Genomic DNA, 545010 nt, shown 5'->3' with positions numbered 1-545010 from the left:
GAAGAAAACACAGTTGTGCCACTGCCTATTCCTACCATGACTTACTGTATTCGCTGATCCTCACTAGACTTCTGTTAAACGATCATTTTCCAAAAGGTGAAATCATTACCCTCAAACACATATAAAATGAACATACGGTAAAGATTTTATTTAACTCACTTGTCAATGAAGCGATGGTAAGATGCTAAAATTGGTTCTGAGACCAATCTTAAGAGTAGATGTATTTGTGTAGGCAGTCAGGAGTGCTGAACTGAATTGTCTCGCAGATACAAAACCAATATCCTACAGAGCATTAAAATGTGATGTTTGGGATAACCATTTCTACAGGGTGAAAATCAATGGTATCTCTACTGGAGAAAATCGGTTTGTATTTCTACGGGCAGGAATCATCAGCATTACTATCAGTTTCGACATCTTTCAGAATTATAAGGCAGCCAATCAAAGATAATCAAAGGTGTCGATTCAGTTCCTCACCAAGACAACACTCAACCTTCTGTCATCTTTTTCCACTTTCAAGTCTTTTGTTATGTATCTTGACTATTTCATTTTCCGGGGAAGTAATATCCACTAATTAGGAACAAAATTGAGACTCCATGAAAAAATTCAAGCTACTGATTTAAGGAATGTCTTTGTTTTCTTGTAGACCTCTGCATACACTAAATTACAATTAGTTGAACAAAACTAGATATTCAGAATAACGCATCTTTACATCATCTTCGGAAATGTCAGGTTATACATCTCTGCTGCTAGAGCTCGTGCTCCAATCTGACAGCCTCATCTGAGGCTTCTCAGCGAAACACAGCTTATACATATACACACTAACACACCAAGTGACTTTTGGACTCAGAGGAACCGTGAGAATTAACCAGAATATGCTTTCAGAAATTCTAGCAATAACCTCATCACAGCCATTCACAACCGTGAAATGAAAAAGGCTTCTGTGACTTTAAAAATGTTTCCAAATCCAAGCAAGCAAAAAGACACAGACGCTAATTTCTGTGTCGTAACAGCCCTGCGGCACATCCCTCAGTCCCCTTCTGACTTTTGTGTTTTCACAAAACACGGGGCTGATTGATCAGGGAGCCCAGGAAAGGCACTGGGGAGTCAGGCAGGGAACACGGAGCTTCTAGATGATTCTGGGTGAAACTCTGGCCTGGAGAGTCCGCCCTCCCACCGCCATGTCCCTCATCCCACCGTTTTCCAGCCTTCGCTGGACCCTTGTGCTTCTCCCCACCTCTCCGTCTGGACCTGCCCTCCCTTCCTCCCTCCCACGTTCCTCCCACCTCTCTCCCTCTTTCCTTTCCGCTCTCCCATCTGGCACCCTCTCTCTCCCTCTTCTCACCTCCAACCACTTCCCATATTCCTTCACCCTTTCCTACTAAGTTCAGTCCTCCATCCACTTGGCATGTCTGAAGCTTCATTTTTCTGAAGAGGGGTCATTTTCTACTCATCACACAGTCCCCGTGGGCACAGGGACAGGCACCACGTGACAAACTGGCATTTTAATAAATGTTTAGCAACAGCCCTACCTTATTGCCGGTGGAATGGCTCCACTTTGCCAGAGTTTAAACTGCAAAACCATATCAACCATCTTATGTTTCCCACTGGGTCCTACGTTTGCCCCTTTTTCAAACAGTGGAGCCCTGTCATGAATCCTCCTCCCCCCGCTAGGGCTGATCTTGCACAAATCCTACCCTCCTGGGTCCTCGGTCTAGGGCTGTGATGCTGAAATGACACTGTCCATGAGTTTACAGAGTTTATATCTCAGCAGGAGACAGGGTCAAATGGACAGGGCTTCACCACTCTGAGTTATGAACGTCCCGTGAGAAATAAGCATGGTTTGTTAAGCAAAAACACCAGAAGGGCCCTAGCATCAGAAAAGTACTTTTCTAGAGGATGTGAGAGTCAAAGGATTCAGGGCTGCGGGGAGGGCATGCTTCACAGAGCGATTTCCAGGAGAGGAGAAAGGCTGGAGAGAGAGGGAAGGAAAAGGGGGTGAGGAGCGAGCAGGTGGAAGTGGGCTTTGAGGTCAGGGGGCACAGCTTAGCTAGGGCTGGGGTCTGGAAGGGGCTGTGAGCCATGTCACAGCATTTGTCCTCAGGTACTGAAGGATGTGAAGCCGGCAGATCGTTTCATGAAGACTGCAAAGGAGAGACATTGTCTGTGAGTCTGTTTCTGTTTTGTAAATAAGTTCATTCATGTTTTTGTTTGCTTATTTCGATTTGTGTGTGTGGTTTGTGCCGCTCACACCCCCGACCCAGTGCACTGCTGTTCAAAGGCTGTCACCCCTCGGAACAAAATGGTGATGGTCCAGGGCTCCGGATGACACTGCTGGTTATAGCCAGCACCCCCAGAGTCCCCACCTTCCTCCTCTGGCAGGACAGGCTTCATGGACGGACAACCCGTACTGCTACAAACAGCCCTGGGCTCAGAAGGGCCCCTGCCCTCTGGAACGTGCTGTGGTCAGCATCTCGAAATCCTCAGTTTTTGAATGAGGTCTCGTGTTTTCATTTTGCACTGAGCTCCCCCAAGTTATGAAGGGGCAGGGTTCCTCCTTCCAGCAATCAACAGATACAGCCTTTGGATCATTTGTTAAACCCTAGGGCAAAATGGCCCCAGGACTTCAGGAATTCTTCCAAAATCAGACACAGAATGTCACCGGCATTTCCAAAGACAGAGCTGAGAGGGTCTCTCCCTCGGCTGGCACGCAGACCCTTCTCAGGCCTGTTCCAGCCTGCCTCTCCCCAGCAGCTAAGTAACACGACCTCTGGACCGTGGCCAGAAACTGCTTCAGCTCAGTGCAAGAGGAAGAGGGCATTCTTGACTTTTGCAGAGTTAAACACTTGGAGAAACTTCAGGAGGAAAGCACTTGGTAAAAGGCAAAGCTGGCTGGCCCTTCCGCCCCGCCTGCTGCTCTGTTCATTCTCACGTCCATGATGCTCAGCAGCTTTATTCCCTTCTTGCCAGTGGTCAAAGGACACGTTTAAATTTCTTATTTCCTCTACGGAGCCTGGAGAGAGGCAGCAGGCGTCTAATACAGGAAATCATGTGGAGAGGATCTCTTCTTTAATACAGTTCCCAGATGACTTCCCCTCCCCCAGCCTCCGCCCCCACCTCCAGGCGCACTGAGCCTCCCAGCTTCTTCCTGCAGCAGAGGCCAGAAGGCACTCTCACCTCTGCTCCCTAAGGTCTGCGTGAGCCCGAGGATCTGAAGTCCGGTCTTGGGAAACCCCACCCTCCGGGGGATGGGGGATTGAATCGGAGGCCCTGAAGTCTCACCTCCCCAAAGAGGTTCTTGGGAAACTCTCCAGGACAAGGTTAAATTTCAGGAGCCTGCAAAGCCCAGAAGAGAAAGGTAGGTCCCCTGCACTCTTTTGTTTTGTCTTGTTGGCTGTGGACCACGCTGTGCTGAAGCGGCCGTGTGTGGCCCTATGGCTTTTCTAGTTGGCTGCGTGCTTTCAACCTGTGCGTCTGGTTGAGATTTACTCATTTGCAAGACCAGGAGGAAGCATAGTGAGAGAGGAGAGGACCTTCCGTTGTTTTGAATTTGCACATCTGTGGATAAAGGATGTTTAGAACCTAGAACACGAGGCTTTCCTTTGGAGGCAGATCTCATTAGAAGTTGCATTTGGGGGCTGCTGTCTAAGGGGAAACAGTTTACCACCTGCCCTTTCTTTTCAACAATGTAGACCCCTCCCTTGATTATTTTTTTATTTTACTCATTTCTGAGTCATTCCTTTTAGTTAGAGATGTTCTAGACCTGACAGAGGATTTTCTAACAGGAATCTGAATTGGTGTTTCCAATTTTGGATCCGGTGGGCTGTCTCTCGTGTTATTTTCCAGTATTTGCTATGAAACAATTGTTCTTCCTAAAGTTTCCTGAAATTAGATGCAAGGAGTGACAGTATCTATCAAGGGATGGCTGAGAAAGCCGGTTTTATTTACTCTGTGGTAATAACTTCCTGCAGGGACGCTGCTCTCCTTAGCAGGCTGTATTTTCCAGTCATTAATGGGGCTCAAGATTCTGTGTTCACTGAGACCCAGTTGTCGGGAGGGGAGTGGATCTAGGCTTATTCAAATAATATGACATGTTTCTTTGATCTTTTTTGCCTTTTATACTTTCATTGTTTCCTTTTTGTCCTTATAAGCCGCCTTTCCTCCTGGAGAAATATTTCACAGCAACTCCATAGAACACTAGTCCGTTTATACCCATTTCTTTGGAAGCTGACTATTCTTTCCTAACTTAGTTCAGATGCTCAAAATTTTTGCCACTTACGTATTTTACCCCAGCGCAATCTCCCTCTATCCCATCCTTCATACCCTGCGACGGGGCTCTTGGAAAAATGCAACTCTGGTAATGTCACTCTTCTCAGGGAAGCATTCCATTGCTCCCATTGCTTACAGCCTGCTTACCTAAAAGGCAGCTCGGGGACCAGCTATAGCAGGCATCATGAAGCAGCTTGTTAGGGAAGCAGGCCCTCCATCCCTTCCTGAGACTTACTGAATCTGCATTTTAACCAGGTCCCTGGCTGATTCCTATGCACATTTAAATCTGAGAAACCCCCACTTAAGGAGGGTAGACCAGACCTTCAAGGTCTGCTCCTTTTCATCCTGTCAGCCTCACCTCTCCCCGCCCAGACTTTCCAGCTGTACCGAATACCTTTCATTTCCCCTGGACGAGAGAGCTCTGATGCCTACCCAGGTCTATGCGTGCTGTTCTCTCTGTCCCAGATCCTTTCATTCATCTTCACCCAACTACCCCGTGCAGCCTGATCGGTCCACCTTCCACCCCCCTCATCCAGTTCACCTTATACTAAGTGCCCCGCAAGTCTGCGATTTTATAGCACTCAGCAAAATGCTTCTGTCGTAGCCCTTAGCACATCCAACGATGGTTGCTAGGTTTATCTTCATCCTTGAGGAGTTACTGGTCATTGACTTCTGAATCTGTAACACTTGGACCAATGCCAGGTGCATGGCTTGTGCCTCATGCTTTTGAATTCATGAACAAATGGCTGAACAAATGAATGGATTACATTGTCTGAAGACCCCAAACCGATCACCAGATTGAGATGTGTAGTTGGAAGTTTTCCAAGGAGATGGCCAAGCTCTATAACATTTTCCCCACACTCTCCTTTAAGAGAGTTGCTAGATTCCTTTTTTTTTTTTCACCAAGTATTTTGAGTACCTGCCACAGACCGTACCTTCTAGAATCAATTTCTTTTTGGCTCTGTGAATAGTGTCTCCCATCAGGTGTTTCACTATCAGTGCCCTTCATTCTCCACGACTCCAAGTCAGAGACTTACTCATCTTTCAGCATAATGAACCCCTTCCGAGAACCAGGCACTGGGTAACATGCCAGGTGAGTCCTGCCTCCACGCACCTCCCCATCCACTAGCTTGCTTCTCCCTAAAAAGCGTAAAGGAAATCTGAAAGCCTTATCTCTAATAAAAGTTGGCACCTCCAAGTAAAGACATTGGGAGCTGGCAGGCCGCGTGATTTAGTAGAAAGGAACCTGGGCTGTGCGTCAGCGCCCTGACAGAGTCCAGCTCCTGCAACTCCTTTGCCAGGAGACCACTTCACATCCATTCTGTGGGTGGGGCCACAGCCATTTTCTGAACCTTGATTTTCTCAAGTGGTGAACAAGACAGGGAGCTGGCAGGAAAAGAAGCCCCTGCCTTTGTGAGTGTAGAGAGAGGATGATCTCCAGGGTTCCCCTCTGCTCACTTCTGTTGGCTCCATGATGATGCGAAGGGCAGCGCTCTGTCCTTCTCTGAGTCAAACCAGCGAAGAGGTGATCTTACAGAGGCTGTTTCATTACTGCCCACATGCTCAGCCGTAGACATTAAGGTTATCCTTTGACACTTTCCACCCAACACAGCATGGCCATCACTTCTGGAAAGCGGTGCCCTGAAGCTTAGAGGAATCCACGTGGCCCTAGCTGCTGGCTGGAGAGCTGGTCTGAAGGAGGGCAGCCAAGGAGGGAGGCAGTGCCATCCTCAGGCAATCCCTCTGCTTTTGGAAAGCAGCCAGGAGAAGGGAGGAAAGTGGCTCCACCAAGGAGGGCAGGAAAAATCTAGAAAGCTTTCAACATACGGCAAAGAGGAGATCCCCAACCCTCACTGTGGCACGGGCTGCAAGGACTCCCTTCCTGACAACACATGGGCTTTTTCTTTTCCCACATAAAGACTTGTGTCTTAACCAGATTTCACCTAGGAGCAGGTGCTGGGGGCCGGCCAGAGTGCCCTTTGTCCCTGAGCTCTGGGCTCCCACGCGGTGCGGGGACAGCTGGGAGGACATAGATACTTTCTGTTTGTTCTCCAGACACAACCCACCAGGCTTAGGCTGCAGCAGACTCTCCAGGCACACTCAAGGAGCCTCCCTTCCCCTGTCTGAGCCCTCTGGCCTTGCTCCCCCATTGTCTGAAGCTTCCAAACGAAATGCCTTCTGGACCCTGGACCCCCTTCAAATTCCTTCTTGCTCCCATCCACCATTCCTTATGCATCATTTTGCCTCCAGACCTCCCACACAACTACCTTGTCTGCAGCCGCCTTCCAGCAGCCAATGTGTTTGCTGGTCATTTCCTAATCTTTCAAATTCACATTAACCTCTGTTATTAAGCACATGTCGTCATAGCAACAGAAAAGAGGTTCACCTGCATGGGAGATTTCTAACGACCTGCCCGAGATCTCAGGATGTATCTGAGGTCAACCTTGCCTACACCGGGTCAGCGTTTCTTCTTTAATTCTTCTTTGAATCTTTCATCTGCCACTTCTTTCAATAAGTAGTTGTATCTTCTCGAGGTCGGATTTGTTTCTGAAAAGGCGGGGTGATATTTAGCAAACAAGGTTGTAGAAAAGATGAATTAGCGAAAGTACCTACTGTGTTGCCTCCAATGGGAAAGAAGGGGGCTGGCCAAGGTGGTGAAAATGAGAAAATTGTCATTTGCAGATTAGCTGGAGGAACCAGGGGACATTTGAAGTGAGAAGTAAGTCTTGCAGCCCTGGAAGGTTGTCTTCGAATATTTAAAGATCGCTCTAAAAAGAGGTTAACAGACGATCAGCACCTGGAAATTATAGGGGAACAGGGTTTAGCTCAGTCTGTGGGAAGATTTACCCACCATCAGAATTGTCTAAAACTGGGTGAGCTGCCTTGTGGCAGGGTGAACGCCCTGTCCTGGGCAGAGTTCCAGCACCCTGGAAGACCGTGGCCCGGGTGTTCCCAACGGGATGCCCACGCTGGGTGGAGTCTGGGTGATGACCTCAAGGTCCTTCCCGCTCAAAGCTACTGAGAGTCTTGTGATATCAGGGTGCAACCCAAGCCGCCAAAAGAAAGGTCTGCAAAAACAAACAAACAAACAAACAAACAAACAAACAAACAAACACAAGGCTACAGAATGATCCAGGCTGCCTTTTGACCATCTAGCCTTACCCATCAGCTGCGTTTCTTTTTAAATGGGGTCTATGTAACAGCAATCAAGTTAAGTTGGAGTTCCAGGAAAAAGCAAAACAGAAATGAGAACAATGAGATGAGAAAAGTTCACTCCAAACCGCTCTCCTCGGGTTACTCTTTAACTAGATTGTAGGTTATTTCTTGTGCTGCAAACACATTCTTATTTGATGGAAAAGTGCCACATTTTGTGCATTTTCAGCCAAACTGGGGTCAGGCAAGAAACAGTAGGACTCAGAGCTTTGTGCCTGATCTGTGCTCGTCTACAACATGGAAACCCTAGGATGTGGGCGATGGAGTCTTCGCCATCCAGAAATCTAACATTTAAAAGTACAGAATAAATGGTCCTACCATCCTCTAAATTTTGAGCACTGTAGTGGGATATTTGACTTTTGCTGGAAGAGGAGAGCTGGCTGGAGCTGGCCGCCTGTTCTGAGTTTATCAACCATCATTTTCCACCCACTTTTCTTTCTGTGCTAAATTAGCCACGTCATTAACAGCCTCTCTGCCAGCTCAGGAGCTGGAGACTTTTCCAGAGGGAGAATTTAGCTTAGGGGGCCCTGCACACATCACTCACATCACTGCTGCATCTGCCCTGGAATTCTTTGCTAACACTGCATCCTTCGGGGTCTCAGACTGTCTGCTCTTGTAGTTTTAAACCGTCACATCTTTCTGCAGTTGCGTGAACAGCATCTCAACATGCTTTGAATTTCTTCAAGCTTGTTTTGAAATCTCATGGGAAAGAAGCTGTTGCCTTTTCCATAGAAATGGGTATCAGCAAACCCTACATTTTGTCAAATCGAAACAAAACAATGATATATTTTATTCTCCCGGTTTGCCCTAAGCTCACTTTCTTGAAAACAATTAAAAAAAAATTCCTTTGAAATGTAATCAACTATGCAGGACAAAATCACAGAAGCCCAGGCAGACCAGCACGTTTATTTTTAGATGCCCATCAGCCCACCCCGCATAGCAGAGCAACTGTCTAATGTCCAAACCTACGGTCCTGGGAATTTCCTCTAACAAGCGTGTGTTTCCGCGCATTGTTACGGTACAAAGGGCGGCGGGGGCCCTGAGTGGGAGGCTCTGGGTTACCCCGCCCACTGTGAAATCTGGAACCTGTCATTCCCGGGTCTCTGCGGTCCTCAGTGCCGGGGTCACAATGCAGGTCGCCCGGCAGCTCTGGGCACATGCAAATGAGTAGACATGTATGCTTATGTCATCTAAAAATATCCCAGAGGCCCATGATGGCATTTCAGAAATAGAGGGTCAGCTTTCTATTTGTAGCCTCACTGGAGCTGAGAAGTGAGTTCTGGTCTCCCTCAGAAGACCAGAAATGACATCCCCTGAGAAATGGGGATGTCATTCGAAGATCCTGGGTTACACTGCAATTAATAAAGGAGTTTTGAAGCACGTTATAGTATTAAAAAATAGATGCATGAACACAGAGCTCCAATACACACACACACACACACACACACACACACACACACACGAGAAAAGGTATCTGACAGCTGAGTCACCTACAATTTTCCTATTATCCTTGCCTAGTTTCTGATCCCTGACTTATTTATCTACAAAACGGATGCCACAAACCTCACATCCTTTTGGGGAGAAATAAGGTGCAACATTGCAAATAAACTGACCCAAACTACACTTTTGCTTACGGTTTTGCATTTTGGCCCTAATATGCTTTGAGCTCCTTACGAGAAATTACTGTAAAAATATTTGCCGTCAAGTCTCCAGGGGGTTTTGTTGCTGTTGTTTGGGGGTTTGCTTTTTTCTTTTGGTTCTGGCTTGGTTTCTTGACACTGCAGAGGAAGAAGCTTAATTTGTTACTTAATGGGCACACTTTACTAGGAGAGTTTTCATGCCTCTGTCAAACCTTCCTCACTCCTGGGAAGGTCACTGCATTGTTAGTCAAGGTTGCAACGCTCAGGGTTATGTCTGGGGGTCACTATGGAAGAGGAGCAGGTGGGTCTCACAGCGGTCCACACCCACCCTGTGTGGGTCTGTGATCTGCATCCCAGCAGCCCCATATGAGGATGGTGCCCCTGCGGAATCAAAGACCACAGGGGCAAGAGGACCTGCACGCAGAAATGCCAGCCCTGAGCTGAAGTCCGGTCACTGGGCTCTGCCAGCAGGTGGACTTCCAGGTCCCCTCCGGGTCCACAGATGCCGGAAAAGGTATTCTAGCCCTCTGGTGAAAAATGTGCGAATGTTAGTCAAATTGCTTTTAGGGATTGTTTTGTTTGTGAGTGTTTATTATCAGACACCCCTCAGGGGTTCACAGGGCAGGTTGCGAATGTCCGAAGCAGGGCCTGGGAATTTCCTTCCACAAAAGCTGTGCTTCCTCTCTTTGTTGCTCCTCAAAGGACAAATGCAGGCATTGCTCAGGATCCTTACTTAACCCTTTCTCCTGTCTGCCTCCACATTGCAGACAAATCACCCTTCCAGACTTCCAAGCAGCAAGATTTCAGACCTGGGTTGTATGTGTTTGCACCTGCAGCTGCACATGCAGACAGATGTGTATATATACCGTGTGTGTGTGTGTGTGTGTGTGTGTGTGTGTGTGTGTGTGTGTGTGTGTGTGGTGAGGGGGAGGTTGATGGAGAAAAAATAGGTAATAATGCATAAAACTTATTTCAAAAGCTCTCATTCAACATTATAACGTGCACCCAGTCATTGTTCAGATCTGGTGAAGTTTCTTCTTTCTTTACTGTAATACATTTTCATACTGCAAATGCAGACCCGGTTTCTGTTCCCCATCCACAGGGAAGGATCCTCCTAGAATGATGGTTGCTTTTCCCCTTTGGAGTGTGGTTACTGGCTAATGCGGGGGCACAATGAGAGGAGAGAGCTCTCCATCAACCAAGTTATTTACCAAGCATATGCCCCGTACCTGAGTTCTGTTAGGAACCCAGGGAAAGCAGAAGTTCTGCTGGCAAGAAACTTTGAGCACATCTGACAAATATGTGGACACACGTGGGAGTGCAAGGAAACCAGATAACCAGGGGGTCTAAGTCCAGGAAGACCAGAGGAGACCCCTGAGCCCTCAGGCAGCCGTGGATTCTAATTATCTGTAGACACATTTTCCCATCGTCTCTTCATCCTCAGCTCTCCGAGTACCAGCACGGCCAAGTGCACATGCGCACCCGGCACACACATACACATGTGTGCACACACACCTACACAAGCGTACACACACACCTCACTGTGCCTTCTCAGGGGAAATCATTCCCTTGGCCTCTCACCACCAACTCCACTAAAGTATCTGCTTCACCATCCATCTCTTCCTCCTGCTTTCCTGCCTCAAGGGCAGAGACGGTCCTTCCCAGCACCCAGAGCTCAGCTCTCACTCCCTCCCATCCTCCAGATGGCCAGTGGCCTCCTCCCCTCTGATTGGCTCTTTCCCACCCATTTAATTCTAATTAGGACCTTCTCAGCACAAAACAGGAGCAGCACTTTTCCTCGCCCGTCTTCCTTTCCTCCTCACCGTGAAATGCGTGAAAGGATTGTGGATGTTCATGTCCTCGTGTCATCACCAACCATTCACCCAGCAAACCGCTCGGTTCTGTCTCCCCGCCTCCCCTACCCCCAGCGCACCTTAGCAAATGCTCTTGCCAAGACTGTCTGTGACCTCCAGGCTCCTAACCCCCTTCACTTCATGGTCTACAGCACCTGACTTTGTGGATTACTACCTTCTCTGCTCTTGTCCCCGCCTTCCCGTCTCCTGGTTTCCCTCCTACTTCTCAGTTTGCTTTGCCGGCTCCTTTCCCTTTGCTGTTCCCTCAGCCTCCTGATGGCCATGATCTGGACCTGCTCATCTCCATCTGTGCACCTGCCTGCTGCCGCTCATCCCTCTGCCAGAGCCCTCTGTTCCCCCATCTCTGTTACGTAAACTACTGATCATCCAAAGCCTGTTTTAAATGCCACCAGATTACTTCCTTTTTACATGTCTCCCCATCCCTGTGCAGAGATGACCTCTCTTCTGGGCATCCTCATAGTCCCTCATTGTAAAATGCCTTTGTCTTTGTATTCTGTCATTGTTGCCATGCACTTCTTTCCTAGGACGTACGGAGGCCGTCTTATTCATCTTTTTATTTCTAGCTCCCAGCACAGCACCTGGCATATTGCATTTTCGATAAATGTTTTAAAAGTGTCATTTACCAAGCAGACATTTTGGTGACCATATCCCTGAGCCTAAATAACATCTTTACTGTATGGAGATGGATGTATTACTAAATTTTTACTTAAATATATTTTTTGTAAGTTAAACTACACATATTTCGACAAGCAACACTATTTCATTTTTTCTCAAAATCGAAATCACACTTCCTAGCACTTCCGATTTGAGTTTTCAATCTCTGTTTTCAAGCAGAAACAAAGGACAACTTGGATTTCATGTTGAATTGAAATTTCCTATCAGGGGAAGTGTCAAAATGTGTCCGGAATGACATGGTGTTCTCGTGCACCTGCAGTGGGGTTGCCGTGGTGGAGCCAGACTAGTGTTTTGTCAAGGCTGCGACTTCACTGCGGAGCTGGCATTATGTAAACCTTCCCCAACTGCACCTGCAGATCCTTTGAAGCCACAGAGATTGATTTGCCAAGTTGTTTGAAGGAGAACCATGGGGACCCCAGGAGAATGAGCCTGGATACTGAGTCAGTACCAAATCCACCAGTCGCCCTGTCTCCGGGGAGTGCATAGGGCAGGGATGGATCTCAGAAGGCAGGGCCAGAGGCTCACCCACCTCTGGGTGGGGCAATAGTCTGCATCCTCAGTGCGGCTCTGAGGAGAAAATATGGGAACCGCCATTTATGTTGAAAAATGTCATCCCCTCACAATCTCTGTTAGGTTTTTGTAATAATTCATATATAATATTAGTTCGAGAAAACTGTCAATGGCATATAGGATAGGAGAGATACAAGCATGATTTGTCCAAGTGTGGTCTAGAGATCGCCAGGAGGCAAGCTGATGGGGGCCCTGGTTGCCAGGCCCTACCTGGATCTATTCAATCAAACCTGGGGGTGGGGGCGGGAAGGGCAGCAGAGTCGACATTTTTCAACCAGCACCTTAGATGTTTCCTCCAAAGTCTGATGGACATTTAATTATACATAAGTAACAATATTTAGAAAACACCTGCCAGCTTACGCATAGAAAACTGTCTACATTGGTGGCTTAAGAGGCCCTTCCCTGCATCCCCCTGAGTGGGTTAATGATTGTGCCATCTGGGCTCATCTTTGCAGAGACAGTCTTCCTGCTGAATTTGAACCCTTCTCTGGGCCACAAGCTTAGAAGAGAATCCTGTTCCGCTTGGCACCATCCCTCATACCACCATGGGTTTAACTTTTTGTTTGTCTTGGTAGCTTGTCTTGGAGCACAATATCATCAGTAATAGTATAGCATATAGTATAGTGTATAGTACAGTATTAGTATAATATATAATATATAGTATAGTACATAGCATATAGTATTGTGTATAGTGTATAGTAATAGTATAGTGTATAGTATAGTAACAGTATAGCATATAATATTATGTATAGTGTATAGTATAGTAATAGTATAATATATAGCATATAGTATAATACATAGCATATAGTATTGTGTATAGTGTATAGTATAGTAATATTATAGTATATAGTATACAGCCCTGTGTATACTATAGTAACAGTATAGTATATAGCATATATTGTGTATAGTGTATAGTATACTAATAGTATAGTATATAGTATAGTAACAGTATAGCATATAGTATTGTATATAGTGTATAGAATAGTAACAGTATAGCATATAGTATAGTAACAGTATAGCATATAGTATTGTATAGTATAGTAATAGTATAATACATAGTATATAGTATAGTACATAGCATATAGTATTGTGTATAGGGTATAGTATAGTATATAGTATAGTAACAGTATAGCATATAGTATTGTATATAGTGTATAGTATAGTAGTAGTATAATATATAGCATATAGTATAGTACATAGCATATAGTATTATGTATAGTGTATAGTATATAGTATAGTAACAGTATAGCATATAGTATTGTATATAGTGTATAGTATAGTAGTAGTATAATATATAGCATAAAGTATAGTACATAGCATATAGTATTGTGTATAGTGTATAGTATAGTAACAGTACAGTATATAGCATATAGTATTGTATATAGCATATAGTATATAGTATAGTAAGAGCTGGGTTTGGGAGTTTGGGGTTTGGATTCTGCCTCAAATTCTTCACTTTGTTGGACCTCCAAGCTGCACAGGTTTTAACAGAGGCATGGTGGTTGGTTAACCTTCCTAAGCCTCCCCCCCTCAAGTGGGAATAGCTCACCAGCTCACAGATAGTGAAAATTAAATGACATCATGCCCACACGATTTTTTTTAAGTCACTCAGCACAGACATGTGACAGAGGGAGTTCTCAGCAAGAGAGAGCAATTAAAAATAACAAAAGTGTCATCAACACCAGCAACAGAGGAGCAGAGAGATTAAGTAATTTGCCCAAACTTACACGGCTGGTAAATGGTAGAACTGGACCCTGCACCCAGGAGTCTGGTGCCACGGCCCATGTTCTTAACCTTTTCTCGAACCTCTAATAACGTGCCGCCTCGAGGGTTCAACGGTAACCCACGTTGACTGAGTGCTAGCCTACACAGGGCTGGGTGCTGGGCTCAGAACGGTAGACGAACAGGACCCTGCCTTGGGCGTGAGGGTGGGGACGAAGGGGATCTCAGGATGGTGGAAGAGCTCACAAATAACCTGCATCATACAGTTCAGTAAATGCCTTGACAGAGGGAAGTGAGGGCAGAAGTGTCCACCCACATAAAGGTAGTCAAAGCAGCCTTGCCTGGAATGACCTTGACCTGGGCCTTGAAAGACAATGGACACAGACAAGGGAAAACAGAGGAAGGGGGCAGTTCCAGGCAGAGGCTGGAGAGCACAGTGCTTGCAGGGCACGGAGGGGTCCAGAGAGGGGAGAGTAAGAAGAGAAGAAAGTAAAAGAGAGAAGTGAAGCTGGGTGTGGAGGCAGAAACCCTAAAGATGAAGGATTTTAGCTGAAGATAACTGTATGTCATTTTACGAGAGGAGAGACTTTCCATGAGCCAACCCAGCAGCTACGACTGATCTGCCGGTGTTTCTCTAAATGTATGCAGAGCTTCTGATTCTGCTGGCCTGCGTCTGGAGACCAGGCATCAGCATTTCCGCAAAGTAGAACCATGGAGAACCACCAGGGTAAAAATAATCAGGCTCTACCTCAGTGGTTACCAAGCTTTTGTGTGCATCAGAATCACCTCTGAGCATTTTGTTTAAATGCAGATGACTGGGTCCCATCCCTGAGTTTTAGATTCTGGGGATCTACAGTGGGTTCAGGAACTTGCATTTCTAACGAGTTCTCGGGTGACGCCAAGGCTGCTGATCTTTGACACTTTACAGAGCAGAGCCTCAGAGTGTGAAGCCAGGAACTTAGGCAACATTATTTAGGTGATGCTTAAGCTGAACTAAAATGTGAAAATTCCTGGGAGGAAGAATGAGTGTATCTCTTATTTCCTTTGCTGTCATGCTCCTTTGACTTTGAAATATTTCTGTAGTTTAAGAAAATCGAACGCCAATATTCCTGACATTCTGACTCATTTTGCTCTGTGAGTGATCAAAATACGGTGACTGGTAGGGCTCTTGGAAATTTAAAAAATCAACCCTTTGAAACGTTTGTTTGCAAAGCCGGAAGTCACTTGCTGCCCAGAGCAAACACTCAAGCAGAGGGTTTGCCCCTTTGGAGGGCTTTAGATCCGCGGCTTTTGAGTGAGTTTCTCTACATTTTTAGAACCGCTTGAATCTGCATCTTGATGGAATGGGCTGTGAATGTGGACGTGTGAGATCAGTGTGCTTGAGTGTGGCCAACTGGCCAAGACCAACATATATCCTAGGGTTGTTATTTCCTCCTTGGTAGATAAGACAGGAGGCGGCTGGGAAGCCCAAAGCCCTTTGACCAAGAAAGGAGGGAAAGGATGGATGGGGAAGAAAGGATCCTGGAAGCTTCGTGTTTCTCTTTGCTTCCCCAAACAAAAAAACTTCCTTTTTTTTTTTATGTCATGGTCACCAACTAAATTTCTCCCACCAAAGATTTCAAAGAAAAATATTCATGTGAAAAACAGCAAGTGGCAAATGAACAGCCTTTAGTTAAAGAGTGAGTTGATGAATCAGAGAGAGATTCCCAGGAGCAGAAATAATCACAAATCATTAAACAAGCAAGTCCTTGTGGGGGTTTATCATCAGCCCAGCAGCTTCAACATCTCTATATAGAGTATCAAAATGCCAACGCCATTCCAGTGTTGGGAAATCCTCATTCATCCAAAGTAGATTTAATTCCATGAACTATCTCTGATGCAAAAAAGAAGCAATGGGCTAAATAAATGCTTTAAGATTTTTCAATACTACACAGTGTTTCACCAGGGAAATTAATTACTGGAGTTCCCCCATTCCGTATCTTTACAATAAAATTCAACCTTTACTGAAAGCCACTTTGGAGTTTTGAAACAATGAGTTCAAAGAGATGTTACTTAAAATAAGTGGAATGAACTGTGATTGTGTAAAAAGGAAATAAGCAGAAAACTACTTTCACTGAGTCCAAGAAACAATATATTTTTATTAACTTGCTCTGTCCCCGTTTAATTTTCACATAGGGGTTTTAGTGGAAGTTCCCCAAACATGCTGATTTGGTTGTCTAGTTCCTCTGCGCCTGCCCCAGCTCAGGGGCAGCAGTGCCCCCACCTTTCCTGATGCCCCCCCCCCCCGATCTCACCTGGGTTCCAACCCCAGCTTAGCCCTGCCCGTGTTCAATCCGGATACCTCGAGCTTGGCCACTCCGCTGGCCGTGTTAAAGCGGGACTCCTACGTGTAGAAAAGAATCACTAAGGGAGGAACGATGAGTCTCTTTTGCTTTGATGTCATCTGAAAAATGGGGGGAAAAGGGAAAAGTAAGCTGAATTGGGGGGAGAGGTGAGGACCCCGTGAAGCAAGCACTTTGTGGTGGAGCATGAGGGGTGGTTTGTGTGGTTTGTAGAACAGTACTTTTCAGACAACAGTTTGCACAAGAGTCACCCAGAGAATTCGTCAATGGTGACTCTGGACGCCACCCTAAGATTCTGGCAAGAAGGTCACAGGCAGGACCCCGAAGTCCTGGTCAGTTGACCCCGCACGCTTATTCAGAACCGTTCCCACGGGAATCACTGGGGTCAAGTCTCGGTGCTGATTGGCTCCCATCAGATGCTGCCTGGTCTGGTGAGAAGACCAGAAGGCTGCAAGGTTTCAACCATGGCTTTGAGGTGCAGGGGAGGAGGACGTTTTCCTCAGCATCTTATGGCCACAGCTTGATCTGAAAATTCGACTGACAAAGACAGGTTAGCAGAAGAAAAGTATAGCCATTTATTTAATATGTTTTCCATGACCCAGAAGCCTTTGTGGAGAAATGAAGACCTAAAGGAAGAGTTAAACCTGAGTGTTTCTACGGCAGGTTTGGTGAAGAGTGGAGAGTGGGGACCGCTAAGACGGGATAAAGAGACCTAGCCAAGTCTGTTTGCTCAAATTCCTCTCGGCATCCTGTCTCAGGTCCCTCTCACATGAGGGTCTTATGGTCGGCTTCAGGTGCAGAACAGCAGGGGAAGACCAGAGAGAATGTCCTGTTTCTGCCATTTTCTCAAAGTCTTAATCTCCAAACACCAAGGTGCCATGTCTGAGAGAAGCATATCCTGGATTCCTGCAGCGAACAGCTCACCTCCAGTGACCTCATCCACCTCCCTTCCCTTTTTGACAGCAACCTCAGAAGTCACTCATTGCCACTGGCTGCCTAGATGCCCGACAGAACAAAACAAATACAGGAATAGAGGAGTGTGAGTGGGCAGCCAGCGGGTGGCGGGGTCCAGGGCCAGCAGGAAGGCAGGGAAAGAGAGGATGATGCTTCCAGCGCACCTGAGTGTCACCCTTCTTCCAGCAAAGAGTTTCCAGAGCAAGCATTAGAATTTGTTCTGCAGGTTTTCCACGGTTAAAAGAGTTTCCCAAATTCTTTCCCAGGCTTCCCAAACACTCAAAAGTAAACAATAAATTCGTGTTTACTCACAAACTACCTGTAGTAGAAAACATTTCTGGTGGTCCATAACTCCTGCTGTCACCTTGGAGCTAAGACGGGAACTGGTGGAGGGCACTTTGCTTAGGGAACTGGGATGCACATTTGAAGCCTGGGGCCGTGATTGGCCTGAAAGTCTCTGTTTAATACAGATACAAAAAAGTGAGGACCCCGTGGAAAACCCAGTAACATGAGATCTGAGCTAGTGAGGCTGGGGAGGGATTGGGCAAGGGCTGGAAAGGGGAATTTCAGAAACACGGGAGAAAGAGGGGAGGGATGCCACCTCCACCAACGCACATGCACACGCACAAGCACACACATGATCATGTGCACACACACGCTCATGTGTGCACACACACACGTGTGCACACACATGTGCACACGCACACATGTACGCACACATACACATTCCTTATTGCCTTTACTCTGCTTTATATCCCTACATGACATTTTTGCTCATCTGATACATAATTTATTTGTTTGTTTATTGTCTATATTACAGCAGTCAAGGTCATGCCAGGAAAGAAATGGCACTCTCAAAGGATAACTGAGAAGATGTAGGGACTTCAGTCAGCAAGGGACTAGCAGTTCCAGGAAGCCCTTGATCGCTTCCTCTAGGGCAGGAAGGGGCCAGAAGTTTGAGATGGGGTGTCAGAGGAGCCTGCCAAGGCCTGTAGATATGGGCGAGGGGGTTCCCCAGAATCTGTGGCTGAGCGGGGAGCAACGCAGCCACTGCCAAGCTGCAGCCGGTAAGGAGGAAGGGGGGGTAGATCCCTGACTCCCCTTTCTTCTTGTCCCCCGATCTCCCACTTTCCCAGCTGACAAGGTGCTGCAAGGCAGGGATGGGCACCCCAGGGCACAGAGCAGGGCAGAGAAGGGTAGTGACGGCCCGGGAGGCCAGCCAGCTTGTTCCTCCGGCCAGCACGAAACTCCTCGGGGACAGTTGTATTACTGCTTATCTCCAGGGTCCACATGAGTGTCTGGTGCACAGGTTTTCAACAATTATTTGGTGAAGGAATGAGTGATGTTTGACTTGGAAGAAGAGGCATTTTGAAAGACTTATACAGAGTGTATGATGCAAACCCCACACAATGGTCCTAGCATCATAGTAACTAAATTCATCCTTGCTCACGATGCTTTCATGTGCAAGGATGTTTGTTTGCTTGTTTGTTTTTGCAACAGGATGTTTTGAGGGGCAGGTACGGCAGGCATATCTGGGTGAAAAGAACGGGAATATGTAACATCCGATTACACACATGTTATACTAATGGGTTATCCAGAAGCTCACTTCCCCCACCCCTATATGTGGCGCTCTATGCGCCACTGGACTTGATTAACAGGAATAGATGGCCCCGACCCTGTACCTCCAACAGGACAACCAGAACCATCTGAAGATTAGTGCCCCGGTGTCCACAGATGCTGGAGTCACGGGAGGGTTCACCCCCGCCACCTCCACCCCAGGCAGGACAGAGGCCTCAGACGTGGGCTGCTCCACTTCCATCCTCGCTGAGCCAGGGGCTCTGGGACAGAGCTTCCTGCCTGTAACATGAGGATGAAGATGGTTCCTCCTTCCCAGAGGATGGGAGGCTCAGCTGGGTCCTGACCTGCTGCCTGGCACGGGGTAAACCCTCAGGAGTAGCCGTAAGGATTGTCCCTAATCCTGGGGGAGGCGTGGGGCGGCTGGCAGAGCTCCCCGCTCTCTGCACCAGATCCTTGATCAGGGAGAGGGAAGGTCAGGAGGGAACAGGACAGCCCATCCCCAAGTGAGCTCTCCTGCTTCCTTCCTTCAGGGTTCAGTGGAGGAGCAAAAGCTGGTTTCCCTTCTGACCCCCGGTCAGCAGCACACACACACTTTTTTTTCCCAGGTGGCCTGGGAGGGGGCTTAGAAGCATCCTGAGAAAGAAATTGTGCAGTTCCCTCCTCTGGGTCAGGGAGATGTTTCCAGAGGGAGCCAAAATGAGGAGCAGGTAGGGAACTCGGGGAAGATGAGTTTCCCTTGGAGAAGATGGGAACGGCCTCCGTGAGTCTGTGGCCCTTCTTTCGCAAGGGCTCATGCCAAAAAAAAAAAAAAAAAAAAGTGGCAAGTCCTTCCTCCACTCTCTTTGGATCTAGATCCTTAAAAAAGCTTCCCTGAGTTAAAATAGACAAGGCTAATAGAGAAGTGCCACCTCCTAGCACCAAGGTCTCCTGTGCTTGTGTGACAAGCTTACAAGAGACCCTCCAGAATCGGGGACACGAGAGTAGGTGATGGGGAGAGGTCCCCCCTGGGTGCGGGTAATAAGGCATTACTTGTCTGCAGCAAATTTAAAATCAAGACTAAAACCAACTCAAAGTCTTTTTTGTGTGTTAAAACTATCATCACATTGTGGCAATTCCAAACAAGGTCAGTGATGAAAATACTCTCCCTAAAGATCTTTTGTTGGTCTAAGTTCTAAACAGTTGCTGTCGTCAATGGCCAGTTTCAGTAGTATAATCTAAGCTCCTGATTACCGTATTTATATTAATTCTCTTTTAATAAGCAGTGTGTTCCACATAGAAGTCAATCTGGAAAACTCTGTTCTATACCGACTCCCGGCTCAGAGGGACTCTGTTACATGTACGGGTTTCAAGAGTAAGTTCTAGCGGTTTGTTTGAGGCTGCTCCAAGTGTCTCTGTCCCTTGGGGCACGACGTGTCCCTGCATTTGGACAGTAGACTGGAAATAAGCAATATTAGCACCATGGTTGTAGAGGCAAACTGAACAAAAATTGCTTCAATTCTGTCTTTCTGTGGGACCTCATAGAGTTTTGATTTGTGTTTCAAATTTAAAACAGTGAAGGAGAGGGTTACCTGCATGGTGTACTCTCTTCACTTGGCAAATTACAGCCCCCAGCTAAATGCTTTACCGAAAATCAATACCTCAGTGAAATGATTTCTTGTTTAGTTGTTTTACATCTAAGGAATTAATCCAGAAAATAAGGTGATCACTGGAAATAATGTTCTCATAAAAGAGAGGGGAAGGCTAGTAAAGGATCTCGTCCAGATGTCAAATATACTAGTTGCTTTCACAGTCCAGAATTATGAGTGCTGACTGCTGCCTTCTTTAATCTGATTTTTACAGTGCGGAGAAGTATGTGTGTGATATAGGCGTATACATGCATGTGTGTGTGTGTGCATGTGTGTCTTCGTGGGTTTAGGGAACCAATTTTCTATCTTTAGGTCATTACATGATTTTTGGAAAATATTATGATTTCAGTCACAGAAATATACCTGTACATTGCTCCCGTTAGTAACCATAAATATCCCTGGTCAGGCATATGATGTATAAGGTAAGTTCGGCACTTAAGAAGGGACGATATGGGAGTACTTCTAATGTAGACCCACAGGTGATCCAAGGGTCAGAGGTCATTTGTAAGAGTGCCCTTATCCACAGAGGGCCCAGCAGGTTCAAATAGAGTCCTGACTAGACAAAGAAGCTGTGGTATATTTATACAAGGGAATACTACTCAGCCATAAAAAAGAGTAAAATAATGCCATTTGCAGCAACATGGATGGACCTGGAGATTGGCAAACTAAATCAAGTAAGCCAGAAAGAGAAAGAAAAATACCATATGGCATCACTTACATGTGGAAACTAAAAAAAAATGACACAAATGAACTTATTTACAAAACAGAAATAGACTCACAGACATAGAAAGCAAACTGATGGTTACCAGAAGGGAAAACGGGAGGGGTGGAGAGATAAACTGGGAGTTCAGGATTTACAAATACTAATTACTATATATAAAATAGATTAAAAAAAAACAAAGCCCTACTGTATAACATAGGAAACTATATTAATATCTTGTAATAGCTTATAATGAAAGAGAATATGAAAGGAATGTATATATATATGGACCACTATGCTGTACATCAGAAATTAACACATTGTAAACTGACTATACTTCAATTTAAATAGACAAACAAACAAAAAGAAACAGCCCAGGCACAAGCATATCTTAATTGTGGGAACATCCCTCTGGGTACTTACTGGCCCCACATAAAGTGAAAAATGGAACTACACTTGAGGAACTCAGGAAAGGACTAAAAATAGATGTGCTTTTCCCTCTCTTAATGTTCCAGGTCAGACAAGGCCAGCTGAAGGGGTGTGGCCCTGGAATAAGCATGTAATTGTTGACAGGTAGCTGTTTGGCATACTATGCCTCAGGTCTAAAAATAGTTTAGTGGTCCTGAGAGGCCGGCTTTGAATTAGAGAGGGTAAGGCAGTTAGGAACAGTCTCAAACTTGGAAACCTGGACTCCTCATTGTGCTGGGATAGGCCGTGGAGCTGGGGACCAGGGGACCTGGACAACTTCCTTGCTGCCCGGCGACAGGGCTCCCGGTGCTGGGCAGAGGGCTGCAGCAGCCATGGTGAACACATTTCCATCAGTCTCTTAACCCATCTGTTTCTGAAACACTTGAAAAGTACCGGCTAGAACCCAGGGCAGCTGCGCTTGGGTACCAATTTGATCCCCAGGCACTAGAAGGTGAGGCAGGCGCTCAGCGTTGGCCATGGCAGTAGGAAACGGGACAGACTAGTGACCAACAGAGCTTCCATCTCCAAAGAGATGACTTAACCTTAGATTCAGGGAGACAGGGAATTCCACAAACCTAGGGAGAGGGTCCTCGTAGTGAACAACTAATGCTTCTCCCCAGGATGAAAACAAACAAGCTGTTCTGAACGGGAGCCAGTTTACTGAGTAATCAGTGTAGGATCTGGAAAGTCTGTGACCTTCCACTTTCTTTAAAAGTGTTTCTCTTCAGGTACAATAAAAAGGGGCATTCGTGGTCTCACAAGGTCTTGCTAAGGATGGACTATTTCGTTTCCCCGGGGCTTGGTCACAAGCTCCGTGGTTTTCCCGCCTTCCACATCTCTGCGCTTTAAAAGGCACGTTCTTCCTGCTCCCCAAAGACCTGAACTTCAGGATTGTTGATTCATTTTCATTTGTGCTTCATTCTCCAGCCTCATCCCTACTCCCCCAGCCTCCTGCTTCTCCTCGGCAAGCTTCTTACAGGCACCTTCTTGGGGCTGGATTTCAGAGCCACTGTGGTTCCCCTGAGGCACAGGCATCAGCCCATGCTTTTTAAAATTTCCTTCTCAAACCAGCCTTGTCATTGTGCCTGACATAGTATGTATTCTTCAGAGGGCATTTTTAAAAAGACTACACTGTGCCTCTGAAAAAGAGAGGGAAGTGGAAGGGGAGGGAAGTGACAGACAGGAAGCAGGAGCCGTGGGGCAGGGACTCTGGAAAGAGCTGGAAGCAATGATCACCCGGCCTCTGGACTCTAAAATTCTTTGATCCTGATTTTTCTTTTGACGTGGATGACTCTTCAGCTCCTATTTGGTGGTTTTGGTGTCATGGCTGTCCACTAATCGATGTGATAAATTTGGAGGAAATTACCTGTATGATCAAAGGCAAAAATGGGGAGCCCTTTGTTTTGGTGCCAGAGAAAGTGCTGAGGCCCCCCCAGATAGTAAAGAGCATTGGCATCTGGATGGGAGGTGCCCTTGTGGGAACGGGGCTTTTCAGGCCCACACTAGGGTCTGCCAGATGTTTGCAGATACCTCTCTTTGTCACCTGAGGTCTATGATACCTGCCCACGCAGAGCACCTGCCCTCAGGACGCACCATAAAGGAGCAGAAGTTAGAACAGGGGTGACCGCCCAGTGTGCATGGACCAAAGAACTGGTGCCCCTTCAACAAAATGCAGCTTCCTTCGAAATAGATTCCTTCCCAGACCAAGACAAGAAGGAGTGTCTGTGTCCTCAAATACCCAAATCTTCCCCCGGATACTGAGGGTGAGGGCAGCGGGGGTGGGAGAGGGAACGAAGGAGGAGGATTCAGCGACAAATGTGGTCAGTCAGTAGCTCTGACACCACGTGCATTGTGGCCACAGCACGTGGTGTCATATTTTGTGCCATGGGCATCAGTAAGCACTTCCTGCCACGTGGATGGCCCATCACCTGGAAGAGCTGAAGGTGGACTCAGAAGGCTAGGGATGGCTCCCAGGCCACTGAAGATCAACCCTCCATGAGAAAAGGTCAACAGTGATCAAGAGAGGGCTGTTGATGGCACATCTATGGAACCATGTCCTGAATCTGCCTCCATCTCCCCCAGATGCTCTCTCTCCCTCTTCCAGGAAAAGGCAGGGAAGGCAGTCTTGGCAGGAGCCCAAAATAGGATGTCACTTGGAGGGTGCTTTGGGTTTCTGAGCAAAGCTGGGACCACCACTGGAGACACAGAAAGGTGGTAGCATATGGCTGTCAGCTATCCAGTTGTTCTAAAAGATGGGAAGCTTTCAGATCTACCACAGCAAAATAAGTATGTGAAAGACATGTACATTGGGTGTCATAAATCTGTCTACTGGTGGAATGGGTCCGGTAACGTGAGTACAAATGAAACCTCAGAGGCCGCAGCCGAGCACAAATCTGACCAACGCCAATTAGAGGAGACTCTGCCAAGATATACAGACAAAAGATAAGAATAAGACCATTTGTATACTATAAAACCACCCAATTATTTGTCGGTTCCTTCCTTGCATCAGGACAAGTCAGTGCTAGAGGAGAATTTTCTTGGCCTCAATATAGGAATACCAAAAGAGAGCTGACCATGGGCCAAAGGGGTCAAAAGGGTTACCAATATCTGGTTATGGGTTTAGAAAAAACCAACAAACCAAAAAAAACAGGGCTTACCCTGCCAAGACATGGAGAGTTTTGCAAGTTGAACCATCATGGACTTTGGTATGCTCTTCTGCTGTGTGTATACTAATATCATGGCATTCTAAACCCTGCTTGCACGGTGCACTTTAAAACACTCTTCTTTAGTGAACCAAATAGGCACCTCTGCCCTCAGGGAGCTTACATGCTAGTGGAGGGTTGGAAGGTGAGACAGCTAATAAGACAAGTACATTACAGTGTATTAGAGGGGATGCGTGATATGGAAAGCATTAATCAGAGAAGGGGGTTGGGGGGAGTGGAATGTGAAATATGGTGGTCAGCAATGTTCAGGCAACGGTGGGAATGAGGTGACGGAGTGAGTTAGGGTGTCCGAGCTAAGAGCATCCCAGGCAAAGGCCAAGACTCTGGGAGGGGACTGTGCTGGCTCACAGGGAAGCCAGCGTGGCTGGAGCAACACAGAAGGAAGTAGGCAAGGAGTTAGGGAAGACATGGTGGGAGGTGCAGGGCTGCCAATGGCGTAGACCTTACAGGCCACTACAAGGACTTTCGTGTTGACTGTGTGAGACCGGTGCACAAGGGGGCTGAGCTCTGGTGGACATGATATAGTTCATGTTTTATGAAGACTGTTTTAACTGCAGGCCAACACAGAGACCGATTAGAGCCTTGACAGTAATCCAGGCAAGAGACAATGATGGCTTGATGAGAGTGACAGCAGTGGAAAGGGGAAGAAAGGCCCAATCATGCGTCTATTTTGAAGGCAGTGCTCACGGGATTTGATGACAAATTACAGTGCACAAGGGCGGACTCAAGGATGACTCTTAGAGTTTTGGTCTGGGTAACGTGGAAGGATGGAGACACCCTTTACTGAGATGGGAGAGACTGTTGGCAAAGCTAGTCTGGGTGGGAAGATCAGGAGTTTGGGTTTGGACATGCTCAGTTTGAGAGCCTGTGGGACATCCAAGTGGGGGTAACAAGTGGGCGGTTGGAGACACGGGCCAGGAGTTCAGGAGCGAGGTCTGTGATTGAGGCAGACATGTGGAAGTCATCAGCACGGAGATTTAAACCATGAGACTGGTGGAGATCCCTTGGGGGAATAAATGTCAACAGAGAAGAGTTCCAAAGACTGAGCCTGTGGGACACCCCAGTGTTAAGAGGAGAAACCATCAATGCACTGAGGTGAAGCAGTTTCCTTTTGTCTGCTTTGGCTGATCACCTGTGAAATGCCAGCACCATTCGAAGAGCCAGGCCTATAATAAATAAGACCAGGCCTGGGTCCTCAAGGTCCTTACACTCAGTGCATCCAAATGATCATCTGAATGCAGTGTGGTAACGGTGGAAGTGTGGGATCAGAGGGAAGGAACCCTTGGCCCAGGCTGGGAGGGCTGTGTGGGTCTTGGAAGAATAACACCTGCCACTTAAATGGAGACTGCACGTTATCTAGGTGAAAAGGGGGAAGGGCAGAGGCATATAAGAGCCTGGAGTGTGCTGGGAAGTACAGATTTATTGGGTCCCAATGCTCCTGGTCTGGGAAAATAGCTCTATCTCAAATGAGGTTATGCACTCAAGTCCTAAGAGACACCTATCACCAACACAAACATAGATGACGCTACTCATGAATTGGTTACTCCGGCTGCACCATCACAGTCTGGTTGAAGAAGTCTGTGTTCGATTTGCCGCCAACTCCGACATCTTAGGACTCAGGGGAAGAGCCTCTGTCACCGCCAGTTGCATCTCGAGCAGCCACGGGGCAACGTCTTCCCATCAGCAGTTAATTCTGGGTTGCAGCCAAGACCATATGGTGGTTCCATTTTTTTTTATTTGTCTTTGTTTTCATTGTAAATTGAGTGGGACGAGCACAGGGTGTTCCTAGCAACAGACGGGACTGTGGGTGAGAGAGGAATTGCTCCTCAGGGAAGCGAAGGGACAGTCACCCTGACGACACCCAGGTCTGTGTCAAAGCCAACTGCGCCCCACGACCCAGCGCAAGCAGGAAAAAGACGGTGTTTTCAAAGATGCATTAACCCAGGAGCGGACTCTGACAGCAAGATGTTTTTTAAGGCAAGGTGTATCCAAGTCAAGTTCCCCTACTCTGTCACTCTTTCTTGAAGTATCATGGTTGGCAAACTTTCCTTTCTCCCAGGGCTGGCTGCCTCTGCCAGCAGACATTCAGGGCTACCTCTGCCAGCAGACATTCAGGGCTACCTCTGCCAGCAGACATTCAGAGCTACCTTGCAATAACTTTCCAAAGCCGCCAGACTGCAAAGTTCTTTTAGTGTCCTTTACCCGACCTGAATTTCCAGTTTCCTCCTATGCTGTCTTCCTTCCTCCCCAACGCAGCTGGTGTCATTCATCTTACATTTATACTAATCCACTCGCGTTACCCTCAAAGGAGCCAAAACTCACAACAGAGACAACAAGTATATTTTGGAGGCATCTTCAAAGTGCCAATCTGAGCAGAACTCTAGCAGGACAGCAAAGACAAAGACAATCCCAAATCCACGCATACAACTGTTATTACAACAAAAACGTCTCTTTTCTGCAGAAATAACCATAGCCAACACTTAACACAAGCTCACTACGTGCCAGGCACTGTTATAAGCATTTTCATCTCCCAGCAATTCTGAGGTAGGTATTATTATGAGCCTGATTGTACAGATGAGAAAATTGGGACATAGAATGATTAAACAGCCGGTTAAGTTTCTGAGGAGCTACTAGTGGGTTGATCTGGAGTCCACACCCTTAACCCCAGGCTACCCTAGGTTTTTAAGACCCAAGTGTTTTCCACTATGTATGTTTAATATTGTAGGTTTTTCGTGTAAAAAAGAATCTGGAATATCTTTGTCCATTTCCTATAGGAAAAGTCAATACCACAAATATTTAGCATAAGAAATTTGGAATATAGTTGAGCCTTGAACAACACAGGGGTCAAGGTGCTGACCCCCATGCAGTCAAAAATCCGTGTATAACTTTACTGTCAGCCCTTCATATCCTGGTTCCACATACAAAGAGTCAACCAGCCAACTGTGGATCATGTAATAAAGCAGTGTGTATTTAGTGAAAAAAAAATTGGCATGTAAGTAGACGCATACACTTCAAACACAGTTTTCAAGGAACAACTATATTCTGAAATATGATTTAAGCTACTTGGCTGGGTGCATATGTGTTTTAATATTTTTCTTTTATTTATTTATTTGGCTACGGGTAGTATTTTATATAGAATCAAAAAATTTATTTTTCGTAGTGATTTTCTCTAGAAAACGCGATTAGAACTGGATTAAATCAGAAGGCCCTTTACTGTGCCACTAACAGTAAATCCAGAGGGAATGTCCATCCACAATCGGCCACGTGTCCAAGCACACCCCAGGGTCCAGCAAGGAGAATGAGATCACTGGGCTTTAGGCCAATCACAACGTGCCCCTCTGAGTGCTGAGCCAGGGCTGGGCTGGCAGCGAGGAGGAGGTGGGGGCCAGCTGTAGGCGGGCATCCGTCAGCATCCCCCGTGATGGCGTGGAGTGGGCTGGACGCGACACTTGAGAATCAGTACCAAGAAACAGAATAATAATATTTTGAAAGCTCCTCCTCCTTTTGCTAAAATACCTCACTTGGTCACCAGCCTGAGGACACTGATGGTTGCTGGCACGCCTCCAGGCAGTAGCTCTGGCTGAAAGGGAAGGCTGGCAGGGATGAAGGGAGACGGTGTGGAACAGGCAAGGCGTTGGGGGAGCTTGGCAGGTTAGAGCTGAGGTCTCCTGTTCTAGAGTCCTTCCTCTAAGCTCAGCTTTTCTCAGAGCCTTTATAAGCTCAGCAGTATTATTATTTCACTTTGACACATAATAAAACAGCCTCAGTGAGGTCTCGTGATGTGTACAAGGCCACAGAAATAGAAATCAGCAGCCCTGTGGTTTGAACCCCTGCAGTCTGACTCTGGGTCCTTGCACTGACACATGGTCCTGACCCTAAGAGGGCCTCTCTCAGTGCAGGCTGGGGACGGCCAGCGCCACATTCACCTGGAGGACGTTCAATGCAGATTCCAGGCTCCAGGCCAGGCCCCACTCGCCAAACTTTCTGTGGGCAGGGCTTCAGAGCAGGAAATCAATGAGTACCCCCGATAGTGAAGTTTAAGAACAAATGGACAATAATCTGTGCCTTCCCACCTGTGTTCTCACCTTGGGCAAGTCACAGCTTCTCCTTGGACCTCAGTTTCCTCACTTGTAAAATGAGAATGGGTAGATTCCTTCCAGTTCAAAAACTCTGATTCTAATTCCTCTTTTTTTTTTTTTTAACATTTTTTATTGAGTAATAGTCATTTTACAATGTTGTGTCAAATTCCAGTGTAGAGCACAATTTTTCAGTTATACACGAACATACATGTATTCATTGTCACACATTTTTTTTGCACTGTGAGCTACGACAAGATCTTGTATATATTTCCCTGTGCTATACCGTATAATCTTGTTTATCTAGTCTACATTTTGAAATCCCAGTCTGTCCCTTCCCACCCCCCACTCCCATGGCGACCACAAGTTTGTATTCTGTGTCTGATTCTAATTCATCTTTAAATCCCACAACCTGACGGCAGCCTGCCAACCTGCCTTTTCCCCTGTATATCCTAATCTTTGAATATTAGTGTTATTTTCAGTGTGACTTACAGAATTTATAGTTTGATGCACAAATATTCTGAGTTTCCCTGGAAATCTGGGAGAACTAGATGCCCCTGAATGTGGCATATTTGAAACGCAGCCCTGTCCTAAGCTCAGGGGTAGGACCAAACAACTCCTTCAGGTCTTCCCACATTCAGGATTTTTTTATTCTCTGACTTCTTGGCGCTGCTAGAAATGGAACTCATCGATAATTGTAATTTTCTTTCCACTCTGAAAATGCAATCTAAGTAGGTGGATATCTTCGGAAGGTTTAAACTGGGCATCCTACAGCAGTCATGAGCTCAACCCCATTTTGGATTTGCTTTGGTTTCATTTTCTGATCTTCTTCCCTGGAGGAAGGAAAGGAAGAACTCGGGGCATTGGCCAAACAAGTCTGGCCACTCAGTGGTGAGGTTTCCAGATAAGAAGGATCTGAAGGACTTCCAGTGGGCGTGAGGGAAATTGCACACGCCATCCGGGGAAGAGGACCAGGAAATCACTCCTGGCTTTCAAACAGCAGCCAGCCATCGGGGATGGTTCTGTGAGGCTCGGAGGACCACGACACGGAGGTCAGGGGTGAGGCTGAGCTCGGCTCAGAGCTGCCAGTCCTGCCTGGAGCCCTCCCTCTATCGAGCATGAGACCGCGGGGTAAACAGCCTCACAGGGGAGACCTGGAAGCTTGTTAGACGTCCGAGCAGAGCAGGCACTGGCCTGGGGACCACCGTGCTGGGCAGGTAACGGGCATTTCTCCTACTGGGGTCTGTTTCCCTTTGCAGCAAGACCTCAGGGGCACCTAAGTCACTCTGACATGCCTTTCGAGGCGTCTTCTGATTCCGACATTCTGCCCGATTTTCTTTTAGGTCACTGTGACACCTATGGAGGAGTGTAAAGCCTGTCAGGTCAAGGGCATCGTGTATGCAGCCTGTAGGTCAAGTGGATGAAACTGCGTTTAGGGAGACCGAGTGTCAGGCAGCTAGCTGGGATCCTTTTAGGATTTCCTCTATCATTAAGAGAGCTTTCTTTTGCTTTTTCTTTCCTTTGAAATGAGTTTTCTGATCCCTGAGCCAGAAAATATACCATGAAGACCAGAGGGTTTGATTGTGAATTGCAGTGTGAGTGTTTCCGTGCCAGGCAGCCTCGTTGTGGCTGTGCTGATGGATGGGGAGGGTATAGCAGGATGGGGGTCGTGGACACGGGTTATCCCCAGCCCCCAGGCAGTGCTGGGAATGTGCAGTGTAAACTGCAGCCCCCTACCCAAGACTGAGGGGAAGCAGGTTTGCATGTCAGTGCTGGGAAGGAGGGCAGAAGAAGAGCTGGGATTAAGAGGAAGCAGACTTCCCTGGAGGGTTCTAGAAGGGCAGACGTGACCTACGATGTGTGGTTTGCTTAAGCCATGTTTTCTCAGACTTTGTAGAAAGCCAGGCTACACAGCTTTACTGCAGCTCAGTGCTTCTCTTCATAAAGGGCTAGTTTGAGGACTCTGATTTTTGAATTATGCAAGTAACACGTGACTGTCTTCGTCCTGTAATAGAATACGGCTCACAGGTTTTCAAGCCCAGCATACCCCATATGCAAAGTTAGCCCACCTATAGTTTGCTGTGTATCTTACCAGTTATATGATTTGTTTTCCTGTCTTCTGAGCTCTTAGGACAAGCCAGGGCGCATTGGAGGACAATAAATTCTCATTGTCAGATCCGTGTGTTAATCCTTAGCACCACCTTCCTCTCGCTGGAAAGCAAAAATGATCCATGGGGAAGGTGAACACCTCTTGTAACACTTAGAAAGATCTGGAAGTGTTTTATTCATTTTCGCCATTATTATTTTTGTGTTGGTTTTAGCTTTGGCAATTAATAATAATAATAACATCCCATGGATTAAACTCTAGATTTTCCAACTAATAGTTTAGGTTTCTATCTTGAAGGCCATCAAAGACAGCCTTGTTACAGGAGATAAAAGAAAATTAACTGGACAGATAATAAATAGATAGACAGACAGATAGATGATAGCTAGCCTACTAGGTTAAATGCTTGGCCCAGGGAGGATGGGGAGAGAGTAGGAAAGATTCCTTCTGTATTTAATGGGTAATAAATGTGTTTAACACATGGGTTCACTTTCTATTTCCTTTAAAAATATTTTATTTATTTATTGTTTTGCTTTGTGGGAAAGTAATTAGGTTTATTTATTTACTTATTTATTTTAATGGAGGCACTGGGGACTGAACCCAGGACCTTGTGCACACTAAGTACACACCCTACCACTGAGCTGTACCCTCCCCCTCATTTGCTATTTCTTTTGGCCTTCTGTAAAAAGGTGTCCTTTTATTCCCCCCTCCCCATGCATTGTTATGAGACAAATGAATAAGAAAAAAATCACTGTGAACTTGTCAGTATTGGATTTGGAAAGAAGGTGCATAACCAATGTCAAATCCAAGAATAACTACAAAATACTTTCAGTTGCTATTTGGTATTTTCTAGCTCTTTCCAAGGTTTGTCTGCCCCAAACCAGAGGTTTCATTTGCCCAGCTGATTCTGGACATTCTGTGGTGCTTTCTTGACCATCCCGTTAAGTTTGCCTGCCTTGACTCTTTTTCCGAGTCCTGGAGAGTTCTGATTAGACATTTCACGCTGCTGCGTAGTGCTAGCCGCTGGTAGAGACTTTCTCTTCCTTCACCACATCACGGGTGAAGCAGGTAGCGCGTTCTCATTTCACGGAACACAAAAATGAGAGGCTCAGGGGTTGAGCTGTTTGCCCAGCATTATGCAACGAATCTTTTGGGGGCCCTGAGATGAGCAGCCCAGATCTCTGACTTTCCCACCCCATTCTTGGTCGGGAAAATGTGAGGACAAAAGTCTCATGGAATAGAGAATTAATGGAATAGGCTGGATTCTGTCAGCTTTGTAGCAACATGGATTCCCAGTTTTGCAGAAACTCTATAAATAGATCAAATTACTGCCTGGTCCAGATTTTAGCAGGTTAGAATACCTCCTGTCTAATCGGTATGACCCCAGAAACTTAACACAAAGGAAACAATGCCCAGACACTTCCCTGGAACAACTGAGTCAGACTCTCGGGGGAAGGGACCTGGACATGATTTTTCGTTCGCCTAAATTGAGAAGTAGAAGCAATGCCGGTTCATGTAAACGGAGAAGTTGGGGCCAGCAGCGCCCACAGCGGTGAGCATCGTGTATTCAGATCCTGGCTGCTGCCATTCATGAGAGGAACAGCCCCCTTTCACGTCCGCAGGTGAGGACACAGAGGCGGCTCCAGCTCCCCCAGACAACAGCCCTGCCTTTTGAGTTTAAATCAGAAACAACCCCACTGGCATCCTTGCAGATTCATTGGCTCCTTGTTCCTTGCAGAGTTTACAAAATCAGATTAAATGTTCTCGGTAAACAGGATGTGCTCTTCCACTGCCAAACGGCCATGGGGGTCGGGGGGCAGACATACATTTCACTCAAAGTCATTTGAACAGGTTGTGTCTCAATTCCAAGAAAAAGAAAGATTAATTATCCTCTGCATCATCTGCCACTTTCTGGATTGATCTACAGATGGATAGACAATAAATCAGGGCTTTTTTTTTTTTTTTAATGTAATTGAAGTATAGTTGATTTATAGTGTTGTGTTAGTTTCTGGTGTACAGCATAGTAATTCAGTTTTTTTATGTGTGTGTGTGTGTGTGTGTGTGTGTGTGTTCATTTTCCTATTCTTTTTCATTATAAGCTATGACAAGATGTTGAGTGTAGTTCCCTGTGCTGTACAGTAGGATCTTGTCATTTAGCTGTTTTATATATAGTTTTTGGTACCTAGGGCTGTTTTTCAATCATAAGATGTGCCCCTAGAATTTCTCCCCCCTCCCGACATTTCTCAGTACAGCCCAAATTAGTACTGGCCATTGCTATAATTTTGTCTCCTTTCTCGGGGGTCCTGGGAAGGGCTCTTTCCCCGGTGCCTGCCAGCTTCAGCACAGAGTGGGTAATGCAGGAAAGATTGCTGAATTCAATCTCTGCGGGGACACTATGAATTCACAAGGTATTTGCCAGCTCAGCACTTCAGCTCCCATTGTGTGATTCTAGTGATGATGGTTAAAATAATTGGAAATTTACCTGTTCCCTAAAAGATAACCACAAAAGTGAATCCTTTAAAGTCCCAGTGGCGTGGAAGCCTCTACCAAATAGACATGGGGAAAGCAGTGGACAAATGAAGGCAGAGATTCCTTTCCTTTAATTAGCTTCTGCTCTTCATGCGGAGGCGAGGCACAGGCACTGGGAATTTTAATCATAACATTAATGTAACATTTAATCATCAGCTAATATTTACTGAGCCCTCGTTCTGTGCCAGGCACTGTGTTCAGTGCTTTACAAAGATTGTTAAGTCAATGAGTTATTCCAATAATCCTATATCTCAGGTACCATTATAATACCTATTTTTTAGATGAAGGACACACAATTTTAAGTTACGTTGCCTGAGGCACACAAAGCTGGCAAGCAGTGAAGTTGGGATCCCAGCCCAGGCAGTCAGACTTACCAGTCCATTTGCCTAATGACTGTGTTATGCTGCAAAAACCACCTGAGTGCTGCAAAAAAGATCCACATGGCAGGGCCAGAGGGGTGGCTGAGGGGAGGGGTGCAGGGCATTCCAAAGAAAGATGTATCTCTCGAGGACAGGAGAAGAGGCAGTGTGCTATAAAGGGTCAGAGTTCAGATTTGGCAACAGACTCACTGTGTGACCTGAGGTGTGTGATTTAATTTCCCCAAGTCTCAGTTTCTTCATCTGTAACCTGGGGATACTGATAGTTCTAACAATATAGGATTTAAGGATTAAATGAGCCTGGGGCAAAGCACTTAGTCTGATGCCTTGCGTATAATGAGGGCTTGATAAATGATAGCAATTATCGTTGTTACCAAGTGAATAAGCAAGACCTGAAATAACGAGGAAATCTCAGAAAGGATGACTGAGGCGTTTCAGTTGCCGAGAATAGTATGAGAAGAAGCTGGGAGGTAGCAATCCGTTCAGCCCATGTTTATGATGAATATTTATGACACATTTTGCAAAAGAAGGTATAATAAAAGCTTGTAAGTCAGCCTGCCTGTTCTGTATCCAGGTTTATTTATTTATTTTTAACACCTTCATTGTGGTTTGGTTCCTGTATAGTTAACTACACACATTTCAGATGTACAATTGGATGAATCTTGATAGATGTCTACACCAATGAAACCACCACCACAATCAAGACAGCTAAAGAACACGTCCATTATTCCCCAAGAAGGGCAATTTTCAAATCCCCAATTTATCCCTTCCCACCGCCTTTACCACCTGGTAACCATAAGTTTGTTCTCTGTCTGTGAGTCTGCTTCTGTTTTGTAGAAAAGTTCATTTGTGTCCTTTTCTTTTTTTTAAAGATGCCACATATAAGTGGTATCATATAGTATCTTTCTTTCTCTTTCTGGCTTACTTCACTTAGAATGATGGTTTCCAGGTCCATCCATGTACCTGCAAATGGCAGTATTTTATTCTTTTTTTATGGCTGAGTAGTATTCCATTGAGTGTGTGTGTGTGTGTGTGTATATATATATATATTTACCACATCTTCTTTATCAGTCATCTATTCCATGCAAATGTATCCAGGTTTAATGGAAGAAAAATGTGGCAGGGCTCAATTTACCTTAGGTGGTAGTGACCATGCTCGCCAGGTGAATTAGCCCAAATATTCTCTGGGCATTTGAGAATGTTTAAAGTATTTGAATATGATATAGTAGCAATCTATGAAAAGTAGTATTCTAGGAAAATTAATCAGCTGATGCTGCAATTGGAGATGATAATGTCCAAACCAATATGGCGGCCAAGGAAAAGGAAACAAAGGTGGCGGAGGTGTTCACAGGACTCAGTGAATGGCTGAGTTGCTGCAGCCCCTCCTGCCCTTGATTTTGTGTCTAGGAATATATGTGGGGTTGTAAGCCCGGGAAACTGAAAATGAAACCAGTAGTTGGCAGGTCTGGGAAAGGACAAGAAATGCATTAGTCCCCAATGAGCTGAATTTAGACCCAGGTGGAAATAGTCCAGTTGGAGAGCTGCTCCTAATATTTGGCAAAGAGATCAAGGATGAAATAAAGTTTGAGGAATTCTCACGTAAACTGATCATTAAAACTAAAGAAGTGGACTAACTCTTTAAGAGGAAGGGTGTCAAGAGAGATTATCCAAGGGCCCAGGAGAGGCTTGGCGGGCTCAGTGGGACATGTTACAGGATGAGGAAGATGGAATCACAGGAGGAGGGAAAGGAGCAAAACCTGGAGTGAGGAGCGACCCCCAGGGGAGGAAAAGGGGGAGGCGTTAAATGTTGTCTGAGACCTACGAGAAACCAGGGAAGACACGGACAAGTGAAGAATGTCACACTTGATAAAACACTTTTCATAATAAGGTGAGGACTAAAGTCAGACTGCCCAGATTAAGGAAATCTTGGAATGGCCATGACTTCTCAGGGTATTGTATTTGGGGGGAAAAAAAATAACAATTTTTCCACTTTAAGTAGCACACACACATGGTTCTTAAAAATCTAACAAGATGCCTTGGGAGGGAAATGGAAATTCAAGAGAAGTGAGGTCACTGGCCACAGACACCAATGCCTGCTGTCAGAGAGATGGAGTGAGCGAGGGCCGGGGAAGGAGGGATCACAGAGGGCTAAGATGGCCCTGCCAAGTATTAAAATGTTGGAATAGTTTAAACCACGTGGTAAATAAATAACTTCTGCCCCAAGCTCCTGGAGAGCCCAGAGTGCCCTCCACACCTCTGCCTCCACCACCCAGCCTCGACCTCCTGCACACCTCCCCACTCTCCAGCAATGAGAGCCCCTGGGGTTCTCTACTCTTGCAGTGACAAGCAGCTGCTCTGATGGGTCCACTACCGCTGTCATTAAAATACTCAGTATTATTTTGAATCTCATCTCCTAAAGCATAGAACCACAGAATTTTAAGGCTGGGGGCCACGCCCAAGCCCTCTGAGGCTCTAGACAGCCGTGCCGCCAACCCCAGGGCCACCTCCAAGGCAATCGGCGTGCACCCCCGGCATTGTTTTGCGAGGTTTTAGGGAAACCCGTCCACGTGGTAAATGAAAGCAGCAAGATGGATGAGATAAGAGCAGAGTTTGGGACTTAATGTTTTCATGGCGATGGCAATCTCTCGCTTAAAGGTTAAAATCCTGCAGTGATTTACAACAAGGAAAGAAAGATAAAAAGTTATCAACGCCGCACACATGGGCTGTGTGTTTTGGAAAGCTTGACCCCATTGTGTACAAACAAATGTTCCTCTGTAATCTGATAGGACTGAGCCACCCTCACACAATGCTGCTACAGGACCTTGTTTTAAGGCAAAGGAGAATTAAATAGGGGGAAAAAATTTCAAGGCAGTTGGTTAATTGGTATTGTGTTTCGTGTTTGTGTTAAATAAATGTTTAGCTTCTCGTTTGGCATGGGCGAGGGATAAATCAGCTAATTAGATGAGGTCAGCAAAGATAAGTCTTATCTCACAACATTGTAAAATGACTATAACTCAATAAAAAATGTTTAAAAGAAAAATAAATTAAAAAAAAAAGTCTTATCACCTCTGCAGTTGAAAATACAGATTGGTGAAGGCAGATTTTTAAAGTTGTCCCTGAGGATTTTTAACCTGTACTTCTGCAGTTCAGGAGGGAGGTGACTGATGGTACCCTGTCCTTATTGCAACCCTGAGCAAAGAATAGTCATCTTAGTAAAATCTGCAATGAAAGTCCTAAAACTTGGTACATCCATCATCTGCCATCAAGAGGGACTCTGCTTTGAATTATTCTCCAGTAGTACAATTGTATATGTGCATACTTATATTCAGTCTCTCCCCCAGCCTCTATTTTGATCAGAAGTACACGGTTCAGGTGGCGTGAACATATATTATGTGGCCCAGAGCCTGGGGAACAGGGCATAGGAAGATACATCCTTGGCTTCTTTCAAAGAATGCAATAATTTGTCTAGTTCGTCAGACACTGGCCAATGGTTAGTAAGATACATGACTTCGCTTGACAGTGTCCTAGCCTGTGAGTGCAATTCTTTCTTACTTAAAAAGAAAGCCTTGCATATGACATCAACTTCTGTGTATAACATGGACACCAAGCAGTTTACCAATGGGAAGACTCCATTCTCTCTCCTCCACTTTTTAACCAAATTTCTTGAGTTTTATGTGTTCATCTCCAAGTTCTGACCTCCCACACTCTACAATTCTTCCCAATATGAATTCCTCCCCCATCATTTCAATTTTAGCCACTTTGCTAAGAATATATCATGTCTCCAAATCCCACTGGCAGTCTCATGCCTCCCCTTAACAGACCTCAGCACCATTAGACAGTTGACCACACTTGGTTTCTTGAAACTTGGACTTCCCTGGTTCCAGACTCTTCTCTAGCCTTATTTCGTCCTTGCTTCTCTGGTCTCTCCTTCCCAAACATTTTGGCTCAATCATCTTCCTTGACTGAACCTTTGAGTGCTGGGATTCTGTAGGCCATGATCCTAGGTGTTCCTCTCTACTCTTCCTAATCAGTCTCATCCACTCCTGTCATGGCAGGTTGCCTGCCCTGGCTCCTGCTTACCTCACCAGCCCCATTTTATATCCATCTCCTGCACCCTTTTGGTGTTCTAGCCACTTTGATTGCTTGCAGCTCCTTGAATGTGTCAAGTGTTTTTCTGCCTCAGGGCCTTTGCACATGATTTTCTTTCTGCCTAGAACCCTCTTCCTCCCTTCCCTTAAACCTCCCCTTTTATTTTTAGCTAACTTCAACTTATGCTTCAGATTTCAGCTCAATTAAATACTTCCTCTGGGACACCTTCCTTGGATTCCCAAAACTAGGTCATGTCCTTCTATGAACAAGCTTTATTGGACAGTTTGGCACTGTGGTTAGAAGGATGGGCTCTGCCACTAACCAGCTGTGTGATTTGGGGCAAGTTATTGAAGCCTCCTATGGCTCAGTTTTGATATTGGACTATTAATTAATACCAATTAAATCCTATGATGACCATTTTGTTGGGATTGTTGTGAAGATTAAAGAATTTAATAGATCCAGTGCTCAAATCAGCACCTGGCACGTAATAAGTGTTCAGTAACTGTTAGTATTATGATGATTCTCCTTGGCATCACTTTCACATTCATAGTTAAACAATGAATTGAAAATTAATTCTTTAATAATGCTCATCTATTCCCTTCGACTCTAAGCTCCATAGAGTCAGGGACCATTTTGTCATTTTCTACTATTACCCTTGTACCTAGCAGAGAACCTGGCACTTAGCAGGACTTAGTAAATGTTTGTCCAGTGAATGAACATAGAAATGAACCCATGAGTGAGGGAATCAACAGATGTGTTTCATGCAATACTTACAACAATAAATATAATACAAGGAGGAAGGCTAAGGGCCTAGATTAAGTGCGGGTGTTCAGAGGAGGTTGGGACTATTTGTAGCTGAACATAGCAGGGATTCTCCAGCCAGGAGGCAGTCCTTTGCAAAGGCATTGAAGGGTGGATAGAATTTGAATATGTAGTCATTATCCCGAAGCTAAGGGGCAGGGGAAAAAATGGATTAAGAAACCAAGAAAATGACAGGATTATTTTGGTTTTGTCAAGCCCTGAAAAATAGTTTGACAGTAATAACTACTCTTCCCCACCCCCCGGATAAAGTCTCAAAGATTAGTTTTTATATTTTGACTTTGGGATGAACACTGGAAAATCTCTCGTGCTTATTTTAAATTATGAAAAAATAACCAGCTGCAGTAGCAAAACTATGATAGAGGCTTATTAAATATGACAGCTCTGAAAAATAAAATCCGGGTCATGGAGAGCCTTGAGCGTCAGTGAAAGTGATTGCCTTTGTTCTGAAAGCGGTGGGGAGAGGAACGGAGGTAACACTTCAAAAGTGCTTCGGAAGATCAGTGTTGTGTTCATGTGGATGGTGGGTCAGAGAGGAGGCATCAAGCCATCGCAATGGTGCGCATGAGGGGCACTGAATGCCTGAACTGTGTGGGAAATCAGAGGTCGGGTGGATAAATGCAAGAGATAGTTATGATTAGGCTCAGAAACCCAAGTGAGGTTACCGTGGATTTGAAATCATTGTGAGAAATCTTAGACTCTTTGAGCAATAATGGGACCTTCAGCGGCCAACTCCTTCACCCCAATTTGAAATTGCTGAGTGCCTTCAACTCCTTTTCTTTACTGTTTAGAAAACTGAGACTCAGAGATGTGAAGTGACTTGTCCCAGGTCACACAACTAATCAGTGGCTAAGTGAAGCTCAAACTCATGTCTCCAGTTGCCTAATCTAGTGTTCACATGGAGAAAGTTTTCCATGTATTCTTGTTGATATCCCACCCCTACTGAGAAGCTCTCATAGCCCAAATGGTACCTTTTCCCTAAAGGAATAGATTGCTTAGCTTATAATTTTGCTACTACTATGTATCAGCTGTGTGGCCTTGGTGAATTACTCATCTTTCTAACCATCCATTTCCATATCTGAAAAGTAGGACGAATTTAGTGGTAGCATGGGATCATTGATAGATTAAGTGACATAATCCCCGGAGAGAGCCTAGCACCATGTCTGGAACACAGCCAGTGAATGACAGGGGTCTACCATCATCATCACCATCACCACCATCACCAGTGCCATCATCACCATCACCATAGTAACCATCATTATCACTGTCACCATCACCACCACCATCATCACTGTTATCATTGCTGATAATTATTATCCACCATCCTATCCTAAAATGACTTTCCTGACTGTAGAACATTACTATTATCTAGAATTTTAAGAATCCTTGCTTGACCTCTTCAGTCCTGACTGACTCAGCCTCTAACTGCCATTGAGACACACAGCTTTGCCAGGCCTTCGTTCTCTTATCTAAAAATCTAAGAAGTGTGTGTGTGTTTGTAGGAGGAAGGGGCAAGTGCTTGAACAAGAGATGAATTCTAACTCATCTTCCAGTTTGAACCGTGTATGTTTTATGCTCTATTCAGACACACCAATAATCCATTTTTCAATTTTCATAAAACATCCCCAGAATAAACAGTAAATACTGAGCAGTAAACCAGAGGGGCACACCCACACTTTCTGAATGATGAAAACTAAAAATATGTATCATCTTTATTGAATTCTCTGTTAGTTTTCCAGGCATCCCATTATGAAGTCGTGAGGACTGGGTGACGTAAACAACAGATATTTATTTTCTCACGATTCTGGAGGCCGGGGGTCTGAATCACGGTGTCAGCAGGGTCAGTGTCTGGGGAGGCCCCTCTCCTTGGCTTGTAGATGCCACCTTCCTTTGCTGACTTCTGCTGATTTCACGTGGTTCTTCCTCTGCGGAGGTCTGTGTCCTCATCTCCACTTACAAGGTCACTGGCCATATGGGATGAGGGACCACCCGTAGGACCTTATTTTAACTTAATTATCTCTTTAAAGACCCTGTCTGCAAAGAAGCTCACCTTCTGAGGTGCTGCAGTTGGAAACCGATGTAATAATTATGCAGAACACAACGTAGCCCTCAGCAAATTCCAAACAATTGTGACTGGGCTGTTTTGGGCTTCACAGGCATAGTCTCTGATATTTAGCACAATGCTGCAAGGCAGGTATTGTGGTCTTCGTAACTCACGCCAGGAAACTGAGGCTCTGCGGGGCAGGCATCTTGCCCGCAATGACTAAGCAGTGAAGCTGGAATCAAACACAATCCTGTTCCCCTCCAGAGCCGGTGCCCTTTCCACTACGGTCTGTTATAGGAAGGAGAGGATCACGTGAGCCCGAATGCATCCCATTCGTCCTCTTGCCAAGTCAGAGCAAAAATAGCTCTGCCTCCTTTGTGGATGGTGAGCGCTCAGGAGAAGATGTGCCTCTGGGGAGCCGGGCCACGCCTCCATCAGCAGGCAGGGACCAGCTGCTCAAGGCAACTTCCACAAGGGGCCCGAGGCACAGCCAAACATCACCCTTTGGGTGCTTTGTTCCCTTTAAATAGACTCAATTGTCTCTGCTTGCAGTCTTCTCCTTTGCCTGAAATTTCCTTTTCTTGCCCCGTGACACGTTAAAGCATTACTCATCCTTCAGGGTCAGGCCAGTGATCCTGGTCACTCCCAAACTCACCCAGACTCCCCCTGGCCAACTTCCTCCTGTCACACTTACCCCTCATGCCACAGCCCCCTTCGGAGACAGGCCAACTTGGCAGATCTCACTCTATTACTTCCTAGCTGGGCGGTTTGGGTAAATCTGATAACCTCTCTGAAAGCCTTCATTTTCTCCTCTGTGAATTAGGATCAACATGTTTACCTCACGGGCTCGCTGTGAGTGGCAAACTGAGTGAGTGAACATGTTGTTGCACTTGGGCTGTGCCCGGTACAAAGTGGGCATTTAGTTAACAGCATCTTTTAAGCTTGTTTCTCTTTCAGTCTATGTTTCATGCCTTCCTGATGAGATTGAGAGCTTTTGAGGGGCCAGGACCACAACTCATTTCAATGTGTGAATGCATAGCACAATTTTAGGCCTATAGAAAGTATATGTTTGTTCGTTCGTTAAGTGAGATATATGACACAACCTCAAAGAACAGCCTTGGCTGTTGAATTGCATCAAAAACTGTGAAGCAGATCACCTCTGAGTCCTTACTCCCATTAACCCATTCATTCATTCACCATGGATTGATTGCCTCCCCATCAACGCTCTGTTTCTCCCTAGGAGTTTCTTTAGCAGAGAGAGGACTCTAGGCTGGTGATGGAAAGTGCCAGGAGGTTGCAGGGGACGTGAAAAGAGCAATGGGACACTGAACACATGGACCCACAGACTTCAACCCCCACTCTGCATCAGAAACAGCTGGGGTGGAAACAGATGCCCAGCTCCCACCTACCAGAAATGCTAATTCAATTGGTCTGGGGTGATATTAAAACAACAAACAATGAAAAGGGGAAAAAAGAAATTTGCCTGCTGATTGTTCAGATGTGTATCCAGGGATAAAAGCCACTGAAGCAGGTGAAGCACACATACTCCAGAGAACTTCCTTCCAGGGTGGTGGTACCCAGGCGATGCTAGGGGGAGGGTTGTGTGTGGGGCCAAAGCCAGGAGCAGAGCTCTGGATGGGAGGAAAGAGGCACCTGGGCAGAGGCCCATCCTATGTGGGCTCACGTTCATCTCTTGCCTGCCTTCTCCCCAGGAGGAGCCAAAGAGAGAATCAAAGGGGGAGGGGCCAGAGAGCACGGGAGGGCAGAGCTGAGGAAGCACAGCATTTCCAGAATAAGTCTCACTCACTGTTGCCTTATTCAGACAGAGCTTGGAACCACAACCTGATGATCACATTGGGTCATCAGACCTCACAGATGTGGTCATTTTGTGAACAGTCTTCTAAACCTGCAAGATTGCTTCTTCTAAACCCATTTACTGCTCCTTCCATCCCCTCAGTCAAAGCTGGGCTGGTCCAGGTGAGTGGTTTCCTGGAGATCAGTTGATGTGAAGCACTAGTTGTTTGGAAGATTTGGGAGAACAGTTCCCTGATATGTTTCAGGCCAGTTTCACGATGAGTGTTCCTGGTGCATAATCACTCCTTGAGAGAATGTCATTAAAGACTGCTTCAAGGGGCCCAGACCCTTGTCCTCCAGAGGCAGTGATGCTGAGAATCCCGGCAGCTTCTTCCCAGCATGTGAAGTCAGGGTGCTTGGTTTCCCTCCCGATCTCTTCTAAGTCCGCAGACAGGAAAATAGAGTCAGAGGCACCAGGAAGTTGAGCATCACTACAGGGTTACTACTAAGCGTGAGGTCATATCTCCCAGCTTTTTCTAAGACACAGCTGGCTCGCATAGGTTGGTGAGTTTTATGAGACAGTGTCCAGGATTTGTATTTTTCAAAGAGAAAGAGATTGAGAATGACACCAGATCATGTTATTTCTCTTTCTGCCTCTACTTGTCTCTGTGTCTCTTAGTCGTTGTCTGCCATTTCCTCCAGGAATTTGGAATAAATATGAACTTCTAGGGGACTTACAATTCAAGGGGCCCTACTGAAGATACGCTGCCTTGAAGAGGGGGGTGCTTTTCTGTGCTTTTTGTTGGATGGATTTGGATTTTTTTTCCCCACGAGCCAAGTTAAACAGCTTCCACCAACTTCCCCACAGATGAGAACAGCTGGAGGGTTACTGAGAGGTTGTTGATGGAGGTAAGAAGAGTTTGTCTTTAGGGCTCTCTCCTCACGTAGCCGGAACCCTAAAAGCTGAACCAATCTCTGACTGCTGTATCACTGTTCTAATCCGTCAGGCCTGCGCCATATTGGTTGTCAAATATTTTTAATGTTCCTTCTCCCTCAGAGTGGTGGGTTCTTCTTGCAGGTAGAGAACCCCCTCTCCCTACCTGCTGTGTAACTAATGACTGAACGTAGCCATTATTCTTCTTCTGCAGCCAGAGAACACCCCCCGCCCACAGTGGGGGTCCTTCTTGCATCTCTATTTCTATTGAATTGCAATGTTGTGGTCATAAGGTAGGTCAACAGAGAAAAAGTTATCCATTAAGTCAAGGACTGTCTCCAGGGAGGCTGGGGGAAGTTGGGGACAGTGGACAGTATTGGCCAGTGGCTGTTATACAGAAGCACCAGGCATGGCCATTTGGGTTGTGACCATTTGGTCATGATCATGACCAAGATAACCCCTGCTAACTCTGACAAAAAAAGCCAACATTTGGGAACCACAGGAAGACGAGAAGTTAGCTCTAACCCCTCAAATCCCTGAGTCCCTCCCTGACTGTCACATACCAAGGGAGGCTCATGAACCATCCAGTTACTAACTCTCATCACCTTGATTCACTGCCTCAGTGTGGAACCAGCTAGGCCAGTGCACTAAATCAGTGCCTAAAAAGATTCAATTGCCTTCTAAATATCCGATTCATCCCAGAAACAGTTGCTATCACCAGGCTAAGTCAGCCTGCTCAGTACCCCACAAAAGCCTACTGCCTTTCAAGAAGGAATGAGTGGCTATGACTTCCCTACAGCAGACACAGCTCTTCCCATAACCTACATGGCAAAGCATTTTCCAAAAGCCATTGAGTTGCAGAATTTAAAAAATGTATTTGATTGCCAGAGCTGCAAATTGGGTCAGTTTTCCAGGGCCTTCTGCTTCCTTCTTTTCCACTGGGGGAGAGGAAAAGGAGGCAGGCAGCAGCTGATGACTGAAACACAATCCTCCCTGGCCTGCAAGTCTTGGCTGTGTCTGTGTGTTATCCGGGCCAGGTCCCCTAGTGCTTCCTGATGGCTGCCCTCTGGATTCCACCAGCGGTCCGGGTGAAGCTCTCGCAGCCGCATGCCTGGAGCTCTGCATGGCTTTGAATCACACCTGAGCCTCAGAAAAGTCTGTGAGAGAATTAAAGGAGGTATAAGTATCCCCATTTCACAGATGGGGAAACTTGGATTCAACGAAGATAAGTGACTAACTCAAGGATGCAATTAGTTTGTAGTAATCCTGGATCCTAACCCTTATCTTCTGTCTCTTAGTTGAGTGTTCTTCTCACAAAAAGCCATGCACATGAAGAAATCAGCAAGGAAAAAAATCTGCACAAAGTAGTTTGACCTGCTCCACAGACCCGTGAGAGCTGGGGTTATTCCATGTGAAGTTCTCCTTTTCCAATCCAGCAGTCATCAATCTGGTCCCCAAACAACTTTGTTTTTATCACCCAAGTTGTAAAGAGACAGCTATCAAAAATTAATACATAAGAGGAGATCTGTTATGATGTTAGCATTCCATATTTTACACTCTAAAAACTCTAGAATGTAACATGTCTTTATGACTAAGACTGAAGTTTTTCATACTAATGGGTATTAGCTCATTAAGACGGGTCATGAAGTCAATTTAATGGGTTGCTACCAGAATTAAGAAAAAAATAACGGGGAACGATAGGAATAGAATTGAGAATATCAGACAGTGTTACATGTAGCAAAGGTAAGTACTGTTCTCTGAATCCTTTTGTTCAGGTTATGGGTACAGATTCACAATGTTTCTTTGCTTTTTTTTTTTTTTTTTAATTGAAGTACCATCAGTTACAATGTGTCGATTTCTGGTGTACAGCACAATGTCCCAGTCATGCATGTACTATGCATGTATGTACGGATATTGAATCACAATGTTAACAGTATTTCTTTCTGAGTATTCCTTCCCTTTTTCTAGCTCCCCCCCCCCTCTTTTTCTCCTTTCTTTTTCCTTCTCTCTCTCGCTCCTTCTCCACACCTATAGGAAATGTATCCAAACATCTGCTACCTTGGTTGTGTTGTCAGGTACCATCCCCAGCCCTCCCCAGCCCCCTGCCTTCCTGATGTCATCAACCCCTCACCCCCGAGTCTGGAGCAGACTGTTCTCTGCAATCAGTACCCTTATGTTCTTTCCTTTCTCCCCTCCACTGAAAAAGACCCTTCCTGGTGTGACCTTTGAAACAGGGTCAGCTAGTTCTTTCTAAGTTTGACCAATAAATCGCTCTCTCTCTCTCTCAACCATCCTGTTTTCATTTCAGGCAAGGCAACTTAAACTTGAAGAAATGAAATCTCTAAGGAGAACCACCTTGTGCTTCGTGATGATTGTGATGTACTCTTCCCAAGCTGCACTGAACTTGAATTTAGAGTCAGTTGTTTATCCTTCGGTGAGTAAACCCGTGGCTGCTCTGTTTTCCCCGTCACATTTTTTTTTTATTTCCTGGGAATGTCACAGATGCAAATTGCTTTAAAAAAAAGTTGTAGGGCCTTTGAGAAAATGTCACAAGTGGTGAGAGGGGATGATGAACATAAATAGGTAAGGTATCTACTAGCCTACAACTTGCCTTACTCTGGAATCAGTGGTGGTACCAGGGGACACCCCCTAGGCTTCCCTCCTTAATTAAATTGCCACTTCGAGGCCTGAAGCTCCACCCTGTGAAACTAACAACCGTGACTACAAAGCAGATTTCAAGGACTGAGCAGGACCTATGTTCTCAAAGGATTCATTCTGCCTAGAGCATCAGACTAAAGCACATTTCACAAGGTGTTAATTTGTGTCTGTGTTATAATCACAGACTGATACTGTTGAAGGGGTCACAGATAACATCTAAGCATTTGGCTGACAACTTAGCCAGGTCGTTTTGTCTTTGGGAAGTTCGTGGGAGTTTAGCTTAACTCAAGAGGGTGGTAAGTATCCCCTTGTTCCCTCTGAGTATCAGTGGGTTCTCCATTCCTTAGGCTACTCCATGCACCTGAGACAGGGCGGGTTACTGGTTATGAAATCTTATGAGACTTATGTGAGGCTCTCTGTGTCTCAGGTTTTTTCATCTGTAAGAGGATGAAAATCATAGTATTGCTTTACTGATTGCTGTGAGAATTAAATCAGTCAATATTTATAAGATGCCTTAGAACAGTGCCTGGCACTTTTTTTAAAAAAAAAAAAAAGCTTTCTCAGTGTCTGCGATCATTATTTCTTCTACTGTAATGGTACTTTTCTCTACTGATTTTTAAAAAAAGATTTGAATACTACTTTATTCAGTCTGTCACAATTGTTAGCCCTTCATTGGCAGATTTTAGCTTTACAAAATGTCTCTTTTTGTCCTTTTTTCAATTTCTATTCTTTGTCTTCTATTCTATTGTCAGCCCTGTTTTTATATTTGTCTTTGCCTGATCTTTATGTTTTGTTCAGCTTTTAATATATCCCTTTGCCTTACTGGTTCTCTTATAAACCAAGCAGGTTTTTAATCCAACTGTGATTGGGATGTATAGTTTTTTCACATTTGCTGTCATATTTAAAACACTTGAGCGACCTTCAGGATTTTGTTTTACGACTTTCTGCACTTCCTTCCTCTTTTCTGTTTCTGTGTCTTTCTGTGTTTGACCCAGAAACACAGGTTTTGCCTTTTTCTTTCATTCTTTCACAACTTGTGTGTCTTCTTCCAAACTCCAGTATGAAAGATACAGCCCGTGAAACCATATGCAGCAACTTGCTCTTATAAATAGAGGAGGGAAAAATTATTTTTCCCGTGGGCTGCACGGTCAGTGCGGAGCTCCACTTACCGCCAGTGCGTGGGGAGAGAGCCAGAACACAAGGTGATCTGAGCTGTGGGGCCAGCTTTACCTGCGTTCCAGAGTTTCCCAGGTTTCCTGGCGGCAACAGTGAGCCAGGTGAGCCCTCATTGCAGTGGCCCCGAACAAAGCCCCTCCATCTTCCTGGTGGCACAGGCTGGTCAGGGGATAAGCATTCCAAGGCTGCTGGGAAAACTTGAACTCATCTTCCTGGAAGTTCCACCAACCCCATCAAAGGGCCCCACTTCCCTCTCCTCCACCCAGGTCTGCCTTCAAGATAGACCTTCATCCAGCCCAGAGGCTGAAGCCCCCATTGGAGAGGTGCCCTTGAACTTGCCTTACCAGCTTATAAGCCCTGCGCTGCCACTCAGCTTCCACTTCTGCCACTTTAAAAGCAACAAGCGGTACTGAGCTTTTGAAAAAAAATTGGGCGTAAATACACATGAAATTTACCATCTTTTTAAGTGTATGCTTCAGTAGTCTTAAATCTGTTCACATTGTCCTGCAGCCAGCTGCAAAACCACCTTGCAAAACTGAAACTCTGTACCCATCAAACACCGCCTCCCCAGCCCCCACCCCCCACTCCTGGAACTCACCATGCTACTGTCTGCCTCTGTGGTCTTGACTACTCTCAGTACCTCGCGGGACTGGAATCGTGCAGTGTTTGTCTTCCCGTGGCTTCTTTCACTTAGCAGACTGTCCTAAAAATGTATCTATGTTGTATTATGCATCAGAATTTCCTTCCTTTCCTGAGTCTGAATAATGATCCATTGTATGCATATCTCACATTTTGTTTATCCATCTATCCATCAGTGGGCCCTTGGGTTGCCTTCACCTCTTGGCTGTTATGAGTAGTGCTGCTGTGGACATGGGGGTGCAAATATGAGGTGACAGGCTTTTGAAGTGTGACGATGATGTAGTGTCCTAAACCTCAGTGTGCACATGAATCCATCTGGGAACCTTCTTAAAGTGCAGGTTTCAACTCAGGAAGTCTGGGGTGGGGCCCTGGATGCTGCCTTTCTGACAAGCTGCCCTTGCTCCGGCCCCAGGGACTGAACTTGGGGCAGTAAGGCTGCAGGCTCTCAATGTTGGCGTTAGCCCCAAGTGCAAAGCCCGGCTCTTACACTAGCTAGCTTTGGAAATTTAGTCACGTTTCTTCATCTCCCCGAACCTGTTTCCTCTACATCCTAAGAAAACATATTGTCTCTCCTTCATTGGCTTGTTGTGAAGATGAAAGGGTCTCATATATGCATCACAGGGCTAAGGCACAGAGCAGGTGCATAAGATTTGGTGGTCATTTTTGCTATTCTGGTACAAATAAACCTGTGCTAGCATGCCTATTCGAGGGGACATTCCAACAGGACCCTTGCTGAGACAATCACCTCACTGGAGGCAAAGATGTGAGGGGATTCCCAATCAAGAAAGAGACAGATGACTGACAGGGCCCCGGTGGGGAGGGGTGAGATCTGGCGACAACTTGTTTGTCATCCGGTTCCCTGGGGGTTTTCTTTTCACACATGAAATGCCACCTCTGGTTCCTGACCGGTTGTCTAGCCCCAGTTCAGGCCACCGCCCCCATCACCACCACCACTGTGACTATTTGTAATGTTGTCATGTCCAGCAGGTGGGGCATTTCCTGGAATTAGTGACCTTGTGTCTTCTGGCTGGAGCTCGGCCTACAGGAAATCCCTTCTGGACAGAGCCGACCATTGTCCTCCAGTACCCATCTGGGTACCTCCACATGGACAAGCAGAGGGAGCCCCAACCGAAGCTCTGGTTTTGGGGTTGTTTTTTCATTCTTTTTTTGTAGGGGGACAGTAATTCTATTTTTTTTTTAATTTTTTTTTTTTAAATGGAGGTACTGGGGATTGAACCCAGGACCTCATGCTTGCTAGCACTCTGCTATTGAGCTACACCCTCCCACCCACCGAGGCTCTGGTTTTTGTCTGAAGGAAATACTCAGCATTGGGAAACCCTGACAGGATCTGTGCTCAGCCTCGTAGTTCCCTGAATTGGGGTGACATAAGACTCAGGAGGGCAAGGCTGTCCCCCGGTGAGACCCAGAACAGCTGGGCACACAGCACTGCCGGAGGTGACATGAGCATCTGGTGAGCCTCAGCACGGTATTTTTCATAATGTGAGAAACTAGCAGAAGGGCAATGCTTGGTGGTAGAGTGTCCTTAGCATGCACAAAGTCCTGGGTTCAATCCCCAGTACCTCCATTGAAACATAAAAATAAATAAATAAATGAACAAATAAAAATTAACCTAATTACCTACCCCTTCCAAAAAAGAAAAAGGAAAAAGAACTCATTACAGAGAAAAAAAAAAGAGACTGAGAATGAGTGGATGACTTCTCCAACTAGAAAGAAGAGGACATGGCAGGATTCAGCTCTCGGTGTGACTCCCGCACATGCCTTATTGGTATCCAGGCCCCGTGACTTGGCAGCCCAGCTCTTCGTGCCTTCTCGAGCCTGGGAGGTCAGGGGTCTTCACCACAGCCAGCACCCCCAGCGAAAAGTCAGAGGCTTTCTTGCTTTCAGTATGTTTTTCCTCCATTTCCTCCAATGATGACAGGGATTAAAATTAAAAGTCAGTCATTCTCATAAAAAGTTATGAATCCTCACTGAACAACAGAGCCAGGAGGTGACAGAATTAGGGAAATAGCGCTTTGCACAGGTGTCCTGTGAAAGTTTTCGATAATCACCATGCAAATTCAAGAAATAATTAAAAAGTGGTGCTTCTCCAAAGGTGGCCTCAGGTCCAGGGATGTGCCGGTTGAAAAAGCGGTTTTCCTCACCCCACCCCAGACCTGCTAACTCAGATTGGGGGAGGGGAGGGAAGTGATCCTTACGGTCGCAGAGATTTGAAATGCTCTGCTCGCGAGAACTGAAATGTACCTTGATTTTAACCCGCAACTGCCAGCAGCAAGTCTTCAATTCTTTAACACCCCAACCCTCACCAACTGGAAAATGGGAGAAGTGAAACCTCGGCCTGGGAGAGCTTCCCAAAGGTGACCACCAGCAGACACCTCCTCCTGGGCTGAGTCCCCAACAATGGCCCATGAAGAGGGACAGAGAAAGCTTCCTAGTGGCTCCCCTTCCCCACCCCTGGGCCCCCGGGGGGATGGAGGCAGGAATGCAGAGAAAGAACCTTTCCTTCTGCCTGGGCACAGAGCCAGAATGTACTCCAGCGGAAGCCGGACAGGAACCAGCCCTATACGTTGACTTTTTGTTATTTGGTGGTTCCTGCCCATTCCAGGAGAGCTCACTGCACAGGAAGCAGCACCTGGGCTCTTGAAGTCCCAATTACCATCCTTCATTCCTCTGTTCATTTCTTAGAGAATGTGTATGAACACTCAGGTCCACAGTTCCTACACAGTTCCTATGGATATTAACATCAGTTGTTGAAAAGAAGGAGAAGATGGAGGGGTCAATTGAGTAAGACAGAGAAGATATGCCGGTTAGGAGAGACTGGGTCACTGAGGCAAACCCACAGTTTCCCAGGGTATCTCCTGATAAGACGACGCAGTGCCTGTGTGGATAAGTGCAGACTTTGGAGGCAGGCTAGCTGGGTTTGAGTCCCAGTTCTGCCATTTAAAGGCTGTGTGACCTTAGGCAACTTATTTGACCTCTCTGCACCTGTGTTTTCTCATCCATGAAATGTGGCTAATAACAGTATCCACATCTTAGATTGTCATGAGGATTAAATAAATAAGCACATATCAAGTATGTAACAGTGCCTGGCACGGGGTGTTGAGGACGTCTTAGGAATTCTTACTTTTGTTAACATTACGAGGTGCGATAACTAGGGGAAAACTGGTAGAATTTTTCACAGAGGGCAGAACAGGCTGTGTCTCGGGTGGCTTTCATTGGTGCATGGGGTTGATGGTAAAGCACACACACCCTGGAGGGCAGGGGTTATCTGGCTCTTCTATTGAGCCTTAAGGAAGTTTGGACTGGGAAATGCATCATGGGGAAACTGCCTTGGAGGTAGGGACGAGCTAGGAACCCAGGGTCGGGTCAAGGTGGGGTTATAAGCTACGGAGCTGGCAGTGACCCCAGCAGCAAAGCCAACCGATGTCAGTTCTTAAACAAAGAAGCCACGTGATGACAGTAGATGAGCTCTACAGAGATGAAGCAAGTGGTATCCAGAGAGGACCCTGTGAATGGTGTCCCCAGAGCAGTGCGATGCCCTGTCCCAGAATAGCACTTACTAGATCACTAAAACTTGTCTAATGTTTTACATTTGTTAATCATTTGATCCTCACAACAACCTCATGAGGCAAGCAATTTTTGTCCCTATACTATAGGTGAGTACGGAGGCACAGAGGGGTTAATTAACTTACCCAAGGTCACACAGCCATATTATGGCAGAACTAGGATTTGCATTCAGTATCTGCAGAGTTTTTACTCTTAACACACATATTTTCTGATCTAACTAATGTTTATTAAGAGTTTACTATGTTCCACACTGCAGTTTGCTTAATTCTCAGAACAATTCTACCAGGTCAGTCCTATTATTATTCCAGTTTGCAAAAAAGGAAACTGAGGCTCAGAGAGGCTAAGTAACTTCCTCCAGGTCACTAGTAAGGGGCACCACTTGATACTCAGCAGACTGACCCTAGAGCTGCCTGTCACAGTCCCCACCTTAGAAAGTAATCATAGAACCCTCCAGGAGGAAAAGGGCCAGAGGAGGAGAAAATAATTTCTAAGCATGCGCAATCTAAATAGCCCTAATGCCGCAGAAATATTGGGGCGGGAACAGGCTGAGTGTGGAGGAGAGGTCGTGAGACTCGTTTAGAAGGTCACTGGAGTGACTCAGGGTTCAAGTCTTAGCACAGTGGAGAACACCATAATTTATACTCTTGACGCTTCAAGCTGCAGGAACTCTGAGAAACTCAGATAGGCGGCTTTCTTCCGCTCCTGGATCTAGAGACTGGTGTACAGAAAGTCGATGCCAAGATCACACCACAGAGGCAGCTCCCTTTGATTTTCCCGACCCGCCAATGGCTGTTGGCCTGCCAACCGCAGGGCGCAAGGTGCCAACCCAGAATCCGCAGTCCTACACTTAGCTCGAACATTCAGGGGCATGTGACCAGAAAGCCATCGTGAAAAGACATCTCTGACACTCACTGAGGATTTTTTTTAAATGTTCTTTCAGCTTCTCCATGGACATGGCCTAGCAGGGGAGGACCCAGTAAGGCAAAAACGGACTGGTATGTAACTCTTGGCTTAGCCACCTCTTCTAGTAAGTCCCATCAAATGACATTTGCTGTAATTTTTTGAAATGCTGTGACCCACATAATTCAATCTTCCAGCACATCAGGGTTCAATTTCTAGAAGTAACTGCCAAGGAACCCCATGCTCTATTCTCTCAAAGGACATGAAGCAGGTTTTATCAACACATCCAATCCCTGTGTCCTCTCCCATCACCGCTCCTCAGATCCAGAAGATTTCCCCATGGCTCTTCTCATAGCTGCCCTCCACTGCCACCCAAAAGCCTGCTTCTCCACTCTCCACCCAGCAGGCTCGCCTTTTGCCCTTTTAAAACTTTTAATCTCGCTTCCTCTCACTCAGCCCTTTTCCCTGGATCAACTTAACCACTAGATTCAAGTCCTCCTCTGCCTCCCACTCCAGTTATCCTACTAAATTCCAAAGAGGTGGTCCAGAAAATCCAGGGCTCTCCGAAAGAGTTGGGGGCAGGTGGGGGCTGTGAACACCACAGCGTCCCCTCCCATGTGCAGGACCCTGGACAAGGGCAGGTGGGTACGTCTATAGGCTGCATCTTCCAAGGACCAGATCCTCCTCCTTCCACCACAGCAACCTTGCAAAAGCATCAATCTGATTCTGCATGAAATCCTTCAAGGATTGCCTTGGAGACAAAATCCAATCATCTGCTCGCGTCTTACTGGATCCTACGTGCTTTGCCTGTTTGCTTTCCTTCTGTTGCCTTTCACAGGGTCGTTACCCCACCCACCATCCCCCTTTGCTTGTCTGGGGGACTCAGTTCACATGGGCTTCTGCCCTGTCATGCCTTCCATCAATTCCCCAGACAGGGAGGGGCTGCTTTGCCTGGGTTCCCATTACCCTTGATACGTTCCCATAGCACAATATTTGTCCCAAGGCATTGGAATTATTTTGCTTCCTCTTTGCCACTCCCAGGAGACATGAGCTCCCTTGAACCCTCTTCCTCCCAGCAGCCTGGCATGTAGCCCAGTGTCTCAACAGCTGAGGGAGCAAATAAAGAGAATGCTTGTCTCTGTCCTAGCTGCCCTTGGGTCAGCTCAGAGGGTATGTTCCTTTTTGATAAGCACCTGCTGGCTCAGTGGCTATACCAGCTGTCTTAACCTGTATCCTTGGGACTGAATCATTTTCCAGGCATGTTGTGACTTGGTCTATTCCATCTCATAGTCTGAAAGAGACATTAGGCTGCTTGACAGAGGAGGTTCCCCCCTTGGGCAGGACAGAGAGGTATCTGGTAGACCTCTTTACAGGGCCATAACCAGATCTGACTGTTGCCTGGTGCTTGAAATGAGAATTCAACCACATTTTTTTTTTACTCTGAAGTATAGTTGATTTACAATGTTGTGTTAGTTTCCAATATACCACATAGTGATTCAGTTACATATAATCTTCTTCATTATAGGTTATTGCAAGATATTGGATGTAGTTGCCTGTGCTGTACAGTAGGACCTTGTTGTTTATCTATTTTACACATAGTAGTTTGTATCTGCTAACCCCAAACTCCTAGTTTCTCTCTCCCTCTTCCTCTTTGGTAACTGTGGTTTGTTCTCTATTTGACCACATTTTGTCAAGCTCAAGAAATGCTCACTGGAAGCTCTTACTGTTGGTCATTTCCCCTTCCCTTCCCTTCTTTCCTTTCTACTTCAGCTGTGTCTTACATCCCTGTGGGATCCTCACTCTCCCTCCTCCCCTCCTTCCCTCAGGTAGCATCACCTCTACCCCGTCCTGACACCCCCTCCCGCCCTCCTGCCCCTGTGACAGGAGCAAGGCCAGTGATGTCCCCATTCTGTACTTTCAAAGCCTTTTGTTCCTAAAATCACACCATCTGTGGTGAGTTCCAGCTCCAGGCTTCTGCCAGCTTCTTCTCGGGCTCAGGCCGCCAGCTTCCCCAGGGCCACTTGGTGACCTGACAGCTGTAAAAGTAACGTCTTCCTGCACTTCTGGGCCAGGCTGTTTGTGAGCCAGGTGGCCCATGTGAGAGCTTAGCCCCTGGAGAGGAAACCACCTCTACACCTAAGGATTTGACATTCCAAAACTTTTCCAGATGTGCTTTCAGTAAAAACAATCATGACAATGATAAAAGACCATGGAAACATTTTCCGTTTTTTTAATACGTGGTCTTTTGTACTGTGGAGTCATTTTGGAAGTGTGCGTGACTCAAGCCATCATCTGCAGAAGATCCTTCTGGCCTTGGTACTTTTACAAAATCCCTGAAATTGTCATGGAAAGGCCCAAGTGCTAGATTGCAGATACTCAGAATATAAATTGTAGTTCAGAGCATCGCTGTCCAGGGAAACTAGGACAGCAGGCAATAGGAGGCTTCCATTCAGCAGATCCCACACAGCAGTGCCTGTGTCCTGGAGCCTTAATGCCAGAAAGGGGCAAACCAAGTTCCCAAGAGAAAAAGAATGCTCAAAAGGAATTTCTTTTTCAGGCACTGGACCAAATCTTTAGATCTTCAGGGCTTGGGGTAGAATCATCTTTAAAGGCAGGCTCAGTGCTCATATTTATTCTCCGAGCTATGGGTGTCTTCCTACATCACATACAGATGTGTCACAAACACACACATATATACACATACATACAAGTACACAAGTATATCTATTATTACCGTCCAGAGTTGTTGAAAGGATTAAATAATATCATGTACATGTTTTTAAAACATGAATAGGGTTATCTGAGGGGGGGTTTGTTTGTTTTGATGGGTTTTTAATTAAAAACAAATCTAATTGATTTATTTACAAAATAACTGCATTTGAAACAGCCTGAAAGGTCCCTGGTACAGAGAAGTCTTCATGTAACTGCTGATGGTAGGAGGAGGGGTGACACAATATTAGCATTTTAGGAAAACTATTTCAAAACTCTGTGGGCGGGGGAAGAGGAGCCTGTACGCAAACCTGAGAATGAGTGTGAGTTGGCTGCTTAGAGCAGAGTGGGTGTCGTGGGGCAGAGGGAAGTGAGCATGGTCAGAGCATCTGGAATTCTGTCCTGAGTCCCCCAGGAAGGGGGTTTTAGACCAGCCGAGAGGCTGGCAGGGAGAAGAAGTTGATGGAAACCATGGGAAGTGAAAATTAGCCAGGTGGCTATAGTTGAATGAATTAGACAAAATTCGTGCAGGGAAACCAGGAAGGATGCTCAGCAGTGTGGACCGTCACCGGCCCTGGCTCCGGGGAACATAGAGAAGGCTGGTGAAAGACATGTGGAGAAACAGGTCCAAAGGACTTAGCAGCAGATTCGACATGGGGTGATGGGGAGTGAGGATCCCTACAACACTCCAGGGTGCACAGACCTGGATGACTGGGGAAAGGGAGGTCACAGGCAGAAAGCAGAGCTGGACTGAAAATCATATTGCGGAGGTATGCCAGTCAGCTCAAAACTGAGTCTTCCAGGTGGTCTTCATAGGGAACCGAAAGCAGAAGTTTCATGTTGGTTGGAAGTAGCACAAATATGTCCTCTTCGTCAATTATGAAGCTCCCCAGTGCCAGATTTCTGAGCTTAACTGGGACCATGTCTTGGGCCCTGGGCTGGAGTCCCCATTGGTTCTTCTATGGCTTCAAAAGGAATGGCTGACGGGAGACAACACTTCAAGACAAGGAGACCGAGGATGTCCCAACCCTGTGTGCAAGGTGTTTCCATCCTCACACCTCTTTAGTGAGAGCAAAGTTCCTACCAGACTGGATTGCTGGCTTCCAGCTTGGAAATTCTGACCCTCTGCAGACCTGCAGCCGGGTGTCCTGGCCTCTTTCGATCTGGGTTCGGGAAATGCCTTGCATTTTCCAGGTGGAGGAACAGAACTGGGGATTTTTACTGGCTTTAATCTTATAACTTGCGGCATTTGGTGCTCTGAGCAGGCGGTGGTGGTGGCAGAGTAAGACGGGAAAGCTGGGTGCTCTCTGCCTGTGTTGTTTGTTTAACTGTCTCAAAAGTGAGACCTCGTTGGAATAGAATTAGGTTTTTTTGACCTACCAGCAGACAGCTGCCTAGATTACAACTCTTACACTTACTATAACCAGTACTATTATTTCTACCTGCTGTTTCAGAATGGCTAATAGGGGCTAGGCAACTTGCTAGGGGTTGTCATACAGTAGCCCAATTCGTCAACAATTCTGCAGAGAAAATAGTGCCCTTAATTTACAGATGTGCGAAGCATGGCTCACAGGGGCCCATGGCCTCCCAGGTGAGAGGCCCCAGCTCTCTGTGGCTCCAAGTCCAAGCTCATAGTTACAGGTCATAGTTTTCAACGTGGGTTTCTGTTGCCTGTGAGATTCCATCCCATGATTTTTTTTTTTTTTAAGCAAAGAAGTGTTTCCAACATTTATTGAGTGTATATATAATTAAGCACCTCTTGGGTCCAAAGAAGATAAAACATGGTGATTGCCTGCTATAAACTTTTAATCTGGTCGGCAGGATAGGATGTATATGCACCATAAGTTAAATTCAAAGTTCATAATATCAAAAGCAGAGTCATCCCTTACGGTGAGCCTACAAAAGGCAAAGCTACCTCCAAGAAAGTGGTAGAAGTAACAGAAACATAGGTCTGGGCTTAAATGTAAGTTTCTAACAGAAGTGACCAAAGATGGGTTGGATCATCTTATATAGATGTGAGTTTCTTGTCATGCAAGGTATTTGAGCCAATCTGAATAAGCACTTAAGAGGTGTGTTTGTAGAGGGCATCGTGGTGTCTGATAAGCGGTTACCCTAGGAGATCTGTAAAATGCTCAAACGACTTCACATTGCCTTGATTCTGAGTCCTGAGGTCAGCAAGCATGCATAAATTCTGAGAGAAGCCAGAAAGAACTGATCAAGGCTGAGATAGGAAAGAAGAAGCAGATGTGGGACAGCAGGGGGCAGGGAGGAGGGAGCCCCAGGCAGAGGGAATGCTGTGAGATTAATGAATGGGCCGGGGCTTTTCTTGTGCAGATATTGCAGGAGGAAACCGCATTATCTGGAACCATATTTAGAGGAAGGTTGCACAGCCACTCCGTGATCCTTGGAGCAGCTTTGTAGAGTAAAGGGCACTGGCCTCCCTGTCTTTGTCTCACTAGGAAGAGAACTTTGTACATGTCTGGCCCTGATGACTGAGGTGGATGACGAGCTAGTAGAATTAATTCTTTTCTCTAGACTTCACAGCCCAGTGTTTTATAACACAGTGCAGCCCGCCCTCTCTCCATCCACACTTGCCAGCTCAGCCACAGCCTGGGGTTCTGGTGGTTTTCCCCTGGGTGAACCAACCTTTCTCAAACCTAAAGGGAGAACAGGACCTTTGAGTCTCTGCTGACAATGGTACAGTAGATACAGAGGATGCGGTCCAAATTGCTACCTACCGGAACGTGTCAAGAGACAAGCAGAACAGGCATCTTCTAATATTTGCCTGCTACAGGGCTAAGGGGGAGAAACCGGGGAGCCAGGTCTTCGGTAATAGGGTGGCCTTATCCCCTCGGTCAAGAGAAAGCCACACCCACCTTATTTCTCCTCTGTGGAGTCAGCAGGTGGGAGATTGATTTCTGCTTCCACTTAGGCTCTGACTTCTGAGAAGCCGTAATTCCCACCTGAGTTGCCAGGCAGAATTAGGGCTGTTTGCTTAAATAACTGTGATTAAGACCCAAAACTGCTTGTGGCAATGTGGGGCCAACTTTCCAGAAATGCCTCTTTAAGATCAGTGCTGTGTGGCAGCGGGCAGAGATTTATGGGAAAGGAAAGGGGAAATCCTGGTGGGTTTTTGCCTCCTGGGCCAGCAATAGGCCTGCCCCTGGGACACTTGAGGACACCGATGGAATGTGCTACCTTCCACTGGGGCATCGGTGAGTCAAAAAAATTCAGGCAAACAGCACCAGGGCAGAGGAGACCGAGACAAAGAAAACACACTGGACTGTCTGGGATCAGATGGTCCAGAGGCAGCAGAGGAGCGTGGAAGGGCCTCTAACATACACACAGAGGTGGAGGACGGGTCTGTTCCCCCTGCGTCCCTGGTAGCCTGGGGCAGGGCAGCCAGCATCACTTTCCCAAGCTCTGAAGTCCTCAGGTCTGGAAGAGGTAAGGCAGACAGGGGCCTTTCTACCCCAAACCCTGGGCCTGCCGAGGGCTGTGAGCGGAGTGGGCCTCCGATCCCGCCCGTCCGCTGGCCACGCTGACCTTCCCTCAAACTCAGACGCTGTCCCAGGGGCGTTACAGGGACAGGAGGCCCAGGAGCAGATCCAGGCCCGTAAGACCACGGTACTCTTGACGGGGAGGAATGACCCAGACTGGGAGGATCTCCTTCTGTGCTTCCTCAGACCAGCTGTGGGAGTTGTTGCCTCAAGGTGTTTGCGCTGGTTTTCTCTTCCTAGAGTCATTTTTTCCCCCCAGATCTCTGACTGGTTCACTCCTCACTTCCTTCACATTTTTGCTTAACTTTTCCATCTTCGTAATGATTCTACAGAAAATCGCACGCCACCCTCATTCTGCCTGCCCCCCTGTCTCCTCGCCCTGCTTTATCTCCTCCACCCCCTTCAGAACTGCCCGATGTCGAGGTCTGAACTCCCTGGTCGCCTCCTGTAGGAGGATGGAAGGGCCACGCACGCACGTGGAGCTTTGCCTCTCTGATTCACCCCGTGTCCCCGGCACCCAGCCCAGGGCCTGGGGAGGAGGCCCTCCCAAAGCCGTAAAGTTCCTTACAAATCAACCAAGCCAGGAAAACCAAACATACCTAGCAAGGCTTAGTGTCAAAATCCATGTCCATGACAGTGGGTCACAAAGTGTTTTTCCTCACTGTGGATGTCTGAGACCTTGATTACGCTGCCTAGAACTGAAACAAGTTTTAGATCATTCTTCGTTTATGATGAATAATTTTGCCTTTGAATTTGACTATATTTTAAATCGTACTTTGGGAATTGGACACTGAATTCTAAAAAGACATTTAACAATACCCTACATGCAGTTTTTGAGCCTGTTTTCAAGGAGAAGACATTTCCTTCTCTGCTAAAGGCTCCCCATCCTTATCAGCTCTAGGGAGAAGCGACACTCGGGCTGAAGGTCATAGATGTTGCCAAAGGGTGGATGAGGGGAAGAGGGTCCTAGAGGCTGGTGCTTTAATTCATACTTGCACAAATGCCATAGGCTGGAACTCTAAAGTCACAGGAACTGTCCTCTTGGAGGTATTTTAAGCTTTTGGCTCAGCTCCTTGTAAGGTCTTAGCAGAAGCACGACCTAGGTTTCAGTGGGGAATGATGACGTTCAGGAATCACCCTGTGCTTTTTGGACACATGCTTGTTCCTCAGTTACGTGCGCAAAGAGCAGAGAGAGGTCAGCTCAGGCATGGATGATGGAAATAACCCTTGGGTTCCGATATGACGCTGGGATCAGACCCTGGAAGGCAACGATGCAAAAGATGAAGTGGGTGACATGGGATTGTTCCTGACCTCACTCATCTCGAAAGCAGCTACCGGCCAGGAAATCCTGTTTACAGTCATGGGAGGAGAGCAGACCACAGCAAAGAGGATCCTGGAACTTCTGAATCCTCTGGAGGATTGTTGCAGTACCTTTCAGGAAAAGGAATGTCCTCCAAGGCAGACCTTGTAAATAACAGGCAGCCACCCTCCCTGCAAATGTTCCCAGCAGGCAGTATACCGTATCTAGGGTTAGGATCACTCAGGTTAAGACTAGCAGTCCTTCCAGGAAGCTTGTTTCCGCCACAGAACCATCTGTGAATCAGAAAGAACACAGGAAATTTGCAGCAACGCCATAGCATCGTGACAGACTGATTCTACCCTGAGTTTTAAAAGTCACTGTGTCCTACTTGTAAATACACTTTTATAAGGAGGAAGTGTACCTAAAGCTGCATTCCTACTTTTAAGAAAATGTGCACATTTTTTACAGTTGGAGTTAATTACAGCAAGTTGAAAGATGCCAAAATGAAATAATTCTCAACAAGGTTGATGAGTAAAACCAAACACCTAGACAAACATAGTTTGCAGCTCTCAGTGGACAAATATTGCCATTTTCTGCAGTAAACATTTATCGGTTGGAATCTCCCACAGTAAACTCACTGCATTGTAGTGTTTCACATAAATAATCCTTGGAACATTGAAAACAAATCTTGCAGTATTATGGGGGAAATTCCTTGCCCGGTTAGAAAACAGACATAGAATTTTAATTTTATGGTTCTATACACCTCATACTTCTAGATTTGACTTACATTTTAAAGTAAGAGTTTTGCAAGTATTCACTAATCTTTTCTTTGTTTGACTGACGAGATGAAATAAGCCACAATGGGTCTTGTCAACCCACTTGTATGAAAAAATTCTCCTATTCTTTGAATGTTCTTCATTAGCTACTAACCAAGCCCACGGCTTCTGCTCCAGTTATATATTTCAGCCAAGAATGAGCCGAAGATTCTGGCAGTGACAGAAAATCGAATCTGTGGCTCATCTGAGAAACCACAGGTTCAACAAGCCTCGATGGGAAATGAGTTTATTAGGTGGTGAGCTCCGTGCCAGAAGCAGTGGGTAAGGCTCTGAGAAACAAAGAAGCACTCCTGCCCTTGAGAAGCTTACTTTCAGGGATCAAGACATGATGAATGTCGGAAACTATGCAGGAACATTCCAGGATATCTGCTGTCTGGCTCGCCTGGAGTGGGAAACAGACGCGTCTGGAATGGCAGCCGGTCAGCCAGCATGGGGGCAATTTGGAAAAGCAATGAATTGCTGAAGATCTCTTGTAGTTCACTTTCCAACTTGCCAAGTTTGCTTTCCTTGAGTACCTGTCATGTTCTGGACACCCGGAGATACAGAGGGAGAACAAAGAGCCCACGCTGCGGGCATAGGCTGAGAGCAAAGGGAATTACCTAAGTGACCTTTCTCAGGGGTCTTCAAGCCACGCCTAGTTCAGCTCTTAACAGACATGCATGTCCATTGAATAGTGTCTGAAACATACTGACTCATTCTGGTGAGTCAGGACCGTGGTTTTTATTGTCTAGGCAGTTGCCAAGCCTCCCTGCTAGGTCACTCGGTTCTATTCTTGTCCCATTATGGTCCATTCTCACACAGTCATCCTTGGCCTTGGACGCCAAGGTGGGTGTGGGGATGGAGAGGACGGACAAGTCCTGAGCTTGGCCTGAGAAGCTCTCAGACGGCCAGAGAACCGAGCCCTGAGACCAAACAGATCTGCTGCCTGTGTCTCCTAAAAAGCAAAGTCACAGAAGAGAAGCGCCATGAAGGTGGTGGTCAGTAAATGGGCTCTGCTTTTTCTCTAAACGTGGTCATTAGAAATTCTTAAAGGCTGATGTGTCCAGCATCCACACGTCCCCGTCATTGGCTTTAAGTGCTAAAAGGTCTGTCGTGTCCTCTCTCCACCACCCGCGGAAGTCCTCACAGCCTTCGTACACTTTCATTTCAGTTGCCGCAAGTCCGTCTGCAGCTCGAGAGTTCACTGTCAATGTTGAGATCGCTTTGGAAAATGCCTCCTTCCTGGAGCCCATCAAAGCTTACTTGAACAGCCTCAGTTTTCCAATTCAAGGGAATGACACTGACCCAGCCACCAACATTCTGAGCATCGAGGTGACAGCAGGTGAGTAAAAGACCCATTTCTGGAAATAGGAGGACCGGGTCTAACAGGAGAAAGGCTGGCTGAGCTCCTTATTCTTAGAGCAGGTTATCCTTGGTGGGCAAGTGAAATGACCCTACCAGCCTGAGGTGTGATTTGATGATTTCATCACCTTCCAATGTAGTCAAGTCCCTGTTCGGAAACTCTGTAGCCAGCGTCCTTATTTTAAATGGTGACCAAATGTTTGCTTGGTGGCTTGTGTGTTGGTCTTCACAAAGTGGTCCCAAGGTATGCCCATGACCATCTACTGGGTCTTCTTACCCTGGGCAGTCAGTATAGCAAGGACTGGTTCAGGGTATTAATAAGCAGCAAGCTCTTGTCTTTTGGGCATCACAGAACAAGGGACCTACCTGGGTCAGAGGCAAGGCACGAAGCAGAATCTCCCAGACTTTGGGGTTGGACTTTCTGGTCACTGACTCCCTTTCAGGTCATGCGAGTTCCCCTAACGTCTCAGGGGACCATCCCTTGTGTCCCCTAGAAGCTGTGAGATGGGACTGCCCCTTGCCCTAGAAAAGATTTCTGCTTTGTAAGTTGGAAAAGCACTGATGGATGTTGGGCTTTATTCTTCCGAAATGGAGGCAAGAAGAAAGTCCTTGTTTTCCAAAATCTTTTCAAATTCTCATGCTTAAACAGTCGATCACAATGCCAGTCTGTGTGCCTAAATTTTTAGTTCTTAATACACGCTATGTGAACCTGAACTGGCTCCCTTTGGATGCCATTTCTCACCAAATTCTACCTCACCATTAATTTCGTTTAGTTAGTGGTTCACTGACTGCTGCCAGTGTGAGTCCTCCAGTGGCAGAAGGCGTATCCAGTGGTCCTCAGATACCTTTGCTCACAGACCTGTTCTGTTCTGTAGGACATCTCACAAAGCTAGTCATATTGGAGCAACACAGGAAACACAGTTCCCACAAAACACAGATCTTTTGCCTCTAAAATTATTTCCTTTATTTACGGGGAAAATTAATGGATGGATTTTTCATCACTTCTGGTTTGCTTCCCAACTGTTTTTAATGAAACCACTCGTGTCTGGTTGAGTACTACAAAGCAAATCTAGCCAACAAAACAGATTAGTAAATATCCAATAAACAAGCAGTTTGCTTTTGTTGAACCTCTTATGTGATTATGAACAGTTTCTGTTTCGTACACTCAGCGTAGACATTTTTCAAACTCTCCCTGGTTTATTTTGTGTTGTTAAAGGAGGCATGACTTTAAGGGGCTCCACTATTCATATTTTAGAAACTTGATAACCCAGTTTTACAAGTTGGGTCAACGAGTTTCTCCCACTCTTTTTTTAAGTAGTTGCTTTATCCTTGTTTTGTTTTGTTTGTTTGTTCACTTGTTTGTTTTTTAGGAAGGTATTGGGGATTGAACCCAGGACCTTGTGCATGCTAAGCATGTGCTCTACCACTGAGCTATACCCTCCCCACCCCACTACTACACCACCACAAGTTTCTCTTTTAAGATGCAAATGCCCTTGGAAAGTGTAAATTATCCTGCCTGCAAGTCTGGTCACTCACACGTGGAGGGGGTGAAGACTTTCTGATCATTCACTGGGGAAGCTTGAGGCTTATGGGTTTTTTCCAAGGATCCCCAGGGACTTGATTGTCCTTTTATTTCAGGAACAGTTGTTTGATGGCTTTCCTTTAGGTCATCACTCTGTGGGCCTTTGCCTAGCTGCCTATCTGCAAACAAACAGCCCCCAGTGATATGACTTTGGTCCAGTTTTAGAAATAAATTCAGTGCCCTCTGTTTTCAGAGCATTTTTCAATGTCCTCAGTGGGATCAGAGTCAGTTTGGGCTGCTCACGTTAGACTTGAAATGTAAAAGGCACAATTTTACAATTTGACTTGTATTCTTTATTTGTTGACCATTGCTCCACAACAAATTACCCCCAAACTTAACATCCTAAAACAACAAACATTTGTTATACCACACAGTTTCTGAGGGCCACAAATCCGGGAGGAGCCTAGCTGGGTGGCTCTGGCTCAAGGTCTCTCATGAAGTTATAGTTAGTCCATAAGCCAGAACTGCAATCGTCTGAAGGCTCAGCTGGGGCTGGAAAACTCGCTTCCAAGCTCACTGGTGTGTTGTTGGCAAGCCTCAGCTTCTTACTAGCTGTTGTCTGGAGACCTCAGTTCCTAACTACGTGGGCTTCTCCACGACATGTCCTTCATGCAATGTGTCCAGCTTGCCAGAGATCAGAGAGAGAGAGAGAGAGAAGGAGAGAGAGGACACAGCCAAGAGGGAGAACAGCTCTAGTGATCTGGACCCTACTGGTTGGGATGCTCTCTTCCAAAGCATTTAGGTTTAGATGAATTCACCCAATGTAAAGCCTTTAGAAGCGTGTCTGGCACACAGTTTACACTCAGGGAATATTCTCTATTTTTTGTCTTTTAGAATTTAATCTCAGAAGTGATATATGACCACTTCTGCTATTCTCATTCCACTGGTCACACGGACCAACCCTAGTACAATATGAGAGGGAACTACAAAAGGGTATGGATACCCAGAGGCAGGGATGATCAGGGCCATCTTGAAGGCTGGTTGTCATACACTCTCAGTCTGGGAATCTGCTCATCACTCACTCTATCATTGTAGGCAGCCCCTGGGATAGTCAGAGGAGTTGGCATCTTTAGGGGGCCATGCCTAATAGCAAGGTTACGCGTGCGGGAATCACGGGAATCTCATTCAGCACTGCTGAACTTCCCAGGAGGGCCAGATGGAGCTGAGTCAGGATTTCCTACAAGCATAAATACTGGTCATCTATAAATGCAAAGGCGGTGACTACCTTCTCTCTCCTCACTGTTCCGGCTGATGACAGTCTGCAGCCCTACTGGCAATGAAATCTGGTGCTCCTGCGAGACAGGTTATCAGTGGCCTCAGGAAAGGTGCCTCCACAATCTCACCTGTCAAGAGCACGGCGGCTCCCCTGCAGGGCATCACTGCAGTTGCCTTAAGGGACTGCCTCCAAAGGGACATTTTTGCCAGCTCCAGAGGGGTAAGTAACTGCTCATTAAATGTTTGTTTGTTGAGTGACTATTTGATACCAACTCAAGCAAATGTTTCTGTGTACTCAAATGCTAGCACGAGATTTCTAAATATTGTCCTGTGTTCTTCATTAGATGTTATCCTGAGAATGTCGGTCAGACTCAATGTGGGCTTTCAAGAAGACCTCAGGAACTCTTCCTCTGCCCTTTATAGGTCCTACAAGACTGACTTGGAAACAGCGGTAGGTTTGGATCCCAGGAGCCTCTTAACCAACAGACTCTTTGGACTGAACTGAATCTATTGCACATACAGTGGGTAGTTTGCTTGTATCTGTCAGAATTGATGAATGTGGATGTTGAAATTATTTCTATGCAACTGGGATGATGAATTAAGAAGTGCTCAAATGGGACAGTGTTCAGGGGATGATCTGACATCATCTTGATCTACAGGTGGAACTTATTCCCAGGATAGAATTGATTCAGATAAAATTTGGTGGCATCAACTCACTGAGCCCTACTCAGGGGCCCCAAAAGAGAGTCTAGAAGCATCAGAGCATGCATTTCTATTCATCTTCACACACCACATGGATGCAAACCCCAACATCTTTTGAGCAGACCAGCATAACACAGGCACAGAGAATTCCAAGCCACTCTACACTAGAGTGCATTCACATTTATGGCAGATTTAAATTTGCTCTTGTAAAAAAGTGGAGAATATTCCCTGCATGTAAGCTTTGTGCCAGACACTCTTCTAAGGGCCTTATCTTGGATTAATTCATCTAAACCCAAATGCTTTGCTTGAGTCAACTCGTTTGGAATAATGCTTCCCAACCAGTAGTGTCCAAATTACTATGGGTGGGTTGAGGGAAGTCATTACCTCAACCCTCCGCACAGCCAAGCCCTTGCCTCAGGCTAGCCTCCCGCTTACCCTGCTGCCCCACACAAACACTACCCTTTTCCATGGGTGCCATTATGGAGCGCTGATACCATAGAGTGCCAATTTGCATGCCTGGCATCTAATTTGCATATCCAACTGGTAATAGTTTCCCCCACCCTCAGCCTGAGAATCCTCCCCCCCTCCAACACACAACACAACTAAATTACATACGTTCGAGGAAGAAGAGTGTTACAGATGAATCTCTGGGTCCCACCCATCCAGCTACCTAACACTGCACTTTGCACATGGCGTCTGCCCTGTCGATGGAACTTGACTCAAATTGCATCTCCTGTGGGGTTGGTATTCAGGGACACAATGTGGAGTGAAAATGTGAGCAAAAACCAGAGCTGCAATATGTTAAGAGAAGAATGGGGTAGTGCAGAAGCCACAAGAATGCACCTCATGGATTTCCAATGACAGGAAACGTAATTGATGAGGGGTCCCGCGGCTCCCTCTGAAATCCGTGGCAGTGCTCACTGTGCCTGCTAGTAAATGAGCATGGCTGGTCTGTCTAGCAAACTTGGGACTCCTTTGAAGGCTGTGCTGAACCTTCCTAGGCTCAGACTAGCATGATGTCTGTCATCCAACCTCCCCTCCCACCACAGTTTCACTTGGGTCTAATGGCTCCCCTGTCTTCCTCACCGCCTCCGGATCTTTTTCCCTCGGCATGTCCGTAAGTAATTTTTTTACACATTTAATCTGATGTTTGCTTCCTGGAGAACCCAGGATAACCTAGGTAAATAGGAATTACTTCTTCAAAGATCTGCCGATTCCAGTATTAACAAAATTCTCAGGAGAAAATTTCATCCAGGGTGGTCAGGGACAGGTGCTTTTTTTACTCTCTTTCAAATTATTTGACACATCTCTCACTGGACCTCGATCTGTGATACTTGTCTTGCTTTATTTTCCAGTTCTGGAAGGGCTACAGTATTTTACCAGGCTTCAAATTGGTGACCGTGACAGGGTTCAGGTAAGAATTCTGTTGAGGGGTCGTTTTTATCCAACGGCAGACACCAACACATCAGTGAAAAAGAAGCTCATTCGAGGGGCACCATCTGGGTGGCTCAGTGGGAACAATTTGTTAGAAGTGAAGACAATGCCAGATTTCGGGGCTTAAAGGGGAAGGAAATACTGAGACCAGTAACTTCTTAGAGATGTACCTGCTTAGAAGGAAGGTGAGAAAAAGACTGGTGTTCGTTCTATACACGTGAGAATTTTGCAAACAATGACGTGGGATAAGTTTGCCATCTCGTGAGATCAGAAATACAGGAATGAAATAATGTCATGCAATGATGCCTTTATTCGGGAAAAGCCGGCCAGCAGGCTGTGACCACAAGGTTGCAGGCTGCTGTGTGGAGGGCTCCGCCTGGAGTCAGGCACCCTGGCAGTGGGTTTGCACAGTGTTTCAAAAAGTTAGTTGCCAATTTAAAAAATCATAAGAATGTTGATAGGAACATTCAGGATTTCGGCTTCATTCGCGATTCAGCAGAGCTGGTCACCCTGGGCCAGCCTGGCTATGTGACAACAGCCTTGGCATCGTGGCTAGTCCCCTCTGACCAGTTTATGGGATTCAGATAGAAACAGGTGGGTTTCCGTGAACCCTCAGATAAAAGTCCCTGGGCTGTTCCAGCTGTTTTGTGTTCTTATGCAAGTAAACCTTAAGGATCTAGACTTTTTTCAGGTTACTCACTGCTTTACTGAACTGAGTGGTCTCCATCCAGGCCCGGAAGTGTGATTGTGACGTATGAAGTCACGACTACAACAGCATCCCCTGAATTAATGCATAAAGCGCATACGCAAGTTACACAGAGCCTCAATCAGACGTACAGGATGGACAGCAGCTCCTTCCAGGTTACTTACAGCAGTAAGTAGGACGTCATTGATTTTTTTCCCTGTATGTAGATTCTGCTTAGACATGATCATGGTATTTATCATTATGCTGAAACCTGGGAAATCACATCATAGTGCCCAGTTCCTGGCATAGACGTTTTTGTCCCATCTCCCCATTTTAGGCCATTGCAGAACCTCCTAACACGGCTAATATCGCTGCAATTCAGAGGAAGGTGGGTCCCAGGAGGGAGAGATTTTACAAGGGGGCCACAGAGCCATCTGGGTTTATGGATTTTTAAAAAAAAAATGAATAGACCCAAAACATCCAAAAAGGTAGAACTAACACTGTGGTGGTGGTGGGTGCCTGTGGGGGATGTTCATGAAATGCGCTGATACTGACTAGCCGGCCAAAGCTGTTTTAAAGCAGCGGTTCTCAAAGTGCAGCCCCCAGACCAACAGCACTAGCACCATCTGGGAACCCGTTAGAAAAGCAAATTCTTGGGGCCACCCGAGGTCAACTGGGGCCACAGGTCTGTATTTCAGCAAGCCCTCCAGGTGATCCTGATGCACGGAAAGCATGAGAACCACTGCTTTGGACAAGACGTGGCAGTGGTAAGAGCCCTGGTATTTCAGATGCTCTCCCTCATTTCGCAGATAGGGTACAGAGGTGGGCTCTGTTGTGTTATTAGGCGGGTGGACCTTGGGATACTTGGGGGATGGAAATTTGCTCAAGGCCACAAAGTAAGTAACGTGAGTTTGTGTGACTTCCAGGTCAGCTCATGACATGAAATAATCACAGATGGCCTTGCTTTCTAATAGTTGAAGGTGATTTTCTGAAATCTTATTTTATTCAGGAGATTAAAAAATGTGATAGGAAATATTTGGATGTCTTGATATTTTGACTGGAACATCAGAGCCCCCCAGATTAATTTTCTCCTCCCCATTGCCTCTGATTTTCTCAACATGTGGAACTCATGGAGGACACAGCACAGCTTAGGGGGGGAAATCTGCATATTGTGTAAGCAAAGGACAACCACAAAAACACATACAAAAATAGCAAATAGTGTGTTTTTATTTCTGTCTGTGAAATGGCATAATACCACAGTTCTCCAGAATTTTACTGTGAAAATGATGAGAACAGCTACTATTCCTCCAAATCACCTCCTGAGGTAGCACTCACTGCTCCTATTTTCCAGACCAGGGAGCTGAGGCTCAGAGAGGTAAAGCAAGTTCCCCAGGGCTACACAGCTATTCCTGGCACAGAACCAGGATTCAAATCCAGACCTGTGTGTCTATAAAGCTTCCAGTCTTCTTGGTCCATGGGTATTTGATCTTTTAAAAATCCACTTATCTCCCAAGCATACTTTATTATAAAAAATTAATTTGTTCACCCACCGTTAATTTATCAAACACACAGGACAGAGCTTTGAGTCGCCACCAGATTATCAGTTATCGGTAACAAGCGGTTGATAATATTTGAGTCAGTAGCAAAGGGACTTGATATTCAAGTTAGCCAATGTGGCTTTTTCACAAGCAAATGTGCAAGTTTCTCCCAGACTCTTTGTTATGTTGAAAATAGTTTGGGGATCCCATTGATACCACTGAGGATTCTTAAGTGTGCAAAGGCCCCAAACTGGAAACCATGTTCCTAGTAGCAGGCAGGCTGTTACTCTTTGGGCCTCAGATCCCAGCTGCCCAGGGATGGAATGAGGAGGACATGTTGCCTCATTCGTTACCATGGAGATCTCATGAGAACCCTGGTGTTGGTGGTGATGGCGTCTGGGGAGTCGCATTAATTCCATTTCTTTGCTGCGGGGTCCTGATACCTTTTCTTTGGTTTTCCAGTTGAAACCAAGTTCTCCATTATACCAGAATCTGCCTTTGAAGGGGATACAGTAACTCTGGTGTGTGAATACGAAGGTTCGTCCCCCAATGTCTCCTGGTACCACGCCGAGAAGGGCTTCGACATCCAGAACAGCAGCAGATTCTCCATCTCCACCTCCCTGCTCGACAACACGACCTCTGTATCCCGCTTCACCATTCACAACATCACTCAGGATGACGAGGGTGGGTTTCTGTCCAGTAACAGGTGGGAGGAAGGGAACGAAGGGCTCGTCAAGATTCCAACCATAGCCCGAGTAGATGGTGTTTTCTGTCGTCACAAAGAAGTCACCAGGCTCAGCTTTGCAAATTTGAAAATAGCCAAGCTAATTTCGCCTTGGGAGACAAATACAATTTCTCACATTTACCAAGGCTTATGAGTCGGAACCTAAGACAAAAAGAAGACTTTTCTTTTTAAACTTTAAAAAAAATTTTAAAGAGCTCTGTTGAGGGTGAATTGACATAGAGTAAGCTGTGCGTGGTTAAAGCGTGTAATTCAGGAAGTTTTGACCTATGTGTACACCTGTGAGACTATCACCATAATCAAGAGAGTGAGCACGTCCATCGCTGCTCCCCTCCGGTCTTCTTGTCCTCTGTTGTAACCCCTCCCCCCAGCAACCACAGAAGCACAAGCCCTACACCTGACATTCTGGGATTTAATAGCCCCATTGTAGCCCAGATGTCAACAAGGGCATCTCTTTTTCTCTGAATGAGAAGTTTGGCTGCAGACAGAAGTGTTTTGTCACATCTTCGTTGACTCTGACCTTGTCACAGAGTTAAATAGGATGCTAAAATTATCCGTGCATGATCATCTCATTTGCCAAGGAGTTCCCATTTTTCCTTTCTACCTCTTCTATCCTCACACTTGTTTGCTTCCTAGCAAGGACTCTGAGATTTCTGCTCTTTCCTCAGAACATCTCTCTAGTCTTTACCTTGTGGCATCAGAAATACCTGCGTTGACCTTCTGCAGTTCCCGAATGTTCCTTTAGCTTTGTTTAGACCAAGTCTCAAGAGCTTTTGAAAATGATGTTTTGCTAAGTGCCATCATGACATGTGAGAGGAGGCTGTCATTCATGGGAAGAAATAAACACATGTAGCGATGATCACAAGTGCCTTTGTGTATTCTCTGCAGGTGAATATATCTGCAAACCGACATTGGATATTTTTGAATCTGAGGCCAGAAAAAAAGTAAATGTTATGCCCATCCGGATTTCGGAAAAGAAATACATGAATGTGATATGTGACAGCAAGCCTGTGTCTTTGAACTGCTGCAGTGAGATTATTGTGAACTGGAGTAAAGTTGAATGGAAGCAACAAGGGGCAATAAACATTCCAGGTGAGACTGTGAGATGCCTTTTTACAAACAGGCTTTCGCTTCTTGGCCAGGTGAAAATGGGGGATGTGGTGGGTGAAAGGGCAAATGTCAAATGACTGTTTTTTCTGGACTTGAGACTGTGAGAACGTACTAGGTTTGATGCCAGCTCCAGCTTAGCCACTCTAAAACGAAAGTCCCGAAATATATATATACAAGTGTCATGCTTGGGCTGTAGACAAGATCCTGGCAGAGAAGACCCAAGAGGGAGTGACCAGATGATGTAGGTCCATGGCGTCTCCCCTAGAGAAAGGTTTGTCCCTGTCTCCTCTTCCTTTCCATCTTCAGCAAAGAGCCAAGGATGGGGTCACTGGCTTTGCTTTGGAGTCTAACTTGGAGCATCTCATCCTGTGTCTCTCTGCTTGGTGTTTGTCCTTCCCACTTCTCTGGCTTTTTATCCACACTACCCTCTATATTATCTAACTCTGTGTCTCTGGTTTTATATCTCTGTCAACCTGTTTGTCTCTCAACCATTTCATGTCAATTTCTGGCCCTATCTGCTTCTGTTGCAGATGTGAGATCTCATCTGAAGGTTAGACTGACTGGTGAATGATGATAATAAGAATGATCCATTAAAATAGTAATAGAACAGTGGCTTTGCTTTGTATAATAATTTGTGATCAACCAATTTTTTAAAAATATGTTATCACTTTTAATCACATTTAGACTTGACCCCAACTTTGAAGCTGGCATTTTTTTGCCTCCAGTTTTCAAAGAAAGAAATTGAGGTTCTAGTGAAATGCCTTATTCAAGATTGTCACAATAGGAAAAGAAAAGAAAGACTTGGGATCCACCCTGTTTCACAGCCTTTGTCTTGGTCAAAGTGTATCACACGTGCCTGGAGCGCTGGCACTGGAGTAGTGAAATGATCCAGCAGAACTTGTTATGTGAGATTTCTGCCTGAAATCTCACATAACAAGATCCAGTCCTTCCCTTAAGAAATGACAGTAGTCTGTACTCACCTTTACAGTAAAAAATAAAATCATGAAACCACAATGTGGCTTTACCCATGAAATACATCAATGCGGTGGAGCTTTTATTCTACAAAGCCTTTATTAAATCATTAAATGTTAATGACAATTCATTCATTCAAAAAAATCGGGCACTATTAAGTCATTTTAAAAAGGATCAATTTAGACGCAACATTTTCTGAGCACATTTCTTCTGCAAAGCATATTTGTTTTCCACTTTAAAGTACCCCAGAGAATGGGAAAGGCATCTGGTAACGGTTGAAAGTGTTGACATATGGTCTATTTAGTCAGTTCTCTAATTTTTAAGGAAGAGGAGGTGTAGGCATCCTGGAGGAACTGCCAGATGGGAGAAAGACCTTGTAAAGTTCCTGTGGTGGTATTGACTTAGAAGCTTTCAACCCTGGGGGGTGAAAAGCCTAGTCCTCGGGCAAAGGAACCAGGAAGTCTGCAGTGCAGATGCTCAGGGACCTCTCTGTGGCCACCTCAAAACATTCTTAATGCCCAGGGCGGGCTGAACCCAGGGCAGAACAATGGATTTCCTGCTGCAGGGGTGGCCGCCCGGGGCCTGCGCTGTTGGCGCTCTGATGAATTTAGCTTCTGCTCTTGCTCTCAGCACCCTGCCATCCTCCCTCCTCCCTCCTCCCTCCTCCCTCACTGGCCCCTCCCTGCGGCAGTCTTTCTCCAAATCCCACCAGTTCTTTTCCCAGGTCAGTAGAAAGCAATCTATCTAAATAAGTCATCCCCTGGCGTTTGGAACTGAACGTCTTACCTCTTCTCAGAAACAGCTGCATTGTTTTTTCAAAGCCCTTCGGACAAGGGATAAGCCAGAAAAGAAGTAATCAGCAATGACAGAATTTCTAGCTTTAGGAAGGTGTTTTGCTTTTTTTTTTTCCCCAAAGTGGGCGGGCTCTCTGGAGTGTTTCAAATCATCGGGCGTGGATCAATAATATAAATGGTGACGGTAGCAGGGGTAATAATACCAGTGCTACGACCAGTGGTCATAACAGCAGAGGTACTGATGGTTGTGATTTTACTGCGGCTTCTAGTCGGCCTGTGTCTAGTACGAGCTTTGCCTTTACAGGAACTTACTGATCATTTAGGGGAATTTAACAGCAATATCGTCTGTAGTCTCACCGTAGCTCTTGGTATGTGGTGTGATGATGGAAAAATAATGGAGCTGAATTCTTCTGCGTTAAAACAGTTCCCAAATGAGCTCATTAACTTCTCCACCCTGCCTACCAGCTTCCTTGGCCCATTGTCATGCAGAGTATTCCTAAAACAACTGAATCTCTATGAGGGAGTGTGAAGTCAGCCCCTCTGGGCTGACTGTCAAGGTGTGTTTGACAACATGGAACAGCGCACTGAGTGACTCGGGAGCGGGGAACAGCCTCAAACCCCACAGTCTCCCTTCCTGTATCTTTCCTTCCCAGTCACCTCGCGTCACGTTGTTTAGCATGGGTTATTACTGAAGCTTCTGTGCTGTCTGCAGTGTTGTGTTTGCAGTACCATTTTCCAAGGCTGGAAAAGATGCATTTATGTTGGAGCTAATCAGAAGGGTTTTTTTTTTAATTATTCTTTTAATTTTTGGAAGATTGACAGTGTTTGAAGGAGAATGCCTAAAGAGTACATGGCAGAAGGCAAGGTTGGAGGAGAGAGAGTGAAGGGACTGGAGTAGAAAAAATTGGCCAGAAGGGTGTTATAGAGCCACAGGCAAGAAGGGAAGGTGGCTTGGAGGGCAGAGCATCTGAGGAAAGGGGAAGAAGGTGGGGAAGAGCAGCTACTTTGAAGGGTAAACTGGTGGTAGCCTGAGAAAGCACCAAGCTGAAGCTTCCACTGAAACACAGATACCAATAAGAAGGGATAAGTCAGGAAAGTGAAGCTGGGGATGGGTATAGCTCAGTGGTAGGGTGCATGCTTAGCATGCAAGAGGTCTTGGGTTCAATCCCCAGTACCCCCATTAAAAATAAATAAACCTAATTAATCCCCCCCAAAACAAATATTTTAAAATAAATAAAAAGTAAATAAAAATTTGAAGAACAAAAGAGAAAGAAAACGAATCTCAAATGAAATAAACATCAGAGGTCCAAATCCAGTTTCTTCCTCCTTTCAGCATTAGTAATCACCCAAATCATCTGACATCTTGTTTCCTTCCAGTTGAAATTATACCCAAACACATGGCTTCTCTCTCTTTTTTTTTTTAATTTTTCACACTCCAACCACCATCACTCATAGTCTTTGTGAGGGGCTGGCCCCAGCCGGGCACTGATCTAAGTGTTTCCATATTAACTCATTTTACCTACTACCATCCTAGGCAGTACATTTCCGTTTTACATCTGGAGAAACTGAGGCACAGAGTGGTTTAGTGACTCCCCCAGTTATACCAGCCGGTGAGTAGCAACCTGAGGCGGCAGGGCTAACCATTACACTATCCTGCCTGTCCATTCAAGAAGAGGAAATTTACTGTAAAGTATAACTCTTTTTTCACTGATTTGACTTCTTTGCTACCAAAGCAGAGAGTCAGCCAACTGGGACAGCAAAGGAACCGCTTATGTCATTGCAGGAAGCCCTGAAACAGACACAGACACCAGCTGCAGCCGATACACCCTCACGGCCAGCGGGACCCAGTGTCCCAGCGGGTCGTCTGGGACGACGGTGGTCTTCACGTGTGAGTTCCTCAGCGCCTACGGAGCCAGAGAGAGTAAGGACATAGAAGTGACGTTCACCTCCGTGGGTAAGGACTCATTCACTAGAACTTTTCCCCTTGCACCTCACGCCAAGGGCTGCCAATCAACTGGGAATGTCCAGGAGCAACAAAGCAGGGCCTTCCCTGGTAGTCAGAGAGGCTGGGAGCCAGATCTCCGTCTCTGCCATTTAAATTCAGATGAAGTCTTTAAAATCGGGAAGGGGAGGGGTAGGAAAGAGGGGTTGCGAGGAAGGAACAGCCTGCACGGTCCTGGAAAGGTGGAAAGTGGGCTGGGAAGTACTGTCATGCTCAGGTAAGTTTGAATCTAGAATCAGATTAGTATAAATAAGGATAACCCCAATTTCCCATTTTTCGTCCCATTCTCCTCCCTTTGGGTCTCATCTGGCTCACTATCCCCTACCCTTCACCCTCCTCTGTCGCCCCTCCTCTCCCATTTCACATTGTCCAGAAAGAATGCTGCAGAAAGCTTCAAGAATCTGGTATTTTGTGGTTATTTTACAGTTGTAATAAGTGTGTATTTTTTTTTAATGTTTCAGTTAATTCAGCTTCGTTAGGCCTCTTAAAAGTATCATTTCTCCTCCTTACACCATAAAACATTTTAATTTCACCCCTATCTGCAAAAATGGTGCAGGCAAACTTGTTTTTTCACCCATGATACGAAAATGAACTATTTAGATAAATCATCAGGGCCCCTCTTCTGAGCAATTTGGAGGATGGACTCTGACAAACATACTTGTTATCCTCATTCACATTTTCTGCAATCGTGACAGCGTTTTCACAAAGATCAGAGATTAGGTTTATCTGAAACATTATTGCCACAGAAACGTTCAGAGTCTTTTGGGATATTTGCAGTTTTCTGCAGCGAGAGCCTTTATACACTACAAGGTTTGTTTTTTTTTTTCCCTGAATTTGTGACTTTTTAAAAAATTTGAAGTACAGTTGATTTACAAAGTTGTGTTAGTTTCAGGTGTACAGCAAAGTGATTCAGTTGCACATCCATATGCATTCATTTTCATTATAGGTTATTACAAGATATTGAATATGGTTCTCTGTGCTGTGCAGTAGGCCCTTGTTGTTCATCTATTTTATATACACTGCAAGTTTTAACTAAGAGAGTTGTGTTAATTCTGTGGGCTTTGGGCTGTCTTAGGGACATACTTAGCCTTTGCTGCAAACCACTGGTCCAGCAGTTTGGGTCTCATCTGAGGATCAGGAGAACTAGATTCAAGGTTCCACGAGCCTTTCCACCCTCAGAAACCTCTAAGCCATCTCGATGTCCCACAGCCAGAGAGGGCAACTCAGGGGGCACGTGAATCTCTGCTCTGTGACTTTGGGGCTGTATCTGAACATCTGAAGCTCGGCTTGTAGAGGGTGTTATGGAAAGCCCTCAGTTCTTTCGATTATGACTAAGAAGATTTAATTGGAAAAGCAGGCTGGCATCAGTGAGCTCGGGGGATGACGCTATTCACGCAGAGAAGACAGAAGTGAATGGCATTTTGAAATGTCAGCTTTGCTCAGAAAGGAGGAGTCAGCACCAGGGGCAAAATCAGTGGAATGTTCATATAAGCGTTTATATTTGCAAGGGTCTTATTAACATTTTCAGTGACTAATTCCTCATGAACTTAGGAGGAAATTCTCAGAAACAGGAGTAAATAGAGACTTATGGTTGGGGGGACTCTGCTTTCCAGTCCAGGAGTAATTATTTGGGCAGTAACTCTGATCCCTCTAATTAACATGTAATTCCAGAAATCATTCTTCTGCTTAGTCAGCACCAACTGTATACTAACCCCAGGGCTCAGTGCTGGGGATACAAAGACACAGAAAAGAGGTTACTGCTCTTAAGAGGCTCACATTTTTTATGGAGAAGAGATACAGAAAGAGAGAAATTAAAATACGACATGGTATTATTTTTTAAAGATATTTTAAAAGAGTGAAGAATAAAATGGTTGTAAAAATTGAGCCATTCAAAGATGTTTTGTACAACACAGAAACTATAGACAATATTTTGTAGTGACTGTAAATGGAAAGTAACCTTTAAAAATTGCAGTTAAAATTTTTTTAAATTTATTTTTTATTTATTTATTTTTTTTAATTGAAGTATAGTCAGGTACAATTTTTAACATGATGAATTTAAAAAAAAAAAAAAGAGCTGAGCCATGGAGTCGCCCTTGAGGTGTCCTGGATGAGGTTGGAGGGGAGCCTGCGTTAGGTCAACACCCTAAGCTTGCAACCTTTTGCTGCTGATCAATAGGAGATAATTCCAGCCGCAAAGGGGACGTGCATGAGTTCCTCAGGCATGTGCCGGAAATGAGTACAGTTCAGAGCACCACCGGGAACAGCCTAGAAACAAGTAAAGCCCAGGAGCAGCCAGGTACCAATCCCGCATTGACACACGTAGAACCAAGGGCGGTCTGTGCTTTCTGTCTCTGTCTGAAATTTCCCTCCGGTGTCAAAGTCACCAGAAAGACTAAACATTGTGCTTGTTGTCGGTTTTTCTTTTGTCTGTCTTGTTTGCATTCTTTCAGCCAACCTAACAATAACCCCGGACCCAATTTCTGTTTCTGAGGGACAAAGCTTTTCTATAAAGTGCATCAGTGATGTGAGTAACTATGATGAGGTCTACTGGGACAATTCTGCTGGAATTAAAATATATGAAAGGTTTTATACCACGAGGAGGTATCCTGATGGAGCGGAGTCTGTGCTGACAGTCAAGACCTCGACCCGGGAGTGGAATGGTGAGCGAAAGCTGAGACCCCGGGGAACACATTGGAATTCTTACCATCCCTGGAGAGCCTGTCCTGGCCCTGCCTGTGGCAACCGCTCCACGTCACACACATCATCACACTAGATGCGGTAGCCTGTGGGGGAAGATGTCATTTGCCCATTTTACAGATGTGGAAAGTGAGGTCCCCCAGGACCACAAATGTATCTGGGCTTCCCCGTCTTAAGCTGTCAAGCCAGGGTTGGAACTAGTCTCTCTGACTGTGTTCTTGCCATTAAGTTAAGAGGATTGTTTTTTAAAGCACTTTTTACCAGACTCTCAGAAGTGCTTCACCCACTTTTGGTATGACAGTTCTACGCAAAGGTTTTATAGGCCTGATTCCAAAAGGGAAATTCTTTTTTAATTTTCTATTTATCCCTAGACATTGTTCATGTTGGGAGGAAATACAGATTTTTGAAAGAAAAAATAACTTGATAGAATTGTTGCAATCATAGCTGACATTTCTTGAGCTATTACTATGTGATAGATGCTGTATTAAGTACTTAACTATATTAATTAATTTGAGACAATAAACCTGTAAGATAGTGCCAGTATTATCTCCATTTAACAGAGGAGGAAACGGAGGCCCAGGGAGTAAGTAAGCTACCTGTGGTCACACGTCAGAGCCGAAGTGAAACGCAGACTGGCTGGCTGCAGAGGCCAGCTCTTAACGACTCTCTTCTGAAGCTTTTCATCAACTACACGCTGATCAGTCCACACCCTGTGAGTTCTCTATTGTTTCACATAAGGCCTCGGCAACTCTCTAGAAACAACCACTTATTGTTTGGCCGGACCTGGTAGATAATGCAAGAAATGGGAGTATTTCTTGCAAACAAAAGCCGAACTCACACCCGCTCTGCCCGATCGCCCTTCCCTGCTGTCAGGCAATCACTCAGGAGGCGCGAGGGCTGTTCCAGTCACACTGAGCTATTAAACAGCCCCACACTCAGGTTCTAACACCATCAGTTCTCATCTAAATCACCACACTTCTATTTTGTATTCACTGTAAATTTCCCCTCCCTCCCAGGGGAATTGGAAAGCATTTCCTCTGTATCCTTCTTCAGTGTGTTTCCCCTCTGGCTCCTCTGGGGTCTGGGCACAGAGAGCCAACGTACAGGACATTGAAGGGTCCTATGGAACAGCAGATGCGGTGATCAGCTCCCTGCTGTCTCCCCGGTAGCTGATCCAGTGGGGGTGCGTCCCCTGGTGGGCTCTGAAGTCCCATTGGAAAGGTTCCTTCCACGGAGCTCAGCCCCAGCCCTGTCCACAGTCCTCTGCCTCCCCAAGCACTGGGCGTGCCGGCCACTCCTGTGGCAGCCTTCTCTTTTCACTCTTGCAAGGCTGACTTTTCTAGGTAAGAGTCAAGCACCTAATCCCAGCATCCCCAGGGCAAGCTCTCCCAAGAACACACTATCAGTCAGTCAACCAACCAATCAATCTGTTAATCTCTCTCTCCCTCCCCCCTCCACTCCTTAGTGGTGCCATGATGTCCCAGACCCAGAGGCACCTCCTCCCTTAGAGATGGGGAGAGGGGCATCGCCATCTCCATCTGGCTGACCACCTTCCTACAAAGAACTCCCCAACCCAGCACACACGAAAATGCCCATTTCTGCCCTTGCTTAAATTAAGAGCCTTAGGGTAGGTATTGGGAACCTGATTTGAAACTCTATCCCATCCCTAACAGGCTGTATGACTTCAGATAAACCTCTTCGTTTTATTTGAAAGTAAGTGAACGTTTAGGTGGCCATGGGGCAGTCCTTCAAATGCACAGAGAGCCCAGGAGGGGAGCAGCACCTTCTCACCCGGTGTCCAGGATGGTGTGGTGTGCCTTTGCCCAAGCTTGACAAGGAAAACCACGCTTCTTCTTACCCTTCCCAGCAAATGCTTTTTTGGAGCGATGACTTGGTTTCATCTCATTTTTGCTTCCTTCCACTCAGGAACCTATCGCTGCATATTTCGATATAAGAATTCGTACCGTGTCATGGCCAAAGACGTCACCGTCCACCCGCTGCCTCTCGAGCCCAATATCCTGGTTGACCCTTTGCAAGCTGCCGTTCTGTGCACAAGCTCCCAGCACATCAAGTGCTGCATAGAAGAGGACGAAGACTACAGGGTCACTGTCCACATGGGCTCCCTGTCCTTCCCTGCGGGTGAGGTGCCAACCGCTGAATTGTTAGGACAAGTGATTTCATGTATGTGGAGCCTAAACGTTTACTCTTGAAATAGGAGTGAAGAGACCCAAGGACTGCATCAGAGACAGGCTGTAACAAGCGAACACCCTGAGCCTTTATTACCTTAATTGTGCTGCGTGGCCAGTGGCTCACGGGTTTGTGACAAAATCTTGAGAGTCTGTGAGGGTGGACCCCAGTTTTCCGTGTGAGCGGTTGGAGATAGCTTCAGACACAGACAGGCCTTCTACTCACTCAGTGTAGTAGAGGAGATATTCTGGTAGTCCCTCCCTCCCTCCCAGCTATAAAAGAACCGCAAAAATCCTTTTAAACGCACAATTGAGCAGGCAAGAAAGTAAGAGAAATAACCAAGGGCCAAAAATACAGAGGAAGAGAGTCAAGAAGAAATAGATCATTTGAACAGACCGATCACTAGAAGTGAAATAGAATCTGTAATTAAAAAAACCTCCTCGGTGGGAGAGGGTATAGCTCAAGTAGTAGAGCACATGTTTAGCATGCATGAGGTCCTGGGTTCAAGCCCCAGTACCTCCTCTAAGAATAAATAAATAAATAAACTGAATTACCTCCCCCCACCCCCCAAAAAAATTTAGAAGAAAAAAAAAAGCCTCTCTGAAAACAAAAGTCCAGGAGCAGATGGTTCACTGGGGAATTCTACCAAACATACAAAGAAGAACTTACACTGATCCTTCTCAAACTCTTGTGAAAGACTGAAGAGGAGGGAATGCTCCCAAGCTCATTCTATGAAGCCACCATCACCCTGATACCAAAACCAGACAAAGACACTACCAAAAAGAAAATTACAGGCCAATATCTTTGATGAATATAGGGGCAAAAACTCTCAACAAAATATTAACAGACAGAATCTAAAACACATGAAAAACAGCATACACCTCGATCAAGTTGGATTCATCCGAGGGGCACCAGGATGGTTCACCATATGCAAATCAATCAAAAATACAGAGGAAGAGAAAAACAGCTAATGCTGTAGCTGGGGTTTCCCTGCGGACATCTGCCAGTATCAGAAACCCAGAATCCTGAATTGTAAGGCTTTGAAATATGTAGGGGAAAAAAAAAAGACTTGTTCCCCCAATACGGTAACTGAGGCACCCCACTGCACCAGCACAGTGTCAGGACCCTCAAAGGATGCCACGCCCAGTAAAAGAATAATCTAGAAAAACAAAATTGATCTGCCAGACTTCAGAGCTTGACCTCATTGCCGGGTGGGCAAAAATGCCCCCCCCCAGACTTGTAACTGCCCCACCCTCACTCAGGTTTGGGGCTTGGGCTAACACCACGCAGGTCTGGGAACTCCGAGCTAAGAATTAACTTAAGATGGTCCATTGGTAGCACCCAGTGGTACCTGGCAAAAAAAAAATTCAAATCCTCTCTGGTAGAATGTACCCTCCATCCAGATCCCTCAGGATTCCTACAGCTTAAGGTCAACCCAATATGAGCTCACAACCCCAAATCTTAACACACAGACCCCTTCATGAGGGATTCATGAGCTCATTCATACTTTCAAGAACTATTCTTGGGGACCTCCTGCTTAATACAAAACACCATAGTAAGCAATGAAAAGGAGAACAAAGAAATAGGCCACATATATTTAATTATAGTAATATTAATCATTATATATAGCATATTATATAATTATCACATGTTATATAATCATTATAATATATTATAATTATATATTGCATAGTAATGTATTATATATTATATAATTATTGTATTGATATGTAATTATTATATTGTATATACTTATATAATATATTAATATAGAATTATATATTATATACTATAATTATATACAATTATATATTGTATATATATTATATTGTATATAATTATAAATAAACTAATAAAATTAATTAACAGTATAATATAATAACCATATATAAAATTAATATACAATATATTATATCTAGAAGGATTCATGCCATAAAAGGCAATACATATAACATTAAATATCCAAAATGAGCACTACAGATCAAAAGAACAAGGAAAGTTCAGAAAAGTGGAGATCCCATAAAGACCAGACAACTTAGAGAAAGCCTCATGGTAGGGTGGGGATATGAAATCTATCCGGGTACTGAAATATTTCCGTGTTTCAACATTCTGGGGTCAACATGCATGCATTCGCTGCTTTCTATGCTATTCACTAGCTCCAAATCCTGAGCTAGGCACTGGGAGATGCCAAGATACAGGCGGCCAGGCACCTTCTCTCTGAGACCTTAGGGTCTGGTGGAGGGGGCAGACCCGTAAAGAGGTGGCCTGTAAAACAGTGTGGCGAAAGCAGTCCAGGGTGAGCGCGGAGAGCATGACGGGATTCGATGGGCAGGGGATGCTGAGGAGGCAAGCTGGTTGTCCAGGACTGTGTGGGCACAGATTTGGGGTCATGAATGACGGAGGTAAGACTGTGGCTCGCACACACACAGACGTGGACTCACCTCTAGGCTAGGGGCATTTTTAAAATCACGTTAAAGATGACCGTGGCACATTCCTGGGGAAAGTTTGGACAAGTTTACCCACATTGGATCATTTTAACAAACTGTGCGCTTTGGATACTCATGTTGTGACTACATTCTTTCAATTATTTTACTCCAGCAAAAGAAGTTAACGGGAAGCAAGTGTGCTACACATACAATTTCATGGCAAACTCAATTTCCTGTCCAGAAAATGTGGATGCGTTTTGTCACTTTACCAATGCTGCTAATAATTCAGTCCGGAGCCCATCCATGAAGCTGAATCTGGTTTCTGGTGAGAGCATTTTAAATTATTTTAAAATGTTATAGTCATGAGCAGGGACTCATTTATTCATTCACTCCCTCATTCACCCATTATAAATACATGTTAATTACCTTCCTGTGGCAAGCCTTGAGCTAAGCAGAATGGATTTGAAAAGAAATAAGCTATGTTTCCTGTCCTCAAGCCTAGGGAGAGATAAATATGATAGGAAAAAATGTTACCACATCTAATGTGGTAAGTTCTAAACAAGAGACAGTGTGGGTGGCCAGAAGAGGCTGCTTGGTTTAACTCTGCTAGAGACAGATGGGAAGAAATGATCAGGAAAGCCTTGCAGATGACGCCATATGTCAGCTGATTCCGGGAGCTGAAGCACCACCCTGGGCCGCTAGGAGTGGACAGTGTTTGGAGAAAAGGGAACTACACTGCTGATGGGACTGTAAGATTGGTGCAGCCACTATGGAAAACAGTATAGAGGTTCCTCAAAAAACTAAAAATAGACTTACCATATGATCCAGCAATCTCACTCCTGGTCACATATCCAGAAAAGATGAAAGCTCTAATTCAAAAAGATACATGCATCCAAATGTTCAGAGCAGCACTATTTACAGTAGCCAAGACATGGAAGCAGCCTAAATGTCCTTCGACAGATGACTGGATACAGAAGATACATGTATATATCTTATATGCGTCTATACATATACACACACACAGACACACACACAGACACACACACACACACACACACACACACACACACACACGACAGAATGCTACTCAGCCATAAAAAAGAATGAAATAACACCATTTGCAGCAAAATGAGTGGACCTAGAGATGCTCATACTAAGTGAAGTAAGTTAGACAGAAAAAGACAAATATTACATGATATCACTTACATGTGGAATCTAAAAAATAGTACAAATGAAATTACAAAACAGAAACAGACTTAGACATAGAAAACAAACTTACGGTTACCAAAGGGGAAAGGGAGAGGGAAGGGATAAATTGGGAGTATGGGATTAACAGATGCACACTTAAAAAGTTTTTTTTAAACCCATAAAAGAAAAACAAAAAGAAAAAGAAAGAAAACAAAAGAGTGAACGGTGTTTGTGTGGGGCTGAGACCACTTTGAGTTTTCGGTAAAGTAAGGGTTCCCCCATCAGCACTGTTTCCCTGAGACAGGGCTACGTAAAAAGAATCAGAAACCATCCTTCCCATTGTTTGTCATCACTGAGCCCACATCCCCCCACATTTTATTTTAAAGATGAAACCTCATGCTTTGTGAAGCCATCTCTGTAATAACCCATGCCAAAGTGTTCTCCTCAGTAGCAACCCAGGGGCAAGTAGATAAAGGATGGTCCTGAATTTCCACCGTGAGCAGTCCTCTCCCCCCAGAAATTGTCTCTGGAACAGGACCCAGGATGTCTAAAAGAGTCACAGCTCTACTCCTAAGCTTGCTAGAGTTTACTGAGGGATCTGTGGTCATTCTCACATGTGTTGGTGACTGAGCCTCAGACATCAAGGTGGGAAGCATTTAAGAGCTCCCCATCTCTCTGAGTCACTGTCCCTTGACTCCACCAAGCACACCTCTTCCAGGGGACAGCCAAGGTCACCTCTCCACTGTCCCCTCATCCTAGCCCAGCCACCAACGTATTTTATTCACCTATCTTCGTTCCTCTGCTCTTTCTTCATACCAAGTCCAAGCTCCTAGTAGGACATTTCTTAGGTATTTTAAGAATTTCTGCAATGGCTGAGAACTCAACTGATGCTAAATTTAAGTTGATAAGAGGAGGGTGTGCTCATCAAAGAGTCAGGGTCCCCTGGAGACTAGATTTTCTGCAACAAATGTCATTTTCCCATTCAAGTCTGGTCCTGAGTAGAGGTGGAAGCCAGTCATCCTTAAGGGAGACCAGAAGGAATAAGTGTTTACAAATATTGCCTGGAGTATTCCAGTCATGGCTGCCTGGAATTCCTACTGTTAATTATACCTTGGGATTAAGGTGGTGCTTCTCAACCTTGGCTGCACACTGACATCACCAGAGAAGCTTAAAAGCTGCGGATGCCTGAATCCCAGCCCGAGAGGTTCTGATCTACTTGGGCTTGGACTCGGGTATTTCTCAAGCTTCTGGGATGATTCTCGTACACCGGAGCTGAGAATCCCTTGGATTAAGGCATTATGTCCCTAAGGCTCCTGGTAACCTGCGTATCTTTGATCTGGATAAGTGCACATTAAGCTCCCGTTTTTTTCTATGGCTTAGATTTCACAGGCAACAGAGAGAAGATTCTTGGGGATTGGAGGTGCGAATGAGGTATAGAGGAAATAAATTCTGTTAGGGAAAGCAGGTGCAGATTAAAGTCAGATGTGTGTGGAAAATGTTAAGGGGCTTCGGAAAATCAGGGGCAAAATAAAGAAATTGGGTAAGTCGGAAAAGGTCACTGAAAGAAAAGAGAAAAAGGAGTTCAAAAATAAAAACTCTACCTAAGCCTGACCATATCTCCATGATCTTTTCCCCTCTTTTCAGTTGTCCCCTTTGTTTCCATGTTTCCAATGCAGGGGAGATAATCACGTGCCAAGACCCTCTAATCGGCGTTGGGGAGCCTGAGAAGGTCGTTGAAAAGCTTTGTCGATTTTCCCAAGTTCACAGAAGCCCCGGGAGTCCCATTGGCGGGGTCATAACTTACAAATGTGTGGGCTCCCAGTGGAAGGTCAAGAGGAATGAGTGCATCTCGGCCCCAATAAACACTCTGCTCCAGCTGGCCCAGGTGATGCTTCGACCTCTGACTCTGAGCTCTTGGTGGGGAGATGTGTTTAGCTTATCCCAGTTCTCAGCACTCAGGAAAATGGGCTTTGGGCTGTTTGGGGTTGCTTTCGAAGATCCTTTTCTTTATTTCCAAAGAAGCTGCAACCCTAGAAATGCTTAATAGTTTGCTGAAATGCGAACACGGAGGCAACAAAATACGTGTTCTGCTCTAGGACCAGCTGGACACCTTCCCCTTGACGTCTTAGTACCTTGTTTCCATTGCCTCCAAGATGTAAGTAGTGTTATCGCATCTAACTGCTCTCCTCTAAGGAATTTTTATATCAAGCAAAAAGCTCTCATCTTTTCAGAAAGAGGAGCAACATAAAAAATAAGGTTGATCAGTGGGGAAAAAAATATAGTTGGGCTTTATGCGCTTACAGGTCTGAGATTTCCTCAATCCTTGGAGGTGCCTATAGTCACAGAAGGGACTAGCCAGCCTCTCTTACGTAGAACAGAGGTTCCTGCCATGTGGCTGGGGAAATGTGTCACCTCTCATACTTGAGTTGCTAAGAGTTAGAGACTCCTAAAATTCCATGAGTTATAATAAGTAAGCACTGATAGGCAACTGGTGGGATTACCGCTAATGGCGACTGCTTCGGACAACCAGCTGCAAAGCGTCTCACCCTCACCCTTCAATGGAAGAACTGAGGGAAACCGGTGATATTGGTTTATGCCTTATCTAATTATCTCCTGTACTTCCTCTCATCTTACATCAAATTCTTTCAAGTATCTACTATGTGTAAAACCTTATTATAGGTCCTATCAGAGTGAAGAGGTCAAAGCAGAACTTGACCTCTGCTTGGATAGAGACTATAGATGTTACATACATATTAATTTTGGCTAGGATAATCAGGAAGTTCTACTTTAAAAACTTGGCATCCGAGTTAGAACTCAACGGATGAAATATCAGGAAGATAAATTATCCTAATGGAGAAAGGCAGAAATTATAATTTGAACTTGACGTTGGGCTCTTGCCCCAATTCTAGGTACTACATGTATTTTCAATGGAAAAGGAGCATGCTGACCTATCACGCGCCATTTGGTTTATCCATTCCACATGTGTTCTTGACCACCTACTATGTGCGAAGTTAAATGACGTGTACTGTGTGAGGCATCATGGGATAGGAGAAGGGTATAAAGTATAACACATGGCTCACGTTGTCAAGGAGCTAATCATTTAATTGGAGAGATATTAAAATGGAAACGCAAGATGACATTGGCAAAGATGTCACAAAAGTAAATTCTGTTAAATAAAACAAACATGTATGCATTCAGAGGAAGAACTCCCCTGGATGGGACCACTCATCAGAGTTCTTTACGGAGAAGATCAGATTTTAGTTCATTCTTTTAAGTGGTGGTTAGTTAGGACACATACATGTGATCATTATAGACAGGGTGACTGTATAATGTATCACCCAAACCAGGACGCTTTTTGAAAATAAAAGAGGGCACTCTTAATAATTACACTGGGACATCAGATCTAAACCAGAGTGGTCCCAGGAAGTTCGGGATGGAGGTCACTCTAATGGTCAGCAAGGTCAGTAATGAGAAACAGCAGGGTGGCAAAGGTGCTTTCATACAGACCATCAAGTGACAGTTTAACACAACTTTAATCCAGTTCTCTCATGATCACATCTGCTTCCTGGTTTGTTTGTTTTTTTCCCAACTAGTCATCAGGTTGACACATGCCTTGCTGTTCCCCTTCCATGGGTGAGGTCTTATGTAACATTCCATCTGAAGAGCTCACACAGATGGTTGAAGAGATAGTAAGTTAGCTTATGGGATCCACTTATGGGAGCGAAGAGGGGGAAAAGGAAACTACAGATGTGAGAGACTGTGTCGTGGATGGATCAGCAGGATTTGATGGCGGGACTGATGGGCAAGTTTTTGCTTGTCTGTTTGTGTTGGCTTTTGTCTTACTAGGCTTTGATCAAGAGCCCCTCTCAGGATAAGAAGCTTCCGTCCTACCTGAAGGATCTTTCTGTTAGCACAGACAAGGCAAAACATGACGTCAGCTTGTTTCCTGGGGACCTGGGAGCCATCATCAGCATCCTTGATTTGCTCTCGATGGTTCCAACTCAAGTGGATTCAGAAATGATGATGGTGAGTTTGTTTCATCCTGGCAGGAGCTTGGGGACTCATCTTTTCATCCCTCAGAACTTGGGGTCAAGAAATCTAACTCCTCCCCCATTGTAGCTTCTTCTCTGTCTTTTCCAGAGCAATCTTTTGCGAGCTCTGGCTTTTATCATATCAGAGAATGTTTCCAGTATTTATTTGGGGATCTTAAGAAGATTTCTTTAGAGAATCTTTCTTTAGTTTCTTCATTAAAATAGAATTGAAATTTTTTTTAATTGCAGTATAGTCAGTTTACAATGTGTAAATTTCTGGTGTACAGCATAGTGATTCAGTTATACATACATATATATTCCTTTTCATATTCTTTTTTATTATAGGCTATTATGAGATATTGAATACAATTTCCTATGCTATGCAGGAGGACCTTGCTGCTTATGTATTTTATGTATAGTAGTTAGTAGAACGAATTCTTATCTGCTTTCTATGAAAACAAGGAAGGAAAAGTTTTCAGAGTATGTACAAGGTGGGGTCCTCAATGGTCTATCAGTAAGTCTTTGAAGCAGTTGGGGATCTCAGAGGAAAGAGGATTCACCCACCAGGGTTCAAATGAAGAGACTTTAATGAAGGGATAGTTACAGAGGTAAAGCCAGGAATTAAAAAACCGGTGGTGAGAAACTCAGAGACCAGCACTATTTAGAGGTTGTTAGTACCCTGAGAATAATGAGGGAAGGAGAGGAAATTGCATGTGAGGGATTTCCGAGGGAGGGCTGAAGGCTTGGAGGGAAGAGGGCTCGCCCAGCAGGAGCTACAGTACTGGAGGGCATAATGGTCGCCAAAGATGTACTGAGAGTGGAAACGGGGGTGCAGTGGGTAGCAGGAAAAATATATTTCAGCTTCTTTCTTCTCCCATCCTGCCCCCTCCTGCCAATGCTTCTCATTGGCCAAACCCAACCAGAGGCAACTGGCAAGCAGCTTGGGTAACAAGAGTATAAGGATGTTACGTAGATTTCCTAAGGCTGTTGTACCCAATTGCCACAAACCGGGTGGCTTACAGTGATGGAAATGTACCCTCTCACAGTTCATGAGGCTAGAAGTCTGAAATCAAGGTGCCTGGGGACCATATTTCCTCCAACGGCTCTAGGGGAGAATCCTTCCTGCCTCTTCCAGGTTGCAGTAGCTCCAGTGGTCTTTGGCTGTGGCTGCCTCACTCCACCCTCCCCGACTGTCTGCACATGGTCTTCGCCATTTGCCTTCTCCTTTCCTGCCTTATATGGATACTTGTCATTGGGTATAGAGCCCATGATGGTTTTGCACGTGGTGATCCACGATGATTTTCTCTCTAGATTCTTAACTTCACTACATCTGCACAGACCCTTTCTCCACATGAGGTCACATTCACAGGGTCTGGGGAATCAGTCAAGCCATTTGGGGGCCACCATTTATCTAATTCCAGGCTCATAATTTCAGAGAACAGAACAAGGCAAAGAAGCCACTTCTCTCCATTAGAGACACCACAAATGGAAAATGACAACCCCAAGTTCATGGGAGAGAGAATCGAAACGTTTAGAAAAAAAAGAAAGAAAGATGATGACCTTGACAGCACTCTCATTGCTCATTCGTTGCTCAGCATTCGAGAGGGTCTTCTGAGACTACCTCACCCTTGCTGGCAAAATGCCACCCCTCAAAAAATGCTCCGCAGGCTTGAGATTTCAAACAAACTAAGACAAGAAGTATCTCTGCTAACCTGACGAACTGGCCTTAGCGGGTGGCGGGGGAGCAGAGTTCTCACCATCACAATAGCTAAATGTGCAACAAAGTCTCACAGTCAAGGGGACCCATCCTCTGATAATTTCCTCCATAAGAAGTCAGGTCACAGTTCCTCATAGCTTGTGATGCCACATTCTTCTCTTCTCTTTTCCTCTTTCCTGGACTCATTTAACCAGTTTCCAGGGAGGTGTTTTTTTGTTTTTTGTTTTTTGTTTTTTTGCCTCTCTTCTATGATTGAGAAACAGTTGGTTGGCTTGACCCCGTGCCGTGTCAATTGCAGCACGTTCTCTCCACGGTCAGCGTCATCCTCGGCAAGCCCGTCTTGAATACCTGGAAGATGTCACAACAGCAACAGACCAACCAGAGCTCCCAGCTCCTGAATTCAGTGGAAAGATTTTCCCGAGCTTTACGGTCAGAAAGCAGCAGCATCTCCCATCCTAACGTGCAGATGAAGAGCATGGTGATAAAATCTGGCCACCCCAAGTCCTACAAACAGAGCTTTGTTTTCTTAGACTCTGACCTCTGGGGCAACGTGACCATCGACGAGTGCCAGCTCCAGCACCTGCAGCCAGGGTCATCTGTTGTCACCGTGGCTTTCCCGACTCTCAAAACCATCCTTGCCCAGGATACTCAGGAAAAGAATTCTGCAAACAGCTTAGTGATGACAACCATTGTCAGCCACCGTCTACCCACGCCATTCAGGATTGCAATGACTTTCAAGAACAACAACCCTCCGGGCTGGGTACCCCGGTGCGTCTTCTGGAACTTCAGCCTCGCCAACCACACAGGGGGCTGGGACAGCAGTGGCTGCTATGTTAAAGAAGTCACCGAGGACAGCGTGTCCTGCAGCTGTGACCACCTCACATCCTTCTCCATCCTCATGTCCCCCGATTCCCCAGACCCCAGTTCTCTCCTGAAAATCCTACTGGATATCATTTCCTACATTGGCTTGTGCTTTTCCATCGTGAGCTTAGCAGCCTGTCTCGTTGTGGAAGCTGTGGTGTGGAAATCGGTGACCAAGAACCGGACTTCCTCCATGCGTCACATCTGCATCGTGAACATCGCCACCTCCCTTCTGGTCGCCGACATCTGGTTCATCGTGGCGGCCGCCATCCACGACCATCACTACCCACTCAACGAGACGGCCTGTGTGGCCGCCACCTTCTTCATCCACTTCTTCTACCTCAGCGTCTTCTTCTGGATGCTGACGCTGGGCCTCATGCTCTTCTATCGGCTGGTCTTCATCCTGCACGACACAAGCAAGTCCCTGCAGAAGGCCATTGCGTTTTCCCTCGGCTATGGCTGCCCTCTGGTCATCTCTGTCATCACGGTGGGGGCCACCCAGCCCCAGGAGGTCTACACAAGGAAGAACGCCTGCTGGCTCAACTGGGAGGACACCAAGGCCCTGCTGGCCTTTGTCATCCCTGCACTGATCATCGTGGTGGTGAACGTGACCATCACCGTGGTGGTCATCACCAAGATCCTGAGACCTTCCATCGGGGACAAGCCCAGCAAGCAGGAGAAGAGCAGCCTGTTTCAGATCAGCAAGAGCATCGGGGTCCTCACGCCACTCCTGGGGCTCACCTGGGGCTTCGGTCTTGCCACCGTGTTCCAAGGGAGCAATGCCGTCTTCCACATTGTATTCACCCTCCTCAATGCCTTCCAGGTACGTTCTGCAGGGCAGGGCTCTCAGGGAGGGTCTGTGCTGCTGGGACAAACTAATGAGAGAAACACAAACAGGAGTAGGAATGGGGAAGGATTTTAGTTCCGAGGACGCCCTAGCCCTAAAGAACGGTGATGACAGGAGCTCAGTGAAGCAGGAAGGGCACATTCCTCGGTTCCCATGGAAGCGCATACCTCTTAACGCCTGTATTATGATCTGGTCACATATGCCACTCTCTTCTAAGTGCCCCCACAGCACAAATAAGAGCAAAGTCCTTTCCCCACACTGGGTTTTGCTCTTTATCCAACATTATCTGGATGCTGTCTATTCTTTCCTAGATGAAAATACCGCCCTGAAACCAAACAGTCCCTCCAGCTGACTTCCACAAGCACTAAAGGAGCTGTCTTTGTGAGGTCAGGGGCAGCATCTGTCTTATTTATCACTACATCCCTCATGCAGACAAAGACCTGGGCACAGAGCAGGTGCTCAATAACCATCTGGTGAATGAAACGAATGCTGTGTGCCACATAGCAGGTTCTTTGAAAACAGTTGCTGAAGGACGAAAGAATGAATTCTCTATGTAAAGCAGGCATTCTGCTCCATTATACTAAAGTGAAAAAGACATCCTTTTTGCACATGACTAATCAGAACGCGAGCCACCTTGTTAGGAGGGCTTTTGCAGAGGTACAGACAGCAAGCCTTTGGAGCACAAGGAAAGGGATGCTTAATTCTGATTCAACCAGTAGATTAATGGTAAGCATAGGCCCCCATGAGCTGGTGAGGAGGCAGGGCGTCTGGAGGTGGAGTTGAGACATTGCCCCTAGATGCTTGCGCCAAGACCATGCAGATCCTAACTTCTGCTCCTGGGTCCATGCCTCCAAACTCTAAGGCTCATGTCTAACGATGTTTATAATATGCCTCAACTAGAAGGGACTGATCATTCCACCCCACACCTTATGTCCCCATCACAACTATGTGAGGGCTTCTGTAGACATAAGAGCTGTGTTTAATAGCATAACCAGCAGGCCCTCCAGTTCACAGTTGGGTGGAAATAGGGAAATGCAAAATAGCTTCATGACATTGTAACATTTAAGGCTGTTTGATGTGGAACTACCACAGAATCATCCACTGGACCATAAATGCAGATGTGCAGAGAGTTAGTGCAAATTCTATGGTGCATTAACAATATTTTCTATTTTGCTAGACTCTATCATGATTAAAATACAATTCTTCTCAATTCATTTTTCAGGGATTATTCATTTTACTCTTTGGATGCCTCTGGGATCAGAAGGTAAGAACAATGACAGTCATGCTTCCAGAAAAGTCCAAGATGCTGGTGACATGTTGAATTGACAATGGCTTTTAAACAATGCAGGTACAGGAAGCCTTGCTGAATAAATTCTCACGGTCGAGATGGTCTTCGCAGCACTCGAAGGTGAGTATTTCCTTTGTAGAGACTTTCAAAAACCCCTCTCCCCCACGACCAATTTTAGCATAGATTAGTCCACTGTGTTTGCTTCTCACCTGCTTCTGCCTATTAAACACAGCCAACATCGTTAAGATGTTGTCCCCACATCTTTAAATGGGGTCAGATGGCACAGATCATATCAACTGGAGGTTAAAACCAAATTTCAATGAGAATCAACCTGGGGAAACTCAAGGTGACTTAAAAAAACACACACACACAATTGGAAGAATAACGATGAATAGAATGTTCTGTAGTTCATTTTGGAAAGTAACCACTGCACTCAAGTACATTTGTTTTCACATGCCAGAAGGTAATAAGCCCTATCAAACATTAAAATGTGTATTTGAAATTTATTTCCCTAATCCTGATAATGAGGTGCAGGTGTTTCAAAAGGTGGCTCCCCTGCTCAGTTTGTTTGAAGCAGAAATTCACAGTCATCTCCCCTTAAAGAAGGGAGATGAAAGATGCAGACAGTGACCACTAGAGGGCAGCAAACAAACCATCCTAGAGAATGATAAGGGGGCCTTGGTCTAACGTGTTTGTTTTGTTCATTCTTTTTTTCTTTTCTAGTCAACATCCCTAGCTTCATCTACACCTGTATTTTCTATGAGTTCTCCAATATCAAGAAGATTTAACAATTTGTTTGGTAAAACAGGTACGTAGTGACCTCTAGATGTTTTCTGGGTTGACCCAAACATACTCGTTCTGGGGGGAGTCTCACACCCTTACTTTCTCACTCCCCACTTCAGGGAATTTACCTGCAATGGCCTCATTTGGGGCAGAGGTTAAATACAAGAACTTGCTTACAGTTTCTCAAACGACCAGAAAGTTTGTACGGGGGGCAACGGCCTTCAGCCTGGGGAGAGCTCTCCATAAAAACCATTTCCACCATCCACATGGGAACGATAAACTTCTGGCCGAACACTGAGTTATCCTCTGTTCATGTTAGACAGGGATGGGTAGCTTGTGTTTCTGGGCTACGGGGCCACAAAGAATATATTTGGAGAATCCCATGGTAGGATCCCAGGCTGTGAGTTTGATTTCTGTTTCCTTTTTCTTTTCTTTCTTCCTTTTTTTTTTTTTCTTGGAGTGTGTTTGTTTTCCACATAGACATTTATAAAACTGCACACACATATAAGGCATCACCAAGTTAGCTATTCTGTTAGGAACATGCGCAGTGAATGTTGCCTCCTTGGAGGTATAAAGAATGTTAATGACTTTGAGCAGTGGGTCTCAGCTCTTCTGGCAAGTTGAAGCCCTGTCCCATGTCACCACCACCACCCTCTCCCCCGCTGCCCAGAAAAACAGGCACCAGAATTGTTTCCACTTCCTCAAAGCTGAGCAGATCTCACACATGAAGAAATGTGTCCAATGTGGTAAAAGCCTTCCAGGCTAAGGCTTTTCATACAAAAGCAAATTTTAAGGATGACTATTCATTATGAACACTCCAGAGGACTTGGTGGTTTGGGCTTCAGTTGGATGCATTACTCAGGAAACTGGAGAACCTTCCCTCCCGATTTGGCCCTGCTGTAAAAGGATCAAATCGCCAAGGAATATGCCTTTGGCCAGCGTGGTCCCTGGGAATGTGTTTAGCATTTGCATTAAAACAAAAAGAGTGAAAATGCTAGGAAGCATTCCAGAGAATCAGAATGCTGCAACATGTAAGGCCAGTACAATGTGTTCCTTGTCTCTGAATCAGTCAGATCAAAGGTGGAGCGAGGGCCCTCTTCCCGAGGTCCCTGGGCTGAGGTGGCCGGCCACTGCGGCTCAGCCTGTCAGGGTCTTGAAGGCAGATCCATGTCGGCCTCTTGAGGGTTCTGTCATCACTGTAACTTTGGTTTGTGTCGTCAGCAGCCCCAGAGGGCCCCCCAGGCAGTGATGGAAACCTTGTTAGCTGTGGCAGTTCGCCCATCTAATGGTAGGGTGGGCACCTGTCGCTCAGCTTGCTCACCCTCCCCGTGCTCAGCCCCACCTCCTGGCTGACCGCCGAGCCAGTGCCGTCGCCACCCCCAGGCTGCCCTCCCTGCTACACCCATGCTCAGCGTCCCCCGACTTCTGCTTCTTTTCTGGTCCTGCCTTTTCTTCCCCTGTAATTTTCTCTTTTCTTCCCTTTTCTCCCTTTTCCTCTTCACCTTCCAGATCAGCCTCCAGGCCATTCCTGAGAGCTCCCCCAAGTCACGCCAGCCTGAGGGGACCAGACCCCTTCCCTCCATCGGATTCCCCCAGGCCCGTGCATGTGGACGCTTGCGGAGGGCTGCCCCTGTCGAGATCCCCATCCTTTGTAGAAATTCTGGCTACTAGTAGGATGTGAAGTTATTAGTGCTTGTCTTGTTGGCTGCCACGCGTGCTTGAGAACAGCTTTGTTTGTATTCCAGAACTTCGGGGTGGGGGTGTGGGCAGGCATGGGTCTGTTTCCAGGCATGGCACGAGCTTACCTGGCTCCTGGAGTAGAGCGCCCCCTGGGCCTTTAGGAGAGATTCACACCCTGGTGATGACGCAGGCGTGTCCTGAAACAGCTGCTGTTCTGCTTTGCAGGAACCTACAATGTGTCCACCCCAGAAACAACCAGCTCATCCCTGGAAAACACATCCAGTGCTTATTCATTGCTCAACTGAGAACAGGAAAATCCAGCCCATGTGATCTCTTGGGGAACAGTGGATGTGCTCTGAAAGAGAGATCCTTTCAAAGGCATGGGTAAAATGTTTTCTCCCCAGGCATCTGGGAGCAGATGCTGAAGAGACTTTCTCAGTAGGGAAGAGGCTTTCTTGTGTAAAGACAGACTAAAAGGAATTGTTTGTTACATTTATGTTGCTGCCCAACCCCCACCCAAATGTGTATAGTATTTAAGTGAAACTCAAGCCCAACTTCTCTGTCTATATTGTAAAATAGAATTTCAAAGAGACATTTTTACCTTTCAACACCCTGGGTCCAACGACTAGCTTTGATTAAAATAATAAGTTGAAGGCTAGTATGTAGGAAATGCTTCAGTGGATTCTAGACAGGAAGGAAGGAAGAAGGGAGGGAGGGAGGAAGAAGGGAGGAGCAAACTTGAAGGAAAAGAAAAAGACTGAGAACAAAATAAGGACCACATTTTCAGATTTCCATGTTAATGATCTCTGATAATTAGTTAATACTCAGAGGCTGCAACGCTGAGAATCCAAAAATGGCTCCAAAGTGGAAACTGAAGTTTAGCCGTGGAGAAAGTTCAATATCTTCCTGGTATTTTCTTAGCTGTGAGAGACCAAAAAAGGCAGTGAAAAAAATAGGGAGGAAATTATATCATCTGGATGCTTTCAAGTGGATGATGATACTTACAAGAAATGCGTGGAAGGAGACATGATTCTTATGATGCTAAACACACACACACACACACACACACACACACACACTACTGTATATTAAGGTTTGAACTAAGTGTAATAAATCTACAGAGGACGTTTGATAACCCTGCTTTGTTAGAGCCAAGCAGACCAACTGCTGATCACATTTTTTATAGTTTATCAGAAAAGGCTTATCTTTTGGTTTGTTCCACTTTCTGAAAGCAAAAAAATATATATACATATATATTTTTATATCCATTTCTTTCCAAGTGGGATGTAGTGCACTGAAAACAGAACCACCCCCACCAACTGTCATGTATTCTATTTAACAGCTTTACAGGTACTTCTCCGTGCGTGATAGACGAGATTTTAATTATCTCATAGTGTTGGTTGTATATTATTATTGTTACTGTTACTGTGGAGTTGGTCGCCCTGGCGTGTTGTCTAGGTCTCTGTGTATTAGTTCTTTCAGTCCCTAAGTTCCCAGACCAATATACATGAAGAATTTTCTACTGTCTAAGTTGTGTTTATTCCAACCACTTAGAAATCTTCTGGAAAGAAGTTTTATAGCTGGCTCGTCTGTACCCCTAATGACACCTTGATGAACAGATGGTGGAGATTGTTCATGAATTCTGTGTATGTGTGTGTTTTTTTGACTTGCATGTGCATTTCATAAAAATACAAATATTTATTAAAATTGCATCCGTATTAAAGTTAACCATGCACTGTAGCTGCAGCAACTGTACCTTCCAAATAGCAGACTGACTCCAGGGAGGCAATGAAACAGAAAAAAGATGGGGGGCTTCTCTGACAATGCGAGATGTGTGGTCTTCATAAGGACAAATCTAAACGGACCCAACCATCCGAAAGGAAAGACAAGAGAGGCCAAGAGTCACCACCATTTATTCACTGAGGTTCAAAAGAGTTTCCTTTTAATATTTTAACTCTTTAAAATCTCCTCCTTTTACTTTACTTTAATTTAATTTTATTTTATTTTTGGAGGGTGGGTAACTAGTTTTATCTATTTATTTTTAACGGAGATCCTGGGGATTGAACCCAGGACCTCGTGCATGCTAAGCACATGTTCTACCACTGAGCTACACCTACCCACTTTTTACTTTAATTTTAAATTCTGTTTCTCTTTCTCTTTTCTTTATGGGGAGCGGGGAGGTAGGACAGATCGAAGGAAATGTACCCCTTTTTTTCTATCTATTCACAAACGACGTAGACATCTACACCCACGTTTGCCTGGAAATGGTGACATCATGCATGATCCCAGCTGCAGAGCTCCTTAAAGTCCCTGAAGGAAATGACTGTCAGGCTTAAAATTCCACAGGGAATGATCAACTTTGGGCAGAGCTCAACACAGAGAAGATAGAACCAGAAGTTAGATTGGAGGATCCACTGAATTAGATTTAGCCATTCTTCCTCTAAATCTAATTAGAGGAAGAATGGCTTTACCCTTTTGGCTCCTGGAGTTACACCCAAGAGGACTGAGGCAGGGCTGCCGTGCACCCCATTAGCACGGCCACCTTGACATGATCAGCCGAGGACAGAGCAGCTTCTCAGGAGGAGGCTGTGGTTCTCATGTTCGGAAACACAAAGCAGCAAGAAACACAGACTTTCCACCCTCTTCTGTAGGGGTCTTTTGGGAATCATTGTGTTTGACTTTGTGAAGGGAACCCCAGTAATAGCAGGAAACTGCAGTGGGATTCCATAGGGTGTAGAGCTGGTCCTCCTCCCACATTTGTTAACTGAGGCACATTCCCTTACCCTCACCCCATACAAACACACACACACACACACACACACACACACACACACACACAGAGGCATTCATGTACCTCCCACCTTTCAAGTCACAGCACCAGATCCAAATTTCAGAAAAGCTATACACAAAACTGGAGAAATACAATGAATGCTGTTTTCTGCTCAACTGTAAGCTACACAGATCAACCCCTGCTGATTGCCAAAAATATCCTAAAATGACCAAAAGAATTCAAAATTCTTAGAGAGCAGTCTCTGAATCTGTAAATTATAAAAGCAGGAGCTCCATTTGGCCCTGAGGTCACCAGCTCTCCATCAGCAATGATTACAAAACTTTTGGCAAGGGATTTCCAAGGGAAGGCAGAACGTGGGCTCTGGCATTGGTTCAAAGTGAGATGTGTGGTCTACTTCATTTGAAAGTGCCTGATACTTCCCTGTGTTCTGGAAATCTCTCAGTGTGTAAATTCGGTTCCATTATCACGTGGTCTCTGTAGGTCAGAAGTCTGGGCATGGCTTAACTTGGTCCTCTGCTCACAGTCTTCTCAGGCCAAACTCAAGTTGTCAGCCAGGGCTGCAGTCTCTTCTGAAAGCCGGGGTCCTCCTCCAAGCTCAGTGGTTGCTTGGCAGAATTCCATTCTCTGTAGTTGCAAGACTGAGTTACGTAGCTCCTGAAGGTGTCCTGCCATGGGATCTTCTTCTAACAAGGCAGTTTGCTTCTTCTAAAGCAACAGAAGAGCTTCTGTGCTGCTTTGAATCTCTCTGACTTCTTCAGTCTCTGATCTCTAGAAGTGCTTTTGAAGGACTTACCTGATTAGGTCAGGCCCACCCAGGATAATCTCCCTGGAGATTAACTCAAAATCAGGTGATTCGGGACCTTAATAGTATCTGCAAAATTCCTTCACCTTGGCCATATAATGTAATCTACTCATGGGAGTGATGTCATATTCACAGGTCCTGCCTGCAGTCAAAGGGAGAAGATTATAGAAGATAATTTATCAGATTGTTGAAAAAAAATAACAAAAACAGTTAAGGACCCAACACTGCTCTGTAGAATCTGTATAAGGCATTCGCTGTGGATAAACTTTCCTTTATCCATAGTAGTGATCATACTGAGAAAGGTCTCTCTGGCAGTATCAGTGATAAGGCCTATGTGTGGCAAGTGTTTCAGTGTTATTCTGTCTGCTAAATATGCAAATGGGACAGAGGGCAGCTTTCCCTGGGGATGGCTTCAGCTGTAAGGAAATTCAGGGAAAGGATGCTGGGGGGAAAAGCTTGACTTGTCCAGATGCAAAGAGGTACACAACTCCATACCTGAAAACCTTCCCCACTTGGTGTGTGTCTGGCACGGCAGGAAGAGGGAACCCCGGGGCTAATGTACCTTTTATATTTATGCCAGCAGGGCAGAGACGGGCATACACATGCTGGCCAGTTCTCTAAGCTTTTGTCCATCTGACCTCCCCATCCTTAAAAGCCAAGTCAAAATGCTTCTCGGGCCCTGGATTCTTCTCATTCTTCAGCCCCTCCCCCCACCAACCAAGTTCTGCCCCACCTCCCACCCTCCACCCCCCCCCCCCGACTCCCATCTCTCTTTCCATCAGTGGTACTGAAGGAGTGGGGCAGCAATGAAGCCCCTAATAACATCCTGCTCACCAACGTCACCGCCCCATGTTCCTCTGTCCTGGGTAGACAGATCTAAGTTTATCCTCTAGAGAGGAAACGATTTTCATGACTACTCTTCGTGAATATGGAGCAGGCAGAAAAAGAAAGAAGGAAAGATGAGAACAATTACTGAAACCCACCCTGTGCCAGATCCTGTTATTTGTCTCTAAATACCATTTTCCGGTGTGGGGTGGGCGTGGGCTCCAATGGTTTAGATGCCATCATCTCATCTATTTTTTAAAATGACTTTCTAGACTTCTTTCAGTTTCACCTGTAAACTCTGAGATAAAGAGTTGAAAGGTCACGAGTGATCCCGCTGCACGAATGGGCGGAGGGTGAGGGATACATGAGCCCGCGAGCACTCCAGGATTTTTCTTCTTTAATGCAGAGCCAAGTCCCAAAAGAAGTGTGCTGGCGACTATTAGAAATCAAACAGAACAAACCTAGGAGTCGGGGGGTTGGGGGGAGGCTTTTTCTCAGCATGAAAAGCAACAGGAACGGATGGGGCAAGTCATGGGAAGATTGTGGTCACAGCCCACTTCCCACATTCAACAGCGCCATTCGCGGATGACTTCCAGCCCCGCCTTTTTGGGAACCAGTTTTGATGGGTACCATCCTCTCTCTTCCGTCCTGACAAACAGCCCCCACCCCCAAGAGTGGAGGAAAGCCGTGTTTGATTTTGATTAACCGAGGAAATTCGTACAGCCCTTTACTGCTTTTCTGGAACTGTGAGCGTTTCCCATGCCCAGAGGCTCTGTCGCGCAGCTGTCCAGGTCAGAGCGGTCCAGACAGGAAGGCCCGCTCGGCTGATGAGTGACAGCGGGCCTCCACGCTGGGGCCCCTTCCCAAGAGCCCGCCGGCTTCTCCTGAGGTTTGATCGCCACCTGGTGGTCATTAGAGGAGGCGCCTCTTCTGGGCCCCACTGCCGAGCCTCAAACATGCGCAGCTGGAGGTGGATAGATTTGCGTCCGGAGGGCCGCTTGCAGAAGAGAGGTAACTTGCAGTCTACGAAAAGAACCACTCTCACTCCCCACCTCCTAACACTTTTATATTACGCTCCTTGCAGGAGAAAAGCAAACGAGGTGGAAGTGTGGGGAGAGCCAGGATTCCAGGCAGGTATCCATTTCAGAGAAATACGAACCAGGATTGCTCCCGCCTTCTGTTCTTTTTTTCCTCCTTCAGGGACTGCATCCTGTTTATGCACCCAAAGGCAAAGCTAAAAGCATCCCCAGAAATCAGCTGATCCATTCCAGACAAGGGTCCGGAAAGTAGTTTGAGGAAGCCAAACAGGTGCTTTCCATGTTTCGTGGGACTGTCACACATTTCCATCCCTGCACCTCCAAGAGCATGAACCAGGGTGATTCATTCCCTTTTCTCACTCACCCACCGAAAACTGCTGCTGAGCTGGGCTTTCCTTTTCAATCTGTGTTGACTGTGCAGCTGTCCCACGGCTGAATGACATATGCGCCAGCAGAGCAGGCCAGCTGGGGAGGTTCTGGTCTAGTCTCTGAATACTCGATGAAGAAGCAGCTGTGGGCTCTGCCAGCCAAAGTGTGATCCGAGAAGGTTCAGAAGTAAACAGCGCCGACTGCCGGTCCTCGGGGCAGAAGGACAAGATGAGCTGGCCTTGTATAACCCGGCAGAGGACTCCTGACCACTGGAGAAGTCACATGCCCTGGGATATTATTCATACCCCTCAGGATAGCTCCCAGCCCTTCTCCCTTACATGTGACATCGCTCTGACAGAAAACAAAATCTCAAGGGGAAATGAGGTTTAACGTGTACCAGCCTCTAGGAGAGAGACACAACCAATGGAATGAAATTTACCCCTCAGGGAAAATGGCTGATAACCATCTAACTATATTCACAAACATTTACTGAGTTCTAACCATGTGTTTGGTGCTGTCCTATAATCTCATTTAAGCCTGACAACAAACCCCTAACAGGGTTGAATGACTATCCTTTTTCATAACAGATGAATAAACTCAGCACAGAGAGGTTAATCATATGCCCAGAGTCACACAGCTGAAGAATGGTAGAGCCAGGTGTCAACTGCAGAGTGTCTGGCCTAGAACCTGCGCACCACCTCACTCTACTGTTTCCCCAGGCAATTTCACACAGGCAGACTCCCACAGCTCTGAGTTCTGGGCAAACTCGGAACTTCCGAGTGGGTCCACTGCCTTTTCCGGTCTCTGATGGAGCACAGAAGGAGTCCAGCTGTGTTCCTTTAGTGACAGTTGATCTCCCATCAGCCACCCAGCTGACTGCCCAAAGGAAGAGCTTTGTACTTGACATTTTAGTCTTTAATCTTCATCCAAATGGGCTTCCACAGGGTTCCACTCCACTGTGGTCCTATTTTTATTCTTGTCACAGACTTATTAAGCATTCTCATGGCATTGGATGTCATTTAGACACATGGAGGAAAATATGGTTTCCCAGAAAGGAAGTGTGTCTTTAAGGCTGTGTTTAAACTCCGGTGGAGAATTGAGACCTCGGTCCTTGTCAGCTGGGCTCCATCGTGATTTCCCTTGTGATGGGCAGGCTGAAGCAGCGGCTGATTGGTTACTGGGACTATGTGAAATCTCGGCTTCACTTGGTACACACAGACATGACTGATTGTTCGTTAGTGCTGTTTGATGGCTAATTTGGGAGAAGAGGGTGGTGGTGAGGAGCCTGCGCTCTGTCTGGAGCCAGACTTTGTGCTTTGCAATGGTCTGCCCTTCACTTCTTGGCTTTGTGACCTTGGATAAAGTCCCTTGTGACTCAATTTCCACAACACAAAAGTGAGTAATGAGGGGACAGGTCTAAAAGGTTGTTGTGAAGAGTTACTTCTGATGAAGCCTCCAGAACAGTATCTGACCACAGTGGTTGTGGAATGGAGTTAGCCAGGATTATTTTATATCACACGCATGTGTGTTTGTGTGTGAAAATTATACACACAGAGAGGACCTAGATTTAGACACAATCTACTCAGAATCAAAATACATACACCCTCCACATTTTTGCATTTAATTCATAGTTAGGAGTCTTTGAAAGTAACCCTGAAGGGACATGACATCCTAAACCATCATTTTCCCCAGGTTTGACTTTAAATCGTGCCCATGATTAAAACAGAAAGGAAGAAATCCCTTGACAAATAAGTGAGTCTGGTTAACTTCCCAGCATTTGCATCTCAATTTAACTTTGGGAAATCCTTTGTAATACAAGATTTTGTTTAATCCTTAAACTAACCCCAGTATTTCCTTTCTGTACAGATGAGCCAGTTATGGGCTATAGAAACTGAGTCACTTAAAGCTCTCTCTGTTACAAGTAACAGCAGCATGTCTGAAACTAGTTGAAGCAGGCATGAACATTTATTAGTTCATGTGGAAGATGCTAGATGGATACGCCTTCAGGCACAGCTGGACCCAGGGGCTCAGTGTTCTCAGCGTTCTTGCTCTCCCTTTATGGCTCTGTCTCCCAATGTGTTTATTTCATTCCAAGACAGATCTTCGAGGAAAGAACTCTAACAGGCCTATGAACCACAGACTGAGATCACAAAGGAAGAGCGACTCTTTCCTTTCCATCCCGTACGTGTGTCTACGGCAGAGCCAGGAGCTGTGACTGACTGAGTCTGAGTTGTGTGCCCACCCTGCAGATTCGGTGGTAGCCGAAGGATTCTGAAACACCCTGGTGGTAGTTAGTTAACATGGAAGGATCCTAAGTATGAGTCTATACTGCAGAAATATCTCTGTCAAACACTTTTGAATATTGCCACCTCAAGCCACATCAGGAGTTTTGCTATTAATATGAAGGATGCTGGAAATCATCTTTGCATTAGTAAAGTGGAATTATCAAACAGCTCTAGGTACAAAACTCCGGCAGGTCCAGTGGACTAACTTTTGGGGTAGAAACTTAGGCTAGAACTCTGCTTGGTCCTGGTCTCCCTCACTTAGTGGAATATTCCAATTGGTTGATCCAATTAGGCCAGTGGTTCTCAACTGGGGACACTGGCAACATCCAGAGAGAGTTCTGGTTGTCACCACGGGGGAGGGGCACTACCGCCATCTAGTGGCAAAGGCCAGGATGCTGCTGACATCCTCCAGGGCATGGAACAGCCCCCACGGCAAAGAGGACCTGGTTCCAGATTTCAGTATGCCAGGGTTGAGTGACCCTGGGGTCCACAGCTGTCTGCTCCTGGCCTTCAGATTATTCATGTGCACACACATGCCTAGAATGAATCTTTAACTTAACATGCTTGCTGGGGAGCCCCAAATCACAGAGCAGATACCACTACATTTACAAAAACAGGTTGGCTGACTTGGGAGAGCTCGGTATTTAATCACTATGTGAATATGTAGCAGAATTTAGAATCTCGATCCGTTTTAACATTGTGGGGGAGGGGTGATAGTTCAGCCTTTCAAACGACTCGGACTCAGTCCCACTATGTAAGACCAAGGAATCCAGCAGCCACGATGCCTGGAGCTGCCTTCCGAGGAAAGACCCAGAGAGTGAAGGGAACGCCTTCTCCGGGCCTCAGAGTAAAGTCAGTTGTGAATTCGCAGGGCTGGGAAGCACGTGGAGGAGCAAAGCTGGAGGTTATTTCCAGTTTGGTCTTGGGAGAGAGAAGACTGGTGGGTGGCTGGCTAGCTTCTCATCCACTCTGAAAATTAAACAGTCCTCTTGGTGTATATTTTTAACTCGAAACTACTCTCTTACTCGCTATCTTGCTTTATTACCGTGAGACTCTGTAAGTGTCAAGGTGGGGTTCGAGGAGATATTAACTATGACTTGCATTTGACAGACGAGTAAGCTAAGACCAAGAGCATACATGAATTTACTAAAACTGCAGAGCAAGGGAGATGGCCCGTCCAAGCCTGCGGCCAGGGAGCCTGATGTCCAGGCCTCTTTTCTGTCCCCTAAAGCAGCAGTTCTCAGCATCAGCATCTCCTGGGGACCTGCTGAGAGTGCAAACTCTTGGACCCCACCCCAGATCTACCGAATCAGAAATTCCTGGGGTGGTGCCTGCGATTTGTGTTTTTACCGACCCTTCAGGGGAAGCTAATGCACCCCAGGCGGGAGAGTCAGTGCCAGGGCGCGGGGGCTGCACTTGCTACAAACTCTTCTCACACCTTTGCATTCAAGGGACTCTTCCTAACCCCTCACGTTTGTTCCCAGAATGGCCGTGAAATATGTACTTAGAAAGCTGGTTACGTAGCGCCTGGACCACTCTGGCTCCTTGAAGCATCTTCTTGTAGTAAACTCCTAATGCAGCTCTTTGTGGGGCTTGTGCTGACTGGGGATGGGACCCTCCACATTCCTTTCCACTTGATCTGTCTTGGAACTTTCTTGCCTCTGGTAATTTTCTCTCCTTAGAAATCCTAGAAAGAAAGTGTGTCTACAAATACTTCTTTTACATTCTCTTCACCCTGCTATTTTCAATTTGTTAATATAATAATTTTGTGCACACACGGTATCCAAAATGTACTTTAAAACTTAAAAAGACCTGAGAAATAGCTTTTGCACAACTCTCTCCCTACACACACACACACATTCATATACAATTCTGGACACCTCGAAGGTACTGATGAAATATTTATTGAATTTATTAAAGACTTTTCCTTAGAATCAAAGGAAGAAAGCAAATGCTGCTGTCAGGAGGAATCTGAACTTGAAATTCTTTAATACACAAGACCCTGAAAGAGTAATAACTCTATTGTGCCGGATGGAAAAGAAGCACTGGAGTATTTGATTCTGATACAAATGACATACATGTTTCATTGTAGGTATCTCACTGCAGTAGAAATTAGTTTCTATATCTTAGCTATTCATTCAGTTACCAGTTCATTCATTCATTTTCACTGAGTGACCACATGTGCCAGGCCAAGCAGGCTCCCAGGCATCGGGCTAATGTCGTAAATGAGGGTCTGCCCACAGGGAGCCTACAATCTACAGGAAAGGCAGTCTATTAAACAAAGGATTTACAATTCAGTGTCATGAGTGTCACACACTAGAGACATCTGGAGCCCAGAGCAGGGTGACAGAACCATGTGGGAGGGGGGCAGAGAAACCATAAGGGTCACACGGGAGGCTGGAGGCCAAGCAAGGCGGCTAAAAGCCGCCCCAGACTGCACTGAGTACCGGAAGAGAAGGGATGGTCTAGGTGGAGGAGGCGCGTCTGCGGTCTGGCTGACGTCAGCGGGCATCACTGCCTTGGCCTTTGGCAAAGGACGGAGATGACGGTGAAGGTCAACAAGACCGTGGTGGCCGCGCCGCTGATGAGCAGGCCCAGGACGCTGCCGTGCACCTGCATGGCCTGACATCGCTCTCCAGTGTAGAAGAAGGCGTGCCCGGAGACGCACCTAGGGGGATGGGACACAGGGGCTGTGGGAATCACCCGAGCCCCAAGAGGCTCCAGGCCACAAGACCAACACAGCAGTAATGGCAGCGAACACCTAGCGGTTACTCACACACGCCTGGCTTCCTTCAGAGTGCTTTATATGAGTCAATAATTTAATCCTGTAACAACCCTTTGAAGTGGTGGTTAGTACCAGGTCATTCTTACCATTCGCGTTTCACAGAAAGGTCAGATAATTTGCTCAAGGTCACCCGGTTAGTAAGTGTCTCACACTTGAAGTCTGATCCCCGGAGGTCTGTCTCCTGGCCCGGTAATCTGGGCCACGTGCGAAGTTCAGGGGGAGGGTTTGGGACACCAAGACTGTGTTGCCTGACACTGGCTCCGACTGTGAGCTACAGGGAAATTCTCCAGGTAGAGCGCCTGACTCGGTGCATTCATTGGAGCTGAAAACTTACAGACAATGTCAATTAAAATATTAGGGCAGTGAAGGACAAAGAAAAACAACCTCAAGGAGCAAAATGGACAACAGCCTTGAGGAGCTCAGCATCCAAGGAAGAGAAAAAAGATAAAGGAGCTGGTGTGAAAAGAACAAGGGCAGGAAAGCCCACGATGAGACTGGACAGACCTGATGATGAAGCAGATTGTAAAGGCTTCGAGACTGTGTTAGGGAGTGTGATTTATCTGAAAAACCACTGGAAGTTATTTCAGAAAATTTTTTTTTGTAACATGCATTTCAGTGAATCAATTTTTTTTTGTTACATGTATTACTTGGAGGTAGAAATAAAATGAGATACACTGGAATGTGTTCTCCCTCCAAAAAAACAAGAAATGTTAGGGCAGGTGAGCGTATTGCCACCCGTCTCTCAGGCTGCCCTGCAGTTCACATCGAATAGTGAAGATGTTGTACCATCACAGCATTCGACACATAGCAGGCCACACCTTGGGTTTTTTTTTTTTTAATGTTATTTGATATAAAGATCAACTCAGAACCAAGACATTAGAGGTAGGGTTTCATCCCTTCCATTGTAACAGTTCTACCCTGTGTTTTAAGCAACATTTCTAATCACGAAGTTGACTCACAGAGCAGAATGAGGCCACCAGAAATCAAGGCTTCCTTTGATTAATCCTGGAATTATTTTACCTTTAAAGGCCTCATCTCTAGACTAGGAAATGACTTCTTAAAAACCAGAGTTTGTTCCATTTTTTTTCATGCTCAGTCTCCTCCCAATACACTTGAATTACATTCTCTAGTATTGACTTAGAGGGCCTCCTCCCACAGAACAAGCTGCAGGTTTGTGGGGGAGGAATGACTTGGCTGAGCAGAGACAGATACACGTGGAGAAAGCCCTGGCTTTCCTGCTTCGAGAAGGATGAAGCCAGTCAGGGCACACCTGGAAACCTGGCACCCAAGGACCTATCAGCAAAGAGGTGCTGACTCAGGGCTGTGGATCCTTCAGGAAACAAGGTAGGTGGGCATCCTCCGATACAAGGAGCCAGAGCTTTGGAAAGAGTGATTGGTTCCAGCTCTGGGGCAGGAAGGGGAGCCGGAGCATCCGGTGGCCAGACAGTAAGATCCTGTTCATGGAAGGATAGGTGCGTGTTGAAAGGGCACAGGAGCCAGTTCGGAAGGGCTCCCTGAGGCCAAAACTAGAACAATATGAGCAACAGGATAACAAGAACATTGTTGAAACATAGCCCATAGGATGAGATAAATGTTTATGGGTCCTCAGTTGTATAAACAAACAATTGCATGGATAAATGAATGGGGAGGCGGGACGCTTATGCTTTATGGAAGAATTTTACTTAATGAACATGGAGGGAGCAGAGGAAATAGAAAATCACCATTAGAATATGACAGTGGGGGTTGTTGTAGCAGGACCCACAAATGGAGGCTAAGATTAGTGGGTGTCGATTTGAGGAAAGGCGGGATGTCCGTGTGGTCTCTGAAGATCTCTGCCCTCTGCCAAGATGCATGCTAGTTACAGAGTGAGGAATGGCAACTTCTCAGCACGGAGGCCTGGGGGGCACCCTCTTGGCCAGAAGATCAAGGTTAACATCACCAGTAGTAATACGCATTGACATCAGGTAACCCTCCCGTGACCCACTGAGAAAGGCACACCACACCTTGGCCCTTCTTGCCCCAAACGTACAACTTCAATATCATTATGAGACAACATCCCAGTTGAGGAACAACTTACAAAATAACCGACTGGTACTCTTCCAAAGTGTCAAGGTCACAAGAGACAAGACTAAGGACCTGTTCCAGATTGTGGGAGCTAAGGAGACATAAAAACTAAATGGAATGTGGGCTCCCGAATTGGATCCTGGAACAGAAAAAGGACGTTGGTGGAAAAGCTGGGGACATCCGAACAAGGTGTGTGGTTTAGTTAATACTACTGTGAACAGCATTTAGTTTCATTAATGTTCATTTCTTGGCTTTACTGATTGTACTCTGATTATATAAGTTGTTGACTTTAGGGTATGGGAAACTCTGCAGTACTTCTGCGACGTATCTATAAGTCTAACGGTATTTAAAAATAAAAGTTAATAAAAAAGAAACAAAGTAGAGAGCATAAAGAAGTGAGAAGAAATGTAGATGTTTTGAACCAAGCAGATGGGTTCCCACATCTGCTACTATTCTGTCAAGTGAAACTGATGGGTCTACATCCTTTTATGAAATAGTTTATGCAAATGACAAACATTATGAAAAGAACTATTAAATATAGCAAACTGCACAGACAGACAGACAGACAGAGAGACAGACCTGGAGGCAAGTCCCAGCTTCAGCATTTACCATCTGGGTAATTTGAGACAAATGACTTAAATTATCCAAGCTTCAACTTCCTCATGCACTAAACGGGGATAAGAAGGACCATTATGTCACGGGGTGTCTCTGAGGAATAGTTCAGATCACGCATGTGCACTGCTCAGGGGAGCACGTGACACGTAGCAAGCAGGCCCCCAATATCAGATATTCTTACTACTGTTACTGAAAACATAACTACAATAATAGTACAACAGCACTAACAGACACTAGACATAATAATAGTAACTAAAACAATGATAACAGCTGCTGTCAGGGAAGATCTAAGCTTGTGTTCTCACGCTGGTAAATCCTAGAAGCTAAAATCTCTGGGTCATTTTGGGGGAGGGTTGTGGTGAGGTAATTAGGTTTATTTACTTAATTTATTTTTTATGGAGGTACTGGGGATTGAACCCAGGACCTCCTGCATGCTAAACATGTGCTCTACCACTGAGCTATTACCGACACCCCTCCCCACCCCGCTCTGGGTCATTTTTGAGCCCTGTGGTGGACTTTAAAATTTCAACAATATTCAAGATGTTGCTAACAACGCCCCAGAGTGAGAAAGGGGTAAAAGTCAAGAGACAGGAGACTGGGACTCCTCTGCCCTGGCAGGACCCCTGCTCCGCCCACCGATCTGGGGCATGGCTTTGTGGAGCAAAGTTGCCCCGACCTGAGACGCGAGCCCCTCAGCAGGGTGAGCAGAGCCGGGCCTCCCCTCTGTGGACCCGCAGCTGCAGCCCCCAGGCCGCCGCGCCTACCTGCAGCTGGCCATCCCCTTCACGTCCACACAGATGCCTTCATTTTGGCAAGGGTTCGGGTCACACGGGTCTCTGAAGTACTGTGGCCAGTTGTGGTCCTCCAAGGGGCCCGAGCTGTCCACCGACCGCTTCTGTCGGCTGGGCTGCCCCTGGCCCAGGCTGCCCGGTCGGGCTCCCTCTGGCAAGACCTGCGGCTCCTGGTCTTGGAGAACGAGGCCTTGGGGGGTCAGCCTGCTGCCTTCAGCGTGGACCTCAGTCTCGTGAAGGTGGGTGATGTCTGGAGGAAGCAGACAAAGGGCGGTGAGAAAGACCTACGATTCAGATCTGACCACAGTTCACTTCCACACCCGGAGAACGTTCCCTGGGCTGCCTCTGCCCCTCGCGGACATCGCCTTTAGTGGCACGGAAAAGTCGCTCTGAATATATGCACTGGATTCTCATAATGCCAGCCATTTTATGTATTTATTTATATCGATGTAAAGTTGACTTAAAATATTAGTTTTAAGATGAACAACCTAGCAATTTGACATTTTTATAGATGGCACTCCACGCAAAGTTATTATAAATAGAGATTAGACCCCCTGTGTTGTATATTATGCCCTTGTAACTTACTCATTTCATGCATAGTAGCTTGTACCTGTTAATCCCCTGGCCTCATTTCTCTCCTCACCTCTTCTCCCTCCGGTAATCGCTAGTTTGTTCTCTGGATCTGTGAGTCTGTTTTGTTACATTTATGCCTTTATTTTGTTTTTTAGATTCCACATATAAGTCAAAAGCATACAATATATGTCCTTCTCTGTCTGGCTTACTTCACTAAGTGTGACACCCTCCAGGTCCACCCCTGTTACTGTGCACAGAAAGAGTTCATCCTTTTCCCCTATTTTTATTTCTAAAGTAGCCTGATCACATCTTTACTTATTTAACTTGAAAAAATAAGCATAAAGTGAGCATGGGTAGGCTGACTGAAACTAAACTGAAGTCAGCAGACTGTCACATCTGATAAATTTTACAAAAAGATGACACAAAAATTGTAGTTCCTCCCAAGGACACTTAAAATCGAGGGGAATCCTTGAGTAACAGAGCAAAACGTGGTGCTCTTAGAGTGCAACTTTTTTTTTTTAACCTAATCCCCCCAAAAGATCCCCACTTTCCATGAGATGCTTTAAAAAGATCTATGTAAAATCAACAAACACGCAGAATATAGGATTATTAATTTAGGAAAACCAGCTAAATACCTTCAAAGTCCACAAACATGATAAGATCATCATTTTTAAGGAAACTCCTCCTTTTCAGCATTTGGTGGGAGATGACAGCACTCCAGCCCCAGTCGATGCCTCTATAACAGTCACAGCTGTTATGATAGGATCCCACGGTGGATGGCCTGTCCCAGATGACGGAGCCGTTGATCGCTGCAAAGTTACAGGTAACGGAAAGTCACGTTACATCTTTCTTTTCCACTTTCCAATGTGTCTTTAATGAGTATCTAGAGCTTTGTTAATCAGAACAAAAATATGTTGGGAAAAATCAGGTTATTTACTCTCTCTGGGAGGATTAAAACTTAGAACTGGGAGTGGGGCAGAGCAGAGAACCACAGCTCCAAATGATCAGTGGTCCACTACTGAGTGACTTCCTCAATGAAGGAAGAGATGGCTATAGCTTCTTCCTTTTAAGGCTTAAGTCTCTTCTTTTTTTTTTTTAAAAAAAAAAAAAACTTTGCCCATTTCTTTATTGATGCAAGTTTGTTTCCTGGACGTACTGACAGTCAGCAATACTTTAGGAGTCAGTGCATTAGCTCTGCTCGGAGCCTAGCAAATTCTGAGTATTTGATAAATGATTAGCAGGACCCATCTCCTCGGACAGAGCTCAGGGAAGCAGGGACTGCCTGATTTGCTTGTCTTCGAAGGAGCTAGCACAGAGTTTGGCACATTGCAAGCCCTTCCTAGATGCTTGTTGGATGAATTCAGGAAGGAGGGAGAAAATGAGATGATATTGAAATGTGTAACTTAAGGCTCCCCCATGGCAATGGCGTTTACGTGCCCACGGAGGAGATGTGAGGGTAAAGCCAGTCTCTCTTGCACAGATGAGAATCACATCTTCTGGCCCTTCCACATCGAGGGGCAGTTCTTATAAACACCTACCTGCAGATGTCTGGGACTTGGAGGTAGTGAACACCATGCTGGAGGACATTCTCTTCATGACATCGGGTTCCTGGTCGAGTATTGTCATGATCACCTGTCTGTTTTCCACTGGCCACTCCAGGACAGCGTCATTCTCTCCACTGCACAGGTGGAAGGCAAGCCCCAAGTAGCCAGAGCGCTCGGAGGTCATTCTGCCGTGAGGGTATAAGGTCAACCCCAAACCATAGCCCTCTGAATTGTAGAACCGAGGGCTCTGAAGCCTGTCCCCTTTAGCCGTGTTCTGCAGGACCTGGGAGAAATTCCGGACTGTCCAAACCCCTGTGGGGCATGGGGTTTCGGTCAGAGTGATGTCGTCCAGGTAAATGCCCCCACGTGAGTTCTGGGGGTCACCTTTTGTGCCCTGGAAAAGGTAGCGAAACTTCTTTTCCTCTCTAAGCGTAACATGGGCAATTTTCCAATTTTGGTCAGAATCTCCTGAGGACAGAGAATAAAGTCGGTGACCACTGTGGCCAACATTTTCTGAGCACTCACCTTGAGCCTGGTGCTGTGGGCTTTGCTTGTTTACAACAAACAAAGAGATAGGTACTATTAGAAACTCGTTAAGGAACTTTTCCAAAGTCACGTATCTAGTATGGGAAAAGAGCTTAAAAAAAAAAAAAAAGACAATCTATGATTTATCAAAAAAATCTTAATTATGAGTTTGTTTTCCATTTTTATTTAATTCCACAGGTTAGGGTTTCCTCTGGATTTGATGGTATAAATGACCCCCATTCCTTAATTTTAGCACTGAATTCTCAAGCATTAGGCTGAACCATATAAGACAGATATTTTATAAGCCAAAAGCTAAACAATTGGCAGTTTCCTACGGTCCAGCCTATGACATCATGCTGGAGAGATCTATCGAAGACTCTGAAGTAACCGATAACTTACAGGACAAGCTGGATCTCCCCTATGCAAACTGACTCACTCCCAAACATCCTTTTTTTTTTTTCCTTTTCCTCATATTCACTGAAATTCCACCAAGTAGGGGATTCATCCTCTTTTTTTAAAAAAATAATTCAAATAGAATCACCAATATCCAGATAGCCACATTCTAGTAAAAATCAGGTCTTGATTTTTTTTTCTGAAAACTGAATCGGAAGTGGGAATTTGGAATCAAGAGACGGAGTAGAAAATGAGAGGATTATTCTAGAACATGGGATGCTTACGGGTCTGGGAAGAGAAAACTGCCCGGCCAGAGAGACGCAGAGCTCCCCAAAGACCTGCCCCTGCTTTGCCACTGCACCCCGGGTGCTCCAGCTGGATCACGCTCACATCCAGCCGTGGCCTTGGCATTTTAGGATTTTCATGCTGACCCTCCGATAGAACTACATCAAGTCCCATTTAGGACTATGTCGATGACAGTGATGAAGTTAATAGATACAAGTGGCTCTTAATTCCCACCAACTTCACAAGTAGGTTTCAAGTTACTGTCGTTTATCATTCAGTTCTCTGAAACAGATGCAGAAACACATAAGGCCAACTATCTAACTACCCTCTCTCCACAGCATCAATTTCTCCTTCCCTTTAACCTTCCAGTCTTCACCCCTGAATCACCCACCTTTTCTGTCCCGGCTTTCTCCAAAGTTCTAGTGAAAACTGGATTTTTATAGTCTGATTGGCTTCCCCTTTTTTTATCTCCCTGATTGGCCTCTTACAATAGTATATTTCAGCCTCACCTGAGCCCTCAATTTCTAAGTGGTTAAAACATCCACTGAGTGGTTAAAACATGCCAGGCATTACGCATGTAGAAGAGGGGGGAGGTGGAGGAGAGGAAGGAAGAGGAGGGAGAGGACGAGGGGGAGTGGACGGGGGAGGAGGGATGAGAGAGGGAGGAGGGGAAAGGGGAGGGGTGGGGCAAGAGCACAGCCCGGATGTGAAGCCCAGTCAGTCCTCGCACGATGCCCTTAATACCTTGGAAGGTCTTCACCTTGACCAGCTTGCGGACGCTGCCCGTGCTGTCGTCCCTGCGGACCCAGATGACCAGCCTGTCCAAAGGGCTTCCCGTCATTTTATAGAAGAGCTGCAGGCACTGCTGCCGCCTCTTTGGGTAAAGGATCCTCGACTCCAGTAGAGCTGCCTCCTCGGCCGCCCCCGAGCTGGTGCTGAAGTGCATGTAGAAGCCGGCACCTGGGGAGACAGCACCCCGAAGTCCCATCTCTGGCTGCCCGCACCCCGGGCTGCCGCCAGCCCAGGCAAAGCGAAACGGTGAGCAAGAGTCATTATCTAGGGCTCTTCTGGGGAAAATAAACAGAAGGCTGGTTGTCAGTGAATATCCCGTCTGTCTGCGTGGACAGAATCGCTGGCCGCAGCCAGGGCTCTCCCGCGCCTCTTCTGATTGCCTTTGTTCCTGAGGTTGTGAAATGGATACCTCTGGCTTGAGGAAACGCAGGCTTGAAGCCAAGTTCGATGGAATTTAATGTCTATGAGATGAGTTCCGTTTTCTTCATGAACTTCATTGTTTCAAAGAGAGACTCATTCCAAGGAGAGGAGCTGGCTTCCCAGTTACATAAGAAACTGTGGGATTCAAAGTTTTAGGAACTGGATTTTACATGTTCCCAATGAAAAGGGTTCAGTTTCGCCTGGTTCTAGGCTAACGACTGGATGTGTTGTCAGTGGTAAAGAACGATCTTTACTGAGTCATAAAGAGGGCTATTCAAGGCATATTAGGGGCTAAGTGAGGATTTCTCCGGAGTGTAAAGAAAGCTTTGGAAGAACACCAAAAAAGAGAGCAGAAAACATCAACATTTATGCCAGAGGTTGGGTTTGCCCAACTCAGCCATCTCAAAACTCTCTCCCCCAAAACAAGCAGGCAGCTAAAGGAAGGACACTTTTTCAAAGTCAGGGGTAATGAACAATTCTTGCATATAAAAAAGTCACTTAAACTGACTCCCACACTCAACCAAATGCTCCACTCAAAACATTTCACTGAGTAAAACTGAAGTGAGCACCTGGTGCCGTTCTCGGTACTTAGACCAGATGGATCCCTGCCTCGTCTCGCTCCATGCATGGGGCAGGTGCCTTCCCCACCGGCAGCGAACATCGATATTTAAGTAGGCTCTCCACAAAGCTGAAAAGTATCCTAAAGGCTTTAATATTTCATCAGCGAAAATTATATTTTTTGTTCTTCTCAACACTTGAACTATACTTGCCTAAGATCTCTGCATTAGGGATTATTGAGTGCTTGGGTTAAGGCGAACAAGAGCTCAAGACAGCTAAGAAGGTCGCCAGGTGGTCCTTGCTCAGGAATTCCACCAGGAGTAGTCGGAACTGTGACATGGAAGTCTAACAACGCGGGCCGGGGAGGAAGGAGACCTGAATTCTTGACCTGGCGCTGCCACAAACTGGGTGTTCGTGCACCTCTCAGGAAGTGGCCTCTATCCTTCGAGTTCTTTGCGTCTCTGCATCTACCTGAATGGTGCTGCGCACTCTAGCACAGGAAACACGGGCTCAGCCAGTGCCTCCTGAGGAAGAAGCATAGCAGCTGCTCAAGTGATGCTGATCAAGCATTCTAGACACTTCTCCTGGGCTGTGGTCCTTTCCTACTAAAGTGCTAGAATATTCTTCCAGCAGACTCCCCTCACATGGGGATTACCTTTCTGTTTACCTGGAACTTGTACATCAGCCCAGCAGCAAGCTCACAGGAGAGATTAGATTAGAGGCTACGATGGAAATTTACAGAGAACTTCAGGCTGAGATCACCCTTTGGACACTGGAGATGATAGGCTTAATAATCTGACATGTGACCGAGACTTTCACCCTTGGTCAAGGCTGGAGGAACATTGGCAATGGCTTACAGCCTCTGACATTCTCCCTGGTGGCCTGGTGTGTGGGTGATAAGCTGGGTCCCTTCTGTGAAGGAACTATAACCAACTCTCACATGGGCATGGACTCAGGGACTTCCTAACAGTCCAGTCTTTGAAGGGTAGTTGTAATCTATAACCCCACTTGCTTCCAAATAGGGTAGACTTGATTTCAATGAGAAGCACGTAATAAAAGGATGTTAAAATAGGAATGACAAGTAAATGGAACCTCTGGAGAGAAAGGGAAGATGGGGGAAAAGTAGAGTGAAGCTGCAGGTCTGTAGCTGAGGGCTTTATATGCCTTATCTCCTTCCGTGCTCACCCTGAAGTACCAAAAGCTTGATGGTCAGAGAGGCTTACAGACACAAAGACTTAAAAAACCACCACAACAAAACAACTTCCTGTGGTCACAATTAGCAAGTGCTGGAGCCAGATTTCAAACAAGGTCTCCCTGACTTGATGGCTTTATTCCCTGCACAAACCATGGGAATGATCTGAAGCTATGCTATCCAATATGGCGGCTACCAAACACATACGGCGGTCGAGCACTTGAATTGCAGCCAGTCCAAAGTGAGATGTGCTGCAAGGAAAAAATAAATACACACCAGATCTCACATACCTAGTATAAAAGAGCCTGCAGTATCTCATTAATAGTCTTTATATGGATTACACGTTGAAATGTTAATATTTTAGATATATTGGGTTAAATAAAATATATTATTAAAGAGAATTTCCCTTGTTTCTTTTGTTTGTTTGTTTTGTTTGTTTCTTTTTTTATGGGACTGTTAGAAAATTTGACATGACATACGTGGTGCTCACTATAGTTCGGTTGGAGGACACTGCTCAAGAGAAGTTACTCTGATTTACAAAGTCATATCTTATCAACCATGTGTCCATATCAGTTTTGTCATAGCTTAAAAGCATCTTTCTTTTGCATGCTTTTTATTGAGTTGAATATAAAGATATGAGAAATGGTTTTTGTCCTTGTTCAGAGTTCCAGGCTTGATAAGTAACATTCCAACTGAGGCAAAACATGCTAGCTGCCATCACCCACTGAACCTGGGGAACCACCTCAGCGTGTTCAATGTGTCTCCTTTCTGTCTTCACTGACCTGTGCATTGTCCCACCAAGGTGTGATCCACTTGTCCGGGCTGAGTGCTGGCCTCATGGACCCAGTCAGCATCATCTCTGGTACTCTGAATCATTCCACAGATGTTTGCCTTCTCAAAAGCACAGTGGTCCAAAAAGGTGTGAGTTGTGGCTGCAAATGATATTTTTGTCACCTGGTTAAAAATGTAAGGCATCTTATTTCAAATACCTAATGTCTTAGGCTACTAAGACCTCATTGTTTAGGTACAGCAGGATCATGAGCTTTTCATTGTCTTAATTTTTTTCCTCAAATGCAAATCCTACCATCATCCGTTAGATCATAGAACACACCAATGTAGCTGCAGGCCTGCTCACCTCACAGAGTCAGATGATAAAAAGGCTGATCATCATGCTTTGCTATGAATGCCAATTATGAAGTCCTTTAGATCAAGAATGAGGTACCTATAATGCTGGGCTTTGTTCTCAGCAGACCTTCTCTACTTACATATTAAGCAGAATTAAAGACTGTCTCTGAAGACTAGTGGAGCCATTTTAGAAAACATCTCATCTCGAGCACTGGATTACTCTAGAAACCACTAACCAGGGCAAAGAATTTTGCAAGATACAAACTACTTCCAAGCCTATAACTACCTTGAGCTTTAGGAATGATGCACCTTTTAAAAGGAAGCAATTACAGCTCCTTACATTGGTCCAATATTTTCACTTTACAAAACACAACCACATAACTGATTTTCATAACCATCCTGTGAGGTGGGGACTCACTGCAATTGTACATTCGGTTCAGCCTCTCCAGATCGACGGCACTGAAATCCAGGCGCTGCCCAATGATGGAGTTAAACTCAGGGATCTTGGCCGTGATGGTAGGGATGCTGTCATTCTTGTTAAACGAGAAAGGCTGGTAGTGCATCAGAGACTCGTAATCATACGGTGTGTTGAGGTCAGTGATGATGTTGTCAGTGTAGGTGTTAAAGTTGTGCTGGTAACCTGTTGGGGAGAGAGTCTACAGGTCCTGTTCATTCATGTCATTTCTCCATCCTACCCTCTTTGACTAGATACTCAAGCAGAGACCAAAAAATAAAGGAGGGAGCAGAATAATGCATCTTTGATTTAAATATATAAGTATTTAACATATTTTATAATTTGCACAATGTATATGAAGTTAATATATATTAATTAATACTCACTAATAATATTGTGATATATTAATACATTATATTATAGTATATAAAATTATTATAATGAATATTAAAAATAGATGGTATAATTAATACTAAATATGTATCTATAACATATTGTAATGTAAATATAATATAATGTAAATATAAAATGCATATTATTAAATATATATTTAAATCAGTTTTTTATACATATAAATAAATAAGTGTGTGTGTGTGTGTTTGTGTGTGTGTACAAGGCTTTAAGAAATAGAAGATAAAATATTAAAGTGAAGGCAGGTATTTCAAACAGCAGGAAAAGGAATTTTTGAATTCAGGAAAACATTCAGGATTGATACATCTTGCTAACAGCCAAGTCCCTCATCCACCCAGAGTTGTACCTGGCCAGCTCTCTCACAGGTTAGGAACAAGAAATCTGAGAGGCAGACAGAAAGGTTAGCAGCTGGCAAGAAGGTGGAATCCTGTCAATCAAGGTTCACATTCTCCTGGTCCAGAAACAGCCTCCATGGAGAGAAAAATAAACTAGGAAGAAAACTGACTTTCCTTTCAAAATAGAAAAGGAAAATATTTTTGATGAGAGTAGTGGTTACAGCACAAGATCAGCCATAGGCAATTTGTCAACAAAGGGACATGGCTGTGTCCCCATAAAACTTTATTTACAAAAGTAAACAGATATGGCCCAAGGGCTGTGGTCTGCAGACCCCTGCTAGACCTCAGTTTTTTTGGGTTTTTTCCTTAATGGAAGGGAATAGATCCAGAAAACACAATCCTGACTTAAGGAACAGAGATGGATTTGGACAGAGAAATATATTGCCAGTAGAGTATGCTGAGGTTAAATAATAAGATTGTCATCAACTGCAGATGAGATGCAATAAAAGTCATAAATCACCCAGAGCAATAAGACTGTCCTTGTTTATGATCTTAATTGGATTGGATTTGAGAAGAGTTCTCCAGTGACTGCAGGCAATTTAGATTTATGGAATTACACCTGATGAAAACAGACAGGAGGTGAACAGACACGTTGAGTAATCCACGCTCCACGTGGAGCAAGTCTGCAAATTACCCTGGCAAACACTCAGGCTCCCTCTGAGGAAGGGGACCTCATTTGGCCTAAAACCGTCTTAAAAGCACTGAGCTCTGTGTTCTTCAAGATTTAAAAATGCAAAAGTTTTCCGCATCCTCATGTAATTTTCAGCAGAGTTAAGTATGTGCATGAGAAAGTAAGAAACTCAGGCCTCTAGGCAAATGCAAAGTCTAACAGTGCCCTGAGCATCCCTAGCAGCAATTTGGTCCTTTGACCTGCGACCTGCACTCTCTCCCCTCTACACAGATCCAGTCATAATGCAATTACCCCTGGGAGACAAATACTTTATTTTAGATCTGTCATCTCATGTCTGGGTGAATACTCCCTAGAACTTCTTTAGATTGGACTGGGAGGCAATGAAGAATATTATTTGGTCTCTAGCTCAGGGGTTGAATGGTAGGGTGGCTAGAAGTGTCTGTGTGGAATGCCAATCCTTTATTAAGAATTTACAAACCAGAGGGTTTCCTCTTCCCGCCAGCACTCCACAGTCAAGAAATATCAGAACAGGAGGTACCGGGAGATGGAGAGGTACAGACTGAGAACACCCAGAGGTGATTTTGACAGAATTAGCCACCCGTACCCCTGCCTCCTGGAGGAATCACTGATGCACCTTCCAAGTCCCTAAAATTCTTGGAGATGCACTGCAAGAAATGAACTCATCCACGAAACTGGGATCCAAATAAAACAGATAATTACAAGACAATGATTTGCTTCATGAAAACTGTGTGGTCATAGTTAAGGCACTTCGAATACTTTCACGTTTCACTCATCTATCATTGCCAAAAATAATGCTTTTCTACTTCGTGAACTAATTCCTAAATAAAAACCAGGTCTTTTCAGAGACACAGCATTGAATTCCTACCTGTCCCCATATAGGGAAATTGTGGGATAATAGTGTTTTTGTGTCTTTAAAAGCACTCTGCCTAGTTGTCTGAAATGATTAAGGTAGGTAGTATCGAAGGAAATCTAACGAAACTAAAGGACATCAGAATTGTTAGAATAACTGCATAATAACGTGTGACATGAAATAAAACTGTGTTGTCCTTTGCAAAGTATGGGCTGGGGGCAGAAGGAAAAAGATGCTTAGAAAGGCAAAGACTTGTAAATTTTGATTAACCAGAACTCAAACTATTAGCTAGAATTGACATAATAAGGGGTCCAATTTCAGATTAAAAGTTTGGCGGTTTTGGGGGGGGGTTGTTTGTTGGTTTTTTTGGTTTGTTTTTTTTTTTTTTGCTGCTGTTGTTTTGTTTTTAGACACCTATCATTAGTTTGGTAAAGCACTAAAAAAGTCTTGTTTATGTCTTAGGATCATCATACAGTCAACTAAACCTCATGTAGCCACAGATTTCACATCCAGTAAAAGGACCCTGACATCCTCAGAGATCTAATTCATTTTACTCACTCAGACAGGAAAATAGAATTTGAGATGGATTTTCAACAAAACACCGAAACAAAGCAAAAGCTTCTGATTAACTTTCAGTTAAGCCCACAGTGAGTTACCTAACAGTCACCATTTCCTGAGACACTTATCTGGGATTGGCCACAAGCAGACCAGCATGGCCCACAGGAGAGGTCATGTTCTGAGCTCCTCCTGGAGAAGGTGAAGCCCCCATTCACACATGGGTTCCGCCTGGTCATCCCAGGGTTGGTCTGAGCACGTGAAAAAGATAATAGCAAACCCCACCCAACCACCTTGGGTTCATACACACCTGGAAGAATTTCATCCCACCAGATGTTCACGTAATCATCCCGGTCCGTCCTCGACTGCTCATGGTAGAACCCCAAAGCATGCAGGATCTCGTGTTCAATGATGGCCTTATAGTCACATCCCTCACCAATGGAAAGGTTCTGTCCCACATGGAGGTTGCCAACCTCAGACCAGCACCTTTAAAGACAAGAGAGAAATTTTCTCCTAGACAATCCTTAAGAGACTGTAATTCATAAGATTCTAGAACACAAACTTGAAGGAAGTTAGGTTTGATTTTTAGAAATAAATGATAAATTAGCATCCTCATAAGCTAATGGTTCAATGTAGGGGACTGGTTAAAAAGGCAACATTCCCTGGAGGGAACATTACGCAGGCTTTAAAAATAATAGTCTATTATAAAAGTGGTCCGTACTCAGAGGCAAATCAATCCTAACAGTGCAGCAGCTAAAAAGAAGTAAAAATTGGCATTTTTCTTCACCTATACAAACCCATGGGGCATTCCAAAGAACAACCCTATTGCTTTTATACCACGATATTAAACTGTTTCTGAGTGGTGACAGTGGTTGATTTAAATTTTCTCCTTTGTATTTAAATGACTCTCCAAATTTCCTGTAGTGAGCAGGTATAAATTTTATGATCATGAAAAAGAACCTCATTAAAAATGCAAGTTAATCAAGTCTACTTCTTTGGCTAAAACCCAACCTGCAGCATTTTGACAGCAGGCAGCAGGCTGCCTAACTGATGTCTGAAGGGCTCCAGGCAAGAGGGACCCATAACTTTGCTCAGAAATCAGTGGACTCAGGCACTGCTGGCAGATCCTCTAAATTCCTCCTGTGCACGCTCTTTCCCTCTTTTTCCCAATCATTTTTGTCTCTTCTCATAAATCTGATTTCCCACCGCTATTAGCAAATCAGAAGCTTTACACAAATTGTCTCTTTATCTGCTTTACATTGAAGACAGGGATCTATACTCCAACCAATGCTCAACAGAAATTTAGCAATAATCTTAACTGCTGTCAACAGATTGCAAGTTACTTGGTGACAATCACATTGAATTATCTGCCATTGTGTTCCCAAATAGCTAAGGTCACCTACATTCAAATGCTAACAGACTTGATTTCTACACTAGGATGGATCTTAATTATTTTCTAACCACTTTATTAAGGTATAATTTACATACTGTAAAAGTCACCAATTTCAAGTGTACAATTCAATGACCTTTAGTAAATGGACTGAGTTGAGCAAGCATCACCATGACCACCTTGCTTCTCTGACAATAGTATTTCATGACCAGATCAGAGTTTACTTTGCAAAATATCCATAATCTAGAGGAAATATTATTTATCTTTTTTTTTAAAACATCTCTCCCTTAACAGAAAGGCGTAAGTTGCAAAATACCATCACTTCAGCACTCTGTGAATCTTTGACTTTGTCTTTCTGAAAAAGGCCAGTTAAGCTCCAGATTCAGAGGACTAGGACTCTCAAGGGCTTGGGGCACTCTGGACCAGTCCCTGGATGTCTTCCTCACTTTTCCTCTCCTCTGACTTAAAGGTAAGGGAGACAGCTTCTGGCCATAAGCAGTGAGCCCCCCAGATTCTGGTGTTACCTCTCTTCCCACCCCACCTCCCATTCATCCTCCCCCCTCCTCTGCCTCGCCATCCTTCTCCCTTCTTCATCTCTACCACTCAGCTGGTCGTGTCACTTCACACGACCGGTAGAGGTCCTACTTCTGTCCCCCAGAGCCCGCGACACTCACCTTAGTGCATGACAACTATTCACTTGTTATTACACTCCCACCCTCTCCTGCCAACTGGGAACCTTGTGAGATCTAAGATTGCATCTCAGGCTTCTTTGTACCCACAGACTAGCATCTTCTTGGTACATAATAGGTGCTCATAATTTTTATAAATAAAAGAATGAATATATATAAAACAGATAAACAACAAGGTCCTACTGTATAGCACAGGGAACTATATTCAAGCATCTTGTAGTAATCTATAGTAAAAAGAATATGAAAAGGTATATATATATATGCACACACACATACACATATATAAATGAATCACTACACACCAGAAATTCACACAACATTGTTAATTGACTATACTTCGAGTAAAAAAAAAAAAGAATGAATAAATACTCAGGAAAGTAAGGTATTAACTTGTATCCAAGTAGTCATCAGAATTTCATTATTTTTACTGATTTTTTTCATACTTTTTTTTTATTCTTTTTTTAATTAATAGATTTTTTTAGGATAGTTTTAGATTTATAGAAAATTGAACATATAGTATAGAGAAGACCATATACTCCGTTTCCACCCCCCAGATTCCCCTATTACTAATACATTGTATTAGTGTAGTGTATTTGTTATAATTGAACCAATAATGATACATGAACTAAAGTCCATAGTTTACATAAGATTCACACTTTGTGTTGTACAGCAGTAGGGGTTTTGATAAATACACAATGTCATATATCCACCATTATAGTATCATGCAGAATAGTTTCACTGCCCTAAAAATCGTATTTCATACCTCCCTTCCTCCTTCCTCCTCAAACCATTGGTAACCACTGATCTTTTTTTTAATTGAAGTCCAGTTGATTTACAATATTTGTTAGTTTTAGGTGTACAGCAAAATGATTTCATTATACACATATATATTCTATTTCAAAAAAGGCTATTACAAGATATTGAATATAGTTCCTTGTGCTATACAGTAAACCCTTGTTGTTTACCTATTTTATATATGGTCGTGTGTATCTGTTAATCCCAAGCTCTTAATTTATCCCTCCTCCCTAACCCTAACTCCCTTTCCCCTTTGGTAACCATAAGTTTGTTTTCTATGTCTGTGAGTCTGCTTCTGTTTTGTAAATATGTGTACTTGTTTCTTAAGAGACTAAATCACATAGTAACTTCCTTTTGTACCTCTTGTCTCCATCCATAATTAACAAAATCCCCACCTTCAGAACTAAACAACTGAATCCAGGCAACACCTAGTGGCAGCGACGGGAACTGCAGTGTGGAGACCTCCAGGTGGGTCTTGAAGACACAAACCTACAGAGTCCTGGCAGATGGTGGCTTTGCTTTCCAACTTCATCTAGTCCAGACTGGATAACATAAACACCACAGAAGATAAAGCTCTTCTTTCTTCATATACCACTTACTTCCTAGAATTAAGTAACTATGAAAAGCAAACTCACATCTAGAACTTTTCAAAGAGGTCCAGCCAAAAGAGTACTAAAATTTAAAACAGTGCCTTTAAAAAGGATGCAATTTATGCTTTAATAAACCTGACTTTTAAAAAAAAATACTATAATTTAAAACATGACCTCAAACCAGGAAAAGAATTGAGATGTGTCTCCCCGGGACCCAGAGGTATCCAAACAACTCATTCTTCACACAGCATATAGAAAATGTGATGCAGTTTTGCAAAGTCACAGTGAAAGGTTTGATTTTGCTTTTGGTTTCTTTCCAATTTCTTCTTTTAGCCTTTGAAAGAGATGTGACACTTTTTATAAATCAAGAGATGTATGGTTTTCACGCTCTGTGAAACTTCGTACTAACCCGTCAAACTTCTGAAAGATGATATATGAGCTCTCTCCTTCATAGGGCTTGAAATCCACACAAGACTTGAGGCGAAACATTTCAAAGGCATAGAGAATGGCTCCTTTGGCATTCAGCGCTGCAGAAAAAAAAATTTTTTTTTAAAGTATCAATGAACCTTATCTAGATCTTGGATAATTTATAACATAGAAACATAGAAAATCGTGCCACCACATGAAATCCACAGAGGTCCATTATAGATTTTTTTGATAGTAAGTAGATTCCTTGAAAACTAAATCTGAAAAATTACTTATGGATATAAATACTGGGTGCATACTTTAAATGCGTAAATTAAATGTATCTACAAAATAAGCATACACTTATGTACATGTGGCTGAACAAAATCCTAAAATAACTTCCCCACTTTCTCCCTTTCCTTTCTCCCCATTTAAGCAGAAATTCTGAGTGCATTGCCTCAGGAGAGCCACATGGCAGAGCAGAAGACAAGTGGATATATAGATAAAGCACCTTGGAGGGAAGCAGTGAGAATGGGGTTCCTTACCCCAATCTAAAAAGACACCCCTCTTGCTGGAGGAAGAGAGCAGAGCTTAGAGAGGCTTGCGGGTTCTGGAAGCATAAGAAGTACAGGTAATATTTTATGCTGCTTCCCTGCAGGACCCCTGAGCCATGGCAAGGATAGACAGACGGCTCTGCAGACAGCCTTAGAAAATATTTCTGTAACTCAGGTTTGGAACCAAAGCAGCAGAAGCCTTATGGACCTGAAGGGGCAAGAATAAAAGATACCTAGGGTCAACCCGTGTGGATCAGTGAACAAAGATCAAATGTGATTCCCTTCCCCAAACAGCACATGCACATACCTGGGTATTGCATAAGACAAGGATGGGTGGGGAAGAAACATATTCCGGAGAAGCAAAGATGGTGTTTTACTGTGTGTGTGTGTGTGTGTGTGTGTGTGTGTTTATCTCATCAACTCATCGGAGATAGGTCTCTAAGTCAAAAATTAAGCTGAGTTATATAAAACTAAATTATATTCCTTGCACACTTGATTTTGTGCATTCTCTCAAAGAGTTTATAACTCTTGATCATTTACCAAGTACTTACCTCATATTTTTCTGCCCCTAATTTCATTTAATAAGCTCCCAACTTGGACATTCCACAACTCAGATGTCATAAAATCATACTAAGGACATTAAAGAAAGTCATTGGAGTAATCAGTTAATTAACTGTGGAAACACACACGGCAACAGTAAGAGCATGCATTAAACCTGTGGGAGGATTTCCCCGGACTTTTACCTGGCCTCACTTAGTAACGTCTATAACTTAAAGATGTGTACCCAAGACAGCTTGGTTGTCACAAACATATAAGAAAAAAAGTTTGATGGCACTAAAATGCTGTCTCTCAGATTGTGTTGCTTTTGTTATCTTCAAGCCAAATGGTGGAACTGCTGAGAGCAGTTCATTTTAAAATCACGTCTCTTCTGCTTTCCCCACACCTGAGGAGACTGTCAAAGGGGAATTAAGCAACTCTGTAATAATTTTGTAAAGACTGTCTTGACATCACTGCAAAGGAGGGAAATGCAAGTAAAGCCCACTCGAAGCCTCCTTCTTCACCGTGAAGCCAGCCCTGAGCGCACATCCTCTGAAAGCCACGCGTGACGCTTTGTGTGTTGTCTTCACGTGGGTGGTCGGCTCCACTCAGGACACTGTTAGCTCCTTGAGAGAGAGGAGCTTAGCCTTTGCCTCATTGTTTCTTACTTCCTACTTCTTCATCCTGCCCTGACGTGGTAAGTTTCACATGGCTTTGTCTTGGGCAATCGTGTTGGTTTTGAAAACCACTGGTCCTCCTTAACCCTGGATCAAAGGTTTCATTGCTATGATGTCAGATCACGTTTCACTTTTGTTCTTCGTGTTGCACCTGGTCTTATTAACATGTTAGTGTGTTTTGCATTTTAAAAATTATTACTTGGTACTCTGATCTCAGACCGGTTAAGCAGCACTGGCTTCGATGTAATGTCATGCCGTTCATGCCGTGAGATAAAGAATCGTCTTGGAAACACCCTCTTATACGCTGGGTTACTCCAAGTCTGAAGCTGATGATCAGGAGGAAAGGGAAGGGAGAAGAGTTCAACTCAAAGCTCCTAATGAGCATCAGTGAATATTACCCAGGTTGTCGGCCAGAATGTAAGGGATGGGGAACTTCCACCTGGTGTTGGGGTCTCTCAGGCCATTTCTGGAATTCTGTAGGAACAAAGGCAAAAGTGACTGGACAGCTGTCTCCCTAGCCTCCTCCTTCTCTAAACTCTCACGCCACAAACAACGTCACACAATCCAGACAGTTTAGTAGCATTTGTCTTCTGATTGTAAAAACGATAGAAGTGCATTATAGACCATTTGGAAAATTTAGAGAAATCATTGAGAACCAGCTAAAGGAGACCTACAACTCCTTGAAACTGAAAGAACCACTTAAAATATGGTGGCCAGTTTCCGTCTCTCTCATACATCACTTACTAAGAAAATTGGATGGATGAGCAATTTCATCATTGTAGACTCTTCTGTACTGTTTGCTAATGTTTTAGTCTGTTTTTGTTACCAGCAACCACATGGTACCAATTATCAATGAGATTTTTTTCTTCTCCTCCACAGTTGCCCTCCCAGGGCTGGACACAGAGCAGAGGCTCAATCCTATGATACAGCCAGTCCTGGGGACAGTTTCTGTGTCACTGGCAAGCACTCACCCGCAGGAGGATGTCCCCTTGAAAGAGGTCCAAGCCTGCAGCTAGACATGGATTTTAAAAACAGAAATACTTGAATGAGAATTACTAAAAGGCATCTCACATAATAAAATGAATCTTTTCCATTGTAAAATTTTAGTTGTTAATTTTTATGCGGTGAAACTCTTTTTGAAACAATGCAAACATTCCTTCTAATAGCAAATAGCCAATAAATATCATGTATTGTCACATCCTATGTTTTATTTTTTGGAACAAGAAACCTAGAGGGTATTCTGTTTAGTGATATAAGTCAGACAAAGGCTCTATGTTATTGCTTATAGGTAGAATCTAAAAAATAAAATGAACCAGGGAATATAACAAAACAGAAACATACTCACAGATACAGAGAACAAATCAATGGTCACCAGTGGGGAGAGGGAAGGGGGTGGGAAGGGGCAAGATAGGGGTGGGGGATTAAGAGGTACAAACTACTGTGTATAAAATAAATAATCTACAAGGATATATTGTACAGCACAGGGAATACAGCCAATATTTTACAATAACTATAAATGGAATATTACCCATAAAAATATTGAATCTCTGTGTTGTATCCTGAAACTATAATACAATGGTGTAAATCAACTATACATCAATGAAGAAGAAACCTTGTCCAAAAATCTTAAAGGTAAGGGTTGGAAGGAATCTTTTTGGTCATCGACTCCAAACCTCTCACCCTGTGGTGGTCAAAATGGGACGTCCTGAGATAGGACGTGAGGTCCTAGGTGGTCAGCAGCTGAGTGAGCTGTAGCACTCCTGACTTCCCGTCCAGGGCCCTTTCCGCTATTATACCATCCTTCTTCCCAACCCTAGTTAATTGGATTGATTTTGTTCTTCCTCATGGGAAAAAAAAAACAAAAAACATGGCACCCTCCAAAGCCAAGCTGAAGGTACTGCCTTTATAATAAAGAAGACCAGGCAAATATGGGTAGATCTATTCAAAACTGCAAACGTCTGCTTCCAGGAGCTTAGCAGAATATACTTTCTCCCTGATGGTAGCCCTTGATTCTGGTCTCAGACTGTTTCTGAAAGTGTGATCCTTAAAAGGGAAGACCCCTGTGGGAAAACTATAGGCATTTAAAAGAATGTCACTTATTACAACCCTCATGTTTGATAAGCATTCTTTTCTATAAAACACAAACTACTTTCAGACAGAATCACCAGATTGAAGACAAGAGTTTTCAGCAATTCTATCACAGGATTTTAAACCCTATCAAGCCATTAATAATGCAGAAATTTCACCCACCTAAATTGATTTCTGAAATATCCTTCTGTTCATCAAAATCTCCAACGTGTTCTGTTAAACGTGGGAAGGAAGATTGTTATGAGTCTTGCCGAACGAAAGAAAGTTCAGAAACACTCTATGCATTTCAGTTAATTCTTACCATTTCCTTTAGAAAGATGCTTAATCTGAAAGGAAATAGATAAACAGAAAATGGATAATGTAGACTGGAATGAATATTTCCTAATACCCTGAAGAGTAAAATGCTACTTACCGACACAGCTGCTATGTGGGCAAAAAACACGATGAAAGGGAGAATGCAAGGGAATCTCGTCCAAATCATGGTTGCAAGTGAACAGACTTTAGTGAAGACACCTTGTGATAAATACTTGGACCTTGCCCAGGCTGTCACATTAGAAACTTTGATCCCTGACATATGTTCTGTAGCACTGAATTCATCAAAGAAAATGTCTTTGCCCCATTTGAGGACAGATACTAGGTTTAACAGGAAAGCTCAAGTTTTAGAGACCAGGGAAAAGTTTGGAAAATTATCAAGAGCAGCACATAAAAATAAACGACATTCCTATACGCGAGGAACAACTGCTCACATAACAGATAAAAGATCCATTTTGCAATAGGAATAAAAATAATCTATAAAATGATTATAAAGTACTTAAATCTAATGAAAATGAATTAGAGTTATATGTAAATGTTACAAAGCAGTTATGGAGGAATATAAGATCTAACTATACACACAGATACATATATTTTTTGTTGTTGTTTGTATATTTGTTTTGTTTTTTTGTTTTTATTGAAGTGTAGTTGATTTATAATATTATATTAGTTTCAGGTATACAGAGTAGTACAGAATATTTTTATAGGTTATGCTCTATTAAAAGTAATTAAAAAACAATGGCTGTAATTCCCTGTGCTATACAGGATACCCCTGTTGCTTTATTCATATATATTTATATATGTATGAAATATTCAGGAATAGGAAGACTCAGTATAATAAAGATGGTCATTATTTTGATATTGGTTTACAAATTCAATGTTATTCCGATAAAAATATTAACAGGCTTTTTTGTGGAATTTGAGAAACTGACAAACTCTTTCTGAAATTCACATGGAGGAGGAAACCTCCAAAAATAGATGAGAAAATTCTGAAAAGGAAGAACATGGAGAAAGGCGCAGACCTAACAGAATATAAAGAATTTTTATAGGGTTATGGGAAAGAGTGTGATATTGTCAAAAAAAAAAAAAAAAAAAACCAACAAAAGAACAATGGGTCTATAGAATGGAATGGAGAGTGTTATCAAGACAGATGCAAGCAAATACGGAGAGTTTATATACAAGACGAACCAAAAAATCGATAGGGAAACTTTGGTCTTTTCCATAATGATGTTGGGACAATAGCATTTCCGTATGAGGAAAAAATTAAATTGTTACACTATTCACAAAAATAAGCTCTGGATGGATTAAAGATGTAAATGTGAAAATCTCAACTTTGAAAATGAAAATACAGGAAACTGCCTTTAACCTTGAAGTGTTACTTAAACAAGAAAAAATCCATGGAAATTATAATAAATTTGACTATATCAAAATTTAAACTTCTTTATGCCAAAAGACAACATAGTTAAAAGACAAGCCACAGATGAAAGAAGGTATGGATACAGCATAGAACTGAATTAAGGGTAAGTTAGGCAGGTTAATAAAGGAATTCCTACAAATCAATAAGAAAAGAGAGAGAGAGATGACCTAAGAGAAAAATGGGCAGAAATTATGAGCACAAAATCCATAAAAAATAAAACCCAATTGGCCAATGAACATAAAATTTTTTTTCAACCTTCCAAGTAATCAGAAAAATATCAACTCAAGTAACAATGAAATGTAACCTCAAGATCAGACTAATATAAATAGAGAAAATTGACAATACCAAGTGTTGACAAGACCGCGAGGAAACCGCAAATCTTATACTCTGCTGGTGGGACAGCAATTCAGCACCATCTAAGAAGTTGAAATGTGCATAGTTGATAAGCTAGAAATCTCACTTCCAGGTATCAACTCTGAAGTCCCTCACACATACATACACAAAGCACATATAGTATACTCACTGCAGCATATTTTTGTAATAGTAAAGGACTGGAAAATGTACTTATACTAAAAGAAAAAAAAATATGGGATATATTCAGTTAGGCACAAATGTTTAACAACAAGCTCTCTGAAAAAGCAAGCCCTCATGTGAGTGTTGGCTGATTTCCAGGGTGTAAATATTCCCTCTGGGGTCGATTGCAAGCTACCAGCCCTGTGTCACTGGATGCAGTGTTGGAAAGAGGCATGCACTCTGGGCTCTACCTGTCCCAGCGCAGTACCACATCTATCCACACCCCCTCCCACTCTTGCATGCACAAGGTTTAAGGATCTTTGGTATCAGAGCATTCCTTAAGGCCTGGAGTCTGCACGTCTTCATCTCAGACTTACTGCCCAGGCAGGTGAGCCAGTCCCGGTTTCTTGTCAGAAAAGCATTTGCAGAGGCAGACAGCAGGGCCTTCCTGAGCTATAGGACAGGAGGCATGACAGCTGGGGGCCAGCTTCTGATGGCGGGAGAGATGGATGGCTGGCTTCTGTTTCACCACATCCATTGCTGGTGAGGTTGTAAAAGAAGGTACGGAGAGTTGAAAGGGAACAGAACGTGCCACCCCAAAACATGCCATTTTGTAACATTGATTTGTTTTTGTTTTTGTTTTTGTTTTTGTTTTTGTTTTTGTTTGGGGGGGGTGGCAGTAATTAGATTTATTTGTTTACTTTTAAGGAAGGTTCTGGGGATTGAACCCAAGACCCTGTGCATGCTAAGCACTGTACCACTGAGCTACACCTTTCCCCCCGTTGATTATTTTTAATTCATGTTACTTAAGAAACAGCCAGTACAAGGAGGACACTCTGACTTTCCGTTGCCTCCTTAAAAGCAGGAAATAAATCTCCCACGTGATTTCACCCTCCACAGACCAGGAGGGTAAAAGGCATCCTTATCGTCAAAGATAGGGCAGAAATAGGGAATTGAGGGTCATTCAGGGTCGAGAGAGCTGTACAAACAAACCTTGTTACTGCTTCACTAATTCGCTAGCCCAAGCCCAAACCCCTTTGTCTTGTCAGTTCTTCACAAATATATCGTTTCCCTGTTTAAAAGGTATAAAGCTGCCTGTGTTGGCCACTTCTTTGGGTCTCATCTTTTTGTAGGCTTCCATGTGCACAAAATTAAATTTATTTTTCTCCTGTTAATTTGTCTTAGGTCGGTTTAATTACTAGACCAGCCAAAGACCCTAGAAGGGAAAAAAGGAAAAAGCTTTCCTCTTCTGCAGGGTCATCACCCACCCTCTCAGACCACTGGAAGCCACCAGTGTTTTCCAAAAGAATGTGGCCTTGCTCAACAGCTAAAATGGCTTGGGTCAGCAAAGACTTTTAATCTTTATGATTATAAAGAAGTGGGTGGGGAGGGACTTGATAATCATCAACTTAGAATAACTGGCTCTAAGTACTGGTGAGGAAAACACAGGAGACTTTTATCTCTTAAACATGTTATTTTTCTCAATTCTGAAACAGTTATGGAAAAAGTGAATATTAGTTCATTCTGGAGGCTAGGAACTAGAGGGTTAGGAGTCTGTCATTTTGTTTCCTAAAGAAAAGGAAAATACACTTGTTTTGATACTGCGCCCTGCTGAATCGCAGGCGTTAGGATTTCAAACAAGCAGTGGCAGAGCTGTTAAACTTTCTCCACCTTCCCCGGCCTCCAGCCAGAGGTGCTTTTATCTTTCCCTTCCTTCTTAAATGTATCTGAACAATGCATGCTAATGGTGACTTTGGAACCGGATAGGAAATTCAGCCCCACATCCACCACAGACCGGATGTGGCATTTTGAGCATCTGCCTTCCATGTGGAAAATGGAAAGTGGTACCTACTTCCTGGGGCTAATGTAAGGATTCAGTGAGATAACCTATATAAACCACATAAACCACAGGTACCAGAAACCCAGGAAGCAGTCAGTGAACTATAGCCCTTTCCCCATGCACACAGCCTCTTGGCAAAAGACAGGCAGTAAGAACACAGCTCAGCACCCTTCTTGCTCAGTGGAAACCTCCAGGTGGGAGCATAGGTCCTCAGTAGATACAACTTGTCCCCGGTGCGTTTCTCTTTATGGTCTTGATTGCAGGTGTTAATTAGTTACCAGTTACTTGCACTCCCAGCCACCTCTTGTCCTAGGGTGTCAAGTGAGCAAGCCGGGAGCCCCAAGCCCTAGATTTGAAGGACTGACGGCTTTGCAGTTAAAATGTAGATTATGCACTCTGCGGGGCAAGGTCCGTGTTTGATTTTCTGTACCTGCCCCGGTTTCTGGCACATAGTAGGCAGTTGGTGATCGTGTTGGGTGAAATAAGGTAAAATGTCATTTTTTTCTAAGGTATTGGATGCAGTGATTTGCTTTGAGCTCAGTGAGGACATTTTACAAATCGACCAGTTTTGAAAGCGGTGTGAAGACTGGAAGAAGGAAGCCATCAGCCGGTGGGAAGAGGGAAAACCCTCCCCTAAGTGTTGTCGGCCACACTCCAGCCTTAGGAAAGCCCAGGCCAGACAGCTCAGGACTGAGGTAGGAGGCTGAAAAAGTCCTTTCACCCCAACCCCTTCCCAGGACTGTTCTCTGCTCTCTGCTGCCTTCATTTTTTTTTTTACCTCTTCCCAGTCCCCGGTCCCTCCCACTTCACCTGCAGAGCTCTGCCCTGGGCTGTGAACCTCCAGCACAGGTGCCTTTGCTGTTCCCCCAGGCAGTCGGCACAATCCCAGAGCTCCCAGGTATTTTGAGGAAGAGTGGGCAGACTTTTTTTAAGGGTCCAAGAGTAAGTATTTTTGGCTTTGTGGGCCATGTGGTTCCTGTGGCAAGAATTAGCTCTGCTGTTGCAGCTGGAAAGCAGCCAGCAGCCACAGACATGAGCGTGCAGGAAGGTGCACGGCTGCATTCCGATAAAACTTTATTGACACAAACAGATAAAGGGGCATCATTTGTTGACCCCTGAGTTTTAGAGAATTGCCCCTCAAGGTGGTAGGGATTGAGATAGGGACAACAGTTATAACAGAAGCCAAAGTAGCAGCAGCTGACATGTTGCACTGGGCACGGTTCCAAGGATCTAAAGTGCGATTACTCATTTGATCTTCACAATAATTCTATGAAGTAGGCACTACTATTGTCCCCATTTTATAGCTAAAGAAACTGAGACAGGAAAACATTAGGAAACTTGCCCAACATCACACAGCTCCTGGTAATGCTTCTAAAATTTCACCTGAAATTTTAGAGGCAGCTTTTTCTACCAAGGCCTGGCCCCTGGCAGCCCAGGGGTGAAGCCTTCACCATCAAGCTTGCAGCGGGCAGAGCCCCGTGTTCCCCAGGGTTCCATCCCCAGCCATTTACTAGGAAGACTCAGCTTCTAGCGAAGAAGTTCCCAAGCTACAGAGTCTTTCAAACCCCCTTGGAAATCTTGTTAAAGTGCAGATTCCTGGGTCTGGAATGGGGATTCTGATGCCCATAAGAGGGTGACAGCCAGGAATCTGCGTTTTTGATAAGCATCCCCATGATTCCAATGAAGGTAGTCTGTGGACACGCTTTGATGAACAGAGTTCTAGGGAATTTATGTTAACCAGATGGTTCCACTCAGAGTTTGGTTAACAGGTAGCATCTGCTGGTTCCCATATTATAGGAAAAATCAAAATACCATAGCAGGCTCCAGGTTCCTAGTGGGGACTTACCAGATATTAAGAATGAGAGAGTTTCGGGGGGAAGGGTATAGCTCAAATGGCAGAGCGCACGCTCAGCACACAAGAGGTCCCCGGTTCAATCCCCAGTACCTCCTCCAAGTGGAAATCAATGAAGAAACCTAATTACCGCCCCTCAGAAGAATGAGAGATGTTCAGTGCAGAAATCCACTTCAGAACACCTATAGGAACAGCCTGTCCCAGGTGTGGCTTGAGAACCTACATTTTTAACAAGCAAGAGGGTGAATCCTATATGGAAAATGTGAGACCCATGGACCTTTGTAGCAGCTCTGTTTCGTCCTGTACCAAGACCAATTCCGGCGGGCTCCATTGGAGAACCAAGCAGAGACTTCTTGCTCTCCTGGGCCCGGAGGTCCCTGAGAAGCTACCTTCCATATCCAGGTGGGCATTCAGTGGGTTTCGGTTTCAGCTTTTTGTCCTCTGTAGGATCTAAAGAAGACATTGTCACTCATCTTTTAGGATGTGGGGAAGAATCAGACAAGAGGCTTTCTTTATTTTTTTCCAATTCTCTTCCTATTTATTGAAGCTTCATAGAATACTTGAACTTGAAACAGACTTGGCTGAGAGCTACAAGATTGTCCACTGATTTCAGGAAAAGTCTCTAACCTCTGCTAATTACAAGGGTTGTCATGGCCCAAGAGGCCAAGTTGGACCATGGCATCTGGGAGGAAGGACGGAACACATGGGAATTGTTCAGTAAAGGGAAGACACACCTGGGACGGGCTTTTCTCTAAAAGGAGACGTGATTCTAAAGAGGAAGAGGTCTAGCTATTTCCTACTGTCAGATGACAAAGCTAAAATAATTTACGTTATGCACTTGATGCCTTTTATTCAAGGGGAACCGAACCCTGGACCGGGGGAGTACAGGGCCCCACAAGCCTTGGAGCAGTTTTCCAATGTATTTGTGGCAAGCGTGAGTTTTCTTGAGCAATAAAGAGGCAACCGGAAACAGGGCATGAGTGGCTGGGGTTGCATATCTGACCTAATTTAGAAGGACCAAGGAACAAGGAAATTTAAGCACAGACCCCAGGGTTGGCTTGGCATTTGGGGATTTGCTGCATTTATGATCAAGCAGGGCATTTAAGAGAACAGGAAAGGTTGGTTTGCTGTGTCACAGTGGGCAGCAGTGGCTTCATCTGGAGCCTAGAAATTTATTTCAACACCACTGTCCCTGAAGTTAGGGTACAAGGAAACAGGCTAAAATTGCAAAAGGGACACTTAATTGTTGGACACAAAGTCCTTCCTGATCATCTGAGGATTCTTGGATCCCAAAGTGTTTTGAAGGAGGGAGACAGTGCTGGTCACAGAGAATAGTACCAGAGCTGGAGGCGGGGGTCGGGGCAGCATGGACAGATGAAATTCTTCAGAAAGAGATGATGTTGGAGAAGAAACAAGTGGGACTTGGCTTGGATTTTTCTTTGTCCTGGGAAAAGTCATTCCATTTTGAGGTCATCTAATGGAAGCAAGATGATGGTTAAGTCATACATTTCACTTGATCCAGAGAATGAGAGGCTCAGACCTCTCAGAAAACAAATGAGAAGTGTAATCCCATTTCCCTTTGAAACCCACACAATGGTTTTTGTACAGCTGATCCTTTTACGCAAGGGGCCAGCAGCTCCATCCAGGGCCAGTTGTGTTATCTGCCGCTTCAACAACAGGAATCTGAGTTAGCGTCAGGGGAAGGAGAGGGGAGGGCGGGGGCATTATTGGAAATTCCAGGGGTAATTGGTCAGTGTCAGTAAGCCAGCTAGGGAGGCTTCCTGAATTAGTAACAGGTTTGTTTATGTTCGTGTGCTGAATCAGATTTTTAAACATAAGTTGATCTTCTCATTACCAATGGGGAAGACTATGGTGACAGCTACTTCCCAGAGCAATGCCACACATCACCCAGGAACAACAACAGCTTTAACCAGACGTGCAAGCACGTCAGTTACTGATGCCCTGTGAATAGAGGGGCCATGACTGCACACCAAAAGGAAAAAACACTGAATCTCATGTTTTGGTGTATTCTTTTATAATCTGGGGCTAATGAGACCTCACCTGTTCTGCCTCTTTTATTACTAAAGGTCAAGAGAATTTCAGCTGTGCAGGAGAAAGACTTTAGAGTGTACCAAATGCTGTGTAAATAGGGAACTTGTTACTGTTCCTTCCCTGAGGACTATTCTCTCTGGATTCTCGGAGGGAATTTAATTTGATAGGTCTCATGCTGATACAGGAAAAATGGGGCAGGAGAGGATGGCTGTGCCCCAGGTCTCAGCTGAGTCCCTGGGATGCACCTCAGCAAGCGTGGGTCCTCGGCTTCATGCTGGGAAGAATTCAAGAGCGAGCCACAGTTGAGTAAAAGTAGGTTTATTCAGAGAGATATATAGAGTGTGGACCATCTCAAAAGGCAAGAGAAAGGCAAAAAAACAGAGAGAGAGAGCACGCCCAGGATGCAGAGTTGTTCGTTTTTATATTCTCGGTAACTTCACATGCTAACAAGTGGGAGGATTATTTCAGCTACTTTGGGGAAGGGGCTGGGATTGCCAGGAGTTTGGCCATCACCCACTTCTTGACCTTTTATGGTTAGACCCCGAGCTGTCAAGATGCCTGTGAGAGTACTATTTAGCAGCTACTGTGTTCCAAGGAGCGGGTATTTAAGCTCAAGGTCTACTGGGAGTTGAATCTTCCACCACCTTGGTGCTAATTGCTCTGTCATTTTTTTTTAATGGCTGTGCCCTGCCCCCTTCTCTCCTGTCTCAAAATCATTTTGGGGTTTTGACCTTCTTCTAAGAAGGGCAGCCTCAGAGGCTGTGACAGGGCTTCAGAATCCTGGGTTTACATGTTTCAGAGGAGACCCAGCCATCTGTTTTGGATTTGGACCATCAAGAGGCTGAGCAGATGGTGCCAACATCTCCTGAAGCTTTTTGTCCATGACCACACATCCCTACATAATTATCAAATCCATGTCCCCCGCCTGGCTGGAGGAGAGACAGGTGCTGAGGGCGGATCCACAGAGCCTGGTCACGGAACAGCATAAGCAGCTGATGGTTGGCTGTGTGTGCAGAAGAGCGATTGATCCTCAGCCAGGGGTTTCTCTCTTTAGCGCTGACTTCTTTTCCAGAAGAAGCAGAAACGTTCAGTTCCCAATTCTGAAAACAGTCCTCATGCCACCAGTTTTTATTTCATCTTCTTTATTTCACAGTATAATAAATCACCAATTTTTACACTATTCACACTAAGAAATAACATGGGTGTCACAGAAGACCCCGCTTGACATGTTAACCATCCCGCTGGCATCCAATCCAGTTACCAAAATTCTCTTGGCCCCAGGCTGGATGCTGAGGAGAAAACAAGAAGAATATTGCATATTCCTTGTCCTCCAGGCCTTTAAACTGAACTTTTCCTGAGAGTTCAACCTCTTCATTCACTGGGTCAGGAAAAAGAATATTTATAACATGAAAACATGTCCATTCTAGAACATTTAACAGTTAAAAATTAAAAATATATTAAAAAGAAAAAATTATGAATCCCAATCTTGACAGATCGTCTGTTTCCTTCTAGTTTTTATTATTTATATATGCATATGTTATAATAATATAAACTATTATTCACATAAGTGTTGGCCACCGCATCTCTCAAGGGGTCATTGAGTTGGAATGACACCTTTTTTTTCCCCTAAATTATCCTTCTCTAGAATGTTCATTTGTGCTCAGTCCTCCCCCAACAGATTTTCCCCAATTCAGAGCCCCACCAGAAATACTGTCAGTCCTCGGATGCCTCGGCTTTTTAAAGAATACTGTCTATTAACGTTTTCCTATATTCATAATTAATAGTTATTCAATGCAAAAAGCTGAAAGACACAGTAGGAAAATGCTAACTTTAATCCCACCGTCCAAAATAACTACTGCTAACATCCTGGTGTATGTCCTAGATTTTCCCCCATGCTTATTTTTCTTCATAAAAATGTTAGTCACATTAGGTTTATAGACTGGCTTCTAAATGTTTTCCCACATCCATAGATACTCCTCAAGAATATGCTTTTCCATGGCTACATATAATTCCACTGAGTAGATGTACTAGATGTAGTTAAGCCCGTGCTGTGGATTCAGCTGATTTTGCTTATCACGGGCAATGCTGCAGTCAACATCCTTGCATTTGCAATCGTATGTGTGCCTCCAGGTATTGCCTTAGAACACATTCCAATAAGTGGAATTGCTGAGTCAGTATGTACTGAGTTGTTTCATGTTTTTAAAGGAATACACTTACAAAAGCTCTCTAACTGCCCCACCTTCTGAAAGTATGTCACAGGAAGGCGAAGGTGGTTTGAACTCCTTTAGCCAAAGACACTAAGAATGCAGGAGTTAACTCTGTAAGAGGGAAACGGATTGTGCTATGGTTTGGTAGCTTACAGAAGGCAACACAAATGTGAGAAATAATCGGACGTATTATTATGGACGTATTAACCATGGACAAAGCATTGTCCAGTCTTATTCTTTGTTAGAGGCTATGATCCAAGAAATCAGGCATCTTGCAAGGGTGGCAAAAATATTTTTCCTACAGTAGACGTTTTAAATAGAATAATGGCTCTGAACACGATAGACGTGACAGGTATCTTAAGGGGCAAAGAAGTCTCCTGGTGTTACCTGTATGCTACAACCAGAAAAGAGCCAGTTTTTAGCATCATTATATCACTCAATCTTCACTCAAGCCCTTTGGTGTATGTTAGGGATTGAATGTGCCCTGCTCCCCCATTAAATTCATATGTTGAAGCCCTGACCCACAGGGCTGTATTGGAGAAGTCATCAAGGTTAAACGAGGTCATGGGGCGGGGCCCTGATCCTTACAAGAAGAGACACCAGGGAGCCTACTTTCTCTCTCTGTGTGCCAACATCAAGGGAAGGCCAGGTGAGCTGAAGGCAGCCAGCTACAAGCCAGAAAGAGGGCTCTCATCAGTACCCAAATTTGTTGGCTCCTTGATCTGAGACTTTCCAACCTCCATTATCGTGAGAAAATAAATTACTGCTTTTATAATTCAAAGCTAAGGATTCACTGTACATTGGTGGGGCTATTGTGTTTATAGACTGTTTTAACACTTCTTGACTGTCGCTCTTTGGTATTATATGGTCCACAAGAGGGCGTCCACTTTCTAGCAAACTGGATGTTAGGCCATGGAGTCAAACACTCTCGTTATAAAAATGATTTGAGGCACAATTCCTCACAAAAACAACAAAAGATTTTAGATAACAACTAAGAAGTTTTGAGGGAAGACTCTTCTAACCATTTAGAGATGTTGATTCAAGGCTGTCTACTTCTGGGGTTTAGGTAAATTATAACGGGGCTTGGTGATGGAGAGAGGAGATGATGAAGGGGATGGGGCAAATTGATAGGAAAAGGGGAAAACCGATACAGAAAGTGACTCATCAAAGGCAAAACAGCCACCCTCAAGGCTAATTAGGGCATCAGAGAAAGATGCGAGAGATGACATCCACTAGGACCTCTTACAGGAGGTTGTAGAATTAGTAGAAAGAACACGAGCTTCTTCAGTGAGGGTTTGAGTGACTTGGAGAGCATTCATTAACATCTCTGAGGCTGAGTTTCTTCAACTGCAAAGTGAGAGTAATAATACCTTCCTCTTAGCGTTGTTGTAAGGCTTTAATAAATGAATACAGAGAAAGCCACACATGGTTAAGTACTGCACAAGCATCATCAGAATCCTCCTACCTCCTCTTCACAGCACCACCACCACGCATTGTTTTTCTTCTAAGGCTTGATGATGGAAGCCCTTACGTGGACGTATCTAGAGAAGGCGAGTGTGCCTTTCCACCCATAAAAGTTAAATTAAAAATAAAACTCTGATAAACTATGATAACATACACCAACCCTATGGCCAAGTAATTCCACTCCTAGGTATTTATCAAAAAGAAATGAAAATATGAGGGCGGAGGGTGTAGCTTAGTGGCAGAGCGCATGCTTAGCATGCACAGGTTCCTGGGTTCAATCTCCAGTACCTCCTCTAAAAATAAATAATAAAGCCTAATTAACTACCCCCTGCCAAAAATAATAAAAATAAAATAAATAAGTAAAAATTTAAAGAAAAGAAATAAAAATATGTGTAAAACAATGTTCATTGTACCCAATGTTCATTGCAGGTTTGGGGTGGGGGGTTGGGTTGTAGTAAGAACCTTTAACATTAGGTCTATACTTTTGACAAAATTTTAAGTGCACAAAACAGTCTTGTTGACAACAGGTGCGATGTTGTGCATCAGATCTCTAGAACTTTTTCATCTGGCATAAATGAAACAATTCCCACTGAATAGCAACTCCCAGTTTCCCCTTCCTCCCAGCTCCTGGCAACTACAATTTCACTTTCCGCTTCTATGAATTTGGCTGTTTCACACACCTCATCTAAGTGGAATCATGTAGTATCTGTCCTTCTGTGACTGGCTTGTTTCACATAGCAGAATGTCCTCCAGTTTCATCCACGCTATTGCACTTGGAGGATTGCCTTCCTTTTGAAGGCTAAATAATATTCCATTGTGTGTAGACACTACATTTTCTTTATCCATTCATCTGTCAATGGATATTTAGGTGGTTTCCTAAGTGGCTATTGTGAATAACGCTTCATTGCCGTTTTAATCATAATGACTTCAAACTGGAAGCAACCCAAGTGTCCACCAAATGGTGAATTTTTAAAAATTGCTATAGTCATCCAGGAAACAAACCACTGACACAGTCAATAACATAGATGAATCTCAAGGACGTTTTGTTGAATGAAAGAAGCCAGACAGTGAGTACTAAACAATGAGTACTAAAGATTTTCTTAGATGAAGTTCAGGAATAGGCCAAACTAATTCAGGGTAAAAAGAAGTCAGAACAGAGGTTAGGGGGGACAGGGATTGACTGAAAAGGGGCCTGGGGGAACCATCTTGGGCTCTAAGAATGTTCTAACCCTATTTAGGATGGACATTTCACAGGTATACACATTAAACTGCTTATTTAAGCTTTGTGCATTTGATGTATGTAAATCATACCCCAAAAACATTTTAGTTCTTTAGGAAAATAAGACAAAGCAATACAAAACACAGACTGTGATGTTTAACTAGCCAAAAAGAGCTGCTCTCCAAACAAAGCTGAGCTACCAAGATACCCTGAAGGCTGCACGCACAGAGACAGCTTCCCTGGCAAAGAGACAGCAGCATGGAGTGATGGATGAAGCAAGAGCAACTTTCCAGAAGACTGTGCACATCCACAGCCATTCAGAAAAAGCGTCAGCTGACAGGGCCGCCCGGCAGAGGCTCCCCTCTGTGACAGCTGAGTTGGGGTCAAGCACAAGGGAGGTCTGTGAAGAGCGGTGATGGGGGGCTGGTCCTGAGCATTTGTCTGTTTTCTATGAAAACGTCTGTTGGTTTGTCTGTTCACCCTACAGCCGGGTCCTCTGCTCTCCCTCCAAAGTCTGTCCGTAATCCGGCCGCTTTTCATGGCCTTCACCGCGGCCACCGCAGCCCAAGCCACCATCATCTCTAGCCTGGTTACGGCAGTGAGCCGGTTCCCGGCGCCCCCGCTTCCACCCTCCTGGTCCACGGCCTGTTCCGCGCGCAGCAGCCGGAGAGATGCGGTTCAAAGGCCGCAGCGGTTTTCCGTGACCCTTAAAACAAAATGCCCAATTCTTGCGTGGCCCCCCAGGTCCCCACGAACCCGCCGCCCACCTCTGTGACCGCAGCTCCTTCCCTGCGCCGCCCCACCCCCGCCCCCGCCGGCTTCCTGCTTCAACCACCGTGGCTTCTCACTGCAGCTTCCAGGTTCTGAACCCGTCCCAGGCACCAAGTTTCCTACTTGCCGTTCTCGCCACTTGGAAGGATGCTTCTCCACAGCTTCTTGCTTTGCCTTCACTGAGGTCTCTGTTCAAGGGCCTCTCCTTGGAGGGACCGTCCCTGATTCCCTCTTTATCAAATGGCACCCCAGGAAAGGCGATAACCTGGTCCATTAACCCAGAGGATGGTTTAATTTACGTGTCAACTTCACTGGGCCAAGGGGTACCGAGATGTTTGGTCAGACATTATTCTGGGCCTTTCTGTGAGGGTGTTTTTGGATGAAATGAACATTTTAAGTCCCTAGACTGAGGAAAGCAGATTGTCCCCATAATGTGGGTGGGCCTCACCCAATCAGTTGAAGGCCCGAATAGAACAAAAGGCTGACCTTCTCCAGGTAGGAGAGGATTCTCATGTCTGACAGCTGGTGGGGGGAGGGGGAGGGAATCTTCTGTAGGTTCTGTTTCTGCGGAGAACTATGACTAACACAATCTGCTTTATTTTCCCCACAGCACCCATCACCATCAGATACAGTATATATTTCTCAGTTTATTTGCTTATTACCTGTTACCTGCCCCCCTCCCTGTTAGTTCATGAGGGCAGGAACTGTGATTTATTCTCTGCTGTATTTCTACTGCCCAGCACATAGTAGGTGCTCAGTAAATGCTCAATGGATTATTCTATTTGAAAACCCATTGAAGAATCAATAAAAGGCTTTCTCTCACAACACCAGACATCTAGAGTGGTGGTTCTCCACTTTTGCTGCACATGAGGCTCAATAAGAACCTTTCATGGATTTTATTTTATACTTTTAAAACATGATTTTGAGACAAGGTCTGTGGCCTTCACCAGACAACCAAAGGAGTCCATGATCTGAAAAGGTTAAGAACTTACCCTGCTCAACAAAAATGGCCGGAGGGCAGGAATGATATCTTCCTCCTTAGTCACAGCACTTAGCACCAGGCAGATGCTCAGCACATCTTTACTGAGCAGAGGGAGAGACGGGGGCGCCTCAGTGGGCCTGGTAGCTTGCATGGGCTGAGCACAGTCTTTGTGTCAGGCCCTGTGTGAAGTGCTGTGCACGTCTCTGTCACTTCATTCTCACGGTGACAACCCTTGGAAGACAGTACATTATTTCCAAGGTCCAGCACCTCACGGATCTGTCTGACTGGGCATCCAGGCTTTTAACCACTGCCTCCCAGGGGCACCTCTTCCCGGGCTATGCCAGCACTTTCCTAGTGGGTCTTCCTGCCTCCATTCCCCTGCTCCAATCCGTCTGCAGTGCCACCGTGTCATCCCCCGCACCCCACCTTAAATCCCTCCAGGCTTCTTGGTCCCACAGCCAATGGTAAGCAGCCTTCGTTCACCCTCACATAAAACTGGTCCCTCCTCTCATGAAGACTCCTCTTCAAATTCCCAAGAGAAGACTTTTTTTCATTTCTTTTTAATCATCCAGATGGGGTAAGAAAGTTGAAGTGGGGGCCACAGAAATCCCCGAGTACAGCCTACTCTTAATGAGGGCATCTTGGGTACCCCAGAAAGGTGCCCATCCATCTAGACACCTCAGGGCAGGGAGTCCTGGCTGTTAACGGACCCTCCTGTATACCCTCCTGCCTCTAGCAATGGGTCCTACCCGGGCTGAGGGAGCAGGTCTGGGAGGCGGCCCCATCCCCAACATTTCCCAGTGCCTCCCATCCCAGCCCCTGGCCCACAACCCCTGGTCATCAATGTCCCTCTGAAAATGGGAGCCCAGACCAGATCCAGACCAGATGACCACCCTCCAGGTCTGACCTCCAGGCAAGATTTCCTTGCTCTTTGGTCAGTTCAGCAGCCGGTGGTCAGTGCCCAGAAGGGCCAATTGCCCCAGAGGAAGAGTGGCTGGGGTCCACTCAGGGTCCAAAGATGATGATGAGGGGGAGGGGGCAGTGAAGCCCACCCTGCTTCTGAGGATCCGAAGAAGGTAAGGACCCCAGGAGGGTCCCCGCTGAGATGGGAGGTGTGAACCCACAGCTCCAACCTGTCTGGGCCCAGCTCAGGGTCACATGTCTGAATGTGGCCTTTCTGAGGGTGTGGCCAGGGCTGATGGTAGACAGGAAATTGTGAAGAGGGGGCTCCTTGAGGGGACTGAGGTCTGTGAATAGACGGGTGCTCAGTGAGGGGAATGAGGGTCCAATGAAGGACAGGGCTCGCCCGTTGGGGTGGAGAAGTCCATCAGTGAGGGGGACTCGTGAGGAACAGGATTAAAATGTATGTGATGGAGGGGAAAACTATGGAAGTTTCTTTTCCCACAGTAGGAGGCTCAGTGTTGCAGCCTGCGCTCTTTTTAGCCCACCCCCCTCCCTCCTCCCTTCCTCCCCTCCTCCCTCTCTCTCCCGCCTCACCCACATCAGCCCACAAGCCTCTGAGGTTAGTGGTAGGGTAGTGTGAACTCAGAGAAAGGATGGAAACTCTGCACAGAGGTCAAGGGCAATGTGTGTGAGTGGGTTGGGGTGGGGTGAGGGGCTGTTCAGGACAGAAATCAGAGATCCCTGTGTCCCCTGAGTTTAGCCTCATGTTCCAGAACCATCAGCCCAGGGCCTCCCCCTTCCTGCTCCTAGGAGAATTTCGCTGGTCCAGCTGGAGTTGTTCCCTCTGATTGTGGACCAATATGGCAAGCAGGAACCACCTCTGTGAACTGCAGGGCACAGAGAATGGGAACTGATGCTCAGGATGGAGAAACACTAGAAGAGGAATCCTCCACAGCTACACCACTTTCCTGTAAGATGCTCAGGCATTTATTCATTTCAGAAAATTCAAACCAAGCATGGCCTGTAAGCAGTGAGAAATGTGTAATAAGGATGATCTTAAGTGGCTAAAGACATTGATTCAGGCAGAGCAATTAGTAAACCTAGAATGGGGCTGTAAATGTTTTCTGGTTTCTATTGCAGTGCTGTCTGATAGGGAAAAGCAAGCCACCGCAAGCCACCTATGGAATTTTAACCATTCTACTAGCCACATTGTTTAAAAAGTGAACCGAGAAAGGTAAAATTCATGTTAGTAATGTATTCTATTTAATGCAATATTCAAAAGATTATCACTTTAACATGTAATCAATATTTATTATTAATAATCTATTTTACATTTTTGTCCTGTCTTCAAAATATGGTATGCATTTTACATTTATAGCACATCTTAATTTGGATGCAATATTTTCATTGGAAATGTCTAATCTGTATTTAGATTTCCTAAGCTGCACAGTTGCTCAAGCAGAGCTGTAATCACATGTTCCATTATTTTATGCTCTCTCTCATTATGAAGTGGGATGAAATTAATTCAAGGGTTTTTTTTTTTTTCCTCACTGAGCTGATCTGTTGTCCAGATTGTTTCTCTCATGGAGAAGGGATCGTTGGTTAAAAATGGCCCTGCTGAGACTGTCGGTTTCTACTCCAAGGGAAAATAGCTGGAAACTGGGAAATATCTCTCTTCACCTCTTTGCTTGGTCTATGTGACAACAAATTTTTTTTTCATAGATTGATAACAGAGATTTTTGAGATTTTGTTACTTTTTTTATTGAAATAATCAAGTTTCCTTAGGAGGAGATTTTTCTTTGCCCTTGAAATTCTAATTTTTTTTTAATTTTTAATTTTTTTGTGGGGGGAGGTAATTAGGTTTATTTATTTATGATTTTTTTTTTTAACATAGGCACTGGGGATTGAACCCAGGACCTTGTGTGTGCTAAGCATGAGCTCCACCACTGAGCTATACCCTCCCCCTGCCCCTGAAATTCGAGAATTGCCTATGGGAGCTCAGGGGATGCTGACTGTGCAAATCATTGATGACAAAATGCAAACAGCTGACATTTGTCCCTTTCTGGACATTCTGGTGCACAGCAAGTACTGACAAGGAGGAAACAGCCGGTGGAGGGAGCGCCCAGGCAAGACTTGCAGCCCCCGCTGCTGGTAGAAGCCTTCGCGGGGAGCCTCTCGCGCTGGAAATCACGGCTCCAGGCCCTGGGATGCCCGCCTTCTCACACTCTCCGCTCCTTGATATTGCTGAGCCTGGGGGGACTTCGCCTTTTCTTACTCTTTTTCATATTCGTGTTTCGATTCCAGGGAGGAAGAGACAGCTCCAGCTCTCTCTTCTTGGCGTCCCAGGCTTCATCCCGCTGATCCAGCCGCAGCCCCTTCTGGCTGGCGGCGCGGCGGTGGTCCCGGCACTGGGGCTCCGCCCTAGGAGACGGGGGCCGGGCTCTCAGCCTGGGGGCCGCACGGCCTGCCCCGCCTGCGGAGGGGCCTCTCCTCCGCCCTCTGCAAACAGCCTGGCACCTCCGTGGTCCGGTCAAGGAGAAATCAGACCAAATTCAAGCATTTCTGTACACTTAAGAGGTCTGGGCGCTAAAGCAACTACTTTGGGGTGGAGAGAAATGGCATGCCCTGGTGTGATGTGCACAGAATAGGAGACAGGCGCTTAGCTCCAAGCAGGCACTGCTAATTCTTAAAGTGCTTGTATTGGAGAGCATCCAGCATTATTACCGGGAGGCTGTTTTCCTTCATTTCTCTTTTAATTGGATTTTTTCCTAATTAGAAAAGCTCTGTTCATTGTAGAAAAGTTTAAAGTATAGAAGTGTATAAGGAAGAAAATAAAAATGACTCGTGATCATACATGTATGTACAGATGGATTTATGTAAGGACTAGTTAGATGAGGGGGGAGTGTATAGCTCAGGGGTAGAGCGTGTGCTTAGCACGCATGAGGTCCTCGGTTCAATCCCCAGTACTTCCATTAAATAAATAAACTTAATTACCTACCCCCCAAATAAAAAAAAAGAATAGTTAGATGATATATATAGAGGTAGATGATAGATACAGAATAATAGACTAGGTGACAGACGGAGAAATATGTGAATTGATCATCATACACACGGACGTATACTGGTTCGCCTATGAGGCTAAATGTGAGTATGCACCCTGCTTCGAGACACTGGTGAAAGCCACTTCAGAGATAGAACTGGTGTCAATATGAGGACAAAGGAAATCTGAGAGGCTAGATGGTGATTCAGGCAGGGCAAAGATTATTTTAAGTGCAAAGCATTATGGAAAGCCCAGGTCATTCAGGGGCTAGCAAACCTGCTTGTCCCTCTGCTCCTGTCCCCTCAGCAAGCTGGAAGTAACTTAGACCACACTGTCCCTCCTCTGCCCTGCTCTTCTGACCCCTGTCCCCATCTTATACTAGCGTTATTTATGTAAAGAAGTTATCTCTCATCCCAGGGAGCTTCTTAATGCCCAGCACTGCATCTGATGTATCTTTAAATCCTTTTTAGTATCTAGTTCAATGCCATGCATCTACCAGGGCTTAAAAATATTGGCTGAATGAGAGATTTACTACTTAAGAGAGGCTGAATCGAGAGTTGAGTTGTTCTGCTAGGATACCCAGGCTTTTCAGAAAATTGTCAAACACTGCCTAAGTGTCTTTTGAAATTCTTTTATATCCCTTTCTCTTCCTCATCCTAGTCCAGGACCCCACCTACTTGCAACATGAAGCACTAAGAGATTGCTTATGTGATCTCCTTGCCTAGAGTCTAAGGGCCTCCCCTTCTGCCTGCACAGCACCACTGCCGCCTCTTCCACTACAGGACTCACTTGGCTAAAGTCTCTGTTGCATCTTGCCAACCCCTCTGCTTCATCTTGCCAGTTCCCTGATGAGTTCACACGCATCTGCCTGCCCTGCTCACTGGGGTCACCCAAACACCCAGCCTTATTCTCCGCTTCCCTCCAGTGTGAATGCTCTACTCAGCCAGGCACTCATCCCGCCACTGTCCCCACCTCCTCACATTCACACGCAACCTACACACATTTCCAGCTTGGCACCTTCACTCCAAGTGACGAATCTTCCTCCCTCTTCCATTAGCCAGGTCTTAGCTATCTTTTAGGGTCCAGATTAATTTCCCCTTAACCAGGATTCCTTCCCTCTAAGCCCTGTAACTGTCACAAGGGAAGTTCCTCAGAAGAGATGATAAGGGGAAATGACTTACATGTGATGTGGTGACCCTTGTTGCTTTTGTCTGCTCAGCACTGCCCGCCCACCCACTTTTCCTGGAAATAGCACTCCCCACCATCTGGAGGAATCACGCCTCCTCCACTTCGATTATGCTGGGGTTGTGGATCACATTCATCCACCGACTGGTCCCTAAGGAGGAGCTGAGATTACTCAGAAAGTCAGCAGAGGAGAGCCAAAGACAGCACCCGAGGAATTCCAGCATCTAAAAGGCATGCGAGGACAGGAGCTTAGAAAGATCAGGAGAAGAAAAGGTTGGCTAGGGAGGAGAACCTGAAGGGAGTAGCAGCAGATAAAATAACAGAGGAGAGTTAGCAAATACCTAATTAAGGGGAGAATGTGAATTGAGAAGAGGCCATTAGTTTAGCAGCAAGGTTCTCTGTGGATGAGAGCTGATTCAGCACAATGATGGGTGAGGAAGTAGAGACAATCACACAGATGACCTTGCAAGTAGCTTAGAAACGTAGGGAAGAAGAAAGACATAGCAGACATGAGAAAGGTCTCTAGCTGTTTGTGTGTCTGTTTAATAAGATCTATTTGAACATGTTCTTATGTTCTATTTGAACATAAGATCTATTGAACAAGTGAAGGGAAGGAATAGAAAAAAAAAAAGAAAGATACAGAAGAGAGCATGGAAGATGCCAACAAAGAACATGGGAATGATGATCTTGCAGGGGACGCAGAGGACTGAATGAAGGGTCTGTATGGAGGGATAACACTTCCCACGGAAGGATGGGTAGGAAGGCAAGAAGGAACAGATGTAGATGTAGATATGATACGTAGGTGTAAGAGTTTGAAAATGTATACCTGTGGCTTCAATGTTCTCCATGAAGCAGAAAGCATACCCTCTGAGCAACAGGCTGAGGTGTGATGAGAACTGGAAATTGTCAACAAGGGAGAAGGGTGGGAAGAGATGGCCAGCATGTGCAGAGGGAAGATAGAGACCTTAGAACTTCTGGTGGTACCCAACTGCCTGTTTGTGGGCTTTCCCCTAGCAGACCAAGCACAGGAGTGGAGAAGACAGAGACCAAAACAAAGCTGGGAATTCTGGGTTGTATGCTATAGAAGGACAAAGACATGGACATTTAAGAAAGAGAGTGGAAGAAGCAGTGTATTATGGTGTTGCAAGAGAGCATTTTGCTCACCATCCAGTTCTACAAAGATTCACCTGCCACAGTCACTGACTGCAGTGTACTCTGTGCTTCAGACAGAAGAGATAAAGGTGGTAACAGAATGAAGCACTCTGTGCTCCTGCCAGAGGAAATTAAAGATGATAACAGGATGCTCTGTGCTTTGGACAAGCAGGCTCCTTTGTGAGATGTAAATCACATTCCCTGCAAAGACCCGAGCTCCCGTTTCTCTGCCCTTTGTAGCTGGAAATAAGTGAAACTCACTTCTCCAGGAACGCCACACAGGCTTTCTGCCCGTAGATCTGTGCGATCCTCTTTGGTGTGTCTCCAAAGAAGTCGGGGGCGTCAATGGCAGCGTGCAACGCGTGGAGAGTTTTGAGCACGTTCAGATGGCCTGACTCAGCTGCAAAATGAGCTGGGGTCCAGCCCACATCAGTTACCAGGCAGGGTCTGGCTCCGTGTTCTATCAGGAGCTGCAGAACCTCCATGTGTCCTTAGATGTAAGAAAAAACAGGAGGTTAAGATGAAAACGTCTCTGCGGGAAGCCAAAGCAAGCCTCAGTTGCCCAGAAGGGGGGAAGACATTGGCCTATGAGGCCCCTCCGGTCTCCTAGCATCATCCTCTCCTCCCTTCTTCCTCTCTTTACCAGAGACTCAGTGCCACATCCTTACTCCGGTTGCCCCCATGCTGGGCCTGAGCCCTCCAAGGATTCCCTCTGCTCCTTCCAGGACATGCCCCTCCCCTGTCCATTCTCGCAGGCCCCGCCTATGAATCTTGCTTTCTTTCCCAAATCACTCTACACCCGCCTGCAGCTCCGCTCACGTTGCTTTTGGCCATCTCCATGCTGATTTCAAAACCAAGTATTTTGCAACATGGATGGACCTTGAGGGTGTTATCCTAAGTGAAGTCAGGCAGACAGACAAAGGCAAATACCACACGATCTCACTACATGCAGAATCTAAACATAAAAGCAAAAACCAAAAACAAGCTCATAGATACAGAGAACAGATTGGTGGTTGTGGAGGCGGGGAAGGGGCCCTCCAGTTATAAAATAAATGTCATGGGAATGTGGCCTACAGCTGAGTGACTAATGCTGTATTGCATATTTGAAAGTTGCTAAGAGAGTAGATCTTAAAAGATACCACAAGGAAACAAAAATTGTAACTATGTGTGGTAGCTAGACCAGTAGACTCATGATCACTGTATTTATTGTGATGAGTATTTCACAATACACACAAATGTAGAATCACTGTGTTGTACACCTGAAACTGACATAATGTTACATGTCAGTTCTATCGTGATAAAAATACTTTAAGTCCCACTTACATGAAAGCTAGCACAGATTAAGAACCCAGGTTTTCTTGTCAGATAGATGTGGGTTTACACCTGACAATAAATACCACTTGCTAACCATGGCATCCCGGATGAGAAACAAATGTCTGGGCCCAGTTTCCTCACTTGTAAATTAAGGATGTTACCACTTACCCCGCTGAGTTCTTGTGGAGGGCAAATTAAATCACAGGCACAAAGTACACAGCCCCGGAGGGGAGGGAAATTGCTCAGTGGTAGAGCGCATGCCTAGCATGTAAGAGGTCCTAGGTTCAATCCCCAGTACCTCCATTAAAATAATAAATAAATAAATAATTTTAAAAATGCATAAAAAATAATAAAGTACACAGCACAGTGCCCAGCGCATAGTAAATGTTCACTGATGGGTGCTTTGTACTTAAATTTCTGCAAAATTCTCCCAACTGATTTTTCTGCGGCCACCTTGCATCCTGCCAACCCATTCTCCATATGGGAGTCAAAACAAAATTTTAGCAGGCATAGTTGACTATAACACTTTCTTACTTAACATCCTTCAGTGGTGTTCTAGGTCTGCAGGTCTTGACAAGCCCACTGGCTGAGTTTTTGCCACAATCCTCCTCTAATTCTATAGGTGAGCCATGTTTGGCACGCACCCAGCCATGAACGGGACAAAGTTCCTGTCCTCCCACAGAAAGCATGCTCCATTCCTGCTATAGGTCAAGAAAGCAAAGGGCTGATAATTATTAATTGAGAGCCTCTATGTACAAGGTGGTGTAGACCCCATTATCCTACTGAATCCTCACAAGATTCTAAGGCAGCATTATTGCTGTCATTACACGGATGGATAAACTAAGGCGTGGAGATGTTAAGTAACTCGGCTAAGGTGCCACAACTAGTAAGTGGTGGTGCCAGGATTGAAATGGCGCTCATTCATTCACTGCACTCCCAAGAAATGTTCTTTCTACTCCCCGACACCGACTACCAACTGGTAACCTCATGAATGGTGGACCGGAAGGGATGGATCCCCCGAGGCACTGCCCACTCACCTCGGATCGCCGCCCAGTGAAGTGGGGTCCGGTCATTCCAGTCCATGTCCTTGTAGTTTGGGTCACAGAGACCTTTCTTCAAAATCTTCTTCACTGAGCTGTAGTCCCCTGCAGCCACCGCTTGGTGGAGTTTTGTCATGTCCGACATTTTGGTCAATTCCATGACCGGAAAAAAAAAAAAAAAAAAACTGTGGGGAAAACAGGCCACTTAGGAAATTCTCTACAATTCTTTACTCTTAGTGAGTGATTCCATAGGATTCCTTATCATTGACTTTCTTCTTACCTCAGCCATTTGTATCCAGGGTGGCTTCACAAGTGTGGTCTACAGTGTGTATATTTGGATCTTAGCTACTGCGGTTCGTGCCTGCTGATCCCCTACCCCCCACCAAAACTATCAGTGGCTCCTTCCTGCTTGTAGGACTAGAGGCTAAACTTATGGGCTGACATTTGCCATTTGGCTTCAAACCACTTCTCAGTACTACTTCCCACCCTTGCTCCAAAGTGCTAGCAATGTGATGCTGAGTTAGTTGTGTAATTCTTTGCCTAATCTTTCTCACCCATGGAATGGATATAATTAGCCAGGGTCTTGTGGTAGGTTTACACTGGATACAGAACAGGGACCCCATGGAAATTAAAGATTGTTGCTACACCAATTCAGGAGATGGACAAGATGTAAAGACACAAACAAAATAGCTAAAAATTGTTTACAACATGTAAGACGAACCAACAGTTCTCAAACTGTAGTCTATAGACATGTAGGGATCCCTGGAACCCTTTTAGGGGATCCATGAAGTCAAAACTGTTTTCATTATAATAGTAAAAGGTCACTGGTTTTATTCACTGTGCAGACAATGGGTCTGATAGTGTAAGAGTCATCTTGGGGACCAGCGATGGTAGAGGATCCCAACTCAGACACAGCACATCTATGGCAGGGAGGCACATTCTGAAAAGTGGAAGTAGCTCCAACTTTAATGCTCAGACCAAGGGTCCACAAACTCTTCCTGTAAAGGACCGGATAGGAAATTTTGTAGGGTTTGTAGTACAAAAGGCAAAATCAAGACTATTCTGTAACAAAAGAGAAACTCCTGCCCTGTTTAGCAGGGGTGGGCCATCCTGGGGGAGGAAGGGTTGTGGGTGGTGGGTAAGAACACTTTGTGCCCAGAAGCCTTAGCTGGAGACATTTTCAGGGCACAGGATGTGTTTCATCTCTTGCTTGTTTGAGTAGAAAAATGTTACACTGGAGCATTTGGTCATTGACAAAACGAGATGGTAAATAGAAGCTCTAGAAGGATTCTGACCTGCAGGTGTCACAAAAAGTCACACCATTTTCAGAAGCAGTGTCTCACACAAGCCTTTAAGCAGGTTTATGCATAAATCAACCCCATCTGTTTCACACTTGAAATCATATCAAGGAAATTCCGCAACTTCTCATGAGAAAGTTGCAATTCAAGGAGAAGTTTTCAATGGGGAGCCAGAGTATTTGCTGAGAAATTGATAAACTGATTCTAAGATCTAATATGGAAATGCAAGGGGCTCAGAATAGCCAAAACAATCTGGAACAAGACAAACAAAGGAGGAGAGCTCACACTTCCTGGTTTCTAAACTTTCCACAAAGCTACAGTAATCGAGACAGTGTGGTACAAAGTACACTGTGTGGCACAGAGTTAGACACATAGAGCAATAGACTAGAATTGAGAATCCAGAAATCAACCCTCACATTTACGGTCAATTGCTTTCAAAGGTGCCGGGAAAATTCAGTGGGGGATGAATAGTCTTTTCAAATGGTACTGACATAATTGGATGGACACCTACAAAAAAAGGAAGTTGGTTCTCTACGTCGTGCCATCTACAGAACTTAACATAGATCACAGACCTCAATATAAGACCTAAAACTAAACCTTTAAGAAGAAAACATGGGAGTAAATCTTCCACACAGTGGGTTAGGCAATGATTCGTAAGTATGACAACAAAAGCTCAAGCAATAACCAAACAATTACATAAATTGCATTTCACCAAAATTAAAAATTTTGTTCTGTAAACGATACTTTGAGAAACTGTAAAAGCAACTACAGAATTGGTGACAATATTTGGAAATCATATATCTGATAAGGGACTTGCATCCAGAATGGATAAAGAACTCCTACAACTCAACAATGAAAAAAAAGAACTCAATTAAAAATAGTCAAAGGATATAAACAGAAGTTTTTTTCTAAAGTGTACAAAGTCAGTAAGCACACGAAAAGATGCTCAGCATCGTTAGTCAATAGGGAAATGCAAATCAAAACCACAGTGAGACACCCCTTCACAACCACTAGGATGGCTATCATTAAAAAGACAAAAAAAAAAAAAAAGAGAGAGATAAACAGTAACAAGTATGAGGATGTGGAGGAACTGGGATCCTCATGCACTGTGGTGGGAATGTAAAATGGTGCAGCCAGTTTGGAAAGCAATTCGGTAACTCTTCAAAAGGTTAAACATGGAGTTATCATACGACCAGTAACTTCACTCCTAGTGTAAGCCTAAAAGAACTGAAAACATATGTCCACACAAAAACGTGTACACACATATTTATAGCAGCATCATTCATAATAGCCAAAAAGTGGAACCAATCCAAATGTCCATTAATGGATGAACGCGTAAACAAAACGTGGGGTATTCATACACTGGGATAGTATTTGACAATAAAAAAAAAGATGATGCAGTGATACATGCTACAACATCTATGAACCTTGAAAACATGCTAAGTGAAAGAAGCCACTCACAAAAGACCACATAGTGTATGATTCCATGTACGTGAAATGTCCAGAAGAGGCAAATTTATAGAGATAGAACACAGATTATTGGTGGCCTAGGACTGGGATGAGGTGGGGGAGGGGGAAAGGATTGCTCAGGAGCATAAAATTTCTTTTTGGGGTGATGAAATGTTCTAAAATTAGGTAATGGAGGGTGACGCTTTCACAACTTCAAATATATTAAAAAGCACGGAACCGTGTACTTTAAAAGAGAAGAATTTTATGGTGTGTGAATTACATCCCAATAAAGCTGTTTTAAAATAAGTGATACTATTAATTAGAAGCTTTCTTTTATTAAAAAAAATTGTTGAAAACACAATTCATCAGCCGACCACTAACTACAAAAATTTAGCAAAATTTCCTACACAAGAATCCTCATACATTTACTTAAGTGCACTTGAATTTCCATCTTTCTCATTACAGGTGTCTCAATGTAAAAAAAGTAGCCAGTAAATGTAAGTTTTAATAAATATGAATGGTTTATAATAACGGCAGTAAACATTGGAAGATAGAGGTAATGTAAAAATACTTACTGTCTTGTTTGAAAGCTGCAGCCCTTGGGGCTAGCTGCCTGTCTTGTTGTGTTCACACCATGGAAACCGACCCCTCCTTCTTCATTAAAAGCCTCCAATCGAGGTCAGCCTCACTAGGTGGTGACCAACCAGGCTTGGAGACTGCCCTCTGCTCGCACTGAAAATGTTCAGCAATTCCAGTCCGCTTCTGCAGTCCCAAGAGGGTTCTAGGCGTGTTCTTTTGGAAGAGCATTTGATCTAAAAACATAAAAATTGAAAACAATTTCCAGGACACTGTGAAGGAGGTCAGCTGTTTGGTAACCGCCGTGGAGTCATGGAGACCATGTGCGCCCCTCCCATTCAGAGCCCACTGTGGGATCTCAGGCAAGGCCCTTAGCTTTGCTGAGCCAATCAAACGAAGTTTTAACATCCTTCTCGTTGGGATATGAGAGATGAGCAGCTGAAATCATTTATAAAGCACCTGGCACAGCATAGAGGGAGGAAGGGAAGGAGGGAGGGAGACTTTAGGTGCTTCCCTCTTGCTTTCTCTTTTGGCTCCTTTTAACCCTAGTATCCTTGTGATGATGCTGGATCAAATATTTGTGTCAACTCACCAAGCAGATGTCATAAGCCATTAATAGTTCAAGACACAGACTTTAAAAACATCATCCTCAGGTCTTCCAAACTCAATATACAGAGAATTGTGTTCTACAACCTGTTCCTTTCCCCTGATTTCCTTTCTCCATTGATGGCTCCATCATCGACCTGGTTTCGCCAGCTAGAAATCTCAGGGCCGATTTGGACTCATTCCTCTTCTTTATCCCTTGCATCCATTTCTGCCTTGTTCATTATCTCTCAAGTAGATCTTCCAGTCTCAATTCCCTGTCACTATCCTGTTTTATATCATCTTTTGCCTAATAGCCTCCTAATTCTTCCCCTGCTTTTGGTTTCTCCAACATCAGTTCATCTTTTTTCAGTACCAAATTGTCTTCCAAAAATGCTACTGCTCTGCTTAAAACACTGATGGTTCTCCATTGCCCAACCATGATATTTTTCATTCATTCGGAAAACATCTATTGGACAACTGCTGTGGGCTGGGCTCTGTACTGGATGCAGGGGAATAAAAATGACACGGCGCCTGTCCTCAAGGAGCTTACAGTCCAAACTCCACTGCGTTACTCAGAAGACCCCTTCAGTAGCTCCAGCTCACCTTTTCGCCTTTCCTGCTGCTTCAGCCTATCTCTGCACCCGGGGCTCTGGTCACAGTGGAGGACTGGACACCTCCAAGGGATATCCTTCACTTTTGGGCTCCCGTGCCTTGGCTTATGCATCCCCACATTCTGTAGCAGGCCTCCCTCTTCCTTCTAGATGGACTCCTGCTCATTCTTGAAAGCCCCTGTCTTGGGGAAGCCTTCCTTTTCACAGATTCCTATTCTTAAAACGTTTTAAATGTTTCATCAATGTAACCATGTGCATATTCCAGATAGTTAAATAGTAGTGTAGGACTAAAAGAGAAAAGCTAGAGTCTCTGACATCAGCCCATCCCGACCCCAGTCCAATTCCCCGAAGATAATCACTCTTTGCTTTTTTAAGGCTGGTGATCTCCATGTTTTGAAAATAATACACTGTATTATTATTTCTCAGTGTATCACCTTAGGCACTGTCTGATTTCTACTAGGAGAGTGAGCATCTAGCTCATTGCACCCTGATCCTATCTTTTCTCCTCCCTAACCCTCCACCACATCTCTCCTCTGCAAAGTAGCTATGCATCCAGACCTTTATTTCCTGTCCTACAAACTACAGGCAGTACCTCTTGACTTTCTAAAATGAGACCCTCAGTAATCCAACCTTGTCTCCACCCACTCCTCGCTTCCACCTCCTTACCCATGATTCTGCATTTAAAAAATTAGTCATATTTATATTCTCTTGTATAATCATAGTTAATTCTTCCTTGGCTTGTTTGTAAGGTGATTCTAAAGGTTGAAAAATCCATAAGCGTGTTTGTGCTATTAGACTACATGGATATTGCTCCCCAGAGTCTGGTGGGGTGCTCTGACGCTCATACATTCTTCTCTGGGCCATTCCGAGAAGTCTGTTTGGGGACTGCAAGATTGACGGAGTCTGTTTCTTGCATAGTACCCAGTAGCTGAAAACTCAAGCCATTTTGGGTCACGTCACACTCGCATCTTGCCTTTCCTGGGCGTTTTCCTCCTCAGAGTTCTTAGTTTTAACTTTACATCTTTTCATTTTAAATTTAAGGAATGTAATCTTTTACTGTTTTCCTTTGCATTTGATTACCCTCTAAGGGCCTCAAGGGTTCCCAAGTTCCCAATCACACTTTCAGTTACACTGAATCCCACAGTTGTCTCCAGTTTAATTACTTCCATCAGGATGGTTGATTTCCAGGGCAAGGCACAGCTGTCACCCTAGGGTTTCCCTCCTCCGCTCATCGGCAGCAGAGCCGCTTTTCCTTGGATCCTGTGCAGTGAGGATGCCTTTCACTTCCACTCTTTCTAAAGAGACTTAATAACTCATTTCTCGGAAACCCCACCATCCTGTACTTACCTACATGGGCCCCCTCTCTCTGTTGTTATTTCCTTAGCCTCCAGGACGTGTCTTAGTCATCCTTGAAATGGTGCCTGACATTTACTTTGCCCTTGATAAACACTGTCTGAAAGCGCTATTGAGCACACTAGTACTATTTATTCCAATATCTTGATTGAGGAGAGAGTCATCATTTTTGCTCTTGTGAAACAGGAAATATGCACTCTTATGCTGACAGGAAATGAGAGTGAGGATTAAGAGATAAGAGCTCAACAAAGAATCAACTTATAAACACAAGTACATTATTTTTTTCTTCCCCATATTAAACAAAAACAAAACCCACATCAGAACCACCTTATAATCTGTCTATGTCAACTTGCTGTCCTTTTGTTCTGTGAGGCCCATTCTTTATTAATGTCACCGGACTAGGGTTGCCAGATAAAATTGCAGGATGCCCAGTTAATTTGAATTTCAAAGAAACAACACATAATGTTTTAGTGCCCATAGGTTCCAAATATTGCATGGCAGCTACTTATACTAAAATCTTGTTGTGGTTTATCTGAAACTCAAATTTAATTATGTGCCCTCCGTTTCACTTGCTAAATCTGGCATCTGTACACTGGGCACCTTCTCAGGACACTATCCAGCTAACTTCCAACCACTCTGACATCCTCAGAGAATGTGATCTGATGACAATGGGAGAAGGCATAGATCTTGCATTGAAAAAAAGCAAGAAAATATTTCAAACTTGCCTTTAAGACCTGCTTTCAAAGCCCATCACCTTTTCAGGTGTGATGCTGAGTCTCCTGAATCTTCATCTGGTCTTAAGATCAGAGGGAGGAGGTCCTTAGAGACCTTTGGGGTAGGGTAGCATGTACCCTCTTAGATTAATATTCTAAGGCAGTTTGTTTCATAGGAAGTTAGCCCAGGAAGTACAGGGAGCTGTCATTCGGCTGAGATAGTTTTATTTAAATTTTCATCTCTTGTTAGGTTTAAATAAGTCACTGCGTCTTTAAAGATAATAATATTCAATAACACCGTGAGTGCTTTCCAGGTGTCAGGCTCTGTCCTAAGCATTTCACACACATTTGCATTTCATTCTCACAAGTTGCCTCTGATTAATGTACCTTGTCTCCTTTTTACCAATGAGGAAACCAAGAAGCTAAAAGGATAAAGAACCTGCCCAAAGTAATGCCACTAATAAGTATGAGAAAAGAGCTACAATCCTTGCCTTTTTTGGATACAGTCCTCAGAATAAAAATAAAATAAATTCTACCTACAGTCCTGTCAACCTTGCCAAAGAGCGCAAAAAAAAATTTAAAAATCACTATTTAAAAATAAATATTTTTTATTAGAAAGTGGATTGAGGAGAAAGGATCGGAAAATGAAGGAAGGAATTTCAGTTCAACCCCAAACAACTAGGTTCAACTGGACCACCAGATGGCCCCTTTTTGCATCATTTCCCCCAAGTCATAAAATTCTTCCAGATTGCCGTTCATTGTATGTCCCCCGAGAAATGAAACTAACCCGGTGGTGGGCTTGCCAACCCGGAGCAACGTCCACATGATTCCTGAGTTGGTGTCCAGTCCAAAACATCGGAAAGTGGAATGCTTAGGGCATTGCAGATTACAGGAGGAAGCCGAGTAAACGAGGATTTAGTGAAACAAGCAAGGTTTGCTTGATACGGTGGGGGCGGGGGTGAATGAAACGGGTCACATCTGATCAGAATCGGGTCTGAGTACAGGAGCTGGAGCTACAGCCCCCGCCCTCCGCACCTCTGGGTCCGTTCTGGGGCGGGTTAAGTTAACCCGCACGCCCAGGGTGCGGACTCCGGGCCCGGGGAGGGCGCTGTGTGCGCAGAGCTCTCTCGGGTCGCGGCGCCTCCGCTAGTGGGAGGGGGTGGCCGTGGCTCCGCCCCGTCGGTCCTCCAGCGGCGCCCTGGGAGGTCAAGGTCGGGGCTACCAGCTTGCTCCGGCCGGAAGGAGAGCGAAACGGTCGCGCAGCACCCCCGCCCGCCGCTCGCTGCCCCGCGGCCATGGTGACCCAGTGACCCGGCCGGCAGAGCCCGCGGTGCCGGCAGCGAGCAAACAGCCGGCGGGGTTGGCGCGCGGGGTCTGGGTTCACACGAGCAGCTCACCGCGGCGCCCAGGTGAGGAGGGACCCCGGGGCGGGCGGAAGTCCGGGGGCGGCCCCGGGCTGGGGGAGCTAGGGGACTGGAGGGGCTAGAGGGGCTGGGGAGCTGGGAAGTTGGGGGATGAGAGGATGGAGGATGGGGGGGGCGATTAAGCAGGTTGGGGGGCTGGAACCGCACCGCACCGCCTCCGGGCCGGAGCTGGGCTCACCGACCCCGCAGCCCTCCGAACAGCGCTGGGGCCTTTGCAGGGAGGGTGATGGAATTCGAACCCAGTTCTCCCAAACCTTTTCCCCGGGAAGCAACCTTAAGAATTCGGTGCTAAAAAGGAATCAGACCGGGGGACCCAGGAGCACCGGGAGTTTTCTTATCTCTGGGCCTCTCACTAACCCAAAACAAGCAAACACGCACTCACCTTCGTCTGGAGTGTTGCTTCTGGAAGAAGCCCAATTCTGAGTAGCTGCCTAGCTGCCGTAGATCAGAATCCTAAGAACAAAGCCGTACCTCCTCCGCTCCGCTCCGCTCCGCTCACTCGCTCCACCCGTCCGGGAGCTCCCCGCTGCCGCCCAGATAAACTCGCGGCTGCTCGACCCTGAATGACAGGGAGGCTGGTTTTTAAAAAGTCAGACAAAACCAGGGAGCAAAGAACACTCTCTTCTCCATCATCCCGCGGAACCTCTAGTAGAAGTTTCTATCTCCAAAACCGAAAAGGTCAAGTTCTCATTCAGGCCAGTGCTTCTTGGGGTGGCTGTGAGAGGAAGAAGCGGGGAGATGAGTGTGATGCTCATAAAAGGATGCTGGCCGCCTTTGAAGGACACAGGAGTTCTGGTTTGGGAGGGATTTGTGTTAACTAATCAGTCTTCCGCAAATTACCTTTGACCTCAGTAAGAATGCTGAGCTGGGAGATTGGTCTGTAAGTAGGAGCTGGGAAATGTATGCCTTAAAAGTGTTGGCAATCCCCGGAAGGTTCAGGACTCAATCTTGGGCCAATGGAGCTCTGAGTTGCAGGGCATTAAGTGTTGGTTGGTCTGGTTCCTAAGAAGGAGATGGCCTTCTGGCCACCAGGGGGCACTGGTGAGCTGCCAGCACCGGCTGATTTCCTGGCGGAGGGAGTTCTGGGAGCTCTGCAGAAGCTGGTCAGGGAACCCCGGACTTGGTGGTCTCCAGCTGTTGCATTACTCATCCCCCTCGGGCCCTGAGCCGTCTCTACCCTCCCCAGACGTTTGTGCAGCAGTTGCTGCTGTGGCCAGCGAGCTGATGCCCTCTGCACCGACCTGGGCCCTTGGTTCTCAAGGCTGACACCACAGTCTTTGCCAGACCGTTGGAGCCACTGAGGATGAAGGACCAGCAGAGTTGAGGGGGATGTTAATCTGGGTCAGCCACTCTTTTGACAGTTGAGAAGTCCAGAAATCCTTGCTAAGATGTGAAAGGGCTTGCCCAGCACCCCAGGGAATTTCCTACGAGCAGAACTCTGTTTCCTCACTTCCTCTATACTGTGTTTGTGTGCTTTGCAAAGCGGCGAGGAATATGTGTTCCTTTCCCCAGGGAGGTGTGCGGACAGACGAATCCACTTCACCGCCTCCTCTGAGGCTCTCGGCATAAAGCATTAAGGAAAGGGCTTATGAGGGACCCCTGGGAGTGTTGGCTGGAAGTAAAACTCTATTCCTTCCCTGACACCTTGGAATAAGATGTTTCCCAGAAAAGAAGGTGATCATCAGGTTACTTGTACCTTGGTTCATCATAAGCCTGAATTTTCTTTCAAGACCTTTGATAACGGGCTTGACTGACTTCTTGAGAAGTTGAGAAATTTCTGTAAAAGTGAAGCACTGGATAGAAAGTAGTGAGTGAAGAGAAATTAATGGGGAACATGTAGCTCTAAAATCGTCTTGTTCTAGAATTTCCAGAATTCTGAGAAAGCTCTGTCATTTGAAGCGACAGTTGTTGGGTTCTGACTGCCTTTGTCTATGAAGTCAGGCACCTGGTCTGGGCCCTCATTGTCACTTTGCTCCATTTTGCTGGAGTGATTCATAACACACTGATAGATACGTCTAACGTATATAGGCTTATAGTTCAACAAAATAAACTTAGCAATCGGAGAGAGAAAAGTCTGCTATACAAACAGATACCCATTGAATTAAGTGGGCTGGTGGATTCCTAGTGCAAGCTTAGTTTATCCCTTCATTGACTTTGGGACATCCTTACTGAGCACCTGCGGTGCCAAGCACCACGTCCACAGCAGAGAGCAGGGCAGATGTAGTCTCTGTTCTCAGAGTTCACATTCTAGAACTGAGGGACGAACGGGGTAAATTCAGAAAGTACTAGATGTTTTGAAGAAAAGGAAACAGAGTGTCGTGGTAGAGTATTGTTGACGGGGTGTGTGTGTGTGTGTCAAGCTGGGGAGGGATGTTGACTTCTTGGATTGGGTTTTGAGGAGAGACTTTTCTGAGACATGGCTTTGGGATGAGCCCCTGGAAGATGAGCATTTGGTTCTGGTGGACGGAACCACAGGCACATAGTGCTGGGGCCAAGCTCAAAGTGTCCCAGGCACAACTGGAGGGCAGCATGTCTGGAGGAGGGGAGGAAAGAGGGAGGCAGAGGGGTGAGGTTGAGGGGCAGGGATCCAGGTCATGCAGAGCCTTGGAGGCTGGGGTAAGCCATCTGGACTTCATTTCAAGTGCAGTGGGTGGCTTAGAGCAGAGGCGTGATGTCATAGATTTACACTTTTTTCAGGGCTTACTCTGGTGCTCTCTGATGGATGGATTTTATAGGAGAAGAGGAGAGGAGGGGAAAGTAGCTCCAGGTTTATTTATTATGTTGACCTAGGGGAGGATGGGTGCAGTTGGTGGACAGAAGCTGTGGGTTTTTTTTTTTTAAATATGTTTTTATTGAGGTATAGTCAGTTTATAACATTGTGTCAATTTCTGGTGCACAGCACAGTACTTCAGTCATATAGGAACATGCGTATGTTCATTTTCGTATTCTTTTTAATCATACATTACTACAAGATACTGAATATAGTTCCCTGTGCTATACAGTATAAAATTATTGTTTATCTATTTTATATATAGTAGTTAGTATCTGTAAATCTCGAACTTCCAGTTTATCCCTTCCCACCCTCTTCCCATCCTGGTAACTATAAGTTTGTTTTCTATGTCTGTGAGTCTGTTTCTGTTTTGTAAATGTTTGTCTTTTTTTTTTTTTTTTTTTTTAGATTCCACATATGAGTGGTATCATATGGTATTTTCCTTTCTCTTTCTGGCTTACTTCACTTGGAATGACATTCTCCAAGTCCATCCATGTTGCTGCAAATGGCATTATTTTATTATTTTTTTCTGGCTGTCTAGTATTGCATTGTATAAATATACCCAACTTCTTTATCCAGTCAATTGTTGATGGACACTTAGGTTGTTTCCAGAAGCTGTGTTTTTAATGTTTCTCAAATTTCCTTCTACATGATGGGGATGACCTTGCTACATCTGGCCCACTTGTCTTATAAAAACAAGCTAAATGAATATGCTCTTAAAAGTAATGTGAGATTTTATTACTGTTATTATTTGTTAATATTCTGCTACTTTCAATTCCCTGTACTTCATTTTCAAAAATTTTATGACAATTCCCGTGTCTATTTCTTTATTCTTTTCAATAAATATAATTTATTATATACATAAAAAATATTTTGCTCTGCTCAGAGTTTTGGAAAACCTTAACCAAGAGTTACCAATAAAACACACCCTCATAGAATGCAGGGAAATGAATGCTAATGCAATAGCTGACATGCTTTTGAAACTTGAAACTGATCAGATAAAATTCAAAGGAGAAGCTGGAAACTGAAAAAAAGAATTTTTTTTTTAAGTTAGCAGATTTGCCTTTGTTCTGGGTGTGGGAGTGCAGATATCCAGGAGTGCAAAGATCTGTTGATAGTTGAAAGTTTATATGTGGCAGCAGAATTTCCGGAGAGGGCTGTGAACCAGAGTTGAATAGGATTGTTTCCCTTAGTGAAGCAGTCTCTCTCAGAGGAAACCTGAACTTTCCCTAGTTGATGACTGACTAAATTTTAGAGGGCCAGGCAAGAATTTCAAAGTTGTTTACCAACTGGGGTAGGCCTGACCTTCTCAGTGGTGGGACAACCAACTGCCACAGTGAGGCAACCCTGTTTCTCTTTCCTGCTTCATTTTGACATGCAACTTACTAGAAAGAGATGCATCTGCTTAGAAAAACACAGAGGTCCTTCTTCCTTCATGTCGTGTACAGTGAAGATGCAGATCTTAGTGACTGAATGGTCCCCTGGTTCTCTTCTCCTGCTGGACCCCATTAATTATTTGTTGGCCAGTGTGTCTGAATTTCAGCTTGAAGTGGCCAGGCTGGCGGTTCAAATTGCAGACAAGATGTGACAATGGTTAGGGCATCTTTAAGGGAGAGGTTAGTTTCTCCTGGAGGCCACAGATCTATTCTGTTTGACTTATATAATGTTTTGAAATGTTGAATGAGCTGCCCTCCTTTACAAGTCAGTATATTTTACATACAAATATAGTGTCCCAGCTTTGGGAAAAAAATGAACTTCTGGTAACGTGAAACTCTCATTCCTGCATGGCAGCCATCAGCTGGAGTAGAGTTGGACCCTTTCCGATGGTCCCATCTGCCACAGCCCCCAAGTCTGCATTCTCTGTTACACAGGTCCTGCTGGGCTCATGTAAGTTACCTGGCTGGTATTGTTAGCGGATGGGGAAGCCCCCTAAAAACCCGTCTTCTGGCCATGAGAGAATTCACAGTGGAGACAGAGGGCAGAGTGAAAGCCGCTTTATTGCTCAAAAAAAAGGAAAAGAGGGAAAGACAACTGAGTGAGGGAGGGGTAAGCCCAGGTGTGTTGACCCGAGAACTCCCCCTTCTGTGGTCCTTTTTTCTGTCTTGTTTGGTGCTTCTTATCCTCTTTCCATTGGCTGCTCTTTTCCTGCGTGCTTTCCAGTTCTGCTCTGTGGAACAGTCTGCAAAAACACAATCAGGTAACTAAGGACCTTCAAACAATGTGATCAAGCTAGCGAGACCCTTAAACAATGTGGTTACGTATATTAAATCGAGTCAGGGCTTTGTGTTTCCATAAAGCAGCCTTTTCCATTCCCCAAGCAAAAGTATTGCCTAAAGCCAACTCTACGTTAATTTTAAACAGATTCACTTTAAACCTTCAGAGAAGTCTCAGACAATAGGTCCCAGGTTCAGTTTCCTAGCTCCTCACCTCCTTCAGTAACCTGATAGACTTCTGATCTCGAACCCCAGGTTTAGGGTTATCTAGTCAGGCCTGCCCATTCCACATGCACCCCGCTTCAGTGCAGGAGTCCCTTCTCCAATATCCTTGATGGTGGTCCACAGACCTGGGCTTAAACTGCTCCTCTGATAGAGAGAATATGGTACTTGTTGAAGAGCTCCAGCTAGCTGAGTTCTTCTGTCTGGGTCCACATAGAACACACCCCCTTTCCTTAGAACTGGAGCTGTCATGTGCCATCTGGCTTTCCCCAGAATAAACATCCCTTGTTCCTTCAGCAGCTCCTCATGTGACTTGTTGCCTTGTTCCCCCATCAGTCTGGTTATTATTGGGTTCTTGTCCCTCTGAATAAACTTTCATTTGGCAAAGTCCTTAAAGCCCCACCAGTTCATTCAGACGGGGTTTAACTGGCGTGGGACGTCCCAGGATGCTTCCAGTATGGGCAGCAAACTGCCCAGGGACCTTAGATAACTTAACCATTTATGACCTTCAAGCCAAATAGGGCCCCAAACATTTGGACATTTGCAGACTGGAGCCAGATGAGTTCCCATGTTCAAAATGTGAATAGAACCAAGTCATTTTATTTTACTTGTAGCTGTTGGGTTCTTGTGCTTATAAATACATGCAAAATTAAATTGCTTCCTCAGTAGGGAACTGCTTCTTATTTTGCTCTTTTGACCATATCTCTTTTCTTAGGTTGTGAAATGATCACACAAGAGTTGAACCTACTGTGTCCAAGATAAGAGGCTTTAGATAGGTTTCCAAAAGTCGCTTAAGGGTTACGCATTTGAGATCATGTCCATTGTAAGTTTTGATTCCATTAGCTAATGTGGTAGAAAGAAAATAATATTGTTAGAATAGATATTATCTTTTCTCTTTCCTAGTTTCAATATTAGCAGGTATGAAGTAGGAACTTTTTGCTGATGCTTTTAAACGGAATCATATATCTTCTCTAAAGGTGGAACCAAAATTGAAGATGTTGAGTTGAGTTTCAGGCTTTACTATTTAAAAAATTGTTGATTTTTTTTTTTTACAGTAAATATTCTCATTGATTTCAAGTATTGGAAAAGAGAAAAGCAGAAAGAGGGATTTAAAAATTACCTTTAGTTTCTAACCCTGTGAAACTCTCTAAAGGAGATAAACTTTGTAAACATTTCTATTTCTTTTAATTTTGTTTCTTCTTATTTTTGTTGTCCCCTTCCCCCACTTCCTTTTTTCTTTTATGTATCTGGGACCATAGATAATTCTCTTAGTCCTCTACATAACATTTTACTTAATATTAAACAAATACTTTTCATGGTCATCCAATATACATCTTTCTTAAATATCTTCTGTCAATTATTTCTTATTAGTAAAACAATACATTTTATTGTAAAAAATGTGAAACACATTGGGGGAAAAAACACCTGTAATTCCACCACCCTTATTATATTATTTAATAATCTTTTTAGTATGGACTTTTACCTGGTAATTTTATATTCTTTTTTTCAATTAAAATTGTATGGTAAACAGTTTCCTAGGCCATAAAGAATGATTTTGTAAATATCATGTTAAGAACTCACTAAAATCTCAGTGATGATATTCTCTCATGGTTTGACATATGTTGGCTCTTGTAGAGTTGGAATAAATAGGGCGTTCCATTTTTAGGGTTTTACCTCCCTGTGTTGTGTATAAGATTTTGCATGTCTGCTGATCTCAGAAATGTACTGAGAAAGTCAGAGGTTATGGACAATTGAAGGCTTGCCAATTTGCTGTCCAAAAATCAGGATACCTCTTTATATGCCCACTAGAATTGCTGACTTTGCTTTGGGAAGCTTAGCAGTGTTTAAGAATAGGCAAGTCCTGAGTTCCTAGCTTTTTGTTTACTAGTTATTGCTCCGTCTGTCTAGTTACATCTTTCTCAAAAAAAAAAGTTTGTCTTGGCTGGTGGTGGAGGTAATAGATTTTCAGACATTATGGTTATGGAGACTTCTGTATCAAGGGTTTTAGTCTTGTCACATTGGATTCTCTAGTTCTAATTGCCCAAAGTCAACATTAGGTTTTTCAGGGCCCTGGTTCTTGCATGTAAATCCATTTCTAGCCAAGTCACATCCCACGGTTGAGAAGAAGGCACTTTTCCGCGGAAAGAGAACTGTGAGAAATAAAAGACTTCCTGTGAATTATTCCTCTGTGTTCAGATTTGGGAGCCTCATGGTCGTCCTCTCAGAAATCTTAATAACCATCAGAGGATCAAAGAAGCCAGTGTCCCTGGAAGCCAGTGACTTACAGCTGATTATAGTAGTTCTTTGTTCAGAAAAGCAAGGAGGAATGTTTTCCTTTTAGCAACGTGGGAAATATTTGGTCCTCTTTACCTAAAATGCGTAACGCAGCCATGGAAGATTGGTGGCTGCTCGTAATAAAATCATGTAAGAGAACGGCTCACTTGAGAAACAAAGCTACGGAAATGGATCAGAAACTAGTACATAGAACTATGAGAAATTTTAAAAGATGAAGAGTACTTGACTTGTTTTCAGGAACGGCTTCGTTATATTGGGGGGGAAAAAGGACAAGAAAATGTTAAAGAGTAAATGAGACTGTTTAAATGTCAGAAGGCAACACGTGAATTAAATGCAAGCAGCCGTGTGGAGCGGCGTGGTTTATAGGTGCTTGGGGGGCACTGGGGGAGGCTGATGCTGTCCCTGACTGAGCCAAGACCTCCGACTCAGGAGGGAGGAGGCCGGAGAGAGCGGGGAGGGTGGGCTTTGTCCGGAACTGACCCGAAGGCAGAGGGGCTTCAGCAGGGGCGTCATCCCTGCCGCTCTGGGTGCTCCTGGGAGAAGAGCTGCCCCTCAACTGTAAGGAACTGGAGGGCAGGGTGAAGGAGGGGGTGTTCATTTAAAGAGAGAAGCCTTTCACCGAATGGAGAGAAGGGAGCTAAGGAGTAAAGAAGGGGCTGCCATGAATTCACAAGGACAGCCCGACTGCAGCCGTGGGTGTAGCTGTGCTAGTGCACAGGTGGGGGCTCCAGACCCCTCTCCTTTACATCCCCTGCCGGCCCCCAAACACGCACCTCTGCACACATGCATGGGTCACCAAGGACACACACAGACCCCGTTCTGCCGTGCCCAAGTCATTCCTGGGTTAATTCAGCAGACGTTCATTGTATGTCTGGTAAGCGAGAGGCCCTCACGGCGGGTGCAGCGGGAAATACATAGCCCTGCCTGCGGGACACAGGTCCACACTCGGGTGTATTGCGTGCAAGCATCTCTCACTCATTCTTGTCTGAAGCTTGGCCACCAGAGCCAGAGGGTGCGGGGGTAGCCACAGTGGATCACTGCTTGATGGGATCTGATTTGGGGGACATTAAAAGTCCCTCTTTTTCTCCAAAACATCTCTCCCCACTAGCATATGATTCTTTCCTTTAGGGTAACTTTTGGGGAACTTTGAGAAGGTGTCTGCAGGAGAAAGGGCTGTAATTTGGAAGTTGATGAGGGAAAACTCCTGAACACCCCAGGACCTCTTAGCAGCTTGTTAGGTTAGGAGCTGTCACCTGGAGAAGCCAAGGTCAAGAGCTGAGGGTGTGGGACATTTGGTAATTATGGAGAGGCAGGCCAGGATGGTGAACCACAGGGGATGATGCCCCAGCATTACCAGATCACTAATCACCTGAAAAGGGAAGGAAGGGCAGTGAACACAAAGTTCCCTAAGAAATGTGGGAGAAATGCTAATTATAGTGCTCAGGGAAATGAGAGCCCTAATGAAACCCATAGATTGGATCAGCAGAACCACCTGGGGACAAAGGAGATGGGGAACACGAGTGACATCAACCTGCAAAGGAAAAGACTTCCTGTTGTCTTGCTGGACTCCTTGGCTTTATTTAGTTAACAATTATTGAGCAACTACTTCCCTGCTGCCAATGCAGGAGGCTAGGAATGCAAAATGCGTATGTTAATGTTTGCGTTTAGCTACGGGCAGATCCACTGTTTTCCTCCATCAGGAGACACCACACGTGGCTTCTAAGTTTGCTCTATGGGGGAAAAGGAAGGGTTGGAGATTTAAGTGTCCTAGACCAGCTTCCATTCAAATGCCCATTTATCGGAAATCAGTCCCATGGCCCCCTCCTGCCACGAGGGAGGCCAGGGAATTCCGGGAAGGACATAGATATTCAGAAGCATGAAGTTCCGTGCCATGAGCCTACATCTTCCTGCAGAATAACTATGCCAACTAGTTAGCACCCCACGAGAATCAGTGGGACCAAAACCCACATGGATCGTTAAATGTGGCTCAGATCGTGTTAGTAACCAGTGTGTGAGAAACTACTGGAATTCGGAATTTATTCACTCAGCAGGTGTCTATCAGTGCCTGCTGTGTATCAAGCACTGTTCTAGGTCCTGGAAATACAGCAGGGGAGAAAAAAAAATAGTCCACATTTGTTACACTCACAGAACTGACTTTCTGGTGGAGGAAGATAAAAAAAAATTAACAAATAATTAGCAAGTAATCCAGAGCATATTCTTTGGCCATAAATATTGTAGAGAAAAATAAAACACATGGGAGAAATAGGGCATGTGTTTGTGTGGAGAGAGGGTAGGGCTGTAATTTTAAATTGATCAGGGAAAGCCTCAATTAGGTGAGGGTAACATAGAAGTGAAAACCTAGGGGTGAGGGAGCCAGTCATCTGGGTATCTTGGCAAAGAGTCTTCCTGGAAGAGGGACGCAGGTGCAGATCCCAAGGTGGGGCAGGGCGTGCCTGGTATGTTTGGTGAGTGGCAGGGAAGACGTGAGTGTGTGGTGAGGGCACAAGACGGGCAGGGATGGCATGAGGCGTCTGCTGAGTGCAGACGGTGTAGAGCCCTCTGTGTTACCGTAAGGTCTGTGGCTTCTGCTCTATGTCATATGAAGCCACCTGGGGGATCCCAGCAGGGGAGTGCCAGGGTCACTCTGGCTGTTGTGTTGGGATTAGACCATAGAGGCGAGGGGAGAAGCAGGGAGACCAGTTAGAGGTTATTCTGATTCAAGAGAGAGAGAAATGATGATGGCTTGGACCATTTCCATCACCCCCAAAAGCTGAGGGGGTATTTTAAAGGGGAAAAAGTGATGCACAAATATAAGATAGTTTTTGTCGATAAGTTGCTACTGTAGGGCCTCATTGTAATGTCATTTATTATTACCACGAGTCTGGTTTTATTCAGACATTTTAGTCAGACATTTATTCCACACCAACTGCGCACCAAGCCCCCTATAGGGCCCTGGGGACAGCAAGTAAGATCTGACTTCTACCTTTGGGAAGCTCTCAGTGTGGCAGGATTATAGATCACGGAAAATATAACATCACCAGCACCAAAAACAATGCCAGCTGCGGCAACATGATTATTTTATAAATATGTTGGGAACATTAGCCAAAATGTATTGAGTGTTTACTTTGTGTTAGACATGTGCCTGTGGGTGCTATTATGACTATGATATGCAATTGTTGTAATTATTCTATTTTGATGGTCTCCCTTATAACCAAACTAGACTGCTACAAAGTTTGTGTAACCTCATATAACAGCTTAAAAATGTTATTTCTGTGCTCTGCAGCCCAGCGTTACCAAGGACTCTGACACCCTAGTGCTGGTCAAAAACCCATTCCAGAAAATGCATGCGCCACTTTTTCCAAAATCTCTTCTCCCCTTAATAACATACAAAATCATGTTACTAGTACCTTCATCTCCCTGGTTTGCCAGCCTACAAAAGTCTTCCTTATTGCATGTCTTTTTTTTTTTTTTTTTTTCCTTTTAATAACCTGCCTTGAAGAAAGTTAAGCTGAAACGTCTGCTCGGCTTCCAAGATGCTGCCGCCCAAATCACATGCGCTTCTCTGCCTCTGCAGCTGCCTAGCACTGGTTCATCCTTTTGACTGGCAAGACCTAAATCCCATTGCCCAGATTAAATTATCAGGTAAGAGGCAGATTTGTTCCAGGGCTTGAGCTACTGTTGCCAGCCTCCTGGTGGTCCCAGGGAAGTTGCGTGTGTGGGCTTCTAAGAATATGGCAGTGGAGAGCCTCCCTCTCCTGGAGGAGGGGAGGGCCTCACTCTCTCCTCTTCCTACGAAAACTAGAGCAGCGCCTTCTTCTCCAACATCAGGACTGCAGGACGGCCCAGGAGGAGGCATTTTCAGACAAGCTGGAAACTCAGGTCCCAGTCACTGAGGAGAAGGTCCTCATCGCCCCTTCTCTGCCTCACAGCCCTAACCCCCTCCCACCCAGCACAGTAACACACCTCCCTTGGAGTTCCCCCAGAGGCAACCCTGAAACCCACCCCCACAAAGGTGAGGAAGAGGCAGGTGTCTCCATCAGCAGGTGTCGTCCTGTTTGGTTGTGGGAAAGGATGACAACTGAGAGTCTGGGATCTAGAGAGAGTCAACCTGTCTGTCTACTGACAGGGAGCAGCAGGGACCAGTAGGCACTGGGAGCTCCAGATGAGAATAGATGTGAATCACTTGCTTTTATTTACCTTGCAGTGGGAGGCAAGGAAAGGAGGATGGCTTAGACAGGCCCAGGAGTGTTGGCCAGAGTAGGACAGCCATCTCCAGGGGGGGACATCTGCCATCACCTAGAAGGACCTCAATTGCAAAACGATTACGTCTGGGGCTTCATGACTTCCTGCTAATGCCAGAGGGTTGTGATGCATGAACGCCTCTGTCTGGTCCCCCCAGGGGAGCAGGGCAGGGTGGCCTCTGAAAGGTGCCCTGTTGTCTGTACCCACAGACTCACACACCTGGGTAGATAAGGCTGCTCTGAACCTCGTTGTTCAGGCTGGATGGGTGACTCCTTACTGTGACATTTCCAAAAGACATTTCATAACTCAGTGCCTTATAAATTTTGCCCGCTTCATAGTTGAGAAAATGAATGCATCAGCGTCAGGGGGAAATAAATGAAGAGGAACTTTATCTTGTATCCGCATCTGCCTAGCAGGTGGCATCGTATCTCACAGGTCCATTCATGTAGCAACTCTTACCAGGAAGCTGAGGCATGAGTAACACACTGGTGACTAAGACAAAGGGCTTATATTCAAGGAGCTGGCAGCCTGGTTAAATTCATTTTCCTATTACCTTTTCCATCAATTGGGAACAGGTAGCATCTTACATGATGAGCAAATTCTCACCAAGGAGACATTTATATCACTTTCTATTGGTACAGGGTGGGAATTTCAAAACATGTTCTATGTCCCCTAGTGTCTGAAAATCATTGGAAAGCTATTGTGGGACAGACAGAAACTGCAGGACACTGCGTTATTCATCTCTTGATACCCAAAAATAAATGCATAAATATTTTTTAAATTAGAAATCGTTTTTCAATAAAAGATGAAAATAATAGATGATTATTTGTATTATTCTTACTAAATGGAGCCATAGAAAATACTGTTATGCAGGTAAAATGCTTATAAGCAAGGCTAGAGATATCCCGTTTGCCAATGGAGGACGTAAGGCCATATAAAAAATGTAATTTTCCTGGCATGTGTACAGTCCATCTCTAATCCCAGGAAGGGTTATCAGGACTATTTGACAAATGAATGTCACCAAAAATGTGTAATAAGATTAATAGCATACCTTAGGTTCTAACGCTCCTATTAAAATAACGCTGAATTAAAGTAGGAAGTGACATAAATTTATAAGTTCTGAACCACAAAACTAAGTCCTCTAGAGAGTGGCCGTTCCACCTGGCATGTCTCCTCCCTGCCTCTTCCTTTGTGGTGAGTCCTGACAGATGGTTTGAGGATAGGAAATACAGAACCATAACCAGATTAGCTGCAGGCTGGTGAACCTTTTCTGCAGCTGCCCTGGCAGTAACCAGCCACAGGGACCTGGAGACCTATAACCCCAGCCTGGGTCAGCGCCAAGTTTGCCGAGACCGTCTCAGGGGTCAGGCGTCTTGGGATGGGCAGACCTGCGGCCTCCCCTTGACCCGGGCTCCCGATTGCTGACGGATGCTTTTTGGTGGAGCAAGCCTCAGAGGACCAGGGCGCACCTTGGGTGATGAGACAAGGTTCCCAGGGCCCAGAGGGAACTGAGATCTCACAAGGGGAGCCTTGTGCACCTTGGAACCTTCCCAAGGCTCTAGAACTGAACTCCCAGCTCCAGAGGTGGCGCCTCCGAGGCAGCTGCGAGTTCTCCGGGGCCCCTCAGCAAGTCTGCGAGCCAGGCCACGGCTGCCCGTGGGCGGGGCCGCCGCGGGGCATGGGCTGCTCGCCCCGGAAGGCCTACCCTGCCACCCTCTGGGCTCGACGTCTGCCCGTTACCTCACGAAGGACCGCTCAGTAGACAGTCTTAAATGGGGGAGAAAAAGCCTTTCGTAATTCTAAATAGACCCTAATATGTTAGCCTTACAGGTAAAGCTTTCTGAAGAAATGTTTATGAAGAAATGCCTTGGGTTTTGAATCTACCCGGAGGAAAATGGCATGGCCTCGTTTAGATCTGCTACAACCATTTTAGGGCTTGAGTTTGGGTAGCCAGAGTCAACTAACTCTAGGGAAGGGGCGAACACTACCAGCGGTCTGCCTGTTACGTGTTCTGTGTGGGCTATTTGGCTTATATTATCACTTTATCCTTACAAGTATCCTGGGGGCTGGCCAAGTGCTTTACCCCCACTTCACCAATGAAGATCAGAGAGGGGAGTACATTGCTTAGGCCAGAGCGTCGTAGCTTGTCAGATGGACAGCTGGAATCCAAAATGGGATCACCTGGCTCCAATACCAGGGTCCATTCATCTCAGCCACTGTCTTCCTCGGAACTAGCCCCTACCACTTGGCCAGGAATTGCTGACCATGTGTCAGACCAGGTGGGCTGGTACCTTAGCCCAGTACTTCTTACACTTGGATAGGCATGGCTTTTCTGATTCAGTGGAATCCAGGTGAGGCCTAAGAGCCTCATTTCCAAACTCCCAGGTGATGCCAGTGATGCTGGTCCATGGACCAACTTTGAGTAGCAAGGCCTTATGTATGGAAATGCTCATCCCTGGCAGGGGCTTCACACAAGTCATCCACGTGGAGGATGTAATGGGCGTCTTCTCATGACTCAAAACCTTTCTGAGTGATGCCCTATGGTATTGATGTGGGTACCACACCTAACATCGTTCTCAGGGTCTACGTGGCAGAGGCAGAGTGCGGTGGGAAGCACGGGGGACTCTGTCTGGCAAAGTCATCACCTCTCACAGTCCAGTGGAGGGAAAAGAGCAGGCGGGCTGAATCGGGAAGAGCCAAAGTCTAGATACGCTGACACATGGTCTCACCATCCTGAGATCATCCTGGACTTGACTGGGGGTTAGGAAGGAGGAGAACAGGTGAAACTTCGGGTGTGTTGAAGGGTTTTGGCACCAGAGAGAGAAAACCTCTCAAGAGTGGGCAGGTGAAAAAATATATGCCACCAAGCATTTGGCAGAAACAAAAGAGACCCAGCGACAGCGAACAACTAGGTTCAGCTCTTTTCACAAATATTTATTGGGCACCGATTATGTGCCAGATGTGAAGATCTGAGGATACAGAGATGTGGATACAGCTCTTATGAAACAGCCTTGTGTGAGGGACAGAGTGTGTAAACACAATTTTAATATGATAAGAATGATAAAAATATATATAGGGAATTGATTTTTTGTTTGTTTTAGAGTTCAGGCTTTTTTTAAAAAATTGAAGTATAGTTGATTTACAATGTTGTTTTAGTTTCGGGTGTACAGCAAAGTGATTCAGTTATATGCACATACATATGTTTTTCAGATTCTTTTCCATTATAAGTTAGTACCAGATACTGATTATGCTTCCTCCAGGGAATGGATTTAATACTGAGGATGAAATGATTAAGTCTGGGGGATCAGGGAAGGCTTCTGAGAAGACCTGACATCCAATCAAGATGTTAAAGGCTGAACAGGAGTTTGCCCCGGGGATTTTAAACACGGGGAATAGCATTTACTAAGGTGCAGAGGCATCGGAAAAGCCCAGTGTGTCACTGGGGAGCGCTGAACACATGGAAGGGAGATAAAGAGGAAGAGTAGGAGGCGGTGGACCTCCCGGTCATGGAGGGTCTCTTACAGTGCCCGGAAACTTGGGATTCAACTTGTGCACCTGGGAACCTCCAGGAGTTTCAACCCCAGAACACTGGAAAGATAAGCCACACCATGCTGGAAGACGTGTGTAGATTTACCTACAGCCTCCAAAACCCCCTTCCAGAAAGATTCCAATATATTCCCTTGTCAAGAAAAAAACACCGGGTGAGAGGAAGGCACAGAGGATTTTAAGAATTGCCTGCTGAGATTTGTCCTTTAAATCACTGCAGGAGCTGTGTGAAGGATGCATTTGAAGGATGCATTCAAGGTGAAGAGGACACCCAGGAGAGATGGCAATTGTCTGGTTAGGAGACAGTGAAGGTGTAAATGAGACAGTTGAGCTAGAGGGTTAGGAACATATTGGAGAGAGAATTCTAAGCTAAAAACAAACATTGGAAACTGAAACTTGGATGGTGGGGATTGGGGAGAAAGAGTTAGGAGAGTAGCATGATTTGCAGGTTTCTATCTTGGGCAACCCAAGTTAGGGAGTTCTGGGGCTGCGGGCTGTGTGGTTGGGGAATGAAGGAGGGGAGTTAGGAGACGGTCCTTTAGTTTCATTTTGGACCATAGGCTTTGCCGTTCTTTATGGGAAGGATGTCAGATGGAGATATCCAAGGGGAAGCGGCGAGCCCAAATCTGAAATGTAAGGTCAAGTTCACATTTAGGCAAAACAGATTTGGGAGGTGGTTTTTCATATGCTCTGGATCAGAGTAGAAGCTAAGGGCAAGGCTGTAAGCATTAGGAGGTGATGATCCTTAGCATCTTGGGTGAAGTTCTACGTCTACGTCCATCTTTCCCCCACACGGCCCTTTGCACGCAGCAGGCCCTCAATAATTGTGTGTGTGTTTTACTCTGTTAGTGAAGAAATGAAGGAGGCCAGAGACATGATGGGCAGATACTTGATTCCCTTGGAGTTTCTTTGCATAATAAGATCTGGAGTGTAATGGATGACAAGTGAGGGACTATTGACCTGTTTTCCAGCCTGGGTCAATAAAATACAAGGTCTGATGGCTACTGCAAGCTTTGGTCGAACGAAAATCCCCAGAGGAAATGGATCTTATGCCGTTGGTTGTACAGACTTGATGTTTGATTACACGGATAAGGTAATGCTTTGATTTGTACCACTTTTCCTTATATTCTAATATTGACTGTGGCTGTGGCCCACTAGAAGGTTTTGAAACTTGACCTTGCCCTCCCCTGAGAGGAACTCATTTTGCCTTTTGGGAACCTTTAAAAAAATTTTGTGTGTGGGGTAACTAGGTTATTTATTTTTTAATGTAGGTACTGGGGATTGAACCCAGGACTTTGTGCATGCTGGGCACGTGCTCTACCACTGAGCTATACCCTCCCCGCTGGGAGCCTTTTGCTAGTTAAATCATTCCTGGTTCGTTGCTGTCATCAGATTAACTTCTCTATAAACTCTCTTTCCCCCCCCACCCCCTCTCTAACAACAGAAACCAGGCTGCTCATACTCATTCACTCAGAAAGCATATTGTTCTTTTTCTCTTCATTTTGACTATATTTGGGTCCCTACTAATTAGATATGCAAAATTGCTGTTGGAATAGGTTTGAGAAGCCACTTGACTAAAAGTAACCTTAATTTCTTTCCTCTACAGGGCACCTTCTTGCGTTTGTATTATCCATCCCAAGATGACAATCGCTCTGACACCCTTTGGATCCCAAACAAAGAATATTTTTGGGGTCTCAGTAAATTTCTTGGAACACACTGGATGATGGGCAAAATTTTGAGCTTTTTCTTTGGTAAGATTTCTGTTGCTCTAGAATCTAAGAAAAATACTGGGAAACAGCGAGCGTGGCAGGCAGTTAAAGACCCAAGGAGATGGTCTCCAGTCTAAACATCTCCTAAGATGACACACTTGCTTCTTAAAAGGCCAGGTAACTATCTGAGAATCGAGGGTTCTCGTTTTGTCCGTCCTGAATGTGATGGGATAGGTGGAGGGAGTGGAAGCATCAGACTTTCAGACCGGCTCTAACATCTCTCTGTGGCTGGTCTCACTTTTCCTTCTCACATACTCGGGGAGGGTGGCAGTGATACGGTGAACTAGCAGCTGGGCTGGCGTGACCACCACCTGTGTACATGCTCTGTGCTAAGGTGCTTTCTACAGTCAGGAAAAAGGGAAGGAAAGCTGAAGCCATCATAACTGTCCAGATCCAAAACAAAGGAGTAAAAGCTATTTCTTACTCATTATAAACAGGGAACTTAGTCTCCTTCCCATCGCCCACCCCAAGGGGCCAGCCTTTCTCCCTAGGACCATCTGATGAGCTTTCATCCCTTCATTTGTCTACATTTCACTGATGCTCATTTGTTCTTCCTTATCTGTTTGACCAGACACTACTGTGGGGCTGGTGTTAACTATGTCTTCGAATTCCCCCTCAAAAATGCCTGTAACTTTTGGCATTCATTTTAAACATCTCCTTGGAGTTTTCTTAAGAACCACTTTATGATAGAAATGATGAAAACCCTGTAACTACACACCGTTATGGTGCTGAATAATACCTAAGTCACTTCCCCAGCTGTCATCACATTCATTTCCGATGAGCACACCTCCATTTGCTGATGAGAAAGCAAAACACAAATGATGGATGGTAATGATGACAATAACAAGTGGGAAGTGAAGGAAAAGACAGTATCTTCCATTCTTGAGCCCTTTACTAGGTGACTGGATAGGTACCCTTTACACATATTCATACTTAAATATATTTCTCACAAAACCCCTATGAGGTCAATATCATTTCCTTCATTTTACAGAAGAGGAGTCTGAAGGTCAGAGAGTTCTCTGAACTTGCCCAAGGTCAGGAGCAAGTGAGTGTTAGAGCTGCGTCCAAAGCTACATCTGAGTGTGAAGTCAAAGGTCTTTCCACCTTTCTCTTGACCACGGTCAGGTTAGAATGAGAGGAGTCTCTGATTCAGAGGTTCTGGGTCTCAGTGAAATTAATGTTCCTGAGGTTTACTGGTAGTTTGGTTCAGAACATTTCCTTTGAAGTTTTGCCAAAACCTGGTATCGGTGATAAGGACCAGACTTCCTGAATACACCTCTAAGTAGGAAAATGTCCCACCTCAAGTTCAGACCTGGTGGTGAGAACTGATAATGGATGACCCTATGGTCTTAGGAAAAACACATGGTTCAGGCCCTTGGTTGGTGGATCTCTAGCAGAAGACTTTGTAATGAGTTTACTCTTATTGCACAAACACATAAATTTCATGGGTCAGGATTTTACACTGAGGAGATGCACATTAAATTAACCAGCAACATTCAAGTCAGAGAAAGCACTCATTATAATCTCCCACTGCTGTCTAGGTTCAATGACAACTCCTGCAGCCTGGAATTCCCCTCTGAGGACTGGTGAAAAATACCCACTAATCATTTTTTCACATGGTCTTGGAGCCTTCAGGTAAAGTTTCACAGGTTAAGCAATTTTAGCCTCTAGGGATCAAGGACTGAATACATGTTTTTGCCCCCAAAAAGGGATAGCAGATTTTGGAGTGTCAGGCTGGCCCCTGTCCTGGAGGAGTTGGGGTTCCTCAAGAATTAGCTGTGATCTGTTACTGATTATCAAGCTATTATCTATTGATCATTCCTAGCCCTGTCTTTTCCTGCTTCCGGCTCTTGGAGGCCGGCTTTACCACAGAGGAGAGAGCATGTTGCATTTTTGGCTGTGTATGTACACTCTCAAAATAGTCCACTGTGTTAGTTCAGGTCCTCCGAGAAATAGACATCATGATTGGATTAGCTGTGAAAGCCGTTGATTGAGAGAAAGGCCTGTGAAGGGTGGAAGGGAAGGAACAGAGAAGATGGGAAAAGACTTCAGACCGTGATGCGGCTGGACACCTGGGAAGGAGAAGGGAAACAGAGAAGGGCTAGATGTGAAGAGCCTCAGACGGCAGCACGTTCTAAGCAGGACTAGGCCAGGCTGACGGAGGGAGTGCTCGCCCCAGAGCTGCCCGTCAGAGGAGTCCTGCATCTCACAGGAAAGGGTCTGTGTTAAACCCACACCGTGTCCAGTCACTGGGACCAGCACACCTGGAAGCATAGCTTTCACTCGAACATGGTGGTGGACCCGCAGGGGCAGGAGCTGGCTGGGGTCTTCGTCAGCTCTGGTCTCTGTGCTGTGATGTCTGAGGGGCCCGCTCTTGTGGCCATCACACCCTGTCCACTCTCTCCCTGCAGCTTCTCAACTGCCCCCACCCCACCGTCTTCCACCTCAGAGGATCGTAAGACGTTCAGAACAGAAACGGTGGCTTTTAGCTGGAAGGAAGTCGGGGAGCATCTGCAAAAAGAAATCATCTCCAGGTCTTCAGCTGTGGTCCAGCTGGTTACCTGATTTTTACCAGACCAGCGCTTGGCATCTTAGGGGCCGAGGGCCAAAGCCAGCCTGCTGCCTGTTTCTGTAAACAAGGTTTTATTGGAACAGAGAGCCACACTCACTCATTTTCCACATTGTCTCTGCTACTTTTGTGCTGAGCTGAGTAGTTGTGACAAATAACGTATGGACGGCGGAGCTAGAAGTAATTACTCTCTGGCCTTTTATAGGAACGCTCTGCTGATCCCGGTACCAGACTCCTTTCCTTTCCTGAGCTGGTCCTGCATCATCCGGGGTAGACGACATAGTTGCCACCTGCCTCCTTTTATTCTCTGTGGACGTCTCCTATTGAACACATGATGGGAGAAGAGATTGAGCAGAATGGAGACGTGGAGGGGTTATAAAAGTAGTTGCTTATTAGCACATAACTCTTACCTGTCTCACCCTGTCCCGTCACTTACATAACGGCTAACATGTGTTTAGTATTTACCTTATTTTAGAAATGGGTATAAGCACCGAAAATGTGTCAACTTACTTCGTCCTTACAGTAATCACCCCAGGGACCATTCTATTACAGCGTCACTCTTCTGCAGATAAAGAACCGAGGCGGAGGAAAGCTAAGTGGCTTATCCAAGGCAGACAGCTGATACATTGGGCGCCCAGGATCCAAACACCTGCAGTGGTCAGAGTGCAGGTCCTGTTCTCTTAAGCATCACACAGAACTGCCTTCCTGTGCAGTCTACCTTATCTTATCCAAACCTCGCAACTATTCTAAAAGAAAGGCTTTATGATCCCCATTTTACAGGTGACAGAAATCGAGTAATGTAATCACCTCAAGTCACCTTGCTGGCAAGCGGCAGAGCCAAGATTAAAACCCAGAACTCTCAAAGGCAATATTTATAACCACTGCACTGGAGTTTCTCAACCTTGGTACCACTGACATCTTGGACTGGATAACTTCACGTTGTGGGAGGTGGTCCTGTGCACTGTAGGGTGTTTAGCAGCATCCCCCTACCCACCAGATGCCAGTAGCACCCTCCCCCACTCATGATCATGAAAATACCTCCAGACGTGGTCAAATCCCCACCAAGGGGTAATGTCAGCCCTCTTTGGGAACCACAGCTCTCTGCTTTACCCCAGGGCACCACCTCAGGGGTGTAACAGCCTCCATCCTCCCAGGTCTATTAGTGGACCCGACTGACAGATGATTGCTTTCCTCTTTTTGTTTTGAAGGACAATTTATTCTGCTGTTGGCATTGACCTGGCATCTTACGGGTTTATAGTCGCTGCTGTAGAACACAGGTATGTCTTCTGCTATGTGGCTGAGTCCTGCTTTTCATAGAAGTTTGTGGAAAATGTTGGTAGGATTGTCAACGATGGTTACATGATAAAAAAAAAAAGGAGACTGAGTTTGGTTGTTAAGTATTTAAAAAAACAGCTAACGTTCCTGGAGTGTTTACTGAGTGCCGTCTGTGTTCATACACCATCTCTTCTCATCTTCATCACAATCCTTGAAGATGGTCACCATTATCATTGTTTCAAGGAGGCAGAAAATAAGGCTAAGGAAGGGCAAGTAACTTGCACGAAGCCACACAGAGAGTAAATGGCAGTGCTGGGATTTGATTCCAGGAGTGGGTTTTCAACACCACGGCCTCCCAGAATTGTGAGGATGGAGTGGATTGTTACAGGCGACAGTGTCTTTTCTTAGAACTCCCTTGGGCCTCTTTGATTAAAAAAAATGTGGAGTGGAAGAACAAAGGGAAGTCAGAAAGATTCAAGGATGATGGGGACAAGGAACACGGGTGAGATGGAGAGAAAGAGCAGGTATAAGTGATGGATTCTGTTTGCATCGTAGAGACGAATCTGCATCTGCGACTTACTACTTCAGGGACCAAACTGCTGCAGAAACAGGGAACAAGACTTGGCTCTATATCAGAACCCTGAAACGAGGGGACGAGGAGTTTCCTCTACGAAATGAGCAGGTGGGTTGCAGCAAGAGGAGAGGTGGCGCCATGCCACCTGCCTGCACCACGAGGCCATTTGTTAATTCCATGTTACATATGGTGGACTGTGCCCCTAGGCCCCCTTACTTCCCGTGCCCAGGAGGTCTGTCAAGATTCTCAGAATAATAAAATCCCCTTAATGAAATATCTAGATCATAGTAAAAACAAAGACCAACATCAAAATCCTAGAAGATGACAGTGAATATTCAGAATTCTTTTGCATTAGAACTAAAGGCTTCTTTTCAAAGAGGTGGTATGGAATAGTATTAAGAATCCAGGCCTTAGAATCCAGCTCTACATTTGAATTCTGGTGCCAACACTTTGCGGTGGGATAATCTTGGACAAATTACTTCTTCTTTTTGTTTTGCTTCCATGTTTCATTTGTTACAAAATAATAATAACAGTATCTTTCTCCCAGGGCTTTGAGGAAGATTAAATGAAATAAAGCACATTGTTTTCCACCTCTGTACTGAGTTACATAGTGGGTGCTTTTGACATAGGTTATTGCATTTAATGATACCCACATTTCACTGAGGTAGGCATTATTATACAATGAATGGAAGCTCAGAGAGCTTAAGTAAATCATCAGAGGTCACACAGTGGGTAGGCAACAGAGCCAGGATTTGGACTAAGCTCTAACTACTTGCAAAGCTGGTGCCCAGGTCATGATGCTAGGTTGGGTTCCAATCACTGATCGCAAAGTCCTTTCCCAAACATTTTCCCCATCTGCGACCTCTTAACACAAACTCAAGTAAGGGTTACAACTTTTTACTGTGTCATTTCCTTCTTCGAATCATCACATTAGGTGCGGCAAAGAGCAAAGGAGTGTTCTCAAGCTCTCGATTGGATTCTGGACCTTGATCAGGGAAAGCCAGCGAAGAATGTGTTAGATTTAGAGTTTGGTGTGGAACAGCTGAAGGTGAGTTTTTAAAAAAGCCATTTTCCCCCGGCCTGTACTTCTTAATTGTTCTTTATTGTCTGTTTCACTGCTATAATACAAGGTACAACATTCTAAAGGGCTGCAAAAAATTTAAAAAAAATTTTTTAAAGTACCAGAAAGTGTTTGAGCAGTGAGGCATGCATTAGGTTGAACTACATAAGAAATTGCCGACAGCCAGCTTTGACCTACAAAAATGGCCTTTTCCATATGGTTCAACTTAATATCGCTGGTGGAAGTCTTGTACTTTCTTGGGTGGCTCCTGCATGTTATTGGGCTTGATCTTGAAACGTCGGTCCAAAGTTTTGGACAGAATGTTGGGAGGAGGGTGGAAGGATATCAAAACCGACAGCATGAAAAAGACTCAAAAGTGTGTGTAGGAGGCTGGGGTACAGGGGAGAGGAAGAACTAAGGTGATGGTCTGTTCTCCAGACTCACTGAAGCCCTTGTGCCCCTCAACTAGCCACTCTCCTGTGTCCATGCCTTTGTACGTGTGGTCCGCTTGACCTGACACCCTGTTCCCATGACTCAGTCCTGCTTAATCTGGCATCACCTCCTCCATGAAGCTTTTTGGGGCCCGCTGCCCATCCTAGACTGGGCTCTCTGTCATGTGTGCTTCTTGGCACCACTGCCTCCATCTGCATCATGTGTCTGAACGTCCTTCTTCCCTAATAGACTGTGAGCTCATGGAAAATGAACTACAGAGCCTGGCACAGAGCAGGTGCTCAATAAATAAATCAGGGGATGAACAAATTAATACATGTGGAGTAGGGAAGAGGGAGAAATCAGCAGGATGTCGATGCTTCAAGTGTGGGTGATGAGGAAGACCACCAAGTTCTCTTCTGAACTGTTATGAACATCTGTGTGTGTGTGTGTACATATATGTTTGTATATATCTGTATGTGTGTATATGTACATATATGTGTGTATATTTAAATGTGTGTATGTGTACATGTGAGTGTATACATTTCTAAAGAAAATCAAAGTACTTAACCATGCCTGTGAAATAATAATTTTATGATTCATAAAATCATTGCCAATTCTTTGAACAACCTGTAAGATAGTGATGAATTTACATCGTGTTTTTTCACATAGGACACTATCGATAAGGATAAAATAGCAGTTATGGGACATTCTTTTGGTGGAGCCACGGTTGTTCAGACTCTGAGTGAAGACCAGAGATTCAGGTAAGAGAATGAGGCTGAGCGAGAGGACTCTGAGTTATCGGAAGTGGCGGCGGTGGTGGGGGGGTGATCACACACGTGAGAGAGAATTTATCACATTCTTAGTGAGGGAGAGGTCTTTTGGAGTTTACACGTCTGTTCTTTTGCCTCCATAAAGTCCTCTATATGAATTTTCCTAAACAGAAACCATCTGCTCTTGCTACTGAGAACTCTTCCCATCCCTATCTATTTCTTCTCATTTTTTAACCTGCCTACGGGCTTAACATTTTCATTTGGAAGTTTATGTCTACATATATATTTTATCTGTGATATGATTGTAAAATAAGATTGTCGTCTTACACTATTTCTCGACTTCCCAGATAGCCAGGGAATTGTTAAGTAATTTTTTTTTTTTCATTTTTAAGATGGAGCCTGGGCTAAAATTACATAGTTATTTGGGTGGAAGTCAGGACCCCAGTCTTCTAAGTTGAAGAAATATTTTCTTTCTTGAACCACTTCCTCCCAGACTGATGAGGTCATGTCGAGCCAACCACGTAGAATGTGTGGGATCATTCGTGAAACTTCATCTCACGTTTCTTAAAATCTGTTTCAGCATAAGGGGTTTTTCTTCTTTCATTCTTTTAGCACATAGAATGGAGTATCTGAAAGGCCAAGAAATATAGGATAAATTGCTTTTAAAAAGAAAGTTGGTTACATTGTCAAAGGATCTGCTCCATATGCTTTTCTACAACCCCCAGACACTCTTCCAGGTGAAACACCTCTAAACATAAAGGAATGGGTCCAATTATTACTCTGAAAAAGGTGTAATGAACACACGACAGTGGCCAGAAGGACTAGAAACACAGGGGCAATAGTGCATATACTTTATTTTTTCCAAAGCCCCACAATTTTGAAGAATTACTTATTTAAATATTTACCTTGAAAGATAAAAAATGAATAATAAAAATTTATAAATATTATGTTTTTCCAAAAGTTGCAATTCTTAAATGCCTCCTAAAGAAAATGATTATATAATTCCAAGCTTGCTACCTTATAGAGCTAATCACATCCCCTTCCCACACTGAAGTATGATACCTCTGCAGTGCCGTGAGATAACCCATAATGAACTGGTGTGGTGTGTGTCTATGAATCGCAGCATTATTAGAAATTCCTGTATGTGGGCCAGAGTGTAACCAGCCTTCTTTGATCATTGTCGACCAACATCTGCAGGTGCGGTATTGCCCTGGATGCCTGGATGCTTCCAGTGGGTGATGAAGTTTGTTCCAGGATTCCTCAGCCTCTCTTTTTTATCAACTCAGAACGGTTCCAATACCCTTCTAATATCAAAAAAATGAAAAAATGCTACTTGCCTGATAGAGAAAGAAAAATGATTACAATCAGGTAAGCATTATTAGTAAGTGACATTGCATCATCTGAAACAGAAACTTGGTTAAACGATCAACAGATATCATTTGGTAAATTACAGAATTCTTAAATTTGTTATTTAGGCTTTGAATAAGGGAGAGTATTAGATAATCTCAGTTTCCAAGTGCATTTGCAGTTTTTAAAAAAACTGAAGTATAGTCGATTTACAATGTGTTAATTTCTGGTGTACAGCATAGTGATTCATTTGTATATATGTATTTCTTTTCTTTTTTTTTTATTATAGGCCATTACAAGGTATTGAATATAGTTCCCTGTGCTATAAAGTAGGACCTTGCTGTTTATCTATTTTATACATAGCAGTTAGTATCTACAAATCCTGAACTCCCAATTTATCCCTCCCCACCCTTTGCCCCCTGATAACCGTAAGTTTGTTTTCTGTGTCTGTGAGTCTGTCTCTGTTTTGTAAATAAGTTTATTTTTGTCCTTTTTTTTTTAAGATTCCACAAGGAAGTGGAATCATATGATATTTTTCTTTCTCTTTCTTAGACTGACTGAATGATGGAATACTTCCCTCTACGCTAGCCCTAAAAACATGTAGGCTCGCTTTTATATTTAGATAAAAGTAGGGTGTATACTGATGCAAATTTTAATTACCAACAATACAGCACATTTATTAACACTACTCAAAAAGTTTTCATTTTAAAAAGAGTAACTTTTTAAAGTAGATGGACCTGGCGATCACCATGTGAAGCTCTCTCATGACCCTGCTTCTGGTTATCTTCTTTATGCTTGTGACTCTCTAGTTTGGATGGGAACGTGGGGAAGAGTGAACGGGAGTCGGGGGCTCTTTTTTGAGTAGAGAGAGCTAAAAGAATGGTGCTTTGCTTATAAGCAGCAGTGAAGTGAAAAGGAAGACATGTACTGGGTGGGGCTGGAGAGCTGTGTTTTCACCTTGGATTTCTGGGTAGAGATGTCTGGCCACAAACTGGAGAAGTATAGAATTTGTGTATTACCGATGAAACCTTTGGAGGAAATGAGATCGCAGAGTGAGAAGAGAATTGGTCTGAGAATAGAAATCTCGAGGATGTGAAGAGCAGAGTAGTTGGGGAAGGAAGGGGAGGTGGGATGGCAAGGAAACAGAAGAAAAAAAGCAAGAGAACCAAGTGTCAAATGTCCCAGGGGTCGTAGAAAATGAACACTAAATAAATGGCCATTCTATTTGATGCTAGTCTGTTGGTGAATTTAAAGTTCAGCAACAAGGGATATTTATAAGGTGCTTAATGGTTTATTTTATTTTTTAAAAACAATCTAATGCATTTGACGTTATACCAAGAATGATATATTCTGTAGAAAAGCAACTGGAATCGCTGTATACAAGACATGAACTACAGGTTGGCATGCCACAGGTGAACAATATGGGTTTAATAATAACAGTAATCATAACCATTCATATTTATTGCGTGTTTCCTATGAGTCAGACCTTAGGCTACAATTTTGTAAGCTGGTGCTTACAGTTTAAATAATACAAGGCAAAGTTTTGTTTGTCTGTTTTTTAATGTATTTAATCCAAGGCTGAAATGCAAAGTGTTTTGGCCAACAGCACATAGATGTAAGTTAAGTGTGATGGAAAGGAAGCAGGATTCTGGCTGAGTTTACAGCCCCTTCAACACAAAACACATTCCATCTTCTCAAATTGGAAGTAATCTAGTCCTCTAAAAAGCTGGCATCGTCTCTTCTAAAACTAAGACGCCGAGTAAGACAGGAATCTTTGCGTTATTTATTTAGAGGGGAAGATGAATATATACTGTAGGACCCCTCAATGAGCAGCCTGTGACCCGCAAGTACATCTCAGGAGAACAGTTCTATAAGCTTTGTTTCCTTGGTTTTCGGGAAATAGGCCAACCAGGCCAGCATCTGCACCCTAACTACAAAAATAACTCCGTCAAAGTGATTTGCAAATGTCTCCTTTCTCTTTCAGGGGTTCAGTCCATCAGAATTTTGCTGACTTCACTTTTGCCACGGGCAAAATCATTGGATGCATGTTCACACTGAAAGGAGACGTAGATTCAAACGTAGCTATTGGTCTTAGCAACAAAGCTTCGTTAGCATTCTTGCAAAAGCACTTAGGTAAGAAACTCATATTCTTTAGGTAAGAACTAGTAGTCATAAACCAGATGATGCTGAGGACAAAACTGTCTGTCTTAACTCAGCGTTAGTCCCATTTTAACTGTTTCCAATTGGTTTACAACTGAACGTAGCAGTACATCAGTTTGAAAACAAAAACTTGAGACATTTAATTTTGCTCACTGTACATCATAGGCAGCAAGCCTACGTGCTAAAGCTGATCGTCTCCCTGTGGAGACTGGGGTGGACTTCCACGCTGACGTTAAACACAGCACAGTGTCCCAGTCCCATCTCTCATTCAGATGTGGCTGCCACCTGGCAGCTCAAGGCACACCTCGTCCCCTGAGTCAGGAAGCAGTCTGTGTAATTTGTGAGGCGAGGGTGCCACCTAGAGGCACTCAGCTGTTTAACGCTCTCGAAAGCTTACTATGTTTATTAACATTTATATTTTACAGGACTTCAGAAAGATTTTAATCAGTGGGATTCTTTCATTGAAGGGGAAGATGCTAATCTTATTCCTGGGACCAACATTGACACAACCAACCAACACGCCACTCTGCAGAACTCTACAGGAACAGAGAAATAGGATTTAGATTAAAAGAGCTTTTAAAAAGTCTGATTTAAAAACTGAGAGAGCGTGTGTGTGTGTGATTATAATGTATTTTCTCAAATAACTCATATTTTAAAATGTAGGCTATACCACAATAGTGATTAAAGCTTGGATTGAGATTTTTTTCCCTTTAAATGTAAAGAAAGGCTACATATAAAAATCATACCAGCCTAAATTCTAATTTTACTAAAATGATCCTTTATCAGTGTCAAAATCAAAAACTGATTTTACGCGACTTTGATGAGCAAGTATGTTACTAAAACAGGCACAATGCCACTGAAGATGTGTTACAGTGACCTAACACTCCCTAAAAAAAATCGTAAGAATAGATTTTCTTGCCTCTTTTTTCTACTGTGAGTAGGAGAATTGAGTTTTAGCAACATGGTGTGCTAGGTGGGTTTACCAGCACTTCCCTTTGACCTTTGGTCGTGGTGAGAAAAATTAGACCAAGCGGGTAATAAAGCCATTGCTCTCCTGTGGGACTGGGGGTCCTGTACCATGTCTGCGTGGGGAGTGACAGGTGAGAATATTGGTGATAAGGCAAAGGCAGCAGGTGAAAGCAAGTTGGCATTTTTTTTTTTTGCATTTTCTTTAGTGGTTTTTCTCTGATGCACTCTGTTTACTAAAGAGAGGTGTGTACACAGGACCAGGATTCCAGCCACCACATGTTACTGACTCACTCAGAGCTGCGGAGGATAAGCAGCTTTCAGACATAATTTTAACTGCTTCATTTCCCATTCATTTTATTTAATGGATGATTTTAATTTTACGTGTAGTCGTGCAGGTAGGGGAACACAGTAAGCAGACGTAAAAAGGTAGCTTAATGATTTCTGTACTTAGGCATCTGAGAGTCGTGGAAAATGTGTTGTTTCCCCAGGGGTATAAAAATGTATGCCACTCATCAGTTAAGTTTTCTGGTCTAAGTGTGGTCTTGTTCCTATGAATTCTCCACAGTTAAAGTTTAATGGCAGCCTGTGTGAACGAGGATAATTAGTACTTGGGAAGCAAGCCTGGTTGACTCTTAACTATTTCATCCCTACCCCTTTTGCCCTGTTTACAAGTAATTGTGTTTCCTGGTGTGGCACTCAGACCTATCTTAAAGTTTTAATATGCAAAATCACTCATTTTGAGAAATGTGATTTCTCCTAGCCTATAGCTATTCAGATTAAAAAAATTTTTAATAGGGAGTTCAACCCCCTAGCATGAAATGGAAGGCTTTCCATAAACCAGTCCTAATGCATCTTCTCTGACCTTTTCTCCCAGTAATGAACTCACATCGATAGCTCCGACATGAATGAGCCAAACTTGTCTGGGCATTATCCCAGGGACAAGTAACATACTCATCTAACCTCAATGATGCTTAATGTAAAACCTTCTCCTTTTTACTAACTGGAATGATACCCAATTAAGGGTCTTAATTCTCACTCTTCCCGTCAGGGTTCAGGGGCTCACATGTACATCTTTTCCCCGCTCTCCCATAGCAAATCTTCTTACTCATTTGAGAAATGGATAACCGTTCCAATTGTACTGGTGTCCCATTCAATAGCACCTCTTTAAAATCCTTGGTTGGTGGCACAGGCTGATGCTAAAAGGAGAAAATACCTGCTGACAGGATCCAATGACTTAAGGTTTAAAAAAATATGTAACCTAGAATCATGCATACTGAGTATCTTTCAGGGAAAAGAATAAACTATGTATCGAATGCCTACTCTTTTTCAGGCACTTTACATAAATGATTTCTAATCTTAAAAACACTGCAAGAAAAGTTTTATTAGCCCCATTTTACAGATGAGGAAGGTCAAGGCTCAATGATGTTATAATAACCTGCCTGGGTCACATGTCAAGTAAGATCAGTTTCCTAAAGCCAAGTCTACACTTTGCATACTGTCACCTACACAAAACTGTGTTTTAAAAGCATGGATTTGGAAAGTTAGATGGGTCTAGGTTTGATTAAGTCTCTGAGATTAGCTGGCTCTTTGACCTGAGGCAGGTTATTTAATCTTCTCTAAGACGCTTCAATTTTCTTACCTATCAAATATGGATAATATTAATATGCACCTCAGAATCAAGGATTAAATGAGAAAATGCATTTAAAGTACCGGCTGAGTGTCTAACGCATCAACGCTGCAATTTACTGCTACGATGTCTCCCCCAGTTGGAGAACTGTGGTTCGTTCCATTACTACAGACAGTCTACAATCCACAGGTATTCCAGAATCCTGTTTCCTCTTCAATGAAATGAGACCACTATCTCTTTAAAGATAAACTTTATTCAAATCTTGTGTCATATTAGTACACTTCAAAATTCAAACAATATTAGTCAAAGCTAGACAGAAGGGCAAAGCTTCAGAAACGAAACAAAAATTCTGAATTACTGCTAAGAAAGCCATCCTCCCAAGCAGCATCACGTACTTGTCAGAAAACCTCTAATTTTCTATTTTGAACACCAGACACTATATGCAAAAGAAACCAAAACAGTTTTTTTTTTTTTGAAATGTGAGTCATGTGTTAGTCAACTGTTTAGCAAAATAAATCCTCCCAACTGATTAAAACGAGAACACGTTTACAGGGAGAGGAAAGCATCCCAGCTCCGTATATACAGCAACAGCACTGTGGATGCACCGCGCAGGCGGCCCAAGACCTGCTTGGTTTTCAATGCGCATCAAAGTTTTCAAAAGTGACAGCTTCCTGTGACTACACGCTCTGAATCATCTCGCTCAGTTGGTCTGGGAGAGATGCCGCTTGCTGTACAAGCAGCTCCTGACTGGCCACATCCGTGGATCCACAGTTAAGTCTCTCCGTCACCTCCAGACCCCCTTTCTGCAACAAGAAGAGAAAAACCTCAGGTTGAGAAAGAAACACAAAAAGAAGAAAATAATTTACATGGGTGCTACCATGACAAAATTCACATCCTCCAAAAAGGGGGAGTGGGGACAGATGAATATTCTAATTGCTACAGGGGGTTATTCCTACAGAAACGATTTAAAAAAATGTTTTGGTCCTCACGCTGTACCTATTATCAAATAAAGTTTCTGTAAAAGATTATACTGGGCATAAAAATCCAGAAACATTGACTGTGTTATTGCTGTTTTCCATTGTTGTTATTACAATATTAGTATTTTTTTCCTCCTAAATACAAAGGCTTTGGGAAAAGTTCAAGTTGCTTTTCAAAATGAAGAACACTCTTGTTAACTGCTGTTTGCATACGCTCATACCTTAGATGGACTCCTGTCAGATTTGGGTATGCCGTTCCAGACGTTCTCAGGGTCCACTACCTCCTCCATACCATCCGAAAGGTTCAAAACCTACAAGAGAAAAAAAAAATTAATAAAAACTGGTAGTTCCAAAAACTGATTTATGCTATGGTTACATAGCAATCCTTTTAAAAATGAAGTACTTTAAAAGGCAATTAAAATGATTTTGTTAAACTTTAATATTACAGTTCCAGTACTTCAGCTCCAACGGAGTATCTATGCCTAGAGGTCAAACACAGATAAAATTTAGAACTCGAGAAATTCAAAATGTGATGGAGAAACATGCCACTAAGCAGATAACACAACGTACAGACTTCTGCAACAGGAGGTACAGGAATATAACATGGGTATAAAGCTTTTTCGGGGGAAGAGGGTGAAGAGATGGGGACATTGAGGAAATAAAGCTAGTGAATGTTTCCTGGAAGAGGCAAAGGCTAATCTTTTAAAGGCAGGTGGAAATTAACCAGCTTGGGAAGGGGACAGAATACAGGCAAATAAAATTACATTATTAAATACATCATGGAAGGCAAACACAATAGTATATATAAGAGAAATCAAGCAGTATGGTGTCCATCTTACTCCCAACGGAGTAAGACCTAAGGCTGGAGAGATACGTGGGTGCTCAGCCCCAGAGAACCTCCTATGGCATGTTAGTGAGCTTGGCTTTTCTCCTCTAGACTAGTGGTTCTCAGATTTTAATGGTGTAAGAGTGCACAACCCAAATCCTTCTTCTAGAACTACTCAGCCAGCCAGCCAGGGCAAGGAACAGGAATATACATTTAAGAAATGTACCAGGTGATTATGACACAGATGGTTTTCAGACCACAGGAAAAACACAATATGCTGGAAGTATCTAAAAGCTTTCACACTAGGGAATGAGGTAGTCAGATTTGCATTTGGCAGACTTCCCACTGGCAGTGTGGGATACTCAGCTGAAGGAAGATTAGATGTAAACCAGTAGAAGGTTATTCGAGGAATCTAGTTGTGGAATGAGGGACAATCAAGGCAGTGGCATTAGGTATAACAAGTTTTAACTATGGGGTAAGAAGTAGAAAGTGCAGAACTCAGTGACTGATGGGATTTCGGGGCTAAGGGAAATGAAAGCGACCTGGATGTTACATGTGGAAACTTTTAAAATCATTTTTGCACCACATCGAATTATCAGGGGGGATGAGCAGGGAAACATCTGTTCAACTGGATTTTCCAGTCTGATAAAATGGTTAAAGTTTCCCTAATAATCTGCAAGTACACTTTGAGATGAAGGACTTCCATTTTACTTACCTTTGTGCCTTCTTCAACTATTTCCAAAATCTCACATTTAGACCACGTGTTTCTTAGACTTGACCACACAACACATTGGGATCCAACGGTAAATCCTTTCAGAGTGTAGGTGTTCTCTGGCTGAGCTGCCAAGTTGAAGAGAGGAAGACTCGATGCACGTTAACTCTTAATCCTTTAACGTTAGATACGCAAAGCACTTCCTAATCTGCGTTGACTATTTCTGTACAGTCAATGTCATGCATGGTATGTGTTCTAAGTCTGACTCCTTCCCTCGATACGATTTTTTAATTTTCCCAGTGCCCCCTCCCCATGTAATTCCTTACCGCTATCCTCAAAAAACATGACAGTGATGTGATGCTTTTTAAGCATCTGAATCTGACTTGTAACACCGAGAATTACCACCTAAAGCTGGCTGTTATTGCCACGTGTAATGTGGCCTGTGGATATAAACAGCCATTTCTACAGCAAAGCAACACGGCACGAGTGATCAGACATTTTTTATCGCAAAGCTGTTACTTACTATTATCAAAATGTGACAGTGAGGACTAAAAACCTAGGGTGGTATTTAAATAAATTACAATATATCCACAGGATGGTGTACTACGAAACTAAAACATTTGAAAGTGTACTTAAAATGCAGGACTCAACACTATAAGATAGTACCATCTCGATTCGGTTTTTAAAACTGTAAGCAGACACAAGGAGGGTGAGCGACAGCAGGCAGGAAGCATGTCACTGCAGCATTCACAGTGGCCTTTTCTCGATGGTGGGAATAGGGTGATTTTTATTCTCCTTCATCTATTGTTTTCTCTATTTCATAAAATAACTCAAACGTAATAATATAAATATTGACATTCAAAAAGTCTCACATTGTTTATTTGAAAAACATTGATTATTTAAAAATATTTTTAAAACGATTATTTTTAAAGCATTGATTTTTTTTTTTAAAGTTTGCTATTCTGGGATGTTTCCATGTCTTGGCAATTATAAATAATGTCGCTGTTAAAAAAAAAAAGTTTGTCATTCTGGATAACTTTTAAATCTTATTAAGTATCCAAGAAAACAGCAAACATAATTATAAAAAAGTTAATGACAATAAATGTTCTCTAATATTTAACCAAGGCTGTTAACTTTTTTGGTTAATATAGGGCCAACTCTGTTTTTGTTTGAGGGTGTCTAAGATGAACGGCAAGATATATCCGTGAAGTAAAACAGTTAAATTTTAAAACTCTGCTGAAATGATCCCTATCGTAAACTCATGCCTACATTACTGCTTGGCAAAGGAACACTATTTTTTTTTAAACCTTACCCCCAAAACAGAACGTCTTGATTTTAAAGATGATTTGTTTACATTTTAATTAGGATTATCTTTTGGAGACTCAGATTTTGAGCATTCTATTTTTAAAAACAAAATTAATACTTCAGCATTTCACCCAGCACATAAAAACATTATTTCACATCGATTTCACAACTTAATTTCCCCATGTTTGAAATACCCTTCGTAAAATCCAAATCTGATTCTCTTTTCAGGTTTTAATCCTCCCCTCGAAATAAATTGTGTAAAAATTCAAATAAGAATTATTCTCTTTCCTTTAAGACAAATAAGTGCTTTTCACTAAGCTAACTAAAAGTAAATTTTTAAAATGCGCATACCTGAGACATGACCTGGTAAAGTGTTACTGTGTTTCCTTCCATCTCTGGATTCTTCCTCAGAAAGCAGAGAGTTCAGTGATGCCAGGGCATCCCTGTCTTTATACTCTGTGAATTCTTCTTTATAGATATTCATTTCAACTTGCATTTTGGGATCACAGTTCTCTCCGTGCAGAGGCAATGGCAACCCACACTCATCAAAACATTCCAGACAACTTGACCTCCTTGCATCCTCAGCACACAGGGACTCTGGGGCTTTCTGGCTAACTCTTAAACACAGAGGGTTTATTTTGTCCTCCAGACATAGCCGGGCTGTAGGGAACTCTAGCTCTGGCTGTTTCTCAGCCACATCGTTGAGGGAAAGCTGTGCTGTAAACAGTTGCAGGGTGGCCCCCGGGTCACAGCCTTGGGGAAGAGGCAGAGTGGCAGGCACCAGGCCCATCTCTTCTTTGTCCTCATGCCCGACTAGAGAATGCTGTAACTCAGTGGATTCTAGCTCCAGGAATACTTTGGATTCATCATTGGGAGAAAGTGGTACCTCCAGTGAATTCAGTTCCAACATCTCCTTGGCTTCGCTGGCAGGTGGCAACAGCGTGTTCAGTCCTGCAACAAGGAATTCATCATCAAGCTTGGCTTTGTCGACCAGACGGTCCTCCACTTGACCTTCTAGCATCTCAGGGCCAATTTTATCTTTTTTATCTTTGCATGGGTTTTCGAAAGCTTCAAAAATGTTATCAGTTTCATGGGCACAGAATTTACCTGGTTTGGTTTCAGCGATGTTTAAGTCTTTTTCAATTTTTTCAGAGAGCTCATCTGTCTGGGATTCAACATAGGGTGTTTTTGCTTGTCTGGCTTTACTACTTGGCTTCTTAAGTCCAGCATCAGGACTGGGCAACCCAAGAGCTCCCTTTATCTCCGGGTCATTTTTCCCACTGGGCAGATCACTGTTACTCATACCAATCCTAGAATATTTCTTCATTTTCTCACTAATGCTTTTGCCTTTGCTTTTCAAATCAACAATGGCCAAAGGGATACCACAAACATCCGGTCTGATTTCTAATATTGTGATCTCCAGCACGTCTTCTGTTACTATTTCATAAAAATAGTCATTTCCCTCTTGGGGGCACGCACCTTCTGAAATATTAAATCCTGAGAGGCAGCATGGGAAGGCTTGCATGGGAACTGCCAAAAGTTCAGAAGGAATGCTCCAGAGTGCTTTGGGGTCCACACAGTCTTCGATGTTTCCAAAGTCTACAAGCCTGACGGACACAAGATAATCTTCACAAATATTGGTGACAAGTGCCCTATAATAATGCCCATCTTCTCTGTATCTTACTATGCAAGGGTCTCCAACATGAGGGCACAGGATACAGCTTCTCTGATCTGTCTCCTGTTCTCCAGCAGTTTGCACTTCTACTTCTAAATACTGAAGTGTCTCGGTATCTGCAAACTGACACCAAAAATATTCAGGTCCATCAATCACTGTGGCATAAGCTTTCACCACCTTCATCTTTGGATTATGCCAGTTAAGAAATACAGAAGTGTCTGTGTCTGTCTGGTCGACGGACTTGGAACAGGCACCTTTAATTATTCGGGTAGAGCATCCTATTTGAGATTTTCCACTGAAGGCATGTCTGCCAATCATATCTTCTGCAATGATCCCGTGGTCATCAGCAAGAATAACTTCCCATTTGTCTTGAAACTGAACAAATTCACATCTTATTGGAGCCTCATCTGTCCTTCGGGAAAAGTAATGCATCATTTCCTTATGGTTTAACATCTCAGGTACCCAAGGTCCCCTTAAGGAGCAGTGAATGCACAATCCTGGTATGAGTGCATTAACAAGGTCAAGTTTACCTATCTTGCTGGTGCAAACCACAGAAACATTGCCATAATCTATAAACTGCACAGATAGAAGGTCATTGGGTTGTGGTTCCTTGATGGCTGCACGATACCATAAATTGTCTTCTGGGAAAATGGCACATATTACATCTCCTGTTTGCAAAGGTGGACCTACATAGTATTGAGGTCTTGTTCTAACATCGTTTAAGCTCTCTGAAAGATGACTGATTTTCGCCTCATCTTCTGTTAGCTGAACATAAAAGTCTGAAAGATCATTTATATGAGAGACATATACAGTTGTTTTAAAGCCAGGCATTATAGTCTTCTGGGGGAACTCAGAAAATTTTAAAGGCATATCTTTGTTACATGAATCTCCCATTTTCCTCTCTGAAAGAGTGGCTTTTAGTTTTGTGGCTTTCAGAGGTGGCTCAGCAAAGCTCTCTTCTTTCTTTTTTATTGTTAGTGGAGGCACTTGATTCATTTCACTTCCCACAGAGTCCTGATATTGAGGGACTAGGTTTGTCTTTGTTGAACTGTAAATTCTGAGTTCCTTACATGCTGAGCTGATCTTAGGTCTGTATGGTTCTCCCAGGATCACCATGCTATTGGATTTGTTCTCTGCTGATTTACTTAAGTGCTCTGCAGGTGACAACTTCACATCTTCCTTTTTCATTTCAAGAGCTGCAGTTGTAGAGAGGCATGCTTCACTTCCTTTTCTGCGTGTCTCACCTTTGTAACCAAGTAGCCCTAACTTCTCATTAATATTAGCATTAATTTGAATACTGTCATCATATAGTTCTATAATCAGTCTTCCATCTGGATCTTTTGCGATGACCAAAGCCTTCAGTGACTTACCCAAAATAGTCTCCTGAAACCACGTTGTAACTTCTTCCGGTATGTGATCAGGAATATCGGATAACGAACATTTAACAGCTTGCATGGGCAAAAGCAAGACATCATATGCATCACTAGGTATCGGAAGCAGATCGTCATCTGTTACCACATAAATGTTCCCAAAGTCAACAAAGAAGACTTTATTTGGTTCTTTTTCTCTGATTATCCCTCTATACCAGTTTCCATCAGTGTACCTGGCAAGGCACAATGTTCTGGGGACCAAGGGAGGTGTTTTTAAGTTCAGCAACACTGTACTTAATTGGGTAATATGACGTGACAACTGTTCTAAAATGTTTGCATTTCTTCCCAGCTGGCAGTAAAACGTCCAGGGGTCCTCCACATGTGTTACGTACACTGATTCTTCACTTCCAATTTTCATATCATGTGTAGAATAGTAGTAAGAATGTAGCTGAACAGAGGCCTCCAGAGGCTTCTGATGTTTTACTGGTCTCGCAAGTCTCTTATCTACCAAAAAATGGCATGCGCTCTGGAAGGGTGTTATCAAATCCACCACGTTAAACAGTTCTCCATCATGTACTGAAGCCAAGGCAAATATTGTGCATTTTAATTCTAGACTGTCTTCCCATGCATTATCTACAAATTCACTAAAAGCTTGGATTGCCTCTTCATCCCAGACAAAAGGATTCTGACCAGCTGGTTGAATTAAATTATAGAGACTACACCTGAAAGCCTGAGCCTTAACCTTGAAAAACTCTTCACTAACTGAATAAATATTCTTCACAGACACTGTATCTTTGTCTCCATAATCTACAAATATTACTCTGACATGCTCTGAAGATAGTGCCCCACTAATCAGAGCTCTGGACCATTTTCCATTTGCTGTTCGTTTGGCCAAACAAGCAGGAGTGTTTCCCCGGTAAGGAGCAGCTGTATTCTCGCAATAGTCCTGAATACTACACATTAGCATTTTAAATCTTTGTATGTTCTTGGTCAGCTGGCACCAGAAATAGCCAGGGTTTTCAACATAAGACACTTTGACTTCTACTGTACTCCCAACTTCTAGCTCTCCATTACAAGAGCCTGGCTTAATCTCCAAGAAATTCTGTGTAAGAGGGGAATAAACAGATACGCCTTTCTCTTTTTCCTGCTCAACTAGGCCAGCTGAAGCCTCCATCACAACTGCAGTGTCAGTCAAAACTTCTGGAACAGCTGTGGTTTTACCATCTTGCTTGGCTTTTTGTTCTGCCTTCTTCTTGGCAGCAGATATTTTGTTACGCTCCGCCATAGAACAGTTTGAGACATGCCCCGGTGAGTGGCCACTCAGGGAAATGTTTTCCTTTGCTTCAAATTCCTGATACTTGGCAAATCCAGCCTGAGCGATCACCTTACTGATGTTTTCTTCTCCTGTTCTTGATTCATCAAGAATCTCAATAACATATTGACTATCCTGCTTGTCGAGGACATGGATGACCAGTTCTTTGTGGAGCACAGTCTTTTTGAAAAAGGAAATTGCCTCCTGGCTCCAGTTTTCCCCCAAGGGCCATATATCCGCCAGGGAGCACCGCAGAGCCAGTATCGGCAGCCGCCTAAACTGAGGGAGCAGCATCCTCAGGTCGCACCAGTCCACACTTTCCGAACTGCCTCGGTCAACGAGGAATACGTCCACGCTCTCGTCATCTAATCTGGTGACCATAGCCCGATAATAGCCATTTTCTTTCCATTTGACACAGCAGAGGTCATCGGCTTCAGGTTTCAAAACAACCCCATCCAGCTTACTGGCGGAGGAGTAGAAACTGCACATTCTCCTCATCAGTTTGCTGAAGGTACCGCTGTGTTGTCTCAACCGAATCCAAAACTCCGAGGGATTTTTAACAAACTGTACCTGGGCGTCATAGAAGGCGTTCATCTTTAACTTGATAGACCTTAAGGCAGGGAGCGAAATTTCTTCATCCACTTTCTCAGCAGGAGATTGAGACTGAAAAGCTGTTTCTGCTTCCTCCTCCTCCATCCTCTGGCTCTGAAGGAATCGGTCAGCCAGGCAACAGGACTGTACTCCAAACACACAGTTAAGATTAATCCCATCTTCTCCATACAGGGTGACGTAATACACGTGCTCGAACGAACAGTAAAATTCGATCTTTGCGTTCACTGCCTGGCCCAGGATCAGGGCCTTCAGGTCACCAACCTGTGACCGAGACCAGCCTCTCCCACCGTCCCAGAGTCCATATAGAGCACAAGGGTAGGTCACCACAGGCATTCGAAAATATTCGGGCAGCAAGTAGCGAAGGCTGCTAAAACTCACCAACTCCTTCCTTCCGTAGTCTACGTGAAGCACCTGGGCACAGTGCTGAGGCCGGAAAGTCTCAAGCAAAAGCGCCCGGTACCAATGTCCATCCAACCCGCAGGATGCACACGGAGAGCCCGGCTTGTCTGGGCTCTCCTCCCTCTCCTCCCAGGTGGCACAGGTAGAGTTCTCATCCCCTGTCCCCGGGGAACCCCCGTATATCTGGGCCATACTCTCGGAGAGGCAGTGGATCTCCTGCGAGAGGCTCCGGAGCTGGCAGTGGATGCGGTGGGGATGGCACACCTGGGTGACCACCACGGGCTCCGTCACGCCCAGCTGCAGCTGAGGGTAGAAGTAATCCAGGCCGGGCTGCTTCTGCCTGGGCGGGATTCGCAGGAAGACAGGGCTCCCAGGGCCCAGGAACGCCGTGGTGGCCTTAAGGTAGCGCTTGATCAGTGAGCGGAAGAGGCCATCAGGCACCTGGCGGGCCAGGCCAAGCTCCTGCATCTGCTGGTACAGCCCGGGCACCTCCAGGAGGACCAGGCGGTGGAGCAGGAGCACGTCCAGGACCCGCCCGTGCACTACCTTGCCCTGCAGGTTGCTAAGGAAGTCCACGGCGCTGGCTGTCCAGTGCTGGGGCTTGGCCCTGCCCGCGGGCACCAGGCCGGCCAGCACGCAGCCCAGCACCTCCGACGGCAGGTGGAAGAACTCGCTCCGCCCTGGCGCCAGCGAGCCCGCGCCGACCGTGACCGTGCGGCCTTCGTCCAGCAGGAAGACGCGGCTCTCCTGCGCCTGCTGGCTGACCACGCGGCCGCGGTGCCACAGCGGCCCCACCTGCACCAGGCACAGCTCGCCGGGCGCGGCCGAGGCGCCGCCCAGCGCCCACGGGCCGTGCGCAGCCGCAGCCGCCGCCGCCGCTTTCTGAATCTCCTGGCTCAGCTGCACGTACTCGTCCCGCCGCTCGCCCACCAGCCCAAAGAGCTGCACTGGGATCACCTCGGGCTGCACGTCCACGAAGGTCACCCGCAGCACCAGCGAGGCCCCCCGCGTCGGCAGCCCGGGCGTCGAGCACATCTCCGCGGCGCCGCCCGGCCTTCGTTCTCCGTCCGGCCCGCCAAGCCGCGGCGCCGCTGTAAGGAGAGCCCCGCAGACGCAGAGTCGCAGGACACACGGACTGGGAAGGACGCCCGACCAGGTGGCCCTTCCGCGACGCGCCCGCTGCCGGACCTGACGGACTCGCGCCGACTGGTAAGACCCGCCGGCCCCACCAACCGCCCACGGTCGCGCCGCCGCGCAGGCATTGGGCGCGCGAGGCACCCTCACTTCCGGCCGCGGACGGCGGGGTGGAGTCCGGCCTCGGGGGTGGTGGCCGCGGCGGGGACGAGGGCTGGGGGCGCAGGAGGGGCCTCGAGGGCCGAGAGCGGGCGGGACCCGGGAGGGGACGCGCCCTGCCTCTGCCCAGGCCTTGGGGCCGGCCTGGCCGGGGGCTGCGGCGAGGCCCAGACCACTCAGGGGTCTCCTTTTCGGCGGCCCGACTAAGAACGACAGAGCCTGGCTGGCCGGTCGCCATGCTGGCCGCTGGAGAAACGGGAAGGAGAGAGGGAGGCGCCAAGGGCACGTTCCCGGGCGTTGGGCCCGAAGTCGCGGCGGCCCGGAGCGCTCCCCGGCGGAGGCCATGCGGTGCGCGGGCGACCCTGGAGGACGGCGGTTGGCCGCGCGCGCTCCGCGGTGTGGCTCTGAGCCCGGGGCTGACCCTCTCCAGTCGGAGCCTGTTTGATCCCCTGGGTGACTAGAGTTGTGATGAGGGTTACATTAGATAAAGTATGAGCGTCTTTGGAGACTTAAAATGCCTCCTTCCCCACGATTACCCGGTCTGAGTTTCTTGGCTGCCTCGTTTGTCAATGTTGGAGGCATTTAGCCTTCACTTCGGCACGGAGCTAGCACAGAACTGGATTTATAGAAGAAGGTCCAAAGTGTCGTGGAGGTAACGTGACTTCAAACTCTCGGCTGTATCTGCTATGGCAGAGGGCCTTTTGGCTGGACTCTACTTTTTCCCACCTAAATCTTAACCGAGGTTCCCCCTAGAAAACTCTGTCAACGGGGAGGGAGCGGAATGGAAAAGTGCAGGTAAACTGAGGAGCTCCAGAGATACGTCTGCATTTGTGTTGATGTGTTTGTGCATTTGCAAAGTTAGGCACATTCATTGGGGTTTCTCATAGTTCCTCGTACTTTTCTGTTTCACTCCTTCACATTTTGAAATAGTCAAGAGAGAAAGTCAAGACAGTGCTTGCTATAACCCTGGCCTGAGAATGTAAATCTCAGTGTCTTCAGTCTATCCAGATTAGAGGTCACCAGGTGCTTCCAAAACCGCCCAGGCTTGCTTTGCACTTTTCACATCGTGTGACAGTTGTCTTTGGTCACTGTGTCATCCCACCAGCTTAAAAGCACACAATGAATGTTTAACAAAGGACTAAGAAGATAATCTGGCACTGTGTCCTTGATGGTGGAAGGAAAGAGTTCATTATATAACGGTCTTGTTATCATTTGGGATTGTTTGATCATAACATGGAATAATGGAGACTTCAACTAATCCTCTATTACAGTTCAGGCAGTATAAACCAGCTCTTAAAGAGACCACAGGGTTGTAGATAACAACCTAAGCTAAGCAAATGACTTATGTGTTCTATTTAACCTGTCCCCCAACCACCTAACGTAACTCAGGGCCTTTAATCCTCAATGTGAATGTGCATTGTGTAGCTGATGGGCTGATCAGAGCCCCTTCCTCACATCCTCCCAGATACTCCCAGTGTCCCGCCTCTGCTGTGTCTGTGGTAGGTAGCTTTACTTTGCTCTGTCTTGCTCTGCTGCTGGTCAGGAATTGAAAACTTTTAAAAAATCAGACCATTGCACAGTGAAGATTAAACTCTTGCTCTGTATTTCCCACACTTTATTAAGCAAAATATCTTGAGCTCCTCTTAGGCGTAGAGGGCTTTGGCTTCGGAAACAGTGAGAGGGAGTAATCTGATCTGAATACAAATGTTTAAATGAGTTAAAGGAGAAAAGGATAAGATGAGGGAGAGAATGTTTCTGGGAGATACTTGGACACTCTATTGTGAGTTGTTTAGAATTTTTTTATGGATGAAAGATGCAGGGAAATTGGGCAAAACAGATAAATCATACTTATTCTGTGCTATCTTAGATGTCCATATATAGAGAGCTCTAAGCAGAAACACAGTACACTTTAGACTCTATAGTTTCTAAACTACTAATTAGCCATTTTTAAAGATGCTTGCTTAGAAAATTACTGTTTAATAAATACTTTAAAAAATTATTCAAGTGAGACATACCCTGTTAAGAGAATGAAAAGATAAGCTAAAGGAAAAGACAGGGAGAAAATACTTGCAAACCACGTGTCTGACAAAGGACTTGTATCTGCAATGTATAAAGTACTCTCAAAACATTAACAGTTAAAAAAAAATAGTTTGAAAATGGGCAAAGGATATGAAGAGACATTTCACCAAAGAGGACATACAAATGGCAAGAGGAACATAAAAAGATGTTCACCATCATTAGCCATTAGGGGAAAATGAATTAGAACCATCAGGTTAAATCACGACAAACCTAAGATAATGACTAAACTTAAAAATAGTGATAAACGTCAGCACTGACCGGAACATGGAAAAACTGGATCACTCACATTGTTGGTGGGGATGTAAAATGGTACAGCCACTTTTTAAAAACTAAATGTGTACTTGTCGTTTGACCTAGCAATTGCACTTAGGTCCATGCAGAAACCTCTACACAAGTGTTTATAGCAGCTACATTCCTAATAGCCCCAAACTGGAAACAACCCAAATGACCTTCAATGGGTAAATGGTTAAACAAACTTCGGTAGATCCATGCCATGGCATACAACTCAACAATAACAAGGAAAAGTAATGAACCATTTCATGCAACAACTTGGAAAGTTCTCAGGGCAATTATGCTGAGTGAAAAAAAAATCCCCAAAGGTCACATACTGTATGATTTCATTTATAGACTGTTGAATTAAGGAAAGTATAGAGACAGAGGGCAAATGAATGGTTGTCAGGAGTTAGGGATGGGGGAGAGGGTAGGTGGGTATAAAGGGGGCAGCATGAAATTCAAGATATTCAAGTTCTGTATCTTGAAAATGGTAGTGGTTACATGAAGCTAAGAAGGTGATAAAATTGTATAGAACCAAACACACACACACACGCATGCGTAAAACTTGTAAAATTGGTGAAATCTAAATCTGTGGACTATACCAATGTCATTTTGCTGGTTTTGATTGTATACTATAGTTATTCAAGATATTATCACTGGGGAGGACTGGTGAAAGGTTCATGGGACTTCCCTGTACATGTTTTGCAACTTTATGTGAATCTAAAATTATTTCAAAATAAAAAGTTTACAAAAATTCTATGAAATTCAGATTTCATTGTCAATAACTGAAGTTTTGTTAGAACACACACACACAATTCAAGACTGTGCCGTTACAGGGGGACAACTAGAGTAGAAAGAGCAAGCCAGGGGAATGTCTATCTTCTTGTTTCCAGATCTGAAAAATGGGTCTCTTTATACAGACCTTACAGGATAAATTACATACAGTTAACATGTTTGCATTAAATAAATACTTGAGATGCAACAAAACACAGTAGAAAAAGCAAAGGCTTTAGATTTTGAAAGTGCCTGGTTCTCATCTCAGAATGATACGGACGATGAACTTTTCTAAGTCAGTTTGCTCATATATAAAAACGGAATTATACTTAACTTTATTATGAAGATTAAATGACCCACTATAGGTAAAAGTCCCACCACAGTAGATATATAATAAATTAGAGTTATTGGTAATTGAATAAAATAGAAATTTGAAATACTTTCTTAGTTCTTCTAAATTAAAGATTTAAAAATCTTAAATTAGATTTTTTAAAAATTAGCTTTATTGAGGCATAATTTACACACAATAAAACTCATTTTTATTGTGTAGTTTGATTTTTTGACAAATGTACACAGTTATAAATTTGTATGCAGTATGTGTTTGTAAATGCACATCACCACAGATGTACAAATATATAGGGCTGTAAAGGTTTACCACCACAGATAAAACATAAAACATTTGCATTATCCAAATATTTCCTTCAAGCTTTTTCCTAGACTATCTCCTCTGTCCATTATGGGCTCAGTCCCTGGCAACCACTGTCCCTGGCAACCACTGTCCCTATAGTTTTGCCCTTTTCCAGAATTCATATGGAAATGGAACCATATAGTTTGTAGTCTCTTATGTCTGACTTCCATCACTTAGCAGAATGCCTTTAAATTCATCCATGTTGTTGGTATCAATAGTTCATTTTTATGATTGAATAGTTTCCCACTGTATAGACATACAGTTATTCCCTAGATAATGGACTTTCAGGTTATTTCCAATTTGGGGTGATTATCCGTTTACCTCTGTAAACATACATGTACATGTTTTTGTGTTGACAGAAGTTTTCATTTCTCCTGGGTGAATACTTGGAGTGGTATTGCTAGGTCATATAGTAAATGTATGTTAACTTTATAAAAAACTATCAAATATTTTCTGAAGTAGTACCATTTTGCATTCCCACCATCAATGCAGGAGCTTTTCTGCATCCTCATCAGCCCTTGGTGTTGTCAGTCTTTTTCATTTTAGCTGTTCCTGTTGTCGGTAGTGATGTCCTATTGTGGTTTTAATTTGTATTTTCTTAATGATGTTGAACAGTCTTTATGTACTTAGCTGCCGTCGTGTGTCTTCTTTGGTAAAGTATCTGATCAATCCTTTGCCCATTTTTAAAGGAGTTGTCACCTTATTTATGAGTTGTAAGAGTTCTTATACAATCTCAGTGTACATTTTGTTATCAGATATGTGCTCTGTGTGTATTTCCTCTGTGTATGGTTTGTCATTTTCTTAATTGTGTCTTTTGAAGGGAAAAGTTTGCAATTTTGATGAAATTAAATTATTTGCATACTCTTTTCTTTAATAAGTGGTAGTTTTTGAGTCCCAACAAATCTTTGCCCAAACCAAGGTTTAAAAAAATTATTTCAAAGTTTTTTTTTAGAAGTTTTATAATTTTAGCTCTTGTATTTAGGTCTGTGATCCACTTTGACTTAATTTTTGTATATGTTGTGAGAAAAGGATTGAGGGTTTCATTTTATTTTTGCATATGAATATCTATAACAGACTATACTTTCCTGATCAAATTACCTTGAAACTTTTGCCAAAAATTATTTGACCATGTATGAGTGGGTCTATTCCTTGATTCTCTATTCTGTTCCATTGATGTATATGTCTTGTCTGTCTTTATGCCAATGCCACACTGTCTTGATTATTGTCCAAACTGATTAAAAGTCAAATTTGAAATTAGGTAATGCAAATCCTTCAACTTTGTTCTTTTTCCTCAAAACCGTTTTGGCTATTCAAGGTCTTTGCTTTTCCATATGTATTTTAGAATGCACTTGTCAATTTCTGGGGGAAAAAATCCCGTGGAGATTTTTATTAGGATTGTTTTGTAGATAGAGATCAGTTTGAGAGCAATACTGAGTTTTCCAATCCAAGGAAATGGTTTATCACTCCGCTGTTTGAAGTCTTCATTACTTTCTCTCGGCACTGTTTTATAATTTTCAGTGAACAACTCTTGCATACATTTTGTTAGATTTATGCCTAAGTTTTGCATGTTTTATGATGTTATTGTAAATGATACTGATTTTTAAAAATTTTTGGTTTCCAATTTTTAACTGCTAGTGTACAGCAGTATATTTATATTTTTGTATATTGACCTTATATCTTGTGATTTTCTAAGACTCAGTTATTAATTCTAGTAGACTTTTTTGTGGATTCCTCAGAAATCTACACAATTATATCAGCTATGAATAAAGGCAGTTTTCTGCTTGCTTTCCAATATATATACTCTTTAGTTCTCTTTCTTGTCTCATTGTAATGGCTAAGACCTCCAGTACAGCTTTGGTTAGAATTGGTGAGCATGGATATTCTTGTCTTGTTCTTGATTTAGGGAGAAAGCCTTCAAGTTTTTACCAGTGTGATGTTAGCTGTAGGTTTTACTTAGATCCCTTTAATTAGGTTGAGGAAGTTCCTTTCTGTCCCTAGTTTGTTGAGAACTTTTATCATGAAAGGATATTGAATTTTATCATATACCATTTCACATTCTATTGAGATAACTTTTTTCTTTTTTTCTTTTTGTTTGTTAATAAGGTGAATTGTATTGATTGATTTTTGAATCTTGAACCAACATTGTATTCCTGGGATAAACCCCACTTAGGTATGATGTATTTTCCTTTTTACAATGCTGAATTCAGTTTGCTAATATTTTTTCACATCTATATTCATGGATTTTAAATCTTTTATTGATTTTTCTATTACAGTAAAACATACATAACACAAAACTTACGATTTTAACCGTTTTTAAGTATATACTTCAGTGGCATTCATTACATTCACCGTGTTGTGCGGCCATCACCACAGTCCATCTCCAGAACCTTTCATCACCCCAAACTGAAACACTCCACCAATTAAATACTAACTTCTCATTCTACCCCTCTCCAGCCCTGGTAACCACTATTCTACTTCATCTTTCTATGAATTTGATCATTCTAGGTGTCTCATACAAATAGAATCATATAGCATATGCCCATTTGTGTCTGGTTTATTTCACTCAGCATAAAGTTTTCAAGATGTATCCATGTTGTAGCATGTCTCAGAATTTCCTGGCTTTTTAAGGCTGAATAATATTCCATTGTATGTATATGCCACATTTTGTTTATCCACTCACCCGTTCATCTGTCAGTGGACATTTAGATTGTTTCCACCATTTGGTTATGTGAAAATGCTGCTATGAACATTGGTGTACAAATATCTGTTCAAGTCCCTGCTCTCAATTTTTTGGATTATATCTAGAAGTGAAATTGTTGGATCATTTAATTCTGTGTTTAATTTTTTGAGGAACCCCAATACTGTTTGGTATAGCATTTCACATTTTCGCCAGCAATGCTTAAGGGTTCCACATTTCTCCACATCTTCACCAACACTTGTTGTTTTCTGTTTTGTGTGGTTTTTTTTTTTCAATAATAGCCATCCTAATGGGTGTAAAGTGGTGCTTTTTTGCATCTATGTTCAGAAGAGACATTGGTCTGTAATTTTCTTTTTTATAAATGGATTTAAGTATTTTATAGAGTAAGTAAACAAATGAGAAGTCAAGGATGTCCTAAAGCTTCCTGGCTGCAGCACTTGGTGTGTGGTGCAAAGGAGACCCTGAAAGAGCAGATTGTAAAGAGCAGGGAATTGCAACAAAAAGTACTGATTTAATGTTGTGAATTTTGAGCTCACAAGGACTGTGGGCCATCCTGGTGGAGATATAAAGTTGGCAATTGAGAAAACATGAGGAAAGCTGTTGAAAAGAGTAAGGCCCAGAAACACAGACAATGGAAACATCCACCACTTCCTGAGTGCCTATTATGTGCCTGGGAATTAGCAGCCCAAGTGCAGTGGCTACAGCCCCAGGACGGTGGGGCTCCTCCCAGAATGAGAGTGAACACTGAGGAGAGGGCCAAGAGCAGAGCCTTGAAGAACCAAAAGTTAAAGACTTGGCAGCAAAGAAACAGTCAATAGAGACTGAAAAATAGTCATAAAAATGTAAGATAAGTGACAGGAGGGAAGAGTGTCATGTAATCAAAGTAGAGTATGGTATCAAAAAAGAAGGGACTAGTTTTCCAATGTCTAACTGACTCCAGTTTTATTTTCCTCTTTTACCCGTAGCCAGTGAGCATGTCCATCACTGTAATATGCGTTATCCGTCCTTTTTAGACAGAGCAGAACTGGATTAATAAGAAGAGCTGTATTAAGTAGGATTAATAGGGAGTACCCCCATAAAATAAAATTTATAGCTATAAGGTATGAGTGTCCTTTTTGCTGATGTAAATATTTCAAACCTGACATTCTAAATTAAGCTACTTTCTATTTCAATTCTGGAAAATAAAGATTAAGATTTAAGAATCATCTCTAAATTTGTTATTATCATTTTAACTCAAAAACACACCAGGACAAAACCACACTGGGACAAAACAAAACCCTTCACAACCCATTAGGCGTTTTAAAACATTTATTTTAGAAACCAGAATAATGCACTATATTTACTCACAGATATTCCTGTCTGTTACCAGACATTTTCAGCAAACAGACATCTTTAAGCATCTTCATCTGCTTTTATCAAACCTTCCAAGTGGATCCTGCTGCTGTTGACAACCACAGCAGCCTGCTGGGGGTAAAGTGTGGGGAGAGAAAAATAATCACATATTCCTCAAAGTTCAGAAATAATAAGACACTCGAGTGGGCAAAGCATACGTTTGTGTGGTATCATACAAACAGCGATAGAATCTTCATACACACTCTAACATGAAGAATAATATAAACACATCACATTTATGAATCAACTATCCAACTATTTTGTATTATTTAAAACTATGAAGTTCTAGATTTTTGTAGAATGGCTATTAAACTGATGAATACTTCTTTAAGATTATAATAATTACATATGTTTAAACACACATGATCTTTTGGAAATGCAGCTAAGCGCTGCCTACGGTAAAGGGTCTCATGAAATCAAGCGTTACTGACCCGACATCATTATTCTGAAGGTAGGAAGAAAACGACGTATGACTTAATCACGTGTGCATAAATTTTTTTTTTTCCTCTCCACCCCTAAAAGTTTCTGAATTAACAAACACCTTCTAACTGACTTCTGTTTGAAGTCTCAAAGAGAAACAGAGTTGTGTTACATGGTCCTCCCTTGTGAGTTCATTCTGTCTGGGGGAAGAGGGCAGGCAGCCGGGCAGGCAGACAGCCAGACAGACAGACCTCCACAGTAGGGGCAGCAGTGGGAGCACGGAGGTGCTGAAGATGCTGAAGGCTTCAGAGATCATTCTGGATGTGGAAGCAGGACTTCAGCAGCGAAAGCGAAGATGCGCGGGTGGCGGCGATGGAGGAAAGTGCGTGGAGTGCGCGGTGTGAACGCTTCCTGGGAAGCAGCCCCGTGAAGAGGGTCTCGGGAGAAATGGTGGGAGGGGGTGGCAGCGCGTCTGTGCGGAGGTGGAGGGCGGGGACCCAGGGGAACGCACAGCTTAGAGAAAGGGGTCTTGGAAATGGTATTAGAGCTTTTAATCTTTACTGTGCGTGCGTGCGTGTATGTGTGTGTGAGAGAGAGTGAGAGTGAGGAGTAACTGAAGGCAGGAATGTGGCGTGACATACCCAGAGCTGCCTGAAGGAAGATGACTGTGCTGTTAGGTGAAGGAATGATTTCCAGCCACATAAAAAAATCTGATTCTACTGTAAGGCCTGAATAAAACTCCCAATCTTGCAACATGAGAATTTAATTAAATCCAGGAAAAACAAATCCCAATACGTTTTTTTAATCCTACTCTTTCCCATATGACCTTAATATAATGCCCCCCTTCAAGTATAGGCATGTTGGAAGATTCCAGAGTTCAGTCACTTCATCTTATAAAGAAACGGAAATCAAGAGAAGTGAAGGGACTGGACCCAGTTTTACTGCTTTGTCAGGAGAACCCGAAACAGGGTAAAAGGCTTTAGAATCCATGTTTTACCTTTTCTCCACATCACCTGGCATTCAGTAATAATAATATTTGTTTGGCAATCATTTTTAAAGAGTTCTGGTTTAATTGGGGAGAAGAGAATCAAGTATTTTTGCCCCCAACTTTTTTGTCCTGCCAAGTATTAAAATTAAACATTTTTCCAATGGAAGTCCTGAGGGAATCTGTTTTTATTAACAGAAAAGAACGTGTATAACTATTAACTATTTCCATTGTAAATAAATGGTTATGCTTAAAAGTTTGAAGATGACAGAAAAGCAATTTTTTTTTTTTTTTTTTTTTACATTTAAAGCCTCCCTGAATTTGCTTCCTTTTTTCCTTGACTAAGTGAAAGAAGTTTCAGGCTATTCTTATGATAGTCACAGATCTCCAAATAATGAAGACAAAATTAACTGATTCACATTCTGTGTAACTTTTGTTGACTACCAAATAGCAAACAAATGCTACCAATGAGAGTAGAGATTTCTGTAAAAACAAGACATAATCCTACTACTAGTGGCTTATAATCAAATAGGATTTGGAGCCCTTGATAAAGACGCTTTATTCCTCATTGAAAGCAAATTTAAGAAATGTTATCTCTTCATTTAGATATATATGCTAATTCACTTATATGTATAAGGAACAAAGAACTGTATATAATTAAAAATAATATATATTTCTCAACGAGAAAAAAATCACTTGGGAAGAGAAAAAATGTGAAAGCCAAGCAAAGAAAACTCAGTGTTAAGTATTATCGATACTAAGCTGAACATAAATACCACATAGAGTTGTGTTATAACAAGGAAGTGAGATTGAAAGGTTAAATCTTTCAGTAATGGAGACAAAATTACTGAAATTTTCATTTTTTTTTTTAATTTCCTGTGGGTCATTTTGGAGAGGAACAAGATCATTTCAAGTTGGTAAAATAAAGCAAAGTTCCAGGAGACATTAATGAATATGATTTCACTGGAAAAGTGTGAATGTGATGGGACAGATGTGTTGGATATACAGGGTTTGGTCAGATTCTGGAGGGTCTTAACATTAAGCTAAAGCACGGTGACTCCACTCTAAAATGTACGGTAAAAGCAATTCAAATACATTTTAAAATGTGTAAGACAAAAAATGCCGTAAAGAAAAACCTGTTTTTGGAAGATTCAGTAGCACTGGACTGGGTCTGGGTTGTTGTGAAGGTAACGCAAGGCATTTACTCGGTACCTAATCAGTGTACTGTAACTGTCGGTTGGAATAATAATTGGGAGATCTGTATTTTCATCCTGGCTCTGCTCCTAACTTACCAGCAGGATCAACTCTACCTCTCTGGGCCTCAGTTTCCTAACATATAAACGACAGAGTTAAACCAGATGAACCCAAAGAGTCTCTTCAGGTTAAAAAATTCCAGTTATTCACGTTGAATCCAGATCTCAGGGAGCAGTCTCAGTACTTAAGTGATGTTTTCACCTCAAGCCCCTCAAGGAATAAAGCTAAATAAATTTTTTCATGGTCCAGTTTGCATATCATTATTTTGATCCAGTATTTACTTGATTTAAAAAATTATAAAATACACACAAAAAACCAACACAGAACAGTTGAGAACTTAAGTACATAGTATTATTTTAAAGATATTTAACAACTCAATTCATACAGGTTGACAAATGCAATGGAAAGTAAGACCCCTATGGATTTTAAGAGATTAAACTCCACATTCTGCAAATCTTATATAAAAAAAAAGCCAGTAAGCCTGCATATTAGTACATCACATTAAAATATATTTTAAAGTGTACTTCCCCTCTTAAATGGCAGTGATTATGCAATCGTGCGACCACAGAGCACTTGTATACTTTTTCTGTTCAGCATCATCCATGTCCATGATGAATTCTGTTCGCTCAGCTCCAAGGTCTTTCCTGGATCTGAGCTTTCTGAGTTTTCCTGTAACTGCCTGTAACTGCAGCCACCCTTCCAGGAATGCCCGCTGTCTGAGGCTGGGGGAACAGGTGGCCCAGAGGCAGGTCTGAAGAACTCGCTCCCCTTTCTAAGAAAAGGGATGTGATTCAGACATACCTGTATACCACAGGCAGTTTGTCCTTGTCACTTTTTAGGCAGGCAGCTTCGTCAAATTAAGTAAAATTCAGGCTAGAGACAGCTTTAGTGTGATTTCTGAGTTCTCTCTCTCTCTGGGGCCCCTAGTGTCAGGGATGGGAGATTAAGAAAGGATGTGTGTCAGAAGGGGCTGACTGCATCTTAGCCTTGCTTTTAAAATGCCACCGAAAGGCGGATGATAACAGATGTTTCTTTACAAAAGGACCCGTCCACCTGAGCTTTCATCGAGTGAGCTGCGTTTTTCACACACTGAGATTCTTGAGCCCTAGGGAATGGGATATGTGACAAAGCAAACACTCCTCTCTGTTTTCCTCCAGGTCGGATCTGCGGCTGCCGGCAAGGCCTTAGCCTGCGCCGCGGAGCACTGACCAGTGAGCACAGATCACCTGCCGGCGGGGCACTGACAGAAAACCGCTTCTTCCCCTGAGATCCAAACATCACCTCTACGTGATGTTTTTCATTCTCCTGGCAAGAAAAGGTACGTCAGCTTCTGTCCACACTAGGGCACCTTAACGTGTTCATTCACTCACCTCCCTTTAATTTACAATGTGTACACTTTCACAGCAACAGAAAAGTGACTTAATCAAAGTTCAGTCGTAAACACCGACGTAACGGGTCACGTGTCTTGGTCGCTCTGTGTGTTTCCACATTCCTGTTGCCTGCTTCAGGTTTGCGAGGCCACCCCCCCTTCTGGCACTTGCTCCTCTAAGCAGGCCCTTCAGCAGAGAATAGGATCTTGAAGCTCAGGTCTTCTCGCTCAGGGTAAGTGGTGGAGACTTGATTCTTTAGGAAATGCAGTGCTGGGTCTCACGGGTTGGCCTTGTGTGATTCCAACCAGATTGCTTTTGAACAAAAAGAGGAGTCAAAGAGAACTTGGGTTTCCAGATAAAAAATAAAGTGCTGCCCCCTATAAATCACAGTCTCTGTGGAGTAAGGTGTCTTCCTAAAGAGGTAGAAACAACAGGGGGATGTGCTGCAGATGCCCATATGTCAGTGACACTGAACACTGTATCTTTAAGGGCTTAAAATGGACTGACTCCACTCATCTCTCTGATTTTTTCATAAGTAAGCCAGAACACCAGTGACCAAGGGGTCTGAAAGATTAACCAAAGAAGTTAGTGCGTATTTCAAAGCAATTATAAATATTCTACATATAGGCATACACATCTTCGCATGACAAAGTCATTTTGAATCTACTTAGGCTGCAAACAAATACGTTGGTATTCCACCTTTGGAGAGCACTGTATAACTGGCAGAGCATTTTCATGTCATTTCTCACTGATTTCTCTGAGCAATTTACATCGGAAAGGAAAGGGACTGATACCCTGATTTTACAGATGAGGACACTGAGTGTTAGCAATCAGACGTCTGTCAGCAGGTGGAGGCACTAGACCGTGGGCTTCTGGCTTCCACCCCAGGGTTCTCTGTGCTGAACCATCACTAGATAAAAGGCTGGGAGCTGTCATTCCTGAACTGGGCTCCTTTCATCTGTATGTAGCTGGTGTACGGAGCAAGACAAGGAGGCACTTAAGAACTCGAAACTCAAGATGAAAGATTATTGTTTGAGAGGCAGGTCATAAAACCAACACCTGATGTGTTACAAAACAAATATAAAAATTCACATAAATGGAGATAAGTGCTTTCAGCTTAGAAAGAACTGACTATGAAGGTGTAACTATGCCAAAAGGAATTGTAAGGGGATGAGGGTTATTCAATAATAAAAGATGAAAACGCTGAAGACACAGAGGGAGATCACAGAGTAAACACTGCCTGGCAGTAACCATCAGGGAAAGTGTGTCTTGGGTCCAGTTCCTATCTGGTTTGGTTCATAGGTTAAGGGTAATATTGATCAGAGAGAAATTCTAGTCACACTCGAGTAGGGAAGTGAGCTTCAGCAGTTAGAATGTAAAATGTATTTGGTGGGAGAGTTTGTAAAGGAATATTTATGTCACACGTGTTTGGAAATATTGAGCAAGTTACACAGGTAGACTGAGAATTTACTAGTGGATTTAGGGGAACACATCTTGGTCAGTTAAATGTACAAAGATGCAGACAAAGTAAAGAAGCTGTGACAATACAGTATTCTGGTGACAATAAAAATGAAGGGAGCCAAGGATCTAAGTGCCGCTGGACTAGAAGCAGAGGTCTTAGTTAAGAACGGACTGCGCAGTCATTCCTAATGGCTCTGCTAGTCAGCCTTCAGGAACCAAACTACAGCAAGTGAAATAAATATGAACCAGGGAGTGAGCAAAGCGAGGCCGTAGGACCTCGACCTACTGGAAGGGACTGGGACGGAGTTTAACTGGGCTCTGAAGGGAAGTTCAAGAGGGAGATCATATAACCAAACAGCATCGTAGCATAATAACGGGACAGACTGAGGCTCTTTGCAGAAGCTCATGTAGGCAGGACACGCTTACTTGGTTTTTCCCTACTGGCACAGTGGTCCCACTGAAAATAATCCAGGTGTATGTGAACCCATGTTGTCATAACTGCTGGGGGAAAAAAGCAGTTTTTCTCCACGCCTGTTACTGTGCGGCTGAGCACAGAAGGGCTCTCAGGTTGATCTTCTTCAAAGTTAAGTTTACAAATAAGCTCTTGCTGTTACCATTCTCTGTTCAGCAAGCAACCTTCTGATCATAAGTTGGCTCCCCAGACAGCTTGAATTTAGCTGTCCAGAGGACTGTGGCATCTGGACCATTGGCCAAGTATGTTTCTCGGTGTGGATGAGCCAGTGTTGTGGCACCGTCATCAGTTTCAGTGAGTTCAGCTGAAGGGAATCTGAGTGTGCAAGGCCAATTTACTTGGAAGTACTCACAACACAGGCTTCTAAGCTCACGGTCCTGCCCGGTGAAGGACCAACAAGGCAGCGCCACCCTGGTGCTCTTTGGTGGTGAGCCAGCCTGTCTCTGGTAACACCTCTCCATCAGCACACGCTGCTCTCTTTTTCTTTTAAAACTTCTATACCAAGCTGCAGGATCTTGAGAAACTCAGTATATTCTGTCTTAGGAGCATGTGTTTAGAGTTGAACAGCCCTGCAGTCAGTTCCCAGCTCTGCCATATACTAGCTACCTGAACTTGAATGAGTTTCTTATACTTTGAGCTATGTTTTTCTCATCTGAAAAATGAGGATAACACCACCTGTTCTATAGGTTCTTGTGAGACTTAAAAAATCATTAATCTGTGTAAGGAGCTTTAGCCCAGAGCTTGTCATATATTAAGTACTCATTTTGGGGGTCATTTATACATCCTGGGTCTCATATGTGAAGAGAATGGGTCAGATGAAGGGGTCTCGGGACTCCCTTGTACTTGGATATTCTGCCTCCTCTCACCTCTTGTGACCCTAATTTTGTTTTCCATCCATGGTCTCACCCATCCTCATCCTCTCCCACACTAGAAACATCAAAGTCCCATTTCCTTCTTTCCCTTGCTCCCTTTTTCCGTATGATCAGTTCCTAAGTCCTGAGGAGTCAACCATAAATGTCCCTGGCATCTGTCTTCTCTCCACGTGTACCGTCAGCTCCTGCCTGCACCACTGCCCAAGCCTCCTCTCGTGCATTCTGGCCTTCAGAGCATCTTCTGCATGGCTGCCACAGTCATCCTGTCCCCCAACAAATCTTAGTACATCACACCCACATTTAAACAGCTGGCTGCTAACTGTTGGGTTTCACCTAAACTACTGAACTTGCCCCACAAGGTCCTTCTCAGCCTGGTCTTTAAGTTCACCTCTAGCATCCTCTCCCACCACCTCCCCTCTGAGGACCTGTCCTTCAGCCGCATAGAATCTTCGGCAGTTCCTGCAGGCGTATCGGGTCCACACATGACTTGATGCCTCTGCTCATGGTGCTGTTTTGGACAAACACCTACTGATCATTCAAAGCTCAGATCCAGTATCACCTCTGGTAAGCCTTTTGGGACTTCCCAAAGGGTTAAAACCATTTTACTCCACTCCCTCTGTTCTCACAGTTTGTCCATAGCACTGGCAAAACACTAACATGGCCTCCTCAGTAAGACTATGTCCTCTGGAGTCAGACTGACTGGGTTTGAGTCCCTGAATCCAGTAGTTAATACCTAGACTGGCCAAGTTATTTAGACTCTGTAAGCCTGTGTCTCCTCCTCTGTAAAAGAGAGATAATAGTAACCCACTAAACAGATTGTTGGGAGAATTCAGTGAGTTAAGCCACGAGCATGGTTAGCACGGTGCTGGCCATGTACCACGTGACTCAATGACATTAGCTTTGTAAGTTCTGTGATCTGAGCTGCTGCCATGTCTGTCTGCTCTCATCGCATTGTAAGCTCCTCTAGTGCAAAAAATAGACATCTCATTCCTTAGTGTTACCAGCACTTACAATAGCGCCTGGCCTAGCAGGCCAAGTCAAAATTTTCCTTTCCACTAAATATCCACAGATTTGAGATAATTTCAAAGTATAATCAAGACAATCAAAATAATGTTTTACAAGTTAGGTCTGCTTTTGTGTCTGACACTGCCAAGGACTTGGCTACGAGCTTCATGTTAATAGACGGATGCCTACCACCCTCGGTGATGCCGTTTATCCCCAGAGCTTCTGCTGTCGCCTGCAGGTAGACAGTGCTCAGATCTGAATCTCCATCCTTTTCATTCTAAGATCCAGGCCAATATATTAGTCTAGTGACCTAGGCATCTCTTCTTAGATGTCCTGTGGGTATTCCCAAACCTAACACATCTAAACGAAACCTGTTATTCTACCACAAAATCTTTCCTACAAATGGTCCCCACTGTAGGAAATGACCTCATTTGTTGCTGAGGGCAGGAATCTGGGAATGAAGCCGACTTTCCCTTGTCTTCTCCACCCATTTCCCCATCCCCATCCCGTCATGTTTTCAGTTCCTTCCTGCCTCCTAGATATCATTTAAATCTACCTTCCTCTGTCCCCACTGTTACACTGTAGTCCAAGTTGTCATTCTCTCTCGTCTGTCACTACTCCTGGTCTTTCCTCAACCCACGCGGCAGCCAGAACGGTCTTCCCAAAGGCACACAAGTCACCAAGCCAACGCCCCTCACTCTCATGGGTCCCACGGCCCTCCCCAATCTGGTCCCTGCCTCTCTCCGGCCTCCCTGTGCAGCTCTCCTCCGCATCTCCGTGCCTCGGCTGGCTGGGTTTCCTTAAGTTCTCTGCACTCATCATGTTCTTTGTCCACTCCACCTATTTCCTCCCCCTAGAAAGTTCTCCTCTGCCCTCTTCACCTGGCTAAGTCCTGTTCATTCTTCAGATCTCAATTCCAAAGTCCATTCTCCAAGGAGGTTTTCTTAATCTCCCAGCCCGGGCTCCACTTACTTGCTCTGTATTTTCATAGCACCGTGCACTTTCCCCCACCACTCGTCACTTCTAGCTTCTTGCTCAGTTTTGTCCTGACCAACACCGGAAGCTCCATCACTAGAGCAGGGGCTGAATCTCTTCTGTTCATCCCAAAGCCAGGCTTGGAGTACAGGGCTTTGCATGGAGTCGGTGCTCAATTAATATTATTATATTATATTGTGTAAAGTTTTGATTGCTTGAATTTCTAAACCCATGACTCATTCATTCTTTCAAATATGTTCTAACTTACAAAATACTTGAGTACCCTGTTTTGTTACATTATGTTACTTACCTAAGTCTATCTCATTCTATACCTTAGTTCATGTCGGTTAAAAAAAGAAGCATTAAACCAAATTAAAATGAGATAATGCTTTCTCACTAAGCAGAGCTTTGTGGTACTAAGTATTAATGGGTAATGCAATGTTTACCATGAAAGTAACAAATTTTGTTTCAAACAGTAACATTTTCATAGGAATGGCCTCTAGTATGACATCTGTCTCAAACTAGAATATTTTGGCTAAACAGCAAACGGCTTTACATTTCAGAACAATCTATCCACTGACTTTATCACAACAGAAATATCAACCTATTCATTTCTGATGTAGCTGAATTATTGTACCTTCATCTACCAAGAAAGGTAACAGGACTCTGAGGAGAGGTGAAAGAAAACAAAAAGAGATACAGAAAAGAAAGAACCATGGTTTGGGAGCAGAACCATGCCAAAAACCAGAAGAGAAAAAATGGAAATATTTACAGATTGGAAGTAATTTAACAAAGAAAACAAAAAGAAAGGCAGGAAAAACCAGACTTTACCATTCGCAGCCAAGACGGTAAAAAGCCTTTATAAAGACTCATGAATCCCTCTCCTTGAACAGCTTGAATCAAGCAGTCAGTTGATGACTTATACAAAAGGCCCCTAAAAAGGAAAGAAAACAATTTGGCTAACTTTCTTGTGTATAAATAGGTGTATAAATAAATTTTTTTTAAAAAGTCTTAGGAAATGTACTTAAAATTTTTCTGCTAGTTTAGAACAAGTACTTTTTGTGGTTCTAGGTATATGTAGATTACTTCTGTCAAGTTTAAAAATATTTTCAAGGTTGATTCTTCTGATTCACCCTGCCCTTGGTCTTATAACTTAGACTTCACTCCACCTGACCTAGTCCAGAGAGAATATACTGATTTCCATCAAATCAAATGACCCATGTTATACTAAGTGAAGCAAGCCAGAAAGAGAGAGAAAAATACCATATGATATCACTTATACGTGGAATCTAAAAAAAAAAAAAAAAAGACACAACTGAACTTATTTATGAAACAGAAACAGAAACAGACTCACAGACATAGAAAACAAACTTACGGTTACCAGGGAAGAAGGGTCGGGGGAAGGATAAACTAGGAGTTAGGGACTGGCAGATTAAAAACTACTATATATAAAATAGATAAACAACAAAGTTCTACTGAATAGCCCAGGGAACTGTATTCAATATCTTGTAATAACATATATTGAAAAAGAATATGAAAAGGAATATACATCTATGTATAACTGAATCACTTTGCTGTACACCAGAAACTAACGCAACATTGTAAACTGCCTATAGTTTAATTTAAAAAAACAAAAAGCAAATTACCCATGTTACCTGTAAGTCATAAGCTTCTGAGGAAAGTGATCTGTAAATTCTCAACAGAGTATATTTTTCAGAAACTCTTTGAAAACAGCAAAGTCACAATAACACCTTGTATCTAAGTAACATGATCATTAAATTAACTTATTTCCCCAAATGCACAGTACTTTTTGGTCAAACATAAAGCAGGAAATTGCATAAATACAATTTCCTGGTTGAACACACAAACACAACATAAACACAAAAATACAGTTCTATCAATACAGGGAAGTGCCTTTAAAGAACAATATTATTAGAGACATTCAGATACATGGATACTGAAGACATTGTATCTACCTTCCTTGTTTATCTCGTGGTTGATTCATTATTCGGCTTTTGATGACATCGGCGGGTGTCCCCAGAATAGAAGCTACCAGTCCAGAACATAAACTATACATACAAATAAATGAAATTGAAAGATAATATGTAGCAGGCTCTAAATTTTAAGCAAAGGGGATTTGATATTTAGAAAGAATGGAATACTAAATCTATCACTTACAATATTCTTCATAATAACACTCTTTTAGCTTAAAAATCAATGCTAAGTTAATTCACTAAAGAGGTAGAGGAAAAAAAATTAAAAGAATGTCTGGTCAACAAACATACACTGAATGCCTGCTGGTGGCATTCAGGCACTCTTCTACGCAGTAAAAAGGACAGATGAGATCCTGTCCCTCAAGGCACTTAAACGGGGAGAGGCAGAGGAGAAATGAGTAATTTCGGATGCAGTTAAGTGCTGTGTGAGGTGGGATCGTGTGATAGGGAGTAAGCGGGTGATGGGCAGTCATGGAAGGCTCTGGGGTGATGGCAGGTCTTGACGTAGGTGCTTCTGTCTCACCAGTCAGACGAGACAAAAGCAGCAGGCAAAAAAGGCTAACTTGGGTCTGATTTTATTCTAGACCTGCAGGGAAGTCACTGAAAGAATTGTAAACAGGGGAAATCACATAATTTGGTTAATAATCACTCCTTCTTGAGAAAGGCTTCTTGTCATTACTCAAAGCAGACAGAATGGCTGGGGCCAAGCCACTGCAGAGTAAATCAAGATTGTGTGAGTGAGTGACTAAAATGTGAAGAAATTAACAAGCAGTTCATCCATGTATGTGGGCGTGAGAGAGGCAGTACAGGAACATGATGGAAATTCCATAACCAGAAAAGCCAGGAACTGCTGGCAGCTTTTCCAGGAGAAACAGAGATGGTGAGACGAGGGGTGGTGGTCCGGCGTCACAGGAAGTGGAAGGCCCAGGGCCCGGGAGCTGGCAGCCGGGTCCACAGACTGGGATCAGGGGAGCAGGAGGAACAGCTTCGGTTGGGCCAGTGGGAAGCTGGAAAGGAAAACTGTCGAAAACTTTTCTGTCCTTCTGGAACATCAACTACCTCACAGAGATCAGGACCACTGAATTCTGTGCCCATCAAGGCCTTTGAAGTTTCTAAATCTCCAGGGTCAGGAAGTTGACGCTGTGTTAGGAATCCTCATACTCTCTTACCCTGAACTGTGGTCACAGAAAGTACCAGACTCTTTCTGACTCCCTTGGGCCAGGAGTTATCACTCAAAGGAGGAACGCACTTTCGAAATACTTGAATTCAAGAGAAGGATCCTAGTGACCTATTTACATATTCCAGCAAATGACCCAACTGTGCATATAACTTTCCTTGGGTCTCTGTGCACACGACAGGCATTGCTTATGTGGGAAGAGCTTCCGGTTTCACCAACTGTATCCCAGTAGGTGCAGCCCACTGCACTTTCCTGTTTGTTCAGATTCTCCCAATATCAAAGTTTAACATCATTGATTTCAATATACCTTCATGTTTTCACACAGAAACGTCTCCATTAACATGAAATTCATCCAAGTTCTGAAACTTAGGTCTACCAGAAACAGCATACAAGACCAATCAAGAGGTAAGGAAGAACAAGGCAACAGGGTAGAAACAGATACACAGTTCCCCCTCTTTGCTCTGAAGGTTGGAGGGAGACACTGCACTTGTTCGTTTGCCTCAGAGAGGCCGGGTGCCAGCTCAGCCTCACGTGTAAGTGCCGAGAGTGGAAACTACCTCTGCCAGTGTTCATAGTATTGATACGTTCTATGTTTAAAACGTAAGTAGCCCTCATTAATAAGTCGCCATTAATTAACTTATTTAGGATTAAAGGATTTGTTTTTACCTGCATACTAACCACACCAAGGACCCCCTTCAGCACGTGTGGCCCCATCTGGCACACACAGACCCTAGGAGGCAGCTGCGAGTGCCCCGCCTCATCCTCTTCTTATTAAACGGTTTTCAGGAGGTAGTGTGACCTGGCTAGACTCCTTTGAAAAGGTAAACATTAAAAGAGAGCAAATAATGTATGAAGGAGGCCTCAGGTAGGATGGTGCCTAGAGTCAAAGTGAGAAGACAGGACGATAAAAGGAACGTCAGTTTCACAGCTACTTGAAATGAACATTGCTGCTTCTGGCTACCGACCTGTGTCATAGCTCCTTGCTGGGGACACCCCAGAGAGAAGCCCAGGGTGTGGCTAAAGGGATAATGGAAAGAGAGCGATTGGGGGTGTCTTCTGTTCTCTCCAGGAGACCAGATGGCTATCTGCAAGGCCAGTCTGTAATATTCCATCAGCACTGGTCAGGGTCAGCCATCCTCTCCAGGAGCAACTAGATAATCATGCTCGTGTATCGTCTTCACACAGTGTAGGCTCGCCCTTTGCACAGTCTCACCTCTCAATAGCTTCACGCTTTAAAAAGAGAGATAAGGGGGTGGTTCTGGCTCTTCTGTTCTCGATAATGCCCAGACCATTAATTCAGTGCCCTGCCTTTCCTCTGCCTCTCGTATTAACACACCTTGCCACCTGCCTCCCCACCTCACTGAAATCCTAGCCACCGTCTCTGCTGCTCCTGCCCTGGCCCAGAACTTCATTTTATTTACCCCACTGTTTTTAAGTATAAAAGTATACAGAACATACAACTTAAACCATTTTAGCCGTATTAAACCACACAGTTCAGGGCTTACACCATTTTTATTCCTCTTCATATGAGATTCCTTTTCCCCAGATGTTGATGGCTCATATAAATCTGCCTGATTGCACAGCTACAGGCCCCTCAGACCCCCATGAGCACTCATTCTGTCCTGTGACACTGCACTGTTTATCTCCGTAGATGTGAGTTCGTGGGTAGCAGCCTTGGAGCTGCCTCACATACCCACATACTTATCCCAACCCATTTAAATACCTGATCTAGGGAGCTCAGGAATGAACCAAGTACCGATCATCCCATGTTCGCAAAACCTCAATCAGAGAACAGCGGGGTGAAGTTATTTCAGATTAGGGCTGGAAGACAGTGATGGGGAATCTTACATCTTTCCAAAAAAGACAGATCCGTTAGGTGGAGCAGCGCACATTAGGCGGATTTACACCTGCTGAGAAATCCTTGAATCTTAGATTAGAAGTGTGGTATTTCAAAGACCGTTTGGGTAGAAAGACAATGAAAAAGAAACAGAGGTACCACCGCTGTGGCCCTGTCAGACCTGAACACCCTGCTCCCAGAACAGATCGTGACGCTGAAACAGACAAGCCTCTCGAAGGATGAGAATATCTCACGAGATGACTTGACTGGCTAGTAACTGGGGAAGAAAGTCTCACAGGCAGAGAGGACAGCATGAACAAAGGTAGTGAAGGGAAGAAGGCCAGGGTGGCACAGATGTCATACAGGTGTTTACAGGCACAGGGGTAACAGAGGCCTAAAATCCTCACTTGTCTCTGTGCAAAAAGAGGCTGGACTGACTACTGGCTACAGAAAGGATGGCGTAGCTTGTGAACACACCTGGGTGAGAGTTTGGAACATGAAAGAAAGGTGAGCAAAGACATATATAGAGAGATTGCCCTAGCAGCACCAAAGATAATACTTATTTTAAAAGAGAAAGAATGAAGAAAAACTACTCTAGGAAAATTAAGTTAAGGTGAACCTGAGATTCGGAATCATTTATATCTATATCTTTATCTGTGTATCTCCAAGTGTCATTGATTTGGCAGTATTAATATTCTTTGGGGGTTGTCTAAACAGCATAAAGGGTTCTAGAATTTGGAAACAAGATGAGTAGCAAAATAAAAATCACTATAATGTTAAGGACATGATATAGCTACAAAGTAACTCACTCTGATGGATGATGTGAAGTCGTGCTGCAAAGAACTGAAGGTACTGCTCCTTTCTAGGATGAAGACATCTCTGTCCATCAGGAGCCACAGCCCTCAAAACAATTATCTGTCTCCTCGGTAGGCCCCTCCAGGTGGTTATTTTTTCTCTCCTCCTCCCCCCGAACTCTACAGTAAGTGGCCACTTTTTTTTAGCACTTACTGTATAGTGTTTTTATACTTGTCTTGTTTTCCTCCTTGGTAAACTCCCTGGGAAGGGGTGTGGTTTACCGTCTGTATCCAGTGCCGGGCCTCAGACGGTGCCTTTCACATAAAAGATGCTCAGACGTATCCGCTGAATTGAGTTGGAGGATCAGTGGTCAGAATCCGACCCTGGGGTGGCCCCACCAAGGTGCAGACATTCTGGGAAGTTTAATCTGAAACCTTCTGCAACTTTGTCCCTCTCTTCCCTATTTGAACTGCCACAAACTTTTATAAATGTACTATCACCTTTTTCTAAGGGCAATTCCACTAGGTTCCCAATCAAAAGAGACAAGAAGTTAGAATTTATGTCAAACATGGAAGAAAAGGTGAGATGGGAAAAAACCAGAGAGAGAGAGAGATTAAAACAGTCTTACCTTGATAAGCCATGAGTCATGATGTTATCCTCAAGTGGTGTATTCAATACCAAGTAGTGTTTCACTGTATCGTAAGTGGTTAAATCTGGCAATAGATAGAAGAAGAAAGCTTAAATATCATTCATTCAACCATGAATGTCTTTTGTGTCAAGAATATGCTAAGTTTGAGGCAGGAATGTGGACAGGGAAGAAAGATCCCATTCTTGTTCTCAAGCAGAAAAGCAGAGCTCCCGATGGAGGGGGAGGGAAAAAGGAAGAGGGACAGACACTCGGTTGTAGCCTCTGAACATCTGAATCCAGCAATGCTGAAAGTCAGCCTAAACCCTGCACTTTTCAGTGTTTGAGCTGATGAATTCCTTTTTTTAGCCTCAGTTAGGTTGAGTTGAGATTCTGTCACTTTTCAACAAAAGATCCTGGCCATTATTCTACATTAAGCTTTTTATAGACTTTTTTTTTTTTCTAATGACAATGAAGTGCTGTCAGGTTTTAAACAGGGGAGAGATACACCGTAGTCCTGGAGCTTTATAAAGGCTATCTACACTGAAGTATAGGGAAGTGAACTGTAAAGAGAAAAGAATGAGCAGATACGTTTGCTCATTCACCAGATATCTGAGTGCCTACCATGTGGTGGGCGTTATTCCAGGCGCTGGGGAAAGAGCCTCGGACAAAGTGAACAAAACCCCCATTCTTTATTGAAGGATGAAACAATAAATAAGTAAACCACATGGCGTTTCAGATGGTAGCAGCTGCCCTGAAGACAAATAAAGCAGGGAAAGGGGACAGCGAGTGTGCGAGGGTGGGGAGCAACGGTGCATGTGAACTTTAAGTAGGGTGATCGGGGAAGACCTCGCGGTAACATTTGGGCGGAGACCTGAAGGAAACTTGAGAGAGTAAACTTTGTAGGTGTCTAAGAGAAAGTGTCCCAGGCAGGACCACAGGATGTGTCACAGCCCTGAAGCAAAAGTCAGCTCTGTGTGTTCGAGGAACTGCAGGAAGACTGGTTTATCAGGGGCAGAGGGAGCAAGAGCCAGAGAAGGGGAGGGTTTTGAGCAGAGTGACCAGGGTTACTGTTTATGGCTGTTCTGTTGAGAGTAGGCTACAGGGAGACAAGGCAGGTTAGACATGAGACCATGGCAGTCGTTCTGGTGAGAAATGATGGTGGCTTGGATAAGGGAGTTGTGGAGCGCTGGTCAGATTCTGGGTGTTTTAAGAAGGAATCAACAGGATCAGCCAGCAGACTGAACATGGAGTGAAAGAAAGGAGGCAAAGATGACGGCAAGACTTTGCACTTGAACAGTTTGAAGAACAAAGCTGCTAGTTATGGAGATGTAAAAATGAGCATTGGCTAATTTAGATTTTTTTTTAAATAAGATGACAGACGCTGATGATCTTGGTAAGGGCAATTTCAGACGCACAGTGGGACAAAATGGCTGTGGGACAGATGTGGGGAGGCCACTTGGGAGGCTTTCGCAGTGGTCCAGCAGGGGGAGCTGACACGTGGACAAAGGGGTGGCTCCAGCGATGAAGAGAAGTGGGTGAATTTGAGGAGTATCTGGGAGATAGAACTGGCTGGATCTGGTGACTCGTTGGCCATAAGGAGTAAGTGAAAGCAAAAAGATAAAAATCATGCCTAGGTTTCTGAGTCGTTCAACTAAAAGATGGTGAGGTCATGTTTTTGAGACTGGGAAGAACGGAGAAGGAAGTGATTTAATGAAATGAGTTCAGTCTGGATACATTCAAAGTGATAGAACCAAATAAGATAACCAAATGAAAATGCTGATTAGGTAGCTGGAACTTGGAAGAGAAATCTGGGCTGCAACAGATTTCAAAGCAATGAATTGAGAAACTATAATCAGAAAGGTTTTTTGACGCCCAAAATACCCACCAATACGATGCAGTAGACACTGGTGGACTGAAACAGCAACATATGAAATAGATTCACTTCCTTCGATGTTTAAGTGATATGTTACTATAATTCTCAAAAAATGCTATTTATCAATTTCTTAGAATCACATAATTTTGGTCTTAGGATTCTTTCATTCATTGATTCATTCATGAAATGTTTATTGATCACATATGAGGGACCGGGAAAACAAAGATAAATAAAACACAGCCCTTGCCTTTAGGGGGCTCAAAGTCTAGAGGAGGAGACAGCTGTGTAGTGGAAGGCAATGAAAGGAGGTGAAAGCTACTACAGATAAGCCCAGGGAGCTACAGAAGCATATAAAGGGGCGTCTAACACAGCACGACTGGAGCGGGGTGGTTGTCAGAGGTTCAGGGAAAATACAGGAGTGGAAAAGACACCTTAGCTACATATTAAAATATCTGCAGGGGAAAGCTCAATAGGAGAAGAGGGAAGAGGACAGCGAGAATGGAGGTGAAGAAGAGTTTGGTGTGTGGGCAGTGGCACCTTTCAGTTCATGACTCTGCTTCCATCTCTGCTGCAGAATCAATGAGTTGCTCAATGCCAGAAGGCACAGGTTGGATCATGCAGACCTGTGTTCTGTTATGAAACTCCCACTGTATTCTTTGAGTGATGAGAAGCCAGTGAAGGGTTTTAAGGATATCATTAACACGTTCAGATCTGTATTTTAGATAAAGCGCTCTGGATACTGGGTACCAATTTGAGGACAGAGGAGAAGACCAGTTCGATGGCTGTGGCAGTGGTCTAGTTGTGTTTTGACACTTAATGTTGTAAAAATGGTCATTTTAAGGATACTAAGGTAGTAGGTATTGGAGGTGGGGAAACTTTCTTTTTTAACTGAAATATAGTTGATGTATAATGTTTTTCAATTTCGGGTATATTAAATAGTGATTGACATTTGCATACATTATGAAATGGTCACCATGATAAGTCTAGTAACCATCTATCCCCATGCAAAGTTATTATAATATTACTGTAATAATTCCTTATGCTGTATATTACATCCTTGTGGCTTATTTATTTTATAACTGGAGGTTTGAATCTCTTAATCCTCTTCACCTATCTTGGCCGCCTCCCCACTGGCAACCGCCTGTTTGTTCTCTGTATCTGAGTCTGTTTTCATTTTGTTTTGTTTGTTTTGCTTTTTAGATTCCACATTAAGTGAGATCATATGATATTTATCTTTCTCTGTCTGACTTATTTCACTTTGCATAACACTGGAAGGGGGAAGGAACTTTTAAGAAACATGCAGGAGATAGAAGAAACTGAATATAGGAAGTGCGTGAAGGGGATGAGTTAAGGAAACACTCAGGTCCCCAGCCTGCAGCGCCCTGCTGTACAAGGTGGATTATGTGGTAACAGGAGCAGGGTTACTGGGGGGAATGATCTGCAGTCTGGATATACGACCACCACACGGTTACATACACCAGTGTGAATCTTAGAGGAAGGTGTAGGGTGGAGAGGAGACCTTAGAAATGGTTTGGTCTTCTTTCATTATTGTCACAATTTGCTAGTTTTAGGAAATCCTTTGCATGCATCATTGTAGAATAAAGTGACAATGCTCTGGGGAAAATACTCAATTATGAGATTACAATATACAAGAAGACTGTTTCCAATATGAATTATTAAAAATACTAAAACAAAAATGTTCATTTTCCCTGATGTAAGTGCTTACAATCATAATGATCATGGCAGTTAGGACTTCTCAGAATTCAATAAAGTTTCCATTACCTCCCATATTCACCAGCGCGGCTCTTTGTATATTGGGTACCCAGCCTGCCCAAAGCCCACGTATTCCTCCTTCAGCGAAGATTTTTGCAAACGCATGATGCACACCACGAAACCTAAAGGAAAACAATCATAATAATAATGAAATAATGAAATAATAATGAAAACTACGCACTCCTGTGGATGGAATGCAACTGGGTAAGCTTCACCTATAGCTGTTATGATCTGGAGTAAAATAACGTCTTAATTATCTAGAATTCTTGGAAATTAAAACTGAATACTTTGGCTTTATGAAAATGTATTATCTCTTCCTTATTTTGCACATTTTTCTGTACACAGATGAAAAATGGTGCTGAACCATGAACCAAATCTGGAAACCTCTGATAGAAAATTAAACAAATATAGTCAGAAATGCCTGGTGTCAAAGGCCACCTTACCAGTTAGCTAGCTGTGTGGCTTTTACTCAGGCACTAAACTCTGAGTCTCACCAAAAAGATAATATGACATATTTATTGGGCATTGATAATTGCTATCATGCCACATAAGAAATATGCTCACAAATGACGGTCATTGTAGTTAAAATTTATTGTGCACTTATTAAGCACCAGACTTTTTATATCTATAAGATACATTTTATTCCTGAATACTCCACGAAGTGTGTATTATTATTCCAATTTATATTTGAAGAAACTGAGGCTTAGGAAGGTTAAGGAACTTGACTAGGGTTACAGAGCTGTAATGTGGCAAGGGCTGGATTTGACTCCCAGGCTATCTGATCCAATGTTCATGTTCTTTGCACCAACCTTAAATATTTTTTTTAACTACTATATCAAACCAAAAATTTCCAACGGTAGAGACAAAGAAGGAAAAATACTGAGGTGATCAGTTAAAACTCAGATATTTCTGGACCCCAACAGTTAGTTCTTTCCATGGATCCAGCCAAAGCATCACTTCACCCCGCTAGGTAGTAATTAGAAGTTGGTACAAGATGGCAGCATGGGCTCTGGGATTCTGTAAACTACCTGGCTAAGTCAGAGTGGTACCCTTTCCTCCTCTACGGTACATATTACTTATCTCCCTGTTTGGAAGGGGAGCCTGGACTGCTGCAGCCCAACCTCCTTTTCCACGGAGTCAGCTAGAGGGGCAGCAGAGCCCAGGGCAGCCCCATACCCTCCTGCACCTGTGTTTCAGCCGCACGTGTGCAGCGTTCAGAGAAGCAGACCTCACTGTCCTCAGCTCAGGGTGTCCTGCACTTTCCCTCTTTCCTGGGAAAGGTCCGTCAGTCTGTCTGTCTGTCTGCCTATCTGTCTCTCTATCTGCAACATCTGCCCTTTTCCCAGGGGAAACTGGCTAAGTGGTGTTTTAATAAACTGTTGAACAGGAGGCCCTTTGAAGAAAGGCAGACTTTGACAATACAGAGTAATGCAATCAGAGGATTTTATATCACAACACCATTGAAAAAAAAGTCCTTAAAGTTGGGAAAAGAGGAGGAGCAGAATTACATAGGGAAGTAGGAACAATCTGCAAGGTCAACCTTGCTGTTTCCCTTCTTTTGGGGAGAGAGGGGAGGAAAGCAAGCTTTCTGGCACCTGATGAGCCAGGCACTCTGTCACGAAAACCATCTGAGATAGCCCCTTTTAAAGATGAAGACACAGAGACTGGAAGTGTTAAGTGACTTCCACAACGCCAAGCCACAGTGGCACACCTGGAATTCACACCAGGGCAAATGCTAATATCAGACACTTTGTCTGGTCAGCTGCAGTAGAGGACAGGTCTAGCTACTGGCTGGGAGAGCAGCAAAGAGTTAGGCACAGGTAGTTTGTCCGGTAGAGAGCACCACATACACCTCATCAGGCAAAGAAAAGGTCCATCTTAGCTCTCCTCTTAGTGAACATCACTTCCAAATGCAGAGAGTCAGGGTTAATGTCCTCACTGAGTGCTGGGTGACAAAAATGGGTAAGTCATGAGGGAAATGCTCAAAGCATGACGGTGGCAAAGGGGCAAGGAAAGGTACCCGTTAGTTGGAGAACTTACCGCAGTGGTTTTCCTTCGAGTTTCCTCTTTCCTTCCATTTGCATCTGAACCTTCACTAGGTCAGTTGGGTTGGCTAAAAATTGGCCAACAACACCAGCCATCATCCCTCCGATCACTGATTTCCTAGTTAGAAAAGGAGATACATTTTTTTAAAAGGTTGCTATTAATTTCACACATTTTGTAGGGAAAAGTACCACGCTGGTACAGCCTCTACATGAGAGACTGAAGACAAAGTGAAGCAAAGGAGAGATCCAGATAAACAACAAAGGAAAACAGATCGTTTGTCTGTTTACTGAGGGTGGGGGTCAAGGACCACAAGGAGTCAGAATTCACATCTGAACTTTCAGGGGCCTTCCGTGGCCTGAAATGCAAAGGAAGGACAGTTGCTTCAAAGATATAATTTAATTGCCATTTAATTCTGACCATAGGGGAATAGAAACAGCACTGATGTGATCAGTCTAACAGACAAAGGCTGGCAAGTCCAATTTTATAGATGCCTGTTTGAGTAGCTTTCCAAAGTGAAGGGGTTTTGAGAATGGTCCTCTCTTTGAAGAAACTCTTTCTGCCCTGGGGCTCTTCCTCTTCCTCACCTACCGGAGCCAACAGTGACCAAGTCTGAACAAGTGTGCTTGAACATGCTGTGAAGCCTTCCTCCTCCCCCCACTCCAGCTCCTCTCCGCTCCCGCCAGGCCCCGGTCATCTTCTGCCTCAATGACGGCAGCGGTCTCTTGTGGGGGAAGGGGTAGTTTCTCTCCTTCTACTCTAAAACAATGTTTTAAGAGACACAAATGGCTACAGGGTAGAAAAGGGCCCCTCTCCCCAGCTCCTCCCTTCTGAAGTCATCACAACGACTAGCTTCTCTTTTACCTTTCTAGAGGCAGTAATGATGCATCCACCGAATGTTTATTATGTCCGGCACTGTTTTAAGCATTTTGAAAACTATCATTTAATTCTCTTATCAACCCTGTGACATTCGTACTACTGTGATTTCCTTTTTAAAGATAAGGGAGCTGAGGTGCAAAGCAGCTAAATGACAGCTAGTACAGACAGTGAGTGGTACAGCCAGGAGGGAGCCCCCAGCAGCCTGAGCGCAGAGCCCACAGTCTTAAACACTAAGTTACAAGTGATGGTTAGTGCACACAGGAACATACATGCATAAATCATCTTTTTTTTTTAAAGTAAAATACAGCATGCCAGGTTGTATACTGTTCTGCACTTTGATTTTTTCCCCCCTAATAGTATGTCTTAAAGGTTATCCCTGTGGGTTCATATAGAGCTGCCTCATTTGAAAAATAGTTCCACAGCATCCCATTTTGTGATTTCTCTATAATTTACATAATGAGCTAGCTTTTCACTAAGACATTTGAACATTTACATGGCATCTGATAGATCCTGCCAAATCCATTTCCATACTACCAGTAACCTGTGAGCATGACTGTTCCTCCCCATTGCTTTTTCCTGTTGGGAATCTCATAACCACTCCCTCCTGTGACTGTTACATAATTCTAATTGTTTGGGCATCTGTCTCTCTTATCCTGAGCCCAGTGACAGCAGGGACCGTGTCTTTTTCATCACCATAGCCTCACCGTGAAGTACAGGACTGGCATGGCGTAAACAATAAATAACTCGTGACTGAATGAATTGTTCTGATGGGGTCAAAGGACAGGGAGCCAGCCCACCCTGAGACTTGACTTCACAGTGACATATTTCCTTCCGGCTCCTCACCTATACCTTTCCCTTCTGGAAGGAATTACAAAATACAAGGACTACTCATCTATTCCTTTCCAACTCAGGGAAAGCAATTATATAATGTATAGCTCAGTACATTACAATTTTTCAAAAACAGGTAAGAGATTTTGCCTGGAAGGTGAAATTCTACTTACTGCCCTTTTCTTATAGTCGAGACTTGGATTTGTTTTTTTAAGCCCAGAAAAGATACTGTATCTTCGTATGTTAGTCATATAAAACCTACCCCATTCTTTCAATAGCTGTGTTATATTTCCCTGTATAGATATGTCATAACTTATTTGACAGCTTCCAAATTGATAGTTACTTAAGGTTAAAATGTTTGCTATTATCAATACTGCTACAGTCAATATCTCTGTGTGTGTGTGTGTGTGTCTTTATGCAGATACAAATATTTCTGACTGATTATAATCATAAAGAAGGTGTTGCTAGGTCAAAGGATTACACATTTTTAAAATTTAACAGGTATTTTATGCTCCAAAAAGTTTATAATAACTTATATTCCCATTAGCGGTTTAGCGGCTAAAAGTAGTTTTAGCTTATTTCCCTGATGATTGGTGAGGTTGAACATGTTTACATGTGTAATGAACATTTATATTTCTTTTGTGAACTGCTTGTTGATATGCTTTCTCTTCTTTTGTGTTCTTTTATTGACCTATGGAAGTTCTGTATATTTTATTTAAAAATAATCTATTTTTGTTTCTTTTATAAATGTTATAAGTGATATGCACTTCCATGTATCATCTCATCTAATCCTATAAAAAAACAAAGCCTGGTGGGAGGTGTCACTTCCACAGCGGAGAAAACCGAAGATAAAAAGGTGAAGCAGTTTGTCCAGGCAACACAGTCGTAGATGAGGAATTTGAGCCCATCTTTGACTCTAAACTCTAGGGTTTCTCAGTAGAAAGAGGAATTAAGAAGGTGCTCTATAAGAATCCTTTAAATTTTAACACGTTAAGTAACATAATTTTTATACGTTTGTATACAGTGTGCAGTAGATGCTCAGTTATTTGGATTTATATTGTAATTGTCATTTTAGGCCTGTCACATGAAGCAGTTTTGGTACAAAGGCACAATTTTATACAAATCTAGTGGGTAAACAGTAAAGATTTTAGGGCAAGGGTACATTCCTGTCTCTTTTTTAATTGAAGTATAGTTGGTGTACAATATTAAATAAGTTACCGGTGATTACAAGTTACAATATACTGGTCACAATTTTTAAAGGTTATGCCCCACTTATAGTTACTATGAAATATTGGCTGTGTTCCCCGTGTTGTACGATAAGTACGTTATTTTCAGAACAAAACTTACCAAAGGGGATAATGCTTATCTTCACCTTTGCCAAACACAACCTCACGGAGATGTTCGTAAGTGACCATTCGCCCTCCAGAGTACACTGTGCAAAACAGATCATTGAAAGGGTGAGCTCAGCCTTATGTTTAATACACCAGGAGGACGTTTTGACTTGGCCTAGTTGATCTCCCTGGCCATGTCTTTCTCTCATGAACCCTGTGCTGCTTTTTTTTTTTAATTGAAGTTTAGTTGATTTACAATGTTGTGTTAGTTTCTGGTGTACAGCACAGAGATTCAGTTATACACATATAGATTCTTTTTCATTATAAGTTATTACAAGACACTGAATGTAGTTCCCTGTGCTGTATATTAGGACCTTGTTGTTTATTTTATATATAGTAGCTTGTATCTGCTAATCCCAAACTCGTAATTTATCCCTAAGTAACCATAAGTAATGATAAGTTTGTTTTCTATGTCTGTGAGTCTCTTTCTGTTTCATAAATAAGTTCATTTGTATCATTTCTTATTTTAGATTCCACATATATGCAATATCATATGATATTTGTCTTTATCTTTCTGACTTACTTCATTTAGTATGATGATCTCTAGGTCTACTCATATTGCTGCAATTGGCATTATTTCATTCTTTTTTTATAGCTGAGCAGTATTCCATTACACACACACACACACACACACACACACACACACACACACACACGTACACATACTGCATCTTCTTTACCCAAGCATCTGTCGATGGACATTTAGGTTTCTTCAGTGTCTTTACCCTAGTCTTCTGAAACATGGTCTCTTGCTGTTTCTCCAAATGTGCATGCCTTTTAAAGCCTCAGGCCTTCTCAGATGCTGTCTGATCTTTCTTGAATGGATTCTCCCTTCTCTGCTTTGCTAACCCCTCCAACTCTTTCAAGATTCAACTCGAAGAACATGTTTTCCAGAAAGGGCCCACGGACCTTGCCCCCAGGGTTCTGGGCTGCCGTTGCCCCTGCCATGCTCCTCCTCCGTCCCCCTGAACTACCCAGGCGTACGTCCAATACAGCGTTTATCATATTGATTAGAGATTCACTTGATTTTCTTGCTCATCTTTGCATCAGAGCGCGAGCTTTACCAGGCAGGTTTTGTGTATTTTCCTGTACTCTATATGCCCTAGTACTGAGCTTGGTACACAGAAGGTATTTTCATTCAATATTATATGAAGGTAATTTTTCAGTCAAGTGTCAAACAATATGAAATGAATCTTAACTATAAAACCACAAAATACAAATGAAGAGAAGTGAAGCTCAAAAGGATAATAGGAAGCAAGGAGAAAGTATTTCTTAAAGAGGAAAAATCATTAAAACCAGTACATGGTATTCATATGGAGAGCTTTTCTTGATATTTCAGGAAGTTTAATGCAGTATTTTAAGATACTCCGAAACAGACGAAGTACCAGAACAGTAACAGTCTAATCACACTTCTGGATAGTCCTTGATGAATACACTCTAACGTGCTCATTTGGAAAATTGAGGCTTTAAAAAATACAAAACTGGTAAATATCCATGCCGGCACTTTTCTGATCAAGGTCCCTACGTACTTGAGGGACCATTATGAACAGAGAAAGATGCCACACCCGTCCTCCCTCCTTTGGAAGACAAGTTATGTTCCCCTGTCCACAAGCTGAAAACCGAACAAGCCCTGCCTCGGTGATGCCCCTTTGGAAGCAGGGCACAAAAGCTTTCTCACCGCTAGGAATGTAGTCTCAGCTATTTTCCTCTCAGAGTGACTCATGGCCCACACAGGTAGCCTGGGGAACTGAGGCCCAAGTCCCCAGGGTTGTGTTTGTCCTGTTGCCAGCGTGGGATTAGACGGTCCTCCCTGTTCTCTGTCCGATCAGCTTGGTCTCTGACGTAGGGGACAGAGACTGGTGAGATCTGGCCTTGCGTGCCAATGTATTTTAATTTTCAAAGAATGTCACAAAAAATTTAAATGTGGTTTCTCAAGTGGAAAAAAATCAATTATTCATTTTTTTTTCTTTCTTAAGTGTAAAAAAAAACTTTTTCTTAGGAAAAATTTTCAAACATACAAATAATACAGTTCCCACTATATCTAGCATGGAGATTTATCACTTGCTAACATTTTTACCATATTTGCTTCATTTTTTTTTTTTTGCTTAATTATTTTAAAGTGTATTACAGACATCATGACATCATGACAGTTCATCCCCAAGAACTTCTGTATGCATTTCTAAAACCCTAAGGCAATAATTGGTAGTTAAGAGACTGTATATTCATTCATCACCTTAGCAGAAGACAACTAGCTGGCTTTTGGACACAGCTCAACAGAAAAGCAAAGGAGACAAGCACAGAACTCTGAGCAAGCTTACCGGCTAGAATCAAGATAAATACCTATGTGTCTGTAAATGGCGGGGGTCACTCCTTGCCAGAGCTTTAGGAAGCCTTCCTCTTGGATGATCCCGAGTGCCGTGCGCACCATGCCCCTGTAAGGAGCAGCCTCTCCCGCGCCACCTCCCAGCCGAGCAAGGGCGGCTTCTCCTTGTATCTGGAGTCGAGTTTTTGTGAGATCGAGGGGAAAGGTTGCTAACAACAAAAACAAAACAAAACAAGGGGGAAACCCGTAACATTTAGAGAAACAAACACAAATTCTGAAAATCGCAGTACCCATATTTTAGTTGCCACAAGATGAGTGTTCTCAAATTTTGGAACACATCAGAATCAGAGAGGGAGATGGTTAAAATTACAGATTTCCTAGCCCCACATCTGTGGAGTGTTAGTAGGTGGATGGGGGTTTAGAAGCCAGCTGATTCTTATGCACTCCCAAAGTCAAGAATCACTGTCCCAGAGCAGCCCCAGGGAACCAGAAAGGGCCGGGGGGGGGGGGGGAGTGACAAGTCTTGGGCTCTTTTCAGTGAGAAATTTCAGTCTAAAATCTGCTTTTGTCCTCAAGTTTTGCTTTCCAGTGGGAATCATTTCAGGTATCCATAGTCTGTGATGTCCCCTTGACTGCAACCATAATTAAGATCCAGTGTGACTTTTAGAATACTGTGCAGGTTCTTAATAAATGCCAGATGAAGCTGAATCTGTCATTTCATGGCTGATGTTCACATGTGGATGAATCGCTGACCTGATGTTTGAGATACACAAGATGAAATATAGAGTTTATAATGTCTTTTATATGCAAGGGTGGCAAGCTCAAAATTCTTTCAGTTAAGGCATATATTGAGTTGTTTTTCCAGCGCCGATGAGTTTTATGCACGGCCACCATACAGAGTACCAAATGTACTTGAAAAATTTTTCCTAATGATTACTAGAGATAGACCTTTTCCTTAAAACAGAGTGAAGCTAACTGCTCCTTCCTTCATAAAGAAGATCAAGCTCATAACTATATATACACAATGATTCAGATAAGTTCGTGAACATTATTGACATTATATGTCGTCAGTGACCACCACCTGATACAAAACCGTAACAATGCCTTTTTGTAAAGAACACAGAGTCAGGGGAAGAGCTTATTAAATCTTACCACTGGTCTTTGGAAAAGTTAGTATCTTGCTGATAGTTTTCCTGCAACAGAAGTGGCTTGCGTATAGAGAATTTAAGCAATGCTTTATTGACATGTGAAACCTTAAGAGTCTTAAGATAGAGGCACCTCTATATTAGCATAGGTTATGCCTCTCAAAATCATTTTGGTTTTTTTGCTGGTTAATTAAATAATGCTTTAGGTTCTGATCCTAAATTGTTTTTATGCAAAACATGTCATATTTCGATTCCCTGGCCTCCCATCCCCAGCCTCCACACAGTTCTTAACAGGAGGAATGTTCCTTTACAAAAGCCATTGGTCATAGGGGCAAACATCAGGTTAAAAAAAAAAAAAACACCTGGAAGTATATCTAATCATTCATCAGTCTGCTTTTAGAGTTAAAAGTTGATGAACTTTATTTCAGTAAAAACAATAATAAAAATTCTCTATCAGCTTTGGGAGAAGAGATAAAAAGAGAGAGAGCCCAAAGAGCCAGAGTGGAGGTGCACAAAGGGCAAAACAACAGATCATGTGCTGGCTCTGCTGGAAATACGAAGTTAACTCATGTTAGAACAGGACAGACTAACATTTACAAATGATTTAGCACATCAGAGCTACTGCTTTTTTTTTTTTCTTTTAATGGGCAAGAAAATGAAAGAGTAATCTTAAAATGCACAATGAAGAACACAGGGATGCGACTCACAAAATCCTTGGACTAAATACCTCCTGTTTGTGCAAGGGCATCATAATTCTGCTCTAAAACTTAAGGTAGCCCTTTAAGTTTTCCCTGACTTGCTTATGCAGATGTAACTGTCTTCTATGCTTTTATGATACTTAATAACACCTTCATTATAATAAGTAGTATAATGTAATTGTCTGTGCATGTCTCCCCACCAGCCTGTTAGCTCAAGGCTGGGTCATTTTAAGGATACCTCCATAGTCCTCAGCATTGTAATTTTAAGTCGCAATTAACGGTGCCCTGCGTTTAGACTTAGCGTGTATATATTATTAACTTCTCAGACTCCTGCAAGGTAAACACAGTACAGATGAGTTAAGCTCAAAGAGGTCAACTGGCAGATATTGAGAGGATGCTCCGTAAGTGATAGGTTAAGAGCTTAAGTCCCATAAGTTGGGTCCACAACACAACGATATAGTGACGCTACTTAAGAATATAAACAACAGACATGATCTCAATAAGGATGAAAAGTGAACTGTGGTATTAGGTCATCCTCACGAAAGGGAAAATGATTCCTCTAGAAAGAAATGACAGCTCATGAAGCTTCTAAAAGGACACGATGAGGCGTAATAGCAAACAGGAGGGGGACGACATTGGAAGGAAGAGACCTTCGTGACCTCCAATCCCTCCTCCTCACAAGGCTGGCCTTGCCACCTACCCCGCCACACCTGCCCGCGGGACAGGTGTGGACCGAGAGGGCTGCATCCACCTGGAAACCAAGCCACCCGCCGGGTCCCCCACCCCCGCGCGGCCCCTCGACGACTCGCGGGGGAGGCCCAGGCTAGGCGGCCGGGTACCTAGCTCGGCCACGGTGGCCGCGCAGCCCGACAGGAGGAACTTGCTCGCGCGGGGCCATCTCTGGGTGAGCGGCAGGAGCCTCTCCTCATCCTCTGGAGCCGACATTCAGCAGCAGCGCGGGGCGGCAATACGCCCCTTCCGGCCCGCGCCCCACGCCGCGGCTGGCCTGCCACTCAGCCAGAGCGGCCCCCCCTCAGCCGGCGTGCGGCGAGGCGGGGACCATTTCCCTCGCTCGGCTCGGCCAGGCGGGCCCGGCGAACCCGCAGCCTCCCTAGCAGCCCCAGGCTTGAGCAGTCCAGCGGGCAGCGAGCGGAAAACGACGCGAAGCTCGCGAGGCTGCTGGGAAGCGTAATCCGCGCGGCTCCGCCCCTCACGGGCCGAGTTCTCTGATTGGGCGAGAGGGCTGCTCCGCCCGCCCCGGTCTCCGGGGCAACGGCGCTGTTCTCCACCCCCTGCACCCGCGCCAGCTGGGCCCAGACTTGAAAAAGTGGAGGTGGGAGGGAGCGATGATGCAAAAGTTAGTTAAAAATTGGGGTGGGGAAAGGAGGCTACAGATACGAAGAGGAGCAAGCTGCAACAGTTGCCAGAGCGGAAAGGCTGGAAATTCCGGTGGGGCCCCTGTTCCGGGACGAAGAAACAAGTACCACGACAGCAGGAGTTTCCCCCTGTCTGACTCAGGAAGGTGCTGGACAGAAACATGGAATTCATTTCCGCAACAGTGATTATAATCCTAGGTTGTGTTGCTCGTTTATTATTCCTTCGGTGGAGGAACTTGCGTGGACCCCCATGCATAGGAGGCTGGATTCCTTGGATTGGAGCTGGATTTGAGTTTGGGAAAGCCCCTCTAGAATTTATAGAGAAAGCAAGAATCAAGGTATGTGGCCCCAACAGATCGGGTTTGCAGAAAAGATAATGTTCTCTTTTTTATTTTCTTTCATTGGATCCCAAGTGCAATGTTAGAACCTGGGGAACCTACCTGCTGCCCACAATTAAATGATCTAGCCGTTTATGAATTGCTCAACTAACAATCAACAACTATGTCTTATGCAAGGGTTTTCGACAGGAATAGATTTTTATCAGGAATTACAATGCAGCTTGTAGTTACCTTTTTGGAAGCAGAGTACTAGTTCATCACAGTTTAAAAATCCTAAGAGTATACATATTAACTAAATGCTTGCAATGATTGGGAAGACAGAGGTGTAATACAATTAATTTCAATTTATGGAAACGCTTAATAAATTAGTACCCAAATCAGAGTTAACACCAGGCCATTGTAAAAATTGCTTGCATACTTGGTCTTTACAAATATAGTGGGAACTGTATTTTCAGCTAGTGTTATTACTTGACGGTGATGTGTCCATTTTCACTGCACACCAAGGGTATTAGTAACTGTTGTTGCAGTACATGTTTTTGTCTTTAAAATAGCTTTTAAATATGTTTCTTTCCAAAATAGTATGTAGGTTACTGCTAACATTTTTCTTTGTTTCAACCAGTACTTCAATGAGCATTCTTGTGTGAGTGTTCCTGTGTGTTTGTATTGTGTAGTTATACTTTTTGCACTTACCTGATTGTTTCATCAGAATAATTTCCTAAAAGTTAAATCTTCCAAAGGACATTAAATTGTTTACTGTGTTACCCTTGCAAAAGGATGTAACAATCCTTTTTCTTTTACCTTTTCTTTTCCTTTAAGTATAGAGGATTACCTATCACCTCATATCTTGGCCCACACTAGGTATCATAATTCTTGTGTTTGATAGATGAAAAAATTATCTTTTAAAGAAATAATTCTTTGTCTGCCATAGCCTTCCTTAGGCATACAATTTTGATAAATTTTAAGGAATGTTTCTAAAAGCTTGTCTTAGAAGGTCAAGCAAGGTCACAAAGATTATTCTGTTTTCTTCTAAAAGGTTTAGAGTTTTGCATTTTACATTTAGATCTATGATCCACTTAGAGATAATTTTTTGTGTGGTGTACATAAAGGGTGAGATTTTTTTCTCCATCTGGATGTCTAATTGTTCCAGTAGCATTTCTTGAAGAATTTTCCTTTCTTCATTGAATTGCCTTTGCAGCTTTTCACAAAACAGTTGACTATACATGTGTAGATCTATGTCTAGCCTTCTTATCCTATTCCTTTGATTTTGAAACTTACTCCTTTGTTAGCACTACATTGTATTAAATGGTATATAGTTTTATATAAGTCTTTAAATAAGGTAGTGAAAGGCCTTTTTTTTGTAATTTATGTGGCATTCAAGATTATTTGCATGTTAATATACATTTTAGAATTGGCTTGTCAATATCTATAATAAAGATTGTTAGAATTATGATTGGAAGTTTGTTAAATCTATAGAAAAACTGAAGGAGAATTATCTTTTTAGTGATATTAAGTCTTCTAGTCTATGAATGCTATATATCTCTCCCATTTATTTAGCTATATAATTTCTTTCAGAAATATTCTGTAGTTTGTTTTGATGGGGTCTTGCCTTGTGATTAATTATTTTCTGAAGTATTTTATACTTTTGAGGTTATTGTAGATAAAATTGTTTTCACTTTTGTTTTCTAGTGGTATCCCTTGCACACAAAAAAGTACATTTGTTCTTTGTATATTAACTTTGTATCCTGTGACTGTGCTAAATTCATTAGTTCCAGCAGTTATTTTGTAGATTTCTTAGGATTTGTATATATGTGTAACATACTCTAAAAAACAGATAAATTTATTTCCTGTTTTCTGATCTTTATGCCTTTTATTTCTTTTTCTTGTATAAATACAATCAGTAGGACTTCTAATATATCATTAAATAAAATTGGTAAGGGTAGACAAGTTTGTCTTTTTCCTAACATTAGGGGAAAAGTGTTCAGTATTTCACAATTAAATTTGTTGTTACCAGTAGATTTTTTGAAGGTGCTTATTTCAGTCCTCATCTTTGATCCATGCTCAGAATTCACAGATGTCACAGGGAAAATAAATAGTGATCTATTATCTGTTTACTTCTACACAATTCTCTCCTCTGTGGAGTTTTAATCCATTTAGTTATTGTTTCCCCAGCTCTCTGATGCCTTTGAAAATATGATCTTTGTAATCTATCCCTCTTTTCCTGGTTGCCAGTGAGATCCTTGGCTTTGGTCTTATGTATTGTATGGTAAAGTATTTTTGGTGGGTTTCTTCACCTATAAGGAAGTTCTTCCCCCGTTTTTTTTTTTTTTTTAATTTTTCCTATAATGCGAAATTTTCTCTTTTTGTTTAACCATACTGAAAGGAGTTGGGTTGCCTTGGACCAGCTGTCAGCAGGAAGATTTGGTTGGAGGCAGTTGCTTTGCAGGTTTCTATGTTTTCTGTCCTCTCTGGCTACAGTGAAAATGTCATGCCTCTGCACTTCTATGCCTCCTCTGCTTCCGGGATCTAATCTTCCAGACTGGAGCTGTCACCGCTGCTCTTCTACAGCTGCTGCTACTAAGGGATGCAGCCCTCGTCTTCCCAGGTGTTCTCCTTGCTTTTAAATAATCGTGCTTTCTGAAACCCTCTGAACACTGTCTGCATCATCTTTTACCGCCTCCCTCAATTTCCCCTGGCCTGTTCATTTCAGCCCATCTCACAGTGATTCTGACTCTGTGTATTGCCTTCTCCTATCTCCGAGTCTATACTTCTGACCTTTTACTTTGTTGAACCTGCTGGACATTCCTTATTCTTTCCTACACATGCTTGCAGCATCCACTGTCAGGTCTGCCGGTGTCAGGTGCTGGAGGCCGCACTTTTGTAGTGGGTTAAATATTTTCTTACTGTTTAGCTGAGTACGTTTGTTGCATTCTCCTTGTGGCTCTGTGTGATTTCCCGGAAAGATATAGAACCATTCAGAAAGAAGTAGCCACACTGTCACTACCAAAATTGGAAGTCTGTTTTCCTCTTTTAAAAAAATAGGTTTTTTTTTTTCGAGTAGGTTTATATTCTAAAGGCATAAACATGTGCACAATGAAAAGTACTCCTCTCGTCTCTGTCCTCCGGCTGCTGAGTTTTCCTGTTTCCATTCTCCTGTGTCACCTTCAGAGACAGTCTATGAATTAGAGATGTTTGCTTCTGAAATGATGGCATAGTTGTACTTTTTCCTATTCTTCCCACTAAGTACAGGTAAATAATATCTGGACATTATATATGTATAGGACAAACATAAAAAAAAATTCTGAAAGGCAGCGAGAGGAAGGCGGGCAGGACAGTGACCACAGGATGTGAGGAACAATATGGCAGTGGTTCCTTGGGTTTTCTTTCTGCTTTATGTATCTAGATTGCGGTCTAGAAAAGCCAGCAACCTGGAGATGCAGATGGATACACATTAAAAAATAAAAAAGCCCCAATAAAAGCCTATGCTCTCTAGGTAAAGGGCCAGGAAAGGAGCAGCCTGGCAACACGGAAAACTTTTAGACACTAACTGCTCCACTCCAGCCAAACAGCATGGAAAAAAATGATGGCCTCACCTTAGTCTGCAAGTGTCGAGTGGAGATCCTTGCCAGGATGTAATAAAGTAACTGTCAGCCAAGGGAGGCTGACGTGGGGTTCTAGGAGGTGAGCGGCCCAAACGAAAAAAATGCACGAGGAGTTGCCATACTGCCAGACAGACTTCAGCTGGAGACACCATGGGGTTAACACTTTATTGCCACAGGGAGGTGCACACCTATGATGCACCTGTCCTGCTATGTTCTCTGCCAGCACGTGCGCAATCTGAGTTTCTTTGTTCATTAGGCTTACAGAATATCTCTAGCACATGCGTACTTCTGTTTTCTTTGTTCTAAATCTTATATAATTGACGCATGCGTGGAACAATTATTTACTGCATACTATAAACATGCACTGATCGTGGCCTTGGGTCCCACGGCCTTAACTCATCTCAAGGCCAGCTCACAGTAACCCCCACCCCCTTCCTAGCTGGGCTGGTGTCAGAGGAGGCCTGGAAGAGGGTTAGTGCCTTCAGCACCGCTCAGCAGTAATGAGCCGGTTCCAACGTCAGCAGCCTGGACTTCACCAGCACCAGAGGCAGCAAGGAGCCCTCTCCCACGCACTGAGGTGCTCGCCCACGGGCCCCAGAGGATGCAGGGCTCTCACCACCACTCGGCAATAAAGATGCTACTCCCTCACCCCTAAACCAGTGGAGGTCATGCGGGAGCAGTAGTGAGGAGCCCCTCCTTCTCCCAGCCACAGAGGCATAAGAAAAACCTAGTAGGGAGATTTACCTTTTACTCCCAACCAGTGATAACAAGGAGTCATTCTGTCTCCACATGTAAATGGAAGCTGAGTGAAGAAACTAAATTTCTGTCTGCTACCTGCTAATAATGAGGTGGCACCCTCCTTCCCACAGCAGAATAATGTCACAGGAGGCTTGGAAAAACAGATGGTTTAAATAAGATTCAGAATGTCATAACATAATATTCAAAATGACCAGGTTTCAATGGAAAATCTCTCCTCCTACCAAGAACCAGGAAGATCTCAACTTGAATAAGAAAAGATGGTCAACAGGTGACACACATACTAGAATTATCTGCCAAGGAGCTAAGGGCAGCCATAATAAAAATCCTTCAACAAGAAATTATAAACACACTTGGAAGAAATTTTTTTTAAAAAAGTCTCAGCAAAGAAATAGCACATATGAAGTAAAAACAAATGGAAATTTTGAAACTGAAAAATACAATAACTAAAAAAAGAAAAAAAACAATCTATCAATGGGTACAGTAGAGAAGAAAGAAAAAAGAATCAATTAATCCAAGATAGATCAATACAAATTACCCAATATGAACAAGATAGACTGGAAGAAGAGAAGATAGACTGAAAAAAAAATGAACAGAGCATCAGGGACTGAAAAACTGTAACAAAAGGCCTAATGTTCATGTTATCAGAGCCCCCAGAAAGAGATTACGTATATAGATGTGAAGTTTCTTAACAAAATATTGGTAAATAAAACCCAGTAATATATAAAGGGACTTGTACCCCATGACCAGGAGGGGTCTGTTCCAAGGATTCAAGGCTGAGTAAGCCACCATGTTAACAGGCTAAGAGGAAGAAGCATGTAATCGTACTAGTTGATGCAGAAAAAGCATTTCACAGATTTCAACACCCATTCATGATTGAAAAAAAAAACTCAGAAAATTAGTAAGAGAGGAGAACTTCACCTTGATAAAGAACACCTACAAAAATCCTACAGCTAATAGCAATCTTAAGGGTGAAAGACAAAATGCTTCATCTCTGGTTGGGAACAAGCAAGGAAGTCTGTTGTCACTACTCTTCCTCTCCACAGTGCTGAAAGTTCTACTGAGTGCAATAAAGCAAGAAAAAGAAATGAGACATACAGAAAGGAAGAAATGTCTGGTCTGTAGATGATGTGACTGTCTACTTAGAAAATCCCAAGGAATCTACAAAATAATCTCCTGGATATAAATGAGTTTTGCAGGATCTTAGGGTACAAAGCCAACAACTGTATTGCTCCAAGCTAACCATGAACATGTGGGAGTGGTTATTAAGAATGCAGTACCATTTACAAGGTCAAAAAAGCTTAATAAAAAATACATAAGCACCACGTCTACAACATCCCGTGTGTACTTGCCTTTACTTCGTAACACTCACAGTGCTGACACCGTATAGAAAGGAGAACAAAGGGAAAGCCAGTAAGACAGAGAACCATTGTTACAGAATTCATAACACTGCACAGGATCATTTGCACGGTGTAGTCTTTTCACAGTAAGTTACTTTCAGCAACGGTTCAATGTTTGACCTTGGCTGTTCTACACTGTGGCCCGAGTGCCTCTGCATGTCACAAAAGGCCACTCTCCTAGTGGACAGTTAAGAACTCTCATTTGAACAAAACTTCAGCAAACAATGAACATTACTCATCTTCATCTAAGTGTTAATTAACAAACAATTGTAGGTAGGCATGTTGGGAAGCAAGGTAGATGTCTGGATGTACTAATGGAAGAAATTAAGACTTTACCACCTGGGGGCTCCATGATCACTGGGCCCACAGTTGCACAGGAATGACCACGTGCCATTTCACACAGGTCTAGAATTGACTGTCATACTGAAATACTTAGAGCATAAATGATATTTTGAGATATTTATAATAGCTGTAATGGAATATTAAAAGTATGAGTGGTGGGTCTAAGAATATACATGTTGGATGTGGTGTGGGAAAGTCAGTGTGGCCACAGGAGGAAGCGAGAATGAGGCTTGGAAGGAAGATTATTATATTCACAGGTCCAAGACGGAGGTCACCGCATACCAGTCAGGGCCGTGCGGGGAGGCACCCTGTCGGTCAGGAGGCAGGAGATGGAAACAGGAGAAAGCCAGGCCAGAGCCTTATTTGGCCTCCTCTGGGAAGGCAAGGCCGGCCAGGTTACCCAATTTAGGATTGATGAGTTTGAATAATTTCCGAGGGCTTTGGGCTATCGGGGAGGTCTCTGGGTGCCTGGTACTCAGCCCTGGGATGATTTAGGGCAGGGGAGATGTTGGCTCGGTGGATGAGAGTTAGATGAGGAGTTAGTTGGGGGTGTAGACTCAAGACTGGTTGGTTTCCATAGGAAAGGCGTGCTCCTGGTTGGCTGAGCCCTCTGCTCTCTCGGAGACTCGGCTGGTCCCAGGAGGGCCGTCTCTACCCAGCAGTGAGGCCACCAAAGCCAAGCATCAAGAATAAGAAAATAGAGCTAATATAGTTGGCCGTACAATCACTGGATGCCAAATAGACACCAAATCTAAGCAAGTACAATTGGAACGGTCGGTTCTTTTGCTAACAGAGTCGTGGGGAAGACTGGTTTGTTGCCTCCATTCGTAATTGAAGAAAATGGTAAATGATAATTAGAAGTCAGTGAAAATAATGAGGTCCACAGGAAAGTCGTGGACTCCCTGAAATCAAACCCTGCACTAGAGGTTTGTAGACTCGTGGGAGTGATGTGCTAGAAAACTGACGGTGCAGGAGGGAGAAGGCGCACACGCACAGCAGAGAGAGCATGGCATCCACGATGCCCATGAAGGGGTGTGGGCCCCTCACGGGGGCAGGACCGCCGTCCGTGTCACCCGAGGGGAAGCGTGGGGAGTGGGTACAAGTGGGTGCACATCTCTGTAAGACCTGGTGGTGAGAAGCTGGGATGCCTGCAGAGCAGGCGTGCGCTCTCAGAGGGCAGAGGGGTGGGCCCGGTATTCAGGCGAAAGAGTCATTTTGGAAAGCGAGGAAGCGAACGCGTTAGAGAATGTTGGGGGACTGCAGGACGTGGTTGAGTGACCACAGCTTCATGGCAAAATCAGTCAGCAGTTTACATCTTCTTCTTGAATAAAGTTGAGCTGTGGGTTGTTTATAACCTTACTGATACCTTGAAAACAGTGTTCAAATATCACTGTTTGATACCATTTCTAATTCTTTCTAATTATTACTTCATACCACCAGAAAGGAAGTTGCAAGCTAATAATAACATGATCCAAAGGAAGGTTAAGAACTTTGACAGAATAAATGAGGATTTATATTATTTAGATTTTGCATAACCATTCAAAATTAATAACTAATTACCATATATAATCATAGTTGTTTTTATCTTGACTATAACTTCAGTATTGGGGTTCTTGAGGAACACAGGCTTAAACACAACCCAGGGCCCAGTAAAGTGTTTATTTGAAATGCTTACTAATACGATCTGTATTGATATGTTTTCTTTCAGTACGGACCAATATTTACAGTCTGTGCTGTGGGCACCCGAATGACCTTCGTTACTGAAGAAGAGGGAATTAACGTGTTTCTAAAATCCAAAGAAGTAAATTTTGAACTAGCAGTGCAAGAGCCCATCTACCGTACAGGTAAACAACATTTGCAGGTCCCTCATTTGAAATTCAACATCAAAATCCAAGCGCATCTTCAGGCAATGACCACATCTTCACTCCTCTGTCAAGAATGATGCTGGCCCATTCTTTTATTATTAGGGTAGGGATAGAAGGGGAAAAGAGTATGTGATGAGTTTGGTCCCTGAAAAACAAGTTATTGGCAACCTCAGACATTTGGATCTCAGTTAGACACGTGTTAGAGATGAGGTCACCTCACTGAAGTTCCCTTTGGGAAATGTTGGAATCTGCATCCTGTTGGATATTTGGAATCTGTATCCAGCTCCCAAGATGTCACCAGGTCTGTTCTGCTGTGTACACAGCTCTGGGCTTGGCCACATGTTGCTCCTCTGCTCCCTGAACACTGAATTGCACCATTAAGTAAGCCCCCTGACCGTGGCACTTCCTGACAAGTCCATAGGGCTGGTAAGGTCAGTGGGGCTTGGCTTCATGTAATTGGTGCCCCTTCACTCCCCATCCTCCGGGACTGCTGGGCAGTACTCGTCAGCATGCTTCAGAGCGACCGTCCGCCTTTATTTCTTCTGCAGCTGCAAACACGCGTGCTGAGGCCATCTGTCCTCCCGAGAATGCGGAGCTGGTTCATCTTGTGCCAGGTTCTCTTCTCTGCCTTCACAGAGTGCTTGCCTCTGCCGTCCGTGGCTTCTTTCTCTTTGTTTCCCTCTCTGCTTCTTTCTTGAGTTCATTTTCATATAGCTTCTTGTGCATTTCTTGCTGTTGAGACAAGAAAGTTTGTTTGCACGGCTGTCAGTGATCCATAGCATGATTACTATTTCTCGTTGCCTGCGTGAAAAAAAATCACAGCCTGAGGGTTACGTTTTTGGACTATTTAGTGCTTCTTGGTATTTAGACTGTGGAATTCCAGATAAAAGAAGCATAAATATTTTGAAGGCTCTTGATCTGTAACTTGACATGTTTCTTCAGAAAAATATGCCAACTTAGCTATCAGGTGTAAGTAAGTGATCAAGTTTTTTCACCTCTGCCTCCCCTGGGGATTTTGTGCTTAAATATTTCTACTTAACAGATGAAATATGTTAATGTTTACTCTTTTTTTTTAACATTTTTTATTGAGTTATAATCATTTTACAATGTTGTGTCAAATTCCAGTGTAGAGCACAATTTTTCAGTTATACATGAACATATATATATTCATTGTCACATTTTTTTCTCTGTGAGCTACCATAAGATCTTGTATATATTTCCCTGTGTTATACAGTATAATCTTGCTTATCTATTCTACAATTTTGACTCTTGAGCCAGCTCTCCATTCCTCTCATATTGTCCCTTACCATACAGAAGATGTGGACTCAGGAAATGTAAAAATTATTCTAAGTTAACTTACACAGAATGTAACCTACACATAGTAGGATGATGAATATATGTTTTGAAAACCTCATATTGAAGACAATACAACAGGATTAAAGAAAAAATACAAAGAATAATGAATTTAAGGACTCAGACTGTTAGCACCCTGACCCAACCAGAAGTGTGTATCTTGAAAGGAGCACAGACACTAATAGAAAGGATACAGTGGCGCCAAAGCTACTCCTGGGGTTGGGAGATGCCTGCTGGTGGAAGTGATATTCACAGAGACACATGAAGGAGAAAAGAAATTAGCGGGAGAAATGTATGGCTTGTAGGTGTTGGGGTCCGGGGTGGGGATGGGATGAGGTTGGTCAAGTAGAAGTGTTCTGAGTGGATAGAATGGCTTCTGAAGATGGTGAGATGTGTAAAAAAGAGCGAGTGTTTTCAATTTACCTGCAATATATATTTGGAGGCAGAAGGGGCTGGAAATATTGGAGAGACAGAGAGATGGTAGAAGGCTTGTAAACGTTGTTAAAGATAGGAAGCCAAGGAAAAATTTTAAACATGGAAACAGAGTCACTAGCTTTGTGTTTCCCAGAGGCCTTCTTAATCACCCATCCCTTAAAGTGACTTAACCTGTAGGCTTTCTCTGTCTCACAGTCTGTGTTGAATCCTCACCCACCTTTATTTGCAGGAGGTGATTTGATGTCCTGGGTGAACTCTGACTGTAGCCCCTGCTGACCATTGAATAGTGAGGTATATGGATTGTTTGCTTCAAGGAATTGTTGCTTCTTTTGAAAATCGTTTTCTCTGTCTACAGCATCAATTCCAAAGAATATCTTTTTAAAACTGCATGAAAAACTTTATGTCATGCTGAAAGGGAAATTGGGGTCTTTCAGCTTGTATCAATTCACTGGACAACTGACTGAAGAATTACATGGACAACTGAAGGATTTAGGCACTCACGGGTCCAGGGACCTGAACAGCCTAGTCAGGTAAATAGATGCCTTATTATTTAACCTTGAGGTTTTTTGTTTTGAATAAAAGAACTTGATGCCTATACGTTGGACTTCAAAAATTATCTGGTAGATAAGTGAAGTCTACCTAACTAGGCAGTTAAAATTATATTAGTCTCTTAAATTCTAATTAATGGGCAATTTTCAGTTCACACTTCAATTTTAAGGTGAGCAAATAAGCCAGTAAAATCATTTGAACACATCTACAATAATTTCTCCCTCGTCGTCCCATACAGTTTTGTACTCCCTACGTGGATTTCCCTCTTATAATTGCCATGCATCCATCAGAATTTTGATTAAACATTGAATTTGTGATTATTAGAAGAGGACATGGAGAAGACAGGGAAGAGGACAGAATTAGAAAGTAGATGACCAGGGTCCAGGAGATGTTTGTGAGACTCGACAAGGTGGCTGGCGGGAAGTCACCATGGACTTCAGGGCTAAGCCCAGCATCCTTTGAGCAGGGAGGTGCTAAGAGGCAGGTGAGCCAGGCGAGGACAGTGGAGAGAGCCAAGTAGCCCTCAGCCGTGTTCTGTGGCTTTCCTGGACACACGCCTCGGGAGATTTGGTGAATTGAACTCACCAGTGAGGCACTTTTCTGTCTCAGTGGGATATGGGGATGCTGGAGGCAAGAATCAACGGTTCAGACTCATAAAACACAACAATGTTTAATATTTTGTTAGAAGTCCAGAAAGAGAGAGAGAAAAACAAAAATAAGGACAAAAACAAGCAACCAACCAAACTTTCAGCCTGCCTCATGTCTACAGCAAAACAAAGCACATTCTTGAATAACTTTGAAACCTTGGGGAAGGGAGATCCTAAGAAATTTCTGTAAGGAAGAGATGGTAAATAAAAATGGACTAAACAGTACTTAGTGTTACTAATGTAGGGCATGTTAACAGTCTCTGATACTCTCCTACATAAGCATAGCACAGTGAGCATCATACTCACTCGCGGGAACACTTATTAATGATAGATACTGTATTTCAGTGGGCAGTGGTTCAGATTTGTAGGAGCCTGTGAGATATTAGGAATTTGCTGACATTGCCCTTGATTCTTTGGGTATTTTTTTTTTTTTGCTGCTTTCTAAAGAGATGGGTTGTATCTTAATTACTGTTATTATTTGCTAAATAAATGCTTTTTGCGGTTGTATCAAATCAGTCTATTTCTGTGTATCATCTCACGTCTGTCAGGATCTAACAATACTTGCTTGGAAAGCATTTAACAATCTTCAGATACATAAGACCACAATTTCAGTTACGCCTAAGTTATTTTGAGCATAGTAAGCAAATATTAAAACCTCAAAGAATCTGTCACCTATTACTATCTGCCCCTAATACATAGCTATTAAATAATGCCTTCTTTTGTATCCTGCGCCGTTCTTCTTTGGCCATCACCTCTGACGTTTTACGTATTTCTGTCTTGGCAGGCAAATCCTTTACCCCGCCACAGTGAACGTGCTCTTTAAAAAAGGTTGGTTTCCCACAGACGAGAGAAAAATCAGGGAGTTCCATCAGCATTTTCAAGCTTATGATGAAGGTTTCCAGTACGGGTCCCAATTGCCAGAATGTCTCCTAAGGTAGAGAGTTGTTTTCCTGTGTTAATCCCCTGACCAGGCTCCTCTCAGCAGTTCCCCCATTTCTCTCACTCCCTTGTTCTGAGTAGTAGAAGTGGAAGGGATGGAAGTTCTTTCTTGTGACCAGTTTGGTGTGTGTGTTTGTGAGAGAGAGAGGGAACTGAGGGAGGACCTGAAGAAGAGAGATGGATTATTTCCATTTTGTTCTCATTTTGAGGAACAAAGGAGTTGGGGGAGAACGTGGCAATGAAGTGAAGCATTTACTTTGAGCCTTTTGTCCCGTGTACAGCTTACTGCTGTCACACTGACTGCTACAGCAAGGAACCCTGCTACGTGGTCAGGTGTGACCCAGGTCAGACTCAGACACTGTCCTTATCTCCCTGGGGCGAAAGCAGGTGTGGTCAAAAGGCACTTCTCAGAGTTGGCGCAGATAAAATTTATGAAAAGATTTGAATGCAAAGTAGCATGTGACTTTTTAATCTGTTGGCAGCTGGTCTTCAACGGTGATGGCCAGAAAAGATTAAAAAGCTCTTAGTCAGTTTGCTTTACTGGACTTAACCCAGCAGCGGGTCCCCAGGCTAGTTTCCCATCCTCCTGCAACTGCCAACAGCCAGAGCAAACACAGACTAGACCAAGCAAGTCCTGAGCCCCGTTTCATGTTCTGGAGCTTTCCTGGACACAGCAGTCATTCAATGCCAGTGCTTTAAGACTTTTGCAAACATTTATTTGCAAAAGATCCTAAAACGCTGCTGCCTTGCCCCCTCATTTTTCCTTGTGGACTAATAAGTCTGAAGGTAGACTTCTTGTGAAATTCCGGCTGAAAATGAAGAAGATATTTTGGGGAAATAGTTAAAATTCCATAAGCATTGCCCCTTGTATGCTGTGACCTGTAACTCCTAAAGTGCTTTCAAATTAATTTATACACATATTTTTTTCTCTCACCTAGAAAATGGTCAAAATCCAAAAAGTGGCTTCTAGCGCTTTTTGAGAAAAACATTCCAGATATAAAAACACACAAATCTGCAAAAGACAATTCCCTGGTAAGTATTCCTTAGCTTTTTTTGCTAAAATACATGAGATGAAAACAGTAATAAATGACAATTGTTAAAGAAGTGTTTTTGCTGAAAATCATGAGATGAGTTGGATACCGTTTTTGTGCCAGGCACTGACTGTGTTGGACAGTTTGCATACATTATTTTATTTTTCCATCCTCACAACAGTGAGGTAGGTGTTAACCCTATTCTACATAAGAAAACGCTGAGGATACGGGCAACAAAATAAAAAATAGTCTGAGGGATTTTTTTAATTGATTTTTTAAAATTGATATGTTACACAGCGGTTGTGTCAGCAGCGACAGGTGGAGTTCCAGCAAATTAGGCTCGACAGAGTTAACTTTGTTCTTGAGGTCAGCACCGCTAATTGTTTCTTTCCTCAAATGCAAGGACGCAGTGTGGTATAATTTAGAAAGCAAGCTGAGGGGAGGGTATAGCTCAAGTGGTAGAGCACATGCTTAGCAAGAACAAGGTCCTGGGTTCAACCTCCAGTGCCTCCCCTAAAAGTAAGTAAACTTAATTACCTCCCCCCCCAAAAAAAATTTCTTTTAATTAAAAAAATAATAATAAAAAGCAATGCAACAGATAAGCACTACTATATATAAAATAGATAAACAACAAGGACCTACTGTATAGCACAGGGAACTATATTCAATATCATGTAATAACCTATAATGGAAAAGAATCTGAAAAAGAATATACATATATATGTAAAACTGAATCACTCTGCAGGACACCTTAAACTAACACATTATAAATCAACTACAATATATATGGCGGCCATGTTACAAGAAAAAAAAAAAAAGCAAGGCTCTGAGAGTCAGGGTCCTAAGTGTCCCAGATCTGTGGTTCTCCATTCATTGGTCTCCTAGACCAGTGGTACCCATGTCACCTGGGAACCACTCAGTCAGAAACCCTGGGAGCCCAGCCATCTGTGGTTTAATACGCCTTCCAGGTGGTTCTGATGCTTGCTAATGAGTGGTCCTCAGCTCTGTCTGCTTATTAGAATATCTGAGCGCTTCTGAAAACTACCTGATTCTTCAGACTCACCCTCAGGGACTGGAATTCGTTTGGCCTGGGCTGCCCAGGCTCACATCCAGTCACCACGGCGTGCCCTCGGGCTTGGTACCCAACCTCTGGGCCTCATCTTCATCACCTACCTCGTAGAGTTGTGGGATTCAATGAGTTAACATTTGTAAAGTGCTTAGAACATAGTAAGGACACTCAGAGTTTGTCATCGTTCCTCTCACTGAAAAAAAATCACTTCATATCTTTTAGTATTTAAAGATTGCTTGCTTTTAGTTATGATAGCAAGTGTTGTCACAAACCACTCTGCTTAACCCTGGAAAGGAGGATAACTTTAGGGAAAAAGGAATGTGTGGGTGTTTCAGGCTCTCCCTCCCAAATGAAGGCAGTAGGTAGCTATGCTGGAGTGCCCTTCACTGACACACTGTCTCCACTCAGGATTCTGTTTTACAGACACGTCCAGACAAACACACATTTTTGTTTGTATTATTTTTCAGGATTTAGGGGTGAAGCCACATGTGTATAAAAGCTGCCCCTAAATAGATCTGTAACCTATGAGCCTAGAAAATAGGGTTTTTAATGCCCCAGTTACAACTCCCCACCGACAGTATTTCTCACATAGCATTTATTTTTCTTACTCGGAAGAAATGAGGCACTTTAATCATGTGCTCTAACTCCCTATTGGAATAAAGACAAAATTTGAAATTTGCTGTAACTAATCCAATGTTTGTGACTGGGGCAGAGTTCAGTCTGAATACTCATGAGCTGCGTAACTTCATTTTTTTTTTTAATGTTTTGTTCCTGTTTTCCTCCAGCAGTGTTCACACAGAGTTTATGTTTTTATACCCACATATAAAAAAAATGTGAGCTAAGAAGAAAATAAAAGATTCTATTGTCTTTCACTGCCTAAGTAGATTTCAATGGCCTGGTTAAGCAAAAAGACCAGAAGATTTTTTTTTTTGTCTTTTAAAAAATATTATACACACATTTTATCACATCATAATTTTATCACCTTTTAACATGAGCAGTTTCTCCCATGTTACCCTAGATGTATATTCAACTAGTAGTTTCATTTCAAGTTAATACTATACTGCAGAATAGCACATCAGAATGAAAGACATTTGTAGGATTTTTCATGAGCTTTAAGCTTTGTGCCATAAATTGTAAGCACGATAGAAACCAGGAGTAAATTAAATTTATACTCAAATTATTTTCAAATCTGCTAATCCATTATTACAAAAACAGTCACAATAAGACGGCCCTAAGGCTTATGAGGCGCTCACTCTGTGCTAGGCCCAGTGGTTACACATTTCACAAATTCATGGCTCACTTATTTTTCGCAACCGCTTTAATACCCAGATAACTGGGGATTAGAGCGATTAATCACTCTGGGAACATTACATGCCCTTGTAAGTAACAGCAACAGTCTCTCATCATACATTTTCTTTGGTTGTGATGTATTAGTTATTTTCCGTATTACAGGATCTGAAGCAAAACCCCTGCATTCTGGTGCAGTGCAGTTCTCTTAATCCCTGCTCCGTGGGAGTTAAGGGCTCTGTCTCTAAGGGGCAGAACAGCTGAGAGTGTGGGCTGGAGCCCGGGCCAGGCTCACAGGGTTCGAATCCCAGCCCACCCACCGACAAGCTACGTGTCCCTAGCAAAGTTCCCTGACTTAATTGTGCTTCAACTTCCTCAGACGTAAAATGTCAAGGAAAGTAGAGCCACTCCTTGGAGTTGCGGTGAGGACCGAATACTTAAATACTTGCAAAGCACTTCAAACACTGCTTGGCCTCGAAAGCAGTGACTGGACATGAGCTACCATTATTTCTGTTGCCTAACGCGAGTCAGTTAAGATTCAAAGTGCACGAGTCACTTAATGAAAATGTTATGGTGTCTGAATTTCTGCCTCGTGGGGTTGACTGTTGGCAAAGGCAAATCTGGGAAACCTTTCAATGAAGGAAATGCTTTCAAGGAATGTGTGTCATGACCTGAAAGCAACCACAGTAGGTGGCCTCGGATGGGGCCCTGATCTGACCTGGGACCATCCATGTCACATGTCAGTGCTCTGCGTGGGTTTAGTGTGTCGCCGTATTTATAATGTACTGCCTTGGTGACTCCCTTACCCATGATGTGCAGACTGAGAATTTGCGTGGCAGGTGAGGGGTGGGGTTTTCTCCTGAACGCTTCAGAAATCTGTTTCCATGTTGCTTCCATTTTCTAAGAGTGGAGGTTTATTTATCCAAAAGAAATTTTTTTAAAGGTAACATTTGTCAAAATCGTAATATGTACTCAGTTTTAAGTATCTTACAGGTAGTAACTCATTTAATTCTCACACCAGTCCTCTGAGGTGGGTACTATATTACGACCACTCGATAGATGAGGAAATTGAGACACAGGGCTTAAAGTTAACTTGCCCAGGGTTACCTGGCTCGTGAACAACTAAGCCAGTTTCCAGTTCCACATCTTGGAAATTGCCACTTCATCCTCACACCAAGCAAAAATCTAAACAGACCGAGAAATCAGCTACTCTTCTTGGACAGAGAGGACAGAGGGCAGCCCCGAAGACTGGAGAGACCAACAGGCAAATACAGGGAGCTGACACTTCCCAGGGCAGAGACGGGAGGGTGGAGACGGCCGTGGGAACCTGCACCAGGGCAGGAAGACCCAAGCCGCAGTTTACGGACTGCCAGAGGCTCAGTGTGGACGATTCTCAGAGTTAAAAACTCCACAGGACACAGTCATGGTGGGGGAGGCCTCCACAGTCCTTGAAACTTACCTGCGGGAGCTGGGCCAGGTTCCCACAGTAAGTATCAGAGAAAAATCTCCTTGGGCTTCCCACAGGGGGCAGGGAAAAGGAACAAGTCTGAACACCAGAGCACTCCCTTCTCCTTAATCAGTCCTGCCCGCAGCGGAAACTAAACAGAGCTTAACCTGCTGGAGAATTATCAGAGCCTAACTGAGCCGGGTAAGGGAAGTGTCCAACTGCAGGCATCTCCAGCCATCCAGTCCCACCTAAGTGGGGAGAAAAAAAACCTGAGAAACACTTGTGAAGTTCACAGTCCGGAGGCACAGGCTCACAAAAAGACAGTGCTAATCACAGGGCTATTGAATGCTACCCTCCCCTCACACCTCACCCCCACATCTCTGAAGACCTATTTATAGCAGTTCCTTTTACCCAGCACTTGGCAGGCTATCAAGAGAAAATTACAAGGCGTAGCATAAGGCAAAACAAAACAAAACAACAACAACAACTATAACAACAACAACAACACGACTTGAAGAGACAAAGCAAGCACCAGAACCATACATGGCAGGGATGCTGGAGGGAGCAGACTGGGACTTTGAAACAGTTACGATTCATATGCTAATTACTTTAATGGATAAAGTAGACAGCACGCAAGGACAGGTGGACAGTGTAAGCAGAGAGATGGAAATCCTAAGAAAGAACCAAAATGAAATGCTAAATAGAGATAAAAAGAAACACACAGCAGAAATGAAGCATGCCCTTCATGGGCTTATTAGTAGACTGGACACAGCTGAGGAAAGATTCTCTGCACTAGAGGATGTGTTAGTGGGATCCTTGAAAAGAAAAAAGCAAAGAGAACAAAGACTGATAAAAAAAAACCGTACAGAAAGTGGTTACCTAACTACATCAGTAATCACTTTGAATGTCAGTGATCTAAATGCACTAATAAAAAGACAGATTGTCAGGGTGGATTAAAAATACTGACTATATGTTGTCTACAAGAAACTCACTTTCAATATAAAGACACTTTAATATAGATTAAAAGTAAATGGATGTAGAAAAAATATACCATGTGAACACCAGTCAAAAGAAAGTCGAAGCAGCTACATTACTTTCAGACGGAGCAGACAAAACCACGGCGAATGTGAAAACATCAGTGGTTGTTAGGGACGGTGGGGAGATAAACATGCAGAACCCAGAGGACTTTTTAGGACCATGGAATTACTCCATATGATATTGAAATGATCGTAGATGTCATCACGCATTGTCCAAACACATAGGTGTGAACTCCAAGGTAACTGTGGACTTTAGATGACTATGATGTATCAATGCAGTTTCATCCTCAGTTAAAAAAAAATGCACTATTCTGGTGAGTGATGTTGTTGGTAGGTAAGGCTGTGCATGTGTTGGGGTAAGGGTTATATGGCAAATCTCTGTACTTCCCCCTCAATTTTATTGTTAAACCTAAAACTGCTCTGAAAAATAGTCTTTGAAGAAAAAACGAAGCCAGGATTTGAACCAATGCAGGAAGAGCAATGAGCTCCGGTGACCCTACTCCTAATTTCCACACAACCTGTTAAATATGCAAATCCTTTAGCATGCCTGAACTGGCAATTGTAAGAATGGCAAAAATGTAGTATCTTTCTGATGAAAGAAAAATGCATGGTCTTTGTTTATTAACTTCAGGCTTTGTCACAGAGCCCTGGTCTGACAGTATTTATTTCTTTCAAGCAGACGGTAATGCAGGCGGTGCTGGATGTCTTAGAGATGGAAACAAATGAACAAAAGGGTCCCAACTATGGGCTGTTACTACTTTGGGCCTCTCTGTCCAATTCTGTCCCTGTAAGTATATTAGTAAAGGAAGGGTTGCATTTCTGTCTACTGTACTTTCAGGGTTTCCCTTCATTTTTCTTTATTTTTTTTTCAATCTTTCCACTTATTATGGGGAAGAAAAAGACATAATAGATTTGGTCTTCAGATAGAATAACAAAACCGAATGCCTAATAAGATCTGATAAGATCACATAGGAGGCGAGCAGAGAGCTGGAGTGTATTCTGTCCTCTGGAACGCAGCATGTCACGGGCAAAGGGAAAAGTTTGCTCTTTGGGGTCAGTTGCAACAACAGTTGTGTATGGAACACCCTCTGTGTTAGGCAACATGCTAAGTCCCGGTGTTGCAAAGACGAGTAAGTCTTGACCCCAGCCATTTATTGGAGAGAGAGTAGGTAAACGGATAGTTTCAGGAAGAACTGGGCTTTGAATCCAGATATCCCCAGCCATCACCATAGAGTCTCATGGAGGCAACTGAAACTCTCTGAGCCCCCACTTCCTTATTGGTTAAAAAAGGGGGGGATGATACAACTCTTAGTGTGTCCTAGACTTGGGTACTTAATAAGCGGTAAGCCTCACTTTTCTACGAGGTGGTTGTGAGGGTTCAAGGAGATAAACCTGGCTGCTCCCCAGTGAACATGAGTTTTTGTCTTCCGCTTGACCCAGTCTCCCTCTGGGCGCCATTCCTGTTTGGATTACTTGGCATCACGGTCCTGTAACCTACCCCGTGCATGGAGCTGGTGACACTGGAACTCACAACACTCCTAAAGAGAGTAGAGATTTTTGAGCCCTTTATTTTTAAAGCTGTCACGAACGAGAGTGAAGCCCTGAGATGTGTCTGGCACTTCGTGCTCCGTGCACGCTGCTTTCTTGCGTGAGGAGGGTCTCACATTCACTTAAGAGGCACTAATGTTATTTGAGAAATTAAAAGGGTAACCTTTTCATTTATTTGTTTTCTAGTAAACCAGAACATTCAACCCATCTCTAATGATAAATGTGGCTATTTTTCTTTTTTTTTCCCTAACAAATAGAAATAAGATGTGTGAAGTGTTATTTATTTCTCCTTCCTCTTGCGAAGCTTGTGGAAAGCTTTCTAAGTACAGATATTCTGGTTTCCTTTAACCCATTACAAACTAATTGAGTAAAGAGAGGAAACAGAAAATCCTGGCTTCCCTGCTCAAATGCATGTCAGCCACTAAAATAAGTATTTCATTTGGCGTGGGCAAGTAAAAATGGTCCAATCTTTTCCCCTAATATTATTTTCTAATTTTTATTTCATATACGATTTTCTTGGAAACTGATTAAGCAATAGCAAAATTAAAAAGAAAAAAAAAAAAAAAAACACCTCCCAAAGCAGGAACAAAACAGCCACTCCTGTCACAGGATTAATTCTCAAGATCTCATGAGAAAGGGACACAAAGCCCCGTTGATCTGACCCAGGGGAAGTCGGTTCTTTGGAATTTGTTCCTGGCACTGGTGTGAAAGAATCTAAATCATTGATTTCAGAAGGGATGTAGTGTCTGATGATTAGCAACAGTTCCATCTTGCTGGCTCTTCCTGACCCTCTACAGAGGCAGCTGGTGTGCGGGCAGAGATCCTGGAATGGCTTTAGAGTCAGGTCCAAAGCCACATCCCAGCACTGGGTGACACTGGGCCAACTGTTTAACTATGAGCCTCAGTGTCCTTATCTATAAAACAGGATTAATGTTACCTACTTCGTAGGATATTGTGAACATTTTGTATATATATATATATATATATACGTATATTTTTTAAGAGAAGTAAGCCTTTACTTCCTTGTTTCACAAATAAAACTGAGTTGGCTGCAGCATTATATTCTTAAGAAGTGGAAACAGTCCCTAGTACAAAGTAGGTACTCAGTAAGTATTTGCTTTCCTTTCTTATAAAAAAGTTACACCATGGTTTCAATCAGAAATTACTTTCAATGGCCCACTAATAGAAAACTGCCTTGGCTTCCAAAACCTGACCTCTCAAGTGCCCAGGGGTGGGAGTGGCCACTGCTGTCCCCACTCCTGTGACCTCCCATCGCCGTCCGGAGAGCGGCTGGATGCCCTGCCAGAGTGCAGGTGGTGGGGCTGTCCTGTCCTGTGTGTAAGTCACATTCCTCTCCTTTCTTCCACCCTGTGCTCTGTCTCAAGACCCATGGAACTCAAGGCCTGGGACAGGGCGCCAGGAGGCTCTATTACGAGACCAAAGTCGGAGAACTTAAGTGGACCGACCCAAGATACTAACCATGATTTATGAAATTATTTCCATGGGAAAACCATTTCCGAGTTCCAAGAAATTCCTGACTGTGAAATGAACCTTTAAAGAACATTTCCCCCAAAACTAATCTCAAAACTGATGTTTTACCGTTTTTAAACACTCTTGAGTCATGACTGCCTCTCCCTTACCCCCACCCCACCCTCAGCTCCCCCGCCACACAGCATTTCTTGTCCGTACCATCAGTTGCCTGAACATTTAGCTCTTTTCCTCCTGTGTCAGTCTCACGTCCTCAGTTAGATGTGAAGGTTCTTTGTGCAGGTTGGATGTCTTATACAAATTTGTGTTTACATTGGCTGGTAGAAGACTATCTGGCCTGTGAATAAAGACTCCATCAATATTTGTTAAACCTTCCTTTGAATAAAGGATGCTGTGGGGCGTACTCAGTTCATCTTCTCCCTGACTCAGCCCACAGGGCTTTCCTCCCCGTCTCCTCTCACCTTTGTTCTTACCTCTCCAAGGCCATGGAAAGACACTGTGGTGGCTGCTTCTGGTCAGTGAGCCAGGTGGCCCTTCTCCTCTTTGCCCAGCCCTCACAGTGGTCTTGAGCCCACTGGCAAGATACTAATTGGTACTCATGGGAGCCATTTTTAACTCTTTTCCCAGATGTGATGAGCAAAGACCCCAAGGTCCCATATTCTTATTTGTTGATTCAGTGATGTACATAAACTTCTTATTTACTCTTTCCTCTTTTATATGCCTATTCCTTTCAAAAGAGTCATTCTTTTCATTAAAAAAATTTTAAGTAGAAAATAATATAGATTTTTAGAAGAGAAATCTGTAAAGGAGCCATCAAAACAGTAACTAACACCATTGGGCGGTCATTTACACTTTAGCTGACTTCCTTGAGTTTGCCATAAAAATAAGCATTTCCCAATTTTAGTGAATCTCTAAAACTCTAATCAAACACGTGAAACTCCGAGCCCCCCTGTTGTGTCACTGAAAATCTGTGTACTGTCACTAAGGTTTATTTTTCCCACGCATGAGCTCTTGACTCTAAATAAGATGGATTGAGCGTGGAGTGGTTATTAATTAAAGTCAACAACTCAGCACTTCCGCCTGTAGATGCTATAGAAAGAGCCCGAGAGGGGAGACCAGGGGGAGAGAGCTCTCGGAGCGTATCTCTTCAGCAGAAATGGATTAGATGGTCTCTAGGTTTAGTCTTTCCTAATCTGGATAATGCCAGAGAGAGTGGGTCTCAGGACCGTGGAGGCGCTGGTGCTGCCGTTCACTTAATTCATGTAAATGGCACCATGCTTATCCCTGCCATATCAGTTTAAGGTCACCAGGAGGAAAACACTGAACACTACTGAATTTGGCTCTCTCCGCTCACTTCCTTACGGGTGACTGCTCTTCCTCTTTTGACCACAGGGGGGAGCGCTGGGATTATTTAAAGTACTTAACGTTCCCTCCCCAAAGAGAAGAAGGCAAGTTACACCAAAAATGTTGGCTGAGCCTCTTCAGAACTGATTTTCTTAGGTGAAATTTCTCTCACAATACATGTTTACAGAAGGAAAAATGAAAGGGAAACCCAAGCTTCTTTTAATGATTTAATGCATGTTGCCTTTAATGTGTAACCTAAAAGTAGAAGCAAAAACATCTACCTGAGTTAGTGGAAAGTTAATTTCTTTTTAAGGAAGGATAGTTTGTTGACAATCCTGTGTTAGTCTCAGATGCACAGCATAGAGATTCAGTATTTTTGCAGATTATACCCCATTGTAGGTTATTCCAAGATACTGTATATAATTCCCTGGGCTGTATATACAGTATATCCTTGCTGCTTATCTATTTTTTTTTAATATAGGAGTTTGTATCTGTTAATCCCAGACCCCTAATTTGTCCCTCCCCTCTTCTCTCCCCGTTTGGTAACCACAAGTTTGTTTTCTGGATCAGAGTCTGTTTCTGTTTTGCTTGTACATTCATTTGTATTATTCTTCAGGCTCCACACATTTGTATTATTCTTCAGGCGCCACATGTAAGTGACATCATATAGTGTTTGTTTTTCTGTGTCTGACTTATTTCACTAAGCATAATATTCTCTAAGTTTATTCATGTTGCTGCAAATGGCAGTATTTCATTCTTTTTTGTGGTTGAGTAATATTCCATTTTACACACACACACCACATCTTCTTAATCCAATCATATGTTGTTGGGTGCTTGGGTTGCTTCCAAGTCTTAATTATTATAAGTAGTGCTGCTGTGAATATTGGGGTGCATGTATCTTTTCAAATTAATGTTTTTGTGTTTTTTGAATATATACCCAGGAGGGGAATTGCTGGATCAAATGGTAGTTCTGTTTCTAGTTTTTTAAAGGAGCCTCCATACTGTTCTCCACAGTGGCTGCACCAACAGTTTACAGGGTTTATATTCCCTTGGGAGGGAATTTATATTCCCACCAACAGTGTACGTGGGTTCCCTTTTCTCCACATCCTCACCAGCACCTGTTATTTGTAGACTTTTTGATGATGGCCACTCTAACTGGTATGAGGTGATACTTCATTGTGGTTTTGATTTGCATTTCTCCAATAATTAGTGATCTTGAGCATCTTTTCATGTGTCTGTTGGCCATCTGGATGTCTTTGATGTGTAGCAGTATAATTTTATCTTATAATACAACAGTGAGGAAAGATAGGAAATAATTCTGATTGGTCTAGAGTGAGAACTTGAACACATGCTCTGTTCAGTGATACCCTGGGAACTTGCAAGCATGTCCAGTTGGGTGTGAAAGGACCCTATTTTTGATATTGAGTACTCTCATAATTTAGTTTATGAGATTTTAGGGATAGTTTCTGGGACTTATTTAAAATTGCCATGTTTCATATGCAGAATATATGATTTGTTGGTTTATTTGTATTGTGAGGAAATTAAATCTTGAAAAATATCTTGGTTTTGGATTAACATTCCTATGTGTCATAATTTGTTGTTTCTAAATGCCTACTGTGTGCCTATGTAACATTTTATATTGCTTATTAGTAAAATTTAAAAATCCTGCTTTTCCCATTTTTAGTGAAGATAGTTTAATCTATAAAAACAATATGGTGAAACTATAGTAACAGAATAAAATTATAAATTTGACTCCTTGGAGATAACATCTCTTTTGTTCATAAAATCTACTTGTTTTCAAAGATGCTCTTTACTAACATGCTTTTAAACTTAATGTAAATATTTTCTGTTTCTTTTAGATGTTTGTGGCTAATACTAGGTCTGGTTTTGCTCACTTTCAACGCTTACATTTTTTGACATACGTTTTTCTTTTTAAGGTTACGTTTTGGACACTTGGGTTTGTCCTCTCTCATCCCAGTATCCACAGGACCATTATGGAAGGCATATCATCTGTGTTTGGCACAGCAGGTACTAAAACCAAATTAAAATGCATAATTGAAGAGACATCTAATAATGTGTGCTTGTCACATGTTGTGGGCAAAGTTAAATGCCCGTAATTTTACAGAGTTTCAAAATAGTCCAAATTGAACATAATTTGTTATGTGTTTCAGGATGTAAACTGATCAGGTAGAATCCTAGAATTTAATTACTGTTGAGGATTTTGGATTTCATCTAGTCCAACTCCCTTATTTTCCAAATGGTGAAATAGATCATGATTTGCCCAACTTCCTTACTTAAACATAAAAACATATAATTCACAGGGTGTTTCTTCTAATCTCTTGACCCCTCACCTCAATTGAGCTACAAGACCATAGTTTTGGAATTCAGGATTTTCCAGATTTTATAAAAGTAATATGGTGCACATTCTATATATTTCTTAACAGTACTAATAGGGTGTATGGCTGTGAGGTAAGGCTATACCACCAAAGGGATTATTTTAAAAGTTACAGTTGTTAGAGGTTTTGGGGGTTGAAACTGCAAGTACAGATTGCTATCTTGCCCTTTTTGGTTCAGATTTGGGCTCTTAAGTTGTCATCTGTTTCAAAAAAGAGAAATAAGCTTGAATGGGGAGGGTTCCATTACTTGTTTATTCAGCATAATTTGACCTGTTTGGGGGTAGATATAAAAAAACCTGTAAAATGTCAAAGTATGTATTCTGAAATAGAATACAATAAATAACTTGGTTTTGTTGGAAGAATACAATATAATGGGAACACAAAATGTATGATGCCAATTAACAGTTATCCCTTCTCCCCTTCATGATTGATGAAAATAGTTTATTTGGATTTTTAATTTGATTTTGCCTGCTTCTTATCGAGTTAAACCGACATTCAAATTGGCATGACCAACGTGAATATTGAAACCATGAGGTGAATCAGTAGATGCTAGACTGTATTTCCTAGAAACAGTGAGCATGAGAACCATCGAGCACCGACAATGCTAGCCGGTTAGATTCTGGAGATACATTGGTGGTCGAAAGAGACGATGACCTGCCTTTATGGGGCTTACGTCTACAAAGCTCATGGAAATGTGCACGCCTGCATGCCTGCACGTGACAAAGGGAACGCGTCCTCGATCGTCACACACTCACCTTTATCTTACCAGAAATAAAAAGGTAGGGACGGGGGTGTCTGGGATAATGTAGGGAGCCTATTTGGCCCAAAGGCCACAACAAAAGTGTTACATTAATTGAAATTTCTACTGTGCTTGAATCGTGAGCTACTCAACACAGTTCTGATGGAGAAAGACAATGCGTTTTCTCTTTTTCTATGTTCTTGTTTATTTTTGAAACCTGTTATTCTCCTCTGACAGAAAACATGTTGAACAGTGGTGCCAGTGTGCCAGCTATGCTCTCAGTGCTTTCAGTTTATGAGACTTGTAGAACTGAAATCAGTTTAGAATATATCAAACTGTTTTTGCCATGCTTATACAGAAGCAGTTCAGGTCAATTCATGCAAATGATGCATCAGCTCAAGAACTGAGATGTTGTGGGAGGATGCCCTTTGGAGGCTGATACCGAGGAAGATACCCATGTTCCCATAAGAAAGATGCTGTCAGAGAAAGAACAGTGAAGTGCATAACATAAGAATCTGACTCAGGACGGCCATTCTCCCTTTCTTATGCTCTTTTCCATCACAAGATTACCTTTTCCTTCTTTGGAGATGTCCTCTGTGAATTTCCAACTCCGCATCTCTCTCGCCTCAACACTTACCACTAGAGGCCATCCCAGGCACTTTACCCAACTTTCCTGTAAAATGGGTCTTAGGGTAAAAGCTGCTACTGAATATTTGGTCCTTTGTGTCTGACTTCTTTCACTTAGCATAATGTTATATTTATATGATGATGTTTTACATTAATTGATTTTCAAGTATTGAACCACCCTTGCATTCCAAGGATATGTCTTTAGTCATGGTATATAATTCATATAAAACATAAGATTTTTACATATGTTGCTGGATTCAATCTGTTAGTACTTTGTTGAAGAATTTTGCATCTATATTAATAAGTTATATTGATCTATAGTTTTCTTTCTTATGAGAAAACTGGTTTTGGTATTAGAGCAATTCTGGCTTTATAGAATGCCTTCTGAAGCATTCCCTCCTCTTCTGTTTTTTGGAAGAGTTTGCGAAGAATTGATGTTAATTCTTCTGTAACCACATGGTAGAATTCACCCAGTGAAGTGATCTGGTCCAGAAATTTTCTTTTGGATAAATTTTTTTGATTCATTTCATTTCTCCACTTGTTAAAGTTCTCTCCAGATTATGTATTTCTTCTTTTTAAAATTTGAGCTATAGCTGACATATAACATTGTATTACAAAATTTTCATTGGAAGAGTCAGAAATTTGATTCATGACTTTCAATCCTGTCACTCACTAATTGTGTGACTTTGGATAAAAGAGAAAATTTACTCAGAGCCAACCAGTTGTTTTCTGATTTAGCAGCAATTCCAACTGGGGACATACCAACACTGTCAAGTGACCAGATGCTACCCTACATGGTGACACTGACTCAGTGGCTACACTCACCATGCACTGATCTCTGCTCGTAATTATAAACAAGCATAAAAAGTAGCAGAATGATAAATGAGGCCCAGATCCTATGGCAATGTTCTTGGCAAATTCCATGTTGTTTGCATTATTTTAATCGGTTCATCAGTGTTACTTCATTGCATTTCAGCATTTTCATTTATTCTTGAAATCTTCTGTGTAGTCACCTCTTACCCATATTACAACACATATGCAACTTTTATCCACTTGGATGTGTCCCAGTACCATCTTGCTAACCTATAACAACATTCTTGGAAGACTCCATCATGGCGCATCAGAAGCCTGAGTCCCTCCAGCTGACTGGAGTCGCTCACTCTCGTTACCCCTCCGCAGCCTGCCAGGGCTCCATGGCTGATAGCTGGAGTTGTGTCTGTGATAGATTCTTGGCCCTTATGCTGCACATCGACCAGAATATTGAGGAAAGAGACCAAGTAGCAGAGCCAAGGCCACTCCCATGGAGCTATGAGTGCAGGAAAGTTATTTTATTTAAAAAAAATTCTCTCCACTCCCACTGTCAGCTTAACAATATGAACCCAATATCGAGATTTTGGAGGCAATAGCATATCATACAGGAAATTTCTTACATAGCCTCTTTTCCTTTTGCCAGCCCAGCTTTTAAAAATCCTAGAATGGACCAGAAAACGTTAAATTATGCCAGAGCTTTTCACAAACTTACTTCTTATTCATCGACCTTGAAGAACACATGTAGATTACCTAAGAAAGTATTTATAAATGCAGGAGATTTTATTCGAAATCCCCTCCAAACAGACAGTTTTGTTGTCTTCTTTCCCCCTTGGCCTTAAAGAGCAAGATGGCGTCATTTTGAAGCCTGCAACTTGCTGCTTTCCAAGCCGCTAATCCAGGCACAAAGACCAAGGTGAAACTTGCACGTGTGACATCTGGCCCGTGAGGGATTTCCCAGGAGGCTGCATTTCCTCCACCGTCTTCTGCCCCTGTTACCTGGAGTGTGTCTTGTGACACTGTTCAAGTCAGGAGATGTGGTGCGAGGTCCTGCTCTCCTCATGCGCTGCCTGGCCTCGGCAGGTGGGGAGGGATGCCTCCGAGGGCTGCAGGTTATTTACGAGCTTGGGGACAGGCCCTGCTCTGGCACTTCTCATGTTACTGAGCCTTACACTGTCTCACCCCAGAGTAGCACTGCTTATCTGCTTTATTTATTCTCTGCATTCTTCATTTGGACACAGTTCTTTTTTCAGAGTGTTCTGCTGGAGAATTATTCAGGCATTTGGATAATTTTTTTGCCCTCTTTAGAAAACACTGAGATAAAGGCATTCAAGCCAGGTCAGCATCTCTCCAGAGAACACAGTCTAAAAATTGAGCATCGCTATGCAGAGTTTATAAAGAAAATTTTAGATCAAAATTGACTTTTACCTTTTAATATCTACCCACTGTTGTCTTGTCTCTTCAATGTCACTACCTTTTATTTATTATGTCCTTTATTCCTTGAAAAAAGCATAGCTGTGAAGAAGGCTTCATTTTATATTCCAGTAAATATAGGAATTGATAACCTCTGTTTAATACATGAAAGAAATATTTCTGCAAATAACATAAGGTATTATTTTTTCAGAAGAGAATCTTATTTGGTTGACTTGGTGTAGTGGCATTAAACTTTTCTTTAAATGACAGTGAGATTTGGTATATTTTTATATGTGCATGTACAGATGGAAGAAAGGGTAGGGAGGGTCAGTCTTTTGACTCTTGACTCCTTATCTGCCCTCTGTCTTAATAACCTGCTCTAAGCACTGCTGCAGTCCTTGGTAGCTTTCTCAATTCATCGTTATCACTGCCTCTTTCATTCTTGGTCTGTAGTTGTGAACATCAGACTGAAGCCGCTGAGCAGAGTCTACCTCCAAACGGTTATTGCTTAGAATTTTTCAATAGGTGTCAAGCAGAATACCGTGGGCTGGTTACCAAATCCCAGGGGAGGATTCCAAACACTCCTGCCCACTATGTCTCGGTATCGGAGTTGCCAAGGGACACACAGTGCCATCCAGCGCGGGATGGAGCAATGCTGTTTTCACATAGAGAAGAAACAGAGCAAGACCTGTGGCCGAAGGAGGGAAACTGGCCCCTGCGCACCCCTCTCATCCCACAGGGGAAGGAACCCTGTCCTTCCCTTGGAGGACAGCTGTCACAGTGTGGTGGGACGGGTGCCATATTCTGCGCACACTTTAAGCTGAGACAAGAGTACTCACAGCCCCTGAAGCAAGGAAAGAGGTTCCCACACTAGGTGACAGGCCTGGCACAGGCTGGGCTCTTCGTCTCTTGGCGAGGAAGTGTCCCGGGCCCAAGGCCCCTCTTATGCAGCTAAGTTGGGGCTGAAAGGCTCTGAGCATGAGACTGCCTCTCCCAACAATAGGACTATGTGTCTTTGATAATAAAAATTTATCCTAAAGCCTTCAGATGCCAAAAAGTCATATCCAACCATGGGAAAGTCAGAAGAACCAGAACTACAGGTTCAGAGTTGGCTGAGGTGTTTGGAAGAAGCTGGTGGCTAGAGGGGAGAGCTGAAGGAGGTGAGGCTTGCCAGGCTCCGGCTACAATCCCTCAAGCCCTGATGCCCACATTCACCGCCCCCGGGCACGCTCCAGGCTTAGTCTCTGCTTTCCCCAACACCTTAAGCTGCTGTTAAGCCTGCCTTCCCACTTTACATGCATCTTTCTTATTCCTTTAACTGGTGTTTCTCTTACACAAAGACATTGGTTTGGGGCAGGACCTAGATGGATGAAGCTATACCATTTTTTAAAATATACATTTTTTTAAACTATCACAAAAAGTCGAAAAAATCAGTGAAACAAGAGCTGCTTCTTTGAAAAGATAAACAAATTGATAAATTGTTAGCCAGATTCATCCAGATAAGAAAGAGAGGGCCCGAATAAATAAAATCAGAAATGGAAGAGGAATCACAACTGACACCACAGAAATACAAAGGACCATGAGAGATTACTACAGACAATTATGTGTCGACAAATTGGACAACCTGGAAGAAATGGATAAATTCCCAGAATCAGGAATCAATAAATAATGGGCCCATTATGACTGCTCTGGCTGGTCCAAAGGAGACCTTCCCTCAGCCTGAAGAGCCCGAGTTTGTAGAGGTGAGGAGGTGGCTCCGTGCTTGTCATGAGGCACTTCCTGTGTCCTGCCCTTCTCTCCTTCATATGGTTTTACACCACAAATTCTCCAAGAATTAATATTTATCCTTGAGATACAGGTGTGTCTCTTTTGTACGCATGTGATTTTAAAAAGAATTTGGGAGCGAACATAGAATTCTTTCTTTTTGAAATCGAATTTTTGAAGGGTCTTTCAGAATAATAAGCTTACAGTTGCTGGATATGGCAGTGCAAGCTTTGTGTTTTGAAAAAACGTGGGACTATCTTATCTTCTGCATGAGTGTTTTCACCTCTGGAACTTGCCTGGGTGGACCTCTGACGGACCTTTACTTCACCTGCGAGAGGTTTCTGTGAGATACCTGAATGAGGCGGCAGGACTTCACCTCCAAGGATCCACTGGACTCTTTCTGTAATTAACTCATTATCTTTTTCTTCTCTCTCTCTCCCTCTCTGCCTTTGGTATTGGGAAAAATAATATTTACTCCCAGGGAAAAGTTCAGTCCCAGACATCATTGGCCACATGAAGGGAAAGTTGGGTCTTCTGGTGCAGGATAATTAGGTGATGATCGTAATTTGCCTCTTTCTTAATGAACTTCGCTGTGCAGCCTTGCAGCTCACTGACTCCTGTCTCAGTCATCTCTCTCTGTCCCCGTGACTCTTTGTTTCTCTCTCCAGGTTTACTTACCCCTGTTCCAGCCAGTTTCTCCCGCTGTGTCTTAGTCCTCAGGTATAGAAGGAAATACATGTTTGGAGGAGGGGAACGGTCACTGGGGTCTCTACCCAAAGTTTAAAGTTAATTTTCCTTTCCTATAATCAAAGGTCAGTTTCACAGTATTTCTTTTTACGTTTAAAAGAATAACTGCAGGAAGGGGTTCACTGCCGTCCCCACGTGGGAGACAAGTCACCAAACAAATCTTCCTATCAGTAAAAATTTCCAGCAATCTGTAATTAGCATAGTCTCGTTGCCTGTAAGTGACTGACAGAGGGTCAGTGAACACGTAAAACCTACCATGAAGGATCTTATCTACTTCGGGACATTTCATTCACTCTTATTCTTTCTGAGATGAGCTAACCTTTTCCAGTGACCGTAGGTGTCTTCTGAGAAGAAAACAGCAGTTTTGTGAATGTATGAAAATATTCCTGGAATAAAGTAGAGCTATAATTTAAAAAAAATTGAATATTTCTTATCATACTGAAACTTTTTAAATTCCTGAAATGAAGGAAAGGATGTAAGGTACTACTTTTATATTCCTCTGGAATGCTGTAAAATCTTTTCTTACTCTTTCTCTTCAGCTTTGTCTCTGTTTTCTAAAAACTGATTTTTTTTTTCAGGAGCTTCTCTTGAGGTCTCCGGTTGAGACAATGTACCAGGAACCTAGTTTCCTACCCTCATTCTCTGACAGCAAGCAATGCCATTGTTTCATCTCCTTTTAGCAGAAGTCATAGAAATGCTGGATTTTTTTCAAAGCTATTACATAATTTCCCCAAATAACTAAACACCAACTTTTATTATTTGATAGTCCTCTTTAGAGAAATTGTTATAAAATTTGGGAAGCAAATTTCATGACCAAATTTTGGTAGGAATCAGTGTTAAGGTTATTACATCAGAGTCTTTATCTTTTCAGCCTTTATCTCATGCATTTTTTTATCCCAGTTCCCACTCCTCCACATATACTATGACCTTTTGCACACACCTTTATTTTAAACATTCTAAACAAGCTCTCTACAAATATGAGAAGACAGCCTCTGTGAAGGAAAATGCCCTTACGGCACAGAGCAGCACACAGAACTGGGAACCACACTTTCCAAAGTAAAGAGAGAGGCGGGGGGTTGTGTAGAGGCGCCCACTCTAAATTTCAGTGGCGTTTACCGTTCACTTCTCGTCGTCTCTCTGTGTGTCCCTTAGTGGATAGATACCTGTCTTTCATTTGTGGGGAAGTATTCACCCCCACCTTCTGATTCAACCTCCTCAGAACTGTCTCAAATACAAATGTATACTCAGCATATGCCTCCCATTCTTTTTTTTTTGGTCAAAACATGGGTTATTTTTCCAAAATTGTTAAATCTGAATGTAATATTATTCCAGGACTATAGGAACCAAATTTTTATATTTTGTATTTTGTGTGTTTATTTATTTACTCTGTGTGTGTGTGTGTGTGTGTGTGTGTGTGTGTGTGTGTGTGTGTGTAATGGGGCGGGAGCTTGAAAAACAAAGGAGCTGGAGAACCTGTCTCTCAAAGAAGGACCTACTAGAGTGAATCTATTTGAGTCATGTTCTTTTTTTTTTAAGCCCAATAAATCATATTTTTCCGGTTAATTTTGGAATTTACTTTTTTGTTCTGCCTGGGTGAGTGCTACTCACCCTTCCAGGCTTGGCTGAAACTCCAGCCCTTGGCAAGAGGGGATGAACACCACTGACACTCGAGTCCTCTCTTCTGAAACCTTTGTTATGTTTATTTATATCCTGATATTATTTTGTGTCCAAGCTCCTCGAAGACAGTGACTACGTCTTTCTCACTGGTTTCTCCTGTTCGGGGAGGCGGTGGGACACGGTGAGCAAGGGTGAGGGCTTGCAGTGTGGACAGACGCAGGTCTGAAGCCTGCTCTGCACTTTCAAGCTTCTCCTTGGACCCGTGATGGCTTGATAGCTGGCAGATGGTAAGAGGAATCAGTGAAGTGGTCCACAGTGTTTGTGACATAAAATGGCCAATAAACTAGTATTACTCTCGTCCTCTCTCTTACAGTACCCATCCTTGGGCCAGCATGTAACAGATGTGAGGCAGATTTATATTGAGTGAATAAATGCTGAAGGAATAGAACTTTAATCTATTATATGTCCTTAACAGATATAATTTACAGTTTCTGTGTCCCAACATGCTTGTCATCATGTCTGTGGAATCCCAAAATTATATATAATATTTTAGAAACATTCTTTGCTATTTCTGAACTCAAGAATCATTCTTTCTCTTTTATTTGGTTTCAGATAGTCTATGACTTGATTTGACTTTTATTTGCATTTATGCCAAGAGTTAAACAAACAGATGCTTTCTGCATTCTACCCTGGATCACCCACCGTTTCCTCCCTGGCTGTCTTCTGTACTGGTCCCAGCTTCCACTAGGCCCTGGCCCTTGTGATGGTTATGTTGGCCTTCTTCCAAGTGGAGCCTTCTAATTTTGGAGTCAAAACACTGGAAGAACAAACCACAGATGTGCATTGAAATATGCACAGTATGGGTACAGAGCCATTTCTAAGAGTTATAATAAGAAAAGGTCTTTAACCTAAAGATGTTGTTTGAAAACAACATATTTCCCTTATGTTTTCTTTGTCTAGTCTGAGAACACAACCTTATTTTTCCTACATCACACTGGGATTTAAAAAAACAAAAAATATTTTATCAAAACTTTTATTTTCCAAGTGTAGTCCACATCTCTCCTACATTTATAGGTCATAATAGATTCTAAATATTATTTTCAACTCAAAACAAGCTTTTGTTTCTGTATTATATAATACAGACTGTTTTTTGCACTTTGTAATTCAATTAGCCTCATAAGAATACTTAATAAAAAACCTTTCTCCAAAAGAAGGTCAGAAACTTCACCATCACTAGAGCCTAGACTTTTATCAAGGCCAAAATTATGTCTGTCCCATAACAGTTGGTCACTTTGGAGTCACACAAATCTGATTTCAAGCAGAAATTCTGACCGTTGGTAGTCATTTATTCTTGAGCAAGTAGGGAAATATTTATTTTCTGTGTCCTATAGCTGCAGTAAAGTTAAAAAAAAAATAAGTACAGGGCTTGTTTGATGAATTTGTCTAATGTAGATGCTCTAAATAGATTTTTAAGGGGAGAAAACACTTTTTAAAGTAAGATTTAAAATCTAAATTGTAGGTTACTGCTACTTTATTTATAATGTCCATTTGGCAAGGAAGCTAGGGCCACCTTGGTTTCCAAGCTAACGTTGAAACTGGTCTGAACCCCCTCCCAGGGTTCTAAGGATCCTTGTGGGGAGAAGCGGCCGGGGCGGCCCGGAACAGAGGCCTGGGCCTTCCTCCTGCCTTCGGCCTCGCATTTCCTGGCTTCTCCACTTCTGCTCTCTTTTCCCTTCTGCACGTTCTGACTCCTTTCCCTGTTGTATTGCCTCCTCGACATCACCAAGTCTTTATTTCCCCAAGTGTTAACTTAAGGATGTGCATTAGCCGACTTTATTAAAATATTAAAAATATGGGACAAGGAAAGGGGAAATTACACAGTAGCCAGAAATAACTTAAAATTGAGTATTATGACATAAAGGTGAGTTTTCTGCTCTTAAAAGTTCCACCTGCCATTTTGCCCGCGGAGAGTTTTCTTTCATCTTCTAGGTTGTCGGTCACCTGCCCCACAGTCGGGTCCCCTGTCCTCTGGCAGCCCTCCAGCCCCCCGTTACTTACCTGGAGACCCCAGCAGCCCCGCCTCCCTCTGGCTTCCTCTGCAGAGCCACTGGCTCTCCCCTCCCCTTCGTCACCACAGCCATTCAAGGTTGCCCCCACAGGGCTTCATCTTCTAATATATGCCACTAGGCAGTGGTCTTCTTTCTAATTTCTTTTCTTTTCTTTTCTTTTTTTATTAACCCAAGTACAGTCTAAAAGAATTTCAGATCCCCTCATACATTTTAAAAGCAATGTCCTAAAGTTTGTTATCTGGTGTTTCAATACCCTCCCTGCTTTCAACTATCATAGAGTATTTTACATCTCACAGAATGGTTTCCTTGCCTGCACGGTGTGCCAGTTAGCTGTGTGCTGGTCCCCGACCTCCTAGACTGTATTGCAAGGACGCCGTCGTTGTTGTAACCCTGGTGGAGCTGGACTCAACTCCAGGCTCTCACTCGCTGCTCAAAAATCTGTCAAGTTAAATGGAGTGTGTGGACGCCCCTGTGGGGCTTAATAGAACCAGAGTTCAAAAACCCTGGTTCCCAGACTCCACTAACCAAAAGCATTTGCTCTGACTCCTCAGGAATTCCACATGTATTGACAGCGAAGGTTTCCCAGGCAGCACTCATCCAGCCCTCTCCTGCGGGACAGGCTGGCCTTAGAACAAGCCTCACCCAGCAACGACGAGAAACGACGCAGGAGACCCACATTCCACTCTTACCTCCTCGTTCCCAGTGCAGTTGGGAAGCAAATGTGAAAGCTGGTTTCATTAAACTGACAATGCTGTTGACTTTTATTAAGCAAAAACTGTCGAAAGCAAATTGAAAGCTGAGTTGTTTTAAGTCATTTTCAAAATGTAAACATTTTACTTGAAATATCATCAGTTAAACTGTCTAATTTGACCCGAGGCCCTGACCATACTTTGGTCCATAAAAAGATCAGCCACATTCCTTTTTCAAGGGCCTTCATTCTAAATATTAGCCAAAGTATGCAGCTTGCAGTAGGGACATTTAATGCACTCGTGTTTAGAGAGTGCATCACTCTCTGTGAAATACACAGGTCCCACCCCCACTTCCCTAATACTCTTTTTGGGCCTTCTGAAATGTATGGTTAAAAATCGAAAGCAAAAACAAAAACAAATCAGCAGGGAAGAGATAGAAGAAGGAAGTCAGGTGGCTTCTCAGATCTTTTACTTTGTATTTTGATGCCAGTCTATTTTTTTGCTCTTTCCTTAAGTGGAATGAGAATTTTACCAAGAAAGAATGAGTAAAAACCAAACACCTTTCTGACAGGGCCTACCCCGGCCGTTTGATAGCCACAGGACTGTGAGAACCAAGGTTGGATGCCAATCCATCACGTTACAGTCATCAACACTGGTTTAGATTTTTATGCCATACATTGTATCTTGGTATGGAGAACGTGATAAAAAAAGAGGCAATAAATGACTAAACTCAGTATGCAAACGTAACAGTAATAGTAACACTTGATGCCAGAGGCAGTATTTAACCAATGTTGATGAACTTACATAAAATCACTTTCTGGACTCCTTAAGTCCATCTTTTTTTTTTTTTTCTTTTTCTCTTTGCAGGTAAAGAAAAGATTGAAGTGTCTGAGGATGACTTGAAGAAACTCCCTCTAATTAAATGGTGTATTTTGGAAACCATTCGTTTAAGAGCCCCTGGTGTCATTACTAGAAAAGTGACGAAGCCCATTGAAATTTTGGTGAGCTTGGTTTTGTCTTAAAATAATGAACTTTGTAGAAAAAAAAATAGTAGATATGTTGCCTACTTATTGTTAGATAGTCTCTTAAGTTCCATTAAGAACTAAGTGACCCTGGTACAGGTTACTAATAAGAGTTGTGCAGCAACATTTTGCTAATATAAATATTTACCTGTTGGCAATGATTTTAGCTAAAACATAACTCTTTCAAGAACTTTTTGGCTATGTGATTCTTTATCAGAATTACTATAATCCTGTGTCCATCGAGCAGGTGGGTTGGGTAGTCTGTTCTCTGCTGAACCAGCCAGGGAGTAGGTTCAGCTGGAACAGCTTGAGGAGTTGAGGGTGTGAGGGAAATCCTTTAGGATAACTGGAAGGCAGTTTCAGGCCACAGATCACAGGTGCAGGAACAGACAGCAGGAATGCCGTGGATAATAGCGACCGACATTAGTAATTAGCACCCGAGCTAAGGGAGGGAGGTTCCTTCCACGGGCAAAGTAGGAGAATGTTCACACGTGCACCATGAAAGGTGTGTGCACATAGCAGACACCCAGTTCAATATTTGGTGAATCAATCAGGCAGAACAAATATATATATTTTTAGAATGATTGACTTGGGGCCTGAATTATCCAGATAGACTGCATTTAGTCAGCCCTCCACTCTTGTTAGCCTTGTTGTTGTTGTTGCTGTTAGCTTTTTTAATATACACCTTGAAAACGCTTGGATTTAAATCAAGAAAATTTTGTAGTAGTGGAACACAAAAGAGGCAAAAAAAAATCCAAATTTTATACAAGTTGCAACTTGCTAAACCCAAAGGAAACGTGGTTTATTTGATTGATCCTATGTAAATTGTAGCGTTCAGTTTCTGTGGGATTTTTACAGTTTTTGCTTTTAAATAATCAAATTATTAATTACTTTAAACTATGAGTATAAAAGAATATAAATATATATATTCTATATTGAGAGGAAATAGACAACTTGGTGCAATTAAGTAGAGCAATGCATTTATTACTCTGAATTTATCTATATTTGTCATTGAACTTTATTAAGCTTTATGTATATTCTGGCTATTAAATTAATTAGCTGAATTGCAGAATAGTTATTTGTCTGACAAATAAGTGGGTCTTTTGGTTGCTATTTTAAACATACGGGTCCTATACAAGTTTTGTTAGATTTATACCTACATATTTCAGTTATTTTGGAGCTTTTGTAAATGGTATTTCTGAAAACATTGATTCTCCATTGTACATTACTTGTCTGCAGGAATACAGTTGATTTTTGTGTGTTGATCTTGTATCCGAAACTTTACTAAATCCACTTATCGGTCCTAAGCATGGGGGTGTAGATTCCTTGGGAGTTTCTGTGTAGACAATATTTTAATTTCTTCCTCTCCTATCTATGTACATACCTTTCGTTTCTTTTTGCTGCCCTATTGCTCTTGGCTGTAACTCACCACACTATGTTGAATAACGCTGGTGACAGCAGGTACCCTTCCCTTGTTCCTGACCTTAAGGGGAAGGCATGTAGTCTTGCCCCAGTAAGCATGATGTGAGCTATAGGTTTTTGGAGATGCTCCTTATCAAGTTGAGGAAAGTTCCCTCTATTTCTAATTTCCTGAGAATTTAAATCATAAATGGATGTTGGCTTTTATCCAGTGCTTTTTCTGCATCAGTTGGTATAATCATACACTTTTTCTTCTTTAACCTGTTCATGTGGTGGGTTACATTTACTGAGCTTTGAGTGTTGAACCAACCTCTCATACCTGGTATAAATCTCTTTGATGATGGGATATATAATTCTTTCTATATGCTGTTAGATTAACTTTGCTACTATTTTGTTGATCTGTTATTTAGTAATAGATCCCAAGTCATTTTCTGTGTCAATAAAAGACATCTACAGCATTTTGAATTGCAGTGTAATCTAATGTATGGACCTAGAGTGAATCCATATACGTATTCAAGAACAGGGAACTGTTATAAACAGTGCAAAGATGGACATTCCTAGAGCTAAATATTTGTGCACATTACCAATTATTTTCCTTAGTATAAATTTATATAACTTGGCTCTTTTAAGCTTCAGATATTGTCTAAAACAGGTGGAATGTCTCTGCTGAATATATGAACGTGTTCCCAGGAATCTGGATGATGGAAGACATTTCAGATGGGATCATCTCCATCAAGTAGGGGCAGAGGCTCGCATTTCCTGTCCTGCGGGCCAGCTGGTCAGGGTTCCTTGCTGTGGGCACTGAAGTATTCACTGCTCTTTCCTAGTGGAGTCTGAGCAGGTCCGATTTTTGCTCCTATAACCATTACTTTCTTTTTTTTCTGAATAAGTGAAAATGGTCAAACACTGTGCTTTCTTTGATTTGCTCTATTCCAAGAGCAAAGAGGAAAAAAAAATTTTTTAAGTGTTGGAAAATATGAATAATTAAGAAATGTTAATTATCTTCTCAAGGTATTAAAATATGCAGTAAAACTACACTAATTAAAGTGGCATGATACTGGTGTCAGACCAGTATGTTTAAAAATAATAATAACGACAACAAAAAACTAAAACTACCCTTACTAGGTAAAGCACCAGAGGGAAGTCTGGCCAGTTGATGGCTGTCTTTTGTTGTCAGCACTCTGGTTGTTTTCCTTTCTAGTTTTTTCTATTTTTCTGAATTTTCCAAAATTTCTAGGGAGCAGTTTTTAATCACACGAAAGGGTATACTTTTAATTTTTAAAATACTTTTTTTTTTTTTTTAGCAACTAACACCAACCAAGCTCCTGGCCAAGGTTAGAAAGAAAGAATGTTCTTTGGGGCTCCTCTGATTGATACGTTACCTTTACAGAATTCCTCTTTTTTCAAGAGTCTGCATTCTTTGCACCCACTTCGGTCTTAGCATCCTTCTTGAGTCACAGCAGAGACTCCTTCTCTCCCCTCTCAGAGAGCCCATCTCCAGACTAGCAGACGAAGCTCTTCTGGCCTCACAGCATCCCTGTGCAGTGGGCTGGCCAGGTTCGCCTCTGTCTACCTGGCAGGTGCGGTTATGGCAACACAGAGTTGTGACTCCCCCTTGCTGCGATCTGTGTCCCTGCACTCTTTTTGTCTCCCTCTCGGGCTTTCTCTTCATCTGCCGTGTTAACAACGACAGGGCTGTTTGAAGTGGGCGTGATGATGTCCGTTTGCTCAGAGGGTTCCTTTGATACAACCAGCTTTCACATTCTTTTCTGCAGCTCATCAGCCTGGCTTTTGCTGCTGCAACGGGAACTTCTGTCTGGTCTTCTCCCTGTTGTTAATGTGAACACGCTTACTGAGGCCTCCTTTTAAGTCTTCCTGTACTAGCCTGTTTTGTAGGAGGGACCATCAGCATCTCCACATCATGATCATAGGTCAGCAGCCACCGAAGAGGGCTGTCAAGGGGAGGGGAAGGGCAGCAGCTGCCTGGATTGGACGCATACTCCACGGCTGCCCCCAAACCCATCAGGGCCCTCCCCAGCTGATTTCAGAGCCAGTCCTGATCCCTAAGCCTCAGTTCGAGCAGAGCTAGAGCAAAACTGGGCTCTCACAGGTCTCTTTCTGCTTTCAAAACGGTAAGAAGATACAAGCACAAGCCTCCGTCTCTTCCCGTTTTGATCTGACCCTCTCCAGCCATCCTGGTACTCAGCTCCCATTGGAGCCAACAGGGCTTCTCTTGGGTTAAAAGCACGATGACCCCCTCCCCACACTCCACTCCCTGCTCCCGTAAAAAGACATGGTTTTAATTGCAAGGTGCCAACGTTCTAGATACATCAACATGAAGTGTTTTGCAGACAGCTGGAGGACACTTCACAGTTACGCAGGGTGAAACAGGTGTGCCTTCTGATGATCGCCAGTGGGAGTCACTAATAAAATGTCTTCACCTCGGTCAAGTTGGTCGCTCTCTGGCGATCTCACGCAGTGGGCGGGCGCTTTGTCCTCTGGTTCCTGAACAGGGTGATGCCAGGGTGATTTTGTGAGGTGGTTTTTAGTTCCTGGTTGTGGTTTGAAAACCTGTTACAACGTGAATGGAGAAGGACCACGCAGACATATGGTCTGGCATCAGCTTCACAACCGCCACGTCCTCAAACATGAAACCAACCCAATAGACACACAACACCTGCTTTGTCCTACATCTTTCTAACCAGTTGTCTTCACAGTCTTCCTGCCTAACTAACAACTCCTGCTAGAGCAGAACAAACAAACAAACAGAGTCTCCTGCCCCTTGCCTGACGCTCTGTCAGCGTCCCCAAGGACGGGACACCCCCCGCCCCTGTTCTCTGTGCCAGTGTGGCCGGTGTCCTGTCTCAGAGTTAGAGTCTTCTGTTCCCGAACCTGGAAATCCGCTGTGGTTTCCATCCTCAGGAGCACTTGCTGCAAACCCCAATATTGAACATCAAAAGCTGCCATAGAGTGGAATTAAAACAGTTTCTAAAAATTTCACAATTACCTAATGTTTTCCCCCCTTTTGCCCCATGTAACCACAGATAATGTACATGTAACTGATCAGCATTAATAATCAGTCATTGCCTATGTTGGAAAAGCTCCAGGGAGGAGGTTTTCTCACCATTGATTATACACATACGTCTTCTCTGTAGTATAGTTGTAGCACTGTTTTTAATGATGCAAAATCTCTTTAAAGCAGATTTCAAAAAATGACTGCAAACCGATTTTTTTCTGTCACAGAATTACACGGTTCCTCCTGGTGACCTGTTGATGTTGTCTCCGTTTTGGCTACATAGAAATCCAAAGTATTTTCCCGAACCGGAACTGTTCAAACCTGTAAGTTATCTCTTTCCATACACGGTGTCCTTAGGTTTTTCTCTTTCCACCAGGAGTATGGATTCATAAGTTAACTAGGGCTATCTCATTAAGTGGCCAGGTTTCTCTAGTACCTAAGGCTACAAAGCACAGATAAGATTTACAATATAGATGCTATAACGTTGCCGCATCAGGTAGAAAAAGTCTTTGGAATAAGCTTCACCAACTTTTTAAAGTAATTTTTGTGGGAAACCAGCAGGACATGTGAAAGTAAATGTGCTTAGTTCTGATAGAAGTCTTACTTCATGTTCCTTAGGCATTTGGTTTCCATGGAGTCCAAAAAATAAAAACGAAGCAAATGAAAACTGTGTCCTACTATTTCTCGGAATTAGGGAGTTACAGGGCTAAATAGAATCTTAAAAGGTCATTTAGTCCATCCTCTGCCTTTAGGTAAAACTGTCGAAACTGGCATCCAGATGTATTCATTGTGCAAACCAAGCTTTCTCCAACAGGCAGGGCTGTCAGTGTCCTGTTACAAAATTTATTACCAAGGGCAATTTTGTGATGGAGCCCAAGGCCTTATTATAAATATTCTTCCTCTTCTGAGGTCCATTCTGTGGTTGATTTACATTATCACCTACTTTTGCCACTTAAGAAAATTCTTGTTAAACTTTTTTACTTATGAGTTCACGTTCCCAAAACATAATTGTGGCTGATATTAATAACAGATTGGAAAAAATTACCAACAACCCTGCAACTTTATATGCAGGGATTAGCTGTCCAGGTCATTTTTAGCCTAGAGAAATAAAGTTAAGCTTATTTATATAAGGCTGATTTGGGGGGAAAAAAATGCTTTCTTCCCACAGGAACGTTGGAAAAAGGCAACTTTAGAGAAGCGCGCTTTCTTGGACTGCTTCGTGGCGTTCGGGAGCGGGAGGTACCAATGTCCTGGAAGGTCAGTGAGGCAGCTGGGCCCCGTTTATCCAGAAGGTCCACAGAAAGATGAGGGCTCAGAGGGGGAGAGCTTCGGCTGAATCCTTCCAAATAGCAGGGGAGTCGAGGAGTCCACGTTCTGTGCGGGCGGCCTGTCATGGTGTGCGATGTCTCTGGGGGGATGTCTAAAGTGGCTTCTGATAGGAGACCTCCTGAGAAGACAATGTTACAGTTGCAGCGGCCAGATGAAAGCCAGGCCTGTGTTTCAAATGCTCAGCTTCGATATAAGTGTAATTTGAAGTGGTTTTTTTGAATGCTACCTGTTTTAAGGATAAAGACAGAAGTACAATATTTCCTTACAGCAATGTTAGCACAGACGTTTGCTGGGGTCATGGAACATCTTTATCCTGCAGCATCCCGGCAGCCTGCTGAGTGGTGTTTGTTGAATTTGTTTGGGTCTATAAGAACTTGCCTTTGACATCTTTTAGAGTTAAATTAATCTAGCAGCTGGGACTCCTCTTCAGCGTGATGCCCTCTTCTAGTGCACGTTATTTACTGTTTATTTATTCAAGAAGAAACTTGTTTGAACATCCTCACATGCGCCAGGCCCTCTGCTAAAGCATTAGGAACAGAGCACTGGGCCTCATAAAACTTACACTCAGCATTAAAGAAACCCCATTTCCTCACTGGTGATGGTTCTGTTGGAGAAATGTTGGTACCTGCTTGTAACAAAGTCTTACTCAGTGAACGTACAAATCCTAAATTCTGTATCGGAAAAACTATAGTTTCTTAAGTCCGTCATCTTCGTTGTTTGAACGGTGACACCATTCTGTATTTGCAATAATGACTTACTCCACAGTTTCCATTCTACCCCTCTTTTGTTTCATGCTTTATAATATCAATTTGCTTTTCATAATTGATACCTCCCCCAACATGGTTTTAATTAATCTTAGCCAACCATGGAAGTTCTATCTTCCTTCTGAGAAGTTGTTCTAGAAGCCACAAGGGGAAGCAAAATGGTGCCTGGTGTTTCCCTGGGACTGGTTATTTGTCCCGGGGTAGGTTCTTGTCCGATACTGGCCAATCAGATGAAGAGGAGAGACTTTTCCTCCACAGTCAGGTTAGGTCTCCGGAAGTGAACAAGCAAGCAGGTGCCAGCAGCAAGGCCAAGCGCAGCAAGCTCCAGCGTGGTGTGGAGGCTGCGGCCAGCGGAGTAGGGACAGGGAAGGGGCCCGGTCCGTGAGGTGTCACGTGCCACTGAATCATCAGTTTTGAGGAGCTGCCCTACTTCCTGTTATGTTAGATGATAAATGTTCTTTACTTTTATAAGTGATATATATTATATCTAATGTGTAGGTGATAAGTGCTAATTTTTTTAAGGCAGTTTGAGTTGGAGGTCTCATCAGTCAGATCTGAAAGCTGACACACCCACCAAAAAACTCCAGAGTTGATACTTTAAGGGAATAGTCTATCAAACAAAAACCAGCAAAGACTACAAAACCCATCCCGCTCACCCTTCTTCTCATGTCATTTTTACTTTAGATAAGCAGTTCTTAAATCCGTAACACATTTATTGTTTTTATCACCTGCTAATATCAGTGCTCTAAGAGCAGCTCTTCTAAAAACCTTCGAGATTACCTGTCAGGTCCCTTTTCATATATTCCCAGTTGCAACTAAAGAGTTCATTATAAGCATCTTTGGAATGGGGCTAGAAGTATTTTGAACCAAGAACTGAAATGTTTTGCAGAGAGGCGTGTAGTGTGGGCCAATGGTCGAGGACTAACTGATGACTCTGGCTTCTTAGAGGGGCTGTTATGACACGACTGCAGTGGCCTTCAAGGCTGACGGACATTGGCTTGAGTTCGGCAGTAATGGGTACAGCAGAGGGGACCGTGGCATTTCAGCTCAATCAGCAGTCTGTTACTGATAAAGAAACTACATGTCTTAAGGTGCTGAGCTCTTACTACATGTAAGGCAGTGTCCTGGGTAGTGCAGAAGCTTCAGGCAAGAGTGAGACGCTCTCAGCCCTCAGATGCTATCTTGGAGAAGCCAAGGAGGATCCCGAGTTTGTAAATAACTGCAAGGAACCCAGGATGAGAGGTGGCCGAGCATCACACGGCGGAGATTCCAGAGACAGGATATCTGTGGTCGGGGTGATCTTAGGTTTTCTGTGGAGAGTGATCTTTGAAGAGTTGGACGAACTTGCAGACTGAGAAAACTGGGCAAAGGATTGTTAAGTACAGCGGTCCACAGGTTAGGGCTTATGGTTTCACTGTCACTAGGGCCAGATTACAAGTAGTGGCAGGAGGAAAGACTGAAAAGTTACATCAGTCCAACCAGAAAGGCCCCTTTATGCCTTGGTCCACAGCTCACGAGGCACTCGTGAAATGTTAAAAAGTTTTGGGTAGGATGAGCTAGGGTGGGGCATGGCTTAGGTTATACGGTTGTGCTAAAGTTCACGAGAGAGACGTGGAGTGGTGGAATCTACCAGATTTGGAAAATGCTTAGAAATGGTGGTCAGTTGAGAGGAAGGATTTGAGGACCGTGGCTTTGAATCTAGGTGTCTGGAAGAGGTGTTAAAAGTAGGGAGATGAGGAGCAGGAGCAACTTGGGGGACAAGATGTTGAGTTTTCCTCTGAAAACCTTTGAGTCTGAGATGTGGCAAGATATATGTCATGTAACCAAAACTATAGCTCAAATATGCGTGTTGGATAAATATGACATAATTTTTTTTAAAACCTCCTTAGTTTAGTTTTCTGTTAAGTTTCTGTTTTTAATAGTCCATATTTTTCCTGTTACTTATTTTAAAGAGCCAACCCATGAAACATTAAAAAAAAAAAAAAAAAAACCAGACCAAACAGAAAATTGTTCCGGAAAGCAAATGACTTCATTTGGACAGTGTATACTGAGATAAATCTTTGCACCAGAACTTTAATCCCGCAGACCCTTAGTATAATCCCCAGAAAAATCGCACCCATTCTGAGTTTGTATGCCGTGAGCCAATTTATTTTCTCATGTACCAAATACTCAGTGAGTCAGAGAAAGCTGCCTGCAAAGTAGCTGACCATCAATGTTCATCAAGAAAACAGTCTTGGGGCCTGGCAGCTGTCACCCCTTGGAGTTCAGACCACCGAGAGCCCCTCTCACAAGTGAACACAGAAGGTTTTGCTGAATTTAGCAAATAAGTACTCAGTGCTGCCATCAGCTGCCAACCAGAAAGCAGAATGGAAGGACTGGAATTCCTCCTCTGAACGATGGGTGTTTGGAAAATATATTTGGAAGAGGAACGCCTCGCTAGGCACTTCTCTGTAGCCGGGAAGCTCCTGGGTACACGCAGAAGGGGACTATTCCCAGTAAATCTAGGGCTGGAGAAGTCTAGTGGTTTTGCAGAAAGACAAACAGGAGAAAGCGGCAGGAACTACTGGACTTCGTCAGCCATGGTAGCATGCAAAATGAAGGGTCTTATTAGAGTGGACGTGCCCCTCTTAAACGGTGAATGCAGATGGAGGAACAGGACGGGAGGGGGTTTCCAGCGCTGAGCAGGTGTCTCTCAGAGCTGATGGTCTTAGCAGACAGGGATGTGCTTGCGATACCCACCCCCTGGAATGCGCATCAAAGCCAACAGCCCTGATTCTCCTATCTCTGCCAGAGGATCCTGGCTGGCTGTGTCACTGGGCTAACTGATATGGGTTAAATTCCAGTATAAAACAATAGCCCTGATCTTTGGCAAGATTACCACCCCCCCACCCCACCCCCGCCAACAAAGGCATGTTTGGATAAGAAGAGGGTGTAATAAGAGGAAGGCTGCAGTCCTTGAGAAATGGAAATGAAGCACGGATTCCTCGGGAATGGAAATTGTGATTTCTACTTTTTTGGGTGTGTTTGGTTTCTTCATGTATCCTAGGGCAGTACTCAATCGACCACAAAGGCATGGACTTGTCTTGAATCACTAATGAAAATCACATCGCTGTTGGAAAATTAATTCAAGCATAGGTCCAGCTGATGGTAGGTTAGTAGTATTCAACCTAACAAAGATCTTTTGAGCACCTAGTATTGATACGGTTATTCTTTCATTCAATAAATATTTATCAGGTGGATACTGTCTGTCAGGGTAAAGTTCTAGGAGTGACCTTGGAAAACCAAATAATGGATGAAGTACCTTCCCTCAAGGAGCTATAGTCTAACTCAAGACACCTTGATAGACACCGGGGAACCCCAAAGACTCATAGCCTTCTGGAATTGCTTATGATGGAGCTGGAGAGATGAGACGTAGCAGCATGAAAGACAAGCCCTACTTCACAGCGTAAGACGGCACTTGAGAAATGCCAGGTGATCCATGTACATCATAGGAATTCAGAGGAGGGGGCGTTAGAGAAGGCTTAATGGACTAGATGAGAACAATCAATAAACAGCACAGAGGAAAGCATCCCTTTTTGAATGGCAGTGGTATCAAACGTTGAAGCGAGAAAAAAATTCAGTGCTCATAGGAATGTCATGGACCTATATGTCCATTGATAGCAAGGCAGCTCTATATTGGGGGTTTGTGAAGCTCTGAGTACAGTTGTTTTTGTATGTTTATATTAAAGATCATGTAATTTTAATAACTGTGCCTTATTCAGTAAAATATCTTGGTGCAATCTTGTGTTTGAGAAGGGCTGTAACTAGCTTTCCCCTTTTATACTTAGAAATAGCCGCTGGCTTCAGAGGAGCACGCACACTCAGGTTCCCGTGGATTCATGAGAAGTTGCAAGTTGAGTTTATTCTGAGGAATGTGTTACATAAACACGCGCATCCCCTCAACTCTGGTTGATCAATGGAACTGAAGGGACTGGATTTGCTTATATAACCATTTCCTAACAGGCTCACTATGACACGCACACATCCTGGAGGGCAGATGCAGAGGGGCGAGGGTGGGAGGGGTGGATGTGGTTAACTTGAGGATTGAAAGAGGCTGCCAGATCCTTTATTAACTTCTAGCCATGCTTCCCTCTTCTTTCTGCTTTCCTGAGGGGCAGTGACTCACTCAAAGGAGCACGGAAGCCATGGACAAAATTGCAGTCATTACTTCCCCGGCCATTTCATTCTGACACTTCATTATGAGGCTAAGATTTAAGTCTGTCAAGAACAGAAGCAGCAATTCAAGAGTGATTTTTTTGGATACTTAGGCCAAAGTGCATCTAAAATAAAACATGTTCCTCTGTGCTCCGAAAATTCCAGAGAAGACCTTCTTTTCCTTTGATTTACAAAATAGATGGCTGGCCCTGCTGTGGCGCACAGAGTTCCCGCGCAGGTTTTCTATCAGTGCAGGAAACAAAGGGCGCTTTGGGCTGGGAGTCTCCCCACTGCTTTTTTTCTTTTCCATGGGTTTTCTCCCCTCATTGAACTAAGTTACTGCTTTTTAATCAGTTTGGTCTCTCTGTTGTTCTGAAAGTTTTAGTTCCTAGGAAAAGAGGACTGGAATTAAAACTGGGCTATGTCACAGTATTGCCTGTCGGTTATCATCCCCCCGTCACCCAGTGTCTTCTCCTTTGCTAACAGCCCTCATGTTCATCTGGAGACCCCTGGGATGGCGGAGTGCTGATTCCATCCCCCTCTCTGTGGGAGAGGAGGTCCTGTGTGGTCCCTGAGCCAGTCCTCACGTCCCATCCCCATGCTCCTTCCTCCCTTCCCATGCAGATTGATTTCGGTGTTGGCTTGTGTTTTAAGCAGTACAGTTGACTACCAAGTGAAAGTTTCTGTTGAGACTTCTGGGTCCGAAATGATCAGTCCCTGTAGGATGTGAATAAAGAAGCACTTGGGCCCAGAAACCATTGGCAGCTATTTTGAGACGATAAACGCCAGATGAAGCTGGTACCGTTGAGCAGAGCCGCAGAGGCGGACTGGCTTCTTGGTACCCTCACTGAGCGGTCGGAGTGATCTCTGCCTGAGGCTCTGGGTTTTTTAGGCATATGAGGCAATACATTCCCTTCAGTACAGAAACCAGTGGATTTTCTGTCACGTGCAACCAAAAGCATCCTAAGTAATCTCTAATTTCCTTCAAAGCCAAAGTTTCCTTTCAAGATTTATCGAACTCCATGAAATAGTGTATTAACATATTCTAACCACATCAGTGAATAGCTTTCTAAATAACGTGTGCTTTGTAAAGGGGTTGAGTTTCATTTACTCTGGGTATATCACAAAAGAAAACAAAAACAAACGTCACTTCTTAAATCTTTCCTGAAGGCCAGGAATTTAAGATCCACCACGAGATTGTTTCTGTTTGGTGAGAAGTTCATCTTACTGAAGCCAGTGGTATTCCTCTGCCCTTTTCTTGAATAAGAAGGTTTAGAAAGAGGCACCCGATTGCTAGCTCACAGCTCATACATGCAGGAGTCTTTCTTCTGGGAGGACCACCATTAAAATAATCCTGGTTCCAGCTCTGAAAACCAGTGCCCTCAGAGACGACTCCGCTAGAATCCAGTTCTCGTCTTCCCAGTGAGACAGAAAACAGTATCTCAAGTCGAGAAGCCCCCAGGACCTCCAGACCTTTCCCCTTTGCTTTGTCTCTGTCTTTCTCTCCTTTTCCCCACCTTCTTCTAAATATCTCATCCTCTTTTCTTCTGTTTTTCACGCATTTTCTTTCTTTCTTTCTCTTCCAGTCTACCCTGATCATCTTCTTCTCTTCCCATTTTATTCTGAATTTGTTTCCCTTATTTAATATCATCATCCACCTGCTCACCCTACCGGATTTTGCCCGCACCATCACTCCCAATCAAAAGTTTGGTACCCCAGCCGTAATGTTTCCTGCACAGCTGAGGTGTTCTTGGTAATTTTAATTTTGTGTGCTAAAACCAAAAGGTTTGATAAACTACATCTTTTGACATATTTTTTTCCCTTTCTGCTTTATCAAGTTCCTCTAGATCAGTGATTCTAAAATACGGCCCCCAGACCACCAGTAATAACGTTACATGGAAACTCGTACAAAACGCCAGTCTGGGGGCCCTTCCCCAGACCTACTGAGTCAGAAAGTCTGGGAGCGGGCCCAGTGATCTCTGAACAAGCCCTCTGTGCTCTAGGTGGTTTTGCCTCCTGTCACCAGATTGTCTTTCTTTTCCTATAAGATTTCTTAAGGGGCTGAGGTAGTGGGACAGGTCCTTCCCCTTTAACTTAAACAGCCACGCTTCAATGAAGGATGCCTGGGGAAGTGTGTCTGTGTGCCACCTTCTCTGGATTCCAGGGCAAGATCGTGCTATTTTCATAAGCTGCAGCTGATAGCGACTCGGAATATACTTCAGAGCCCCTGCTCCTGGCAGCAGCGGCGTTTTCCAGCCCATGCTGGCGCTGCCTGCTATGACTTCTAGTAGAAGAGGAGAGAGAGAGATGTTCCTTTAAAAAGTGAAGGAGGGATTCAGTCTCAAAATCAAGGCATCTAAAACTGAAATTGTTACTTACCCCGAGTCCTAGCATCCCTGTGGTACTCTCTGCTTCTCTTCCCTGTATCACTGATCTCCTAGACACCTGGCTTTAAGTCACCTTTTTTTTTTTTTTTAATTGAAGTATAGTTGGTTTACAATGTTGTGTTAGTTTCTGTGTACAGCATGGTGATTCAGTTATATATATATATATATATATATATATATTCTTTTTCATTATAGGTTATTACAAGACATTGAATGTAGTTCCCTGTGCTGTATATTAGGACCTTGTTGTTTATGTATTTTATTAAGAGTTACTCTTTATCTCTCCCGCGTTTTGGTCTGCTGTGTGCACTCCCACCTCCTAAACCGGGTCATCATGACCTCCCCTTCCCCCCCAGGCGCTGTTATCTCTACTATCAACCCATCTTACTGACCACGTGCAGACGAATTGTCCTTGAACAATTGTCTCTAACTGACACTTTCTTGTTAAGACTCTGGCACCGCTGCCTGCAGGCCAAACTCATCAGCCTGGGACTCCAGACTCTCCAAAATCTGACACAAATACATCTTTCTGAACATCTGACCACGCCCTCCCAAGAGGGTCTGCCCCCAGACCACCATGTCCGTGCTGCATCCGTCCCTCCCCTCTCTCTTGCTCTCGGCTGGGTCTGGAATGCCCTGAGCAACGCATCTCCTTATCTGAAGTCTGTTCCTCCATCAGGGTCTGGCTCAAGTGTCACCTCCACGTAGAGCTGATCACTCCAGGTCATAGTGTTCGCTCCAGACTCCTCATCTCCACCGCCCTTTTGTTTCCACCATTATCTTACGTCCTTACCTTTCCCACTTCTTCACATGCTTTACCATCAGCAGGAGGTAAAGTCCAGATTTTGTTGGACTTTGTATTCTCAGCATCCATGTGGCACTCCTTGGACGTTTATTTATAACTGGGAAAAACATGCAAGTACTCAGAATTTAAGGAATATTCAACATGTTTGTATTTCAGTGAGCTTTATTTGTAGACACATAATGCTGTTCTTGTAAGTGTAAAAAAATAAATGTCATAAATAATATGCCTCATTATTTTCACTGTTTTGACATTAGAAGTATTAAGGAAACATTCCTAACACGAACACAGCTCAGCCTGCTTCTGAGGAGCTTCTGTAAAAGTGCAGATGCTTGAGGCTCATTTTCTTTGCACAATGAGCTTTTAGTGTCACAGATGTGTGCACGTCTGTCCCTGGCATTTTAGACATCAAACAAAACTCAGTAACATGGTAAAGGCTTGAAACCACAATTTTTTTTTTCTTACCATTGCAAAAAGATTAACTTTATTTAGTGAATAATTGAAGTTATTCTGCTAGAATATCCAAATATTTGAATTTGGAGAATATAAGAACTATTATTTTTGTGCATAAAATACTTATTTTCCCATGGTCCAGGAGAAAAATATTTCAGTTGAACCCGTCCCAGAAAATCCCCTTTTCCTGTTTACTCCCCTACGTAGGGCTGTGCTTGTCTCCTCTGCAAAACAGCCCCAGGACAATCATCCTCCTTTGGTTTTAGCCTCAGCAGTTCCCGTCCCCAGAGGAGCTGGTATCACTCCAGGATCCCTCTCTTTCCCTACATCAGCGCACTTCTCAAAGTCTGAGTATGGGGTAACCTTGGCGGCTTTCAGCAGGACCGTCCATGGTTTTCCCTGGGGCCTGAGCTTTTCAAATAGCCCGTGATGGACACACCGTGTCCAGTTCCCTTCAGATATATTCAAATGTTTTTTTCTTCAGATTCTCTACAGAATGGTTGACTGCCATTTCCACATCTCTCCCTAGTTTTAGGATTCATTATGGCATGTAGGTAGTTGCTTAGAAAAACAAATTCTCAAAGCTTGCTGTTAAGCTTGTTAAGGTGTGTCCAGAGTAGCATTTAATTTACGATAATACAATCCCACTACTAAGGCAGCACTCTTTTCAAGGCCTCTACCCAGTGGTCCGTGTGTTGCAAGCTCTTCCCACTCTTGCTCATGGGAACAGACTTCCATGTCTCGGGTGAGCCCTGGGCACCATTCCGCTCATTGCTCGGTAGCTTTCTTTTTCATCTTTCTTCTTTGTCTCAGTAGTTTTCTCTCACACCTGCAGAGATCGGTACTTGGCCAGATACTCAGTGAGACCCCTGAGCAGCTCTCTCTCTCTCTGCTCCTCTTCCCTGCAAATCCTAGGCTATTTGACTTGCCTGAACACTGATCTCTGTCTCCCTAACTTAGTGAGACTGTCAGGTCTGTGCAGGGGTTCCTCTCCTTGCACAGTGGCCTGGAAACCGTCACGGGCAGAAAGCTGGGGCAGCAGGAGGGCTCACCCCACTTCTTTCCTTTCTCTTGGGGATTTTCATCCGATAACTGCATCTTGCCCAGTTTTGGAGTTACTTAGGACAGAAGAATAACATGAACTTCTGTTACTCTATCATGGACATTCTCATTTGTTAGAAGTTTGACGAAAACTTAGTCGTGAGAAATTCTGAACCTGCAAATTAGCAAATTTTTTTTTTTTTTGGAATTGCTGCTTAATTTAAGCTGAATCAGTAAACGTTGGGTTGTTCTGTTTCATAGACCTTGACGCACTCAAGGGATGGGATCAATTATCTTTAGCATTTACAGGCATGTAGGGTTAAATTTACATCACAAGTGATTAACTGAAATAAAGTAGGTTGTAGGAATAAGGGTGTTAGTTGAGGGATATTAAAAGTGCCATAGGAACGGAGAAAAGGATGGAAAAGAAAGGAAATTGAATCTGCCTTATGGAAGCCATCACCTTCCAACATCTCTTCATTTACTCAATCAACATTATTAGGCACCAGAGGAGCACTGTGCGCTGTGCTAGGGCCCACCGGTACAATCCCGGAGAGAGATGGCCAGCAAGCAATCACAGTTCACTGCCATAGATGCTGTGGCTGAAAAGTGCACAGGGAGCCACGGGATGGAGAGGAAGGGTACCTCAGCCCAGAAGCAAGCAGGAGATCGGGGAATGCATCCAGAGGAGACTGAGCCTCGGGGGAAGGGAAGGGCTTGCAGCAGAGAGCGTCACCACTCAGGGAATGTCAAGTGTACAGTGTGGCAAGAGCATGGGTTTCAAGGAGGAGCTATGGGGGAGAGGAGGCTGGAGAGATGGGTAGGGGGCAGGTCTTCAAGGGCTGGCTGTGGTCTCCTGTGGCATTTAGAAGGAAATGAGACGTATTGACAACTGGGATGTGTGTGTGTGTGTGTTTGTGTGTGTGTGTGTGTGTGTGTATCTGTGTCTGTGTGTGTAAAATGAGGAAACAGTGATCAATTTCTGTTTTAGAAAGTTCATTCTAGCGGTAGAATGAAGGATAAACTGGAGAAAAGTGACACGGGAAGCAGGGAAGCCAATCTGGAAGCCCAGGTGATTCAGAAATCCAGGACGTAAATGATGAAGACCTCACTGGGGACGTAGCGGAGGGACTGGAGATAAGGGATAAGGAGAGGGACTGGGGAACCGTTTTGCCTGGGAGGGTGCCAGAGAGGACTGGGTCCTGATGATGTTCAGTCTTCTGATGTTGTGCTCATTAAGGGCCATTCCCCCTAAAGTGATTTGCCTTCCCTGAGGAGAGCTCAAGGAAAAGTAGCAGAATTTCATTTACAGTTTTCTCAGTTTTTAAATTTCTATTTATATGTGTCTTACAAAGTAGATGATAAACTAATACAGCCATATGCATATACAATTTACAAATAAAGGAGTATCAATATATTGTAGGGTATGCATTTTATTTTATTATCAGAGGTGTATGATCAAAAAATCTGGAGGCTGAGTGAGGGATTACAAAAGGAAAACTAAATTCGGTAGTTGTGGGGAATTTGTGGTGCCTGTAGAACATTTAGGCAGTAATTTCCAGTGGTCAGTAAGGGTCTTGATCAGAGAGGAGTGTCCAGTGGAACTTTCTGTGACCAGGGAAATGTTCTAAATACGTACTGTTCAGTACGGTGGCTACTAGCCACATAAGGCCACTGAGCACTTGAGATATGGTTAAGTGCAACTGAGGGACTGAATTTTAAAATTTTGATTAATTTTAATTTATTTAAATTTAAGTAGTCACATGTAGCTAATGGTGACCACACTGGAAAGCTCAGATCTAAAACTTACAGGGAAGACCTGGGCTCTCATTCACTAAGTTCTCCCACTGGCTGGGATTTTACATACATTTTAAAGCAATTGAATCATCCCAACCATCCAATGAAGTGGACGGTATCATAAAAGAAAAGAGTCAGTTCTTCCTTACTCCGTCCTTTCATTAGTAAATGTTTACACCACAGAGAAGAGCACATGTGCTCTGAAATACTTGTCAATTTAAAGATACTCTTTATTGGTAGATAATTATGCATCTTTCACAACCAAGCACCGATTTTATTTATTTATTTTTCTTTCAGGTGGCTTGCTCTGTTAAAGATTCAAATATGCATTATTTTAATGTTTTATTATTATGACTGTAGTCTTCTAGATCCACTGCCAAAACAGGTAAGTGTTTTCAGAGTTTTGAACGGTGTCACTTTTAAATTTGGTATAAACTCTAACCCCTTGGCTTTAATTTCTGGGGATGAGCTGGCTGACCTCCTCACTTAGGCTCATCTTAACAGATGCTCTGCATTGAAGCAGACAGAGAAGATGCGCTCTTAATTCCACGTCTGCTCCATGTGCCCCATTATCACAAGACCAAGACATCTTAGTAGTGTTTCCACTACTCCGTGTTAGGAGTTCCTCCATGAATTTACCAGTTTTAACCCTTTTCCCTGGATAAAATAAATACGGCCTTGAGGTTGGGCCTGTTTCCCTAGAAGGCATGTCTGGGTTCCAAAAGTGAACCATGAGCTTAGGAGGAAAGTTATAGCCCTTGGTCCATTTGGAAAGCCATGGCTTAGAAGAAAATTAACCCAGCAGTAGAAACAGTGAACAGAAATCAAAAGGCTATGACCTTTTCCAACCTCTGACCATTGAATATTCCAGTCATTTAACTCCTCTGTTTCTGTAGTTCTGCTCTCCTAGACCAGTGGCTCTCAAACTGGTGTGAGCATCCAAATCACCTGGGACGGGGGTGCCTGTTGGAACACGGAACACTGAGCCCCACCTGTACAGTTCCTGATGAGCAGGTCTGGGGAGGGGCTGGAGAATTTGTACTCCTGGCAAGTTCTGGGTGCTGCTGGTGCAGCCCACTCTGAGGACCACTGTCCTAGGAATGAGAAAAAGTTCCATTTAATTCCAAATGTTTGGAAGTCCCTTTGAAAACTCTGGATAAAAGGCTATTTAGACTGAGGGTGAAGCTCAGAAATTAAGCATTGTAATCTCAGGGCTATTCACACAGCATTTTGTGCTGGGATTTGCTCTTGATATAATAAGGGCAATGTGTGGACGGATAAATAAAACTCTTGGGTGATATTTCAGTAGAAATTCTGTAAGTGCCTAAGCGACACAGAAAATATTATTTCACAGATATGTGCATTTCAGCACTTTGCCTTGATTTCTTTTGCACTCCTATTTCGAGTACAAGTAACAGTGATAAAAAGCTCTCAAAATCCTACGATGAAAGGGAAATCAAAACCCCCTTCACAAAGGTTTTCTGCCGAATACAGTTTAGTTGGCAAAAATGAAGATCAGAGCCAGGATTTACAGGCACCAAATACTAGTTTCTGGTCTACTGAGGTAGCGTCACAATTTTGCCCAGAACTGACTCAGTATCTAACGATATTTTATCCAGCAAGAAGACACGGGAAGGCCTTTTCACATTAGAAGGATGTCATTTGTCAAAACCACGTGATACCTAGCTCTGGCAATCAGTCGTTTTGACCCAGTCCTTGGGCAGGATTTTTCCAATACCATTTTCTTAACTAAGAATTCTTTTAGTTGTAGGTGTACTATTATACATGATATATTATATGTATTGTATGTTTATTTGTATTTATATATTATGCTTTCCTTATATACATCCTGTTTCTCTTTTGACACCACTAAGAACATTTTTTAAAGAAACGTTACCTCAGTTTGTAAAAAGGTCAAGTCTGAGAGAACTCTCATCTCCAAGGGTATTTCCTTTCACAGTTCTTGTTTTAGAAAGATCAATTAAAGTTATTTAATTATTGGACTTATTTTACCAAGCTGTGGAAGGAGGGGATCAAAAAATGCAGGAAATGACCTTCCAATTAGCCAACTCTTGTAGGATGTGGGAGGGGGGCGGGTTGCCACGGCAGGTTCCAGACACCCCTTCGTCAAGTCCAGGGAGCTCACCAGCCTGGGAACCAGCTCCCCCAAAGGAATTTACTTGCCACAATAGCAAAAATCAAATGCTAGCATCCCTGATTTTACTTTGGTAACAGCCTGGTGTTTTATTTTACCTCAAGCGGTCTTAAGAAATTAATCTTAATTCTCTCTCAATAAGAACCAAACAATAAGGAAACGTTACAGAGCTTCCCAGGATCTGTGGCTGGTCAGTCGTGTCCAGATGCTGGCCGTGGGGACTGTTCCCATTTTGAGCATTCATAAGACCAGCTTCCATTCTCTCACAAAAGCAAGCACATCTTTTGCCAAATAAAAAACTCAGTGGGGTTTTATTTGGTTGGTTGGTTTTGTTCTGCTTTACCCTTTGGGGGAAGGGCATGGATTCTTAGAAAGTCTCACCATACCGGTGGATCCCCCTTCTGGAAAAACACACACTTCTTCTTAGACACAGAGTTGTGGATGCAATTTCAGAGTCCATGGGGCTCTGTGACTCATTCTGTCGACCAGCTAAGAGTCCGCTTGCTAAGGAGCCCATCCTGTGCCCTGTGCATTCAAATCAATGACAATAAACTGACTGTCTAAATCAGATCGCCCTCCTCCTTCCTCAGCCATCTTCCTCCAACCCTCAAGGTTGACAACACAGGTTGCTTTTCTTACTCAAGCTTCTACGCTTCAACAACCTCTTTGTATTATTTGCAATAAACTGAACTCCCCTTGCACCACCCCCCCACATTTATTCCTTATTTATAACTAGGACATAGCGGGACATATCAGAACATTTGGAACCCACAAAATATCCTTTTGGAAAATTATGACCTTAGGGACACTGTGACAGTGGTTCACACCACCAGCACCATGTCGTTTCATGAGCATTTGTCACAAGTGACATCGATGTCTCACTCAGTGATTATAAATGAGGTGTCACAGTTTGGGGGCCAGAAATGTAGGAGGAGCCTTATTTATGGCATCCTCTTTACCCAGGTGAAGTGAAGGGTGGGTGGCACGTGAACCTGTGAAGAGGTTGCTATTGGAATAAGGGATTTGCCTCCTTTTCTGTCCCTTGGATGGAAGGCTAAAATTGATACTTGCCATTGAGAACTCATCAGGCAAAAACTTCCAGTCTTCCCAACGTGAACTCTGTACCATTTTAGGAACAATTACACTGAGTAAACCATAGGTCCAAACTGTTGGCATAGGTCCCTTAACTTCTATATTCCTTGTGCATTTCTGCTTTTAGAGTTCTCTCCATTTGGTGGGTGTCCAGCAACCGGAAGGACAATGCCGAATTGAGTTCAAGCAAAGAAAATGACCTTGGCTGGGCCTAAGGAGGGCCAGGGCCTTCTGGAGGAGTGGCTGCCCCTCATCCACTAGCCTGGCAGCTCCCAGACCTGAGTTCAACTAAAACATGTCACTTCCTTTTATTGTAGGATTTAGATCAAGACAGTGTGCAGATGGGATGTGTGTTTGGTATCTCAAGAGTGGACCAGGAATCTGACATGACTCTCACTGATCCAGAGACCCCAATGCAAGGTTTATAGAAAATGTTTAAATGATCAAAAAAGAGGCATTTCTTAAGAAACTGGAATTTGGTTTCATGCATAGCCGTACCAAAAGTTTAAACAGAATATCATTTGAGTGGAAGTCTTAGTATGTTAAATTCCCTGTGAAGGCAACATACTTAAACTTCTATTTTGAAAAAGGCTCAAAGTCTTAGACTCTAAAAATCATTAAATAATGATTTCTGGAAAATTGCTGTTTTTCTTAATATGATTCTTAACTGGCAATTCGAATTCTTAAGCACTGCTAATCTAATTTTTTTATTAAACAAGTCTAATGCTAAAAGTACAGATAAGATGAAAGCTTTCTAAGACCTGGGAGGCCAGGGGTCTTGTCTTACACTCACTTCTACACCCAGCTCTGCCTAGGACAGAGGCCTCTCTCATAGGGCGTAGTCCACACCCCTATGTTGATTGATGTGTTGATTTGCATCTTAATCAAGGTGAAAGCACTCTTCTGACTCCAAGTGTTTGTAATTGTAGTTTGAGATAGTATTTTTCCTAATATATAGAACCTCAAATAAAATGATGCGTCAAGGCACATTTCAATCTATTACTTAAGACTTATACCTGAAATACTTACTGTGACACCCAGAAAAGAAACCCTGTCATGTTCAGGGGAACCATATGACACATAACGGTGTGACGGGTGATGTCATGATTTGTCTTCTAACAGTCAATGCAGTGCTCCTCGCCTCCTTGATTTCACAATACGGAAGCTTTGGGGCACATCTTGTCCTCAGGATTATTCGCTCCCCTGTGCTAGAATTATCCCGGGGGGCTGGTAATGATTGCGTAGTCATCTGTTTCCTACCAATGAGCAGAGGAGTCCCTAGGAGAAAATAAAGTGCTTTGGTGTGTATTAACTCATTGGGACTAAATTAGAGATTCTGAAGCTTGGCTGGTAAGTAGCTCACAGCTAGCTTACAGGCTCAGCGGTCTGGAGACTGAAGGGGCTGACGACAGCAGTTTAAAATCCACAGCAGATCTGAGAACTTGCAGACCACGACCTGGCAGGTGCTTCTAAATACAGCAGGTGTGTTCTCAGGTAAGGTGTGTCCTCCCGAACAGCTGAGGCCTGCCCTGAAATACTGTATTTGCAGATAAGAGACACTTCAGCTGAAATGGCTGGTACTCAGGGCTGGTGTTCATCTCATTATGATTGCCTGGTAAAGGATGAGGGTTAGCTGACAGGTTTATGCACTTTTGAAAAACAGTGCAGACACAGGAGATCTGCTGACCTTTGAAATAAAGAATGGTAAGAGGAGCATACCTGGAGGTCCCTGAATCTTTTTATTTCCCTACCCTGGGGTTTTATATGATGTATATTAATATACATATTCATACACAAACATAAGTGTATATATAAAATGTATATATAAAAATACATATATTGGCACATATTTATACGTGTTAACTTGAGTTTTCTGGAAAGCAGAGCCTGAGACAGACCTGTGTGCAGTGCAGATAGTTTATTGGAGATGTGCTCCCGGGCGGCAGAAGTCAGGGACCGAAAAGAATGCGCCGCATCAGAGTTACGTTACCAAGGTAGGTGTCCTAGCACTGAGGGACCCCGTGAGGCATATGCACCACCTCCCAGAATTGCCCACCTGAAGGATAAGAGGTGGGAGCAGTTATCCAGCGGCTTCTGTTCTCCACCGATTGACGATTACCACCCCCCCACCCTGCCCCCGAGCATGTGACCCCTGCACTTCCCAGCTGTGCGTGTGTGTGGACTGAGCAGGGTTTTGTGGCATCAGAGAAGCTCTAGATGAATCTGACCTTGCGCTGAATTGTTCGCTGCAGCTGAACTCAGAGTTAGGCTGAGGGACGTGACACAGGGCACCGGAGTCATCAGATACACTCCTCGCCCCGCACCACTCAAACCCGCTCGGGCTCCACATCAAGTCAGATCCATCACCAGATCTTCAAAGTGCTACACTCTGTTAAAGTCCTAAGTTCAACGACGAGTTTTAGGAAGCTGTAGTCCTCAGGGCTGCAACGGGATTAGAGTAGAATTAGGGGTGTTATCTGGTGCCTGGAAGAAAGGACAAGTGCCCTTCATCACCAGTGTTTCAAGTCTGCCTTGGGTGCCATTGCTGTCCTCCGAAGTCTCATGACCTCCTGCGGTTTCCGTGCCTCGCCCAGCATGGAGCCTGTGTCCCCTCTGCCTGGACTGCCGTGGTCTCAGATCTCCATCGGGCTCTAGTCTCCAGGGCTCAGCCATCTCCCCCGTCGCCAGCCTAGCCGAGGCTCTTTCTGGTTAGGGAGAACCTCTCGCTCCCTGCTTCTCCAGGCTTCACTGTGGTGTCCGTGAAACTCAGTTCTACTTGTTCTTAAAGAGTTGGCCTTGACGGCTGAGAAACCTCACAACCTAGCTAAGTTTTCAGGACAGAAATGACTTAAGTTTAAAAATTCTCTGGGAAGTGATGAGAAACAGTAGCAAAGGAAAGAACAGACTAGTTAAATCGCTGTACTAGAGCATTCTGAAGGTTTATATGTACTTTGATATAATGATACCATGAGTGAAAGATAACAGATATGTTAATGCTATTCATAATGACAATAATGAACACTGAGTGATGCTTTGTATTTGGCAGGATGTAAGCACTTTCCCTGCTTTACCATTCTTCTTTTCAAGAAGAACAAACAAGAAGCACACTCAGTAAGGAAATATTGATTTTGGTCCTCAGTGCCAAGAAATGCGACAAACTAATTCATAAAATGAGCATCCTGAACTTGTTTACGAGACTTTATGGAGGCTGTTGGCTAAGACAGCACGGGTGCTTGTCTCAGAGTTGCTTACATGGGTGAAAATGGGGAAGAGTGGCTTTATTTTTCAGTTCACTTACCAGTCAAAAGAAATGGAGGCCAAGTTCTCACTGAAGGAAAAGAGCTTGCACGGCAGTGTCTTTTTCTTTGCCACCCTCAACAGAGATCATCCGCTGTCCTGTTGAGAAAGCCCAGAATAAAGAAGGGAGGGCCTTCCTGGACTGAAGAGTGGGGCTCAGAAGGAAAAAACTCTAAACTGAGTCCAAGCTGCACAGCTGAGTCATCCCTCGTTGGCCCCGTTTTTCCCTAGCGACACTAGAAGCCTGGCCCAGATGCCAGAAGCCGTAAGACCCTCCACATGCCTCACGTCCTCTGATTGCTGTGCACACACGGCTGTGCAAGAAATAATGCATTAGGAGGCGCCCATTAAAGGCAGAATTCGTGGAGCAAAGATGTCCCAGCTATAGGCCTTTTGGCATCTTTTTTTTTTTAACATTTTTTATTGATTTATAATCATTTTACAATGTTGTGTCAAATTCCAGTGTTCAGCACCATTTTTCAGTCATTCATGGACATATACACACTCATTGTCACATTTTTTTCTCTGTGAGTTATCATAACATTTTGTATATATTTCCCTGTGCTATACAGTGTAATCTTGTTTATCTATTCTACAATTTTGAAATCCCAGTCTATCCCTTCCCACCCTCCACCCCCCTGGTAACCACAAGTCTGTAGTCTCTGTCTGTGAGTCTATTTCTGTCTTGTATTTACGCTTTGTTTTTGTTTGTTTGTTTGTTTTTGTTTTTGTTTTTTAGATTCCACATGTAAGCGATCTCATATGGTATTTTTCTTTCTCTTTCTGGCTTACTTCACTTAGAATGACATTCTCCAGGAGCATCCATGTTGCTGCAAATGGCATTATGTTGTTGGTTTTTATGGCTGAGTAGTATTCCGTTGTATAAATATACCACATCTTCTTTATCCGGTCACCTGTTGATGGACATTTAGGCTGTTTCCATGTTTTGGCTATTGTAAATAGTGCTGCTATGAATATTGGGGTGCAGGTGTCATCCTGAAGTAGATTTCCTTCTGGATACAAGCCCAGGAGTGGGATTCCTGGGTCATATGGTAAGTCTATTCCTAGTCTTTTGAGGAATCTCCACACTGTTTTCCATAGTGGCTGCACCAAACTGCATTCCCACCAGCAGAGTAGGAGGGTTCCCCTTTCTCCACAGCCTCTCCAGCATTTGTCATTTGTGGATTTTTGAATGACGGCCATTCTGACTGGTGTGAGGTGATACCTCATTGTAGTTTTGATTTGCATTTCTCTGATAATTAGTGATATTGAGCATTTTTTCATGTGCTTTTTGATCATTTGTATGTCTTCCTTGGAGAATTGCTTGTTTAGGTCTTCTGCCCATTTTTGGATTGGGTTGTTAATTTTTTTCTTACTGAGTTGTATGAGCTGCTTATATATTCTGGAGATCAAGCCTTTGTCGGTTTCACTTGCAAAAATTTTCTCCCATTCCGTAGGTTTTCTTCTTGTTTTACTTCTGGTTTCCTTTGCTGTGCAGAAGCTTGTAAGTTTCATTAGGTCCCATTTGTTTATTCTTGCTTTTATTTCTTCTAGGAGAAAATTTTTTAAATGGATGTCAGATAATGTTTTGCCTATGTTTTCCTCTAGGAGGTTTATTGTATCTTGTCTTATGTTTAAGTCTTTAATCCATTTTGAGTTGATTTTTGTATATGGTGTAAGGGAGTGTTCTAGCTTCATTGTTTTATATGCTGCTGTCCAGTTTTCCCAACACCATTTGCTGAAGAGGCTGTCTTTATTCCATTGCATATTCTTGCCTCCTTTGTCGAAGATGAGTTGACCAAAAGTTTGTGGGTTCATTTCTGGGCTCTCTATTCTGTTCCATTGGTCTATATGTCTGTTTTGGTACCAATACCATGCTGTCTTGATGACTGTAGCTCTATAGTATTGTCTGAAGTCTGGGAGAGTTATTCCTCCAGCCTCTTTCTTTCTCTTCAGTAATGCTTTGGCAATTCTAGGTCTTTGATGGTTCCATATAAATTTTATTATGATTTGTTCTAGTTCTGTGAAATATGTCCTGGGTAATTTGATAGGGATTGCATTAAATCTGTAGATTGCCTTGGGCAGTGTGACCATTTTAACAATATTGATTCTTCCAATCCAAGAGCATGGAATATCTTTCCATTTTTTAAAGTCTTCTTTAATTTCCTTCATCAATGGTTTATAGTTTTCTGTGTATAATTCTTTCACCTCCTTGGTTAGATTTATTCCCAGATATTTTATTACTTTGGGTGCTATTTTAAAGGGGATTGTTTCTTACTTTCTTCTTCTGTTGATTTATCGTTAGTGTAAAGAAATGCAACTGATTTTTGAACGTTAATTTTGTAACCTCTGCATCTTTTGTCATGGAGGGGATGGAGGACAAGGTAGCCCAGAGCAGGGAAAAGAACACTGACCCTGGACTCAGACCTCTCCATCCCGGTGCTGGCTCCTGCATTCACGAGCACCCTTACTACCTGACCTCTCTCTCGGCCAGCTTCCTAGCCTATAGAACAGGGGTCATAACAACAGCTACCTCCCTCGAGTGTTCTGGACGAGTCCCCCTTTGAACTCCGAGGCAGTAGTGACGAAAGACATGTCTGCACGAACTTCCCAGCCCCCGCGCTTCAGTTTTCACCACAGCTCTCAGCACTGTCAGACCTAGGAAATTCCTAGCTGTCATTTTTGGGGAAACCCAATTGTGTTTTTTCTCCGTAAGCACTGCCACTCTGCCTTGCCTGTCACAGGTGTCCTGACTCTTCCTTGCAGTTTTAGGCAAACAAGGCTCAGATCTGAGCCCCACGGACATCGTGCTCTCCTTGGCCAGCTTGCTGTGAACCACTTCAGTTCTTTTCTGACTTAAATTCTCAAGGTTTCTCTCTCCCCTACTCTCTCTGGTGCAAGAGGCCACAGTGGATCCTGGAACTGCCTTTTCCATGAAAATGCTCTTCGGAGGGGAGGTAAAAACCAGAACCCAACAGACAAGACAGAAAAGCTTATCTAGCCCCCCAGTTGCATTTTCAGCATTCTTTTCCCACGTAGTGTGAATTTGTCATCCAGCCAAAAGGAAAAACAAGTACAAAATAAAATAAAGCTAAGGCCGGATCCTCCAGAGGTCAGGGTCTGAAGCATAAACGGACTAAGCTTCACAAAAGTGTTTCCAGCTGAGCCCTTAAGCCATGGTCCAATTTGAAAGATACTACATGTTGAGATTTTGCTGAGCTTTTTCAATGTCTTTCAAGGGGGTGTCATGGAAAGCCACACTACTTTTGAGGATATTCATCCATTCATCCATCCATTCGCTCATTTATTCATCACCAAAAATGAATCAAGAGAGTGGCAGGCACTGAGCACAAAAGAGAAAAAAGAAGGAAAGTGAATCACACCCTGCTCTCAAGAGTGTCCCTGTTAGGAGTGGAAGGAGACTGTCTCCGTCCCCAGAGCCCTTCTGACATGTTGTATTTTGTGCAATCCTGTGACATAGGTACTCACATTATCTTCATTTTTCAAAAGAGGAAACTGAGGCATGGAAGGGTTGAGGAACTTCGCTAAGTCACACAGGGAGTAGGTGGTGAGCCAGGACTCAGCCCAGGATCTGTGCTGTTCAGTTTGTTGGAGCTGCCTCTTCTGTCTGTAGTCACTGTCAAGTGACTTTACCCCGAAGGAGTGAGTCACAGAGATATTTCAGATATTATGTTGAAGTCTTTCAAATCCTCACACCTCTGAGCACTAACTAGGCAATCATCTCTTCCAGTAATTTATAAGCCCACATATATCTGAGACTTTTAAAATATCACGGAGCAATGCTGTCTACCAGGAGGATGGTTTAGTGCCTTTTTAGTTCTTTCTTTAAAAAATCTATTTTCCCTAAATCTTTTCACACTTCCTATCACTGCCATCATTGGGGGAGTGACACAGAATCGGAGGAAGGAGACTTCAACAGTAATAAGAAGCATTCGTGTTGTCTAGCTTGTTATCTGTGTTTTCAAGATGCTTCCAGTGATTTCCCTCTGCAAATATCAACTGAAGCTCATCCATCATCAGTCCATCAACCCACAGGATCAATTTCCAGACTCCACGTGTGGTGGATGGTAAGTGCCGTAGATGCTGCAGAATTTGTGTAAATTTCCAACAAAACAGCCGCCAGTAGGCAATGACTAGCATTTATAATACTCGATAGTGTAGTTGGGGGTGAGGGAAGTATGTTCAACCATCCACAAATTCTCCCAGGCATTTAGTTTCTATTAAACACTGTTCTTACCCATATATTTCAGCTCACTGTCTGCTTCCCTTTTCCCTAACAGTCATCCATTACCCCCACCACCACCATCACCACACACACACACACACACACACACACACGCACACAGATACAACATATATTACTGGGACTTTCTGGAATATAGGGCATGCATCCGAATCATGAGATTATTTGAATAAATTTAAATGTAGAAAAAAAGATAGAAAATAATAGACCATCATTAGCCTCAGTGAATGCTGAAAAGAGTGCTGCTATCAGCATCCAAGAGTGGCCAAAGAGTTGTGTCACCCCTCAGTGGTGGGCATCTCACCCGCATCTCCCAGAACCCGGGGGAGGGTCTACTGTCTGAAGCATGCCCGCAGCCCTTTGTAATATTGCCATCCGCATCTCCTTTCCTGCTGGAAAGGCAAAAGTAGAAGCTGCAGACCCCTTTCTGCGTCTCTTTTCCCTTCATGCAAGTGCCACTTTCTTTTCTCTCTGGTTTTCCTTTGCTGAGCCTTTTCCAATCTCCAGTAAGATCTTCAGAAACTTTTTCCCAAAGGATTTCCCTTTCCTCTTGGGAACGCAGCAGCATTGCATTTCCCAGCCTTCCTTGCAGTGACTTAAGTCCTGGCCAGTGGCATGTGGACGAAAGTGGTACATCATTTCTAAGCCTACCAAAAACCTTCCATGAACCACTTTGTTCCCCTCCTCCTTCAGAGTTTCGGTCGATGGCTCTGAGGCCCTCAGGGGTGCATGGATGAAGTCTGGGTCCCTGAATGATGGTGTGGAGAAAGGTGACCTCCTCCCAGCCCGATGCACATTGACCTGTAAAGACAGTACATAATAAACTTTCAGGGTGTTATGCCACTAAAATTTTGGGATTGTTAGTTCCAACAGATAACCAACCCTGCATAATTACACAGAACTTGTGAAACATCATTTAAATGCTGTGCTGTCCTTTGGTTCAGATTTAAGTAAATTCAACATCACTTGAAAATTATTTCTGTTACCATGCCGTGAAGAAAACTAAACTGAGTTTTCTTAGTTTGGAGTGCAAGTACCATAAAATGAAATGGAACAAAATTAATTGAAACTAGTTTATAATTTGATTTAATTTCTATATTTCATCCATCAGTAAATGGAATGTGGTGAAATACCTTTATATATCTCTCAAACTTTTGTGTTCTTTTCATATGGGCCTTCAAGAGCTATGCCCCAAGGAGCTAGCTTTTATAATTCTGAGCTCCTACTTCAGAATGTAGTTTTATATTTAATTCAGCATGTTTGATTGTTGCTAAGCATCCACTTGGTGCAAATTAATAGTAACACAAACACTAGCTTCAAAAGCTGAAAACAGGATGGGATTGGAGCGGGTCATTGGGGGAGACTAGACTAACTTCCCTCTGCTTTGGAAAAACAGAGAGATTTCACCTGTGAACCCCCAGAACAATTTTTTTTTCTTTTTCTTTTCTTCTTTACTAGAGGGTCCTGGTCTAGTAAAGAAGAGAGTACAGGTACAAATTTGTGATGGTTAAGTGCCCAGAGACTCATTGGCTCCTGTCTAATTCTTATGGTAGGAAATAAAAAAGGCTCATTTGTAGAAGAGAAATGCCTGGCAGGCAGAGATGGATGACACATGGATTGAGCTGACCGCAGGTATGGGAGGAGAAGAAATGGCTCGGTGTAGTCTTGCCAGCTACTGGAACCTGCAAACGAAGCCAAGGATCCGTTACTGCAGGAGAGACACTCGTAGGCCAGCTGACAAACCCAAAGACTGAGCAACGGAGAAGTAAGTTCAAGCTTAGCAAAGATATGTGTGATCATGGTACTCGTTTAGAGAGAAAATCAGGCTGGATGTGTTGAGCCCACCCAAGTCCCAAGTTTGGCCCCTCTGCTTTAAACAAATAACAACAAACTACAACAAAAACAAAATATATGGAAATTCATGTTTACAGAATTGGGTAAATTAGTTACTGATAATTTGCATTTTATTAATAATTGCAATGGTTTAAAATATTCCATCCCCAAAGGAAATGCAATGTCCTGTTCAATTTTCAGAAAAACCCAATGCACAAGCAATTCGAAGAGTGAACTGGTGTCTGTTTTACTTACTGTTGGATCCAGAACCAGAATGGTTTTGGACACGTGGTATGTATGCAGTGCATATTTGTTGAATGAGTAAATAAGTGAATGAATGAATGAAACAACTTTCATTTATACCATGTGTACTTGGCACTGAAGTAGCTGCTGGAAGTGTAAATAAGACCCAACTTTCAGGAATCTCAGATTGTAAGTTGGCACGAGCCAACAAGATGACTTCAGACAGTGATTAACTACAATGAGGAAAAATTGATCAGGATTATGTGATAGAAACTGACTCAGTAAATGTGACGAGGGCAAAAAGAGCTTTAAATCAGGTGGTCAGAGAAGTCCCGAGTGATAAGGGAGACCTGGTCATGGGGACGATCTAGATTTGTCCTTGATGATTTCTTCAACAAGCACTGTATGACATTTATTTGACTCAAATTAACAGAGCTCTGCTTAGTTCATTCTGGAAGCATCTGCTTCAACTGTTAGTCAACACAGTTTACAGGCGTAGACATGGCTTTTCTTCCTAGATCTTGCAAAACTTGGAAAATCCTCAGGCTTTGGGCTCTCCGGGGAACTAACTTTGAAGCTGTAGTATTGAGCAATGTTTTTTAAAATATGTCCCCATAGACAGAAGACAGCCATAGAGGCACCCGTCCAACAAAGAGGTCCTGTGGTCAAATATGTTTGTGACCCAGCTTGTGAACGCTGAAGTCTTGGAGGCATCCGAAGGCAGAGTAGCTCACGTGTATTACATATGTCCTGATGTTTTCTCAACTTACTTTTAAATTTTACTTTAAACTTATTTTCTCCTCTCTGTGCACTTGTAAACATCAAAATACAGTTTGGGAAATATTGTTGTAGTGTTAAAGATGAAGCTTTGGCACAAAGGGAAAAGGAGGAAGATGATTCTTGACCCGTAAGCCTTGCAGTTAATTCTAAAATGAGATATTTACACAGACTTATCAGGAACTTAAAATCAGCTCTAGAGATCATCTTTATATATGTCACCCACTTTGACTAAACCTGTTGAACTGATAAGAGACTTACCTATGTTTAGTTTTTTGGCTACTGGAGGTTTTTTTTTTTTAAGTTGTTCTGATGTGAAAGATGGATATATTTGGGGTCCTGCTCTTTTTGCTTCCTAACAGTTAACAGTGTCCCAGCAGATCTGCCTTCGCTTTGGTTTGGTTTAGCACAAGGCAAGCAGTAGAATACGGCAGAAGCTCCATGAGGTTTTATATGTGCACACCACCCTCAGTTCCATCATTTCATCACGTACTAGAGATGATTTTAGGCAAATTACTCAAGCTCTCAAAGCTTCGCTTTTCTCATCTGATAGCAGGGATAGTAATCGCTCTATCCTGCTCTTTGAAGGAGGAGTCAAGCTGATGTGAAGGCCCTGGAGGTCAGTGTCATCCTAGCCTCCTTCTTGAGGACAGTGTATTCTCCCCCTAAAAGTCTTCAATGCCCCCTGGAGATTCAGTGAGAGAAAACAGAATGTTTGCCATTCGCTCTCACAGTGATGACTCACAGGGTGCTGATTTACTGAATCAATTAGTGAAGTAAAATTGGTGTCCTATTTTATAGGTGTGAAATGAGCTACTCTGCAGGTGCCGTGTGTGATGGCGACATCCAGAGCCAGGGCTTACCTAGACACCTTCCTGTGCCGTTTCACCCAAACCAAGCTCACGGGAGCCGCTGGCCCATGAAGTAGTCTCTTCTTGGCTCTTTAAAGTGTTCTAAAGATGTAAAAAAAGTCTAAACAGGTAATGGTTGGATTCATCACATCAGCTGTATAATAGTAACTGTGGACTGTCTCTAACTGTCTTCCCCCGGCGCCCCCCAGCATCATGGGGCAGAGTCAGCCAGCCTCAGTCTTAGGTGACTGCACTGTTTCCAGTGGACCACACGCAACCAAACGCAACCACAATTCAACTTTGATAAGAACCGATTAAGTTGAGCTCACCATTTTAGAAGACTGTTTAACAAAACATAATTTTAGGGCTTAGAGAATGTCCATGAAGGATTTTTTTTTAAGCCCACTGGTACAGAGCCACTACCATGTCACACAGTGTCTTCAGTTCTCAGGAATTCTCTCATGAGTCACTCCTAATGTTAACCCAAAGTGGAGCTTATGGTATGCTCTCTTGGTCTGATTGTTTAGTTTTAATCTTAATGTTGAATTCAGAGCTGTGGAATTTGGAAGAGGAATCACACTACAGGCATGAAGGAAGGGACACAGTGTATCGTGGGAGCTAGGGGAGTGGGAACATTCCACTGCGTACCATTCTTTCTCCTAGGATGCGTTGCCTCCTGATGGAAAATGGGTATGGTTGCTAAGTGCACCTTGTTGCGTCAGAACACTAGAGGAAAACTAAGTCAGGAGTCTTGGATATAAGAGGCCGGAGACTTGGGGTCCAGGTTTGGCTCTACCACTTTACTACCTTAGGCAAGTCGCTCTCCGAGTTTTATTTCGCTCTTCTGTAAAATGATAATTTCATAGATTATTTCTAAGCTATCTTCCAGTTTTCTGACTCTATCCTAGTCCAAAACCCATAGCCTTTTCTCTCTTTTCTGACTTTTTCAGGACGTTCAGTTATCTCTCTTTTAGGCTGCTTCTTTCCCAGTTAGCTTTCTGTTAAATCTTTAACAAGAAGCCCCCTTATGCTGGGCTCCACAGGATTCCTACTGGGCTGTCAAGAGAGAGATTAGGTAGCGTTTGTGTTGATGGAGGTAGAGCCCCCGTTTCCTGAATCACAGAAGTCATGACGTTGAACCTGGAGTTCTAAGTGTTGATCTTTTTCTCTGTCTGCTGTCGGTACCATATTAGATTCCAGTTCTTGGCAAAAATCAATCATTAATTGGTGACTCATCAATCGAAAAGTGTCTCTTACCACCTTCTGGGACCTGAAAGCTATGTCAGGAATTACTGGAATAGTAAGAAAGTTAAGGGTTTGTCTCTATTATTGAGGTCTTTATACCCCAGGTAGAGTGAACAGGCTTGTGTAAAGTAGTAAATGATAACGCAGGCAAAAAGACAGCACGTGTAACTTTGTGTGGTATTGGAAGTCAGAGCATTAAAAACTCCAAGGGAGTGGGTTTTGTGGGCAAAATAATTTGGTTAATGCTTCATGGGAAAAATGAATGCAAACCTGTAAGGAATAGGAAGAATTAGGATGGAAACGTCAGATACCGTAACAACTGGGGAAAGTCATGAGGAAAAAAAAATCTGCAAAGATGATGGGGTGGGGCACTGGTTTCCCACTATCTCCTCATCCTGTGAACTAAACCTTGCCAAACCGTGGTTCCAAGGACAAAGCACGACCCACTGGGCAAACGTCCAACGGTGAGGAACTTTCCTGAAACAAAAAGGAAAGGGAATTTGCACAGGAATGTGCATTGCTGTCTGAAATACAGTCATTGACTTGATTTTTTACCTAGCCATTGCAATAGTTGCGTTTATCCTAGGGCCTAAGGAATATTCGGATTATGAGAGATCCTGTTGGCTGCCTCTGCTTTGCTAAAGTTAACTCTCTTAGATAATGTACTTTTTTCCTGGTCATGTAGGGGAGGGTCAGAACATTCTTTCAGCATTAGGATGGAAAAGTGGCAGGAGTTAGTTTATCAAGTCCCAAGTCTGTTGAGGAAGGTGCCAGTCATGGGAATTTCTTTCAGCGACATTTAAGATGACCCAGTTCTTCATTTTATGTACAAGAGAGTAAGGCCCAGAAGTTCAGGTGACTTACCCAAGGTCATCACAGCCATTTATATATAAGAATAGTTGGGTTATAATTTTACTATAATGTTTTTTTTTTCAATGAAAAATGTTGATATTACTTTTCCAATCCCTCTGCCAAAATTGTAATATCCCTTTCTGATCCTGTCCCAAACATGAACCCTTTTTTAACATCTCATGTGTAGCAAAATTTTTATGCCCTTGGACACTAACTTGATGAAAAACTGTACAAGGAATATATATATGTCTTGTGGAAAATTAAAAACTACAGATAAGTATAAAAAGGAAAATTAAAACCATCTGCAATTCTGTCCCTAAGGAAGACCCGGGCTATATATTCCATATGTCTTTCTTATACATTATACACATATTTTAATCTAAAAGTGAGATTTTGCTCTTTTCAACAGTATGCTGTTTTCCTCAATATTTGTAAGCAGGTTTTCATGTGACTACATATACTTCTAAGACTCATTCTTGATGCTACATAAAAAAAAAAAAAGAATGGGAGCCATCTATCCCTGGTGAATTGCTTAAACCCATCCCATAAAATGCAAAGTTTCTTAAAAACTACTGACCTTGCTTGAAAAAAATGCACTTGGCCATAGATATGCAGAAATGTGAAGCTCTTCCCCTTTTAAAATCAGATGGTATTATCAACTCCTATTTTAAGCTTGTTTATGGAACTAGAATAATTCTGAACATAGATATATAAAGGTGATTACAGCAGGGGAGGTTTGACCTTTAAAAAATCCTTCCCTGTATAAACAAGTTCTGGAATGTTTTAAAACCTCTAAGCCAGTCAATTTGTTTCTTTCGTTCTTTCTTTTTTGATTTGTCATCAACCTGAGTTGTCCATTTGATTTAAAGGATGAAATGGAAATGTATTAGTTTCCTGACTGTACCTGAAGGAGGTGTGTTTGGACACCACGTGCTTCCTGCCTCAAGCCACTGTGGCTCTGCTGGAGTCTCAGGGGCCTTATGATTTTTCACATTCACGGTGGTACCAAATATGCATTCGATAGAACCTGTACTTCAGATTTTGAATTTCGATCTTCTCCCAGGCTGGTGATGTATGGTCCTGTCCTCTCCTGTGACGCTGGGCAATGGGCACTCCCCGTCAGCCACACGGTTATGAGGGTGGACAACGGGTACCTTTACATCCGTACTCTGCCCAACCATTCTGCTTCTCACTCTCACTACAGTATTCAATAAAATACATGAGATATTTAACTTTATTTTAAAATAAGTTTTGCGTTAGATGATTTTGCCCACCTGTAGGCTAATGTAAGTGTTCTGAGCACGTTTAAGGTAGGCGAGGCTAAGCTATGATGTTGGGTGGGTTAGGTGTATTAAATGCATTTTTTTCCCCTAGAGCCTCACTTCTTTTTAAAAAAAATTATTTATTTATTTAATTCTTTTTTTAATTGAAGTATAGTCAGTTGCAGTGTGACAGTTTCTGGTGTACAGCACAATGTCATGCATATACATACATTTGTTTTCATCTTCTTTTTCATTAAATGTTATTACAGGATATTGACTATAGTTCCCTGTGCTATACAGAATAAATTTGGGTTTTTTAAGTCTATTTTTATATATAGTGGCTAACATTTGCAAATCTCAGACTCCCAAATTTATCCCTTCCCACCCCCTTTCCCCCCGTAACCATATGATTGTACTATGTCTGCGAGTCTGTTTCTGTTTTGTAGATGAGTTCATTAGTGTCCTCTTTTTTTCTTTTTTTTAAGATTCCACACATGAGCGATATCATGTGGTATTTTTCTTTCTCTTTCTGGCTTACTTCATGTTTTTAACTTACGATGGGTTTCTCAGGATGTAACCCCATCATAAGTTGAGGAAGATACGTACTCAGGAAATGTTTGTCGATTAATGAATGATCAGGGGAGAAAGTAGAATCCTATTTCTGTCTGTTTCTTCTTAGTTGTTAGACCCTAGAAAAGTTCTTTAACCTCTCTGAGGATCTGTCAAGAGTTGGAGGAGAATTGATACACTTTGGGATGAAGTAAAGAAAAGCCTCTGAGCCATTATTTTAGACATGTAGTGTCCAGTGTGCACCAATCTTCTTGGCTGAAGCCCCACAACAAATTAAAAGAAGATGAGCACAATTAATGTAATCCATCATATCAACAGATTGAAAGAGAAAAATCACATAATCCTTTAAAAATATTTTTATTTATTTATTATTGTATATTTGATTATTTTGGTAGGAGAGGGGGAAGGTAATTAGGTTTATTTATTTTTAGAGGCAGTACTGGGGTTTGAACCCACGACCTCATGCATGCTAGGTATGTGTTCCACCACTTGAGGTATACCCTCCCCCATCACATAATCATTTTGACAGATGTAGAAAAAACATCTGACAAAACCCAACACTCACTCATGATTAAAAAAACAAAACTCCCATGTACTTAGGACTTTTCTGTAAGTTTGGAATTACTTCCAAACAAAATTTAAAAGAAATGTGTTTGGTAGATAGATATAAAATCAATAATGGACAGATGGGAAGGAAGATTAATACACAGCTAGATGGATACGTAATCAGATAACCAGATGAGAGGGAGAGAGAGAGAGGGAGAGAAAGACATTGATGAATAAATTCTGCCTTCTCAGGGAAATTGTAAGCTAAGTATTCAAAATGTATGAGTGGACTGCCTGATCAACGTTAAGGCTGGTTGAGGAGAACTGAAAGTAAACATACTAGAACTATCAGCAGTGGATATCTCTGAATGGCAAGGTTGTGGTGATCTTTCTTTTCTTTGAACCTTTCCCCCCTCCTCTGACCCCTGAAGCATTCACATTTGAAACATTGCTTCTTCTGCTCCGTGATATTAGTTGTCTTTTTATATCTGAGTGTTCTGCTCCTCAGAGATATTGCAAGCTAAATATCCAAAAGACATGAATGGACTGCCTGACCAACGTTAGGTCAAGGCTGGCTCCAGGTCAAAGGATTTGAAATGAAAAACTGAAGCAGAGGGCGTAGGGGTTGCCGTCTTCCTGAGGTAGGACAGTGAAAGCAGACACAGTTCAGTGGAAGACTTACTGCTTCAGTACATCCGGGCACTGAAGTGGTTCAGAGCACAGGTCTGAAACCCAGCTGCCTGGTCCCTATGCAACCGCTCTCTGCCTCAGTTTTCTCATACGTAGAATGGGGCTAATAACCCTGTCCACTTCAAAGGGTTGATGTTAGAACTAAAACAAATGGATGCTTGTAAAGTACCTAGAATAGTGCCTGGCACTCAAATGTTGGTTCTTATTAAAAGGAACAGTATTTTTTCTCATTGTAAAAGTAATATAGAAAACTTAGAAAGTAAATAGAAGGAATAATAAAAAATTAAAAATCTGCATTCTCAGTGCTCACATATGAAGTTTTCAGATATAATCACCATTAGTATTCTGAACACATTTTTAAATTTGCTTCTCTATCTTTGTATGTATTCATACATATTTTAACTTTTTTCCAAAAAATGGTGTCTTCCCATAGAGAACTTTATAAACTTGCTTTTTGTATTTACAATGTGGTGAACACTGTTTTATGTAATTGAATATTTATATGAACATTTTAGAATGTTCTCGTATTACCTGAAAAACAACTGAACCAGCAAGGGCAGATTTGGCAGCCTCAAGTATCAAACGTCTTTCGTATGAGTCAATAAAGAGAATGAAAACAAGAGAAAGATATAATTTTCAACTCTAAACACTCAAACAGCAAAATTAGGAAATGTCAGGAGATCGTGTTTAAGGTTTAAGGTGCTAAAAATAGTATTAAGGACATTTAGAAATCAAGCCATGTTCTCTTTTTAGGAGGAATTTAATTCCTTAATTTTGTAAAATAACGTATTAAATTATTGTCCCTCATTTTTCATTTCATGGCTATTTATAGGAAAAGAAATAGCTGTACTTTATTCCAAGAACAAGGAGATTTTTGAACAAGATTTTGAATGCTTTTACAAATTTAGCCTTGATCTGGCAAAAGCAAGTGCTTTCTTCCAGCTATTTGGGAGTCTTACCCCAGCCCCAGTGCAGGCGTGTTCTTTCCAGGTAGGAAGGAGGCTGGGCGCCCACCCACAGAGGAAGGGCTCTGACATGGGGTTTGCTGCGGAAGGAGACACGGTGCAGAGGGTCCACGGCCGGCGGGGAGGAGGCGGTGGCAGCAGGAGCACCAGCGCTGTGGATGGGGGCCGATCCTGCCACTTTACCAGTTCTGTGACTCCAGACAAATCAGTATCGCTGAGTGCCTCAGTTTCCCCCCGATGGTACCTCCCTCGTAGGGCCCTACCTCCCTCGTAGGGCCCACGGGGGAAGTGCTCCGAATGGTTTTCCTTTCCTTCTCGGAACTCTTTGTCTCGGAGATCAGCTCCCTTCTTGCTCTCCGCTTCCAAATGTCCTCATGTAAACTCCAGAAGCATCTTTGATAATGAGTCTTTCCTCTGGTCTCAGGTGTCTGGCAGTCTTGGGAACACCTGCACTTGAGTATTCGGATAAAATCAGGAGTTCAGCCGTTTAGAAACAGAACCCACCCTCTAATTCCAGTCAATTTAATCCTGAAAATGGTCTCTGAAGGCAAAGCCCCTGTCGTGCAATGAAAACTCTCGGTTCACTCACTGACCTTGGCCTTCCCCACTAGGTAATGAAGGTAGGACCTCTGATTCTTTTCTGCTTTGTAGCTCCAGTGTCTGTCCGAGTGCTTGGGAGGTGATGAATAATAAGCTCTTTTTGAATGAATGGCTGAAAGAGTGAGTAAAGAAAATGATGTGAAGACTAAAGCAGTGCTGCCCTGCCCTCCTCAGGCTCCCATTCCGGTTTGGGAACACACAACAGGCAAGGACTGTGCCGTCATCAATCAAAGCACCTCGGAAGTGAACTAGGAGAAAGGGCGAGAGAAGTTGGGCAGGACGATCTGATGAACTGGAAAAGAGAAGAGACTTAAGTTTTGACGCACTGGTGGGACCTTTCTCAAATTGTCCACGACTATCAGTGACACCACTGAGATGCAGTGGCAAATGCAGCACTGTCCTTGGCACTCTCACCCAGACATGCTAGAGATGGAAGAGAACTCAGGTTTATTCCCCTGTTGGACATGTTAATCTCGCCTATAGCATCTTGATCTGGTCGCTATGGAATCTCATACCAGACTACAATTCACAGTTCCAGATCTGAGATTCCAAATCAAGGCTACCCAGGAGAGAAAGATTTCTCTCACTACCTTAGGGAACACTCTTCAGCCCTTGCCCTTCAAATCCAGATGATTTCTAAAATTCTTTTTTTTTTAAGTCAAAATGTCTGTGATACAGTTGTTTCTGATAGAAGATATGGTCTCTGTACCTTTGAAAGAATGACAATGAATTCTGCTAGTATTGAAGTGAATACTTATTATATATCTTTTTTGTAATCCTCACTACAAATCTACAAAATATGTATTTTCATATCAGTTAGGACCCTTTGTGGCAAGTGACACAAAATACAATTCCAACAGCTGTAAGCAAAAAGAGAGAATTTGTTGGCTTAATTGGTGAAAAGCCCAGAGTTTGTGGGTGCAGGCATGGCTGTATCCAGGGGTCCAAACAAGCTCTTTGGCATCCTGTCTCTCTTCATTCTTTGGTCTTGCTTTCTTTTTTTGTTGGCTACTTTCAGGCAGGTGTTCTCTACATTGTGACCTCCAGAAGTTCCATTCTTACATCATTATAGCTCCCAGTCTAGGGGGAAAAAGAACCCCTCTGCCCAGATCTTAGACAGTATCTCATTGACTCTGATTGGGCCATGTGATTACCCCAGATCCAGTCATTGCTGCTAAGGGGATTTGATACTCTCATTGGCCAGATCTTGGATACATTTTCAGTCACATGCTCAAACTTCGCTGTGGGAAGAGCGAGTCCCTCCCTCCTCCAAATTTAGAGTGCTTTTACAATGAGAGACAAGGCAGAGACTCTGGTAACAAACAATCATAACAGATTTGATCTCAATTTCACAAGAGTCGTATCTGAGACTCAGAATAATTATGGTCACACAGCCAGGAAGCAGCTCTCCCAGCCCAAGTCAGGCAGGAAACAGAATCCAGCTCAGGTAGTTAGACTAGCGATGAGATTATTTGTAGAGGTATAGACAGTATTATGGGAAACAGCAAAGCTGTTGAGGTCCTGGGAATCCAGGCACAGCAGGACCATCTTGAGGTCGGAGGGGCAAAAACTGGATCCCAAGAGGAGAGGCCCACTGACAACAAGGGTGACAAAGGGACATCACCACTGCCAGGAGTGCACAGTGGAGAGGGGTATGGAGTGCAAATGAGATCCCTTGACTTAGCTTGCCTCCACTCTGATCTTCTTCCAGTACCTCCCACTGGGAACCAGGAGCCGGCCAGTATGGGAAGCCTCCAGGGCACAGAGCCAGGAGGAGAAGGGCAGAGATGGATGGATGGGTCAGGCTCTGAACCCAGCTCTAATGGACCCGAAAGGTTATAACGACTCCTCCACCCACCTTTCACAGTCATGAGGCGGGGGCGTGGCCAGAGACCTCTAGGCAAGACGCTGCTTCCCTGCAGACTTGACTGACCACTCTCCATTAGCAGCCGGCTTCCAGACACCTTGAATCTGTAGCTTCAAGTATTTGTCCCTGTGGCGAACTGACCCCCTTCCCAAGGTTACCTCTCATCTCATCCCCTGGCACATATATTCAAAACATTTTTATTCATTCAGTGCTTCACCAAAAAAATCCCTTAGACTAGAAGGAGTGTTAGCAGGGACCTCTCAGATAGGATCTGCCTCCTTCCTTCAAAGGAGAATTCATTGATTATCCTTTGAGGAATATTTGAGGTCTGTGATCAAGCGAGAACAGACTACTTGGCTACAGATCCCAGCATCTTAAAAATCCAAGACTCTAGGGTTTGAGGAAATGAAATCAGAATTCTGACCATTGATGCAAAAGCCCAGTGCTACCCAAACCTGGGGATCCTGGTTTTCCTGGCAGAACCAACGCTATAACCTCTAATTCCATAGAGGGTGAGCGCTCTGAGCCCTTTCCCCGTGGAAATGTTGAAGGTCTCTCTGTGTTTTGACACAGATATGGTGAGTGAACCTTGTGCTTATTTAAATTTCTGGAAAATGCTTTGTGTTCTGCCTCACACAGAAGGATCATTTTGGAAAAATTGAGGCAGATTAGCCATCGGCTGTCCCCTTGAAGGCTGCCTAGCGTCGGCCCCGTGGTCTACACCTGAGTGCTTGTAAATAGTCCTGAACCTGGTCAGAGGAAGAGAGGACCCTGGACCTGGAGGGCAGATTGAAGTCATCTGGTCCAGCTTCCACTTAAAACAGGCTGCCATGGATCTCTGCCCCTGAGAGTTCTCCTGAGGTAGCGCTTCCCAGTTATAAGGCAGGGCACTACTGCATACGTTCGTATTTTAAAATCCCTTCTTTCGTCAGAGTGGAATCCCTTCGTCTCTCACCGGTGCTTTCCCTGCCTGCTGCGTCGGTATTGGGTGAGCAGCCTGTCTTGACCACATTTCAACTTTCCAGATCCTGCTGACAGCTGTCACATGTCCCTTTGGTTTTTCCAAAGAAGCCCAGTCTAAAAATGGCCATTTTCTCCTCACTGTCCCTCACGTGACTTGACTTCCAGACTCCTTCTTCCTTGGTTTCCCAGCAGCAAACTCTCTCGAGTTTATTATTTTCTCCAACAAAATGTGCCTTATGCTCCACAAGGCCTGACCCAGGCAGAGCACCGCGAGGCCACGGCGTCCAATGATGGGTTAGGATTTTGTTTGGTTTGGTTTTCTAGCTGCTGTGTCATGATCTTGGCTCACAGGGAGCCTGACTTCAATAAAAACCCCTGGAGCTTTTCACAGGGACTCCTGCCAAGCCACAGCTCCTCCCTCAATATTTGTGGAATTGATAGTTATAAAAATAACATTCACATTTTCTTTTATTATAAAAGAAATACACGATAATTGGAGGAAATTTAGAAAATGCAGTTAGGTAACTTGCTGGGTTTTTTTCTTTTTCCTCACCACCCAGCGCTATCTGTAGCTCTTCCTTCGGCACTTATGGAGGGTAGCAAATGAAAATGCCAACAGGGTCCAGGCAGGTGTCGTAAATTTGTGAAGGGAGCTGAGAGTGAAACGGTAGGGGCATGGGTGAGCCTGTTACCCTCAGGGGAGAGCAGGTGTTACTCAACCAGGGTTTCCTATCATCTCGGAAAGGGAGGGCTCCAAAAAAGCAGAACCGGGTATTCTGTTTTCTTCAAGAAACACTGTAAATGCAGAATTTTATGAGGAATCATCTTATTAAGTATTGGCAATTATTTATGTGGGGCAAAAATTCATGTCTTTGGACCTTCTTGGGTCTTGGAACTGCCAGTAAGGTCTCTGGTCTCTCTGGTGTAGATACTGCCATTCTGCCTTCTTTCTTCTCTCGATGTCTCAGGAAAAAAACAAAACAAAAAAACGTTGATCCTCTCTATATAATGGCCAACAAGGACTTGTGATCACCCAAGTTAACTCTAGGTATCTTTGCTTTAGCCACCCGCTCCTCCAGGGTTGCCCTGTCGTCCCCTCTTTGACGTCTCAGACTCACTCTCTTTCTCATTTCGTATCTCTCACTCCATCCCCGCAGCTTCTCCAGTAAGATTTGGTCCCCAAGCCCCGTCTCTTTGCCATACTCACCACCTTCAGGCTGTGGGCCAGTTCAGTCTTTGGAGTTTTCAGTGACCCATATTCAAACCCTGATCTGCATGTGTCTAGCTGTCTGACCCCGTGGAAGATGGCTGCGACCTCTAAAACTTGGATTCCTCCTAATTTTGGAAAAAATGACGTTTACCCAGAAAGATGGTCTAGAGGAGTAGCCGCAGTGTCTATAAAGCACCTCAGGGAAGCACAGCTGTTGTGATGCGATCGTACTTGGTTTATGGATGGACTGTTCTCCCTGACTCGATTAGGAAGTCGTGGCTGCTCTAAAATACTCGCTGAATAAATGGATAAATAAGGAGTGAGTTTGTGAATATGATGGAAAGCTCTAAGCCTGCTGGAGGATCTCAGTTATTCTTAAAGACAGAGATACAGGGACAAGGAAGGAAGACAGGGGCTTACCCTGGGTAGCTCTGGTTCTTTCCTCTCTGATCCTGCCTTTTTATGTTCCAAAGAAATGCGGGCATCAAATCAAGTATCTTCTCAGACTCGTATTAGCTTTAATAATTAATTACTAAACGGCTTGTGGACTCTGTGATTTTCCAGATACGTGGGAAACAAAACTCTCAATTCAGATCTCTTGGAAATAGTCTGTCTCACTAGAGACTGTTCCCACAGGTATCCAGCCAGGTAGAGAAACCACCAGAGGAGGCAGGAGCTAGGAAGCTGTGTTAATTAATTAACCAGTAGGCTGAACCATAGAGAACGAGGCCTTTGTGAGGCTGGTCCTTCATATTGGGCTAATAAGAGTTTGTTTCCACTTCTGTTGAGACATTTGTTACATGCTGGCCAGTTTATAGGAAGTTGATTGCTGTCATGTTCTCAGAATGAAACTGGAAGCTCTTTGAAGACAGTCATGTTTCCCTGATCTTCCGATTTTCCATGTGCCCAGCTCAACTTTGCAGTTACCACATATTCAAGAACTATGTGTAACCTTTTTAAAAAAAATAACCTTTTTTATTTTGGAAAAAATTTCAGATTTACCGAAAAGTTGCAAAGACAGTACAGAAAGTTCCCATACTCTCTTCACTGCGTTTTCTTAGTGTTAACATTTTATATCATCTTTGTACATTTGTCAAAAGGAAGACGTTAGTAAATTCACTAAATTAACTAAATTAAGTACTAACTTAGTACTAAATTAAGTTCAGATGTCACTAGTTTTTCCACTAATGTCTTTTTCTGGGATCCAGTCCAGGATATCCCATTGCCCTTAGTATGGGTGGCATTTTATTTTGAAGATCTTACATTACTTTAAATGTCTACACGTGGAAGGGAAGGAATCATATATGTACACACCGTTTCTGCATGTCATAATTATCTGAAAAATGGTTGGCACTTACCAAACGGTTGGAATATATTCTTATTCTGTGACAGGCACAATTCCAAGTGCTTTATATGTACGGTCATTTTTTTCCCTCACAAAGACTCAGTGAGGTAGGTATTAATATTATCTCCATTTTATGGATAGGAAATTAAGGCTGGGGTCACGCATGTCACTTAGCTACTCAGGGCCATGGTTAAAACCCAGAGAGTCAGACTCTCGAATGTTACACACAAATGTAATATTGGAGAAGAAGCTGTCAATACGTGAAAGGATTGTGAAGTGGCTTGTTTTATTATTGTGTTGTAGTAAAAGGTGAGACAGAAAAAGTTGTTCTTCTTTTCAGATGTATTTTCTGGGTCTCCCATTTTTCCATCCTCCTCTTTGGAAGGCAGGGCCGCGTGACTCGGGCAGACAGAACTGAAAGTCCTGACGCCCTAGCCTCGAACTCCCTTCCTGTAATAGGTATCAGAGTGTCATGTCTGAGAGCTGGGATATAAATGATAAGTGAATGTGGTTGGTCATCATCTTTTCCCATCATAAACCTCTGCCCAAGGGCTCTCACGCTGGGAGAACAGAGGTGTTGAAAGAAAGAATGGAGGTGCACTGGCAGAGTACGTGGACAGGCTCAAATGGCCTGCTGGCACCTTCAGACATGGAATGTTCTAAATATGTCTCAGCTCCAGAGACTCAAGCTCCGTCTGATTTACAATGGGGACACTCATAAATGATCAGCTATTAACCAACCAAACAAACAAACCCAAAAATATGCGAAAGAAACAACTCTTCTTTAAACTCAAACTTTTTCTCTTTCCTCTTATTACTCAACATAATAATCTGTAGAACCACTTTTCATTTGGAAGTTCCCATTGGGAACATAGAATTCATTGCATAGATTTATAGTTCTGATTAGTGGCTGATGAATTAGTGCATAAACAGGTCCTCGTACTCTTTTGTGGCAGTGGGACCAAGCTGTTGGGGATGGAGTCGTGACAGACTGTGAAAACAGATCATATCAAGCTCCACCCCCGCCCCATTCATTATGCATTTAACAAACCATACTGAAACCTTCTATGTGCCAGACATGGGGCCACATCCTCTCAGAAGAGGTGGCAAACATAAAACTAAATCATCAATCTTAGTGTTGTAGTTGTCCTGAAAGAAATAGCTATTCACAGGGTTTTTGTTTTTGTTTTTTTGTAGTACTTTAAAAATTTATTCATATCTTATTTTGTGCCCTTCAGTAAAATTATATAGTTTTCTTCATGTAGATTTAACATGTTTCTTATCAGCTGTATTCCCAGATATTTTGCAGTTCTTGTTAACATTGTGGATGGTGGCTTTTTGCACATGGTATTCTTTCCTCATTTCTTAGGAAAATAATTTTAGCTTTTATAAAAATCATCAAGCTCATTATCATGAAGCAATGCCACACAGTAAAGTACAAAGAAGAAGGATAAAATATCAATCAGATTCCAGCACCTTGAAATAACCATCACCCTTTCCAACAATCAAACTTCCCGGAATATTATACTCTTTAAATCTGCTCCGATTCCTTTTAAAGTTTTTTTTTTCCTGAAATAACTTCAGATCTTTTAAAATTATCTTATTGTTTTCCTCTTTTTGCTTTCCATATCAAAACTCTGATGAATAATAATTATTATTAATATCACTATTTATTATTATTGTTATTTTACCACATTGATCCTTAATTTTCTGTGTGCTGAGAAATGTCTCATTGAACACAGGACTTAAACTCAATGAGCTGCTGCCCAAATGAAGTTTGATGGTGGGCAAGTAAGAATTCAATGAAGTAAATTTAATTTAATAAGAATGAACTAAAATAGTAACTTATCAGCCTCGGTTCTTCTTGGTGCATCTTTGGGCCTAGGATGAGCTGAGTTTTCAGTATTTCACTGTCAAATGTGGAAAAGGTGGGGCAGTTAGTGGCTTGGCAAGTCTTTTCACAAGCAAGTAGACAATCTATTTTTATTGAAATCTATAAGATTAGCTCTAGAAAGAACTTAAAGATTTTATAAGCAACTCCCCTTCCCCAAAATTTACACATGATGAAACTGAGGCCCAGAGAACCTCGCCTGATGTCACTTGGCTAATTAATTAATAGCCAAGGAAAAACTAAAAATTTAATTCTCTTTTCCACTTTTTTAGCAGCAGTTTTATTTATGACACTTATTCCATATTCATCTGCAAACTGTTTTTGTGGGTACACTAGGGAAAGGAGGTTGCAGCTGCCCTAAAGCTGAAACTGCAGGTTGTATAGTAGTTTTTCCAGAGTCCAGGTAAGAGGATGTCAGAGGGAAGGATACAAGTCCTGCTGATGGTCTGCACCTGATCTGGGGAACTGCGCTCAGGTCTCGGGCAGCTCCTGACTGCGCAGGTGAGGGGAGTAATGTTTCATTGGATCCCAAGTAGTCTTCCTTCAGTGATAACTTTGTCTTTCAATCAGGTGACCAGTAGCCATCAAATTTGTGTGTGTGCCTGTGTGTGCATGTGTGTGTCTGCGTTGTGTGCATGTGCATGTGTGTAGGGATGGAGAAGCCAGGCGTGTCTCGGAGGCTCTCACAGCCAGTCTCATCCAGCAGGCACTGTGCTCCCATAATCCCCAGTCCCAGGCCGGGTGGGGTCCAGTCCTGTTTCCCATGGACGTCCATGTCCAGCATCTGAACTGCTATTTCAGAGACAGAATGTTCTAAATCAGGTTTTCTGTTTTGGCAGAGGAACGGAACCCTCTTTTCTAATATTACTTCTGTGGGAAAGTGTTTTCTGAGTTCCAGACAACTCAATTTACAAATACACTTTTGGGATATGACCCATTTATATATATATTTGTGTGTGTGTGTGTACACACACACACACACACACACACACACACACACACACACGTAAGGACTGTGTTCTGGGGGTAAGAACACTTCCCATGTGGTACAAAGTGCAGGTATATTGACCTTATTCAAGGAATAGCATATAACGTGCCTAAAATTTGAAACATACTCCGTCTGTCTTTCAGGAAGGGATGGCTATAGGCTTAGCAGCTCCCCATAAGGTAGGATTTAAGGGTCCAAATAGCCTCCCACCCCCATTCATGCTCTCCTTGGTCTTAGAAAACTATCCGAAATTATACAGTGCCAATTAAGGTAGGGGTTCAGTGTGTGCAGAATCAACTTGTTGGGCATGACTTTTTCTTGAAATGTTGCAGAAAAGTGTGTTACAGCTCAGTTATGACAATGACCTGGATCCGGGTGAGAGACTAAGCAGCACTCAGAGAGTTGTAGAACTCAGGTTTATTATGTCAGCAGGCCCAGAAGAGTTAACACTCCAAGCTTTAGATACCATCTGTAGGTTTACACAGGCCTTTATAGGCTGCCAGTTTACACTTTGCAACATCATATGCAAATAAGGTATAACAAAAGTTGACTAATTAGGAACAAGCTTTGTAGAAATGGACCAATCAGGAGGGAGAGAAATAACCAATCAGGAGTGAGGGAAATGGACCAATCAGGAGGAAGAGAAATAACCAATCAGAAGTGAGCTCCATGCAAATGAAGTACTACAAATGGACCAATCAGGAGTTAGCTCAGGGAACCAATAGAATTTTAGGGGTAAGTTCCACTTTCCTAGAAGTAAGCCAGTTTCAGAGGCAAAAAGTGAGATAAAGCCACTGGGCTAGGGAACCAGGTGGTGCTGGCAGGAAAGTAGTGGCCCTGCCTGGGGGTCCTGCTGGTCTTTTTTATGGGGCTTCCCACCTCAAAACCAGTGTCCTTGGTTTTGTTTTCACTTTTTAAAATAGATTCTCTGGCCCCTCCAGAGACTCTAAGTAGGTGAGGGATAGGAGTCTGGAAACTGTAATTATTTTTTAAGAATTCTTTATTCTCTACAAAACTCTCATCAAGTCACTTTTGAGTCAAGACATTTATTGATTCACTGATTAATTCTTTTAATTGTTCATTCTTTCATCATACATCAAGGTTTGCTCATGCAGTATGGGTACTGGGTACTGAGGGTAGAAGGACAAGAAACACAAGCATCATAAGGGAAGAAAGTGACACAGGAGCTATTGATAGTGTCTGATGGGGTCTGGGAGACTGCAGTCACAAAAGGCTTTGCAGAAGCATTGACTCGGGAGGTCACAGCTGAGTGCTGGAGCATCTACGTTCTTGGGCCAGACTGCCTGGACTCACAGCCCAGCTCTACCATCTGCCAACTTAGGATCTGCCAAGGTGCTGAAACTTTCTATGCCTCAGTTTTCTCATCTGTCAAATGGAGACAGTCTGAGGACTTAGGTCAGAGAGTTGTGAAAATGGAATGAGCTGATGTAGGAAAAGTGCTTAAGACAGTGGTCTCGAGCTTCGGCAGTGGTCTCGAGCTTCAGCAGGTATCAGAATCCCCCGGAAGTTTTGCTAACACCAGGCTTCTGGGTCCCACTCCAAGTTTCCAAGTCAGTTGATTTGAGATAAGCCTGAGGATGTGCATGTCTAACAATTTCCCGGGGGATGCCAATGCCGCTGGTCTGGGGACAACTCTTTGAGAATACTTCCAATGATAGTAAGCAGCATTTGTTGCTATTCTTTTCAGCTGATCTTTGATGGAAACACTGGAGAGTGTCACGCAAAGGCACCTAGGCAGGGGGAACTGCCAGTGCATAGCCCGGAGGGTTGGAAGCAGAGGGCAGGCGCCAGGAGCGGAGAGAAACAGGCTGGCGGGGACACAGGATGCATTGTGGCCGCCAGACTCTGAGGAACCTGGCCCCGGGTAAGTATAGACATTATCTGAGAGTAACCAGAGAGCCTGTTATCAGCCATTAGCACCTTAGCACAAATTAATTTATCGGAGTAGCCTGTCACTTTGTCAAAGCCTGGAGGACTCTGACTCATGCCTGGTGAATTTGGATGGCCCTAGGAGACTGGTCCTCCTTCTTTGGAAAATCACCCCACACCAGTGAGTCCCGGGCAGCTTTGAGGGCACTCAGCTGCCCAGACCCCTGTCCTCACGAGAGGACTTGTGGATCTGTGATCACACCTGGAATTGGCCTCTTGGGCTCTGTACACTCATACTCCTGATATCCAAACGCATCTGGCTTATATTTGCAGACTTTAAAAAAATGCAGTAACATTAGAAGGTTTATAATATATTTGTCTATCTATCTAGGAATATTTTCCATACTCTGAACCACAAAAGACTTATTTATAACCACATTTTCCAGTCCATGGACTGTCAAAAGAGCGTTAAAAACAAAACACAATCCATCCATCTTTGTGTTTTCTGTTTTTGTGATTTTTTTACCCCTTTTGGGCAAACCGAGTAATTTGCAAGTTTTAGTTTCACAGACAATTCCCACACAGCAGCCCCTTGCACACTCTTGTTTCTGCGAAGGAAACACAGATCAGCTTAGCTGCCCTGTGGCTGTTCTCATGTGTGTCGTTTTATCCAGCACCTTATCTGTGCTACTTTACACACTCCAGATGCTCCAAGGCCACGTAAGAGCCAACGCAGGCAACAGTGGCTTTCCTCCTGGCCCGGTGAGCCTGGGGCCACTGGGAAAGCAGGCTGTACTATTTTGGGCATGGCATGCTGTAACGAATGGAAAAAGAGAAATCAGAGACAGGCAGTTTTCCTCTGCTGTCTGAAGAATAACACGATGCGTCCTGCTAAAGTGAAGAGAGAGTTAGAAGGAGGGAAACTGATTTCACTGCGGCATCCAAATGGGAGGAGGAGGAGGTGGGCGGGTGGAAAGAAAGCTTTTATAGGAGAAGATGCTCTGGGAGGCAGAGAGACAGAAAACTCACATCCAGATTGGCAACTGACGGTCTTTAGATTGCTCTTTAGCCATAGAACACTCTTGTGAGGGCAGGGTGTGTACGTGTGTGTGTGTTTATATGAGACAGACAGAGCCGTCCAACCTGCACAGAAGGGCCCTGCGCTCGGTTTAATGCTCTCCTGAATTTCTTAATACGGGGCCCTGTATTTTCATTTTACACTGGGCCCTCCAAATTGGATAGCTGGTTCTGGAGAGAGAGTTAGTTCCACTGATTTAAGGTGGTTGAAATTGGCATTATTTTTTTTTCATATTCTTCATTTTTAAGACTATTCATTTTCGAATATATGTGCCTCAACCTTTTCTTTAACCATCCTGTGCCGCCCGTGTGCTTCGTTCACCTGAAGTTCTCATAGCTTGTAACATAACCATGGCCGTTTGGCTTCTCTTGTCTTAGAGCAGAACTCAGTAAATTTTTTTCTGGGAAGGGCCAATAACTAGTATTTTCAGCTTGATGGACAGTTTTGGAATCTCTATTGCAACTACTCACCTGTTGTTGTAGGGAAAGCAGAAATACGTAAATGAATGAGCGTGGCTGGGTTCCAGCGAAGCTTGATTCGCAGAAGCCTATGGGGGCTGGGTTTGGCCTGGGGGCCACGATTTGACGACCTCTACCCAACAGCACGCTACTCTTTTTGATGATGATGAAACAGATGATGACACGATGACGATGGCTGTCATGTACTGAGGCAGACTCTGGGCCAAATGCTTTATAAGCATTTTAGTATTTAATTTTCACAACCTTATATGGTACAGTTATCATGATCTTGACATTACAGATGAGAAAAGTGGTATTTAGAGGAGTAAATTATTTATTCAAGGTTATCCGGCTAGTAAAAAGAGGAGGTGAGATTCAACCTTGAGACTCCTGCTAGACCCCAGTGTTTCCAGCCCTTCACTTCTCATATCTGGAGCCCTTGACCTTTGCCTGAAATCCAGCCCCATCCTGGTCTTTAGAATTGAGCCAAACTTTAAGTGAGGAGGGTGTCAGAAGGAGCTCCAGCCTCATTGATACAATCCACCGTCAGGGTGTCCTTAGCATCTTCTGAGCCTCTTGATTTCCAAGAACCAGTCCCCACCTTAGGATCTGGGGTTTCTGTCTTGTCTTGGATTCCGTTTCTTCTAGCTTTTTGTTCATTAATAAGCCAGGTGCTCCATGTGAGACTCCCCAGTGACGACGAGGTGCTGAGACACGCTTTATTTTTGTCTTCTTTCTTGTTATTTTGAGACCACAAGGGTTTTTGGACTGGATCTGGCCCAGTGGTAGAGCCAGTCTCCTTCCTCTGCCCCCATCTATTCTCTCATCTCCATGCTTGGTCAGCCCCAAGGGTGGATCTGGTCCTGGCTGCCCCTTGTTAGTCATCAACAGGGCCAAAGCCGATCCCATCCAGAGGTAGTGTGGTTCTTTGCAATGAAAGGTCTACCACCTTCTTACTTTCCTCTCCAAATTCAATTCATGTTTTCAGCCTGGCCCGAGAGCCACCCTCTCTCCTGCACCTCCCCGCACCGCTCCAGGACTCACAGTGTTCCTGTCTTCCAGTGCCCATCACACAGCCCCATCTTGTGTTTTCCTCCAGTTGCCTTGGGAGCTTTCCACTTGTTTCATTTTTCTTTCAAAAGCCCTTTGAAACAACTCCTATTACTTTTGCTTATTTTCCACTGGTGGGAAAGATGGTGGACTTTATTAGGTACTGGATATTGTTGATCATCACTGGGGACTGTTGATGGGCGGGTTACTGTGTGAGGTCGCCAAGGCGAGGGAAGACCCATCTCTCATAGGCACGGAATCTTACTAGTGGGAAAGGGAGAAGTGGCCATGACAGCTATGGCCTCCCAGGCATGACCAGCCTGGCCTTGGTCTTCGCCTGTTGAATATACACATTGTCACAAAACATCCTAGGAGCATGAGCTATCAAGATAAAAGCAGGATCTTCTGCACTCACATCTAAACAGAGACAAAAATTTGAACATTGTCCAAACTGCAAAAATGATCCCATACTCCCCAATCCTGGCTAATATGAGTGACTGCTGCTTCTTTACCAATGATACCAGTGATAGCCTTGCTTCATTCCCCCTGCCTTATAGATAAGAGTTGTTAATATAGCCAACCCAAAAGGTATCCCCGCTTTATAATTAGCATCCAATCTGAAGTACTGCTCCCTTAAGCCCTCCCCCAAATCACTTAAGACAAGTCCAAATCCTGTAAGTCCTTTCAATGTCCTCTCACTGCCATGCCCCAGCGCCTCCATGGTGTGCGTTCTCCATCACTGCAGAGGGCAATAACCCAAGTTGTTTAACTACAGGTGTGTGCGTGGTGCTCTTTGGCTGGAGGACACTGACATTAGCAATTCCTTCAGCTATCAGAAACATACTCAGTCATCTTGACGTTATGTTTTCCACCGAGTATGTGTGTCCTTCCCCCTTCCCCCACCCAGGAACATCTCTTGAGCAGTTAAGAGCAATCACTTTGCCATAGGACCCCTCTCCCTGTTCCCTGCTTTGATGAGCCCTCTCCACCCCTTCACCCCACTCTAAATGCTGCCAAGGACCAAATAAAACAAATTAACTTTGGATGCTTTGAAAAGTGTTTCTTCCCTTCTTTCCACTTCCATTTCCATGACATGATGTCTTGTAAACCCAGAGTGATATATGTGGTAGCCTCCACTTTCAGACTGAAAATCTGTCCTGCTCCAGTTTATTTGAATTTAAAATTCAGCCCACTTTGATGTTTGCGGCTCTACAGCATGAACTGCTATATAAAGAGCATGCATCTTGCTCACACGGCATACAGCTCATCTAAGGCTGTAAGGAATAGCCTGACATTTAGGTTGGGTACAGGGTGCTTTTCTAGGAATAAATGCACCAGATGAGCCAGCCTGATGCAGGGTGAAGAATGGTTACTGGATGGAGACCGAGAAGCCTGGAATTATAGTCTGAGTTTCTCACAGACCATCACTTTGACCTCAGTTAAGCCGTATTCTGTTAGCCTAAATTCCCTGTCAAGAACTGGACATTATTGAAATCATACTCCACGCCCGGCAGTAGGATAGGTGACTCGTGCCATCCATCAGGTCATTTGCAAACAGTGTAACGTGACAGGCATTCTACAGGGAGAAAGGACTGCAGGCCTGCTGCTGGCCTACATCTTAAGACCTTAGTGTAAACATGTGTAAACGTGAGCAGAAGCATCAAACCCAAACGGAGGGACATTCTGTACAGAGGAGGAAGGCCTGGAAGTCGCTGGAAGTGGCTACATTTCCTTACACACACAAGACTCCAAGGTCTCAAACCAAACTCCTTAGGCTTCTCTCTGGCTCAGATCACCAGGGCTAGGCCACCTATTTGTGCGTTGGTTTCCCCATCTGTAAAATGAAAACAGGAGTTGTCCCTGTCTCACAGGGTAGTATAAAGATTGCGTTCATTTATAAAGACCAACTGCAGAGAACAGTGATGGGTACTTAGTAACCCGTTAAAACTATATTTAATGGTATTGTTTTTGTTCTTATTAGTAGCGATAAGTAATCTTGAAATTTCCAGATAAATCCAAACCCCTATAATCTCTCCTAGTGAGGAAGCAAAGAGTCTGAAGTTGCCTCTGAAAAAAATATAAGCATGTATCTTTGGAAAATATGAAATCCTTCCAGGGTCATAAGTGACTAAGAATAAGTTGAGCCTGGACTATCTTGTACCAGAAACACTCAGGGGGATGTGTCCATGGACACAGAAGCTGGCTTGAAGGGTTGAAGGGGCTCTGGCCAACTCTGGGGTGATGAGCATCGAAATAATGATATTAATACATTATGACCCATTAAATAAACCAGGAGTCTGTGAGTGCACATTTATATTACTCAATAATTAAATGAGGAGAAGAAAAACTCTGCAGTAGAATGCCAACTAATTAACGCAAAAGAAATGACAGAAGTAGACACACGTTAGTGTGGCAAGTCAACATCACGTGGCACACACAGGATACAACAAGAACACAGCATCACTTTTGTGGTGTGCTGGCCTACATCTTAAGACCTCAGTGTAACCATGAGCAGGAACATCAAACCCAAATGGAGGGACATTCTGTACAATGACTGGCCCACAGTCTCAAAACTGTCAAGGTCATTGTTTGAGATTGAAGGCGATTCAAGTAACATGACAACTGAGTGATGTTTTGGATCCTCTCTTAGATCCTTTTACAAAAAGTGTCTGGCAAAGAGTATATCAGAGTTCTTTGTATTATTATTGTAATTCTTCTGTAAATTTGAAATTGCTTCAAAAGAAAAGAAAAAATATATATTCCTTTTCATATTCTTTTCCATTATGGTTTATTACAAGATATTGGATGTAGTTCCCTGTGCTCTACAGTAGGACCTTGTTGCTCATCTATTTTATATATAGTAGTTTGTATCTGCATATATATGTATGTATAACTGAATCACTTAGCCATACATCAGAAACTAACACAGCATTGTAAATCAACCATACTTCAATAAAAAAAAAGATGTAGAAAATGAAAAATGTACAGCTATCAGGAATACTTTGTAGTCATAAAAAATAATATTGTTATTGACACTGAAAGCATGAGCAACAGCAACAACAAAAAGATAAGCTGGACTTCATCAAAATTTAAAACTTTCGTACTTGATGGTGAGGACACTATCAAGAAAAAGACAACTCACAGAATAGGAGAAAATATTTGCAAACTGTGTATCTGGTAACAGATTCATATCCAGAATATATGAAGGACTCTTACAGCTCCACACACACAGACAGACACACACAGAGAAAGAAAAACAACCCAATTAAAACATGGGCAAAAGCCAACAAAAAAGAAATACTTTGGCATAAGTTTAATAAAATATGTGCATAATCTGTATGAAGAAAACCACAAAGCTTTGCTAAAAGAAATAAAAGAAAAACTTGATAAATGGAGAGCTATTCCATGTACGTGGATAAGAAGACTGACTATAGAAAGATGTCAGTTCTTCCCACCTTGATCTTTTTTTAAATTGAAGTATAGTTGATTTACAGTGTTGTGTTAGTTTCCAATGTACAGTATAGTGACTCAGTTATACACACACATATATACTTTTTCTTACAGGTTATTCCAAGATACTGAATATAGTTCCCTGTGCTATGCAGTATGACCTTGTTGTTTACTCTGTATATAGTAGTTTGTATCTGCTAATCCCAAACTCCTAATTTATCCCTCCCTGCTCCTTTCCCCTTTGGTAACCATACCAACTTGATCTTTAGAGTCAATGCAATCCCAGCCAAAATCCTAGCAAGTTATTTTGTGGATATCGACAAACTGATTCTAAAGTTTATACAGAGCAGCAGAAGACCCAGGACCAACATAATATTGAAGGAGAAGAACAAAATCAGAGGACTGACGCTACCTGATCTCAAGACTTACTTTGAAGCTACAGTAATCAAGACAGTGTGATATTGGTGAACCTTAAACTTAAAAAAAAAAGAAAGAAATCTGTTGAAAAAATAAGAAGACCTGTATCTGAGTGGTAAGAAAATGGTCACGTTCATTTTTGTGACGGCTAACACATATTGGGTACTACTGTGTGCCCGGCATTGTGCTAAGTGCTTTGCATGCATTGCTCTATTGAATTCTCACATTAAATCTTACATTTTTCCAACTTTGTGAAATTTCTACAATAAATATATTACTTCTAAAACCAGAAAATTTTATTTGTAAATTTATATGTACATAATAGGTCCTATTAAGATGAAGGTCTTCAAGTTGGTGAAGACTGTAGGAACTACTTACTGTAAGATTTTGTTTAAGGGATTGAAGATGTTTTACTTGGCAAGGGGGCCTTGAAGTGAGTGATGATGGCTCTCTTCACATATTTGAAAGACAGTCAATTGGAAAAGGAATTGGACTCTGTCTCCATGGCTTAAAAAAATGAACTAGAGCCACCGAGTAAAGAATCTTAGGAAAGCAAGTTTGGGCTCCACATAAGAACGCTCTTCCAGACAATTCTCTCCAAAAAAGTAATTATCTAATCCCCTGAATATTTAGGGATTTGTGTGTTCACCTAGAAAAAGTTTGGAAGAACAGGAGTCTGAGGTCATTTTCAACTCTTAAATTCTGTCTTTATTTATATTAATGCAGATTAATCAGAGAGGAGAGCCAGGGTCTTCCTTTTTGTTGTTGTTCTGTTTTTTTTTTTTTTTTTAAAGGATGCAATTCTATTTCAACCTTGGAAAAAACTGTATGGTCTGAGTGAACAACTGTGAAACTTACAGATTGCTTCAATGCAATTTTAATATTTTTATCAGGAAACAGAAAGGCATAAAAAGCATGAGGAAAAATGCCTATTTATGTAGCATTTAGAAAAAAATGACAGAACACAAAACTGATTTAAATCTTACTCATTCCTCCCTCAGGTTGGTCCGCACACCCCGCCCCCATCTCCCCCACCCCCGCCCTTCTTCCTTCAGTTTTTCCCACTTTTCCTATTATGATCTTTTACATTATTGGCATTTTCCTGCCAGGAGACTCGGCCCTGACGCTATCAGTGACACCGCTCTGAACTGCTTTATTTTGTAAAGCAGAGACTTTGACCGGGGTTAAGTTTGTTGAGCAACAGATCCACCCTAGATTCTGTTGCACATTCAACCGTTTACTGTATGATACCAGCCTCCCACTCCTGTGTTTTCAACTCTCTCACAAAAGGAGTCCTTGAAGCCCTCTGGCCGCAACTCTGGTGGCTGCGAATCCTGGCAAAGCCGTGCGGCCCGCGCAGGGCACCTTCGGCCGCGAGGGCGGGGCCGCGCCAGGGCTCCAGCCAGAGGGCGCGGCCCCCACCCCGCGCAAGCGCCCCAGGACCCTCTAGGGGCTTCTCGACCTTTCCTCAGCCGGAGTCGGGGGCTCCGTCCCCTTGTACGCGGAGTTTCGCCCCTCTACCCGTATCCACCCAGTTTGCTTCTCTGCCAGTTTCTTCTTGGCTGTCACTGCCCGGACACCCTTAGCTTCAGCATCAGCCCCCGACCCAGCCCGACGCCCAAGGATGCCCCCATCCCGGCCGTGACCCTGAGGAGTCCTCCCCGCTGGGACTCCTGGGGACGGGCTCTCACGCTGGGTCCCCAGAGGGTCTTCATCCCCTCCTGGGCACCCGGGCTAGAAAGGAGGGGGTGTGGGACTGAGGGCGGGGGCGGGGGGCCCGGGAAGGGGGAGCGGGTGAGGGACCGGGAAGGGCGCGGGGTCAGGCGGGAGGAGAGGAGAGGAGAGGAGGCCAGACAGGGGCTCTCGGTTTCCCGGGGTCTGATTGGAGGTTGGCCCGATGAGTCGGAGCTGGGGGCGCGCCCATCTCTGCTGGCTCCTGCGAGAGCCGCCGCTCGGCCCCTCCCCGGAGCCGCTTTGTCCCGGGTGACGGCGGCGGAGGTTGCGGGAGGCCGAGACCCGTGGACACGCGCAGCCGGAGCCGGAGCCCGGGAGGCGGGGCGCGCCGCGCACGGCCCCCCGCCCAGGCCCGTGGGCACCGCGCCCGTCCCCGCGCGCGCTCTGCCCCGCCGCCAGGTGTGCAGCCCCGCCGCGCCCGCAGTCGCCGGCCCCGCCGACCCACCGCCCGAGCCGCCGCCTCCGCCTTCGCCGGCACATCGCGGACGCCCAGCAGGTCGGTTATGTAACGGTGCCCGCCCGCCCGCTCGCCCCGGCACCTTGTCCTGTCCCGCCAGGGCTGTGCGCGGCACCCGGGCCGGGGGACCGCGGCGCGGGGCGGCCGTGCGCGGTCAGGGTAGGGGGCTGGGCGGGGGGCGGCGGCGGGGTCGGGGGGTGGTGGTCTCTGGATCCAGTTCTCAGCCCCCGCGGCGGCTGTGGGCACGGAGGTGTCCCGTGACCCCCTCTAGAGGGCGCGGGTCTCAAACAGCCCCTTCCCCATTCCTAGTGGCCCACGGGCTCGCCTTTCTAGTAGCAGCAGCAGGTGCGTAAGTGGAGGAGCGAGAATGACGCCTGTGGTGCCCGGGACTGAGATTCGGAGAGGGGGTTAGCGGAGGTGGTCTGGACGCAGAGAGCAAACGGGAAAACGGAGACTCCTTTCCCAGCGCTTAAAGGAAAGTGCTGGGGAAGGGAAGGTGCTCTGAGGCGCAGCGGGCTGGGAATTGTCCTGCCTGGGATTAGCGGGCTTGGGTCATCTAAAAATAACTTCAAGTTTGAAAAGTGAAATAGAAAGGAGCACAGTGTGCCGAGTTCGTCTTGCCTGTGGGATGCTTCGCTCTAGAAGTCAGCAGAGGGAACAGGCAAATCCCAGCCGCCTGATCCCTCTGCTGCCTGCTGGTCTCACTGGTTTCCAAGGTGTCTCGGTTTGACTTGTAGTTAATGATTGATTCTCCAAGGCACTACTGTCTTTCTCTTATCCCAAAATGAATTAGAGCAGAGTGCATGCTTTGAATCTTTCCTGTCTCCTACAGTAGGATAGAAGTGTTCAATGGACATCTAATGAGTCCACTGCCAAAGCTTTTTTTTTTTTTAAGTATCCTTTTAGTTAAAAAAAAAAAGTTTCTGGGCTCCCTTTAACATAAGTCCCACAATTGGAGATGAAAGATGCTAGAGCATTCCAGTCCACCCTCCTCTCTTCCTGCAGCCAGAATCCCATTTGTCATATGGAGGGAAAAGTAGGACATTTGTAATAACGCAGCTTGACTTTCACACATATTACATCAACATCAAAACACGGGGCAAATGTATCACAGGCACAGGGCAACACTTGCTAACTGGCGCCCTCCATTCCGGGAACACGGTGGAGTTGGAAACGCCTAGAAGCTGGAAGGGATCAAGAAGCAGGTCAGCACTGACTGTAACAAGGCAGGGGAGTGAGCATTTGGCTGCTTTTCAGTCTATGCATTGATTTTCTGTAGCCTTAGAGCTATTATCTTAAGTACAATCAGTCATTGCATTGTATTAGTCTAGAATGTGAGTTGCACTTTGCTTTCAAATCCATTGCAAATCAAATCAGTGTTTATTGAGCACCTACTACTTGAGTCCAGTCCATACAGTTTTATGAGGGAAAGTGTCCTCAACTAAAGCGACAGGATTCCAAGACTTCTCAGGATGCCTTGTGTGTGCAGGACCTGCAGAACCCAAAGAAATCTGAAATCTGGGAGGAGGTAGCTCTCTGCAGTGATGAACAGTTAACAGGCATTAAGAGGGAACTTGAGAGCTTTTGCAAGTGGGTCATTTGCAAGTACCCATCACACTCTTTTAAAACCTACTTGCATAATTGTTTGCAGTTAGTCATGTACATTATAGAAACTAGTTTTATTGAGATCAACTTTGATAGTCACTGAGTTCTCTTTTTCCTGTTCCTTTTATTTTCTATACCATCCACCCAGTTTATTCAGCAGTTATGTGTTAATTATCTACTGTGTGTTACGTAGTCCCTGTGCCAGAGTCAAAAAGAATGAGGCCCATGCACTTCAGAAATCAATCTAGCAGAAAGCATAAGAAAATAAGTGATAATGATCAACATGGTATTTAATGGAGATGGGGACAAACTCAGTGGGATCCCAGGGAAGGAGGGGTACAGGGAGTCTGGAAGAACTTGCAGAGAAGTTCATGTTTAGACTGGATCTCAGTAGGCAGTAGGAGTTCTCTAGAGAAGAGGCTAGGTGTTCCATATTGAAGGAAAGTTCATGTTCAAAGAACTGGAGGTGTTCTGCAGGAGAGTTTGGGAGGAGGTGTTTTGGTGAGCCTGGGTTATGAATACACCCTGCAGAGGAGGAGAGGCCATGCAGCCTTCATGGGAGGCATGATTTGATCTAATTTGTATCTTGCAAAAGTGATTTTGGATGTAATGAGTGGGTGGGGTTGCAGAAAGGAATGAGCTCAGATTTTAGACCATGGGAGTGGTCTAGGCAAAAATAAATAAATACAGTTGTGCCTGACTCAAGTAGAATGGGGAAAGAGAAGAGAGATCTACAGAAAGCCATTGCAGAGGGAGAATCAGTGGCTCTAGGTCACCAAGTGGCTGGTGGTGTAGACAGAGAAGCATGGATGTTTAGGTGGATGATCAGTCTTAGGAAGTAAATGAGAAAGATTAGGTTTGAGAAAGATGGGGAAATTTAACTGAAGCTTTTCTTGTAAGATCAGGAAAAGACAAGGATCCCTACTCTTGCCACTTTTATTTAGTGCTGAAAGTCCTAGTCAGAGCATTTAGGCAGGAAAAAAAAAAGGCATTCAAATCAGAAAGAAGTAAAACTGTTTCTATTTACAGATGAAGTGGTATTATATATAGAAAACCCTAAAGACTCTACAAAAAACTGTTAGAACTAATAAATAAATTCAGTAAAGTTGCAGGATCTAGAATCAATATACAAAAATCAGTTGCATTTCTATACACTAAAATACTGTAATAATGAACTATCAGAGAAATTAAGAAAACAATTCCACTTATAATTACTTGCAAAAGAATTAAATACCTGGGAATAAGTTTAATCAAGGGGGTGAAAGACTTGTTTTCTGAAAACTACAAGACAGTAATGAAAGAAATTGAAGAAGACACAGATAAGTGGAGAGATATTCCATGCTCATGGATTGGAAGAAGTAATATTGTTAAAATGTCCATACTGCCCAAAACAATCTACAGATTCAATGCAATTTGTATCAAAAGTCTAATGGCATTCTTCATAGAAACAGAATAAACAATGTGAAAATTTGTATGGCAGCACAAAGGACCCCGAATAGCCAAGGCAATCTCAAGAGATTGCAAAGCTATAGTAATCAAAACAGTACAGTACACCATACACAAAAATTAACTCAAGATGGATTAAAGACTTGAAGGTAAGCCCTGAAACCATAAAACTCCCAGAAGAAAACATTGGGGGTAATTAAGTTCCTTGACATAGGTCTTGGCAATGATTTTTTAGATTTGTGAGCAAAAGCAAAGGCAATAAAAGCAAAATAAACAAGTGGGACTACATCAAATTAAAAAGCTTCTGCACAGCGAAAGAAACCATTAGCAAAATGAAAAGGCAACCCATGAAGTGAAAGGAAATATTTGCAAATCGGAGGTTAATGCTCAAAGTATATAAAGAACTCATACAATTCACATAGCAAAATAAACAATCCAATTAAAAGGTGGATAGAGGAACTCAATAGACATTTTTCCACGGAAGACATACAGATGGCCAACGGGTATGTGGAAAAGTACTCGTCACTTATCATCAGGGAAATGCAAATCAAAACCACAGTGAAACATCCCCTCACACCTGTTAGAACGATTATTGTCAAAAAACAAGGGATAAATGTTGGTGAAGATGCAGAGAAAAGGGAACTTTGGTATGGTGCTGGTGGCAATGTAAATTAGTGCAGCCACTATGGAAAAGAGTATGGAGGTTCCTCAGAAAATTAAAAATAGAACTACCATATGATCCAGCAATTCCACTCGTGCGTATTTATCCACAGAAAATGCAAACACTAACTCAAAGAGATACCTGTATCCCCATGTTCATTGCAGCATTATTTATAAGATCCAAGCTATGAAAACAACCTAAATGACCATTGATGGATGAATGGATAAAGAAAATGTGGTGAACACACAAACACACACACATACCTACACACACGGAAGTATTATTCAGCCACAAAAAGGAGATCATGCTGTTGGCAACAGAATGAGTGAACCTTCAGGGCATTGTGCTAAGTGAGTAAGTCAGAGAAAGAAAAAGTGCTGAATGACCTCACTTATATGCAGAGTCTAAGAAACCAAACTCACAGATACAGAGAATAGATTGGTGGTTCCCAGAGGTGGGGGTGGAGAAAGCAAAATGGGTGAAGGTGGTCAAAAGGTACAAACTTCCAGTTATAAGATAAGTACATTCTGGGGATGTAATGTACAGCATGGTGACTGTAGTTAACAATACTGTACTGTATATTTGAAAGTTGCAAAGAGTAGATCTTTAAAGTTCTCATTTGAAGAAAAAAAATTTAACCATCTGAGCTGATAGATGTTCCAAATTGTTCTGTTATATACCTAAAACTTTTACAATGTTTTTTATTTTGAGTAAAGGTAGATTTATTTATTTAGAGAGATACGTAGTCCATAGAGTGCAGGCTGTTCAAGAAGGCAAGGGTTTGATGTTTTATATTAATTGTATCTCAATAAAACTGGGAGAAAAAAAAGGAAGTACGGTTGATCCTTGAATACCCCGCGTTTAAACTGTGCAGGTCCACTTATTTATGGATTTTTTTCAATAAATCTGGTACCTGTATTTTCACTTTACAGATATTTAACTAAGTGTGGGGGAAAAGTTTGTGTTTGTTTAGAGATCACAATATATGGAATCAAAAGAAGTTGGGTTTGTGTCTTGATTCTCTCCAGACTGTTTCGGCTTCCTGCCCCTGGGTGAGACATTTATCAATTCCTTTGTTTTTGAGGCAGAGAGAGCAATACTTGGGTTTTTCCACTTCATTGTAGAGGAAGAGGTTGTGGCAGGCTTAACCCCCGAGTTGTTCAAGGGTCAACTGTAAGTGAGAAAAAGTCATTTTGAGAAAGGTGAGGAATTTTGACTTTGAATATCCAAATAAAAATACTTGGTAGGCAGTCTTTTTTTTTTTTTTTTTTTTTTTTTTTAATATAGCAGCTCTTTATTATAGTTTTCATTCATTGAAAGCAAATGGCTCTCCTCCAGGCTCGGCACCGGATTTGTTGGGTGACCTCTGCAAGGTCACATCCTCTCTCAGGCTTTAGTAATTTGAAATCGTATATTCATGGGAGAGGAGTTTGACTAGATGATCTCAGAAGAGTCTCGGTTTTCTGGAGTCCTGCCATCCTGTCTCAAAGTGTCCTACTAGAGCCGTAGATTTAGGTTAAAATGAGTCCTGCCTAGTCCCTTTCAGAGTAGGAATGCTTCCAACAGGATTAACTCTAACGATGGCCTGTCCCTAACAGCTTGATGGGAGCTAGTCCGCAGTGCCGGCGCTGATGGGGGTGCCTGAGGTTGGAGAAAAACCAGTTCAGGTTGGGGGGGGACCCGGAGGAGCACTAAAGTGGAGGAATCCCATAGTCACTGGCCAGTTTCTTTGTTTTAGATGCGTCACTTAAACTCTGTAAGACTGAGTTTCCTCATCTCTGAATAATTGGGGTGATGAACATCTGTGATGTGAGGCTGTTTGTTGTAAGGAGTAGAACAGATGACATACAGCAGGCATTGCACACACAGAGTCTCCTTCATTGAAGACGCTCCGTGGGTGGGGGTCCGCACCCCTCACCCCCAGGGTAACACACATGCAGAAAAGGGAGGGAGAGTGTTTCCGAAGTGAAGCTCCTCCCACTTCACAGTTTTGCCACGGGCCACTCCTCACTGATCTTACTGGGAATTTGAAAACACACAGCGCATTAAACACTTTAAAAAATGTGAATCTCAAGTATTCATTTATAACTTACCCTCTTAGATATAAAGAGGTGTCCACATTCCACAACACCAAGCTTCAAATTCTTCTGTCAGCTTAGACACAGGCCAAGATTGCTATGAAGAAATAGTATTGCTGACTGTTTGACTCCATGATTACAGACCCAAATGCGCGGGAGGCTGAGCAGCTTCCTGCTCTGTGCGTGTTTGGGTCTGAGCTGTGCCTCTGACCTCAGGAAGAACCTTCTGCCTTTGCCTGTAAAAGATTCACTGTCTTGTGTCTTTTCTCGTGTGTTACCAACTGCCAGGTGTCACGTTGTAGGTCAACTAGTCGAGCTGAGGATTTTTTTTTTTGAAAAGATGGAAGCAGCTTCAAACTCAATTAAAGCTGTTTTTAAGTCCCTTTGAAAAAACATATGTCACTGTGAATGGTACTTTCGAGACAGTAAAGACAGGTCTCCAAAAACACCTCAAACTTCCTGCAGTTCACAATGCCCACAGAAAGTATTTGCTGTAATCAGGTTGGGAAGGACCTTATTTGCCTATTTGATTTCCCCATAACAGCCCACTTGAACGCAGGAGACATAGGGTTTCCGCACTTTGGAATGTATGCGCAAGAAGATACTGGACGGAAGAATCGTGTCATTTGAGAGCTCTGTGCTAGTTTTTATTACTGTTGCCTTAGTTCTTTATGGGAATAGCTGCTTTATTGTCTCGTGTGATTGAGATATGCCTCCTACTTTTAAGTTCTTTTGAGGGCATGGGCTGTGCGTCAGTTGTCCTCTTACAGTGTTGGGAATAAAGTAGAAAAAGTGTGGACTTGGCACGAAGCCGCCCGGCTGCCATCCTGGCGCTGTCACTTCCCAGCTATGTGACCTTGAACTTCCCACTTGACCCAGCAGCCACAGGAACTGGCAGGTGCTGAATGCCGCCCAGGGTTCCAGACACGGTGCTGAGCAGGCTGCATCTGTTATCTCATTTAATCCTTACAACAACCCCCCACCTCTGGGGGTATTATCATCACTCTTTACAGAGGAGCACTGCTCGAGGATCAGGGGGCGTTGAGCCACTCTGTGCTCAGCCTCTGAGTTGCAATTTTCTTACTGGTATAATCAGGAAAAGAACACTCAATTGCTCCACCTTAAAGAGTCATGAGGGTGAGATGTCTTTGAAGGTGCACTGAGAAATAGGATGCTCTGCACAGATGTGAGGGATGACTGTCACAGGAGGGACCTCCCGAGAGATCAGATACAGTTGAGCCTGGTGTAGCACCAGGTCTGTGAAGGGAGGGAGCTTCACTGTACATGAAGTGCTTTTATAGAGTGCATTAAGAAAACTATTTCTTTGTCCTGTTCCTTGGTAGTTTGTGTTATGATGCCTGTTTCTTTCAAGGATAACTGGCTTGTTGTCAGTATCCAGACTCAACCAGGCTGGACCCGATGGGGATGGAGCAGGCCGAGGAACTAGGCAACGAAGGAGGGTGGAGAGCATGGTTTATAGGGAAGAGGTAACTGCCAAAGGGCTGTTTGAGTATAAACAGGGAAGGCTGAAAGTCGAAGACAAGGTCAGGGAAGTCATCACCAGGGTTCACATCAAGTGTGAGCGACAGGTAGGACGTGGAATCTACTCAAGAAGGCTAGAAATGTTGCCTAGTGTTAGCTGCGGTCTGTCCACAGAAAAACTAGGAACTCTCTGCCCTGATTTTTTTCTAATGTTTTCTTTTTCTTAGGTATACGTGCTTTCTATAAAATTTTTGGAAGACACAGAACAGTATAAAGAGAGAAAATTAAAATCACGCATATTACCATGAGCAGAGGATAATTACATTGAGTATTGAATAGCTTCATAGAGTTTTGCATCCTGTGCACTTCATCAGACATTATTTAAATAACTTTTCACGGAAAGTCAACAATCCTTATGAACATTGTTTTCAGTAGCCTCCCGGCATTCCCACGAATGATGTTACCGAATTCATCCACCATCTCCCTTGTAACATTTAGATGGTTCCCACTTACCCAGATTATCACAAATAATACTCTGATGAACCTCTTTGATCATCATTTTTTTCTTCTATATTTTGGACCATTTTCTCAGCATGGATTGTTAGAAATAGGATTATTGGCTCAAATAGGTGGACCTCCTTTGGGCTTTTCTTGTCTTTTGACGTCATTTTTAATTGTCTTTCTAGGAGGTTGTACTGATTAACATTCCCACAACCAGTGCATGAGAATTCAGTTCTCACCCTGGCCCTGCGTGTAAGCACTCTTTCTGGTGAAGATAAGGGCTGGCTGGCATTAGTGCTTTCCAAAGATGCCCCCCGCTGCTTCACGAGTGCTACTAGGAGGTGGGGCTTCCTCTGTGGGAGTTGAGGGTGGGTGGGTGGGGATCTGGTAGATTTAACCTGCTTGAGTGTCAGTGGGAGAGTTGGCTTGAGTGAATTAGCTTCTTTCCTGGTGAGTGTGTTACCAGGGGCCTGGCATATGAATGAGTGTGAATTAAACTACATAGAATGAAAACTGAGAACTGGTTCAGTTCGCCTTTCAAATCCTGAAAACTTAAGAGCAAGCATGCATGCTTATTTGCATCCGCTTTTGTTGGTTTTGACTGGTTCTGCTTCCACTGCTGGCAGGGAATTTCAAGCAAACTCCAGACAGGTGTGTCTTTTTCACCTTTCATGAAGTGACATACAATGCAGAGTAAGCTATTTTGAATAAATCCCTAGAAAAATCAGTTGGAATCTTCTTAAAATTCACTAAAGCGGTCATTATTCTAGAATTTTAATTTGATGACTCATCAAATTAGTCTTTCCCCCAACAGCCTCTGCATTTACCAGTAGGCTACCAACAACTATGTTGATCATATTGACCAATTTATTGAGGTAAAAGGCCAATCTGAATTATTTTCCCCCAGAAAGTTATCTGAAAGACAGGCTCAATTAATATAATTTATTTTTTACTTTGACTTCTGTAGCTATTAAAGATAAAGTAATGGCATTTGGCCAGAACAAATCAAAGGCCAGTTTATACTGTTCTTTTGAGATGTAATCATTCGTCCAGAAAGAAATTATTTATTTGATTACAGGTATCATCATATGAATTTTGAAATAGAGGATGGTAAATTCAGATAAATTAATGGTAGTTCAAACAAAATTTTATCTGTTCAACAGCAAAATCTCAGCCTTGACAAGCGAAAGCAAGGTACTCATTCATGAATATGTTAATTTTTTCCTGCTGTGGCCATTAATGATTTTCATTTGATCTTTTATGTTGTATAACCAACCATTTATGAAAAGGTTAAATCTTGGTCAAGGAGGATGTTCAGCATCTGACATATCATAAATGTGTTTATTCGGTTTCCTTTATTTTCTTATTTTTCTATCTCGTGGTGATTTCTGTTCCACACACAGCTTTTGTTTACCATTAAACTTCAGCATTGACAAGGTGACATTTAGGTGAAGCTTTGGATTGAAATATTTGCTTGGTCAGATTTTCAAGGACTCCCTTCTGACCTTGTGTCCAAGTGCCACAGCTCACAGAGACTCCATGGAGATTCTGTTTTTTTAATTGAAGCAGAGTTGATTTACAATTTTGTGTTAGTTTCAGGTGTACAGCAAGGTGATTCAGTTATGCATACATATATATATATTTTTTCAGAATCTTTTCCTTTATAGGTTGTTACAAGAAATTGAATATAGTTCACTATACAGTAGGTCCTTGTTGTTGGTCTGTTTTATACATAGTAGTGTGTATCCATGGGGATTCTTGGCTAACACCCTGGACCTTGGTTTGGTTCTGAGATGTCACGGATGGAGAGAGGGGATTTCCTTGTCATTCTGGTTCACAACCACACTGAGAGTTCTGGTGTCGTTCCGGAAGGTGGGGAAGGTTTGCGCAGCCCTCAGAGATGTGCAGACTGATTTGGGAAGGTTGTACCGCGTGGGCATGAGATAAATGATAAACCTGAACACCCGCCTCGGCTTCCTTAGGTACCAATTACTTTGATTCAAGCCCATAACCACTTGGAGGCTTTCCATTAAGGTGGAAACCGAGGACATCAGGACATTTAGGTTGGCCCTAGGGAGGCTCAGCTATGTGCTAGTGAAATCATTAATAGCTTACGAGGGACAGGGGACCGGCCGCGGTGGCCCCGTGGGAGAAGGCAGATGCGCAGCTTTGCCTGCGGTGCTCTGCTCCTTCAGGCTCATTTTTATTAAACTGAATGGCTCCCCGGAGGCCACAGGGATCATCCTGGTTGGGAAGGGCCCTGTATTATTCATGAAAGGCCTTTCAGGATCTCCAGGTGTGGGGCTCTCCACAGGTACTGGTTCCTAGTGAGTCTTCTAGTTTTATTCTTTCAAATTGCTTTTAAAATCTCACGTTTAACTCTACTTATCACAAAGGCTTTGTCTTGGGTGAGAAGGACCAAGCATAAACCAGGATTTCGGTCTTTCTTCTCACCTTTAATTTAACCTTTTCCTCCGAGATCAACTATTACACCTCACGGCCCCACGTGGCTATTGTCTTACAATTCAAGCCAAGGTGTGATACTATGAGAAGGTTATTTTATCCGAACAGAATTAGAAATACTTTAATGGATATCCATGAAAACCAACCCTGGGGTTGTTCTTCTTCTTTTTTTTTTTTTTTTTTTTTTTTTTTTTTTTTTTTTTTTCTTTTTACGGCAGTGTAAATTTCAAGGGCATATCTTACAGGAAAGAAAATCCAAAGAGTAATAAATGTTCGAGACATTTACCTAACTGGTGTTTGGGGGCTGTTTTCAGTATATCCAGGGAGACTGATGTGGTGGATTTTCTAACTGATCATGACAGCAGCCTTCCTGCTTTATCCCCCATCAGCCGTGAGCTCTCTTGAATTATTCCATTTCCAGAGGACTGATTCCAGATCATGGTAGCATCCTTGCTCTGAATCTGTTCAGGGACTTTGCGTTCAGGATCTGTCCCCACTCTTTTTGCCAGACACTCTCATCTCAGTGATCCTAAGGCTTTGAAAAGCTAAAATAATACTTCTTCCTTCCAAAATAATGGAAAAACAAACATAAAGGTATAGCTATTCTTCCTCCTGCAAAAGAGAGGAGCGATATTCAGACAGGAGACCAGAAACACTTAGCTGAAGGATCGTTTTTTTAATACTAAAAGAAAAAAAGGAGAGGGATGGGTATAGCTCAGTGGTAGAGCACATGCTTAGCATGTACAAGGTCCTAGGTTCGATCCCCAGTACCTCCATTAAAAAAAAAAAAAAAAAAACCTAGCAGTCATCCAGACTTAAGGGCGTCTTGTAGAAATGGTTCATAGTTTAATTTGATGAGAGATCATCTCTGAGATAATGGTTTTCTTGGCCAGATGATTTTTATTCAGTTTTAATTATCCCCTTTTTGATCAGGCCAGTCCTCTTAGTGATTTCCCAAAGCATCAATGAAATGATGTCTCTTGTTGCTTTGGGTTTTTTTTTTTTTTATTATTAAGATGTTTGTATGCAGCCTTTCCAGGATCCTAGTCTTACCTGAAACACACCAATCCTGTACTCTTTCCTCATCCTAGCATTGGTAATGGTTTTATTTTTAAGATAAAATGCTAATACCCATGACGAGCTTATTCTTCCTACATTGTAGAGTTTGTCAGTCCTGTCTGTCAATTATGTCAATGTAAATGCTGCCAAATATACGCATTTCTTTTTCTAATTGCAAATTGACTTTTTATGGCTACTTATTAGAGAACCCGAGGAGACCAATAGTAATAATTGAGCCGTGACTGCTGGAGCCCGGATAGTACTTCTTCAGCTTCCTATTCTAATAAATAATGAGCTGCCAAGGTGTTTATAAATAAATCAAATTTCCTTACAATAAATACCAAACTAGCAGGCAGTTGCATACAATTTACAGATACAGGATGTTCTAGAAATGCTAGACATAATCACCAGAATAAGAACTGTTTTACTTTGTGTGTCAAAAAGCCTCTTCTTCTCAGATTAGGATCTGGTGCCACATCTGTATTCTAGACCAAAGCCCCCGTGTGATTGGCGGCAGTGTCTGAACTTCCCACAGGCAGACCTTTTAAAGGCTTCTGACCCAAACTCAGATTTTTTTGAAATGCTTTGATTTTGGTACGAAAGTGCGTGCTTCCCTCTTTTTGCGGAGCTTGGACGTAAGCAACTGAGCTGGAATCATTGTGGCTATTTATTGAGCACCTATTAAGCGGCAGGCACTGGGCTAAGTGCCTTCCATGTGTTATCACGCACAGTCCTCCCAGCAGCCCTGGGAGGTAAGTTCCAGTTTTATCCCTCTTTTATCTAGGTCAGGGAAGTTGAGTAACTCACCTGAGGTCTTCCAGGACTCCCCAGTTGTCTCTTCACCTCTCCCCCCTACCCCTCCTTGTCCAAGTGGGGTTCCTAGAGGCATTTGGAGGGAAGGGGCATGGGGCTGCTGTATGGTCATGTTTAAGTTCTGTGGGCTTCTTTTCAGTGATCATCTGAAATAATATTAGTGCATTCTGGATCAACCAGATGACCGTCTTATAAGGGATATTATTGCCACATCATTCTGGCACATGAGTTTGTGGGGTTTTTGTTTACACTCAAGTTGGTGCCAATACTCCTTCAGTGGCTGTGGGCTTATGGGAACGAACTGGTGGACATATTATGTAATTTGCCATAAGTGAAGGCCAAGTGATGGTCCAGTCGTGTTTAATTTTGCTGTGGATGAAGACCTGGGGGAGGAGGTGCGTTCTGCAAGGTGGGTGGAAGGAGCAGTCTGTACTCCAGACACCTGCCTTGCCGTTTTCAGTACCAGAGTCATGGTGAGAGTGGAGGATTATGTTTAGCAAAACATCACCATCTGAATATTAAGTCCATGTCGTTAGTTTAAATTGGATTGGTTTTTAAGTTTCACTTGTATTTGGTCAGACCACTTAGTTGCAGTTTGATGGTTTTAGGGGAGTTGGAACTATAAGCACTGAGCTTTATGTTTGCACGTTTTTAAGTATCATTATAATGAAAACCATTTAAGTCAAAATTGGGGGGACACAGGGTGATTTTTTTTTTTCCTAAAAAAAAAAAAGGCCATACATTTTTCAAATCTGAGCAAAGTGAATTCCTCTGCGCTGCCTGATGAAAATTTTCCCCTCAAGACATGCTTCTCCACCCAGCCGGGGTCTGGTCTGCCCGAGTCTTTCTTCAGGGATGAGGCACTGACACTTCCTTTCAACCTGTCCGTGGTGTCTGGGAAGGTTCTGTCTGGCCTGACCTTGGGAGAAACTCTGCATCATTGTGGTTCTCCTGAGATGGGCCCTGTCAATCAAGGTGCCCTTAGATTCTTTGTCCCTCCTTGTCCTGACCCTGATGACTGACGGTTATGTCTGCCCATCACCTATGGTTTATAATCATTTTCTCATCACCACCTTGAAGATTTGTGAATCGGGCTGGGAAGTAGTATAAGACGCACATGAACAGAAAAGATAATGAGTACGTAATGGGATTTAAAAGGCTTCTGGTTTGAAAGATCGCTGGGTCTGTCCAAAAGGACTACATCAGTTACTCTTTTGGGTAAAGAAAAGGAAAGCCCTGTTACGTGCAGACACTCAGAGAGGAAGTAACACATGACAGTGTTTTAGTATTGCTCCTGACAAATTCCTGGTAAGATTTTGGAGCATTGGAACAGAGGACAGTGAGTTTTGATGCAGAGAGAGGAGAGGATCATTTTATAGCATGTGGGCGTGCAGTGCGGCTCATGGGCTAAGGTCTGGGAAGCAGGAAGGTAAAGGCTACTTAAGAGCAGTGCCACCCTCAGGTAGCCTTTAAAAGAGGGGGCTTTTTTTTTTCTGTGTCCAATTCACTGTCCTCCTCTTATTTAAAATATTAATAAAGTTTCCCTATTTTAGTATAATATGTACAAAAGTTCTAACACATCAAAGTGCCCAGTTAGTGTTTGTTGTTATTTTTAACACCATCACTGTTATTGTTCCCTGTCGACCTGAATGGTGCAGAGAGAACACCGCAGTGTGCAGAGGGGAGTCAGGGTGGCTGTGATTTCCCCACGAGAGATGGAGCCTTCCCTGATTTCCTTTGACCTTGGCTTCCAGTTTACATCATTAAGGGGGTGGGTGAAGTGGTCACCAATGTTCCTTCCTGCCAGCTCTTTCATCCTTTGTATATTCTAGTCTTTGCTACAGATACCCTTAGATACTATATAGCATCTCATTCACTAATGAGAATGACCGCTGGTGGTTATTCTTTTTTCATGCTCATCTTTAAATGCAGGGCTCTTCTTAGGCAGGGGCTATGGAAATGCCTTCTCTCGTCATCTTTAAGGAGAGAGTTGTTCAGTAGCTTTTCAGGACAGCATAGGAAGAGCTCGAACCAAAAGCTTATGAAACATTTCCGTGTGCTTAAAGTCAGCCATTTGAATGTGAGAACTGTGGCCTTCCTTTCTCCAAGGTTGTTTTTAACTGTGCTGCTTGCTGAAAGGGTCCTTCCATCCCGAGGATGGCAAGGTGGATGGATCCTGAATCCCAGCCAAGCCTTCAACTGACCTTGGGGAGGAAAGGAGAACACTGATTTTACAGGACTCATTAACTTTATTTTTATGTTTGGCCATGATTCTGAGTGTGTTATCTGATAAATCTCTTTTCATCTGGTAGATAATATCTGTATTAATAAGTAACACTTATCTTAGCTCTTACTACGTGCAAGGTGTTCTTTTAAGACTTTTACACGTAACATGCCATTTGACCGGCACAGTAGTCCCATCTACACTGGACAGCTGGGGAAACAGAGGCACAGAGTGGTTAAATGACTTGCCCAAGGTCACACAGCTGATAAACAGCACGGCTGGAATTCGAACCAAGGCAGCAGTTACCTGGTGGTTTTTTTTTTTTTTCCAGTTTTAGGTATTTTTATTATATCATGGTTTTCTCATTCTTCTTGTTTTGTTGTTGTTCTTTTTTTTTAAATTGAAGTACGGTCAGTTACTATGGGTCAGTTTCTGGTGTACAGCACAACGTCCCAGTCATGCATATACATGGTTTTAACACTATTTGATACTAGCTTCTCTGTGCATCACACAAAAATGTTACGGACTCAATTTCATCGTTTTTATGAATGGAGCCTTCAAGGGCTTATACCAATAATTTTATACTAAAAAGGGATCAACTAATGCTCAGACTTTTTGCCCCTGCTTTACCGTTTTTGACTTGTTATGTCTGGTAAATAAGCTATCAGAAACCCACAGAGCCCGTGTATCATTAAGTTCTGGAGCTGGAGAGGGGGATGGGGATGATTCTATGAGCGTGGAGATGCTTCCAAGCATTTGCTGTAGCCAAAGCCACCTTTTGCCTTCTTCCTCTTTAATACTTCCATGCCTCCAGTGGCACAGAGGCCTGCCGTGACCACTCCATCAGTAATTACTGAGCACATAATCTGGGCAAAGTAGGGAGCAAGAGCCTGAGGACCTTGCACCTCCGGGAGCCTCAGTCTGTGGTGGCTGGACCAGGCTCTGTGAGTCCCCAGTGTGTCCACCGTGTCCGAGCGCCTTGTTGGTGATGAGACCTCGGGCCTGGAATCCCTGCCCTCCCGCCCTTCCTCTGAATGCCTGCTGCCTCCTGTCTGTTCTTCGGTTCTGCCTGCTCCCGGTGGTCTCCTGATTCCCCTCCAGCTGGAGCCCTTCCTCCCCCAGCCCCAGCACTGCCTGCGCACCTTTTCTGACTCTCACCTCCCAGCTCCTTCCATCACCGGCCTGTGTGTCCCTGTGTGATCACAGTGCCCTTCCTCAGCTACCTGCTCAGAAGTGGGTCTTTCTGTCCAACTCGGAATCAGTCATCTAAGAGGCATCTCCGTAGTTTGCACAGAGCAGATTCTCAATACATAATTTTAAGGAGGACTATACAAGCTTATATATAATGCTCAAATGTGAAAATATTATCTGTTTCGTCAATCCACCCCTACTCTTTTTATGATGAGTTATGTAAAGAGTGCCCTTTAGGAATGAAATTACAGAAGAAAATGGTTTAATCCTCATGGATCTTCAAAGTAAGGGATTCAGACCTGAAATGGGAACCAGTCGTCTTTCATTATCCACCATAAAAATATTTCGGTGATTGATATGACAATTATCAGGTTAGAAAAATTCCAAGTCAGTTCTGGATAACAGCGGGTGGTTTCATCTGTGAAAATACTTCTGAGGCTGTCGGCTGGCCGGGCATCTCCTGGGCTGGCCCTGTCCCCGATGGACTTTATGTCCTCCTGTTACCAGCATTCAGAGCCTAGCTGTGGCCTGGCAGAGTTCAGCCCATTAGAATCCTGAGATTTAATTGGTGATTTAGAAATCAGAGTTTATTATTAAAAAGAATGAAGAGAAGAAAAAAAAAAAAACCCAGGCAGCCAGTTGGACAATTCAGTTCATTAGACATTTATTGAGTGCCTGTATGCTGGGTATTGAGACAGAGGGGTGTGTGTGTGTAATATAATCCTTGCTATTCTCACAGACATAGAAAATAAATTATGGTTACCATAGGGGTAAAGCAGGGCAGGGATAAATTAGGAGTTTGGGATCAACAAATATACACGACTGTGTATAAAACAAACAACAGGGTCCTACTGTAGAGCACAGGGAACTATATTCAATATATTGTAATAACCTATAATGGACAAGAATCTGGAACAGTATATATATATATAAAACTGAATCACAATCTGTGCACCTGAAACTAACACAACATTGGAAATCAACTATACTTCAGTTAAAAATACCCCAAGCAAAACCCTGCTGTTGAGGAGCTCTAAAGTGGGGTCATGATCGATCATCATGGACAATCAAACGTTCTACCTAAGACATCGTATAGGGCGAAAGAAAAGAGAGGCGAGCACGGATATGTTTTATAAATTTGCAGATGAACAGAACGCGTAAGTGTATCTATACATTTTAAGGAGGATTTATAGAAACAGACGTGCAGATAACTAATCAAACTGCCCTTGAACATGACTCCGAAGAATTTGGGGTGGTGGAGTCTGGGAAACTACATTGGTCATTTAAGCAAAACAGCGAGGCCATCTGGAAATCGGGAGAGTTGAGGCTGCAGCTTGGCGCTCTCAGGCGGCTCTGGGGCAGCCCTGTGGAGGCTTTCCTTCTCTCCAGCTCCCACGAGCCACTCCGAGTAGCTCTGCTCTGGGGGTCGGTCCCATCTCTCACTAATTCAGAAGAAGCCCAGTGCTCCTGTGCCCTCCTTCTCAGGTGGACTGGTTTGCCCCATTTGGATCAGTCCTGTGTTCTTTCCTCCTTCCAGGAGAATTGGATGTCATGGAGTGGGCTGGGACCAAGCTTGATTTTTGATTTCCCCATTCCTTCTAGAAGTTGTAGTGAGTCTCCACTAGGTACCAGGTACTATGCTGGGCTCTGGAGATAGAAATGTGATCAAGATAGATACGGCCCAGCGTTTGCAGAGTTAATGGGGAAGAAGGCATTTACACAATTACCGTACAGAGAGACAAGGACTATGATGGAGAAATAAAGCTTGATGGGGAGCTTATCTCGGAGTTAAAAAATTTCAATCACCGATTTGTTGCCTGGCTGAGCAGTGGGAAGTGAGGTGGGAAGGGTTCCAGAGAGATGTGACAAGGATGAAACTGACATGGGAGGTGCAAAGGGGCCATCACTGGACTTGATTGGACTTGGTGGGTCTCGGTTGGACACCTACCATCTAGCTAGCTGTACGTTACAGAACATTGCTGTTAAAGGAAGTCCTGATACATCCATCTTTGAAATTTATATTTGTGCTTTTATGTAAGGAGGCAATCTGCCGCTTTTAAAATGTAGGTTTCTATTGACTTATTTGGAATTTGGAAGGTATTTTCTCAGGAAACATCGTAAATTATGGCCGGGTTCCCAGGCTAACCGAAAAGGCTATTATATGCATGATGTACTTGAGATAAAGCACTGGATTTCTGGTTTGAGAGATCTTAGAAATTGTTTATGCTACTGTAGGAAAATCTTCAGAGTTCCAGGTTGGAAAGTAAGTAAGAGAGCTCTGCCATCCGTAGCCTTCATGGGGAGGGTAAGGTTTTCTTCTCTCTATCCGCCTCCGTCCTGAACAATGAAGAACTCCTCCAGGTCCAGGTGCCTGGGATGTCAGATGGGGGCTCTCGTGGAGGAAGGGGCTAGTAGAGGGTAAAAAGTGTGTGTACATGGTTGTTGATTGTGGGTGAAGGTTCCCAGTACTGCTTAAAGTGCTTTCCATGTATGATCTCATTGAATCCTTACAACACGCCCGTGAGATGCTACCTTGGCTATTCCTCTGGAATGCTGGTATGGTCCTGGGCTCAGACCTTGGACCTCTTCTCTCACTAAACACCCACCTCCAGTCCCGCAACTTTAAGTATCATTTGTGACGTCCTCCCTCCCCTGAACTCTGGACCCATAGCACCACCTGCTCATCACCTAGGATGAATCATAGGAATCTTCAACTGAACGTGTCCTAAACTGAACTTTTGATTTTCTCTCTCCAGACCTGCCCTTCCCATAGTCTTCTCCAAAATGGCAACTTCCAGCTTCTAGGTACTCAGGCTAGAACCTTACAGTTCAAGGTATTATCCTTGAAATCGTCCCCTCCTCTGTATCCAGTCCGTCAGCAGAGGCTACTAGTACATTAAAAATACCCAGAATCCGGTTGCCTCTCCCTGTTCCAGCTGCCCCCTCTCTGGTCTCTGTCACCATCATCTCCTGCCCAAATTACTGCCAGTAGCTTCCTAGTTGGTCCCCTCCGTCTGTCCTTGGTCTCTTCCCCAAAATAACAGCCAGAGAAGATTATTTTAAAACCGAAGTCAGTTGGTGAAACTCCTCCATTCAGAATCCACCAGTGGCTTTACCATCTCAGAGTAGAAAGGGAAGGCTTCTCCATAGCCTGCAAGGCGCCCTGTGTCCCCGCCTCCTGCTTTCCCTCTGAACTCATTTCTTACCCCTCCTTCCCATGTACTTCCTTCAGCCAGTGTCGTGCTCTTCTCCTGCCTGTCTCTATGTGGTAAGTCCTCTCTGTGCTGCCCCCCGCATATCTCCATCACTCAGCCTTTCCTTCTTTTTTTGAAAATCACAGACACATTCCTGACATTGCTATATAAAATAACAAATGCCCTGTACTGCAGTCATACTACACAGATTTTAATAGACTGGTAGGTACTCTGAAGGATGTCTGTACTGACTGGTACACAGGGGTGGCAACCCCGGGAGGGAGGGAGCAAAGCCTGAGCTGTGTGTGTTGCAAGCAAACGTCGCCCTTCCCGCGGCGACGTGTTGATGTGATCAGTTAGACTTGCCTCCTTTTCTCCTTGTATTATGCACTTCCCTGGTCCCTTTTAAATACCCACACACCTATTACATTCTCTAATGTTTCACATTTAGTATTTGAGGTACCTGTACATTATAAGGGACAGGACCATTAAGATTCTGTTTGGAGGGGGAGGGTGTAGCTCAAGTGGTAGAGCGCCTGCTTAGCATGCATGAGGTCCTGGGTTCAATCCCCAGTACCTCCTCCAAAAATAAATAAACCTGATTACCTCCCCTACCCCCATCAAAAGAAAATAATTTAATGAATAAAATATAAAAAAAAGAAACCTTAAAAAAAGATTCTGTTTGGAAGCAGGAAAAGGAAATTAAGAAATGGAGAAAATGCAGAAGATGAGATAGTAAGTGAGCTGGTGGAGGGAAGGAAAAAAGAGAATTGTCTAGATTTACATAACAAGTATTTTCGAGCATCTGCTATGAGACAGACACCGTCATCTGAAAGGTGGAACCGTGCACAAGCTGTATCCAGACCAATAGCAATAGTCTCTTGAAAAGACAAGCTCGCCTGAAATACTGTTTCTCCTCCTTCGTACTGCGCCGTGCCTGGTCCTGGATCAGGCTTCAGGAATCCAGGGGTGAACACTGGCCTTTGACCTCTTAACAGGGAGCTTCCATTTTGTGGGCTGATTTTCCAGTTAAGCATGTGGAATGGTGCTGGGATCGGTTAGGAGAGCGGGAAGGTGAAGGGACCCTTGTTTTCTCCTCTGGTGTAAGGAGCTCCCAGCGTCGTGCAGGGAAGACGCCGGGCAGGCCCCTCACACTGTTCCAGCTGAGCCTGTCAGGAGCCCGCCGGCCGCGGTGGTGAAGCCGCCACCCTGGTTACCGTGGCGTCCGCTGTGACGGTTTCAGTTCGTTAAAGTTCCAGGTGTTTCCATCTGCTCTTTCGGTCGAGTAGAAGGCTGGTACCCGTACATCCTCCTCCCACTTCATTTCAAGCGTGGTCTTTGGAGTAAGGCAGCGTGAAGGCCAGGAACGGTCGTCACCAGTTCTTAAAAGGTGTCTTAGCGATTAAACTCACTTGGCTGTTCCTACTTGTTTCCCCCACTGGCTCAGGCTCTCCCCCTCAGCCCTCTGTGGGTCTTCCCCAGAAACCTTCGTCCCAGCAACAGGTTCTCTGCTCATGAGCCTGGCCCCGATCAGTTGTTGGAAGGGCGAGAGGTGAAGTGAGTTGACCCCTAAGAGCAACTAGTCCCAGTTGCAGCAGACCAGGAAGGACCTCAATAAAGGTTTCAACTTGTCTCTTTTGAAGCTAGAATCTGGGTCAGCTCTTTCTTGTAAACAACCTGTGGCACCAGACATGAGGAACTAATTACAGATCGTCCTGAATTGTGACTTTCTGACAACTGGCCTGCTTGGGCCTTGATCAGATGGGTTGCAGGCAGGCAGCTCCATCTAGAGAGGGGGAGGTATGCTCTGGTTTGCAGTGCACAAGCCCAGTCAGCGTTTGCTCCTTCAGGAACCTAACAGATAACTGTGACTGTCAGCTTGAAAGAAGGAAGGAGAGAGGGAAAAGGAAAGAGGGAGGGAGGGAAGGAGAGAGGGAGAGAGAGAAAAACATCTTTAACCAAAGGATTTAAAAAGAAGGAAAGGATTTAAGTGACCTGAAGCCGACAGGTCAGTGACTTGCTTTCAGGTCAAGAGTGAACTGGTGAGTGGCACCAGCAATGATCGCTACAGGAGGGTGGGAACATGCGTCCTTCTGGATTTAACAAGCAGGAGACACTGGAGGTCTGAGACTCAGGAAGTCACTCAGTTGAGAAAGTGATGGTCAAAGATGAGCAAGGCTCTGCGACATTATGGGAGAAAGAAAGGAACAGAGACACACAGAGAGAGAGAGAGAAGGAGTGAGAGAGGATCGCAGTGGCGCCGGGAGAGGCTAGTGATGTCACACTGCATTTGTCTTGCCAATGCCGTGGACTAGGAGCCGAGCTGGGCACAGGCCGTTACAGGGAGAAGCAAGAATGCTCCCTGTAGGGGAGGAGATGTGAAAACGTCAATGAATGGGTTTGCTTTGCCAAGTGTTGTCAAGAACAACACACATGCAGACAGGAGACAGAGAAGAGACGCTGGGCGGCCCTCCCAGAGTGGAGGGTGCTTTGCTGGTGTTGTGGGAGCAGTGGTGGGGGGAGGACCTTCCTGAGAAGGACCCCGGAACCTCTGGTAAAACACTGATGGCATTTTTATCCAAGTCAGAAAATGGTTCTGAAAGGAAAGCAAATCGCAAGTAAAACTTAGGTCTCCAGCAGGGAACATGTATTCGGAAGCCAAGTTCACGGGCTGAGAACCTGAAGGACAAGTTTTTATTCATGGTCCCGAAGTTACGTCGAACCCTGGACCTAACACAAAATATACCTGTCTTGGAAAGTAAACAATTATCTGAGAACAGATAAAGAGATAAAGGTCCGATGACCGTGAGATTAACAAGTGCCAGCCAGTGGTCAGCAAGTGCTGCCATCTCCTGAGTGATCACAGCTGCGAGACTGTGGACGGATTTACCCGTGCCCAGGCCGATCGCTTGTGGGCCTCTCCATCATCCTGATTTATAGCTCTGGAAACCGAGGCTTAGAGAGCAAAACTAACATGCCTAAAATCACCAAGGAAAATGGTTGAGGATTACCAAGGTCAGCCAGCACTGGGACCGGATTGTTGGGATTAGAACCTGGGTCTGTCTGGCTTCAGAGTTCCTTTAATCTATACGACAGCTCTGTGAAGTCAGTACCATGACAGCCCCCATGTTGCACACACTGCCCAGAGATGTTCAGTAAAATGTCAGAGGTCACACAGCCAGGAAGTGGCAGTCCAAGGATTCGGACCCAGCAGACTTAACGCCAAAGCCCACATATTGCTTTACTTCCCACTTTATTTTTTCTCTGCCTCTCAATGTGTGAGAAGACTGATGACTCTAGGAAAGAGAGGAAGAGATCCTACGTCATGAACTAGGATGTGCAGTACTAATAGTAGCTAACATTTATTGAGCACTTGCTGTGTGCCTGATGGTTCTTGATGCCTTATTGTGTTAGCTCTTAAATTAAAAACAGCACCCTAAGATATATGTACTCCTGTTATCCTTACTTTAGCGGTGAGGACACTGAACCCAGAGAAGTTAAGTAACTTGCCCATGGTCAGCGTGTGTGCTGGGGAGCTGAGAGTCCAATGCAGAACTTGAATTCCATTCGATTCAAGAAATGTCAGAGGTTACCTTCTAGGAGGAAGGTCTTATTTAGCAGCATCAGGGGTCATGCATGTGGAGAAGACACAGCCCCCTCCCTCAACCTGGAGTGGAAGATGATGTTACAGGAAAAATCTGGGGCGAGAGGATGGCCATGTCCCAGGTCTCGGTTGAGCCCCTGGGACATGCCCCACCAAGTGTGGGTCTTTGCCTCCATGCAGGAAAGAATTCAAGAGCGAGCCACAGTTTGAGTAAAAGTAGATTTATTTAGAAAGATACATATTCCGTAGACAGTGCAGGCTGTTTCAGAAGGCAAGAGAAAAGCCACAAGGTGTGGGGGTCGGGTACTCAGTTTAAAGTAAAAGTAGGTACATACTCCATAGACAGATTGCGGTCCTGTCTCTCTCAGAAGGGAGAGCAGCCACGAGGTGTTGGGGGCTTTTATGGGCTCGGCAACTTTATATGCTAATTAGTGGGAGGATTATTCTAATTATTTTGGGGGGGAATGGGCGGGGATTCCCAGGAATTGGGCCACCGCCCACTTTTTGACCCTTTATTGTCAGCCTCTGAACTGTCCTGGCGCCTGCAGGAGTGCCACTCAGGATGCTAATATATTACATTGAGCATATTATGAAGCTCAGGGTCTTCCGGAAATCAGATCTCCAGCCATCTTGGGCCACAAGGCCTGCTGGGAGCCAAATCTTCCATCATCTTGGTGTTAGTTGCTGTGTCATTCCTTGAATGTCCGTTCCTAGCCCTCCCTGTCCCTCCTGTCTCAGTGAGAATCAGGAAAGTACAAGGAGAGGAACCACAAAGTATGTGTTGTGAGAGGTACAAACACAGGATGGTGGAGGTCATCTCATCTTGGGCTGGTGGGGCTCACAGTGGGGTCTGAAGACAGTGGCCCCAGGTGTGGCTTTTAGGATGTCAGTAGCTGGGGCTGGGGATCCGCACAAAGGCTCCGAGGTGAGAAAAGCTGGAGTCAGTGGGTCAGGGTCTCACAGCTATCTACACGTTAATACAGATAAAGCCCTCAGCACAAAGGAAGCTCTCAGTACTCACTGCTACTGCTGGGTTGTTTTTTTTTTTTTTTTTTTTTTTTTTGGTGGGGGAGGGGGTTGAGGGGTAGCTTATTAGGTTTATTTATTTATTTTGATGGAGGTACCGGGGACTGAACCCAGGACCTTGTTCACACTAGGCACGTACTCTGCCACTGAGCTACACCCTTCCCCTGTTGCTACTGCTATTATTGTTGTCGTTACTGACAGAACTGGAGCCTGATGCTGGGGTCTGTGGTTCTTTTCTCATACTCACCCGAGAGGAGATACATCTGGGCAGGAAGGCCGTCACCTTCTCGTGGGTGTCCGGGTTTGCTGGGTGGAAGAACTCTTTTTATCGAATTTGCTAGACCTTAGGGAGTTATGGGAGACTTTCCATGTGAAAGTGGCATGAACATTTAGCTGTATTTGAGAAGAAAAAGCTGCATAGGGGCTACTGTGCACTGAGACAGATGTTTATCTTTGTCTTCCTCATTCCTTTCCATTTACATTAAAAAAGACCCAACACTCAAGCTGATGGTTATCTGCTCATCTTATTAGAAGGAGTGTAACCTGCCTTCTCTGCATCCTAGGGAGTTCTGAGCAGCTCTCCACACTCCACCCCTCCCCAGGCAGCCTTCCAGTCTGGCTTTCCTTTCTTACTAGAAGGTTGGAGTCACTCAGACCCTTCGTGGCTGGATTTTCCCCAACGGTACGGCCTCTCTTAGCTCCCTGCTTCTCCGCCCCAGCCCCCTAGGTCTCATCTGAAAGCAGAAGGTGAAAGATGATGATAAACCTTGCTTTGGCTACCATAGCAACCCTCACCTGCTTTGCTGTTCACTTTAGAAGTGTCATCCTCCGGTGAAAAGTTATTTTGCATATAATTGCTTGGCTCCTTCTGACGCTTGGGGCTTTCTTTAAACTTCTTACAGCCACGACGAGAGAGTGGTCTTCCGCCTGCTTCCTGGGCGCAAGAATACCCATTGCGCAGAGATGCGGGCGTCAGTACCAAAACGGAGATGCTCGCGTCAGTACCAAAACGGAGATGCTCATTCCCCTTTCGTCTTTTTGTTCTTAAGAAAAATGCTGTCAGAAATGGTGAATCTGTGACTATATTACCCATTTTCAGATTGAGTTCTGCTGAAATTAGCCTGCCAGATTTCTAGACCACCCAATTACAAAGACTGCGCTTGATTTCTTCACTCAATCCCAGAGAGCCTCTCTTCCATCCTCTTCGGTTCTGTGCGGTGCCCCAGGGGCTGACCCGTGTACTCCACGCCACAGCTCCCCTGCCCTCTGCTTTCCAGTTGGGTTTGGACAATGTGAGGTGCCAGCAGATCAGAGAAGGAGGGCTTGGGTCGGGGTAGGGGGGATATTGATTCTCCTGGCATCCTCTTTGTGGTGGCGCTGAGGACTGGCTGTATCCCTCAACCAAATCCCCCTGTGCCAGGCGGCCCTCTCCTCTCAACCCTCTGCCTCCAGTTCTGGTGACCCCTCCCCCCTCCCTTCTTCTTACCTCTTCAGGCTGTCAACTGAGGGGGGAAAAAAAGCACACCCTAAAAGTTGAGAATTATGTTTTATTCGATGGACTTTCTGAGGTCTTAAACCTGGAAGACAGCCTCGCAGTGCTGAGGGACTGCTCCAAAGACGTAAGGGAGGAGCCAGGATATATAGGAGTTTAGCAACAAAAACCAGTGGTGGGAACATCAAAAGATTACTGGTAATTAAAGAAAATCAGACATCTCAAGTTAAGGAATTAAGTGCTTTTCTATGTATGGGAAGATGCATGAGTCTGGGCTCGTTGAAGTCATTCCTCTGATGTGCACCTTAGCTCTCTAGGGCCAGTGTCCTGCTCTTCTCCATCCCAAGTTCCCTCAGGGTGCACAGTTGGCTGCAGTGGCTGTTGACCTGACGGCCAGGCAACCTTTGTCATGCACAGGCCCGAGGGATATTGCTCGCCCAGGGTTTTGCATTAGTTTCTGTGGTTTCCCTCCAGCCGCCCACACCTTTGTAAACCCGACTGGGGCCTGCCATCTGTTTCCTGCTGGGACCTTGACTAATACAGTGACCCAAGCGCTTCCCCTTTGGATGAGTGCTCCGATGTCGCTTGCTTGTTTTGTTTCCTAAAGCGCTGGTTGAATGTAGGTTATTCTTTGTAGAATCAGATTTTCCGGTCTTTAAGAACAACCTTTCACCCTCCTGCCCTTCATAAAGATGATGTTTCCTCTCTCTGAGCCTCCTCTCCTGCAGCAAGTCTGTTTAGGACACGTTTTTCTGGATGATGTCAGTTAGGGTGGAGAAATGGAATACCATGTCCACACTGCTTGTTCCAGCTGACCCTGCGGAAGTTTGAGGGTCTTCCTTCCCTTTTTATTTTCTCCATCGCAAGAACACATAAGATGTACAAATCCTCTCAGGAGACCATGGGCATTAAGACCCTACAGCTGTAAAGATGTTTTTCCGGGCAGGTTTGTAGTCCCAGCACTGCTGTAGAATCCAGTGCAGTAGGAGATGATGACAACTTGTGTATTTTTTTTTCCCAACTTCTTAAAAATTTATAAGAAGCTGCTTCCTCGGGGAGTTGAATTAATTGAATTATTGTCCCGTGGGAGCTTCAGATGGAAGAGTGGTCCCGGAAGGTGTCCTGAAGGAAGCCACGAGCGAGGAATGTGGATAATTCCTTTTGAAAACCACGAGGTGAACACCACATGTTCCTGGTTCTTTCAAGAATGATCCCAAATGGTACCAAGAATAGCACGAGGTTCACACAGCTCGGCAGGTGTGAAAATTCTGTGGCTGAATTAAATAGGTTCCATTATATTTCAGAAGGAGCTCTAATGGGCTTCTCTGGAGCACAGCCTAAGAATATCATGTCTCTGCTTTGTATCCCAGGATGGCTGGGATGGTTTGTGGTCGCTAATATTACACTTCCATCTCCCAGTAAGGTGGACACAGTGAGCCAAAGACCTGGCTCATCTCTGAGAAGGTCTAGCGAGGCATCAGAAGGACCCCGCCCATAAGACCAGACCAAAAGTGAAAGCCGATGATAAGATTTAATTGTAGAATGATTGTTATTCATACAAAATTTGTTTCTAATTAGCTCATTTTGTCCCAGGTATCATTAAAGAATCACTTAATTTTAGAGCTGAAGGGATTTGAAACGCTGCAAAACTTTAAGCTAAGGTTCCTATTCTTTAAAAAAAAATAAATTGGATTTATTTAACCTTCTGTTCAACTTAAAAATAGCTGCAGGCATTTCTTTCTACTGCTTATTAATGCAACATTACGTTCTTGGGCTTGGTCATTAATATTCAAGCTGACATGGTCATCTCTAACTTCTTCCAGACTAACAAATCTCCTGTAATCAATTTATTTGTTTTGCAGTCAAAACTGAATTTAAAGTCAGAATGAATTATTCATTAATCATTTCCATGTATCCTATTTCCTTATTTATCCTCCTCCGCTGGCTATACCATGGAATCAAGGAACGTTTTTTTTTTCTATTTATTGCCCTCCTTGCAAAAAGTTTTACAGTCCTTTCTTCATTTAAAAAGCAGACGAGTCGAATCTTTAATATTCTTTTGTCCAAGGAAAAATGAACTCAAACTTAAGTTGCTTTTTGGGTATGTCTTGCTCATTTTTCTTCTTTTATAAATAATTTCCTATTTTTTAAAAATTCTTGCTTTCTAGTTTGAATAACCTGGAAAACAAAAAATATAGGCAGGTTTATTATGAGCATCAAGTAAAGCTTTCAGCACTGGAGAGAGCTTTGGTTAAAGGTCATACATTCCCCTTTCTTGGGCACCTTTAAGCCCAGAGAGAAACAGATGTCTCTTTTCTTGTGAATTTTCTAATCATGGAAAGAGACAAACATCAAGGTGAGAAGGAACCTTAAAGGGAAACGTCGGCCAGCCAGCCGTCTCTCTGGTCCTTGCATTCCCTCTGTGACCCCCCCCCCCCAGGTAGGCACCACCTGCTCTGTGGAGCTTCCTCATTGGCCGTCCCTGCGACAAGTTGCTCACTTAGACATGAGGGAAGACATTTCTGTTTTAACTTGAATTGTTCCAAGATCCACGGCTCCTTTCCTTAAATTGGATTCTTTTCCTCAGGTTCATCTTCTACTCTCTTAGTGCCATACACCAAAAAATGACGTTTCCCCTTTCAGAATGTGGGGGCAGCTGTGAAACTGCCCTTGCCTGTGCTTCCCAGGCCCCTGGTTCTTAGACGACAGGACTTTTGACCCCTCGATGAGACTGGATAGTTTCCTTAGGAAAAATTCCAGTTTTTCTGTCCTGGGTGGCCCTCAGATTTGGTGGCATTAGTCTTTTTTTTTTTTTTATAGGTCACCCATCACACTATTAACTGGGTGATTTTACTTGAGAGTGAAGCTAGTATGATCATCTCCATGGATGCTTGTAATTTAATTTTTCTTGCCATGGCTCTCCTCGCCTTCCGTGGGCTTATCTATGACTTCCCCTTCCTTCCTGGTACAGTTTAAAACTTCCCAGATCAAAACACCTGTGGGCAAAATACATGGCTCCCCCTTCTCATGAGATGTACCCCTATTCCTAGAAAGGTGGGATTTTTTTTTTTAGGATACTGCGGTTCAGAAACCCTTATCTCCTGCCTGTGGATAACACTGTGACAGTAATGATATCCAACACAATCAGATGTCTCTTTGAGTTCCCTTCCCCTGGACTTAATAGTGCTGTATATATATATATATTTTTTAATGTTAGGAATGAAAAGTGGGAGTTTTGGAAAGATTAATTCCTTGTGTAGAAACCCAGGAATGTCTGGATCATCTAAGTTTATTGGGAGAAAGGGAGTTTACTGGCGTATTTATGCCGCGTTTACTCAGTTGCTGCTGCTTTGTTGCTGAACAGGCATCTGTAAGTGACAAGTGCTTGGTCTACATACTAGGAACCGTACTGTCTTCATTTAGGTCCTTTAATCTTTATTTAATAAGTGCTGTCGGGTTATCTGAGGATCTTGGATGAGATCATTTTTATATCATATAGCAAAGTAATGAAATAATTGGAAATCTTCCTCTTTCCAGGCTTCCTTTTCCATTAAAATGAGTCAAAAATCATTTGTATGCTCATTGTCACCTACTTGGTAGTATCTAAATAAACAGTGATTTTGCTTTTGGTGGTGTTTGGAGGAGGGGCAGGATTTTTTTTTTTTGTTTTTTTTTTTAATTTTAATTGCTGTCTTTTGCCTTACAAATATCTTTCCCTTCTCGTCACCGTCCAACCAGACCCACACCAAATAGTCAAGGGGCATCCCTGCCTGTTTCTCGTTGTAATGACATGAGCTTAAGCTTATGGACTCTCACTGAAGTTTGAAACTTGTTTACACCCTCGCCAGCAGTAGACGGTGGCCACCTCTGTGGTGCTAGGTTCCTCTGCTCCAGACAAGCCTGTACACAGTGATAAATAGCTTTAATTCACGCGTTGTTTTGGAAGCTTCAAAAGACTTTCACTTGCCTCCTCTCACTTGATATTTGCGGTAGACAAGGCCACAGTGTTGCTCCATTTTGCTGACATGAAAACCACGGCCCAGAAGGCATGCAGCTTACAGCAGGACTAGAACCCAAGTAGACCCTTGGGGCTCTTCCCAGTATTTCATAAAAATGTCTCTGCATCTGAAGAAGTTGTGAGGTTCTCCCAGGGGAGACTTCACATTTTAAAAGTGGATGGTGGTTTTTCTTTTCCAGATGCGCGTAATGATGGAAACTTATGCTTTCTAAATGTCAAACAACAGAAGAATGCTTAAATAAATTATGACAGATCTATACAGTGGGATGCTGCGTGGCTATTAAAATTAATGTTTTCAAAGATTATGTAATGATGCAGGGACTGCTCATGGCTGTATCAATGTTTTGTGAAAAATGTGAGATACAGAACTGCAAGATCTCAAGTTTGTTTCAAAATTATACATAAAAAAAGCACCCAAAATGCTAGAACTAAATATACCAACCTGTTAGCAGAGTTTTCTGGATAGTAGGATTATGGTTTACTTTTCTTCCCTTTTTTTTTTTTAAATACTTTTCTGATTTTTCTAGTTTTTTTCTTCAGTGAACCCATATAATCAGAAAGCATAAATGTTACCTTAATTACACTCCACAGATTTTTAATTTTAGCTGGAGGAATGCTTTGAATGATTTCTTGTTTTCTTTCATTTTTAAAATTACATTTGAAATGAGTGAGTTAGTTTTTATTATTAGCATACACATTTGAGATAAATAACGTTATTTTCAGTGTACATGTTTTAAGTTGGCCACTATAATGCATCTGCTGGTCTGTTGTCTCCTGGTAGTGACTCCTTTTTACAGAATTCATTAATTCAGTCCAAGATCACCTTGCGGACTTTCTAGATGTACCAGGCTGAAGATGGCAGGATGAAGGCAGCTCAGTCTCTGTTCGCAGGAAATACCAGTCTGGTTGGAGACACAGTGATCGTGGTGTAGAGATGGGTTGTGACAGGGCTGTGCTGGGTCCTCCTGAGTGCTGCCAAGGAAGGATGCTGGGTTCACAGGTCTCGGGGGAGTTTGGGGAGCCCTCCCGGAAGGGTTGTGTGTAGAGCTGAAAGCAGCTGTTCTCTTCTGGATGGCCAGCCTCCAATTTAGAATAATGACAGCATAAATCTTCTTATGCTATGTGGGCAATTGTAGCCTCAAAGCTATTTCACAGCAATTAATAAGAGTTTTGAAATTAACTTTAATAGATAAACCAGTTATTTGGGGCTGAAGAGCCTTGACCCTTCCTTATGAGGGAGTTCTTTTAATCTTCAGTGTTTCCCTTTCTTTCTTTCTGTTTACTTGAGTTTACTGAAGGTTAGTGGTAGTGCCAAAGCGTAACAGTCTTGCTCTGAGATGATCGCAATGATGTGCTTTTATAATATTCACTGGTACATATCCTTTTATAAATGGTTAATGCTAATTTTGATCACTTTTAAAAAATTCCTATTTCATTCCCCTGTCTCTTCCTACTCCTTCGAGGGAGGCAGATAGAGGTTCTTGCTCCTGTTTTATAAAGATAAATGGAGTCAACTGATTTCTCTAAATTGTGAGGTGAGTCAGTAATGGAACTGGGAAGAGAAACCAGGGTTTCTTTGTTCAGAGCTCTGACTTCTAAAACATTTCTCCACGTAAGTAGAATAGGTTGTTTGCCAAAAATGCGTTCACCTTTTAAATCTTTACTGAAAGTAATGAGCTTAAAATAAAGTCTCATGAAGGTAATCGCATTGTTACAGCTTAGAACAGAAGTTAAGGCTATTTGAGTAGATTAAAATGAGTCCTGAGTGAGGCTTAATATTTGGGGTATTAATTTGTTCAGCAATGGATTTTAATTCTCTTTGGAAAAAGAATAATTGAAACATTCTCAGACCCATTTAAGAACATTATGGGATCCATTTTGATTAAAAAATGTTAAATAAGAGGGGCAGGATTAAAAATAAAATCAGAATTGACACTTAGTATCTTTATTTCATGCTGCTGGATAACTTTATTATCAGAAGACTTTCATATAATCTGTTGATGAAAATACAGTGGACCCTTGAACAACACGGGTTTGAACTGCACAGGTCCACTTACATGCAGATGTTTTTCAATAAATACGTACTACAGTACTAAAGGATCTGCAGTTGATTGAAACTGAAGTTGCGGAACCTGTATAAGGAAGGCCAACTGTAAAGTCATACTTGAATTTTCTACTGCGTAGTCAGATGGGGCCCCTAACCCCAGTGTTGTTCAATGGTCAACTGTAGGGGGAGGGTATAGCTCAGTGGCAGAGCGCATGCTTAGTTCAATCCCCAGTACCTCCATCTAATAAATAAAATTTTTTAATAGGTCAATTGTAAAACTACCTTAATGTTCTCAGTAATTGTATTTACTCTTAAAATAACTAGTACTATAATAATGATAAATGATAGTTATTATGCATAGTACACTAAAATATCTGAAGCAGCAGTAGAAATGAATATGAAGGAAGGTAAATACATGAGTTATTTCATTGAGGTTTTTTTCCTTCTAATTAAAAATATGCATATATTTTGCATTAATTATAGAATAAAACAAAACTTAAAATATGTACCATATTTTTGTCTAAAATAAATACTTTATTGACTTAAATACAGAAAAGACTTCATTTACTGGAGTTTTGAGACAGAATACAAGAATGGTTCTGTTAATATATATATAGGATAACATTTTTAATTTCCACAGGTAGTGATCTGAGTTTTGAGTTCTTACTTGAAATTCTTTGAGTTTTGGCTCCTGTTCCCAGCCAGGCCTATGAGTTTAGATGTAATTCCTCTTTCATGTTGCCCCCAAATACTGTTTATCAGGATCCCACTGGGGCTTTGTTTCTAGGAAAAACAAAAACAAAGAAACAACCTCATCATAATGCTACACTCAGAATTCAAGGGAGATATGGGTAGAAACCCGCATTTGTCTGGGGATCCGGAATTTGTGTCTTAACTGAACTTGATGGGGGCAGAGTGACACTTTGTGCTGCTCCTTTCCGTCCTTGACCCTGCGGCTCTGCTTTGCTGGGATGGGGGAAGTGGAGCTTCCTGAAGACGGTCTGGCAGCCACCTCGTAAGTGCCAGGCAGCCTCACCTGGGTGCCCAGGGGCAAATTATTTCGCCTTCCAGGCCTTTAATTATTGCTCTTTGAACAGAACAGTATGATAGGCTTGAAAATAGATACGAAAGAAAAAGGTATATACTGACTGTCCTTGAAGTATGTGGGAAGGCCGACAAAATCTATTGAATTATGTACCAATTCCAGTATCAAAAAGTGGGAAGACTCTTTAACTGGCTGCAGTTGGGTAGATTTTGAATGTAAGGGGTGATGAAATGGTAGAGTGATGGAATCCAGCTAGATGAGATTCATACTGCGAAGCTTCGTATTGGGGGCTGTGAGGGAAGGGAGTCTACAGACCATGGAATGGCCAAGATAGTACTGATTTTTTAGGATCCAGGGTTCATAAATTACTTACAGTAATTATCGCAGGCAGAAGGGGGTGTGTGTATATGTATGTATGTGTGTGTCCATCCTCACTGTGGATAAACAATGAACTATTAGAGTTACCCGAACAGAATTCAGGTGGTGATGAAATAGACTGTACTTCCTTAAAGATAGACTTGGACTGATTTGGATCTTTATTTCATGTCTGTGCTATAGGAGAGTGGACTCTGGTGAGTTTGAATCCTAGTCCTGCCATTTTCCTGTAAAAGTTACTTGCTTAGTTCCTCAGTTTTCCCCTCTGCAAAATGGGGGTAATACTGGTACCAACCTCATAGACAATGGTGCAGATTTCAATAGATTAGTTACTGCATGTAAACCATTGAGAATGTTTCCTGGAACTCAAGAAATGCTAAGCATTAGTAGTGTGGTTGTGGTATATAACTCATCAAAGCACTTTCCTATGTGCATTTTTGTTTGAGTGCATTTGATTCTTTTAGGGAAGCAAGGCTCAGAGAGTTTATGGAACTTTCCCAGGTCCCAAGTCTGGCCCCTGACAGCAGGGCCAGAGCCCCTGGCCTCCCAGCTCCAATCCTGGTCAGGTGGAAGATGTTTTTGCCCACAGCATGGACTGGATTCTTGCCCAGCAGCAGGGCTGGGTGGGAAATTGTAACTCAGAGATCAAGGGGAAAATGTGAACTTGCTGGGTCTTGCCACTTCTAATAGCCACTGCTGCTTCTCCTAGTCATGCTCCCCTGCTCTGCCCCGGACACTCCAGAACTGCGTCCTTCTAACCAGGGCCTGAGGAATCGAGCCCTCCTCTAACCCACAGCTGTCTCTGTGTCCTCAGGAATGAGGGGAGAATCTTACTTCATTGGAATGAGGAGCCTGGGGCAGCAGGGCCACGTCCCGGACGTTGGAGGGCTCTTGCTGCTCTGCTGCGTAGACAGAGACTGGGCTGTGACTCAGTGCTTCACGGAGGAGGCCTTTCAAGCAATCACTGACTTCAACGACCTCCCCAACTCACTGTTTGCCTGCAACGTGCACCAGTCGGTGTTTGAAGGAGAAGAGAGCAAGGTAAGAAGGCTGGCTGCTCCTGGAAGGTGAGGAGACGGGGCGATATCTTCCAGCTATTTCCGTTGCTCCTTTGTGGTTGATGTTTGAAAGTTTTTGAAAATGTTTACTTGGCCCTCTTCTTGGCGTGCATAGCAGGAGAAGAGGAGCCTGTTCTGTTCCCAGTCCACACTGGGGGTGCACAGGACAAGGCTGGACATGAGACTGTGATGAGTGGAATCTCACTGTCTGCAACTCTGATGTCCGTCTGACAAAACAATGGTGCAGGGAACAGTCGTTGCGGGAGATACCCCCTGGGCTAGGGAGCAGATTTTTTTTTTAAAAAAAAGTTTTATTTCCCCCTATTCTGCTCAAACCACAGTTTGCCTTTCCTCGACAGCCCAAGCTCTGTTTTCACCCCAACCCTCCTGAAGTTTGATGTCGGTTCTAAAAATAGCTTCTTCAACTGGGTCCTGTTGCACTTTTTAGAAAGATGAATTGGTTGACTGTCTCCGTCTTGCTTTGCTCACTAATCATTTCGTGTGTGTTTTAAAAATTTGCATGAACACGCTTCCCTCCTTGATTTGAAATAATTAGGGAGTGAGGTTGTATGTGTCCAAGGATTTTCCAGAAGATGAGGTTTGCATTTTAAAGACCAAACTTGATTTAGTGTACGTATTCTTGGAAATCAGTAAATATTCCTTTTGGAAATCTTTCTAAAGTTCGTTTCAGTTTTCTCTCCCCTTTTAAGTAGGGAGTCTAAATGGCTCAGACCTTCCCTGCTGGATGTGGATTTTTAATTGTAAATATCCACTATTATGCTGTGTTTAAAACACGGCCAGCTCTTTTGGGAGATAGGAAAGGGCCTTTTTCCTAAACTAAAGTGTGCCTCTGTGTGAGATTAAGAGTAGGATTTGTGGTTGCTGTTTCACAGACTTGGGCTGTTTTTGCCCAGTGCTCAAGTCCATACTCTGTTGTCTGAACACAGTTACTGGAAGTCTTTGTTCTGGATTTTGTTGGTTTGGTAAGCCATCCTGATAGCCCAGAGGACTAGGAATTATTTCAAGCCATTTAAAGATAGTTTTATAATGATATTATTTTGGAGTTGAATAGTTGAAATGATGGGCTAAAAATAGCTTGAAATCCAAGGAATTACATGTGATTAGAACCCCCAGAGCTATGATCACCAGACTATTTGAAGCAAGAAAATGGCACACAGCCCTCTTGCAAAGAAACTGGGAATTCTGCTCTTGGATTATAACCAGGTTATAGCACAGATCATGGTTTATTCAGAGCACTTTCCCTGAAATCTACCTGACATTAACCATGAGATACAGTTCCATATTTTCTTGTTCTGTCATCTATTTAAATACCAACAATTAGAAGGATTTCCCTTAGAGGTTTAATAGAGATTTTGATTCTTTCCTGATTAAATACTTCTCAGTAGATTAAAACAAGAAGATTTAGGGCGTTGCTAATCTCATTCAGGAGTGCAGCTCAAGAATGGCTGATCCAATGAACCAGAGCTGGTTACATAGAAATGGCTGGCGAGTGGTTCACAGGAATCTGTCCATGTCTATTTTGGTCTGATCTGTGATTGAATAATAGATTACCAAATATTCTCATTTAATTTGCATACAAAGTTGTACATCACAGTTTGACAAACAGTATTTGACTTTAATATAACCCTGATAAAATACTGAGGTGAAATCAATATGATGTAGCTCAGTGGAACCGGCTTGAAATGATTGAGATCACAAAGTTTTATAGCCAAGGAGGTGAATTTTATAATTGGCCAGTGTCTGCCTAATTAAACTTATTAAACGAGACCGAAAATCTTTCGCCTTGGTGCGACGTTACAGCCTGCGTTTGTGGAATGTCTCCAGGATGTCCAATAACTGATCCAGACTCTGTTTTGATGTGATTATTTGTACGGTGTTGAGGGCAACAAAGAAAGATGATCAGATACCAAATGAACTAATCCCAGAGGCACGATCACCAAGACTCTAGAGAAAAAAGTGTTTGGGGAGCCTCACGGCTCCCGTTTTTACTGCCACGTGTTTCTCTTCGTGTTCCAAACTTTTCTTCTTTTATGTCCATTCGTCTCCCTCCTCCCAGCTATCTTAATAAAACTCATTGTCCGTATGTCCTTCTTTCAGGATAGTCTTACCACAGTGTTCACAGTTTGTGAATCTGAGCCACGAATTCTGATGGTGGTTATCTTTCCCAAAGGGTGGACATTTGGGGGCACTGTGCTGAGTGGGTGGGAGATATTTTTAGGTAAAGGGAAAAGAATCAAGATGCCTTTCCAGCGCTTGTATATTTGCCTGTGGCCAAAGGTGGCTGTGGGGGCTGTCTGAAATATTTGGCTTTGGGAAGATGAATGCCTTCAGCAGCCTGGAATTATCAGGGAGATAAGACCTCATAGGTGAAGCTTAGTTTTCATTCAAAGGTCCAGGTGGGGAGGTAGTGACAAGTGTAACTCGCTTTGGCGAAGTTCTTTCCTTCTTGGCACAGCCTACTTTTTGGATTCATCATTTCCTGATGTTGATGGACTAGAGTTTAACTTGTTTGTTGCAATTATTATAAAGCATACATTTTAACCTCTTAGTTGGGTGGGAATTAAAGCTCTTGCTTTCTGACTTTCATGATTCAGTCTGGCGGTCATCTCTTTTCTATTTTCCCATCTATCTGAGACACTTTTCCTAAGCCCTTCTCCTGTTTGAGGTAATTTGAAAAGTCCTGGCTTGGCCTGCTCTTAATATAGGTAACACCCCAGGATATGATCTTCTGGTTATCTTTGTTTCTGCTTATCAACATGGTAAATATTCCGATATGCTCATTTCTGTGATCCTATTTAAATTCTAGGTTCTGATGCCTAAAGAACACTTTTTTTTCCAAACAGCTTCTTGAGGACTGTGATGTTCAATCCAGTTTTCTGTGAGGCAGAATTCTGTGTGCTTGTATTTTGATTTGATGCTTTTGCAAGGCGTGGGCACATACTTCAGTGTGGCTTGTTGTGGTCCAGATGGTTGAGATTTGTTTATATAACACAAAGCAGAGCCGGAGCTGGAGGAAATTGGCATCTGAAACCAATAAATGCAGATTGCCGCTTGCATGCTACAGCTTGCAGCATAAATATTTTTGTACGAAACACATTTAGAACGGGGATCTTCACAGCATGTAACACCTAAAAGTTACCAGGGGTCATTAACCTTTGGCAGATTCCCCTGGATTGCCTCTCTGGATCTAGCGAGGCTGCAAAAGTCATCTCAAGGCAGGCGAGGCTGGAGGGACACCCTGCGGGCTGCCCTTGTCTGTGCTGAAGGGAGGTAAGGGGCTGTTCCGTGAGGCATCGGCACTAACTGGTAGCTAAAAGGGAACAGTGGATCAGCCACCTTGAAACCTTGAACCACACTTAGTCCAATAAGGAGAAGCCTGGAAGGTGAGTTGATGTTGGCCTGCAGAATTTTTGAATTCATTTAGTTTATTAATAGTAACAGTAGCAGCAGACACTGACATAGCGTATGTAGCCAGGCGCCAGGTACTCTTCCGAATGCTTTCTGGACCTTGAGCCCTTTCATCACCATGACGACCCCAAGAGGGTGGTCTTTTTGCCTCTCTGCCTCCTGGGGACGTGGCAGGTTTGCATTCCCTGAACAGCCCTCCCCTCCATGAGTTCTGGAAGTGACCTGTGCTACTTCCAGCCCCAGCATTTAATTACCGATGTTTGACCCTGAAGGATGTTCTTCTCACTCTGCTAGTGCAGCTGGCACAGCGCCGGGTGTGCCTGTCCCGGCAGTCTGGCTCACGGAGCGAGGACCAGGATGACAGAGCAGGGTCCTGGCCAACCTGTGAAGAACGTGTAATGCGACAACGACAACATAAGCCTTTGTTACTTTAAGTCGCCGGGATTCGGGGGTTGGTTGTTAGAAGGTGACTCAGTCCATCTAGGTTGATACAGTGAGTATGATTCTCCCCATTTTTCAGATGAGAACGCTGAGGCGCAGAGAGGGTGCGTGCGGGCTCCCAGCTGGGAGTGGCAGAGCAGGGATTCAGACCAGAGTCTGTGCTCTTAAACCTTGTGCAGGACTGCCTCCTGATAGACAAAACATTTATTGAAAACAGGTGTGATGCTTGGCCCTGGGGACGCAATGGTGAACAAGGCAGCGTAAACTCATTGAATTTAAAGACTCCTGAAGACAATTCAAACAAGAAAACAATCATCTTAAATCCACTGATGCTACATCAAAGGGGCATTTAATATATATTTTCAACTCTATTCACTGCTTTATATATACACACATACACACATGTGCGTGCACACACACAGGGGTTTCTTATTGCTTTTGTTACGTTGTTTTGTTTCTTAAATAAGCGGGCATTTCTGCCAACCATTAAAGAATATATTCTACCAGAAAGGGCATAAGATCAGAGCCCTGGTGCCACCAGTCTCTTACCTTTGTTCTTCTCATTCCTGGATCATCTCAGTGCCTCCTGAGTGGTTGAAGTGATTCTCTGTTCAAAGATGCATCTTTTTCTTTCTTTCAACTTTTTTTTTTTTTTTTATTGAAGTGTTGTTGGTTCACAATGTTGTGTTAGTTTCTGGCGTACACAGTGCTTCAGATACACATATATACACTCCTTTTCATGTTCTTTTTCATATAGGCTATTGCAAGGTATTGAATACAGTTCCCTGTGCTGTACAGTGCGACCTTGTTGTTTATCTGTTTTATATATGAGTGTGTATTTGCAAATCTCAAACTCCTAATTTATCCCTCGACTCTCCCCAAAAGATGTATATTTTTCATTCAGTGTGATCACTGATACAAACCAGCTCTTTCTAGAGCTCAGCTGAGGAAACAGCGATCTTGTCTAACACTGGCAGCGTTGTGAGGGCAGCCTCAAGGGTTCTCTGAGTTAAACACGTATTAGCAGTTTTTACTTGATTCCCCACCCAAGATTTGCCTTTACTCCAGTCTGAAAGGGAATGAGAATGTTCACTTTGTACTTTACGACTGCAGGTCCACAGTCCCTTCTCTGCAGGACTGACATCTGAAAAACTCTAAAAACAGACTTTTCGTAATCCGTTTTAAGGCCAAACCGCACTTGACCTAATTGATTCGGACTCTAATCAGGGTTGGTGGGAAGCTTCTTCTAGTGTGAAAAGTCATCCATCTTTTTGCAAAAGTATTCTTATCTTTAACCACTGGGGGCTGCCCCAGACTTTGATGGATGTGAGGCATGGGTACCATATTACATTCTAAATTCCAATCATTTCTGGCCCTATGAATTATAGACAGTGGTCTGTGGACCTGCAGAACATATACAACTGCACCCACATCCCATGTCCAAAAGGAAGAATGAACATGTCACTCAAATCTGCAGTGGCATCAAGAAGGGAGATTGAGATGCTGGTATCCACTGGGGGTACGGGAAGTGCTGAAGATGGGATGGGCACCGGGCATCGATACAGCCTGGGTGAACTTCCAAGTCAAACTCGGGCAGTCTCTGAGTCTCCTTCCTTGAGTGTCCACAGCCGAAAGTCTCTGACCTTGACCTGCTGTGTCTGCTCGTCCTGCCCTCATTCCTTCACCTGGTCCCTGACTGATGGTCTGGTCTGGGTCCAGAGCAAGACTCCCAGCCCACCAGAGAGACAGTTACTGTTCCATGCATCTGATTTTCTTAGCTGAGAGGTGCCTCTGTTGTAAAACACCTGTGCTGCTCCCACACATCTTGCTTCTCTTCATTTGTTTCTTTTCCTCTCTTCTACTGTGAAGTGCTGGCAGGCAGATAAAATTTGTATTCTGCCTCGTTGTGTTTCCAGCACCTTGCTCCGGGCCTGACGCCTAGCAGGGACTCAGTCACTATGGAATTGGACCTCCACTTCAGTGATGACTAAATTAAGACACAGAGGGGTGCATTTGCCAGGGTCGGCTGATTGGTTAGAGAAACAGCAGAGTCGAGGGAGGCCTCGGGACGTTTTAAGTCTTGTTCATCACCCACCTACGTCGCCATCTCTAAATTCTACCATGGAGAACCGGCCTGGAAATATAGTTGGCTACCCATCAGCGTTAACATTCAAGTCAAAACACGGAAGGCAGAGAGAACTCAGGCGATGGGATAGCAAGACTGAAGTGTAAAGACATGGAGTCCCTATCACTCTTGTAATTAAGATACAACACTCGTACAAAGAAGCCTGTTTTACATGTCAGTTCATATTTCCATGATACCTTAAGCTTTTAGAGGTGACTGACCTACATAGTAAGCCGAGAAATGAGAAGTGCCTTAAACACATTTGTTTCCATAACTACTCCTAGAGAAGAAAAGGGAGAGATAAGAAAAGGCAGCAAGGGAAGGTGAAATCTGGGGCTTTGGAAGATCTTAGGAAGCTTGTTATGGGACTGGTTTAAGGCTGGTTGAAAAATTCGCGCTGAGGACACAGAGTCAAGGATGAGCACACAGATAGCGATCTACTGTGGCTTAAGTGTCGCTGAACGTAGGCTGAGACAAATTAAAGTGACGTGAACTCTTGCGACCTAAGAGTGGGGAAAGGATAACAAAGCCTTAGGTCAAAATATCCAAGCGGGAAATGCTTAAGTTAGACACCAAATCCTGAAGGAGTACTTGGGAGCTCCGCTGCCCCTCTCGTGCTTCTCATCCTTTACGGGCAGAAGTGGCGTTTACCGATGTGATTGTTGTTCTAAATGACGTTTACAATGTAAAAAGTGCGTGCCACTGTACTCAGTGAGTTGGTCCTGTTTTCTGTTTTCTCCGAATGGTGACGAGGAACCATGATTAGTCACCACTCATCACTTGGGGACACCTGCCAGGTGAGAGCCCAGTGTGGGGCAGATTTCAAAGCTGCTTTAGGACATTCCCTGGAACCTTAACCTTTCTTGAAGTGACTAAAATATTCCAGAGGCATATTTAGTGTCTTGCTTCTCCACGGCACTGCGTGACTCCCTGGGGCTCAGGAGCCTGACAAGCCACTCAGATGCCCCACTTAACTCCTGGAAATGATTGAGGCGGTGGGAAGAAGCCTGATGCATGCAGAGCTGAGAGCGTTTGGTTTCTGTGCCGAAGAGGGGGTGAGCGTAGATTCTTGGTGGTGCCCAGGGAAAACCGGCTGCCGTTTTCTGGTTAGTCTGCGATGCTATTGAAGACAGACTCTGCGCTTCCTTCCCTTTTGGGGCAAATGAAGGGACTTGGAACCCAGTTCGTATGGTCACCATCAGAGCTACTGGTAGCCTGTGCAGTGACTCTGAATTATCAGAAGGGACTGCTGTGGGCAGAAGCTGTCCTAAGGCACACTGCCTGGGGCAAGGCAGGTAAATTTGTAAAAATGGTGCCATTTCCTGTGGGCCAACGGGGTGGATGAAGCCCTGAGCAGTTGTGGGTGGCTTGACAGGTGGAGGGCAGGCTGGATTTCATCCTTCACTCCCTCCCTGGACCAGGAGGCCTTAAGAAGTGCACAAAAGGCACACCCATCACAGTGGTCCCAGTTTAAAAGGAGATTCCTTAAAAAACTAAAAATAGATTTGCCCGATGATCCAGCAACCCCACCCCAGGCATGTAGAGGAAACTCTAATTCAAAAAGATATATCCACCTCAATGTTCATAGTAGCACTATTTACAATAGCCAAGACATGGAAGCAACCTAAATGTACATTGACCGATGACTGGATAAAGAAAATGTGGTGTGTGTGTACACACACACACACACACACACACACACACACACACACACAATGGAATACTACACAGCCATAAAAAAGAATGAAGTAATGTCATTTGCGGCAACATGGATGGGCCTAGAGATTATCACACTAAGTGAAGTAAGTCAGGCAAAGAAAAGCAAATATCATGTGATATCACTTATATGTGGGATCTAAAATATGACACAAATGAACTTATTTATAAAACAGAAACAGACTTGCAGATACAGAGAAGAAACTTATGGTTCCCGGGGGGCAGGGGGCGGGGATGGAGAGTAGGGGAGAGGGGAGGGATAAATTGGGAGTTTGGGATTTGCAGATACTAATGACTTATATAAAATAGATAAACAACAAGATCCTACTGTATAGCACAGGGAAATAGATTCAATACCTTGTAATGGCCTCTAGTGAAAAAGAATATGAAAAGGAATATATATACATATATATATATATATATGTATGCATACATACACACACACACACAACTATATAACTGAATCACTATACTGTACACCAGAAACTAACACAACACTGTAAATCAACTATACTTAATTAAAAAAAAGATATATAAATTCATGGATAACTATTGCATTCTGTTTCGTAAGAACATTCCATCTTTAAGAGGTGGTTTTGGAGACAGAGCCCAGGAGAGGGGTAAGCTTTATCATCATTTTTCCTTGCCCTCACCAGCTGAAGATGGCCTGGGCTTCACCCAGCCGTTCTTGGCTTCCTTGACCCTGGTCCCAGTCTGGTGGTCGTGAAATTCTTAACCAACTTAGAGATAACCAGAGAAAGTCAGAGAGGGAACTTTAGAACTCCACCGAGGTATCCTTCGGAGCAAACCTGACATTCAGCTCGATGGACGAGACCAGTGGGGCATCGATGAGCTGAGCACCAATCCCGTCAACACACCTGCTATTTATTTACTCTGTGAGGGTGGGGTTGCCAGTGCGTTGCTGGTAGCTCATCATTATCGTCTTACGCATCATTTTACACAGTCGGTGCTCAGCCCTACTTCCTACCTTTTAAACAGGAAAATAAATGGAAACATAATGTGGGTTGTTTGTTTATTTTTTTAAGTTTGATGAGTTTCTGGTCATTTTTTTCGTCATGCTCTATTTTACTGGGAGGGTTATATTTTATAGCATAAACACCACCTGCTCTCTCAGTGTTTTGACGGGGAGACCCACTGATCAGGTACATGACATAGTTAAGAGTTTTCATCAAATATGTTGACATATCGTATCTTGTACTTTGTTCTAAACCTACAGTTTCCCACCAGGCTTGTAGCTATCATTAACTCCTAACCATTCAGTGTATCATTCATGCATAGCGTACACTGCCTTATGGGATAGTCTAGTCCAGCTGGGTGACTGTAAGTAACCTTGAGGGCTGCAGAGCAAGCCTCTGTGTCCTGCGCGGCCTCGCGCAGCTCTGAACACAGCACTGCACTGACGGGGGAGCAGAAGGGCCAGTGGAAGGGTTTGGGTTCAGCTGCACTTGGGTCCAAATCCGGCCTCATCTGCACACTAATTACGGGATCTCGACCAGCTTAACTTCTATGACTCTCAGCTCCCTCTTTGGTGAAGTGGGTTAACCATCCCCGCTTCATAGGTTTGTTATGGGATTAAATGAGATGAAATGGGTGGAAGAGGTGGCCCCATTCTAGATCTTATTGGTAAACACGGGCCCCTCCCTCCTCCTTCATTCTTCTTCCCACCACATTTGCCTGTGACTCTCTCTGGTTCCAGGAAGGAAGAGCATTTCTGCAAACATGTAGACCTAGACGGCCCGCGTGCAGTGGAAGATGAGGGAAAGGCTTCCTTCTGCCGGCCCCTTGTAGAGCCCTAACGAGGCTGCACTTTTATACCACAGCCTTCGGTGTCAAGAACGTTTGGTTTTTGCTGTGTGAAATCTGTTTCCACGTTGGTTGTAGGACATACGTTCGCTGTTCCCTGTGTAAGATTCGGGCGATATGTTTCTTGTAAAATGTAGCGCTGAGAAAACTTTGTTTACCCCGAGGAACTGGCAGTCTTCTCATTAGGGGCAGGATATAACTTACCTGCTCCCAGGGAGCTCAGAGTAAAAATCAGTGCTCAGCCACAGCCACTCAACTTCTTCTTAGTGGTCTTGGATATTCTGTTTCTCTCGACTTAAACCTAATTGTGTGTATGTGTAATGAAAAACATTTGTCTGACTTACCTGATCACATTTCGTTCATATTTCTATGTTTGTATTGCTCATATTGTTTTATGAAACAATCATCTTTCAGCACATAAGGAGGCTGGCCTGGGGTCACTAAGGGTGTGTTTTACAGATGCTTTAAACTCCACTATGAATAGAAAAAAATCACTTAAATTAATAGAATATTCTCTCCCTCCCTCCCTCCCTCTCTCTATGTATATATTTAGATACATATTAAAAATATATATTTAGAATAACACACACGGAGTTTTTTGGCTATAGCTCACATTATTTGGAAAAATAATTTTTAAACATCTTCAAGGAAAAAATGAAACTTGGCCGTCACAGTGAACAACAACCCCTCCCACAGCACGTGGGGCCAGCATGGTTTTAGAGAAGCCCCCGGTCAGGTAACTATTTCTTAAGTTTGACTCAAATCTGATCGTTGTTCTGCTGTGCATTTGTGAGAACATGAACACATGTAAACCATTTGAGGACATGTGTATTTAAGTTTGTTCTTGTAATAAGTCAGTCTGCTCTTGGACCCTTAAGACCTACAGCCAAATGACTTGAAGGGAACGTGCTGCGGGTTCAAGGTCTGACACCTGAGATTTTTATTCTTCCTTCAGCTTGGCTGTTTTGCTCCTTGGTACCGTGTTCTCTCCAGTTGCAAAACTTGGAACAGATGTCCACTTAACGATGAATCATTATGTCAGTGAAGTTCAAGGTTTTGCAAGGAGCATGGAAGAGAAAGGAGTTCAGCTCATCAAAGAGTCTCTTCTGAAAATTTCAGAGAAATGAGAGTCTTCAGTGTCCAAAATTTGGCTCTGATAACTCACTTTCCTTAAATCTGCCTCCTCCAGAGAGTGTGCTCTACATGTGGGGGTCAGAAGGATGAGGACATCATGGTTTACAAAGAGGAAGAGAGGCGGAGCCTGCACTGGGTTTCCTCGCCCAGCCTCTGCCCCGCTTCCTGTTGGCAACTGGGCTCCCAGTTCCCGTGGGGTCGTCTTTCCCCCAAACAAGCATCTCTGAGTTCACGTGTCTGAGCAGGTGGGGTCCCTTTCAAAGCGCCCCATTGATAGCGCGTTCTTTGCAATGCTTATAGTGATGCGAAGGCTTTGTATGCAGGGTGGATTTGAGGTGGTGGAAACAAACAAGCCACTCAGAGCCGTGTTCGGCGATTCAGGAGGGCAGCCAACCCGAGTCAGAACATTTTCATTTAAAAACAACGTGTGCAAAACACCAGGATGAGAAATAGCTACAAACTCATAGGAATGATTTCCTTCTGGAGCTTGGGAACTGACTCTTGGGAATTCCAGAAAGGCACGATGAGGGAACAAGGTCACCTTGCTAAAAGGGAAACGCTCGGCTGCACGAGTAAGATGGAGTGTAGTAAATAAGACGCAGAGTGGTGTCATTCTGCCCGTTGATAGCGCACCCAGCCCTGACTCTCAGTCCCCTGTCCCTTGCTCCGTTCCTGGCTGAGCAAAGCAAGCCTAAGAACAGATAGGTTGGCTCTGCGGCGGGAGCAGCATGCTGTCCCCAAGTGTCTCCTGCAGTGGCCCGGAGTCTTTTGGATCTTGAAGACTATTTCCTGATCAAGAATTCCCTTTTTAATGGATACCCCCCTAGGACACATTATAGCCTACGATATCCTAAGGTAGCGAATCTGCCTCCCCGGGGCAGGGCAGTGGCTCGGGAAGATGCTAGCAAGGGGAGGGAGTCCTGCACTGAGCAGTCCGCTCCATCCACCCACTGCCTACTTAACAATTACTGAAACTCCACCATGTCCCAAGCATTGCTCCTGGCACTGGGAGCACAAAGACCAAATGAGACGCAAGCCCTCGTGAAGCTTAATGTTTCCTGGGGTCTGACATTTAGAGTCCAGGTTGGGGGAAGTGAGAGATGGAGGCAGATGCAGAGGGAGCCCAGGTCACGGGCCCCCTCACGGGAGAAAGAGAAGGCTCTGGAGTCCCTGGGACGTATTTCTGTGTTTTGCTTTGAGTCCTACCTTGCACCTAATAGGAGTCTGCACAGGGACCCTCCTTTGCTGTGGAATGTTCTGGCTGCGGTGACGTGAAGGCAGGATTCTCCGGCCCACCTCTTGTGTCACCAGCACTGTGGTCCTGTTTGGGAAGGACACCTGATGAGTGAGGGTGGCAGAGGGGAAGACTTGACTTTGGCAGGGGCTTCCTCTTTGACGCGCAGACGCAGCTGCGGGGGCAGGCGACGCGCGGATGGAACATTCTCTCCGTGACCCACCTGTCCTTCCCTCCCCCGCCCCCCCACCCCCGGCAGCAGGCGAAATGCTTGCCTTCCCCTGAAGACGAGCTGTGAGCTTGCTTATTTTAAAAACTGCAACCTGTGAGGAGAGCGGGTGTTCTTTGACAGCGTGACATCATTGAAGCCTCTAGGTGTTGAGTCATCATTATTTTTAGGCAGCTCTATGCTTTTTTCGGTGGTTCTAAGAATAGCCCTTGTGTCTGGACTCTCCAGAAAGTCACCTCATTAGAGAGCCTGTCAGTGCTCCCTGGTGGGAATGGAATGCTCTCTCCATTTCCAGATCCAGGGTACACGGTTTGGAATTTTACCTCCCCGACATCCTGCCCTCTTGGGCTTTCCATCGTCAACGTGAGAGCTTTGCCGGGAAGGGTCACTTGGATTTGTTCAAACCTGTGTCAGACGTACTCGTTGTTGTAAACAGCAGCAGCATGAATAACAAGATAAAAAGCCTTCTTTCCTGTGAGCCCTGTAGCCCCATCGTCTTTGCTCAATCCGCGTTTGGTTTGTGACTACCTTTCACCAGTGACTTCTCCTGAATTTTTCAGCATTTCAAGAGCTATTTCTATGCCTTGTGTTTTACGGATGGAGCAACTTGGATCCCTCACACGACGATGTGGGGTAGGGGATGCTACTGTTGGCGTCTGTGCAGGAAGAACCAACTAAAAGAGGCCAAAATAAACATTGTTAGAGGCTGTTAAACTAAACAAGCGTATAAATTGTAAACCGTAACTGGAACTGGGTGGCAGGGCAATAAAACGGACTGAGCAAGACCAGCAGTGGGACTTCGTGGGTCAGTACAGAGGCCGGTCCTCCCGCACTGCCTGTCCAGAGCATATGCCCAAATAGGATCGCTGTACTTTATGGGACTCTCTGAAGCCCAGAAGAGCACTGACGGCTCGTCAGCTCAGCCAGCTGCTGTTCTGACTAAAGCATAAAGGGAAACAGCTGCTTGGAATAAAACGAGGTGGTTGTTTCATATTATATGAGCATGTACCTTTGTGTCTGGAGGGTGTCCCGAGACCAGTGTCGGAGTGTAGCTGACAGGACCGGTGCACGTGATGATGGGCTGGCTGCCGAGGGCAGGCTGGGAGGGCTGACCTGCGTTTTGAGCTTAGGCACCCTGACGGGGTTGGCTCTGCTTTGATCGTCTCAGAGCTCAGCCCTCCCCCCTGCACGGGTCACCCTGGCTCTAACGGGGGAAATGGTACATAGCATTGTGGTCAAGAGAGTAGGCCCTACGTCTGTCAGTCCAGAGCCAAAAGACAGTTCTACTGTTAACTCCTGCGGGACCATGGGCAGTTTATTTAAAAAATTTTTTTGTTTGCTTGTTTTTGGGGTGGGGGAGGTAATTGGGTTTATTTATTTATTTGATGGAGGTTCTGGGGAGTGAACCCAGGACCGCATGCATGCTAAGCATGTGCTCCACACTGAGCTCCACCCTCCCTTCTCCATGGGCAGTTTACTTCATCTTTCCAAACAGCAGTGTCTTCACAGCATCAAGGAAGAGTGTTTCCCTCCGAGGGCTGCTGGGAGGACACAAGTGATGTAACCCGGGGGCCTCGATCTCAGTAACTGCGAGCGTTGGCTGGTAATCCTCGTTTCCGCTCCGGGGTCTCATCTTCCGTGTCTCACACCACTTAAAACTGCTAGGACCCTGGCTTTCCTCGCCCGGGGTGGTTGTATGACTCACGAAAGAGCTGTGTACTGGCCGGCCCCTGTTGTCTGTCTTGCTCCCCTCAGAAGAGCTTCTAAGTCAAGATCGGGGGAGACCAGATGACTGCCTTTTGAAACCTGAACACATGGTTTATTCACAAGAACCAGCCCAGAGCAGAGCCCATTTGCTGTCTCCCCTGCATGAGGGGTCTGGGACGCCCACACCTTTCTCTTCTGCGCCCATCAGTGGCCAGTCCTTGCCTCATCCCCCTCACACGCACTAGAAAGCGTTATTTTCTTTAATGTTGAATGTAAAGTTGAGAAGACTAGATGTAGTCATTCGGAGATCCTATTTGTATACGTCGATGAGAAGCCTGGTGTGAATTGAACTTTATGCTGCCCTTTTAACACGTCCTTAGAAGGTTTCCAAAAAGACAAGTCACTTTTGCTTTCATGATTTTCTTTTCCATTTGGTCTATCTTTTCATCAGTTTCCAGAGTAAATCGAATTGGTCCACCAAGCCTTCTTTTTGAGCAATTAAAGTCATTTCAAGTTTTAATTTCAGGAAACAAAAGTCTGCTGAATACAAGACATTTGTCTCGGCTGGTGTTGCATCCTCGCTTGTAGCAAATTCTGAGTACAGGTCATTGCGACTGGCAATTTAAGTGGGCCCAGTTACTTTAGGAAGGGTTGACTTTACATTAGAAAGAGAAGGTAGATGAGAACAGAGCCTTTTACAGTCTGAATGTGATTTTTTTTTTCATATTCATTAAGTACTTCAAGAATTTTGCTTAGAAGATTCCTCACTTAATCCAAGCACATTTTTCTAAAGAAAATAGTCCAGGAAACATCGTAACGAAATAGATGAATGAAAAGTGTCATTTCTTTAGAAAAGAAGCATCATTATAAAGAGGATTTGGATTTGTATGAATGACTTTATTACACTTACAGAAGTGATTTGAAAAAAAAATAATTCTTTAGAAAATCCTAATTGGTGTAGACAGAATGATGGTTAAGGCTATTTATGGTAACCTTTTAAAATCGCCTTCGACCCCGGGTGATCATTCATGCAGTGCTAATTATTGCTTGGCACAAGGTGTGGGGATTTATATTCTGATCTATGCTGAAATGTCATCATTAATAAATAATGCTTTGCATCAGCGTCCTTAATTGTCAGGCATTTTTGTGGCCAGGAGTAGAAATAACCTGGGAGGCATGGAGCCTCCCATGGCCTGATGCAGTTCAGGGTTTCTCCCCTTTGACGCTGCTGCCGCTTGGGACTGCTGGTTCTTTGTTGTGGGGCTGCCTTGTGAATTGCAGAATGTTTCGCAGCGTCCTTGGACTCTACTCAGTACATGTTAGTAGTACCCATTGCTAGTTGTGACAACCAAAAATGTCCCCAGACATTGACAAATGTCTCCTGGGCGACAGAATCACCCTGGTGGAGAGGCGCTTGGTCTAGCTGATGGTTCCTCACCACGGATTAGAGGAGCTGCCGAGACATTTCTTTTGGGGGGCAATGAGGGTCACTAGGTTTATTTATTTATTTTGTTAATGGCGGTGCTGGGGATTGAACCCAGGACCTCGTACATGCTAAGCACACACTCTACCACTGAGCAGTACCCTCCCCACCGTAGACATTTCTTAATACCAATTCTAGGACCTCATCTTAATGGATAAGAACCTCCTGGGTGGGTCCCTGGAAGCCACACTTTAAAAACAAGTTATAATCTGCTTCTTTACATCTTATTCTGAATCCATTTCTTGCCTCCATTCCAACAAGGAGGCTGAAATTCTTCGTCTTCGCTTTATAAACCTCCTTTGGACAGTCTCTGGCTTGATGACATGAAGGGTCCCAAAAGGCAACCCTCTGAATAGCCTCCTTCCCCCCAAAATTGTTTACACTCTCCCAAGATTGCTCCTCCTTGCACCACAGGAGACCCGTTCATGAGCTGGCTTCACTGACACCACCCCCCCACCCTGTGGCCACCATCACTGCCCCACTCAGAACACCAGAAATTGGGCATTCAGGCCAGTGAATATTTTTGTATGAGAAAATTGGTTCACCGAGTTACTGTTGGATGAAGTGTCCATGTGCTTGGGCTCAACACTTTGATAATTTCGGTAGATGTTTGGTATCCAGGGAAGGACAGCCGTCTTCGTCAGGCGTGTAGTGTGAGTGGGGCTTGGGAAGGTGACGTGGGATAGCGGCTAATCAGCACACTGGTCAGTTGGAGGGAATTCTGAAGTCCTGAGGGTAAATTAATGACCTTTTGAGAATCACTTGAAAGTCTTGGGTCAGATTTTCACAGGTAGCCTGGTTACTAGTGCCATTTTGTGGTTGTACCCAGTGGTATGCTGAGGTGAGCAGCATTTAATGGCATGGCCTCAGACTGCTCATGGGCGCAGGTACACCATGGAAACGATCAAGTGCTATAAATCAGGTGTGTTTGCTTTCCTACGGTTCCCTATCGCTGCTGTAACAAATTACCACAAACGCACACCTTCTCTCTGTGTCTCCTATTCTTGCCGCTCTCCCTCTTTCATCATCAGACTTCCTTCTCTGATTCTGACCCTCCTGCCTCCCTCTTGTAAGTACTCTAGTGATTATACTGGGCCCGCTTGGATAATCCAAAATAATCTCCCCATCTTTAGATTCTTAACTTAATCACATCCGTGAAGTCCCTTCTCCCATGTAAGGTAACATAGCCACAGGTTTTAGGAATAGGACGTGAACAGCTCTGGTTGTAAGGGGTGGGGGTTGCGTTATTCTGTCTACCACACCCTGAAAGTCCCTTACTGGTGACTCGCAGAGAGTTCCTTTGGATTTGGGAGTAGAGACCAACCTGAGTATCATGCATGGACTGACACCCTCTTTCTTCCACATTTTCCTCCCATCCCGCAATTTCAGCTTTGTAAACAGGAACACGAAGAGCTGATGTTGTATTACTAATGATGATTATTGTTGTCAACCTAATTTTTAAAACGTATAGAAAGAAATTAGTTTTTTACCCAAATCCATCTGGAGAATGCTCATAATTTAGGACTTTCTTAATTGGTGAGCCAAGACGGGTTTTCCCCCCTAAAAGTAAAATAACAATTATGCTTAAAGATTCAGTGATACTTTTGTTCAGAATGTCACAAAAAGCATTCCTGGGTTTTCAGGTTTATACCAAATGAACTTTTTGACTATCGATAACAGCAGAATGACATATATATCCCACTTTCTTTTGAAATGACAAAATCAGATGATCCCTCCACTAAGTTGTTTATTATCACAAATAAAGATTTTTGTATGGCTGATGTCTTAACTGCATATCAGTTGCCTAATTATGATGCTAGTTCAGTCAGTGACCAGTGGCCAGGTGTGCTGGTAATTGGCTATTTTCTTGTTTCATGTACAGATACTGTGTCTAAAGATAGTCATGTCTTTACAGGAGGTGCACAACATAAATAGCATTAGGTGATACAGTTGGCACTCAAATCAGTTATGATGGTGAATCAGCTTTCATCAGCTGATACAAAGTCTAGTTAAAGTTTGTAAGTACAGCTTATAAACTATCTTGAAGAACTGTGTACAATTTACTGGTTGGAAAAGTGGGGTACAGGGTAACAGAATTTACTGGAAACCTCCTGTCTTAGTCACATCTTTGTCCCTGTGTTTGGTCTTCATATGTCTAATTTTGAATGAAATTGCCATGATTTTGATATATAAGCATACCGATGCAGCTTGTAATACAAAGTCAATAAATATCAGGGTTCTTCTTTCCTATTTTAATTGGAAATGGCAAAATAGTTCTGATACTGTAAAAGGAGAGATGCCTTCTAATGCCACTCATGCTTTTAATTGTCGGATTGAACACTGGGCTGGTGGAGCCAGTGGAAACTCCGGAGCGTGGGCTTTTTTTCCTTTCTGATTCTAACTTTTAAATAAACATTGGGTGAAAACTAAAGGAGGCCAGTTCATAAATGGTTGGTGGTTTTACTTACATGAGGACTTGAATGTGTGCCCTTCTTGTGGGTTTAGAGAACAGTCTTAATAATATCACATGAGTCCCTTTGATCATCCCTGGGAACAGATCTTCCTGAGGGGCTCGAACACCTGAGAGCCCCACGGAGGCACAGGAATCACTGCCAGCTTCGCGCTCGTTGAGTGCTGACCAGGACGAGGAGTTCGCTGTCTTAGATTGTTTTTCCTTGAGTGAATTTATTGAGGCCCGGTATGTAGTAAATAATAATTTTGGCATAAAGCAATTTTTTTTCCTCTAGAGATTTTCATTAGTGTTGAAAGCAAGTAGTTTATTTAATAGAAGGATCTTCCATAATATCTAAAATGCAACCAGGAAAGTAAAAGCATATACATATGCTTTTATATATTATAGTATGTATTATGCTATTATATAATAGATAAAGACATGTTACTAAAGTGCTTATAAAATATTATTAAATTTTTAATAAAATATTAAAATTTTATTAAAATATATAGAAGGGTATTATATAATATATTATGCTATGTATATATGTATACACAAAGCTGGTAAGACAATCAAAGATAAGAAAGTCATTTAGTTACTGCCTGAGCTTTCCAGCCGAAAGTTCCTCCAGGCGCACCGCCCCTTCCGTATTCTGCTTCTGCCTTCATCCATTCATTATTTACACCAGCCATATTCTTCTGTGCCAGAGATCATTTTCCTGACTGATGGCATCTGGGGCCCTCCATGCAAAAGTATTTTAAAAGGCTGTATCAGGGAAGATGATTTTTTTTTTCTTTTTCCTCCTCACTCAATTTTTAATAACCCTTCGACTCTGTAGCTAATAGCCTCCCTCAGTCCCCCCGCCTGCTGCTTCCCATTTGATGTTCTGGGAAGAGATGTGCTGGGAATTTGCTGTTGTCCATGTCTTTGAAGGCAGCAACCTGTTATTTCTCAGTCGGTATAAATAAAAGTGAAACCACACCTACCAGGTGACAGGGGTTGCACAAACAAACGCCCTGTGAGAAGGCAAATTTTAAACTGAACTAGGGGGACTAGGAGGATTGAATTAAACTGTAAATGTGAGCGCATTTTTCACTCTTACATTCTCTATATTTTTGTTTAATGGCGGGACCGGGGATTGAACCCAGGACCTTGTGCAGGCTAAGCATGTACTCTGCCACTGAGCTCTACCCTCCCCCTGTATTCTCGTCTCATGTCCCTTCTTTATTCTCCCTCTAAGCAATTTTATCCAAGTCTCATTGCCATCTACACCCTAATTAACAACCGCAGATATTCTATCCCTGATCTAAACCGCTTCTCTGAGCTGGGCACCTGGCATCTCCTCCTGATGACTCACGATGTGGAAACTGCACATTCACAACTAAACTCTCGCTCTTTCCCCTTAACGAGGTCCCCATCCACCGTTCCCTGTGTTCCTGAACCGAACCTCCCTGCACCCAGTTCTTCAGATCAGAAGCTCTCCTCGCTTTCACCCTCAGCATCGTTAGCTCATCCTGGTGGTCTTACCTCCTAGGCTTCTCTCCTATTTGATTGTTTTCTCTTATCCGTGGTCCAAGCTGCAGGCGCCCCTCACCTGGACCATTACAGGTGCTTCTCTCTCCCATGGCTTCCCTCTGGTCACTCTTCAATCCATGTCTCTTTGTAGACTGAATCTTTGTAGTTTTTTATTTCAGAGCTCAAATCTGATATGTGTAAACCAACCAAAGTCTCCCCATCCCTTTGAGGATAAAGAGGTGATTCTTTAATTCCTAGTCTTAGCCTGGTGCTCAAGGCCCACCCACCTCACAGCTTTTCCCTCACATTGCAAGCCCCCAGGGGTCTCTGCCTCCAGCCACATCCACTCTCTTTTCTTTCAATCTGCAAGCACTGTCCTGTCCCCAGGGCCTTTGCACGTGCCGTTGCCTCCCTCTGCTAGCATCTGTCAGACACCCCCATGCTTACTCCCCCTGACCAGCCCCAGACCTCATTCATTTCTCTGTTATACACCTTCAGAGTGTGTTGTTTCTTTCCTTCAGAGTGCTTATCTCATTATGAATGATATACATCCATTTCTGTAGTTGGTAACTAAAATCTAGGGTTGGCAAGAGCAGGAACCCGTCTGCTTTGCTTGCTGTTCTCCAGCATTGAACATGGTGCCTGGATTTTACATTTGTTGAAGAAATAAATGTGTGATGCCTTTTATATAAAATTTATATATATATAGTTATACATATATAACCATGTATTTACATATAGTTATATATAAAACTCTTTATGTACATATATTTAGTTACACGTATGTATGGTTATATATGAATTCCTCTAGATCCTGCTTGTACTGTTAGAGACATTTCACGTGGCACTGATCTATTTCTCCCAGAAATTAAAACTTTGATTACTCTCAAGGTAGTATTTTCCTTTTGCGGTGTAGTCACTGCGGAAACTCTTGACGAGCTTGCTGCTGTCTGCAAAGGACGGTACTTGAGTTACTGCACTTGACCCTAACAGCAAAGGTGTGAGTTACCTGTGGAGTGCTGCAGTAATTTGCCAGGATTCACACGGATCTAGCATAATCAGAGCTTGAACCGTGCCTTTTAGCTCCAAGTCCAGATGCCTCTGTGGTGCTAAGTTGCTCCATAAGTGGCAGGTTCGGCGTGTCCCCGTAGAAGTGTTTTTGCAGGTCTGTGCATTTGCAGTCTGCACGCAGTGTTCCCCTGTACCGAACAGGATGCTTTAGGTGCAGCCCCATAGTGGGCGCTGGTTTCCTTTGTCTTATCATCATATTTTCTCACTGCACTCACACTGTGGTTCGCTTTTTAAAGTAAATCTAAATCTAATTTATACTGTATTTCAGGATTTTACTCAATTGGCTGCCTGATGTCGTCTCTGAGCCTGGGGCCATCTGCCTCTACTTTCTAAATGTTTATGTTTTTATTTCCATTGAGAGGTGACATCTTGGCCACATGAATCTAACTCCTCTTGTTCCTGATAGTAAAGATGCGATAAGGTATGTGTTACATGATGGAAGAGAAGGGAAAGAAAACCCCACCTGTAAAAGATTTCCGCACGTTTTGAGAGGAAAGCGGGTGGAGGAAGGGCGCCCGGGTTAGCAGAATGGGGGGAGCTGTCAGCTCAGGTGCCTGCAGAGGGGAGAGCCTATAAAACAAACGGGCCTGTGGAACTTCTGAGCGTGCCGGGCTCTGGAACGCCAGCACGGGGCAGGGAGTAGGTGGGCTGCACGGCTGGAAAGGGGGACGGAGTGGAAGTTTAACCATTCTCCCCCGTCCTGGGCCCTGAGCATCCACAGCTGGGTGGTTACTTTCCAGGCCAGAGATTGAAGAGTCTCTGGAAATTCTAAGCCATTGTCCCCGAGAAGATCACGGCAGATCACTTACCTAGTCATTCTGTCAGCAGATAATTACTGAGCTCCAGCTACGTTCTCGTCATTGTTCAAGGCGCTGTGAACAAGACAGATAAACCGCACCATCTCATGGAGCCTATCTCCCCATGGAGAGAGGGAGAGAGAGGCAATTAATACATAGAGAAATAAACAGCAACTAAGACAGCCAAATAAAACACTAATAAAATCAATAAAAGGGGAAAAGAAAAAGGAAAGAATCTGATTTTCAAGGGGGATGAACGCCACGAGGTGACACGGTGTCACCTTGCAAAATTATCGTCTTTGATGACAAGGGCGTAAGTCACTCCCAGGATCCCTTCCCCTTCCCCGCAGCGGACCTCAGCTTTCGTCTCATTGGCCAGCACTCCTGGATGCAAAGGAGGCGGGGGAAGCAAGCGCCTATCCCAGAGGCACGGGGTGGCCACGCCCTCGCTGGAGTCATCCTGCAGCTGGACTGGGTTCAGAGTAAACTGGGGTTCTTTTTTGTCAAGGGAGGTAAACGGACTGACTTCTGTGGAATCTACTGACAGCGCCTGCCACAAACTTGTATTTGGATTGCCTACAATTTTGAATCGTCCATTTGTTGGTTTCTCCAATTTCTCTTTAAAATCCAGAGCCTACTCTTATCACATGGTCAGTGCAGATCTGTTGCTTTCAAGGCCAGCTAACGCGGGAGCTGGGTCAAGGAAGCAGGATTCAGTAAGCTTGCAGGGAGCCCTTTGTTACAGTCCCCTGATGTGTGAGTGATCATTTATGTTTATCTGGTCCTGAGAAGCACCAAGCCCTTGGGAAATAACTTAATGAAATATAATTATTAGTATTTATTGAGCTCTTATTCTGTGCCTGGCACTATTTTCATTATTTTACATGTATGAACTCACTTAACTTTAATAGTAACAGTGCAGTGCGGGAGGTACTGCCATCAAGGCTCACTTACCAACGTGGAATTGAGGCACAGGTTCAGTAACTAGTTCAAGGTCATGTACGGATGTGGACGGAGAGAATCTGGCCCTAACGCCAGTACGCATAACCGCTAAACTGAGGTGCTGAGCGGGGATAAGTAGCGATCCTGCGGATTGCCAGGTGAACATAGCCTGCTCCCTCCCTGAACACCTGGCTCGGGCCAGGGAAGGATGCAGAGAGTGAGGCAGATGTCACCAATCTAAGGGATTCCGTCTAGACAGGTCAGCTCATGAGGAAGAACGCGACAAGGCGGTGCAGGTGCAGGCAGGATCTCGCGTCCAGCTCAGGTCAGAAAAGAGGCACCGACAGGGGGATCGGTAAACTGGGTCCAGGAGAAAGGCGGGCTGCTTGCTGACTTGTCTTATGCCCTTTGCTTGTGAGACCGGACAGCAGAGTGGGGAGAAGGGAGGACCCCGGAGCCGGGCTGCTGGGAGGTGAGTCCCGGTTCTTCCCCTCGGGGCTGTGTGGCCCCCGGCAAGTTGCTGAAGCTTCTGTTTCTGTGTCAAGTGAGTGTGATGTTAATGTTCCCACCTACCTGATAGAACTGTCTGAGGTTAAACGAGCTCATAAAATAAGCCCTTCAGGCAGCACCTCGCAGTGAGTTCATTCGGTACAGGTCTGTGTCAGTGTTGAGAACAAAAGAAGTGAATCCAGGTTCCAGCAGAGTGAGAGGCAGGGCTGAGGGGGTGGTGGTGCTGAGTGGTTAGCACACAGGCCCTGGCACCAGACTTTGGCTCCTTAACTGTCTGTGTCATCTGGGACCACCTCACCTTGTTGTGCCTTCACGTCCTCCTCTGTAAAATAAAGAAGACAGGAGTGCTCACCTCAAGCAAGCAGGGAGAGGAGTGAGTTAATGAGTGTCAGCTGCTTCGAAGAGGGCCTGGACCACGGGAAGGACTGGACATCATTCCTACCGTATAATCGAATTCTGCCTTCAGTGATTGGAGAACAGAAGTTCAGTCCAATCTCAAAAATCAACCGAAGAGGTGGCAAAAGTCATAGCCCTTTGACAAAAGGATTTTAAATAGGGTCACTCAGCACAGTAATAACAATGAAGTGATTGGCCCCCGCAATTTGCACACAGGTGGGTACAAACTGTATAAAGAAGGGAAAGCCCGTGTGCAGATTCCTGAGGAAGGGCTGGCCTTGTCCCTTAGCTGATGGCCCCAGTGCACACAGGGCAGAGGACAGGGCTGGGCCAGGGTGTGGTAAGGACACCAGACCTTCAGTAGGTAGGAAAGGCCCTTTTTGTCTTTCGTCCTCTCTGTGGTGCTTTTTTCCCTCCTCCATCCCTTACCAAGTTGATAAGCATAAAACATAAAGACCACAGGACTGGTAGTCTGGAGACCTGGGTTGTAGTCCTGGTCTGCCATCACCAATAGTGTGACCCTGGAGAAGCCACTTGATCTCTTGGGACCTTCGTCTCCTCATCTGGAAACAAGATCAAATTAAAAAAATTTTTGAAGACCTTTCCTAGGCTGATCCTGGGAATTCCCTTAAGCTACCCAGCAATCTTGGACTTCCTGGAATGAAATGAGGAAACCATATGGTCTACGGCAAAGGCTAAAGCACACTCCTTCAGCAAGGCACCAGATACCCCAGATGAAACATCTGGAGAGCCCCTGGAGCAAAGGCCCCCCCGGCCCTCTGGCCTGGCAGCCGTGTGAAGACAGCCCGCGGCAAGTCTGCGTGGTCCTCAGTAGCACACACCTAACCCGGAGCTGTCTGTCCAGACCCGGTCATCATTTCCTGTGAAAAATGCCCCAGAGAGCCTCGGGCATCCCCTTCCCCTCCTCATCCGTACCTCGTCAGTCATACTGCACTAGCTTTCCTGTTATTCATCAAGTTTTAAAATTAGCTTCTTAATCCCTTTAATATTTTCAACTTCTCTGCCTTGAGATAGGCACCCAGCCTGCACTGGGTTTTCTGCAGCCTTGTTAGCAGCTTATAAATGCCAAGAATAGGTTGTACCCATAACCCCTGGCTTCTTCCCTAAATTGTGATTCACTCACTGCTCTTATTTTTGTTCTTGGTGAAATAAACCTGAATTTTCTGAAATAAGTTTGGCTTTGAAATTCCGTGGACCACTTTTGATCGCCCTAAAACATGTCCTCTTTTGTTAGTTTCAGCATCCTTTGGCGACGAGGCTTTGACTCAGTTTCCTTTCCTTTTACTCACTTTTCTTTCTTCTTGGCTCCCTATCCATGTCCTGCTGTTAGCTCTCACCTCTTCTTTCTAAATGTTCTTCCTCGGAAACTGTGTCTGCTAACAGCTTCCTATCCCCCTTGAGCAGATGACTTCCAAGTCTTATATTTTGATATTTAGATTTTTTTTATCAGCTAGTTACTCCTATCATTCACTAGACATTTATTGAACACCTTGAATGGTGTACTGTGCTGGTGCTAAGGATGTAAAAATGGGTGACTTTCTCTACTTCCAGCAATTGATTAGAGTCTAATTGAAGTGACAGAAACACAGTCTGAGAAAGCCAACTCAATATGACAAGTGCTAAGATAGAATATTCAAAGAAAACAAACTGCTTTTGGAACGTTGGAGAAGTGAGTAACTAAATCTTTGAGGGCTATCAGAGAAAGGCTGCCCAGATGAGAGGGCATGGGTGGTGGGTCTTGAAGTTTGAGTAGGAGTTTGGGAGCTGTGACATCTCTGAACTTCCTTCTGTTGTAGTTGCGTTGATGTTCTGCTGTTGTCTCAAACTCAGCATGTCAGAAGTCAAATTCTCTGTCTTACTCCCTAAATTTTATCACCCACCTGACTTTCATATTTCATTATTTCCCCGATCATCTAGGAATACATTTTAGGGATGATGTCTCTTTTCTCTCTGTTGCCCTGTTGTCAGTTCAGTCTGCCTGAGGTTGCTTTCCCCATTTCATCTGTCTTTTAAATCATTGCCGTATCAATCTTTCATGACCACCAGTTTGATTTCTGTCACTCACCTATTCAAAAATAATGGCAAACTGACATTCGCTCAGTGCTTAGTTTGTGAAGTATTTTATCTCATTTAATTATCAAAACAATCTTGTGAAATAAATGGGCTTTTCTGAATCTCTCTTAAATTTAGAATCCAGGACTCTGTGGGCTCCTGGAAAGCAGAGATGACTTTCTGTTCATCTCAGCATCCTCAGTGCCTGCCACGCTGCTGGCTCATAAATGAGGTCCAATAAGTATTGTATATGTGTTTTGTTTATTCCTTCCCAGTGTCTGCGCATCTTTATGTGCTCAGTAAAAACTATTTTACCAGAAGACGTTGAAATTGGGTCATAAAAAAGACGGTTTCCCCCCCCGCTCCAGGGCTGACGCTGTTTCCGCACACTGCTCAGCCACCGGAGAACCTCCTCCTGGTGCTGTAACGACCACGGTTTCAGAACTCTTGCACCTCAGGCTCCCTGATAGATTCTTAACACTCAGCGCTGTGTAGACAGAACCACTCCTTGTAAAGAGCTTTCCTTAAATCATGCAGCCAAAGGCCCCCTGTAACACAGTAGTTTGTTTATATCATTCTTCATATCAGATGCAATTTAATGGCCTTGCGTGTCTTTCTGTGATGCTATATGATATTTTAAACCTGGGGAGTCTATTTCAATACTCCAGCCTTTCACGTTTGTTTAAAAATGCTTTGGCGGGGGCGGGGGAGGGGGGGTTGTCCTGATGGTTTATAATCTGTCCTCTTTATTTGCATATCTTGTCTCCTGAATTTACAAGAAAACTGGTTGTAGAAGCAATAACAAAAAAAGCATTTAAAGTATTAATAAAGTAAAATAATTTTTTAAATTAAAAACTGTTATTGAAGTATAGTTGATTTTACACTGTTATGTTCATTTCTGGTGTACAGCATAGAAAGTAAAATCCTTTCAATCTGAATCTGTAAGGATTTGACATTTTTACACCTGGCCGCTCAGAGTAGCCAGGGACTTGCCGCTTTCCTGGTACGGACTAATTTGCATAAAAAGAGGAAATGACTTTTTGCGGTTTTGATTGTTCTTATGAAACCATAGAACGTAATCTATCCTGCCTTTGAAAAGGCAGTTTGCTGACATGAAGCATACGGTGAACCAAAAAACCAAAAACCCATTCAGCAACATGCTTGACTTCACAATCACAATTTATGTCGCTTCTCAGCCAAGATGCTTTGAGTGCCCTGGGCTTTCGTTCCAAGAGCCTCTGCTGCCATCTGCTGGTGGGTGTGATTCAGCAGCAAACTGTTCAATGGAGAATGGACAACAGGATCCCCATACGATGTTATTTTCAGGGAAAAAAATCACTTTATAATTTTATTACATTTTAAAAAATAGAAGTGAGTACTAAGGTGAGATTTGGTTACAGGTAGACGACTTAGAACAAATGCCTTTTTTATAGACTCTTGGGCATAAATATGAAATAAAACAGGGATTTATTCCCTGGGTCCCTGGAAAAGTCTTATCTTTTCTTCCGTATGGAAAACGCACTTCTGTTCGTGAAGTCAGGCTGTAGGAAGCGGGGGTAGATGTGGAGTGAAGGAGGCTCCCAAAGCAGGGGGCTGTGTGTGGGTGAGGGGGTGCTGGGCTGGTCAGTGGCAGGAGCGACAGTGCTAGGTGTTTGCAGATGGGCAGGGAAGGCCTTCTGAACTGCATCAGAATCCCCTGGGAGGCTTGTTCAAGTGACGATTACTGGGTCTCTTACAGTGATGCACCGGGAAGCATTTAAGAACTGATTCATGGGGACAAAAGACTCAATTGCTGATGTCCACAGTGTGGGAGCTCCCACCCGAGTCACTAAATGTGGGGTCAGGAAGAGATGCACTGAAGGGTCCCTTAGGGAGCAGTCCCCCCACCTGCCTATACTCATACACCTGCGCCTGAAAATAACCTGGAGAACATGAGAGATAATAGCAAAATGTGGTTATTTTGTTAGGAAGCATTGAATTTCGACTATTTATTATTTCCATTTTAAATATAATTTATTTACTTAAAAGTTTATATGATTTAAAGTTTAGCAATGGCTGTGTGTAACAATCAGCTTGTAGGATTCCTGGAAGTTGAGCAGTCCGTTCTCCAGTGTGGATAGGAGCTGGCTGCAGCACACAGCTGGCCCCACCCCTGGAGTGTGGGGTGGGTTTTGTGGGTCCGGGTGGGGTCGGAGAATCTGCATCTCTGACATTCGTAAGTGATGCTGACGCAGCCGTTCCACGGTTCATACTGAGAACTGCTGTGTTAGAATGGAACACTGGAGAGCGTCTGGGAGCATCCTTTAGTTTGGATGGGTAAGGGAGGGTCTGCGAGAGGGCAGCTGAGCCCTGAACCCCGAGGAATCTGCCGCCTCGGAGAAGCTGGGATCGGGAGCACCAGGTAGGACTCGCCTTGGGAGGAACATGGTCACCTCCTCCGTGTGACAGCTGGGAAGGCCACGTGGGATCCAGAGGCAGGCATTTGTCAGGGGTGGGTGAGGGCGAGCCGGTCCCTGCGTGGTGGATGCTGGCTTCTCCACGTGGGCGGGGCAGGCACAGCGGCCTGTGAGCTGGGCAAGGGCGTTGTGCATTTGAGACGCCTGTTTGTGAAATAGTCATTCTGGAGTGGGAGAAAAAGAAATATTCTAAGGACGCATATGTCGAAATGCTGGGTGATGTTAAACGGGCAATTGAGATTTTTGGGTTATGAATGCAAAGTGAGAGCAGTTGGTGAGGTTTCGTCATTCTCTCCAGTAACACTGGTTCACAGGAGGTGAACGACTGGGGAGCCCGAGGCTGGTCAGCTTAGAATGGTGGAGAAGGATCCGTGCAGTCACTGAGGGTGTTGGCAAGGCACTGACGACGATAGAGGGGTTTGAAGCAGAAACAAGGACGATAAGGATCACGGTAATAAATTGTCCGACAGATCGCTGATGTCAGATGACGTGCAGAAGAGTGGGACTCACGGGAGAGCGTGTGGGATGTGAGCTTCAGATCATTCATTTAGCAGCTGCGTGGCCCAGGCACAGCAGAATCTCCCTGAACCTCAGTCTCCTCGTCAGGGAAATGGGTCTGGTAGTTTCCTCCATGTGGTGTTGTAAGAGTGAATCGTGTATGTAAATCACCGGGCCTGGTGCCTGGCTCTTCAGAAATGGCACCTTTATTCTAGTATCGATGTTAAACCTTTCACACACATACTTAGGAAGGAGTTCAGCTTGTTTCTCTGAAATACACCACCCCAAGTGATATTGAATATGTGGGATTATGACAATCACATATATATATGTATGTGTATATAAAGAATCAGAGAAAATTGGTTGCGTCTATCTTTTACCCCAGCTCCTGTGATTGTCAGGGGAACAACAGAGCCTTCAGAAAATGGCCAGAAAAATTAACGGCCACCAAATGGGAGATTCTTTCCCCGCAGCACTTATCATAAATGCACAGCTTCCTTCTCTCTGTCCGAATTGCTGCATCCCTCCGATGGTTTTCCAGAGCTGAATTTTAATCTGCGTTCATTTGCATACCCTTCATCAACTTGTTTCTCTCTGTTGCCTTTTTAATCAAGAGGCTTAGAAACAAATCACAGATCTTAAAAGGAGGAATCGTGGCTGAGAGCTCTTGGAGCTGAGATATGCAAATTGAACCAACCGTGAGATAGCGCTTTTCTCTCTCTGACGGGCAAAGCGAGTGAAAAGAAAATGATGGCACTCAACAGGGGAGAACGTGCAGGGAATTCGTGCTTGAAGACTGTAAATCGGTACCTTCTTTCTGAAAAACCATTTGGTGATACATGAAGAGTCATCAAAAGGCCCATGTATTTTAAAGTAGCCATTCCCCTCCGAGCATATATTCCGAGAGAATGGTAAAACAGTATTGGACAAAAATGTAGGAATAAATGTATTCATTACAGTGGAAATAGCAAAATAAATAACGGGGAGATAAACCAAAGTTGAGGGGAATGGTTTTTAAGTGATGGCATATCCGGACAATGGTAAATGCTGTAAGATTGAATTCAAAAAATGCAAGAAACAACGCTGAAGTCTGGCCTGATCCCTGTTCCATAAATAATAAGCACAGAACATTTTTTTAAAATAAACCTGTCACATTAACCATTGTCATTTCAGTGCAGTAGAAAATCAGGTGATTTTCATTTTGTCCCCTTTTTTTAAAGCCTCTGTACATTTTGCAAGTACTTTACAATAACAATATATTATTTCATATTAAAAATAAAACATTGAAAGATATTAAACTTATTGAGAAGAAGGGACAAGGCTGGACCCTTCCATTTTTTGACCCCTTCTGTGCTTCCAGCCGTCCAATTTCTGTCTTCCCTCCTCTGCTGAAATTGCTCTTTTAGAGATGACTGGTGCCTTCAATTGTCAACCCCACAGGTGTCTCCTCAGCCCTCAGTTTATTTAATTTCTCAACATGCCTTACACAATTGATCTCCCTTTACTCATTTTTAATACTAGCTTGATTTAGAGGTTATTCACATACAGTAAAGTTCACCCTTTTAAAATACACAATAGCTCCTTTGTTCTTGAAAGACCCTTCTTCTTACATTGCTGTGTCTGGACACTACTCTGCCATCATTTTGGTCATTGGGCGCCATCTGTGTGCTGGGTACTAGTCCCCCTAACTTTACTCTGCTGTCCCTTTTTAGTCTCCTTTGCCAGGTCCTCCTTCTCTGCCCAGCTCTCAAATATCAGCATCCTGAAAGCTCTGTTCTCTCGCTCAGCATTGTGCCCACTAGCCTGTCTGCGAAGATGCCCAGTTCACCTGAGCTGGGGTATCTCCCTCACCCCCTCACCCACATGTGCCGTTAATGCCTGAGAGCTCGCACATCCTCAGCTGGACTCCTCTTTCCCCATCCTTGGCCGTCCAGCTTCATTCCGGCACTTGCTTCTGTGTTTCTGTCCTGATTAATGGTGTCCCAGTCTTGCAGGTCAACCGCCACAGAAGTTCTGGGGACGCGTTTGATTCTGTTTTCTTTTATTACCACTCTGTCTACTTGAAGTATCTTGATTCTGTGTCGTTCAAGACATTGCTGTAAGCAGTGCCATGGTTTTTCCCTCATTGTCTCGGCTCCTCTCCTATGGACAGGGCAGTTGTCTTTGGACTTCTGTCTCTATCTTCCACCCTGTTGTCAGAGCCATCTTCCTAATGATTGCCCTGGTTAGGTCCCCTCTCTGCTCCAAACCCTTTCTACAGAAGAAAGCTCAGACTCCTTGGCTCAATAATCAAAGACATGCATGACCTGGCCTCAAATGATGCTTCCGAGCCTGCACACCACTGGAGAGCCCTGTGACTCTCCTCCGGTCCAGCCGGACTGGAGAATTCAGGATGCCTGAGCACACCCCCTTCACTTATCCATCATGCTGCTCTTATTTCCATCATTCACTTTCTCCTCCATTCCTACTCCTTAAACTATGGGCCATTTTCCAAGACCAGTTCAAATGATGCAGCTTCCGGGAAGTCCTCTGCCACGTCTCTGACTATGAGTGACCTTTCCCACCTTTGCACTCCCATAGCTATTTGTCTGGAAACTTTGAGCGCTCACCACATCCTATAAGGACTTTGTGATTTGGCCATTTGTGTCTGTCTCCCACTTAGGCTAATGGCAGCCACTAGGCCTCCTTTATCTTTGTATAATTCATGATACTTACATGGGGCGCGATGCAGAAAGGGCACTTAATAATTATATTTAGCAGTGAAAAGGAATTCAACACCCTGGTAGTATCATTTCTAATTTGGCTTCTGATACACAAGGTTCAGAGCCCTCACTGATTGGCGGATTACCGCCACCTCCTTCTTACTCTTTAATATCCCTAAATGCTTTTAGATCTAAACAAGCACTTAATTCCTCATTCTGAGGGCCACGTGGCTGGCTTCGTGGTCTTGATATCAATATCAAACTGATGGGGGATAAAAAAACCTCTTGGTCTGGTCACCAAGCTTTGCCTCAGTCCATTCCTGATTCCAGTCTAAATGTGATGGAAACATTAAAGGAAGCCTCACTTATACTGTGCTGGGGGTTAATCTGCCCGATTTGGTGCATGGATGTAATTCGGAGCCGTGTGCCCTGCTCTGTAACCACAAAGAGGCTTCATCTCCCAGGGTCCTCACATGGTAGCATCCTCCGCAGGTGACAAAGAGAGTGGGGTCAACTCTGATCCAGAAGATCCTTCAACCCATAGTAAACCTCGTATTCTTAAGGTCATATGCTCTTAAAGATTTTTTATAATCTCAAAATTAAAAAAAAAACCTTCATACCTATGAAATTGCACTCATACTGTTAATCCGTCCCAATGATTCCCTTCAATGGTCCCTTCCAATTAAGCTACTCCACAAGTCACAAGAGGACTTTAAACTGCCCTACGAAGCTGGAGGGAAATTTCCACCTAAATATCTTAGCAGAAAATCTATCTTTTAATAGAAACTTCCCACATTTCCTGGTTTAATTAGCCTAATTAATATATTTAAATACTGACTAGTGATTACCTTATTTCCAGGATGTAGTCTGTTCTCTAAAAGATACACAAACCCTTCTGCTCTTCTTTTATTTTTATTCAGTTTGTCTCCAAGAGTCTTTGATCAAATACTACCTCTATCCTCCTGGGGGGCATTTTTTATAAATCCAAGTATAAGTTTTTGTTTTTCTTTTTCTACTTAAATATTCTGCCAGTATCAGTGAAAAGCGCCTTCCTTTAGCAGAACTTAAATCTGTAACGCTACCCAGTTTATTCATTGCATCTCAGCAGAGCAGCCGTTTTGGTTAAAGAGAAAGAATTATTTCTCTTATGAAGAAAAAAGATTAAGAGTAAGCATAAGAACACAAAATTAAGAGATAGCATAATAATTGATTCTTGGCTCAGTTGGCTCTAAGTTAATTCTAAATTTGAAAAGCAATGTGCAGAATTAAGTAGAACGTATAACTTTATGAACCTCTCTGGATAACTGTGTAGGCTAAATTTAAATCAAGGGGATGGATTATAATATCAGCTAGGGATGGAGCAGGGTCGGTAGTTGACCACAAGAAGCCAAGTGTCTTTCCCATTCTATGAGCTCTTAAAATGCCATAGATAATAAAAGAATAACCATGAGGACACCCAACAGGGAGCCTAAATAAGAGGCTTTATTGGCCAGCAAAGTCACAGAGCACTGTACCCCTGTCTTGCATTACAGGCTGTTCCTTTTTGTTTTATTGTAGATGAAATCAAATCTGCCCAACAACATATAGGTACTTTCTGCTTTTATTTATTTATTTATTTATTTATTTATTTATTTATTTATTGCCACGTACCTGTATGAGGTGTCTCTGTGAACTGGACTCCTCGAGGTACTTCATATAAATGGCTCAAAGTACCTCATATAAGTGGAATCTCATGGTATTTGTCCTTTTCTGTCTGGCTTTTTTCACTGAGCATAATGTTCTCAAGGTCCATCCATGTTGTAGCCTGTGTCAGAATTTCCTTCTTTTTAAGGCTGGATAATCTTCCATTGCACGCATGCACCACATTTTGTTTACCTAATCGTCCATCCTTAATGGAAAATATTGTAAGTGGTCATCCCAGGAATCATAGGCCCTTCTCAGTGTTTGATATTTGAAGTATGTGTCTTCAGAAGGCCGGCATATTTGTCCCAGGTTCCACGCTAAGGAACGGAGTAGGTGACGAACAAACTTAGCCCTGCCAAACCCCTAGTTCTGTGAGTTCCCCCTGCTCTCGGCTTCCAGCACACACTGGCCACCTTTCGGTTATTGTAAGGATGACAAACATCTTGGATACAAAAGAACTTGAAAGCCCAGAATTGACAAATAGCTTAAGATCATACCATCCTGGTTAACATTGCATATTTTCCAAATAATGTGATGAATTACTGTGCTGTTGAATTGTTCAAAGATTTGCTCTGTGAGGTAGGATTTTTTTTCACAAAGTAAGAAAATAGTATTTCCTACAGGCTGTTTTTATGACTCTGTTGCGTGTCTGGAACCTCACCACTGCTGGGCACTCAGGAAATGTTTGGACACTCAAGTAACAGGCAACAGATGCCCATTGGAAGCCTGTTCTATTTCTCAGGCATGCCTTTTTGCCTGGTGGCCAGCAGGGGGAGACATACCACATGCTGTGGACAAGTTTCACCAAATCCTCTTCTGCTTTTTCCCAATGTCCTGGTCAACCTCAAATATGCCTTTGAGAATGGGGTCTAGTATTGATCTAGTTCTCATCAACTGATAGCCCAAAACTTTGGTCAAAAAATAATTTATGAACTTGTACATGGAGAAAATTTTTAAGGATGTCCGAGAGAGAAAAATGTTGGCATGATGCCTGACATGTGACAGGCTCTCTACGTGTGGAGAAACAATGAACGAATGGACTGTGCATTTGAGAGCCTATTCTAGGATGAAGTGATGCTGGGGAAAATGGTCTAGTACTTTCATGGGTGCACACGGCAGTCCACATGGTTTGTCCTGGTGGAATGGAAGTGCAGAGTCTGGCTGAGGGCATCTTCAGTGTGTGCCATGGAATTTAATTGAACACATAAATTGAACTACTGCCAACATTGATTAAATCATGTTTGAAGCCCATGAAACAATTAATAAACCTTCGAGAGGTGAATAATAGTGTAAGAACAAACTCAGTGTTAAATTTATTTTTTAATTGAAGTACAGTCGGTTACAATGTGTCAATCTCTGGTGTACAGCACTGTGTCCCAGTCATGCATATACATGTATATATTTGTTTTCATGTTTTTAGTGTTAATTTCTGATTTCATTCTGTAACCCTTCTGTACCTGCGGACTATGATTTTTAGTGATGGCATTTCTGTTGGCTCATAGAATTGTGTACAAAAGAAAGTTATTCTGTAGGACTCAGGAGTTAGATGAGAACCTTGAAAAATCACTTTATTCCCTTTCTTTATATAGAATTCCTCATATTTATTTTTTCCCTTTCACAGATTTATTTTTATGTAAATTGCTTAAGTATATCAATAGGCAATGTTGTCTGGTGTTGACTTAGTAAGTTTTGTACCAGAAGTCTTGTTACAGACAATTAAACTAATGTGTGAATTCCTCGTATTTATGTACAATGTTCCTAAAGATTCCAAAACCACTTCTTCATTCAAATAAATCAGCATATCTGGGATCTATTTTATTAGCATAATTTAAAAGGCATCTGAGTGGCAAATGAGCTTGGTTTGGATTTTCACAGTTTGATATATCCTCTGAAATTCACAGAACCTGGAATGTTTCCCAGAACCCGGGATTTTCCGCAATGATTGGCCGTTTCTTATCCTCTCGACTCCCTGCATGCAAAGCAGTGAGTAGGAGCGAACGTGATACAGGCATCCTTTTGAGGAAAGCATTTCCCTCAGCCAGCTCTCTCCTGCTGGAAAAAAAACAATAACAAAACGGAGAAATGTCATTTTCCTGCCACTCCCCTAGCCAGTCTTTTTCACATTCCTTGTTACCTGGTTATTCAAAGTGGCTGAATAACTCAGTCGCTGGAGCACTGGGATGGAGGGGCCAAGGAGCTGGGTTCCTTCTCCACGTGGGCTGGCAGCTCTGCTCTGTGTAGCCTGCAGGAACAGTGCCTTCATCTTGATCGCTGCCTGGGAGATCTAGTGGTAGCATTCAGCATCAATCTGTCACCATTCCTGGAAACAGGATGTATTCACATTGTACACGCTTCCCTCCCAGCATGAATCTTCTGTACGGGAAGGGCAGCACATCCAGCTTTTTTTTTTTTTTTTTTTTACAGTAGAGGGAGGCGAGGCTAAATGCTTAGCTAATTAGTCACCAGCTTCTGTGGCAGGACAAAGAGAACCCGGGTTGCAGTTTGAGCAGCTTGCCAGCTGGTACCATCTACACCAGGTTGCCAGAGGAGCCTGCAGACATCCCAGCTGTTTGGCCTCGTAGCGGAGGCTGTAAACATGTAAACAGGTACCCGGGCAAAATACTGTCGAGCGGAGCGGTGAGCGCTGCCCGCCGGGAAGTCACGGGAACGTGGTCAGGCCGCTTTGAAAAGCTACCTCTTCGAGGTATCTGACAGAGGCCGCCGAGGAAACAGATCTGTGGTTCTAGAAGGACTCTGACCAGAAAACCTTCAGAAGTTGCTTTATAAACAGCCATCCTCCTGCGAGAATAATCATGGATTTTGAAAATATCAATCTCAACATACTGATGACTTTGAAAAAAATCAGAGCGGCTCTTGCCAGATGGGCGATTTCAGGGTTGGCTTGTACAATTCCACTTTAACATCCAATTTCTTATTTTGTTCCTCCTCCTTCAGGCACAGTTTCTGTTTTCATGTGGTGCTCCGTCAGTCTTTTTTTCTGTTTTCTCTCTCTTGGGGCACATCCTTTTGGTGTGTCTGCATCTCCTTTGGTGTCCTGGGGTACAACACAGCCTCAGTCCCGGGTCCAGGAGCTCAGACTTGGGGGTTTTAGAGTCAATTTGGAGGGCTCTGACGATTGTGACAGTGACGATTCAGTGACCCCGTTTGGGGGTATTTGTTTCTGAACCCTCAGCACCTAACTGTATGCCTCGTTTCCAACTGCAACCCTGTAATGGTTATTTTAGAGAAACCATCAGCTCCTTGTCTAGTTTTTTGAAATATGAAAATAATAGGACTAATGCATAAAATGTCAGAGATGAAAAATGCTGTTATTTACCCTGGAAGTTCTTCCATCATCTGTAGCCAAGTCATTCAAGGAAGTAGCCTTTATAAGTGGAAACTGTGTCTTTCGAAGTGTTCACGGCCAATGTTACGTTTTAAAGCAAAGGGCGCTGAAACGTGTTTCTCTCTGCAAGTCATTTATTTGTAAGAGTTAAAAGAAAGAGCTGACAGAAACATTTGCTTTAAATTGTCCTAAAACTCAAACAGCTGTCCTTGGTCTCCTGTCAAAATCATGACTGCCAAGAGTTTAAATGATCAGTGTGGACTGAATGAAAGGGTTATTGCTTTGATAAATACATTTGAAGCCTAAAAAAGAAATGAAAATAGACCAAGAAATATCTACTAGAATTTAATGAGATTTGGAGGAATGACTTTGAGAAAATTAGATAACATAGATATATTTTTCACATAGAGTCTGCCTAGAAACCCATTCATCCAAATTGCCCAAGCCAGTTAGAAGATGGTAGCGTGAATCTTTGCAGATGACAGTTTATCGACATGTCATCTTTTATTGCAAAAAGATTTGCATTCAGCTATTGCTTAATCTTTGCAATATACTCAGGAGACCACAATTCTTCAAAGAAAGAATTGCTCAGAATTTGGGAGAGTGCTTTTAACCTGGTGTGTAGAGGAGGAAATAAGAAATATGGTACAGACTTATGTGGGATACTAGCTTTTTCCACAGATTTGCATGGGGAAGCTGATGGAGAATGTGGTAAGCAGTCTGCTTGGTGTCTTGTAATTTCAGATTTCCTGGATCCCACCCTCCATTTAACCACAGGGTTAGCTTTTGTCTACTTCAGCAACATTTAGCATCCAATTACACGTGTGTTTTACATTTAGAAGGGAATTGGCAGATACAAAATCAGTATCTTTGTTACATACCAAAGAACTCCATTTCTAAGGTGTATGGAAGGTTTGCTTGTTTTGTGGGTTCTGTTATTTTTCTAGAATAATTTTTATTTTTACCCCACATTTAAGAATTGTATATATAGCTAGTAAGGTACACTGGACGTGGCTGGAGGGTGAATGTTAGAAGCAGAGTGTCAGGAACAGCTTGAATAGGAACAGAAATAGCCCTCAGCACTTATTCTGCCTACAACAGATTTGCCTGTGGAGCACCTTAGATACAAATCTTTGGCAGTTATGAAATTATAAAGATTAATATTTCAAGCCAGCATGGTCTGTGATCAAAAGAGTAATCATTTCCCTCTCTCAGACTGTTACCGAGCCCAAGATCACACTGCTCCCCGCACGACAGGCCAGTGCAATCCAGAGCCGAGACGTTGGGGCAGGGAATAGTGACTTTATTCAGAAAGCTGGCAGCCCGGGAAGATGGTGGACTAGCGTCCCAAAGAACTACCTTACCAAGTTAGAATTCAGGCTCCTTTTATACTAAAAGAGGAGGGAGTGTGGTTGGTTTTTGCAAACTTGGTTGCAGACTCCTTGGTTGTCTACCGTGATCAGGTCACGATGTTCCTGTAGACCTCCAGCAAGAAAGACAAATGTTGCTCTCTGTTCTGCAACTTTTTATCTCTATATGGGTGGAAAAGTGTTATACCCTTAAAGGTCAGCACCTTGAGAGTGGGTTACTCTGTATATTTCAGACTATAGGCAGCATTCTTAACTTGTAGCAAAAGCAGTTAAAGCAAAAGAAACAGATCCAATATGGAGTCAGGTTTGTTCTTCCCTATTACAAAATCACCTCTTCTAAGCTGACACCACTCTCTCCCTCCACCTCCTGGAAATACAAAGGAGAAGTACCCTGAGAAGCCCAGAACACCTGCTCTCTCTAGGGACCATTGTCATGGGAGTTGGTTTGTAAAACATTTTGTGTGTGTGTAAAACTTTTGTTATTGTTAATAACTCACTTTGTGTGGCGATCTACTGTAAACAGTGTGGGAGCAGGTAAGGGTAGGAAGGAATGAAGAACGAGGTTCACCCTTTGTCGGCACATCCCCCTAACCTGAATCCAGCCAGTAGGTCTCAGAAAACGGAAACATCAAGAGGCCAAGAACTGCCCCCACAGTCCGGGGCTTGCAGAATTATTTTTTTATCAAAGGTAGCAACCGAGTATTTGTGTACACAGAACACACACACTCACACACATACACACTTATCTAGACAGACAACACACACACACTTTTTTTTTTTTTTAATACCACATGGTAAGGGCTTGGTGACCATATGCCGATTACTAAGCTGAATCTAGCTCTTTTAGGTTTCTGTTTCTTGTACTTAAATTTCTGCTACTTAAGCTTTTCAGGTGCACGTATTCTTTTTTAAATTAAATTGTATTGAGTTACAATCAGTTTACAATGTTGTGTCAGGTGCACACATTCTTAATATTTTAGTGGCGACATTACCTGTTTCCCCAAATGACAAGCAATGTTTTGTAAAAACTGTCTGACGTGTTTATTTCTGTACACGTACCTCTGCACACATCCTCAGACACACTGTGTTGAAGGTTCCGTTGTCCCAGCTTTACGTGGGCTTTCCATCCAGCCCTGCCTTAGCCCTCCTTCCTCAGTGTGCAGTGGACCCTCGACTCCGCTTTCTGCAAACGTCTGCTTCTAGGAGCTTGAAGGGACGTGTTAGGGGAGCACCACCTGGTCTCCACCTCATTGTGAAGGCAGGAGCTCGGGCATCTTACTTCTCTGGGGCTCTCCTGGGAGTGGAGGGGAGACACCTGATTTTTACGCTTAGAATTTTCACTGTCCAATGAGTCACACTATTATTTAGAATTAAAATAGTCTGCCATATAACTAAAGATGTGCCAACGGTTGTGAAGGATTTGGAAAGCTTCAGGGACTAGCAGATACACACTACTGTATATAAAATAGATAAACAACAAGGTCTTACTGTATAGCACAAGGAACTAATGATATTCAGTATCTTATAATTTAACCTATAGTAAAAATAATGTATATGTAAAACTGAATCACTATGCTGTACGTCAGAAACCAATACAACATTGTAAATTGACTGTACTTCAAAAAATAAAAAAGAAAGAAAGCTTCAGAGAAATGCTAGGGTAGCAATGGAGTTAACACCAGCTTGTACAGTCCCCAGGCTACCTGGAAACAAACCTGAGTATGTTCTAACTGGGGCGGCGGCCATGGAGGGGTGGGTGGGGAACGTCAGAGGTTAGCCTCCTTCGTTATACAGAGAAAAGTCAAGCAGGCAGGCTTTCCCTGGGGAAGGGTTGGAGGGATATTTTGCTGTGCTTGTTTCCCCTCTCCACTTAATACCTTGATGACTAGAGCTCTGTGGGGAAGGCACCCAAATCACAACCCTCTTCCCAAAATGGCAGCCGTACAGAGCCCCTCGAGGGTGCTGACAATGGCCCTGTGGTAAGGATGGGCAAAGAGTCCCCAGAATGAAGCAGAAAGAGACAAGACTCTGGGCTGATTCCTGCCCAAGTTGGAAGGACAGAAGAGGAAAGGTGATTCTGGGGCCATGAGGTTCTGATTGGAACCTGGGGGCAAACCTGTGCTCTGGGGAAGGGTTCAACCCCACTGCGGACATCAGACTCCCCAGCTGAGTCTGATTTAACTCCAGGAAACGGGGCTGTGTTTTGTACCTTCGATTGTCCTGGGCTGGTGGTTCTCCTAATTCAGCGTATGTAAGAATCACTAGGAAATGTGTTAAAAAGCAGAGTCCTGTGTCCTTTTCTTTTTCTTTTCCTTTTTGTTAGCTTTCTTATTTTTTTTTTAATTTTATATTTTTTGATTGAAGTACAGTCAGTTTACAATATTGCATCAGTTTCTGGTGTACAGCATAACGTTTCATTCAGACATACACATACACATATTCCTTTTCATACTCTTTTTCATTATAGGGTGACTACAAAATATTGAATCTAGTTCCCTGTGCTATTCAGTATAACCTTGTTGTTTAGCTATTTTGTATATAGTATTTAGTATCTGCAATCTCCAACTCCCAATTTATTCTTTTCTAATAGAAAAAGGTTTTTGTAGACTTGAGTTTGACTTAGTATTTTTAACAACATGCTGCTTAAATGAATACAACACAAAACAAAATAGGCACAAATTCCTGTACATACTGCTTTCATGTAACACCAAAACAGATCTACAATTGCAAATATAATAAAAGCTAAAACACACACTTGTAAAACACTGATTAATTTACTGTGAGCGGTGACACCCTTTGCTAAAGTGCAGGGAGCGCATTGTGGATGGGGTGCTGGCTGCTGTGGGCAAGTGCTTGTGAGCTTGGCATGCCTGGCGTTCTCGAGGACTTTCTCTACTGGAAGTTGTGCAAACCGTGATTTGTGCAGTGGGCTGTGGTTTATACTAGCTATGGGTACATCCCCTGTTACGTTGGACTCTGTTTCTTTTCTCATCATTCTCTGAGATTTACAGTAGTAGCGCTTGTCAACCTCGCAGACATAAAGATAAAAGTACGTGTGGGCATTGCCAACTCTGACACACCATGCTCAACTCGACCCAGAGTATGTCCGTGTTATGTTAAGGCTCTCATCTGGATGAAATCATCACAGTAAACATTCTCATAGCAGTAGTCCTGGACCACTATGACTACATCTTTGAAAATCCATTCATTCACCACAGTTTGGAAACACTGGTCTCTAAGGAACTGAGTTTAATATATGCGTTGTTTTTCTCATGTTGCGTTTATTACAAATGCAATAAACATTCTCTATAGACATTTTAGAAAATTGAGACAATTCCAAGGAAGAAAATAAACATTGTTTGTAATGCCATCACAGAGAGAAAAACACCATTAACATTTAAATATCTATTCTTTTTCGATGCAAACACATATGTAGGTGTATTGCATATGTATATGCATTTATATATGCATATATGTATTTGTATATGTATTGCATATGTGTGTGTGTGTGTATACGTAGTTGTATACCCCATTTAAGAAATTTTTTTTCACTTAGCAAAACGTTGAAGGCAGCTTTCCAAATTGCTAAGAATTCTTCTACAGTAACCTTTTGATTGTCTCCAGTTTGTCAATTCTGGGTGTCTGTCATAATGCACTTAGCATGTCGCCTGCTCTGAGTGTTTAGATTGTCCCAGCTCTCTGCTGTCATAAACTATGCTGTGGTAACTGTTCTTGTTCCTAACTTTGGGGGCACAGAGATGAAGCTATTTACTCGTAGGATACTTCCTGGTATTAAAACTTCTGTATCAGAGAGAATGCAACATTTAACGATTTTTGCACGTGCTAATTTTCTGAATCAAACAAGTTAAAATAAATAGAGGTGGCGGTGACAGCTCACAGCTGGATGAGGGTGCATGGCTTAGGTGATCGTCAAACCCTGCTTGTTCATTATTGGCTACTTTGGGATACAGAGAGCTGACTTAAAGTGAAAAGTTTGTAGTATTATAGAATATGAATTTGTTTGCCTGTAAAGGGTCTATTATTATTTTAAATGAATGAATATATTTTTTTTTCTTAAACATTTTCTTGGAAATAATTATAGACTCATAAGAAGTTGCGAAAATAGCACGGAGAGGTCCCGTGCACTCCTTCTTCCAGCGTTCCCCAAGGGGAACATCTTGTTTAACTATAGCACAATATCGAAACCAAGAAATTGACACTGGGATTATACTATTAAATAGATTACAGAGTTTACTCATATCTCACCAGTTCTTACATAACTCACTCTGTGTGCATGTGTGACTGTTTGTGTGTGTCTGTGTGTGCATGAAATTTTATCACATGTGGAGATGTGTGTACCCACCATGGTCCCCATAGAGACCTGTTCCATTCCTGCAAGGAAACTGCCTGGGGTGATCCTTTCTAGTCTCCCCCCAACACCCCCCTAGCCCCTGGCGACCACTGATCTGCTTCCCATCTCTACAGTTTCCTCGGTTTTAGACTTGTTACGTAAATGGAGTCACCCCAGGGCATTTGCTGTTAAACACGGTAGCTTTAGCGTACCTAGAAAGAGCATCCTAGGTGACTGTTTACTGTTTGACTGTTAAGGTGGCTGTAATGGGTATCAGAAAGGAGAGATACCTCTTTGAAGTCATTAAAACAAGCAAAAATTTCTGGAAGACAGAGAAGTATTCTGTTCACTGTAGTATCTCTAGTCTCATGAATGATATACATTATATGGGACAGCCTATGTGGAGTAACAACTGACCAGTCAGAAGAGACACCGGCTGTAAATTATCAGCACGGCCGTGCTGGTGGACACGACTGCATCTCAGCCCTGCCCAGTGCGTAGGGCTGTGCCAGGCAGGTGGTAAGTGGGCCTTAGTCAGCTCAGGATGCTGTAACAAAAATACCATGTGCTGGGTGGCGTAAACAGCAAACATTTACTTCTCACCATTTTGGAGGCTAGGAGGCCCAAGGTCAAGGTGCTGGCAGACCCAGTAGTCTGGTGAGGCCCCACATCCCGGTTTACAGACGGCCGTGTTCTCACTGCATCTTCACATGGTGGAGAGCAGGGAGAGGAAGTAAGCTCGAGTCTCTCCTTATACGGCCACTTACCCCACTCATGAGGGTTCCACCCTCATGACCTGATTACCCAACAAAGACCCTACCGCCTAATGGCAGCCCTTTGGGGTTAGGTGTCAAAGTATGAACCAGTGAGGGGGTGCAAACACTGAGTTCAAGGTGCCCAATAAATGTCTTTTGAATAAATGAGGTGTATCCACTCTGCTTTATGGTTCCTCTGGCCCTCGTTCCGGAGTCTGCAGCTCCTCTGTGACGTTCTCACAGCTAAGCAAGAGTGGACTGTGGAGCTTTCAGAGTTCTGAGCACCATCCTAACGAACCCTGGGGCAGCAACCCTGAGTGTTATGCGCTGGAATAAAGAAATTCCAGTCTGTGCTCGCTCCTCCTGCTTCCATGGGCCTTACACTCAGTCTTTTCTTATCAATTAAAAGGGATTTGAGAATTATGGCCAATATCCAGACAAGAAAAATAGGGCAAGAATGTGGAATTCAATCAGGGAACAGAGACGTTCGCTGAATCCAGTCGACGGGTAAAAGACATTTGCTGCCAAGTTGGTTTTAAAGGTGCAGAATTTCCTCCACCTAAATTAGGTGATAAAGCTTGGATATTAACTTATGATAAAAATTAGGTGAAGGTGCAACTTGAAATATAATTCTAGGAAATGTGTGACATGCAGAGCTGTGAAATTAAACTCCAGTTGAGCAGAAGGTCCCTGCTGACATAGCGTGCGGAACTCAACACTTATAAAGGGATCAGCTCATTCACCTGGAGTCTGGGGAGATTCAGCTTTGAAAAACATGGTGCCCAGATCTGGAGTTTTGATGTTGAATTTGGCAGATAAATAAGTGTGTCCTGAGTCTTTGGCCAGGGGAGCAGGGCACCCCGATAACGTAGGTGTTTCCTCTTGAATTAGAAAAATGACTTTACAACCATGGAAGATGTGAAAGGAAGCCAACGGATGATCAAATGAGCCAAATGTACACAACCCTGTGTACGTTTAGGAATACGTCTTGTCACCGTTAATTTTACTTGTGGTTATTTGTTATTAAACAGTCTGAAGACAGTCTGACCTATTAGGGTACCTGAACACATTAGAGTAGCCTTGAGTTTTTCCTTTGGTAAGTGTAGTTAATATTAGATGTGTCGGTTTATTTTGAGAAGAGTGAAAGAATTTGGTTACAGTTGTAAATTGATTTGGAATATTTAAGAGATGGTGTTGACACAGCTGATCATCCTTTCCTCGCTGGAACATTTTCTTCACCAAGTTCTTGGGACGCTGTCTCACTCATGGCCTCTTCTTGCTCCTTTGCTAATGCCTCTTCCTTGCCCCAACCTCAAGCTGAAGTGCCCAGGGCTCAGCCTTGAACCCTCTTGCCTCTGTCCGTGCCCTCATGGTTTTAAACACCACAGATAGAGTGATGACTCCAGGATACACATATCCCGCCTGGATCTCTGCCCGAACTTTTGACCTGAATCTTCATCTGACTTGAATCTTCATCTGCTCCTTTTGACCTCCCTCCGGGACATCAAAGCCTCTCAGAATTTACCCGTCTGAAGCCAGACTCATGGTGTGCCCCTACCCCCACTCCCTCACCACCTCGGCGTCTTGCTTTTCTCAAGTCTGCCCCATCTCAGGAAGTAGCAAATCTTACCTCTAGTTACTCAGACCAAAAGGTCTTGTCGTCATCCAGGACTCTTCCCTTCTTCTTGCAAGAGACATCCAATCGATTAATAAATTCATTTAGTGCATCTTCAGAATAAATAATCCCTATTGCTTTCACCATCTCCATTGCTTCCCCGCCGGTCAGACCAGGCCACCACCGCCTCCCACCTGGATCACTACCATAGCCCATTAACCAGCCTCCCTTCTCTGCCCTGACCGCCACACAGCAGCGAGAACCCTCCACTGGCTCCCAACTCACTGAGGATAAAACCTGAAGACCTTACAGTAGCCTGCAAGCCCCCATGTGATCTATTTATAAAGAAGATACAAAAGGAAAAGAAAAGTGGAGGGCGTGAGTCCAAGTATCGCTGCCTCTCAGTAAGGGAAGGGCTTCCATTTATCTGTTTAGATTCTGAAGCGTCGCTCACATGCAGGCCGTGTCTCTCATTAGAAATCTCCAGAGTCCGAATGTCCTGACTTTGGGCCTAGTTTTTCATCCACCGGACGCTGTTCAGTAATTACAGCACTCCATGCTTTTATTCCGCTAGCAAGCCCAGCCAGATCTGAAACAAGTAAGTCAGCGCCGTGGAGCTGGCACAGGCAGCAACGAGAAGTGGCACAGGCAGCAACGAGAAGTAGCTCAGGGCTGACTCAGCACATTGAGTTTACCAAATCGTAGGAGCTCCACTGACGTCCCTCCGAGAAGACCTGCGTCGAAAGACCTTATTTCAGCACCTTTTTTTGTCTAGATTTACTGCCGCTAAAGAACAGAGTTCTTTAATTCTAGGCTCAGCACCTGTCAAGGACTTAAATCCAATCACTGCTCAAGACAGCACAATATCACTTCCTGACCGAGCAAGAGAAGCATTTGCTATTGTTAGAACAGTGCGTTCTTTTGAACAGACCCTGCTGGGCGTTGTCACAAAGCATGAGCCATGGAAGGTTGACGGGGAGCTCAGCTTTCAAGCCAGTCATCCTTCACGTGGCTGGAGCCTTCAGAGCTGAAGTCACAGGCCTAAGGACATACGTCTCCGCAGCATTCAGACACGTTCTCTTGCCTGGCAAAGACATGGAGCAGGGTTTTGGGGGGAGAGTATAGCTCAGTGGTAGCGTGCATGTTTCCCACACAGGAGGTCCTGGGTTCAATCCCCAGTACCTCCACCAAAAACTAAATAAATACACCTAGTTACCCCCCGCAAAACCCAAAAATAAATGAAACCAAGGGAAAAAAAAGAAACAGAGCAGGATTTGTTGGTATTGATGTCAAAGGTTCTGATTTGCTCCAATGGTCCGCTGGGAGTGTTGGTGCCTCTGGAGGTGGCAGGCGGGGTCGGGAGGAGGGGGAAGCAGCGCCACCTGTAGGCTGACACACAGAGTGCAGGTGGGAGAGGAAATGGCAGGACAACTAAGGGGACTGGCGTTCTGTAGAGAAGCCAGCAGGCAGCTCAGGTCAGAAGTCGGAGCCTAGGTAAATGAATACTACAGGAGGGGCAACCAGTTATGCTTGTTTATTCCCTGGGCAGCACGGGCCAGAGTTCAAGGATTTCTGCTAAATAAGGCAGTCGATTCCTTTGTGGGAGGTTAGATAATGGTGCACACTGACACCATCATCCCTAAGAAAGGGCCCTCGGCTTGCCATCTCCTTGGGGCAGGAGAGTTGACAGAAAAGGTCCTAGCTGTCGTCTTTACTGAACACGTACTACATGCCACTGTCTGTGCCGAGCGCTTCATTTCATCTCAGGGACTTCGTACAGCACCAGGAGTGGGCAGTGTCATCACCCCCAAGTCTCACGTGTAAATACTGAGGTTCAGACAAGTGAAATAACGTTCCCATCACTGGTTTGAGCCTTGGCTTTAAGTGTGTGGACGTCAGCTCCCAAACCCCCACACTTAAACAGTGTACTAAACTTTGACAAGACAGAAACAGATTGGGAAGAACTTGCAGGTCATCTGGTTCTGTTTTCAGATTCCAGTCTGTGGATTCCTTCAGGCCGACAGCGAAATTCTTGATGGTCTGTTGCAAAATTAGAAAAGTTAGGCCGATGTTACAAAATCTAATGTAACCAAATTTACTTAACTTAGAGAAGTTTTTATTCTGACGTTGTGTCATTCTTTCCTTGTAGGTCCCTGGAAATGGACTGGTCTTTAATGAAAAGATCTTAATAATGGTAGGGTTTTTGTTAATGTGCTTAGAAACACAAAAACTTGGCAACTCCCATGTTGCCACCTACCATGTTTTTTTCAGTTGTATAGGTCTGAGAAATCCAAAGTTCATGGGACCACTGACCCAGCTATAATCACCCTGTTCAGCAGTTCTCCACAACATCCCTAAAAGATGGCCAAGTCGGTTTTGTTTTTAAGATTTCCAATGATGGTTTACTGCTTTTTTTTTTTTTTTTGCCGAGTCCATTCTCTGTTGTGAGAAAGTTCTTCCTTTCATTGAATTGCATTTATCTTTATCTGATTAATGGAACAACAAAGATCAAGAGTATGCCACTAGACTTGAAAGCCACGTGTGAAGGCAGACACCATGTGCAGTTCCTTCCTTCCACGGTCAGGAATTATTCTCTTTATTTGCTTGCTTGCTGTCTTCCCCACCCTGCATTAAGTGTCCTCTTCATTAGGGCAGAGACCTCTTCCCCGGCACCTAGGACAGGGCCTGGCACAGAATAAGTGGCCAAACAATATTCATAAAATGAGTACTTTGTAAATACAGACATTCAATAAATATTGGCTCAGTTTAGAAAGGCTAATTCATCTTCTGCTTGACGGCACTTTGAATATTTGAAGTCAGCTCTCATGTCCCCAGTAAGTATTCTTGCTTTTCCTGCACTAAGAACCAGCAGTCCCTTGAGATGCTTCCCCTGTGATGGGGTTTCAGACTTGCCGTATTTGCCTTTGCACACACTCCAGAGCATGAACGGAATTCCTAAAGCATCGCCCTATAACTGAAGACAAGACACCATGAGACCTGGCCACAGCTGGTTCCAGGGGGGTCTGTTTGCTCTCCGAGTCTCACAACATGGCTTCAGTCTACATTTGTAAAGTCACAGCATATAGTCACCCATTAAGCTTGTGATTGATAACATCGCCTACGTCTTGGGAAAGTGACTTTCTCCGTTCTCGAGTCTCTGTTGCATTTATGCTTGTTGGGCAAAATCTTCACCATTTGGCAAAACTTAACATTTATGCCCTTTGCATTTCATCTTAATTTTTGACCTATTGTTCAGCCTATTCAGAGCTTTTCATCTTGATTTTTTTCTTTCATTCACTCCTTCAACCAGTAATTACTGAGAATCTACTGCATGTCAGGCCCCATCTTCAAAGCCTGCCTCCCCTCTGCCTCGCCAGTGAACCCAGTACACACACTTCCTGATTTGCCATCGCCCTGACCCGCTACAGTCCTCTGGGTTGACATCTTCCAATAACCCATGCTCTTGTGATTGCTAGTTCAACCAGCTGGGGATCCTCCAACTTCCACTGTCACCCTGCCCTCGCTGGACCTGAGGGTGGAGTAAGAGACTTGTCCATGGTTGTGTTAGCTCTTGCTCTCAAGATTTGAGCTGTGGCCTTGGGAACAGAGCAGCTTGCCCAGGAGAGGAGGAGACAGATGACGACGAACTGTACTGTTCACAGCCTCCTGAGCAGAGACGCTCGCCTTACGCACACAGGCTTAAAGCAGAGTCAGGCCCTGTCACCCTGCCCAGATGCTCTGGACTGAGTGCATCACTGTTCTGGCCCCGCCCTTGCCCTGCCTTTCCTGACGATCTGCTGCAGTGAAGCTGCCACACTTTTGGAGAGCTTGTCATGTGCCAGACCCTTTCCTTTCATCACCTTAGTTGACCCTCACCACAGCCCCATGAAGTATAGGTACTGTGATCATCACCATTTCCCAAAAAAGGAAACCAAGGCTCGGAGCAGTGATGTAACCCAGCCAAGGACCCGAGTCGGCGATTTGGAGCTGGAGCGTGTGCCCGATTCCCTGGACACACCACCGCCCCCTTGGACCCGGGAGCCGTGCGCTCAGGACCTGGCCTCGGCCTCGCCTTCCTTCACCCAGGGCTGCCCTGAGACACGTCCCCCTGCCGTTCTTTTGGCTGCTGTGACGTGCAAGTCCTCTCCTGGGTGCTTCATATGCATTTCCTCACTCAGCCTCCTGCAGGGGAGCTCTTTTTTTTAAATTAAAGTATATTTGATTTCCAATGTTGTGTTAGTTTCTGGTGTGCAGCATAGTGATTCAGTCATATATGTATATTCTTTCTCATATTCTTTTTCATTGTAGGTTATTATAAGGTTATTATAAGGTATTGAACATAGTTCCCTGTGTTATACAGAAGGGCCTTGTGCTTTATCTGTTTTATATGTAGTAGTTTGTATCTGCTAATCCCAAACTCCCTAGTTCATCCCTTCCTCCCTTTCCCCACCCCCAGCAACCATAGTTTGTTTTCTATGTCTGTGGGTCTGTTTTGCAAATAAGTTCATTTGTATCATATTTTAGATTCCACATAGAAGTGACATCATTTATTTGTCTTTCCGTGTCTGACTTCACTTGGTATGATCATCTCCAGGTGCACTCGTGTTGCTGCCAGTGGCATTATGTCATTCCTACACGGGAGCTCGTGTTTTGCGTGTCAGGAAATGGAGAGGGAGTCATTTTCCCAAGATCAGTATACGCTCACTCTCACTCCTCTGGGTCCCAGTTTTCCTCTCTGTTCATCGGCCTCCGTCTTAGTCCTCTATATGAAGTTATTCCCAGAACTCTTCCCGTGGCATCCCCCATCTCGCAATCCTAACAGACACGGGGTTAACGTGACTCAGCTGGACTTCCACGGAGCAGTGAAAGTCCGCGGTAATCATACTTGTTTGCTTGACTTTTAACTGTAGCAGGTCAGTCACTGGTGGAAATGCATTGTGAAAACAATTAAAAAGAAGATAGGAAAGTTCCAAATGTCACATTCCACGGAGAGCCTACCTGTAGCTGTATTTTAAGCAAAGCAAAGTGAAACACAGCTTGGTTTTCTCTGTGGAGAGGCTCAGCCCTGGGTTTGGAATCTGTATGTATCCTCAAAGGGCCAGGAGTGCAGTGGGAACATTATCTTGCTCATGTGGTGTGTCTGACGCTCCATGTGTCAGTGATTTATTGACTGTTAACAATTTTGGCAAAGTTGTCAAGCGGGACTTACAAGGATTTCGCAACGTTCCCGAATCAGTGGCACAGAATTTACCTCTCCTCCCAACGACCCTGGCTCTCCTCGAGATTCTTCCTCTTCGAGGAGATCATGCTCTGATATCACCTGCCTCGAAAAGCCCCTCTGGTTCTCCTGTGATTGTATTTTCAGCTCTCTTGCTTGGAACGTCAAGCAAACATTTCATGTCTAAATATTTTAGCCAGAATTAGTTCCAAGAGAGAGGTCTGATCACTCTTCGGTCTTTCTACATCTCGAAGAATGATGTTGCCTGTTCATTTCTCTTTGTTCTTGTCACTTCATAAGGCATGGAATCATCCCTGAGGCGGGTGTTGGACAGAATGATGTTTTATTATGTGATGGAGGAATTTTGCCAGCATCCCTTCCGCCTCCATTCCAAAATCGTCTGACACGGTAGTGACAGAGGCTCTTGGACAATCTCGGTAGCCACTTGAAACATCGCTCCATCAGAACCTGGCAACCTCACTGAAGGCATGACCCTGGGTCTCAGTGGAGATAATGGGTGGGGGATGAGGGGTGAGCCCTGAGCAGGCTTCTTGCACTTTATTTTCCTTGTATTCACAAGCCACATAGAATCACCAGCTCCACAACCGCCTTAGAGCAGAGCAGCAAACACTCCCTGTGCCCCTGCAGAGGACTAAGCCCCGGGCTACATACTGAAGTCCAGAGACGAAGGCCCCGGAGGAGCTGATGACAGACCAGCAGGGAGGCTGGTCCCCACGCAGGTAATTTTAGTGTCACCCGTACTGCGAGAGGCAGACAGGCCAGGTGCTGCGGGAGTGTTGAGGAGGGGCGGGAGGGTTGAGGAACCCTTCCTGAAGGAGATCATTCCTGAGTTGAGTCTGAAGGAATAAATAGAAGGACAAGAAGGACATTCCATTCCAGGGAGAGGGAACAGCGTGAAGAAGGCTGTGCAGGCCTGAAACATCACGTCGAGTGCAAGTAGCTGCAAAAACTTGGTCCGAGTACAGAGGAGCCGGGAGAGTTGGAGGGGAAGCCGCAGGGGTCCAGAGAGAATTGCCTGACTTCCTCCTGCTGGACCCGGACGCTAGCCTGTGGCACAGGGAGCCTTTCAAACTCTTTTTTTTTTTTCTTTTAAATAATTGGGACAATATTTGCCTGACTTTCATCTTCTGGCTCTTGTTTTTTTCCAACTTCCTCCAAAGCTGCTCAAAGAACTTTCTGCCTCTAGAATTTTGATTCATTTGCATGTCTTCATAGGTTTTGCATTTCTCCTTCCCGGTACCCACCGAGCTCTGCTCTTTCCTGCCTGGATATTATTTATAGCGACAGAAAAGATGCAAACTAGGAGCGGGGTAACGCCGCCTCTTCTAGCAAATGCAGTTCCTTGGCGTGTCCTAGGATGCTGCTTGCTCTCGGGTTGGCTGCCCTGTTCCCCTCCCGGGGGACGTGTGCCTGTCTTCTGCGTTTTCCTTGGGCTGGAATTCTCATCTGTGTTTGAATGTACATTAAAAAAAAATGTGAAGCCAAGTAGTTGGTAGAAAAAGCTAGAGATTTTGTGTATGACTTAAAAATGTGTTCCCATGGAAAACGTCAAACGTGTACAAAGTAACCAGAAGGGGCGTGATGAACCCCCCGTAGCTCTCACCTGGCTTTGACAGTTATCAGCATCCCGCCGGTCTGTTTTCATCCATAACTCCACCCTCTACTCTCTTCATACTCCAGTAGATGATTTTTTTCCCAGTGCTTTATTTGCGAGGTAAAATTTGCATCCATTGTGATGCATAGTCTTAACTGTACAATTTGGACAGAGGTATATATCTGGCCCCCACCCCCAACCCCTTTCACCATGGAGAACGTTTCCCTTTCTCCAGAAAGTTGCCTTGTATCACTTCCCCTGCAATCTGCTCATCCCTCTGAGGTAAGCACTCTGACTCATTTCACCTTAGATACATTTTGCCTGCTCTAGAATTTCACAGCAAATGGAATCTGACAGCGTATATTATTTTTGTGCAAGGCTTCATTGGTTCAGTGTCACGTGGCAGACTTAGCCTTAAATTTCTCTTCTTGGTATCAGTCTGTCGTTGGATGAGTTGCATAGCCTCTTTTGAGACCCAGTTCCCTTCTCTAGGAAATGAAAGAGGAAAGGCAATAAACATTAACAAAGAGTTAATATGTAAGAGTCACGTAAGGGCTGTGGGAGGAGGATGCAGAAAATTGCCTACCTGTGTGCTTTTACCTAGGCCGTCCGTGACTCCTGGATATCCTTCCTCCCCTACTCCCCTTCTCTCATTCCATTCATCGCAGTTCTACTCCTTCAAGGTTCAAATGCCTCCCCCTCCATGAAGCCTTCCCGAGTTGCTTCTCCTGCCCTCCCCCAACCCCACCCCTAGACCACTGCCCAGGCTGTATGAATCTCTTTCTTCCTGTGAACGCCTCTGGTGTTTTATCTCCACCCTCATCACTTTTATTACTTTCTACTTTATGCTCAAGTTCTTGATTTAGATTTATTTTTCTCTTTTACTAGACTGTTAGCTCCCGGAGGGGAGGATTTAGGTTGGTTCTGTCCTTTGTCCCACACAGCATTTAGCACCAAAATTGCATACACATTTGACCCTTGACCCATGCAGGGGTTAGGGGCATTGACCCTCTGTGCAGTCAAATATCCGCCTATAACTTTATGGATGGGCATTCTGTATCCAAGGTTCTGTATCCACAGATTCAACCAACTGTAGAACATGTAGTAGTGTAATACGTATTTATAGAAAAAATATGCATAGTTTGAACCCATGTTATTCAAGGGTCAACTGTAATAGATTCTTTGTTCTGTTTGAACACTGTGCTGGTGACATCTTCAGTTTGTGCCCGTGTCTGTGGATGGGTGAGCAAATTACCCTACAAGCCCAAATCCGCCATCTAGTGGCCATGGGAAGTAACTTCATGCTGGACCTCAAGGAGAAAGGTTTCTTTTTCTCTGGCTGTTTTTTCGGACATGTTTCCTGAAGGCAATTGTAATGAAATACATGCTTTCCAGTTCCATTTCTACATAGAGTATTCTGTTCATCTACAACTAGAATTTATTTTGACGTAGTATTCTAGACTGCTTTCTACGTGGTCTTATTTTACTTAAAAAAAAAAACAGGAATATTATAAAAACCCAGGGTATTTTAAATAGCAGTATTTTAAACCAAATCATGCACTAGAGCACTTTTATTAATAGAGCCACTGTAGATAGGCAATGTGATTTTTTCTTTGTCATTATAGTTAATTACAAGATATTGAATATTGTTCCCTGTGCTGCACAGCAGGACCTTGTTTATCTACTTTGTATGTGGTAGTTTGTACCTGCTAATCCCAAACTTTTGATTTATTCCCCTCTGCCCCTCCCTTTCCCCTTTGATAACCATAAGTTTGTTTCCCATGTCTGGGAGTCTCTTTCTATTTTGCAAATAAGTTCATTTGTATCATATTTTAGATTCCACATATAAGTAATATCATATGATATTTGTCTTTTTCTGTCTGACGTACTTCACTTAGAATGATCATCTGTAGGTCCATCCCTCTTGCTGCAAATAGCATTATTTCATTCTTTTTTATGGCTGAGTAGTATTCCATTGTGTGTGTGTGTGTGTGTGTGTGTGTGTGTGTGTGTGTGTGTGTATCTCACATCTTTATCCAGTCACCTGTTGATGGGCATTTAGGCTGCTTCCACATCTCAGCTATTGTAAATAGTGCTGCTATGAACATTGGGGTGCATGTATCTTTTCAAATTAGAGTTTTCTCTGGATATATGCCCAGGAGGGGCAATTTTTCTAGACTCACTTGGAGTTCGTTTTGCTGAGTTTTTACCATTTGCACATGTGCCATTGTATTTGCTTGAGTTCAGTGGAGTACAAATTGAATCATTTTTATTTTTCTGAGAACTGTGATCTTCTGCTCAAGGGAGAGTATTTCTGTCCCACCATGGCTTCCGGAGGGTTCCAGGCCTTAGCTGAACGTGGCTTCCATTACTTAAACCAGAGAGGACGTGGAGGACGGACATCACATTGCGATGGGAGCTCTTGCTACGTGGAAAGTACTGTTCTAGGTAGTGGCCTAGGTATTTAACTAAGAATACCATTCAGTCATTCCTAATCACCTTTTGAGAAAGGAGTTATTGGTATTCCCAGTTTACAGATGTGTAAATCAGCACATGGAGACGTTAAATGAATTATCCCAGGTGTAAATAGCTATCGGATGGCCATCTGATGGACAAGTTTTGATCCTTAACCACCTCAAGGCACTGCCTCCCACACGATGATGTACAAAGTGAAAACCATGTGTTGGAAAATAGAAGCTAATGCCTCTGGAGGGCTCTTTACCTCGAAGGGGAGTTGCTCCAGCCAAGTAGCCCTTGAAGAAATGGCTTTGACAGATAAGAAGAAAAGTGCCCAAAGGAGCTTGGGTAGGACAGCTGGATGCTGCCACCTCTGATCCATGGGGCACAGGTAGGAACAGGATGCAGCAACCTTGGTTGAGTTTAATCACCAGAATGTGGCCACAGTAGAGAGCGGAATTTCTGTACGGGCTGAGCTTTCCTTAGTGAGACTTTCTGTTTAACAGTAACAGTGGCCATTATAGGAAACACATGGCAAATAAAACTCTTTTTGCCTGTAAGGCAGATCTGGAATATACAGTAGGATTACTGTGTAAAGGCCTGATACCCGGAAACCCAACTCAGCTTGTATTTCTGTTTCCACCTGAGTCTGTAGATGGGGAGACAGGTTATGCCATGTGCGTTCTCACCAGATTCCTGACATCACCCTTGCCCTCAGTTTATAGAGTCTGATTCCAAGAACTGGAAAAATAAGCAGCCGATAGGAGAACTGAACTAGAAGTGCTCAGAGCTGGAAGAGCTGGAGGTGGACGCCCAGAGAGTTTAAGGGACTTGCCCAAGGTCACACAGAGCTGGGATTTGAATTCAGAGTTCCTGAGTTTCCATTCAGGTGTACTAGTTGCCTCTCTGGGTTGTTCTCTTTGTTGTTCATTGTGCAGAAATCCCAATAGCAGAACACATCACCTATCTTTCAACGTCGTCTTAAATCTTTTCATGAATGGGATGGATAGGAGATGCAAAAATGCATTCATTCATATATATATATATATATATATATATACACACACACACACACACACATATATATATATATTTCATTGAATATTTTGATCTTTTCAATATTGCTGTGTTTTAATGTGAACTGAGAACATGACTCCGGGTCTCCCAGAGACAGAAAACCTGAGGGTAAATACCACTGTGAGTATGTTTTTCTTACATCACTTTTCCAGGCGCAGAAGTTCCATTTTACATGTTTAATTTATTCACTTTCTTTTATTATGTATCATTGATCTGCTAATTAATGTCTGTTCCACTTAATGATGTTATTTTATTCTTATTTAAAATACCTAATATTTTAGCATATGATTGTTCATAAAGCCTTTTTTTTTTTTACATGCATTCTCTCTGCACATCTTCACAACTGTCCTGTTTACGAAAAAGGACAGACAGACTCAATCCCCATCGTGCAGATGGAAAATCAAATTACAAATGTATTACGTGTTACCGCTGGTTAACCAAACTCAGTTCCCTTTACTCCTAGACCAGTGTTTATGCTCAGTCCCTCCAGCTATGGTTCTCCCTCGCCGTGAGTTCCAGAATCCTCTGGAAGGCTTGATAAGCACCGATTGCTGGGTTCCACCTTCAGAGTTTGTGACTCAGGGAGTCCGGGATGGGGTCTGGGAATCTGCATTTCTGACAGGTTCCCAGGTGATTGATGCAGATGCTGCAGGTCTGGGGACCACACTCTGAGTACTGCTTTGCCATAACATCTTCAAACATTTGGCAGGTAATCCATCCCTCCTCTGCAATCCCGAAATCCAAAAAGCTCTGAACGTTAGCGGTATTCCCCTGAAGGTTGGCGCGATCTCACGGGGCAGCCAAGCCCGACGTGAACTGAGGAGACGCTATTTATAATCTTTCTTTATCCCCTGGTGTGACAGTTCGTACAGTTTGCTGCAGAATTGTTAATACATTGGATTGCAGGGGGTGCCCCAGACCTCACTGGGGGATGTCCCATAGCAGACACACTGTAATTCCTTTTAGAATCTGAAAACCTCTGAAATCCAAAACACATCTAGTGCCAAAGATTTCAGGTAAGGGACTGTAATTTGTACTAACCAGACAAAAGCATTGTGCTCTTTGCTTTTGATGTTGCAAAAGCACCATTTTTGGATAGCCACAAACGTCTACACACTTGAACTTAATATATACCTTTTGAGCATCTTTTGGGAAGCTTTTTCTAAAGCTTCTGTCCTTCAGCTGCAGAAAAACTGCAGCCTGCTGAGCTGTGAGGGAAAGTGTTGAATAGTCCTTCCCCCAGTCACCTGGGCAAATCCCAAGGTCACTGTGATCTGAAATGAGTATTTCCTGAAGCTTAATTACATTTATAAGAACGCCATCAAAAACCACATTCATACTTTGCACCATGCTCCCTCTTGAAGTTTTGATCTTCTACCTGGGAACGCAATGCTGTTAGGCTGCAGATTTGGGTGAGGAGGAGAAGAGAGAGGAGAACTCCGTATTTTTCTTTCATAATGAATCAGGCTTAAATCATGAGACAGTTATCCAACCCCCCTTCCCAGCATCATTTAAATGAGAATGCTTCTTAGAGCTATTATAAAATCATAAAAAGCATATTCATCGGGAAACACGAACCCATATTATAACTGGATTATATGAAATTGCCCAAGCGAATATGAGTGACAGGGGCAAAAACAGTCTAAGCCCTCGCAATGCATGTATCTGGAGCTGGTAATTTTGAGTTCTAGTTCTAGGATTATTGAGCTTTGCCGCCACTGGGACCTGATGTAGGGGTGGTCCCGAGCTGTGCTTTCCACAAGCCCCTCTCTCCCGGATGGTGCTCCGGAAACCCAGAAGAGCTCATCGTTTTCAGAGACTGGTATCTGGTGTCTAGAGAGCACCCTGCCTGGAAGCAGCCCACCTCCTCTGCCCAGGAGCAAGGAGGCTCCCTGCTGCCTGTGTGTCTGGACCAGCAGGGTCCTTGTACCCTCTTGATCAGAAAACCCCCTCTGCCCCCTTGGACACTTGTTTCTCCCAGGTTTAGAATTCTCTTTCACTTACCTTCTATTTTCTAGATCCATGTACATGCCTTTACTAGAGCCAGAACTAATTTCATTAAGCATATGAAACCTGTAAAGCTTATTTTGTCCCTGTTTGGCCACCGTACTCTGGGAGGCCTGTTTTGTATGTCAGACCACTGTTCTGTTCAAACAGTTTGATTCTATGAGCACTTTAGTCGCAGAACCTTCTTGGTAGACCCAAAATAAAGTCTCTCCAGTTTTCCAAAAAGAGTAACTCTTTACTCTATTGACACTACAAGCCAATTAGTTTGCCCAATTTCTCCTCAAGATGTATAACCATTATGTTCTAAAGAAACGTCTCTTCTGGGTTCAGTGTCTTCCCTGGAGATTGAGATTTCAGATACCTGAGTTGAGCATGTTTAGCAGGGCTGCTGCAGCCTTGATTTATACAGTCCAGAGCCCCTTGGGCCTCCTGGACCATGTGACTGGTGCCCTGAGGCTTGTGCAGTGTACAACCTGCACAACTGAATATGGCAGCTCTTTTGAGTGTCTCATACTTTATAAAGATTCCAAGAAGACAGGACTCATTGGATCATCATCAGGTCCCTACATCCCAAGGTGTATGGGGTTTACGTAAATCCCAGGTTATTAATACTCCTGTACAGCCTGCATTTCTGTCTGGACGGGATCACTACCAGAAGACCAGATTTCAAGTCCCAGTGAGAGACAAGGGTAATCATAGCAGCTTCCGTTGTTGTTTTGAGTGGCTTCGGCCTTGGGCCAGGTAGTCATCAGTTTTGCAGAGCAGCCTAGAACTCCAGCTGTCAAAGCTGAGTGATATTTGTTAAGTTGTCTTGCATGACATTCCATTCCCTCTCTCGTGTTTACTCCGAAGGAGCCATTTATAAATGACAAGCTTTGACTATTTATAAACAAATCAGGAAATCCGTGGCATCTGGGAGGCACACGTCAGCCTCTCTGAACTGGCACCCTGATTATTAGCAAATGAATGGCCGTCAGCTTAATTGCAAGAGATTAGCTAATCGATCAGCACATGTTTAATTAGTGCCCCCCTATGAGCGAGATGCTACGACATACCGTGGGAATGCAGAGAATTAGAGAGGCAGCTGACATTTCCTGAGTTCTCATGCATTACCCATATGGGGGTTCTTTTAATTTTATAGGTTTATGGGGTCACTATTATGTCTCTGTTTTGTAGATGAGGAAACTGAGGCATAGAACAGGAGAGCAATCCAAGGTCATATAGTTAAGAAGTAGCCATGTAGGGGTTTGAACCCAAAGCTTTATGACTCCAAATTTTGTCCTCTGAACCAGTACCCTCTACAATTTTTTCCTCTCTGAACTTCCAGCCTAGTCAGGATTTAGTCCTGACTTTATCTCTTACCACAACAGACTGATACGATTGTAGACAAAGGGAATGCAAATTCTTTATAGCAAGCAGGAAGTAAGATCCTTATTTAGGCCAAGTAAATAGTATTGATGGTGCACATTGGGAATGACCTCAAGAGGCCCTCTGCCCCATTAGCTAACTTCTGCCAGAAAAAGACGGCTGGGCCCTTGGCTTTGATGGTCTTCTTCAGTTAGTTAATAATAAATAACTCTGTTTTACTTGGGGCTACGCTTCACAGCTGAGTCACCCTGCCAGTTCCGCTGGGAATCATGCTACTCTGATTTAGTCATGGAAGAAAGCATTACGGAGGTTTTCCTACTGCCGGGCTGGGGCACGGCTCCTAGCTGAACATTTTCCAAGCTTAAAGTTGTTTCCACTAGGTTCTCTGGAGGAGATCTCTGGGGTCTTAATTAAATCCTTGAACCAGCACCTGAGGAGTCTCCAGTCTTCCACTTAAGCAGGCTGGCGACTTTGTGGGTATGCTCCCCTGAGCATCCGACTGGGGGAGAGTGTTTCAGCCCCTCCACGTTTCAGGAGAGAATGTGGTCCTACCTTCCTCTCATTTAGATGCTGCCCTTGCCAGACACGGAGCCTGAGGCTTCCAGCCTGTGAAACGTGGGTCTACGACCTTGAAGAAAAAGCACTGGGGAAGACAGGCTGGAGGACCTGGGTCCCCGACGCTGCCTTGGGGATATTCTAAGTTCTGCCTTTGTTTCAAGTTAGAGCTCCAAAAGGCGGTACCCTGGGACCGCTTCTCCCCTTAGAATCGCCCTTGCATTCCCAAGTTGTTCTGAGCTACGGCCTTTGGCACATCACATCTTTCTTTTGCAATATCAGTTGTCATAGAGGACAGTATTCAGCCTGCCATCTGAGGCCCCACGCAAATTTCTACGTGAGCCTCTGCTCCCGAAAGGGGAAGAAAAAGAAGCAAAACTTTGTTCCTGTAGAAGATACAGTCATCTTCCTCCTTTCTGATAGGATCTTGTAACTGTATCATCTTTGCCTTTTAGTAAGGGGCCCAGAGCCCATTCTCAGCGGTGGCCTCATCTTTATGATCTGGCCGCCTCAACTTTTATGGTCTTAGTGCTCTGGTTCGATTTTATTTTATATAGAAAACAGACTTACGGTTACAGGGTGGGGTAAGGGGGAGGGGTAAATTAGGAGTTTAGGATTAGCAGACCTAAACTACTATATATAAAATAGATAAACAAGATTCCTACTGTAGAGCTCAGGGAACTATACTCAGTACCTTGTAGTAACCTATAATGTAAAAGAAAACGTACATAATTGAATCAGAGCACTAAGACCGTAAAAGCTGAGGCGGGCAGATCATAAGGATGAGGCCACCACTGAGAATGGGCTCTGGGCCCCTCACTAAAAGGCAAAGACGATGGTTACAAGGTCCTACCAGAAAGGAGGAAGATGACCACACCTTCGGCTGCTCTTCAGTGTTGTCTTCTGCATGGACAATAAGAAACACCCTTAGGCATGCTGCCTGGGAGAGAATTCTTCCTTTGGTTATATTCCATGTAGTTCCCGAAAGTTAATTTTCAGTTAAAATTGTTGGAAGAATTCTCTGCGGTTGCTGGTCTACCCGGCTCCGGGCCATGCATATGATGGTTCAGTACATTTGGTTTCTGTTCGACACATGGTTGTTGAACCTCTGTGCTCTGTTCCCAGTTCATGAAATTCAGCCGATCAGAACTAGAGCTCAGTGACAGGGACATGTGGTCGTAAAAGGAGGAAGTTGGCACGTGACAACTCTGTTGGACATTGGTTGTCCAGCATCCGCTCTCCTTTTCTTCCTAAGAGAACCCCATTTTTTTCAGGTATGGCCACTGTTCCCACACTCAGTTCTTGTGCCTAAGGAGAAGCTGACCCAGTCTTAAGCCCCGTGAGAGTCTAGTTTAAAAGCAACCTTATCCACCTTGTCAGTGATTGGCTCACTAATAGACATCCAGGCTTCGAGTCATGTAAACAAAACTATGTGCATGTTGTTTAAGCCAATTTGAGTTGGGTTTTCTGTGATTTGGAGTCAAAAGTATTCTGATACATCCACTTAGCATGAATGAATTCTACTTGTAAATGTTAGAGTTTCTGACCTGGCTTTTTAATTCCCCCCTCAAGTCGCCCTCCGTATTGAGTGATTGGCTGTTGAGTAGAACTCGCCTAGAGACAGCATAGGACAGACTCACTAAAACCCGTCACGTGGTCACAGGCAAGGCCGGCAGGCCTCTGCTTAGACCTCGGAAGTGTCATGGGATAGGTGTCGAGGGATGTAACAGGATCTTCCATGATTTAAGAGAAGGAGTAGAAAAAAGTTATGTAGTCTGTTGGTAGGGAAGTCTTCTGCCCTGCTCTACCCATCTCCTCACTCACCCCTGAGGAGGTAGAATGTCACATCTGCTTGGTCGATTTGGGGGGAAACAATTGGAAATGCTTAGCATAGTTCATCATTTTCTTCCTCCTTCTGGGATTGGGCGTTCCCAAAGGAAGGAGGAATTCTCTTCTGCCCTCCATGTTGTGAGTCTTAGATGGACAGAGTCACCGCAGAAAAGACTTTCCTGGCCCAGCTTTGCTTGTGTCTGATGACGTCTGGCCAGCCTCATGTGGCTCTTACTGAGTGGCTTAGCGCACACTGAGCGAGCATCTGTGATTAATGAGAGTGGTATTTTGGCCACCGTCTTTGCTTGCTTATTTTGTTCCCCAAATTGTTTGCAACCAAGGTTATTTTTTGGACACCCAACAGCGTTGATTCTCATTGTAAACAGGGCTTTGTCAGAAATCATCGCCCAGGGTAAAGACACTGTGAGCATCATGCCTCATTCATGAAAATGGTAGAGCTGGTCCCAACTTACGTGTCTTTTTTTTGACGTATAGTCAGTTTACAGTGTTGTGTTAATTTCTGGTGTACAGCATAGTGATTCAGTTGTACATATACACATAAATATATATTCCTTTTCATATTCTTTTTCATTATAGGTTACTACAAGGTACTGAATGTAAAAGTTCCCTGTGCTCTACAGTAGGGACTTGTTGTTTATCTGTTTTATATGTAGTAATTAGTATCTGCAAATCCCAAACTCCCAATTTATCCTTCCCCATCCCCATTCCCTACTGGTAACTAAAGCCTGTCGCATGGTCTGCATATCTTCTTTTTAATTTTTTAGTTAAAATGAGTTCTTAGCCGTTTAGGTCATTGGTCTGTTGAGCAGCTGATGAAAGATAAAGAGCCTCTCTGCAGAAAAATGCACAAACACAACTTTTATACAGTGTTGGGGTAGACGTATATCCCCCTCCAAACCTACCCTGGAACCCTGGTGTGTCCATGCATCTCGGGTTAAGGCTCAGAGGTAAGTCCTCAAAAGATAGCTTACTGAGCAATGAGTATAAATTGAAAAAGAAGCCTGCAAAAAAAAAGAAAAGAAAAGAAAAGAAAAAAACACCAGTGTGGTGCTGCGAGTGACTCACAGAGGTGCCTGGGAACACACATCCAATGCGGGGAGTGAACTGTGCATTGGGGCTGGACGCTGACTGTGTGACAGAATCCTGCAGGAGGTTTAAACAAAGAGACTTCAATGGAGAGCTTACCCACTGAAGTGTGGGCAGGATTATGATAATAACCAGGGGGCTGAGGCACTCAGCGCCTGGCAGCGGTGGGGAGGTGTTACCACCTTCAGGGTCAAAGAAGCAAAGAGAAGAAATAGTATCCCTGGGGCCTGGCAAGAGCTGGCACAGTCTGCAGGGGGGAGCTGTGTCACACAGGAATGCAGACATCCTCCCCCCACTCTTTCCCTCTCTGCCCCCTCATCTCCCGCTGGGGCCTCCCATTGGCTGATGTGGACTGGAAGCCAGGAGACCAGAGGGCTTGGGGATGCATTCTATGGGGGCAGCTTCCTGGACATAGAGCAGAGCCAGGAAGTGCAGAGAATGAATCCAGGCGGCTAATGGAGAATAACCAGGATAGCGCATCAGGCCAAAACTAAAGAAACAAGGTTAGGGGTCTGCGTGATGCCCACGGTGCTGGGAAGCCCTGATGGGGGCTTGGTCACTGCGTATAGGCTAGAGGTGTGTGCTGAAGACTAAGCCCAGAGGGAAGGGACTCTGAGCGTGGAAGAACAAAGCCCCAGATTTTACAGAAGAAAATCTGCCCACCTCTGCTCCAGGCTGAAAGGTAAACACTTCTTAAATTATAAATCTGGATACTATATGCAGTCTAGAGCAGAGTAAAGTTTCTTCGAGCCAGTTGAATTTGAAGAGGAATTTAGGAGAATGCAAGAAGCCAAGATACATTTGTTTTTAATTATGGTTTGTCTCATACATGCATTTCAGAATGCTAGGATTAATGGCCGGCTCTGTAAACAAACATTAGAAATTAGAACATACACAGAAAAGAGGAGGAAAAAAATGTATCAGCCTACATGTAGTTTATTTTTATGATGTTATAATCTGAGATTATGTGTATTTCAAGAGTAAGCAAAATTAAATCAGCAGGAAAAATCCCCATGCTTAGTTTTAAAAGATGATGTGTTGAGCAGATCATCTGTTACTGTTGATAAGAGATCCATCAGTGTGGAAAAAAAAAAAAGAGTGACTCTCCATCTTGACTGAAAATAATGGGTCAGAATAATTAAATGATTTAACTTGATCTTGAAGTGACATTTCAAATTCATCTTAACCTGCCAAGCCTTTGAAGTTCCACAGTGGCATAATTTTAATACTGGGGCTTTCAAGAGCTTTCTAAATAGGTCAGCATCTCATGTAATCTTCAGGCTGTCACTAGATATTTAGGATACTTGTTGGTAAGAGCAGGTGTTCTTTTGAACTTTCTTCTTTAAAAAAACAAAATCTGATGATGTGATTTGACAAGCCTAGAATTATCAATGGCTTTGAGGAAAAATAACCAAATAAATGCACACCTGAAAGTACATTCAGTCAAGACTTTTCCATTTGTTAAACCATTCCTTAAACGATACCAGTAGTAATTTACATGTTGAGATGGCGGCTTCTTTCCAGTTGAGCCTCCCTTGTGTTATAAACACAAGTCCCCTTGTGTGTTGCATTTAAATTTGCATGTAATTCTATAAAGGTCGGGCCATCAGAAGGATAGGTATGTCCAAGATAATTGAAAGAAAGAGAAAAAAGAGAAACTCTTGTAGGAGGAGGGGAGACAGGCTGGAAAGAAGGAACGGAATAGAAAAGTGGGAGTTAGATGATAGCCAATGATCTTTGGGTTTATTTTGCCTGGAGGGGCCCAAAAGAAATGGCCCCTTCGGGGTGTCAGGAAGAAATCTGGATACTTCAGGATCCTGAGTTTTACTATTTTTTTGCCTGGAGAACCATTTGGAAGAGTCTCGACCTTCTCAGAGTTCAGAAGACATGAAATTCGGATTTATTTCAAGCTGAGAAGGAAAGGCAAGGGAGCAGGGAAGGCTCAGCCAAAGCAGCTGAGCGTGAACCACACTTGGTTGGCTCTGGATGATCGCTGTGGTGTGATAGTCCTCACCATCCCAGGCTCCAGAGTTAAAAGACCCACGTCCGCATCCTGGCCTGACCCATTCCAGCTGTACAATCTTGAGCAAATTCCTTAAGCTTTTCTGTCCCTCATTTCCTCATCTTTAAACTGGCAACAGTACAGTACCCACCTGCAAGGGCTGTTCTGAAAGTTGAGTCCAAGAATGCAAGGAGAGCACCTGGTATGATGCCTGACATGGAGAACGCCACCAGAGGTGGGAGCTGGTTTCATTTAAAACATGCCTGTAGATAAACTGCACTCTAGAATTATGGATAAACTGTAGTCAACCAGTAATTTTCTCATCCAGCAACTGGCTAAGTGAGCTTCATCTGATGATTCATGATTACGGAAGGGAAATGAAGCTTAAAGTAGAGAATTCAAGCCTATAAAATGAAATCTAAAATTCTTAAATAGGAAGTAGAAGAGAGACCGTTAGATGAAATTGACAATTTCCTATTGATGTTCCCAGTATTTTTTCATGTGTCTTATAGTAAAAAGTGAAAGAAATGCCCAAGATTCTTATTTGTATTGATATAAACTATTAAGACTGGTTTGGTGGATTGGCAGGTGGGGCAGGCGCACGTTTGCATAAATCCATGTGGATGGGATGAAGATGCCTTCTGGGAGGAGCTCAGGAGGGTGGCCTCCCTGCTACAGTGACCATCCACCAGCTCAGCACCAGCCACTCAACTAGGGACACTGAAGAAGCTGTTTTGATGGGGAGTGTTCCATGAAACACATACACACACACAAACACACAAACACCGACTCACGGAAGCAGTGCTTAGGGAGAGGGACCTTCAGTTTCTTCAGCATTCAACTTGTACTAATTGAGCATCTGTTATGTGCTTAGCTGGGCATGCAGCAGTGAACCAGACAAAAACTCCTGCCTTCATGCGGATTAACATACGGTAATGGACAAGGTCAGTGTAGGGGAGGGAAAATCATTTTTCTCTACTTTTCTGAGTTCATGGCTGAGACCCTGGTAATGAAAGACCAGGATTAACAAGAGAAAAACACTTAACATGAGAAAAACAAGCAGAAGTTTACTAGCATGTATATCTCATGTCTACAGGAAAAATGGTAAACTCCCCAGAGATGGCCCAAGCTGTTGCCTTAAGTACCTCTTCAGCTAAAGACAGAAGAAGGATGTTGGGCTGCCTTGGCCAATTATGGGAGGTTACCAGGAAAAACACAGTAAACAAGGCTAAGGTTGTGATGCAGATTTAAGTCATTGCCTTCACCAGTGATTAGATTTTCTTGTGATTTACAGTCATCCTTCTCTTCCTGGTCCAGAGAGGGAGATGCTTATAAATGGAGATTTCCTTTATTAATGTAAATTTCCTTTACAAAAGGGTAACCTCTACTCTGTTTTCAAAGATTCTCCTCTGTCTGCTGTTTCTCATAAACAATCAGTTCAAAATAATCCTTATGCCAGAGAGGCATATTTAGGAGGTAGTATATTCTGCTCTCCTTCATCAGACAAGAAATAAGATAATTAAAATAAGTCCTGTGTTAGATTGTGATAAATGGCAAAAAAAAAAAAAAAAAAAAAAAAACGGACAGAGTGATAGGAAGTTACAAGTTGGGACCAGGGTTGCAATTTTAGAAAGGATGGCCAGGGAAGGCTCCACTGAGAAGGTGACATTTGAGTAAGACCTGAAAGACATGAGGGAACAGTGCGTATCAGTACCTGGACAAAGAGCAGTCCAGGCGGAGGGAACAAGCTGGTGTGTGCCTGCTGGGTTCAAAGAGCAGCAGAGACTGGCAGGGCTGAAGCAGAACAAGCAAGAGGGAGAATGAGGTATAAGATGAGGCCGTTTCTTCCTAGACTCTTGGCCCACCCAGGACTCCAGAGGACAAGGGGCCCACTGGCCCCTGAGGGTTAGTAGTTTGGGGGGCTCTTGGTGATAGCACCCGTGGCAGGGGCATCAGAATCCCAGGCTGGGTGTCAGCAGCAGGGGCTGCAGTGGGAAGGTCTCAAACAGCATCTCAGACAGCAGGTGCCCTCCAGCTGGGCCAGAGGGAATGAGAAAGCAGGCAGCACGTTGCAGAGACCAAGGAGCAGTTTGAAGAGACAACCCCTAAGGTCTCAGCCAAGCGGGATGTGTTACGGAACCAAACTTGGGTCCACGTGCCCCACAAGCAGCAAAGCCAATCTACTGACACTGGGTTGTGATGAAGGAAAGTACAACATTTATTTGCAAGGCACCCAGCAAGGAATACAGGCGGCCTGTGCTTCAAAGATCTGAATTCTCCTCTCCAGTGGCTTTCAGGGAAGGGTTTTTAAAGGCAGTATTTGGGGTGAGGGCTCCAGGGGGCATGACTATCTTCTGATTGGTTGGTAGTGAGATAACGGAGTAATGTTTTGGGGATTTTAATCGTCAGCCTTCTGGTTCCGCCTAGTCTGGGGTCTGCATGCTTGTGCCCAGCAAGTAGTCACCATCCTCCACCTGGTGGAGGGTCTCAGTTCCTGCAGAACAACTCAGAGATACATGTCGGATTGTTCTGTGTGTCCCTCGAGGAGGGACTAGGACTCTGTGTTATCACTGAGCTGTTGTCATTACTTTTCTTGCTTAACTTCTTTCCCTTTTTTTCTGCATTCCCTCACTTCCCTAATTAGTAACTGCTTGTATCTACTCTTTGGAACTCAGCCTTTAGCTGAGAACTTTAGCCTGAGGGACTAAAGCCTTTCTCTGTAAACAAAAAACAGGGGAAATGGAGAGGTTTTTGTACCCAGGAGGGACCCCGCAGGGTCCTGCTCAGTTTCAGGTGAGGCTGAGCAGGCAGCTCAAGTCCCACCTAAGCCATGGAAACAAGAGTTGGTGGCATTTCTGTTACTCAGTTACTTCATTACTTTCTAGTTCCTAACAGGCTAGTGAGTATCAGAGAACCTGGAGTTGCACGATTATGCAATTTACTGCTAACCCTCTGTATTAACTTAAAAAGTCGGTTCACATTTCCCACCTTGTCCCCTTTCCTTATCTGTGCACTCTTGGAAGTGATGTTGAAAGGGCCAGACCAGTTGTGGGTTCGCATCGTAATTGCACAATAAAATCCAGGAGGAAGTTTACATTGTGGAAGCGTGATCTGCTTTTGCATATCCTACCTTTGGTCTCTCCTCCCTCTTTCTTTTTTTTTAGAGGGGGATATCTATAAATTTCAGCTTAGTTTTTTTTTTAATTGAGATATAATTGATGTACAATATTATATAAATTCCATGCATACAGTATGGTGATTCACAATTTTTAAACATTATACTCCATTTATAGTTATTGTAAAATATTAGTTTTATTCCCCATATTGTATAATACATCCTTGTAGCTTATTTTGTACATAATAGTTTGCATCTCTTATCCCCTACCCTTATACTGCTCCTCCCCACTTCCCTCTGCCCACTGGTGACCACCAGTTTTAGAATGAGTCTGATTCTTTTTTGTTATACTCACTAGTTTGTTTTATTCTTTAGATTCCACTTATAAGTGATATCATACAGTATTTGTCTTTCTCTGTATGACTTGTTTCACTAAACATAATACCCTTGAAGTCCATCCATAAACCATTTGCAAAAATAAGCTCAAAATGGGGTAAAGACCTAAATGTAAGACCGAAAACCATAAAACTCCTAGAAGAAAACATAGGGAGCACATTCTTTGACATAAATCATAGCAATATTTTTTTGGATCTGTCTCCTAAAGCAAAGAAAATAAACGCAAAAATAAGCAAATGACCATATTAAACTTAAAAGCTTTTACACAGCAAAGGAAACCATTGACAGTGAAAAGACAACCTACTGAATGGGAGAAGTTATTTGCAAATGATGTGACTAATAGGAGGTTAATATCCAAAATACTTAAATAGCTCATACCAGTCAACATAAAACAAACAAACAAACATCCCGTCCCCTTCTCTTCAGTTCTCTGTGAAGTGTAACCTACATAAAGAGAACACATTCATGGAATTAGACTAGATACGGTAGGGAAAAATTGCAGGCTCTGAAATGAACCAAAAAGATGACTAGGTGTCATCCATGAAAACCAGGCATCCTCTAACATTTCCTTCTTGATTATCTGATTCACGGGGTCTGTGAGTCTTTCGCTGTCTTCGAGCTATTTCAGACTGAAATTGGAGATAAGAGCACTTGTCCAGACATGCAAATGGATTTTTCATGATGGAGGTTCGATTTATTTACCACCCCTACTGTGGAAGAGGCCCATTTTGTATCTGTTAAAAAACGAAGTGGAACTGAGTAATTGTTCAAGATCTTACTGGCTTTACTCAGCATTTCATGAATTGGGCAGCATCCAGTCTAGCAGGTAGAAGGGAGCTCTGCAGAGAGCTCTACACGGCAAAGGGATTTTTATGGCGAGAAGGGAGCAGGGACGAGGAGTTGTGCTGGGCACAAGAGCAGATGGGTTATTGCAAGGTTACTTTCCTTATAGGGGGTGGGAGGGGTCCATCAGGCAGATGACCTAACCGGTGCTGATCAGGCAAGTCCTGGTTGACTGGCTTAAGATTCCATAGCTGGGAGAGCTGAAACTGTTATGAAGTCTTGGTTTGGTGATGTTAGGGTTAGCACGGTGACTCCATCCTGGGCCTGTCGCCTTGTTTTAAACAGATCTATTGTCCAAATTCACTTCAGCATTCCTGAAATACGTATGTGCTTATTCTTTAGATTCTCTTTTGACCTGATTTTAACATCTGAGCAGTTCCCTTGTTAATTAATGAGTTAAAACTTTTCATTTTACATTATATATATTTATACATATACATACATTTTTTGTTTTTAAATAATTTTATTTATGTATATTTTTGTATTATATATATTTATATATATATGAAATAATGAGTTAAATAAAACCTTTCATTTTATCCTTCTACAAGACTCATAATTTTGCCTTTCTGAAATAACCTTTCAAGCATGCTTTATAGTTTTACTTCTATAAACTAAATGATGGCAGAGATTCCCAAAGATAATAAGCATGTGCCAAAATTAAAGAGTTGTTTTCCTTCTGCACTAGGTCATCCATTTCTGTGGTTTTCGGGGTGCACACCTTGGTGCATGCATAACTAAGAAGAGGAAATAAATTGTAGATCATACCCTTCCTTTCAGCTAAATTCCTGTTGATGTATCTTTAGAATTTTGTTTTTACTTCTCACTATTTTTTACATATTATCCTAGTTTCTTATTGTAAGCATAATTTAGCTTTTTTTTTTTTTTTTTGGGGGGGGTTTTGAGGAAGAATGTGTTTCTAAATTGAAATTCATTTCATTGGAACATTGTAAGGTTAGAAAGGATGTGTTTCTCTTCGAAGTCCCTGTAGTACATGAGACTGCGGCCTGTGCTCGGCTGAGTTATACGGCGCACGTGTGGCAGAACCTTGAGATACAATTTATGATGCACACAAGAAAAGGAAACCAGATGAAGCAGCACATGCAGACACTGGTAGCGTTCTGCACCACAGAAGTGAATGATGAATTCTCCATTTCTGCAAATCACTGTGATCCTATTAATTCCCACTTTATGCTACTGGATTTTTTTTCCTTAGAGAATTATTTACTCAATTATTTCAAAAGGCGTAATTAGCTTCACATGCCATTGAATGGGAAGCCAGCTCCTTAAAAAGTGTCTATTTTAAAAATTAGCTTAATAATTTCTGCCTCACACAATGCAAGTACCAGGTATAGTAAATGATAGTTCAAAATCTGCATATCATCAAGGGCTTCCTACCCTGATGGAGGAGGAATGGGCTACAGCACGCTTCACTGGGTTTTCCAGGGGTTTGCATGAGAAGAAGATGCCGTGAATACCTTTGGGCCAGAAGAAACTTCCATTAACAATGAAAATGCATACAAAGGAGAAAATTCCTGCAAAGTAACTGGTCTTCTCTCTGCGATCATTAAAAAATACCAGCGAGGTCTTCCTGCCCCATCATCATGCCTTTCCTTAGATTATTTGACTTTCCCACTGGAATCCAGCTTATAGTTAGAGAAGGACAAAATACCAACTGAAAGTACAGAACCGTGGCATAATCAAATTGCTAGCACAATGCAGGCTCTAACAGAAACCGTCTCCTACGTGAGGAATTTGTGGTAATGTAAGGTTGCCACCTCTTGGAAGATTTATTTGGTTCATTATCCCATTGGTTAACCTTTCCTCACGGTGGATGTAAGGAAGGGGAAATCCTATAGCATTTACGATTTGGAGGAAATTCTCGTTAGCAATACATTGTCTCTAAAATAAATCTGTGTTGCTTGCATTCATTCACTCTTCTTGAGCAGAAAAAAAATATTTTTTTTTCTCATTTAAGGTAAAGCCTCGCCTCACTTAGGTTTCTAAGATGGGGTAATGTGTCCATGGCAGGTGTATTGTCAGTACCCTAAGTTGGATTTATGGCAAACTTCACTTCCCAATCATGGCGCTGTTTGATAGCAGACCTAAGAATCTTTCTCGACACACCAGTCCGTATGAATTCATCAGAGTCAGTGTGTGAGACCAAATACCTTGCAAATTCCAAGACTTGAATAAACATGTACATTGCCCATCCCCTTTTTATTGATATTTTTCTCTGTCTCTTAAAACTTTATCTCTGCCGAGATCCACAAACCATGATGATAGGTGTTGGAAAAGTTCAGATAAAAATATGTCAGTTCTCAGTATCTAATCCAGCTGAAGAAAAATGACCACAGGATTACCAAAAACCCCTCTTTGGGTGCCAACAATATCTCTAATCTTTCTAATCTCTGAAATAAAACCTTTAGCAGCAGGACTCTGTCATGACAGACAACCTCCTGGCATCATGTCCGCCAAGAACATTCAAACTAATCCAAATAGCAGCAAATCTAGGTGCCACTTTACCCCAGGGAAAATCGTTACCTCATTCTTGAATTAAGCGTGCTAGAAAAAGTCTTAATTTACCAAACTTAAAAAAAAAAAAAATCCTCTTCTCTCCTCAGGCAGACACATCATTTTGTTTAACTATAATCGAGACTTACGTCCAGGCTCCTTGGTACAGTCAAGAGCCCAAGGCAACATCAACATAACTTCCAAATAGCTCGTCCATTTGTTGTTTCAAATCATAACGATACTCAAACTGGATTTTTCCTTTAAAAAATGTTGTTTGATTTGTTGGGAGTTGTTTTGGGTTTGTTAGTTTGTTTTTTGCTTTTCACCTGGACCTGTGGCATAATGGAAACTCAGTGTGAACGGAGGGGAGTCCCAGCCGAAAGCTGTGTGGCTCTCTATTTCTTAATTAAAAATTCAGCTTGTCAAACAGCTCCCGATTCCTCTCTCTTCCTGCAGACTCTGCCCACGTCTGTCTACTCCCTTTGCTTCTTGTCCGCAGAGATTTCAGCTTATTTCACTTGGATTTCCAGTCTCCTTACAGGCAGTTCTGCTTTCCCTTGCCCTTCCCCCAGGACAGTTCTCCGTGTCACTTCTTATCCACTGGGCCTGCTGTGCAGCCAAGTTGATTTCCACTTGACCATGTCAGGGCTGCAGTCCATATGGAAATTCTGGAAAATACTGGGATTGGTTTGCAACAAGATCTAGCCAGAAACCACTTTGCGATTTAAGGAGCATCCCAGTATTTTAACATCAAACACTATTTCTGTATACACTGCAGTCATTTCTCTGCGAGTCCAAGTCAAATTTCACACATACACGGAGGCAGGGTCAATGATGATGTCATATCATCACCCTTCAACCACCGTGGTACGCAGTTAATGACAAATTTAAAGCATAATTGGAACCGTATGTAAGACTGCACTTCTCTCTCTGTTGTCAGTAGGTAAGCTGCTTCTCTGCACTCTTCCCCAGTGTAGCAGAGTGAACTGAGACTGAAGCAATGCAGATTTTGGTGCACTCGTCTGTTTGGTACCAAGCAGATGGCTGACTGACAATTTAAAAGCGAAATGTTAACCAGTGTTTTTGTGTCTTGTGAGCGCACCTCTGCTGTGTCTTATCCTCCATTTCTTAAGCCAGCAATGTCTTCTTCGAAGTAGTTCTTTGGGAAGTTTTTTGTTTCCCCCTTTTATTTATGTAAAACTCTCTTTAAACCCACATCTCCTAAGACCTTGATGTGAGAAAAACACCAGCAGTATTTGCATAACCTAGGAGCTGGTTTGAAAATGCAGAATCATAGGCTACACCCTGGAATCTGCATCTTTACCAAGATACCCCTACCCCGGGAGTTCTTATCACATTGAGGTCTGAGAAGCACCAGATGAGGAAGGCAAGCAATTTTCCAGAGCCTCTGAGTAGGTTAAACAAAAGGGATAGGATATGTGTGGACTGAGGGCCACGAGGTATGGGGAAAAGTACCTGGCCTTTGGAGTCAGACATGCCCAGATTCAAATCTTGGCTCTTATTCCTGGGAGATCTGGGTACTGAGATGAATGATTTGCCATCTCTGAGCCTTGGCTCTAGCATCTGTGTTTTGTAACTTCTGTTATCCAACTGTTTTTTGATGAGAATTAAACCAGACGTATTCACACAGACAGGGTGCCCTCACCGCAGCTGATGCTGCAGACATGTTGATCTCCTCATCCATCCCCTGCCATGTGCCTCTTCCCTAGTCTTGCTGGTCCTGCCTTTGAACATCTCCAGTCCTTCAGAGCAATGATTATGCACTTTTTATGTGTTGGGCCTGATTTGAATACATCTAAATATATGTGTCCAGAAAAATAATATCATAAATAGCTCAGTTCATCAAATATGAATAGTCGAAAGATGGTAAGCAGATATGCTGGAGAATTCTGACAGAATTAGAATGAAATTACTGATGAAATCAGCACATGCTCCAACATTCTACCTCTCTGCGATTCCACCGGCAAACCGCTCTAGGCTCTAGGCCAAATGCTGATGGAGATGAAGGATGTCTTTGCTATCTGCTCACTTCTCAGGCCATCATCTTCTTTGCCTTTTAGTGCCCAGTATCAACCTTAACTGTCCTGGAGCTGCCTGTGGGGCTGATCCTGGCAGCCCTGTGTGATGATTTTTCTCCAACAATAGTAACTTGTTCTCGTTCATGTTGAAGTCCAGCACCCACTATGTTTCAAAGCAGTGGTTTCCAAAATGTGATCTCTGGACCAGCGGTGGCATCACTTGAGAGCTTGTTAGAAATCCAAATTCTTGTGTCCTACCCTAGAACTAATGAATCAGAACATTTTTGGGGAAGGGGACCCAGAAGTCTTGTGTTTTTCCAGCCCCTCCATGTGATTCTAACATGCTCAGTTTGAGGAACAAGCTGCAGTAGAATGAGCTGCAGAGTTCTAGAAATGGAAGGGGCTGCAGGACTGTGACCACAGCAGGGTTTCCCCTCGGTAACGGTCCCCTAGCCAGCACCTAGCTGAGTGATTCTCCACCCTGGCTGCATGTCGGAATCTTGGCAGCTTTAAACAATACTGATTACTTGGACATTACCTGGAATGTAGTCAGGACAGTGGGATTCTGTTCAGTCTCCTCAGTGGTTCTCACGTGCAGCCCGGGCTGAGAACCACTGATGGAGACCACCACTGGCAGTGTGTTCAAATCATCTGGGGGTTCAGTACCTGTCTTACCTGGGTCCTACCGCAGACCAATTTAAACCAAATCTCCTGGGGCCTGGGCATCTGTAGGTTATAAGAGGGCCTTGTCCCTGATACACAGAGGAAGTTGGGAATCACTCATCAAGTTTAGTGCCTTGCTTTATAGATGAGGATATGTGAAAATCTCCTCCCTAAAAGTCCATGCTCAGGGGTCAGTGTCTGCTGATGTCTTCGCTGCACTGGGCATTCACATTCTAGCTGGGATGTCTCAGTTAAGGCGACAGAAGGCCAGTGATGGGATAACCCCAGGTCCTTTGACCGGCCCTTGGAGATACCTGAGTGCCTGGGGCTTTCCCCCACCTGGGAGGGGGTGTCTTCCTCTCCTCCTTCACCATCCTTCCTTCAAAAAGTTGCCACAGAGAAGCCCTTCTGAAGTGTGTCCATGGGAATTAGTGGCCGGCAGCCCCAAACACCCAGTGTGATCATTACTGAAGCCTATTTTTCATTGACTGGATAAATCCTGTTTTACCCCATAGGATTTACAAAAGTGGGGGAAAGGATTTCTGCAGCAGGGTCCAAGGCGGCTTTCAAATGCCACAACCATCTTTCCCAGGACCACGGAAGTGCTTTTGCCTGGATAAATGTCATCCTAGACCTAGGGCAGCACCAGGATTACAGCGTTATTGAATTTTCCGTCCGTACCTCTGATTTGCATGTTGTAAAAATAAACTAAAGATTTTATACAAAAATTAGTTCTGAGGTGACCGGATAGATTTTTCCAGTTCACATTAAGCCGCTGTGTCCTCTGGTGAGGGAAAGGAAAGATAATATCTTCGCTGGGAATCGGGAGTGACTCCAAGACTTCCCCGAGTCTCTTCCTGCCCTGGACAAGGTGACAGCTGAACTACTTTAAGCATGTGTCCTGTTCGTCTTTATCTTGCCTGCATTTCCCGAGCAAGCTGCAATTTCTGTTGCTCACACCACCTGAGGTTTAACCCTAGTTAAGAAGTCCTTATGAACAGTTCAAAACAGCTTAGCTTCAGCACGTCCTAGCTGCATGACCTTGAACTTGTCAACCTCGCTGGGCTTCTACAACCGTACCTCTAAGCCGTGGAGGACACTAGTGCCTCTGTCATAGGATTAAATAGCTCATGTGGGTTTTAAAGCCCCCCGTGCCTGGCAGGCAGTAAGCAGTCTTCATGCATGTTTTATGTTTTATTCTCATTATATATTTACAATAATTAACTTTAGTTTATGATTCACTAACCAGTCACTAACTCCTTAACTAAGGCCTAGTTTCCATTCTGTAAATTTTATCTCCATGACTCTTTGATGAACCATCTATAAATTTTTTTAAATTTTAAAATAATTTTATTAATTTTTTTTCTCAGTTAAGCCGCATTTATTTTAAAGGCTTAACCAGAGAAGATACTTAGGGCCTGATTAATGTCTCTTCTGCTGGGAAGCCCCAGAGCTAGCCTTCCAGATTCCATTTAGTTGTCCTGAGGCTCGTCTTCAGCTAGGAAGACGAACCATCCGGGTCTTCCCCCAGACTGAGAGGGGAGGGTTCCAGAATCGGGACTTTCGGTGTTAATACTGGGACAGACCCCCAGCACACCGGGAAGGGTTTTCACTGTCTCTTCAGCCTGTGGCCAGCTGGGCCCTCGTGTCCTGGCAGCATTGGCTGGGTGTGACAGCCCCCTCTGCTCATTCCTTAGCACCAAGGGACCCAAATCCCTGGCAAGGATCAGCCTGCGTAGCAGGAGAAGGTCAAGTTCATCACAGCAGGATTACAAGGAGAACTGAATGTCAAGACTGGCCTCGGAAAGTAGATCCTGGGAATATACTGGAATGTTCCATTTAATTATTGAGCTGTTGAGCTTGGATAGGTCCCTTAACTCCTCTGAGTTTCAGTTTTCTTTTTGGTACAATGGATATAATATGTCTTATTGGACGATTGGAAAAACTAGTCTGGACAACGCGTGGGAAAGCAGGCTCTGTTCCTGGGTTAAGTGTTCTCTGCAGGGAGGCAGGTGCTAGGTGTGGAAAGCCAAGCCCTGGGTGAGAAGCCCATTCCTCCTGTTGGCTCTTCCTTTGACCTTTGGCAAGTTCCCTTCCTTCTCAGAGCCTCGCGTTTCTCATCCGTGTTGTTGGGAACCCCAGCATCTCCCTTGCAGAGCTCTGCCAGCCAGCAGGGGCCTGGACCTGCACAGGGGTTCATGTCCCTCAGGCTTCTTCTCTTACCGCATGGAATGCGTCTGTATCTGGAAGGAGGGTCCCCTGGGAGATGTCTGGGCAGAGGGGGTGGGCTGGAAAAGAGGGTTTTAACTTGGACACACATGAGAATCATTTGGGGAAACTTTGGGGAAAAAAAAACAAACAGCTACTTTGCAGACTTTGTTCTCCAGCCTCGGCAAATTGACATCTCAGCAGGTGTGGCCCTGCAATCACTTTTTAAAGTTTCCACTGGCCTAGGGTGGGGGCACATCGTGACCCGAAGAGCAGGAACGGGAGAGGACGGCCATTTCCTGAGCCCCTAGTCAGCACAAGGAGATCAGAGGAGAAATAGGGGTCAAAGCCAGCCTTTCCTACTTGTCAGTTGAGTTTCCCCAGCTGGGTGGGTGCGTGACAAGGAGCGTAACTCTGATCCTTCATGCCGTGCACCCCACTTCCTCATGCAGCCCTGACTCGCTGGCTCAACCCCCTCGTGAGGCAGGGTCCTGGCCCTCAGGGTGACTCGTGTTGGTGTCGTTATGACAGATGCTTGAAGACATCGCTGCATCTCCCCTTCCTAGGGAGGCTCTGGGGAGGCGGCCGGCGGGGCTGACTCGGCCCAGCTGGGACAGTAAGGACGGGCTCGACCAGCCCAGGCGGAGCAGCACCCTGGACCACCCCGGCCACTCAGGCCCAGCCTGGAAATACGTACACGCGTTACTTCCCCACATTGACTTCTGAGCAATTTATCAGCGGGCTTTCCTTGGGTCTGCCTCTGGAGATCACCCCAAGCTTTGCCAAGCGGTGATTCGCTGCTCAGCACTTTTTCATCTCTCTGCCTCGGCACGCTTGAAAGAAACTGATTAGTTTCTTCGGTGACCTGGTGAACGAGGGAAATGGTCCTCTCAGGGATTGCCCAAAGCTGAGTTCACGCCTGGCCACTTGGTGACACTGAGCTTTGCGTGGTGTGTTAACGAGTTGGGGAGAGTTGGTGGTTTTTAAAGCATTTTAAGCTGTCGTGTCTGAACTGAGTGAGCTTGGGTTTCATCCTGACTTCCTAGAGGGAAAAGGGCCGTGGACACCATTGCAGCTTAACTGACAGAAGACGATGTCACGGGCTGGCGTAGGGAAGCCACCAGCCCGGGTGTCACACTTGGTTGACTCAGAAGCCAGAGAGAGCCTCATTCTCAGAGTCCAGAATCCTGCAGCCCCTATTCTAAGGCTTCTGGAACTTACTGAGGACCCACGAACCACTTATTCCTGCATCTTCCAGTGGGAGGAGAGACTCTCCAGCTTTCTCAAAGTGGTCTTTGAGCCAAAATAGATACATTAAAAAAAAATGAATAAAATAAAATTTAAAAAAGAAAAAAAAAACAAAATAGATACATAACCAGTGGTCTTAGCCCTTTGCGATGTGTTTACTTTAGAATTTCATTCACAGTGGTTAGTAGGCATATTACTGGCATATTGAAGAGACAATAATTGCATTATATGTCAATTCTACAAGTCATAAAACATTACTTATTTTTGTTTGGGGCCAGGAATAGGCCGTCTCATCCCAAAGCACTAAAACACCTAAGAAATCAAAGCACAGAATTCAATGAAAACTTCAAGGAGATTCTGAACAATCCATCATTTCAAATTTCTGTCTCTATTTTTCGCTTTTTAGGAGGATGCTGTCCTTAATTTGTTAATAAGAGGAAGCAAAACATGTTTAAAGGGATTTAAAGACAAGAAGAAACTGGGGCATAGCTTTATCATTTTCTCTTCCACCATGCTGCCTGTTTCTTGGAAGAGGGCTCTCTGCTGATGCCACCCCTACAGGGACACCACGCTCTGTGAGGGCGGTTGGGATGAGATCTTTAGGGCAGCTGCAGCCTTCACCTGGTCGCTCTAGTAACATCATGGTACCACTTAGCTGGGTGTTCGGCCAGGTTGGGGGCGGGGGTGGGCAGTCCCCTAGTGCCTGGTCCTGGAGCAGCAGCAGTGGCGTCTCCTGGGAGTTTGTTAGGAATGTGGAATTTCAGGTCTACCCCAGAGCTTCTGAGCCAGCATCTGCAGTTTTACCAGATCCTCAGGTGAACTGGGGCAGAATCACATCTGAGAAGTCTCTGGTGGAGGACTGAGTTAAACATAGCCGAGCTGGCCCCACGGTGATCCAGTGGCCAGTCACCGTCCTTAGGCTTGTTTGGTGACTCATGTCAGTGGGGGCTGTAGGTTATGAGAAAATGTAAGTAGATGGGTACCAAGTGTTCCTTCTTTCACACTGCTTACCTAACAAGTGACATACATGGACACACAGGAGGCATTTGTTACTGTGGAAAGAAGGATTTCTCTTCCTTTTTCCTTTTTCAGTTTTCACTTTTTTCCTCTGGAGCAGTCTTCCTTCCTCTGCTGTTGTAATTCTCATGTGTCCATTTTACGATTTGCTCTCTATGTTTTTTTTTTCAATATTTCTTCTCAGTCTGCATGCATATGGATGTACGGACGGGATTTTTTACTTTTTGATATTTTAATATTTTAATAACTAACATCATGTAGGGCTGATACACGGCATTCAAGACCAGGGCCATAGACGTTTAGGTTGAGACATAAATTTACTGCAAATTTATCTTCATTTCAGGCTGATATCTAAGGAAGGTCTTTTGCCTTTATTGTGGGTATTTGAAGAGACAGACTCTGATTATGCACTGCAAAATTTGGAAGTTGAAACATACCAGTTAAACAACAGATAGGACATTCTTTTATCTAGGACTAGCTTTAACGGTGGGAAAAGTGTTTATATTTTTATTTACAAAGGTAATTAAGTCTTTGTGCCACAATAACGTGTTACATTCGCACCATTATGAACAATTGCTAGGAAATCCATAGGGTTAGCCAGTGTTCATTAAAAACGATTTAGGAATTATTTACAAAATTAACATCCTACCTAAAACATACATACAATTTTTTCCCTGGGAAATCTCTGCGGGTTTCCTAGAATATTAGAACATTCGTACTAAATATTTCATTCAGTAATTGAATAACGTGCTTTATTGCTATTAAAGTGGTAAGCAATGTGTTAGGAGATTCTAAAACACTTAAGCATCACATAAATAGTTGGAAAAGCTCAGTGACTGTCTCCCTTGACCTCACTTTGCCATCACCTGGGGAGCTTTAAAAAAGACTGATTTCCAGGTACATATAACTAAAAAAAAATGTGCAGTATATTATATATATGTATTTACATGCAATGTATTGTATATGTGCAAATTGTAACAATTCTACCTAATAAAACTGAAAACTGAAAAAAAAAAAAAAGAAAAAAACCCAATTCCGGGACCCCACCCCCAGAGCGTCTGGTTTAATTGGGCTAGTGTATGGCCTGTGCATTTTTAACTTCTTCTTTTGAAATAGTTATAGACTCACAGGAAGTTTCAAAGAGAATCTAGAGAGGTCCCTTGTACCCTCCTCCACCCAGATTTCCCCAGTGGTAACATCTCACATAAGGATAGTCCAATATGCATGCCAAGAAATTAACATCACAATCATAATGTTAGCAGGAGACCAGGGGTCTCATTTAGATTTCACCAGTTTTAGGATCAGGACTTTTAAAAGCTTCCCCAGATGATTCTCTTAAGTGGCTGGGGTTGCACACTTCTGCCCTGAGTGCCCTTTAAGGTGTCTTCCAGCCCTAAGTCTGTGATTCACACACACACACACACATGCATTAGACGCATACACGTGAGCAAGTGTAGACCACACTCACAGTACACATCCTGAACACTGAAAACTTCAGTGACAGATTGCAGAGTGAAAGTGACTGACATTTAGAAGCAAACTTAACAGCCAGAGAACCGCACTTCACAACCGTACAAAACGTATCCTGGTTTAGATCCGACGTCAAACAGAACTGTCTGCCCTTCCTGGGAAAGTAAACTAGGGTTTATGACTCTCAGAATTAAAGTCCATGTGAGGAATGAGAAGAAAATTCCATGGGCTTTGAAGTTGTCACTGATAGACACCCCTTAAGTTTTAAAGTCTGGTACATGGGAAGAGACTTCTTGTGTACAAGTTATGTATATAAAATTCCCATTTATCCTGCTCCAAATGCACATAAGCCACTGCTGTTCTCTGGAAATAAATGAGTGTTTCTTTCCCTGCCACTTGGGAAATTAAATACTGTCCTCGGCAAGTTTGCATCCTTTTTCTCTTTAAAAAGAGTTGAAATGGGTATTAATCAGTTAAGCAGTGGGAGTCATGAATAAACCTCACATCTCACCCTGGTGTCTACTCCCAGGTATTAACTGGGAGGTTAAATAGGGACATTTATAACCATAGCAAGCTCTAAGCCAAACCTGGGTCAGAGCACGAAACGTGCCTCTCACCTTATACAAAAAGGAGATTTCCCTTTATTTGGGATGAAACTTCTCATCAAAGTAATAAAGAACCTTGCCGTGGTGTCTGGGGTGTATTTACTAAGGCTTGTCTGTGCGGGACTGTCAGCTCCTTCCACAGCTGCACTGTCTGTGTTTTCTGGTGTCTCTCGGGCTTTCAAAGCGCCCCTCCCAGAAGCAGAATATGCCCAAAGGTTCTGGGTGTGGAATGGCTGGCCCTTGTCTTCAGAGACTCCCCCCACCATCAGACAAGCTTTCTGCATGTCCTCCTCTTTCTCCGGGACAGAGCCCCTCTCTCCCTGCCGATCCTTGCGAGGTCCTCTGTGTCCCCATGTTCCCCTGACGACTTCCTGTTCCTGGCCCTGAGCCCAGAGCTCCCAGGGGAATTTTACTTGGATGAGGTCCGTGAAGTTATGGATCACAACAAATATTTGAGTCAGAGTTTTGAGCATAGTCTCTCTACCTAATATTTAGGGAGGGGTTTAGGTTTGGAATGGCATTTACAGGAGCTCGGAGAGAGACTGATGGGGCCTTGTCTACTTTGGCCAAGGAGAGGGGTGGATGCAGACCTTAAACCCAGATTATGTAACTCTCCCACCCTGCGCCCCGGCCCCTGAACTCAGTCTTGAGAGGGGAAGGAGGCTGGATGGGTAGAGGGAAGGGGGCCATTCTCCAAGATTTTGATACAAGTAATCCTTCCCTCCTCCTTACCCTGTTGATCCATCGGTTTTCACGTAAAGCTGGGAACTCGGAGCACCCGGGGAAAGTCATCGAACATGCCGGTTATCGTCAGTCAGCTGGATTAAGACAGTGGGGTTTTAGATGTGCACCTCATCAGGCTCTTCCTGTGAACCAGACAGGGGATTGGCCCGCCGCTGTGGTTTCAGAGATCCCAGTAGGGGTGTCCACTGGAGATGCCTTCATGCACACCTTTGTGTTCTCCTTCCTGTCCGTGGCGTCTGCTTGGAGGGGGCCTGTTGAAATCCAGCCGTAATCTGAGATGGTAAGAGTCATATATTCACAGTGTAATGGGAAGTGTCTGACCCGTTCTCGAAGCCAGCATTAAAGGGGGAGGTGGTGAAGAACAAAGAACACTCCAAGGACACTGAGTTCCTGGGGACAAAGGAAGGGGAGTCCGGAGGGCTGGTTGCCACAGAAAAATGTCACTCCTCCCGACTTCCTAGCTTCCCACCTGCCCCACCCTGATTATCAAAAGCAACAAAACCAATCTGCGCCATCAGCTCCCTGGACCGTCCGTGACTGCATGCAGGTGCATTTTGTTCTGTTCATCCATCATGGCCAAAGGTATTTATTATCTGAGTCCCGCTGAATCACCGATTTTCCCGTCCTATTTCGCCAGCTTGGCAGCGTGTGCTGTTTACTAGAGGAGCTATTAAATTTCTCACCTGTGTATCTGGTGAGCGCTGCAGCGTGGAGATAAAGCCTCTTGGACTGTGGCGCTTTGGTATGTGAGAGACTTTCAAGGACACGGCTTCCTTCAAATCCCTGCTATGGAATCTCAGATTAGAATCAAAATGAAAGTCCACGTGAGCCTCCCTGATGGGTTTCAGCACTCTGCCACAGCAAGTCGTGTTCCAGGCTGGAGGCAGCTAGGATCCGAAAGGCAGCTCATTAGCAGTTTCTCCATGTAGAATTAAAACTCAGATATGATAAAGAAAATGCCTGAGAGCTTTGACTGAGAATTGCCATGGGCCAGGAGGATTCTAGCGCTGGGAACAGCTGATGATAAGCTGGCAAGGGTGTAAGAACGAGAGCTCTGGGGCCAAGCATAGCTGGGGTAAAATCCTGGCCCCACTCACCAGCAAGGTGACTCTGGAAAGTGACTGAACATCTGTATCTGATCCAGTAATCTCACTGCTAGGAGCAGACCCCACAGATGTAATGATAGGTGGGATGTTTGTGTGTTAACTCCTTGGTGACCTGCAGCTCTAAGAGACAATACTGTTGCTGTCAGGGCGCAGGGAGGGTGACCTGCCCAAGGGGGAGTCAGTCCGCACTCCCAGGAGGGGCAGCTTGGCCCATGGCTATGCGGATGGACTCCAGGGCCGAATGTCTTGGGTTTGATTCCCAGCCCTGCTGTTAACGAGCTGTGGAAAGGGCTAGAACAGCACCTGCCCCGTGAGGCTCCCATGTAGCATTTCACTCTGAGAAAAGTGAAATCTTCCCTCATGGACTGACGCATGCAGTGTCTGCTGATTTCAGTCGTCTCTAGTTTCAGAAACGAGAGCCAGTTCAGCTCCATTCCTAAAGCACTGGTCACTCCTGTGCATCCTTTTCGGTGGTTTTGTTCAGCCTGTAGCTTGCCTTCGCATGAACCAGATGGGTCTTACTGCTTCTATTCTTGGGTTATAGACCCAGATGTTCGGGGGGAAGGGTATAGCTCAGTGATAGCACATACTTAGCATGCACGAGGTCCTGGGTTCAATCTCCGGTACCTCCATTAAAAATACATAAATAAATAAATCTATGGTCAAGATCTGTGCTGATAACATTAAGTGGATTAGGAAACACACAAAATAGACCCAGATGCCCAGAAATCATGTCATTTATACCAAATGGCTCTCCTCAAGTGTTGTCTCTCTGCGACCACTTGTTTCCTCCCACTGTGGAACTGATGTGATTGTGTGCCCCAGACACAAGAGAACCTGCTCTCATCACTACACCCCATCCTGCCCCTCAGCTACGCTCCATACACCTCTGTCTAGACTGCCCACCTGCTCGCAAACCAAGTAAAATCTCTTAACGTCAAATCATTGCTCTGAAACAGAATCTAGACATTGGGGACACACATTATAGTCAAGATTCCTTGGTGGTGTTCAGTATCAGGCTTTTCGCCAGTTTCTAGCTTTCATTCATCCATTCAACATTCATTCATTCATTCATTCAGCAAATATTTATTGAGGAGCTGCTATGTGCCTGCCACACACTATTGCAGATGCTGGGGATACAGCAGTGAATTCGACCGTCAGTGTTCCCGCCCTCACAGACCTTGTATTGTAATGGAGAAACCAATAAAAAAGTGAACAAGTAAATATGTGATGTGGGCGGTGGTAAAAAGTGCTACTGAGAAAAATAAATCCGGAGATGGTGTGAGGGAATGTGAAGGTGCTATTTGAGATAGGATGGTAAGGAAAGGCCACCGTGACATTTGAAGAGAGGCCTGAGTCAAGTGAGGGAGGGAGTCACGTGAGGTTGTAGGGCAAGAGCATCCCGAGCAAAGGAAACAGCAGTGCAAAGGCCCCGGGGCAGGAGTATTTGGTGGGTTAAAGTAACCAAAAGAACAGCTTCCTGTCTGGAATGCAGTAAGGACAGAGGAAAACAATGGAAAACCAGGACGCCTAGGGCCAGGACCAGGTGCCATAGGTTCTTACAACCCAGGATGAAGATTTTGGATCTCATTCTTAATGTTACAGGGCACCGTTGGGGGTTGAGAGCAGGGAATGGCATGAACCACTTGGCTTTTCAAAAGGTGGATGGTTCTGGCTTCTTTATGGGAATAGGCTGTCTCAGAGCCAGAGGGGAAGGCAGGAGACAGGAGGCTCTGGCCTTCGTCCAGGTGAGAGAAAATCGTGGTGAGAATCAGGGTGGTACCAAGCAGAAGAGTCCAGCACGGACAAATTTGAGAGGGACTCCGAAAGTTCAGTCCATGGGAGCTGCATGTGGACTGGATGTGGATGAAAGAGAAAGGGAGCAATGGGGCTCTCCCTCCGGAGTGAACAGTGCCGTCCGTCTCCGAGATGTACGTTTGTTGATTGACTGGTGTTATCTCTGAATGTCGTTCTTGCCTACTAGACTTAAAATTCCTTTAGACCAGGAAGCCTTAATTATTCTATCATCCTCTCTTCTTTTTCTCCTCTTTGGAGTGACTCTCCTAGTACTTTTGCACATAATAAGTGCATAATAAAAGCTATGAAACAAGTAAATATAATGCATTAAGATGTTCACTAGTGAGTAAATGTCCCTAAATTTCACTAGCGGTTCTGGATTTGCTGTCCTGTGAAGGGGGAAAGGGCTTACTTTCCCCCTTCACAGGATTTTCCTACTGTGGAAAAGGATTCATCATATTTGCCTTTATAATGTTAATGCAGTGCCAGTATCTCTGCTGGTGGGTAAGCAGTTTGGGGCTGTGGGATGGAGAGTCCTCAGTTCTCTGGAGTAAGGCAGAAGGACTAGTGAAAATCATTTGGGGAGAATGTCTCACCGAGGTGTCACTTAGATCTGCATTCCAGACTTGGGAGGATTTATCGTCACCACACTCTGCTCGGTTACTGGCAGGCAGTGTTAATTAAGCGTTCCTTTCCTGGAAGATCTGGAAGAGGCCGCAGAATCTTTCTCCGTCTAGCACTGTAACTTGCCATTTCTGCCTGATGCAGTCCGCTCATACAACAGTGAGGAAAGTAAAGCCCAGAGGTAGTAAATGACTGGGCCTGGCCGGGGGCAGAACCAGAGCTCCAGCCTGAACCCTGACTCCCAGGCCGGCGTGCGTTCCAGCGGATCCTGGCAGGCTGTGTGAGGGCTTGTGCTGGGAAGGTCAGGTGGGACAGGAAGAGGCTCACGGCCACGTGAAGGGCGGGGCTTCAAAATCGGCGGGGACGCAGGAAAGCCCCTCAAAACAAGCTCACGGCAGAAAGGGGTCCCAGAGTCCATCGCCCGGACAGATGTTTCCAGCACCAGAGGAAAAGCTGGCTGTCACCTAGGATTCTTGTCTCATTCCCTGACGACTTAAGGACAAAGGACATATACGTTAGGCTCTTTTATCCAATCAGATCGTGGAGGATGTGATCTGACATACTAATCCTGCCACTGGACATGGATTTTTCTTTTCCTTTCCTTTTGTTAAATACTGACAGGATTAAAAAGCACTCTCTCATTGCCCGCTGAATCTGGGTTCAGTCATCCTAGATCGACCACAAAACGGCTGTTCAATTTCAACACAGAGAGTGACACAGACGTTATTTCAGTTGTTTGACTAGATGTGCCATCGCTGGAAATCTAGTCTTTATGGTTGGTTGAAAGTGATGGATGCTTTGATTTACATCACAATGTAGTATTCTGCTCAGGCCTTATGTGTAGCCAAGCTGCCTTCTCCAGATTTTGAACAATAAAATGTCTCGCTTATTTATTCTTGCACAGGCTTGATTCACTCACTCATGTGCCAAGAAAGAAAGATACCTGTTGTTCTTTGGAAACGTTTCTATTAAACAGATATTTCTTAATGAGGCAACCCAAATTTCGAATGTGGGAATGATCTTTAAGCTGAACCTTCCACTGAGTGAAACCTGACTGATTTTCTTTTCTTTTTTTTTTTTCTAGCCAGAATTCTTTAATAGACTATTAAGCTTTTTTTATGTAATTGATAATTCTAATTTTAATGATTGTCTTGCTTTGATATTTTAGTAAATTGGAATATTTTTGACCACATGGAAAAACATGATTAAAATTTAGATAGGAAAAGTACCCATCTCCTTACGAAATACGCAGAAGTTACTTATCCTTTAACATTTTTGTTGAGATTGTTAACAGCGTAACTTTTAAGCATAAGTTTGAACACTTTACATTTAAACCTAAAGAGTAAATCAGATTCATTTCCTGGGGTCACAGTCTGGAGAGCAGTGATTAAACCTGAAGAATTTTCATACCACTAGTAACAATGTCCTTGTGCTCACATTGTGACCCAAAGTGAAAGGAGAGAGATCCAGATTCTAGATTTGATTTTGTTACTAACTTGATGCATGGCCTGATTGATGTACACTGTACGAATCCACCCAGGAAAAGAACTCGATTTCCCCAGGCATAGGACTGATTAATTTCAAAGGTTCTTCAGAGAAATGTCACTTTGTGAATTAGTGTTGCATCATCCAAATTTTTTTTATATACAACAGATTAGATTTTTTCTATTATTAAATTATTGTGTATTATTATTTTCTTATATCGTTATCATTTTATTCTTTTGTTAAAGTGACACATTTATATTCCAGATGATTTGGAAAATACATCAAAAGAAAAAAGAAAAGGAAAATAACTGGCAATCCCTCTAAACCAGAGTTAAGCAGTTTACAGCTAATATTTTGGTGCATTTCTTTTCAGGCTTTTTGTATGTATGTATGTTACATGTAATAATGGGATGAGACCACATTTTTTTTTTTACTTACGTCTTTCCCATGGCATTAAAGTATTCCTTTGAGAACATACTTTTAATAGATGCATGGTTTCTCATCCTGTAGATTTATCATAATTTATTTAACAGGTCCCTAATGGTTGGACATAGGTTTTCCCGTTATAACTCTTACACATAAATATTTGTCTATATCTATGATGATTTCTTTAACATCTCTAAACATAATGCCAGTAAAAGACTATGCATATTTATATTAATGCCTTTAACAAGTTTTGGCATCAAGTCTCTGATGACCTCATGAAATGAGTTGGCAGGAGTTTTTTCCTTCTCTATTTTCTGAAAGATTTTGTGTAAAATTGGTGCTTATTTTATTAAATCTTATTCTTTTCAACATAGGTGTTCAGAGCGTTATACTTCCCTCTAGCACTGCGTTATCTATACACCACGAATGTTGATATATTGTTTCATTATCATTTGGCTTAAAATGTCTTCAAAATTTTCCTTTAGGTGGCTGCTTTGACTGAAGGATTTTTCAGCAATGTTGTTTTAAAAATTTTCCAAATACTTAGGAGTTTCTAGATATCTTGCTTTTATTGATCTTTAATTTCTTTGTGGTCAAAGAACATACTCATTGTCAGTGGTTATCAAAATTTTTTATCTCACCACCTTCACATTCTTAAAATTTATTGCAGACTCAGAGCTTTTGTTTATGTGAATTCCATCTACTTATATTTACCATATTGGTAGGTTAAAACTGAGAAGCTTCTTTTAATTTATTCAATTATTAAAAATAATGTTTTAATGTAAATAACGTTTTTCTAAAAAAAGACATATTTTCCAAAACAAAGAGAGAAGTGAACAGAGTGAGATTGGTTTATATTTTTCAAACTTCTTTAATGCCTGAAAACATTCAATCTGCTGTAGTATCGGAAATCATTCAACCTCTGGAAAATTCCACTGTACACTTACGAGAGAATGAAAGTGCAAAAGGCAAAAAAATGTCCCAATATCTTGAAAATGGTTTTGACCTTATGGACCTCCTAAAAGGGTCTCAGGGACTCCATGGACCTGGAGGTTTTGAGAAGCTCTGATCTACATGAATTTGATCCTTTTGAATTTACTGAGACTTGTTTTACAGTCTAGTACGTGGCCTGTCATGGCGAATGTTCTGTGTACATCTGAAAAGAGTGTATTCTGCAGCTGCTGGGTGCGGTGTTCTGTAAATGTCAGTTAGGTCAAACTGGTTTGTGGGGTTGTTCAGATGTTCTTTATCATTACTGATTTTTTTAACTTTATCAGTTTCTGAGAGGGAAGTGTTAAAATACCCAACCGTGATTGTAGACCTGTATTTTCCCCTTTATAATTTTTGGCTATTGTAATAATGCTATGAATATTTTTATACAAGTCTTTGTGTCAGCGTAGAGCCTCATTTCTCCTGGGTAAATACCAAGTCGTGGAATTTCTGGGTCATATTTTTAATTGTATGTTTAACTTTTTAAGAAACGACCAAACTGTTTTCCAAAGTAGCTGCACTCTTTTACGTTCTAACAAGTAACAGATAAGGATTTGCTTTCGTATCTGAAAGCCATTCTTTGCTGAATATAGAAATCGTGGTTGATAGTTTATCATTTTTCTTTCTTCACTTTAAATATATTGTTCCATTGTATTATGACCATTTGTTTTTTGTGAGAAGTCAGTCGTAATTCTTATTGTTGTTCTCCTGTATGCAATGCCTTTTTGCTCTTCCTGCTTTTAATACCTTCTCTTTAATTTTGAATTTTAGGACTATGTCTAGCCATGTCATCTGGGGGTTTAATGAACTTCTTGGATTTATGCATTGACATCGTTAATCAATTTGGAGAAAACCTTGGCCATTATCTATTCACATATTTCTTCTGCATCCTTCTCTCTTCTTCTTTCAGGACTCTAATTATACATATATTAAAATACTTTATATTGTCCCGCAGATCTCTTTATCTTTCATTTAGTCCGGATACAGTGTTGGCTTTCAGACTTGCTTTTGTCTGGGGCTCTTAGGGATTCCATTCCATTATTCCAGCCCACATGACACCTTAAAAGTTTGTTAGAAATTCATCTGGTTTCTCCTTATACCTGTCTCTAACAAATACTTTTTTCTCCCACCATTATGTAAAAGATGAAAGCAGACACGTATCTCTTCTTTCATGAGACGGGCTTATCACTTTGTGGAATTTAGTTCATTTAAGTTTCTTTTTCATCAGTCCTCTTAGGGGGTTTTAAAAATCTGTGATTGTGTAGTCTGTGTGGCTTACTCGTTTTGAGAGAGTCACTTGCCGTCCCTACCTGCTGTGGTTTCCTACAACCTACATTTACCTGGAAGTGAAAGTTCCTGTGTGCTTCATTTATTTTTTTAAAGGCTCCTGCATTCCAGAAAGGTTGTTCAGGTTACATTTTCGCCAACAGAGCATTGAAAACTTCATTTTTACCAAACAGCCACCACCAAAATTTCAGATGCATATCCCAGAGCGATGCTTAGTGAAAACTTCCTGTTTCATAAGTTTATTTATGATTCCACTGTTGGAATTCTACATTTTTCTCCATCAGGCTCCCCATACCAAGTATCCCAGAGACACAGCATAAAGAAAACTCTGCTCAAATGCACATCATTTATTCTTTTGTGGAGTGTTTGCCCTAAGACTCTTTCCTCTTACCTATTCTGATGAAGTAGTCTGGCTTACCTGAAAAGTAACCTGCAGATCTCTTCCCCCACTTACCTTGAGCCTAGAGACAATCCTCCATTGCCAGCTTCTTGTTTTCTCTTCTCTGAGTCTCCAGCTCTATGAAAACACTCACATGACTTATCTCATTCAAAGAAGGAACATGATTTTTCAACGTTTTGGACATTTCCAAAGATACTGCCTTGCCCAACAGACACACCCAACCCAAACCCCAGTCTGGCTGGCATGAATGTGTATAATCAGCCTGCCATCTTACACCAGAAACTGTCCTGCTGTTCATTTTCATGTGGCTTCTTACTTCTTCTTCTTTACCTTCCTCTGTCCTAGCTTTTTGATTTACCAAAACCCCTCCTTGAAAAGGGAAAGTAAAAGAAAGAAGATACTGTTGTGAAAGAAGATTGACTTTCTTGACGCCTTCCTTCTCGGGCTGGCCCTAGACTAGCTACAAGTACAGAGCAGGTCACTTGCCGTCCCTACCTGCCGTTTTCAGGCAGGTGGACTCTGTCTTAAAGTCCAGGGCATCAGCAATCTGCAGCTGGACAAGATCCCGTGACATAATCATAATGTACTTCTAATTATTTCTAACTTGTATTTCTTGCATATAATCCTGATTTATTTATTTATTTGAAATCTCACTGATCTATTACTAATTCAGCTGTTTTTAAAAATTATGAACTTTACCAGAAAACCTTCTCTGATCTTATTCATTTGCCCTTTTTTTGCCTTCCAGCTCTTTCCTCAAGCTCCGTTTACTCCCTTAGTCTCTGTCTTGACACAGACTCACCATGGTATGTCAAATAACAATCTGATTACCTGCTCATTTGCTAACTCAAGACATTCAGATTCGCTTATAATGAAAGATTTTCCACATTTAAGGATTAAATCCTCTAACTTCTGGTTCTGTCCTCATTTGGTTTTTGATTCTGTATAAAATTGGATTTTGCACTCACAGCACATGTACTTCCACACAGACATGTACGTGCATGCTGGCTTAGTTAAGGTAATGCTGTCTTCTCTACCAGAAATACCCTAAAATCTCAGGGGCTTACCAGAAGAGAGGTTTATTTTCCACTCGTGTAAAACCCCACCGACAGTGTGATTGGGGAAGAGGATGAGGAAATAGGACTATGCTCCGTGCACTCATCCAGAGACCTCGGCTGATACAGCCTCTACCGTCTTCAACTCTTAGCTCCGAAGATCAGGTTAAAGAAGAGAAATGAGTCCTGTTGGAGGTTCTTATGGGGCACGCCTGAAACTGGCGTGTGTTCATTCTGTTCCCACTCCATTGGGCAGAACTCAGACTGGGAACAGTAGCCCTGACTGGGAAACCACTTTTCAGAAACAGCTCTGCACTGTGGAGGGAACACAAGCTTCAGTGGACTTCCAGCCGCCTCCCTTTGTAAGTACACCTGAGGCTTCATGACTGTGCTTCTAATTGTTTCTTCCAGTCTGCATCTCTAGGACCCTCAAGGCTTAAGGAACAGGGTGATGGGGTAGGAGGCTTCATGCCAAGCACCCAAGACTAAAGCGGATGGAGCTGCTGCTGGGTTAGATGGCTCAGAAGTAATCCATTTGTGAAAAGAAGTGAGGATGGCATCCACTTGTCTTGTCTTTTACTCATGCATTCTTTCATTCATTGATCAGACATGATCTTGATCACTTGCTTTATGCCTGGCGACATGCTCAGTGCTGAGGACACAATCAAACAATTAAACCCTACAGCGGGGTGAGAGCTGCAGCGGATTTGTGTGCATTATGTGGAGGTAATATGCATTATTTTGGTGGAGGAGGCTAGCCTTCCACTAAGGTAGCACAGAAATTCCCAGAACAAGGTCTCAGAGGTCTATTTGCCTGTTAGGTTTCTAACATTTCCTTACTGTAATCTCTTTCATTTGTGCCGCCCCTGGTTCCAACTTTTCACTTTACTCTCATGGATAGTAATATGATTTAGTTTCCTTGGGAGAACTCTCTGCAGGATGGATTCAATGGCAGTGAAATTAGAGGCAGGAGGAACCAAGAGGCTACTGTTAGAGCCTTCACTGGGTCATTCTTCCTATGGAATAAAATTTACATTTCTGTCCGTAACTCACAAAGCTCTTCATGGTCAGGCCCTTGACTAATAGTTTAGCTGCATTTTCCACAGCTCCCCACCGCTGATCCCTAACTCCGCCTGGGAATCTCTGCAGTACGGGGCTACTCGTGGTTTCTCTTGCTTCACCACGTTGCCCCACGCCCCTCCCTGTACTTAAGATGTCATCTCCCTCCCAACTTGTCTGCCCATGTAGAAAACTACTCATTTTTCAAGGTTTAACAAAATGTTCCTTGCTTGGGGAAAGCTTTTCTAACGCCCCCTCCATATAGCAAACTTAGATACTCCTTCTCCTGTGTTCATACTGCACAGCATATCAACATCATTTATAGCAAATATAATTTATGTTACATCACATCATCACATCATATCATACTGTAATTCTTTACTCCGTTTTACAATCAGCCCCTTAAGGAAAAGGACGGTGACTTGCCATCTTTCTGTGACCAGTGCCTCACTGAATATTGGGTACATAGTATATTCAGTAAATAGCCATTGAATGGATGGATGGATGGATGGATGGATGAATTCCAATTATAGGAAACAACTCATACAAAGCAGAGTCATTTTAACAATACTGGGAAGTTCAGTTTGTTTGGACAATAGGATGTGTGCGGAGGAGCAGATAGAAAAAAATTGCTGGTGGGGAAGCAAAATCGTACAACCTCAATGGAGGAGGATTTGGCTAAATCTAGCAAAATTATATACATGTTTGTCTTTTCACCCAGTAATTCCACTTCTAGAATCTGTCCCAAAGATACAGTAGCAAGATGTGAATAGATATAAGCCAAGTCTACCCATTGCTACAGTATTTAATAGCAAAAAAATGGAAAGAACCCACATGCTCATCAACAGGGGCCTAGTTGCACAAACTTGATAAATCCACATAGCACATGTGATGGAATACTATACAGCAGTGAAAAGGAATGGGAATACTTTTACATATTACTATGAGGTGGTCTGTAGAGTCACATTTTTTAGTAATAAAAGCAAGACAGAGAAAAATGTGCAACGTATGCTATCATTTGTCAAAGAAAGGAAAGGAAAAATAATACACATATATATTTGTACTTTTTTAATGAGAGAACAAATAAACAATAAAGATGAAATAATAGTAACCTGTATGGGAGGGAGGGAAAGAGGGAATGTGATAGAGGAGACAGAGATAGAAGCTTGATTTCTTTGTAGATTTGTAGTTTTAAGTTTTTGAACTGTGTCATATGTTTTATGATAATAAAAATTAAATTCAAGGAGAAAGGCAATCCTTAAGAATCAAAAGTAGAAAGAAACAGATGAACCAAACTTGATATCCAGCTGGTGAGTAGAGAAACTATTCCAAGTAACTAAAGCACAGGAATCTCTACCAGCTGTAGGGATATAGACTAAGGACAAAAAAAAAAAAAAAAAAAAAAAGAGAGAGAGAGAAAAGAGAAGAAAAAAGCTGGAAAAAATCTTAAATTGTTCCTAGTAGTATGACTATTGTGATTCTGAAGGTGCTGTGCATTGTAGTATGGAATAAGGCAGATGAGTAATCACATTACTAGTAAGAACCAAGATATTTGGTGGAAGAAAGGGGATGTAGACGTGAGATTGAGAAGTCCTGGATTTGCATTGGAATGATCAGTCTGAATGCATGGTGCATGTTATCTTTAAAATGTGCTTAGATATCTTCTAGCTCGGTCCACTGAGAAGGCTTGTAAACAATAACCAGCTCAGTGCAGAGAACACCTCTAAGTTTACAGATTGTGATCTCAGAATGTGTTGAAATACTTACTAAATGAAACTGGGAAAGAAATGGCTGATTCCTTATCTGGGGCAGGAAATGGACAAGATGAGTCTGGAACATCTTGTCCTGCCAGGTGGCGAGGTGGCCCTGAGAGACCATCAGACTGTGTCAAAAGGACGCGGAGGCCAACCTGATTAGATTCGCACTGGCAATTTAACCATCAATGAGATAAAACAACAGTGGATTTAAAGTCATCAAATATGTTTAATCCGTGAGTTCGTAAGGACACTTAATAAAGTGAAAAACCTCAGTGATCTTCTCTGACAGATAATGGGCAGCAAGCCATTAAAAAAAAACTAGTTAATAAAAGAATCAAGTGTGTGTTTTGCCTGTCTTATGAAATTGTGGCTCTGGGTAACTCCATGGTAGACGGAAGGTCGTTCCTCCTAATGGAAGTATCCCGTGACTTAATGAAGGAGGAATACCATCATTTTGCAACTTCTAATGAAAGAGTGAATCTAGGCTTTGAGCAGGAAAGGCTGCTCATACCATAAAAAGAGGGACAGCCAGGCATTGCATCCCCCCTGATGGAAGTGCACCACGCCATCCATGAAGGAGTCCTGCCAGTCCCAACTCTATTAAGCCTCCAGAGCTAACTAACAGGACCTGCAAATAAGAGAGAAACCAGTGGTGTGATACTCTGTGAAACACATAGAGAAAACCCAGACTGGGGAGAATTCTAAATAACAAGTAACATGGTTTCACCATCAACAGCGACAGACTGCGAGGAAGAGACAAAGAAGAGTTGGAGCAGGACCCTCTAGATGAAGAGAGACATGAGAGACACAGTCATTTAGATCCCAATTTTAAATAAGCGAAATGTTAAGCCAAGGAAGGAGAGAAGGGAGGAAGGGACAGCAGGATGGGGCCAGGGAGGGAAAAGAGGAGGGGAGGAAAGAGAACATTTGTGGTGCAGGTGGAGAAATGTGGACACTGGCAGGACTTTTGATGTTGCTGAGGGAGTGTTCTTGCTTTGGGGGCTGTGTGACGATTGTGATGGTGATTTCAGAAGAGGAGCCCTTGTCTTTGAGGGAGAGACACTGAAATATTTACAGGTGAAAGGACACGACGTCAGACAGCGTCTTCAGAATAACCTGGAGTGGGTGTGGGTGGTGGGGGACGAGGAGCAGTGGTGCTCAGACTTGACTTTGCATCAGCACTACCTGGAGGCCTTGTTAAGATACAGATACTGGTCTCACCTCCAGAGTTCCAGTTCAGCTTTGGGTGTGGCCCGAGAACTTGCCTTTCGAACAAGTTCCCAGATGGTGCTGGTTCTGTTGGTCTGGGGACCACGCTCTGGGACCCGCTGGCAGAGAGGAAGCAAGGTTGGTCCCAAGCTATCGCTGCACTTGGGTGGTGGGTACATAAAGTTCATTCTGCTCTTCTCTCTGCTTCTGAACATGTCTGAGATTTTCAACCATAAATGTTAAAAACAAACTTAAGTGATTCAGAAAGACACTCAAGACAAGCAAACTCTGACAACCCACAGTTGTGACGGGGACACCTGTGCTCATGAGCAAAGAAGACTTGGCTGCTGCCTCTGGAACGGAAAGGTTCACATCCCTTCCTGTCCCCTCGGGGGTTACTGCCCTGGCTCCGCTGTCAGCCCCCTTGGAGAACTGCCCGGCCCGAGGGGCAGGAGAGTGGTCTTTGTCTCCGGGTCTGCATCGGGCTGCATCCGTTTCCTTAATGTGGCCGGTCGTTGGAAGAGCAGGGGTTTGGATGAATCCTAAGATTTTTCTGGTCACTTCAGGTGGGCAGGGTGCTTCTGGGCAGAGCCGTGCTAGGGTTCAGCTGTCAGGGACGAGGGTGATTCCTGAACCCAGATGCCCGTGTGTCCTCCTGCAGGGAGGCACCTCTGCTGGTCTGCTGATCTGAGCCCCTCTACTTGCCTTTTTAGACTCATTTATTTATTTATCCACTCATACTTTAGATGTTACTTGAAGTAATTCCTCAGGCTCATGTACTCGGCTAGCCCTTGAGAACGCAGCTGGGAACAGGGGAGGCAGAAACCCCTGCTGGGGTGGAGGTGGCGTTCTCATTACAGCAAAAAACAAGTAGAGAACTAGGTGAGCACATTCAGATGGTGAAAAGGGCTATGAGTAAAGTCAGAAGGAAGGCGCTGGATTGTGATGGAGTCTGGGTGTGTGTACACGGATGGGTGCACGCGTGTGTGCAAGTGCTTTGTTTGGGTGATGGGGGAAGGCTTCTCCAAGGAACTCAGCCCTGATGGTGAGGAGGATCCTAGACTCTTTCAGACAAAAGCGATAGCAGGTGTGAAGGCCCTGAGATGGGAAAGGGCTTGGCCTTTTTCTGGAATGCCGTGAAGCGCAGTGCATCCGGTATGTGGAGAGCAGAAGGGCAAATGCTGAGGTGGGCTGAGAGGGAGAGCAGACAAGAGCCCGGGTTTGTGGGCCTTATAGCCATCAGCCCGGCTGCTCACATACAGACCCCAGACACCTTCAAGGCTGTCCATCATCCCCAGCCATCAAAAGTACATTCTGTGTAGAGAAACAGGGCTCTGCTTAAATGGGGACCCTAGAGACTCTGGTCTGTAGGAAAATGAGTGTTCTGTATAAGCAATTGAATTGTATAATACAGCCAGTGTGCTGGACCAACCTATTAAAAATCCAATAATTTTACTTCAAAATCACTACATGCTCTCAATGCCTATAATTTCACCCTAAAAACACAATTTACTCCCTTTGTAATATGATGCACCGTACAGACGGCTCCATAATAGGTCACCCTGTAAGTTATCCATCATAATGCTAATATAAATGAATTGAGTGCTGTGTCCTTGAAAAGATAATTTAAGAGAGAAAAGCATAAAGAAGGAACCTCCAGGGAAGAAACAATTTGAAAAAGGAAAAAATGAAGATGCATCAGGGAAAAAAGAAGCAAACCTACCTATTGGACAATTTGGAGTGAGGCTCTGCTTCCTGAATAAGTCTATGTCCTCTGCCAAGATTTGTCAGAGCAGGACTTCTTTTGTTGAAATAACACATGTGTATCCTCTGTAGCGCTTTGCTAAACAGAGTATGAAATAATTCCCCTTCAGGGGAACAGAGCAATGGTTATAGTATGTGGTTTGCTCTTTGATCCGCCCTGGACCTGCGTGCTGGACTTCCCCTCTGCCAACTATAGGAACTCTCACTAGCATGGTATGACGTTGTCATGACCGTGGAACAGCGTTGTGCTGGATGGGGGCAGCGCAGACGGCTGGCGTGAACGATTATTGTCACTTCCCAACTCTGCGTTCAGTGACTTTATCTGGGCTGCTCAAAATCAGCCCCGGTGGGGATATTCATACCACAGAAATCAGCAAATGCTACACATTGGGCTTTTCAGAGAGCTGACTGTTAAACATGTACCAGCACGCTGCTGCCATGAACCATAAAAAAAGAATTTAGGATATACTGTGGTATATGAAAAAAATAACCCTGTTTTTCGTTTTGCTCCTTGATCAGATGTCAGTGGTATTTAAATTTGTGTTCATCTTCTTGTATCCTTGACATTCCGGCTATATTTATGTACCTATAGACCCCATATACCTTCTCAGAAACTTTGCCTGGCATCCCATGGTCGACCAGATAGACACTAAGGGCCCCTTGAGGTTTCAAGTCATTTGATCTTTTCTGCCTTGTCTACCCTGGGCTCCTCATCAAATTTAACCTTCAATGTGCCTCACCCCCCACACACCCTATTATTCTTCTTTGCTCTGGATGTTTCTGCCCCTGCCTGGAGGGCTCTCCTCGCCCCTTCTCTGTCCGACAAAGTCTTACCCATGTTTCAAGGTCAGAGCAGAAGTCACGTCCTGCTCCCTGAGGCTCATGTGCCCCAGCTCCCTTCAGTGTCTGTTGCTCTTTCTCTAGTGCGCTCACCAGATGCCATCTGTCCCTTCCCAGCCACCATCACCGTCGCCTTGTTGTACAGCTGTGTGTCTTCAAGTTTTATCTCCTCCCCTGGATTTTCAGCCCCTTGAGGATAGTTGAATTTTGCTTATTCATCATTTTATCCTTTAGAGCAACTGGTGTAAAGCCTTGTACAGGGTCATCCCTCAGTAAGTGTTAGTTGGATTATCCGCATGTATGATTTCATATTCCCCGCCCTGCCCTGGACAACACAGTAAGTGCCACACACACACACACACAGTTTTATTAGTCTAAATATTTCTACTTGTAGACTGATTTCATTTAGCATGGGAAATGCCTTGTTGAAGACTAGACTCAAATTTGTTGAATACGAGACTCAAATGTAGTCCAAAATGAGGATCAACCACAGAACTCCTGCCTTTGGTCTAAAATGTCACCTTTCTCATCAGCCTGCAAAATTGGGCCACTCTGTCCAGTCATGGGTTAGAAAGGCGCCAATCTGTTACAAATCATAACCTCCAACGGCCGCTGAAGGTGCGCCTGACTGCACTTCTCCTGGGCAGAGATCCTGCCAGAACGGTAGTGAATTCTACTGGTACTTTTGTAACCAATGATAAAAAGAAAACCAGTCGGATTTTTTTCCTTTGCTCACTTCTACTGTGAAAGAAGTCTGTTCCTGCTTGGTTTGTTCACTCATTAAACAATTACTGCCTTCTCATGCCAGCTCCTCTGCTAAAGTCTGAAGCTACAAGGGCGAATTACCCACGGCCCTGCCCTTCAGGGGTTCACAGTCAGGAAAAGAGACTGAAAAACCAGCCGTATGTGTTCAAAGTCTTGGGCGGCATCGAGCCCCGAGGCTCCGACAATGACCCACATCAGTGCGTCTGCCCATTAGACTCTGCCATCTGTCCCCGTGTGAGACGTTTGGTCTCACTCCTTTCCACTGGCCGCTTTTGGTTCCAATGACCTTGGCGACAGCCTGAAATCCCAGATGCTTTTAGAGTTACAGGTCTGCACTTCTGTGCTTCAGATAGAAATTCAGAAACCTCTCATTATCTCCTCTTACCAGCCTCCCTGGATGACTGACGACCAGCTCTTTAGTCACTCCAAGAATGGATTTCTGTTTAGCCCGTGCCCAGGGTTCATTAGGATGCCCGGAACATGTGCAGTTGCTCTGAACTGCATAGGGCAATTAGCAGAAGCCAAGCAATTTGCAAAACGCCTCAACTTCCTGCTCTTTTCTGAGGCAAAAAAAATGGTCACACCTTAACCTCAGGAGGCTCCTCTGCAGAATCATTCCCGCCCCAGCCCCGCCCCCACCCCAAACAGAGCCTCTGGTGTCAGATTCTACCCCCTCCCCTCTCCCTGCTTTTTGCAAACATAAGCACTCGGCTGAAACAACAACTATGACTCAGTCCCTAGCTCGGCTGCCTGAATTGATTTAGTCTGAGTTCAGATTTAGCACATAATCATGTTCAATTTGCTCCACTGCACTGCCTAGAGATAAAAGGCTGGGGGGAAAAAATAGCTCCGGCTTGTGTCAGTCTGTGTGGTGATGTCATTGCCATCAGAGGGCCGGCCGCCCTTACTCTGCTGTGCTGCGTGAGGCGCGGCGGGCTGCGGGGCGGGCGGCGGCGGCGTGGGCGCAGGTGCCCAGCTCGGCCATCCCCAGGGCAGGGCAGCGTCCACCTGGAGGCTCGTCCCCGCCCGCACCACTCGGAGGCTGCCTGACTCTTTCTCGTCAGTTCAGGAGGGGGAATGCCAGCCCCTAGCATGGACTGTGATGCCTCCACTCTGGTTGCCTGCGTGGTGGATGTGGAGGTCTTCACCAATCAGGAGGTTAAGGTAGGCACCTGCAGTCTCCTGTGTCATTCTTGCTGTTGCTGCGGCGCCTGACAGATTCTTTTTAGCTTAAAGGGAGCAAGACTTTGGTTCCTAGTTTTCAGCGCATGATCTGCGCCAGAAATGCATGTGGTGAGTGCATGGCTCTGTTAATTAGAAGTTCGAAGGGGGACCGGCACGTTAATTTTGAATGTGATGAGGTTTACCGTTGTCTGCTTTTTCTTCTTGCCTTTTCTCTTAGGTAATTCCCCACTCATCCCTTTCACAGTAGACATGTTTTGGTAGTCTTGTATCTGTGTCAATAAGAATTAGCCAGTCCTTAATGCTGCGAGGGGTTTTAAATCAGTGACAAAAAGAGGAAAGCGCATTAATAAGCATCGCACCCAGGGCACCCTGATAATAGTGGGACATTAACCCCTTTGTGGAATGTCCCTCACATATGCTGCGATGTGGTCTTCTCTTCAAATTGAACAAAAGCTGCAGCCGGTTGGCAGTTTCAATCCCCGGCTCTCTGGAAATGGAAGTTGGAGAACAGCTGTTTAAATTTTCTTTGTCAGGCAAAAGACGCAAGTCATTTTCCCTGAGCAGTTGTCCATATAGAAAAGTTCAGGGATAAATAAATTCCGCATCTCGAGTCAGAGTGTTCAGGGCGCTGCTCCTCACCGGTTATCTGCAGCAGTTGTTTGATTGGCATGGGCGATCATCTCCCGATGACATACATTCTGTTTTCTTTCCCCCGTTGGCTTTATGTTATGAAATAGATACCATGCTTATGAAATGGGGATTTTGATTTCTTCTCTCATATCGAAAAAAAGAACTAGCAGAGGCTTCTTATTTGAACAGTGCACAGACAACAACAAAAAGGACAGTTGCTCATTGTGTGATGGGAGGAGGGAATGGGAAATTACACTACATAATTATTTTCCACCCTCCCTTGGGCTTTACTTAAAGAAAGACCCTGAATTCTTTACTTTGGGTTGTGCAGGTGACACCCTAGTGCTCACCGGGCGGGAACTGATGTGTTCACCAGCGTAACACAGGGCTCTGTTGTTTAAAATTGCAGTTCTGAACTCTCTTTTGAAATGGATTCAAGAATCTGGCTTGTAGTTTCTGCCTATTTTAAATGTGTGGTCTTGTGTTTACTAGTTCTTATTCCAGTGTCGTGAGGTGTCTAGCACCTGTCATACTGAGGTTCAGAAGGTCTGGTGCTGCCTGTGGTTGTATCCACAGTGGAAAATGCATGGAGACACTCACAGCTCTGGTGGTCATACCGGCCATATACACTCCAGAAGGGAGCAGTCCTCAAAGCCCCTCCAGTTTACATCCAGTTTAAAGTCTGATGTGGGTAACTGAGTGGAGACATCGCCCAGCACCTGCTGGAATAGAATTATGTGCACCTAGAGTAAAACTTTGCAGCCCCCTTCTGTTCTTAACAGTTCCCTTTTAATTACATGCTTGCACTGTGACCATCATAACATAACGCAGACTTTTTTGGTCCAAGAAATGACAGTGAGAAAATATTTATTAAGGGATCTGCAGTATGCCAGGCATTGGGCTTATACAGGAGGGAGTTTAAGATATAATTATATGACGTAGGTATCTGTGATATAGACATAAAAATAACCACTTGCCCAATATTTCTTTTTTTTTATCATTGCTTTTCATTTTTTAATTGAAATATAGTTGATTTGTAATGTAATTTCAGGTGCACAGCAAAGTGATTGAGTTATATATATTCTTTTTCAGATTCTTTTCCATTATAGGTTGTTACAAGGTATTGAATATAGTTGCCTGTGCTATTCAGTGGGTTCTTGTTGATATAGTAGTATGTATCTGTTAATCCCAGACTCCTAATTTATCCCCTCCTCTTCCCCCACCACTGGTAACCATAAGTTTGTTTTCTGTGTCTGTGAGTCTATTTCTGTTTTGTAAATAACTTCATGTGTATCATTTTTTTTAGATTCCACATATGATATCATATGATACTTGCCTTTCTCTGTCTGACTTCACTTCACTTCGTATGATCATCTCTAGGTCCCTCCAGGTTGCTGCAAATTTGCCCAGCATTTCTTAAAGACAGAATGTTTTACTGAACTAATGGGACACAGAATTCTTCCAGCTGGTTTAGTTGAGTGATTGGGATGGCTTCATGGAGAAAGTGGTACTTGAACTTGAAGATGGGCAGATTTCGATAGATGGGTAGAAAGAGCGGGGCACAGGGATGGGAAGGCACTGCATTTTGCAGTCAAGTGAGTCCATGCATCTGTGAGAGATTGGAGGGGAGACAGGGAAGGAGGGGACTTAGGGCCAGATTATGAAGTAGCTCACACTGTTCAGCAGAAATGTATGGCGTTTTCTGGGAAGAGTCCCACCGGAGAGCTACCTTATATGCCCTTCCTGCTAAATAGCTTTGAAACAATGGACTTGTTTCTTTGGAAATCCAAACTAATCTTTTTGTGCCTTGGTTTTCTCATCTGTAACATGGGGATAATAGTAGTTCCTACCTCATTGGCTTGGTAAGAGGATTAAAGGAAATTATACCTGTAAAATAATTAACATAATGCCTGACACCTATTTAGTCTTCACTTAATGTTAGCTGTCACCATCATTGTCATCTTTTTAGAATTCTCTCAAGGTAATAGGTTACTTTCAGCAGTTTATTGGGGTGTCCTACCTCCAGCTGAGTTTACAATGACAGTCCAGGACACAGACAGTGTTCCCCCATCCCCCCAAACACACACACACACACAGAGCCTAGCAACTTAGAAAACATGGCCCTTCTTTTCAGACATGTAATCCTTTAATGTAAAGCAGTGACACTATTATCAAGCAAACACTCCAAAGAGGTTTACTGAGAAAACCTATATGCTCCTTCTTTGAAGGTGAACATGGCTTACTGTCATGAGGAGAGGGTCAGATACAAGATTCCAGCACAAAACAAAGTTTCTCCAAAGGTAAACTTCATCAATTATAAATTTCAGGTGCACAGTACAGCCAGGACTTGCTTCCAAGTCTTTAATATCAGAGGAAATGGAGGCCCCAGGTGAGGGTCTGTCTCACCTGCCAGCATCCAGCTTGATCTCAGGCTTTTTTGCTTTGTACAGACCCTCCCTTCCACCTGTAGCCCCAGTGGGAAGGCAGCCACGCCAGGGTTATGCAACCAGCAGGCTCTTTTCGCAAATGCAGTGGTTTATTTGAAAGAGGTGGAGACGAATGGAAATCCAGTGACTTATGGCAACTTAGAAAGCTGTATCCTCAATGGGGGATCCCAGCTGACTGCACTGGGGACCCTTCAGCCTCCAATTTCTGAAATTTTGCCAAAGCTGCTAGAGCAATGACACCAAAAGGAGGAGGAAATCGGGCAAATAGAGTTCCACCATATTTGTCTTCCCCTAGAAATCCCATTGGCCACTTTTGAATGGATAGCTTGTAAAAGCATTTCTGGCGAGGTGACAGTTTTTTAAATGTGATTGCTCCAATGGCACTCAGGGATCTGAAGTGACAGGGCCAGGTGCAGATCTGAGGGAAAAGCATTCCAGGAGAGGGAACAGAAGATGCAAAGAGAGGCCATCTTACCTGTGTTCTTACTCAGCTCCCCCAACCCTTAACCTATTTCAATCCTTCATTCATTTGGGGACCTACTGAGGCTGTCAGTATCTTGTGCCATAATTTTTATTTCTTAAGGCTGTTCCTTTTTAGAAATTGTGCTTAAGCTAACTCCCTCATGTTGCATTTTACGCCTGGTGATTCTCTTAGAGGAGGGAGAAATGTCGGCAGAAATTCATCCTCAGCATAATAATTCTTCATACACTTGAAATCTTAGGTTTGCTGTAGGACTTTTCTTTCCCCTTCTGAAAGCCCAGGGCTTTTCTAAGGTGACTCATAAGTCCTACTTCTTCTGTTCTGCTTTTGAGAACTTCCCAGGATCCTCCCAATCCACGTAACCTTGGGCGAGTCTCTTAACCTTTCTGGACAGGTGGTAATGAAGCTGGGAAAGGTACTTGATGCTTTGTGGATTCTGTTTTCGCTTTTCACCAAAAGTATGATGGGCTTGACTCATCGTCTGTGTCATGCTGTTGTGTGAGTTATGGAAAAAAAAAAAAACCCAAACAGCACATCTTGGCCACTAAGTATGATGCAATCTCTTTGGCATTTGAACCATTGGAAGTTTGGCATGACTTATTTTGTTTGGCAAAAGTCATAGGAGAAGGATGGAGCTGAGCGGGTATGACCCACCTCGCACTCTGCTTCGGGGACAGACATGTGACGCAGGTGAGTATGCGGGCACTGGGTATCAGGATTGATCTGGAAGAAAAACTTGTGGGTATTTGTTAGGGGAGCTCGTTAAGCTTCGTGCCTATTTCCTCGGCTTTTTGCAAACACAGTCCTGGGCAAAGGATCTGGCTACAGTCACGGCCTTTCTGGTTCTGCAGAACTCTGAAGCTCTTCCACGGGGTGGGTAGCGTGTGTGCTCAGCATATGTAAGGGCCTGGGCTCAATCCCCGGTACCTTCTCCAAAAGTGAATGCATAAACCTAATTACCTCCCCCCTCCAAAAAAAATTAAAAAAAAAAAAAACTCTTTCAGAATCTTCCTCTGATAATAAAATAGACTAGAATGGAGGCTGTTTTGAAAATAGGTGGAATTAATGCAAAACTGAGTGGCAGACATTAACCCTCAAAAATACTTGAAGAAACTTCACGCTGGGAAATGTGCACCATTGCGTATCGTCTTGCCTCTTGAAGAAAGAAGCCAACACCTTTCACAGAGTGGAGGAAGGGATTTTATGCGGGTGACAGATGTTCCTGGCGAAGGTTAACAGGCAGACTTCTCAGCCACCTTAGGAAAAGACAAGGGACAGTATTCAACTAATGACATTGTTAAGCAGGAAAGTCCACTGAAAACCGCTTCTCTGTTTAGAGTCTTGACTGTCGGAAGGTAATGGAAACACTGACAGTTGCTACCTCTAACCTGAGCGTCAGATTTATTACAAACAACAACAACAACACAGCAGTTTCTTCATTAACATTGTTCTCCTGAAGAGACAGGTTTTAATGTAAAATTCAGGGAGGACCATTTGCATCCTTAGAGCTTCCGTTTGAGTACATCTATCAATAATTTCTAATAGTCTGTTTTAGTGCATTCTGATGAAGCTTGAAATTGACAAGTAGGAAAGGAAATGACACCTGAAACGTTTATTATCGCTGAGTCTGTTGAGGTTGTAAGCTTAAACAGCATCACCGCTTTGTGGCGAATAATCCAGTTTTCCAGGGAGGTCATAAGCCCTCCAGCTCATGCCTGGCCTAGAATTTCTTTATGTAAAGGAAATGTATCTTTTCCAAGCTCTAAATCTAAGCTGACTCCAACTATTAGTTAAAAAAAAAAATTGGGAGACTCTTTGATGAGGACTTCACGCAGGTAAAAAGTTATGAGCTCTTCGATCAATAGGCACATGAAAAAATGCTCAATATCACTAATTATCAGAGAAATGCAAATCAGAACTACAATGAGGTATCACCTCACACCAGTCAGAATGGCCATCATTCAAAAGCCCACAAATGACAAATGCTGGAGAGGCTGTGGCGAAAAGGGTACCCTCCTACACTGCAGGTGGGAATGCAGTTCAGTGCAGCCACTGTGGAAAACAGTATGGAGATTCCTCAAAAGACTGGGAATAGACTTACCATATAACCCAAGAATTCTGCTCCTGGGCATATATCCAGAAGGAACCCTACTTCAAAATGACACCTGCACCCCAGTGTTCATAGCAGCTCTATTTACAATAGCCAAGACATGGAAACAGCCTAAATGTCCATTGACAGACGACTGGATAAAAAAGAGGTGGTATATTTATACAATGGAATACTATTCAGCCATAAAAACCAACAACATAATGCCATTTGCAGCAACATGGATGTTCCTGGAGAATGTCATTCGAAGTAAGCCAAAAAGAGAAAGAAAAATACCATATGAGTTCGCTCATATGCAGAATATTAAAAAAAAAAACAGAAACAGACTGATAGACATAGAATACAAACTTGTGGTTGCCAGGGGGATGGGGAGTGGGAAGAGACAGACTGAGATTTCAAAATATAGAATAGATAAACAAGATTGTACTGTATAGCGCAGGGAAATATATACAGGATCTTGTGGTGGCTCACAGCAAAAGAGAATGTGACAATGAATGTTATGTATGTTCATATATAACTGAAAAATTGTGCTCTACACTGGAATTTGACACAACATTGTAAAATGACTATAGTTCAATAAAAAATGTTTAAAAATGTTAATATTCAATATGAAAAAAAGTTATGAACTCTTCAGTCTAAAATGGATAATTTATCTTATAACTATTTGAGAATAATAGACCTTCCCTAGAAAATGCTCCCTGGGTATGCCTTTGTATTCCCTCTTTTGGGCAACTGTATCTAGGGAGGAAAAATATATACACACATGAAAATCTGCTATGCGCATGTATTGTGTGTATATATATATTTTTTTTTCTTCAATAACCATGGAAGGTTTTTGTTGTTGTTTTTTTTCCTGGTTTCTAGCCAGCTATTGGATACTGTGAGCTCCTAACCATGTCAGAGGATTGAGAGCCCAGACAGGGTTCCTGGCAAAAAAAAAGTTGAACAGAAGCCTAAATAATTGCTCAACAATTCCTCCTGGGTTGGGTAGTGGGGGCACCAAGAAATTCATGGCCTTCTCTTTTCATTATTATGTACTGAAGAAATGTTTACATCTTTACAGTCCAGTAGTAGCACAATTACTCTTCAGATTCTAATAGACCAACTCTGAACTATGACTTCTTTTTAAAAGGTTTTCGAAAAAATCTTGACCCTTCAGCTTCCAGAAAGATAACTTTAACAAATTCATCCTGCTCTGTTATATTGGACCGTGGACCAGCTTTCACTCCCCACTAGATGGCATCTTCACTAATACCTTGCTTGTCCCAGCAATAAGACAGCTTGCTACTTAGTTGTAAGGTTTCCCCCGATCTCTGGTGGTTCTAAAGGAATGTGAGAGCCGTGTTTAGGTTGTGCCTCGAAGATTTGATTTGGCGGCAGTGGGGCATTTACTAAGTTGAGCATTAAACCAGATGTAACCCCATGAGGTTAATGGGGTTAATGACAGATGTCATCTTCATGGATCAATAGTATATGTTATCAAGATGGACAATTCTAGCAACTCTTCTTGTTTACTCGATGCTCCTAAGCACACGGCACACACCAGGGTACTCCTTGTCATCCCCATAAATAGCCCGTGGCAGCTGTTTTTCTACCCTGTTTTGGGGAGGGTTTGGGGGAGCTTTTTTTTTTTTTAACCATAAGTAACTTATAAGTAACTTTTAACAATTGTAAGTTCTCACTGCTTTTTCTTATCACAGAAGGATTGTAGAAAAATAGAAAATGCAGGTAAGGAAAGAGAAGAGAAAGTTTAAAACCACTGCTACGACATAGATATATACTCATTCAGATTCTCTTCTGTTTTCTGCCCTGTTTTAAACAGGTTCTAGTTCAGAGATGTTACATTTTTGCACAAGATCACACAGCTATTAATTCGCAAAACTGGGACTCACACTGTGGTTTGCTTTGCTCTCTCCCCTCCCGAAAGATGAACAAGCCATTAATCAGTTATCAGGGAAAACAGGATGTAAATCTTAGAGGCTAAGACAGTGAACTCATATGATATTTCCCCCAATGCTCAAAACACTGTTTTTGTCTTTTATTTCGTATCAGAGTCGGGGATACTACTTTCACATAAATAAAATGAGATCATTTTACTTTTCTCAATAAATCTAACATTGTGGCAGTTCTAGGCATGGCGTCTGTTTTGGACTTCACTTTAAAATTTGTTTCAAAATCGAATGATGCCATCTAGCTGGGGGAGAAGAGTGCTGGAAAACCCAAGGGCTCACTAGTGGTTGGCCAATAACTGGCATGACAGCTCCCCCACCTCTTCCCAGATGTCGGCGAGGATTTTCCATGACTGGGTGAAGGGTGATCTCTGATGGACTGTGGAGCATCAGTGGGCAAAGTTTTCTTTGCAATGATAACATTTTACTTTTTGGACAGTGCTTTCCAAGTTATACACAACTCAGCTTTCTCACAGGAGTTCTCCAAGGTTAAACAAGATGACGACTCATCAGAGAAAGGCTGGGCTGGGGTTTTGTTCACAGCACAATGCAGGCTCTCTTGGTGTATTAATAGCACACCTAATAGAATTGATTTCATCTTCTGTGACTTCACTGTGGCCTTTTGGTATTGACGGAGAAAATCATCTCAGGCCACCTTTCCTGGAACAGGACACACAAGCAGTGAGCCAACTTAATAATAGCAACAATATATCGAGCACTTACTATTTGTCAGGCCCTGTACAAAGTGCTTTTGTTCATTCATTTATTCATTCATTCATTCATCAAATATGTATTGAGTGCCTTCCCTGCTCAAGGCCTCACACTCGACTCTGGAGATGCAGAGGCTGGCAGTCCTGTTGGATGCAAAAGCCTGTGCTCCATCCTGATGCAGCGTTGGCCTTTATTCCGCTCAGTTCCATCTTTCCCAAAAAGGACGACTCGATTTTGACCTCTAAAGAGACCTCCTCTGCTGACCTAGGGCACATGAGAGGGAAGCAAGCCCAGCCTCCAAGTTGGACACCCTCGTTAGAGCTCTCTGTGTGGCCACTTGGCCACTTACTGTGTGACCTTGAGCAAGGAGCCTCACCTCTCTGTGCCTCAGTTTCCTCAGCTACAAAAGGAAGAAAATAACAGTGCCTACCTCATAACTTGGTGGAGAGGATTACGTCTATTTGAGTATACAGAGCATGCACAGGTAGCCTAAGCATCATCATCCTCGTCGTCCTCAGTGGCAGCGGTAAACTGTTTGTGTTGAAGTTCAGTTGATTTACAGTGTTGTGTTAATTTCTGGTGCACAGCATATTGACTCAGTTATACATATATACTCTTTTTCATATTTTTATTGTAGGCTATTACAAGATATTGAATGTAGTTCCCTGTGCTGTACAGTAGGACCTTGTTGTTTATCCACTCAACACATAATAGGATATACCTGCCAGTCCCAAACTCCTCATTTATCTTTCCCCTCCCTCTCCACCGGCAACCATAAATTTGTTTTCTAAGTCCATGAATCTCTTTCTGTTTTATAAATAACTTCATTTCTATCATGTTTTAAGACTCCACATATAAGTGATATATGTTATTTGTCTTTTCTGACTTACTTCACTCAGTATGATAACCTCCAGGTCCATCCATGTTGCTGCAAATGGCATTATTTCATTCTCTTTTTTTTGGCTCGTAGTACTCCTGTGTGTGTGTGTGTGTGTGTAGCACAGCTTCTTTATCCTGTCATCTGTTGATGGATATTTAGGTTGCTTGCATGTCTTGGCGATTTGTAAATAGTGCTGCTGTGAACATTGGGGTGCATGTATCTTTTTGAATTACAGTTTTCTCTGGGTGTGTGCCTAGGAGTGGCATCGCTGGATCATATGGTTACAGTGGTAAACGTCTTATTTAGAATTTTGAGTTTTCTTGCCAGAGCTCTTTACCTTAATGACCCCTATTAAATCAGACTCTTCCCTGTGGTTTTCAACTCATCTTTGCACGGGGACAGCAGTGCCTGACCTCACTCACACTCTGAGGTCACAGAACCACAGAGGGAAGTGACTGGTTCAGCAGGGGAGCAAGGAACCACACACCCAGACAGTTGGTCTAGACTTCCAGATCCAAGGCCAGTATTCATAAGCATTCAGAGAGAGAGGTGGATATGGCGGAGGCTTTAAAGCAAGATGCCCACGAAGGAAAAGAGTTTAAACGCAGAACCCATCTCTTCACGATGTAGTTAAACACCTCTCTCTGAGCAGGAACTTTAAATGGAGTTGCAGACTGGTTTCACCACAGCTATGCTAAACCATAATTGCAGTACTTTCAGTATTGACTTTCACTTCCCATTTCTACTTTTAAACAGTGGATAGAGGTGGAAATTCGATTAATTACCCAAGCTCAGCTCAATTTCTCTTTTGCTTAATAGGCATTTTGCCTAAGAAACTCTGTATTCTGCCATGCACACCTACCTCGGACTGCTTATCATCTTGTAGCATAAAACTAGTAAACAATTCTGTGATACTTAGAACAAAATATAAACTAAGCTAAAAGCCCCACTGCTCATTGCTTGGATGAGTAAGCAGCAGATCTGAATTATTCATGAGAGGGATAGTAGATGATCTGCTTTATATTCTCACTTTGTAAGGAAGCGCTTCATTCTTTGTAGTGCTCAGCAAAATAATATTCTATATTTAAATAACATTTAGCATATGACTAAGAGCAATCAACATTTATAGAAGCCTCAGAAGCCTTGAGGCCTCTTTCCGTGGATGCTTCCTCCTGCCACCCCCCTGATGTAGGTGGGGAGCTTTATTCTCTCAATGAGAGATTTAGGTTAGACGTGTTCTCCCAACTGTGTTACCCAGCCAGATTCAAGTTTTCTCCTTCTTAATTCTCATTCTTTTTCCATGATTCTTGGAGAAGGAACCAAGGAGCAACTTGGTACGATGGTAGAGTGGAAAGCAGCTTGTTCTTTGGAGGCAAAAAGACCTGAATTCATGCTACATCTTATTTATGACTTTCCTTATATGTTAAAAAAAAAAAAAGATACGGACTTAGGTTAAGGGCTATTGGGATGTAGATGATCAATAACTTTTTGCTGATGCCTGTGCCTGACATTAGTGAGGGCTCTCACCCATCCATTCCACATCTAACAAACATGGCGGAGCACTTGGCAGGTAGTAGGCACTGCTTCAGTCCTTGGGAGCTCAGGAATGGAGGCATGCCTCCTGCCCTCAAGAAAGTGATAGCTGATGGAGGAGAGGGTAATACATAGATTCATAGAGTTTAGAAAACGCCATGGTTTGAGCAAGCCCAGGACACTGTGGAAACCTCTAAGAGGGTGGTCTGGGATGAACAGGAAAGGTTTCCCCAAGGAGGTCATTCTTGAGTTACAGCTTTAAAGGTTAAATAGGTGTTTGACAAGGAAAGATGGAAATAGGAGAGGGTCTCTTTGGGGGCGGGAGCAGCCAGCACTGAAGCAGAAATGCCAGGGAAAGTAGAGCCCCGAGTGGATGCTGGGCTGTACAGAGGTGGGCTCACGCTGTAAAGGAATTTGGGCCTCCTGATCAAGTCCAGTTGGATGGGCCATGGGAAGCATCTTACACAGGGGAGTGACTGTCCACCTGGGCTGACAGAAGGTCCTCTCTGGTTGTCCTGTACCTGTGGCTGCGCCAAGGCCGATGCTGCAGGGAGGCCAGCATGGAGCAGGAGCTGCCTCCTCCCGGCCAGACAGAAGGAGAATCAGCTGCAGAGTCCCAGCGTCCTTGAACTACATTATCTTTTGTTATTCCTCTGTCTTGTCTTTTTAAAGAGGAAAAAAGTCAAAACAGGAAAGCAGCCATTAAGGATGTCATTAAGTTGCCATTCAATAGGTTTGGGAGGGGAGGGCGTATGCGTTAGTGCCCTGCCTAGGACACTTAATCAGGGGTGCGTTCCACTCAACCAACAGGCGGGTATTGATCTTCTTCTTGGACCAGGGGTCAAAAATCAGGAATCCAAACCCTGGTCCCTACCCTAGGGAATCACTTGGTCTGTGGGCGAGGGAGGCTGACTTACAATGACAGGGGAAATGTCTTTTATCCAATAAGCCTGCCCTATTGCTTCTTCAAATTTCGAATAACTTGGAAATAGAATTTCAGCGATGTTCAACGCTAAACCTAGACTATCCTGGGTTCCACTTGAGAGCAAATACATACGCAGAAAAAAAAAATCTCAATAGTATTGCTAAAGTATGTTCCTAGGGGCTAAAATTCCCCAAGTTGAGCACACACAAAGTGAAGAGAAAGAAAAGTTTGGTGTCACCTCCTTTTAGTTAGCTGTTGTCGTCGTGCCTGCACTCTTACCCCAGTACAATGGTCTACATTTACTAGATGCCGAATAAAAGTTAGATGAGGGAATGCATTAAGAATGCTTGAGTTTGTTGCTGGCCTTGTTTCTGGCAGCAGGAGGGAAGAAGGGGGAGCCGCTCTGCGTGCCAGGGCGGGCTTCAAAAGTTAGACATAGCACTTCCTCTCCAGTTCAGCTAGACAAAAAGTGGGTCCGTGGACACATCCGGATGCAAGAGAGTCTGAGAGTACCACCTTGTTCCTGGTGGCCCTGTGCCCAGCTGAAAATCAGGGTTCTGTTATAAACAGAAGGGGAAGGTGGATAGGAGAGGTCAAGTAGCAGGTTCTAGTGCAAGTGACAAATGCACCCTTTTGAATAAATGACTTGAGAAGTCAGGTCCCAGAATTCACATGTGTTAAATGACAGCCCAGAAGTTCATGAATCTTCAAGACACGCAGAAGTTCTTCTCTTCTTAGGAGAAGTTTCTCAAGTTTCAGGAAACAGGTAAGCTTTGATCTGGGGTTTGAAAGGCATGGCAGGGCCTAGGGGGCGCTCTCCAAGGGGGCCGCTCCCCCCCACCCAGGTCAGCTGGTGAGGTTACAGCCCCAGCGGTCTGCCTCTCCAGTCCCACCTCTGTGACTTGGCACTTGCCCTTCTTCCTTGCTGACTGGGCATCCCTGCTTTATGCACTGCTGTCATCCACTTGGGGAGTTGTGTCTGTTTGCAGGTAGATCTTCATTAACAGATGGCAAGGCCATCTCTAATCAGATCAGAGTATCCTCCAGACCCTTTGCAGTCATTGGCTAGGGCTAGAGTTATGTTGAATAAGCCAGCAAGTTTCTGCCCCTGCGGGTAGTAAGACATTTTCAGCCTTCCTCTGCCCTTCCTAGATGCAGTGGAGCCCAGGCTGCAGCCATGGACTTCAGGGAGACAGAAGGAGGGCTGGATCAGGAAGACCCTAGGTGTGGGTCTTCAGGCCACTCATTTTGAGCAAGAAATTTAGTCTCTCTGTTATACCATTAAAGGACCCTACATGAGCAGTGGGCACCATGCAGAGGGAATGGGTTTTGGAGCCAGACCAGCCTGGGCTGGAATCCTAGTCCTGACAGTTACTAGTTTTGCAGTTACGGGAAGTTTTATCTCCAAGTCACGATATTCTCATCTGTAAAGTGGGTATAATAATGCTACTCTTCAGGGTGTTGTAAATTGAATAAGAATGTACTTAACGAATGAAGACACTCAATGAACAGCGATTATTTTTCTTACCTCTTTCGCCTCTAAACTTTGATGATGAAAATAACATGAAATGCAACTGAGTCCAGTAATGTGATATAGCTCTGTTAGAAACACATCGGTTCTGGTCTATTGAAGATCACATTATCAGCTCCATCCACAAAACTATATGTCATTTTTCTGAAATCCACACCATTTCTGAGTAACATTTCCTGCAGAAGGGCACCATCCATTGTAGTGAAAAAACAAAATAAAAAATCCATCAAGTCTTTCAAGCCTTGCAAAAAAAAAAAAGACAACTCAGGTCAAATTCTCCCATGAGGTCATTAATATTAATGATATCAATTGCTTCCTTTGGTTCAACACTGTGGCAAAAATCAAAAATCGTTAAGAGCAGCTGGTTATTTGCCTGTACCGAAGAGAGGGAATCAGGCAGTGATCTCGTGTTCAATTGACTAAGATTTCTTTGGAGGAAAAAATGAATCAGTCCTTATTTTTTTCTTTTAAACAAATATTGGAAATCAAAATGTGTTGGACCAGGATGGTATGTGCTTCCACTCAACCCTCCTTCTAATTTGTGTTATAAAATAGAAGCTCTGAGCACAAAAATCTTATAATGACTTCCTGATAGTGTTCCGGCTCCAGATTCTTTCTTGTGCACGGAAGTGAAATAAACTCAAAAAGTACTTTAAGCTCTTGAATTCTGAATGAGCGCGATATAATAAACCCTGAATGCCGCCACTTTCCCTTGAACCTCCTGCCTGATCCACCTACACAGTTATTCCGGGCAATTATCGTCATTACCCGGGCTGGGAATCCGGAGCTGTCTTTACTCATCAGCCCCTTTTCTTGACTTCACATGTAAGCAAAACCAGATCTTCTCAAGTCTTTTTTCTGCTAAATCCAAGTTCAAAGCTGTTTGTAAGTACTTAATCTGAATGGATATCTCCATGTAATCTTCAAAGGGTAGAAAATGCGTTACCTCAAAATTCTGTAGCCTAGCAGGACGGACTCGTGTTAAGTGCTGTGAGAAAGGTGCAAGTCTGGTAACGTGGCGCTTCGAGGAAGAATGATTCCCTTCACGTTGGGCACATCAGGACTAGCTTCATCTAAAAGGTGACATTTTTAGATCAGAAGTTGCAAAACGGTCACCTGTGGGCCAGATCCACGTGTAGGTTTTATTTGGCCTGTACAGTGTTGCTTCATTAAGTTGAATTTGGTGCTAGCCTTTAACATTGGGGAGATTTTTTAATTTAAAATCTATATCCCTGCTGCTCTTAAAAGATTAGTAGAGCTGGCATCACTGAGTCTCCCTTGCTGCCGGCTAGGACTGGTTCAAGAGGAGCCAGATCTGCCCTTTTCAACAGAACAAGCATTCTCCAGTCCCCACCACTCTCTACTGTCCTTGCTTGCCTCCAGGTCCAGGCGGGGAGCAGTGGAGGACAATGCTGTAAAGTGAGGAGTGAGGGTGGTCCCTCTCTGGATGCCCTGCGGCACCAACCAGAGCATTGCAATTAATTCCATGAACCTGGAGAATCATCAGCGTCAAGGACCGTCGTTTAGGAAGCTCACCGTGCCCCAGGCGTCCCGCTGAGAGAGGAGAAAGGAGAAAACAAGGGGAGGTGGGGGAGGGGCAGGGACATCAGTAAGACAGTTGTCATCGGTCTTTAAACACCCACGCCTCCCTTTTTTATCCCTCTTTCGTAATCCTCTGTGGAAATTCTGTAGACTGAACTGGAAAGAATGCTGGACTCTTAAGTCAGAAGACTAGGCTCCAGTTACAGGTCTGCGCTCACCAGCACAGAGCGTGGGCAAGGTCCGGGCTTTGCAGCTCTCCCTTTGCTTGTGATGAAACGGCCCGCGGCGGTGGCGCTGCCCTCCCAGGGTTACGGTGAGAATTAGCAGCACAGGGTGTTGTGCGGTTGTCAAGGGCTATCATCACCATCCCCTCTTGACTTCATTTCTGCAAACTTCTCCATATAGGCATGCTCACCCCCATCTCTTTCCTATCGAGCAGCTTTGACTTTATTCAAATTATTTCCAAGCTTGGATTCCTCTGAAGCTGCTGCTGCTTTTTGCTTTCTTAGTTGGGGCTTAAAGTCAGGCTTTCAGGGTGGAAAGGACTGGAGAGGTGACCAACGACCCCTCCTTGCCCTAGCCATCTCCCCTCCAGTGCTGCAGCCTCTCCTTGAACTCCTCCAGGGACGGAGTCCTCACTCTGTACCATGACTGTTAGCATGATTATTCATTTTTCCCCCGAAACCCTGTAATTTCAACCCATTTGTCCTAGTAGTAGTATGCTCTGTGCAACCAGAGCAGGTCTGCTGTTTCTTTGCCAGTAAAATTCTCTTGTTCTTTGAAGACAGTTACTCAGCCCCCCTCCCCACTGCCGATCTTCCTCTTCAGACTAAATTTGCAATTTCTCCAGTTTATTCTTTGCATGCCATGGACCCAAGTCCCCCCTCCCACCCTGAAGTTCTGCCCAGTTTACACTGTATTTCAGTCACCAGCTGCTCTTTCCTTTCTTGCACACTCTATCCAGAAGTCCTGCACTTCGACCCTTGGTCTCATCCCACCCCGGACCAGGCGAAAGAAGCACCTCTGTTCCCCCCAGAACCACACCCGCCTCTCCTCTCCCTTAATTCACACTTCTCACATTTTGAGCCGTAAATCGGGCCACTTGTCTAAGATATGAGTTCGTGATCTCCAGGGTCATCAATGAAGCCAGATTCGGCCACACTCACAACGTTTACGTCATTGAGTGTTGACAACCTGCCAGCCCCTTGTACTTAAGTGTATTTCCCGTATCATCTCACTGCATCTTCACACTCCCACCTGAAGGAAGTACTGTTACCACCATCCTTCTTTCGTGGGGAGAGGGAGGCTTTGCTGATGAAGGACCAGCCCGGGAGTGGCAGATCTGGGACCAGGCCCAGGCTGCCTGGCTGGGGGCCTGTGCTTCTCGCGACTGCCCTGGGCCTCCTCTCTGCATCTTTGTCTGATGCCTGCTTCTGAGTGTCCTTTCATTTGTTTATTTGGTGCGTAATGACTTGAGGGCTTTCACAGGATTTAATAGAGAGTCTAATTACTGCAATCATTACTGTAATGCATGAAGGCTTCGTTCCTTCCCCCTGCTTGCTTAAAATAATAATGCTAGTAAGCCTCCAGAGCTGTAGGCCGGCCACCTCCGTCTTCAGGAAGATTTCTTATCGAGGCTATTGGGGGAGGCTCCAGAGAGAGATGTATACGTTCAAACCCTATGCACTGCGATGCGTTTCCCCACTTCTCCTCATTCTCCTTTTGTGCTCTCTTTTTGCACATAGCATTTATTTGATAATACATAATTCACTTATTTATTTTGTTTATTGTCTGCCTCCTCTTACTAGAATATAAACTCCACGAGGGCACAAATGCTTGTGTTTTATTATGTCTGCATCCTCAGCTTGGCGCAAAGTAGGAGCCCAGCGAATACTTGTTGGGTGAACGATGCCGCAATAAAGCGAGTCCATTACCTTGTGGACACAGACATTTGAGCTTTCGGGTTTATTGTACTCATCTACCACCTTGACCCCCTGTCTCTCCCACCCAATCCTCACACACGCTCTAGCTCATGCCCACTCAGCCTTGAAGCCTCAGCTCACCAGGGCGTTGGTTGCTGCCAGCACCTTCGCTGTTCCTGGAGGCTCACGGGCCCCTCCTCTGTGCATCCTTATCACCTTGTGTTCATCTCCATCATCGTATGTCCCGCCCGGTGTCCCAGTCGCCTGTGCTTGCAGACAGACACCTCCTCACTAACCCTGAGCTCTTTGAAGGCAGAGATCTTCCCTGATTCCTGCTTGTCCCCCGAGTACCCCGTACGGTGCCCAGCATAGAGTTGGTGCCCAAAACATAGTTAATTAGTGGATTAAAAATTCTATTTTTCAAAATGGAGCTTTGTTTCTGGATAGCACAGGGAACATTTTCGATACCTTGTAGTAACCCATAATGAAAAAGAATACGAAAACAAACATATACATGTATATATAAGACTGAAACATCATGTACACTAGAAATTGACACAACGTTGCAAACTGACTATACTTCAATTGGAAAAAAAGAAAAGCAAAATGGAGCTTTGAAGCCGCAAGGGGGAGGTACAAACAAGCCCTGGGTGTTTAAGAACCACCATTGCCATTGGGGTTGGAAGTTCTTTATTCAGTTGGTATTTACCGCGCACCCATTATAGGCTTTACCGCGTACCCATTATAGGCTGGGTCCCATTCTAAATACAAAGAGACATCAGCAAACTAAACAGTCCAAAATGCCTGCCATGGAATATTCTAGTGGGAGGAGAGAGACGACAAGGACTGTAATAAATAAAGGAGTCATACAATGTGCTAGGAGTGATATGCGCTAGAGAGAAAAAGAAAAAGCAGGCCAGGACCAGGGGGTTAGGAGTGGAGGCAGGAGGTGGAATTTTCAGCAGGGTGACCAGGGTAACCCTCACTGAAAAGAAGGCTGCAGAAGCCTTCCAGAAACACTTACTGTGTTCCTGGCACTGTGGGGGAAGCCTGAGAATTCCAAAACAAAGCTCGGACACGGGGGAGGACTGTCCTGCCCACCAGAGCACAACAGACGTGAGCCTACAGAAATAAAGTGGGATGCCCGCAGCCTCCGTGGACAGAGCGAACCGGCCGTCAGAAGGCTTTGTAAATATCACCCTCGCCACCGACATCCTCGTCTCTCTCTCTTTAAGCCTCTTCTGCTTGTTTCCATGTCGCCTCATAGCCTTTAAAATTGCCTGCACTGCTAGGATGATAACTCTGGAGTGGGGACATTCGGTGGAGTTACAAAGCATAGTTCTCTGGGCTTGTAGGAACCCGGAGGGTGTCAGCGGATAACCATTGGTCTAGAAGTGCCGGCGTGTTGGCTCTGCTCAGTAACGCACCTCGGCCACCGCCGTGGAGCTGGAACTCCTGGAGGGGAAGAGCCCCAAGAGGGCCAGGCAGACGGTGACTTCAGTGGGACCGTCTGTTGACAACTCCCCATTCGTCCGGCTCTTTGGACGTGGAAACTAGCCAGTCTTGGAGCCACCTGGCCCCTTGGATGTCACACTGCAGTTGACACACTGCCCAGCTCTCACCATGTTCCCTTCCATCAGGTGGCATTTTGTACACAGCGGCCTGACTCTGGAGCACGCTGGCTCCATCCGCAGGAATTACGGCCAGTGGTGGTGCCTACAAATCCCTCTTGACCACCTTAATAGCATATTCTGAGCACCTTGGTCACCAGAGTGGTGCTAGCTGTTCATGACCAAAAAGTCCTCCAAATGAGAACAGGACTACACCCTGGTTGTGGGAACCACTGACTGGTTCAAGTTTTCTTAAAAAAAAAAAAAAAAGTCAGCTTTTCATTACATTTCTCATATATTGAATTGTTTTAACTGAGTTCAGTGCCTTGATTGGCTCATGAACCAACATACATTTTGATGCCATGTGGAGGCCCATCCTTTGTATCTTTGAGTCCTACAACAATCCTAGGAGGGCCTAGACCTCATTTTAGATGCAGACAGGGAGGCCCAGAGCGAAGAAGGGACTTTCTCAATGACTGAATCCCATACAGCAGAATGTGTTGAATCTGTTCTTGCTGAAGCATCTCTATGTCTCTGTCTTTTAAAACCAGTGGTGTTAACTACATGTTGGTAAATATTGTCCTTCATCTGCACCTACTCTGTTTTAGCACTAGTGTTGAGAATTCTCATTTCCTCCTACAAGAAAGAAACATGACCCAGATTTTCATTGTGGGACAAGATGTTTCAGCTTTCCCACGCCAGGCTTTTTTTTGTTTTGTTTTGTTTTCTTTTTTTGGCACTTCTGATTTTTTTTTCAATGATAGTAAGAGTCTTGCTGCCCCTTTAGTTGCTAAAATCCGAGTTTAGATAGCGATCTGTCTTGTTTTGTCTTGTTTTAATTCAGGCTGAGCACTAGCTGGTGAATTTTGAAAACAGGATCCCATTTTAGTTTTTTTTCTCCCAGCTAAATGAGATCTTTAGAGTGTGGTCATTTAACAGTGAAGTATGTGCCTAATCAGAGACAAAAATTCAAAGTTTTTTTTTTTCCAGCTAGTGAGAACTCATAAGCTCTCAGACTCACATTCTTATTCACCCACTGTCTCTCACTACTTTTCTCATCTATTCAGTGAGGGTGAGACCTACCGGCAGAGTTATTATTGAATGAGATCATGCAAACTAAATGTCTGATACAGAGTAGGTTCCCAAGTGGTAACATTATTATCATTGTTGCTAAGAGCAAGCCGACTCAGGTTCTCTGTTAGGAACCACAAGTCCTAAAAATGTTTGCATTGGAGGGACCAGCACTGGTGCTCTTGAGAAGCCGCATGCCTTGAGGATGTGACCCTGAGAAACCAGCCTTCAGAACGGCACTGTTCAGATGATACGTTGGTTTCTGCAATAGACTGAATGTTTGTGTCCCCTCTCAATTCTGATCCCCAGTATGATGGTATTTGCTGGGGGGACTTTGGCAGGTGCTGCCATCATGCGGGTGTAACTCACGGGATAAGTGCCCTTAGAATAGAGACCCCAGCCAGATCCCTCACCCCTTCACCCTGTGAAGGCACAGGGACCTCTATGAACAAGGAAGGGGACCCTCACCAGACCCAAGATCTGCCTGTGTCTCGATCTTGAACTGTCCAGTCTCCAGAACCGTGAGAAATGAATTTCTGTTGTTTCTAAGCCATGCAATCTACCGTCCTTTGTTGCAGCCACCCAGATGGACTAAGACAATTTCTTTTCTTTTTTTTAAGTTGAGTAATTTTTAAAGAGAGAGAGTCTCCCATTGGGATTAGTTTATATGATATTTCCCAAAGCGAGAGAGACTTGTGGCCTGTGAGAATGTTAAGGTTTACCAAAATGAGAAAAAGTAGTGACTGAGCGTAAGCACCCGTAGCCCTGCATTGAGAAAGTGGAACCATTAGCACAGAATGCAGTTTGAAGTCAACAGCCTGAGCTGAACCTCTGGGAGCCCCATCCCTGGTTCGTTTGATCCAGCCCTCCCGGCTGTCCCCAGCCCAGCCACCTGACTTCGGACTAGTTGGACGAAGCCACGATGCTACTCCACTGCTTTCCACTGAGGGAATCTGTGATACATAAAATCAGCCGTATTCACAGTGAGGAGTGAACGTCAGTTAAGGTGGGAAAGCACATGAAATATCTTACAGTATTGAAGGAAAGACTTTTTATAAATTAATTATTTTTAGTATTTTTATTCCCTTGTTAGCTGCTGAGAAGATCATTGTGTTTTGAAACCACAATATTAATGTTGGACTCTGTGACAGATCAGTGGAAAAGGCTTTGTAACACAGCTCATGTAAGTTCACAGCTGTCTTCTGGGATATGTTGGACCTTCAGGTCTTGACTGTCGCTTTCCAGCCGGCTTGAGTCTGGTGGACTATTACACAAGTAAAATTTGTTTCAAGGCGATCAACTAGTAGGTTCACTCACTTTGTCCCCTGCCTCTTGGGGGATGTCCTCATCCAGGACTCTTAGCTCTTCCTCTGCCCAGGGTTTGGGGCTCCAGTAATTATAATCAAGTGATTTTCACAGCAAACTAGGATTTATTCCTTCAACTGCTTTCAGCAGGAAGCCTTCTGAAAATGTGTTATACTCTTCTCCATCTTAATAAATTGCATAAATGAAGAAAATGGAGTTTTCTTAATCAACTCAAAGAGTGAGAGACCATGAGTCTTTATCCCCATCAAGATGATTAGATCCACAGTGATAAATTTTTAGATGCACAGACAAGTCTGAATTTAATTTGGCCGTTAGGAGAATCTGAAAAAAATATGTGTCCTGTGCCTCTGTCGATGGGAAGTCCTAGCACTTGGCATTTCTTCTCTACCCGACTTTGTTTTGGGTTTGAGTCTACCTATGTGGACAGGGCACTGGTTGTCACTTCCATAAGGACTCAGGCTTTGGGTTGGTGTGCATGCCTGCAGCCTATGGGGGGTACTAAGGAGAGAAGCTGGTTTATACAGCCCCTTCTCTGCTTCGAGGCGGGAGGGCTGTGCTCTGATCACCCACTTTCTGAGAGCAGCCCCCTGCCTCCTCGTTCCCTCTGAAGTGACAGGAGGCCGCATCTTCTCATCCTGAAGCCTGGCCGAGCCCATGCTGAGCCAATCAGTGTCTGCAGAACCTTTGCACTGAAATCCTTTCTTGCAAAATTGGATGCCACGCCAGGATGCCTGCTGCCGTGAGAGGGGGCCAGCTCTGCAGATCTGTGCGAGTTCAGGATCAGACCCTTAAAACATGGTAAAGGGACAGTGCAAGGAGTATCAAGGCTTTATCACAAAGTTCCCTTGAAGAGAGTTCAAAAATGAGAAAAAAAAAGAACTCTGGAGAGTTTTCACTATAGGCAAAGAAAATAAGAAGGAATTCAAGAGATTTTTTTTTTTTTTTTTTTTTTTTGGTGGCTGCATCAGAGCATAATGGAAAAAAGATAGGACTTGACCTCTTCGGGGCTTGGCTTTGAATCTCCTCTGGGTGACTGGTTACCTGTGTGGCCACTTCATTAAAAGTCGAAGCTGATAGTGGGAAAGAATTTCAGGAAATGCATTTTTTTAACTTACTGCCATAAGATGATGGTTCAGTGTTGGAATGAATCTTGTCATAGGTGGTTGGTAATTGTTTTATGCCATTTACCTTTTTCTATAGATTTTCAGAACATCAAAGTCACTTGTTCAGGGAATATTTATGCATGAATAAGAGGCCAAATGGTGAGTCAGATGGCCTCTGGGTATCAGATAACTTTATCCCATGCCCTCCATTATGACTTAATTTTTCATGATTTATAGTGAAGATGAATTATTGAACATTTTAAAAGTTTATAATAAAATATTTACTTCCAAAAAGATACAAAGAATTACATACTGAGTAAATGCCATCTTAAGGAAGGAAAGAGAAATATAAGCATCTGTTCGTTGACTAGGTATCTTCAAAGTCAGAAGGGTCTACTAAGAATTAATTAAACACTCTGCCAAATGTAATTATTTTTAGGTGAGAGGGGAACGTGTGATCCCAAAATATGCTATCAGAGAAAGCAATAAGAAATTACATTTCCTTGGTGAAATCTTTATTACATTCCAGCGAGTGGCCCTCCATTGGTTTTTTTTTTGGACTCAGAAAGCTGTCATCGTCCATATTCCAAGAGTGACTCAATCTCTTTGAACCACATACATAGCAAGCAAACTCGTAAGAGATGGATGTGTAAATCAGAAAGCCATTTCACTAACCTGCAGTGCAGAATAGAACCACCAAAGCAACTGGGTGTCCACACGCTCCGAGAGCCCTCTGCGCAGGGAGGTCCACATGGCAGGCTGCAGGCAACCCCAGGATTGCTTGGTGATCATAAACCAGAGCGATGGCCGTGTGCTTAGCAGCTGCGTGTTATGCTTACTGTATTCGTTTGCGAGGGCTGCCGTAACAACGTATCATAAAGCAGGTGGCTTGAAAAACAGAAATGCATTGTCTCACAGTTCTGGAGGTTAGATGTCTGAGATCAAGACGTTGGCAGGGTTGCTTTCTTGAGAGCCTGTGAGAATCTGTCCCATGCCTCTCATCATCTAGCTTCCGGTGGTTTGCTGGCAATCTCTGGCATCCGTGGCTTGAAGAAGCATCATCTGAATCTCTGCCCTCATCTTCAAATAGTGTGAAGTGTGTGTGTGTCTGTCTTCAAATTCCCCTTTTTATAAGGATACCAGTTGTGTTGAATTCGTGTCTACCCTAAGGACCTCATTTCAACTTGATTACCTCTTTGAAAATCCTATCGTTCAAATAAGGTCACACCCTGAGGTACTAGGGGGTGGGATTCCAGCATATGCTTTGGGGGAGACACACTCCAGCCCATGACTGTCGTGTGTCCACTGCTGTATTTGAGACGGACCTGCAAGAGACTCAGCCCTACCCAGTCCTGCGAGGGCTGGCAACCCTTGCCTCTCTCTAATGTGCAGTTCCTGGCGGGGGCATGGTGTCCAACCATTCTGAAAGCAGTAGCTTCAGATATGCTCACGGTCATGCTCAGGGCTCCAGACTGGGGACAGTTTTCAATTACTTGCTTTATTGCCTGACTGATAGTGACTCTTCACAATTTCATCCTCAGAAGCTCTTGTCATGTTTAACTTTTGAGGAAGACCGTGCTATTATCCTTGCATAATTTATTTAAAAAGTCCTATTCTAGTAAATGTCTATTTGTTAATCTGTTCGAGGTCTCACTATTACCAGCCATACTTCAATAACAGTGGCCAACATTTATGGAGCATTTACCCTGTTCCAGGTTACTACTCTTAAGTATTCTACACATATTAACTCATTTCTAGTCCTCAGGACAAGATAAGATGGCAGTTCAATATCATCCTCATTTTTAACAGACGAGGAAAATGAGACTCAGAAGCAAGACTGGCTCCCAGGTGGTCCAGCTCCAGAGTCCATGTGCTTGAGCACTTAGTAATATCTCCCTGCTTCTTAGCTGTGCCATCTTGGCAAGTCCTTCACTTATGCCAGTATGTAAATGTGGAGATAAACAACAGGACCTACCTCGTGAGATTGTTTGCCTCTTAGAACCCTCACTACCATATAGTAAGTGCTCAGTAAGTGTTAGCAAAAATTTTTTTTAAAAACTGACAGTACCAAGTGTTGGTGAGGATGTGGAGGAAGCAGAACTCTCAGACGGAGCCGGTGGGGATGTAAAGTGGTACCACCACTATAGAAAATAACCTGGAAATTCTCACAAGATCAAATGTGCATGTACCAGGGGACTGAGCAACTCCACTTCTAGGTATTTACTCAAGAGAAATAAAAACATATATCCAAAAAAGAAAAAAAAAGTCTTAGCAAAACCTATCCCCTCTTCTTCTGATTCCCCTGCCCCACCCCAAATGGGGAAACTCGAATCCAGCCCAGACAGGGAGTTCCTAACTCTTGCCCAAGAGTTGGCCTCATAGTCCATGTGTATTGCTGTTGATAAAAATCTGCCCCATTTCTTTTCCTTATCCTGTTTCCTTCCTTCCTTCCCTCCTGTTTCATTGGAAGAAGTATTTCTTCTTTGGCCTAAGAGGACACTTAGGACTGGATCCTCTCTCTGCAGCCGTCTTGGATCCATCACTTCCTGCTACCTTCCTCTCCTGTCTTCCAGTTCAGCTTTCATGTCACAGATAAGTTCATATTGCCCTTTTAAATAATAACTTTAGAACATAAAAGTGATCCATGCTCATACCATTTTTTCTAAAACCTAGGGAAATGCCTTGGAAACTAACAAAGATAGTAAAAGTTTTTCATTATCTTAAAACTCAGATATAACCAATTTTAACATATGGATGCACTTTCTTCCAGTTAAAAAAAAATGCATGTATAGTTGGTTTTTTTTTCTGATCACCATTGGGGGTCATGCTCCTTGTAGCACTTTATTGCTTGATTTCTTCACACAACACACAATACACTATCCCACTTCATTAAAAATATATTTTAAAATATTATTTTCATGACCAGCTCATACTCTGGAAAACATAACAAATGAACCAGAATTTAACTGTTCCTCTATTGGGGAGCATTTGTATTGTGTCCTTTTTAGAAAAAGCATTTAAATTGACACTGAGTGAACAGCTTTGTCTTTGAATCTGTAATTCTTACCTCTCATTATTTCCTTTGGATCCACTGCGAGAAGTGGGATTACTGGGTTTAAGAATATGACTATTTCTGAAGTCTTTGATGTGTTTTACCCTGTAGCTGCCCAGAAAAGAGGTGACCAGTTATTCCCTCTGTCACGTTTGAGGCTGAATGTCTCACTCACACTTGATAGAATTGAATGTTCGCATTTAAGTAGTGGATTTTCTGATTCAGTAATCGAAAATGAAAACTGGGTGTTTTCTAAAGGAAGTTGATGTTTTTATATGTCTATTAGCTAGAGCTGTTTCTTATTGAAATTGCCTATTTATGTTTTCAGTTTTTACATTAAGTTACTCAATTATTATTCATAATATCATTATTTTTGTGAGTGAGCAGTCATTCTGAAATTCAAGCCTTGCTTAAAAAATCCTTTGCTGTTCCCTCTGCCTCTCATGGCAAAGTTGAAATCCCCTAGCTTGGCACACAGAGCATCCCCTATCACCTTGCCCTTGATGTCTGCCCTTCTGCACTGAGATGCACACAAATACACCACAGGCTATTCTGAACTCTTGCCAGTTCTGACAATAATGCGCTTGTTTTTTATGCCTCATGTCTGTGCACCATGCTCTTTCTTCTGCCCCAATCACCGTTCTCCACCTGCCCCCTGATTGGCCGAGCAAACCGCCACTCATCTTCAGACTCACTTAGGAGTCATCTCCCTTGGGTGGGAAATGCCCTTGACCACTTGGTCTGAATTATGCATCCCTCTTCTGTGCCCTGCTAGCATCTGGGAAAGCCTTTTTCTTAGCCCTCACCACACCAGACTTCCCTTCCTGTTCTCAAAGAGGGCAAGTCTTGTGTTTCTGCTTCTCTAGGGCCTAACTCTACCTAGAAGATAGTGGATACACATAAAGACTGAAGAAATAGAGGAAAGCATGCAGGAAGCTGTTATGCTCCATCTTTTTAAAAAAGCTTATCTCAATCTGAATTTCTCATCCGAATAATGTAATATATGTAAGTTCTGGCCTTTCATCTGTCCACGTAGGCAGAGCTCTAGCATTTTGCTAATTTATTAAAGCCCCTGTAAGTAGAATGTATGGTCACTACACATCTAGGGCCTATGCTTCCCCATGAAGTTGTGGAAAAAGAATTCTTTGGCAAGGATTTGATTATCTCCAAAATTCACTTACTGTTAAGCACAAGGAGTTGGAAATTATAACTTCATGAGGTCAGTTACCACAGCATTTGATGGAAACTTAGCTGGAAGGAGAATATAGTGAGATGCTAAAAGCATAAAGAATGGTGGGAGAATGGAGGATGGATGGATAGATGGATGGATGGATGGAAGGAAAATAGATTTAAAGTTTACCTGCTGAGTAGAAAACATGTTCATTTGGAAAGGTAAATTTACCCACTGCCTTAGTCCATTCAGGCTGACATAACAAAATATCATAAATTGGATAGCTTATAAACAATAAATACTTATTTCTCATGTTTCTGGAGGCTGGAAAGTTCAAGACCATGCTGCTGGCAGATTTGGTATCTGGTGAGAGCCTGCTTCTTCAAAAGCAGCCATCTTCTCTCTGTAACCTCATATGGCAGAAGTGGACTTGGGAGCTCTGTGGGGGTCTCTTTTACAAGGCCACTAATCCCATTCATGAGGGCTTCCCCCTCATGACCTAATCACCTCCCAAAGGCTCCACCTCCTAATAGCATCACATTGGGCACTAGGTTTCAACATTTGAATTTGGGGATGGGGGAGGTGGGGATATTGAGACCACAGCATTCTGTTATCTAAGAATGCTTCTGTAGCATTGCAGACCATTTAAGGTTCAATTAAGTGACATGCTAAAATAAAAAATAATAAGGCTCCAAAAGAGAAACTGACAAAATGTTGCTGTGCAATTAGGGCAAAACAACAACTACAAAAAACCCCCAATCCTTCCCAAGGATCCATCAAAAGAACAGCATAATGAGAACATCCCTAGATCAATTAATTATATTAGGAAGCCAAGATTCACGTTTTAAACACATTTGTCTTGGAGGAAATTGAAACGATCATTGCATATGCGTATAACTTATTTGATCAGTTTGCTTAATGATTTGGAAACCAACCAATCTTTCAAGTGCAGAGTCAGCCAAGTTTGTCAATGTCTGTAGCCTCACCTCTTCATAGCTTTCAAGCACTGCCCTTTTATTCTCCTCCCTACAGAACAGGAAAGAACAGAGGTTGGCGTGACACCAGTTGCCTGATGGACTCACCACAATCTAGTGTAATAAGATTGCTGATGGGGCAGTTTCAGGAGGTATTTGCATCTTAAGCCTTTTAGTTCCAATTTTGGAGTGTAAGAAATGTTAGGCCTCAGTCAGCATCAGAAAGATCTGAGCTGTTTGTGCCGAATACTGTCTGCTCATTCATGCCTCTGAGCCTTTGCAAGTGCTGGTCTGTCTGCCTAAAACAACCCTTCACCACTTCAATTACCTCCCCAATGGCTAGTGATGCCTAGTGGATAAAGAAAGTGGATATGCCATCGGATAATAGAAGGTCCTTCACAGGCAGGCATTGGGCACAGCAAAGCAGGGACAGATGTGTCCTTGGGAGACACTGATGACAGGAATTCTAACAAAGTAAAGCTGCAGAATTGCAGAACATTGGTGGTTATGAAATGGACTGTTTTGTTCTCAGTAAAGGTGACCTTGCTGTGGGGGAATCATAGAATTTAAGGCGCATATTTGTGTGAATTTTTTTCTAGTGATCAAGAAAAAGACACAAGGTATCATTCAGTTGCCTTCCGGAAGGACCCACAACTCTGAGCTTTTAGGTCAAAGCCCTTTGGTGCCTGGCGGGGGAAGATTCCGCACACGAGTGGCTCCAGGTTGCGCTGGCTCTGTGGACAGCAGTCCTTCCGTCACTGGCCGCAGCATAAAGAAGACACACTCACTTCTCCTCGTTTCCTCACCCCCCTACCCCTCCTCCCACCCTTCTTGCCTTTCTTTAAAAAGCCGAAATCACATCAGTGAAAACACTGGTTAACATATTTAATGTCTTCCAGGTCAGCTGCATTCCGCTCTCTTCTTTCCATTGTTGAGTGTTTAAGATATAAAATAAGACTTCTTAGAAACCCACTGGTTAAACTTTTCTTTTTCTTATTTCATCATCAAAGCTGCTCTTGTCCTCTTCTTCCCTTTTCTGGCCCTCAGCAAGCTGCTTTTCATGACTCTGATCCTTTAACTCTTCCAACTCATCAAATTTCAACTTGTCCATTGGGTCCAGAGTGTCCCTTGGCCAGTTAATGGACATTGCTCTGTGGACCAGTCCTGGTCGTGCTTCCTCTTACGCTTTCAGGGCAGAGATTGGGAGGATATAGTAGAATACCACTTTTACTATTCCCTGTGAGTTGTAATCAGTATTTCAAATTCCACCCAGAAATTTTATAATTTCCTCAAAGTAATTTGACTTCAACCCTATCATCAAGCTGTTGTGACCATATTTCTCATACTTACCCACGGACTGGAGGAGACACCGTTCTTTCTTTCAAGTTTCTATCTTCATATTTTGAGTCACATAGCTTTGACTTGTGCCTGTTAACTTGACAGCACCGTATTAATACTGCTCTAATGATTCATTTCCCTCTACGCTTCTCCTGGGTTTGCAAGATAGACTTTTTCCCCTGAAAAAAAAATTTTAGTCACAACAATTTACTGGTATTTAAAATTGTTCTGGAACAATCATTTATGGAAAATTTAAGGGTGACATGACTATTATGAGAGGGGAAAAAGAGTTCAAATAAAGTTCAATGCTGCGGAGTTTCCTCTGTCACTGAACAGAATGATCAACCGAGAACAGATAAAGTGGCCTCCTGTAATCTTCGTCCCAATTAGGCTTTCAGGATTTTTCTCTTTCTCGTCATTTAGCATCGCAGCACTGACTTCTCATGTTGACGGCCCAAGATATCATAATTGCTATTTTCATATACACTGTTGGAACTTCTTGCTTAATCTGCATTACTTCATGATTGCCTGTATTGTTCCTTCATATCCCAAGCGTACTAGCTGGATAAAATCTTGGATTAGGGTACAGGCTAAGGCACTGTGAAACAGAACTAAAGATGTCTGCCTTACATAAGATAGAAGTGTGTGTGTGTGTGTGTGTGTGTGTGTGTGTGTTTGCATAACCATTGGAGGTAGCTGACAGTCCATGGTGGGTCAGTAACTTTGCTCCACAGTGTCATCCAGGGGTCCCAACAGCAAACCTTGCCATGTTTCAGACTTGCCTCCACCTCTGAGTCCAAGGTGGCTGACTGCTCCAGTTTTCTTTATTTTCTAGTCTAGGAGAAAGAAAAACATACGAGGACAACCAAGTTTCTTTCATGCATCACTTCCTCTTTCATCCCATTGGCTCAAACGTAGTATCATGACCATATTTAGCTGCAAAAGAGGCTGGGAAATGTAGTCTCTAGATGAGTAGCCATCTTCCCAGATTCTCAGCGTGAGAATCCAAGTCATCCAGTATTAGAATCCTCTAATCAACCTCTAATTATCCAGGATTCTAGGTGTATAGAAGGTGGGTGAATGCAAAACCTGCCTTTACAGGTGGGCAGTGGGGGTGAAAGGTGAAATGAAAACCCATTTCTGCACGATGCCAGGTAGGGTACTGTGACTCGGAATTGCTACCTGCAGCATCAGTCTGGGTGCACGTTGGAGGCCTTGGTGCTCGGGATCAGTGAACCTCCCTTCCAGGGAGAGTTCTGGGTCCACACAAAGCTCCTCCCAGTCTCTGCCACTGCCAGCCATCTCCCGGATGACCACAGTGGGTGAGTGTTCTCTGCCTGGTTGTGTTCTGGAGGTGCCTTTTCTAACTTCCTTATTCAGCTCCCAGAGAGAAGCCATTGGAATGTTCTCTGGTTTCCCAGAAATCCAGTACATGTCTTTAGCTTCTCAAAACTCAGAGCCATCCAGTCTTACCAGCCATCTTTGTTTTGGCCAGAATGGAACATGATGCCTTCTGCTTCTCCTTGCTGTCGTAGATTTCTGCTAGTTGTCCTCGGAATTCTGTATTACTGACTGCCTTTATGGGAACTGTTATAGCCTGACTTTCCCAGCAACAAGAAGAGAGATGCATGTAAGATAATGGCTACTTAACAACAGCTGCTGCTGGACCATAGCATCCTCTACATAGGAACTTTCCCCGGCTCATCTTTAATTCTCACAGCAACCATGCAAGAGAGTCATTATTGTCCCATTTTACAGATTATAAAACTGTGACCCAAAGAGTGCGCTCCTTACCTAACACCTGGTAAAGGGCACAGCCTGAATTCAAGTGTGTCTGACTTCAGAGATGCTTCTAGACAAAGCAGTGAAGGAAGACATTGCCCACAGTCAAATTTGGGGTGTGGTTATTTTCAAGCAGCTGGAACAACGCACCGGTAAATACTTGTTGGGCATCTGCTCCAGGAGTCTTTCTCAAATTTGACCCATAGGTCCCCCACATCGGAATCACGTGGGCCCCCTCCCAGAGCCGCCCGTTTAGAACGGCTGTGTCTGCAACTTGGGAGTTGATATCGTTAACAGCTCTCCCAGGTGATTCTTCCATTCCCTGAGAGTTTTACCGGATCCAAAGCCAAGAGCAGTGTTTCTCCAACTGTGATCTTGTGCTGCTTGTATCAGATCACTTAGCATGATGGTATAAAGTACAGAGTCCTGGACTCCACTCCTGGGAATACGGTGGGGCTGAATATCAATGTGTATTTTAAATGTACATTTTGTTAAGCATTTCATGTTATGGTTATGCACAGTTGCACACACACAGAATGAGGGGTGCTGTAGGGTCTAGGCTGAGTGTGTGCATGCATGTACAGGTGAAGGTAAAGAAATTAAGACCTGGTCTCCATTGGAAAACTAATAAATATTTGATAAAGCAAAGCAAATGCATGTTGGTCAACAAATACACATCGTAAGACAGCATATACTCAAATACTGCGTGCTGAGGAACCCGATTCCAGTAGGAGTAGGTAACTGAAAAATTAATGAGGATTGGAAGAACCTATGTTGTTTTTTTGGCAGAGGGATGTCTCCAGATGCGTCTTAAAGGATGGGTATTTAATACTCTCTTAGGTCCCATTACTCAGGAGGATTGCAATAGTGTACTGTTTTTCGCAAATAAACTGCAGTAAATAGCCTTTCCGTCAGCTCTTCCAAGTCAGAGTTCCAGGAATACAGTAAACCAGGAGTAGCCAGCACTGGAGTGATGTGGGCTGTGGGTGCCACGCGGCCGCCAGCTCGCCACCTGCCTGACTCACCCAGCCTCATCCCTGCACCAGCCCTGCGTCACTCATGACTCAGGCTCTTCCCTCGGCAGAATTTCACTTGCTCTCCATGTCCTCGAGCCCTGGGGCTGTTCGGCAAAGTCAGACCTCGAATGTCAGTCTCTCTCTCTCTGACCACGTGTCTGATGCAGTGGTGCCTGTGGCGTCTGACCTATTGAATGTTGTTCACATCGGTTATTTTTCTTCCCTTTACCAACTGAAGTCCCTGTTTGCCGATCACTCCCTTCTAGACAGGTGTGACGTTCTCTCTCCCTTCTGGGCCAGGAGGAACAGTTGGAGTGTTCCCCGCTGGGCTGGCCCGTTATCCACTGTGGCCCCTGTCCTCCTCCCGCCCAGGCCCTGGCATCGTGGGAGGGGCACCCACTTTGCCAGGACTCAGCCGCCTAACGTTGGCCTAATGCCCTCCTTTGGGTTCTTAAGCCTCTCAACTAAATACTCTGACATTTCTTATAAATAGTACACATTTCTTTCGTGCTTTACAGTTTGTAAAGTGGCTTCTCTGGTTAATCCAACTCTCCTTTTTTCTACCCCGCAAGCTTTGGTCAAGCACCTGTTTTAACTCTTCCTGGAGGATTCTAGGCTGGCGTCAAAAGCCCTCTGGGGTACGGAGGTAGCTTTTGCCTGAGGCTACTTACGGTCCACTGTGTGAAAGAAAAAAGTATTCTCTGAAGGGGCTTGCCATTATAACCAAGTTCACCAGAACTTTTACATAAATCATTAAAGTTCATTATTTAATGATTAAATAATTGATAATTATTATTTATTTAAATAATTCAAAAAATACATGCAAGTCTCATTTCCCCTTTTTTCTAAATCACCTGTCACCTGAGATGTGACCTGCCATCCCCTGGATTCAGTGTCTCCGTCTTTAGAAAGGTTTGCAGAGTGAGAAAGACACCAGGCGCACGGAAGGTTTGGGGTCACTGTATTACTTACGCCCTTAGGAAGGGATACTTGTCTCCTCTCCACTTGAAATTCGGTGACAATTTTATAATGGTCATAATTGTACTAAATTACAATAGTGAAGAAGTCTCCTAAAACATCATAATCAACTGTAAAAAGGATTCATATCTCCCAGTTACCTGAGCCTACAAGAAACCAAGTTGTTCAACCTGTAACCCAAGTGTTGTGTTGATGGCCACCCACCCTAAGGTAGGCGAGTTCTGAGAACGAAGAGATGAAGCGGTCTTGATTGAGACCACACCCGCGTGTCGGGGGAAGGAGTCAGAAAACCAGCGTTCTTGTCCCTGCCTCTGACTTCCTGTGGTTAAGTCACATCTCTTCTGAGCCACGGCCACTAAGTACACACCAGTACATCTGCACCTCTTGTTTAAATTATTTAAATTCTTTTATGTCAGGTGGTGAGTGGCCTTTGCCCAAGCCCCCTCCCTGCAAGGCCTCCTTGACTATTTTCCGGGAATCCCTGGGTTTCCCTGTGACCCAGTCACTGAGGGTCGATTGCCTTCGTGGTTGAGCAGTGCCTGTTCAGAAAACGTCCTGAGTATTTTGAGCATCACTCCTGCTCCAGGCTGAATATTTCTCATCGCTGAAATTAAGGTTGAGATGAAATAACCCCTAAGGTTCCTTCTGAAATCCTGAGATTTGATTTTACTTGTTTACTACTGAGAGGTAAAGACATGCTTCTCTTGGAGTCAGAACTCTGCCTTTGGCCCCGGAATGGGATTTGGGGAAAGGGTGTGATGCTCTGTCTGCTTGGAAGACCAGGAGGAGCCTCAAAGCTGTTCTCAGCCAAACTGAGCTTTGGCCCATCGGTAACTCCCCGTGTGAGATGACTTACGGCGCCATCATGATGTCAAAAGACAGGCGGCTCCTCCTAGGCGCCAGCTCAGTGGCCCGCAAAGCAGCCTTCAGTCTCACAGTGTCGTTTAGAAAGTGAGCACAGACATTTTCAGTAGATGAAGACAGAGGGCTTCTCTGCAGAGGAACCTGAGGGTGGAGACTGCGTCCTTGTCTCGTCACACACCGCGCGGCTTGAGGTATCAGAAACCACAAGAAGAGAGCAGCCGCCCAAGTGGCATGTTGGCTATTCGAGTGGTTTCTTTTTGATCAGCATTTTCAAATCATTAGAGAAAATGTGAATTATTTGTTCCAAAATACACATCTTGACATTTTCTCCATTATGCAATTAACTTTTTTTAATTGAGCTGCTCAGGATTCTGCCAGACCCTGTGGGGATAGACATGAACAAGACAGAAAAGACACTGGCCTCGTGGCACTTCCAGTGTATTTGTAACTCAGTGAAAGGAAGATATTATTAAAGAGGACAACGGAAGGCAGATGAGGACAGTGGTTAATGGTGCAGGATCTGGGGAAAAGACTGCTACTTATTAACTCTGTGACCTTCGTCAAATTCGTTCCTTGACCTCTCTAAGCCTCAGTCTCCTTATCTGTAAAGTGGGGGCAATAATATTTACCTTCCAAGTCTATTAATAAAACTAAAAAATGTGATGCTTTATAATGTCTTTGTAATAATGCCTGACATACAGTAAGGGCTAGTATGTGATATCCCTGATTGCTAATAAATTAGACACATTAATAAGAAGAAACAAACATACTAAACCTAGAGGGAGAAAAAAAACGATTTAGTTCTCTCTCTCAAGCACATGCCCACTGAAACAGTTAGAGAGCTGTTAGATCACACCCAGCCTTCCCTCTGTCTGATCCAGTAATTTCGCCTTCCCTTTTCACCTGTTTCAGGGCCACACCATTTTTTGGAACCACCAGCACCTCCTTATCCTCTGAACAGACTCTTTGAGGAATAGCTTAAAACCTAGGGCTGCTTAGGCATCACTTGGGAAGCCTGTTTATTAAAACACACGTTCCCGGACAGCAGTTCCAGGAATCTGTGTTTGTGACAAGCAAACCAAGGGATTCTTATGCACAAACCAGCTGGGGACACATGGGTGAGGTACTGCTCTTGTGCCTAAAGGCAGAGGCCGTAAGCTGGACACGCATCCAGGGCTGGTATTAGCCAGCGTACGCCTATTAAAATACCAAGCTAATTCCATCCTGCCATCCCTAACTAGCTGCCGCCTGGGGTCCTTGATTGCCCTTCTGCTCCCCCCTCGTCCCCTCCCAGGAGCCTTCCAACCAACCAGCGACCCAAGAGCCGAGCACAGCACGGGCCTCTGCGTTAAGGAGATGGCTGATGTCTGCTCCAGAACAGGACTGATCAACGAATGGTTTTAAAATTGCCCTTGAAAGTGACTGATTGCAGGGGGAAGAAATGGCAGCTCTGTTTCTGGATGAAACACACGCAGTACACATATGCACACTCAGGTGCCCACACTCCTCCCGGAGGCGTGTATCACTTGCTCACCACTTTGCTGGGAGTTCTTCAGCGTAATAAATACCCAGGGGAGAAAGATCAGGATGACAAAGGCTGCCAACCCGCTGGTGGTGATGAATGAACTTCTCTGACCTATTATTGCATAAGGAGCTGCAGCCTCTTGGCAGGAGAAGTAATTCTCCAAGGCTCCATTGGAACCAACGGAATTAGAACCCCTGTTGAAATAAATACAGCTCCGCAGGGAGAGGAAGCCCCATTCGTTCTCTTACTTTATGACATGTTTGGTGAGTGCCCCCGGATGCCTGCTCTTTTTTTGTAGTCTTCTGCTCTGAAGTCATCATCTTCACTGTGTTCATCTGTCTGTGTCCTCACAGACAAAAGTCCTTTTAACAATTAAGGGCTGAAAACCAGGGACTATAACACAGAAGAAGCAGACTCACAGAAATGGAGAACAAATTCGTGGTTATCAGTGGGGAGAGGGAAGGGGAAGGGGTAATTTCAGGGGAGGGGACTAAGAGGTAGGAACTATTAGGTATAAAATAAGCTGCGAGGATATATTGTACAACACGGGGAATACAGCCAATATTTTATAATAACTATAAGCGGAGAGTATAACCTTTAAAAATTGTGAATCACTGTATTATATACCAACTCTACTTCAAGTAAAAGATTAAAAAAAAAATTAAGGGTTGACATCGTCTAAAGGTTCCATGTTCTGGTATGCCAGTTCTTTGCCTGAAGAGATTAAAAGTATTTCTAACACTTTTCTGTTCTCTTTTTTAAAAAATTATTTTCTGGGGATAGTACTTAAGGGACTGTCTGCCTTTAAACGCTCCGTTGAACGGCCTTGGTTCTGACTTCCCCAATTCAGAATGATTAATGGCCCCACCTGTACTGCCAAGTCCTGGTGATTCCAGCACTGCTCAGAGCAACGCTGGCCAAGAGTTTCATCTCCCCTGGAATTGTCCTTGATCTTCCAGAGCTTTGTGTGGGGTAAAGCCTAACGCTTGGGCTCTGCCTCTGGTTCTGCCACTAACCAGCCCTGTGACCTTGACCAAGACTCTTAATCACTGTGTGCCGAAATTTGTCCACCAGTGAGGGTGACGATAGTAACCAGTACCATCTGCTGGGTTCTTGTCACATGCCAGCCACTGTTCTCACCACTGTTCGTGAATGATTTCATTCAACCATCCTTTTTTGAGCAGTTACTATTCATCAGATGCATTTGATGTGGTCTCATTGAATTCTCACAGCAACTCTGTGAAGGAGCTAATCTTACTCCCATTTGGCAGAAGAGAAGACTGAGGGTTACAAAGGCCAACCAAGTTCCTTGAGCAAGGTTCCCCTACAGTAAGGGGCAGAGCAAAAATTTGAATCCAGTGCAGTCTGATAACCAAGCCAATGTTTATAACCATGTACATAGCACGCTGCCCCTCATCCAGCTGTTTGTAGAGGACAAGCAGGATTTAGATAAGAGGAGACGGGTTTGAATATTAGTTTGATCAAAGACATGGAGGCAGGTAGACCTAGACAGTGGTTCTCTACAGGGACAGTTCTCCCCTGTCCAGGAGGCTCCACTTCCTGACACCGTCACTTTGGGGATTAGGGTTTCAGCCTATGAATTTTGGAGGGACACATTCAGTCCATGACCCTGCCCCACCTATGTCTCCCTCTGGCATAAATAACAAATAGGTGGAGAAAAAGGGTGGGTAGACTGTTCTTTCTTAATAGACAATAAAATATGAAACAAAATTGCAAGCTACTTTCTAGAAGGAAAGTGAAAAAAAAGTGAAGCGAGCATTTCTGGGGACAAGGTCATCATCTGTTTTGGAGAAAGTGATTGGTGTAATCTGTTCTTTGTGGTCCATAGGTAGGGTGATCACAGAGCTCAATTTGCCCAGTCCAGCCCTGGTGGGTACCAGTCCTCTTAGCATATTTACCAGCCCCTTCCTTTCACACTTAACAATGTCCCAGCCTGGGTATTAAATCCTACAGTCATCTACCTGTAGAAAAAACCATTTCCCCTCCTGTGGAAGAAAACTTTACACACAAGTAAGCACGTTCTGTGAATGAAACAGTAAGAGACCGGAGAACAGAAAGTCGGCTGAACGGGACTGTTTTGCTGATCTTTCTTTTCTTGTCAACCACTGTTCTCAGTTATTTTTTCGATGGAACAAAGCTGCATTTCCTCTTCACGCCTCGAGGCAGAGCCTTGCGTTCTCAGCCTGTGTTTCTGTTCCACTTTCACAAAAGGGTCTGATGGTCCTGATGGCACCAGCACAAGAACTTCATGAGACTCACATCTAGTTTCAGGGGAGTCAGCCCTGGATGTGTGGGAGGCTGCTGCCCGCCACCTCTTTTGCTTCCAGCCAACTTCTGTCCCTTTCTTGCTCTCTTCAGGAGGCTCACATGCACAGCTCTCATCAGCTCATCTGGGAAGCAAGGGCTCCAGCAAGATGAAATAAATTGTAGCTGATGTAAGGCCAAAGGGATGATTTACTGTGGTCCAGAGAGTTCTCAATGCAGTTTCAACTCCCGTGCTTGAGATTTGAAAACATGTGACTGCCGTTTAAATTATTTATGGGCGTGTGGGACGGCTTCTTTCAAACACAAACAAGCTTTCGTGTTTTCAAGTGTTCCCCAAAGCCGCATTTCGTAGGAAAGACTTGTGTAGCTCACAGGATCCGAGAGAGGGACAGTCTGATTGTGATGAGAGTTCAAACACATTCTGCCTTTAGCTGAAGGAGATTGACAGGTCTCATGGATGCCTCTTTTGATGGAGGAAGATTTAAATCCTGGGGCCACAGAGCCCCAGCTGTGGCCACACCTTATCTGTTCCTGGACAGAGTTCCCACTCCAGGTAACTTGTCCCACCTCAAAGATGGTGTTGTGGCAAAATCTGCCACAACAATATGGACACTGCTGATTTTCGTAATGGAACACAGATGTTACAGGCACTGGTCTGACCTTTTAGGAAATCTTTTATGGTGTGTTAAGATACCTGGTAGAATTCTACACATCAAACCTTGACCTTGTATTCCTTTCACTTGAAAACTTTGTATTTAGGTAAAGAAACCAGCTCACCGAAATGGTAATGAACTCACAGTGGATATTCCCCCACTGTTACTACATCTGTGGAGCAGCTTTTATATTTTAGGAGACTCTAGTCCAGTGTTACCATTTTTTATGCATCATTTGCATGGATAGAGCGTGAGAAAGGAACCTGGCTTTTAGAGCAAATGGTGGGGAAGCCCTTGTGTCTCCATAGCTGGGTAGCAAAGTGGGGGTCTTGGTTCTGGGGTCATTCCGTTAGTACTTTGTCATCACTGGTCTCTGACAACCAAATAGCTTTTCTTTCTCAAGAATTATGAAGTAGGTAATACTCATACCAAGCTGGAAAAAAGCATTCATGACTTTTAGTGACCAGCTGTCAAAAGAACAACAGCGATTATGTGTGCCGTCTGATGGCTTAGAGGAGGTCTGTGTTTGGGAGAATATGGCGGAGCCAAGTCCAGGCTTGGCAAAGTCGCCAATTGTTTTTTGCATTGTGATGACGTTCTCGCCATGAACTCTAAAGGGTCACAGAAGGTCCAAACTCCGTGGACCATAGACTCAAAGATACAAAAGCAACAGTGACCTTTATTTTTTGTAGCTAGGATGGTATCTACTATAAAATCCTAGCCTGCTGATGGTCAAAGTGTAATCTTATCCATAAGTTTGTTTTCTGTGTCTGTGTGTTACCAGAGGGTAAAGGGGGTGAGGCGGGATAAATTGGGAGTTTGAAATTTGCAGATACCAACTACTATATATAAAATTGGTAAACAGCAAGGTCCTACTGTATAGCACAGGGAACTATAGTCAATCCCTTGTACTAAACTATAATGAAAAAAGAATACGAAAAGGATTATATATGCATATAACTGAATTACTATGCTGTACACCAGAAATTAACACAACATTGTAAATCAACCATTAATGAAATGAAAGAAATAGTGTTTTCCGAAATGACAAATCCAAATGCCCGCAGGTCAAGAAATTGAACGGTTAAGCAGAATTCGGAGTGTCACAAACAGTTCTAGTCAATTTGTTTTATGCTTATTGTTCATACTGGTTATGTTTCTTCCCTGTACTGCTATTTTTTTCCCCACCAGTGCTTGCTTTTTTATTTTTACATGGTATTTTACAAATTTCCCTTTTTCTATGATTTTTTTTTTCTTGAGTAGGCTTGGGTTCTTTTTTAAATTAAGTAATAGTGTAGAGGTTTAAATTTTTTATTTAGATATCAGCATTATCTCCTGACTTGCATAAAACGGATGACTTAGATTTTATACCTGGAAATATAAACCTATTTTTTAAGATTTTTTTATTTAAATCTTTATAAGACTCCTTTAGGAGATTAATATTTCTTGTTTTAGAGAAACCTTTTTCTGAAAGTCAATAGTTTTTTAGTTTTTCTTAAAGGTTTTTTCTGATAAATTTAAGTAAATTGATAAATATAATGCTTTTATTTAATGAAAATGTTCACAGTGATTGTCTTTGATGGGTGGGGTCATTCTGTCCATTACATGTGTGTATATTCTTCCAACTCGTCTACCATGACCATGTTATTTTCTAAAGAGAGCAACCATAATCCTTTCCAGTTACGACGTGGTTCACAGTTAGAACTTGGCAAACAGATGTCATTAGAGGCCTTTTATTACCGTCACATGCCTGTAAGCTTTAATGAATCACTTAACTTCTTTTGGCCTTGGTTTTATGAAATGGAAAATCAGGATGAAATTTGTATTTGAGACTTTCTAAAAAATAATGATCATTGCAGACCTGTTTTTTCCTAGGAACTATCTCATTTCCAGCACTGTACCTCTGAATATCTTTGGATCATTCAAAACCTCGCATCATTCACGTAGCTGTCATGTCCTCGAGTTTTGTTGTGTCTGTACATTCAAGTCCCAACTTCTAGTGCAGTTTTGCCTCTGATGAGGGGTGAAGCCTTGGGCGTATCATCTTGTGGCTCTGTGCTTTATGTCTTTCAACTTTCAAGTAAAGAGGTTGGAGTAAATTACCTCTATTGACCTGTCTAAGAATAGAGGTTAAAGTGATGCTGGAGAAAGAAGAGGAGGGTACATCTCAGTGGAAGAGTGTGTGCTTAGCATGCATGAGGTCCTGGGTTCAATCCCTGGTACCTCCACTAAAAATAACAAATAAATAAATAAACCTAGTTACTTCCCTCCCAAGAAAAATTTTTTGAATGAATACATTTTTTAAAAAAAAATTAAAAAAATAAAGTGATACTGGAGAGAAAACTTGATCACTGGGAACCTTTGGGAAAAGTAATTAAAACTGAGTGAAATAAGGAGGTCCGATGCTTGCATTCACGGGTATGTGTAGAGCTTGGTCTCAGACGGACTAATTAAGTGACACACAGCAGAAATATATTGTCCTGGGGATACTCCTAGGCAGGTTGGGATTCACATTATCGATCAGCTGAGACCAAAGTTTCTACCATTTGAAAATCTCATCAGGTTCCCTTGTTCACAGGACCCTCCAACACAGCGTCCCCTGCTACCCAATGGGTTCTGTTTTTGTAGTTGGAGAAGAACCCAGTGAAAGCAGAGAACTGGGGAAGAACAAGATAATAATTAAAGTAAAAACAATGCAGTGATTGTAAGAACAAAGCCATCAACAGGAGCGATTGCTAAGTGTAATTCTATAAATGTATGAATTAATGGAAAGAACTGAAAACCGCTATTACCCAAGGACAGCACTGGTACTTCCCAGCGGCACAGTTACACACATCAGCTTGTGCACTGAGTCAGGAAGCTCTTACATCTCAAGTGGTCCAACCCAGGTCTTCTAATCTGGTACTTATCAAAGGTAAAAGGGATGCTGATCATCTGGGAATCTGGTTGAAATGCAGATTATGAATCAGTGGGTCTATGTGCTTAGGTAGGACCTGGGATAATGCTTGCTTGACAGTCCAGCCCCAAGGCTGCTGCTGCTGGCCTGTGGTCCACAGGTTGGACTGTCAGGACAATGTACAGCACTCATTAGGAAGGCCTGGTAAGTGTTAGCAGTTATTATAAATGCTACGAGGTACAGGAATTCCAGTTCCTCCTATGCCCATGTGCCCGTGTATTGAGTTGTGCAGGAGCCAGATTTGTTGTTGAATACAGTCATCCCTCTTGGGGATTTGGTTCAGGACCCCCGTGGATACGAACATCTGTGGATGCTCAAGTCTCTTGTGTAGAATGGCACAGCATTTGTGTATAACCTACACGCATGCTTTAAATCATCTCTAGATTAGAGATGTAAGCGCGACACAAATAGTTGTACGTGCAGTGTACATATGCAGTGTGCCCAGGACTGTCCCCAGGTCACGGCATAACCAGTTGCACTCCCCCCTCCAAAGTGTTCCAGGTTCAACAACACATGGTAGAGTAACCCTAGTTATAGTGGACAATGATGACAAGTTCCCGGCTTCATCCAACTTGCCCGTTTCTTCCCAAACTTTCTACCACATGGAGAGAAGGGAATTCTCAGTCAAGTCGCCCTTCTTGACTGATTCTCTTCCACAACACACACCTCGCTGCTGGTCTGTGAGATACGCATAAGCAAAACTGACCGAAGACAAAAGTTGGGTCCATGTCATTGGGTTGAGTTGCCAGAGAGGACGTGCACCGGCTTCTCTCTGCCACAGGTGGGTTAAGACTGTGGCTTCAGGTACTAGACTGTCTGGGATGAAATCTGCGTTCCGTCACTGACCAGCTGGCCACATTAGGCAAATGACTGAATCTCTTTCACCCCATTTCTCTGTCTCATAAATTTATTGTGAGATCCAGTCTTATCCATTCTTAGCCATACCTGCAGTCCTTATCTGCTGTGTCATAAATGTTCAAGGGAAAATTTAGCCACTGTGCAAAATTGCAGTCCAAAACCAAGCTCAGTGTGTTGGCCGCAGTGTGGACCGCCATGTTTCAAGTTTGAAAGGCTTTCTTTTAGCTATCTTGTGTGCTGAATTTGTAATGGGTGGAAACAAATCATTTTAGTTTTTAATCTCAAGGAATTTGAACATGAGCACTTTAATTTTATAGAAGGGTTTTATTATCACGTATATTTCTGTGGCATTATCTAAAGTGCACAGAGAATAGAACCTGAATAAGACAGAAAAGGAGAGATTGAGAGGAAGAAAAGGACTAGTGAGGAAGACGGTTAAGAGCATCACAAACTGTGCATTTTCTTTCTAGATTTAAAGATCGAGTCATAAAACGTGGCTCATCTGCATCTCAAAAGAATGCAAATGCTGTCTCAATTTCACGGGAAAAATAAGTGAAGGATACCACGCTGCCTGAGAAAAGCTTACTTTGATCGTATGCCAAATGGCAAAATGAAGGGATTAAATTTTAAATTGCCTATCTTCAGAAGGACGTGATACGGAACATATTTAGGATTTAGCCCTTTCATTTAACATTAAACATACTAAAAATGTCCACATCCATTATTGACAGCCCGATACTAAAACAGAGGCTTCACTTCAACCTTGAGAAGAGAGAATGCTGCTTGTGTTCAGAAGCACGTTTCCTCCCTCTTTTGACAGCAGCACCGTGTGGCATTCTCGAGAGGGATCATTCCCTAAACTGGTGTTGGAGCTGGTGAGCGGCTTGTCCTGTCTTGACTCCGTAGGCTTACGACCCATAGCTTAGAATTCAAATGAAATGTGTTCAGTGGAGCAGACTGCTGGGAAAATAAGTGTGGTTAGAAACAGGGAAGAGCCGACCCCTAAAATGATAACATCTCAAAGCTTGTTTGTTTTAGGTTTTCTACAGTCCTAGCCCTAGTTAATAACAGTTGTGCATGTGTGCAAAGCCACGCCCAGGGAAGTGTGGCTTAGGACTGACTCTCACGTTTGTCCTCTTCTTCCTCAGCCCCCTCAAAGCCCTTTTCTTAGAAGTGGCATCAGAGTAACAGGAATACATAAATCCTTTGATGATGCTGCTCTTGCCTAGGATAAAATCATCTTCTAAAATCTCTCACCACCTAGGCATTTCCACACAAAAGTCTATCCATCTTGCATTTACTATTTATTTCTTCCCGGAAGTATTTCTTAATCGCTCTTTTTTAAAATTTCCTCTCCAATCTTTATTACTTCTTTCCTTCTGCTGACTTTAGGTTTTGTTTGTTCTTCTTTTCCTAATTCCTTTAGGTGGTAGATTGTTGTTTATTTGAGATTGTTCTTGTTTTTCGAGGAAGGCCTGTATCACGATGAACTTCCCTCTTAGGACGGCGTTTGCTGCATCCCATAGATTTTGTGTGGTTGTGTTTTTATTGCCTGAAGTTTCTTGACCTCCTCTCCCATGCCATACACACAGTCTTTGATGATGCATTCATTATTCTGAAAAGAGATTCAAAGTGTTTTAAATAACCAACGGAGGTGGAGATTAAACCTGGGTGGAGGAAGGGAATGTCAGGGGAAAGGGTCAAGAAAGACTTCAAGAAGGAAACATGTACAATTTGATGTGGGCTTCCCTGTTATATTATACGGTGGAGCATCTTAATCCATGTGTTCAGTACATGTTTGTGAATTTTATTGAAAGGTAGCTTTGAAGAGAAGAAAAAATTCACCAAAAGGTAGTGGGGGGGCGGGGAGGAGGATGGTTCTATCCACATTGCTTTGTTCATTTCATTACCAAGCGAGCCCTTGCCAGAGTGCAGGCAACCTGCTGGGTACACAGTTGGCACTTAATAAATACACACGCAAAGGACACAGGACAAAAACATGAACCGTTCCTGCCCTTGAAGTACTTGTAGTCCAGTTAATGAGGGAGCTGTTACCCTCACTAACTAGGTGCCTCTGCGGTGGGAGCCCAGTAGGAGGGTGTACAACCTCAGTGGGATTCAGAAGGGATTTCTCAGATACGAGACCCAAGCTGGGAATTGAGAGCCAATCAGAAGTTACCTGATGGGGATGGAGTATACAGCATGACCACCGCAGTCAACAACACTGTATTGTGAATTTGAGAGTTGCTAAAGGAATAGATCTTATAAATCCTCATCACAAGAAAAAAAAAAGGAGTCACTATGTGAGGTGATGAATGGTAACTAAATATATTGTGGCAATCACTTCACCATTTATACACTGATCAAATCATTATGATGTACACCTTATACAAGGGCAATGTTATACGTCAATTATATCTCAGCAAAACTGGGAAAAAATAATACAGAGAAAAAGAAAAGGAGTTATCTGAAGAAAAAGAGTGTCACTGGTGGGAGAGAGAGCTAGTGAGAGACAGATGGCTTGGAGATTCGGAATAGCCTGCCTTTGGGAACCTGTAAGTCGAAGTTTGGCTGGAGCAGGTGGGAGATGGATTAAGGACAAATATGAGATTGGTCAGTGATTGATGGCCACTTTATAAAGGGCCTTTAATGCTAAGCCACACTGTGTTCTAAAAGCTGTGTGAAGCCACTGAAGGGTTTTCTGGAAGAGCTGTACAGCCAGAACGTTCTCTTTTAGGAAGACCCTCCTCGCAGTAGATTGATTGATTCGAGGGTGGCCAGATTGAAGCTAGGGGGACCTGGTGGGGCCATGGGGAGGGCTGTGGAGGGCCAAGGAATCGGTGTAGGATGGAGTAGATTTGGGAAGGTGGAGAGAACACAGGTGGACTGGTGGGATGTGAGGGAAGGAGAAGAAACAGACTAGGATGGCGTTCAGCTTCCAGGCTTGAGCAACTGGGGAGATGGGGGCCATTCATTGAGAGAGAAGAGCAGCAGATTTAGAGGTCCCCCAGAAAGAATGTGGTTTTGGCACTGTGAAGTTTAAGGCACCTATTGGATACCCCAAAGGAAATGTTCAGGAAACAGTTGAATATGGCGACTAGAGTTGTGGAGATGGGTTTGTTTAAAAGATAGTTGAAATGTGCTGGGACAGGAGAAAGGCTTAATGAATCTCTTCTGCATCTGAGCTTCAGGTATTTTCAGTAGCGACTGGGTGTCTCTGAGCCACAGCCCCTGCTGATGATGCAGGATCTCCAAAGGGAAAGATTGAAGGCAACTGCCCAGTCGATTTCTTCCTTAGAATTATTTAATTTAACACACTGCTTTTGTAAAGGAAACTTTTCCAGCTTAGCAGCCAAGAAAGAAACCAAGACGGTTAATTTGGGCTTTACAGTTTAAGTAGTCAATAACATCAATAAAATCACATTAGTATAATTAGACTTAATTTTATATGCAATGTCCCTCTGGGCATTCCTATAATTGCTCTTAATCTTTTAAGGATTAGAGACAGGTATAGATATAAATACAGATAAATGTAGGCACAGGTATATTTATATACTTGGATTTAGAGATAGGGAAATTTGTACAGCTAGAGCTAGGAGACCAAATATAAACATATAAACAAAACATTGTTTATCTTCAAATAGTAGCAGCGCAAATAAGCTCATCATACTCAGTGATTTAAATATGTTAATTTACTTACCGCTGAGAACACCCCTATGAGGTAGATACAGTTACTGTCCCATTTTACAGATAAGAAAACTGAGGTGATTAAACTGTGTCAGGTTGCAGAGATCCCAGGTCCGGAGTTGAACTAGGCAGTATGGCTCTGAGTCCATGCTGGACACATGGCTTCATGTTGCCTCTCTTTATCAGTATCGAATCGCTAAATCAACATTTCAGTGAACTTAAAATGCAATTCCTGCCCTCTGACGTGACTGGGTAAGGTGTAAAGGAGGCCGTGCCTTTCATCCATTATGCATGCACGGTTAGAGCCTGTGTCTGATCAGGGCTGATGATCGCCACAGGCGTTCTTACAGATTGATGAACAGAGCAGAGGAGTTGCTGGCCCAGAGAAGGATGTGGCAGCCATTAGCTCTCAGCAGATGCCCTGAACCAAGGCAGCTGTTGACACTGTAAACGGAAATGTGGCAGCTGTAAAGGGCTGTCAGAGGCTCCCTTTGTATTTACAACTGTGCGGCGATGTCCAGCTTTGCGGCATGTAACAGATCTGTGCTCATGACCGCTCTCTCAGAGGTCTGGTTTGCCTGGTCCTCCCGCTCCCTGTCCCCAGTAGGGGGGGAGGTGCCCCTTCCCTCCCTAGGGGTTCAGAGACCCCTTGGAAGGCTTACAAGTGTCCTGGGGCAGGAAGGAAGCAGGCAGGCATCCGCCAGTGGTATCTTGCTTGGCACAGCCAGGCTCCACAGCTCCTGGTCTCACTGGTGGAGGTGGTGAGACCCAGCAGAACAAGCCCTGGATTCAGGTGCTGGGAGGGTCTCACCCACCCAATGGGTGGGCAGTCGCTGTACCAGGGTCCTAGGCAGCAGACAGGGCCACCTCTAGGCTCCTCTCTTCGTCCCCTCGCCGGGCACTTACAGCCCTTTCTTGGGCAGCTGCACAACAGGGTCCAGGCACCCCCCTCACCCCTTCGCCTCCACAGCCCCCCATCTTGGGTAGTTATTAAATGGGTTCAAGCACATCAAGGGCAGACTCAGCCGTCTGTAATACGGCACATGGGCTACAACTTCGCAGGTTCAAGTTTCTTGGCCCTCATGCTGGGGAGTCAAACATTTAGGGAAGTGGACCTCATCAGTGGGGGTCATGTAAGCCCTGTACTCGTTTCAGCTGTCCTGGGAGCCCAGTCTCCAGGCTGCTTGGTGATGGCCCAGTAGACCTGACGTTCTCTTGCTCTTATTTCCTGGGAAATGAATGAAATTTCAGCTTAAGGGACCCTCCTTTACATGTGCCCTGATAGGGCCCTGGCAACCTGTTCCCATGGTCATAGATTGTTTGTAAAATTTACAAAAGTTATTCGTTAAGAATTTTTGTTGTTTTTCTCATGCTAAGAAAAATCCCACATTCTTGCCTGATTTTGTATTATTTTGCTTAAAGAGGGCTTCCCACAGTGTAAGAGCTTCAGGCCCCCAGTGCTTAGGTGCACCCCTGTTCCAAGATCACTGCAATTTCTAGCCCTTGTACGTTTTCTTAGTTCTGAAGGAGTTGGGGGCTTTTGTTTTTCCAGTTCTAAAGGCACAGATGACGGCCTGGTAGAAGCAGAGAAGCAGAGACTTCCTTAATCAGCAAGCAGTAAAGATGGACTCTGGCACAGCAGTGTTATCCAGTCACCAGGAACGTTAGGGTCACTGCTGGGAAAGATAGAGCAGGACCGAACACAGACCGCGGAAGGCATTCTGCCGAGAGAGGCATTTGATAAATCCATGAGGTTTTAGGACAAAGCGGGTGCTTTTAGAGTTTGGGGCTGAGTTTCAGATCTTCGTCTCTCACAAGGACTCCGCTGAGAAGGGATCAAGGCTTCTGTGCCTTGACCGCTGAATTAGCCTTTCTCAAGGCCTTTCTGTGACATGAGGTCTGTTCCCTTCTTTTATCAACAAGGAAGGACTGAGAGCCACCTTTCACAATCATGTTTTTATTTAGGTCATCTCAGGACCACAAATGGAACAAAGCATGGTGTAACACACGTCTGCCTGGCCTAAGAAATCCAGATGAAAAAATCCCCACACCCAGGTCTGGTCATGCCTCTCACATACGGAGTCTGCATTCTGGAAGATTCACAGGAGCAGTGCTTTGGCAGGAGGCCCTCCTGAGCGGCCTGTAAAATCCACCGCGATCCTTAAACATGGGATTTGCACAGGGCCCATTTGGGGCATCCACCGAGAGGTGATAAACCTAAATGAACTGTTTCATTCTGCAGCAGTTTCTAGGAGGTGGTATCTGACGGATGAGAGCCTTGTGATTTTGAGGGAAGCTGAATTTCTTATTAAGATAATTTATACCCAAAAGGGATTGTAAGAGAGAAAATTGAGAAAATACATAAAGGCATAAAGCATCATTTGGAATAAAGTTAAAGATAGCATCAGATTTCTCCGGCAGCCAGGTCTCCAAGGACAGGACTGTGCTTCTGGATTGACAAGGAAAGCTGGTTTGCTCATTTTGGTTTTTCAGACCTCTCACTTGTTTGCATATTATCCGTGATACAGAGGTAGTATAAACAGTTTGAGCTTATTAGTTTTGGTTTTGCAAATTAGTTGGGTGACTTGGCGGAGGTCATTCACTTCTTTGGCTTTCTTCGTGTGTTACTCAAGGAAAATAGTAATTCCAGCTCTCCCTCAAAGGACCTGAGCGAGGATTTAATGAGATAATATATCAGGCAAGATTGTTTATCTGCAGCCTGTCTGGTTTAGAGTGAAACTGAAGGTAATATTTCAACATTCTAATATTCTATCAAACTACCTTGGGGTTTTGTATCAACCAATCAAGCAGAATACATTGAGCACCTCCTAAGTCCTGAAGATGGTGTTAAAGGCTATTGATTTAAAAAACAATCACTGCTTCCATTTTGATTGGAAACTGTAGTGGATCAGCGGCTCTTGGGCTGGGTTCTGTAACCACTAAGGACCACGATGGGGAGCTGCTTTACGAGGACCTTGGACAGATCCTTCCGCCCGGTTTTTCAGGCCAGGCTCGACTTTCACCTGTTAGCCCTGAGAATTTTGTAACTGATGCGGATGACCCAATCGTGTCAGCTTTGAGAAAAATTAGAGGCAAAATGTTGGCCCACCCGTGGCAAATGGTCAAGATTCTGTGAGAAGCTTTTCATCTTTTCTGAAGAGTCTTCCTTCTTGGCTCTACATTTCTGTCCTTGGTTTTCTCTACCTTATTTTATTTTATTTTATTTATTTTATTTTATTTTATTATTTTATTTTATTTTATTCTTATATATCTTTATAAGCCATGTTAGAATCCTTTTTTAATGTAGGGCCCAAATAATAAATAAAGGAATAATTATAACAGAGATGAAGCAAGAAGATTTAAGGAAAATGGCAGTGACCTCCAAGGAAAGCAATACATGCTTGCATTAGTTGCAATTCATCTGTACCTGTCTCCTCACTGTCCAATCGACTCAAATAAAGCAGATACTTTTAAAGGTAGAAAATTTTAAATCCCAAGGTTTGAAACCATAGAATTATTTGATTTCAGTCAAATTGCGTTAGGCCAGGATCTACACTGCTAAGCAGCCACTTTCGCAGTTTTCAGGCGTACTACCTAGCGTGTCTTTATGTGTACCTTGTAGTTCTTACTAGATAGAGAATAAAGCTGATAAAAATTGATGTGGGTAAAAAAAATCAAATTACTCTGTGGATCCGAAGCACTGCAGACCTGTATGTCCTTGCCATCTATCTCGCCCTCCCTTTCTGGCTGCCTGTCTACCCTGCCAAGGGGGTCGGTTTCTCGGGGTACCCTGCATTTGCACAGCATCCTGCCCTGTGTTCATGTCCTCATGCAGCCCCACTCTTTATCCATGGTTCTTCTTCTCCTACCAGCCCCGTCTCCTAGCCTCTCTCACTTTCTTCTCTAGAGACCCTGGTTAATTTTCCTGAGAGTACAATGTGGGTTCTAATGGCTCCTCTGCATCCTTCCCTGTACCGGATCCGAGATTCCTGTTGACACGTATTCCCTAAGCATCACTCAAGTGGAGGCAGACCCTTCTTTGACCTCCATCATGTAGCACCCTTAAGATTCTCACTAAATCTCTTGTCTTCCCCCGAGTTAACTAAACCCTTACTTTTCTCTGAGGTTCTGTCATATAGCAATTCTCCACAGACTCCTGTGAGTTCCCAAGACCATTTACCATGAGGTCAGAACTACTTCCATGATAATACTACGACATTATTTGCTTTTTCAACTGTGTTGACATTTGCACCCGTGGTGCAAAAGCGATAGTGGTTAAAAGTGCTGGCACTTTGGCATAAATCGGTGCAGTGGCGCCAGACTGTGCCGCTAGTATTTGTAGTCCTCAAGTCCACACACTCCCAGTTTTAAAAAGGGGGGGGGGTGGAGTGGCAAAGAGTGCAATGAAGAAAAATGCCAATTTTATTTCATAATGTCCTTGATGAAAGTTACTAGTTTTATTAATGCTTTGTTCTTGAGCACGTGCCTTTTCAATAATCAGAATAATGAAGTAGGAAGTACACAGAAAGCCCTTCTGTGGCGTACCGCAGTGCAGCATTTGACTTGTGGAAATGTTCTGAGACGTTCAAAATTGCACTAGACACTTCTTTTTCTCATGCAACACAGTTTTTGCTAGAACGAACAACCAACAGACAAACTGAAGTCATGCGGACTTAGTTGCTTGGTGGACATTATCAAAAATGATTAAGTGTATTACTTCAAGGAAAATAACCAACAGTGTCTATTGCCAATGATAAAGAATGTACTTTTAAGCAAAAATTAGAATTTTGGAACCTGGATCTGACAGCTTTCCATTATCTAGAGACTTTTTGATACGATAGGTAGCAGTGATTAGTGAATGTGATTTTTAATACTGTGTAATGAAATGTGTCAACATTTGAAAAAGCTGCATATCTCAAGAAACTAATATTTTCCCAATGACGGATATACACTATGACAGAATCATGCACAGGTGAAAAAAAGCCATTAAAGGTGCAAAATAGATAGGTGGATTTTCAAAATAAAAATGTTATTTGATTCTGGCTTCAGAGGCAACATTGCAGTACATGTTAAGAAGCTGTCACTTGCTGAGTTTTGATGAAGTATCCAGGAAGAAGATTCTCAGTTATTCGAAAAGCTATTAAAATACTCCTCCCTCTTCCAACCACATATTTAGGTGAGGCCAGCTTTTCTTCCTACCCTTCAGACAAAACAGCTTAATGTAACAGAAGCAGATCTGAGATTCCAGATCTCCTATTAAGTCAGGAATGAAAGGGATTTGCCACAATGTAAAACCAAGCCAGTCTTCTCGCTTAATGTTTGCTGGTTTGGGATACAGTTATTTTTCAGGAAAAAAAAAAAAGATTATTTTGACATAATGGGTTTATTATTGTTCCTTGGAGTTGAATTTATAAATAAATATTTTTAAGTTCTCAGTTTTAATATCTAGTACAATAAACATAAGTAGAGAAAACCCACAGTAACAAAGCTCTTCAGGCTCCTGCATCATTTTTGGTGTGTAGTGAGGTCCAGAGACCAGAGTTTGCAATTACTGCTGTAGGACTTTATTCAAACCAGTGGCTAAAAAGAGACTAACTATGGAGTAAATGAATTTATTGGGTTTGTGGGTTACCAGGCTGGAGGAAACTGGCAGTCAGAGGACAGCGAAATACTACTGTGGGCCTGGTGGGCACCCGGGCATCAGAATCACAGAAGATTCGCTGTAGAGGCGGTGGAGGGCCCCGACCGCTGGCTCTGATCCTGTCACTGCTTTGCCTGAGGGTCCACCAGAGGCGGGTTTCACTGTGCCGGTGCTGCCTCAGCCAGTGAAATGTCTGTCATGTCACTAACAGAAAAAAATAGAGGTGGCCAACAAATTCCCAGTTCTTGGCCAGCTGTCATCTCCGCCACTACAAGTTACCGAAAGAACTCTGTAGAGAGGACAAGCCAAGCAAATGTTAGTTGTTTGTCATTATTAATATTATTAATAATAATATTGTTGTTGTATAGTTGGGCTCCAGATGGGCCAGTGAAAACCCCAGCCTCTGAGCTCTGGGCTGCACCCCAGGTCTGCAGACCTCTTTTGCTTGTGGTCTAAGCCCAAAACAAGGGATCACAAAGAGGATTTGCTGGTGGTCCTGAGGGGGACCCTCTTTTAAGGAGTAGTGGAGAAAACAGTTACAGTCGTCACTGACACCTGCACAGGCCTCCCGACAGGAGCCTGTGGGACATTCGTTGTCACCGCTCCCCTAAGCCTAAAGCCTGAACTCCTTGGTTCCTTTCTCCTTTCTCCTCATCTCCTAAGGCCAAGCAGCTCTGAACAACTGAGAAGTGATGTGTAAAGAAGGCCTAGAAAACAAAAGGCAAGGAATGAGGCTCCAAGGAGAAGAACACCTCTGCCCCCCAAGCCTGGGCTCAGTGCCCACCCTGAGGCCGCGGAGAGGGAGCTCCCACACCGCAAATGAAGAAAACAGAGCCACAGAGAAGACCCATGGATTTTGTCCTAAAAGATATAATGTTCTACATAGAAATAAGAGCCTTTCATTTCTTAGTTCCTCCCATTCCTGAAAATTTTGAAATCAATCAAACCAGCAGCTTTGACTGGATTTTACTCGCGTTGTGAGGAACCAGAAAGCATTTTATTCACCAGGATTCTTGTTCAGGAAAACACAGTAGAGTTGGGAAGTTGGGAAAGAACCGTAGAGAGCCCCCTTGGACTGGTGGCGCTGCCCCAGGCTGGGGAGTTGGCTGATCCCAAGGTTTGAGAGTTGAGAATAAAAATCGCCCAGACAACAAACAAGGGAAGTTTCCTGTTTTGTCCTTGACAGGGAAAGACGAGGAAAAACAGAGCCAGAAAAGCAGAGACAGAACCCCTCAGATCTCTCCATAAATGTCATGAAATTGAAAGGGAAAAAAAAAGCTCTTCTGAATATATTCTGGACTGGATAGAGTATGTGCAGACACAGGAGTCAAAAATGGTAGAGCGGGGGTGGACCACAGGCTGGGGGATCTCAGAAGTGGGCAGCAGCCTTGGGAGGATCACAAGCGTGGACCAGAGGGTCTGAGACAAGTTCACTTGGATGCCCGAGAGGCAGGAAGACTTTCCTGGACATCTGAGCCCCTCTTCCTGGGCAGCCTCGGAGGGCAGTGATTCTGTAACCCCGCATCCTGGTGTCCATTCTCTCAGATGTGGTCACACGGAGCCACTCAGGGACCCAGGCTTAGAACAGTCCTACTTCTGACTGCGCCACCATCTGGAGCGCGTGACATCTTCAGGGAAAGAGACTGAAAATTTCTCGAGGGCTCTTTTCCTGCCTTCTATGCCCATTTCATGGGCCAGAATGAATCACACAGCACCACCCGACTACAGGGGTCTTGGGTAGTGTGGGCTCCCATATCTTCAGGCAAGAAACGTGCCCCCAAGCTTGATAACCACTAACCATGTCTGCCACATGTTCTACCCAACAGCTCTGATATTTTGGAGCTAATGGACTCCTTTGAGGATCTTATGACAGGTATGGTCCCTGTCCCAGGGAAAACACATCTGTGTGGAAACACTCAACATTTTGCATAATTGACAGGCTTTTCATGCATTTTAAACCCCATTCACTGGTCATCTGCAGATCCCTGGATCCAGGTTATGAATCCTTAGACTGAATCCACAGGCAGGTTTAGCACCTGGCAACAGACCAACAGGTGGAAAAAATACATTACAAAGTTCTGTTTTAATTTTATGTAAGAAGGAACCTATTTATGTACTTAGTTATTTGTTTTTGTCAGATCTGACATAGGACCAGATGTGTGACCAATGGATTTTCCTCTGTGTTTGTTTTTATCAGGAAAAATTTGAGGGTCTGTTCCGGACTTATGATGACTGTGTGACGTTCCAGCTATTTAAGAGTTTCAGACGTGTCCGAATAAACTTCAGCAATCCCAAATCTGCAGCCCGAGCCAGGATAGAGCTTCATGAAACCCAGTTCAGAGGGAAAAAATTAAAACTCTACTTTGCACAGGTGAGATCTTTCTTTACCAGAGTTAATCCTTTTGTCCTACCTTGTTTGTTTACTTTTTAAAAATATAAATGGAGCCCTTCCTGCTTTTCAGTTTGGTTTGCTGTTTATAATTAGTTCACTGAGGAATAAACCTATGTCATGATTCCCAGGCAGGACCGCATAGTGGTTTAGAAAGCTGTCTCTGCGGGTTGGCATCCTTGGCTCTAATCTAGACAAGCGACATAACCTCACTGGGCCTCAGTTTCCCCATCTGTAAAATGGGGATAATGACAAACTATGCTAATGTTATGAGGATTAAATGAATTATTGTTTGTCAACGTGCTCAGTATTTGGTAAATGCACAATAAATGCCAGCTAGTACTTGTAATAAGAATGCTCTGATCACAGCTACTCCTAACTTACCTGGCAGGGTTATAATAAAAGCTTAAATTATATGACAGTTTTGGTGGACTGTATACCTTTTCAGTGATCCCTATCCGTGAGAAAAAGTTACAAATCTATTGAAGTCAAATTTGTGTTTTATTTTATCCAAAAATAAAGTCCGGCTATTGCAAAAAGGGCGTGGGTAATTCTTGGCAGTGTTCATGAAGTCCACCGCAGCAGAAAATCAGTGTCCATAATGTTTCATCAGTGTCCTCACTTCATTATTAGATACTTCAATCCATCTATTATTGGTCTGTAAGCATCATTTCCACCTTTGGACTCTACAGAGTTGACACAATGACGTGAACATAGACTTGGCTTCTTTTTAAGGCTCAGTAGCATTCCATTGTACATATATATCACATTTTCTTTATCCATTCATCTGTCGATGGATGTTTAGGTTGTTTCCACGTCTTGACTATTTGCAAAGAGTGCTACAATGAATGTAGGAATGTTAATATCACTTCAACATCCTGTTTGCAATTCTTTTGGATAAATACCCAGGAACGGAATTGTTAGATCATATGATAGTTCTATTTTTAACTTTTTGAGGAACCGCCCTTCCCATATTTTCCATATGGAAAACCCCCTGTGTTTTCCACAGTAGTTGCTCAGTTTCATTCCCACCAACAGTGTGCAAGGGTTCCAGTTCCTTCACCCCCACACCAACACTTGTCTTTTGTTTTATGATCACAGCTATTCTGACAAGTGTGAGGTGCTATCTCATTGTGATTCTGACTTGCAGTTCCCTGATGATTAGTGATGTTGAGCATTTTTCCATATACCTGTTGGCCATTTGTATGTCTTCTCTATAGACATGTCTATTCAAGGCCTTAATCCATTTTTAATCAGGTTATTGGGGTTTGTTGTTGTTTTACTACTAAGTTATAGGAACTCCTTATATATCTTGGAGACTGACCCGCTTATCAGATATACAGTTTGCAAATATATTCTCCCATTCCCTAGTCGGCTTTTCACTTTGTTGCTTATTTCCGTGGCTGTGCAGAAGCTTTTTAGTTGGATGGAGTTCCACTTGTTTAATTTTGTTTTCATCGTCTGTGCTTTTGGCGTCATATCCATGGAGTCTTTGCCAAGACCGATGTCATAAAGCTTTTACCTTATATTTTCTTTTAGGAGTTTTACAGTTTCAGGTCTTATGGTTAACTCTTTCATCCACTTTGAGTTGATTTTGGTGTGGTTTAAGATAAGGGTCCATTTCTTCTGCATGTGGATGTCCAGTTTCCCCAGCACCATTTGTTGAAGACACTCTCCTTTCCCCACTGTGTATCCTTGGGACCCCTGCTGAAGACCAGTTGACCCTATACGCATGGATTTATTTCTGAGTTCTCTTTTCTGTTCCATTAGTCAATATGCCAATATCATATTGCTTTGATTAGATAGCTTTGAAATGTATTTTAAGATTAGAAAGTGTGATGTTCTTCTTTCCCAAGATTGATTTGAGTGTTTCTGGTCTTTCGTGGTTCCATATGAATTTTAGAATTGTTTTTTCTATTTCTGTATAAAAATGCCCTTGGGATTTTGATAGGGATTGCATTGACTCTGCAGATCACTTTGGGTAGTGTCAGCATTCTGGAATACAGGACAGCGTGGATGGACTTAGAGGACCTTATGCTAAGTGAAATAAACCACTCACAGAAAAACAAATACTGTGTGGTTCCACTTACATGGGGCATCTAATATAGTCAAATTCATAGAATCAAAGACTAGAATGGTAGTTTCCAGGGTCTAAGTGTGTGTGTAGGAGGGAAATGAGGAGTTACTAGTCAACATTCATAAAGTTCCAGTCAAGCAAAATGAAGAGAGATCTACTGTACAACACTGTACAATAAATAGTCAATAACAATGTGTCACACACTTTAAAACGTGTTAAGAGGGTAGAACTCATATTAAATGATCTTACCACAATAAAATAAAATAAAAACCAAGAAAGAGAAAAAACTTAGACTTTAGCCTCAGACTAATACTCAAACCCACCACGGCTAATAACTTGTGTGACTTGTAGAAACCTCAGTTTTCTCATTTGTTAAAACCTTACTTGGTTCTTTAAAAATGTAAAACATAAGCTTACCATCCAACCCAGTGATTCCTCTCCTGGGTGCGTATCTGAAAGAAGTGAGAACAGGTCTCAAATGAATACATGTTTGTATACACATGTTCACAACAGCACTGCTCACAATAGCCAAAGTAGAAACAACCCAAATGTCCAAAACTGGGTGAACAGATATATATAAATGGTGGTCTGTCCATTCAGTGGAATGTTATTCAGCCACAAAAAGGAGTGAAGTACTGAGACATGCTGCACCATGGAGGAATCTTGAAAACATTATGCTAAGTGAAAGACGCTAGATACAACGTATCACCTGTTTTATGAGTCCATGTTTATGAAATGTCCAGAAGAGGTAAATCCATAGAAAACAGAAAGCAGGTGAGTGGTTGCCATGGTCTGACGAGAGGCAGAAATGGTAGTAACTGTTTAATGGGTACAGGGTTTCCTTTGGGATGATAAAAATACCATAATAATAAAAACTAAATAGAAGTAGTGATTGTGCAACATTGGGAATGGATTAAATGCCACTGAAATTGTTCCCTTTAAAATGATCTAAACAACAGGTTTCTACTGTATAGCACAGGGAACTATATTCAGTATCTTATAGTCACCTATAATGAAAAAGAATATGAAAATGAATATATGTATGTATATGTTTGACTGAACTATTATGCTGCACAACAGAAATGGACACAATGTTGTAAACTGACTATAATCAAAAAAAATGGAACCATAAAAAAAATTTTTTAATGGTCTACTTTCATGTTGTGTGAATATCACCTCAATTAGAAAGAAGGAGAGAGAAGGGAGAAAGATAGGAAGGAAGGAAGGAAAAACTCATGGTGGGGAGGAAGGGGGAAGGGAGGGGAGGGGGAGGAGGGGAAGCTGTGGGGACGGGCAACATCACCATCACCTGGGGACTCGTTAGCAATGCAGATCCTCAGGCCCTGCCCCCCATCGACTGACTGGCCGAGAACTCCAGGAGTGGGGCCCAGCAGTCTGCCTTAGTAAGCTTCCCAGGTAATTCTTGTGCAGCTCAAGGTTGAGAACCACTGTTTTAAGGCCCAAATAAGATAACTGAGCACATGGGGTATGGTCACAGTAATTATAATTGCAGCCTGGCCCCTTGGTTCATCCGTCACAGGCTAAAAGCGGCGAGACTCTGCATCTTAGTGAAACAACATGGCCCCTCCGAGGCCAGAATGAATAATGTGTCTTCATTCCTCCTCTGTTTGAAAGGTTCAGACTCCAGAGACAGACGGAGACAAACTGCACCTGGCTCCGCCGCAGCCCGCCAAACAGTTCCTCATCTCGCCCCCCGCCTCTCCTCCCGTCGGCTGGCAGCCCATCAGCGATGCCACGCCGGTCCTCAACTACGACCTCCTCTATGCTGTGGCCAAACTAGGACCAGGTAAGCCCGGCGGCCCTCCCGCAGCATACGCATTTGTCAGCAACCCGGAAAAGCCAAACAGGATTAACAGCCCTGAAATCCTGGGTTCATGGTAACATCTGCGTTTCTAATGGATTTATTGCTCTATGTGGACAGCAAGGGGAATGCCGAGGGAAAATGCAGCGTCAGACTTTGTCCCTGTTCAAAAGCAGCCCAGGAACTGGCACTCACACGCCAGTCCGTGCAACTTCCAGATTGCTAGGCAGGCATTTTAGGATTGCCAAGTGCTACCTGATTCTTCTCTCCAGACCATAGGGACATCTTTTCCTCAGAACAAGCTGGCACAAGGCACCTATGCCGTGCAAGCTTGCTTTCTGCTGCCACGGGTGTGCCCAGGAACCCTCTGCTACAGAGGGCCTGAGAGGCTTCACCTTGGCCTCTCAGGCCCCAAGAAGTCAATCACAACAGGCTCTAACTTTAGAAAAAGCTACGGTCATTTTGTTACAGCGTTGGTCAGCGTAGCTTGGACACTGTCATGTTCACTGCAGCGCAATATTCCACGGGGTGAGTCCAGAACCACTCTGTGCTCACCACCCTCCTGCTGATGGACATTTAGATGGCTTCCCGTTTCCTGTCATTATGGGCAGAGCCACAGTTAACATTCTCGTGCCCAGCTCCTATGTACTTGTCCAAAAGTTTCTTTATGTTTTATACCTAGAGGTGATACTGTCCACAGTTTCAGCAGATGGTGCCACCTTGCCCTCCAGTGTTTTTCCTATATTACAACAGGAGGGGACGTGGTGTAAAGCTGGGGGCCCAAACCAGGTGACAGCAGAGGTGTTAGGCACCAAAGGTCCAAGATGAATAATGGCCATTGTGTTTGCCTTCTCTGTTGGTTCTCCTGGAGGGAGAGGGGGCTGACCGCACCCCAGGAGATTCTCATTTACTTGGTTTGGGTCAAATCATGAACGGTATTTTCTAAAATTTCCCCAGGTGATTGTGATGTGCAGATGAGCTCAAGAACCACTGGTAGCAATGCCAAATGCCAGGGGTGATAAGTTAATAATGAGTTCTTACCAGTATTTCTTACTGTAGTCAGGAAAACATTTGGATCAGCATCTCCCACCCCAGAAATCTGCAGTTTTAATAAGCACGCATGTTGATTCTCACATATACTGAGATTTCAGGCTCCTTGGTGTGACGCCAACCCACTGTCCTGGATCACCCAGACTTGGGTTCCTGGGAACTTGTGATGCTAAAACCAGGAGATTCCCAAGCAGTTCAGGAAAAGCTGGTCATCCTACTGGGTCTTCAGGTTGGGATGAGGCTGATTGATTAATGAGTACACCCTGCAAGAGAATTACTGGCTGTCCCATGTGTGGCCTTAAATTACAGCACTTTCAAGAGCAAGGGCGTTGGGGGGGTTCTTTGTAATTGCCATCCAGTCACTCTGCTTCTAGGGCCATTTAAAATGGCCATGGGTTTCACCATCGAGAGCCATTATAAGAAGCACTACTAAGGTGGTGATTAAAAAAGCAACAGAATAATAAGGGAGTTGCTTGTGAAGTGTGGCTTCCTTGAAAGTCTAATCCACATACAGGAATTCTGAGCTTACGCGCTTCCATGCAAAGAGAGCCACGTGTGTGATATGTGCAGAGGTTGTTGAGTGTATAAAATAAGTCAGGTCTGCTCAGGTCAAGCCTTGTGACCCAGTTCCCCTAGGAACTCAGGACAGCGGGTGAGCACAGCCCTAAAAAGGACCGATGAGAGCGCAGTCCTTGGAGCTGCTGGTTTGAGTCCCAAGCACAGATATTAATGAGGTATGAACAAGGCCACAGCTGAACACCTTGTATGGCTGTTTCAAATGTCAGCAAACAGAGCTCTACATAGAATCATTAATGTCTTGGCTAGAGAGCCTAGCAGTCACTGTCCGACTTGCACTTTACAGGAGGGGAAATCAAGGCCCAGGGATGGGGGAGCGGGAATGACTTGCCAAAAACAGGGCCAGGGCTCTTCCTACCTCACTCTTCATAAAGGAGGCTCAGGCTCAGACAGACTTTCGGATCCCAGATGGCCTCTGGTCCACTCACTTGGAGTCTGTAATCCAGTAAATTCAAATCGTTTTTCTATCCAGAGCCAGAATGAAAATTTATTTACTTTTAATGGCCACAAAGCCTGACTCAAAGACAAGATAAGGTCTGGAGGGCACTGCGGGGGACGGGTGTGACCGAGGCGGGAGGAGTGGATACAGTGGGAACTAGACCTCAGAAGGGATGTCACAGCCTGGTACAGAGGAGGCGGCAAGTAAGAAGGAAACGGTCTTAAAGAGCCAGAAAAAGATGGAGTTCTTTTTAGAGTTGTGAATAATTTATCAATTGTTAAAAATGTGTGCTTTGAAAAACAAACTTATGGTTACCAAAGGGGAAAGGGGGTGGGAGAGGGATAAATTAGGAGTTTGGGATAGCAGATACAAACTACTGTATATAAAATAGATAAACAACAAGGCCCTACTGTATAGCACAGGGAACTATATTCAATACCTCATAATGCCCTATAGTTTAAAGAATATGAAAAGGAATATATTTATATACACACACATGTATATATGTATATACACATGTGTATACATGAATCACTATGCTGTACACCAGAAATTAGCACAACATTGTAAATCAGCTATACTGCAGAGAGGTGAACGCCCTTCCCCAAGGTGACACAGCTGGCTGGGAGCAGAAACCAGTGTCAGCCCTGGCTCTTCTAACCACCATTTAGCCAGATCCAATGGCCTTCTGTTAAGGATCCTGGCTGCCTGGGTGGGCTTGAGGCCGGCTCTGCTAGGACACAGGCAGAACATTTATCCCAACCCATTGACAATCATCTCTAACACCCCTATAACTTCCAGAAAGCCTAACCCCGGGTCTGGGTAAGTGTGCAAATGAAGATCTGTGTGCTGTGTGTGTAAGGAAGGTCTCCTGCTCTTCCCGGATGACTGATGCTGTGTCCCGTGGAACAGCTGCAGTTTGGCTGTCTTCTCTTGATGTATCTCTCTCTCCATTCCTTGCCAGCAGTTTGAGGCTGTTTCTCTTTATTTAGTTATCCATTCGTCCTTTTCCGGTATCCCTGAAGCTTCTACACCCCACACAGATGAATGATTTATATCCAACAACTAAGTTGAAAATATCACAGAGGTTATAGAGGAGGCTGGGGCCTCTGGCGGCTGTTTCAGCTGCAGTGATGAGACAGTGGGGCCCCGCCCTGCATCCCCTCACCTGCATCTCTGCCCCCTCACCCCCAACCAGGTGCCAGGGCCGGGAATTACTCCTTCAGTCTCCTTCTGACCTGACTCGTTCCACAAAAGCTCACTTCTCCTTGTGGTTAATTTTCTATCATTCAGCTTTCTGTCTTCCCTGCTTTTGGAGGGGAGAAGGCATGTTTTATTCATTCTGGTATTCCCAGTGCCTGATAGTTTGCACATAGAAGATGCTCATTAAACACTGAATGAATGAATGAATGAATGAGTGAAGATATCAGAGCTATTAGCCCTAGAGATAATTTCTTCACTGGCAAGTTGTTGCTGTCTTATGGCTTTAGCCAGACTGAGTCAGACAGCACTAAATGAATATTTTTTCCACCAAAAGGACTCTGAGCATTTCCACTTGGGAAAAAAAAATGACTTAGTAAAATTCACTTTTAATCCTTAGGCAGAATCATTTCAGTAACAAATTATAAGTCATTCCATGTTAAGGGATGGCTACCTCAGTTCCAGGAATAGAGAAATAAATTAGAATGGGAACAGAGAAAAGCAACTTAGATGATCAAAGGAGAGGAGTTTTGCTTCCTTTGGAGGAGTGACTAATGGTGCTAAATTGGTTGAGCTGAGTGACTGAGAAGGGATGCAGAAATCTAAGGATGCTGAGGAAGAGCAAGTCTAAAGAAAGAGCAGCTCAGAGCCGGGATCCAGGGTGAGATGGTACTCTGGTCTGGGATCACTTTGGTAGATGCAGGGGCTTGTTGGAGCTTTGACACATGTAGCTGCCCATGGAAATGCAGTGACGTGGGTCATCATGACCCTTTCATGCAGGGTAAACGAGAGCGTGAGGACACAGGCCTCAGCTCAGACAGGAGGGGGCAAGACAGCACCTTGTTCTTGAAGAAAGGAGCACCAGTGACCCTCTTCCAGAGAGGACAACTCAGGCCCCCTGGAACTTCTAAAGAGGCCCACGAAACAAGCATGGCTAGAAAATGCAGCCACAGAGGAACCACGATGAAGCCCGAGCCTGTGGGTTTCCTTTGAAACCCTTAGTGGGATGTGACAACAGGAGACCAGAGTCACCTAACTGGTGAAGCATCTCTCCGTTCTGTTTATTATCATGAGAGTAAGTGCATGGTCTGCAAAATATGAGAGGCACGATTCCAAACATTTTTCATGACTGTATATTCTGGTTTTGATCCAGAAAGTAAGGAAAATAGATATTAGGGGGAAAATGTAAATGGAAGCAATGGCTAAAGCTTACATACAGCACTTAATATATGTCTGGCGTTGTGTTAAACAGCTTACTATATAGATGATCTCATTTAATGCTTACTGCGACTCCAGGAGACAGGTGTTACTCTCCTCATTTGTACAGCTGGGGCATGTGAGGCACAGGGTGGTTAAGGAATTTGCCTAAGGCTACACAGCTAGTAAGTTAAAATGGTCCCTCTGCCCCTGGGAAGAAACAGAAAGGATTAATGGAGCCAGCACCCTTGCCCTTGAAAGGTGGAAGGTCTGAGAAACCAGATAGATTTCTTAAAGAACAAAATTAATTTCTCCAGAAGAAGTTCAAGATTGTTGCAAAAGAATGTTTTAAAAATACAAAACACCTTAGACATTCTGTCCCTCCAGATTGCGTTTCTCTGCTTATTGGCATCTCGGAAAACAGATCCACTGCATTGGTTCCTTTAAGTTTGACTCTTTTCCTCTAGTATCAAGCAGGACATGTGGATCAGAATTTGCCATCCTCTGCTGTTTAAAGGACAGGTCTCTCCCCTATAAAACAGAAGCTTTCTGCATTTATATCAGTCCCCCGGTGAATTTAGAGAAGCCCACCGTTTAACAATGATCTGGACAAAATAAGATGAGCTTTGACCTAGTGGAGAATGAATTGGATATTCACTTTTGTTTATTTCATAATGCCCATTGTTCCAGGCTCCAGAAAGACTATAGTGCTGTGTTCTTTGTGGATGTAAAACAAAATAGGAAAAACAAAACTCAGCCCAGCAAAGCAGCTTATCTGTGCTCGTCAGCAAAATAGCAAAATGGAGATGCCCGTGGCAGTAGATGGGTGGTAAATCATAGATGGGACGTGAAATGCCGGCCTATTCTGCTCTCTAGGATGGCTCTGGAAGGTCAAGTTCATTGTCACTGGAAATGCCTGCAGGGAGAGAGATGAAAAGTCATTGTCTGTTCCCCTTTTTCCTCCTATTTTTAGCTCTTGCTAGGGAGATCAATTTTAGTTAACTGCAAAGGAGGGCTTAAAATGGCACTGGAGTTTCAAGTTGCTATATTTAGATTTTTTTTTCCAAATTCTTCTCTATCAAAACATGCCAGAGTAAAGCAGTTTTGCTGGTTTGCTGCTCAGTATACATTGTTTCCCCCAAATGGAAAACAGATTTCATTAATTCGTGTCACTTATAAGGAAGAAACATTTTCCATTCCAGGCTCATTGACTGAAAGGTAGAGAAAATTCCATTTTTAAAATATAGATGAACACCTATATTTGGGATGCCTGTGGTATGACCAGTTATATAAGCCCCGGTTCTTGTCTGACAATTGCTATATTCTGATCACAGACATAAAAAGCAAATAAAACAGCCAGTCCCAGTATCCAGTGCAGTCTCTGTGCGTCACTGCCCGCCCGAGGGACGCAGATTCGTAAGCCCGGAACATACACTCCTAGTTTTCTACCCCTTTTGGAAGAATTTTCCCTGGGGGTGGAAATGTTAAAAGGGCGTTTCTTCTTAGCATTATACTTCACAGTTATCTTCAGTCAGTATTGAGTAGTAATATGAAGCATTTCCTTTACTTATTTCACAAATGAAATAAGCACGTTGTAGAGAAATTGGCACAACCAAAATACGGGCACAGGTGTGCGTGCGCGCGGTCGTGCGCATCCCCACAGCTGTTCCCGGAGCCCGGCCCCTAATACCGGGAAAGGTCGAACAGAATGATCACTCGCACAGAGGACAACCTTCTGAGTCTGTGGCCAAGCGCACAGAGAGCCCGTCCACACCGCTCTTCCCTTCCGCGCGTCTGTGCTGTCCTCTCGCTCCGGAGCACCAGCACCACATTGCAGCCTTCAGAGACCGCATCTCCCTCCTCTCTCTGTGTCTTCCCACCCATCTCCCTCTGTGGTTCCGTTGGTTCCTTACCTCCCTTCTAAGTGGTTGTCTCAACCACTAATTCAGGTCCTCAATCTGTTGTCCCCATGGCGTCCTTTAGGTCCTAACTGACTTAGGAGGGAGTGAAGATAAATAGTCCCTTTAGCTAGTCCTAGAGGAAAACCTCAAAGAGAAGCAAACTCTTCTCTTTTTTTTAATTGAAGTATGGTTGATTTACATTATATTAATTTCAGGTGTACAGCATAGCAATTCAGTTTTTTATAGGTTATATTCCATTAAAAGTTATTACAAACTAATGGCTCTAATTCCCTATGCTGTTCAATATGTCCTTGTTACTTATCTCTTTCATACACAGTAGTTTGTATTCTTAATCCCCCACGCCTATGTTTTTTCTCCCCTTTTCCTTCTCCCCATTGGCATCTACTAGTTGGTTCTCTGTATCTGTGAGTTGGTTTCTGTTCTGTTATATTCATTTGTTTTATTTTTTAGATTCCACATATAAGTGATATCATGTAGTATTTGTCTTTCTCTGTTTTATTTCACTAAGCATAGTATTTTCTGGGTCTATCTACATTGCTGAAAATGGCAGAATTTCATTCTTGTTTATGGCTGGGTAATATTTCATTGTGTGTGTGTGTGTGTGTGTGTGTGTGTACACACCACATCTTTGATGAGCATTGGATTGCTTCCAAATCTTGGCTATTGGAGATAATGCTGCTGTGAACATTGGGGTGCATGTATCTTTTCAAATTAGTGTTTTCATTTTTTCCGGATAAACACCCAGGAGTGGAATTGCTGGATCACGTGGTAGTTCTAGCTTTAGTTCTTTGAGGAACCTCCATGCTGTTTTCCATAGTGGCGGCACCAATTTACATCCCCACCAATAGTATTCAAGGTTTCCCTTTCCTCCACATCCTCACCAGTATTTGTTATTTGTAAGAAATGTAACTTTTTGATGATCAGTGGAGGTGAGTGAGGAAGAAGACCTCTGACCACTCACGTCCATCTTCTTGTCCTGACGTGCACTTATCCCAGACCTACTGCGGCAGGGAAGTCCGTGCGCAGCCCTGATGTCTTTTCTGTGGTGGTGGTGGTGGTTTACCTGGACTTGTTCTCAGAACTGCCAGTGAAATAGTTGGGTTGGTCTGTGCTTTGCTTTAGACCCTATGCCACCCAGGCTTCGAGGGCATCCTTTGACAGAAGCAGCTGCTATAGAAAGAAAAGGGACAGAGTTGCTGCTGAGTGATCCGCCCTGCCCTCGAGTCTGCCCACAGCAGTTTCCTCCCAGGTCTACCCAAGTTAAGTATGAGCTCGTGGAATCACTGAGGAATCAGAGAGAAAAAATTTGCAAAGGACTTCCTTCTCTGTAATATTTCTTCCTCCCTGGAACATTTCTTCCTCCCTAGAATTTTTTTTTTTTTTTGAATCCTGAATCCCTCTTTCCACTTCTACTTAGAAAATCAATAATTTCTCCACACTCAGACTGACCTTGTGAACAGGCAGCTACCAAATAGCTGTCCGTATGGACCTAGCCGTCCCTCCACCCTAGATCATCCCTTTTTTTATTTCACAGCTGTCAGTGAAGCTCCAACGTGAAGAGAGAGGAGGAGGATGGAAACTCAGGATATGTGTTTGAATCCAGGCTCCACCTTTTATTAGCTGTGTGACTCTGAGCAACTTTCTTAACCTTTCTGTGCCTTGGCTTCCTCAACAGTAAAACCAGATTGTTGGGAACATGGAATGAGATAATCCATGTACATCTCTATGTCCGGTCCTGGACATAGTAACTGCTCAGTGTGTGTTACCTACTTATGGTCACTTGATTTGCAAGCCACATCTTAGTCTCCTCCTAAAATGTGAGTGCCTATGCTAAGCTCTCAGCTCAGTGTTTCTCAGTGTGATATTTTGGAACCGACAAGCCTACAGATTGTAGTACATTTAGCATCTCAGGGGCCTCACCTACTAAATACCCTACCCAGTCCTTATGACAACCAAAAAAAAAAATTCCCATCACATTTCCAGACACCACTGGGAGTTTCGCCCCCTTGATGAAGGAGCACGTTAATTAATTACACTTCTGTGGTATTTAAAGGTGGCAAAGAGCCATCAGAGACATAGAGGCAAGGAGTGCCTAGTAAGGGGTCAGGTCCCAGTGTGGAAGCAGGAGCACGAGCAGAAGCATGAGGGGAAAACAGTGCAGAGATGCTTCACCTGCTCCCGCCCCCTTCCCAGACACAGACACACACTCCCTTTCCTCCCCTTGGAAAAACAGGGGAAGAAAAGATTGTAGCAGATAACTTCAAAGTACTGTTAAATAGCATATCTTCATGCCCTGGGGACAGGGTGCAGCTTTGGGAAACTTCCTGATGGTTTTCACTATAACTCAGTCCTTCTACTGAGGAATGCTTTGGGCCCCAAACCAAACCAGGATCTGCCCTGCCAGGACTGAGAGAGGGTTCAAAGTCGCGGTAAGCTCAAATACAGGCCAGTGCCTGGGTGGACGGAGGGAGGTGCAGGTCAGCCCTCACCCCTGCCCTCCCCACCTCCCCCGCCTGAGAGCCGACCAGGGCCAGGCGTCTGTCTCCACAGTTGACAAGGGAGTGGGAAGCCGCCCCTCCCTGCCAAATTCTATCAAGTCCTAACCCTAACACTTGAAAGGAAAGGAAATCCAAACTTTCAAACACATTTCAAGTCATTCTGAACCCTTCCCTCAATCTCTGTGTTCAATCTCCCCAACGGGCAGCATGTTTAGTAAAAATAACCCATATGGAAGTTCAGTTTTACCTATTCCAGAGATCAGGACTGATGCTCCCTACTTCCTCTTGAAAAAAAATCACATTTACAATAAAAAAAATATGGCAAGTGGGGGCTTACAGTGTCTTTTAAACATGAACCAGCCTGAAATGATTTTCCTATTGGAATTTTTGTTCTTCTTAATTCAATGTAAGGGGCTCTTAATCCAGACTGAAGCGTAGCCCTCAGCACACGATGCACATGGCTCTGCATGCAAGGGTCCTGCTGGAGAGGCTCTTGGCACTTGCCTTGAGAAGCCATCGCCCATTCTTAAAATTCAGCGTGGATTAATAACCGACACTAACCTTTCCCTGTTTGGTTCCGGACTCGCTGAGTGTTAAATAAGAAGTAAGACAGATGAGATCAATAACGCCAGCTTGGTTTCTGATTAAAGGCGGAAGCCGAGAAGGCGGCTGCGGTGAGCTTCAGCCAGGGCTTCCCAGAACTGAAATTCGGAGCCATGCGGCCTCATTCTCCCTCTGTTACAGAGACGGAAAATGTCTGGCTGCTCCGCAGGGCAGAGTCTTTTCTGCTGGGCTCAGCACGTGGCTGAGAGCAGAGCAGAGCCCTTTGTAGGCCAGGATGGATCAAGAGAAAGATGCTGGAGGGTGAGCTGGCATTTCCAGTTTCCTGTCCCTGCAGGTACCTGAGGGATGTCACTCCTCTTGCCCTGAAGAGGAGTAGGAGAGAGGCTGGGGAGGGGGTCCCAGTGATGTGTGAATGGAGCTCCCTCCCCTTGGGAGGAGCCACGGGAACTGGAGAAGTATCCACTGTAACAGAGCACGTGAGCAGGGAAGAAAAGAGGGAAAAACACCGAAGGCAATTCGCTCCAACTCAATAGTAGTGGTTTAGTTTGCTTTGGAACAGAGCCTTTATATGACCTGTGCCCCACTTATCAACTATTGCATAACAAGCTACCCCAAAACCAAGGGCCTGAAACATCGAGTCATTTACTTGGCTCACGGATTTGCTATTTGAGCAGGGCTTGGGGGGACACCTTGGCTCTGCTTCCTGCAGTGTCGCCGCCCGCTCAGCCGGGGACTTCCGAGATGGTTCACTCGAAACCATCTGTTGGCTGGTGTGGCCGTTGGCTGGGAGCTCAGCGAGGCCATGGCTCCTCTCGGGCGGTGGAGGGGGAGGCTCTTCGTGGGCTGTTTGGGCTTCCTCACAACATGGAGGCGAGGTTCCAAGAGGGAGCAGCCTGGCAGAGCAAGGTGGAAGTGCCTGGCCTTTCTGTGACCGACCTCAGAAGTCACACTGTTTACATCTGCCATGGTGCATAGGCAGTCATAAAGGTCTGCCCAGATTTTAGGGGAAGGAACAAAGTGGGAGCAGTCCTCAGTGGAGGAGGGGCAGAGTTCTAGAAGAGTAATGAGGAGCAGGAAATATGCCCATCGTTGCAAAACACAGTCAGTCTGCTCCAACACATAACTTTCCTGTTGAGAATTCATCCTTACTGTGAGTTAGTTAAAACAAGAAGAAATCCCACAGGATCTTTTTTTTTCTGGAGTTCAAAGCTACCGTGAGAGGCGCAGATTAACTCAGTCTACAGTTTATAGTCCCTTTATTTTTATAACTTATCAAGTGTTGTCTTCAAAAAGGATTCACTGTCAAGGAGACCCTACCTAGAATAACTAGCAGTTGGCCAAAACAAAAAGAGGCAAAATGTAGAAGGAATTAAGAGTCTAACTTAATAGCTTAATAGCTAGAGAACAAAGAGTCACTGAAAACGTGAGTTGCCGCCAAAGTAGGTGAAAAGCACAAGTTACAACTAGGCTCCCTTTCAGGGGAGTCTCTTGTGGGATCTGAAAGCAGTGGGACTCATGAGAGGCAGGGCTGGACAGTGACTGTGCACACAGGCTTTGAAGTCTTGAGTTTGAATCTTGGCTCCGTCACTTACTACGTGTGATCTCAGTGTCCTCCCGCGTCATCAAGACATTATGAAACCGGGGGAGGGTATAGCTCAGTGGCAGAGCACATGCTTAGCATGCACGAAGTCCTGGGTTCAATCCCCAGTACCTCCATTAAAAAAATAATAACAAAAAAATTTTTAAATTAAAAAATAAATTAAAATATAAAAACTAAACATTATGAAACCCACAATACAGAGCTGTCGTCCATAATTAAATATTCAGTTTACTTGAAGTACTCAGAGCTGTGTCAGGCGCTTACTAAGTGCTCAGGAAACAGCTGCTGTTGTGTTTCAGGTGGGTGGCAAGTGTCGGCGATGCCCTCTCTTTCTTGGCACCGAGAGCTTGCCGGAAAGAGGACAAACGCCTGCCCTTAGGTAGTTTTCAGCTGTGTTGAAAAGCTAAAACTTACACAGATTCAACTGTAGGAGAAAAATGTACGTGGGAGTGTGTACCGGACGTTACACAGGTACGTCATCCATAGCCAAGCTGGACGCCGTCCACCAATCAGTAATGTATTTATTGGTCTCAGACATGCACCCTGAGCTGCAGCAATCACAAAAGAAGTGTGAGTCCTAACTTGAGTGGTTTGGCATAAGGCGTCCCCAGACGAAATAACTAATGAGTCACACAAAAGGTGCTATCATATAAACGAGTCATTCACGCTGTCCCAGAAAAAGGAAAATCAGAGACCTGATTGAAAAGCCAACTTGAGATGTTCCTTCTCACAGCCATAGAGGTATGGAAGTGCTTAGGAGGTGGGAGGAAACGGGGGAGAAACTTACCAAGGTGTGGAGCAGTGGTTACAGGGAAAAGGTCGTTCAGCTTTGAGGACCGGAACGCACAATGCCCAGCTGTTCATTTGAACCATGGGACTCAGCGGGTCGTCATCCATGCCTCGTCACTCTTAACAGCAGGTACTCCACCTCCGAGTCAAAGCTCTTGGCGATTATTCAGCTGCTTAATTCTGTAACTGTCGTGTAGTGTGACCAGATTCTTTCATCAGATTGAAAACTGGAAATTATTTTGGAAGCAGCAGTGACCAAAAGACTACCACCTTGAATAATCATATCATGCCTCTCGGGAAGGCTCGATAAAATATTGGTTATGTATTTTTTTGGTAGCATTCCAGGAATGTGGTGGTTGTTCCCATTTTACTGATGAGGAAAACTGAGGCTGAGAACTGCGACGTACCTCTCAAGGTTACGTTGCTAGTACTCGAGAAGGTGAAGTCTCCAAATGTTGTATTTAGGAAGCTTGTTCTAGCAACGAAGATTAGCTCCTGTGGTGTGGAAACCAGCTAGGAGTCCTCTGGGTGGGAGTCAGTGAGCCTGGAGAGGATCCTTACAAGCAGGGTGTGTTGAGGGCGCACGCGGAGAAATGTTTCAAAACAACGTTCAGCAGTGGTGGATGATGAACTACAGTGGAGGAAAGAGAAGATTCAAGGGTGCCCAGCTCCAAGGAGTCATACCGAGAAGGCTGGAAGGATGAGGGCGGCTCTAAGAGGAATGTGACAGCTGGGAAGGAGACCTAGACTGACCGGGAGAAAAGTAATTCCATGTTAGATACGTGAGTTTGGAAAATAGCAGCAGACTTACGTAGAGACGTCAGTAAACTGAAATGTGGGCGAGATCAGGCCTGGGTATGTAGCTCCTTGCAGAGACAGGAATGGGGAGCACATGTAGTCCCAGAGAAAGGATCTTCCAAGAAGGAGAGCAGTGAGGCTGAGGGAGAAAGCAGTCCTTTGCCTCACTCCTGCTAGATCTCGCTGTGTTTTGGAAGCCTCCAGCGCAGGGTTCCATCTCTTCCTTGGCAGAACTCAGACAAGAAGTCGTCCAAGGAGGCAGCCACGTTTTAGGAAGGTTTCCCTTTAGGAATCTAAGCAGTCCCACCTCTGCTTCAATACACAGCTCAAGCTGTGTGTCCTCCCCCTGCCCTTACCTCGTCTGCATTATGCTGATTTTTATAAACCGTGTGTAATTACACCGATTTGTTTAGAGAGAATTCAAGAAGAGATCAAATCATGGCTCATAAGTCAAAGGAGGTGTGATGGAGAACTTCCAGAGACACTCAGACCCCCAGTCACGTACCCACTCCTCTGCGATTGTACCAGGACCAAGTCACCACAGCCCCCAGCCCCCTGGGCAGCACAGGGACCTGACTCCTCCCCCCTGAGAACAGGGAGCAGCCCACGGGCACCTCCGCTTCCCCCAGACTTTCAGGAATCGGGACATTGTGACCTGTCTCCATTCACCTGGGAAAGAGGATACAGAACTCTGGTGTCTATTTTGAACAAACCCCTGTCAGTTGCAAAGGCCTGAATGAGAACCGAACTTGTGACCACGTGCCAGAGGATTCTGCATTTGCTTGGCTGGAACTTTGTTCCATGGAGGGAGGTGGAAAAGCCTGATGGGGCATTTTCAGAGAGCTTTTGGTCCCGGCCTCGTTTCTGCCCACGGGGAAAGGACAGTTTAGTACAGACGAGAGGAGTGAGAATGTGACGGCCGAGCCTGGGCCTGTCCTTGAACAGACCTGCTGGTCTGCCTGGCTGGGCTCCCTGCACCGTGGAAGGACCTGCCCCGCCCTGTGCAGCTAAGATGGTCCTTGTCACCTGCTGAGCCCTGTTGATCCCCTTGCAGGGTGACAGCACTGACGTCAGCCTTCACGGTAGAGGAATTAGCTGAAGCCCAAAGGGAAAGAGCGGCCCAAAACAGAAAAATTCAATCCAGCCAGACCAAGCTGTTTGTTTTTATCCTGTGGGCTCTCAGCAGCTGTGTGGCTTTGCTGGATTTTGATAGTAAGAAAAAGTTTCCAAAAATAGAACAGTGAAATGTCAGCGTTAATGGGATCACAGCAGTAAAATAGCTCTATGACCAAGCGATCGACGTGGAAGTTGCCCAGCCCAGGATGGCCCCCTGTGCCTGAGGCACACCTAGTCTGGGAGGAGAATGTCTACTTTTGAAGCTATTAACACATTGCAACTGGAGGTGTCTTTGAGGAAATGTTCTTTATCCAAGCCACGGCAAAGAAAGGGTTTCATCAAAAGGCTAGCTTCATTATGTATATTTTATTCTTATTTTTTTAAAAAGCTAGCTTCTTTCCAACAGATGCAGAAAAGGGCAGCGTCTGGTCAGTCTGCTGGCCAGGGTCCCTGCTGTCACCGTTGTCACTCCTGGGCCCCACGGTCTCCACTCTCACTCTGCTGTGGCAGATTCTTACCTGACATCCCTACATCAAAGGATGAGAGGCCGCCACCCACTTCATCCCTGCATCTCAACCAACAGGGCAACGGACAGGGCCACGGGGCCCCTCATGTGCCTGCAAAAGGCGCTTCTTCTCCAAATGTGAAAACTTCAAAGAAATTCTATACAGAAAAACAAGAATCACACCATCTGATTACTCAGAAATTGTTTCTTTCTCTGTCTTTGTCAAAACTGTCTCTCAACCAGAATGGCAAAGCTTTCCTCAAAGAAAGAGAAAATTAGTAACTCTGGGTACAGTGAACTCAATCACTGTCTTTGGGATTTGCTGTTCTCCCAGAAACAAAGATGAGAAGGCCGAAGATCAGTTAGCCCTGGGGCTGGGAGGGGCTGCAGAGCTGATCTGGGATGCCTCACTGCTTCTCCCAGCTGCATCCTCAGTGTCCCTCCCTCCGCTACCTGCACTAGCATCCTTTTCCAATGAACAATTATGATGCAGGATGGAGGAAGGGAGGGGCAGGTTATTCACATGCTAGCATCCCCACAGGACCGCAGCCCCCCGCCTGTCACATCAAGCCGTGTAACAGTGGCCACCCGGACGCTGAAGCACAGAGAAGCACCTGGGCGTGCTGGGTACCAAAGTAGGCGTCGCTGCCTCTGAATTTGCAGGGATGCATCCCCATGCTGGTAAACTCTGTTTTCAGCAAGCACCCCCAGTAAACTGTCAGGTGCTTGGAAGCCACTGCTCAAAGATGCCACGAGCCAGGTCTGCCCACCTGTCGCCCGGAACCCTCAGATGAAGAGCAGCTTCACGTCACTTGCTCTCCTGAGCAACGTCAAGTGGTTCTTCTCTCTTGGGATTTGGATAAAAAACACAGACTGCTTTAAGGAGAACAAAACAGACCCAGTTCAGCGAGCTGTGGGCAGTGTCTACACACACAGCACAACTACAAGTGCGTGTCGCACAGTAACTGCGGCGTGGGTTACGGCGGCATTAGATCTGTGCAGACCGTCGATCTCCGCTTTCCAGTGAGGAGGCAAAGCCTCGCATGAGGGACTCAAACAGGGTTCTCCTTCCTGCTTCTGCTCCGTGTCCCTGTGTCTGTCCCTCTCCGCTCCTGAATGCAAACCGGTCCTGAGGGCTCACTGTGCCAGAGATTTCAACCTTGTCGACACATCTCTCTACCTACGACTTCACACAATCTAGACTTTAAATTATTGAGTCTTTATGGCCACATTTCTCTGGCTCTGGCTAGTTCTCTCCCTCTCTGCTGCCGCCAAGATCAGGGATGTGCTGGAGGTGTCACGCTCTGCTCCTGGGGACGGTCCGCTGTCCTCATCCAGGAAAGCCTTTGCCTTACACACCAGGACGTCGAGCAGGGTCCAGCAGAGGCCTGTCTGACGCATAACAGAGAGAGGACACTCTGAGCAGGATGTGGCTGCACTCATCCACTAGGGCTGCCATAACTGAGCACCACAAACTGGGCAGCTTAAACGACAAAAATGTATGGCCTCATGTTCTGGATGGTGGACGTCGGCGATCAAGGCATCAACAGGGCCACGCTCCCTCTGGAGACGCCCGGGGAGGATCTGTGCCAGGCTTCTCCTGTAGCTTTGGTAGTTGTTTGGCTTGGTCAGCAGAACTCCAGTCCTCACGTGGGTTCTCCATGTGTGACTGCACTGCTGCGTCCTAATTTCCCCTTTTTATAAGGACACTGGTCATTTTGAAGTAGGGCCCACCCTCATGGCCTCATTTGAACTTACTCATCTGTGGAGACCCTACTTCCAAATAAAGTCACAGTCGTAGGCACTCGGGATTAGGACTTCAGCATCTTGGAGGGGGGTGCGGGGGACACAATTCAACCCATAATGATGGCTGACTCCAGACACATCCTTCCCAGCATCACGTAGAAGAGGTCTGGTGCTTTATTGCATTATCAGTGTTCCTCATTCCCTAACGTCAGCACAGGATCTAAAACTGTGCCTTGCAAGCATTTGGTATTTGCACCACTGATGCTTACCAAGGTGTGCACAACGCAGGTAAATACCACCGTAGCACTGGAACTGACAGCCCTGGCTCTGGCCATCCAGAAGGGACACTTTCCCCTGCAGGCTGCGGATCACAGGCAAGATTCCTGGACTGAGTGGTGTCTGGCTTTTATCCTGGAGGGAGGTCAGGATTTAGGGAACCAGGTGAGACTCTGCCACATAAAAGTAGCTAATGTGCTGGGTATAGAAATATGGCTGTCACGATTGGTGAGAGATTTTTTTGTCCTAGTCTGAAAAATGAGGACTTGATCTGGCAAGACTCCGAGAGTCAGTGACCAGGAGGGTGTCTGGGAGACACTGCGTTCAGGTGTTTCCCATTCACGAAGGATGGGAAGTGAAGGACAGGTGTCGGGGGAAGATTAGGGTAAGTGCGTCAGCAGCTCAGTCAGGAAGTGACCAGCATGCAGCACGGGAAGGCCCCCTGCACCTGCCCACCTCCTGGGCATCTTCTGCTTGTCTTTTAGACCCAAGCCAGCTTGTCTCCTCCCCTAGGAAGCCTTTCAGAGCTACTTGCGCCTTACAATTTGGTACCATCGTCCTTGACATAATTGCCACTCCAGTGCTTACCATAGTGTTTTGTGACCCTTCCTGTTTCCACATGCCATCATCTTTTGCAAAAGACACACCTAGTTTTTTTTTTTTCATTGTGCCTGGTATCCTTTATGCCCTGCAATGGGCCAGACCAGGGAGATGCTCCTAATACGAAACAGAGACAGACAGGGGGCCAGCGGCTAGTAGTGACCTGACTCCAAGACGAACCCGTCAAGAATGACAGAGCCTTGGAACTGGCAAGGACCTCGACAGTCGTCTAACCCAGCTACCCAGTAACCAGTGCAAATCCCAGACAGCGGCGATCCACCTTCTTCCATCCTGGGCCAGCTCTCGTGATAAGAAAGGGACCTCTGGAGGATAACTTAGAGACGGCCTTGTCCAAAAGATGCGGAAGTGAAGCGATGGGCTCAAGGTGACTCAGAAGTTAGCGGCGATGCTGGGAAATGGAAGAGAAACTTGGTGAGTAACTGCCACACCCACGTAGGCATCACCACCATCCTGTGGTCTGTAGTCAGCACCCTTCTGAAGTTTGCAGTCGAGCGTGCTGAGGCTAAGAGAGGTTAGGTGGCCGGCTCAGGCTTGCGCAGTGGGGAGGTGGTAGAGCTGAGATGCAGTGACAGCTCACACTCGTCCCGCTTTCCAGCCCCATCCCTGGATCCGAGCCGGCACGCCCTGGGACTCCGGACAGTGTTCCTCCCACGTCCTGTTCAGAGATCCCTCCGCCTTCCTCACCCCGCTTTCTCTTGCTTTTCAGGAGAGAAGTATGAGCTCCACGCAGGGACGGAGTCCACCCCAAGTGTCGTCGTGCACGTGTGTGACAGTGACATCGAGGAAGAAGAGGATCCAAAGACGTCCCCCAAGCCAAAAATCATCCAGACCCGGCGTCCCGGCCTGCCGCCCTCCGTGTCCAACTGAGCTCGCCGCTCCGCCTCCAAGAGAATATGTGTCTCCTCTTGATCATGCTTTTTCCCTCACCCCCTGTTGTTTGTCAAAAAAAAAAAAAAGAAAATTGCCTTTAAATCCCTGGGTGTTTGGTTGTTTGAGATTCTTTCCTTGTAATCAAGCCTCTCGGACAAAAGGGCTAGGAAAAGGTGACACGTTTCCTGATCATATCATACCCATCCAGAATAATCCATTATTTAGAAGGTTCTAGAAAAAAAAAAGTAGTATTTTCTTATTAAACGATCAGCACAGCCTAGACCTTCATACTCTCATGTTGATCCAAGCCAGAGACATCAGTGACAAATAGCACCTGTGTTGTTTGTGAGCCGTTCCAGTCCCAGTCCTGACGTGTGTGCGATGGTTTTTTTGTTTGTTTGCTTTTTTTTTTTTTCCTGGCCACTTTAAGTAGGACCATAAGTAAACTTGACTTTGACTGCATGAGATACCCCTATCTGGTCTCACTCAGTCCTCTGCATCCCAGCATTCCCAGGACATGCATGATCACCAGCATTTATTTCCATGATTTGAGGATGTACTAAAGTCACAGATTGTCGGCATCCAGCCATGTCCTTTCTAGATTAGGAAATTTATCAGCATCGTCCAGCTTCCCAAGTCTGGGCCTAGTCACTCTTTTGAGTCCAATACTTCATAGCTCTGTTGAAATTCCTGGAGGCAAAAACTGAGCTGGGCCCCCAAAGATACCCCTCAGTAGGTTTCGAACATGACTTCCCTGTAGAACTTTCCCAGCCTCCTTGGGGAAGGCTCGCCCAGGGCGATGGAGACCGATTTCAGACGAATCTATTTATTACAAAAGTTTCACAGTGTCTGAATGATTGTTGTTGGTTTTTTCCCCACCTCTTTGTATATTTGTACAAATGTTTCAGCTATGCTTTTAAAAATCTGGATGTTTTTATTTAGTGACTGTTCCAGCCATTCGCTGCTTAACGACGTCTGTGTATCGCTTATGAATGCATTCGTACACTAGTCCAGGTCATCTGATAATACTGCACTGTATTAGGGGTAATGCTGAATTTTGAAAGGGCACAAAACTTCTCATGCCAATATAGAAATGATTAGCTAGCATCTTTGCTGGCAAGGCCACTTGTTTTTAAATAAAGTGAAGACGCAAGTGTCGGTTGCAGCCGATGTGAATGGAGCTAAGTCAGTGTAGCAGCCACGGAGCACATTGAAAGGGGGAGCCGGAGAGGGGGACGCATACCAGTCCTCCTCACGCGAAGCCCCTGTTGCTCAGAAACGTGTTTGTTTTCGTTACGTGTGATTTTTCTATTTCTCCAGCCCAAAGTGCATTATGGAAGCTACACCTGTAGAACCATCACCTTCTGCTCTGTGTGCCAGGTCTCATCCACCCCCGTCCGTTAATGAGTTACTTTAGCTGCAAATGCCCATTGTGACGGAGTGGGGGAGATACTTTCATCACCCTCAGAGAAACACACAAGAACAATAACACACCCGATGGAAGGATTGTTGTGGCTTGTTTTTTTTTTGACTAAGGTGTATGTTAGTTTCATCAGAAACTTAAACATGAGACTGATCACTCAGAAATTTGAAGTCCGTTCTACTGTGAATATAGCAATATAGTACTGGACACAGTACAGGTGAAACTGAGGACAGCCTTGCTTGTCAAATCCTGAGTTTCCATAGAAAAAAAAGAAGGCTCCTTTTAAAAATGTAACCTGAGGAGTGTATAATAAGCAAATGCTTTGACTTTCCTTTGCTGTGGAGGTTTTTGCATTTTTATGGGCAAATAGTATCTGACTCAATTGTGGAGAAATGCTGCCCTCTAGTGGAGGAAATCTTGGCCTCTGCTGCTCAGAGGACCTGAGAGCTACAGCTGACAGCCGTTTTATGCTGTCTCTTCTCAGTGCTTGGTGGGTCCTTTGCTATGTTAATAGACACAGAATTTTCAGAAGGCAGGTTCTAGCGACATCTGGATGAGCGAAACTATTTAGAAATGGCTTTTCAATGTTTCAAAAGAAATCCATCAGACCTTTCCAACCAAATTCAGCAAAAGTTGAAATGACCATTCTGTGTCATCAAAAATAAAAATAAAAATTCGTGGCGTATATGACGTAAGTGGTTAGTCCTGGTAACATTTGTTGCAAAATGTCCATGTTCACCTGCCTCAGAGAAAGTCATTCTTCCACGAGGTTGGGTTTGGGGCCGTGGGGAGAGGAACGTGTCCCAGGAAAGGGGGGCAGAAACAGGAGGGACGCCTTGAAGTGTTTCTGTGGAAGCTCTGAGCGCTGTGAAAGTCGGGATGGCCTCCGCATCTCCATGAAACACATAACACAAACCTCTTTGGCACTATTTTAACTTTGAAAAGTTTAAATGTGGAGGGGGAGGGGGAGAGTTCCACCAACTGACTCATTTGTGCACGTGTATAGCTCAAAGAGCTTAGATTTCAAATATACCTGGTGAATGACTCTGTCCACGTGGTGTCATTTCTGTGTCTTCTGCCTGAGTTGAATTTCTGAGTGGTGGTCCTGGTGGAGTGCAGTTCCGCCTCTAGTCTTTCTGAAAACTTACCGACAGATGAGATGAACTCATCTGAGCCCTTTCTGAGACGAGCAGGAGGGGAAGCTGGTTGGCAGCATCTCATGAAGGAAGAGGAAACTGAGCGAGGCCAGGAGGGGTGGGGTGGGCTCTGATGAGCGGATCTTCCACCATCTTGGTCCTAAAAGCCATTTCAGGTGTACACAGACACTCTTTTAACATACCCCCCAGCTCTATACTTTGGTTTAAAACACTGTCATAGACCTGAAGTAAGCAAAAATTTGCTACAAAAGCACTATCATAAAATAAAAGATGGGTACAGTGTCTTTCATTCAAATTAAGAACAGCTATTCTTCAAATTACACCATTAAGAGAGTAAACCGGGAAGTCTCAGAGTGGGAGAAGGTATTTGTGTTACATACAGTGGTTAAATAACTCACATCCAAAATGTAAAGATGATCCTACAAATCAATAAGAAAAAAGAATTCATTTTTTAAGAATGGTCAAAACATTAAACAGGCAATTCGCACATGTGCGCCTATACCCAAAATACCCCTGTGGCCCCGTAGACATTAAAATGTGCTCAACATCATTTGTCATCAGAGAAGGGCAAATCAAGACCTCAGAGAGGTACAGCGAACACCCATCAGAATGGCCAAAACGCAGTATGGGGAAATAATGAAGTGTTAGTGTTATCAGCCAAGGCAGAGTATAAACTGGTACCACCGCCTTGGAATCTCTGCCAAGGCTAAGTATAGGCGTACCTGGGAGCCATTCCACTCCAGGACATACATCCAGTAGATGCGAGTTCTCACATCCACCAAAGTTCTTGTACAATCGTGTCCTCAGCAGCACTGCTTATGGTAGCCACTAATGGGCTACAACCCCAGTGCCCTTCAGCTGCTGAGTGGATAAACTGTGGCATGTTACAAAGGGGTGAAAGAAAAAAAACAAATTCCTGAGACATATAACAATGTGGTTGGGTCTCAAAATCACACCTTTGAGCAAAAAAAGACACGTGAGAGAATCCACGATGTACAACTCCATGTATGATGTTAAGAAACGGGCAAAACTGACCTAAATTGATAGAAACTATACTAATGTCTGCCTTTTGGAGGACACTGACTGAGAGGGGACATACAGGAGCCTTCTGGGTGCTGCAGACATTGGGCACCTTCACCTAGACCTCCGTGCATGTGTGCGTATGCAAAATTCATTTCAAATGTGTGCAGTATGTATGTGAATTACAGAAGGCTTGCATGCAGGAAGTGGGGAACAGAGCAGGTGATAAAGAATGATGAGCCAAGGATTCAGGAAAACGTTCATTGAGCTGCTGGTACAGAGTGTCCCCGCCAGGAGCCACCATGCAGAGCATCGCTGAACACTTGGCAGGCTTCCCCCTTAAATGTACAATCTGAGAAAGGGAAAATTTCAAGCAGTTTTCTGTCAAACTCATTCATCTACTCCTTTCAAAGATAGTCTAGGGAGTGGGGGTGGGTATAGCTCAGTGGTAGAGCATGTGCTTAGCATGCACAAGGTCCTGGGTTCAATACCCAGTACCTCCATTAAAAATAAATAGACCTAATTACTTACCCACCACCCCAAAGATAGTGTGAGGAAATGGATTCAGGAGCTTTTTATGTCCCTGAAAGGAAGCCACATCCAAGGTTAAATGTATGTGTGTGTCTGTACCCAAGTGCATTTGGTCTAAGCTGTAAACAGGAAACCCAGAATAGGCTGAAATGATTGAAATACTTTGTCTGAAAAGTTTCCTTCCTTGGCTCTTTTGCATTTCTTTCATTCTCACTCAGTAATTGAGTTTGAAAACTGATGGCGGGGCAGGACGGCGGGCATCCCTGAGTAGTTGCAATCCTTAGTGAAATCATTATTATTCCCCAAGCAGGCTTGGGATTTGCCTGTAGGTAGTCATTCGGTCTGCAGCCTGCCTTAGTGCACAGGCTCACCCACCACCCCTCGCCCCAGTGGTACCCAGCACCCCTGATGCCTAAGGCTTTCTAGTTCCGTCTCTCCATGGAGGAAGCCTAGATGAACAAAAGTTAAATAGCCCAAAGTGTTGCATTCTGAGCTCAGGCCGTCTGAGTCCAGAGCCTACAGTTAACAGGACACTGCACCCCACCCCAGTGGGAGGCGTGGTTACAGTGACACAGTGGCAGACATACATCACCGTGGGGCCTTGAGGCTTATACAGTGCTGGCACACGTGCTATGGTTTTTGTTTTTTTTTTAACCACATTTCATGCCCATGGGACACTAGCTGATGGAAAAGGTGAAACACCGTAATACACAGTGTGAAATCCCTCCAGACGGGCAGGAGCGCTTCCGCATTACTGTTCAGTCCCACCCTAGGACTTAGGTTCTAGCCCCTCCCTGGGTCTGTCACTGGCTCAGTGGTTTCCAGCAAAGTGCACAGTCTGGGTCTGGGTCCTATATTGTTTCTGCCCCTGAAGGGCAGGCTGACCTTCCCAGGAGTGCTGTGCTCAGGTGGTGAGAGCTCCGACCCTTCTTAGGACGCCTTGTCATTCTTCTTGCTGGAGTTGGACAGTGGAAGTTGGCCTTGGGTCCCTGGACTCTTAGATGCCTGAGTAGAAAGAAACGTAAGCAAATTCTGCCCTAACTGAGCTTACGTTTGATAGGTATTTAGTGTTTGGAAAGTGTTATGGACTAAATTGTGCCCCCACCCCCCAACTAATTCATATACTGAAGCCCTAACGCCCAATATGATTGTGTTTGGAGGCAGGGGCTTGACAGAGGTAATTCATATTCAATAAGGTCATATGAAGGGGGCCCTAATCTGACAGGACTAGTGCTTTATAAGAAGAGGAAGAAACACCAGAGATCTTTTGTCTCTCCCCCCACGCAGAGGAAAGGCCAGGTGAGGACACAGCAGGAGGTGCCCGCTCATAAGCCAGGAAGAGAGCCCTCACCAGAGCCCAACCCTGACGGCATCTTGGCCTTGGACTTCCCATCCTCCAGAACTATGACAAAATGAATTTCTGCTGTTTAAGCCTCTGAACCTATGGAATTGTGTATGGAAGCCCAGGCACAAAGCACCAGGGGTCACTGTGAGGAGAGGAGAAAGGAAAGAGAGAAAATTGCTCACAGGACAGGAATACTGAATGATTTTGATCATCAGTTTGAATTCTTGCTACTGATTTAACAAGCTGAGAGCACTTCTATTTTTTAAGGACGCCAGCAAAGGGAAGTCTGCGTCCCTTGAGACTCCCTTGACGATGACTTGTCTCTTCTCGACCCTGTCTAAAGCCTTTCACCGCCTGGTTCTGTTTACTGTTTACCTACCTCCTGAGGCCCGGAGCGTCCTCCCCGAGCAAGTCTCAGCCTGGTGCCTCCACCAGCGGCTGTTGCTCAGAGTCTGTCCTAAATAGGGCTGCGTCCCTCCCAGGGTGTTTTCATTTCTCCTGTGAACCAAATGCTTCAATTCTCAGTTCTGGTTTTAATTGGACAACTGGGTAATGTATCTCCATATCTGAAATATCTCTCTGCAGTATTTCTAAATCCCCAGGAGAGTCTGCCCTCCTTTGGCTCTTGGAATTAGGGACGCATACAGCCCTGCTAACTGCTCCCGGGGCGTGGTCCTTGCTCCCACAGCTAACCCTGGGTGTCTGTATCTGTTATCTAGTGCCATTTAACACAGTACCATGACATTAGTGGTTTAAGCAATGCACATCTATGATCTTCACTTCCTTGGGTCAGGAATCCAGCTTAGCCAGGTTTCTTTCAGGGTCTCTCACAAGGCTGCATCAAGTTGTCTTATCTGAAAGCTTGACTGGGGAAGGATCCACATTCAAGTTCACCCAGGTCATCATGAGAATGTTGTTCCTTAAGGGCTGCTGGACTGAGGGCCTCCGTGCCTTGCTGGTTGTGGACCAGAGGCCACCCTCAGTTCCTGGCCACATGGCCTCTACAACATGTCTGCTTACTTTGGTCAACCATGAAAGCCAAAAGGGCAAATAGAGGAAGTCGGCTGGCAAGACAGAGGTGACAATCTCTTGTAACCTGATCATTGAAATGTCATCCCATCATCTCTGCCATTGTCCTGTGGATCAGAAGCAAGCCACCAGGTCAAGATCGCTCAAGGGGGAGGGTGTGGGCTGATTACCAGAGGACGTGAATATCAGAGGTGGGCACCCTCAGGAGCTGTATTAGAAGCTACCTACCCCAGTGCTGGTGAGCAGAAAAGAAGCCATTCTGAGCCAGTAGTCACCTCTCTGTTTCTTCTGCATTCCCGGAAGAACTGTCTACCTTCTAGTTTCTTAAGAAGAGAAAACTTAGAAGGTGATACTGATTTGATTGTGATCATCAGCTTTTTAGAAGTCAGGTCGATTCTGTCTATGAAATTTCTCCTGCATGCCTGACACCTGTCACCCTCACAGACACTCAAATGACTGACAGGTACCTCTTGTTAAATGCCTCCAAGATGGAACTTACATAATGTCTGCCCAACGCCACTCTTTCTCTCTCATGAAATGGACCATCTTACCTGATTTCTCAGGGCAGAAAATAAGAGGTTACCCCTGACTCCTTCCCCTCTCTTACTCTGCCTTCAGTGAATAAAACATTCATAAGTATTTCAATAAATGATGGTAAGTTTAGTAGAAGTGGACCTACATATAGGGCTGGAGGGGTAGTCATTTGGTGATAATGGAGGTGGAGTCACAAGGAAATTCCCATGTGAATTGGGTAAATTAATTTACCTTGCTAAGATCTAGCTTTCTTTACTAAAAAAGATGAGATAATCCTAGGAGACATAGGACAAAGAGTTGTTGTGAGAATCAGATGAAATGATATTGATAAATTCTTGGTATATGATTTTACATCTTAGGAGCCCTCAATATGTTAGCCACCACATCAGCTGTTGGAGAGCCACGCTGTGGCGTTGTTTTTTGCTCACTAACTCAACCGTCTCTTCTCTCTTCCACTTAAGAGGCTGAAAAACTAAACACACATTTCCCCAACCTCTCCTGTAGGTGGGGATGCCCGGGGACATTGTTCTTAGAAAGCTTCGAGTCTTCTGATAAGAACCTCTTCCTTCCTTGAATAAGGATTCAGCGTCTGCACCTTGAGCGTCCGTTGGCGTCCATGAGGTAACAGGTGTGTGGCTGAAGCCTAACACACTCAGATGGTGGAGTGGGACGCGTCTGTGTCCCTGATGACACTGCCAAGCAGCAGAACCAGTGCCAGCGCCCAGTCACCTTCAGGCTTCTTGTTGTCTGAGAGAAAGAAACCTCTGCCTGTTTAAGCTACTGTGGGTCAGGTATTCTGTTATTTTCAGTTGAAAGCACTCCTGACAGACACACATTTCGATAGCCTGGAACTCAGATATCTGGAATTTTAGGACAGAAATCTTGGCCAAGGTCACAACTTTAGAAATTCTGTCTTTTTCCACATTATCGAATAACTTCTTATGGGTGGTGTTCATGCAGGGAAAGTGTGTGGACTTTATCATGTGTCCGGTTTGTTTTTCTTATTAATTTAGTGCATTTACTTAAAAATGATGCTCCTGACCGTGAAAAGAGGCCCACCTATTGAAGGCTCTAATATAATGTCCAAGAAACAGTATAGGAAGGGAAAAAAGGGAGGGGAGCAGAAAAAAGGGCAGAGCCTCTGAAAGAGACAAGAAACAAAAACGGAGGTAAGAATATTGATGCAACTGTATGTAATAATCAGCGTTTAATTTCCAAAGCTTTTTCTTTTTTATAGTATTGACCTTAGACTTTGCCTGTAGGAGTAAATTTACTGTGAAACTTTTCCCCTTGTTCTGTCTCTTCCTAAGAATTCCCAAGAGTGATATTTTAGGATAGTAAGAGACATATACATAGACATCAGACGGGCAATGTGCGGAGCAGGTATGCCCCTCACCAATGTAAGTGAAGGGCCCAGGAGGGACTTCCTTGACACAAAATATTTGATCTACACTCCTGCCCAGAGCGCCGAGACCTGGCTGAATGTGCTATCATGAGATTTACTAAAGTACAGAAAATACGGCCAAGAACCTGACTCTGGGGTTGCCATGGCTACAAGCTCCCTGTGACTAAGGAGCCCCCGAAACGTGGCCAGTGCCCTATGTGGAAACGAAAATATTTTGTATATGTTAGGACAAAAGAAAATATATTCTGAAACTAATTTAACCTGTTTCTTTTCATTTATTTTAATATGGTCACTAGAAATTTTTTTTTAATTATACAAGTGGGTCTTGCTGTATTTGGATTGGCTCTAGAATATGATGGCTCTTATGAGCCACGTGGCCCAACTTCATTTACCAGATCGAAAGCATTGAGTCTCAGCAGACGAACCATAGGATGTGGACGTTTCCACGTGGAGGACAGAAAGCTTGAAAAGGATGGATCTGAGCAGAATGTGGGTGTGATTCGAACAAACAAAGAGCGTGCTTCTGTGGGTCTGCAAGAGGATGGAGGGAGTGGAGGGAAAGGGAAGGTCCTTAAAGAAGACAGTGGCTCTAAAAGCATGTTTAGGCCGTGGTGCAGTGCCACCTGGGGCCCCTCCATCCGTCTTGTTGTGTTGTTTCTGCTTCTCACATCACTTGTCCACCTCAGTCACCTTCTCAGGGATGCTTGGTCTCCATGAGCAATTTTTCTTGGCTGCTTCTTCCAGCCCCTTTCATGTCTCCTGGGGGGATGAAGGATTTGAATGCCCTGGGGCCACTGCTATGGAAGTCTCATTGCAAGGTGGGTAAATGGAACCAAAATGACAAATGTTTTTCTGCACAGCAGACTAGAGCAGTTAACTCAGACATGGAACGGCTGAACTCATAGTAAAACGAGCTGCGGAATCTCATCTGTCTTCTGCTTGACGTCCTTAGGGTCCCCGCCCCCTGTGATATATTGTCAGTTTCCATGAGAAGCCTGGAGTCCCAGAGCCCGCTGTCTCTGAGGAGCCTTGGCGGGGCTGGAGAAACCCATGAAACGAAACAAGTCAGCAGAGCTTTAACAAACAAGCCGATTAACAGCCCGGTAGGAGAGTTAACGATTCCATAAGTAATAGATTTAAAACCCTAC

At 43.9% G+C, this 545010-nt stretch overlaps 8 protein-coding genes and 1 long non-coding RNA gene across 27 annotated transcripts; 4 read left to right on the top strand and 5 right to left on the bottom strand.

The window, feature by feature from the left end:
• Window positions 1–2927: 2927 nt before the first annotated feature.
• On the top strand, window positions 2928–95969 carry ADGRF5 (adhesion G protein-coupled receptor F5). Of its 6 annotated transcripts, none has more exons than XM_045509406.2 (23): window positions 29368–29643; window positions 45425–45550; window positions 52115–52169; window positions 61570–61740; window positions 64601–64777; window positions 64902–65008; window positions 66615–66673; window positions 67425–67567; window positions 69379–69600; window positions 70547–70750; window positions 74318–74488; window positions 76713–76832; window positions 76987–77196; window positions 79160–79372; window positions 82019–82171; window positions 84711–84919; window positions 86881–87060; window positions 89081–90466; window positions 91713–91754; window positions 91839–91898; window positions 92502–92586; window positions 93786–93849; window positions 94467–95969. In XM_045509406.2, the coding sequence occupies exons 2-22, from the start codon at window positions 45449–45451 to the stop codon at window positions 93845–93847; spliced, it is 4131 nt and encodes a 1376-aa protein (XP_045365362.2). In that variant the 5' UTR covers window positions 29368–29643; window positions 45425–45448; the 3' UTR covers window positions 93848–93849; window positions 94467–95969. The 6 variants fall into 6 exon arrangements, with proteins under 6 accessions (XP_010972151.2, XP_045365362.2, XP_045365361.2 ...); XM_045509405.2 differs by having other exon boundaries at window positions 93783–93849; XM_010973849.3 differs by lacking the exons at window positions 29368–29643; window positions 93786–93849 and adding an exon at window positions 2928–3355.
• Window positions 95970–96971: 1002 nt separating this feature from the next.
• Window positions 96972–100858, bottom strand: LOC141574245 (uncharacterized). Its single transcript, XR_012501156.1, has 2 exons — window positions 98818–100858; window positions 96972–97976 (listed from the first exon to the last, which is right to left on the bottom strand). It is a non-coding gene; the product is annotated as an uncharacterized LOC141574245 (long non-coding RNA).
• A 3380-nt stretch (window positions 100859–104238) lies between these two features.
• MEP1A (meprin A subunit alpha) lies at window positions 104239–127557 on the bottom strand. The gene is made up of 14 exons (XM_010973847.3): window positions 127467–127557; window positions 127356–127380; window positions 127217–127267; window positions 125938–125978; window positions 125365–125440; window positions 123203–123320; window positions 119640–119815; window positions 116431–116652; window positions 115670–115819; window positions 112670–112885; window positions 110717–111190; window positions 109814–109987; window positions 108579–108855; window positions 104239–105018 (listed from the first exon to the last, which is right to left on the bottom strand). Exons 1-14 carry the CDS (start codon window positions 127533–127535, stop codon window positions 104862–104864), a joined length of 2226 nt encoding a protein of 741 aa, XP_010972149.1. The 5' UTR covers window positions 127536–127557; the 3' UTR covers window positions 104239–104861.
• A 7788-nt stretch (window positions 127558–135345) lies between these two features.
• ANKRD66 (ankyrin repeat domain 66) lies at window positions 135346–159660 on the bottom strand. Of its 4 annotated transcripts, none has more exons than XM_074348864.1 (6): window positions 158709–159025; window positions 153640–153876; window positions 150315–150480; window positions 148225–148453; window positions 141694–141784; window positions 135346–136418 (listed from the first exon to the last, which is right to left on the bottom strand). In XM_074348864.1, exons 3-6 carry the CDS (start codon window positions 150475–150477, stop codon window positions 136416–136418), a joined length of 486 nt encoding a protein of 161 aa, XP_074204965.1. In that variant the 5' UTR covers window positions 150478–150480; window positions 153640–153876; window positions 158709–159025; the 3' UTR covers window positions 135346–136415. The 4 variants fall into 4 exon arrangements, with proteins under 4 accessions (XP_074204965.1, XP_045365181.1, XP_074204963.1 ...); XM_045509225.2 differs by lacking the exons at window positions 135346–136418; window positions 141694–141784 and adding exons at window positions 143831–145007; window positions 159167–159660 and having other exon boundaries at window positions 158709–158885; XM_074348862.1 differs by lacking the exons at window positions 135346–136418; window positions 141694–141784 and adding an exon at window positions 143831–145007.
• Window positions 157841–186171, top strand: PLA2G7 (phospholipase A2 group VII). 2 transcript variants are annotated; one of them, XM_074348859.1, is made up of 12 exons: window positions 157841–158311; window positions 169326–169468; window positions 174586–174707; window positions 175221–175365; window positions 176925–177018; window positions 179161–179229; window positions 179783–179909; window positions 180736–180849; window positions 181963–182054; window positions 183261–183431; window positions 185395–185543; window positions 185996–186171. In XM_074348859.1, the coding sequence occupies exons 2-12, from the start codon at window positions 169360–169362 to the stop codon at window positions 186124–186126; spliced, it is 1323 nt and encodes a 440-aa protein (XP_074204960.1). In that variant the 5' UTR covers window positions 157841–158311; window positions 169326–169359; the 3' UTR covers window positions 186127–186171. The 2 variants fall into 2 exon arrangements, with proteins under 2 accessions (XP_074204960.1, XP_074204961.1); XM_074348860.1 differs by lacking the exon at window positions 169326–169468.
• Window positions 186172–188812: 2641 nt separating this feature from the next.
• On the bottom strand, window positions 188813–198550 carry TDRD6 (tudor domain containing 6). Its single transcript, XM_010973946.3, has 4 exons — window positions 192338–198550; window positions 190685–190809; window positions 189365–189454; window positions 188813–188969 (listed from the first exon to the last, which is right to left on the bottom strand). Exons 1-4 carry the CDS (start codon window positions 198387–198389, stop codon window positions 188844–188846), a joined length of 6393 nt encoding a protein of 2130 aa, XP_010972248.2. The 5' UTR covers window positions 198390–198550; the 3' UTR covers window positions 188813–188843.
• A 10917-nt stretch (window positions 198551–209467) lies between these two features.
• Window positions 209468–235917, bottom strand: SLC25A27 (solute carrier family 25 member 27). Of its 7 annotated transcripts, none has more exons than XM_074348852.1 (9): window positions 235589–235916; window positions 232924–233115; window positions 230540–230624; window positions 227483–227605; window positions 225452–225564; window positions 221797–221881; window positions 217342–217434; window positions 216197–216299; window positions 209468–211144 (listed from the first exon to the last, which is right to left on the bottom strand). In XM_074348852.1, exons 1-9 carry the CDS (start codon window positions 235692–235694, stop codon window positions 211073–211075), a joined length of 972 nt encoding a protein of 323 aa, XP_074204953.1. In that variant the 5' UTR covers window positions 235695–235916; the 3' UTR covers window positions 209468–211072. The 7 variants fall into 7 exon arrangements, with proteins under 7 accessions (XP_074204953.1, XP_074204954.1, XP_074204955.1 ...); XM_074348853.1 differs by having other exon boundaries at window positions 209468–210892; XM_074348854.1 differs by lacking the exon at window positions 217342–217434 and having other exon boundaries at window positions 235589–235917.
• A 127-nt stretch (window positions 235918–236044) lies between these two features.
• On the top strand, window positions 236045–293940 carry CYP39A1 (cytochrome P450 family 39 subfamily A member 1). The gene is made up of 12 exons (XM_074348849.1): window positions 236045–236463; window positions 244269–244404; window positions 246569–246743; window positions 248194–248343; window positions 249287–249380; window positions 254899–255006; window positions 260537–260627; window positions 272335–272468; window positions 277152–277247; window positions 278093–278181; window positions 289989–290076; window positions 293066–293940. The coding sequence occupies exons 1-12, from the start codon at window positions 236287–236289 to the stop codon at window positions 293135–293137; spliced, it is 1410 nt and encodes a 469-aa protein (XP_074204950.1). The 5' UTR covers window positions 236045–236286; the 3' UTR covers window positions 293138–293940.
• Window positions 293941–304191: 10251 nt separating this feature from the next.
• Window positions 304192–537892, top strand: RCAN2 (regulator of calcineurin 2). Of its 4 annotated transcripts, none has more exons than XM_010973840.3 (6): window positions 304192–304332; window positions 320906–321082; window positions 362870–363096; window positions 513561–513734; window positions 517465–517636; window positions 535255–537892. In XM_010973840.3, exons 2-6 carry the CDS (start codon window positions 321043–321045, stop codon window positions 535413–535415), a joined length of 774 nt encoding a protein of 257 aa, XP_010972142.2. In that variant the 5' UTR covers window positions 304192–304332; window positions 320906–321042; the 3' UTR covers window positions 535416–537892. The 4 variants fall into 4 exon arrangements, 3 of the variants coding, with proteins under 3 accessions (XP_010972142.2, XP_074204951.1, XP_010972143.1); XR_012501155.1 differs by lacking the exons at window positions 304192–304332; window positions 320906–321082 and adding exons at window positions 328953–329770; window positions 534630–534959 and having other exon boundaries at window positions 535255–535390; XM_074348850.1 differs by lacking the exons at window positions 304192–304332; window positions 320906–321082 and adding an exon at window positions 328986–329770.
• Window positions 537893–545010: the final 7118 nt, after the last annotated feature.

Source organism: Camelus bactrianus, chromosome 20 (genome assembly GCF_048773025.1).
Source record: "Camelus bactrianus isolate YW-2024 breed Bactrian camel chromosome 20, ASM4877302v1, whole genome shotgun sequence".
Lineage (NCBI taxonomy): Eukaryota > Metazoa > Chordata > Mammalia > Artiodactyla > Camelidae > Camelus > Camelus bactrianus.
Note: the sequence above shows the minus strand (reverse complement) of the source record. Positions and strands in the feature narration are given on the sequence as shown.

What these genes read in the sequence shown, in the direction of transcription:
- RCAN2 (XM_010973840.3), top strand. Translation starts at nt 321,043, where the DNA reads ATGCATTGTGGCCGCCAGACTCTGAGGAACCTGGCCCCGG. An exon ending in TTGAAGGAGAAGAGAGCAAG is followed by an intron (nt 363,097 to 513,560) that starts GTAAGAAGGCTG and finishes TGTTTTTATCAG; the next exon opens with GAAAAATTTGAGGGTCTGTT. An exon ending in TAAAACTCTACTTTGCACAG is followed by an intron (nt 513,735 to 517,464) that starts GTGAGATCTTTC and finishes TCTGTTTGAAAG; the next exon opens with GTTCAGACTCCAGAGACAGA.
- CYP39A1 (XM_074348849.1), top strand. Translation starts at nt 236,287, where the DNA reads ATGGAATTCATTTCCGCAACAGTGATTATAATCCTAGGTTGTGTTGCT. An exon ending in TTGCCAGAATGTCTCCTAAG is followed by an intron (nt 248,344 to 249,286) that starts GTAGAGAGTTGT and finishes TCTCTCACCTAG; the next exon opens with AAAATGGTCAAAATCCAAAA. An exon ending in AGGTACCAATGTCCTGGAAG is followed by an intron (nt 278,182 to 289,988) that starts GTCAGTGAGGCA and finishes TTTTTCTTTCAG; the next exon opens with GTGGCTTGCTCTGTTAAAGA.
- MEP1A (XM_010973847.3), bottom strand. Translation starts at nt 127,535, where the DNA reads ATGATTTGGACGAGATTCCCTTGCATTCTCCCTTTCATCGTGTTTTTT. An exon ending in AAGGGGACATCCTCCTGCGG is followed by an intron (nt 125,441 to 125,937) that starts GTGAGTGCTTGC and finishes TTGTTCCTACAG; the next exon opens with AATTCCAGAAATGGCCTGAG. An exon ending in GAACCGAATGTACAATTGCA is followed by an intron (nt 115,820 to 116,430) that starts GTGAGTCCCCAC and finishes TATCATTTGCAG; the next exon opens with CCACAACTCACACCTTTTTG.
- SLC25A27 (XM_074348852.1), bottom strand. Translation starts at nt 235,694, where the DNA reads ATGTCGGCTCCAGAGGATGAGGAGAGGCTCCTGCCGCTCACCCAGAGA. An exon ending in CTCGAAGGAAAACCACTGCG is followed by an intron (nt 225,565 to 227,482) that starts GTAAGTTCTCCA and finishes GTTTTCCTTTAG; the next exon opens with GTTTCGTGGTGTGCATCATG. An exon ending in CGCGCTGGTGAATATGGGAG is followed by an intron (nt 221,882 to 225,451) that starts GTAATGGAAACT and finishes ATCTATTGCCAG; the next exon opens with ATTTAACCACTTACGATACA.
- TDRD6 (XM_010973946.3), bottom strand. Translation starts at nt 198,389, where the DNA reads ATGTGCTCGACGCCCGGGCTGCCGACGCGGGGGGCCTCGCTGGTGCTG. An exon ending in TTTACCAGGTCATGTCTCAG is followed by an intron (nt 190,810 to 192,337) that starts GTATGCGCATTT and finishes TCAACTTGGCAG; the next exon opens with CTCAGCCAGAGAACACCTAC. An exon ending in CTGACAGGAGTCCATCTAAG is followed by an intron (nt 188,970 to 189,364) that starts GTATGAGCGTAT and finishes TTCTTGTTGCAG; the next exon opens with AAAGGGGGTCTGGAGGTGAC.
- PLA2G7 (XM_074348859.1), top strand. Translation starts at nt 169,360, where the DNA reads ATGCTGCCGCCCAAATCACATGCGCTTCTCTGCCTCTGCAGCTGCCTA. An exon ending in CATGGTCTTGGAGCCTTCAG is followed by an intron (nt 177,019 to 179,160) that starts GTAAAGTTTCAC and finishes TTTGTTTTGAAG; the next exon opens with GACAATTTATTCTGCTGTTG. An exon ending in ATTCTTGCAAAAGCACTTAG is followed by an intron (nt 185,544 to 185,995) that starts GTAAGAAACTCA and finishes TATATTTTACAG; the next exon opens with GACTTCAGAAAGATTTTAAT.
- ADGRF5 (XM_010973849.3), top strand. Translation starts at nt 45,449, where the DNA reads ATGAAATCTCTAAGGAGAACCACCTTGTGCTTCGTGATGATTGTGATG. An exon ending in TAAAGCCCAGGAGCAGCCAG is followed by an intron (nt 76,833 to 76,986) that starts GTACCAATCCCG and finishes GCATTCTTTCAG; the next exon opens with CCAACCTAACAATAACCCCG. An exon ending in CAATTTGTTTGGTAAAACAG is followed by an intron (nt 92,587 to 94,466) that starts GTACGTAGTGAC and finishes TCTGCTTTGCAG; the next exon opens with GAACCTACAATGTGTCCACC.
- ANKRD66 (XM_045509225.2), bottom strand. Translation starts at nt 150,477, where the DNA reads ATGGAATTGACCAAAATGTCGGACATGACAAAACTCCACCAAGCGGTG. An exon ending in TCACTGGGCGGCGATCCGAG is followed by an intron (nt 148,454 to 150,314) that starts GTGAGTGGGCAG and finishes CTTACATCTAAG; the next exon opens with GACACATGGAGGTTCTGCAG. An exon ending in TGTGTGGCGTTCCTGGAGAA is followed by an intron (nt 145,008 to 148,224) that starts GTGAGTTTCACT and finishes CCCGTCTCCTAG; the next exon opens with GGCGGAGCCCCAGTGCCGGG.